The 536,308-nt window shown below is 36.1% G+C and overlaps 4 protein-coding genes, 1 non-coding gene and 2 pseudogenes across 21 annotated transcripts; 4 read left to right on the top strand and 3 right to left on the bottom strand.

Annotated features, from left to right (window-relative positions):
* The first annotated feature begins 35,208 nt into the window (after positions 1-35,208).
* On the top strand, positions 35,209-35,315 carry LOC141523263 (U6 spliceosomal RNA). Its single transcript, XR_012478445.1, has one exon. It is a non-coding gene; the product is annotated as a U6 spliceosomal RNA (small nuclear RNA).
* Positions 35,316-56,183: 20,868 nt separating this feature from the next.
* On the bottom strand, positions 56,184-57,810 carry FGFBP3 (fibroblast growth factor binding protein 3). Of its 2 annotated transcripts, none has more exons than XM_074231882.1 (2): positions 57,378-57,799; positions 56,184-57,112 (listed from the first exon to the last, which is right to left on the bottom strand). In XM_074231882.1, the coding sequence occupies exons 1-2, from the start codon at positions 57,550-57,552 to the stop codon at positions 56,196-56,198; spliced, it is 1,092 nt and encodes a 363-aa protein (XP_074087983.1). In that variant the 5' UTR covers positions 57,553-57,799; the 3' UTR covers positions 56,184-56,195. The 2 variants fall into 2 exon arrangements, 1 of the variants encoding a protein (XP_074087983.1); XR_012477477.1 differs by having other exon boundaries at positions 57,024-57,112; positions 57,576-57,810.
* Positions 57,811-75,041: 17,231 nt separating this feature from the next.
* On the top strand, positions 75,042-76,062 carry LOC141519930 (chromobox protein homolog 3 pseudogene; annotated as a pseudogene).
* An 18,900-nt stretch (positions 76,063-94,962) lies between these two features.
* BTAF1 (B-TFIID TATA-box binding protein associated factor 1) lies at positions 94,963-210,722 on the top strand. Of its 6 annotated transcripts, none has more exons than XM_074233382.1 (38): positions 94,963-95,210; positions 115,631-115,754; positions 118,314-118,428; positions 122,848-122,994; positions 130,053-130,258; positions 132,235-132,371; positions 135,888-136,017; positions 139,435-139,503; positions 139,989-140,078; positions 140,703-140,798; positions 140,899-141,075; positions 142,574-142,714; positions 143,566-143,690; positions 146,232-146,352; positions 154,564-154,668; positions 159,493-159,642; positions 160,749-160,891; positions 162,039-162,213; positions 163,296-163,499; positions 166,225-166,651; positions 168,108-168,298; positions 170,745-170,898; positions 171,282-171,391; positions 175,417-175,618; positions 177,304-177,452; positions 183,408-183,560; positions 183,668-183,789; positions 183,877-184,044; positions 184,174-184,251; positions 186,222-186,351; positions 187,457-187,598; positions 187,699-187,829; positions 191,003-191,128; positions 192,510-192,662; positions 197,204-197,415; positions 202,471-202,630; positions 203,394-203,564; positions 205,992-210,722. In XM_074233382.1, exons 1-38 carry the CDS (start codon positions 95,197-95,199, stop codon positions 206,136-206,138), a joined length of 5,595 nt encoding a protein of 1,864 aa, XP_074089483.1. In that variant the 5' UTR covers positions 94,963-95,196; the 3' UTR covers positions 206,139-210,722. The 6 variants fall into 6 exon arrangements, with proteins under 6 accessions (XP_074089483.1, XP_074089482.1, XP_074089485.1 ...); XM_074233381.1 differs by having other exon boundaries at positions 168,105-168,298; positions 205,992-210,721; XM_074233384.1 differs by having other exon boundaries at positions 94,964-95,210; positions 130,053-130,216; positions 205,992-210,721.
* Positions 210,723-232,922: 22,200 nt separating this feature from the next.
* CPEB3 (cytoplasmic polyadenylation element binding protein 3) lies at positions 232,923-459,939 on the bottom strand. 11 transcript variants are annotated; one of them, XM_074233373.1, is made up of 10 exons: positions 459,919-459,939; positions 407,330-408,372; positions 360,704-360,863; positions 350,107-350,163; positions 313,697-313,864; positions 311,011-311,100; positions 287,427-287,545; positions 267,121-267,235; positions 257,493-257,674; positions 232,923-236,860 (listed from the first exon to the last, which is right to left on the bottom strand). In XM_074233373.1, exons 2-10 carry the CDS (start codon positions 408,359-408,361, stop codon positions 236,633-236,635), a joined length of 2,151 nt encoding a protein of 716 aa, XP_074089474.1. In that variant the 5' UTR covers positions 408,362-408,372; positions 459,919-459,939; the 3' UTR covers positions 232,923-236,632. The 11 variants fall into 11 exon arrangements, with proteins under 11 accessions (XP_074089474.1, XP_074089473.1, XP_074089472.1 ...); XM_074233372.1 differs by lacking the exon at positions 459,919-459,939 and adding an exon at positions 458,116-458,496; XM_074233371.1 differs by lacking the exon at positions 459,919-459,939 and adding an exon at positions 457,789-458,078.
* MARCHF5 (membrane associated ring-CH-type finger 5) lies at positions 458,398-520,689 on the top strand. Its single transcript, XM_074233380.1, has 6 exons — positions 458,398-458,476; positions 478,087-478,289; positions 508,467-508,597; positions 514,095-514,278; positions 514,551-514,717; positions 515,267-520,689. Exons 1-6 carry the CDS (start codon positions 458,442-458,444, stop codon positions 515,381-515,383), a joined length of 837 nt encoding a protein of 278 aa, XP_074089481.1. The 5' UTR covers positions 458,398-458,441; the 3' UTR covers positions 515,384-520,689.
* Positions 503,061-503,486, bottom strand: LOC141521151 (large ribosomal subunit protein eL22 pseudogene; annotated as a pseudogene).
* Positions 520,690-536,308: the final 15,619 nt, after the last annotated feature.

Genomic DNA, 536,308 nt, shown 5'->3' with positions numbered 1-536,308 from the left:
ATAGATGTGTTCCCTTTAACTCTCTGATCAGTACTTAGAACTATACTTGCCAACTCCATCATGCAGCAAAATCCCTGTCATACAGGTCCCAATTTGTATCACATAGACCAGAAAATGAATTAGAAAATGTAAACCTAGCTCTCTGGATCAAATAAGTAAATATAAGAAAAGAATTTCCCTAAGTAAAATTGAAAAGCAAAAGTTGAAATGTAAAGAAACAGCTAGGAAAGCAAAAGAACCAAGTCCTTGTCCTTTCTCTACTACAAACATTGAGTAAGTCACTTCCTCCTGGTCTTTCTGGAAAATGGAGTTCAATAGGGGTTGAACCAGAGATCTTTAAGTTCTTTTTAAGTTTAGATGTTCTAGAATTCAGAGTTTGCAGGAAAACTGATATTGATTTGTTTTTTGGACTTGTGAATGTTATTCATGCAAAGAGCTCCACTGGGGAACTTTATCCTTGACCAAGGTGTTAGATAATGGAAAAAACTCCTTCAAGAGTCACCCTCCCCCCCCCCAAAAAAAGAAAAGCCAGTCTTCTGGCCCTGAAGGAGTTAAGAACTTGGTGGAGAGGGGGGAGAAGGGTTCATAAGCCACTTAATCAACTCATTGTTTCAGATTCTCTCCTGAGTTCTATGCACATGTTTGTCCTTAAAATTCCTAATCAGGATGCATTTTAAACAGAATTTAGGGACTCAGGTTCTGAATTAGACTATAATCAGAAGTTGAAGCTGTGTCACTATTTCAACCCACGTACATAAGAGAGGGAGACCAATGTAAATTATTTAGGGCAGATAAAAAAACGACTTCAAGTGAAAGTGTGGGCAGAAATAATGTAGCCAAAGTCCACTAGATTTTAATATAAAAAGGCTAACTGTCATCCAAAAGGAACTATGCTCAATTTGTATTTATAGGCAAGGGACTCAATAAATTAATCCTACATGAGTCTGTGGGAGTGATTGTTTCAAATCAGGATAGGTCCATCAGCATGGGAAGACTGGCAAATGAATGTGAAATCCATCGCTCAGTATACAGAATGCAAGCCAGGGAAGACCACCAGTCCAGATAATCAGACATTCCCATTGCCTACTGTTTTGTTCTATTGTATCCAAATGTGAGAAGCCTCTCTGGAGCCCCACAGTACAAAGCTCTTTATTAGTCTTTACTGAGGCATAAGCCAAGGCTCCTAGACTGGGACTGCCAGTCTGACAGAGGGTCTGCTTCATGGCATCTGGTAGCCTGACTGTAGAGCCGGTAGATTTATGAGCTGTGAAAGATGGTCAAATTAACATCCTCTGCATTCTTGATAGGATTAAGTCTTTGGGGCCATGCAAGCATTTGCATATTGCCCTGACTTACCACATTTGTTTTGTGGCTTCACAGCTTCTCTTGTTGGCTTGCTGGGGGGAGGGGGGACACTCCATTTTTTTTCTATGTTGGTAGTTTAAAAAATGGTGTCACCATCCTCTCACCAAAAATGTTATCTTCCATTTGATCATTTCTAATGAAAACTTAGCATCTAAAGGTCAGCAGTGGCCTTCCACAATAGCCTTCAGAGAAGCCGCTTCCAGAGGAGGCATGGGCTGTTGTACTTTGACAAGCCTTAATTGTGGGACATTTTTTTAATGGAAATCTGTGCAGATAAAATCCCTCCTTGAGAATAAGCAAAAAAAAAAAAAAAAGCTTTCTGGGCTGGAAATCCACATCACTCAAAAATAGTCTTAATATTTTAATGGGATGGGGAACCAAATGAAAGCCACTGGAGATGTAAAATTGATAAAGGTGGAGCTACATCTCTCTCTAAAGGCAATAAGAACTTAGAGGGTTGAAAAGCCACCCACATAAACTAATAGTTCCACATCTTCTCAAATTCTAAGCACAAAAGGATGTTTAAAAAAAAAAATTTTTTTTTTGCAAGGCAATGGGTTTAAGTTACTTGCCCAAGGCCACACAGCTAGGTAATTATTGTCTGAGGTCAGATTTGAACTCAGGTACTCCTGACTCTAGGGCCAGTGCTCTATCCACTGCACCACTTAGTGCCTCCTAAAGGATGCTTTTAATTAAAATCCTTAATTAGATTGTGTTCACAGTCTGATAACACAGAAAATGTGGGGGAGAGTTCCAAGGGTAGGGAACATGATAAAGTAGCTGGGTAGAAAACGATGAGATGTCTGCCTTGGGCACCCTCTCTAAAAAAGGAAAATTGAGATGGACTCTGGGAAAAAGCTTATTGTGAGATTCAAATGAAATTAATGCAGGTAAAGTGCTTGAAAAACTTAAAGCACTATGAATCTAATAGATATTATTTTTTCTTAAAGTCTCAAATCAGCCATTCATCTATCTTACTACTTTGATCAGGTCCCTTCATTTTTTCTGGTGTCCATCACCATGTGGCCTAACCCGATGATGCTTGTTTGTTCCTTGTAAAACAATTGCAGGGAACATCCCCAAGTTCAACCTGAAGCCTTTCCAGTTTGACATTCCTATGAGAGCTTCTGTTCCCAATGACATAGATTTCAAGAGTCCTAGAGTCATCATCATGATAACCTAAGATTTCAAAATAGGCCCTTAATGGAACCAAACTCAAAAATTCCAAAACTTCAAATTCCCTTTTATACCCTATTCTTCCAACCATGTGCCCATGAGTCCACTTGTCAACATCAGTGGTTCAGCAACTATAAAATGACTCTTTTGTATTTTTCTGAGCCCAGCATAGCATAGTCATTTGAATGTTTCTATATTAAAAAGTTTTAAAATAATTTGTTATCCTTTAGTAGGCTTTGAGGTATATATTAATCTAGAAGAAACTACTATTAATTTCAGGAGTGAGAATCAATATTCTCACCTTTAAAATTTGAATTAACTCTCTTAGAGGAACTCTTAAACTGGAGTCTATGAACTTTATAAAAATCATTTTAAAAACTATTTCAATGTACAGTTATATCTTCTACATCACAACTTTCCCTATCACAGTTTCAATATATTGAGAGTCAGAATAAGAAATTAAATGGAAATTATGAAAGTTTTACAGAACAGAGCCCATGACCCAAAATTTACAATAAGGTATTATTATAAACACCCCATACAAATTCAGAATTTTTCTTTGACGCAAATAGAGGACCAAAAAAAAAATTTTACCAAGATTTTGCAGAAGCAGAGGAGGTGTCTGGCGCCCCTGACTGCTCCCTCCCACCAATAGAGAATAGGTAAATATAATTTGTTTCCTTTGCAACCCTCTGTCCTTTATGCAATTAAAACCTTTGCGCTAAGAAGTGAGTTTATAAACATCACCAGCCTGCCAAAGAGGATCATAATACAAAAAAAGTTTAAGAATCCTTCTTCTAGACATTATTGGAAAACAATTTGAACATTTTCATTTTCAAATTTCAAAGTTTATTTGAAAATGAAGGTTTATGTTATGGAATGATATTGATTTTTCATTTCGGATTTAGGTTTTAGAAATTTGGTATCTGAGGACTATCTCTGTATTATCTTAGATGAAAGACCCTTTTCCGACAGCTAAACTGATAGGTTCCCTTACCTTTGTTCTTTGAGACTGTAGAACTATCTCATATTACAATGCCTAAATGTTATCCTTAGACCCACTTTTGATTTCATTATTATGAGCACTTTTTTGTCAAATCAAATCCAGGGGCAGTTGCTTTGTTCTGAAAGGCAGTCAGAGCAAGAGGTTGAACAGGATTATCTTCAAACACTGGAGCTCAAAAAGTTCAGTCAAATTGAAGTAATATCTTATTATATGAGTTCAAACCCATTTGGACACCACATCTCTTGAACTTTTACCTGGATTTAAATGTATTTTCGTGGGTTGTTTCCCCTTTAATATAGCTGCTTCTGCCACAAAGCTGATTAATTTTTTCTGCGTTTAGATTTCTGCCTATTGCCTCTGATTTCTGGTACTCCACATATTAGATATTCTTATAATGAACCTGATTGCCTTAAACAGCCCACCTCTTGCTTCTAGCTCTTCACTATTTGATATATTATTCACTGTAGACTGTCCTACCCAAATTAGGATAACCTTACAAGCTTCAATGTGTCTTAAGCTTGACTGCATCTTTTGGGGGTCCAGAAAACAGCCCTACCCCACTGTGGAACTGAGGAAAAAGATGACTGGAGGAGAGGAGAAATCTTTCTGCATCTGGGGTGTCTTCCATAAATGAAATCAGTTTAAATAGGACTACATGTCAAACCAGTTCAAGAGAGGTTTCTTAATGTTTTTTTCAAATGAATTCAGAGGAACCAAACTATAAGGACTTTTGAGGTCACTTGGTTCAACCTCATTTTACAAATGAGAAAACTAATTGAGTCTACCATTCATTTTAGAAACCATTTATCCCCATGAATATTGTTTCAACCATTCATTTTTTCAAATAAACAGCTGTTGGAATTTAATCAATTTTCTTTCAAGTCAATTTGCCTATGGACCTAGCAAATGCAGTATATTATTTGTGGTAATTCCATTCAATTTAACACACATAATTACTTATTAAATATCTTCTAAATCAAAAATGTTATGTAAGGGACCTGGGGCTGGGGTTACATCAACACAATAAGAAATAAGTTCTGACCCCCAGAAAATTGTATTCTAATAGTTATAGTGTTATGTAACAGGAAAGAAAGATAGTATTGTGTAGCAAATAGAAAGCTGATCTCAGATTCTGGAAACACCTGTATTCAAATTCTGCCTCTAACATACAACACTCTGGTCTATCCTAATCACTGCTGCCAAAATAATTTCTTTTTTAATATAACTTTTATTAGTAATTTTTATAAAACACTGATTCTTCTATCTAGACAACTTTGATAGTTTTCTATTGTCTTGAGGATAAAATAGCTTCAGTTTAGGTTTTAAAACCACAAACAAACTGGCCCAAAACCTCACCCTCCAACACTCAAATAAAGTCAGCTTGATCTTTTTTGTTCCTCTCATACATATAATACTCCATGTCTCTTCAGTTCCTTTGCCTGGAAGACTCTTTCTCTGCTTCATTTAGTCCACTTCTCTTGCTTAAGATGAAGCTTAGGTACTATTTTTAGCATCAAATCATTCCTGATTTCCCCTCAAATGCTAGTGCCCTACTCCACATAACTTTTACTTACTTTATCTTAATTAATTACATGTTTAATTTAATTAACTATCTTTTGATTAACTATCCCATAGCTATATGCTTTTATGAACTTCATATATATATATATGTATATATATATATACATACACATATATTTTATATGGAATCTTTCTTCCTCTTTAGAATTTTAGTTCCTTGCAAAGCAGGCATTGTTTGATTCTTTGTACTTTCATCCCTAATGCCTGGCAAATAATAGTTATTTCATAAATACTGCTGATTAATCGTCAACAACCAGGGTGGTTTCATTGAGAGCAGAGAGGAGGAGCAGTATAGGATCGTCTAATGATTGGACATGGGAAATTGGAGAGGGAGGACAAAAATGTTATAGAAGTTTGTGATTGCCCTAGGTGACAAGAGCCATCAACAGAAATATAGAAATCAGAAAAGGGAAGAGGGTGGGATGAGGCAAAGATAATTATTTTGGTTTTGCAAAATGTTGAGTTTTAGGTGTCTCAGGGACATCCAAGTAGAAAGGTCCAAGAGTAGCTAGAAATATGAAACAGGAGTTCTGAAAAGAGACAAAAGACAAAAGAGATTTGTAAATGGTTAAGTAGAGTTGGGTCCATGGGAGTGGATGAGAACACCAAAGGAAGAAATTCTAAGAGAAGAAGGCAAGCAAAGTTTTAAGGGACTCTGTGTTCCCATTTTATCTCCAAAAGTCCCCAATATCACTGAACTGAAATTTTTTTCTCCCTTAGATAGTTTACAATTATGAAAATGTGGAGAATTTTAAATAACCATCATTGAGTTCTCCAGCTTTAAAAGTATGTATTTAATGTAGCCTGCTGCCTCCTCTGTTACATGCAGCACAGACTCAGATTTCTACTTTTTAGGTCTTTCTTTTTTTTTAATAAAATAAAGGCTAACCTTATAAGGTCTCCAAAAAAAGTGTGTTTGCCTAGACAGGTAAAGGAGGATGTGCAACCTTTGTATAGGTTACTGCTTAGGCTGAGGATCAATTATAGGGAGAATTGATAAGTATCTAAAAGTGAAACTTCAACAGTTGAGACATTGTGGCACCTGGAGAAAGTACCATAAATTGTTCCAAGACCTAGATGTTGGGGATAGAACTGCAAAATACTGCCTCACTGAGAGATATTCAGGACCCTTGCAAAAGGTTATTGGAGAAGTCACCGAATGGGGAGGGAAAAAAGCTCTTCCCAGTGCACCATCTGATAACTTCTGGTTGTAGCTAATTATTCTTTCTAATTAGATGTTAAGCCTTATTGTTTTCACATTGCTGAGTGACTTACAGGTGCAGTCAGTGCCTTCTAAATTCAGCATCCTGGTACAAAACCCTGATTGCCCCACCATAGATTGGCCACCTCCTAATCAGGTAAAGTAGGAAGATTAGGCAGGCAGCAGCACTAGGAAGTCTGATTATGAATAAACTATGGAATATTCTCTATCCCTACCACTAACTAGCTCTATGACCTTGGACCAACAACAGTTAACAAGTATCTATTAAGCACTTATTATGTACAAGAGATTTTGCTAAAGCCTAGGGTTACAAAATAAAACAAAACAATTCATGCCCTCAAAGAACTCACATCCCAATAGAGAACACATACAAATAACTGTACAAACAAGATATATGCTGTGAACCTGGTAGGTGATCCCAAAATTGAGGAAGGGTGGAATTTAGGGACCTGGGAAAGTTCTCTTGAAGAAGGTGAAATCAGAAATAAGTCTTGAAGAAAGTCACTTGACCAGCATTTATTAATCACCTACTGTGTACCTGCCACTAATGCTAAAGCAAACAACAAAAAAAGACAGGTCTCTGCTCTAGAGGAAGAAGTGATAACTCAAGGAGTGAAAATTGAGCAGTGAGAAAGTATGGAGTTGGGAGACTATCCTGTATGCAAGGAACAGCTAGAGAAGACCAATGAATAAAGACCACAAAAAGAGGAGTCAAGTGTAGGAATGGAAGGATCGAAGTTGTGAAAGGCTTTGCAGAGGATCTCATATTCTATTCTAAAAGAAATAGGAAACCATAGGAATTTACTGAGTAGTGGGGTCAGACTAGTAGTTTCAGAAAAACATTTCAACAACTGAATTGAGAACTGAATGGAGTCAATGTGGACCTTTGTCAGCTCCTTGTGGAGCTGGAAATCTACCATGGCCCCTTGGAAATGTACTGTTGATTAGACTCTAGTGACAATGTGCTGAAGAGAGTTGATAACTGAGAATCAGGAGGTTTCTGCTAAAAGAAATTATCTACCACCAGCCCTGGAGTCAGGAGGACCTAAGTTCAAATCCAGTCTCAGACACTTGACACTATCTGTGTGACCCGAGCAAGTCACCTAACTGTGATTACCTCCCCAAAAAAGGGAAGGAAGGAAGTTATCCTTTCTTTGGTCTCTAAAAGAAAGAGCTGTGGAATCATTTTCTTTTTCCTCTTTGGGATCTCCTGCCTAGGTATTTCTCTCCAGTGTTTTCCCTTCCTTAGATTTCAAACAAGGAATTGGGGAAGCCAAGCAGAAAAAAAGAGAAGCCTCAGTACCTATCTCTCACTGCTTCTTCTGGCCATATGCTTCACTAACAAGCTACCTTTTCCTCTGTGGGCAGGGTAGGAGCTAGGAGACTTCATAACCTGTATGGATGGTAAAGGCAAGTCCTCTCTATAGACTAAATGCACATATGAATATTAACTTGCATTTGTAAAATGCTTCATGGTTTACAAATTTCTTTCCCAATATATTATTTCCTCTGATCCTAACTAAAATCTGTGGCTTTAGGTTTTTTCTATCTTTGTTTCCATTCTACCAGTAACAAAACTGAAGCGCAGAGAGATTAAGTACATCATAACTTAACAAATAACTGTTAACCTTGAGACCTAGGTATACTCATCCCAAGACAAAAGTTTCTTTTTTCTTTTCGGGAAAATATGTCCTTTGTTTTGTATAAAACAATCTTCCCCACATATAGCCCCACAATTGAACCCTTCCTTAAAACAAAGCAATGCAACAACATCCAACAGTGTACAAAGCATTCCACATTCATAGTTTCCTCACTCTGCTGAGAGAAAAGTTGGTTCTAATTCTTCATTACCAAATAAGACCAAAATAGCATTACTGTGTTCAAGACAAATTACAGTGTGTCCGACAGTGGCTGATCAAACCAATATGAGCTCAGAATGCTGTGCTACAGGTCAGGTCCAAATAGGTCATGGGTACTCTACCTGGGTACTCTAAACTTACTCATCTAGAATTTCATTTGTACTACTTCAGTTCTGCCTCTCTTATGAGGGCATGCCATACCAGCTGGTCTGGTGCCAAGACTGAGTCTTCTCTGGGACCAAGGTTGGTTTTTGCAATTGATTCCAGTTCAAGAATCCAGTATATATATATATATATATATATATATATATATATATATATATATATACACATATATATATATATATTGCTGTGTACATATATATGGATATATATTTATATATACATTTACATGTATTATGTGTATCCTTTAGCTTTCTTCAGAGAAGTAGTTCTAATATTAGAGAATACTGATTAGATAGATGCTTCAAGGTTTGTAGCATTCCCTGAAATGATATTCCCCAGGCATTTACTCCATCCATAGGTAAGACTGGCCCTGAATCCTGAATTCAAGAGTACTGCTATGTAAGAGAGGTTATGTAAGTTTAAAATAAAAGAACTGTATTTTTTTTAAAATGTGGACTTTTGCAATTGTATCTGTGTGTATCTCAAACTATTCCAAAGAAGACAGATATAAAGGACAGATCAATTCATTCTCAAGGGACACTTAAGACACAACACAAACAGTTCCGAATTGTTTACTATGTCTACACAGGAGACTCCCTACTGGTCTATTGTAGTCTTTCTTTCAAATACACTTTAGCCTCTTTCCAAAGCTCAAATCTTAAGAGCAGAGTTCTGCTTTTCAAGGTCTTACTCTAGACAACTTTGCCTGGTTTCAGCAACTCAAATTTTTGCTGGATTTTTTTGTGTGTCTCCTTAATAAGGTGACCTCTTCCTATAAAATCCAACCTATCCACTTCCCATTCCTCCCACAGCCCCAGGATTTAGGGGAGCCTTCAGAGACAAGGCTGAAAGGAAGCATGTCGTCGCCTGTTAATCACAGTGGACCCTAGAGCCTTGGTGGCCAGCAGACCAGAGGGGCCCAGGCCAGGCACAGGCTAGACTTAGGAGAATAAAGGCATTCACAGCTTTGCTTTCCACTCTCTCCCAGAGAGATTGGAACGTCCCTAGAAGTTGTTAAATCAGAGACAACGCGGACATCGCTTTTCCCCATGGTCTGGGGTAGTGTCCTCACTGGCCCCTCCATGGGTGGCATGACATCATGTCCTCTGTTCAGGCAGCTCCTCTGTGTGGCTAAATGGGCTCTGGGGCCTGTCAGAGAATAGCCCTGGTCGGGGGAGGGGAGGTGGGGAGGCCAGTTCACATTATATGGTCTCTGGTCCAATGGAAACACAGCCTGCTTCATCCAAGGTTAAAAGAGATTCTCCCATTCCCTCCCCCCTCCCCCTTCAAAGTGCTTGGAGTCTTAGAGCTACTATGTAAAAAGGGAGATGAATCACTGGAGACCATTTCATGCCAAGGTGCATATTAGAGAAAACAGTCTCAAAGAGTTATTAACCCTTCGTTAGAGTCTTCTGTGGAAGTTCTGCGGGCTTCCAAGAGAAGCAAGTTGTGGTTTGTCTCTGGAGGCAATGGATTGGGCCTCAATACTCCCAGTGCCTTCTCTGTCTCTCTGTCTCTCTGCCTCTTTGACTCTGTGTTTCTATGTCTCTTTTTCTCTGTCTATCTCTCACACTCATTTGCTTCAACAGAATGCTGTAATTATGATTAGGTGGTCAAGGAAAAAGTTTCTACCCACAGTTTCTACCCTTCTTTATCTCCAGGGCAAAACTGCTGTTAATATTGTGGATGGGTTTATCACAAATGGTCAGGGAGAGCATACCAAGAAGGTCACATAGGGAAATGTTGCTCAAATGACTTTCCTCTCTGGCCCTCAGTTTCCTTATTTGTAAAAACAAAAAATTGGCAGGGAGGCTACGTATGAGTTATATATACATTTACATGTATTATGTGTATCCTTATCCAGAGCTTTAAACTTTGAGACTCTGTTTGCTTAAACACTCTCTCTCTCTCTCTCTCTCTCTCTCTCTCTCTCTCTCTCTCTCTCAATATATATATATATATATATATATATATATATATATATATATATATCGGTCTCATTTTACCCTCCCCCTCCTCTCTCTGTCTCTCCCCTTCCCCACCCCCAACATGAAGGCCCTCTTGGTATGCTCCCCCTGACCACTTGTGATAAACCCATCCATAATATTAACAGCAGTTTTACCATCAAGATAAAGAAAGAAGAGCCTTTGGGTAGAAATTTTTTTCCTTTGACCACCTAATTATAACCACAGCATTCTGTTGAAGCAAATGAGTGTAAATTTGGAATTTGAGAGCTGGAAAGAATTTTAGGGTTCACCTAGTCAGGAACCTAAAATAAAAAAAAAAAAGACTAGACTTGGAGTCTTGAGAGACTTTGGAATCCTAGCTTTGACATTTGTTTAAGTTATATGATTCTCTGTAAATTGACTTTACCTCTGAATCTCAAATTTTCTCATCTATAACATGGGAATGATAATACCTACCTCACAAGGTGATTTAAGCAAACTGAACTGTAAAGTTTAAAGCTCTGCATAAATGTGAGCTCAACTCATACCTAGCCTCCCCCCCAATTTTTTTTTTCCTTTTACAAATATGAAAACTGAGGGCCAGAGAGGAAAATCATTTGTCCAGAGCAAAAACTAGGATTAAAATCTCTAGATTCTCAGTCTAGAGTGCTTTTCTCTACCTTTCCTTTCAGGGAATATCTTAATTTCATCTTTTCCCCTGCCCCTTTTACAAACTGATATTTTATGCTGTCTCCTTATGGGGCTTTACATTACAGTAAGTTTTAATATTTGATATTCCCATTAGCCTTCAGAATGGTTTTCAGTTATTCATCAGAAAAAACATGACAATCTAAAGCCAAATACTTTTGTTTTGAAAATATAGGAAGATTTAAAAAAAAAAAAGAAAACACATGAAGGTTTTCCTTTTTCCTCTACTGAACTCAAAAGTCCAAGCTTGCTGATCTAAGTTGAACTAATTTTGCACTGCCTTTTTTTAGAATGTAGCTAGCTATCCAAGTGGTATGACTGATCTTTTACTATTCACTTAGGGTTCAGTTGACTTTAAATTTAAGCTTTCAGTTATAGCTATTTTCTACAATTTGGCCTCATGTAGAAGGAGGAAAATACATCTCAAAGCAAGTGGACAAGACTGACCCCACTTGGCAGAGATTCAGACACTTTATGAAATGGAGGTGGAAACACCCATTCCTCTCTGGAACTGCATTTTACTGCAATTTTCAGACCAGAAAGAGTTCCCCAAAGACAAGGCCCTCACTCTGAAGGAGCCAGCCCTCAAGACTAAGTCCAAGAGCCTGTGAAACCCAAGCTGCCCTTCCACCAAGCCCAACCCACTTTCTGTAGATTTGATGACCACAGAATTCCTAATGCCTCCCTTTGTGAGTCTCCAAGCCTGGATGAATGGAGTGGAATGTAAGAGACTGCAAAGCACATGGTGAGTTCCCTGAGAAGGGGGTGGGACCAGGCCTGTGGGAAGGTTGCATTTCGTTGAGTAAAATCACCCCATAGCAATCAGACCACTTCCTCTATTCAGAAAATGGGAATGTGGGCTGAGTTAAGGATATGCAGACTTCCCTCACACGCCCCTTCAGCCCACCCTTGTTCTAGTCTCCGGCTCCCTCCTTCCCTTCCCTAGCCTCCTTTCCTTCCCTAGCCCCCTCCCCAACCAAATGAAGGGCCATGCATCATTAACCATCTAAGTGCTCGATGCAAAAGGACAAAATATTTATCTTGTAATTAGGTTAACTTTAAGAATAATTCTTTAGGTGCCAAACTTCAGTAATCACTTCTGAAAAATGGGAGTCCAAAAGGCTTAAGTATTAGTTATTCAACTTAAGATTATTTTCATAATTTAGTGAGGGGGGAGTGAGAAGAACATTCATATGGCCTAATAGTGATTCTTGCTTCAGATTTCATTATGACAAAAGTTTAGAGGTATCCTAATTTCTTCAAAAATCTCAGCCATTTATGAAATATTGCAGAGGAGATAGTAGAAATAGCAACAAAATGAAAGCCATTGGCTTTGATAACTGGAAATAACATGAGAACTGAATGAGAATCCTATATTAGAGGGAAGTCAATCCAGTACCCAAGTGAAAGATTATTCTCTAGAGGAAGGGACACCTGCCAGTTGAGGTGCACCTGAATCATTTCCCAGGATTATGGAAACTTGTTGGCTTATTGCCCAGGTGACTCTATGAATATGGACAGAACATAAAGAATCAAACAGAACTATATCCAAAAGCACTCTGTCAATATTGGGTAAGTCTTTCTTGGAGCAGGATTCAAAGAACCACTAGATCAGAGAGATTTTCCTCTTCTCAGGGTGGTATAATTCAACAGAGACATAATTTCTGGGAGACTGGAAACCATCAGATGCATGATGATAAACTTTCAAGATCATACCCTACTGTTTTTCTAGCAGTCTGGGCTCCAAATAAGATAAGGAATCCCCACTGGGCAGAATTATGCTTCTTACTGTTAGGGAGATTATATGATCCCATGTCCACATTAACAATACAGCATCAAGGCCCCCATTTCTAAATTGGCAAGGGACCAACTCCTTCATCTATGCTGCTCCTATAAGGTCTTCACCTTGGATATTCAGCTGACTACAGGGCAAATGATATCTCTGATAATTGCTGACATGCAAACTGTATGCAATAGGAAGCAATGCTAAAGTTCCTTCAATGGTCAAACCTCACTGATCTTTAAGTGTCTAATCCCATTTGCTCCAGGCCTCAAGCTGTTTGACTAGTCCCATGGTCACTGCCCAGCAATCAGGGTAAGGATCTTATCCATCTGATCCCTCAAAGCTCCCTTACCATTCAACCTATTAGGAGGATTTGCAAGGACCTCCAATTCTCATATTATTCATCATTACCAGACCTTCAAATATTGAGGTCCAATTTTATTTCCTTCCTTGTGAAAGACAGAGGTGTTAGTTAACCAGGCAGAGCAGTCATCCTCCAGAACTAGAATCTCACTGGCAGGACCCCTTTGGATTAACAGAAGAAAGCAGTTGTTGGAGTTGGAAATGGAAGCCTGAGACTCCAGCAGTCATAATCAATTCATGAATACTCTCAGCAATCCAACTCATCCAATTCTCCCATTCTGCTGGATCCTAAATTGTAGCTGCTGGCAATGATACCTAGTGCACTGTTAAACATTATTAACTTGTTCTGTATAGTACTGGGCATCATCTAGATTCTTACAATTCCACTATATTCCCCAGAACTTGACTAAGCATACTGATCTCTTACTTTCTATCCCTCATATGAATCTCTGCCTGAATGACTACTTCTGAGCTGGTTAATATTTTATCATCACTGTAACAAGTAACATCAATGTTGTCATAAAATGAGGACTCTTTGTCTCTGCTCACCAGGCAGTCAGAGGGAGAGAGATCATGCAGCTTTTGGGAAGGGTAGTGAAGATATGAAGATTAGATCCCTTTCTGGGTGAAAGCAAACAATTCTTGATTAATCTCAACTAGAGGAATTTACAAAAAGGTACTAGGGAGACAGCAAACCCATTGCAATCACTTGAACTTCCCAGTCTACCATTCTGAAGAAATATGAACAGTCTCAGTGACTAACATAACAATTTTGTTTAATTAACTTCCAGGTTAATTATCTATCTCCTCACATGTTGCATATAGTTGTTGTCAGGTGCAGTGTTATAACAAAATACTCTAACCTCCTTCATTGCTCTCACTAGGAAGGAAAACACTTTCACACATCCTAGGATTCAGTATTCAGTATACAGGATGACTTGGGCAAGGACCATCCTCACAATAACTACCATATAGCATGTTTCAAGTACCCATACAAGCATCAACTCCCAAGACCTTTCTCCACAAAACTCCCCATGGAATTTGGCATGTTCCAACGGACCTATTAAAGAGCTCCTAGTATAATACAACCTGGCTGCCAGTTTCTAACACTCTTATACACAACTGGGGCAGGGAATTTAGGAGATACTTTAGGCTTGGACAAGGCCTAAGGGTCTTTACTGCTCTATTGTGAATGGTATGATACATTTTTATTAGCAACCCATAGGCTATCAATCACTTTTATTATCAACATCATGCTTCAGGAGCCATGTACAAAATTCCTTATGGGAGAGAGTACTTCCCACTTAGGTAGCTGGATAGTTACCATGCTTCCTCCTACATGAGATCTGGTCAGAAGAGAATGATGATTGCTGGCAATGATACCTAGTGCACTGTTAAACATTATTAACTTGTTCTGTATAGTACTGGGCAGTAGGACATCTATCAGATCTGAGGGGCACTGGTGCTCCTCATGGGCTGACCTCTTTGTGACTTAGGAGATCTGGATGATACGTCAGCAGCTCAAGTTCTTATCCGTTAGACCAGTGAAGTAGTTCAGCCTACATGGCAGGGATCTTTACTAAATGGTGTTCCTACTAGAAGGCTATTGCAAAAATGTAGACAAGAGAGAAGGACTTGAGCTTAGGTGATGGAGACAAGAGAGGATGTGGACATAGAAATGGAAAGATTTAGGAACTGATTAGAAAAGGGTGAGAAATAATGAGGAGTCAAGAATGACTGCATATCTAGAAAGCTGGTGGTAGCTTTGAAAGTAATAGAGGAGGTACTTGGGGCAGCTAGGTGGCATAGTGGAGAAAGCACTGGCCCTGGAGTCAGGAGTACCTGGGTTCAAATCTGGTCTCAAATACTTAATAATTACCTAGCTGTGTGGCCTCGGGCAAGCCACTTAACCCCATTTGCCTTGCAAAAAACTAAAAAAAAAAGAAAAGTAATAAAGGAGGGTGGAGCCAAGATGGGGGTGTAAAGGCAGGAATTCTCAGAAACTTGCTCCCCAAAAAACTCCAAAAGTCATCAAATTATGATTCTAGCTAAAATTTAGAAGGGCAGAACCGACAGAAAGACTGAGTGTTACAATTTCGCAGTCCAAGACAACTCAGAGTTCTGTAGGAAAGGTCTGCTCCACCAGGACTGGGGGTTGGAAAAAGCTGCAGCCACAGTGCCCCACAGCCAGACTGTACACCTGAGTCCATGACAGAGGGGGTGTTTCCAGACCTATTGGCCCAAGGATCATCAGAAAGGGTGATGAGAGAACTCTGCTGCACGAGAGTGAGTGCGAGTAGAACTCTGACCTCAGAGTAGCCCTGTGGTGAGAACCTACAGCAGGAGTTGGCAGAGCACCCAGCATGAGCTCTCTGTCCATAAACAGTAAGGGGGTTGGGGGAGACTGCAGAGGTCTCTATGCTCTCCCTTGGGCAGGACTCAGCTGTTTGCCCACACTCAGATCCTGGTTGCAATTTGGGCCTCTGCAATACCACCATAGCCAAGCAGGGACCATCCTCACACCTCCAGGGCAGAGGGGAGGGCATGAACACAGGCAAGAAAGCATTCAAAGCCTCTCATAAGATGTTGGAGGAATTAAGGTCCCTGTGGGTTGTCCTAACCCCCCTCCCCAAAGCCTTAGAAGTGCAGTAAATCAGTCATAGGCTGAGGAAATGAGCAAACAACAGAAAAAGAAGAATCTTACCATAGAAAATTACTTTAGTCCCATGGAGGATCAAAATACATAATCAGATGATGACAAAATCAAAGTTTTTGTGTCCAAAACCTCCAAGAGAAATAGAAAATAGGCTCAGGCTATGGATAAGCTCAAAAAAGACTTTGAAAAGCAATTAAGGGAGGTAGAGGAAAAATTGGGAGGAGAAATGAGAGTGATGCAGATAAATCATGAAAAGCAAGTCAGCAACTTGGTGAAGAAATACAAAAAATTCTGAAGAAAATAACACATTAAAAACCAGTTTAGTCAAGTAGAAAAAAACAACACAAAAGGCAAATGAGGAGAATGCCTTAAAAAGCAGAATTGGCCAGCTAGAAAAGGAGATAAAAAGCTCTCTGAAGAAAATAACTCCTTCCAATGAAAAATGAAACTGAAGAAAGTTGATGACTTTGCTAGAACTCAGGAAGAAATAAAACTATATCCAAAAAACAAAAATTAGAAGAAAATGTGAAATATCTCATTGGGAAAAAAACTGACCTTGAAAACAGATCCAAGAGAGATCATTTAAAAATTACTGAGCTACCTGAAAGTCAGAAAAAGAGCCTGGACTTCATTTTTCAAGACATAATATAGCAAAATTGCAGAGGATAAAATAGAAATTCAGGGAATTCACTGGTCACCTCCTGAAAGAGATCCCAAAAGAAAAACTTCCAGGAATATTATAGCCAAACTCCCAAACTCCCAAGTCAAATAGAAAATTCTAAAAGCTGCCCAAAACAAGCAATTCAACTACCATGGCTCTATAGTCAGAATTACACAGAATCTGGCAGCATCTATATTAAAGGTTCATAGGGCTTGGAATATAATATTCTGGAAGGCAAAAGATCTTGATTTACAACTGATAATCAACTACCACCAAAACTGAACATCCTCTTTCAGGGGAAAATATGGATTTTCAATGAAACAAGGGACTTTCAAACTTTCCTATTGCAACAACCAGAACTGAACAGAAAGTTTGATCTCCAAGTATAGGACTCGGGGGAACCACAGAGGGCATGGACAAGGACTAATTATGAGGAACTTATTGATGTTGAACTGCTTGTATTCCTGCATGGGAAGAAGATAGTGATAACTAATATGATCTTTCTCTTTCATAAGAGCAATTAGAAGGAATATATATTTACATATATATATACATATATATATATATAGTAGACAAGGCACAGGAAAGAGCTGAATATAATGGTATAATATAGTAAAAAAATGGAATCAATGGGTGATAAAGGAAAGTACTGGGAGGAAGAGAAAGAAGAGAAAGAAGGGGCTAAGATATTTCACATAAGAGTCAAGAAAAAACTTTTACAATGGAATGGAACGGGGGAAGGCAAGGAGGAATGAGGGAGCCTTCACTCTCATCAGAAATGGCTCAGAGAGGAAATAACATACACACCTAATAGGGTATAGGAATTTATCTTACCCTAGAGAAAAATGAGAGGAAAGTGATAGGATAAGGGGGGAATGGGGGGAAGTAAGGATTAGGTGATAGAAGAGAGGGAAGATCGTGCAAGAGAGTACTCAGATATAACACACTTCTGAACAGGGACATGATGAAAGGATAGAGAGAATGGAATAGATGAGAGTTGGGATGAATAGAGTGGAAGGAAATACTAGTGATAACAACTGTGGGAAAATATTGAAGCAACTTCTCTGGTGGTTATGATGGAGAAGGCAACTCATCCCAGAGACAGAGCCATTGGAATCTGAACACAGACTGAAGTACATTTTTTTTCTCTCTCTCTCTCTCACTATTCTTGAGGTTTCTCATCTCTTGGGGGGGGGTTATGATTACTCTCACAACAAGATTATTGTAATAATATAAAATAAACAAAAAAGATAATGATGGAAATTTTTAAAAATAGAATAAAATAAAAAAGAAAGTAATAGAGAAGTTTGGAAGAGGGGAGTATTTTGGGATAAAAATGAATTTTCCTTTGAACATGTTGAGTTTAAGACGCCATTAATGCTTACATTTCAAATTATTCAATAGAAGATTGTTAATGCAGACTGGAACTCAAGAGACAAACTAAAGTTGGATTTACAATCTGACATTTGCACTAAAATGATGGTTGAATCAATGGAGCTGATAAGGTCACCAAGAAAGAATGTAGAAAAAGAAGAGAAGGGAGCCCAGCACAGAGCCTTAGAGTACCCTTACAGTTAGAAGGTATAATATGGATAATGAGTCAACAAAGGTGGTAAAGAAAGATCATTCAGACAGTTAGGAGAGCCAAGTCACAAGAACATCACAATGCCATAAGAAATCATGAAAAGGGTAATTTCAGAGAAATCTGGGAAAACTAGCATGAGAGTTCAGTGTCACAAAAAATGAGAAAGAAGAGACTATGTAGAAAAAGAAGGCAGTAAACAGTACCATGTGCAGATGAAAAATCAAGAAGACTGAGGATTAAGTAAAGGCCACCAGATCTATCTATTAAGAAATTGTTGATAACTTCAGAGAAAGTAGCTTTGGTTAAATGATGGAATCAGAACAAGTTGTAAAGAGATAAGGAGTGAGAGAAGAGGAAGTGGGAGCTGAGTATAAATAGCTTTTTCCAGGAATTCTAGGAATATTAAAGGGAAAAGAAATATAGAAATATAGTTTGAAAGAGTGATAGAATCAAGGGAAGGATTTTTTAAAACCATTTTGGAGTTGGGGAGGCCCTGGACATTTTTGCAGATAACAGGAAATGAGCTAATTGAAAGGGATGAATTGAAGATTAGAGAAAGATGATGATTGTAGGGTTAATTTGCTAAAGGAGAATAGAGAGAGAATAGAATTTGGAATTCTAATATAGGGGTTAACCTTGTGCAAAGGGCCATTTCATTAGATTCTTCAATATGAGAGGAAATAATGGGGGGAAATTTCATAAATCATTGAAATATGATGTAGGAAGGAGTAGAGAGGGTTCTGAGAGAGTGACCTCTCTTTCCTCAATACATTATGAAAAAAAAGTCCTTGGTTATCATTTGCTTCATTTACTATTTTGTTTATATCCCAAAAAAAAATCAAAGAAAGAGGAAAAGGGCCTACATATATAACAATATTTCTAGCATCTGTTTTTATAATGGCAAAGAACCAAAAATTAAGGATTGTCCAACAATTAGAGAATACCTGAACAATTTATGTTAGATGAATGTAACTGAATATCGTTATACCATAAGAAATTATGGAATGAGTGGTTTTGGAGAAAGGTGGGCAAGCTAACAGGAATGGAATACAAAGTGAAACAAGCATAAACAGGAATCATTGTATACAATAATAACAACATGGCAAAAACAAATATTTTGAAAGAATGCAATAACTCACCATGGTTCCTAAGGAACAATAATGAAGAATGCTATCCCATTTCTCCCCAATGGACTCAGGGTGCAGAAGGAGACCTAAATTTTCACATAGCCAGTGTAGGGATTGTTTGGTTTTACAATGTTTTTATTCTATGCATTTGCACAATGCACTAAATTGCTTCAAGGGTTTTCTTTTTCTTTCTTTTTTTTTTTTAGTGCAGGGGTGATGGGAGAAGATGAGGAGAGAAAAATAAATGTTTGTTCATTGAAAATAATAAAATTGAATAAAGAAAACTTTGCTAAAGCTTTGTAAATCCCTTTGTTACTTTATCTGGAACATTAAAACTATTGTTTTGTTTTTGTTTTAGTAAGATAACATCTGACTGTTTCTCTCTAATTACATAGCTACCACCTTGGTGAAGGTGATCAGCATCTCTCACCTAGATTATTGCACCAGTATCCAAATTGGTCGCCCTACATTCAGATTCTTATCATGGCTCTTCATCCTATACAACACTGCCAAAACAATATTCCTTTGCCAGTCCTCACCCAATAAAATCCAATGGCCCCCTATTGCCTCTGATAATGATGAAGATGTTTGTCCTTCATTCTCAAAGAAGGCTATGGCATAGGAAAGTGATACTATGACAAACAAGTGAATTGGATTTGAGTGGGGGAAGGAGGAGAATGCTGTGCTAAGGCCCAATTTCGCCTTCTCCTATGGAACCTTCTGTTTCCAGTGGTCAGATATGAATCAGGACAACTGAGGATGGCCTTAGATGTGAAGCAATCAGCTTTAAGTAACTTGCCCAAGGTCACACAGCTAGTACATGTCAAATGTCTGAAACTGGATTTGAACTCAGATCCTCCTAACTCCAGGACTAATGCTCTATCCACTGTACCACCTAGCTGCCCTAATTACCTGTAGAATCAAATACAAAGCCCTTTGTTTAACTTTTAAAATCCTTACCAACTGATCCAACCTTTCAGGGGGTGAGCAATTAGGAATTACACCCAAAGGGCAACAAAACTGAGCATACCCTTCAATCCAGCAATACCACTACTGGATCTATACCCTGAAGAGATCATAAAAAAAAGGGTAAAAACAGCACTTGTACAAAAATATTCATAGCAGCTGTGTTTGCAGTAGCAAAGAACTGGAAATCAAGTGAATGTCCATCAATTTGGGAATGATATATGTGTGTTATGTTGTATATGTATGTTATGGAACACTACTGTTCTATTAGAAACCAGGAGGGATGGGAATCCAGTGAAGCCTGGAAGGATTTGCATGAACTGATGCTGAACGAAATGAGCAAAACCAGAAGAACACTGTATACCCTAACGGCAACATGGGAGTGATGATCAACCTTAAAATTCCATCAGTGCAATAATTAGGGACAATTTTCAGGTATCTGTTATGGAGAATACCATTTGTATTCAGAGGAAGAACTCTGGCATTTAAATAAAGACCAAAGACTACTACCTTCAATTTTTTTTTAAGTTATCTTATGGACCACATAATTTTACTATCTCTAATTTTTTATTTTTTCCTCAAGGATATGATTTTTCTCTCAACATATTCAATTTTGGTCAATGTATATCATGGAAAAATGTAAAGAGTATCAGACTGCCTTCTGTGGGGGGTGGGGAGGGAAGATAGCATGGGGAAAAATTGTAAAATTCAAAACCTTACCAAAAATGATAGGTAGAAACTACTATTGTATATAATTGAAAAGCAAATAAAATATTTATTAAAAAAATAAAATCCTTCACAACATGGCTACAATTAAACATTATATGGATTCCCACATTTCCTAATCCAGTCAAGCTGTCCTTCACATAAACAGTTCATTGATCCTATCAGTAAATTCTGGAGTGTACTCCACCCTCTTTATAGAATCCCTCTCTTTATTCAAGAGGCAGCACTAACTTCATCTTCTAAATTAGGTCTTTCCCCTCAACTGTCAGTGCCCTTCTTCTCAAACTACTTTACATTTAAGTAGTTTGTGTATTTGCATTTATTCACTATATATAATATATATATACACACATACACATACATATACATATATTATATGCCCTTGTCTCTCCCATTAGAATTAAATTTCATTTTTAGTTGAAATTATTCCATTCATTGTATTTTTATCCTCAGAGCCTCCCACAATAGGGCCTTACCACTTAGTAGGCATATAATAAATAATAGTTTATGGGGGCATAGCTCCTGCCACTCTAAAGGAGCTAACACTCTAATAGGGTGGCTATGACATGTACATAAATAAACATGTTATAAGATGATAGCGGCAATGGAGAGAACTTGACGGTATATTTGGAAGGTAAGGGGAGACAAATCACTGAACTGGAGTGGGAGGAGAGAACTAGTTGAGGTGGAGATAGATCAAATAAGAATTTCTGAAGAGATAGAATTGAGACTGAGTCTTAACTAAGAAAAGTATTTCAACAGGCAGAGATGAGGAGAAAGTATGGTGCAGCATCAAGGGAAAGTTTGTGTGATTTCAGAAACGTGATAGCTGGGATATAGAATATGTGAACCAAAAAATACTGTGAGATGTAAATAACTGAAGTTACCTACTGTTTGATAAACCCAAAGACTTCAATTTTGGGGATAGGAGCTCAGTCATTGAAAAAAAACTGCTGGGGAAAATTGAAAAATGATATGGCAGAAACTAGGTATAGATCAACATTTCACACCTTGTACCAAGATAAAGTTAAAAAAGGTACATAATCTAGACATAAAGGATGATACCAAAAGCCAATTAGAAGAGCAAGGAATAGTTTATCTGTCAGATCTATGAAGAGGGGAAGAATTTATGACCAAATTAGAGATTATAAATTACAAAATGGATAATTTTGATCATATTAAATTTAAAATGTTTTGCACAAATTGATTAGAGAAATTCAAATTAAAACAACTCTCATAGCTATCAGATTGACTAATATGACAGAAAAGGAAAGTGTTGGAGGAAGATGTGGGAAAACTGGGACATAAATCATTGTTTGTGGAATTGTGAACTGATCCAACCATTTTAGAGAGCAATTTGGAACTATGCCCAAAGGGCTTTAAAATTGTATATATCACTGATCCATCAATTCTGCTATTAGGTCTTTATACCAATGAGAACTTTAAAAAAGGGAAAAGGAATCACATATACAATAATATTTGTAGCTACTGTTTTTTGTGTTAGGAAAGAATTGAAAATTGAGGGAATGCTCATCAATTGGGAAATGACTGAACAAGATGAGATACATAAATGTGATAGAATATTATTGTTTTGCATAAGAAATGATGAGGGGTGGCTAGGTGGCGTAGTGGATAAAGCACTGGCCCTGGAGTCAGGAGTACCTGAATTCAAATCTGGCCTCAGATACTTAATAATTACCTAGTTGTGTGGTCATGGGCAAGCCACTTAACCCCATTGCCTTATAAAAATATATCTATATAAAAAAAAGAAATGATGAGCTGGCAGATTTCAGAAAAACTTAGAAAGACTTAGATGAACTGATGCTAAGTAGTGAACAGCACCAGGAAAACATTTTCAAATCCCTAAAAATAACAGCTTAACAAAGATTCTTTATATACCTTATACCACTTATATCATATATATTATATACCTTTTATCACAAAACTGGAGGTAGATACAATAGATATTATCATCCTCATTTAAAAAAATAAGGAGGTTATGTCTTGGAGAATTTAAATTTGCTTATGGTCACACAGTTTGTAGATTTCAGAGGCAGAATTCCAAACTAGGTCTTCTTGGGTCTGAGGTCATCATTCTACTCTACACTGTTTCAAGACAACAATAGAGAATTATTCATTAGGGCTTTTCTTTCCCTCTTTGGAAAATCTAGTATAAGTTTTCCACATTCTCCCATATCTACCTACTTTCTCTGCTGAATTAGAGAGTAAATGTTAAGAGTATGTAGTTTCTGTGATGGGCAAAAATACCATTCCTCTGGAAAAGGACCACTAAAATTTCATGAAAGTAAATTTAGTCCAAAGAGAAGCATCAACCAAAAAGGAGCTCATCTCTCAGGGAGAATACCTGTGGGGACTAAGAGCAAAGAGAATAAAATTCTGGAATCATTTGGTTTCCATCTGAGGGAGGAAACAGAACTAAATGGAATAGAAATGTGTTTTCAGAGAAAAAAGAACAAGAAGTTTTCACATTAATATAAAGTAAATTCACACTCAAGTTTTTATAGTCAAATCTCAAATTGTACATTAACGACAACATCGGTATTCAACAACTATGATAGACGTTGTTCTTTTCAGTAGTACAATGAGCAATGACAATTCTAAGGGACTTGTGATGGAAAATACTATCCATATCCAGAGAAAGAACTACGGAGTCTGAATGTAGACCAAAGCACACTTTTTTTTTTAAAAAAAAATTTTATGATGTCTTTTTTAAATTTTATGGCAATGGAATTAAATGACTCGCCCAAGATCACACAGCTAAGCAATTATTAAGTGTTTGAGGCCGAATTTGAACTCAGGTCCTCCTGACTCCAGGGTCAGTAATTTATCTACTGCACCACCTGGCTACTCCCCAAAGCACACTATTTTCAATTTTTAAAATTTGTTTTATATTTTATGTTATTTTTCCCTTTAGTGGGTTTTTCTCCTTTTGTTCTAATTCTTCTTTCACAACACAATTAATATGAAATTATCTTTAACATAATTTTACATATATAACCTATGTCAGATTACTCATTGACTGACAGGAGGAGAGGGGTGGGGGAGGGAGCGAGGGAGAAAATATGGACTCAAAATCTTACCAAAAAATCAATGTTAAGGACAGCTAGGTGGCGCAATGATTAGAGCACCTGCTCTGGAGTCAGGAGAACCTGGGTTTGAATGAGATCTCAGATACTTAGCTATGTGACCTAGGGCATGTCACTTAACCCTATTGCCTTGCAAAAAAAAAAAGAAAAAAGATTGTATGTGTGTGTGTATATATATATTTCAAGCTTGATATGTGTCTAAAGCTTTCAAGTTTTCGAGAATGCTTTACCTACTTTATGTCATTTGAGTCTCACAACAACCTGGGGAGATAGGGCCTACAGGCATTGCTAGGCTAATTAGGAGTATTCTAAAGACAAAATATTGAGGTTCAAGCAGCCCATTGGGGCCACACAGGTCAGCGATGTTAGAGTCTGGGACTGCTGCTTTGATCCAGCCATCAGTTCTCTGAGCAGAGATTTGTAAAGGAGCTGTAAAGCTTGCTCATTCATTCATTATCTCATTAGTTTCTCATCACACCCCAGTCAGTTTGGCCCAATAGAAATTATTATCCTCTGTTAACAATTTAGTATAATGATGTTGCTAGTGGCTTACATAAGGTCATCTTTTAAATAACTAGCCCCTTCTTTCACCAGGCCCTTAGTGCCTGAAATTTACTTTTAGCTTTAAGTAAATAGATTTATTTCTTCTGTGCAGAGTATTCTGAATAAGAAAAATCTGCAAAGGAAAGAGACAGGGGGAAAGTAGGCTGTAGGCAAGGGAACATTGTCTTCCAAAACACTCATAGGAAACATTTCAACCCTGAGAACCACCACAAGAATATTTTTATATTGTTAACCATAAACAGTGGTGTCTTGCCCAGGCAGGCTGCATTCCTCTCTCCTCTCCTCACTTCTTTTCCCCTCCCCCTCATTTCAAGCACTGGATATGTTCAATACATGAGTGCCCTATCCAGAGCACGACTGAAGGAAGAATTATTCCCATTGTAATCATTGTACACAGGAACAAAAGGACATATTGATCAAAGATTTGGGTCCTACAGCCCAAACACTGTCACATGACTCCCTGTCTCAATAGTTGCAACTGTTCCACTACAAGCTGGTCTGGTGCTCCTTCCCTGTACATGAGAAGCCCCTAGTTACCTAGTAACAGATGCCTGAAGTCATTTGCATTGTTTTACATTTCATGCCCACTGACATTCCTTAGGGACTTTTAGTAGTTTGCCTATCACACATTCTCTTTTCCCCCTGATGGTTTCTGGATCTTTCATCTTTCTCTTCTAACAACCATTTGTTACAGTTCTACTCTTTAAAAAAGTTATATCATCACCATCATCATGCCCATTATTATTAATAATGCAGCACTAGGAAGGCAAAACCTGAGGTCTTCGGTTTGTTTTATTGCTGCTTTTTAAATTGAAATGGGGAAACTTTGAATGCTCCAACCAGAGGTCAAAAGAGGGACAAAACTTTGGATGAGTTCACCAAAGCTCAACAGCTGTAAGCATGGGTCAAGAACTAAGAGGGGGTATTCTTTGAAGTCTAAGGAAATTAGAGGATCTCAGAGTTCCTGGAACCCAGAGAGAATCTCTAGTTCATCTTCTCCCCATCTTGTTTTCAGACTACCACATCCCAGGCAGATATTTTCTCCCTTGTTTATCTCCAGGGAAAGAGATTCCACAGTCTCCCAGTCAAATATGTTGCTTCCCTATTAGGAAATTCTTTTTTCTGATCCTGATATTCATCAAAATTATATCTATATTTACTCTTATATTATTCATTCATTCACTAGATGGTTCAATAGGCATGTACTGCACACCTACAATGTCCCAGACACTGCACTAGATGGAGAGTGAGAAGAGGGGGAGAGAACATGAAATATAAAAATAAAAACAAGTCATTATCAAAGAGTTTATATTCTAATCGGGGGGAGGAGGGCACAACATAAATATAGAAAATCACATGCAAAATATTTGCAAAGTCAGTACAATTCTTAGTCATGATGTAGAACTGCTGGTCACCATTCTATTTCTTTTTATTTTTAATTTTGAACATAACAAATACAAAATAAAATAAGTACTTTCATATACGAAGTGAAATAGGAAAAAAAGATTGTAAATGAATACACCATCCATACTCTAAGACTAATATTAAATCATCCCCAAGCTAACTGACTAATCTTATTTCTTTAAACTTTCTCATTTAGATCTTGTGCTCTAGTTCTTACTCATCCTTGGGGCTCTCCTCTGGACCCTCATTAAATCCTGGATCATGACAATATCAATATCAGGCCTTAAAGAAGGATTTGTAAAAAATGGGAAAAGTCCCCATGTTCCAAAATATCCATAGCTGCTCTTTTTTGTAGTAGCACAGATTTGGAAATTGAGGGGATGCCTATCAATTTGGGAATGGCTGAACGAGTTATGGTATATCAATGTTATGGAGTACTATTATTCTATAAGAATCCATGAATGGGTGGTCTCTTGAGACGTATGGAAAGAATTACAGGAACTGATGCTATGCGAAAAGAGAAGAACCAAGGGAACATTTTACACATTAATAACAACATTGTGAACTGATCAGCTTTAATGGATACAGCTCCTCTCAGTTCAAAGAACTAGGACAATCTTGGGAGACCTGTTATGGGAGACAATGCTATCCATATTCAGATGAAGAAAAAACAAAACAAAACAAAGTTACAGAATCTGATTTAATTCTATGTTCACTTCCTTAAAATTTCTCTTATGTTTTTCCTTTCTATACCATAGTTTGGTTTCTTTTCCTTTAGTCCTAATTCATCACATACAAAATGACTAATATTTACATTTGTTTATACATGTTAAATGAAAAGATTCATGTACAACATTCACTAGACTTTTCCCCACTGAGGGGAGGGACTTGAGAAGGGAGGATGGGAGAAATTGTGTAACTAATGAATATGCATGTGGATGAATGTGGAAAAACTTTCATAACATGTAATTAGAAAATAAAATAGAATATGAATAAACAAAACAAAAAAACCTAAATCCTAGATCTTAAAATTTAGCATGGTAACTTAGTTTAACCAAGTCTACTGAATAAAATGGTCGTAGTAACTATTTAAACCCACTAGAAATATATTTACCTTTAAAATAACAATGCAGGGTGGCTAGGTGGCGCAGTGGATAAAGCACCGGCCCTGGAGTCAGGAGTACCTGGGTTCAAATCGGATCTGAGACACTTAATAATTACCTAGCTGTGTGGCCTTGGGCAAGCCACTTAACCCCATTTGCCTTGCAAAAAAACCAAAAAAATAAAAAAAAATAAAATAACAATGCAACACTATTCCTTTCATTACACTTCTACTAGTTAGTATGTATATCCTTGGATTGTATTATGCTAATTAACTTGGGCTATAAATGTTTTCTTCACTTGTGGTTCCATATATCCTCCCAACTAAACTGTAAATATCTTGAGGGCAGGGACAGACTGCTAATGATTTTGCACTTCCTTCACTAGTACTGTGGTCTGCACTGGTAGGTTCTCAGTAAACACTAATTGCCTAATAGATACAGCTTTAGAACAAAAATTAGGCAACCCTGGATCTGTCTAATTAGAAAAACAGGCAGCTAGAGGGTACAGTGGATAGAGTGCCAGGCCTGGAGTCAAGAAAACTCCTCTTCCTGAGTTTAAATCGGTGACAGTAAGTAGGGGCAGCATTAGGAATATTAGCACTACAATGCAGATAATGATGTTTTTGACCCAGTTAGCTATCCTTATCCCAGGTCAGTTCCAGTGTCAGGGTTCATACTAAGAATCTTTGTGTATCACCAGTCATTCCATGTTCCCCAACATGTCAGTGAGTCCTTCTTCCTCTCAGATCCATGGGGATGGGACTACCAAATCTTTAGGGGTCTCTCTTGAAGGATAACTCCCATTCTTCCATGAGGGCTTGGTTAACAGTTTCACTACTTTCCCCCATCACTAGAAAGCAAGTCACCTTCCAATCATTCCCTTATCCTCTGATGCCTCCTTGTGAAGGAGCTGTCTAGACTGGACTGGAAGCAAGATGGAGGGGGATCTATTTGTTCAGGATTAGAATAATTAAACATCCACACTGAACCTGTCTTTGCTGATGCCTGTAGAGTGTCATACGTGATGACTCTGACACCTGCTTCCACTTAGGTCTCTCCTGAAATGTTCTCACAGTGAAGTTACTCCACTAGTACCCCATCATCTACCTCTCATTGGAAATCCCCCAAAGAAAGAAAGTTATAGTTCATAGAAACAAGAGGATAAGCCGTGCCTCCTTGAACACTTTTAAAAATAATGCAGCAGCAACCCACTCCCACCCCAGGCCCCCACTTCAACCCAATAAATCACATGGGGCATGTTTGACACATTTGTCCATATCCTCAATCACCATATGATCCCTCAATTCCTGGAGAGGATGAGATATTGATTGCCCTTTCAAAGGGCATACCAAAGAATTCAAACAGGCACTCATAGCAGTTCCCAATGGCCTCCAAAATGCTGTTCCTTCCATACAGTTCCAGTCTTTAGGGAAGACCTTGGCTGGTAGGTCTGGAGATTACTATCATCCCATCAAACAAAAATTACATAGATCCCATATGTGATAATGGACAGTATTTCTCATCTTCAGGGCATGGTTCTAAAAGAGAGAGTACATCAACATCTGTCTCTAGCTGTCTACATACAATTTACTCTCTTCCTGTAGGGAAGCAGGGGATATCTCACAATTTCTGGCTAGTGCCATCAAAGGTTATAAGGGGTTAACCTTCCTTTTGTTGCAATATATTGTTCAGGGACTACTTTGAGTCCCTACAACCCTTCAGGTTCAACACTGAAAAGCTGGAAAGCTACAGGAATGACCCAAATCAATTAAATCCTGAAGGCTGTCTCAATTCTTTATAAATAAAAACTAGCTTATCCTAAAAGGCAGAGGTTGTTCAGACTCTGGAGGTAGAGTTGGAACTAAAAGCTAGGTCTCGTTATTTTTAGTACAGTGCTTTTTCCACTACTGGATAAGAGATTTAGGGAAAGGGAAATGTAATGAAATAGGAAAGGTAGCACCTATACATAAATAGGGTGTGTTACATAGCCACATAGGAAGCAGAGATGGATGACAGAAGGAGGAAAAGCAGGAATGATTTCAAGCAGCTAATTGACAATGGTAAACAACAGAAGGTGAGTTTGAGAACCAAGAGAGAACATCTGCCTGAGATGGTTTATATGTAGTTCAGTATGAAAACAAGATGAGAGCAAATGAACTAGAGAAAGATAAGGAGAATACAAGAGAAGGACAGACTAAAATACAAAGACACATTGAATATAAACACTCCTTTTGTGGACCTTGTTCCCTTCTCTTTGTTATGTTAAAAAATACAAACGTGTCAGTTTCTGTATTGTGTACATTCATGCACGTGTAGATAACATTTGAAAATCTTGGGATTTGTTCCAATTTCACACAAGGCTAATTTGTTACATTGCAAAATTTCAAAAGGAATAAATCCTCCCCAAGGATGTGGATTTGATTGTGTGAACACTAAGAGCAGACTTTAAAGTCTGACATTACTCACATGAAGGGGGGGGAAGGAAATAAGGAAGTTCTCCATGAAGGCGAATCACCATTTCAGTCTTGAATAAACTTAGATAAATTAAATCTAAGAAATACACTTAAGATCCTTCACACTATTAATCTGCAATGATCTTGTGAGAATAAATGCTCTGACCATTTTTTGATGTTAATAAAAATTCTTGAGCTCCTAATTAAATATGGAGAGCTATAAAAGTTATACCCAAGGTGTTTTATTCATAAAAGTCCCCAGTGGCATAGGACATTTAGCTTTCAGGTGGTCTTCAAATATATATATAATATATACATGGGTGGTAAGCCTACTACAGATTGTGAAATTAGTTCATATTATTTTTTTCTTCCAGAGGGGCCATCTTTCTAAGACTTCCAGCTAAATTGTAGAATGCTTTCTAATTTAACTTTACAAAATATCAAGAATGTGATTACTGCCCTTCCTAAAGTGCAAAGTTGACCTTTACTTTCAAAAAGAAATGCTTCCCTATAATCAAATGACCCCAAGGGCTATTTGAGCAAATGCCCAAAAGAATAAAAGGAGGACTTATTTTTCTGAGAAAAGCAAATAGAATCATTGAGAGTCAAGTGTCAGAGACTCTTGTGAGGAGTGTGTGAGTGAAGGGATCAACCTGTCTGATAGCAATTGCAGAACTAGGCAGCGGGTAATTGAACAGCTTGAGTAGAATCAGGTATCCTCTGTGAAGTATCAATGCAAACCAAGAAAGTCATACCAACAGCTAGATGGGCAACTAGGTGGAGCAGTGGATAAAGCACCGGCCCTGGAGTCAGGAGGAACTTAGTTCAAATTTGACCTCAGACACTTAATAATTACCTAGCAGTGTGACCTTGGGCAAGTCATTTAACCCCATTGCTTGCCAAAAACAAAACAAAACAAAACCAACCATACTAATAGCTAGGATAGAGCTGTCCAAGGATTTCGGCAAGTCATTCATTGAGAACTGAGCATTAGAAGCCAAGGGCAAACGCAAAGGCAACCGAAATCAAGTCAACTGAAGTATGATCTGGAAACATTTAAGTCAAGTAGGACAAAAAAGAAAACCTAATTGTTGCCTGGGTCAAAGGATTGGATAAACCAAATAAGTATTTCAAAGTTGGGGGGGGGCAGCTAGGTTGCCCAGTGGTTAGAGCACTGGTTCCAGAGTCAGGAGGTGCTGAGTTCAAATATGGCCTCAGACATTTAATAATTACCTAGTTGTGTGACCTTGAGCAAATCACTTAACCCCATTGCCTGACCCCCAAACAACAACAACAACAACAGCAACAACAAAAAGTTGGAATGCTACTGGAACAGGTTGACAAGTAACCATTTTGTATTCCAGGTTGAATTTTTCTTAAACTAGAATGGCTCGATAACCTAGGATCACAATATCTGTTGTCAGCATCTAGTAGTTCAGTGCCACTACCTCCACTATCCAGTCAAACTAACCTACTTCTACCCCTATTTTGTCTTGGGGTTTTTTAGTGCAATCAAGTTTAGCTTCCCCCCAGAAGTTGTGATTACTCTTCAGATTCTCATAGCAGCTACTATTTTAATTTTGAATTAGGTTTCCCTTTATGCTGGATTCCCAGTTTTAGGCTTTCCCTTCCCCTCCCCTCCCCCTGCCCTACCTTCTGCCCTTCCTTTTCCCTACCCTCTCCCCTCTCATTTAATTTTTATTCTCCTGTCCCTTCCTATCTTGCTTTCTAAGCTTTCCTTTTTGCTTTTACCCCCTTTCTCTTGTAGAGAACTTTAAAAAAGCTGTCTTCTTGTGTCTTCTGCCCAGACATACAAAAAAAGTTGACATTTGAAAAGGTTATTAATTTTCTATTAGATGTTTTTTCCACAAATGAAGATTTCATTTCAATTCTGTAAGCATTTAATTGTCTACTATGTGTAAGACACTGTGCTAAGTGCTGGGCTACAAGGACAAAAGGTAAAAAGTCTTTTCCTTCAAGGATGATGCAATATGGTAACATAAGCAAAATCAAAATAATTTGATGAGAGAACACTAACATCTATAGGTAATAAGAAAAGTATGGTTTTTCCTTCCTTTATAGGAGGTAGAGACAAGAGTTCACATATGAGTAGAGGAGGTGATAACATAGAATAGTACATAGGCAAGAGACTGAATATAATGTTTAGATAGGCCAGATTGGTTGGAAGAAAGAGTACATGAAACATCTTTGGGAAGTCAGGTTGCTGAGAGATTGTGAATGGCATTAAATGACTTGTTGAGAAATATATTTTTATTCTGGAGGTAACAAGGAGTCACTGAACAGTTTTTTAGAAATATTTTTGTGTATGTACACACACAAACTTATATGTGCATATATATGGATAGGTAGTTATTGATGTTTTTGTGCTTTTATATAATTTTAATTTCCTCTTAATTCCTTTTCTTAATTTTAGTCCTGTCTCAACTCACAACCATTTCAAATTTCACCCCCTCTCACTCTGGTCCCTCTCTATTAGATTTCCATGGTTAAAAAAGATTAAAAAAGGAAAAATAAAAAAATCATTCACTAAAATGTACTAAACATTAACAGAATCTGACAGTATATACAATATTTCACACCCAAAGTAGCCCACCTTTGCAGTGAAAGGTACATTTCACTTGACTCTTAACAGCTTTCAATACTAAGAGAAGTTCTCGTTCAAAGGCTTATCTATTAGGAAATAGTTATTGACCTTAAATATTTATGTTAATTCTCTACCTTGGATATCAAATCCTTATTCATGATATTTGATGCAAAAAAAATTATCTTTATCAAGTATTCCTTTCTCTGAGAAGTATTAATTTTATTCATTTAAAAACCCTTGAAATTTTAGGTGATTGAAATTATTTTATCTTCTGTGATTTCTGTGACTCCTTGTTGATTATGTATTTTCTTCTAGTAAGAGCTGTAAAAGATAGTTATTTCTTTTCCTCCAAATGTTTTATTTAATAATATAACACTTTATATTTGTTTTTTATTATAAAGATCATATTTATTTTTGAGTTCTACAATTTTTCCCCTAATCTTACTTCCCTCCCCCCCCAACCCCCCACAGAAGGCAATTTTCCAGTCTTTGACACTTTTTATTTCTCCTGGAATTAAAATTGGGAAGGAAGAGACAAAACTCTCACTCTTTGCAGGTGACATGATGGTATACCTAGAGAATCCCAAAAAATCATCTTAAAAACTACTAGAAATAATTAGCAACTTTAGTAAAGTCGCAGGATATAAAATAAACCCTCATAAATCCTCAAAATTTCTATATATGACTAGCAATATACAGCAGAAAGAGCTAGAAAGAGAAATCCCATTCAAAGTAACCTCAAACAATATAAAATACCTGGGTGTCTATCTGCCAAGGCAGACTCAATGAAAACAACTATAAAACACTTCTCACACAAATAAAATCAGATTTAAATAACTGGGCAAACATCATCTGCTCATGGATAGGTAGAGCTAATATAATAAAAATGGCAATTCTACCAAAACTAAACTACCTGTTTGGTGTCCTACCAATCAAAATTCTAATAAATTACTTTAATGAGTTCAAAAAAGTTGTAAGTAAATTCATAGGAAGAAATAAAAAGTCAAGAATTTCCAGGAATTCAATGGAAAAAAAGTGCAAAAGAAGGTGGCTTAGCGTTACCATATCTAAAATTCTATTATAAAGCATCAGTCATCAAAACTGTCTGGTATTGGCTAAGAAATAGAGTGGTGGATCAGTGGAATAGACTAGATGCAATAGCAGGAAATGATTATAGTAATCTGCTGTTTGATAAAAACCAGAGTCCAGCTATTGGCATTAAAAACTCTCTCTTCCATAAAAATTGTTGGGAAAATTGGAAGTTAGTATGGAAGAAACTTAGATTAGACCAACACCTCAAACCCTACACCAAGATAAGATCAAAATCGATACAGGTTTTAGACACACAAAAAAACATTATTATAAGCAAACTAGGAGATCAAAGAATAGTTTACTTGTCAGAGGTATAGAAAGGGAAGCAGTTTATGACCAAGGAAGAGATGGAGAACATCATTAAAAATAAACTAGACAATTTTGATTACATTAACTAGCAATTTTGATTACATTAAATTAAAAAGTTTTTTGCACAGACAAGGCCACTGTAACCAGGATAAAAAGAAATGTAGTAAATTGGAAAACAATTTTTACAACTAGTACTTCTGATAAAGTACTCATTTCTAAAATATACAGAGAATTGAGTCAAATTTTTTTTAAAAAGACAAGCCATTCCCCAAATGTCAGTCAAAGGATATGCAAAAGCAATTTACAGAGGAGGAAATCAAAACAATCCATAGTCATATAAAAAATTGCTCCAAATCACTAATTATTAGAGAAATGAAAATTAAAGCATCTCTGATGCTTTACCACCTCACATCTCTCAGACTGGTCAATATGACCAGGAAGGACTATGATCAATGTTGGAAGGGATGTGGGAAATCTGGGACACTAATACATTATTGGTGGAGCTGTGAACTCATCCAACCTTTCTGGAGAGCAATTTGGAATTATGCCCAAAGGGCAACAAAAATGTGCATGCCCTCTGATCCAGTAATATCACTACTAGGTCTATGCCCTGAAGAGATTATGAAAAAGGGTAAAAACATCACTTGTACAAAAATATTCATAGCAACCCTGTTTGTGGTGGCAAGGATTTGGAAATTGAGTAAATGTCCTTCAATTGGGGAATAGCTTAGCAAATTGTGGTATATGTATGTCATGGAACATTATTGTTCTATTAGAAACCAGAAGGGATGGGAATTCAGAGAAACCTGGAGGGATCTGCATGAAATGAAACTGATCGAGATGAGAAGAACCAGAGTAACACTGTACACCCTAACAGCAACATGGGAGTGATGATCAACCCTGAAGGACTTGCTCATTCCATCAGTGCAACAATCAGTGACAATTTGGGGCTATCTGGGATGGAGAATAGCATCTGTATCCAGAGAAAGAATTGTGAAGTTTGAACAAAGACCAAAGACCTTTAATTTAGGGGAAAAGAACTGTTATCTTATTATGTAATTATGCTATCTCTTATACTTTATTTTTCTTCCTTAAGGATATGATTTCTCTCTCATCACATTCAACTTAAATCAATATATACCATGGAAACAATGTAAAGACTAACAGACTGCCTTCTGTGGGGAGGTGAGGGAAGAGAAGCAAGATTAGGGGAAAAATTTTAAAACTCAAATAAAATCTTTCTAAAAAAATCCCCTGGAATTTATTATGGGAAAGACAGATAGACAAAGACAAAAAAGAGTAAGAGTAAGAGTAAAAAGGTAAGATAAAGGAAGTAAAGTGAGAAAAGAAAAGAAAGGAGAAAAAAGAATTTATTAAGTTTTACCATGTTTCAGATGGTCTGTTAAGCACTGGGGTTGCAAATATGAGCAAATAAGATAGTCCTTACCCTCAAGGAACTTACATTCTATTATAAGGTATACATCACTATAAGGAGAGCTAGAAAGAGATGGGGTGCATTTAAGATGGTATGGCAATGTGAATAATTGATCCTGGTCAAGATAAGTCAAAAGTTCACTTATCAGAGTCCAGGCAAGCTGCAATGGAAGATCCTAAGAATCTGGTGATGAGGGAAAGATAGGGATGATGGTCAGTTGAGTGGTTTAGAAATGAAAGTCGTGCTTTCTTTGGTAGCATATATACTAAAATTGGAACAATACAGAGAAGATTAACATGGCTTCTACACAAGGATGACATGTAATTTCGTAAAGTATTCCATGTTTTAAAAAAAAGGGCAGCCAGAAGAGTATAGTATAAAATGCTAATCAAAGCATTCTTTTTTAACAAATTGCTTTCCAGTTATCAGTTTTCATCAAATAATGAGTCTGTCCCCAAGAAGTTTATATTCTGTTGTTCATCAAATACTGTTATTGAATGTGATTGTTTCTGATTTGTGGTTACCTAGTTTGTTACATTGATCTGTACCTGAAGACTTTTGAGGACAAACTACTCACTGCTACTCACTACTCATTCATGGATGGTACATCTGCCACTTTGCTTTCAATCACTGTTACACTAAGCAAATATTTCCTCCAATTAAATTTGATTTTAGAATAGAATAGGAATAATATCTGTAGGGGAAGTGAATGTATTTGTGGATATTAACAAAAGACTAAGTCTATTTTATAGCGAAAATAGGAGTTTAAAATTATTGGAATTTGAGTTATTTTCACAAAAGACAATTTAAAAACTTTTGAGGAGTTATGGGAGCATAGATTTAGAGCTAGAGTGAACATAAGGATTATCTAATCTGTTCCTAATAGAAAACATCAGTCTTACTTACATACCTTGGATAAAATTTGACTCTGTTAATACAAGGGACATTTAAGTTGTAAGGTATAATTTATAGTTTAACATAAGATTAATTTTGTTTCTAATATAAAATTTAAAAATCTGTGATAATATTAGTTTACCTTCTATAAGACAAGTTATATAGAAGACTTCAGCTATAAGCTTTATATAACCATAACATAGACCTCGAGATTTTTTTACATAGGTAATCTTAAGGGCTTTCCTCAACAATCTTTTTTTGGTTCCTACCCTCAACCAAAATTTCCCAGATAACATCAGAATTTAGCTTATGTCTGGATCTCCAACAACAACAACAACAAAAGAGGCAAAAGAGCCTGAAACTCGCATGAAATTATTTTATTAGCAACTATAACTTTACTATAATGAAGGTCAGATTTTCTTTAACCTCACAAAAGATCTCTTTTCAGGAATCATTCAGGCCCCCAAATAGTTAGAAACAACTCTCTTTTCTCTCTAGTCGTTTTCTAGAGAGTCCTCCAAGTTTCTAGAATTTCTCTTGGGTTGAGACCCTCCTCCAAGGGGAAAGTATTTGATTTTGTTAAAGTAAAACACACCCACCCCACCTCCATCTAATTTAATTTAATCAATGTGACTGTTGGGGGAAAGAACAATACATCAAATAAGTTCATAGCCAGATGATCAAGTATTTGATATGAAGTATAATAGCAGATAGTGTATAAAACAAAGCATAGCTAGACAGCAACAGACCTACATTGGCTGCATGGTTATTATTAGTGAAGGTCTAGGTTTGCTCCTCCACCTTGTGGAAAGACTGTGTCCCTTGCTATACCTTGGTACCATCTCTTGTTTGGTTCAGTTCCATTCCAAACATCCAGTTCTGAAAGCTTATATATAATATATATATATATATATATATATATACACACAATCTTATGTTAAGTCATTTCTGGGGGCAGCTAGGTGGCATAGTGAATAGAGCACCGACCCTAGAGTAAGGAGGACTTGAGTTCAAATCCAACCTTAGACACTTACTAATTACCTAGCTATGTGACCTTGAGCAAGTCACTTAATCCCAATGCCTTGCAAAAACCTAAAAAAAAACCCACCTCGTTTCTGCTTTCACAACATCCTTGCATCAATCCTTTTCTCACTATTCATATAGTCTGAATGATATTGAGGACTAAATTATCTTAGTTCAGATCCCCATCACATATTATTACTTGGACAATTCCAATAGTCTTCTAATTGATAGCCCTGATTCAAGTCTCTCCCCTTCTCAATCTCTGCCTCTCAGTTTCTCTGGCTTCCTTTAAGATTCAGTTCAAATTCCACCCTCAGTAGGTAGCCTTTCCTCCTTTTGGCTATTACTGCTTTTGTCTTCTATATTACCTTTCAACTAACTATTTGGTATACATCTTGTCTATTTATTTACACATCTCCCCTCATTAGAATGCATGCTTGTTGAGGGAAAAGACTGTTTTTGCCTTTCTCAATCTCCCCAGGATTTAGTATAGTATAGTAATCTTTAATAAATATTTGTGAACTTATTGATAAATATTCATCATCTACAAAATGGTCAGTGATTTTACTAAAGTGTAAATTAGACCATATTACTACCTTATTTGATAAATACTAGTGTCTTCCTAATACCATTATGGTCAGATACCTTTTGTTTGTCATAAAAGGTCCTTTGCAATTTGGCACCAAGCTACCTTTCTAGTTTTAGTCTAGGTTTAGTCTACATAACTCTCCCTCATACACATTACAGTTGAGTCAAACTGAAATTCCTGTTGTTCTTCACAAATGATTCTCCATCTCCCATCTCTGTGCTTTTCCCTATGGCTCTCATGTGCTCATTCCTTATCTGTCTCTTAGAATCCCTAGTTTCTTTGAAAGCTCAATCTCAAGCAATCTCTACTGAATGAGGCCTTTCTTGATCCCCCCACCTATGCCATCTAATAGTAACCACCCACTAACAATGGTCTTGTATATTTATATATATATATATATATATATATTCATATTTATATGTGTTCATAAATATATACACTATGGATATTATCTGTGTATATTCTATATAAGTATACACAATAAGTATATGTTATTTCCCACAATAATAGAATGTAAGCTCCTTGAGGGCAGGGACTGTTTTTATTTTGTTTTCTATCTCCAGAACCTAGCAAAATATCCAGGACTTAGTGGACACTTAAAAAAATATTTTTAATTGATAGATTCAGGAAACTGATCCAGGTACTCTGCTGCTTATCTGACAATTCCTTTCTTGCCCCTCTGCTGCTGTTCCTGTGCTACCTGATCCCCCATTACTTCCAGATTGATTCAGAATTTCTTGGTGCTTTTTCTGCTGCCATTCCTGGGGTACAGCAGATCCTTGATACCCATTTCTGTGGAAGTTTCCTCCTGGCTGCCCAGGCACAGGGAACTGAGTCTTTGTGTGTGTGTGTGTCTCTGATTAGTTTCCTTCTGTCTGACATGAAAACTCTGTTATTCTTCACTCTATCTCCCGTTCAGCTGCTGTTTGTATTCTTTTTTTAATTCATTGTTTGGTTTTTTTGCAAGGCAATGGGGTCAAGTGACTTGCCCAGGGTCACACAGCTAGGTAATTATTAAGTGTCTGAGGCTAGATTTGAACTCATCCAGGGCTGGCGCTCTAACCACTGTGCCACCTATGCCCCCTGTTTGTATTCTTTCAGAAAACTAATCCAAATTCAAAATCTTACCAAAAATGAATGTTGAAAAGTATTCTTTGCATGTAATTGGAAAAAATAAAAATAGATTAAAAAAGAAGATTAATAAAACCAGGAATGTGAAAACTAAATCAAACAATCATCCTTAATATATTATCAATGGGGCAATATGGAACATTTCACATATTATTCAAAATTTCAAAGAATTTGAACTTGTCCAAAAATTCCAACCTTGTTTTAAGAAGATATCTCTAATATTTGAGCAAAGTTTTCATCATTTTGGGAAAATGGGGTAATGAAAGCTGGACCATATCTGGGCATACACATTATATTTTAAAAAGGGATATTTTCAAAATCTGTAAATAAGAAACAGTCCAATGAGAATCCAAAAGTTCTTCTACTGAAGGATCAGTAATTATTATTTAAGGCTGGGTTAGGGACTAGACTTGATTTAATTGGTAGAGGGAACTTAAGATATGAATACTGCCTCCACTGCTGCAGTTCCTCACTTTCTGTACAATTTGTAATCTTAGAGAGTATCCAAGGGTTCTAAAAGATTAAGTGATTTGGGAAGGGTCAAAGAGCTGGTATGTGGCAGTTGTTAAACTCGAATCTTCCTCACTCTGAGACTACTACACTATCCACTACATTATGTATTAGCAATTTATAGCTTCCTTATTAAAAATTCTTTTTCTTTGTACTATTTCTCCTTCTAAAGTAGAATCATAGGATCTAAGAACTGGAAGGACCTTCAGAGATCATCAAGTTCAATTCCTTTAAATAATAATTAAACAAAATACTATTTGTTTAAAATGATTTGCATAATGCCTAGCAAATTGTAGAAGCTATATAAATGTTCATGCCCTTCCCCTGAGGCATCTAAATGATGTAATGGATAGAGGGCCAGGCCTGCAATCTGGGAGCCTCATCCTACTGAGTTCAAATCTGGCCTCTGACACTGGTGAACCACTCCAGTATCTTTGCCAAGAAAATGTTAAATAGGGTTTTTCCAAAGGAAAAACAAATACCCAAAAGGAGATAATTTGCCCAAGGTCACAGAGCTTCTTAGAAACAGAGCCAAGGCCAAACTCCAATTCTCCTCATTCCCAGACAAGGCATTTTTTTTTTAAAGCACACTACTGTCCCTCAAAGTTAGAACTCATTTCCATCTTTCTTATTATCTTGCTTTAATTTCTGCCAGGGTCTTCATATGGTTCCTTGGTACTGTCATAGTACATTTACTCTTCTTTTGCAACCCCTGGCAAAAAATAAATCAACAAATTGTGTACTATCCTGTATTCAGTTCTGGAAGACAATATAAATTTTCTTTTTCAAAAGAAATGACAATTGCTTCCTCCACCCCACCAGTAAATACAAGGACAACTTGGAAATAAACCTTAAATAAACCTTAACTGACAAGATACAATATTTTTCCTTCCTCCCTTCCTTCCTCCCTCCCTTCCTTCCTCCCTCCCTCCCTCACTTCCCTCCTTCCTTCCTTCCTTCCTTCCTTCCTTCCTTCACTTCTCTCTGTCTCTCTGTGTGTCTCTATCTCTCTCTTCCCTAATCCCCTTACTGAACTGCTAAATAGTCCCACCATATTACTATGAGGATCTAAATATGGCCCCCAATGATCTCTTTGGGAATTTTCAGTATTTGACTTTTTCCCAAGACTATGCAAAGGGAACATAGTGTTCCAGTAACATCTCAGAATTTCTAGTGACCTGATAAAAATTTCTAAACAGGAATCTTGTTTCTCATATATCGTAAAAAGAACAATAATAACTGTCCAGAACCACAAAACTGTTTTTTATGCCTCTCACCAATCTCATCAATGCTAAAAATGTTGAGGTCAGGGAGTTCATTGAGGAGCCTTTACAAACAATTCCTTAGACCAGAGGAATCTCTACTATTTTGCCCTTATAAGGTGTCTTTCTTCAGGAGTCTTAAAATCACTCAATAAGCATTAAGTTAGCTAATCCTCCTGACTTTCTCTTCTGAAGATCATTCAGTCATTTTTAGTTGTCTTCAACTCTTTATGATCCAATTGGGGTTTTCTTGGCAAAGATACGGGAGTGGTTTGCCATTTCCTTCTCTAGCACCTTTACAGATGAGAAAACTGAGGCAAACAGGGTTAAGTGATTTGTCCAGGGTCACACAGCAAGTAAGTGTCTGAAATCAGATTTGATGAGTCTTCCTAATCCAAGCCCACTGTACCACTAAAGGCACTGAACTAAATTAAACTAAAGGCACAGAAAAAGATGATTCCATCTACCAAATTCTTAATGAAAAGAGTTGTGGGTAGACATGTAGAGTTCTCATCCTAGCCTTTGATTCTAAACTGCAATTGTAGAAAGAATGTACAAAATCTGCCCTTTATAGGAATAGCTATCAATTAGAGATAGTCCTCCATCTAAGCACACCAATCTTAAAAAAAATTACTCCACAGAGACAGCTGTCACTACAGACCCCACAAGAAGAAATTCATTGAATCCCTATCTACCACATCCCCTTCCACTGAATTCAAGGAGTATCAGTATATCAAAATTTTCAGGGTTAAAAGGATTTCAGCAGACCTAGGGCTTATGACCCAAGGAAACTTTAGACATAGCAAAATAATTAGTATTAAAGTTTAATTGCCTTGTAGATTAATAAGCTTTTTTGCCCTAGTCTAGGAACCTCACTTCCATCTATAATAGTGTATCAATGGGCAAAAAAATGTTCTCCAAGCTCCAAACAGCTGATCTATAGCCAAACTTAGAAAAAGCAACCTTGTAATAAACTAGGAACCACTTTATTCATTTTATCTCTTTGTTACTATTTTATTTAAATTTTTGTATCAATTTTCATTAGTCTATAATGTTCGCACTTTGGTCATTTTAATGACTGTTTAATATTTTATTTTTTCCCAATTACATGTAAAAAACAAATTTTAACATTAGTTTTCTTTTTTAATTTTGAGCTCCAAATCCTCTTTCTCCTTTCCAAGTCCCCCTCATTAAGAAAGCAAGTTTATACCCAACTGTATGTATATGATATTCCCTCTTTCAGTCAATTCAAATGAAAGTAAAGTTCAAGTACTCCCTGCTTGCTTCTCTTATCTCCCCTCCCAAAAGCTCTTTTGTAACTCTCATATGTAAGATAATTTACCTCATTCTATCTCTCCCTTCCCCCTCTGACAATATATCACCCTTTCTTATTCCTTAATTTTATTTTTTAAAGATGTCATCCCATCATATTTAACTCACATCTGTACTCCCTGTCTATATACACTTCTTCTAAATGCCCTAATAATGACAGAGCTCTTAGGAGTTATTTGTATCTTCCCATGTAGGAATGTAGTTTAATCTTATTGAATTCCTTATGATTTCACTTACCTTTTTATGCTTCTCTTGAGTCTTGTATTTGAAAGTAAAATTTCTAAAACAACAGTGAGGTATCATCTCACACCTATTAGATTAGCCAAGATGAGAAAAAGGGAAGATGATCAGTGTTGGAGAGGTTGAGAGGATTGGGACATTGACGCATTGCTGGTGGAATTGGGAACAGATCCAACCTTTCTGGAGAGCAACATGGAACTATGCTCAAAGAGCAATAAAACTGTTCATACCCTTTGACCCAGCAATTCCAATTCTAGGTCTATATTCAGAAGAAACTGTAAAAAATGGAAAAGTCCTACATGTTCCAAAATATTCATAGCAGCTCTTTTTGTAGTGGCAAAGAATTGGAAATTGAGGGGATGTCCATCAATTGGGGACTGGCTAATCAAGTTATGGTACATGAATACTATGGAATACTATTATTCTATAAGAAACCATAAATGGTTAGACTCTAGGGAACTATGGAATGACTTATGGGATCTGATGCTGAACAAAGGGAGTAGAATCAAGAGAACAATGTACACATCAACAGCAACATTATGAGATGAGCAACCTCAATAGAAGCAGCTCTTCTCTGCAGTCCAGAGAGCTAGGACAACTGTATCTCAGTGATTATGAATTATATTATCCCCAACCAGAGGAAGAAAAAAGAAAGCAAAACAAAACATCCCTTCTGAATCTGATGAACACTTTACAAAAATTATCTCTTATGTATCTCTTTCCCTTAATCCTAATTCTTCAAGCCAAATATTACTAATTTGTAAACATGTTTAACAAATTATGTATGTAAAATGTCCACCTGACTGTTTCCTGCTGAAGGAGGGGGAAAGGGAGGTTGGAGGGAAATTTTATAACTTGGAAATATGTATGTAATATGGCTGAAAATAAATAAATAAATAAAATAATAAAAAAGAAAAAAAAGAAAGTCAAATTTCTATTCAGCTCTTATTTTTTTAATTAGGAAAGCTTGCAAGTCCTCTATTTCATTAAATATCCATTTCCCCTCAGAAGGATTTTACTCAGTTTTGTTGATTGTTATTTTTCTTGATTGTAATCTTAGCTACTTTGTCCTCTAGAATATCAAATTCCAGATCCTCTAACCCTTTATTTTAGAAGCTGCTAAATCTTGTTATCCTGATTGTGGTTACACAATATTTGAATTGTTTTTTTTTCCAGCTGCTTGCAATATTTTTCTCCTGAGTTATTCATTTTGAGGTCTCTTTCAGGAGGTGATCAGTAGATTCTTTCAATTCCTATTTTACTCTCTTGTTCTAGAATATCAGGTCAATTTTCTTTGATAATTTCTTTTTTACTTTTTTTTTTGCTTTATAATTTTTTTCTTTGATAATTTCTTGAAAGATGATGAGGATCCTTTTTTGATTATGGCTTTCAGGTAGTACAATCATTCTTAAATTATCACTCTTGGATCTGTTTTCCATATTGGTTGTTCTTTTTTTCAAGGAGCTATTTCACATTTTCTTCTTTTGATTTTGTTTTACTGTTTCTTGATGTCTCATGGAAGTTTTCCACTTGACAAATTCTAATTTTTAATTAATTATTTTCTTCAGCGAATTTTTCAGTGAATATGTGCACAACTTTTTCCATGTGTCCAATTCTACTTTTCAAGGACTTCTTCTCCATTGAATTTTTGTGGCTCTTTTAAACATATGAACTATTCTGTTTTTTTAAGGTGCTATTTCTCTTCAGTTTGTGTGTGTATGCCTTCTTTACCATTTCACTTTTTTCCCACGATTTTCTTGCTTCACTCTCATTTATTTTCCCAATTTTCTTCTGCCTCTGTTATTTGAGTTTTAAAAATCCTTTTAGAACTTTTCCAAGAATTATTTTTGGGTCAAGACCAATTCATATTTTTCTTCAAGGCTTCAAATATAGCAGTTTTTGTTTTGTTGTCTTCTTCTGAATTTGTGATTAATTTTCTAGTCAGGTCCTTGTTTTATTGTGGTTGTTTCCTAATTTTCCCAGTTTATTTCTTTGCTTTAACTTTATGTTAAAGTTGGGCTCTGATTGTAGCCAAATTCCAGAACTATTAGATGAAAAAGAAAATCCTACAAGCAGTTATAAAGAAACAATTTAGATACCAAGGAGCCACAGTAAGGATTACACAGGACCTGGCTGCATCAACATTAAGGGATCAAAGGGCCTGGAATGAAATATTCTGAAAAGCAAGGGAGCTTGTGATGCAGCCAAGAATCCATTATCTGGCAAAACTGAGCCTTCTTTTCCAGGGCAAAAGATGAACATTTAATGAAATAGGAGACATCCAACTTTTCCTGATAAAAAGACCAGAGCTTAATAGAAAATTTGGACTTCAAACAGGAGACTCAAGAGACACATGAAAAGGTAAAATTAAAAAAAGGGGGAATAAGATAAAACTGGCAATATCCCTACCTGGAAGAAAGACTTTAACAACTCTAAAGAATTGTAATTCTACTAGAGAGAATTTAATTATCCAGAAGATATAGACATGCATGATTTATTCAAGAAACTGTTATCCAAAAAAAGATGAAATTGGATATATCCTTATCTGGGAGAAAGACTCTAATAACTCTCAATAATTGTAATTCTAGTAGAGAGAATAGGCAGAAGTGATGGAAACTCATGACCTTTCTATGACATAGATAGAATGATTTAAAAAACAATACTTCCTTAAAATGGAGGCAGTAAAGAGATGGGAGGATAGAGAAGACTGAATGGGGTAAATTTCATTACATTAAGAGGTACAAAGGACTTATTGTGGTAGAGGGGAAGAAGGGAGGAGGTGAGAACCACCTGAATCTTACTCTCATCAGATTGGCTTAAAGTTAGCATACACACACTCAGTTAAGTTAAGAAACTTAACTTTAAAATGTTAAAAGGGGAAAAGGGGGAATCAACAGAAGGAAGGGAAGGAAGAAGGGGCAAAGGAAAAGGGAGAAAAAAGGGGAGGGGGTTGGATATAGGAAGGAAAACACACTGAAGAGGTGGTATTCAGAAACAAAATACTGGGGAATATAGATAAAAGGAAAAAAGAGAAAAAATACAGAGGGAAGATAACATGGAGGGCAATAAAGAGTTAATAAAACTCTCCCTTAAAATGTAAGTGAATAGCAGAGTGGATTAAAAATCAGAATCCTACAATATGCTGCTTGCAAGAAACTCATCTGAAGCAGAGAGATACATAGAGTAAAGATAAAAGGTTGGAGCAAAATATATTTTGCTTCAGCTGAAGTGAAAAAAGTAGGGGTAGCAATCCTTATCTCAGACAAAGCAGCTTCAAAAATAGATCTCATTAAAAGAGATAAAGAAGAAAACTATATCCTCCTAAAAGATAACATAGACAAAAAGGTAATTTCAATACTAAATATGTATGCAACCCAATGGTATAGCATCCAGATTCTTAGAAGAGAAATTGAAGGAGTTACAGGAAGACATAGACAGCAAAAACTCTACTAGTGGGAGACCTGTACTTCCCGCCCTCAGATTTAGATAAATCTAACTAAAATAAACAAGAAGGAAGTTGAGGAGGTAAATAGATTGTTAGAAAACCTAGACATTATAGACTTATGGAGGAAATTGAATGGGGATAGAAAGGAATATACTTTTTTTCTGCAGTACATGGCACTTACACAAAAACTGACCATGTACTAGGGCATAAAAACATAATAATCAATTGCAGAAAGGCAATTTTTAAAGAATGAGTGAATCAAACAGCAAAGTACAGAAAGAATTAATTATTTTATCCTAGATAAAGACAATAATGAAACAACATACCAAAACCTATGGGATACACTCAAGGTGTCTGTCAGTGAATTTAAGTAAATTTAAGTGAATATGAATAAACTAGTGAAAGAGGAAATCAATGAACCAAATATGCAACTAAAAATAATTAGAGAAAGACCAAATTAAAAACCCCAGTTAAATACCAAATTAGAAATTCTAAATATTAAATGAGAAATTAATAAAATTGAAAGCAAGAAAACTATTGAACTAATAAAACCAAGAGCTGGTTTTATGAAAAAACCAACAAAATTGATAAAACTCTGTTGAATTTGATTTAAAAAAAAGATAGAAGAAAACCAAATTGCTAGTATCATAAATGAAAAAGGTGAACTCACCACCAAATGAGGAGGAAATTTAATAATTTAGGAATTATTTTGGCCAACTCTATGCCAATAAATTGAAAATCTAAATGAAATGGATGAATATTTACAAAAATATGTTTCCCTGGTTAAATGAAGATGAAATTAAATACCTAAATAACTGTATCACAGAAAAAGAAATTCAACAAGCCATTATTGAACTCCCTAAGAAAAATTCTCCAGGGCCAGATGGATTCACAAGTGAATTCTATCAAACATTTAAGGAGCAACTAGTTCCAATTCTACATAAACTCTTTGGAGAAATGGGTGAAAATGGAACTCTGCCTAACTCTTTCTATGACACCAATAATGGTGCTGATACCTAAAACAGGGAAAGAAAATTATAGACCTATCTCCCTGATGAATATAGATGTAAAAATCTTAAATAAAATCTTAGCAAAACAACTACAAGTTATCACTAGGATAATACATTATGACCAAGTAGGATTTATCCCAGGAATGCAGGGTTGGTTCAATATTAGGAAAACTGTCAGTATAATTAATGATATCAATAACAAATTTATCAGAAATAATATGATTATATCAATAGATGATGAAAAAGCTTTTGACAAAAATACAGCATCCATTCCTACTAAAAAACCCTAGAGAGCACAGAAATAAATGGATTGTTCTTTAGAATAATAAACAGTATCTATCTGAAACCATCAACAAGTATCATATGCAATGGGGATAGGCTAGAGCCATTCTCAATAAGATCAGGGGTGAAACAACAATGCCCATTATCACCACTCCTATTCAATATTGTATTAGAAGTGTTAGCTTCAGCAATAAGAGAAGAAAGAGAAATCGAAGGAATTTGAATAGGGAAGGAAGAGACAAAACTCTCACTCTTTGCAGATGACACGATGGTATACCTAGAGAATCCCCAAAAAATCATCTAAAAAACTACTATAAATAATTAGTAACTTTAGCAAAGTCAAATGTTATAAAATAAACCCTCATAAATCCTCAACATTTCTATATATGACTAGCAAGATACAGCAGAAAGAGCTAGAAAGAGAAATCCCATTCAAAGTAACTTCAGATAATATAAAATACCTGGGAGTCTACCTGTCAAGGCAACTTTTTTGAAAACAACTACAAAACACTTCTCACACAAATAAAATCAAACTTAAAAACTGTGCAAATATCAACTGCTCGTGGATAGGCTGAGCAAATATAATAAAAATGACAATTCCATCAAAATGGAACTACCTGTTTTGTGCCCTTACCAATCAAAATTCTAAAATACTTACTTTAATGAGTTAGAAAAAATTGTAAGTAAATTCATAGGAAGTAATAAAAAGTAGAGAATCTCCAAGGATTTAATGAAAAAAAGTGAAAAAGAAGGTGGCTTAGCTTTACCAGATCCAAAATTATATTATAAAGCATCAGTTATCAAAACTGTCTGGTATTGGCTAAGAAATAGAGTGGTGGATCAGTAGAATAGACTAGGTGCAATAGTAGGAAATGATTTTAGTAATCTGCTGTTTGATAAACACAAAGAGGCCAGGTATTGGGATAAAAACTCTCTCTTCAATAAAAACTGTTGGGAAAATTGGAAGCTAGTATGGAAGAAACTTGGGTTAGAGCAACACTTCATACCCTATACCAAGATAAGATCAAAATGGATAAGGGTTTTAGAAATAAAAAACAATATTATAAGCAAACTAGAAGATCAAGGAGTAGTTTACCTGACAGATCTATGGAAAGGGAAGCAGTTTATGACCAAGGAAGAGATGGAGAACACCAATAAAAATAAACTAGATAATTTTGATTACTTTAAATTAAAAAGCTTTTGCAAAACCATTGTAACAAGGGCAGCTAGGTGGCGCAGTGAATAAAGCACTGGCCCTGGAGTCAGGAGTACCTGGGTTCAAATCCGGTCTCAGACAGTTAATAATTACCTAGCTGTGTGGCCTTGGGCAAGCCACTTAACCCCATTTGCCTTGCAAAAACCTAAAAAAAAACCCCACTGTAACCAAAATAAAAAGAAATGTAGTAAATTGGGAAACAATTTTTATGACTAGTACTTCTGAGAAAGGAATCATCTCTAAAATATACAGAGAACTGAGTCAAATTTTTTTTTAAAAAAGAAAAGCCATTCCCCAATTGACAAATAGTCAGAGGATATGCAAAGACAATTTACAGATGAGGAAATCAAAGCAATCCATAATCATATGAAAATTGCTCTAAATCACTAATTATTAGAGAAATCAAATTAAAGCATCTCTGAGGTATCACCTCACGCTGCTTAATCTGGTCAATATGACCCAAAAGGACAATGATCAATGTGGGAAGGGATGTGGGAAATCTGGAACACTAATACATTGTTGGTGGAGCTGTGAACTCATCCAACCTTTCTGGAGAGCAATTTGGAATTACACCCAAAGGGCCACAAAAATATGCATACCCTTTGATTCAGCAATACCACTACTGGGTCTATACCCCTGAAGAGATAATGAAACAGGGTAAAAACATCACCTGTACAAAAATGTTCATAGCAGTTCTGTTTGTGGTGCAAAGAAATGGAAGCTGAGGGAATGTCCATCAATTGGGGAATGGCTTAACAAACCATGGTATATGTATGTGACAGAACACTATTTTTCTATTAGAAACCAGGAGGGATAGGAATTCAGGGAAACCTGGAGGGATTTACATGAACTAATGCTGAGTGTGATGAGCAGAACCAGAAGAACATTATACACCCTAACAGCAACATGAGGGTGATAATCAACCTTAATGTACTTGCTCATACCAACAGGACAACAATCAGGCACAATTTTGGAATATCTGTGATGGAGAATGCCATCTGTATCCTGAAAAAGAATTGTGGAGTTTGAACAAAGAACAAAGACTATTACCTTTAATTTTTAAAAAAATGTTATCTTATTATGTTATTCTGCTATATATCTTACTCTATGTTTCTTCCTTAAGCATATCATTTCTCTCTCATCATATTCAGCTTAGATCAATGAACACTATGGATACTACATAAAGACTAACAAACTGCCTTCTGTGGGGGGGATGGGGGAAATTGTAAAACTCAGAATAAATAAAACCTCTCTAAAAAATAAATAAAGTTGGGTTCTTCTCCCAGGCAGGAAGGGGCACTGTCCAAAGCTTCATTTTTTTATACAACTGATTCTAGAGTTATTTCAGGGCTGGGAGCAAGTGTGGTTGGTAAGTTTTCAGTTCTTTCAGGATAGTGTGGTTTAAGGAGAAGTGTGTTTTCTACTCTCCTGGCCTATGCTTTGCTTTGTGAGTACCCATAAGTGCTCTTTTTTTATTCCCCTTTGACAGCAAATTCAAATGCACTAGTTCTCCTCCTTACTCTGGGATTGCAATCCAGTGCTGTGACCCAGATTTGAGTATATGGGTTCTGCCGCTCCAGAATTCATTTTGAGGCATTATTTTAAAGTTGTTTGGAGGGGAATTTGGGAAAACTTAGTTAAGTCTCTGTCCTTTCTTCATCATCTTGGTTCCACCTATCCCACTCCTAGAGTCACTTTATAAAATGGCAGGTTGGAAATTATTTGATGGATTGGAGTTCTATATATATAATAGTCAGGCAAGCTATACCATCCTGAGACCTGAAACTGAGAATGTCTTTTTTAAAACTTTTGTTTTTTACAAAAGTTGCTTTTGACTTAATTAAATTGTACAATTGTATATTTAGAACAAATTAGAAATATACATACTTTCAGTAAGGGAGAGAATAAGCATCTTTTAGTACCTACTTGGTGCCAGAAAATATACTATGTATTTTTAAAAATATTATTCCATTTACATCTCTTTTTTTAGGGTTTTTTTTTAGGTTTTTGCAAGGCAAATGGGGTTAAGTGGCTTGCTCAAGGCCACACAGCTAGGTAATTATTAAGTGTCTGAGACCGGATTTGAATCCAGGTATTCCTGACATCCACTGCACCACCTAGCCACCTCTCATTTACATCTCTTAACAACACTGTTAGGAAGATGTCATTATTATCCCCATTTCATAGTTGAAGAAACTGAGGTAAATAGAGCTTATGTGACTTGCCAGCAAGTATCTAAGTTCAGATTTGAGCTCAAGTCTTTGAAGTTCATCATTCTCTCCTCTCAACCACCAGCTACTTTACAGGATTCCTCCTCCTCACTCTAGTCTGCTAAAGCAGATCTGGAAGGAATATATCATCATACAAACCTCTTAACTTACCTGCCAATATTATTTCTTTTGAAATTTCATTAATGCCTTTCATTATAGAGTACCCTGCACTTTCATTTTAGCAAAATTAATCTCATCCTTATAAGAAAAAGTGTTGAAGTGAAATTTACTGATTATAAAAGACCTCCTCTGATACCATATGTAAAATTGGGGCAACAACTGCAGTCCCCCAAGGCTTTTCTGAAACTAAGGAAATACATTTTAACCTCTTTTTATCTGAGGAAGACTTAGTGTTATTGACATTACATGAATTCAGAATTAGTTCTCCAGGATCCCTGCCAGGTAACAAGATTTGAATCAAATAATTCAACAAGCATATGTATATGTATATGTGTGTGTGTTATACACACACACACACACACACACACACACACACAAACACACACACATGAGAAAGTGAGTAGCCTGGGTGGGGAGACAGAAAGTACTAAAAATTGAAGAGATAAAGAAGAACCTTGTATATAACACTTGAGGTGAGTCTTGAATGAAGTGGGGGAGAGGGTTTTAAGAGACAGAGGTAAGAGGGAGAACATTTTAGACATAATTATAGTTTTTCTAAAGAAATTAAAGAAAGGAATCAAATATCTTACATGGAGAACAAACATTGAATGGTTTGGCTAGAATTTAGTAGGTAAGAAATATCTGTTCAATGATCCCATGATTCTAGAAATCCAGTCAAAATATCCACTGAATGATGCCACATAGCAGTTGTGTTGTTAGGTTGGAATAGATTCTAGAACTGAGACATTACTTCCCAGAAAGAAAGCCATAGAATCAGTCAGACATTAAGTTACACTTCCTATCATTTTCTCTAGCAGTAAATGTCATCAATGTCTGGATAAATGGCATCAGCATGATGTACTTCCATGGTCTTTTCTGCTATCTGTTGCTTTTTTTTTTGTAATTGTTAGGTGTGGGGATAAGGTTCTAGATCTTTTCTTGATATGGAGAGTTCAATGAGGAACATACCTGTGCCAAAGTAGATCTTCAACAATTGTTAGTTAACTTAGAGATGCCTGTAGTACATAGAAATTAAGCAAGTTGTCAAGTCTATAATCAATATAAGACTCCAAAGTCAGCTCTCTATATCAGGTGTTCTCTTCCAATATTTGCTTTAACTACATCCAAGACCAGACCTAATAGGTCACTTTCAACATTTGCAGTTCTCCTTCCCCCTCTCCTTGAAGGGTGCATCCAGGCAAAATTCAGATTTCAACACATGCAAAATGATTTTGTTCTTCATCCAGGCAGGAACTATGTTGATCCCTTTTTTCCTCCAAGGAGCACAATGTTAATCAATTATCTAGCAGGGCCAAGTGCTTAAATATCAGTATTTGTGTGTATACACATACATATTTGTTTGCATGTATATACTCATATAATCTACATATTACATATGTATTATACACACATATATAAGTGTGTGTGCAATTGGTGTAAGTTACATTGAGGCATATTTAGTCATGTGGCATATTAATGTAATAAAATACTATAATATTCAAGAAACTGTTAAAATGAGGAATTTAGAGAAACATGAAAAGACTTTTACTAACTGATACAGAGTAGAGTGATCAGGGCAGCTAAGTGATGCGGTGGATAGAGCACTAACCCTGGAGTCAGGGGGACCTGAGTTCAACTGTAGCCTCAAACTCTTGATGTTTATTGGCTGTGTGATCTTGTACTTAAACCCCATTGCCCCACAAAAAAAAAGAGAGAGAAGCAGAGAAACTAGAAAAATAATATGTATAATGACTAAAATATAAAAAGATTAATAAAATAAAACTGAACACTTTGAAGCTATAATAACTAATCTTGGACCCAGATAAGAAATCAGGAAATGCACCTCCCTCCTTTCACTGTAGAGGTAGGGAGAAAATAGGATTGGAATATCATATATTCTTTCACATAGAGATGATTTTGCTTAACAGTTATACTTGAATTTTTTTTTTAGGTTTTTGCAAGGCAAATGGGATTAAGTGGCTTGCCCAAGGCCACACAGCTAGGTAATTATTAAGTGTCTGAGACTGGATTTGAACCTAGGTCCTCCTGACTCCAAGGCCAGTGCTTTATCCACTACGCCACCTAGCTGCCCCTATACTTGAATTTTTAAAAAAATTTGTTATATGGAGCAGTTCATTGGAGAATCCATAAAAGGTATATCCAGGGATTATTGTAAATTAAAAAAAAGAGATCAATAAAAAAGAAGCAAGTGAAGTTACAGGGGAGATTCTTGATTAGATGGGAGTTGGACTAGATGGTCCTTGAAGTCCTTTCCAATGGCATGATTGTTTGAATGCTTGTACTACCTGCACCACAAGTTGTTGCATATGTATAAAGCATTTTTATAAACCTGAAAGCATTATGGAACTGTGAGTTGTCATCTTTCTTCTCATCATGAAATGACAGCAAGAAAAGTAAAGGACTTAAAGGATTTATCTTTGAATCATCTATAACAGACTTTTGTGTATTCAAGTAAAAGGAAAGACATATGAATAGTATTAAGCCTGAGTCATGAAAAGAGAAAATATATGTATGTATATGTCTACATATTTACATAGTTAGGGGAAAGTATATAAGCATGTAGATCAGTGGAAGTTGTTTTCTTAGTTGTCTTATTTCAGTATTAATAAGACCCATTTTTCCCCATGCTTTTATTATCTTTTTTTTTTGGAAAAGAGACTTTAATGCCCTCAAAAATGCATTACTTCTGGTATGGATCTTCTTTATATGCACTTAGTCTTTTTCTATTTTCTCTTTGTTTTCTTTAGTGCCATTTCTAAATACTCTATAAGCACAGGTGGGACAAAAAATATTAGAATCCAAGTGTGACAACAGTACTATCTTAACTCAAGAAAAATTTGTTATATTTTTTGTAGCTTTTTTCTATTTTTCTTCCATTTGTTGTTCTTTAATTTTTATTTTTAAATACCTCTGGGATGACTTTGTTGAGTCTCTCACTAAAATTTGTTTAAATTAGCTTTACCCATCACTGCTTTTCTCTGAATTATGAGCTGATACTAATTACAATTTCCTATTAATTTTTAATAAGACAAAAATAAACTAATATTCTAAAGCAGTCATGTTTGGCCAGCATCTCTCTACACATTAGTCAATGCTTGTAACCTAAAGACGTTTTTAGAATTTTTTTGGTCTCCTTGTTTGCCTTGGTTAAACATCTTTATAAATTTATAATAATGTCAGTTAACTTCCTATAGTCCTACAGATATGTGAAATGCAGAATTTTTAAACTGAAGGGTAGGGGCGGCTAGGTAGATCAGTGGATAAAGCACTGGCCCTGGAGTCAGGAGTATCCGGGTTCAAATCCGGTATCAGACATTTAATAATTACCTAGCTGTGTGGCCTTGGGCAAGCCACTTAACCCCATTTGCCTTGCAAAAACCTAAAAAAAAAAACATAACAAAACTGAAGAGCAGTTAGAATTCATCTAGTTCAAGATTCTTATTTTACAGATGAGAATGTTGGACTAAATGTTCTTAGGATAAGTTAAGCAATTTGACAAATGTCAGGATCATAAATTTAGATCTGTTGTTTAGAGCTACGCTCAGAGGTTAGGTTACTTGCTGCAGGTCACGCAGGTATTAAGTAGCAAAGATTCAAACCGGGAATCTGACTACAAATCCTGAGCTCATAGAACTAGTTAGTGGCAGGGTTATACCTAGAAGTTAGATCCTTTGATTACCATTATATCTTTGAGGACTAAACTATGCTTTCATATAAAATAATAGCATTATACTAACTTACATGAATGCCTATAGGATTTATTAAACCCAGGGTAATTGTGTATGTATGTGTCTAAGTAAACATATTCATGAATATATCAAGAAGTATGTATACTACATACCATGTGTGTATATATATATATCATAGGTGTAGTATACATGTATTATTTCTTCATACATGAATTCTTGTAACATAGCAAAGCAATTTTTACAGATCAAGACTGTACTCCTTTCTTTAAGTACCTACAAAATACTCTGTCAATAGCAGCCACAGGGTGGGGAGCTGATGTCCAGTTGCTTAAGATCTTTGTTGGTTTCATTTCAGACATTTTGTATGCACACCTGAATGAGTTATTGTACAAATTTGTATAATGGGGAATTTATGGCTTTCAAGTAAAATCTTCTGTCCCCCCCCCTAGAATTTTATCTAGCAACTATTTGCTGGTATTTGGTGTTTTTGTTGTTATTGTTTTTGTTGTGAGTTTGTTTTTCTTTACTCTATTGCAATAGCTTTAAAACACACATACAAAATGTAGGGAAATTGCTTCACTTTTAAAATGGAATTGATGCAGTGCTGTGAATCAACACTTTTATAAATCATGCCTTTGATCCTAGTAATAAAGATTTTTCCTACAATACAGTTTTCTCAAAAGAGCCAAATGAATATGAGACACACATACAATTTTCAACCAATTCTTTAATAGGACTAAGTACAAATGAAGAGGTTTGCAAAAAAAGTCACACCTATTATAACTGCTGGGGTTTCCAGCCTTTCTACAAAGTAATCCTGAAAGTAGTATATAAATTAGAAAGATCCAGATCAGAAAGTCATCTCTTGAGTTTAAAGAAGATTCAAGACTATACTGAGAGGCAACTATAAGACTGACAATCTTTCCCTGGAAGTTCGGTGATCTTTGAATGACTTGGGAGAGAACTAATTTTCTATCAAGACAAGAATATAAAATTGTTGCTACCTACCCTAAAGGTATAGTATGTGCTTAAGGTAGTAAATACATATATTATTGATTTTTCTGTGCCTCCTTAGTTTTGACACTTGCCTCAGCCTTGGTTTGTCTCTGAGCTGCCCTCTTAGAATGCCGTGGAACTGAGTTGCATGAGCATTCAAATTTACTAAGAAAGAAAAACCACCAACTCTGTTAGCTGATAGCTAAAAAGGTATTTTGTATAATCTGCCCTGGTCCAGGCTGGAAGTTGTTTTTGATGAGGTTTAGTACAAATATGAGTTATAAAATATGGATTTAACCCCACAATCCCACCACTTTTGAATTATATAACTTCTAGCTAACCTGTCTACTCCTCTAATCTATGCATTTCTGCATAACCATAACGTGCCTGCTTCTGTGTCTCCATTCCCTCTGCCCTCAGTTCATTATCTACCTCTTACAAAGGTCACCACACTCCCTATGATTTTCTTATCCCTACTGTATCCATGTAGACCTGCAAACCTCTCACAGACTCCAAGATGTATATAGTGTGTGTGTGGGGGTTTACATGCCACACATATGCACACATATGTATTGTGCGTTTATGTGTGATTGATAAAAGGGGAGCAAGATACAATAGAAAGAAGATCAGCCTTGGAGTCAGGAAGACCTGGGCTCATGTCGTGTCTCTGCATACAAATTGGCTGTATAACCATGAACAAGTCACTTCACTTCTCACTGGTCCAGGCAACTCTATATATTTCCACTTATATCTATAGAGATCTGTCTCATGGAGATTACAGAGATGTATTTTTAGTTGTCCTTCTCTCTGTGGATATATATATATATATATATACATATATAATGTTTGTGTATATATATATATATATATATATATATATATATATATATATAGAGAGAGAGAGAGAGAGAGAGAGAGAGAGAGAGAGAGAGAGACGTAGATATATTTGGTTTTGTTCTCGAGGCCACGTTGTTAGGGTCTCAAAGCTTCACAAATTTAAATTCTCTAACAAGAAAGCCTCCATCCCCCTCTCCCTCATCCCCAATTCCCCAGCCCAGAACCTGAGCTCTTCTGTGCTTATTCCCATTTCCCCGACTCCGTCTTCTCCTGTCGTCCTAGGGACTCCCCCTTAACCGTCCCTTTCCCCCTTTTCTGTACCCCCCTTCCCCTCCCACCCCACCCCCAGCCGAATTTCGGCTCAGCCATTCCAGAAGTTGACGAAGAAGTTGCACAGCGAGTGCCATTTTTCTGCGCAGTAGGTTTCCGTCAACTCTTCGTTGAACTCCAGCGGGCCCCCCGGGGCCGGGCCCGCCTCCATGGGCCTCTCCTGGTCCGATGGCGGGGTCTCCTTGCGCTTGCCCCCGTGGCCCTTCCTCCCCGAACCCTTCTCCTTGGCCGGGGCCCCCGACGGCGGCGGGGCTCGGGGAGGGCCGAGCGCTTCCTCAGCTCCCGGGGCGGGCTCCCGGGCCCGACCCTGGCCCCTGGCGCGGCCCCTGCCCTTGCCCTTGCCCTCGGCCAGGAGCAGGGTGGCGGCCGGGCCGGGCCCGGCGCCGGCGGCGTCGAGCGGCCGGGGGCTCAGCTGGAGCTCGGCCCCGAGTCCCTTCTTGCCGCCGCAGAGCCGCGCTTTGAGCGGAGCCGGGTCGTGGCAGGGCCGCCTCTTCTTCCTCAGCTTGCCCACCACCTGCTTCCAGTACTGCGGGCCGCGGGCGTTGTAGGCGGCGCAGCGCTGGGGCTCGCCGCGGTAGGCGCACTGGTAGCGCGAGCCGTCGGGGCCCTGGCAGCTCACCGCCAGCTCGCTGCCCGCGCCGGCTCCCTCGGCGGCTCCGGGGGCCGGCAGCAGGATCTGCCAGCTGCACGCATGCTGCTCGGGGCTGGAGAAGCGACCCGAAGAGCCCCCGGCGGCGCCCGACACCGACTCGGCCGCCCCCCGCGGGCTGTCCCGGTTCTTCCTGGCTGTCGATGCCCCGAGGAGGCAGCAGCCCAGGAGCAGCAGCGGGAACGATGGCCCGGGAAACCTCATGGCCCGCGATCTCTGCCGCGGTGGGATGCTCCGCTCCTTCGGTGACCCAGACGGCTTCAACAGAGGAGGGGACCCGCCAAGAGCATCCCCGGGACCTGCCGCCAGAGACAGACACAGCCAGCGGCTTCACCAGGAGGACCCCAAGCTCCACAGAGCCCTCCCTTCTCCCCCCCCTCCCCGCCCCCCAGTTTACTCAGGTTCACTGGGGACCCAGGTCCGGGTAGCCCGGGAACTCCGCCCCCACTAGTGTACCTGTGACACCCAAGGGGACTTCGGGGTCTAAAGTCCAACCGAACCCCCCTCCACAATCAGGAGCACCCTTCCCCAAGGGCTGCCCCTCCGCTTCTCCACTGATCTTACTCGCAAGAAAATTGCCGCATATACTTCGAAATCCTTTGTGCGGTGAAACTCCTGCCGGGAGTCGGCGAAAGGGAGGAAAAAGTACAGTACCTGGCCAAGGAAAGCCAGCATCCGGCTCGTCCCTTCCCGGGCCCCATAAAGCAAGCCTTCGATTAGAAATCCTCACAAATTCCATGCTTTCGAGTACTTTGAACTTACCGAGTTCTGCCTTGAGGTGAGGAGCCTATTAGGGTAGTGTGAATGTCCGCCTAGGGGATTAGTCTGTATTAAAAGGGCTCCCTGTGAATGAAGCAGTTATCAATGGCACAGGAGGGGCCTCCGTAGATTATGCCCCTCCCAGACTCTACACACACACACACACACACACACACACACACACACACACACACACACACACACAAACACACACACACGAGAGAGAGAGAGAGAGAGAAGAGAGAGAGAAGAGAGAGAGAGAGAGAGAGAGAGAGAGAGAGAGAGATCTTTTTTTGTAGTAAGAACTAATGGACTATGAAAATAAGCTCTGAATTTTGCCTCCTTGTTCAAAGACTTCTGGGTAAATTATCTAATATTTTAAGACTTTGTTTTTTTCCTAATAGGTGTTTCCTAACTCTTGGTTTGTTAAAAGCGTTTTACATAACTCTACTAGGAATCACTATAGGAAACCAATAAAGGGATTCGATTAAAGCAAATTTTAAAAAGATTTAATGAAGATTCCATCACTTCTTGAGTACTTAAGACAAGATGATCTGGCAACCAGTTGATACTAAGTATTTACTTAGTATGCACTAAGTAATTACAACTATCACAGTTGTAATTAGCTATTTCTTTAAAAATTAATTTTGGATCTTTAAGGTATAATGATATTTATCTCACCCAAAATACCAGGAATAATCATCATTCTAAACTCTTTTTGTACAATGTTTTCTATTCCACGATCACCTTCTCTGAGCTTTCTCTGAATATTTCTAATTGTGCTACTGCCATTGAATTTTAGAGGAATTCTCTGGAAATCCAGTTTCTTTTTTGAGGAAGATCAGGCAACCTCCCCCTCTTTTATATGTAAAAGTAGGTTACCAACTGCCAATCCCATTTAATTACAGGAGGTCCTAAAAACCAAGACTCAATCAACCAAAGTATAAACTAGACATGAACAAATTCATAATCCTTTTGACAAGATTAAAATGCTATGAGCCTGGAATCAGAAAGCCTTGAGTTCAAACCCCTGCTGCAGACAGACCCTTATAACTGTATGAATTTGAGCATGTCACAACTTTTCAACCTCAGTTTCCTCATCTGGAAAATTAAGTTAATAATAGAACTTACCCCCCCCACCACAGTTGTGAGAATCAAATACTATGTAGACTGTTTTGAAAATTAAATTATTATATAAATGCCAGTTAATATTATTGCTCATTGGATGAACTCTACAGAAAATATCTTATAAATGATTGGTAGAAAACATCTTATAAATGATTGGTGAAGAGTAAAGATTACTTCTTAAGTGTATAACAAAAGCAGTGAGGCATATATCAAAGTAACCATAGGCAAATAACCTCCAGGGTCAGACCCCTCAGAGAGAAATGTTCTAATACTCTTGAGAAGGTGGGGAGAGTTTCTCTCTCCTACCACCCATTCCATCTTCATTGACCACATTATTGGAGAGACTAGCATGGAGAAAACAATATAATAAAAATGAGTCATACTGAGGACAAACATGGACACAGCTATAAGTAGAGAGAAATGCTAGTTATGGGCTCTTACAGAGTAGCCTGAGAACAAGCTGAGCCCAGCTTACTATGATTGAACATGTAATCAATGGGATAGGAAGGGCCTTTGTAAATTATCTCCCATTACACCTTCGTGAAAACTATATAAAGGGGGAAAATGCCTTTTATTAGGATGTTTGGGATTCTCTTTGCCATATGTGATCCCTACATACTTTCCTAAGTGATGGAGATATAAAGAAAGGCAAAATTAGCCCCTGCCCTCCAGGAACTCACATTTTAATAGAGGAAAAAGCATGCAAGCAATTATGTACATATATGTACACATAAATATATACATATCTCTGTGTGTGTTCATATATATTTATGTATATAAAATTAGAGATAATCTTAAGGGGAAGGCACTAGCATTAAGAGGAACAGAAAAAGATGGAATTTTAGCTGAGACAGAGGGTAAACCATGAGGTAGAGTTAAGGATGAGAGCATTCCAAGCATAAGAAATAGCCAGTAAAAATTCAGGGTTCACAAATGTAATCTTCTCTGAGGAACAACAAGGAGACAAAGGTCACTGGATTACAGAGTAAGTGTGCTTTTGTGTGTGTGTGTTTGTGTGTGTGTGTGTGTGTGTGTGTGTGTGTGACTAGAGAGGTAGGAAGGGGTCAGTTTATGGGGGACTTTTGAAGTAAAAAAAAAAAGGGATTTTATATTTGATCCTGGAGGTAATAAGGAGCTCTTGGAGTTTATTGAAGTGGAAGAATGGGGTTAATGATGACACTGAAATTCTATTTATACTATAGCCCAGGAGGTTGATCTCAGTCAATAACCTGTATATTTAACCTCCATCTTTAGCCAATAATCCAGTTAATCCTTTTAAGCTGAATATTTGTTCATATCTCATTTTAGCTTTTTCTGACTGATCTTAGATTTTCTATGATTAATTAGCAAAGGATGGAACCTTGCATTTAAATATAGATGAGACAAGTGTTATAAACCTCATTATGAGGCAGTTGAGTTAAGGATTGTAACCAAGGTCAACTAAGTCTGTCAGTGGCAGAGGTGGACCTAGAATTCAGGGCTAAAACTCCAATTACCTATCTACTACCATATACTACAAAAAGTCTAATATGTTTTCAAATGTGATTCAAATTTAGATATATTGGATTATTTTTGAATGTTACATTATTTTATTTTATTTTTTCCAATTGCATACAAAGATAGTTTTAAACATTCATCTTTTTTGTAAGCTTTTGAGTTCCACAAGTTTTCTACCACCATCCCTTCTTCCCCCTTCCCCATAATAGCAAATAATTTGATTTAGATGATACATGTAAAATCATATTTAACATATTTCCTTATTAATCATATTGTGAAAGAAGAATCAGAACTAAAAAGGAAAAAACCATGAAAAAGAAAAAAAAAGTTTTAAAATGTGAAAATAGGATGGTCTGGATTCAGACTCCATAGGCTTTTCTCTGGATGTGGATGACATTTTCCATCACAAATCTTTCAGAACTGTTCTAGATCACTGAACTGCTGAGAAGAGCTCATCATAGTTGATCATCACACAATGTTGCTGTTACTATGTATAATGTTGTCCTGGTTCTAGTCACTAAACTCAGTATCAGTTCCTGCAAGTCTTTACAGGATTTTCTGAAGTCCATTTGCTCATGATTTCTTACAGAACAATAATACTCCAACACATTCATATACCACAAATTGTTCAGCCATCCTCAATTGATGGGCATCCCTCAAATGAAATGCTAATCGCTTAATTGATATCAATGTATTTGCCTTCTCTAGGAGGGGAAGCAGCAGAAGGAAGGAAGAAAATTTGGAAGACAAAAATTTTTTTGAATGAATATTGATTTTTACATATTATATTTACATACAACTGAGAAATATTTAATGAAATACCATAAATAAAAATACTTTTAAAAAAGAGAAATGCCAGCCTCTCTGTTATACTGCTTTTGAGAGCATTTCACTCACAATTCCTTGTTCTATTTTGTATTGTAATTATCTGTCCCTGACTAATTATAAACTATTTTTATGACATCCTCTCTATGCCTAGCCCCAGTGCTTTGAATATAACAGTCATTTAATATTTATTGAATAAATGAATCTCAAAGGTCCCTTCCAATGCTAAGATTCCATGATCCTATGAATTTGTGCTAATGCTAACTCAGGGACAGTTGCCTTACGCTATAAAGATTCAGTCCTTTTGTCACATCCTATTCTTCATGACCGCATCAACCATAGCTCACCAGACCTTTCTATCTTCCACTATCTCCTGAAGTCTGTTTAAACTGATGTCTGAATCTTTGGTCATATAATGAGAACACAAGATTCATTAGAAAAACCCCTGATGTGGGGAAAGATTGAAAGCAAAAGGAGAAGCTTTAGCTTCGACCTACCAGTGAATAGAATGGTCTTAAATTATTATTATTTTTTTTTTGCAAGGCAATGGGGTTAAGTGGCTTGCCCAATGCCACACAGCTAGGTCATTATTAAGTGTCTGAGGCTGAATTTGAACTCAGGTCCTCCTGACTCCAGGGCCGGTTTATCCTTTGCACCACCTAGCCACCCCAGATTTAAATATTTTAAAGTATGAATTGATTTGTTCTACTTGCTGCCCCAGGGACTCTCAAAAATTTTCCCCAGCCTCATAATTAAACTGTGAATTCTTCGGGGCTAAACACTCTTTAGAGTCCAACCCAGTCATCCTTTGCTATTGGAAAAACCATAGCCTTAGCTATACTGACCTCAGAGAAGTGAAGTCTCTGCTTTTTAGTATGCTCTCTAAATCTGTCATAGCTTTCCTTCTAGGGAGCAAGCATCTTCTTACCAATTAACTATAGTTTAAAAAATAAAAATAAAGAAATATTTTCTCAGATCAAGAGTGACACCTACTGGGAGACTTTAATATTACAGAGACTAGGTTAAATAGATTTGAGAGTAACAGGTGATGATGAAGGTGTGATCATGTAGAAATAGGGAGGATTTAGAGTGAAAAGGAGATTACAGCAAGTTATCACTAGGATAATACATCATGATCAGATAGGATTTATACCAGGAAACTATCAGCATAATTGACCACATCAATAACAAAGCTAGCAGAAATCGTGTGATTATTTCAATATATGCTGAAAAAGCTTTTGATAAAAGATACCTGTTTTTGTTAAAAAACAATAGAACAGAAATAAATGGAGTTTTTTTATTAAAATGATAAAGTATCTATCTAAAACTGTCAACAAGCATTATATGTAAGGGGGCATAAACTAGAAGCATTCCCCAAAAGATCAAGGGTGAAACAAGGGTGCCTATTATCACCACTTTTATTCAATATTGTATTAGAAATGTTAGTTTTAGCAATGAGAGAAGAAAAAGAAGTTGAAGGGATTAGAATAGATAATGAAATGAAACTCACTCTTTACAGGTAATATGATGATATACTTAGAGAATCCTAGAAAATAACTTAAAAACTACTTGAAACAATTAACAATTTTAGCGAAGTTGCAGGATATAAAATAAACCCACACAACTCATTAGCATTTCTATATATTTACCAACAAAGTCCAGCAGTAAAAGATAGAAAAAGAAATTCCATTTAAAGTAAAGACAGGGGCGACTAGGTGGCGTAGTGGATAAAGCACCAGCCCTGGAGTCAGGAGTACCTGGGTTCAAATCCAGTCTTAGACACTTAATAATGACCTAGCTGTGTGGCCTTGGGCAAGCCACTTAACCCCGTTTGCCTTGCAAAAACCTAAAAAATAAAAAATAAAATAAAATAAAGTAAATAAAGACAACATAAAATACTCGGGAGTCTACCTGCTGAGACAAACTCAGAAACTATTTGAAAACAATTATAAAACACTTTTCAAATCAGATCTAAACAACTGGACAAATGTAAATTGTTCATGGGTGGGCTGTGCTAATACAATAAAAACGACAGTTCTACCTGCTTATTCAGTGCCATATCAATTAAACTAATTAAAAATTACTTTATTGAACTAGGAAAAATAGTAACTAAATTCAACTGGAGGGGGGGAAAGTCAAGAATATCAAGGGAAGGGGAGGCTAGGTGGCGTAGTGGATAAAGCACCGGCCTTGGAGTCAGGAGTACCGGGGTTCAAATCCGGTCTCAGACACTTAATAATGACCTAGCTTTGTGGCCTTGGGCAAGCCACTTAACCCCATTTGCCTTGCAAAAAAACCTAAAAAAAATAACATCAAGGGAATTAGTGAAAAATGCAAAGGAAGGTAGTCTAGTCATATCAGATCAAAAATTATTATAAAGCATTGTCATCACAACTGTTTGGTACTGGCTAAGAAATAAAGTGGTGGATCAGTGGAATAGATTACATACAGTAGAAACAGTAGTAAATGACCATAGTAATCTACTGTTTGATAAACCCAAAGATACTTGCTACTTTCTGGAATAAGAACTCACCCTTTGCTAAAAATTACTGGTAAAACTGGAAGATAATATGGCAGAAAATAGGCACAGGTCCGACATCTCACACCCTATACTAAAATAAGGTGGAAATGGGTACAAGATTTAGACATAAAAAGTGATATCATAAGCCAATTAGGAGAACCAATAGTTAATCTGACAGATCTATGGAAAGGGGAGCAGCTTATGATCAAAGAAGAACTAGAGAACATTATAAAATACAAATAAATAATTTTGATTACATTAAATTAAAAATGTTTTGCACAAATAAAACCAATACAACCAAGATTAAAAGGAATGTAAGGGGCAGCTAGGTGGTGCAGTGGATAGAGAACTGGCCCTGGAATCAGGAGGATCTGAGTTCAAACATGGCCTCAGACAGTTAATAATTACCTAGCTGTGTGACCTTGGGCAAGTCACTTAACCCCATTGTCTTAAATAAATAAAAGACTGTAAAAGAAAAAAAGGAATGTAATGTTAGAAAGCAATTTTTACAGCCAAGACTCATTTCTAAAATAAAAAGAGAACTGAGTCAAACTTATAAGAATATCTTTCCTCAATTGATAAATGGTCAAAGGATATGAACAGGCAGTTCTCAGATGAAGAAATTAAAATTATAGTCATATGAATGTTCTAAATTATTATTATTATTGCTATTATTATTGTTGTTGTTGTTGATTAGAGAAATGCACCTCACAGCTATCATATTGGCTAATATGACGAAAAATAAACATAATTGATGTTGGGAAGGATGTGGGAAAACTGGTGGAATTGTGAACTGATCCAAGTTTTCTGGAGAATAATTTGGAACTTTACCTAAAGGGCCATAAAACTGAACACCCTTTGATCCAGAAATACCACTTCTATATCTGTATTCCAAAGAGATCACAAAAAAAGGATAAAAATTCACATATACAAAAATATTTATAGCAGCTCTTTTTATTGTGGCAAAGAACTGGAAATGAGGGGATGCCCATCAACTGGGAAATGGCTGAACAAATTATGATATATGAATGTATTGGAGTACTATTGTTCTGTAAGAAATAATGACTTCATGACTTCAGAAAAGCCTGGAAAGACTTGCATGAACTGATGCTGAATGAAGTAAATAAAACCATCAGAACATTGTACACATTAATAGTAACATCAACTATGATGGACTTGCTTATCTCAGCAGTACAACAATCAAAGACAATTCTAGAGAACCTGTCATGGAAAATACAATTTATATTCAGAAAAGAAACTATGAAGTCTGAATGTATTAGGGTGATTTCTCCCTTTTTGATTTGATTCTTATTTCAAAACATGATTAATATGTATATAAGTTTAACAGTTATACATGTATAACCTATGTTAGTTTGCTTTCTGTTGGGGAAGGAGAGGATGAAAAGAAGAAGGGAGAAAAATGTGAAATTCAAAACTTTACAAAAAATGATTGTTGAAAACTATTTTTTCAAGTAAGTAATTGGAAAAATAAATGAATAAAATATCAAAGCCAAAGAAAAAAGAAGGAAAGAAAAGGACATTGGAGATTATCTAGTCCAGTGATTCTCAAAACTTTTAGTCTCAGTATTTTTTTATATTCTTAAAAACTATTGAGGATTCCCCCAAATACCTTTTGTTTATATAGTTTATATCTATTTTTTATTTATTCATTACAAATTAAAATGTATAAGCACTATTATGAAATTAATTTTGTCCTCTTTGTCCGCCCTGAAAGTATCTCAGTGTCCAAACCTCAAATCAAACTTTGAAAATTGCTGATCTGTTCAATCTCCTTATTTTCTCTATTAAAATGCCTATTTATTGTTTGAAATTTTATTACTGCATACAGAGATGATGTCAATGTCAAGTCAACAAACATTATTAAGCTCTTACTAGGTGATAATCACTATTCGGTGCTGAGAATACAAATACAGAAAATAAGAAAGATAGTACTTGTACTACTTGCTTTCAAGGAGCTTACTTTCTAATGGAAGTGAATAGTATATAAAGGAAATGTTAAAAGGAAGTTTGAAGGAGGAAAGGCAGGAAAGGTGGAAAGGAGCTGACATTTCACACTAATTTCCTTTCCATATTCCATAGGCCAGCCAAACTAAATCTCTCATTTCCCCAAATTCAACCTGAATATTCCCACCTATTTGTATGGGAGTCCCCCACTCCCATGTCTAGCATACACTCCTTCATATTTCTGCCTTTTGAAATCTTTTTTTCCAAATCTGGTCACCATAATTTTCAATAATCCTCTCAAATTTTTTCCTAAAATGTTCTCCTTCTACTTTGAATCTTCTGTACCCTATTATATGCTACTTCATAATTCATTTATGTATACATTTTATCCCATTATTGTCATTTTCATCTTTCTATTCTTAATATTTTAATATCTAATATAGTGCTTAGAACACGGTAGGTGTTTAATAGTTATCTGGAATGTTGAGTATCAAATGCTTATCTCTTGTCCTATTGGAGGCCGCTACATAGTTCAGTGGATAGAGTGCTGGACCTAGAGACAAGAAGACATTTTTCTGGGTTTAAATCTGGTGTTAAAGATTTACTAGCAGTGTAACCCTGGACAAGTGACTTAACCTTCTGTGCCTCAGTTTTCTCCTGTTAAATGAGCTAGAGGGGCACCTAGGTGGCACAGTAGAGCATTGGCCCTGGAATCAGGAGGACCTGAGTTCATATCTGGTTTCAGACACTTTATACTTACTTAGTTGTGTGACCTTGGGCAAGGCACTTAACCCTATTGCCTTGCTAAAAAAAAAAATGAGCTAGAGAATGTCAAACCACTCCAGTATCTTTTCCAAGAAAATCCCAAATTGGGTCATGAAAAGTCAGATACAAGTACATAATAACAAAAGTCCTTCTGTGGAAGGCTTTTACATTATGAAGGATAAGACACTGTACATAGCAGTTGAATATCTTGAAGATGTCTTATTTCTGGATTTTACAGCTTCCCATAACATAAGAAGCACTTGAAAGTGACCCCCCCCTCCTGTGCTCTTACCAATTCCCTTCAAATTACAGTTTATAAATGGTAAAGAAAGGTTTCATAGACAATTTAATAAAATAGAGAAATGACAATAGTACTCATTGCAAATAGATCTGTCTGTTCACAGACCAATCTATCACTTCAGTCACACAGACTAGGAGAGTCTTACACTAGATAGGATTTTCAATAGGCATTGTCTTTTGGGGCAGCTAGGTGACCCAGTAGATACAGCACTGGCATGAGGAGGATGGGAGTTTGAATCTAGCCTCAGACACTTGACACCTATTAACTGTGTGTCCTTGGGCTTAACCCTAATTGCCTCACATTCGGGAATATCTCCAGTCATCCTGATCCACATCTGGCCACTGGACACAGATGACACTGGAGGAGAAAGTGTGCCTGGTGACATAACACAGTCCCCCACACACACACACGCACACTCAAGTCCAATTCATGTACTTGTCATGGCATCACCTCCCCTGATGCCATAGTCTTCAAGAATGAAGTTCAGGGGCAGCTAGGTGGCATAGTGGATAAAGCACCAGCCTTGGAGTCAGGAGTACCTGGGTTCAAATCCGGTCTCAGACACTTAATAATTACTTAGCTGTGTGGCCTTGGGCAAGTCACTTAACCCCATTTGTCTTGCAGAAACCTAAAAAAAAAAAGGAAGTTCAAACATCAATCAACAAAGAATTCCTCCAGTAGTTTCCACAGTTTACAGGAGGTGGCATTGTCATCACTCCCTGTCAGAGATCCCTTGGCATATATTCTGTGCTGCAAATCTTTATAACATCTTCAGCTCTTTGGCCAAAAAAAAAATCCTTTTCAGTTTGTTTTACAGTTTGTTTCAAAATGTAAATGCTAACTATAACAAAATAGTAACAAAAGTGTTTTATTTACCTCTATTAAGCCTATCTTAGAATTTTGCTCTGAACTTGATTTACCAGTGAGTGAATGCTAACTGGATCCAGACCTGTTTCTCATCTAGCTAGCTGCCATATCCATCTGAAACAGCACCATTGGCACAAGAGTTCATGTCTGCCTGTCTCCCCCATAGAATACCTCCCTTCAAAACTCAGATTATTGACAGGAAGTTTTCCCTCAACTACTAGTGTCTCCCTCCCCAAAGTAATTAAATTTTATTTAAAATATATTTATATGCACTTAAAATGTGTGTGTGTGTGTGTGTGTATGTGTGGTGTGTTACCTGAAAAGTATGGGGATAGGGAAGCAGATTTCATACCAATTCAATATATTTAATCCTATGAAAAGTGTCCCATAAGTTCTGGGATCTCTGTAGGGTTTAAGTTTTCCTTCAGACATGGAAAAATTGATTTTAGTTTCCTTTTTAAATGGATTATGATTAAACTTTTGAGATGTTACAGAGTAGAAGAGTCTTCTATAGAAAATGAGGAGAATAAAATACCTCATCTCTCCTTGAAACCAGTATTGGGTCTGTTGCAGCACTCAATACCTGAGCCCAGAATAGAGATACTCCTCAATGGAAAAGGAAGAGAGAGAAAAGACCTCAAGTTCTTGGAGCCAGTGGAACAGTATTGATACCAAAGTACCAAGTCAAATCAATCAACTTAGTTTCTATCTAAAGAATGAGGGAGTATCTTCAAGTCAATCCCAGATCCTCTAAATTCTTTGCGATAAGTGGCATGTTTAGAGAAAGCTGTAAAAGATTACCTTAACCTCTGAAAAGGAAGATTTGATTTTCTTTTCTCTTTACTGCTTCTGGGTTGGAGAAGGTTTTTTTGCAAATAAGACAAGCATAAACCTATCAGAAGTTTGTAAAATTATATTTGTTAAATTATACATTTACTGCTCCCTTTTAGTTCAAGTGAAAGTATTAAGAAATAATTTTTACCTGGAAATACTTACATGAACTGATGCATAGTGAAGTAAATAGAATGAGATGTTGTACATAGTAACAATCATATTGTTTGATGAAGAATTGTGAATGACTTAGTAATCTCAGCAATACAACAATCCAAGACAGTCTCAAAAGACTAATGAAGTATACTGTTCATCTCCAGAGAAAGAATTGATATTGATTGAATACAGACTGAAGCATGTTATTTTTCACTTTCTTCCATTTCTTTTCTTTTATTTGAGTCTTCTGGTACTAAATGATTAATATGGAAATGTTTTACCTAATTGCACATACAGAACTCATATCTGATTGCTTATTGTTTCAGGGACAGGGAGGAGAGAAAGAAAGGCATAGAATTTGGAATTCAAAAATTTAAATAAAAATGTTAAAAAATTGAAAAAAGAAATAATATTTTCTCCAATCTAAAACCCATTTCAGGCTTTTCTTTTTAGGAGAGTGGGTAGAATTAAGATTATGGTTGGTCTTTCTTAGGGAAATGGATTTGGCCTTCAATTCTATCTCTTACTATCTTATTAATCAAACAGATATTTGAACTTTCACATATTAGAAATGCCACTTTTCCTCTGAATCTTCTCTCTATCATTGAGCCCTAGTTACATGACCTTGACTTAAAAGGAATATTTAGATACTTTATAAAGTAGATTTTTGTGAATGTAGTGTTATTGCTCTGGCTCTCTCCCAAAGCTAGTTGCTATATCTGCCCCTTCAAAGTTCTAGGGTAACCTGAGGGGTTTGGGAGTTCTCTCTTCTCAACTGCCATCAGTTCAAGTCCCTACCTGCTATGATCCCCTCTTGTTATATGTTAGTAACTAGAATCCTAGTTCCATTTAACCACTTAATATCAACTAGCTTTTACAAAATGTATCACACCTTATACCTATCAGACTGGATAATATGACAGAAAGGAAAAATGATCAGTGTTGGGGGGGATGTGGGAAACAGACACTAATGCATTGTTGGTGGTGTTGCGAACTGATCCAACCATTCTGGAGAACAATTTGGAACTTTGGCTAAGGGCAATAATACTAAGCATACTCTTGGATCCAGTAATACCTCTACTAGGTCTATATCCCAAAAAGATTTTTAAAAAGGGGGTGGGGAAAGACCCACATGACCAAGAATATTCATAACAGCTCTTTTTATAGTGGAAAAGAATTAGAAATTGAGGATATGAAAAAAAAAAACCTTAAAAAAATGGGGGCGACTAGGTGGCACAGTGGATAAAGCACCAGCCCTGGAGTCAGGAGTATCTGGGTTCAAATCCGGTCTCAAACACTTAATAATTACCTAGCTGTGTGGCCTTGGGCAAGCCACTTAACCCCATTTGCCTTGCAAAAAAAAAACCCTAAAAAAAAAAAGAAATTGAGGATATGCCCATCAATTGAGGAATGACTCAGCAAGTTATAGCAATAGAATATAATATTAGTGTTCTTTAAGAAACAACAACTAGTTGTGTGACCTTGGGCAAACCACTTAATCCCATTGTCTTGCAAAAGAAAAAAAAAAAAGAAACAATGAGCAGGAAGAAAACCTGTGTGAAAAGAATCAAGTGTTGTGTTTCCACAAGGATGAGAGAGGATACTGCCAGAATTTCACAGATATTTGTGAGGATAATCCATTACAAAGGCTAGGATGTGTGGTCTTTGTGGAAACTAAAAGATGCCTGCCTGTTTATGGGATGGGTAGAGTTAAAGGTGATTAAAGGAATCACTTTGCATCTAGTCAGGGGTTGACACAGGGTCTGTGTTACTATTCTTTGTGCATGCTCTAGGAGATTACTGCTCACTTCCCTAAACTCAGTAGTATAATGAGAAGGGCAGGGAAAATGTATGGAGGTAAATGTATCAATTAGATTGTAACCCTGGCCAATGATTGGCACGAAGGGGGAGGAACAAGGCTTTCAATCTGCATGTAAGACCAACCTTGCTGTGATTTGGAGCCCCTTTCCTAGAAAGAGGTGGTCCTTTTATTAGGATGTCTTAATAAAAGCCATTTAAATCACTCTGGACTAAATATTTAAGAGCCATTAATAACACTTGGTTTTAGTTTTTTTTAGTTTTTGCAAGGCAATGGGATTAAGTGGCTTGCCCAAGGCCACATAGCTAGGTAATTATTAAGTGACTGATATTAGATTTGAACTCAGGTACTCCTGATTCCAGGGCCAGTGCTCTATCCACTGCACCATCTAGCTGTCCCCACTGATAACACTTAGAAAGACTTGCATGAATTGATGCCGAGTAAAGTGAGTAGAACCATTATATACCTTAACAGTAATATTGTGTGAAGATCAGCTATGATGGATTTAGCTCTTCTCAGCAATATAGTAATGTAAGACAATTCTAAAGACCTTGTTGGAAAATGCCATACATGCCCAGAGAAAGAACTATGGAATCTGAATCAAAGCATCCTATTTTTACCTTTTTAATTTTACCTTTTGCTTTTCCCTTCTCAGGGTTCCCTCCCCCTCTTTTTTTCCTGTGTGACTAATATAGAAATATGTGCAACATGATTGGACATATATAACGTATATATCAGACTATTGCTATCCTAGGATAGGGAAGGGGGGTTGAGAGAAAATTTTACAAAAATGAATATTGAAAATTATCTCTACATATAATTGGAAAAATAAATGGATGAGTTTTTTAACAGGAGTTCACATCTATCCTCAGACACTTGATTCCTCCTAACTGTGTGTCCTTGGGAAAATTATTTAACCCTGACTGCCTGGCATTCCAGGTAATCTCCAGGCTTCCTGACATATCTGGCCACTGGACACAGATGACTCTGGAGGAGAAAGTGAGGCTAGTGACTTAGCATAGCACCCCCTTAGTTAAATTCAATTCATGTGCTTGTCATGACATCACCTCCCTGATGTCATGGTCTTCTTCAAGAATGAAGGACAAAAATTATTATCATGATTGCCAGTTTGGCTACCTGTCCATGTTTTTATCTGCATTGTGTAGTCTTCCTTTTTTCCCTCTGACTTGGGGAATTGGGGAAACCTGTTGTGTCTCTATTGCCCTGTTGTCTACTTTGGTTGTCTCTCTCTGTGTTTTGAGCGCTGTATTGTGTAACCCTCCCCGTTACTCCCTTCTGGGGATTGGGGAGACATTGTTGTGAATTTTGGGGTCCTGAAAGAGAGTGTGAATTAGCTAAGACTCACAACTCTATTTCCTCTTCCTCTACCACTCTACTGGATTGAGGGTGGCTTCATCTAATTTACTTTTCAGCTTTACTCCCCTCTGCCTCTCAGACATCTGACCCTGCCCCATTCCTACAAAAAAATGGATGCATTTTGAATTTATTTAATTTGGAAAAACTGTATTAATTAGGTAATCAAGCATTTTGTAATTTTGTTATGGCTTTCTCAGGGTGGCCAGAAAAGTCATTTATGTGTTTCTACAGTAGTATAGACCAATGTTTCCTAGAAGTTTTGTAGTTACTGGAAATGAAAAAAATGAGAGACCTGGAGCTCTTTGAGAGGAAACCCCCCCCAGGAAAAAATGGGGATTTGGGGGAAAAATGCCTTTAAAAATGAAATGTTGAATTCTTCCATTTACTATTTTAAATTTTAAGACTGTGTAAATTTAAAACCATGCATCTATGAGCATTATGTAGTTCAAACTGAGGAAAGTTTAGAGAAATGGAGCCAATTTATTATCTGATCCCATATGAAGTCAAGGCATCTTAACATTTTTAAGGAGTCAAAATGGAGGTCTCCATGATGCAGGGAACCATGAGTATAGGGAGTGTTGAGACCAATTGGAGACAAATTTCTTAAATCTTTTGTTCACATTGTTGAAGGAATCTTCTTCCTTTTTCCACTAATTTGGGCCACTGACAGAGGGCCTGACCTTCAATCTGATATGGATTGCATTCTCTTTTAGTCAGAGCAGTCAGGATCCACCAGGGCTGGAAATATGTCTAAGATCATCCATAAGAGAACCCTCCCCCAAAGGCAAAATCTCCAGTGTGGCACCTGGGTCACTCCCAGGTCTCCACTCCTCCCATGGAACCTGAGGGAGAATTTAGGGAGATTTGGGGAAGGGGCTCACTCTCTTTTACATTCCTAGACTCCTGTTGAGCCTGGGCAGCCAATCTGCTAAAACCAATTAGTAATCCATGTGGCCTTTTCCTTAATCTTTACTTAACTTTCCTATCACTTTCTTTTGTGTTGTAACTTCTTTTAATAAATCTATTTTCTTTCCACACCTCCATTCCTGGGTCAGAGTGATTCTTCACAGGCAGTAATCAAGCATAAATGGCAATATTCATGTTGTACAGTATCAGAGTTTCAAGGAAATCAAAATGGAAGTTACCATGTGTTCAAACTTCCTTTTGCTATTAAAGTGCAAGTTATTTAAAGTTATTTTTCTAATGTTAAAATCTAAAATTGGTAATTGATTAATGATTTGGTCATTATGGCAGAACAAACTGAAACTTGAAAAGGAAGAAAAAAAATTAGTGAAATTCCTTATATATGTTTGAGCTGGGTAAACTTTCTTGCTTATTGTAACTTCATGAGAGGAAAAATAATTGTATCTAACCCTAAGCTGTTCTTAGTAAAGATTTACCATTTGAAGTAAAAATCTTTGGGACTATAAATTCATTTTATTTTGAGGTTTGAATTCAGGTATAGTTCTCTGATGTATTGTTAATCAGCAATCCACCATTTGAGCAAAATGCCATAAACCATTCTGAATTATTACAGATAGAAAATTGGGGTGGGAAGGGGGAAGCTGAAGGAATGATTTGGGGCCTCAGCCTTAGGCTAATTTCCCTGTTGGGTTCAGTTTTTTCCTTTTTTTGGTAAATCCCCACAATCAGAGCAGGTAGTCAGTAGGAGACAAGGATACAAATGCATTATATCTTTATAGTCTTCTCTTACAAACTGAAAAAACAAACAAACCTGGATTGGGGAACTATCACAAGATGTTAGGCACATTTATTCAATTACCAAATGATTTAATCTTTGTTTGGATTTTTATTCTGTTTCTCTGCATAGCTATTTTTTCCAAGGTCTCTCTTCCTGTGATTGCTAGCTTTATACCTTACTGGACCCTGTCTGAATCTGGGAGCCAGAGTTTAACCTTCCTTGTGAGTTTTATTTCCTCCAGATTATAAATGATATATCTCAATCTAGTAGCCTAAGCAGAATATCATCCTATACTAGAATCTGAGAGTCATTACCCCTTGGAGCCTGCTTCAGTCAATTTGGATCCACCCTGACAACCCCCTCAAATGGCCTTGCTAGAGAGGGACAGCTCTAGATCCCCTTTTAAGCTTAGAAGTAGCTTCAGGGGGCAGCTAGGTGGCACAGTGGATAGAGCACCAACCCTGCTGTCAGGAGGACCTGAGTTCAAATCCAGCCTCAGACACTTAATAATTGTCTAGCTGTGTGACCTTGGCAAGTCACTTAACCCCATTGCCTTGCATAAAAACAAAAAGAGAAGATTCAACTGGAGAAAGAAATAGAAGATAATTGAAGAAAATAAAATTCTAAAAATTAGAATTGAAGTTAGAAACTAATGAATCTACAAGACTACAAGATTCCATCAAACAAAATAAAAAGGCTGAAAAAATTGAAGAAAATGTAAAGTAATTTCTAGGGAAAACAGATCTAGAAGAAACAATCTATGAATCACTGGACTACTAGAAAACCTGGACCAACAAAAGAACCTGGAAAATATCATGCTGGAAATTATAAGGGAAAACTGCCCCAATCTACTATAACAAGATAACAATATAACAATTGAAAGAATCCACAGAAGCCCTCCAGAAAGAGACCCCAGGATAAAAACTCCAAGGGCTGTAATAACCAAATTCCAGAACCCTCAAATAAAAGAGAGACTATTGCAAGCAGCAAAAAGAAAACAATTCAAATACAATGAGAACACAATCAGACTAACACAAGACCTATCAACCTCATCATTGAAGGATTGGAAGAACTGGAATAACATATTTCAGAGAACTAAGGACCTGAGATTACAACCCAGAATGTACTACCCTTCAAAATTCAGCATATATTATCAGGGGAAAAGAAATGAAATACATGACTTCCAGAACTTCCTGACAAAAAGACCAGAACTGAACAGAAAATTAAATTGCCAAATACATGACTGAAAAGTTACATTAAAAAAGGTAAATGAAAAAGGGGACTGAAGAAACAAAAGTGTTGTAAACAAATGTTGGTTACTAAAAGGGAATATATAACAATTCTAATTCTTTAGAACTTTACTTATCTAAGGTAACTTAGAGGATAGAATATAATTGAAGAGAATGAACCCAAAGGATATGGGTATAATTGGGTGTGGTCTCTCAATTGAAGAAGTCCAAGATCACATTACCGTGTTTGTGATAAAAAGCCCTGAAAAAAAAATAGCAGGAGTGTTAACTTCAACTTAAGTGTCTCATTAAACTTTGACTCACTTTAATCAAAAGTTGCTAAGCACCTTGTCTAATGAGGACATTATAAACTGCAAGGACCTAAGACAATGTCTCTGTTGCTTAACAATCATTTCCAAGGTTCTCATCAAGACCTCCAGGTTGTCCCGGTTCTTAGAATTCTTCAAGATCATTACAGTTCATTAGGTCAGTGTCCGGTGCTTCACTTAACAAAGGGTGCAGTGGAGGGCGTGGGAAGGGGAGAGACAATAATCCTTGGTTCTCTTAACAAGGTGTTAAGTACCCTGGGTGGGGAGTAGGGGTAAAGTGTGAAAGAAAATAGACCTGAGGGGAGGAGCACAAATAGTTCTAGAAATGATATGAATGGGCCCCTCTCGGGCTCCATCTTCCGCCGTGGCAGCGGCAGCTGCGGCCCCGCTGGTCCCGGCCCGGCCCCGGGGCCCGTGTCGCCCCCTCCCTCGCTCGGTGGCGGTGGCAGGCGCGGTGGCGCTCTCGGGCAGGCGGCGGCGGCGGCGGCAGCGGCCCAGACGCAGAGCGGCGGCCAAAGCTCCTGGGTCCGCAGGGAAGATGGCCTCCAACAAGACGACGCTGCAAAAGATGGGAAAGAAACAGAATGGCAAGAGCAAGAAAGTGGAGGAAGCAGAGCCTGAGGAGTTTGTAGTGGAGAAGGTCTTGGACCGACGCGTGGTGAATGGGAAAGTGGAATATTTCTTAAAGTGGAAGGGATTTACAGATGCCGATAATACGTGGGAACCCGAAGAAAACTTAGATTGTCCAGAGTTAATTGAAGCCTTTCTGAATTCTCAGAAGGCCGGTAAAGAAAAAGATGGCACCAAGAGAAAGTCTTTATCCGATAGTGAGTCAGATGATAGCAAGTCCAAGAAGAAGCGTGAGTCTGCTGACAAACCAAGGGGTTTTGCTCCGGGCCTTGATCCAGAACGAATCATTGGTGCCACAGACAGCAGTGGAGAACTGATGTTTCTCATGAAGTGGAAAGATTCCGATGAGGCCGCCTTGGTGCTGGCCAAAGAAGCAAACCTGAAATGTCCCCAGATAGTCATTGCCTTTTATGAGGAACGGCTGACCTGGCACTCCTGTCCTGAAGATGAAGCACAATAATCAATCATTTGTGTGGCTATTTTAAGTATGTATGTATGTGTGCGCATACATACATACATACATATATACATATCTATTATAAAATCCAGATCTCGATTCCATTCTTTGATTTGTTAGCAGTGTGAGCACCATCTCCAGCTAATGAGAACTGAGTTGGGTAGGTTTTAAAGTAGATTTTTGTTTTTCGTTTGGTTTGTTTTTTGTTTGGGCTGGTTTTTATTTTGCATCAACAGCACTGGTAACTGAACAAGTAAATACAAGCTTTCTGCATTTACTTTAACATTTATCACAGAAGTGAGCATTTGATACTATGGAATTATTAACTTCCTCCACCATAGAGAAAATATATTATTTATAAATATTTATAAATATTATAATTATATAATTATAAATATTGATTAATACCTTCTCTAGTCACTACTCTGAATCCTAAGAAATGTTTAGCCCCCATGTATGCCTAAGGTTAGCTGTCCAAGAAAATGTGTCTGTGTAGATTTCTGGTATTCATTTGAATGAAACCCTTAGCTTTTGATTTAAAAGCTTGCATTTTACACCTAGAGATAAATCTAATAAAAGTTCACATCCAGCAGCCTCTTCCCATGTTTGCTCAGTTCTAGGGAAGGGAGCCCAAGAGCCCATTCCTCCTGACGAACAGAAAACACTAACTGTTTTTGAACAGAACAGAATGATTTCACAGGTAACCTTGCTGGGGGGCTCAGCATCTAGGCCCTTTGAAGGTGGTAGTGAGCATCTTCACTGTGGATGAAAAGGTGACCCCCATACACCAGGAGATGAAAGCTCCACATTGATCCAGAAGGGAGTCTCTCCTTATTGATTAGAACTGGACGGTGAGAATCCCATCTGCCTGGATTGGTGACCAGGCTTGCTTGCAGCCTCTTCACATGTCTAACATCTCAGCTGTGAATATTTGCCCAAACCCCATACCTGGGTAAAACCTGCCGGAACTTGTTTAAACACTACCTAAGGTGTTAAAATAGAACCATTTTGGCCTTGATTTTCAAAGGAAAAACTTGGACTTCCCTGCTTTAGAAAGTAGGGGTGTCCCATCTTATTTTACTAACCAAAGGGTCCTCTCTTAATCATGTAGTAACATCCCTATCTGATGGAACTTATATATTCTGCCCAAAGGGCAGGCATTGGGGGGGGGGTATGTTTTCCTAACTATGGGCATAAATGGGGAAGCAAACGTACCCATGTTATGTAGTCTTCTATACTCTTGATGTGCATGTTTTTCCTTCTTTATCCCAACTTATCCCTTCAACATGTAGGACCAGCCTTTTTGAGTATTTGAGTCACTTGACTCCTCTGGAGTCAGGAAAAACAACAAAAAAGAAAAAAAAGAAAAAACTTTGTAGTCATTGGAATGTTAAACAACTTTACTTTATTGTAAATACTGGTGAACAGTGGTCAATAAATAGTTTTATATTCTTCCTTTAAAAAAAAAAAGAAATGATATGACTTAGGATAATACTTCGGTGTAAGAAGAGGATTGTGGGGGCGGCTAGGTGGCACAGTGGATAGAGCACCGGCCCTGGAGTCAGGAGTACCTGAGTTCAAATCTGGCTTCAGACATAATAATTAGCTAGCTGTATGGCCTTGGGCAAGCCACTTAACCCCATTGCTTTGCAAAAAAAATAAATCTAAAAAAAAAGGGACAGCCTTCCCCTGACTGGTATACCCCTTGGTTAGTAAAAAAAAAAGAAGAGGATCGTGTATACTTGAAAGATATTTGAAAAGGGGGTAAGGTAAAAACAGATTATAATAATAATTTGATGTAATTTGAGTCAATGCTGCTTATCAAGCAATCAAGTAAATAATTTGTGATATCTTGATAATAGGAGCTTATCAAGCAATCAAATAATGGAACTGTGATTGATGGTATCTGAGTAATAATATTAGAGCACCAAGGGAAGTTGAACAAAGATTTAAAATTTTAGAGGAAAAGAAGGGAGAATGTGAATGCTAAGTAAATTCCATTCAACAGATTTATCCCAGTGAGGGAATAAGATACATTCCCACTTGGGCTTAAAAATCTAACTTAATCTACAGGGAAGGGGGGACAGGGAACAGGAAAGATAAGTGAAGAAGGGACTGATATAAGGGAAGGGAAGGTATAAATGAAAATAAACTGAAAGTTAAAATCCTAAAAGAAAAGTCAAAGGGGAAAGGTAGTAAAATTTTGGTGAGGAGGAATAAGAGAAAAGGAAAGAGATAAATATAAATGGAGAAAGATACCATGGAGGGAAATACAGAATTAGCCATCTTAACTGTAAATGTGAATGAATGAGCTGTGACATAAAACAGAAGCAGATAGCAGAATAGAATAAAAACCAGAATCTTTCAATATGCTGTTTACAAGAAAAACATTTGAAGCAGGGAGATATACACACAGGGTAAAGGTAAAAGGTTGGAGCAAAATATATTATGCCTCAGTGGAAGTAAAAAAATCTGGAGTAGTGATCCTAATCTCAGACAAGTAAAAGCAAAAGATCAATCTCATTAAAAGGGATATGAAAGGAAACTAGATCTTCTTAAAAGGCACCATTGGTTATGAAGCTATATCATTGCCAAATATGTATGTACCTAGTGGTATAGCATCCAGATTCCTGGAGGAAAAGTTGAGTGAATTACAAGGAAAAAAATAGAAAAATACACAGCAATAATGGGAGACCTCAAGCTCCCTCTCTCAGAACTAGATAAATCTAACAACAAAATAAACAAGAAGAAAGTTAAGAAGGTTAATGAAATCTTAGAAAACTTAGATATGATAGACCTCTGGAGAAAATTTAATGGGGGTAGAAAATAACATACCTTTTTCTTGGCAGTACATGGTACCGTCACCAAAAGTGACCATGTACTAGGGCATGAAAACCTTAAAATCAAATGCAGAAAGGCAGAAATAATAAATACACACTTCTCAGACCATGATGCAATAAAAATTAAAAGTAATAAAAGGTCAAGGAAAGATAAACCAAGAACTAATTGTAAATTAAATAACTTTATCTTAAATAATGGGTGGATCAAACAGCAAATAATAGAAATAATCAACAATTATATCCAAGAAAATGATAATAATGAGATATCATACCAAAATTTATCAGATGCAGCAAAGGCAGTTTGAGGGGAAACTTTATATCTCTAAATGCCTATGTGAATAAAATAGAGAAAGAGGAGATCAATGAATTGAGTATGCAACTAAAAAAGCTAGAAAAAGAACAAATTAAACAACCCCAATTGAATATAAATTAGAAATTCTGAAAATCAAGGGAAAGATTAATAAAATGGAAAGCAAGAAAACCATTGATCTCATAAATAAAACTAAGAATTGGTTTTATGAAAAAGCCAATAAAATAGATAACTCTCTGGTTAATCTGATTTAAAAAAGAAAGAAGATTACCAATTACCAATTATCAAATTATCAATATCAAAAATGAAAAGGGTGAACTAACCACCAATGAGGAGAAAATTAAAGAGATAATTCGGAGCTACTTTGCCAAACTGTATGTTAATAAATTAGATAACTTGAGTGAAATGGATGAATATTTACAAAAATACAAATTGCCCAGATTAACAGAAGAGGAAATAAATTACTTAACCCCATTTCAGAAAAAATAAATTGAAGAAACCATCAATAAACTCCCTAAGAAAAAGTCTCCAGGTCCAGATGGATTTACAAGTGAATTCTACCAAACATTTAAGGAACAATTAATTCCTATTCTACATAAACTATTTAAAAAAAATAGGAGAGGAAGGAGTTCTTCCAAACTCCTTTTATGACACCAACATGGTTCTGATACCTAAACCAGGAAGAATCAAAATAGACAAAGAAAATTATAGACCAATCTCCCTAATAAATATTGATGCAAAAATCTTAAATAAAATTTTAGCAATAAGACTACAACAAGTTATTACCAGGATAATACACCATGACTGGGTTGGATTAATACCAGGCAGGCAGGGATGGCTCAACACTAGAAAAATACTCAACATAATTAAACATATCAGTAGTAAAACCAACAGAAATCATATGATTATCTCAATAGATGCTGAAAAAACCTTTGATAAAATACAACATCCATTCCTATTAAAAACATTAGAAAGTTTAGGGATAAAATGGAATTTTCCTTAAAATAATAAATAGAATCTATCTAAAACCATCAACAAATATTATATTTAATGGGCATAAACTCAGAGCATTTCCAATAAATTCAGGGGTGAAACAAGGATGCCCATTATATCATTATTATTCAATATAGTATTGGAAATGCTAGCAGTAGCAATAAGAAAAGAAAAAGAAATTGAAGGAATCAGAATTGGCAATTAGGAAGCAAAACTTTGACTCTGCAGATCATATGATGGTACCTAGAGAACCCGAGAAAAATATCTAAAAAAACTCCTTGAAACAATTAACAAATTCAGTAATGTAGCAGGATATAAAATAAACCACATAAATCATCAGCATTTCTATATATGATCAACAAAGCCTAAAAACAGGAAATAGAGAAATTCCATTTAAAATAACTGTAGATAATATTAAATATTTGGGAATCTACCCCCCAAGACAAACCCAGAAACTGTATGAACACAATTATAAAGCTCTCCTTACCTAAATAAAGTCATATCTAAATAATTGGAAAAATGTCAAATGTTCATGGTTAGGTCAAGCTAATATAATAAAAATGACAGTTCTACTCAAATTAAATTACTTATTCAGTGCAATACCAAGCAAACTACCAAATAACTACTTAACTGAGCTAGAAAAAATAATAACAAAATTTATCTGGAGCAGCAAAAAGGCAAGAATAGCAAGGGAATTGATAAAAAAAAATGTAAAGGAAGTTCTACCAGATCTAAAACTACATTATAAGGCAGCAGTCATCAAAATGGCCCATTAATGGTTAAGAAATAGAGTAATGGCTCAGTGGATTAGGATAGGTTCAAAAGAAACTGCAGTAAATGATTACAGCAATCTACTGTTTGACTAACCCAAAGACATCAGCCTCTGGGATAAGAATTCACTATTTGACAAAAATTGTTGGGAAAACTGGAAAACAGTATGGCAAAAACTAGTCATAGATCCACATCTCACACCTTGACATCCTGGTCAAAATAGGAACAGGATTTAGACATAAAGAGTGATCCCATAGATAAATTAATAGACCAAAATATATTCTATCTATCTGATCTATGTAAAATATGGATAAATTTATGACCAAACAAGAATTAGGGCACATTATAGACTACAAAATGAATGATTTTGACTATATTAAATCAAAAGGGTTTTGTACTAATAAAATCAATGCTGCCAAAATTGGAAGAAAAGCAGAAAGCTGGGAAACAATCTTCACAACTAGCAGTTTCTAAAATATAGAGAGAATTGCATCAAATTTATAAGATCACAAGTTATTCCTGAATTGACAAATGGTCAAAGGATATGAACAGACAGTTTTCAAATGAAGAAGTTAAAACCATATATAATCACATGAAAAAATGCTCCAAATCACTATTGATTAGAGAAATACAAATTAAAACAAGAATGAGGTATCATCTCATTCCTATTAGATTAGCCAAGATGAGGAAAAGGGAAGATGATCAATGTTGGAGAGGTGGTGGGAGGATTGATGCATTGTTGGTGGAATTGTGAACAGATCCAACTTTTCTGGAGAGCTGGAACTATGCCCAAAGAGAAATAAAACTGTTCATACTCTTTGACCCAGAAATTCCAATTCTAGGACTATATCCAGAAGAAATTGTAAAATATGGGAAAGATTCCAAAATATTTATAGCAGCTCTTTTTGTAGTGACAAAGTATTGGAAGTGGAGGGGATGCCCATCAATTGGGGAATGGCTAATCAAGTTATGATACATGAATACTATGGAATATTATTGTTCTATAAGAACCATAAATGGTTGAACTCTAGAGAAGCATGGAATGACTTATGGGATCTGATGCTGAGCAAAAGGAGCAGAGCCAAGAGAACAATGTGAACATTAACATTTTATGAAATGAACAACCTTGATAGAAGCAACTCCTCTCAACAGCACAGAGAGCTAGGACAACTGTATTAGACTGGTTATGGATTATATTATCCCCATCCAGAGGAAGAAAAACAAAACAAAATACAACACATAAAAAAATACCCCTACTGAATCTGATAAATACTTTATAAAAATTATCTCTTATGTATCTCTTTCCCTTAATTCTAACTCCTTGTGCCAAAATTATTAATTTGTAAATATGTTTAACAAAATATATATGTAAAATGCTAACCTGACTATTCCCTACTGAGAGGAGGGGGGTGGGAAGAGAGGGAAATTTTGTAACTTGGAAATATGCTTGTACATATGGATGATGAAAATTTAAAAAAAAGAAAAAAAAGAAAAATATGTTCTATAATTTATGTGTTCCCTCTGAACTCATCATGTACCCTACTTTAACACTGACAACCCCCACCTCCCAATTCCATTGTTCAACCTATGAGATGAGTACCTTTGCCTTCCCTGACAAGGACTCAGTAAATCCCTGCCACCAAGCACAAAAGAAGCCTCTATCAATAAAATAATGGATCCCTGCCTTAGTCTAAAAGGCTTAAGTCTGACCTACCACCACCCTCACCTATACACTTTTCATTACCTCATCTCTGCTCTCTGAGCTACCCACTCCCACTTACATCTCTCTACAGACTACTTAAAAGATTAGCTCACTTCTCAGTTGCTCCTCTGTCTTTGGAGGACAGCTCCCTCAGGAGGAGCAAGATTCCCTCACCCCTTTACTCTTCTCTACTATTTGCTTGCTTATCTTCCTGTGGGAAGCCAGCCTGTTCTGGGGAGCATCATTCTCCATTTCTACTTCTACTGAAACTCACTATCTTGCTACTTCTCTAAATAACTTAACCTTTGAACTTTTTGTAGTCACTTGTGAACTTAATGTAGTAACCTATGAACTTTTTGTAATAACCTGTGAACTTTTTGTTTGTTTTGTTTTGTTTTGTTTAGATTTTGACAAGGCAAATGGGGTTAAGTGGCTTGCCCAAGGCCACACAGCTAGGTAATTATTAAGTGGCTGAGACAGATTTGAACCCAGGTACTCCTGACTCCAGGGCTGGAGCTTTATCCACTTCGCCACCTAGCCGCCCCAACCTGTGAATTTTTGCAGAAATATGAGTTAAAATTTAAGCCTTTCTTGCCCTCCCGAGTCAGAAAGTTGGTGAATTCTTTACTCAAATGAACCCACATTTCTCCATAAAGCCCCCCCCCCAAGTCCTTTTCTCCTGGCTTCATCCTAATCCCATTTTCTCCTGTCTTCAAATATTCAAACAAGTATTTTGAAGGCCAAAATGGAGCAGGATGAATAGCATTTGTATATGGGTAAGTCAGTCCCAAGTAATATGTGAGAGCCATTCCAAAGGAATTAGAGATAACTCTTATTGACTTCAGGCTATTGAAAAGGAGGTAAATTCAGAGTCCCAGTTCTGTAGGGGCAGAAAGGCAAGTCCATTGTTTCTCCCAGTTGTTCAGCTCCATGTCTGACCTTTACAAACTACACATGCACCCACTTAAAGTCTGAAAAGGGCATGTCTTAGCATCTTTGTTACCATATCTTATATCCTACAAATAGTTATTCAGATCTGACATGACCTTTCAACAAGTGGTTCAGGAGACTCAGTTGCTTAGGGCTACTTTACTCAATATCACTATACAGTGCTTTGGAAAATAAACATGTTTCATCTGTTTGACTTTTCTTCTAAGAATATTTAGATCATTTTCTTTTGAATAGTGGTAGATTTATGTAAAGAAGAACCTGTAATACTATGGGGTTTGATAAAATAAGCATGTGTCATGATAGGCAAATATAAACATCTGAAAGACCTCTCCATGTGCTAGAATTTCCTCTTCTATTTAGACACAAACAAGGTATCTTTCAGTACAATAATGAACATCTCTGTCAAGTGGTTTGCAAGGCTCAAAGAATAACCACGTCTAAAAGTTAAAAGCATACAAACAAGGCTCACATCAGAGCACTTATAAACAATATAGCAAAATTCACCAGTGAACAACCCTCCTAGAAGTCTATGTTTCAATCACTTAATATATTTCCCTCAATTGTTCTTTCATGTCAGTGGCCCCTCCATAGCTCCTGTTGCCATCCAAGCAGTGTCTTGTCACTGCTTATGTTTCTCTGTCTGCCCCTCACTTTTCCAGTAATTCTCATCTCACAGAATATGGCTTTATTGAACCAGTAGACAACACAGCACTTTTTCTGTAGACTATTACATACAACTTCAAACACAACTCCATGTTATGCTTACAAAGTGGCTAAAGTATTCCACACCCTTTGGTTCAGAGGTCCTATTATTGGGCATTTATTCCCTCGAATATAAAGTGTTATCATTTTCACTGATAGCATGTTTTTTTTGGTAGTATCAATGAACTCAAAATGAAGTTGATTCATTTTGAATCAATTTGAAAAAAAAAGTTAAAATGTGGCACATGAATGTAATGAAATAGTATTTCTCTGCAAGAAATGATGAATATGATGAATACCAAGAGTCATGGGAAGACATATAAGTTGGGTCAAGGTGAAGTAAAAAACTAGGAAAATGATACATGCAATTGCTGAAATAATGTTAATGGGAAAGAATAGCAACAAAAAAAAAGGAAACTATAATATCAAGCTTGACTCCGAAGAAGAGTTGAAAAAATATATCTCCCTGATTTTTTTTTGCAGAGATGAGGGTCCATGGGTTTGAAATATTACATATATTGTAAGACCTGGTAGATGGTATTGGCTAAGTTTTTATTATTTATTATAAGTTCTCTGGGGAGAAAGGAAGGACATAGTGAATGTCATATAAAAACAAAAAAATATCAATAAATATTTTAAAAAATAATTTAAGACAAAAGAGAATAAAACTCCCCCAACATATTTCTGAAACTTTCTTTTATATTCTAGTTCCCACAGACTTTGGTCTCATATAAGAGTTCTACCACAGGTCAGGAACTGTTTGCCCCTCACACTTCCTACCAAATCTGTTTCCCCAAGATTATGTTGTTTCAGAATGGATTTTATAGCATGATGTCCTTTCCTACAAATCTCAACACTTCCCAAGGATGGAGAAACTCAAGTCACATGGGATATTATCTCTCTCCATGATTATTTAAAATCACTCATGAATATATGCTGAGGCAACCAGATATAAACTGAGTAGTTGGACACTCTAGGGATAAAAATATTTGTATTATCTCATATGTATAGGAAATACTTTGAAAAAAAGGCATTTTCTTTGCTTTTTTATAATCAACAACAACAAAACAAAAACAAAAACTCACTCCTCATAGTGCAATAAAAAAAAAATCTTCCCACTCTTGGCTTATCAACCTCATTCACTGAGTAACCCTGAGTAAGTCAGTGCTTGCCTCAGTTTTCTCAACTGCAAAATGGAGAGAATAACAGCACCAACCTTGAAGGATTATGATGAGGTTCACATGAGGTCACATTTCTAAAAAACACACCACAGTTCCCAGCTCACAATAGGCACTATATAAATGTTATTATTATCATCTAATTACTACTACCAATATAGTCTGATTCTCTGTCATTATGCATATTTTTCTACCTTGTGCTTTTGTACCTCTCTACTTTATGTTTCTTTTCTGCCTCTTGGTGTTCCTGTTAACTATTTAACCAAATTATCATTATTGATAACTGCAATTTCTTCCCCATTAAAAAAAAAGAAAAAACCTTGCTTACTGTCTTTTTCCCCCATCTAAAAAATAATACCTATAACCTGTCCTATTTTCTCTAACTTGCACTAAAATTGCTATTGCTTTCATCTTTATTGGGGGGTAGAGGGAGAAGATGCTACTTTCTGAATGTCTGGTCAATGAAAAGGGACAATATGCCCCCTCTCCTTTCCCTCAAGCAAAATTCATCGAAAAACACCAGATCCTAGAGGAAGACTTTTAAAAAATTTTCAAACCTTTTAAAAAACCATTTTTTCTTTCCCAAATCATAGACCATATGGGCAATTGAAAAATAGCTTTTAGACAGTTTACTTCCTTCTTCCCTTTTTAAAAATCTTTATTTGGAATTCATAATTTCATCTCACTTTTCCTCTCTGAATAAATCTGAGGGGAAGCATGATATAATGAAAAGTGTATTGAACTTGAAGTCAGAAGACCTAGATTGAAGTTTCTATTTTATGACCTTAAGCAGTCACTTAGCTTTCTGTAAGCCTCAATTTCCTCACCTACAAAATGAATTTACTTCTTATAACTGTTAAAAGGCAGGCAGAGTGCTGTGATCTGAGTAGGGCACTCATCAGCTATAAGAGTTCACCCATCAAGAAGTTCCATCATCAAGGGTTCGATTATTCTGGATAACTGAGCCATTTTTTTTCCTACAAAATAACCAGTATTGGAGGGACAAAGGAAGGAGGCCTGATTAAGATATAGAGCACCAGGTCCACGGAATAAAACAGGCAAGTATATGCTAAGGCCTGGCAAAAGTTCAAGAAATGTAATAGAAAGAAAGTAAAGAATCCGAACAGCATTGAGTTTATACATAAGTATGTTTCCACTTGGCCTCATGTATCTCAGCTACTGTACCAATGTCCTTTTGAACCTGAAGACTGAGCTTAACCCTATAACCCTTTGTTCTTCCTTCTGGCTGATCTTGAGGGGAGGACAGTTCCTTGTCACTACATGTATTTCCCAAATGTGGAACAATATGGAAAGCTGTAAGCTATAAACAAGAAATATACAAGTCCATTTAAGTAAACATTTACTGAGTATTGATTATAAAGACTTGAAAATCAATTCAATACTATCTTTAGGAAAATATGCAGGGAGAACTTTTGTGTATACTTTTCTTTTTTATTGATATTTTATTTTTTCCAACTATATGTTATGAAAATTTTTCAACATTCATCCATATGCATATGTACATTATTTACATAATTTCCTTCCACCCTCCCTTCCCATCTCCCTCCCCTCAGTGGTGAACAGTCAGATGAATAATGTACATACACATTTATGTTAAATATGTTTACAGATTAGTCGTTTTCAGTATGAGGAATTAGGATTAAAGGAAAGAAGTACATAAGAGAAATTTTTAAAAAAGTGAATGTAGTGTTCATCAGATTCTGAAGGTGTTTTTGTTTTGTTTTGCTTTGGTTTTTTCTTCCTCCGGATAGGGATAGCATTGTCCATAACTGATCTAATAGGGTTTGCCTAGCTTCTCTGAACTTCTGAGAGGAGCTGTATCCCTCAAGTTTGATGAACTCAAAATATTGCTATTAATGTACAGAATGTTCTCTTGGTTCTGCTCCCTTGCTTATATTTTTCACCCAAAACATTAGCTTCTTTGGTATTCTATTATTTTTTAAAATGCATCTGCCTATATGCATTGTAAAATTATTTCATAAATTCTCATGAAATATAAGGTTTTTGTGGTACACTGAAAAGAATGCTGGATTCCACTCCCCCAAAGTCCCAGAAAACTGAAGATAATACTTTTAATCTCACAGATGGGAAAGCTTTGTACATTGATAAGTGTTATAAGTGTTATTATGTTATATTATAAGCAACTGTTACATATTTAACAGAATTATTTATGTAGTTAGATAGCATGTTAACTCTTAAGGCAATCTTATGAATTAGAACAATTTCATAAGAAGAATCAAGGAAACTTCCAGTCAATTATGACATTATTAATCTTAATGGAAATTAATGGTTAACAGGAGTTTTGAATTTATTTCCTTGTTTCTACTTTCATTACTTTCTACTGATCATCATGCTATTTCCAGAACATTGTTTTCCAAACACTCTCTTGGGGAACTACAAATACTTCTCAATCATGAGCCTTCTTTTGAGTCTAATTCTATCCTGCTGCATGATAACTCCCATAGGTTAGTGGAGTTTTTGGAAATAATGAATGCATCTTTTCCCACTCCTTAACTATTATTATTCCTTTAGGATGAGTCCTCACTGTTTCTGGTTGCTGAAGTGAGTCATTTATTAGGTGGTACCAACCAGACATGATGGAATTGAGCTTGAACTCATTTTGCCAATATAAAACAGACCAAATCAAGTTCTAAACTAACTAAATATATATATATATATCTTTACAAATTATGCCTATAAATATGTCATGTTATAGAAGTATAAGTTAGTTACCATGACTACAGACCAGATTTGCTGAATCTGTCTCCTGGGCTTTGGTGTTTTTCTACAGTGACCCTAGCATGTGACATATGTGGTATTTTAACCCTTATATTAAATATGAATAACCAACACTCATGCAGTTTTCTCTTTTAAAAAATCTTTATTTGGAATTGTCTCACTTTGTCCCCCTGAATACATCAGTTAAATGCCAATCAACTTGTATTAATGAAAAGATCTCTCTCCATTTACATATATCCATTTAGAATCACAGAATTCTAGAGTTGAAAGGGACCTTCTATGTTACCCATCCTACTTATTAATTTTATATAAGCCAACTGAACATCAAAGATGACCAAGGTCATCTTTGGTAGAACTGAGCCTTTAGGATCTTAATTTCCATTATAATGCCAAACTATTTCTCATTCAGGTATTTTTCAAAGTCTTCCCTATAAAATGCCTGTATCTGAACCAGTACTTCTCTCCCAGAATTTCACACCTAGTGACCTCATCAGCTTCTATGGTTTCAGTTATGATTTCTATGCAGATGACTTTTGGATCTACTTTTCCAGTCTTCACTTCTCTCCTGACCTCCATTCTCAAATCTCTATATATCAGACATTTCAAACTGGATGTCTCATTTATATCTTAAATTCAACATCCAAAATTGAACTCACTATTTCATCCTCCCCCCTTCTCCCCCAAGTTCATTTCTCTTCCTAAGTTTCTTATTCCTGTCAAGGATAACACCATTCTCCTTTATTTTCTTTGAATAAATCAGAGAAGAAACATGATACAGTGGACCATCTTCCTAGGCTTGCAAACTAGGTGATGCTTTCTAGTCCTTATTTTGCTCTTTTCTCTCTTATCCTATCAGTGGTCAAGTCCTGTCATTTTTACCTTCCTAACATCTCTTGTATAGGTCCCTATCTCATGCCTGAACTATAGCAGTAGTCTCCTGGTTGATCTCCTTGCCTCAAGTGTCTCACCATTCCAATCCATCTTTGACTCAGTTGTCAAATTTATCTTCTTTAAAGTATAGGTCTGACTATATCACTCCCCTCTTCAATAAGTTCCAGTGGCTTTTAATGACCAGTAAGGGTCATGACTAAGCAGGGTAACAAGAGCTGATTGAACCTTCTCTTATTTACAGGGTAAGGAAAAGTATAATGGGGCATATACATTCCAATTCAAATGGAACATTAATTCAGTATACCAAGATGATAAAAGGAACCAGGCAGCTAGCTAGAAAGAGGTCAGCTGGTTGATCAGAGGCAGAAGTAGGTTCAAGAATCAGAAATCCAAAGACAGGAAAGAGGCAAAGTTCTAGGTTTCAAGCTATTAGGTCAACACCTCTTACTTATTCCATTACTTAGTTTCATGTCCTTCCCAAAGAGCTGTATCAAACTTAGAATGTAGATTGCATGAGTACATACAATTTTAAACTCTCTCAAAATCTAGCTCTTCTGACTTATTGCAAACCCTCATCAACTGGAGATTTCCAGGCTGATACTACTTTTCTTAACCTCCATAATTCCATAACTCATATGAAAGCAAACTCATTTAATTCTGTCAGCTGGAGAGCTCTCCTGCCCTCATTAATTTCCATCTATGGGGTTATGGGAACTAAATAATGGAAAGAAAGTGAATCAACTCTTCCTAAACACTTTCTTACCCTGGGGGCTAATGGGCCATATCCCAGAGCTGCTTTAGGGTCGCTAGAACTCACTTTCTCTGAACTTTGATTCTATCTAATCTTTATACTCCCTATGTGTAAAATACTGTAAAGGATCCCAAAATGAAATTAACATAATACTCTACTTTAAATCAGACTAGCAGAGGACTGTGGAGTTGGTATGTCATATGACCAATCAACAAAGACAAAAGTGAAAAATCCTGTTCTCAAGGATCATATATTCTATCAGAGAAGAGAACATATTTGTCTATGTGTATTTATATATAGACATGCATATATGTATAGAAAAAATAAACAATAAATACAAAATTGGGATGGAAAACACTGGTAATCAGTGATGGTATGGGGTGATCAAGAAAGGTTTCTAATCCCATTATCTTCTCCAGCAGAGAAAATGAAATGGAAACTCCAACATCAAATAAAATGATGTGGAATGAGGCCTCTGAGTTGAGTTTTGAAAGATGGAAGGGATTCTGTGAGGCTGAGGTGAGGTGGGAGTACATGAAGGAAAGTTAATACTGGGGCTCTGAAACAGGAAACCGAATACTGTGTGTGAAGTAAAGCAAGGTTTGTTTGATTAAGTACCTTTTGTCTAGAACATAAAGGAGGGATAGGAGTATTAGAAGCTAGGAAGTTGGATTGCAGTCAGGTAGTGTAGAGCTTTAAAAGCTAAGAGTTTATAGTTGATCCTAAAGTTTCTCTGCTAGAGAAGATGGGGGAGAAAGGATAAAGGGAATGGCCTTGAAGAGAATGCCTATCTTAGTATCAGACAGGATTAGAGGAGAAAAGGTCAAAGGATTTTGGGAGAAGAGATGGAGAAAGAAATAGCTCATGGGACAAATGATCATTTTTTTCCAATTAATTATGAAGTGAGGTTTACTCAACTAAGGTGATAGAATTAGGGGAACATGTGATGGTTTGATAAAGAGAAGAAAGAAGATTTAAACAGCCTCTGCCTGGAATGAGACACAATCAGTAAGGAGCAAAAGGATGCTTTACTACAGCCAGCACTCAGTTGAAATTAGATAAAATACATTTGGAGGGGGTCAAGTCAATTTAGTTGTTGATTTTCTCCAGTTCCATTCACTGCATGTGAATGGAAGCAGAAGAGTCAGGCAGTGATTAAGACAACGTATTTTATTATTGTATCCTGAAATTGTTAGATGTTTCAGCAACTGAATTCTTTTTTATATTAAACTTAGTCAATTAAAATCCTCAAGTATTTTACCCTTCTAGAGAGAAAGGTTCTATTCAATTTTTTTTTCTTTTTTTCTTTGTTTTTTGCAGGGCAATGGGGTTAAAGTGTCTTGCCCAAGGTCACACAGCTAGGTAAATTATTAAGTGTCTGAGGCAGTATTTGAACTCAGGTCCTCCTGACTCCAGGGCCGGCGCTCTATCCACTGCACCACCTAGCTGGCCCGCTTTTGAGCTATAATTAATAAATTTCTGCCAAAGTCCTAATACAAACAGAAGCTGCCTGAAATTTCTGCCAGAAAACAATTACTTGTCTAGGGAAGATCTTAAATAGTAATCTAATTCTAGTCATGTCTCCTTCTTTTTATCCATAGTCATTTAAACTTTAGTCCAGGATCTGGCATATAGAAAGTGCCTGATAAATATTTATTGATTGAAAGAATATTAGTAATAGTCAGAATTTATATAGTGCTTTAAGTTTTACAAAGCACTATACAAATTGTATTTCATTTTTATCCTCACAACAACCCTTTGAAGGAGGTACGATTACTATCCCCATTTTGCAGGAACTGAGATAGAGGTTGAGTGACTTTCCTATAGTCACATAGCTAATGTCAGAGGCGAGATTTGAACTCCACTTCCTGTTTTATCCACTGTGTCACCTCACTACCTATTAAGTTTATAGTTACCTCCTATCCTGCCACTACTTAGTTTCACTATCCTCAGACCCATATTGTTAACTAAAGGTTTTATTACAGGAGACCTCTACTAATTTTATACCAAATATCATGTTTTCCATGTCTCACTTGAACTCATGGAACTCAACAGTCAGCTCTTCACTGTTCAATTCTTGATTCTTTTCTTGCATGGACTACTGTGCATATATTCAATAGATCATTATGCTTGTTCTGAGATCATACCTCCCCTGCTCTATTGTTTCACTGAGATACAGTGGTAATCTTAGGTTCTTGAAGGGTATGTCAGTGTAGCTCAAGTTCATTCAGTAGGTCAAGCTCCAAAGGTCCTGAATATAGTCTGTGACAGATTTTGTACTTGTTGGAAAGTTTTATCACCCAAAGACTAATCCTAGGTGTGAGTGGTTAGGTGGTGCAGTGGAAAGAGTGCTGGACCTAGAGTCAAGAAGACCTGAGTTCAAATTTGCCCTCAGACACTTGGTAGCTATGTGATTCTGGGCAAATCACTTCACCTTGTTTCTCTCAGTTTCCTCTCCTGTTAAATGAGCTGGAGAAGGAAATGACAAATCACTTTTCCAAAAAAACAAAAGAAAAACCTAAATGATATCATGAAGAGTAGAACAGGACTGAAAACAACTGAACAACAAAAAATCCAGGGTGAAATTTTTTTTCACTGTGCCTCTTATTCTCACATGCTTCCGTAAAACTTCTCCTTCACACTTGCAGACAGTATCCTTATGCTACCATGACACAGAAGCCTTGTTTATGAGATTCACCCCATCTGGTTCCTTCTTAAAATTATCTACCAGTCTTAGAGTTGTTTTTTTCTCCTTTTTTCTACTTCAACTCTTCTACTTAGAGAACTTTATTGTGCCTTTCTCATTGTCAAATATTCTGCCCACCCTGATCATCACCCTCTTCAACCCAACCCTCTTCTAAACCTCTTTGACCTATTAAGGGCATTTCTATTCTCTCCATAGGCCAGTTCTTACACTCCTCTTTGAAGGTCTTTCCTTGCCCTCCCAAACCCCACATACATTTACTCATTAAGTTCTCTTCATCCTCTACAACTTTTACATCAGTTTCTTTGTTTCTCTGCTCACATAGATATTGCCCTATTCCTATCAGGTCTTCATTTTTGCCTAGACTACTTACATAATAATATAATTTTTTGCAGTAGTAGTTAGCATTCCTATTATAAAGTACTATGACTTTGAGGTTTGGAAGGTGCAATATATGCCTTATCTCATTTGATCTTATCTCCAGTCTTCTCCTCTATCCAATTTCCTTTGTGGACAAAATTATCTTTTTTCCTCAAAAATCTCAGACTTCCTATGACCTCTAAGATAATAATAACAGCTAACATTTATATTGTGCTTTAAGGTTAAAAAGAATATTCCATGGATTATCAAATTTGATCTAAGAGAAAAGGCTCTGTACAGGCTCTGACTTCAGCCTGAGTTTATATTATTCTTCTTACAGTATATATTTTCCAGTTAAACTGGACTAGAGTTTATCTTGTTAAGGATCCCTTGTTATCTCCTACACTTTTGAACAAGTTATTCCTGAATGCACTATTTATCCTTATCTTGGACTTTGAGGATCTAAGTTCCCAGGATTCAACTTAAATCCCATTTCTATCTTTTCTGTGAAGTCTTTCTCGATTAATCAAACAATAATATTTTTTAAACACCTACTATATATAGGTGCTTGATTGGAAGCATCTATGCTAAACACTTTATAAACATTATCTCATTTGATTCCCACAACAGTGCTGGTGTTATTACTATCCCCATTTCATAACTTAGGAAACTGAGGCAAACAGAGGTTAAATGCTTTGCCAAGATTACTCAGCTACTAAGTGTCTGAAGCTTAAGGTTTATAAGCTTGTTAATATACATTATCACATATGATTGGAAGGGGTCAAGTCAATTTAGTTGATTTTTGAATCTTATATTTTATAAGCTCGTTAATATACATCATCACATATGATTGGAAGGGGTCAAGTCAATTTAGTTGATTTTTGAATCTTATATTTTATAAGCTCGTTAATATACATCATCACATATGATTCTCACAACAACACAATGATGAGTAGAACTTGGGGTATTGTTAATCTCATTTATAGTTAAAGAAACTGAGAAAGGTTAAATGACTACCTGGGGTCATAAACCTAGCTGGAATTCAAATCCAGACTCAGTCACTTCTGAGTTATATGACCTTAGTCAGGTCATTTTGCCTTGTTTGCCTCAGTTTCATCTGTAAAATGAGTTGGAGAAAGAAATAGCAAACCACTCCAGTATTTTTTTTTTTTGGCAAGAAAACCCCAAATATGGTCATAGAGAGTCTGAATACAATTGACGAACTGGAAACCTACATTTTCCCATTAGGCAGGGCTAATTGAAAGCAGAATTCTTTTGCTTTGTGCATTTTTTTTGTTCAGTTGTTCCAGTTTGCACAATAATAGAAAATTTTAAAATGATAGATTTAATTTTCATCTTTGGGGTCTCCTATTCCACCTGCTAAATAAGAGAATGAGTTGAATTCTACAGTCCTTGCTAACTCTCTGGTCATGGAAGTGACTGGACAGTTTGTAAGCTTCTGCCAAGCAGGGGCTGTTTTTTGCCTTCTTTTGACATCCCTCCTTTAGTCCAACGCTCACCGACTGATTTGAGCACTGAGACTCAATAACGTCATGACCGCCACGGCCAAGGGAGCTCCGAGTGGAAGGAAGACCTGAGGCCATCTGCCTTCAATATCCAGGAAAAGGAGGCGGGTGCTCCCGTTCGGCAAGAGGTTAGTAAGTGAGCCCCGAGAAAGGAAACCAGACTGTTCCGTCGGGCCGACCAGGCACTGCCCCGGCCCCCCGGGCGTGGCCTGCGGAGGGAGGGTCTCCGCGGAGAGGACCATCTCCCCAGAGGAAGGCCGCTCCGCTTCCGGGGGGAAGCGCTTCTCCGGGCCTGGGCGGAAGCCGCGGCTCCCCGGGCAGGCGGGCGCAGGCGCGCCGGGAGGCCGCCCCCGCGTGTCCTCCCGCCGCCGCGCGGGGGGCGCGCGCCGACGCACCGGCGGCGCCTGACGTCAGCACGCGCCGACGGCGGCCCCGGCGCCCCCTCGCACACGGGCCGGCGGCGGCGTGCCGACGCTTGCGTCAGCGAGGAGCGGGGCTGGGGGCACCCGTTTTGAAGTCGGCTGCTGACCGGCGGCCGCCGCTGCCGCCCTTCCTTCTGCCGGTGCAGCCGCCGAGCCCCGGGCCTTCCGGGACGACCGGCTCGGACAGGCCTCGGGGGCGCGGCCGCCCCGGACTCCAGCCGGCTCCGAGGCCTCGGGCCTTGCGCCCCGCCTCGGGGGCCCCGCGCTCGCTGCTCGGCCGCCACCCCCTCCCCCCCTGCGCGACGCCCCGGGAGCCTCGAGCCGCCGCCCCCTCCCCCACCCCGCGGCGCCGGGCCGGCGGGCCATGGCCGTCTCCAGGTGGGTATCGCGCGCGCGGCGGGGGGAGGGGCCCGCGTCCGCGGGGGAGGCCGCGCTCGCCCCTCGCCCGGCCCGGGTCCGGCCGGGCTCCCCGGTGGGCACCGCAGCCTCCCCTTTCTTTCCCGGCGCTCCGCCGGCCTCTTGCCAAGCTCGAGGCCCCCTCCTTCCCCCGCGCCCGCCCGGCACACGCCTGGCACTAAGTACATGCACCCATTCCGGCTGCTGCTACGTCAGACGCCCCGGGTGGGTCCGGTGGCAGCGTGGAAGGGCTCATTCATTCCGAGGAGTTCACGCCGCCCGGTCGCCCACTGCCTTCTCCAGAGCTGCCCTTATTGTTAACTCATTCCGTCTCCCTTTCTTCGACAGAAGAGGCGATTCTCAGACACACATAAGCAGCCATCCTACCCCCAGGCTCCAGTGCTTTGTTAGGACGCTTAGACGTTTCGGAAATGCTTCCAGGCCGAAGGAAAAGTATAAAACATTTAAGAAATCAGAAGCGGGGCTTTGGCCCTTCCTCTCCTCCCTTTAATTATACTTCCTTAGTTGAGCCGCTCCCCCCCCTTCAAGCAGCTGTGGCCGATAAACTTGTGTTTTCATCTTCTTGTCTGTCATGCCCCTCTGAGACAATGGAATGAGAATCCCAGATAGTTACTCAGAGGCAAGTTTTCAAAAAAAAAAAAAGCCGTAGATGGAAATGAGGTACGCAGCCTATTCCCTATACTCACCAGAAACCTCTGGCAACTCAGAATACAAGACACAAAAATGTTTTGCTTTGATTTCCTTAAAATTAATTCATATATTTATCGATGATCCATTACCTGCGATTGATAGAGCTCGTTTGTTGTACAAGAACAGAGATAACTTCGTCTCTGGTATGGTTCACAAATATCTTTGGATGATGAGGGTATTGGTGAGGGAGCAGTGAAGCTAACCCAACATTGACAGTGGTTGACACTGGAAAAAGATGTTGCTAGGCACTTGGAGTGTGGTCAGGTAAGCACTTGACTCTTTTCTTTCATTGGCTTATTTTTGTTTAATATGAGAAACATTCTCTATACAAGTAGCATTTTCTTCAAAACAGCTGAAGTTTAATATTGAGGCATTTTAATAAAAGTACTTAAAAATTTTTGTAGTTGCAGAGGAAAATTTTTAAGAAGCATCCAGGGCTTAGTTTATATATTTTCCACTAAAAAAGACTTTGACCCTACTCTTCTTACCTCATTTCCTTGAGTATGTTAATCTATCCCATGACACTGAAATATTAATTTAATCTGGATCTGTTTGGTAAGATTATTAGTGTTTAAGGGAATGTTCTTGAGTTGAATTAATTCCTTAGCAAAATTTTCATTCTATGGAATGATGTTTCTTTGGGGAAAGGAAGGTAAAGCTATTGAAGTGTCCTTATTTTACCTTAGAAGATTTGAATGTACTTTATTCTGTCAGTTAGCCTAGCACACTTAGTATGAACCCGAGACAGTAAAGCTCTGGGGATACAAATAAGAAGTGTTGTTTCCTTCCGGAAAGGATGCAACATTTTCACAGCTAGGCAAGTACAAAGTATTTTTAAATGAATACAAAAAAAGATCCCCCCCCCCCCCAGAATAACATTATAATTGAAAGAGGAGATAGGGAGACTATTATGGAAGATGCTGAATTTTGAGCAGAGCTTTAGATTATAAAAGATGGGGATGAGGAGAAAGAACGTACAAGATAAGGAGACAGCCTTATGGAAAGAAGCTTTGATGAGGAACAGTGCTGTAGTCTAGTTTGGCAGGATTCTGGAGTGTGTGTTAGTCTGAAAAGAAGTGAACTTTAAGACAAATTATTAAGCTCTGCCAAATAGAGGAATTGATATTTTGTCATATGGATACTAGTGAGACACTGAACCATCTTCTTGAATAGGACAGGCCATCCCTCCATATATATGCCTTTTGTCTGAACCTTTCCCATCTTCTGCAGATTTCCCCTTTCTAGATATTCCCTTACTCTTTCTAATTTTTGGTCTCTTTCTCTTGGTTCCTTCTTTGCTCCTTTCAAACTTGACTGCCCTCTCCTTAAATTGTCATCCTATCTCTTTCCTCCCTTTTTCATCCAAACTCCAGGAAAAACAAATAAATAAAAAACTATCAATCTGTACTTATTACTTCCACTTATACTCCCTTCTTTTCTTCATATATTCTCTCCCTTCTTTAACTGCTAGCATCATCACTCAACTGAAACTACTTTCTCCAAATTCATGAATGATCTCTTACATGCCAAGTCTGTTGAAAAGTCTCAGTTTGGGGGCATGTAGGTGACGATGTGGATAGAGCACAGGCCCTGGAGTCAGGAGGACCTGAGTTCAAATCCAGCCTCAGACCCTTAATAATTACCTAGCTGCGTGACCTTGGGCAAGTCACTTAATCCCATTGCCTTAAATAAATAAAAGTTTAAAAAAAATCTAAAAGAGAAGTCTCAGTTTTCAGCCTTCTTGAACTCTGAAGCATTTGACACTCTTTAACTATCCTTTTCTCCTGGATACTCTGTTGTCTTTCTTGTCACTGCTCTTTACCTATTCTTCCTTCTCAGTCTTTTTTTTATTTTTACTGTTCATTAATATCATGCCTGCTTGCTGTGGGGGTGTCCTTATGGTGGGTTTAATTATTTGTATAGATAACAAAAGTCTTAGAAATATACATAAGGCATCCAGTCAGGAAGTTCAGATTTAGCCTCAGATACTTACTAGCCCTGTGACCTTCTGTCTCAGTTTACTCTTTTGTAAAATGTAGATAATAATAGCTCCTAAGCCAAGATTATTGTAAGGATAAAATGAGAGAATATTTGTAAAGTATTTTTGCAAAATTTAAACTGCTTATTATTATTATTATTATTATTAATTATACATCCAACTTCATTCTTCTGAACCCCAGGCTTGCATCACCTACTGGATGTTTTAAACTCATTGTCCTAACCAGAAGTCCTTTCTGTTTCTTCATCTCACCCCTCTGCAGTGCTGCCCTCATGGTCACAACCTCAGTTATCCCCACCCCATCTTTCTAAGTAGCTGCCAAATGCTTGGTTTCTACACCCATGACATCTCTCTCATCTTCTCACTGCTCACCTCAGTTCAGTCCCCTCAGCACCTCTCTGCTGGACTGGTCTGCTTAAAATCTCTTCCCATCCCAGACTACTATCCACCCAGCTGTCAAAGGGATTTTTCTTTTTCTTTTTTTTAAGGTTTTTGCAAGGGAATGGGGTTAAGTGACTTGTCCAAGGCCACACAACTAGGTAATTATTAAGGGTCTGAGGCTGAATTTGAACTCAGGTCCTCCTGACTCCAGGGCCTGTGCTCTATCCACTGTACCACCTAGCTGCCCCTGGGACTTTTCTTAAGTAGATTTTATCAGGTATTGCTCTTCAGGAAATCTCCAGTGGTCATGTATTGCCTTCAAGATCAAATATAAAGCCCTTCCCCCTTATCTCAAGCTTGCTTTTCCAACCTCATTACATGTTGCTCCTTTTCCTATATGCTACAGGTTAACCCATTTGCTCTGATCAAATCTGGGCAAATGAAGAGTGTTCAGCAGAGTGCTGGCACATAATAGGCACCAGATAAAGAGTTAATTCCTTCTCTTTCTTTGCTTCATCCCTTTCCCTTTCTTCCCCAGGAATATAGCCAGGGTTCATTTTTAGATCCCTCACTTTCAAAATGATCAGAGCCTTTCTAGATCCTCTGAACAACCTTCTTTTCCTCTCTATCTTGTATATATTTGTTCTCTGTAGACTTTTATAGGTGTATCTTGAGTTAGCTTCCTTCATTTCCCACCTCATTCTCTATTTCCATGTAGGAGGCTTGCATGATAAATGCTTCTTGACTGTTGTATGCTTTAGAACTATCGATTTGGCAGCTGTGAAGAGGATGAATTGGGAAGGGTAGAGACCTTTGTTCAGAACACCTGTTTTTTGAATGAATGCTTTCAGGTTTTCCATACATCTCTCTGGTCTTTTTTTTTTTATTTAACTACCTTTAGGCTGTCAAAATCTCAAGAAGATGTAAATTTTTTTTCAAAGAGTATTGTGCCACTTTTATAAAAGATCTAGTCCTCTCTTTGTGTTCTAGTTAAATACTATTCTAATGTCAACTCTTAGGGTTGTCCCTGGGGGATGGGGGGATAGCTGGATGTGGTGGCACAAGTCTCTAATCCCTAGATCATAGGATGAGACCTAGACTCGTAGATTGCTGGAGTCTGGGAGTTTTAAACTTCATTAAATTGAAGTTCCTCCGGTGTCTACCCTGAATTTGGCATCACTCTCATGAGCTCCTGGAGTGGAAGGGGTGGGGAAATGAGACACCTTCAGGCTGCCTAAGCAGGGGCAAGCTGTCCTGGATGAGAAATGAATAGGTCCAAACTTTTGGTCTGATTAAGAAGTGGGATTTTGTCTGTGAGTGGCTACTGCATTTACAGGCAGACTCAGTTGATTTGTTCTCTCTTCTCTTCCCCCCCCCCCCATATAATTTGAAAAATTTTAATCCTTCACCTTCTCTCTACTACTCAGCATGTTTTTTGAATTACCCTCCTTCATTGTTTAGTTGGTGTATGTTTAGGGAACACAAGCTAATTTTAATATTAGCTTAAACAAGCTGTGAGGAAGGTAATGCTGGTTATGAAAAACGCAATGTAATACAAGGTCAGATATAAATGATTTTTTTTTTAGGTTTTTGTAAGGCAAATGGGGTTAAGTGGCTTGCCCAAGGCCACACAGCTAGGTAATTATTAAGTGTCTGAGACCAGATTTGAACCCAGGTAATCCTGACTCCAGGGCCGGTACGTTATCCACTGCACCACCTAGCCACCCCTCATAAATGATTTTTATACCAGTGTGCCTAGGCTAATTGAGGGGAAACTGCAAAGTACTTTGTATCTAGAAGTCTAGGTATCTAGAAGTCTTACTCTGCAGTATCTATATTATTAAGACAAGAAAATACTAAAATGTTAGTGTTTTCCCAAGGATACTTTTTGTTCTAATGGCTCTGATAATATCACCATAATTTAGGCACTGTGAAATTTTTCTTAGCATATATCAGTAAATTTTCAGAGTCGCTTGACTAAGTAATTCCTTGGAATCAAAAATTTTCATATAATAGAAACCAAATAAATTTTGTCTTCTTATTTGCTAACATTTTGCAATATTTAAGAGTATCAATAATGCAAGGGGTAGTTATAAGTTATAATCAGTCACATTTCATTAATCTATAAATGAATATAGCATAGAGCTAAATTCACAGTAAAGCTATGTCTTGAATATTATGAAGCAGAGCCAAATTTAGAGGTCAGTGCCAATTTAGGAAAGTGATGAATATATGTCTGGGTATGAGTATCTCTTTGATTCTGTTCCAATACCAAATATGTTGGTTTTTAGATTGTTCTGACTTACTTTTACCTTTAAGTTTCCTTACGTCCACCTATGAATATGGTTTAGCATTATTTCAAAGATAACAAATAGCTGTATCTCTCACAACAGTACATTTCAGAATTTTTCTTTGATGTCTGCAAATGTGTTTAAGTAAGATTGCTAACATGACATTTGTGACTTTATTGATTTTTTAAAATAAATTTACTCAAGCAGTAAAAACTTTTGCACTCTCAAGAACATTTTTAACATTCCATTTGTGGTGACTTAGTTGTTTTAGAAACCATTCTCTGGGCTTATTCACATATTAATTGAAAGTTTGAAAGTGATGTAATTAACCCGAACAAATTTCTGTGACAACTGAATGCTAAGTCTGTATTTCTATTAGAGTGTCTATCATGAAGTGTTAGAAAATGCTGTTGAATGTACTTATGGGCAGTGCTTTCTTAGGAACTGTGGAATTGGACTATTTCAGTGGTATTTCAGAGAATTGTTTTCTTTGAACTGTGATGCTTTTTCCCCAAAGAAAGGAGCTTTTCAGATGTGGAGAGGTTCTAGCTGATTCTCCTGTGTAGCTTTGGGAAGTCATGATTTTGCATAGAAACAGATTACATTTGATTCCTGGAAATACTCCCTTCGTAGAAAGTAAGGAAGGAAACAGGTCTTCATCAAACACCTTCTATGTTCCAGCTGCTGGGCTACTTTACAAATATTATCTCATTTGATTCTAACAAAAACCTTGGAAGGGAAGTTCTGCTTCTATGTCCAGGGCTCAGCAATTCTAATCTGTCATAGAGTTCAAAAGGAAAATGAATTGTTTTAAGGCCTAAAAACAGAAAAGATGTGCCTGTAGAGGTCTCCATGTAAATGAAACTTCCTGGGTTCCTCTTTCTTGTTTTAATCTCAGTGGGTAGCCTCTTTGTATCTTTAGCTTTCCTGTTTCTTCATTTTGCACTATTTCCTTTGCACTTCAAAAACCTTTTCATTTTAAATAATAGGCCTAAAGCTTAACTGTGCTAGAACAAGATATAAACCCATGGAACCAGTTTTTGTGTTGATATAGTGTCATTTATTTCTCTGAAGTTTTATCAAAAGAGTATTTTCGAAAGATTAGTTTGCTTTCAAGTCTGCAAAATGTTCAAAGTGGCTTTCCAAATGGAAATGTCCAGTAGGAAGTTGGAATTGTGCACTGAAGTTCTAGAGGAAGTTTGGAGATGTAAATGTAGTTTTTAAAAATAGTCTATTTTGATGACATGCCCATTATAAAAGGTCTAAAATAGTAGAGTGGAATTTAGGGAGTATATTGTTATATTTAGGTTCTAAGAGAAAGAAGCAAAAGGAGTGATCAGAAGCTAAAGATGTTATAGTGTCACAGAAGCCAAGAAGGAAAATTAAAGTAAGATTTTTACAGCAGTAGTTAATAATGCTTAGAGGTCAAGGAAAATGAAAATTTAGGAATGCACTTAGGAGGCAGTTAGGAGACCCAGTGGTGAACTTTATAATATGTGAGAGTTGAGACATGAAGGATTGATTGAAGGAGACCCATTAGAAAACAATGTTGTCTTAATGATAGATTTAGAACTAGAAGGGACCTTAAAGGCAATCTAGTCCAATTTCTTCATTGTATAGAGAGGAAATGGAGATTAAGTGACTTATCTAAGATCAACACAGGCAGTAAGTAGCAGAGCTGGAGTCAAATCTTAAGTATTAAGTCCCATTCCACCACCACCCCCAAATGACATTGAAAGGAAGGTTAGAAGGGAGAGAAAGTTGGGTTCATTAAAGATGATGATTCTTATTATATTTTAAGGTTGGGGAATAATACCTTGCTTGATTGGAGGCAAAGGGGAAAGAGCCAGTGATTCATACAGTCAGTAAGTAATTAGAGAGCTTATTCAAGCCTAGCTCTGTGGCAAGGTCTGGAGATGCAGAAAGAGGCAAAAGACAGTCACTGCCCTTAAAGAGACTCCCAGTGTGAGGGAGAGGACAAGAAGCAGATAAATTTTATAGAGGATAAAGATGAAATACTTTAAAGAAGGAAGACACTAGAATTAAAAGGGTTTGGGTAGAGCTTCCTATAGAAGGTGGAATTTTATTTGAACTTCAAAGAAACCAGAAGATGAAAATGAGGAGAAGAGCTGAAAGATGGGAGTTCCTTGTGGTGTAGGTAATAATCAAGAGGCCAGTGTCATGGAATTAAAGAGCATATGGTAGTGAATAAGTTGTAAGAAGACTGGAATGATATATGTGCTGTGGCTAGGTTATAAAGGACTTTGGACACTAAACAGGATTGGGTATTTGATCCTTGGGGTGTGAGGGAGCTACTGGAATTTATTGAATTAGAAGGGGTTCCATGGTTTAGGAAAACACTTTGGTAACTGGGTGGCAATGGAGTGAGGAGAGACTTGAGACAGGCAGCCCCATCAGCAGTAGTCCAGGCATAAGCATATTCATGAGGTAAGGTGTTAGAAAGTGAGGAGTTGAGGATGGCACTCAGATTTCAAGCCTGGGGAACTGCTGGAGGATGCTGCTGCTCTCTATAGCATGGGAAAGGTCTTGGAAGAGAAAGGACAGTGAGATAAGTCTTGGACATGTTGAGGAGGGATAAAAAAGATCTTAATAGGAGAAAAGTAATTGAAGGACTAAAGAGGGTGTAAAGCTATTAAATAATAAAAGTGTGTTAAATATTGGCTTATACATCTCCCTATTCATTACTCAATATTACAAAATTATAAAATTTATCTGTTTTCATGAGCTCTAAGGGAAAGCAAAAGCATCTCATTAAATAGCTTTTTTATGAAATGGGCTTTCATGTTAGGAATGTGCAGGGCTAACAATAGAGTTTTGAGAAATAGAAAACTCTGAATCAAACAGTATCCATACCAGTCAGCCATTTTAAGTATCTGTCTTCTATTCATCGTTGTATACCAAATGCTCTCTGCCTGTGTCAGTACTTGTTCTTTCTCTTTATCTTTATTCTAACTCTAGGGTAGAGGGGAATTGTGATATATAGTATAAGATTTCTGGGTGTAAGTTCAGTTTCTGCCTGTAATGCTTTGTTTTGTGCAAAATACTTACCTGTTTTCATTTCTCAGTTTCCGCATTTGTAAATTAAAAATAATATTTTTTACTATACCAGGTTGTTGTATGGCTCATGGTATCATAAAATATTATAGATTTAGACCTAGAAGAGGTCTTTGAGAACATAGATATTATTTATAAACAACATTAATTTAACATTTAATCAACAATAATTCACTTTCTCAAAGAACTTTAGGAGGTGATTTGTACAGTCCTGTTTCTTTAAAAAAATAAAGAAGAAAACAATATTTAGAGGTTAGAACAGATGCTTTCTTTTTCTATCTATATGTGGTACCATCTCCATGCTGTTTATTGTCGAGGTGGGGAATGGGGTAGGATATTAGACAAACTGTTTGATAATATTGTTTTATTCAGAGTTTTCTAGTTTCAAAAACCCTATTGTTATTCCTGCACATACCTAGCATGATAGCCCATTTCATAAAAAAGCTATTTAAAGAGATGCTTTTGCTTTCCCTTACAGCCCATGAAAACAGAAAACAGATTTTACTCCTTTTCTTTACTCCACATCTTCCCTCCAAACAAACAATATCTAAAGCGGTTTGGAGGATTGTATATAATTGGAGGAGAGAAACAAGCAATCACATTACTTTTTCATGAATGCTGTTGATGTTTATGGGATTTTTGTTAAAAGTTTTTTTGGCAAAGCTGTTTCCTTTTTTCCTCTTCTCCTGTTTCTCGAAGTCATTGCCCTGGAGCAAAAACTGATGGACATAAGACATTAAGTACAGGTGTTATTACTAGTTAAAATAGACTTTGAAATATGAAACATGGAAAAAAACAAGGACTTCCTACATTCAGTAAGACAATATTAGAGATATTGCATCCCGTATTTACATTATAATACAGATTTTCCCTTAAAAAACAAAGCCTGACAGACTAAAAATTAGAGCTGCTAAACTATTTAGGTTGGTGAAAGAGAAATCAAGCATTCCCTTTGAACATTTTAATTTGAACTAAAGTAGGATTTAAAAAAAATTTACTCTTGATACTTGCTTTTTCAGTATTTTTTTCTATGATCATTTAATTTTTATTGTAAGCATTGTGATTTCTTATATTACTGCCTTCTTTGAAATTGTTTCCAGTTTATTTAAACATAAGATGACATTATGTTTATTGATGTATTTGTAAATACTGTCCTTTTTTTTTTTTTTGCATAATTCCCTTATGGAGCCTTCCTTTTTAGAAATCTTTTGTTGTTTAGAAAGGGGAGCACATGTGCACCTTATATTTAGTAGTAGGTGATCATATTTATTGAATGAAGAATATATGTTTGCTATTTAATATTTTTAGCTTTGCAAAAGAAACAGAAAAATAAGATTGTTTTTTGGCAAAGGCTCAGATTTGGGAATATGCTTACTTTTCAAACCTCTTCTTGGGAAGTATTTGAAGGCCAGATTCAGCTATTCATTAAATCTTATCTAGTATGGGCTAGAACTACTGCTTGTAGTAGATGTGTAATCACCCAGTAAGGCTTCCGACCCCTCATTACCTGTACAATCTACTTCATTCATTATTATTCATCATTCTGTTAAGTGCCTACTGTGTGCAAAGTACTATGTCTGGTGCCAGGAGATGAGGAGATAAAAATAATTTAGGTGTGATGCTGTTTACTATCAGGGTTGGAGAATTAGACATTTAGATATAAACATTTACAAATACAGTTTCAACTATAACAGCATATTTGCATACTACAGTTGTATTATACAGTTACAACAAAGTCATACTAAAGTGTATAGTCAAACATGAAAGCATAATAGAGATACAGAGTCTTTGAAAGGTCAAGGGAAGGAAAGATCATCTTCCTCTGGATCTGGAAGATTTGTGAAGGAAATAACATTTGATCTGGGCCTTGGGGTGGGTTCAAGTCAGGGTTAGTGAATAGTTTCTGAAGTAGGAAAATACTGAAGGTGTACAAGGCATATTGAGCATATCCAGTTTAAATTGGCTAGATTCAGCATAGCATCTTTGTATTCTAGAAATCTAAAAGTAGAGGCGGACTAGATGGGAAAGGGTTTTGAATGTCAGGCCAAGGCATTTACTTGGCAGAAAAAAAAGACTTTGGATGATTTTGAACATAGGAAACATTAGAACTGTGTATAAGGAAGATCAATCAGGGCCCTTGTGGATTCCTGCTTTAGAAATTGGAGGCTGGAGAAATTGAGTCTATTGTAGTCAGAGAGCTAGATCTTGGTAGACAGGTTTGACCTGGAACTATCTGCAACAAAGTAATGGTGCTTGAAGCCTTGGTAGTAGGTGAAATTTTCAAAACAGAAAACAACTGAAAAGTAAGAAGACTATTTTGATAGTACCTCTATCTTCCCAGTCAACTAGGATTGCGATATAGATGTCATTGTACTCTCTTATCCTACCATATCCAAACAGTGGTCAAGTTGTCCTGTCATTTTTTTCCCTTCATAACATCTCATATACACTTTCCCCTTCTCTCCTCTGAGACTGCCACCATCTCCATTAAGGCCTTCATCAATTCATGCTTGTTTGGATTATTGCAATAGGCTTTAAAAAAAAAACTTTGGAAAATTAATTAATTTTTCCAATTATATGTAAAATATTTTTCATTGTTCATTTTTATAAAGTTTTCTCTCTTTTATCCTTCCCTTCCCATAGGAAGTAGTCTGATATAGGTTATATATATATATATATATATATATATATATATATATATATATATATATATATATATTTACACACAGTCATGTTACACAGTTCCATTAGTCATGCTGTGAAAGAAGAATCAGAAAAAAGAGAAACCACAAGAAAGAAAAAACAAAACAAATTTTAAAAAAAGTGAAAATAGTATGCTTTGATATACATTCAGAGTCTATATATTTCTTTCTCTGGATGTGGATTGACATTTTCTATAACAAATCTTTTATAATTGTCTTTGATTAGTGCATTGCTGAGAAGAGCTAAATCTATCATCATTCCTGTCCTTTGTTATTGAAGAAGACCAAAACGACATCATTATGTTTGAAAAAAATTACAATGTTTTTGACTGTGGCTGATCAGCCTAGTATGAGCTTGGAATGCTCTACCACAGGTTGGACACAAATAGTCCATGTGAACATCTGGAGTGGGGACTCTAAATCTACACATGTCTCCTTTTCTTTGAACTGCTTCAATTCTGCCCTTCTCATAGAACTCAACATCCTCCCTGTTGAGGGCATGCCATTCTGGATGGTCCTGTGCCAGTGTCTCCCATCCTGCACAGTCAGTTCTTAAAAGAGACAGACCTTCAGGGTGTACCGGTATGAGTGCTTGCCCTGTGTGAGTTCTCCATAGAACATTCTTTTTTGGCAAGTGTATGTCTAACATTCTAACAACATGATCAGCCCATCCTAGTTGTGCTCTCTGTAGTAATGTTGAAATGCTAACATTCCAATGCTAATATTAGCTCAAGAAAGGACCTCAGTGTCTGGTATCTTCTTCTGTCCAGTGATATTTCCAGAATCTTCCCAAGACAATTTAAATGGAAGTGATTCAGTGTTCTGACATGGCGCTGGTAGATCGTCCAGGTTTCACAGGCATAGAAGCAATGAGGTCAACACAATAGCTCTGTAGATCTTCAGTTTGGTAGCCTAAGACCTCTTTTCTTATCCACTTTCTTTTGGAGTCTCCCAAATACTGAGCTAGCTCTGGCAATGCATGTGTCAACCTCATTGTCAGTATGTACCTTCTTAGAAAGGACACTACCAAGGTAAGTGAACTTGTCCACAGTCCCCAAAACTTCTCCAGTTGCTGTAATCAATGGTTCCACATATGGATGGTGTGGTGCTGACTGATGGAGCACCCATGGGTTTGGTTTGTTTGGTTTTTTTTTTGTATTGTTAGACCAAAATTATCACAAGCAGCAGAGAATCCATCCATATTTTGTTGCATCTCAGCTTCAGAGGCTGCATTGACTCCTTAATCATCTTCAAACAGAAGATCCTGCACCAACCCTCCCTCCACTTTGGTTTTGGCTTGTAGCCTTTTTAAGTTGCATTTGCCATCAGTGTGATGACTGACCTTGAGGCCATGTTCATCCTCAGTCCTCAGTGTAAGTGTTTAATAATATGGCTGAAACTATCATGCTAAAAAGCATGGGAGCCAAGGACACAGCCTTGTTTCACTCCATTAGTGACCGGGAAATTCCCAGAGCATTGTCCACTATCCAGAACCGGGCAAGCACACTGTCATTAAATTGGTGTAGGATACTGATGAGCTTCTCCAGGCAATAATTTTTTATTTTTATTTTTATTTTTTTTTTAGGTTTCTGCAAGCTAATGGGGTTAAGTGGCTTGCCCAAGGCCACACAGCTAGGTAATTATTAAGTGTCTGAGGCTGGATTTGAACTCAGGTCCTCCAGATTCCAGGGCTGGTGCCACCTAGCCACCCCCAGGCAACCAAATTTTGACATAATTTTCCATAAACCCTCATGACTGATGGTATCAAAGGCCTTGGTCACATCTGCAAATGTTGTATATAAACCTCTGTTCTGTTCCTGACATTTTTCCTGGAGTTGTCAGGAAGCAATCACCTTATGGACTTTTCCTTCACCCTTTCGGAAGCCACACTGACTTTCAGAGAGGTGACCATCTTCCAGGTGAAGGGTAAGCCTATTGAGAAGGACTCTGGTAAGAATCTTACAAGAGAAATATCCCTATAATTGTCACAGGACAGTCTATTCCCTTTACCTTTATAGAGATGGACAATAGAGGCATCCTTGAATTCTTGGGGGATAACCTCTTCATGCCCTATTGTCCTGGAAAATTTCAGGCAGTTTTTGGATGAGCAATGGACCCTCTCACCTTATAGATTTCAGCTGGAATAGAATCAGCACCAGGTGCTTTGCCACTTGAAAGGAACCTAATGGTATTCAAAACCTCTTCTTCACTTGGAACTTCAGCTAAGGACTGATTGACTTGAACTTGAGGTAAACTGCCAATGACTTCTTCATTGATTGATGATGGTCTGTTAAGAACATTATTGAAAGTGTTCAGCCCATCTCTCTAGGGTCATCATCCTAGAAGTCTGTCATTGTTGATCACATAAAATTGCTAATACTATGTACAGTGGTTTTCCTGGTTCTGCTCACTTCACTCAACATCAGTTCAGGGTTTTCTGAAATCCCCCTCCTTGAGATTTATTTTTATAGAACAATAGCATTACAGCATATCCATATGCCACAACTTATTCAGTCATTCTCCAGTTGATAGGCATCCCCCTCAATTTCCAGTTCTTTGCCACTACAAAAAGAGCTAAGAATTTATACTTGTGGGTCTTCCCCCCCTTTTTCATGGTGTCTTTGTGATACAACTAGTGGTATTACTGGATAAAATGGTATTCAGTTTTATTGCTCTTTGGGCACAGTTCCAAATACAATAGCTTTCTGATTGTTCTCCTTTTGTCAAGTCTTCCCCCATACTAATCCAGCTTCTATTCAGCTATCAAATTGATATTCTCAAAATGGAGGTCCACTTTCATTCAGTCAACTCCATTGACTCCCTATTACCTCCAGAATCAAATATAAAATTCTCTATTTGACTTTTAAAGCTTTTTTATAACCCCTTTCTGCCTTTCCTTCTTAACTTTATTCTTCTCTGTTTTACTCTTTGATTCAGAGACTTTGACCTCCTTTCTGTTCTTCATACAAGACACACTGGCTGTTCCCCATGCCTGGAATTCTCTCCAACCTCATTTCTGCTTCCTAGTTTCCTTCAAGTCTCACATCCTACAAGAAACCTTTTTCATCCCTCAGTTTTAATGCCTTGCCTAGGAGATTACTTTTAATCTACCCTGTATAGATCTTGTATATAACAAGTTATTTACATATTGTCTCCTTTTATATGCTCCTTAATGCAAAGAATTATATTTGTTTTTCTTTGTTTTCTTAGTGCTTAGCATATAGTTGGTACTTAATAAATGCCAGTTGACTGACTTGAGGAGAAAAGGATCATATATTGTTAAAAGTAGAAAAGGACCTTAAAAATGTAACAATAGCTGAATAACTTTGGGCAAAATGCAACCTCTCTGGGCTTCATTGGTAAAAATAAATGGGTTGACCTAGATCAGAGATGTCAAACATACTAGTGATGAAACCAGATTAAAATGTAATTGGAAAATATTTAACAAATTAAATATAATTTCTCACAAAAATAGATATTAATGGTTTTCTAGGTATACATGTGTCCCCTGGGGATCCTTATGTATGGTATAGTGGCCTATTTGAATTTGACACTCCTGGGCTAGATAATCCCTAAAGTTCCATTTGTTCTAAATTATGTGATATTAGGAACAGTGAGCATTATGAGGAAAATCAGGAGAGTATGACTTTTCTAATAAAGAGAAAAAGATTTCAAGGAGGATGCAATAAGCATGCTCAAATGTTGCAGATCGATATCACAGATGATAGGTCTCATTTATGTTTGGCTTATATTATGAAAAGTGGTGTGACTAAATGAAAAAGAAGGAATAAAAATTGAGGTATCTGGAGTAGTAACTCTAGGGTTTGGGGAGGGTTCTTTTATGTTTTGTCATTATGTATAGTGTTTTCCTTTATTCTATTTACTTCATAAAGTATTATTTCCTATTGATTTTTTGTGCTTTCTATGTTCCTCATATTCATTGTTTCTTAGTAGCATCCCAATACATGCTTATACCACTTTGTTTTTCTAATCCTCAATTTATGAGAAGATACATTGTATCTAGTACATTGTTACTACAAAAGTAGTGTTGTGAATATTTTGGTGTATCTTTTTAACATTAACTTCTTTGTAGGTTTTTGCATGGCAAGGGTAATCACTGGTTCATAGGTTGTGGATGGTTTGGTCACTTTTTAAACATAGTTTCATATTGCTCTCTAGAATGGGCGAACTAATGAACAGCATGTGTATTAGTATGCATTACTTTCTTACACCCCCTGAAGTTTTAACAGTTTCTAATTTTTTTCAATTTTACAAATTTACTTATTGTGTATGAGGTAAACCTTAGAGTTTTGTCTTGAATTTATCTGATTAGTGATTTATAGCAGTTTTTCATCTGGCTCCTAATGGTTGGCAGTTCTTTTGCTAAATACATGCTTTTAATTTAGTGAATTAGAGATGGATTTCTGTTTGTTAACTTTAAATCTTGAGATCTGAGCATGCTTCTAGGCAGATGAAAGGAACCAGTAAGAAAGAAAATATGCATGGGGGAGGAAGAAAAGGAGAGTAGGCAGCTTGGTAGTGAAGTGTGTTTATAGAGTTCTGGTCTTAAGTCCCTTCAGATTCAGCCTCAAGATAGTATTAGCTACATCAAGACTTGACCAAGTCACTTAAGTTGTTTGCCTCTCTCTCTCTCCTCAACTTCAGATTAAGGATAATAATAGCACCTACCTCCCGGGGTTCTTTATGAGGATCTTATAAAAGTAATTAACACAAAGCCTGTCAAATAGGTGCTATATAGATGTTATCATCATCATCATCATCATCAGATAGGGAAGCCTGAAAGATGAGGAAACATATATATATGTATGTGTGTGTGTGTGTGTGTGTGTGTATTATACAGTGGGGGAAATCCTATTGATAATTTGTTTTAAGTACATTGTATATAGTTGAGTATATTTACTTTTATGTTATTATTAGAAATCTATTTTAAGACTATTTATTGGTACAGACATCAGCCTTCAAACCAGTTTCTTTCTTAGGTCTTTACCTTGTGATCATCAGAGGTTAAAGAGTTTAAAGTCCAGGCTTCAGTCCTGAACCACTCTTGTGTTGTTCCTCTGTACATTGTGTGAATCCATCAGCTTCAGCAGGTTCTGCATATCTCTATGCAGATAACTTCCAAATGCATTAATTCAGTCTCTCACCCTTCATTTGCCTTTTATTCATCTTAAATTCTATGTGTCCAAAACAAATCTCTTAAATTCATTCAAGAGTAGGTTGAGAAGGACTTGAAAGCCAGAGACTTTGATCTTGGAGATGATGAGCAGCCATTGGAGTTTATGGAAAGCAGACAGAAAGGTTAGAAAGCAGAGATGGAGGTGCAAGAGGTTTCCAAGCATGTGGGATAACCAGTGAAAATGCACTGAGCCAGGAGATATAGAATGTCTTGTGTGGCCAGTGTCACCGGCTTGCAGAATGTGAAGGGGTTGGGAATGAGGGAGTAAGGCAGAAGAAGACTAGAAAGGTAGGAAGAAGTCAGGGTATGAATGGTTCTTGAAAAAACAAATAGAGGATTTTGTTTGATCCTAGAGGTGACAAAGAGCCACTGGAGTTTATTAAGACTTGAAGATCATGGGGCAGCTAGGTGGTGCAGTGGATAGAGCACTGACCTTGGAGTCAGGAGTACCTGAGTTCAAATCTGGCCTCAGACACTTCATAATTACCTAGCTGTGTGGCCTTGGGCAAGCCACTTAACCCCATTGCCTGGCAAAACTTAAAAAAAAAAGACTTGAAGATCACGTTGACAGTTAAGTGGAGGGTAGTCTGGAATGGAGAGAGAATTAGGGCAGGTAGACCAACCAACAAGCTGTTACAGTAGTCCAGACTTGAGAGTGTGATCTTGCACTTCGATGGTTCCAGAGGAGAGAAGAGGGCATATATGACCTATTGTGGAAGGGAGAGGAAGAGATGTTATAAAATCAGAGGACAATAGAATGTAACAAAAACTCTTCGAGTCATCTCTCTCAGCCTGTCAATCTCCTGTATTTTTTTTAGCTTTATTTCTCCTTGAAGCTGTATTTTTACATTTTTCTCAATGTCTTTTTGGATCTAAGAGAGGCAAAGTGGCCTTCAGGAGCAGTAAAAAAAACATACATATATATATATATCATAGTTATAGAATTATACTTTTAACAGTTAACATTTAGAGTTAGAATGGATCTTTGAGGTCAGTTAATTCAAACAAAACATTAGTAGAAAAAATTAATATATTGAATATGCATTTTTAAAGTACAAAACTAATAAAAAGAATAAAAAAGGAAATTTTGAAAATGAGGGGGGGAAATAGATAACTTAGAAACCAAAAATACAAATGTATTGATTAAAAACTAAAATCTGGTTGGGGGTTTTTTTGACAAGATTGAAAAAAATTGGTAAACCTTTAAAGCCAATGTTATTGAAAAGAAGGATAACAATCAGGGACAATTTTAGGGTATCTGCGATGGAAAATGCCATCTGTATCCAAAGAAAGAATTGTGGAGTTACCAAAAACTATTACCTTTAACTTTAAAAAAAAAGTTCTCTTATTATGTAAGTTTGCTCTCATATTTTATTTTTTCTTTTGGGATATATAATTTTTTCAATACATTCAATTTTGATCAATGTATAGCATGGAAACAATCTAAAAACTATCAGACTACCTTCTGTGGGGGGTAGGGGGAGGGAAGCTAGATTAGGGAGAAAATTGTAAAATTTAATAAAAATTAAAATTAAAAACAGGGAGGAGACTATATTTAAAAAAATAAAAGATGAACAAGGTGCAATCACAGTAACAGGAGAAATAAAAAGAATTATCAGAACTTATAAATACACATAAACCAACAAAATTGAGAATTCAAAAAAATCAAAGATTATCTACAAAAAAATGAAAAATCCTCAGATGAACAGAACACCAAATAGAGCTCATATGTTCATTTCATAAAAGAAAATTAAAGTAACTGTAAAAGAACTATGAAATGAAAAAAATGCTCCTGGTCTGATGGATTTAAACTACCAAATTCCTTTTATGAAAACAAATATATAACATCTAAATGAGAGGACAATATAGAATACCTCAATAAATATAAGTTGACAACTTTAAAATAAAATCCTAACCAAAAAGATTACAATCATTTATTTTGAAAACCATTCACTACTATCAAATAAAATTTATGTTTAAGTTGACAGGGATGGTTCAACATTAAGAAAAAAATTCAACATAACTGATTCAGTTAAAAGCCAAATTATTCAAAACCACACCAAAATATCAAAACACACACAAAATATTCAAAACCACTATTTTATCAATTGATGCAGAATGACCTTTTAACAAGTAAAACAATTACATATGCTAAAAATCATCAAGGTATAAATGAAGATTTTTTTTAGATGTAAGAAATCTGACCAAGTCTAATTCCCTTCAATTATCTCCACCCCCCAGCCATTCTTTTTATCTATCTATTCTCTCCTTTGTTGTTGCCTACAAACCTGCCCAGATGTCCCCTATCCTTTAAAAAAAAAACCCTTCACTTGACACTGTCAGCCCCTCAAGCCTTCATTCTGTTTCATCCCTTTCACTGCAAAACTGGGGGGGGGAGCTATCTTCTTACATTGCCCCTTAATTCCCCACTTTACATTCATTACACATTTTGCATTCTGACTTAAGACCCCACTTACAACACAACTAAAACAGCTCTCACCAAATTCTTAATTGCTAAACCCATTAACCTTTTTCAGTTCTTACCTTTTTTAATCTCTCTATGGTTTGTTTGTTTGTTTGTTTGGCTATCTTTTCCTCTTAGATACCATACCTTCTCTGGAGATTTTTTAAAAAAATACTTCTCTGACCATTTTCCTCCCTCAGATGTGACAATTCCTTCTCAATTTTTGTAAATGAATCATTACCCTAAATTACTTCCTAACTGTGGATGTATCCCAAGGCTCTCTTCTTTCTCTATACTTGCTTAATGACCTCACTAGTTCCCTGAGTCTTAATCATTTTTAAACTAATAATTCCAAGATCTACATATCCAGCAATAATTCCCTCTAGTTCTATGTACATCAGTCTATTGAATGCTTCATAGTAAATCTATAGGTGTCTAAAATTCAATATGTCCAAAACATAATTAATGATTTTTTTTCTCCAGAACTAGCTGTCTTTCTGACTTTACTTTTCTGGTGAGGTGAATATCATCCTTCTAGTCACTCTAGGTGCACATCCTCTCACTCATCCTTCATATCTGAATCATCAGCTCTTATCATTTCTGTTATCAAAACATTCCTATATATGTCCCCTTTTCTTTAATCACAGAGCAGTCATCCTCATATATACCTTTGTTACTTATAGCCTGGGTTAATTGGTCTCCCTCCTTCAGAGATGATTTTCCAAAAGTACAGATCTAACCATATCGCATTTCACCCTCATCAAGAAATTGTGGTATTCGGGTTGTTTTTGTTGCGGGGGGAGGAGGTCATGGATCCCTTGGGCAGTTTGATAAAGCCTATATACCTTTTCAGTTTAGTGATTGATGGGCCTTTTTTTTTCTTGAGAAGTGTCTTTTAAATGTATAAAATGAAACATAAAACAAAGGAAACCAGTTAAAATATAGTTAACATTTTTTAAAATCACACATGAATTCAGAGACCCCCAGATTAAGAACCTGTGCTCTATTGTGAAATAAAAACACCTGTTTACCATTTAAAACCCTCAACAATCTGACTGTTTTCTACTTTTTTCTGTCTTATTACATATTATTCCTCTTTGTGTACATTATGGTCCAACCACACTCCATCTTTAGTCTTAGTCTTGGATTAATGATGGTCTAGAATGTGTTTCTTCCTCAAAGCCCTGGTTTCCTTCAAACTTAAGCCCATCTGCCAATGTGAAACCTTTCTTGATCCCTGTCTATCTCTTTCCTTTTCCCCCATTAGTTTTATGTTTTTACATATTTTTGCATATACATCTATATTGCATGTACATGTTATCTCCTGTGATAGAATGTAAATTCCTTGAGCAGAGGGACTACTTTACTTTTGTTGTTTTTTCAGCATTTAGCTCAGTACCTGAATTTTAATATGCATTTGTTAATCAGTAGTCAACAAATAAGCACTGTAAATCATTTATGTAATATTAAGATGTATTCTGCTATAAAATATTACTCTCAGTAATTGAAGGAATTCTTTCAAGATTTTGGATTACTGTGTTGTTAAGAAAATAATACTGATTATTATTTTTAATGATTTTAGGCTTGATCGTCTTTTTATCTTACTGGATACTGGCACCACCCCGGTAACAAGAAAAGCAGCTGCTCAGCAACTTGGGGAAGTGGTGAAACTCCATCCTCATGAACTAAATAATCTTTTATCTAAAGTAAGATTTTTTTTTCTTAACATGATTCTAGATATTGCTTATGTGTAGGAAAGTGAAATGAATATAAAGTTAGGTTTTAGTTAATTCTAACATACACTAAATATTTTAATATGTTTCTCTGAATATTTTTATAGCTATCTTTTCTCTCATTACATCTTAAGCTGTGTTCCACTTTATATACTGTTCTTTTGGTAGAGATATGTTGTGGGATTTAATTATTTAGAGAGATTGGCATTTAGATGCTGAACCCTTCAATTGTGGCATCAATTGGAATCTGACCCAATTTGTTAATGAACTGAGTGGTTATTCTGGTTTTCAGTGGTCTAACTAGTTTGTAATAGATGGTAATTATATCATAGTCTCTGCCTCTTAAGTGATTGAATACTCTCTTGGGCAGTGATTGAAAAATTGACTTTCGTGATCAGTAAACTTTTGAAATACATGAGGACCTTCATTTTTGCTTTATTTTTTATAATATTTGATAACCTGTGTTTTCATTCCAAGTGATAAACCTGTTTTTTAATTGAATGGGCAGAGGTTTAGAAGGGGTAGAGGATAGGACTACAGTGCTGATCCTACTCTTTGCTTTAGAAATAAGGGAGATTAGGCAAGGAATACAGGAAAGAGGGACTCAGAAATGTCTGTCCCTCATATATTCCAGGGGAAAAAAATACCCATTTAGATTAACTATTTAAACTTTTAAAAATGGAAATTATCCCTAGAAGGAAGTTAATTCAGGGATCATTTGGAGTAGATACTATCTTGGCAACTGTTGGTTTACCTATTTCCTTCTTATCCTCTGAATTCTTCCTTTCCCTCCCTTCTTTTGTCTTAATAGAAATTTATAGGCTCGTCTTATGTAAGGTTGTCCCACCAACATTTTTTACAATAGCATAGTAAATTAATTATAACTAAATCCCACCACAAATTTGAGAAATCTAGCCAGATTGACATTGTTTCTTTGGAACTAATTTCCCCGGGCCAATTAAATATTGATATTGTTGGTAATGCTGTTATTTTAATCAAGTAATATTAACACTGAAACATGCAACTCTCAGCAGGGAATAGTAAATGTAGTATTAGTAAAAATATAAGGATGACAAATCCAAACCTCCTGCACTTTTTTTTTTTTTTTGGTTCCAGCCCTTGTTCACTTGAAATTAGATAACAGAACTGTGGTTAGAAGGCTATATAAACCTCATTGATCCTCCCTACCCCATTGTGCAGTCACCTCATTCTTGACCTCATCTTGAGTTCAGCTTGAGTTTCTCCAATGGATTTATTTAGCTTCCTTCTTCACCAAGATGAAGAAGTGAACAAAAGAAGACAGGAAGTTGAAGTGAATGGTGTTTTTTTTGCTCTCCTGTTATCAGCACCATACAGTATTTAGGGAGACATCTTAGGCCTCCAAGTATTAAATATGTGCCAAGACCAAGAACTGTGTTAAGTGCTGGGATGCAATTAGAAAACTGAAATAATCCCTGCTTCTAGGGGGCTGGCATGCTACTCAAAGGAAAAGTAAAACCTAGAGGTGGAGAGAGCTAGATCAGTACCAGAAAAGATCTGCAACCAAGATGTCCCACAGGAGGCAGAGGTTGGGAAGGGAAAGTAGTTCAGATATGGAGAGTGACCTGGACAAAGAAAAGTGAGGAGATTGGAAATGGAATTTCACTTATAGAAAATAGCATATGGACCAATCAGGAATAGGCTTGAAGCAAGAAAAATAAGTCTGCAGAGATGAGTGTTAAAAGGATGGAATTAGGGATGACAGCTAATACCATATACACTATATAATTTGTAGATGGTAGTGTAATATCTTAAAAAGTGCAAAGGCTTTTTTATTGCACATCTCCACAATCTCTTTATTGTGGGGAGAAACAATCATCAAAAAAAGATAAATTTTGAAACGGGATCAAGTTAAACTTCTTTGTGTTATCTGATTTCATATTGCATTTTGAACTTGAGACCATTGTTTACTCTCAGGCCAATAGAGTACCTTTTCCCCACTCTCTTATTCTTCCTCTTAACCATTTTATAAAGAAAATCATGATTTTCCTTTGTCTCACCCCACCCAAAAGACTATTTCTCTTCAAATTCTTTCATTTTACCTTGAAATAGCCATTACTGCCAATAGAAACTTTTCCTTTGTTTAAGCAGAGCATAGTGGAAAAGGCCAGTTGGCTGCTGGCATGAGGAATGAAATTGGCTTGGCTACTATATACTATAATACTATAATAGTGTTCCATCAAATTCATATACCACAATTTGTTCAACCATTCCCTAGTTGATGGGCATCCCCTCCAATTTCCATTTTCTTATTCAACCATATTTAATAGTTTTCTTATAAGTATTGCTGAGGAATAAGCAACTTTATTTCTTTCTTTAAAGAACTGCTGAAGAAAGAGGAACTGGACATCTTAATGTTTTTTCATGCTTTCTTCAGGGTGTAGCACTAAACAGGATAGAGCTCTAACAAGCTCATGTTCTTCCATGTTCTGACTATTTAAAAATGTTATATTTGCTATATAACTACTTTATTTTGTGTTTTTTTTTTTAAAGGTACTGTTATATTTAAGAAGTACAAATTGGGATACCCGAATTGCAGCTGGACAAGCTGTTGAAGCCATAGTGAAAAATGTACCTGAGTGGAACCCGGTGCCAAGATTGAAGCAAGGTGCTTTTAAGTGGAATAAGTGAAGTTTGACTTTTCCTTTTATGAGTACTTAATTATAAATTTCATATGATTATAGATTTAGAAGTGAATGAAACCTAAAGACCTCCCTAGTCAGCCCCTTCATTTTATAGAGGAAAGGAACTGAGACCCAGAGGAAAGAAAGACCATGACTTTAGAGCCTAAGATTTGAACACAGGTCATCTGATTCCAGTATCTGACCCTTTAATCACATTCTTCCCCAAGAAAAGCTTCAGTATTTGGGACATATTTTTAAAAATCACTTTTATTAGAAAACTCATTTTTTAAAATTTATTTTTCCAACTAAATGCAATGGTAGTTTTCAGCAATCTTTTTTTTGGCAAGGTTTTGAGTTTTGAGTTTTACTCCCTACCTTACCCCCCCCCCCCAGACAGAAAGCAATCTAATATAGACTATACATGTATAACCATACTAAATATAGCATATTAATCATATTGTGAGAGAAGAGTCAAATCAAAACGGGAAAAATCATTACAGAGAAAAATAAACAACACAGAACACAAGTTTATTGAAAATAGTATGCTTTGGTCTGCATTTAAACTTCACAGTTCCTTTTCTGAATATGTATGGTATTTTCCATCACAAGTCTTTTAGTATTTGTTGTCCTTGAATATTGTGCTGCTGAAACCCAGTATTGCTATTAGTGTGCATAGTGTTCTTCTGGTTCTGTACACTTCACTCAGCATCAATTCTTGCCAGTCTCTCCAGGCTCTTTTGTAGTCCTGTTCTACATGATTTCTTATCCAATAATAGTATTCCATCACATTCATATACCACAGTTTGTTCAACCATTTCCTAATTGATGGGCAGCCCCTCAATTTCCAGTTCTTTGCCACTATGAAAAGTGCTCCTTTAGATAGTTTTGTACATGTGAGTTTTTTACCCTTTTTTGTAATCTCTTTGAATTACATAGTAGTGTGATTGTTCGATCAAAAAGCATGCACAATTTTGTTCCAAATTTATTTCAGATTGCTCTCCAAAAAGGTTAGATCAATTCAGAGTTCCACCAACATTGCATTTAAGTGTCTCAGTTTTCTCATATCCCCTCCAGCTTTGATCATTTTCCTTTTTTTTCATATGGACTATCTGATAGATGTGAGGTAGAACCTCAGAATTGTTTTCATTTGTATTTCTCTAATCAATGGTGACATAAAGAGTTTTTTCACATGACAAGATAGCTCTAATTTCTTCATCTGAGAACTGCCTTTGAGCTTTTGCCAATTGGGGAAAAACTTACATTATTATGAATTTCACTCAGTTCACTATATAGTTTAGAAATAAGTCAGAAACACTAGTTGTAAAAATTGTTTCCAACAACTTACTGCCTTCCTTTTAATCTTGGTTGCATTGGTTTTATTTGTGCAAAAATTTTTCAATTTAATGGATTCAGGATTATCCATTTTGCATTTTATAATGTTCTCTGTCTGTTCTTTGGTCATAAACTATTTCCCTTTCCATAGATTTGACAGATAGACTATTCCTTGTTTTCCTAATTGGCTTTTTAAAAAGATTTAATTTTTTCCCCAGTTATATACAATAATAGTTTCTACTTCTCATTTTTTGTAAGATTTTGAATTTTACACTCCCCCCCCACAGAAGGCAGTCTGATAATCTTTACATTGTTTCCATGCCATACATTCTTCGAAATTGAATGTGTTGAAAGAGAAATATTCTTGAGGAGAAAATAAAATATTAGAGATAACAAAACTATGTAGTACATAAGACACTTTTTTTTTTGCATAGATGAAATGAACAAGTCCATTAAGGTTGATCATCACCCCCATAGTGCTGTTAGGGTGTACATTGTTCTTTTGGTTCTGCTCCTCTTGCCCATCATCAGTTCATGCAAGTCTTTCCAGGCTTCTCTGAAATCCCATCCCTCTTGGTTGCTAATAGAACAATAGTGTTCTGTAATATACATATACCATAATTTGTTCAGCCATTCCCCAATTGATGGACATTCACTCAATTTCCAATTCTTTGCTACCACAAACAGGGCTACTATGAATATTTTTGTATGAGTGATGTTTTTACCCTTTTTCATACTTTGTTCAGGGTATAGACCCAGTAGTGGTATTGGCTGGATCAAAGGGTATGCACATTTTTATTGCCCTTTGGGCATAATTCCAGATGCTCTCCAGAAAGGTTGGATGAGTTCACAGCTCCACCAGCAATATATTATTGTCCCAGATTTCCCACATCCCTTCCAACATTGAACATTGTTCTTTCTGGTCATATTGGCCAATCTGATAGCTGTGAGATGGTACCTCAGAGCTGCTTTAATTTGCACTCTTCTAATCAGTAATTATTTTTCATATGACTATGGATAGTCTTTATTTTTCTCATCTGTAAATTGCCTCTGCATATCCTCTGACCATTTGGTCAATTGGGGAATGGCTTGTTTTTTTTTTATAAATTTGACTCAGTTCTCTATATATTTTAGAAATGAGTCCTCTGTCAGAAATATTAGTTGTAAAAATTGTTTCCCAATTTATTACATCTTTTCATCTTACAGTGGTTTTGCAAAAGCTTTTTAATTTAATGTAATAAAAATTTTCTAATTTTTTCTTTTAATGATCTTCTCCATCTCTTCCTTGATCATAAACTGCTTCCCTTTCCATAGAGTTGACAGACTATTTCTTGTTTTCCTAATTGACTTTTTTTGTTTAGCTTTTTTTTTATTTGCAGGTAATGGGATTGAGTGACTTGGCCAAGCTCACCAAGCAATTATTAATTGTCTGAGGCCAGATTTGAACTCAGGGCCTCCTGACTCCATGGCCAGTGCTCTATTCACTGCGCTACCTAGCCACCCCCTGCTCATTTTTATTTTATCCTTAAATCATAGTCATTTCCATTTATCTTGACCTAGATCAGAACCTCCCTTGTTACAACTAAAAATATTCAAAATATCAAATATTGAAATCTTGTCTAAAAGTTATATAATAATCTGTCCTAGGAGCCTCCTCACCTTTGTTATTAGGGAAGCTTTTTTCATTATTTTGCCCCAGGACCTTCATTAGTTTTCCCATTATTCAGAATTCAGCTTCCTTTTAGTATTTTTTTCCACTTACATTTTTGTAACTTAGACAACTTTTTTTGGTTAGTTTTGCTAGTACCATGTTATATTTGCTCGTTCATTGGCAGATTTGGTTACTTTTAGTTTTCCTTGTTAACTCATTCCAGTAGTAAGTAGTTTGCTCTAAAATAGTATGTTTAAATTTGGGTATGAATAGATTTGTAGTTCAACTGAACATATTAGTGATGCCTGAGCTAATTTTTATATATAGCAAACAAATGATATATTTTTAGGTAGCATATTGCTTAAAAAAAGTTCTTTGAGGGGCAGCTAGGTGGTGCAGTGGATAAAGCACTAGTCCTGGAGTCAGGAGTACCTGGGTTCAAATCCGGTCTCAGACACTTAATAATTACCTAGTGGTGTGGCCTTGGGCAAGCCACTTAACCCCATTTGCCTTGCAAAAAACCTAAAAAAAAAAACCACCCTAAACTTTGAGATGGAAGGTCCATAGTAAAGAATGCAGATTAACTGTGAGAAGCTCCTGCAAGTCTGTAGTCTGAAGCTTTTTATGGATCCATGCCCATCCTAGAGATTTGACTGACCGGTCACTCAGATATTTGAATGTTTTCAGGAACGCCTGTTGGTTTTAAGATTTCTTTTACATTAATATCTTCACCTTGTAAGATGGGGTAGGATGAGTGATTATGATGTGTTTTAGATATCACAAACAATTATACAGTTTATTTGTCATTTCCTATATCCTCGAGAATTTAGGTAGGTTGTTTATGCTCATTTTCTTCATTTTATCTCTGAGATAATTTTGACTTCAAATTTAATTTGCTTTCACTCTCCATCTCTTCTCTACCCGTGATATCATATTTTCTGAAGTCAGTTCACTTTCTATAACTATTCACTAATAATATAGGTATAGTGTTTCTCTGTAATATCAACAAAGTATAACTATAATCTCAGAATAGTTGTGTGATGTTAAAGTATAAAGCCAAGGAAAACAGTTCTTTGTAATCTGTTAGCTAAGGAAATTTCAAAAGGTCATAAATATCTCTGTTCAAATTAAGTTTCTATCCTAAAACATTTCTTTACTTAATGTCATGCTCTGATTTAGAAGGATTCAACATTCTTCTGGTTTAGACCTTTTGTAGATAGAGAACTAGCTTGGAAGCATAATGAAGTTATCCATAATACAAAGAATTAACCTACAAATAACTAAAAATTTAGTCTAAACAGCTGTCCAAATTTTACTTTTGAAAATAATCCTCCCTTATGTAATAGGGTGCTCTTATCTTCCCTTCCTCATATTTTGGTTTTCCATATAGCCAAATAAAATATGTTTAAACCTCATTCAGAACCTACTTCAGAAAGTTCTATGGAAGATTCATCTACTACAGATCGATTGAGTTTTGACAGATTTGACATCTGTAGATTGCTGCAACATGGCGCATCGCTTCTTGGATCTGCTGGTGCAGAATTTGAAGTTCAAGATGACAAATCAGGTGTGTATCAGTTTAGTAGGAAAATGTGTAAGTTGTGTCTTTTTGCTAATTTGTTACTATGTTTGTAACTATCTTGTATCATAAATGTTTTAATGTTTCTTGTGATGTATATTGTCAGAAGTTTGTCTAAAAGTAGCCAAAAATATGTGGTGTAAAGCAGCTTTGGCATTTTTTTTTCCTCTTGACTGTGTGCACTACTACATAGTTCTAGAGACCACTGTTGGTATTTCAGCATTCTTTGTTATTTACACTGGCATAAATTTAGTATCAGTTACCAAATAAGTCTATTGTCGTTGGGTTTTTACTTTAAAGAAAAAATATTTGTCTTGTTCTCTGCCCAAGGTTACAACCATGTTACTCCATAGTCTATATTACCACATATTTCTGATTTAATACCTTTTAAAAGGCAATATTGTATTGTGATTTATTTTAGGATTGTAAAGATGAAAGGTATTTTAGGGAAGTCATTTAGACTAACCTGTAATGTTTGTGGAACTGTTAGAAACTTTAGGCTAGTTAATTTCATATTAAAGGTATCCTGAATATCATTTATTATATTTATGTTGATGACCAAAGTAAAAAAAAATGGGTAGGTAATTTTCCCATTATCTTTAAACTTACAGAATCCATCTGGATATAAAATAAATGTTTTGGCCATTCAAGATTGATGCCTTGAGTGGAAAAAACCTTGATGTTTTTTAATGGATTCCTGTAAGTAAATAAAATGCCCTTTTAATGAAAATTAGTGTTTTGTTTGGTTGCTAAGTATATGTCTAAATTAACTTTTGTTAAGTTTAACTTAATAATTTTACAAATTTTATCAATATTTAGTTGAGAAATTTATCCTCAGCTATCCAACTAAATGGAATTATTGAAAACACCTCCCTACATAGAAATCACTTGAAAAACTTGAAATATAATTTAATTTAGGAGCCACTTTAATGCATTATGCCAAAATATTAAATTATGGATATTGGAATTGGAAATTATTTTCAAAAATATCATTTTTTAACCAAAGTACTAAAAATTTTGACAAGAATTGACCAAATTTAAGTAATTTATCTTTAAGCTTTAATGAGAATGCTTGTTAAGAATGAGCTATGAGAGAATCAGATTTTCCTTTGCCAAGTATAGTAAAATTTAAGTGTTAATGCAATTGTCTCTTTCTCAGAAATTCATTCTTTGATATCATATAGACCACTGAATGGTATTTATTTAGAACCCTGGAATGTCTGAAAATTTAGAAAGTTATTTCTAGAGCAATAAAACAACTGAGGGCTCTTTCAGCTTTATTAGATGAATTTAAAAATAAAACTAACATTTCCCCACCTCCAGAACTAGTATGTATTATGTTTTGTTGCTGTTCTATAAATTTGAAACTAGAATTAGAAAGTTGTAGAAATGTCTTATTGAGATAGACTGTCAGTGTGTTAGACCATGTTGTACTTTAGGAATGCTACCTCAGTTTCAAGGATTAGTTATTAAAAGTTCTATTTCTCTGAAAGCTAAGTTGCCACACCAGAGGATGCCAGAATAATTAATATTCTACTTCTTAAGATATGAATTCATAAACCTAAATGCTGGTTTATGAATTTGTAGTTGAGGTTACATCTGTTCAGCGCTTCTCTTAGGCACCAGAATTGGGACTAGAAGAATGTTTTGATTTTGTATTTAGAGAAGAGGAATTGAGAAGACTTCATACAATGGTGTGGTCTTGTCAGATACTTATTTTATTCCATAGCATTGTTGTCAATAAAAGCAGATCACTGGAGCAGCATGTTAACCCCAAGTGATTATGATGTATGCTGCATTCTCTTTTTTATTTATTTTTCAGAAGTTTGTCCTCTCTACAGAAACCACTCTGATTAAGTCCAATTATTGCCACCAGGGGAGAGGGTCAGTGTCAGAGCAGAGATATGTGTCTTTAGCTTCTGAATCTTTGTTGACATTTTTTTCCCCTTGTCTTCTAATATAAATTCATTTTCCTATTTGACAATTTATATCCTGGTCTTAGAATCATAGGGCTAAAAGCTAATCCAGTTCCTAAGTTTTATAAATGAGGAAATGGGGGCTGATAAAGTGGAAAGTTGGCCTTGTTCCCTCTTCTAGTTAGTACCAGAAATAATACTAGAAATTGGTCTTCTTGAATACTAATCCAAAGACAACATACTGGCAGTGAGCATTGTCTGTATAGTTCATTTGAAACTTAGAAATGCTATTATTGATTTGTTATTGGCCTGATGATCAAGCCTGCTGCCAGCCTTTGAGCCATAGAAAGGTTTTTACGTTGTTGTTTTTTTTTTTTTGTTTTGTTTTTGTAAGGCGATGGGGACTTGCCCAAGGTCACACCACTAGGTAATTATTAAGTGTCCGAGGTCGGATTTGAACTCAGGTCCTCCTGACTTCAGGGCCCAAGCTCTATGTACTGCAGCACCTAGCCACCCCTACGTTTTTCAATACAATAAAACTTTATCTAAAAAAGATAAAAACTAGTCCTTGCTTACAACCAACAGATTTGGACCCCGTGGTTTGCCAACAGATATCAGTGTCCTCTTTAATTTGGTGGTAAAATTCTTGTTCCTTTTTTATTTCCTATATCTGATACTTTGCCTTCATCAGAGTTAAAGTATAATGTCTATTTATATTAGTTTTGATCAAAGAGATCTTTTCCCTTTTTAGATTGGGCGCCATGGACACTAATCTCAATTTAGGAAGTAAATTAAGTAGATATCTGCTCTCCTTTGCATTTTTGAGATGTATTTCCCTCAAAGTGATAGAATTCCTGTTCCTACATTGTTTCTGTACCTGACATTTGCCTTCTGTCCCATTCTGCTCTATCACCTTTGAAGTCAAGCATTAACCCTTTTTTAAAAAACTTCCTTGATTGTGATAGATAATAACAATATGATTTGCAACCATAAATTTTATATTGCTAATGAGAAGAGCCAGTTGAATGAAGCTATTGGATAACCTTATTTTCTAAGTATTTCTTAGGACTGTTAAGTAGTAGGTAAAGTAATTTTTTTTACCATTAGATATTCAATTTTTAAAATTCTTTTAAAGTATTCATTTTGAACTTAATTTAAAAAGACAAAAAAAGAAAGTTTATGTACACAGTACAGCATAAAACAAGAATTCAATATATAAGCATGAATTTCCGTTTCAGTTTTTTGAAAAATTATCAAATATTATACATAATTTTTAAAACTGCACTGCTTTTCTGTGCTTTCTTTGAAGTTTTCTTTTGTTCTCTGCTGTGTACTTACTATTTTTTTTTCTTCCTCCCCATCCTGCCCTAGAGAAAGCTACAATTAGACCCTAATATGTATTTTTTGGTAAAAGCATACTATACAGCTATTTATCAGCTCTTTCTCTCGATATGTATAGCATCCTCCTTTATAGGTCTTTGCAGTTGATTAGAGTATAATACTCAAAATAAAACTTAATTCAGTTGTTCTTAGAACAATATTGCTGTTACTCTGTATACCATTTACTGTTCATTTTATTCTTTGTTATTTCTTAAAAATCTTTCCATTTTTTCTTAAAATCAACTAGCTCATCATTTCTTATAGCATAGTAGCATTACATCACAAGCATATACCACAAGTTGTTTTAGCCATTCCTTAACTGACAGATATCCCCCTCAGTTACCAGTATTTTGACCTCACAAAGATAGCAGCAATAAATATTTTAAAACATATAAGTCCCCCCTTTCTTTTTCCTTTCCATTTCCCTTTTTGCCGTTGGGAAATAGACCCAATAGTGATACTGCTGGGTCAATCCATTTAGAGTTGGGAGAGAGAATACCACCAGTACCAACTAGATATTCAGTGTTTGATAATTATAGGTTGACAGTGAAAGTGGTACAACCCCACACTATTGCTGCCAGAAGGCAGGCAATGTGAACTGGAGTTCATACATTCTTTCCTCTTTTTTCTATTTCTGAACTAAGCAGTACTAATGTGAACAGATGCCATAATTACTACATTCTGTGTCTGTGTCTTTTACTGTTAGAGTAAGTACCTACCCACCACATAGCTAATGTGCCTTGGTAACACTTCAAAGTTATATGATTCACCATTTGGGAATTAGTGGACATAGATTTCTCTTCTTCTATCTCCTAAATTCTAAAAATTTCACCAAGATCAGTAAAGTTGTGCCTTTTTGTTTGTTTTTGAATAAAACCCTTTTGCCTAAGTACCAATGGACAAATAAAGTCATATCCTTTGAATTTCCAAAAAGTACTTAATGATCAGTTAAAATGAAAGGAAGAGTAATAATTAAAGAAGCTTGCCCTTTCTGATTATAGAGTTCTGTAGAATTAGAGTGGATAGGGAACCTTAGGGTTAGTCTATTCCTTCTGCTTTTTTTTTTAAACAGATGAGGAAGTATCCTGAAAGAGACTTCAAAGGTAATACAGATGCCAAATTTCAACCCCAGAGAGTGTGGAGGCCTTTCTAGTTCAACTTCTATGTGTCAAGTGGTTATCTAACCTTTATTTGAAGTCTTCCACTGAGGAGAAGAATCTACTGTTCCTTAAGACATGCTCTACTCTATTTTTGGATATTATTAGGAAATTTTCCTTATATTAAATCTCATTTTGCTTTTTACAGTTTCCGCTCATTGCTCCTTGTTCTGCTCTTTGGTCTCTTTTAATAGTCTTTTGAATACTTTATGGTAGTTATCTTGTCATGCTTGAATCTTCTTCAAATTCAGCACCTTTATTTTCATGGATACACATAAAACATGACCTCTTTGTCTTTTACCATCTTAGTTTTTTCCCCTCTGGATATTCTTATTGTCAAAGTTCTTACTAATACCTAATTTCCAGCGTAGAACACAATACTCCAAATATGGTCTGATTGGATACAACAGGACTGTCCTGAATATTGTCTCTTTTAATCAAACCTAACATCATAGTTTAACTTGTATCATTGTGATGTTGAATGATGTGCCTTGCATTCAAACATGTTGTTCTGTCTTTTTTGAGATTATACCTCAATACCACTTTTCTCACCCTAGCGTGAACACATTTCTAGCTTTTGTTTTTCCTCTGGTGGAGGGGTGGAAACAGAGAGGTGGAAGATAGGAGCCAGAGTTAAGTTCCATATATGTTTGTACATCCTTGCCCTATCATGGTAGCCAGTGGGAGAAGGGATGCTGAGTGAGCAAGTCTGCTCTTAGTTCATAGAGTTTTTACCCTGTTTTCTTGATGCTTTAGATCAGTGGGCAGTTTGAGAAGTTGGGGAGAATGGTGGAAATTTCTGGTACTCCAACTTTAGGAGGCAACTTATGGTGTAGGCATTAGAGCACTGGGCCTGAAGCCAAGACGATTTGAATTCAAATTTGATCTCAGAAACTTTACTAGTTGTGTGACTCTCCACAAGTCTGTTTCCTCAGTCTTATAATGGGTAAAATAGCACCTATCAAACAAGGTTCAGGTAAAGATAAATTTTTTTTTTAAAAGCTCTTTAGCACAGTAATTGTTCAGTCATTTCAGTTGTGTCTTAATCTTTGTGATTCCATTTGGAGTTTTCTTGGCAAAGATACTGGAGTGATTTGTCATTTCCTTCTCTTGGTCATTTTACAGATGAGGAAACCGAGGCAATCAATCTTAAAGTGTTTTGCCCAGAGTTTAATAGCTAGGTGTTAGAGACTGAATTTAAACTCAGGAAGAGAAGTCTTCCCAGATTTTCAGGCCTGGCTCTCTATCCACTGCTCCACCTAAATGGTTTCTCCAAAATGTATATTTGCATGTTTTTTTAAAAAGCTTTAGCATAGTGACTGGCACATAATAGGTCTTCAATCATACCCTTCCTCCCAGAATTCAGCTTAGTTACCTTTGCTTTTTACTAACTTTTAGTGAAATGTAGCTTTCTTTTAAAGTTATGAATGTAACCAAATACCATGGTGGTATTAGATTTCAATCAGACTGACACAAGAGAAGTTCCATGATAAAAAAGAAACTATTATAGATAGTATTATAAAGCTAACACTAGTTACAAGGATCAGAATTTTAAGATTCTTTTAAGGGACAAACCTGTGTTAATTAGTAGTGCATTTTTTTTATCGTTAAGGCAAAGAAAATTGAGATAGAAGGATGAAATTTTTTATTTCAAAGTAAAATTATTATATTTTTATACCAATTGATGTACCTGATCCTTTCAGTGTTAAGAATCCCTGCACTAGAAAGAAGTGATATGTGGCTGTTTTTACTATTTCTTTACATAACCCACATTGATCACTAAGCCTGAGCTCTTTTTTGGTGGTTATGATCTCTGGTCCTGATTCAATATCATAAATCCATCTGTTTCCACACAAATTTGAATGACTTAACTATTTGTCTTCGTTGACAAATTGTTGGCTAAATTTATTCCAGTATTACCCACAAAGAGGTCCTTTTGATTCCTTTCTTGGACCTTTACCATTTCCACTCAGAGGTGAATCACATTTGATTGTATTTAAAAAAAAATTATCCAATGGTGTATCTAATAGCTTTTGCTGTTGCTTGATCAAATGATTTTGCTTCTTCTAAAAGTTTTTCTGTGGGGTTATTGTTTTTATCCTATTTATCATACTTGTCTATCCTCTTCCTTCTGTTTTCGGTGAAGTGTAGTCATCTTCCTTTAGTTGCTTTACAGGAAATTGGCCTTGTATTTCATTGATTTTGAATTGGTTTTTGTAAAAATAGTTTCCAGGTCTTGTTTGATTCATTTTAGAATACCAAAAGTATAGTTTAAATGTGATTATGCATAGGACTTTATAAATTATTATTTTTTGTTAGTTATTGTCTTGTTTTCATCTTTTTCAATGAGTTTACTATTGATACTGTTAAATTTTCATCAGTGAAAAATAACTAGGTGGAAGAAATTACTTTCAGTAGTAAATGAATCAAGCAGAATATTAACCATAATAGTGAATTCATTGTTATTCTGTGACAGAATTTATTTTTCAAAGAAATTTTCATTATAATTTACTGAAATGACTTGTGTAAATGTCAATATTTTTATTAGACTACTTTTTAAGCAATTGAAAACAAATTATTTTGCCATTTAAAGGGGAAGTGGACCCTAAGGAGAGAATAGCTCGCCAGCGCAAACTATTACAGAAGAAACTTGGCCTTGATATGGGAGCAGCGATTGGAATGAATACTGAAGAGCTCTTTAATGATGAAGATCTGGACTATACCCCGGCTTCAGCTTCCCTTGTAAACAAACAACCTGTAGGTAAAACCTCGGGCTGTTTGATTACAAGGAATATTACAGTGGGTTTGCTTCATTTGTGATTCTGCCATTGAAAATCATTGTACTTTTGTTAGAATACTATACCCAATTCCTAACTATGATTCTTACCATCATAATTTGTCTTCATTAATTAGATTTCTCCAAAGTGCTAACTAGAACCCATTGTTGATAGGAGGATTGGTTCTACATCCTTTACTGTCCTTTTAATATATTTTCCTGGTAAGTAGAAGACAAAACTTCTTGATGTGAGGAACCAAGATAATTTTTTTCCAACTAATGGCAGTGTAATCTAGCAATATATTTGGAATCCTAAGATCTGGATTTGAGTCTTGAGTTTTATCACTTATTAACTGTATGACTTTTGTACATCATTTCTCCTCTTGAGGCCTGATTCTTTATTAAGTAAGAAGGGGTGAAGTAATTGATTTCCAAGGTCTTTTCAAACATTTTGTGAGTCTATGATAATATTAGAAACTTTGGAATCCTTGCAAATCCCAATCTTCACCCCTTTGCCTTCCTACTCTTTATTTGAATGGAGAGCAATTTCAGTAGATTTGGACTAAGGCTTCTTCCAAATTATCGTGTCTTAGAAAGAAATAATAATGGAAAGGAATACAGAGAGAAAATGGACAGGGTAAAAAAAGTTTTTAAAAAAAGCAAGAAAAATAGGAAATTTAAAAAGCAGAAAATTGGGGCGGCTGGGTGGTGCAGTGGTGGATAGAGCACTGGCCCTGGAGTCAGGAGTATCTGAGTTCAAATCTGGCCTCGGACATTTAATAATTACCTAGCTGTGTGGCCTTGGGCAAGCCACTTAACCATTGCTTTGCAAAGAGAGAGAGAGAGAGAGAGAGAGAGAGAGAGAATAAAAAGCAGAAAATTAAAAGAACAGTAAGGAGATAAACAAAAAAAGAAGGTATCAAGAAAGCAGAAAATAATTCAAGGATACAGATTATAAGATTAAAGAAGAGGATGTGAACAGCAGGGGAGAAGAGGAAAAAAATGAAGAAGTTCTTTATTAAACGAGTGTGGTTTGGATAAAGAAGAGGGAAATTAATTAAGGTTGATAGGCAGCAGAGATTGCATTGAGGGAGACAGGAAGGCCAAGCAGAAGCTACACTGCCATTTTTCAGAATAGAAAGTCTCTGTGTCTGATTGCTTGGAACTCATCTTTGGCAATTGGATACTCCTGACATTAACCTTCTTGGCTAAATCTAAGGGGGACTCCAGACTGCTTTTAAAGGCTACAGTTATTTGTGGAGGTAGCATTTTCTTTTTGAGGAGAACTTCCTTTCTGAAATATTAACATATAAGTGGCTTGTTGCAAGAGCATAAGGCTTAGAAGCCTGCTGGGTAGGAAAGATAGGAGAAATGTAATATTTTACAAAGCACATGCATTGTAACTTTTGTGACAGTGAGAAACTGGGAGGGGGGAAGGGGTCTATGTACATAAATCATAGCCCTTAGAATCAGATCTAAATAGATCCTTTATTTTAAATTTATTTTTTAAGTAAGGGAACTGAAGCCCAGAAATGCCAAGGGACTTGCCTAAATGACACAGCCAGATAATAACAGGATGTGTGTTAGGCAGTCTTTTTTTATGATTTATTGAAAATACTGGATTTATTAATGCTGGGGTTAAGAGGGCTAAGTTGGCTACAGGAGGCTAATGTCCAGAAAATTGCTGCTGAAATAATTATATTGTGATTCTAGTGATACTCCTAATTATTGGGATATTGGGTTAGAGAAAATTTTTAGCTCATTCACTTCATGATTATCATATTGATATTTTTTCAAAATTCAGTTACTTTCATAGTCCAAATTTTGGGTGATGTGCTTTTTTTTTTGAAATCTTTCCTCCCAGTAATTCTCCAAATGGCTCTGCTTCACAAAATAAGCCACATCTACTCCAAAAGGAGTCTCACCTTGATTCTGAGAAGATATCAATTTTTCTTAATACCACCAGATATTGAAACTCAGCAATTTTTAAATCTTTCAGGCTCTTCAAGCTGCTGAGTTGATTGACTCAGAATTTCGAGCAGGAATGAGCAACAGGCAAAAGAATAAAGCAAAAAGAATGGCAAAATTATTTGCAAAGCAGAGATCCAAGGATGCAGTTGAAAGCAATGAAAAGAGGTAACAATCTCAATTTATTCATTTATAGTTGTAAAGGAGCTTGTTAAAAACTTGGGGCCAGTTTGGTGCTTTATTCACATCCTCATTTGATCTTCCCAGCCTTGTGATGAGGTTGATAGTGAGACTCAGAGATGGTAAAGGAAGGCAGGCTTTTTGTCTTGGTGTTACTAAGCACTTAGTTTTGGTCTGGTGTACAATAGGTGCTTAATAAGTGTTGATTGTTTGCTCGTTATCCTATAACCACTAAGTATAAGGACAGAGGATTTGAATCTAGTTTACATGATGCCATCTCACTGTTTTGTTCACTTTGCTCTAGCTCACCCTTTTAAAATTTACCCTTAGCTGGGGGAAAAAATCATTGGGTTCGATTAATAAAAGGAAGTTTCTCCACCTGAATTCTACTACCAATGGTTTGTAGAAGTAAGACAAATTTTTAATTTAGTGCCATTATTCATTGGTTAATATGATAAATACCACTTTATAAAATTTAAGTTAGGAGTCTTAAACATTTGATATCCATGATTCTAATGGGAGAAAGCTTTATTTTAATAATGTCTTCCTACATTTGAATAAAGTTAGCTAAATATTTTATTTTTTAAAGTGCATATTAGAAGGAAAAAATTACATCCCAAAGATCAATAATCTGGACAAACAGTTTCACATGGGGTTTCTATAACTTTTTTGCCTTAAACAGTGAGAAAGCAACATTGACTATATTTTTTCTAAGGTTCCCAGATCTGTTTTGGGAACCTCTGCAGTAGTATATTTTCCCAAATGGGAATTAGAAATATATTATTAACATTACTATCATTTTCTAGACTTGATGGTGCTGCACATCTTTAAATCCTGCCATTAGGGGTGAGAAATCACTTGAATCCTAGAATTCTGAATCTCAGGATGGTTAAAACTGATGAGTTATCCACATTGGGTCTGACACTGTGAGCCCCTGGAAATAGAGGACTGGATACCAAACAACTTAATAAGGGGAGAACTAGCGAACATTAGAAAATGGAACAGATTAAAACAATCATACTGATCAGTTTTAGGAGTGAGTTTGTTAGTGGCAACTGCTGTTCCAGAATGGACAAGATAGGGAAACTCAGTATCAAACAAATAAGCAAACACCCTCTTCCTCTACTACCTGACCCCCAAAAAGAAACTAAAACATTACCATTATCAATTGAAAATTTTTTCATTTACGAAAAGGCTAATTTATTCCTCTCTTTTTATATCATAGTCATTCCCAGATAGTAAATCTGCTCTACCACCACACACACCATTTTTTTGAACCTTCTGTTATAGCAGAAAAACAGTTGAACAAAAAAATTAACTGACTCCATCACTCCCAACCCCCTGCCAGCAAGCTAGTGGGGGAGATATGTTTTATTTGTTCTCCTAGTACAAACTGACTCATTCAGTTACTCAAAGTTTGACTTCCTTTTTGTGTTCTTTTCATTTACTATATTATAGTTATTATGTGTACTATTTTCCTGTCTCTCATTTTATTCTGCATTAATTCATACAAGTTTTCCATGTTTTTCCATATTCATAATTTATTATTACACAGTAATTCCTTTATCTTTGTTATCATTGGTTTGATGCTCCTCCCCATTTAGGAGGGATTCATTTTGTTTCCATTTTTTTGGTGCAATACCTCTTCAACCTTTTTTTAACTTTAAGATTAAAAAGTGTCATTAAGTATTATAATTTCCCAGCTTTCCTTTTTGAAATGATTTCTGGATAGTATGCGACTGGATTTTCTGTAGTCATCAGCCTTAATTTCACACAGTAATTTAGCTAAAAATCATCAATGTAGCAATTTCATTGTCAGGTTATGACATTACCTGCACAACCACCCAATCCAGTGGTAGTCCATATGAATTATTTTCATGCACTATCCCATCTGATCCTTATAATTCTGCGACACAGCTGGGGCAGGGATCATTGTCCCCACTTGACACAAAAACTGATTCATAAAGAGGTTTAAATGACCCACCAAATTGATGGAATGACAGCCAGCCCCTGATTCCCAGGTTTACTCACTAGAGTCCAGGAATTTTCCCCCTCCTCACAGGTCAATATCACCCCAGCTTTAGCAAGGGAATGTTGTCTTAATTTTAATTCTGGCTCTTACTGTTTCCTCTTCAAAGACAAGTCTCAGTTTGCTTTCTTAATCTGAATTAACATCATGGTAATTTGTGTATTGTTTAACATTGTTAAAAAAAAATTTATGGGAAATTCAATAGGAATCTTATTTGGAATAGAAACTTTAATTGTCTTTCCCAGCAATTAAAAAAAAACAAAATTTACCCATTAGATTTTTTTGTGAAATTTTGTTTCATGAAAGTACAAATTTACTTTTAGTACATTTCATCTAAAGGTGTTTTGCTTCCATAAAATAGAAGTTTTATATTAATGTGTTTTATAGTGCATTTAGGAAGTAGGCAGGAAATTTCCTTCTTATATTAGAGATATGTCAACCAATTATCTGAATCTGAAAGTGTGATATATGGGCATGTGTGATAGAGATTTGGCTAATGTTTGTTAAATTGAATCAAATAGTAATTTAGTAAAAAAATAGCTATAAGATCTGAGATTTTGTTGAACCTCTAATCAAAATTTAAAGTGTTTTAGAAATAGTAAAATCATCCTAAATCCCATAATTGAATGAATTTGGATAATACTAATTCAGTATTCATAATAATTTAAGAATTAGGTTGAATTTTTTCCTTAAGAAAAAATCATTCCGAACAAATTAATCTTGCAAATTTGATAGTGGAGATGGGAAGTTAGCAAAATAATTTTCTAGCACTTTGTGAGAACCTGATAACTTTGTAAACAAAATTTACTCCTTTTCATTTTTTACTCACTAATATAGATTTTTAAAAGTCCAATAGGACCTTTGCATTATATTACTAACTTAGTTTGGTTTGTAATACATAGCTAAGTGCAATAACATAAAATTTTCCTAAAATAATTTCCAAGTCAGATTTTTCATGTTTTAGAGTATTACTATTCTGAATTAATGGAGTATTTTACATTTTATTTTCTTATCAACACATCAGTTAAATATGCATTGAGATTGCCATATTCAAACTCATGAATAAAATCTAGTCTTTGTCTTTTGTGCATTAGGGTATTGCAGCCCAAAATGTTGAGTCATGCATAACATAGGCTGTAAGATTCGTTATTAGAAGGTATTAGAAATTTAAAAAATATTGTCTCTCTAATAAAATATCCTCTCTTTTTTAGTCATTATAATCTTTTTAGGAAAGTAAACACTCACAACCTGATCTCAATTCATAAGAGCCCTTAGGAATAAAAGACATTTTTAGTTGTTCATTATATGATCACTTATAAAATTTTTGTGAAATGAAATTTTGCTGTTAGCATTATTTAAGCGTTTGATGATCCCTTCTATCATAAGTTCAAGGCACTATAAAAAAGATGGGTCAAATAATTGGTTCTTTTATCTACCCTTACATTCATTTTTTTTTTTATGAATTTTATTTTTAGCAATGATAGTACGGATGGGGAACCAGAAGAAAAGAGACGGAAGATAGCCAATGTTGTTATTAATCAGCCTGCAACTGAGTCTAAGGTCTTGATTGATAATGTGCCAGACAATTCTTCCTTATTTGAAGAGGTATAATTTTCATGCTTTAAATGACAGTTTTTGAATTTGTTTCTTGCTTCAAATATTATGATGTATCTAGTGATCTGCCAAAACCTAAAGCAGTGGTACTTAGCAGATCCTTTATATTTGCATTAAAATATCCCTGGTTATCAGTTTTTCAAAATTTGTATTATTATTATTGTCCCATTCCTGCTGTCTTCTCTAGTATATTGTTTCCTCTGTCATCCCTATTCTTGCACTAACTCCTTTCTAAATTCTAATTAAATTCCTAAAAACATTCCTGTATTACCCTCTTCCTCAAAAAACTGTCACTTGATGGTCAGACTATTATCTCTTCTGCTCTTTAAGACTAAACTCCTTTAAACAGGTCAACAAATTGGTACCTCCATTTTCTTCTCTTCTTAACCCCATTTCAATTTTCCAATTACATGCTGCGGTAATTTTTCAACATTCATCCATTTGCAGACTTGCAGATTTATAAGTTAAACATTTTTCAAACACCCTCTCTTCTTTCCCCTCTCCCCTTGGCAGCGAACAGTTGTACATTTCTGTTTAACATATATACATATTATTTTGTTATTTTTGTGTATGCGAAATTAGGGCTAGAAATCCTGGAAAGAAAGAAAACCATGAGATAGGAAGGAAAAAATATAAGAGAATTTTTTTTAAAAGTGAGCATAGTATACATTCAGATTCTGTTGGTTTTGTTTTGTTTTGTTTTTTCCCATTTGGGATGTGGATAATATTATCCATAACAGTTCTTTCTCCCAGGGATTGTCCTTGATCTCTGAACTACTGAAAGGCATTGAATACATCGTAGTTGCTCAACTCACAATGTTGTTATTAATGTAGAAAATGTTCTCTTAGCTCTGCTCAACATCAGGTCCTATAGTTCTTTTCATGCTTCTCTAAAATTTGACCATGATTTCTTATAATACAATAGTACTCCATGACATTCATATACCACAGTTTGTTTAGTCATTCCCCAATTGATTGATATCCTCTCAATTTCCAATTCTTTGCCACTATAAAAAGAACTGCTATAAGTATTTTTGAACATGAGGAACTTTGCCCATTTCTTTATGGTTTTTTTTGGATATAACATTGTTATAATATTGGTATTGCTTGCTCAAAGGGTACGATCAATTTTATTGTTCTTTGGGCACAGGTCTACATTGCTCTTCAGAATGGTTCACAATAATTAATGTCCCAATTTTCCCGCATCCTTTCCCAATTCTGATCATTTTCCTTTTCTGTCATCTTAGCCAATATAATAGGTATAAAGTGGTATAGTAATACCTCATAGTTGTTTTAATTTTCATTTCTCTAGTCATTAATAATTTGGGGTATTTTTTCACATGACATATATATATGTATATATACATATATATACATATATCTTTAATTTCTTCATCTGAGAACTGGTTGTTCATATTCTTTGACCTTTTATCAATTGAGGAATGACTTGTAATCTTAATAAATTTGATTAATTTCTCTTCATATTTTAGAAATGAGACCTTTATAAGAAACACTAGATATGAAAATTGTTTCCCAGCTTTCTTCCTTCTAATCTTGTCTGCATTGGTTTTATTAATGCAAACCCCTATTTTTTGTTTGGTCAAATATTTCTTCCCTTTCCAAATATCCAAGGGATCTTTTAATAGGTCTACGATAATGCCCTTTATGTCTAAATCCTGTACCCAGTTTGACCTTATTTTGATATAGGGTATGAGATGTAGGTCTATGCCTAGTTTCTACCATACTAGTGTTTTTACTTTTCCCAGCAGTTTTTGTCAAATAGTGAGTTCTTACCCCAGAAGCTAATGTCTTTGGGTTTGTCAATAGCTATAGTCATTTATTACTGTTTCTTTTGTATTCATTCTAAGTTACTTGTCCATCATTGTTTCTTAACCAGGACCTGGTATAGCTAGACCACCTTGCTTTGCATTTTTTTCATCAATTCCCTTAATATTCTTAACTTTTTGTTGTTTCAGATGAATTTTGTTACTGTTTTTTCTAGCTGTGTAAAATAAGATTTTTGGAAGTCTAATTAGTATGACACAAATTTAATTTTAATAGAATTGGCATTTTAATAAAAAAATTGACTCAGCCTAACCACGAGCAATTTTTTCAGTTGTTTAGATCTGACTTTATTTGTGTGAAAAATGTTTTGTAATTGTGTTCATATAGTTTCTGAATTTGTCTTGGAGAGGTAGATTCTTAAGTATTTTATGTTGTCTACAGTTACTTTTTTAAATGAAATTTCTCTTTCTATCTTTTACCCTTTGGCTCTGTTGTTCATATATAGAAATGCTGATCATTTATGTGAGTTTATTTTATATCCTGATACTTTGCTGAAATTGCTAATTGTTTCATGTAGTTTTTAAGTTGATTTTATAGAGTTCTCTAAATAGAACATCAAATTGTCTGTAAAGAGTGAAAGTTTTGCCTCCTCATTGCCAATTCTAATTCCTTCAATTTCTTTTTTTTCTCTTATTTCTAAAGCTAGCATTTCTTTTTTCTTTTTGTTTAGGTTTTTGCTAGGCAAATGAGGTTAAGTGGCTTGCCCAAGGCCACTTGGTAATTTTTAAGTGTCTGAGGGTGGATTTGAACTCAGGTACTCCTGAGTCCAGGGTCGGTGCTCTATCCACTGTACCATCTAGCTGCCCCCTAGCATTTCTTTTTTTTCCCCTTAATCTTGCTTCCTCCCCCCCCACCCCCCACAGAAGGCAGTCTGTTAGTCTTTACATTGCTTTATATTGATCTAAGTTGAATGTGAGGAGAGAGAAATCACATCCTTAAGGTAGAAAAAAAAGTGTAAGAAATAACAAAATTGCATAAGATAACTTTTTTTTTTTAATTATAGGTAATAGGCTTTGGTCTTTGTTTAAACTCCACAATTCTTTCTCTGGATACAGATGGTATTCTCCATCTCAGATACCTGATTGTTGCACTGATGAGTGAGCAAGTCCATTAAGGTTGATCATCACCCCACCCACCCCCATGTTGTAAAGCTAGCATTTCTAACACTATTTTGAATAGTAATGGTAATAATGAGCATCTTTGTTTCACTCCTGATCTTATTGGAAATGCTTTGGAAAAGTTTATCTCTATTACATAAAATGTTTGTTGATAGTTTTGGATAGCTACTGCTTATTTCAATGATCTCTTAATGACCAAGTTCAGAGAGTCCTCATTCTTCTCGACTTCTTTGCAACCTTTAACACTTTGAAACTTTTCCCCTTGATACTCTTAAGCTGTCTAGATCTTCAAGGCACCACTCCCTTGGTTCTCCCTCTCCTATTAGAGAAATGCTTACTATTGTACACATGAAAAAGTTTTTAAAGGTACATATGTATTATTGGCATGAAAGACTTATTTAAAATATTTCATTTGTTAATTTACTTAACCTTTTTTTTTATGTAGACAAATGAATGGCCCTTGGAAAGCTTTTGTGAAGAACTGTGTAATGATCTTTTTAATCCATCCTGGGAGGTAAGATTTGTTCCTCATAATATTATCAATGCTCTGCTAATGATGCAGTACCATAAACCAAAACATCAACTGCCTATGTCTCCTTGTGAACTTTCCCATCCTCAACTTTTGACTCTTCACAGAGGCATTTTGCTATCCTCTCCCAATAAACTTTGGATTCACTTTCAAACTTTAATTGTTTTTGTTCTACTGATTTAGTCCATTGTGTACAGATCAAATCCTTCATTTTATAGGTGAGGACTTTGATAATAAGAATCTTAACTAAAATTCAGACTCATGTAACTTAAACTCTGTTTTATTTCTTTTATAATGCATTGTCTTGAAGACATATTAGCTAGGATTTTACTCAAAAGAAAGCTTATTATTTTAAATTGCTATATGGCATACTTTAGTTTTATGAAAGCTTAATATTTTTATTGAAAAGAAGTTAAACAAGGCAGATTAAATATTAAGATTGTAACATTATTTAATGTTGATACTTTTAGGTTCGACATGGTGCAGGTACTGGACTAAGGGAAATTCTCAAAGCTCATGGGAAAAGTGGTGGTAAAATAGGAGATAGCACATTAGAAGAGGTAAGTTATTAGACTAATGATAATGAATACTGAAAATGAGAGCTAAAGGGAAAAGAATGAGAGAGAGGAGTGAAATGCTTAGGGAGAAAGGGGCAGGGAAAAGTGGGATGATGAGGAATATGAAAGAAGGCAGATAAATGAAACATCAAATGGTCAGTGAGACTGACAGTTTAAGTGCTAAGAAGTTTATTTGAAAGATTAGCAGATAGTAGGCTGAAAAGAAGAGATCATGAAAAAATTGAGAGAAGTGTTGAGTGAGAATATGAGTTTGTGATAGAGTAAGGAATGGGGATATATAGTTGGTCATTAAACTGACCGTATGGTGTGTGTTTCTTGCATGCCAAGTGACTTAACTGGATTTCTTGCCTTGTTGGAACTTTAGTGCAGGTCTATCCCAGTTAATTTAATCAACAAGTAAATTGTAATTTATGATGCCCAAGAGATTAATTGGTTTTTGGCTAATGTTCATTTAGTTAAAATGATGTACTTGGTCTTGTTTTTTGGCGGGGGGGGGGTCTTTTATTTGGATGTTAATTTGAATTTTAGAAATAAGTTTTCCCCAATGGAAAGAATTCTTGAAGTGATATTTGTTTGTGATACTTAATAGTGATTGTGTTTTCCCAGATGATCCATCAGCATCAAGATTGGCTGGAAGACTTGGCCATTAGATTGCTTTGTGTTTTTGCATTAGACAGATTTGGTGACTTTGTTTCAGATGAAGTAAGCATCATACTGAAGGGAGACTTTTTTCAGAAATTCAGTTCTAATTTTTCACATAATCCGGCACCATTTTTGAACTTTTCTTCCTTTCTACTTCTAGGTTGTAGCACCAGTTCGTGAAACTTGTGCTCAAACTTTAGGCGTGGTATTAAAACATATGAATGAAACAGGAGTTCATAAGACCGTGGATGTACTCCTTAATTTGCTCACACAAGAACAGTGGGAAGTGAGACATGGTGGCCTGTTAGGAATAAAATATGTTTTAGCAGTTCGTCAGGTAAACACTTAACAATCTGTATCATGAATGAAGTAATTTTTCTCTCTCTTAAAAAGTTGGCATTATTTATATTTTAAATATTGTAGTGTACCTCTTAAGTCACAGTTGGTCAGTCTGTATAGGATTGGGTCAATGTAGTATTCAGCAATTGAAAGACTCATTTTTGACATTCTGAGGCCAGGTTGCAGACACGTAGAAATTCTTCAAGTAGAGATTTGAGCCATATATCAAAAGAGAATTAGAGACATACCTCTGTCAGGAGTTGGAAGCAATCTCTGAAGCCACCTAGTTTATCTCCTTCAATTAGTTTGTAAGTTTCTTGACAGTAAGGATTGTCTAAGTTTTATTTTATCCTATATGAAACCTTCCTAATAAAATATCAGACACATAATTGATAGCCAGTCTTTCCTTGATTTAACATTCTTTATCATTGTAAAAGGGATTTTGGTTGTTGCATTTCATTTGTTTAAATACAGACCAAGTATTTTAGTACTAAAATAAAATATCTTTGATAGTCATAGGCTTCAAAATAATTCCATGTAATTTTCATAATTAAACATATTACTGCAACCAGTTTTTCAATTCAATCTAATTTCAATTCAGATTCACTTGTTTCATTTTTATTCTCTTAAGCCAGAAGGAATTATGTAGAAGGAATTATCTCCTCTAAAGTATAACTTATACAGCAATTACTTATGTGTCTCTGTACATATGTATGTGCATACAAATTTCCACAGGAATGTGTACACATGTGTATTAAATATTTACATGTTAATTGCTATTTTTTTGTTTCTTAATCATCTATATTTTTCACTATACTTCTGTTTTAGGAGTTTAGTTATTTTTCTTGTTTACCTTTATGTATTTATATATTTTCATATAATTTTTACAACCCCAGCTATATGAAGAAATTGATGCACAAAACTCAAGTAATAATAAAACTTAGTTATTCCTTGAAACTCTTACTTTCTTTTTTCTTATATACTTCATATTGTACTCAATATTATACTTACTAAATAGCCCCCCAGTCTTGTACTATACCTGTACTGTAAAATAAGCTCTCCGGGGGGCGGGGGGGACTAAGACATTAAAAGGTAATTACACAAAATTTGGTTATATTGGTTTTTGTGATTCCCATACATTACTCTCACACACACACAGACGTGTATACATATATAAACATACACACTTATTTTTATATTTCAGTCTACATGCTTTATTAGTTCTTATAACTACTCTTAGTTCTTATAACTACTATTAGTTCTTATAACTACTTTTTCAGATTCATTGTCAATATTTGCATTCAGCTTAATTTTATTATGATTTTACATTTAAAAAGTAACCTGTATTTATCTGCTTCCCTTCTTTGAGGTTCCTTAAGGACAGGTCCATGTATTATTTATCTTGAGGTGTCCAATAGTGCTTTACACAGAAGGTATTCAATAAATGTTATTTTCTTTATGAATCAAATTATCACTTTTGATATGTAATCTTGCAGGATGTAATTAAAACTTTATTGCCTAAAGTTTTGACTAAAATAATTGAAGGACTCCAGGATCTTGATGATGATGTCAGGGCTGTTGCTGCAGCATCATTGGTACCGGTGGTAGATAGTCTTGTTCACCTTCAATCCCAAAAGGTAAATTATAATATTTCTGCCTTTTTTCTCTGAACAGTTCATTTAGATTTAGTATATCAACTATTAATTCCTCTAACCTTTTTTCTCCCTTCAAATTGCCCAATTTCTTTATTTCCTAATTAAGGAATCTCGTACTTACTAGCTCTGAGTCATATTCATTAGAAATGCATAAAAATAGTAAAATGGTATGGAAATAATCAAGTGTTTTTGAATATCCAAAGAAACTTGAACACCTAAGGGAGATAAGAGAAGACTTCTTAAAGCGGGTGATATTTGGACACCTTTTTATTGCTTGATTAATTGATTGACTTGGGCTTAAAAGGAAAGGTGTCATTTTCAGGCATAGGAAATAGTGTAAGAGTTCATTGTGAGTTTAGCAGAGGTATTGAATTTATTGGAGTAAAGGATGATGTTGGGGTAACGTAGGTAGAGTAGCGTGGTTCACGTGTCATTGAGAGACCCAAAGAAAGTCTGGGTCCCTACCAGAAAACTTAATGATATCCAGTAGTTTGATAGGATCATAGATTGAGGGCCACATGGACTTTAGAGACTGATGCATCTAACTCTCATTTTGTAGTAGAGGAAACCAACACCCAAAAAGTTTAGGGAATATAACAAAAATTCATATAGATTTTTAAGTGGCAGAGCTAGAATTTGAATTCAGGTCCTCAGATTTCAAATCCTACCTGTTTTATTTTACTGAAGAATCATTAGTTATTTGTTTGCTGTACTTCTTTCCTAGAGATATATAACTCAGCAGTGGCAAAAAGTGCTGGATTTTATGCTTAATATGTGTATAAAACATACAAAATATGGTTAACAAACATTTCATTTTTTAATTCATCTTATAGGTACCTTTTATTATAAATACATTATGGGATGCTCTTCTGGAACTTGATGATCTTACAGCTTCAACCAATAGTATCATGACCCTTCTTTCATCCCTTCTAACTTATCCTCAAGTCCAACAGTGCAGGTAATTGTTCTTGACAGAGCCATAGTATGATTTTAGGTGCATTTTGAATTCATTTTTTAGATATTTAAATCTTCTAAGAATTAAGAAATACTTTGTAGTGAGAATCTGTTTTCTTAGGAGACACTTGAGTAGAAAGTCAACCATAAGAGTGATTGGAGCAGGAGTGTCAAAGAGAAGAGGCCTTTTTAAGATATTTTTCAATTGTACAGTTCTTTACCTTGTCTGTTCTGTTCTTTATCATTGGTGCATTTATTTTGGTTTATTCATTATTATAACTCATGTAAATCTACAATTATATAGAAATTAGTGTACTTTTAGAAATATCTTATCATAGAATTATGATTTGGGAATTTGTATAACTTATCATTAGCTAGCTTTTCCTTGGTATCAAAAATCGCAACTATCTTTTCATCTTTTATTTCAGTGACTAGTTCTTTTTAGAACAGTCAAAACAGTTATTTTACTTAAATGTTCAAACCCCCTAAATTATACTAAAGACAGAAGCATGCCAAAATTATAAAACTTTACTAGTGTGCTATATCTGAAATGAGGCCCAGTGATTGGGCAGCTGTTTACTGGTCTTTTAATCTAATTTCTTAGATATCAACTGAAAGCTAATCTATTCTGTTAATAAGACCAGGTAATGAAGAGAGAAGAGGAAATAAATCTTTGTTATTTGTTTACAGCTTTATGTAGAGGTCATAAAATGCCCCACATTTTATAATTATTTCTGAGACACTTGAAATACTGAAATATTAGACTTTAAATTGAAAATTTGAAATGTATAAAAAAATAGTAGAATGGTATAGGAATGATCTAGTAGTGGTATCCTACAAATAGGCCCATAATGTTGGCATTGAAGGCGTAGTACAGTGCAGCTATTGGGATCACAGAATAAGTGCTATAAAAAGAAGTCAGGAAAAGAGAAGTTACAGGATGTATACAAGTTGTTAATCACCATATGTTGAAATTAGATAGCATAAGCATTTTGTCCTGGTTGTGCCACTAATTAGTTTTGTTACCTAGGGCAAGCCTCACTGGTGATTGTGAATTTCAATTCATTTATATATAAAAAAAATTAATACTAAATGATCTACCAAAAGCATCTATAAATCTCTTAAGTACCTAAAAGAAAGGATTTTATCCTTATTCTATTACCAGGTTAATGAAGTGCAAAAAGGACTGGTTAGCTAATGCAAGGAAATGGATCTAGTGAGTGAAAATTTTGTCAGCTTAGTGCTTTATAAACTTGTCAGCTTTTCATAATTTTTTTCCAACAAATGTTTTATTAGCAAATATATTCGTTCTCTAAAATGATATTTTTAGGTGGTAAATAACTATCAACCTAAAATAAAATGAAATGTAGCATGCTTTAAAAATGGAATCCAGCATGACCAATTGCACTGATAACAAAAACTGCTGTTTATTTGTTCTTAGTCTGTTTTGTGTCTGCATGTTTATTTGTATGTGTATGCTTGGATTTAAGGCACAGGAAACACTAGTCCTCCCAAAAAATGGAAGGGACAGCTAACAAATAGCGATCAAAGATGACCCATTGAAACTGAGAACAGTGAAGGTGGTATGAGTTTACCACTATTTACTTAAATTCTCTTAAAAAGGGTGTACACCTCATATATAAGTGCATGAACCCAGTGATGTACTGGAACTGATTTTTTAAAAGACATGATTTATTTTTTCTTGTCTAGACTTTAAAAAAAGAAAGTAAAGGCAGATTAAACTGTAATGCATTTAAGGTTTTTCCCACATTTCTTTTGGATAGCCAGTAGTTAAAGATTTAGCAACACATCCACCCCAGCATGGAACACATTTTTCTAAATTCAGCCAACTTACATTAAGTCACTCTGAGGTAGAAAAGAACATCTATCTCTTCATTTGTTAGGTGGACTTAATGGTTATAAATGAGAACCTATGATTCCAAGATTGCCTTGGCTTTATTTTCTTATTTAACCAAGACTGACAAGGAGGAGACATTATTTAAAATTCCCTGTTTTAAGAACACTTTTCTAGTGGTGTAGTTGATAAGTGCTGCATTTCACACATTCTGCCCATCTGATGGTAAGAGTAATGCCCCTTCAATAGAGAATATACACAACTGTCTATAGCTATTGAAATCACTCACAGCAATATAACAAGTGGGAAATGGAGAATTGCCACTTCTGATGCCACTGACTAATTCCATTGATAGATGCCTGATTTTTCAGAATGGGAAAAAATTGACATAATGAGAAAGAAATTAAAGCAAAACACATAACAGCACCAGTGTCACAGAAGAATCTAATACCATTTGTACCCCTCTCTATGACCTTGTGTTTTATGCTTATATGATACTGCAATGCTATTGAGTTGAGTAATGGTATTGAGTGAGTTGTACAAATAAAAACCTTACCTTTTAGAAAATGATTTAGGTTCATGAGAAAAAATGTTACTATTATGAAGTCCATATATAAGTGAAACTTAAATGGATTCTTATTTATCAAGAAAATACATATGAGTAAGATTAATTTACATCTTCTTTATTAGTATCCAACAGTCACTTACAGTTTTAGTACCACGTGTTTGGCCATTTTTGCATCACACTATATCATCAGTTCGAAGAGCAGCATTGGAAACGCTATTTACATTATTGTCAACACAGGACCAGGTAAGAACTAATCATTGTATAAAACAGCTTTGATAGTTTAAAAGAATCCTGACTCAACTTACCTGGCTATCAGCTGCTCACTTTTGCTCCATGCCCCTACTGTAAGTAGGAACTTGTGTCTGGCAGCAATCATATAGACTTGGCTCTATCAGACTCATTGTTTGGTTTGCTACAGCTAACTGTAGTTGGGAGGTAGGGTGGGGTGGTGAGGGAGAGGTCAGAGTGGGAAATAGGACTTAGTCTAAAAATGTAAGACTTTGTGTGAGACCACAACACATTCTGAAGACCGTTGAAGGGGTGATGATGAATAGAGACTGTATGTTTGCTTTAACTTGGATTTATCTTTTCAAAAAAAATTAGTAGACATTTTGGACAAAAGACTTTGGCAAATGTTAAAAAAACAAAATAGTTGCGGCTAGGTGGCACAGTGGATAGATCACCAGCCTTGGAGTCAGGAGTACCTGAGTTCAAATGCAGCCTCAGACACTTAATAATTACCTAGCTGTGTGGCCTTGGGCAAGCCACTTAACCCCATTGCCTTGTAAAAACTAAAAAAAAAAAAAAAAAAAAAAAAAAATCCATGAATAAACATCTGACCAATGTAAATTCTGCGTCTCATTGTCCTTATGTTGTCTAATAATAGACAACTTGACTTTACCTTCTACTAGTCATTTTTTACTATTTTCAACTCTTCTTTTAAATTTATCATCTTATTTTTATGTTCATTTATCATGGACTTTTGTGATATTTGCTTCAGTTTCCAGGAACCCTTTTCATTCATAGGTTTCTGATGACATTCAAGGACGTGCCTGGCACATAAGTAAGCATTTAGTAAATTGCTTGGTTGGTTGATAGGTGAGATTTCCAGAAATTTGCTAAGGGCAGTATTATTTCTGTGATTGAATATAAATTCATTGGGTTTAGAAGCCCCTAGTTCTTTTGTTCTTTTCTTAAAATACAGAAATCTTTTGGCATTGTCTTCCCAATATTGTGTTGAATATCAGAGTTTGTTTCTTTATTATAGTGAATTCCTTAGCACTCAGAAACTCTGATTTGCTATTTTAGATTTCTAACTTCTCTTCCCAGCTAAAGTAAATACAGTGATTTGTATTTTGTCTATGACTTAATGAATTACGTCTACTTGGGATTTAATATCGTCATCATTTCTCTTTATACTTCTGATTTTCTCAGTCTTTTTCCTTTTGATTTTGTAAATGAACTCTCCTTAGTCTCCCTGAGACATCTGTCATACAAATGTGTGTATGTATGTTTGCATGTGTTTCTTACTATATCATACTAGAAGAGAACAACAGTAATAAAGTTAATAAATTATTATTTTAAAATTACTTTTCTTTTATACTTGGTATGGTAGATAATTTTTTTGTATATAATTTCTGTACTTTTTAACTGGATGTTACTTTATGAATTTGTTGCTGTTGGTTGGCATCCTGATGATCATGGTATTTAAATATTTTATTAAATCTATAATATCCTCTAATCATTGTACAACTTCTACTTTGCAAAAATAATAGCTAGCACTTATATGACTCTTGGAGTAGCACTTTATATTTTTTCATATTGGTTCTCCTACCTATCTGACTATTCCTTCTCAGTTTACTTTGCTGTATTTTGAAACAGGTCATGCCCACTAACCTTGGTTGCCCCCAAAGGCTCTGTCCTAGTCTCCTCTTCTCCCCTCCTCTCCAATTTTACTGTTTCACTTGACGATCTTCCATAGGCTTAGTTATCTGTCTGCAAATGATTCTTTATTTGGCTGTAGTCATATAGCTCTGTCTGCTCTTGGGCATCTCAAACTGAATATCCTGTGGGAAGATCAAACATCATGCCCAAAACAGAAGTCATTTTCTTCTCTTTTCTCTTCTTTTTCCCTCCACATAATATATTCTTCTTTCAAACTTCTTTTTTTCTTCTGTGTCATTTTTAAAATTTTCTTTAATTTATTTACACATTACTAAAATATTCTTGTTTAAGATAAAATACCTCTCCCCTACAAAAATATAAAACCTCATGAGAAAGTAAAAGAAAGAGAAAAAAATGTGTTTCAGTCTGTGGTCTGATAACATCAGCTTTGACTTATAAGTCCATCATAAAAGTTATTTCCATATTTTTCCACAATTGCTGTTGCTGATTGTAATTCCCTCCATCCATTCCTTCACACTACCATCTGTTATATTTTCTCTCTCCTTTCACTCTGTCCCTCTTCAGAAATGTGCTGTGGGGCAGCAGATAGAGCACTGGCCTGGGACCAGAAGGCCCCAAGCCCACATCCCACCCCAAAGACCCAGCAACCACCCAGCCCCGTGGTCCCAAAAAGTAAAAACAAAAATGTGTTATATCTGACTATCCTTTCCTATGATATACCCTCTATCACCTACATCCCCCCTCCCCTCTCTGTCCCCCTTCTCTCCTTTTTCATCTAGATTTCTATATCCTGTTGAGTATGTATGCTGTTTCCTCTCTGAGCCATTTCTGATAAGAATGAGGGTTCCCTCTTCCCCCCTTCCATACCATTGCAGTAGCTACATGAGATGCCTTTTACATGAAATATCTTAGCCTATTCTACTTCTCCTTTCTCTTATTCCCAGTACATTTCCCTTTCACCCACTGATTCCATTTTTACAATATATTATATCTTCAATTTCAGCTTCCTCCTGTGCCTCATCTATAAAAACTCCTACTTACTCTATTAAATAAGAAGGTTCATATGAGTATTACCAGTATCTTCCCATGCAGGAATACACACAGTTCATCCTCATTAGGTCCCTCATAATTTACCTTTCTCATCCACTCTCTCTATGCTTTACCTGAGTCCTGTACATGAAGATCAAACTTTCTGTTCAGCTGTGGTTGTTTCAACAGGAACATTTGAAATTCCTCTGTTTCATCCTTTTCCCTGGAAGACGAGGTTCAGTTTTGCTGGGTAATTGATTCTTGGTTGCATTCCAAGCTCTTTTGCCTTCTGGAATATACTCCAAGCCCTGTGAGCCCTTAATGTAGATGCTGCTAAGTACTGGGTAATCCTGACTGCAGCTCCATGATATTTGAATTGTTTCCTCCTGGCTGCTTGTAATATTTTCTCTTTGATTTGGGAGTTCTGGAACTTGGCTATAATATTCCTTGGGGTTAATTTTTTTTGGATCTCTTTCAGTAGATCTGTGGATTCTTTCAACTTCTATTTTGCCCTCTGCTTCTAGGATATCAGGACAATTTTCCTGTAGAAGTTCTTTAAAAATGAGGTCAAGGTTCTTTTCCTGATCATGACTTTGAAGTAGCCCAATAATTTTAAAATTATCTCTCCTGGATCTGTTTTCCAGATCTGTTGGTTTTTTTTTCAGTGAGATTTCACATTTTCTTCTAGTTTTTCATTCTTTTGATTTCTCGTAAAGTCATCAGCTTTCTTTAGTGCCATACTACAACTGAAGGTTTTTTTCCTCAGAGAACTTTCTTATCTCCTTTTCCATCTGGCCAATTATGCTTTTTAAAGCCTTCTTCTCCTCAATAACTTTTTGAACTGTTTTATCCATTTGACCTATGCTTGTTTTTAATATGTTACTTCAGCATTTTTTTGGATCTCCTTGATTAAGCTGCCATCCTTTGTAGCTCTGTGCCTTTGCCATGACTTGCCCCACCCCATTCCTGAATGCTTTCCCTCCTCATCTGTAACTCCCAGATTTCTTAAAGACTCAGTTCAGACCTTCTACAGGTGGTCTTTTCCTTTAAAATTAACTTCCATCTTTCTATATTTATTGAGGATACAGCTACTTATATGTTATTGTCCTTCCATTAGAATGTCATCTCCTTGAGGGCAGGGACCAGTTTTTTTTTTCCTTACTATTTCTGTTTCTTCATATCGTTCCTTGTATATAGTAAGAATTTAAGCATTGTTTTTTGATTGATTCAAGACCTAGCCTCACATTCTACCTTCTTTATGAAATCTTTCCTGATTTTCCACCACTGTAATCTCATATGTCTAACCATTTCTTTGCCTTTATTTTCAAATTTGAGCCTTTTCTCCTATCTAAAATGTGAGGTTCTTGAGGACGTGTCATTTTTTCATCTTTTGTTTTCCCAGTAACACATAATGGATAATTAATAAACATTTGGTGAATGTGCAAATGAATGACCAATGTTAATGATAACAAACTATTCTGAAAAGAACCTGAATCTTGGAACCAGAAAGAAGTGACCTTTGGCATTGGTTTGCCATTTTCTATCATGCTCAAGTTTCAGTGGCCAGATTTTTTCACTTCATTTAGCCTTTTTCATGATCAGAGAGCATTGACATTTTCTTTAAAGGCATGTTTGGTTTCCAGTAGCATGCAGATATACTTCGTTTTATGTTGGAATGCTTGGCATGCTTAGTTTATGATATAAAATAAATAACATGCATGTTTAGCCATACAGACTAGGTAGTAAACTTAATTAAGATTTTGCTCCGAAAGAAAATGCTCTCCTGAAGACCATATCAAAACAGTGAATCATCAGAAGCTTATTAAGTATACATTGTTACATTTATCTGTTTAAAGCTATTCAATTCTAACAATTATAAATGTGGAATGAATTTAAGGGATGGAAAGTGAAATATGAGGTATTTGTTTAAAAGTGTAGAATCATTTCATTTATCACATGGTTAAGATGGATTGATGTTCTAGCTTACTTACAGATGTAGAGCTTATTTTACATTACTTTTTGTGAGGGGGAAGGGAGAGAGGGAAAAATTTTAAAAAAATGTTGTTGAAAACTACTGTCCAGTGTGGCTGGCAAAAGAAAGAAAGAAATGGGGGGGGGGAATAAAAAAATCAGAGCAATAAAATACTTAGTGCTGAAAAACGATACTTCCTGTATTCAAGTATGAAATGGAATACTGGTTACCCAGATTGATCACTTAATAATATTTGAAATGCTAGACTCCTTATGGAAAGGAGTAAGGCCTTTGGCTTACCAGTGTTTCAAATGTTCATAAGCCCGATGAAGAAAACATAGAGAAAACCTGTTGCCTTCTCTACTTCAGACAGGAAGGGAGTCCTGGCTGGTAATTTTTATGTTTAAAATGTTGGTATATTCCTTGTCATCTTTAAGAAACAGAAAGGAGTACTAATTAAAATAAAAATAGATGCCTTTTCCCTCATACCATCTACCTCACAAAATAATACCTGACAAAGGAACTTCAAAAGTAGTAATCAGTGACTTTTAGTATTGTCAAAGAGAGAAAGCCAGATAACTCATTTGACTAAAAGTGCATAATCAAACACTTTTTGATAAAAATAAAGGAGGAAAATTCCATTTATTTACTTGGAGTAGGTCCTTGGTATTGGGGGTTTGAGGATCTGGGAGTCAGAAAGAGACCATTTCTTTCCCTGATAGACTATAAAGCTCAATGAGAGCAGAGTCTTTATTGGCACATAGTAGGTGGTTGATAAATACTTTTCCATTGATTTTGGAAAACTCCTGGAAACTTGGATATTTCTTTGTCTATAAAATGAATAGGCAGAAGTAAATCATTTCCATGGTCCTTTCTATCTGACTCCAACATATGACTTAGGAAACTCTGAATAGAAGACTATATATATCTTTTGACCTTGACCCTGGGGAGGTTGTATCTGCAATTCAAATTTTTTGTCAATAGTTGAAACTGTTGTCATATTTCATATTAATCCCAGTGACATTATTTTGGTTTTTCTAAATGTATTATCAAAATAGTAGAACGAGTATTAATAAGTATTGTTTTAGAAGTTTAAGCGGAAAGTCCAAGAAAAAGAACTCCTTGATTCCCAGGATTCTATTGAAACTGAATTGTAAGACCTTTAGGAGGTTATCTAGTCTAATTTACTATCGTGCATTAATCCATAGTTCCACTGATAGGGACTTATTTCATAGGACTATCCATTCTCTTTATGGGTATCTCTTGTTTTTAGAAAGTTAATTTTTACATTGAACCAAAAAATAAAAACCTGTGTCTAACTGCTTCCCATAGTCCCAGTTCTTCCTTCTCCCTATTACATGGTAGCTGTTTAGATATTGTAAGATCTAAATCATGTTTTTTCCCCTTGTCATCCTTTTCTCTTCTTTTGTCCCTCCCCACCAAATCTTTTTCAAGACCAAGAACTCTCATTTCATTCTAATATTCTTCACATTATACAATTTTCCAGACTTTCCTGCTTCTAGGAACAATGTTACCAGTCAGATCAGCATTCATTTATTAAGTACTTAATATGGGCCAGAAACTGTATGAAAACTACCTGGGGGTACAGACACAAGAAGGAAAAATCCCTTCTTTCAATAACATGTACAGATATATGCCAAATAAACGTCACATAGTTCATTAAAAGTTGAAAGCCATTAAGAGGATCAGAACAGGCTTCATAATAAGTGGTGTTTCCTGATATATATCTTGAAGGAAGAGAAGGGATTGTCTGAGACAAAGGTAAGGAAGCAGTGGATTCTAAGCATGGGGCAGCCAATAAAAAGGAACAGAGACAAGGTAGAGTATAGTTTGTAAGTTCCAGAGAGAAGACCATTTTGACTGAATCATACAGTAAAGGAAATGGAATAATAGACTGGAGTCAGATTGTGAAGGGCTCTAAAAGCCAAACAAAGGAGTTGGACCAAATATAATTACTAAAGTTTATTGAGTAGGGGAATGACATGGTCAGATCTTTGCTTAAGAAAATCACTTTGGCAACTGTGTGGAAGATCTCTTGGAGTATAGTCCAAGGGAAGCACATGAGTTAAGATGATAACTGTGTGATATGTTCTAGAGGTAGAAATGGATATGGCTTGAGAAAGAATGAAGAATCAAAGAAAACACCATCTTTCCAGAACCAAGAGACTGGAAACCTAGACTGGAACCAGAACCAAGAGACTGGAAGCAATTCTGTTTTTGAGAACTGCAGTGAAAACTAGAATTTGATTATTTTTTCCAACTAAAATGTGTCATCCAGAATAGAACACAATGTTCCTTCTACCTCCATCCCCACCCCCCATAAGGGTGTTCATGAATTCAAACAAGTTAAATCTCAAACAGTCAGGTTACCAGAGAATCATTTCTGATTCTGAGGATTGGATAGGAAGCTATTTTGCTTTAAAGTGGTGATCCTAGATCCATTTCATATAATTTATATTTACCCAGAAGAAGTCTTTGGTCTCCTAGAATTTCTGTTTATATTTTCAGCTCTTTCAGTAGTCAACTTTAAACACTATAGCTTTTATTTAAAAAAAAAAAAGATTTTTAAATGTTCTTTAATTTGATCTGCATTGCCAGATGATACCATGCTGCTGTGTGTTATTCCAGCAGTGTGGAGAACCTTCATAGGTACTACTCACTTAAGAACTTGATGATTCAGAGTACAACTCTGATGGTACTGAACGCACCTTCTGTGTGGATAGCTCTTCTTCTGGATAGGATTGTCTTTTAATTTATTTAATGTATCACTGCTGGATATGCATAGCTTTGTCCTGGTAAGTCCACTCTCTTAATTCAGATTACCAGTGAGAATGATAGGAGTTGCTTAGATCTTGGTTTCTCTCCATCATGTCTTCTTTTTGGTCAGAAAAAAGTTGGTGTTAATTTTATGTACAAGTTTGATTCTTGAATTGTCTGCTAAGAAGATTATCATTATTCAACTTTCTTATTCTCAGAGTTGAAAGGCTTTAATAAAAGATGTGTAGCTGAAGCCTATTTCTATTTTTCACAAGAGTCCTGGCTTTGTGACCTGTGTCTTCTAGAAAGTATTTGTTTTGCCCTGTAAGTTGGATTGAGGCAGAATTCCAAGTCATTGTTATCTGAAATCTTTTCCTCAGTAATTGTGTTATGTGGTTTTCTTGACCAGCCTGTAATTATCATCTGACAGAATTAATTTAATACATGCCTTGTTGTGATGTGATGTGATGTGTATCCTCATGTCAGATTCATTTTGTCCTTTGTAAATGAAGATGTTTAACCTTGTATAGTAAGTTTCTTTGAAGTGAGTGGTAAATTTCTAAACCTTTTGTAGTTTAAATGTGTTTGTATGCATGTGTGTATGTATGGTGTGTGTGTGTGTGTGTGGGTGTGGGTGGGCTCACACACACACACACACACACACAGAAACACACTTACCACTAACAAATTTCATCCTTCAAGGAATTCACTGCACTAGAAAAATTTTAAGTACAACCATTTATGCTAAAACTTAATTTCTTTGTTTTCAGAGCTCTTCATCCTGGTTAACACCTATTCTACAGGATATGCTGCGACATATTTTTCAATTTTGTATTTTGGAAAGCAGCCAAGAAATTCTGGACCTTATTCACAAGGTATTTAATAAATATAATTCTGGTTTTAAACTTTCAAAATTGTTATACTGTTAAAGGATTTTAAAAACACATTCAAACCATGTGTTTAGGTACCTCACTGCCAGAACAGTTAAACTGCTTTGTAGTGCACAGCTGAAAGTGAAAAGGGGTTGTTCATCTTCATTGCTATCACCATGAAGACTATCATCATCTTCCTTTTCAAGGGGAGAGACCTTTTCCCCAGAGTTCTTTCACATTTAATATCTTTTTGATTCTCAAAACAGTCACTTAACAGATAACTGATCATTCACTTGACAGTTAGAAATTAGCATTCCCAGAGGTTATGACTTGACTCAAGTCTCCACAGTGGTGGAACTGAGGCCATAACCTTGGTCTTTTGACTCTTCAATTAGTGATGAACTCTGACCTTTGAACTCTATGATATGAACTGGTACAGGAACTTTTTATTTCATTTTCTGAGCATAACAAATAAAATAAACTACCCTTCTACCTTTGAGCTGAAAAGCAAGCTTTTTCTATTTTCTACTAATATTTCATAACATTTGCTTAATTCTTTTCTCATCTCCCCCATCACCCATTTTCCATGCACAACATGCATGTAATAATACTTATACATGTATTTTATATACTGTATTCATAATCTGTTATATATCTAATACTCTGATCATCAATATTGATGAATTTTTCCCTTTTTTTCATTGTAAAAACCTATAATTTTAGAAGATGTTCTATATTGCACTGTAATAAATTGACTCAAGTTTTAATTTCACTCATTAAAAATCTAGGAGTTGTTTTGGTGTGGTGAAAACCTACCATATTTCCCCATGTATAAGATTCACACATGTATACGATGCACCTTACTTTTGGGGCCCCAAATTTGAAAAAAATAGTATATATTACATAAAGTTATTGAACTCATTTTATTCATCATAAAATTCATACAACTCCTGATCACTGTCAAAACTCCCATCCAGGGGCAGCTAGGTGGTGTAGTGGATAGAGCACTGGCCCTGGAGTCAGCAGTACCTGAGTTCAAATCTAGCCTCATACACTTAATACTTACCTAGCTGCGTGACCTTGGGCAAGCCACTTAACCCCATTGCCTTGCAAAAAACCTAAAAAACAAAACAACAAAAAAAGCCTTCCAAGCCATTAACAGGTCCTCATCTGTTATTGATAAGAAATCACTGTCTTAGGAGAGGCTCTGACAGGTTATCCTGTCTGCTATTCAGCAGTGTATGAAAATCTTTCCTGAGCCATTTCTGGGCAGAATGTGGAAAATGTAGCCTAATATAGCAGTAACAAATGTGAAAAAATGAATTCAAAGACAAGTGAGAAAAAACGGAAAATACAAGTAAAAAAATATACAACCACCATATAAGACATGCCTCAAATTTTTCAAAAAAGGGTGCATCCTATACATTGGGAAATATGGTTGCTCATAGTATCTGGGCAGTGGAGAAGTACCATATCCAGCTCTGATAAAGTGAACAGACTGATTCCAAAGCTGGTGAGGTGGTGGTTTTCTCTTTAGCAATTAATACATTACACACATTTACATGAAAGTAATTGGTCTCACTTTTAACAATAGCAAAGATATACGTTTCATTACTTGGTTTTTTGTTTTTGTTTTTCGATTTTTATTTATTTAAGGCAATGGGGGTTAAGTGACTTGCCCAGGTCACACAGCTAGGTAATTATTAAATATCTGAGGCCAAATTTGAACTGGGTCCTCCTGACTCCAAGACAAGTGCTCTATCCACTGTACCACCTAGATGCCCTATTTCATTAGTTCTTGATTCTGATGAGATTTAAAGATGTCTTTGGGTCCCCTGATGGTAATTTTTTTCTCTAAATTGTTACATCCATATGTATTTGCCACATGAAGCACTGATAGGATCTAATTTTTCAGCTGTGTCCTTTTTAGACTTCATTTTGGGAGGGTGCTGTTTTTGTTACCTAATCGTCAGTCTCTGCTTTGGATTTTTTGTTGTTATTTTGCTGTGGGGGTTTTTGATATTTTTATTGGTAGGTATGAATAGTGGTACCTTGATTCCCACCCTTTTAATCTATACTTACAAATTTTCTTTCTTATTTTATTATTGGTCATGACTTTACATGTGGGAGACATGCTGTCTACGTAGAACCTAGACTTGCATGACCTTGATAGTACTTCTTGGTTTAGGTAGCCAAACAAGTGAAAGCATTGTAGATTTTTTTTAAAGTACCTTATTTTTATTGATACTCTCTTTTAAAATCACATTTTTTTCTAAATATATTTCTGTCCATATAAGATTTTAATAAATGAATGAAGAAAAACGGTATAGTTTGGCAAATTAACCAACCCATTGGCTATTTCTGATAGTATAGTAAATATTACAGGCATATTTCATCTAATAAATGCATCCTTTTACAATTTGGGGCTAGGAATCAGTAATATCTTCCATTTAGGGGTTTTGCTTTTCCAATTACACCTTTCCAGAGCTTTCTTAGATTGTAGGGTACAAGTGGAGTAAAGTTTATGTGTGAACATGATTATAGGAACTATAGTCAAGTTTCTTCTTTTTTTAAAGAAAGTTTTTATTTGTTTTGAATTTTCCAATATTTCCCTTTTTCCTTGCTTCCCTTCCCCCACCCCCCACAGAAGGCAGTCTTTTAGTCTATACTACAGATGGTATTCTCCATCGCAGATAGCTCCCAATTGTCCCTGATTGTTGCTCTGATGGAATGAGCAAGTCCATCAAAATTGATCATCACCCACATGTTGCTGTTAGGTTTACACTATTTTTCTGGTTCTGCTCATCTTGCTCAGCATCAGTTCATGTAAATCCTTCCAGGCTTCCCTGAATTCCCATCCCTCCTGGTTTCTAATAGAACAATAGTGTTCCATTACCTGTACCACAGTTTGTTAAGCCATTCCCCAGTTGAAGGACATTCACTTAATTTCCAGTTCTTTGCCACCACAAACAAGGCTGCTATGATTATTTCTATACAAGTGATATTTTTACCCTTTTTCATCATCTCTTCAGGGAATAGGCCCAGTGCTGGATCAAAGGGCATGCACATTTTTGTTGCCCTTTGGGCATAATTACAAATTGCTCTCCAGAAAGGTTGGATGAGTTCACAGCTCCATCAACAATGTATTAGTCCCAGATCTCCCATATCCTTACTGACATTGATCCTTGTCCTTTCTGGTCATGTTGGCCAGTCTGAGAGGTTGTGAGGTGGTACCTCAGAAATGCTTTAATTTGCTAATAAGTAGTGGTTTAGAGCAGTTTTTCATATGTTAGTCAAGTTTCTTAAACAGGGTTGCTTTCCTGTAATCTTTAAGGTAAGCTATTCTTTCTCTTAGAAATACCATTTGCTCCAATGATGTTAGCTGTTACCATAATGCAGGTCCCTCTAGCCCCAGTCTCTGAAAGACAGCTTCACTTAACCAGTCAATCCAAAAGCATTTACAAAAGCCTATTTGTCAGGTGTGTTGCTAGACAGTTTACCCACATGTCTATTGTCACTTCAAACTCAGCTTAAACTGAGTTTATTATTGTTCTTTCTGACATTTTCTGTTAGTTCTTATGGAGAAATCTGGTCATATCACTTCTCTTCTCAGTCTTGTAGTGGTTTAATGAGGTTAACCCAGCAAGGTACTTCTCTACCCTTTCTTCCTGAGCTTCTGTGATTTTCCTCTTCTCAGAATACTTTGGACACCTGGCAAATTCCCCCATATTCTCTCTCTACTCCTATCTCTCCCCCCTCCCTTCCCCAATATAAATATTTCATCTCTAAGCCTTTTTTCCTACTGTTTCCTTTAACTTAGCATCTCTTCCATAACATACACACATTCCTGGGATGGACAATTCATGTTTTGAATTCTTATTCTTCCTTCAAAGCCCAGATAACCTCTTTTTCCATGAAACCTTTCTGAATCTCACCTTGTTAATTATGTTCTTTCCATCATTGGTCCTTTCTTAATATTTCATTTTCCCTCTCATGCATTTACCACATGTTATTTATTACTGTTATTTCTGAATGCCATAATAAATTGTAAGTTGCATGAAGACTAGAGCTAAATTAAATCTAGCACTATGAATTTCACATTATAGGAATTAAACAAATGTTTTAGTTGAATTTCCTTGCTCACAAATGCATTTACAGGGCAGCTAGGTGGAACAGTGGATAGAGCACCAGCCCTGGAGTCAAGAAATATCTTATGGACTTTATAATTTTAGGCTGCAGAGATGAAACCTGAATGCATGAAATGAGTTAAAGATTTATATTTTAGCCACTTAAATTAGAATATTGTAAATTCAAAATTTAATAGAAAAATTGACTAGATTATATTTTGATAACTAAGTCTTTAATGTAGAACTACTTACTGTAGCACTAAATTTTGTTTTATATATAAAAATTTTTCTCAACTGAATAGCAATTTTTTGTTATCTAGATGACAGTTTTTTCCTAAATATTTATATAAATCATCCTAGGGAAAAGGCCATAAAACCCCAAATTTACATTAGGAAATAGAGCCAGAATGGTGAGGTGATTTGTGTGGATTTGAACCACCTCCTCTCAGTCCAAGTCTATGATTCCTACTACATGATGTAATTTTCATTTCACCCTTTTTTTATTTATTCAATATGAAAATAGTTTTATGTTTTAAAAATTAGGATTTTAAAATGATACCTTCTCTGTTGGATTTAAAAATGAATGTCATTTTCAGCTTACTTTTTTCCACTGTTCACATGATCCCAAGAATCAGCATTGAACTTTTAGTCCTTTATGTTGAATTTTATTGGCAAATCCTTTCCCTTTTTCACTCTTTAGGTATGGATGGAACTATTAAGTAAGGCTTCAGTGCAGTATGTAGTGGCAGCAGCTTGCCCATGGATGGGTGCCTGGCTTTGCTTAATGATGCAACCTTCTCATTTACCTATTGATTTAAATATGCTGCTGGAGGTGAAATCCAGATCTAAGGTAAGTGTGAGAAGATCTAAAAATTTTAATTTAATTTTATATTTTATTTTAATTTAATTTAATTTTATATTTAACATTTTTCCTAATTATGTAAGTACTATCTTATTAGAAATGATTTCTCTTATTTATTCTCTTATTATATCTAAGGAGAAAGTACTCTAAAGAATGCATTCAAGAAAACAGTTTATTTTCTTAAATTTTAGCAAAGTATTTGAAAAAGTATTTCATACTTTTTATGGGTAGATGGTAGGAATTGGAACGAGGTAAATCAGAAGTTAATGAATTTTGATGGTTTTGAAACTGATTGAATGAACTGACTCAAAGTATTACTTAAAGATTCAGTGTTACCTTGAAATGAGATCTATAGTGGATTGCTCCAAGGATCTGTGTTTGGTTCCATTTTGTTTAACATTTTTATTAATGACTTGGATAAACGTATAAATATAATCTCTATCCAATTTTCAGGTACTATAAAGCTAGAGAGAATAGCTAAGAAAATGAATGAGAACTTTAGGATTCAAGCAGATCTCGATAACCTAGAACATTAGACCAGAGCCAAGAAGAAAAAATTTTATGAGGAATAAATCTAAGATCTTACATTTGCATTCAAAATATATAAGATAATCTGGGTGTTTTTAGAATTCAGCAGAATGGTATAAACTACCAAGAAATCTCTTGTCTTCTCAGCCTACATTCCCACTGTACTTGGTCCAGTTCTGACAGCACTGGAATTGATTAGCTGGGGAACATTCAGATTAGGGCAGCCAGGCTGGTGAAAGGGATTGAATTTATGCTAAAGGAAAATTTGGATAAGAAAAACTCAAGAATAGAGATGGTAGCTATCTTCAGGTATATTAAGGGCTAATGCCAGGAAGGGGGGAATAAGATATTAATGCATTTTACTATCCAAAGAAATATAATTCACCTTAGAAAGTATTAAGCAAAGGCTATATGACTACCACTTAGGTCTATTTTTAGATTCTTTCTCAGGGATAAATTGGATTAGGTGGTTTCTGAGAAATCTTACAACTGTACAATTCTTTGATCTTTTTTTTTGAGAGCTATTAGTCTCTGTATTTTATTATTTGTATTTACTTTTTCCTTAGGAAAAAACAGGTGGTAAGATGCGTCAGGGTCAAAACCAAAGTAAAGAAGTATTGCAAGAATATATTGCAGGTGCAGATAGTGTTATGGAAGACCCTGCAATGAGAGATTTTGTTGTTATGAGAGCCAGAGTGATGGCAGCCAAGTAAGTATACAGTGAGGAATAAACTATTTTAAAAGTGACATTGAGGTTTTAAATAGATCAGTATTTTTTTTTTTAAGGAATTAATGGCACCTTATTTTTGTGTAGCACTTCCAAATATCCTAAGAGCTCATTTGAGGAAACTTGTAGATATCTTAAACCAACATGTCCAAAACAGAACCTTTTTATTTTTCCTCCAAAACTTTTTTCCTAACTTCTCTTTTACTGGAAAGGAGGCCAGTATTCTCTCAAGTCACCCAGGCTTAAAAACTAGGTGTCATTATTCTGCTCTTCATCTCACTCTACCTTATCCAATCAGATACCAGGTCTTGTCAGTCCCTCCTTTTTCTAAAGCTGTATATGACCCCTTCTTTCTCAATCCAGCCCTGGGGCAGGCTCTTCTTGCCACTAGGCTGCGACAGTAGCTTTCTGCTGGGTCTTCCGACCTCAAGCCTCCCCACTCCAGTCCACCTTCATTAAGCACCCAAAGAGATTTGACAAAATACAAGCATGACCAGATCAGATATGAAATCTTGTGTGACTCTACAACCTGGTCTCTCCTGACCTTTCCAGCCTTCTCCCTTTACACCCCATCCCCCACACTCCCATTTTCTGTGATCCACTGACTGTCCTCTTTGCTGTTCCTCTCCCAACATCCAGGCATTTTTACTGTCTGCACCCAGACTCTCCCTCCTCTTCACCTCCAGGCTTCCCCCAAGCTTCAGTTAAATCCCACTGTCTGCAAGGAACTTCTCTTGGTCTTGCTTAATGCTGCTGCCTTCCCTCAGATTATCTGCAGTTCATCCTGGATAGAATTGGTTTGTCTTGTTTATGTGTTTGTTCACCATTATTTGCATATTGGCTCCTTTGTAAAACTGAGTGCCTGGAGAGCAGGGACTGTTTTTCTACTGTTTTGGTATCCTGGCACAGAATTGGCCATTAACCAATGCTTAGCTAATACTAAAATTGAGAAAATTGGCCTCCTCTTTAAGGACATAGAGCAGTCAGTAGAGGAAATAGTATGCTTTCATATGCAGTTTATATTCTCGTATGCTTTCAGTAATTCTAGGCTTTGGGGAAAATCTAGCCACTTGACCAAGGGAAATTTATTTTCTGAATAAATATTTCTTTACTTTTTTTCTTCTTCAAGGTTATTAGGAGCTCTTTGTTGCAATATTTGTGATCCAAGTGTAAATGTAGCTTCTCAAGACATTAAACCAGCTGAGTCTCTTGGCCAGTTGCTGCTTTTCCACCTGAACTCAAAATCTGCTTTGCAAAGGATTAGTGTGTCTTTAGTAATTTGTGAATGGGCTGCTTTACAGAAGGTAAGATATTGCTTTACTTTTGACTTGAAATTATCAGTTTCAGCTGAATTTAAGGAATGTCTTTTATTTACAGTAAGAAATATGACAAGCCTACTGTTTACATATGGAATCTATTAGATACATACTGGATTAGAAACTTTTTATTTCTCCCCAAATGACTGCCTCAGTCCTAAACTTTCTCCTCACAGTGTCTCTGGTTCTTCAATTGAAAAATCCATGCATGCACATTTAACATTCTGACATCCTTCAGATTATCATGAAATATCCCTTTAAAAAACTTAAATTTAAAGTGTTGATAATTCTTTCATGTCCCTCTCAGGTACAATTGAAAACTTAAAAATGAAGGAGAAATAAAATTTCTCCTTTTGATTCTCAAGTGTACATATTTTCAAGCCATTTCATCTGTTGCTCCAGTACATCATAAGTGTGATAATTTTATTACATTTACTTTTCAAAAATGGTACTTGCTATTTTTGCTTTTTCCTTTAACTATATTTGAGAAATTAAATATCACTTACTATGTGAGTCACATACTGCTTTCTGTCATTTAGTTGTCAGAACTGAGCCTAAAGGACAGTTCTGCTTTGCAGTGGCCCGGGCTCCAGCTTAGCCTTTGGGATGTAGAGTGTGTCCTAAAGAAGCAGTTGAGGTTGTGTGTTGACCAGTGAGCTTTTGGCTGTTTGTTTGAATTTCCTCTTGGTACTTATAATATGGCTAATCTCCTGATCACCAGGGAAACCACCTTGGCTCTTACTTAGACAAATAGAGCGAAGGGAGTTAAATTTGGTTTCTTTCTGTTATTATTTACTTTTAAATATATGCTTCCTGGAAGAAAGCTTAAATCACATTTTTCTTCTTATTGAAAAAAAAGCTTACAGTCACCTAAGAGAATTGTTATTCTCTTTTATGTAACTTATAGCTTCCATTCCAAAATCTTTTCAAATGCTTATTGAACAGTCAGTTATCTTAACTAATCTAGAATTTAGGGATGTTCTTTGGGGGGAGGACTTAAATGCCTGATATCTATGTTTCCAAAATGCAGTACTTCTATTTGAATCCCATTCTGTGCAATTTTATTTTAGGAATGTAAAGCTGTCGCCTTAACTGTGCAGCCACGTTTACTTGGTATCCTGTCAGAACATCTGTATTATGATGAGATTGCTGTTCCATTTACACGAATGCAGAATGAATGTAAACAGCTTATTACATCATTAGCTGATGCACATATTGAAGTTAATAGCAGAATAAATTACAGTGTGTTTACCATAGATCAAGCTAATGAGCTGGTGAGTTAATAGAACTTTCCATTCTTTAATTTTAAATATGACATGAAGTAAAAAATATTAGAAACTATTTACCTTAAAAGCAGATTATTTTGTTTAACTGCTCATTTTGGGGGCACAATATATTTTCTGACAAGTCTAATTTTAGTCAGCATGTTCATTGCTTATTCTTAAAGTTATAACTTCAGCTTTAAAAGGAATGTTTGGGACGTCTAGGTGGTGCAGTGGATAGAGCACTAACCCCAGAGTCAGGAGTACCTGAGTTCAAATCCTGCCTCAGACACTTAATAATTACCTAGCTGTGTGGCCTTGGGCAAGCCACTTAACCCCAAAAGAATGTTCATTTCCATCCTTGTGTAGATCATTGGGGAAAAGGTCATAGTTACTCAATGTTCTCCTTTCCTGGTATATTTTCCTTTTCTAAAATTTTTTTTCAAATTTTGAAGAAAAGATTCATATATACATATACACACACACACACACACACACACACACACACACACACACACACACCCCACCTTAGTATTTCTCTGTTCTGTACAATTTGATTCCATCAATTCTCTGCCAAACTAAACAAAAGGAAAGGAAAAGATTCTTCCTGTCTCTGCTCTATTTCCTTTTCCCATTCACATGGCTAAGACCTAGGAAATATTATTACTTTAGATCCTTTATTTGGGTTCTAGAATAAGGGATGAAGCACATCATTATCTCATCAATATTAGGGGATGTTTGTCCTTTGCCTACCTAGCCTCAGGAGAGGCAAACTGCATGAATATTGACACATGGATAGTTATGGGGAGAAGTTTGCTGTTGACATTTTCTTTCTAGGCTCCTTGTCTTTTAAATTAGATTATCTGGCTTATAGAATCTTTCTAAATTTGTCAAAACATATTTTGAATTAAATACTGGTTGGGTTTTTTTTTTTTTTGTACATGAAAGTGCTTTACCAAAGTGATGATGACTTTTTTACTTTTGCTCTAAGCAAATTTTAATTTTTGCATTCAATTTATCTCTTTTAAGTCACTACTAGATTTCTCCCACATGTGACCTAACCTTTCAGATGCACTTCTCATTGCTTTTTTTTTGTTTGTTTGTTTTTACAAGGCAAATGGGGTTAAGGGGCTTGCCCAGGACCACACAGCTAGGTAGTTATTAAGTGTCTGAGGCTGAATTTGAACCCAGGTACTCCTGACTCCAGGGCTGGTGCTTTATCCACTGCACCACCTAGCGCCCCTCTCATTGCTTTTTAAAAAAAAAAAATTATTTTTACAAGGCAATGGGGTTAAGTGACTTGCCCAAGGTCACATAACTAAGTAATTGTTAAGTGTCTGAAGCCAGATTTGAGCTGAGGTCCTCCCAACTCCAGGGCCAATCCTCTCTCCACTGCTTCACCTAGCTACCCCTTCTCATTGCTTTTGAAATGACTTAGTTAAAAACATACCCACCTACTTATGCTAACTTATAGTGCAACCACCAATCAGTTAAAAAGATTGTGAGACTGCACATTTTTGTTATCAAAATCAGTGAATTTAACCACATTTGTTGGTTAAAAATTAGTTGCTAATGATCATGAAGCATAAAAACATTTGGATTTGATATCAGAAGACTTGGATTCAAATCCTGGCTCTTCCACTTGTTGTTCCCCTGTAATTTGGGAATGTTATTTAACCCCCCACCTCATTTTAATTTATAAAATGGAAGTGAGGGGTAAGGGGTAGATGCTAGATGAACTCTGCAACTTTTTCAAGGTTAAAGCCAATGGTCACATAAAATTAGAGTCAACTATTAAGGAACTGTTCAACACTTTTGGCCAACCTTAAGCTATTGCCTTGTTTTAATGAACTTTGCTCAGAATGAGAAATTGGGAGAAAAAAGTGAGTTATAAGATTTAGAATTAGTAAAAGGACCTTTGAAATCACTTAATCCAAATTTCCACATTTTACATTGGATCAGAGAATGTCTGGCCTGCAGACTGTATAAAGCAAGTGCAATCATTTGGTCTTCTATTGCTAAGGCAACCATAAGGCAAGACTTGAAAATCAAAAAAAAAAATCTATGTTTTTTTTTAGGGATGAATTAATTAAATGTTTTATCAAATGTAACAGGCTAATTTTTACGTTGATAATTTTTATGGCCTTCAAATAATTTTATAAACATCCAAATGACCCTTGGCAGAAAAAAAGATTCCCCACCCCTGTTTTAGGTAATGAAACTGAAACCCAGAGAGATTGTCATTTATCCAGGATAACATATGTAGTAGAGTTAGAGTTTGAAAGAATGTTACCTACATTGAAATCTGCTGTCGTTTTTCTTCAGTCAACCTTACTATCAATAGTAATTGCTCTCTGGTAGTCTAACCTCATGTCCAAAGATTTGGGGATTTCAGTATTCTAGTCATCTCTGTCTCTTAGCAGCATGGATGATTATTTAGTTTTCTAATGTTAGTCATACTTTGTACAGATTCTCACAGTTGTCTTTCTAATCAAAATATTTAGGACATTTTATATAGTTCTTTTCTATACTTTTAAGATAAACATTTTATTCTTTTTTCAAAGAAAATGAGCCCTTTTTTGGAGAATTCAGATGTCAATTGAGTCTAAATTTAAAGTCCTTCAGAGTGCTTATTCTAGTTTTATTTCATTTTATAGGCCTTTATTTTAGAAGATACTATGGGTGATAAAAACAATGAAGACATTCTTTAACTACTTGCTCTCTATATTTTTAATAGGTCACTACTGTTTTTAATGAAGTCACATCATCTTTCAATTTAAATCCAAAAGTGTTACAACATCTAGATGGTAAGCGGCAACAAGTTCAAATGACTGTTGCAGAAACAAATCAGGAATGGCAAGTGCTACAACTGAGAGTCCATACATTTGCTGCATGTGCAGTTGTGAATTTACAACAGCTTCCAGAAAAATTAAACCCTGTCATAAAACCATTAATGGAGACGATTAAGAAAGAAGAGAATACATTAGTACAGAATTATGCTGCTATGTGCATAGCGAAATTACTTCAGCAGTGTACATCAAGAACTCCTTGTCCTAATTCAAAGATTATTAAAAACCTTTGTGGTTCACTTTGTGTGGACCCACATCTTACTCCTTGTGTCGACTGTCCAGCACCACCCCAAAGCAGTCATGATAATTCTAAAGGTATCTATTTGAAACTTCCATTGGGGGTGAGAGGGAAAGGTATCTGAAAATAAGTTCATTCATTTGTTTCTCAGTAGAATTTAAGTCTATATATATAGGTTTATTTTGAATGGTAGAACCCTCTTTTAAGGAAATTTATTGTTACAATCTGTATTTATGGTATAAAAATGGTACTAACTAATAAATTATACTGAATACTTTTGGAGAAAGTCTTATCCAAGAAGCTTCTGTGTTAGCCTTCTGTGCCATCATTAACCTTATGAAAGAATTCATTTGCATTGTGGGTCTGGTCAGTTTGGGAGGGGTCCGAGAAAAGGGGGTTAAATTATTTCAAATGAGGTTTTATACCATTACTCTCACTAAAATTTGAAATATTTCTTGAATTAACATATTGGCTTCTGGGAAACCACATCATTCTGAAAACATTGATATTTTGGCTTTACAGAGTAGTCCTTAGGGTGTTAGGTGTAAATGAGAACTGCTTCATGCAGTTTAGTTCCTTGGAAACAGATTCAATATGTAGAAGTATTTTTACAATTGGCTTATATGACATATATCTCTTAAATTCTGTTAATAAGATTTTGAGAAAGCACATTGTCCTGGATGTCCTGTAAACTTAATGAAAAAACACTATCAATATGAAATATATTTTGCAAAAATACTATATACCCCAACAGAGGATAATCTTAGCATCTTATAAATTGTAATCATCTCCCTCCCCTTGTTTTTCCCTCTCTGTTATCTGTTAACACTCAAAAACTATTTTATAAAGAGTATTTTTCTGAAATTTATGTTGACTGTAGGGTTTGACCAGACTTGACAACTCTTAAATTTTTTATATTAACCATGCAAAAAGTATTTGTTGATATGTCTTCATTTTTTTGTGATACATTCTTTTTATATGTTATTTCTGTTGATAACAGAACTGTATGTTTGAAGAAAGAATAAACCTGCATGTCGAAGAAACAAAAAAATTAAAAGTTTTAAGTACTACAAATCAAAATCAGTCACTCATTATCAAAAGAAAGTATGGGGGGGGCAGCTCAGTGGTATAGTGGATAGAGCACTGACCCTGGAGTCAGGAGGACCTGAGTTCAAATTTGATCTTGGACACTTAATATTTACTTAGCTGTGTTGACCTTGGTCATATTACTTAACTCCATTACCTTGCCAAAAAAAGGAAAGCTTTATTGAGATTGCCTTCTGTTGAGGGGAGGAGGGAGGGAAGTGAAGGATGGACAAAAATTGTAAAACTTAAAACCTTGCAAAAAAAATGATTGGTAGAAACTACCATTGTATATAACTGAAAAAAGAAAATATTTAATTAAAAAAATAGAAAAAAGTATTCTTGGTAGGATAACATAGATCACAACATTTAAACATAATTTTTCTTTTGAATTTTATTACATTGTTATCACTCTTAAACCTTTTATAATGTGACTTTTTTTTTTAGTAGGACAAAACACAGATAAAGATGGAATGCATCACACTGTCACTAAGCACAGAGGTATAATCACTCTCTACAGGCATCAGAAAGCTGCGTTTGCCATCACAAGCAGACGAGGCCCTACTCCTAAAGCTGCAAAAGCTCAACTTGCAGATTTCCCTACAGGAAGCAGTGGAAATATCCCTGCCGAATTCGATGAGGTACATATATTCAAACTTCATTCCTTTGGGTGTTCTTTTGTTGTTGTTGTTTTGTTTTTTTGTTTTTTAGGTTTTTTGCAAGGCAGTGGGGTTAAGTGGCTTGCCCAAGGCCACACAGGTAATTACTAAATGTCCGAGATCAGATTTGAACTCAGGTACTCCTGACTCCAGGGCTGGTGCTCTATCCACTGTGCCACCTAGCCACCCCCATTCCTTTGGTTTTTAAATACAAACAAACCATACAGCCAAATAGCTCAGAGATTAATTTTCTCACCATTTCATCACTCCAAAATTCATTTAGCATTTCAAAATAAAAGGATCCCAATTGTCTTGATTTAACTCTACCAATAAGTGTTTGTAGCAGTAAGCCATTAGGGTCTGAAAATTTACCAGTTTATTAAATTTTTTTTCTGGTCAGCTAGAATTTTTATCAGCTAATTTTTCAGAAATGCTCTCAAAGAAGTCAATCTTACTTGTATTTTAGGAACTGAATGATTCACAAACTTCTAATAAGTCCCTTATCTGTGTAGCAGTGAACAACAGCTAAAATACAATCTAAGTATCCATAGAAGCAGTTTTATTGCAGTCTTTTCAACTTCAATTTTAAAACATTGTCCTTAATAAATAAGAATTGTCTGAAGCCATTTAAAAACATTCCTTGAGTAAAAATACCAGTGGGAATCCAGGCTGAATAGGGCAAAGATACCTTCAACACTAAGGAGTGTGAAGGGTTAAAAATAACATTCTGATTTGGTTGTATTGAATTCTAGATATCCATAGAAATTCATTTAAAATGTTAATTAGGTATTGGAGATGTTGAATGGAGATCATAGAAGAAAATTTAGGGCTAAATAAAGTAAACTTAGAATTATCGGTATAGAGATAACATTGGATCTGTGGGAATTGAAGGGATTACCATTTAGTTGAAATAGTATAGAGGAAGAGAAGAAAGTCCATGACAGAACTCTTTGGGAGCTAATGGATATGACCTGGAAGAAGATTCAGCAAAAAAGTCTGACAAGTGCAGTCAAACAGGTAGGAGAAACCAGGATAGATGTCAGTAGAAACCTCGGGAGAGGAGGGGTTCAAGAAGAGAGGGTGAATGACAAGAGTCCAAGGCTGCAGAGAGTATAAGAATTGAAAAAGGGCTGTTAGGCCATTTGACAGTTACGAAATCTTTAATAATTACAGAGAGGGCACTTTCAGTTACTTAAGTGATGAAGTTACAACTGTATAGATTTAAGAAGAAAGTGAGAAGAAAGAACCTGGAGGCTTTGATTACAATGTTCTTAAGGAGTTTAGCCACAACCTTGAGAATGACAATGGACAGATCAAGTGAGGGGTTGTTTTTGTTTTTGAGGGTAAGGAAGACATGGGTATATTTTATAGGCAGCAGAGAAGTAACCTTTACACAGAGAAACTCTGAAGTTATGTGAGAGTGGAAATGATAATGAGAGCAGCCCTTAAGAAGATGAAATAGAATGGGATCACATGTGCATGCAGAAGGGTCAGTCTTGAGAAGGAAAAGGACTTACTTAGGTCCTCCTCTTCACTTGAGACAGGGTGAAGGAAGACCTATCTGAAGATGTGTGATGAGGAGGGGGGAGCAAGAGGAGCTTTTGGAAAATAGTTTCAATTTTTTTTAGTCAATTGTGAAGCAAGATTTTTAGCTGAGAGTATGAAGATGGAAAGACATAGGAAATTTGAAGAGAAATGAAAAGGTTTAGAAGAGCTACATTATTGACTGTGATTAATTAGGGAGGTGTAAAAAAGATTAAATTGCCATAGTGAAATCCCAATTGAGATTATGTAACTATTTCACAGTGGACTTTAGTCAACAACTTATGAATTTACTTAATTCCCTTTATGCTCTGAGTCATATAGTTTTTGATTAATTTTTATGATGACTTCCCATCAGCCGTCATGCAGAGAGTCTGTTGTTTTATACTATAATCAGACCTTTCATTTGCATTTTTGAACATGCTAATAACTGCTAAGAGGCAAAAACCCAACGTAAGAACAATGAGTTATTTTGTTTCATACCAATAACAATTTTAAAACTCAGTTCTCTCCTTAGCTATCCATGGTTGTAGAATTTTCACAGTAATACTCTGGAGACTAGGTATTATTAATTAGAAATTATTAATTTTAAACAATAGAATCCTATAGTAACTTAGAAGCGTGTAGAGAACTGAATCCAATAAAAATACATTCCAAATCTATTTCAAATATTTTAAAAACCTCCATGCAATTTTACTGTGATACCCTAAGATCCCAGGTCTTTTTGGGTGTGACAGATTTGTTCAGTACTTTTTTTTTAATCTCCAAACATTCCTTGGTGACTTTTATAAATCCATTGTTTATAATATTTAAATGTTTTCATAGAAACTTATTTCTCAGGAAAATCAAAAAAATAAAAAAATTGCTTGTCAATGTTTAATTGTAGGCACAGAAACCATATTTAGTGCAACGGAGAGGGGCTGAATTTGCCTTGTCAACTATAGTGAAGCATTTTGGTCACGAAATGGCTGAAAAACTACCACATCTCTGGGATGCTATGGTTGGCCCCTTGAGGAGTACTATTAACATAAAAAGTTTTGGTACGTATAAATGTTTGCTGATTAAAGTTTTGGTTTCACCTTTGGGGTGATAAATACACCAAAGGATTTCATCCATTTACTTCAGATTAAGTTGGTAAGTTATTAATAAAATGGTGGGCTAGGATACAGTTTCATTTTAATTTACCTCCACTCCATCTTGTATGTGTTTTGTTATGATCCTGGTGGTTATTGCCAAAGGAATATTATCAACAGATCATTGTGTTCCCCTTCATTGAATATGTGCTGGGCAGAAAGCTGGGTTTTTGCCTTAAAGCAAAATAAACTCCCATGCTAGGTGGGTTTGCTGAAAATTTATGTCGACTATTAGACTTAAAAATTAATTGCAAGGTGAAATTGACCTAAAACAGAATATATTTTAATAGATGGAAAGTCCCTACTGGAAAGGGGAGATGGCCCTGCCCAAGAATTGGTGAATTCTCTGCAAGTTTTTGAAACAGCAGCAGCTGCAATGGATACTGAGCTTCATCCTTTGGTAACTAATTGATTCAAGTGTAGTTTTTTTTTTTAATAGAACAGATAATAGCTTTACATTCCTTCATAGGGTATAATAAGTACTATATTCTTCTGTTGTTAGGTCTTGAAAAGTACAATTTTAGTATTCCTGGAAATTGCCTATTTTTGTTCTATAATTTAGCTAGGCACTTGCATTCTTGACAGTATAACTCCTCTGGAGCTAAATCAGATGTACCAATTAGGGCCCTCTTAACCAAAGTCAGAGGTGATATTCTGTTCCTAATTTGCAGGGTAACATTAGGACATGATCAAGGGGAGATATCTAGAGGGAAGATACCCAGTACACAGCTGAATATATTGGCTGATGATATCTACTATAGTAGTTTTTCCAGGAGTATGAATTGATTTACTTGCCTCTATCCTTATTCTCTTACCTTGTCCTATTAGAATGAGATATTCATGTTTAACTCTGCTTATCTAACATTGCTGAGCATATAGATTATGTCAAATATGATCTCATTCATCTTTATAATATATAACTTAGAGGGGGGGTTATGTGTGTAGGTGTCTCAAAGTATTTTACTCAATTTTCAAGGTTGAGGATAAAGGTAGAAGGTGCAATTACCCAGTATATGTAAGCAACATTTAATTAGAACTTTTGTCTTGATATGTGAGGCCCAAGACATCATGTAGTCGGGAGTTCAAAGCCTAGCTTGACTGATGACTGGGCAAATCCCAAACGTTCTGATCTCCAGAGTTGTGAAATGATTCAACAGTTCTGTAGAGCAGAATAGTGGCTATAAAACTATACCTACCTTTTGGCCTAGTACTGTCACATTTTGGCCTAGGCTAGGTCATATTTCAAAAGAAATGAAATACAGGAAGAAAAGTATCTATATGTATAGGGATATTTATAGCAGCTGTCTTCTGGTGGTGGGGAGCTAGAGATTGAGGGGATACCCAGTGGTTGGGAATGGCTAAAAAATGGTGGTATTTGATTGAGATGAAATGTTCTGTTATGGGAAATGAAGAACAGAATGCTCTTAGTAAAAAAACTTACATGAGCAGATGCAGTGGGAAATGTACCTTATACAAAGTAACAGTAATATTGTAGGATGACCATCTATGAATGACCTACTTTTTCTCAACAATGCTGTGATCCAAGAGAACTCTGAAGGAATTATGATAAAGAAAGCTACCCATCTCAAAGACAGAGCTGATGGTATCTGAATGCAGACTGCAGCATCTTTTTTCCCCCCACTTTATTTTTATTGAGGCTTTTTTTTTTGCCAGGATGGGGGGGGAGTTATTTTTACTTTTACAACATGACTATTGTAATATTTTTCATGTCTACACATTTTTATTCTAATAACCAAGTAAGTTGCTTTCTCAGTGCTGGGGATTGGGGTGGGAGGAAGGGAGAGAATTTGGAACTCAAGGAAGTAAATGTTGAAACTTGTTTTTGCATGTAGGTGGGGAAAATTTTTAAAATAAAATAAACATTCTGACCTCCACTTTCGTCAGCTTTCAGGTAGTCTACATTATTTCTATAGTTGCTTAAGTGAATGGGGTGGGAGGAGCACTTACAAATTATCTTCCTAGTAATAGATTGACTATGTAGTATTCTTGGTAAGAACTTTGATTTACGGTGCAAGTTTCTAAAAAATGCAAAAACAGTCTTTACCACAGTGTTGACTTTTCAAGACTATTGTTTACATTGGGCTATTATTAATTTGTTAAAGTTGGAAGGATAATGATTGTTCAAAATCAGGTAGTAGAAAAATGCTCCTATTAAATGATTTTAAAACAATTTAGAATGCATATTGAGTGGGTATAACTACTAGATTCTCAGATTACCTCTAAGGCTACATTGAGGGTAAAAAAAAAATACCTTCCTTCCATTGCCCCAAAAAAGTCTTAGTTGATTCTAGGAACAGAGAACAGGTTGTTATAAACTTTCATAAGTAATAATTTGCAATTTATACTACAGTTGTAGCTCTTAGCTCAAAGAAAACAGTTCTCTTCCTCAATCCTTTATAAGCCTAGCTAGACAAGGTAGAAAAATCCAGGAAAGAATAGAAAGGGTAGGGATATTTTCTTTACTTTAAAAAATACTAAAGTATTTTTTGTCATGCATAAAGGTGATTTTGCCAATTTACCACTAGTAAAATAGGCACTTTTGTTTTTCCTGTTAATGTGGTTAATTTACACAGGTTTATTAATGACCAACAGGGCTAAGGCATCCATTTGACTAGGATTAGGAGTAAAGACCATGACCAGGGAACTGAATGAAATTAACTGGATCAAACTTGTATTGAACCTATGACTTTAGTGGTATTGTTGTTATTCCATTGTCTGCACTTGCTGAAATAAGTTGTGATAATAGCAAAAAGAAGATAATAAAACTTCATTTTTTAAAATGTATTTTAGACTCAGTGTGGTCTAATGGATAGACAATCTTGAAGCAAAGGAATTCTTGGGTCCAGTTTCTGCCTCTGAAACATACTAGTTGAAATTCTTATCAAGTCACTTATTCTCTTAAGCTCTAAGAACAAGACTGGTTTGCAGGGGAAAGTTCTAACTTGTATTGGGAGGAATTTCCTCATTTGGATTTCCTTATACTTATGAAATTATAGTAGGTTCAATCTTAGTTTCTATTTCTATTACTTGAATTGCAGGATACATGAAACACAGCTAATTAATTGCAGGCTACATTATACACTGCTAAGTGTAGAAAAGATAGATAAATGTAATGAAAGGTCATCTCATTGTTTTCTGAAACCTCCAAAAAACATCAGCCCTGGTGACCAGAGATGTAATGAAACCATAACTGTCTTCCCTATCCTCCCTTTCTGATGTTACCAAGAGTTTTACTTTTTAGAGTTTTACTTTTTAGGCATAGAAATGGAGTTTCTACAGTTGCTTCTTGACTGCTATAAGATTCAGAAGAAGCAAAGCTTTTTTTTTCTTCTCTTAGACTTTATACTATCTTTTCCTATTTTAGTTTCCTTTTATTCTGAATTTAAACATCAAATTAAATGAGTATTTCTATAGCTGTTATGGAACAGGAGAAAAGAATATTCATGAAACTGAATATCATAGTAGATTTTGTTCTTCTTTGTAAGTATTATCATTTATGGGCAAAGGAACCCTATTTCTAACCTTTTCCTCCTACTCACTCCCATCCCATTGAACAAAAAATAAAAACAAAAATCTTGTAACAAACAAGCACAGTCTCTTACAAATTACAAAATGTTGACCACATTGAAAAACAAATGTCTTATTTTAAATTGGAGGGAGAGGTTGTTTGTATCTTGCCCCCATTTTAATTTTAACTTTTTAAAAAATAATTTTTTATTTTCCATAATTACATGTAAAAACTATTTTTTTACAGTTTCTTTCAAAAATTTTGAGTACCAAATTCTCTCCCTTCCCCCACCCCTCTTCCTGAAATGGTAAGCAATCTGATATAGATTATATATGTTCAATCATGTAAAATATTTCCTTATTAATCCTTTTGTGGAATTAAACTCCATTTTATTTTCTAATCGACAAACCTTTAGAGAGAATTATAGATTTCTGGACAAAGTTGGAGAAAGGAGATACTGAATATCCTAGAAAGGTAGTTGAAGAACTAGTGATTCTGACTTTTTTCACCTTAAAGAGAAACTTAATCATTGTGATTTATTGCTATTCAATATGAGAAGTTCCTGTTTGTGGGAGTTTGTTTTTAAAATGAAGTTAAGAGAGGGCATGGATTGTGCCTAGAGGGCACGCCCACTGAACCACAGAGCTGCTGTGTGATCATGGGGGAGTCACCTAAACTTTCTTAGCGTCTTACACTAATGAATTCATTGTCCCTGCCAACAAAAATTCTGAGCAAAACTTCTTTTGAGAAATCCATGATACATTTTACTACCTTTGAGATCTCTTAGGAAAGTGAGGGGAATGGTAATCATTTTAGATTATTAACCACCCATCTGAATATAGTGCTGAGGTCTATTTGTGGCATAATTTGTGTTCTAATTGAATTTTTCTTTCCAGTTGGTCCAGCATTTGCCCCATCTCTACATGTGCCTTCAGTACCCCAACACAGCAGTGAGGCACATGGCTGCTCGTTGTGTAGGAGTCATGAGCAAAATAGCTACCATGGAAACCATGAATATGTTTTTAGAGAAAGTTCTTCCGTGGATAGGAGCCATTGATGATAGTACCAAGCAAGAAGGTGCAATTGAAGCACTTGCCTGTATCCTTTTTAAAAAGAGTCTGGAAAACACTAAAAGTGACTGCTGATTTTGAGTACTTTTGAGCCAATCAAAATTTTGAATTACAAGACCTTGTAGACAAAAGTAATGTATTTACATGATGAATATGCTTATTTGTAAATGATCTGTTTGAATTTTTGTATCAGAGTTTCACATGGAGTATCTCATACTCATGACATCACAAATCTAAATCACTTTCCCCAAACATGCTCATAACCAAGTATTCTAATAGGCATTCCTCCAGCCTACAAAAATATTGTTTGAAAAATTCAGTCTAATCACAATTCAAAAATTATTTTAAGACAACTATTAAGGTAATGTTTAGGTCCTAAAAAATTCATTTGTAAAGTGTTTAGTACTTATTTTATCATGGGGAGAGTATTATAGTTGTTGATATTTGTCCTTCATCTCAAAGAAGATCATGATGTCAAGTAGATATTGCCATGATATGCAGATGAATTGGATTTAAGCGAGGCTTGCTGATTATAGATGGTAATTAGGTCCCTAGAGGAAAGAATTTTTGTTCATTTATTTTATAATTTAACCATAATATAATATTAATAGTACCACTTCAACTACTTTCCATCTTATTCAGGGCAGGGGATTTTGAGATAAGGCTGATCTGGCAAAACAGCAATAAATTGTTAAGTCTCCACAACTCTGCATTTGAATGACAAAGATTTTTTTTTTCCTGATACTAATAACTCCCCTGATATTCTGAATTTAAAAAGTAGGGAAATTGAACGCATTTAAGGAAATGAGAAGGGTACCTTCCGGATTTGAGATTTCTGCATGCCCATAGTGATCTACCTATGTTAATAATTACTCTGAATAACTAAATTACATATTTTTTTAAAACAAATCTTGATTTTAAATAGATTTAAAATCTATTCCATTTAAAAATAGATATTGAGAAGCAGCTAAGTGGCACAGTGGATAGAGCGCCAGCCCTGGAGTCAGGAAGACCTGAGTTCAGATTTGCCTCAGACACTTAGCTGTGTGACCTTGGGCAAGTGACTTAACCCCACTGCCTTGCAAATAACAACAAAAAATGGATATTGAAAGAAAAGGCCAATCTTGATACTGATTCAATCTGATTCAACTTGATTCTTCTAAGAATGAAATGTGTTTTAAATTTTTTGGATAGTTGAGCAAGTCACTTAACCTCAATGCCTTAAGTATAAATAAAGTTAAAAAAAATTTTGGATGGATAGTATTTTCAAATACTGTCACAAAATTGCCTTTAATTTATATAAATTCTGAAATTATCTAAAACATGCTACTTTTTTCATTTTATTTTTTCTAGTTACTTGTTGATAATTTCCAATATTCATTTTTGGTAAGGTTATTTTGAGTTCCACATTTTTCTCTTTACCTCTCCAGGATAGTAAGTAATCTGTTAGAGGTTAAATCTACAATATTAATATTATTAGTTCTTTATGAAAGAATATTACAATGAAATGAACCTTTTGCATGTGTAATTAAAATTTTGTGTCTCAGTTTACTAGCTTAAAAGGCTATGTATTAATGAAAAATATTTTTAAATGCTTTCAGAGGATATTGTGAGGCTGTGTTGTGAATATAGTGATCTCAATGTTTCTGATTATATTGCTTGGTGTGATTAGACCCAGAATCAACTGAAATTATCCTTAATAATTTATTGAAGCTGTAATGGAACAATTGGATGTTGGCATTGTCCCATATATTGTTCTTTTAGTTGTACCTGTATTGGGCAGAATGAGTGATCAGACAGACAGTGTACGGTTCATGGCTACACAGTGCTTTGCAACATTAATTAGGCTAATGCCACTTGAGGTAAATTGAAAAGGTGGTATCTTTTCTTATTTTATTGTATCAAATATTTTATAATTCTATAAATGCTTGAAAAAGAATTTTTTAAAAAGTTTAAGTTTATGGGGCAGCTAGGTGGCATAAAGCACCGGCTCTGGAGTCAGGAGTACCTGGGTTCAAATCCGGTCTCAGGCACTTAATAATTACCTAGCTGTGCAGCCTTGGGCAAGCCACTTAACCCCGTTTGCCTTGCAAAAACCTTAAAAAAAAAGTTTAAGTTTGCAGGTAACATTGAAAGCTATGGTTAGTGTGAGAATTAACCAAAAATAGGATAGAGATCATATCCAGAAATAAAATAATTTGGCGTATGAAATTGGAAAAGAAATTTTAAATATGCAAAGTCATTGCAACTACTAAAAGAAGGAAAGTTATCAGATTTTTTTTTTAAAAAAAATCCTTGATTCAGATATCTGTGATAAAGGTCTGATAATGAAAATTTCTCAGAGATTAATACACTGTGGATTCAAAATGCAGACCTGGAGGTCTTACCTTATACACTTACCTTACCTTTCACTTATTCTAGGTTCCCATAATCCATTCTTTTTCTTATTTTCTCATATCTTTCCCTCTCCCTAGAATTACTTGTCCTTTTTCTCTCTACCTATCCAAAATCCCATCCATATTTCATAATATAACTCAAATTTCACCTCTTTCAATTAGAATTTCCCCCATGATATTATTTCCTAACCCTTTCTTATGTGCTCATGTTACTGTCTAAACATTGTATCAGAACTGAAATGTCCATACCTTTTGAACGAGAGATCACCTTACTAGGCATATATCCTAAAGGAAGTCAAAGACTGAATTTTGAACCAGGTGGAGGTGACTGTTAGCAGCTTTTTGATTATGTATTGGTATGTAGTAGCTGTATTAGTAGTACTAGGTGACTTCTGAAATAAGCAGTATCCCTGCTAAATTTTGGCTAGCTCTGAAAAAAAAGTTACAGAGGCAAAGGTAATGTGTCTACCAGTGTTAGTGTTATTGCCTCTCAAAAGGGTAAGAGGAAGCAATCCAGAGAAGATAAGCTGGTGCCATAGTAGGAAAAACACTGGCCTGAGATTCTGTAAATTCTAGTTTTAAGTCTGATATCAGGTACTTGTGTACTCTTTCTTGTGGCTGAATTCCTTCTGAAGGTCATCTATATTTGGTGCCTCCTCTTCGCTCTGTTTTACACTTTCTGGAGTCTATCTTCTAACCTCATCATTCAAATGATATCTCTAAAACTACCAGTGATCTCTCTTTTTTTAAAAAAAATTATTTTAAATTTTACAATTTTTCCCCTAATCTCGCTTCCCTCCCCCCATCCCCCACAGAAGGTAGTCTGTTAGTCTTCACATTATTTCTGTGATATACATTGATCTAAGTTGAATGTGATGAGAGAGAAATCATATCCTTAAGGGGAAAAAAATAAAGTTATAAGAGCAAAATTATGTAACAAGATAACGGGTGTTTTTTTTTTTAAAAATTAAAGGTAGCAGTCTTTGGTCTTTGTTCAAGCTCCACAATTATTTCTCTGGATACAGATGGTATTCTCTATCGCAGATATACCCAAATTATCCCGAATTGTTGCACTGATGGAATGAGCAAGTCCATCAAGTTTGATCATTAGCCCCATGTTGCTGTTAGGGTGTGCAGTGTTCTTCTGGTTCTGCTCATCTCACTCAGCATCAGTTCATGCAAATCCTTCCAGGCTTCCCTGAATTCCCATCCCTCCTGGTTTCTAATAGAACAATAGTGTTCCATCAGATACATATACCGCAGTTTATTAAGCCATTCCCCAATTGATGGACATTCACTCAATTTCCAATTTTTTGCCAGCACAAACCAGGGCTGCTATGAATATTTTTGTACAAGTGATGTTTTCACCCTTTTTCATCATCTCTTCAGGGTATAGACCCAGTAGTGGCATTGCTGGATCAAAGGGCATGCACATTTTTGTTGCCCTTGGGCATAATTCCAGATTGTTCTCCAGAAAGGTTGGATGAGTTCCCAGCTCCACCAACAATGTCTTTAGTGTCCCAGATTTCCCACATCCCTTCCAACATTGATCCTTGTCCTTTCTGGTCATATTGGCCAATCTGAGAGGTGTGAGGTGGTACCTCAGAGGTGCTTTAATTTTCATTTTTCTAAGTAGTGATTTAGAGCAGTTTTTCATATGACTATGGATTGCTTTGATTTCCTCATCTGTAAATTGCCTTTGCATATCCTTTGACCATTTGTCAATTGAGGAATGGCTTGGTTTTTTTTTTTATTTGACTCAGTTCTCTATATAGTTTAGAAATGAGTCCTTTGTCAGAAGTACTAGTTGTAAAAATTGTTTCAGAATTTACTACATTTCTTTTGTACCAGTGATCTCTTAATTACTAGTATGTTATGACCTTTTTTCCATTCTTCTTAATGTCTCTTAGCCTTTCATACTGCTGATAACCCTCTTCTTGATTATTTCTGTTTTTTGTGATACACTCCTACATATCTACTCTGCAGTTTTCTTTTGTTTTCTTTCAGATTATGCTTGCCAATAGTGGGTGTTTCACAGGGCCTTGGGTCCTCTTTTCTTCTTCCTTTACACCATTTTATTTGGAGATCTCTTCAATTCCTATGGATTCAATTATGTTTATGTACATGATTCTCAGATGTTTATTTAGCCATAACTTCTCTCCTATCATTTGGTCCAACATTATCTACTGCCTCTTTGGACATCTTCAAATAGATATAACCTGTAAACATTTCAGACTTGACATGTCAAAACTTTTGAGTCTTTAAATCATCCTGTCTTGGCGCAGCTAGGTGGTGTAGCGGATAGAGCACTGGCCTTGGAGTCAGAAGTACCTGAGTTCAAATCCGACCTCAGACACTTAATAATTACCTAGCTGTGTGGCTTTGGGCAAGCCACTTAACTCCATTGCCTAGCAAAAACCTAAAAAAAACAAAAAACAACATCAACAACAAAAGCAATAAATCATCCTGTCTTCTGAGCTTCCTATTAATGTCAAAGATACCCTCATCTCTCTCAGTTTACCAAGCTTGCAGCATTGGTGTCATCTTTGACTCATTCATTCTTACTGCACATGTAAAACTCATGCTAAGTTTCTCCCTTCACAGCTTCTCTTTTATATTTCCTCTTCTCACCACTGACACAACTGTCATACTGGTGCAGATCTTTATCAACTTCATCCCAATTATTGCAATAACTTTTTGATTAATTTCTGCCTCAGATTGCACCACCACCACCACCACCACCACCATACAAATACACTTCCCTTTCAGTTCATCCTCCACAAAGCTATCAAATCAGTCTTCCTAAAGCACAAGTCTCACCATATCACCCACTTATTCAGTAAACTCCAATAGTGCCCTATTATGTCCAGGATCAGATAAAAATCCTTTGTAATCTGTTCTCTCCCTACCTTACTGTTCCTTGTGCACAACATTTTCCTGACTCAGTACCTTTTCACTGATTATCCCCCATGCCTGGAATAATCTCCTTTTATACTTTCTGACTTCCCTGGCTTCATTAAAGATGTACTTTGGATTTTACTTTTTTTAAAAAGCTTTTTCCAGTCTCCTCCACGTGCTAGTTCCTCTCCTCTGATGTTACCTTCATTTACATTGTATGTAAATTTGTTTATATGCACGTATAAAGATCAATAAGCTAGTGGTCAGTTATCTCATATTTTCATATCTGTATACATGCATATGTGCATATATACACACACAGACACACCTTGTACATACATACTTATTTGCATGTTTGCCTTGCCTTTTAGAAGGTGAACTCCTTGAGTACAGGAAATGTTTGTTTTTATTTTTGTCTTTCTTCATATCCCCTGCATTTGATTCAATGCCCGGCAATCTTAGTTGCTTAATAAAATCTTGTTTACTAACTGACCAGTCAGTCCTCTCTGTAACTCCATTTTTTTGTGAAATGAAGGTAACTGAAAGATTCTCTTTCTCTCCTTCCCATTCCTCATTGAGAATGCAGAAAAACCAAAACTCCCTTGTACAAATATATATTGTCTATCAAAATAAATTCCAGGATTAAGTGTGCTTTTTCTTTTTCCCCAAAAAAATTTAAATTGTGTTTATGAATCTAAACTCTAGTATTAGGTGTCTTGTATTGGCATTTTGTATCTGTGATCTTATATTTTTTACCATGATGAAAACCATGCTTGGAAATGAATCTGTCAGTCTTTAAATGTATAAGATGAATTGCAGCTTGAACAACGTAGGACTAGGGAAACCATTTGGGACATTACTTTGGTCTCAGCATGAGGCAATAAGTTATTAGAAGGATAGCGTGTTACAGAAGACAGAGAATTGGACTTAAATACAAGAAGATCTAATTTTGAGGACCAATTCTGACAGTTTTTTAACCCTTATACTTAGGGGAAGTAGAAGCTTTTCATAGACTGTTTCCTCATTTATATAGTAGGGATAATGCCAATACTCCCTACCTCACATTGTAATGAGAATCAAAAAAAGACAATGTATATAAAGTTCTTTGTGACCTTTAACATTTTGGGTGCTGTCCAAATGTAATGTTATACTTTCATATACTTGTGGGATATATCTATTAGCAGTTTTATAATTGACAAAGAAGAGCAAAATAAAAATAGTTGGTACTAATGAAAAATTAACCATGTTTTTAACTCATTTCTTTTCAGTCTTAGATTTATAAAAATATTTTTCTTGGGGGCAGCTAGGTGGCGCAGTGGATAAAGCACTGGCCCTGGAGTCAGGAGTACCTGGGTTCAAATCCAGTCTCAGACACTTAATAATTACCTAGCTGTGTGGCCTTGGGCAAGCCACTTAACCCCATTTGCCTTGCAAAAACCTTAAAAAAAAAAGCAGATTTATAAAAATATTTTTCTAGATGATAATTTTCTATAACTCAGAAGTCATTCTGTTTATTACATATATGTTCTATGTCATATCATACATTAATTTTCAATTGCTAATGTTTGTTAAAAGTCTGGAGGAATATAGACTAAAATCATTGAGTTTCAGGGGCTCTCGGGATAGCTCCGGACCTTATTTCCCTCCTCCCTTCTTAATTCCCTCCTCCTTACATCTGTTTCTCCAGCTTATTCACAGCCCTTGTACCAATTTGAGAGAAAGAGAGAAGCAAAATGTCATGATTTTTTTTCCATTCTGACATTATTAGAATTAATTTTGATGCTTTATTTTTGTACATTCTGAAGCTAATAACGAAATACTTTAATATTGTCTTTCATAAGGCTTAAAATCAACTGTGAGCTGCTGAGTTCAAACTTTTTTGAATTTTGATTGCACTCACAACCCATATGTGTTTTGTTTGGGGAATTTCATTATATTTCTTAAGATTTGGGGAGATCCTTGGGCGACTAGTTGGCGCAGTGAATAGAGCACTGGCCCTGGAGTCAGGAGTACCTGAGTTCAAATCTGGGCTCAGACACTTAATAATTACCTAACTGTGTGGTCTTGGTCAAGCCACTTAACTTAAAAAAAAAAGATTATGGGAGATCCTAAGGTCTCAGCAACTGGGATTGTGAATTTGATATTAACCTTTAATTAAAACATTTTAAATATTGTTTCATATATAACCTGGATTTTTGGACACCATAAGTCATATTTTGGGAAGAAAATTCTGAAAATCTTGCCTAGTACTTAAAAAATATTTTTAAAGTTTTGACATGTTTAATCTTTGAATAGCAATTTCAGTCTTTTCACAGATTCCCTAGATTGAGGTTGTATTTTTTCCAGATTTTCAGAATTATAGTGAAAATTTCAATTTAAATTACAGTATATGTCTATATGATTATAGAATTTGTGATTAATCAATTTTGCTTATCAGTTTGGTAGGTGAGAATTATAACTTTATTGCAAATAAGCTTATTTATGGTTTTAATTAGAAAAACTCAAAGGAAAAAATCATTTTAGGCAGGCATTCCTGACCCTCCAAATATGTCAGAAGAATTAATCCAGTTGAAGGCCAAAGAGCGGCACTTCTTGGAGCAATTGTTGGATGGGAAAAAATTAGAAAATTATAAAATTCCAGTTCCAATTAAGGCTGAACTCAGAAAATATCAACAGGTAATATTTCATATTCATATAAAGATTATTCTGTATTTTCCCTAAATAAAAATTTTGATCAGTTCATCAATGTTTTTCCTCCCTTCTGCCTCCCTCAAAACTTATAGGATGGTGTGAATTGGTTGGCATTTCTTAATAAGTATAAACTTCATGGAATTCTTTGTGATGATATGGGTTTAGGAAAAACATTACAGTCTATTTGCATTCTTGCAGGAGACCACTGTTTCAGGTAATTAAAAAATTAATTTTACCAGACTTGAAGATTCTGAGAAATTTTTAAAAGTTGGTAATTTTAATGGTTTTTGATGTTCTAAAGAGCCCAGGAATATGCAAGATCTAAATTAGCGGAATGCATGCCACTTCCATCGTTGGTGGTTTGTCCTCCCACTCTGACAGGTCACTGGGTAGATGAAGTGGGTAAATTTTGTTCCAAAGAGTATCTCAATCCTTTGCACTACACTGGACCGCCAACTGAAAGAATAAGGTAAGATCTCTGATGATGAGAAATTTTTCACCCATTGTTTGAAATGGAAATACTTTTTTTAAAAAATGATAAATTTAGTACCTAAAACATTTGCTTATCTACACTTTTTTCTTTATTTTTTTTTTAAAGGTTACAGCACCAAGTCAAAAAACATAATCTGATAGTGGCTTCTTATGATGTTGTTCGGAATGACATAGACTTTTTTAAGTAAGAATTTAAAACTTTCTATGTAGAAAATTCTAAATATATTTAATTTTTAGATGCTGATAAATCTTAAATTACAAATGGATTGTTTCCTAAAAGTTTGCTTAAGAAAAACTTCAAGGGACAGCTAGGTGGCACAGTGGATTGAGCATCGGCCCTGGAGTCAGGAGTACCTGAGTTCAAATCCAGCCTCAGACACTTAATAATTGCCTTGCTGTGTGGCTTTGAACAAGTCACTTAACCCCATTGCCTAGCAAAAACTAAACAAAAAGAAAAAAAAACTTCAGAATGCATACATATCTTGTCACAACAGAATTCTGAGAGTTTAGAACTAAAGTTGAATTTAGAGATAATGTACAATCATATCCTTAATTTTATAGATCAGGAAACAAAGACTTATTTTTGAGGAAATTAATTGCCCAAAATTAAATGCAAGTTATCAGAGCAGAAAATAAAACTTAACTCATTTGACTTTGATTCCATTGCTCTTTCTATTATATACTTCCTACTTTAGTTCATAATCTCCTTCCTCACAGAAAATACTTTGCTTGAGGATTAAGTTCCACAACCAAACCATAAAAGTCTCTTAACCCTATTACATTTTTTTAAAAAAAATTATTTTCAGTACCAAATTTTCTCTTCCTCCAACCTCTCTCCCACCCATTGAGAAGGCAAGAAACATAATACTCCTAAAAAACTTTTTTTTAAAGAAGGAAAATATACTTCAGTCTGTATTCAGGGGTCATCACTTCTCTCTCTGATGCATTTTTTTTTTAAATCATGGGTCCTTTGGGATTGTTTTGATAAAGTTAGCTAAATTTTTCATAGTTGATCATTGTTAGAATACTTCTGTTACTTTGTTCTCCTGATTCTGCTCAGTTCATAGAAATCTTTTCAGGTTTTTTTCTAAAACTGTTCCCCTCCTTATTTCTGTTTTGTTTTTGTTTTGTTTTTGTTTGTTTTTTAGGTTTTTGCAAGGCAAATGGGGTTAAGTGGCTTGCCCAAGGCCATACAGCTAAGTAATTATTAAGTGTCTGAGACCAGGTTTGAACCCAGGTACTCCTGACTCCAAGGCCCGTGCTTTATCCACTTATCCACTACTCCACCTAGCTGCCCCCCCCCCTTATTTCTTATAGCACAATAGTATTCCATCACTATCATATACCACAACTACCCTAAAAAATTTAAAGATAATTTGTCCTTTGTGTCAAGAAGACCTGAGTTCAGTGCCTCTCAAACATACTACATACTATATTTCCTTTAATAAATCACTTAATCTTTTAGTGCCCCAGGTCTGCTCTCTAATGTATAGACAAGTTACTTATCTATAAACAGAGGGAGTTTATATAACAGTTTACCACACCAATAATATCATGTCTGACCCAAAAACATTTTTTAAACACCTGAGGTATTTAGTATTCTAGTAATCCTTGTTCATTAAAGTGATCATATTTCCCCATAGAACAGAGTTTTAGTTTGGAATGCAGGAACAAATCTTGTGCTCCCAAACTACTTGGATGGCCTGGGGTAGTGCCCGATGGGGTGGGCTAAGAGTGCTTTGGAGTGATTTATAGAATTTGATCTAAGTAAAACAAATTTAAATGGATGAAGACAAATTATAGAATATGGTGACTAGGCTAGGAAGGTTAAATAGTGAGTGAAAGGCAGCCAAAATGCAGTAAAAAGAGTTTGTTCTGCTATTCCTCCTTTCCCTTTGTTGAAGCAGACAGCAGAGATAGAAAGGCAGAGTGATAGCCCAAGTTACCTTCATCTTTTTTTTTTCTCTTTAGTGTAGTTAACACTTTGTGCTAGAAAGGAGAAGAGCCAGAGGCAGGTGACTTTTAGTGACTTTTTGACCTGAAATTTGACACGTCTGTTTTAAGATACTGTACAGATTCATGATTGCTTAAATCAGTGATATATGCACAGCAGGCAATTTGACTGATGCAAAAATTTCCTATTTCCTCTTCCAGAAACATTAAATTTAACTACTGTATTCTTGATGAAGGCCATGTCATCAAAAATGGGAAAACAAAATTATCAAAAGCTGTAAAACAGTTAACTGCAAATTATAGGATCATTCTTTCTGGAACACCTATCCAGGTAATTATTTGCTTTTATATATATTTTGAAGTATGTGATAACCAAATATGTTTCATTACTTTTAATAATATTATTTCAAAATTTTCCTTAAAATAAATTTTTATTTTCAGAATTCAAAAAATTATTAATACATTTTTTGATTAGTCACTATTATTGTTGCTAATTTATTCATTGTAAACAGATTTTATTGCTATTTTATATTGGTAGATATAGTTAGTAAGTCTGAATAATGATTGTTTTGTTGACAAGTTATAAAACTCAAATTTAAATGCTTGAAGTTTTTTTATAGTTAGTATTCAATCTCATATTGAACCAAATTCATGATTTCTTGGATTGTTTTATCAAGAGATTTTCCGTTTAAAACCTTCATACCTCTGAAGCAGAATATATACCTGTTGATTATATGGGATAGGAAGGAAGGGTTGAAGGAAATAATAATAGTTGACTAACAAAGGCAGTATTGACCCTGAAAAATTAGTGGCAATGAACAAGTAGAGGAGAGTGGTCAAGAGTGTTAAATTGTAGAGAAAAGAAATTAGTGGATTCTGGAAAGTACTCCAGGGTTTCAGGAAGCTGCCTTCTTCCCATTTAATGCTACTTTTTCAAACTGACTTCACCTCAGATAAAAAGAATATATGAATTTAGTAACTTGGGAGAAATAATGTCATTTGAATAGTTGTGCATCTTACCAGAATTCTTAACATTTTTTTCTTTCATACTCCTGTCTTCTGGCTTTCCACTAAGATTTGACTTCGTTCTGGTGACATGAATTTCCTGACTTCTCTTCCTCTCCCTCCCCCACCAAGTCCTTATGATGAGAGGTGGGGGAGTTAGAATACTCCTAACTCTCCATTGCCACTCTCAGGTTCTCTCCTTACACTATCACTAATCTTTCTTCCTCTGTTAAATCCATATCTATTATTCAATCTTAGCTATTGTCTATAGATCAGTCTTCAAGGAGTTCATTGTTTAGACTTCGAAGAGTTTAAGGCATCATCATGTGTTTTCCTTAGTAATATTTATTTCTTAAAAAAGGAAATATTTTTAGTGTTAAGATTTAGCTGGTATTTCATCCTCTCTCCCCCACCTTTTTATTTTTATTCAGAACAACGTTTTGGAGCTCTGGTCACTCTTTGATTTCCTCATGCCAGGATTTTTAGGTACTGAACGTCAATTTGCAGCTCGTTATGGTAAACCTATATTAGCAAGTAGGGATGCTCGAAGCTCCAGTCGAGAACAAGAAGCAGGTAAGAAAGAATCTTCAACACAAGTTTCATTTCGTTTTCATCATAATCAGATTCATATATATAGAAATGAATCTTTTCTATATTTTCCCCTCCATAATAGGAGTTCTTGCTATGGAAGCACTGCATCGCCAGGTCCTCCCATTTCTGTTGAGAAGAATGAAAGAGGATGTTTTACAAGATCTTCCACCCAAAATTATTCAAGATTATTACTGTACTCTTAGCCCTCTGCAGGTAAGTTGTATTCTCAAAAGCTGAAATTCACAGAGGAAGCCGCCTACTCATTTGAATGTATGCTAATAGAATCAGGAAATCCAAAGTCATTGATAAGCTTCCTATTATTTTTCAGGTACCTTGCTTAGGGGCTAGGAATACAAAACCCTAAAATTAAGCAGTCCCTGCCCTGTGGGGGAGATTACCATCTTTGCAAAGAAACAGCATGTACATATGTTGTTACATGCAATATAAATACAAAATAATTGGAGGGGTTGGGGAGAGGCACTAGCTTCTTGTAGGGAAAGCTTCAGGTAAAAGCACAAATTTTTGCTATTTTGAATTTTGAAGAATACATGGAATTCATAGAGCCATAGGTAAGAGGAAAGTGCATTTCAGGCATGGGGGAAAACAGCATCTGTTTGACTGGACTTAGGAAGGGAAGTGCTCACAATGAAGCTGGGAAGGTAGATTGGAGAGAAGTTGTGAAGGGCTATAAAAATCAAGCAGAGAAGTTTATGTTTGATCCTAAAGACAACAGGAAACCATTGGATTTTATTGTAGGAGAGTAAGATCTGTCCTTTGAGAAAATTATTTTGGTAAAGATGTGGCGATCGAATTGAAGAGGGACTTGGATCAGGGAGATTAGGAGGAGATTGTTGACAGTGGTAAAAGTGAGAGGTGATTAGCCCTTGAACTTGTGTGGAAAGCACATGAGTAAAAAAAAGCATCAGATACAAGAAATGTAGAAATAGAACAAAAAAGTTTGGCAACTTCTTGGGTGTGTAGGATGAGACCCTGAGATAATTGGAAAGTGTGAGATAACATACATGGGTAAGTGGATAGAAATAGGGAAAACTTTGAATGGGGCAAACAGAGAATGTGAAGGAGGTAAAGGAGGAGGTTTAGGCCTTTCTTCAGGAGCTGGCCAGGGCAGTTGTGAACAAAACAATAGATTTATCTAGAGGAAAAATCTGCCACTTTGAACCTGACATCTTTATTTCCTCAACTTTTGGGTCTGAGCAGCAGACCATTATTTTCTGCCTTCCTGGTTTGAGCTTTGCAGTTTCCTAATCCACAAATGGTTATGTTGGGGAGGTTCTGTAGATGAAGTGATCCCTTTGGACTGGGACCTTTGTGCTGTTTCCACTCTGGGCTGTGAGTTCTTCTTTCTGAATTTTTGACCCAGAATTATCAGATGACACTCACTGCAGCCCACCCCTGTACTAGTTCATGGATCCTCTGGAATCTCTTCTTGTTCTGGTGCCTTGTCTTTTTTTTTTTTTCCAGTTCCTGGGTACTGAAAGGCCAAAAATAAAGTAAAAATACTGGAATGGTTTGTCATTTCATTCTCTAGTAGATCAAGGTCAGTAGTGACTTGTCCAGGGTCACAGGGCTAGTAGCAGGCTTCTGACCAGAAGTATTCCCAGTATCTACTTATCTCTCAAGTCTCCCTAAACCTTCGTGATTTGGGGGGGGGGGGGGCTCACTGTGACTTTCTTGGATTTCTTTAGAACATTTTCTAGATCTTTGTAGGGCGCAAACCAGGCTCTACTCTCACCCCACCATCTTGGTTCTACTTCTCTCTCCCCATCCCTAAAGCTTTAAAATGATGCCTGTTCAATGAAGCCTTCCCTTTTTCTTTTTCCAAGTTGGAATAGATCTTCCCTGCTGAGACCTCCTAGAACCCACCAATAATTTAAAATTGTCTTGTACATACAAACTATTTTGTAATTGTCTTATACATTCCCATTTCCTTTCTCACTACCCCCCCACCCCCTGCAAAGACTAAGACCCTTTGGGAAGTTCTGTGTCATCTAAGTTCTCTATGACCTCTGTGGTGAGACCAGATGGGACTGTCTACACCCCAAGGGTTTAGCAAGTGGTGATTGTTGAGATCTGTGTGCTCACCAGCCATTCTGACCTGGGAGGAAAGTCTCCCCATATCACTTCCAAGTACTTTTCTGTGCTTGCTTACAGGATGATATTTCCAAAGCTAAGGACCTTGTTGAGGCCTTTTAAATATTTAGAATTACATTGTACTTTATCCCAGAGTTCTCATTTTGAGTATGAATTACCTCATTGTGATCACTGTTATGCATCTATACAGAGTAAGCCAATCAGACCCTCTCTTCATTGGCAGTTTGGAAATCTAAAATATTATCCATTAGATTTTTCTGTTTCAAAGTAGATTCTGTGCATGATTGTTTCAGGATTTGATAGTCAGTTTTTCATCCTGGGCTCATAAATCAGTCTTTCAAGGACATGGTTTTTATCATCAGACACGAAATCCCTTCATCAGTCCGTGCTGCTCAGTAGACCAGTCTTAGTTGGTCTCCAGGTCCCTCCACAAGCTCCTTATCCAAGATGGAGTCTGCCTGGACCCCTCACCCCATCAGGTTCCAGGCCTCTCTTTAGAGAGGAGGGCTCAGCCCAATTGTTCAGCTGATTTCTTACCAACTGCAGTGCTTTGGGACTTCTTTAGAACACTTCCCCACTTTCCCTATTCCCTCTCTTCTCCCCGCCCCCCCCAATTTGATTGTTCAAAGTCTGTCTTTGTTTTTATTTGTGTCTTTAATGCTTAACACAGGGCCTGGCACATGCTATTGCTCAGCAGTGCAGTCGAATCCTGTGCAATAATGTGTGTGGGTCTTTTTTGGCAAAGACACTGGAATACTTTTCCATTTTCTTCTTCAGTAGATTAAGGTCAACTGATGTAAAGTGACTTGCCCAGGCCTACAGAACTAGTGAGTGACTGAAGCTGAATTTGAACTCAGGTCTTCCTAACTCCAGACCCAGCCACACTATCCTGAATCACCTAGCGGCTCCTGATATTTGCCTAGCACCATGAGTAAAGCTCAAAGAGCTAAAAATGATTCTCTTCTGATCACCCAGCTAATGAGGGTCAGAGCATGTGACTGTTTTGTGTGGGACCAACTCCTTTTACATAGCAGATATACTTGTAAATTATTGAATTGAACTGAATTCTATTCCTTGAATCAAAAATTAATTGCAGTGAAATGTAGTGTGTTATACCTACTGAATATTAGAGACAGTTTTTAAAGAATTTAACATTTATTTTCTTAATGTGAAAGGAATCTTAAATTACATATTTGTTGAACTTTGTAATTAACTGATTTGAACTACTTGCAGTAGACTCTCCTTTGACATGTGGGGGGGATGAATTTCTGCAGGTTCAGCTGTATGAAGATTTTGCTAAGTCCCGTGCCAAATGTGATGTGGATGAAACCGTTTCTACAGCTGCACTTGCCGAAGAGACTGAAAAACCAAAGTTAAAGGCTACAGGACACGTCTTCCAGGTACAGGTTTCTTCTTTACACTGCAGTTGATTCATTAAATGCAATTGTCAGAATGCATACATTAGATTCCTTGCATCTGGTAAGTTTTACATTAAACATTGACATAAATTTTAGTTGATCGATTATTCAACACCATGTATATCCAACACCATGCCCTTGCTATAGGCTAAGGATACATGAAATAAAATGGGAACCATAAATCCTACTCTCAAGATGCTTAGAGGGCCTATTTTAAAAATAATAATTAAATCTTACAGGCACATAGCATGAAAAGAAATGTCTCTGCCATTTGAGTCAAGATTTGAGCCAATTGTTTCTTTTTGCCAGAAATAGTTTTGCAAAAGAGACAGTTAATTTCAAATGATCCCTTTTCCTTTCATAAAGTCTTCCAATCATCTCTGACAGAAAATTCTCAGGCCACATGCTAAAATATACTATAAAAAATCCCAGAGCATGGAAGAGGAGAAGAAAGGGTTTATGCATCTCCCTTTCTCCTGTTGAATGGATCAAAACCCTCTCAAGAATCCTGGATGCTTTAAAGCAGACCTCAAGACATAGGCAGAAGATGAAAAGAAAGGAAGTGATGGAATCCCTGTGGGGGTTGAGAAGGAAGACAGTGTGGTTTATCAACCTATGTAAGGCATTGCTTAATAGAAATAGAAGAAATGGGTTTAGAGTCAGGACCTGGGTTTGAATCCCAGCTCCCCTGTTTCTTAACCTTGGGCATGCCATTGTGCTTCTCTTGTCTGGATAACCACTAAGATCCCTTCCAATTCTAAATATTTGATCCCTATCACCTTTTCCCTTATTGTCTTCAGAATATAAATAATATGATTAGATTTGAGTGCTTTTGTTCATTTTCTTAGGGATAGGTGCTTAGGGAAGGGAAGATGATGGAAAGAGGGAAGACAAAGATGATCTGGAAAGAGGAGGAGGCTGGTGGTTAAAAGATGTATGCATGCCTCTTGGCAACAGGCAAAAAGAACCTGATGGTCCCATAAAAATTTCACCTATACCCTGCCCCCTTTACCTTTCTTCTCTCCCTTACCAGAGAAAACCTGGAATTATCTGTTAAGATTCCTTCCCTTTCAAGACTCCTTAGGTTTATGCATTTAGAGCTGAAGGGTCTTTTGAGGCTTTGATGTGAAAGATACTCCCTCAAGTACTTCTTAGTGCCACATCCATCTGTCCTGGCCAGAGTGGTCAGTTGACTCACAGGTTCTTGTTTCTCATTATTGTCCCCACTCTTACAAATCAGTAAGTGATTTCCATAGTAGCATAATTAATATGACCTAATTTAATAGTTTGTCTGTTCTTTGGAGGCAGTGTTTTAGGATGAGCTCTTTTCTTTTTTTTAATTTTTTTTTTGTTCCTGTTAAAGGCATTACAGTATTTACGTAAACTATGCAATCATCCAGCATTAGTCTTAACAGCCCAACACCCCGAATTTAAGAATACTACTGAACAGCTGGCAGCTCAAAACTCTTCTCTTCGAGATATTCAGCATGCTCCTAAACTTTCTGCTTTGAAACAAGTAAGTAATTAGAATAGTGATAAGTATAGAGATATGATCTATGACATATTTATTAATAGTGAATAATGAATGATTTTTCTTCAAAAGTATGTTCTTTTTGGTTTCATCAATATATTATTTACTTTGTCTAGAAATATCAGGCATTATGGAGATATATACTTTACATTTTAATATTAATTTAAAATGGGATATATTTTCATTAATGCTGATTTATGAAGATTAAATAGAAAAAAGCTTTGCTTTGAGTACTAAAGAAAACTAATTGTCATTAACTTCTAATTTCTATAGATTAAGGATCAGAAAATAGTAATTTACATTTATGCATTTGCTCTTATTTCTCTTGATCTATACTTTAATTTCACTAGAAAAATGTACTGAACTTAAAGCACACTTCTTAGAAGTAATTTCTGGAAAACCCAGTACAAAAAGCTGTTTTATAATGGGTGTAAAATTTGACTATCGATTACTTGATGACATTATACATAAAACAAACAACTGTGATTTTCTTTAAGAACTGTAGAGATATCTCAAAAAGTGAATATAAGTACCATAAGTCACATTTTTCATTAATGTGCTTTTTATCATTAATTTTAGAATTAAATAACTAGACAATGACTATAGTAGTTAAATGGGGGAGAAAATAGTAAAAGTCAAATTATTGTAATGTTAAATCTTTGTCCTGGAAAATAATGAAATATATTTCACTCTTCTCAATAAGAGATGTGGGGGACTAAGAGCATGGAATGTTCATATACTCTCAGCTGTGTCTGTGATTTTTCTTAAACTGGTTTACCAGAGAAGCTTATATATAGGATTAGGCAAAGATGTATATCTGGAATAGGATGATGTAAAAAAAAAAAGGAATCAAAACCTTTTATTTAAGAATAAGATCTAAATACAACAGATTCTGTAGATGGAGTTTATGCACTGTCTTACTATTTCATAGATACATCATGCATTTGATATTGGGGTAGTTTTTAAGCCAAATTGAAAAGCCTGTACTATTACTTAACCAGCCCTGCTTGATCTCTTAACTAGAAATATTCAAGGAGGAAAGAGAAAACTGGGAGTGAGATATTTGATTTTCAAAATTATCTAGAGGAAATAATGGCTTGAAAACATTCTGACAAGTAAAATGAAATTATAACATGAGAAAAACAGACAATTTTATAAAATTTTGAAGTGTTATAGTGTTAATTAGCTCTTTTTACTACTACTCATATACTATTGAAGAACTGTTTGTATTTTTTAAGGTTTTCTGTATAAATTATTCCTTTTTCCAAAGGTGATTACCCATGCTGGATTATCATTTTAGGGGGCTCCTTCCTACCCTGGAGTATCTGGAATTCTGAAGTTTAGAATTGTTGAACTTAGGTCAAGAACATTCCCAGTCATTCTCTCTGGAGGGGTTTCCAATAATCCCCCCCCCTTTTCCTCAGTTCCTTTGTTATTAACAGTGAAACTTCTGGCTCAGGACAGAAATAGCATATCTCTAAATGTATCTCCTTTCTTAAATCTTTCTTCTAAGTCTATTTTCAAAAAATGGATTAGAGGGGAGGGGAGCAGGTAGTAAGAAAATCTTTTATAATAATTTTCCTGAAGTCTGCCAGTGGATGTGATTTGGAAGAAGACATAGAAAGCATTCCTGTCCAATTAAAGTGATACAGAGCTTGAAGGATTAACGAATACATCGGAATCAAGATGTTAAGTTACCCAAATAAACTTGAACACTGCACTAAAAACATTGAGGTAAAATCTCAAAGATAAACAGTTATTGAGCAAGCTGCTGTGTTTAAAGTGCCCTGTTGGGTGTTGGAGAGAGACCAGGTTTAAGGAAGTAAAATTCTCTCCCTGCAGTGATTTTTTAATCTAGGGCTTTAAAGTTAGTGTCTTATTCCCTTATTTTGCACATAGTGTTATGGAATAAGGACTTTATGGAGTCACAGGATGGAACTCTGTAAAAAACTAATAGCATTTCTAGAGCACCTCACAAACCTGGAAGGAAGTGCTATTATTACTGCCACTTTACAGATGAGGAAAAGAAGACCCAGAGAGATTCCATGGCTTGTCCCTTAGGGCAGAATTTGAACTGGGATCTTCCTGACTCCATACCTGCACTTAATCTATTGCATCATCAGGATGCTTAATTGAGGTAGAAATGGTTTCTTAGAGGACTTGGCATCCAGAGTAGGGAGGATTTCAACAAGAAAAAGTGGCAAAGCATTCCATACATAGAAAATAGTGTAAGCGCTTAAAGGCAAAGGGCTGCAAGTTAAAATAAGGCACAAAGCATGATCACTTTACTAGTAAAACATGAATTTACTAGTAGAATCTCAGCTTCCTCAGCAAAGCTAAGATCCCCAAATGAGGGAGTCAGCTCTCTTTTATAGTTTTGGGGAACAGAGAGCAAAGAACAGGACTTTATAGGCTTTTTTGGTTCAAAAAAATATAACATCATGCTTTGGACAGCAAACCAGATATTCTATTGAAGGATAGCTTAATTGCATAAAAATACTAGCGCAGACTCCCTGATGACCACTCAAATGCCTCAAGGATTTCCTTAAGGTAAGAACAAAATAGGATTTCCAAACTTAACTCATTACTGAACTAAGTTCAGAGACAAGGAACCATGAATTAGGCAATTATAGGACAAAATCAGTTGTAAATAGTATCAGTTTTAAAGACATTAAACTAATCTGATCATATCAGAGCATATGATTTCAAGGCATGTTCATTAGAGAGAAAAGCAAAATCTTGCTCTTAGAGTCAAAAACTTCTATAAAAGTTCAGGATAGGGGAAATCTGATTAAAAATAGGTCATATGAAGAATATGTAGTAGTTGAAGTTGACTGCCAATTTACTATCAACCAATAACATGTGACTCACCAAAAAATAAATAATACCATCTTAAAATGTAAGTACAAGTAAATCATCCAGAACAAGGAAGGTATTAATAGTTCCATTGCATTTAAAAGTTTAAGAGGGACATTGAAAAATGATCCCATCCAGAAGAGCACAACCAGAATATATGTAGGGATCAAGAAATCATGTTATTGAAGGAAAGGGAATTTTTAACCTATAAAAATAGAGAAGAATGATAGCAGAGGGATCAGACTTAGATGTCACTCTAGAGCACAGAACTAGGGCCATAGTTACAAGACAGATTTCATCTTTGTGTAAAGAACTTTTCAACTGAGTTCTCCAGTGGTTCCCTTGTGCAATAGTGATTATTCCTGTCACAGAAAATATATTGTCTAGAGGATCATTTGACAGAAATCTGAAGAGATTGATACATTTTGTTGAGCTATTGGACTAAACAACCTTGAAGATGCCTTCCAACTCCTTAGAACCTGTGTTTCTGAGCACTTCATATTTGTAATAGGGAAAGCACTGTTTACCTTTGTCTTGTTTTGGATGTGGAAAATAGCTCTGTCCTATTGCTGTGTCTTAAGTAAGACTGAAAAAGTACACTTGTTTACCAAGAAGGAAACAGCTTTGGACTAAATATTTAGAGAATTAGTCTTAGTTTCACTTGTTAAGTGATTTGGTGTAAGTCATTTTCCCTTTTTGTAAAGGGCTATATAAATTAGAATTTTTATCCTTTTCTGGGCTTGTTTTCTTCAGCTCTGAAATAAGAGAATTGATCTAGATGACTCCTAAGGTCCCTTCTGGCCTAACAGCTGGTTATCATAGACTTACATTGGGATTTGAGAAAAGTAATAGCAAATACTGTATCAAGAAAACAAGTGTCATTCCAAGTCATCATGAATTAAAACAATTGTGAAAATTCATAATAAATGAGTCACACAGTCCTTTGATCTTGGGATGCCAATGAGATGACATAGGAATCTTGCCAGACACTGGGTACTGTGTGGATGTTGCTAATTACCTTTGAAGAAATAGAGCTTACTTGCCTATAACCTGAATTCTCCAGAGATTCATCATCCATACTTGATTTTTCCACCAAGGAACCCTTCATTCCAGTATTTTAGGGAAAGTGCTCTATAGTTAAAGGGAAGCAAACTACTTTGAGAGAGGTGTTAGCTATTTAATTTGGGGAGAGGTATGTTTTACTTTACTTTCCTACGTTTAAGGAGATTTTAATCCTTTTTATATTGAGCTGCTTCATGATTTTTTTCCTTATACCCTCTATATATTGATGCTCTTGCATGGACTATTTGGCCCAGGGTATCCTTATCATCAACGACAACAGACATTTATTGAGCACCTATATGTTCCCTCTAGTGAGCCTCAAGGAACTGAGGAAAGGGAAGAAAGGCCCATTAGGTACCCTCCTGAAGAGGGGCCCAGAAAATTCAATGGGCTGATAAGCCTGAGCAGCTCTTAGGCCCAGATTCTCCAGGGTGACATTGCAGCCCACAGAGATAATCTGGTATGGATATACTTTTAAGAGAATCTGAAGAGCAGGTAAGTCATTTCTCTTTTTCCTTGTAGAGATAAACATTAATTACAAAATGAGCTTAGTGAACAGTATTTATTGAGCTGCCCTTTGACCAATTTTTTTCCGCCTTTCTTTTAAGCTGCTGCTGGACTGTGGTTTGGGAAATGTCAGTACTTCAGAGAGTGGTACAGAAGCTGTTGTGGCCCAGCATAGGATCCTTATTTTCTGCCAGCTTAAAAGCATGCTGGACATTGTAGAACATGATCTTCTCAAGCCTCACCTGCCTTCTATCACCTATCTTCGTCTAGACGGAAGCATCCCTGCTGGTCAGCGGCATTCCATTGTCTCACGGTAAATTTTCTTGAAGCTCGAAGATATAAATACTTAGAAAGGACACTTGTTTCCTTTTGAATAAGGAGGTACTTATGGAGGTGACCTCAATTGATGAATTTTCATTGCATAATGTAACAGAAATTTATATTGAGTAGACCTCTGGGATAACATAACAACTTTGAAAAAAACTTGATTATAATATTAAATAAAGAAATATATGGGGGTGGCTAGGTGGCGTAGTGGATAAAGCACTGGCCCTGGAGTCAGGAGTACCTGGGTTCAAATCCGGTCTCAGACACTTAATAATTACCTAGCCATGTGGCCTTGGGCAAGCCACTTAACCCTGTTTGCCTTGCAAAAACCTAAAAAAAAAAAAAAAAGAAAAAGAAAAGAAATATATGAAAAGAATCATAAGATACAGGGCAGTTAACTGGCACAGTAAATAGAGCACCAGCCCTGGAGTCAGGAGGACCTAAGTTCAAATATGATCTCAGACATTTAATCTTGTTATGTGACTTTGGGCAAATCACTTAAGCCCATTGCATTGCAAAAAACAAAACCAAACAAATAAATATTAAAAAAAATTCAAAGGGGTGGCTAGGTGGCGTAATGGATAAAGCATCAACCCTGGAGTCAGGAGTGCCTGGGTTCAAATCTGGTCTCAGACACTTAATAATTACCTAGCTGTATGGCCTTGGGCAAGCCACTTAACCCCGTTTGCCTTGCAATAACCTTGAAAAAAAATAAAGATTCAAAAGATACTGCTTAATTACCATATATAATTAATTTGAAAATTCAAGGATGAAGAAAAGGACTTAAAATTAGACAAGTTTCTGTTAATTTTTTCTATCAAAGAATAACAAGAAATTGTGAAATTGTAAAATAAAAATCAGTCCCTGAAAAATACATTGTTCTGTTTAAGTTAACTTATGGATAATGAGGTTTTAATTATTCAGTAATAGGTTAATTTTCTAGAAAGGATATGTAATCAAATGATCACTTACTACTACTCTTCTTGTGGCACATTTAAAATTGTCAGGCTTCTTAATGTAGCCTAAGATTTCATAAGCTTTCTTGGTTCCCATATCATATTCTTAACTTACACTGACCTTGAAGTTCACTAAAAGACCTAGATCTTTTTTAGACAAATATGCCTAGCCATTCCACACCTTATATATTTTTAAATTAATGTTTTGAACCAAGTGTAATATTTTTAATTTATCCTTATTAAATGTTTTTAGATAGCCTTTTAAACAAATATTCTAGTTTTTTAGAATCCTGCTTTCATATCCCAGTATTAGATATTCCTCATAGTTTATATCATTTATGTCATTTGTTATTTTTGTCATTATTGATTGATTTGTAAATCTGCTAAGTATGACATCTCTACCCTTATCCAGACTATTGATTAGATTGAATAAGACTATCAAATTGGTGATTGAATAAGACTATCAAAATAAGAACAAGATTAATTTCTCATGGTCTAATTTTAGTGCAGTCTGCTGCCTCCTTGTGAGCATTCATTAGGCATTCCCTGCTTGTCCCTTTAATTGTACATTTTAAAATTTACTCAAGAATTAAAGTAAGCTCATATGGTCTGTAGTTTGCAAATTTTGTTGTTTTTTTAAACCAGTTAAGATTTTCTCTTCTCCACTCCAACAGCATCTTGCCTAATCTCTATAATCTTTTAAAAGCCTAGTTCTTTTGGCCTACATGGTCCATCAAGAATCCATCAAGGCCAATTACGGCTTCTCTTAGTCTTTTGTCATTTATATTTGTGTTTCATGCTGTTACTTAAGAGGGAATTTCTGTTTTAAAACCTTTATCAAAAGAGAAGTTTCAGAAATTAGCAAGGAAATGAAATTAATCTAGTCATACTATTGAAACTGTTAAGCAATATAGCATAGTGGCTAGAGCACTGGAAATGGAGAACACCAAGTTCTTGTCTTCGTGCTACAATAAATTATCTTTATGACCTTCAGGAAGAATTTTATCTGCTCTACCTTACTAAAAACCTTAGAGCAACTTCATCATAAATTATTAGATCTTAAGGAGAATTTAGAAGTCATAGTCCAGTTTTCTAATTTTGCAGATAATAAAATTTAAGTTTCAGAAAGGTAAAGTGAGAACAGGACAGTTTAAGGCTGGAAACCAGTTCTCCTGAATCCAGTTTCACTTGTGGAGACCTGAAGATCTCATGAGATAATAAATGTACCATTAATTATACATGAGCATATGAATAGAAAGCAATATTGCTATTATATTGCTGTACTATACCTTTATATAATCTTGAAAAATACCCTTTTATCTCATATTTTACTTTTTTGTCAAGAAATTTATGACAATGGTTTTTTTTTTTTTTTTTTTTACTATATTCCTGGATGTGAATGAAAACAGAAAGAAGTCAACTTCAAAGGCAGGCCAGTGGCATTTGAAGGTCAACCAAACTGATCAACTGGAGATAGTTATCAGCAGCTGTGCTCAGTTACTCTGAAGTCAGCTTAGCAAGCATTTATAATGTATCCATCAGGCACTCTGCCTAATGCTGGGGGATACAAAACAGGCAGAAAAAGAGTCTGTTTCAAACAAGATATTTAGAGGATAAATTAGAGATAATCATGGAGTAAACACATTAATATTAAGGGGGATTGGGAAAGACTTTTTCCAGAATGGGAAATTTTAGCTAGGATTTAAAGAAAACCAGAAAGGAAAGGGATGAAGAGGAGGGAGGGAGGAAGGAAGAAAGAAAGAGACAGACAAAGACAGAGAGAATGAGAGTGTGAGCTTCCCAGCCATAGGAGAGGCAACAAGTGAAAAATGTCTGGATAGGAAATGGACTAAGTGGAGAGTTGGAGAGTGTATAATGTTTAAGAACATTGCGGGGAGGGGATTGGGTCAAGGAAGCAGATCATGAAGATCTTTTGGGGGTTTTTTTTAAGGTTTTTGCAAGGCAAATGGGGTTAAGTGGCTTGCCTAAGGCCACACAGCTAGGTAATTATTAAGTGTCTGAGGCCAAATTTGAACTCAGGTACTCCTGACTCCAGGGCTGGTACTTATCCTCTGTGCCACCTAGCTACCCCCATGAAGATCTTTGAATGCCAACCAGATGTTTTTATATTTTATCCTAGAGATGATAGGGAGCTGCCAGAGTTGATTAGATAGGAATATATGTAACATTTATACCTCTACTTTAGAAGATCGTTTTGCCAGCAAAGTAGAACATAGAATAGAATGGAGAGATCCTTGAGGCAAAGATGAACCTTTCCTCCTTCCCCTGCTCCCCTCAAAATGTTCACCAGTAGTTCATGTTTGAGTTGATGAGGAGCTGGGGTGGGGTGGGGGAGTCAGGGAAGAGAATAGGGCACATTTAAGAGAGATTATGAAGGTGAAACTGTGAAACTTGGCATTTGATTGGGCATGAGGATGAGAAGTCAAAGGGCAAAACTTAGTTTGAGCCTTAGTGACTAAGAGGATGATAGTACTCCCAACACTATTAGGACAATTAGGAAGAGAGAGAAGGATTTAGGAAGAAAGATGATGAGTTTAGATTTGGACATACTGAGTTTGAAAAGTCTATGGAACATCCCATTAGAGATGACTTAATAGGCACTTAAAAATGCAAGACTATAGATCAGCAGAGAGGTTTGAGCTTGATAAATAGATCAGAGATTCATTGGCATAGAGATAATTGAAACCATGGGAGCTGCTGAGATCACCAAGCAAAATAATATATAAGAAGAAGAGGGCACAGGATAAATCTTGGGAGAAAGACTATGGTTAAGGGCCATGACCTGAATGAATCCAGCAGAGAGGAGATTGAGAAGTCAGGTGGGTTAGAAGAGAACCAGTAGAGTATAGTATCCCAAAAACCTAGAGAGAGAAAAGTATTAAGGAGAAAGGGGTGATAAGATTCAAAGGCTGCAGAGAGATCAAGGACTTTGGGGATTGAGAAAAGACCAGTAAATATTGGCCATTAAGAGACCACTGGTAGCTTTGGAAAGAATGGTTCCAGCTAAATGAGAAGGTCTGAAACCAGACTATAGAAGAAAGCAAGAGAAAGGAAGTGGAGGCATGTTTTAGATGGTCTTCTTGGGGAGTTTAACAAGAAAAATAGGAGAGAGATAGAAAGATAGCTAGTGGAAAATGCATAGATTAAATGAGCAGGTTTTGGGGTGATTGGAGACATGAACTTGTTTGTAAGGCAATAGAGAGTCAGCTAGTAGAGATTAAAGATCAGTGAGAAAGTGGGGGTAACAAAACAATGCTGGAGAAGAGATAGAAGGGAGTCACTTGTGAAAGATTTGGCTTGGCAATGAGAATGGGTACTTCTTTAAATGAGACTGGTAATAGGAGCAGATAGGGATAGGAGACATCTGAGGGAGATAAAGAGGGAACTCTTGGTAATGTCTTCTTTTTGTTATGTTTTTGTTGTTGTTTTAGGGAAATAAGAAACAAGGTTCTCCCTAAGCGTGCAGAAAAGGCATCCATATCAGATTTGAGGAAGGGATAATGAGTTACTTTAGGGAGTTGTAGAAGGATTGTGTTGTAGTGAAGGCTCAATTGAGATTATGTCACCTAAATTTCTAATAGAATTTATAAAATTTAATGATATTCTCCAGCTATGTTCAGCAACACATGAGAAGTAGTGAAGGCAGAATTTGGTGGAAGTAATACAAGACCAATATTCCAAGACCAATATTTGGCAGGACAAGATTGGTAATAAGGGAGAACGAGGACAACATGAAGTTGCATTGGTTCATCTAGAGGTCTGGGAAGAAGGGAAAAGAGTAGAGTCAGGGCTGAGGGGACTGCATGGGAGAGAGAGATGGAGGACATAGTAAGCTTTTCATAGATAATAGAATTCCATAAAGAAAACATGTTCTTCAGCTGGTTGTTTCAGAACTTTAACAAGATACATAGAATTTGAAAAGTTTACCTAACATCAACAAAGTTCTTATTTCTTGTCTTCAGTTTTTATTAAACAATTTAAATCCTAATACATAGGAAGTTCAGGAAAAATATTTTAATTTTTTTCTTTTCTTTTCCCCCTTTTCCTTCAATTTGTGTATTTAGGTTCAACAATGACCCATCCATAGATGTTCTTTTACTGACTACACATGTTGGTGGACTGGGTCTTAACTTAACAGGAGCTGATACAGTCGTATTTGTTGAGCATGACTGGAATCCTATGAGGGATTTACAAGCAATGGATCGAGCACATCGTATTGGCCAGGTAAACTGCCAGTGTTGCTGTACATATTATTATGATGTGATTTCCTACTCCTGTCATTATTGTAAGCACACTTTAAAATTTTTGCTTTAAAAGTTGTGGTGTCGGACAGTAGGATAGAGTGGTCCTGGGCTAGGAGTCAAGAAACTTGAATTCTAGTCCTAACTTTGTCATTAATTTCTAGTGGGACCTACCTCTTTGAAGCTTTAGCCTCCTCATCTTTAAAGTAAGGTAGTAGAACCAATGAATTTATAAAAGATCCCTTCTATTGCTTAACAGCCTCTAAATGAATGTTTTAATCAATTTTTTGACCCTAAAAACAAGAATGATAAGACAGTGCTCTTCCTATTTTGGGCTTTTTTTTTTTTTATCACCAGTTGATCTTCTGTAGGCTATCTATTTAGAATACCTCTGACACTATATTATTCAGTAATACCTTAGGTAAACTCGGTCCCTGGTCTCTCCTCCTTCACTCTCTAGACATTCCTAGACTTTCTTAACTGCTATAACTGAGCCTGAAGAATATGACTTGTCCGTCCAGAACAAAAGATGAGTTAGCAGGGAAAATTTGATTCTCTGTGGTAGAATGGAGAGATATAAGGGGCTAGGTCCTTGTACAAATTGAAATATATATCCTTAGATACAGCAAAGTGACTGCCTAAAATGACTGTCATTTCTCTAAAGATCCCTCATAGCTACTATAGTAAATCTGTCATATCTTTCATGCTGTAATTTATGGTTATTAATCATGTTTTCCCTCCCCAAGAAACGAGTTGTTAATGTTTATCGATTAATAACAAGAGGAACGCTGGAAGAAAAAATAATGGGTTTGCAGAAATTCAAAATGAATATTGCAAATACAGTTATTAGTCAAGAGAATGCTAGTCTGCAGAGCATGGGGACTGATCAACTTCTTGACCTGTTTACCCTTGATAAGGTAAAAAATTTATTGTTCTGTTTGTCATGAATCATAAAATGATGTATCACTCATTTTGTCACCTACTGGTATGTTCAAAGAAGCCTGGTCAACACAACTCTGGTTCATTGTCTATGAGGACATATTATAGGATTATAGGAAAAGTTGGCATTTTTTTCATTGTTGATGGAAGTAGCACATATTAGCAGTTAAGCTGCCCAGAAATCATTGCTGAGGGAACCCAGAGGTCTGTCAGATTTTGGTGGTTTCTTGTCGGAGATTTGCACCCTTGACACATTAGTATTTTATTATTGGTTCTTAATTGGTTATTATAGGCTTCAGATATCTAGAGGCACAAGTAGCTGGGTCTCCATGACTGATATTCCCCACTTGGTATTGCCCTTTCTGTTATTTTTGAGTCAAGATATTTGTGAGCTGAAGCCTCTGAGGGATCAAAGGTATTCACTGTTTAGTGTCCTAGTGTCCCATCCTCCAAATTAGAATGCAAATCAAATCCCAGTATTTGCATTGACTATCACTCCAAAGAAGATTTATATATTACAAAGTTCTTTCTGTTTTTCTAAAAAAAAATCTCATTAATACATACTTTGTTGACTAAATTCTTACATAAAAAACTAATTCTCTTCTGAAATATTTTCTCAGTATCTTGTGCAGGTGCCCTTTCTCTTCTCACATAATCAGGTATTTCACACCCCATCCGGGTGCTCCGCTGCTCTCCAGGTCTACTGCACCTTTACTTCTACCCTGCCAATGAACTTTCCTCCTTGTGTTGCCTTCCCTAACTAGAGCTTTTCCAGAGCAGGGAATGCTTCCTTTCTTCTGTTTGTATCCCATCCTGAGCTCAACACCTTTGTCCATAGGGATCAGCATTTAATAAAAAAAATTTTTCCCATTCATTTATAGTGTAGAGAAGGAAAGCATGTGACAAATAAGAATAGGGCTGCCCTAGGGCCTGTACTGTTCAAACAGTTTTTCAGAAACTTTGATGAAACTCTAGATGCCATGCCTACAAGATTTGCAGATGACATAAAGCTAGAACATATGACTAATATGTCACGCAGCAAACATGTCAGTAGTCTAGACTATACCATAATCAGATGAAGATTTAAGCAGGATATGTAGAAAGTCCTACTCTTGGGTTCAGAAAATCACTTGTACAAAATACAAAATGGAGATGGTGTTTCTGTTCAAGAGCTCATAAGAAAAAAAAAAGATTGGAGCCAGTAGTTAGTGGACTGAGTTCACTTGAATCAACAGTGCAATATAGAAGTCAGAAAAGTGAAATTTGATTCAGAAGGGAAGAAGAGAGGTGTGTTGATCTCATTGAACTTAGTCCAAATCAAGATTCTATGTCCAACATTTAGAATGATGATGATGTTTGTCCTTCCTTCCTTCCTGAAGAAGACCACAGGGAAGTGATGCCATGACAAGTACACAAATTGGATTTAAGTGAGGAATGGCTGTGCTAAATCACTAGCCTCTCTCCTCCAGAGTCATCTGGGTCCAGCAGCCAGATATGAATCAGGAGATGACCCTGGATGTGAGGCATTCAGGGTTAAGTGACTTGCCTAAGGTCAACACAAGTGTCTGAGGCTGGATTTGAACTCCAGTCCTTCTGACTCCAAGACTAGTGTTCTATCTACTGTGCCAACGAACTGTCCTAACATTTCAGAAATACATTAATAGAATGAAAAGACCACAACTAGAACACAGGCTACAAGAGAACTGTATGAAAGAATTTGAAATGTTTAGCCTGGAGAAAAGAAAACTTATGTGGGACAAAAAAGATTTCTTCCACTATTTAAAAGATTTCCATTCGTAATTCAGTTCACACATATCCTGCCTGGCATTTTTCATAAATAACTGTAAAAGTATTTCTTTTCATTTCCTAATTCTTTAGAATTTGCATGTGAAGAGGCATTTCAGATGGTAAAACTAGGATCCATGAATGGAAGTTATAGGGAGGCTTACTTTGCTTCAGTATAAGAAAAAATTCTCAGACAGACAGTTCCAACAATAAAAAAAGCTGACTTGTAAGAAAATTCCTCACCACTGAAAGTATTTGAGGTGAATGAGACTTTCTTCATCTTGTGGAAGGTTGGATTCTAGATGACTTCAAAAACTGACTTCCAGCTCTAAAATTCTTTGAAAAAAGTCAATGGGCAAAATTGAGACATTCTCTAAACTTTGAATCATTAGAAATGTGATTTGTACTATTTCATTGGCAGCATTCTCTACTGCCAGTAGAGTAGAGTTAAATAGGAAAATGAAATGTTGCCAATACTGTTGCTAAGCCTGAATTCTAGTATATTCAATTACAAACTAAAAAGAGAAACAATAAAAAAATGAAATGTTAAAGAATGGTTTAATATATTAGAAGTATTGGATTAATTTCTGAAATGATTTTCATTCTTACTTTCCTTTAAGGATGGAAAAGTGGAAAAAGCAAATACCTCGGCAACTTCTGGAAAAGCAAGTATGAAATCAATTCTGGAGAACCTCAGTGATCTTTGGGATCAAGATCAATACGACACTGAGTACAGTCTTGAAAATTTTATGCATTCTCTCAAATAACTGTCAATTCTTGTTAAGGCAACTGCTGCTAGATTAATTATTTTTTCTGCTGATATTCAGCAAATTTCAGAGTTTATGGAGAACATTTAGCTCATTGTGTAAATAAATTGGAAAAGGAATCAGCATGATTCTTGAGCTTGTTCCACTGGGGGGAACAAGTTATTCTGTCTTAAAACTTTGCACTGTATTAAACTGAAGTTTTAATGTGAAGTGGTTTGAATTTTGATATACTGAAGAGACCCAGAGGGGGGAAGCCAGCCACACAGGGTTTACACATGCTACCAAATGGTGTTCTCATTGGGAATGAGCCCGCATGTCATGGTGTACACAGTCACTTTGTACAGGAGCATTTCCATGAGTACTTTAGTTTGTTCATGTACATTTTTTTCCTTTTAAATGGAACTTGTTTTTATGATTTAAAAAGATAGAATTTTCCACTATCAGAAATTCAGATGAGCCATAATTTTAAGATAGTCATCATTAATATTGGTCAATCTTAGAAGCCAGAAGGAATGTTAGGAATTGAACTAGGTATCTGTATGCAAACCTTTGTATATTTAATGCAAGTTTTTTTGACATCATTTTGTCAATTTTTAAAAAATATAATATGGGCTATACGAAATACAGGTAATAGGCTTTTTAAGGCCACTTTTGCATCCTGTTAAGTGGGTGCACTTTTTTAATTTATCTAAAGGCTAGAATATAGCCTGATTCAAAGAACATATGTACTCACTAGGTTTCAATCATATATAAATATATAAATATATAATATATTTTTTGTAACTAAAAACTGTATACAAAAGTATACAAATAGGAGTTTTTCAAAAATAGATTTTACACTGTTTAGAATTCCAAAAATCTATGCTGAAAAGACTGTTTACTGTATTAGTGCATGACTTGAGGAAAATGTTTCCTTTACATATATAGATATACATGAATAAGCATCTATATATATAGGAATACCTACACTATACCCAAGAGGAGGAGTTCTGCCACTGAAATCATGTAACTATATTGGGCAATAATAATAGTTTGGAATGAGAATGTATTAGCTATACACTAGACAGTGTTATAAGAGAGATCCTAATGGGGAGGGTGGAGTGTATGTCTATAGATATAGATATGCAGTTTTATAAATGTTCAACAGAGAGAGAGAGAGAGAGAGAGAGAGAGAGAGAGAGAGAGGGAGAAATGTGTGCATGTCTGCGTAACACATATTTGAAATAAATGTATATATATATATGTTTAGAATTCCAGTTTGTCTGAGGTTTGTGGTGTACTTTGCCCTAGGCATCATTGAAGACCACCAGACCTCTGCTGTGTAGAATCCACACGTGTTTTGTTTAATGACATAAAGCATTAGCCTGTTTGACAGCCTTTAGATGGGGACTTTTGTCACATTTCAGTAGCTATTATGGCTACTTTGTAACATTAAATTTAGCATTCCATAAGAGAACAATAAAAATAAAATGGAAATACAAAATAAATATGTGTGTAGTTGTATATTAATCAAAAGGTTAGAGCTGAAGCATGACTTTGAACCATGTTTTTTTTTTTTGTACTTAATTCAAGTACATTGTGAAAATTTCTTTTGCAACTTGAGAATCTCCTTTTTCCTTATAAGTACATTTTGGTATATTGGAAAGGACATGTGCTTGCAGTCGGTGCACTGGGTTTGAATTTTGCCTCACACAGATACTGTGTGTCAACATGGCAAATTAGATAAACCTTCCAGACTTTCTTATCTGTAATAATGCAGAAGGTAATATTTGCACTATCTACCTCATGGGGTCATTTTGGGAGAAAACTCTCATTGCCAACATAGGTTCACATCAATGTGAGTTAATTTTTTATCATCTTTTGGTCACTCATAGTCTAAATTAAGGGGGGGGGCAAAAGAGAAAACATGTGAATTTGTATGCCACAAGTTAGCTTAGATGCCAATAATGTGCTTAAGAATATTATGTCTTTATTATCATTTATGACACTTTCAGGGGGGTTTTGTTCATCTAGTTTTTGAACTTTAAATTATCACACAGTATCCTCTGTAACAGTTACTGAAGCATAAGAAACTTAATTGTATTTTCAGATACAGATAAGACTGAATCTAACATTTTCCAAAAATGAGATGAGATAGAGTATTTGATTTTTCTTTGTGCAAAACCTTTTATTTCTGACACACTGACAAACAAAATAAATTTTAAATTATGGAGAATAACTTGGAGCATCAATGTATTTTGTCTGGGATAGGCCTCAGTTTCTTTCATCCATAAAAATAGATTGCATTTAACAAAATCCAGTGTCTGGCCCATCTCTAAATCTCAGACATCAGAGAGCCATTTGTCTATCCACCTATCTTAGAAATCCCTTCTATAATGTCCCCAATAAATACTCATTTAACTGCTGTTGAAGCTGACTTATGAGAGAGAAACTTATTATGATAGCCCTTCCAATTTTGGACTATTCAAAGTTTTAAGAAGTTTTTCTCTGGGTGGTTAGGTGGCGCAGTGGATAGAGCACCAGCCCTAGAGTCAGGAGTACCTGAGTTCAAATGTGGCCTCAGACACTTAATAATTACCTAGCTGTGTGGTCTTGGGCAAGCCACTTAACCCCACTGCCTTACAAAAACCTTAAAAAAAAAGTTTTTCTCCTATTGAACCTGTTCATAATTTATTTGTTGCTCATAGTTCAACCCCCTGGAGTATCCCCTTTCCACAAGATAGCCATTCAAATTGGAAGGCATCGTAAAGCTCAAAAGCTCAGATTCCCTTTATTTTGGACAGATGAGGAAACTGAGGCCAAAAGAGGCGAAGTGACTTTTTTAGTCATTTAGATATTAAGTAGCAGATCTGGGGTTTGAACCCAGTTCTCTAGCTCCAGATTCAGTATCTTCTAGCAGAGTGCTGAACACATGGTAAAAGCTTAATAAAATGCTTGTTGACTGACTATAGGAAGGAGGGGATGAAATGACAAAATACTAAGCGGAAGGCAGGACATTCTCCAGCTTTTTAACACTGGGCATTGAACCACTACAACTCTGACCCTTCATCTCCTCATCTATAAACTGGAGATTGTCTCACAGGGTGTCGTGAGATGTTCTTAAGGTGCTTTGTGAACTCTGAAACACCATGTAAAAGTCATCTTGTCATACCCCACTGCTTCTTCATACCAGAACAGGTCATATAAACGTAGGAATTTTATAATAATGAAGCCCCCAAATAATTATGGGGGGTTATAAAATATACCACCACCTTTGTGCTGGGGAAGATGTCTTTATATTCCCAAATGCCCCATTGCTGTGTGAGTTCTGCAGCACAGTAAGAGGCAAATTAGTTGTTTCCTTTCAAGGAGAGACCCTTTCCATTGGTGCATATGTTAATATTCTCAGGTTACAGGGTCCAGGTATAACTCTGGCTGACAAGTTCAGCTCTGTAGTGAAAAGTAAAGTATATGTTTTATATTACTGCCTTTCTGCCTTTATTTATGAATTTTTGTGCCCTTGCTAGGTGTTCAGTTCTTGTAAATGTGCAGCTATCCTGAAAAAAATAAATATATCAATATTCCCATCCACTATTTGCAGTCTATAAAATCTAGTTTTTTCCCATCCTTCTGTTCAAATCCATTGTTTTCTTCTTGTTATTTTACTGTTAGATTTATTAAACTCATACAGAATAGTCTGGCTCACATTTCTCTGCATTGGAGTTAATTTTTCCTTTTAAGTAGTTAACTGCCATTTGCTGTCTACATATATTTACTGATAATTGTGTTGTATCTAAGGTGCCTTTCAGGATAATGTAGTTTCCCTGTTTGTCATTCTTGACAGTATCATTTTTACTATTGCCTTATCAGAAGTCATGATTGCCACTCCTTCTTTGGATTCAAATGAATATAATAATAAATGTTGTTTCAGTCCCTCACCTTAAATCTGTTTTCCCTGCTTTAAGTGTGTTTTTTTTGTATGTAACAAATTGTTGCGGTCTGTTTTCTCTAATCCATTCTGTAACTGTTTCATATTAGTGTTAATTCCATGAAGATTCAGTTTTATAATTGTTTATTTTCTCCATCTAATACTCTTATGACCGTAATTTTTTTTTAAAGCAGCAGAACACTGTACAACTCATTCTGCTTGAAAAGGTACATTCCCAGTTTTGATCTTATACAAACACCATCTCCCTACACCCCTGACTTGGTTCTCCCTATCTCCAAATTCTGTTTTTGTTGTTGTAATCTTTACCACCCTTCCCTTGTTCAACCCAGATAAAAGTAGAGTTTAGGAGCCTTCAACATTCCTTTTTTGAACTCTTCTTACTCTCCTCCCACTGATTCATTCTCTTCCCTCAACCCATCCCACCCCTGCCCATGTTCTTTTGAGAACCCTTCCATAAAATGGAAGTTCTGTTTCTTACAGTACATGAACATTGTCATTACTCATTAGTAATTTTATATGCTTTTATAAGTATTTTGTATTTTCTTATGTATGTATATATTGTATCTTTCTGGTAGAATGTATGTTCTTTGAGGTTAGGGGTTGTTTTGTTTTTGCCTTTGTATCCCCAGTACGCAGCACATGCGTGGTAGTCATTTAATAAATATTTATTGAATTGAATTAATACTATTTGGACTTGTTTACCTTGTTCAGTTTTTGTTGATGATGATGATGAATGTGTTATGTTAAAATACCTGAGCACCTGTATTTTTTAGGAGGAATGACTGAAAATTTGTGTTCTTGCAAAAGAAATACCTTGTCTTACAAAGGAGTATATGCTCAGTTTTACATAATGTTAATTTCGTAAGGCAAACTAGTTTTCTTTGTTTTTGCTTAATCATATTTCAACATTTTATCCAGCAAATTTAAAATCGGTGCTATTTGATATATGAATTGATGCTTGACTGCTTGTGATTTTTCATTTGATTCTTGGCAAATTTCTCTTCTAGATGAATTGAAGTAAGATTCTACTCTACCAGTGTACACTAGATTCTCTAGTCCTAGACTATGGCTATTGACCAACATATTAACTAGCCCTCTCAACTTCACCCAATCTTCAAATTTGACAAATATAAAATTTAATATGATTTCGTACAAGTCACTCATAAAATGCTAAAAGTTCAGAGCCAAGTTAGGTACATGGAGCTTTCTGTCCCCTAAGATGGCTTCCACCTATTTATGATTATTCTTGGTCCTGGTGTTCAGCCACTTCCAAGTCCACTTGACTTTGGCATCCTCTACCTCACACTTCTCAATCTGAATAGTATAAGAAATTTGAGTCAATGTTTTTAAGATCAAATTATCCCGCAAGTATCCCTCTGGTCTACTCGTCAGGCAGTTAATCAAATTGGAAGTAAGTTTAGGACAGAAGCCATTAAAAAAGCCATGCTACTTCTTCATGTTCCCAGTTTCCTTTTCTGAATCTGTAAAACCTCTGTCAGCAATTAAAGCCAAGTTTCCTGATTCATTTGCATATTTGTCTTTTGGAAAGTTGGGGTGACTTTTACAGTCCTACACCATTTGGCTTGAATTTTTGTGAGTCTTTGGCAGCTCCACCATGATGGTTGCCTTTTTTTGTTTGTTTTTTTTAACTACTTGGGATATAATATGTACATGCCTGGGTGACCACATGGTGCTTTTTAAACCCTATCAGTCTCCATTTCCTCTTAACCATTTTTTTTTCTGTCCTTCATAATATGAAGATCTTTCACCATGTTAGAGAAAACGAGAGTTGACCTACTTTTTCCCTTATCATCCCATCCACTTTAGCAGAAGTTATATTGTTTTTTAATCTTGCTCTAATCCACAAAATAGATTTTTTCAAGTCTTTCATTTTATGTTTATCTTTTGTCACCACCTTAAGCATCTTAGGGAGCTTTTTAGCTCTCTCCTGACACCATGTCTTAAAAATCAAAGTTGTGCTTCTGTTGCACTCTCTTCAGAGAGTGCCTCATTTGCTCCCTTATTGGAATTAGTTCTCTTTGATTCTTTTTGGTCTGGACCTGTAACTTCATTGGTGTTATAGTGAATGGTGGAGACTTTAACTAGGGGCACTTAGGAGTACCTGCTGAGAATCACACAGCAGGCATAAGAACTGACTCCAGGTCTTCCTTTTCCTGAGACCCAACTCTTGCACCACTATGCAAGTTGCCTTTTTAAGGTCAACTTCATCTATAGAATTTTAGGTCAAGGGATCTTACCTAGTCTTTCTCTGATCCTTTTGAGATTTGTTCTCCCAAACATCCAACTGAGCCATTTTTCTTCCCTATAAATTCAAAAAAGTTTCCATCATTGTTATTTTATCAACCACTTCCCTTGCTTATGAATTTTCTTTTACACTCCTACCTTTTGAAGAATGAAACTGTCATCAGTCCAGCTTTTATAAACTATACTACTCTTGTTTTTGCTTTTAAGATTTTACCAATTGAGTATATACATCAAGTACAGAAATAAAAACATTTACCCCCAAGACCTAAGGACCATAAGTCTTTCTTGGTCCCTGTGTAGCATGGTCTTAGACTTATGTAGTTTCTACATAATCTAGGACCCTACAGATTCATGTATAAATGTATTCTGGCCCCTAGAGTTCATTTTTCTCAGCTACTATTGGGCCAGCTGTCAAAGGCATGCCTAAGAATTATCCCTATCATTATACTGTTTTATTTCATATTGAGTGTGTGGTCTATTTCCTAAATCTAAATTTCCTAAATCCACAAAAATATCACTTGTGTTTCTTTTCTGTTGTTCTTCACCCAAGTGACCTACAGATTCATCCCTCTAGTTCTGGGGTTGGGAACCTTTTTTCTGCCTGGGGTCATTTGGATATTTATAACATCATTCATGGGCTCTATTTGGGCATTTAATTAATTCATCTCTAAAAAGCACCCAGATTTCTTGAATTTCCAGTCCCCCTACAGTTGCCTTGGCAATGCTGGACAAATAGGGACTTCAGGCCAGAGGTTTGTTCCCCCCAACACCCTAGTTCCTTGATTTCCTCTTAAAAACAAATCTTTTTAATATACATTACTACTGGCCTCACCTTTGATGTATTCTTTTCCTTTTCAATAAAGACTCATATTCCTGTAAGTTCAGTCAACAAATATTTGTGAAACACTCAGTGTGTGGCCAGACCATACTTTAGGTTCTGGAAAGACCAGGTCAAAAATTGATCCTCACAACAACCCTCTGCAGTAGATGCTACTATTCCCAATTTAGAGTTGAGGACATTGAGGCAAGCAGAGGTTAAATGTCTTAACCAGAGTCTCACATGTACTAAATGTCCAGATCAGATTGAAAGCAGGTCTTCTAGACTCTAGGCTCAGCTGGAATCCATCAGGCCACCTAATTGCCTCTAGCTGGTTGGATATTCATTGGTATAGGTATTGTTACAGATCCGCAACATTTTGCAATTCACATTTGTCTTAAGGGGTGGAGTCAGGAGTACCTGAGTTCAAATCCAACCTCAAACACTTAATAATTACCTAGCCATGTGGCCTTGGGCAAGTCACTTAACCCCAATGCCTTGAAAAATCTAAAAAAAAATAAAAAGATGATGCAGCAGGGTGGCTAGGTGGCACAGTGGATAGAGCCCTGGAGTCAGGAGTACCTGAGTTCAAATCCAGCCTCAAGACACTTGATCTTTAGCTGTGTGGTCTTGGGCAAGCCACTTAACCCCAATTTGCCTTGCAAAAACCTAAAAACAACAAAAAAAGATGATGCAGCCAATCTGGGGGTGAGTCTCTCCATATGAAACAAATACTAGCACCTACTTCATGGTTGTGAGGATCAAAACAAGATAATTGTAAAACAATTGTCACTTTTATCATTATTACAATATCACCTGGCTTAGAAGATAAATATACGTTGGCATTTTTCTCCCTATTGCTTTTCCATTTAGAAGCCTTCGGTTAGATTCACAAGATCCTAAAACATGCAGTTTACATTATTAAATGTTCAGACACACTAGCTAGTCTGGGCCCCTTCACCAACAGGACGGGAGAGAGTACCCTTGGATGACTAAGTCTTATAAGTACATTCTCTAGCATTAAAGGAAGTCTTCCAACCCATCCATTTTGGTGAATCTTCCTTTGACCCTTCCTTCCTCTCAAACAATCCAGATCTCACTTCCCTTTTGCTAAAACTCTAGAGTTCTTTATTTCCCTTGCTTCACACTCATTCCTCTACCCCTTTCAATTAAGACCCTTATCCTTACCTCCACTAAAGTACTTTTTAAACTACCTCAAAGTCATTGCCAACACAAAAATCATAGACTTTTTCAATCTTCAGCCTCAATTTTTTAAAAGCATTTTACAATTAACTTTACTGTCTTCTCTTACCTTGATTTTTTTTTTAAATACTGCATGCATGGAGCTCATCTCCCAGAATATCTTGGTGTCACATAATCCCAGATTTTTCGTTTTCCATTGTAACCAATCTGGTAATAATTCTTTGCAAATTAAGCAAGGATGGTCTTCAAAAAACAAAAATATTGGGGCAGCTGGGTGGTACAGTAGATAGAGCACTGACCCTGGAGTCAGGAGGACCTAATCTCAGACACAATATTTTTTTAATTTATTTATTTTGAATTTTATAATTTTTCCCCTAATATTATTATCTAGCTGTGTGACCTTGGGCAAATCACTTGACCCCATTGCCTTATAAAAATAAAAAAAACAAAAAACAAACATATAGTCAGTCTATCACAGACTCATACTTACTTACCTTTCCTAACTCCCATTCAGTCTACCCTACCTCTAAATCCCCCCCACTACAATATACCCAATATATTGGCCTTCCAGGCTTTTGTGAAGACTTCCAGTGAAGGGGAAGCAATTACCTCCTCAGGCGGTCCATTCTACTTTTTTTGGATAGCTCTAAATATTAGGAAGTTTTTTTCTGGCATCAAGTCTAAATTTGTTTCTGCAACTACCATGCATTTTTTCCTAGTTTTGTTCTGGGTTCAAGTCTAATCCTTCTTCCACATGACAGCCTTAAGATATTTGAAGGCAGCTGACTTCCCTCCAAGACTTTTCCATGTTAAATATCCCCAATTCCTTCAAGCAAAGCTCTGCCTTGAGTCTTCATTTTTTAATCTGCTCCTTTAATGACTTTACCTGCTCAGCTTTTAGTTATCACCTCTACAAAATTAAATAATGAGTATACTCAATTGAATCATCACCATTTGGATATTAATTCCAACTGTATAAATCATAAACCATTCCTACTGGCCAATCCTTTCCATCTCCTACATGTACTTGAATGTTGGTCACAGGCTAGACATCTGCCATGCAACCTCCTAACAAGACAGGAATACCAGTGAAGTGGTTAGGCTGCCCACCAGATCTTTGGTTCTTACCACTTGGCCAGGCCATCCTCTTTGGTTAATACACTTCCCCAAAGACATCCTTTGCTTCATAATTCTTTGAAGTTCCTTAATTGTTAGATTTGGCAGTCTACCATGTACTTCACCACTTGTCCCCAAGATAATTTGTAAATTCTTGGAGTCTGTACTGATCAATGACTTACAGTCATATAATAACAGCACTGGTATAATATTGATATTAAGAATCTTGGACAAAATTGAAAAATGTTTGCAGAAATAAATCTAATGTAAAAATAAGGAGAAAATAATAGTAATAAGTAGCATTTAATAAACTAATATATGCCAGATACTGTACTAAACACTTTGTTTTTTGTGAGGCAATGGAGTTAAGAGGCTTGCCCAAGGCCACACAGCTAGGTAATTATTAAGTGTCTGAGGCCAGATTTGAACTCAGGTACTCCTGACTCCAGGGCAGGTGCTCTATCTACTGTGTCACCTAGCTACCCCTGTACTAAACATTTAAGAAATATCTCCAATTAATCTTCCCAACAACCCTGGAAGGTAGGTCCCATTATTATTATCATCCCTATTTTACAGTTAAGGAAATAGAAGTCATGTGACTTGCTCAGGGCCACATAGCTAATAAGTTAGATTGGATTTGAACTCAGGTCTTCCTGACTCCCAAGTCCAGGATTCTATCCAATGTGCCATTTAGTTGCTTTGAATTGAGGGAAAATATATCTGCAGTAAGTTTCCCTGATGAAGGCCTTGTTTCCAAGATACATTAAAAAACTGATTTTAATTCACAAGACTAAAAATAGATAAATGGTAGATAATAGTAGATAAATGGTCAAAGAACATGAAGAGGCAGTTTTCAAAGGAAGAACTTTCTCCCGTACTGCTAATTTGTATGAAATTATTGGGGCAAATAGGCACAGTAGATAATAGAGTCAAGAAGACTCATCTTCCTGAGTTCAAATGTGACTTCAGGACACTATGTGACCCTGGAAAGTCACATAACCCTCGGTTTCCTCATCTATAAAGTGAGCTAGAGAGGGAAATGGCACTTTTCTTTGTCATTGAAAACCCTAAACAGAGTCGTGAGAAGTCAGATATGACTGAAATGATTGCTTGTGGAGCAATCATCATGAAGAAAGGTTCCACCTTTCTCACCACCAGCAAAACAAACACTGCTGAACCCTGACAATAGTAGTATCCCCACAGTCCATTAGCCCATTTTTCAGCCCAGTCAGTACTTCTGGTCATCAGCCTATGGAGCAATTCCTTTGGAGAAGTTGCTAGCAATCCCCACCAAGTACTGACCACTTACCATCTAGAGGAGACAAGTCATTGTAACTGAAGGCATCCTGAGGGAGATATTAAGACAGTATATAGAAAGCAAATCAAAACATCACCTCAAGTACCACTTCCTGTCAGTCTGCTCAGGAGATAGTCTAGCTCTCCAGGACCTGGAGGTCACAAAGGCTTTGGAGTAGTCCATAGTCCTACTTACAACCTAGTCTCCCCATAGCCAGCAGTGAGGGAACAACCACCAACAACTGGTATTGAAGGTCATATAAGTCAAGATCCCTAGGCAGTGGCAGGCAGTACCCCTACTAGTCCCACTTCCAACCCAGCTTTACTTGCATGGAGATGACATCTGCTAACTATTTCTGTGAGTGCAGCATCCAAAGCTAATGAAGAGATTGAAAACAAAATTTTCACAACCAAAGTTCTTTGCAACTGTCAGTTGGTTCAACATAGAAGTGGATATGATTTTTTAAAGTCAGAAATGCCACTAAAGAATCTACATGATTAAAAAAATTTTTTAAAAAGAATATACATGATTAGTTGCTTTGCTAAGGACCATGGGGCTTTTCCATCAATCTCCATCTGAAATCTATGTATTATTGCCACCATCAGAATCTGAGGAATTATCTTGGCTTTGTATTTATTTCTCCATTGCTTTCAGTACTTCAAATGTTCAAAGCATTGTACACCTGACAAATTCTTTTTCATTCATTTATAAATCTAAATAAAGATTTGTGCATATGTTGCTGGGTCCATTAGAATACAATTTCATTGAGGTCATGGACTGTTTTGCTTATTCTTTGTATCCCTAGACAGAGTCTGAGACTTAGTAAGTAAATGTGTAAAATACTGAGTTTTTTTTAATTAACCTGTGTAGTGTTTGCTACTTGGTTTACTGTATTTAGACATTGGGGACAGTTTTCTCACATCATTCCCAGCATTATAGTATTTAGACCATTTGATTTGTCATGTTCTCCTGGGATCCCTATGATTCTCAAGGTTTGTCTATGCATCCTGTCTTCACGATCAGTGGCTTTTGCTTTTGTAGAGATCATGTTATTAACCTTTATATAACTTTTTTCATAACTTTTAGTATTATTTCCTTTAGCTTGTCTTCCAGATTGTCCTTCACTTCAGTATATTTGTATTCTCTTTTGTTTTTTTGAAGAGACCATCATGGACTCAAGATTTTCTACTATGCTAATCATTTCTGCTATTCAGACCATAAATCCTGGATTTTTTTCCCTTTTAACTTGCATTATACTTTTTCTTTTCTCTTTTGAGCTATTCTAGAACAGAATACTATTATTCTTTACTGACCTTGAATTCTATAGAGCTTAATGTTTCATCAGTTGTTGGTTTGACTTCCTTTGTTTTGTAATGCTTATTTAGAGATAGTTGTAATTTTTTAGATATTTTGGTATTCATTCTCCCTTGTAATTTAGTTTTTCCCTCTCTGTTGGTTTATTTGCTCACATTCTTGGTCACTTTTTGACTTTGATGATAAATTGGGAAGAGTCTCTTCCCCTTTGGTGTTGAAGAGGAGGAATCAGTAGCTCTGGACTTCAGGATTGAGAGTTAGACTTCAACATTGAGATTCTTCTCATATTGGGCAATTTACTTCTCATAGGCCAATGCCCCTGCCTTAAGTAGGTTCTGTGGGCTACAGTGTAAGCCCCAAACTAGATTCCTGTCCCCTTCCCTGTATATTCCCCAGTTCTATCGCTGGCTATCCTTCCCTTCTGTGCCTGGGCTGAATCGGCTTCTGGTACATTTCATAGGATTGGGAAGAAAGGAGGGTTGTAACCAAAGTTCCCTAACTTAGGCACTGTCTCAAGTAAGTGGTAGTCTAAACTCTCCCCTTCACACACACACACACACACACACACACACACACACACACACACACACACACAAAAACACACTCTCTCTCTCTCTCTCTCTCTCTCTCTCTCTCTCACACACACATACACACACACTTATACACACCCACAACTGGATAAAGTCATTGTCTGATGCTTGATGAAACCAGGTGGAGGGACAGGCAAAGGTTGGCATGACCTGGCAGAATCTCTGAAGCAGCAACACAAAGTCCTGGGTGAACTCCATGCACAAGGACATGAGTTGATTGTTGTGTACCAACAGCATAGGCTTTCATATGCTGTAGGCTAAGCTTCTGGAATGATAATTCTTTTGGGGGAGGGGGTGCAGATGGTAGGTAGGGAGTGAGAGTTATTGGGATTGTAGATTACCTAATCTGTCATCTAATATTGATGGCGACCAATATTCCAGCAAGTGCCTAATAAGTCCTTATTTATTGTTTTAAAAGGTATTTCTTACAGTTACCATAAAGGTAGTGTTCTTAAGGAAACAGTATCTTGGCTAGGGCTTTGGGGTGACCTCCCAGTTCTAGAGGGAACAGCATGCCCGACCAGGGAATTGTATGAAAATGCCCTCTGACAGAAAGGTGTTTATAGCCAGAGACACATCTGGCCCTGGCTTAGGGAAGCCAGATGGGAAGCAGAAAGCAGAAAATCAACCATGTTTCTCAAGTAGGTTAAAAACTGTTGACAGGAAATTGAGACCTCCGTATCTATTAGGTATAAGTTAATCTTGGTAAGTAGGATCATTCTTCAGGACAAGAATTCAATTTAAAATTGACTCAGAAAAAAATGACCATTTTTAGTTTTAAAATGTGATAGGCAAGCATAAAGATAGTGCTAGAGAAATATTTCTTTGGAAAAAAATGTGGCAAGAGGGAGACATGAACAGCCTATGAACTCAAATGGTGTTAAGAGAACTAGAGAAAGGCTCCTAATGCATGCTAAGGACCCTCAGTGGAAGATTTACGGGAGATTAGGGACAAGAATTGCACAGGAAGAGGGGGCACAGATGGAAGTATTCTGTCATTCTTATTTTTAAATCACTCATACTTTTAAAGAAATTTTAAAGAATTATTTTAAATAATGCTGAGTGAGATGAGCAGAACCAGAAAAACACTGTACACCCTAACAGCAACATGGGAGTGATGATCAACCTTGATGGACTGGCTCATTCCATCAGTGCAAGAATTGGGGACAATTTGGGGCTGTCTGCAATGGAGAATGCCATCTGTATCCAGAGAAAGAACCGTGGAGTTTGAACAAAGTTCAAGGACTATTCCCTTTAATTTAGGAAAAAAACAGCTTATTGTCTGATCTTGTTAACTCTTAGACTTTTTATCTCTTCCTTAAGGATATGATTTCTCTCTCATGACACTCAATTTGGATCAATGTACAACATGGAAACAAAGTAAAGACTGACAGAATGCTTTCCATGGGGGGGGGGGAGTAAGATTGGGGGGAAAATTGTAAAACTCAAATAATATCTTGGGGCAGCTAGGTGGCGCAGTGGATAGAGCACCAGCCCTGGAGTCAGGAGACCTGAATTCAAATCCAGCCTCAGACACTTAATTACCTAGCTGTGTGGCCTTGGGCAAGCCACTTAACCCCATTGCCTTGCAAAAAAAAAAACACCTAAAAATTATTTTAAAGATTATATTACTATTATTCAACAAATGGGCTCTAAAAGAAATTCAGATGCTAAGTTTGAGGAGGATGACCTCCCAACTATTAACACATAATACAGTAAGTATATGGTGAGATGATGTTCAGGCAGCTTGTTTTGGGTTTTGATAATATCAAAGCAGAGAACCCTCAGTGGTCAGTACTAGCCGACTTCCTGGATATCACCCATCATATCTTCTCCCACCTTCCCAACTTTGTCCATGCTAGAATCTACTCCTTTGCTTCCATTCCTTAAAATCATTAACTTCTTTCAAGAGCCAACTCAAGAGTCATTTTCTATGGGAAAGCCTTTCATTAATGCTGTGTCATTCAGGTGTCCTTTGATTAAGGAATAGCTTAGCAGATTATAATGTATAAATTAACAGAATATAATAATAGCAAGTCAGGAGTCAGGAGTACCTGAGTTCAAATCAGCTCTCAAACACTTAATAATTACCTAGCTGTGTGCCCTTGGGCAAGCTATATCCCAGCATGGGGAAAAAGATTATCATAAATCTTGAGAATTGTAACTCTAACAGAGAGAATACACCTAGCCAGAAGTGATGGACATTCATGTTCTATCCATGAGACTGATATCTAAAGGGATGTAACTGGCTTTAACCCCACATGGGAGAAAGACTAATAACTCAAGAATTTTAACTATTAGACACAATATACTGAACTAGAAGTGACAGATACTCAAAATTTTCTATGACTCAGAATGATCTAAAAAACATTGCCTCCTTAAAAATGGGGAGAGGAAAGAGATGGGAGGAGGGAGGGGATTGAATGGGGTAGATCTTATTACACTAAGAGGTACAAAATACCCTATGGTAATAGAGGGGAAGAAGGGAGCAGATGAGAAACACTTGAATCTTCTTCTCATCAGACTTGGCTTAAAGTCAACTTACACATACTCAGTTAACTTATAAAACATCTAACCTTTCAAGTATTAAAAGGGGAAAAGGGGAGGGGGACAGAGAAAGGGAAGGGGAGTACGGGGAAAAGGGAAATAACAAAAGGAAGGGAAGGGAAAAAGGGAAAGGGGAAAGAAAGGGGAGGGGTGATATAGGAGGGCAAACACACTAAAGGGGGTGTTATTCAGAAACAAAATACTGGGGAATATGGATAAGGGGGGGGAAGGGGGAAATACAAACAGAGGGAAGATAGCATGGAGGGCAATAAAGAATTAGTAATCATAACTTTGAATGTGAATGGGATGAACTCTCCCTTAAGACGTAAGCAAATAGCAGAATGGATTAAAAACCAGAATCCTACTATGCTGCTTACAAGAAACTCATTTGAAGCAGAGAGATACATATAGAGTAAAGGTAAAAGGTTGGAGCAAAATATATTTTGCTTCAGCTGAAGTAAAAAAAGCAGGGGTAGCAATCCTTGTCTCAGACAAAGCAGCAGCAAAAATAGATAGCATTAAAAGAGATAAAGAAGAAAACTATATCCTCCTAAAAGATACCATAGACAAAAAGGTAATTTCAATACTAAATATGTATGCAACCCAATGGTATAGCATCCAGATTCTTAGAAGAGAAATTGAAGGAGTTACAGGAAGACAGAGAACTGAGTCATATTTTTAAAACAAAAAGCCATTCCCCAATTGACAAATGGTCAAAGGATATACAAAGGCAATTTACAGATGAGATCAAAGCAATCCATAGCCATATGAAAAAATGCTCTAAATCATTATTAGAGAAATCCAAATTAAAGCTCTGAGGTACCACCTCACACCTCTCAGACTGGCCAATATGACCAGAAAGGATAATGATCATTGTTGGAAGGGTTGTGGGAAATCTGGGACACTATTACACTGTTGGAGCTGTGAACTCATCCAGCCCTTCTGGAGAGCTATTTGGAACTATGCCCAAAGGGCAACAAAAATGTGCATACCCTTTGACCCAGCAATACCACTACTGGGTCTATATCCTGAAGAGATGATGAAAAAGGGTAAAAACATCACTTGTACAAAAATATTTATAGCAGTCCTGTTTGTGGTGATCAAGAATTGGAAATCAAGTAAATGTCCTTCAGTTGGGGAATGGCTTAGCAAACTGTGGTATATGTAAGTCATGGAACACTATTGTTCTATTAGAAACCAGGAGGGATGGGATTTCAGGGAAACCTGGAGGGATTTGCATGAACTGATGTTGAGTGAGATGAGCAGAACCAGGAAAACACTGTACACCCTAACAGCAACATGGGAATGATGGTCAACCTTGAAGGACTTGCTCATTCCATCAGTGCAACAATCGGGAACAATTTTGGGCTGTCTGCAAAGGAGAGTACCATCTGTATCCAGATAAAGAGCCATGGAGTTTGAACAAAGTTCAAGGAGTATTCCCTTTAATTTAGAAAAAAAAAACAGGTATCATTGTCTGATCTTGTTACCTCTTAGACTTCTTGTCTCTTCCTTAAGGATATGATTTCTCTCTCATCACACTCAATTTGGATCAATGTACAACATGGAAACAAACTAAAGACTGACCAATGGCTTTCCGTAGGAGGGTGGGGGGGAGGGAATTAAGATTGGAGGGGGGAAATTGTAAAACTCAAATAATATCTTTAATAAAAAATATATAATAAAAAAGGAATTGTTCAACCCTGGGGAGCAGAGCCTTACTGCTCTTTTCCAGGTCACCTTAAGTAGGAGAACTGCCTCACTGGGTCCATCTGTGGGTTCTGTCTTTGGAAAGTTTAGTTAGAGTCCTTAGTTTATGAGTTTTATCAGAGAGCACCTAAGACCTGATCCTTTCTTATCCCCATCTTGGCTCCGCCCAGCCCTCAGGGCACACAGCAAGCTGTGTGGCCACTGCATTCCAGATCCAGGAAACAGAAGCAGGTGGAGCTGGTAAGCAGGAGCCCCCAGAGCATGAGCCCATTGAACCTAGGGAGGGGAGTGAAGAGAGAGAGACTGCTGAGCTCTACTCTGCCCCTGGAACAGGACTCTGGGGCTCTAACAACATTCAGATCCTGAAAAGTCAAGGCCCCCTCAAAGAACAGCAGGGCCCCCCCACCTGAGCCCCATGGTGGCGGGGGGTGGGGTGGGGCTTGTCGTTATTTACAGACCAGGAGGGAGGACAGAGCCTCACTCACACACTGAGACTCTTGTGGCAGTGTCCCAAAAGCTCAGGAAGCACCCCCAAAACAGGCTTAGGCTGGGAAAATGAGCAAGCAGAGAAAAAAAGGAACACCATTGAGAAATACATTATCTATGATCCCAAAAAGGATCAATATACTCAGTCTGAAGATGAGGAAGCACAAGCTCCTGCATCTAAAGACTCCAAGAGAAATAGAAATTGGGCTCAGGCTATCACAGAGCTCAAAAAAGACTTTGAAAATCAAATGAGGGAATTAGAAGAAAAACTGGGAAAAGAAAGGAAAAACATGAAAATGAAGTCAGCAGCTTAGTCAAGAAAATCCAAAAAAATACTGAAGAAAATAGCATGCTAAAAACCAGCTTAGGTCAAATGGATAAAACAGTTCAAAAAAGTTATTGAGGAGAAGAATGCTTTAAAAAGCAAAATTGGCCAGATGGAAAAAGAGATAAGAAAACTCTCTGAGGAGAACAAATCCTTCAGACAAAGAATAGAATTCAGGGAGACTGATGAATTTACCAGAAATCAGGAATCAATGCTTCAAAACCAACAAAATGAAAAATTAGAAGAAAATATGAAATATCTCATTGAAAAAACAACTGATTGGGGCAGCTAGGTGGCGTAGTGGATAAAGCACCAGCCCTGGAGTCTGGAATACCTGGATTCAAATCCAGTCTCAGACACTTAATAATTACCTAGCTGTGTGGCCTTGGGCAAGCCACTTAACCCCGGTTGCCTTGCAAAATCCTAAAAAAACAAAACAAAAAAAAAAACGACTGATATGGAAAACAGACTTAGGAAAGATCATTTAAAAATGATTGGAATACCTGAAAGTCATGATCAGGAAAAGAGCCTTGACATCATTTTCAAAGAATTACTACAGGAAAATTGCCCTGATATTCTAGAAGCAGAGGGCAAAATAGAAATGGAGAGAATTCACAGATCCCCCCCTCCCAGAAAGAGATCGCAAAAAAACAACCCCTAGGAATATTATAGCCAAGTTCCAGAGCTTCCAAGTCAGAGAAAATATTACAAGCAGCCAGAAGGACACAATTCAAATATCGTGGAGCTGCAGTCAGGATCACACAGGACTTAGCAGCAGCTCCATTGGAAGCTCATAGGGCTTGGAATATAATATACCAGAATGCAAAAGAGCTTAGAATGCAAACGAGAATCAACTACCCAGCAAAAATGGATGTCCTCTTCCAGGGAAAAAGATGGACTTTCAATGAACCAGGGCAATTTCAAATGTTCCTTTTGGAATGGCCAGAGCTAAACAGAAGGTTTGATCTTCAGATACAGGACTCAGGTGAAGCATAGAGATTGGAGGAGAAGGGGAAAATGTGAGGGACTTAATGAGGATGAACAGCATGTATTCCTGCATAGAAAAATGACACTGATAATACTCATATGAACCTTCTCAGTCAACAGAGCAGGCAGAGGGAGCTTTTATAGTTGAAGCACAGGAGAAAGCTGAATTCGAAGATAAAATGTGAAGTAAAAATGGAGTCAATAGAAAAAAGGGAAATGTAATGGGAGAAAGAAAAAGGAGAGGGGGAATAGGCCAAGATATTTCATATAATAAGATTTTTCTTTATTACAATGAGCTACTGCAATGATATGGAAGGGGGGAAGACAAGGGGGAATGAGGGAATCTTCACTCTCATCAGAGGTGGCTAGGAGAGGAAAGACATCTGTAGTAAGAAGGGGGGGACAAGGGAAAGGGGGAGGTGATGTGAGTGATGGAGGAGAGGATGGACCACAGGGGGAGAGTGGTCAGATATAACACATTTTCTTTTTTACTTCTTGCAAGGGGCTGGGATTGGATTGCCTGTCCGGGACCATAGGGCCAGGTGGATGCTGGGCCTAAGGGGTGGTATAGGGGCTCAGGGCCTCTTGGCCCCAGGGCCAGGGATCTGTCTGCTGCACCACTCAGCTACGCTACAGCAGAGTCAGAGTGAAAGGAGAGAGAAAAATATAGTACATGGTAGTGGAGAAATACGAAAGGAGGGAGTTGTGATCAGCAATGGCAATAGTGGAAAAATATGGAAGTAACTTTTGCCATGGACTTATCATAAAGAATGAGATCCAGCCATGACAGAGTTGTTGGTGTTGGAACAAAGACTCAAGCACATTTTTTGTTATTATTATTTGGGGGAGGGTGCAGGGCAAATGGGGCTGGATGGCCCACCTGGGGCCGCATAGCAGGGTGATCGTTGGGTGTCTGAGGCCAGATTTGGACCCAGGTGCTTCTGGCTCAAGGGCCAGTGCTCTGTCTGCCACCTAGCTGCCCCTACTATTATTACTATTTTATTTTATTTTGGGTTTTTTTTTCTTTTTTGGTTTTTGCAGGGCAGTGGGGTTCGGGTGGCTTGCATGTCACACGGCTGGGTGATTGTTGGGTGTACAGGGCCAGATGTGGGCTTGGATGCTCATGACTCCAGGGCTGGTGCTCTGTCCACTGTGCCACCTGGCCATACCTACAATTATTATTATTATTATTATTATTTTAATTTTAATTTTTTCTCTCCCCTTTATTGCTCAAGTGAGTCTATATTTTTTGGGGGGAGGGGGTGTTTTGTTTACTCTTAAACAAGAATTTTTTATTAATGTATAAAAAATTTGTACAAAAGGAGAATAAATATATATTAAATATTAAAAAATATATAAATAAATACATGGTAAAATTCCAAAATAAAAGGAATTGTTCTATTGATTCTGCTCACTTTCCCTCACATCAGCTCATATAAATGTTACCTTATTTATCTGAATTTTTATCATTTCTTAAGGCATGATTGATTCCATTATATTCATACACCATAATTTGTTTAGTCATTCCCTGATTGATGGACACCTCCTTGATTTCCAGTTCCTTGCCACCCCAAAAGAGCTACTATAAATATCTTTGTGCCCATGGATCCTTTTCCTCTTTCTTTGATCTATTTGGGGTACTGTCCTAGAGGAAGTATCACTGGGCCGAAAGGTCTGTGCAATTTAGAATAGCATAATTGGGGGGACAATTATAAAGTGCTTTCCAGAATGGTTCCAATTCACATCATCAATAATATGCCTATTTCCTTACACTTCCTTCTATAATTGTCATTTTCCCTTTTTGTCATCTTTGTCCTTCTGATGTTGGCAAGGTGGAACCTCATAAACTTCAATTTGATTTTGATTAATTATTATTGATTTAGAGGATCTTTTCAAATGGTTGTTGATAATGTAGAAAGCCCCCTATGAAAACTTGCTATTCATATCCTTTAACCATTTGTCATTTGGGGAAAGACTCATAAGTTTGAATTAATTCTGTATATTTCTTGGAAATGAGCCTTTGTATGAGGTTATTGTAAATAATCTCTATTTTAGTTGATTTGAATTTTATTATGCAAACCCTTTATAATTTTGTTATCAAAATGTCTATTTAATCTTCTGCTGATCTCCATTCCTTGTTTGATCATGAACTCTTCTCCTATCCTTTCCTTGTTTTTCCACTAATTTGTGATGTGACTAAGTGGTATATACATTTGGAGCTAATCTTGGGATATGGTGTGAGACACTAGTTCAAACCAAGGGTGGTTCCTCAAGGAATTCATGAATAGATTTCAGGGGGACTGTGATTATGGGAGGGGAAAATTTATAACTTTATTTCAATATTATTCATTTCATTATTTGGGCACATCATACTGAGATGGGTCCCATGGGTTTTATCAGACCATCAAAGAGTTCCATGACACACACACAAAAATGAAGGAAACCATAGTTTAAACCTATTTTTTTCCAAAATTGATTTCCAGTTTTCTCAGTAGTTTTCCAGTACCAGGGTCTATGGATTTATTAAAATGCAGGCTGGTGAATGTGTTTGCATCTGAATGTTTACCAAATCAATGCCATTGTTTCATTTTGATGATTATTGTTTTATAGCATAGTTTGAGATGTGGTATTGCCAGGACCCTTTCCATCTCACTTTTAAAAAATATATATTTCCCTTAATATTCTTGATTTCCTTTTTCCCTCAAATGAATTATATTTTCCTACCTCCATAACATAATCTTCTAGTAATTTGATAGTGCTCTGAATAACTAAGTTAACTTAGGTAGCATTGCTATTTTTATTATATTGGCTTTGTTCAAACATGAACAATCAATATTCCTTCAGTTATTTAGGTCTGTATATATATATATATATATAGTTTTTGCAAGGCAATGGGGTTAAGTGGCTTACCCAAGGCCACACAGCTAGATAATTATTAAGTGTCTGAGGCCAGATTTGAACTCAGGTACTCCTGACTCCAAGGCCAGTGCTTTATCCACTGCGCCATCTAGCCGCCCCATCTGTCTATATTTTTATAAAGACTGTTTTATAGTTGTATTCATATGATTCCTTTGTGTCTTGGTATGAAGACTCCCAAATATTTTATATATGCTGAGGTTATTTTAAATGGAATTATTTCTTCCATCTAGATTGTTAGTAATATGCAGAAATGCTGACAAATTTTATATCCCGCACTTTTGATGAAACCCAGGGTTCATTCCATTGTATGTTTTTTAGCTTAAAGTTCCTTAACAAAGAAGAAAGGGAAAGTTGGGCAGTCCAGTCTCTCTAAATTTCAGGAAAATAAATTTCAAAAAGTTCAGAAAAATGCTAGATTAGCAAGTCATGTATTCATATAAGAAAAAGGGATTGGTTACCTGAAGAAGGCAGTGAAATATTAACTTGAAAATATTAAAGGCCAAATGATTACATCTCAGGATCAATGAATCACAAATCACAGTAAGGATAGAAACTATCCAGCTCAATGCCTTCATGTTTTGGATGAGGAAACTGAAATCAGGGGAAGTTAAATTATTTGCCCAAGTTCACCCAGGTAATATCAGAAATAGAATTTGAACCCGGGCCTTCTGAAAGAATTTATTCTCAGGTTTCGATTGGACAAACTGATGTCTGAAATCCATCCTCTCCAATGCCAAGATTCTTGATCCTGAATTTACTGATACTATTCTTGAAACTTTGTGTCATTAAACCACAGCCCTCCTGACCCTTCATTTCTTCATCTGTAAAATGAACACTTGCTCTATTTACCTACCTACACTAAAAGGTTGTGAGGAAAGTGTATCAGAAAACTAAATTAAATTAATAATAATAATAAAAGATCAGACAACTGATCAAGATAGAGCTCACAGTCTTACAGGTAATCAAAGAATAGAAAGGGAAAGAATGGAATTTAAAAATTCTCAGTCTATTATTCTCTACTTGTCACCCTATTCTGGCAAAATTTATTTTTACCAAAGGAAGGAAGCTGACTTCAGTATTGTCCACCACAGAGATGGGTCTCAGCAGCAGGAACTCCCTAATTTGAGTTTGTTTCCTGTCCCACTTTATCTCTCCCTGTCTATATTTCCCATGCATAGAGCTAAACTCATGGGACATAAAATGAGAGCTAAAAATCCATTTTTGTTAAACATAAGGTGTTTAATAAGGGCACCAGGACAGTCAGACTGGACATAGAAAATGGTACATATTGGGGCAGGAACTGAGGAAGATCATGTAAGAAGAGACCATTGCCAGAAGCATGATCCTTTCTTTATTTTCAAGGAACATTAGAGATGGAACCATAGAGATTATCTAGTCTGACCCCTCCCCCTTCTTTTACAAATGAAACAGATCTAGAAAGAAGCAATGACTTTAGTGGCCAAAGCCACATGGCCAGGATTAGACTCTATGTCTCCAGTTGTTCATTCCACCATACTAGCTGTCCCTGAATGTGTGTTCTAGGGTTTCTAAGGTACAAAATAAAGTAGCATATTGTTCCCTTTTCCCACCAACTGTGGAATGACATCTTTGAACTCCCACTGCTGAATTAAGTAAGAAACTGTAATCCTGCTTTTGGCTTCTTCCCCAAACTATTCTCTCAACTCCACAGTAAGGAGAAAAACCAAGACCTCTGCAACATAACTAGGAGCTATTCAGGGATGCAGGGTGAAGGAAGGATGGGACATATTCATTCTTGAATCAAGAGGAAGTGGGCAATAGCTAAATTCATGGGATTTAGAGCTGAAGGGAGGTTAGAGATCATCTAGTCATTCATGTCCCCATTTTATGGAGGAGAAAATTGAGTTCCAGAGAAGTAAAGTAGCTCACCCAATAGGGCAGTGAGGATTCAAACTCAGATCCTGGGATTCCAGACTGGTGACCTTTTCTACTACGCTTCTTGTAATAGATACTGTAATGTATAGATACACCAATGGGCTCTTCTTTCTTTAAGCCTTTCAGTTAAATTGGCACTACCACAATTGCTTCATGGCAGTTTCATCAGAGGACTAAAATGAGTGAAAAAAGGGTCTCTATTCTTACTGTCTGTATTCTCCTACTGATCTTGTGCTTGGAGGAAAAGGAGAAAGGAGGGGGAAGAAGAGAACAGGTAGCATTGCTGTTAAGTTATTTAGGGGAACAAAAAAGTATCCTCCCACTTCCTAGGTTAACCCTCTCTGAACTCAACAGCACCCTTTTACCTTTTATTTTTTTCTGTGTTGAGTGTTAAGACAAATCCACATTAGAGTTTCCTTCTTTCTCAAGTAATGAATGGTACAAACCAATTTCAATGTTTTGGAATAAGAGCTAGTCAGATGTAATCATGAGTTTTCCATTCCAAGTTTCATGTTTCTCAATATTCTTGAACTATGAAGGTATTTAAACGTGTTTGAGGATCACAGGCCTAAGGGCTTTCTATTTGAGCACAATCCCTTCCTCTCTCATTTTTACCAAGGGGAGACTCCCCCCACTCCACCCAGTCAACTACTGGGAAAGGGTGAGGCTCAACCGATGGATACACGGCCTTCAGAAGGCTTATATTTATAAGCAGAGGTCTTGATGACAATCTTCATTTCAGCTCAGAGAGGACATGTCTTTTAACCACCAACTCTCTGGATATCACACCAAAGACTTTATGAACAATTTTTAAAGAACTCAAATTGCTGTTTAGCAGGTAGTTCTCAAACCCAAGCAAGCATGAGAAGAGGATATATTTTTTTTAATGTGAAAAGTCTCAATCTTTGCATGTGATTGGAAATATTTTTTTAAATGTGAAACGTCTCAAAAGTAGGTAGATCCTGTGAAAAGAATGAAGGCCCTCTGCATACTTACAGTTTCAAAGCATGGTTTGAGGTTTTGAGATTATTCCATATAGTTAAGTGCTGCTATAAGAACTAGTTATATCTCCAAAGTTCCATGTGTACACACACACACACACACACACACACACACACACACACACACACAGAATGTACATGTCAGCACAGTCAACCCTCTCCAGTGTTTCTTCCACAAGGAGTGAGGATTTTCAGAATGCAGACATGCTCAATTTAACTTTGATTTTAAGGAGAAACAGCAGATGAAATCACACTGGGTGGCAGGAAGAGGAAGAAAGATTGAAATGAGATTAGGCTCCAGTGTGGGAGAATTAGATGAAATTGAATTTGCTCTAGCTTACCCACTGAGAAGGGCTTTGGTTGTCCCCCCCCCCCCCCAATTAATCACAGTCAGATCTCTGGGAAAGGAAAGTCAATTTTGCACTCCAAACTCTTTCTCAGAACATGGTTAGGGGTGGTGGGGGTGGTGGCAAAGGATGACAAGTATCAATACTTCATACAACTAGATTTAATAAGTTGTTGTTACAGAAAAAATGAAGTCCAAACTACAAAGTTTAAGCAGCTGTAAGCATTATTAGCAGACTTGAGCTCCTTGTTTCAGTCACAGTACTGCAGTTCCATACAAAGCATTAGTCCAAGCCCAAAAGGCAGAAAGCTTAGTAAGGGTTACTAGCAAAAAACAATCTAAGAGAACAGGTAATAAAAGATACGATACATTGAAAATTAGTCATTAGTTGGAAAACAAGTACAGAGATCTTAGCTGAGAACACTCTAAAAGTTAATGTCCATTGTTTTGACAGCAAAAGTACAAACACCTAATACTTTATACCCCAATAGAACCACGTCCAGGAAAAAAAATTGCTGAAGTGAATCCCACATTAGCACCCAAGCTTTATACTTGGTAGCTAAGAATCCTCCTCTTTGTATAATTTGGAATATCCCAAGAATTATATATTCACTTCCTATTTGGGGTATAGAGTAGTGATCATAAAATACTCTGTGGTAAGATGAAACACTAGAGTGGCTGAGATTAGAGAAGGAGGTTTGGTTTAAAAAAAGAAGGAAAGGAGTTAGTCAGACATCATACAAACTAGAGTAAGAAGCAACAGTTTTACATAGAAACCAGTTTTAACAGAAGAGACATTTGTACTAGTCTGTGACTAATCTTTCACTCAGATCTTGCAAGTAGAGATGTCACGATACTCAAAAGGTTAACATAGGAGCTTTTTCCCATTTAAAAAGCCGTGTTGTTGCTAATCTAATAGATAAAAGGAAATTAGCCAAGTTATTTGCTAATTGCATAAATGTACTACATCTTGCTTTAGCCCATGCCTCACTAACAAGCTAAAAAAACACAAGATATAGGCAGAAATCTAAGCATCGTCTTTGTAACCACTAAGCGAGAAGTTCCCAATTTCCCCTCTTCTGTCCCTAACCACCACTTATTGGTAATTAATGTAAAATTCCAACTGGGATTACCTAATTGGAGTCAAAATTTTACATTACAACTTGATCTAATCTATATATTATTTACAAAACTGAATACATAGAGCACACACAATAGCCCACTCTGGACATGGATTTCTCTGAGTTATCTCTTGATTCCACTGCTAGTGCATTGTAGGAGGCCATCTGTGACAGATAGAAATAACTCATCTATCTAGAGCAAGTCATTGCATGTTCTATTTACTCAACACCAGTTTTCTAGTTTAAATATTTTTTTCTGTCCAAATTTTAGATCCCAGACCTAAGGGCCTCTGCTTTTAGCAGCAGAGTTTAAGAGGGTCAAAATGGGGGGGGGGGGAGTGGAGTGGAGGGGAGAGAAAAGATAGTAAAGAGTCCGGGAAGTGACGAAAAGAACTCATCACGCATGGACAAATGGGACTAATTGTTTTATGTGGTGGAGAAGGGCTAAGATAAGACGGGAAAGCATGGAGAACCTGAAATGGTTCAGAGACAGTGGTGCCATGATACTCTTGTTAGTGCCATCGATGGGAGGAAGGGGGCTCAGCTAGGAATTCAGTATGAATTCAGCCTCTTCCTCCTCTGGATTGTGGAGGCTGCCACCACTGAAGCTTATGTATAAGATCTGGCTTTGGGGAAAGTATTTGTCCAGCTGATGGCAGAGAACCATGGAGTTGGGGGAAAAGCTTGGAGAGTTCTGGCCCTGGGGGAGGTAGAGGTGCCTGGGGGTGGGGGTGGGGGTGGGGGTGGGCTGCCATGGGTTCAAGCTGCAGGACTGAGCTGGACTGGTGTTGGATAAATCGACTGTGACCTCCTTGTGAACTGTACTGTGACATCCCTAAGTCTCACCCTGAACCATTTTAATAAAGGAAAAGGCTTTTCAAAATATCACACATTCTGCTCCATTCTGTCTTTTTATTGCCCAATTGTTCATTACATTTCCAGTCACTTTACATAACCAGCCGTTTTATTCATTGTCACCTACTGTAAACCACTTCAGCAAGTTAATACAGAAAGCTTTGCATTTCAAAAAACTAGACACTTTAGTAACAATATTACAAAGGTTTTAGCTTCAAAAAAATAACTGAAAATGAAAAAAATAAACTTTGAAGGAATTAGCATCATAAAATTAATTTATTCCAAGTAAAAATACAAAATAATATTATGACATTGACCAGATATGAAAGTCCCTCCCAGAAACAACTCTATTAATGATTGAGAAAGCACTCTTTAAAGAAAATACGAAATAAAATGAAAAATATGTAAATATGTTTAATTTTTTTCTTAGCAAAAAATCTTTCTAAAAATAACAATGAAAATTTTTGTCTCAGTACAAAGGCTACATTACTATTGAAAAAATACCAGCATGAAGAAAAGGTACATATTTGACAGTAGAAAAATGATTTCAGTGAATCACAATGTCTAAAGTTTGCAATGAAAATAAATCTGCAATAAAGATTTATGCCTTTTTTCTTTTCTTTTTTTTCTATTTTTTTATACAAACAGTACAAACAGTATTGCACATAACAACAAATAGTCGAGGTTAGGTTATAGCCTTCAAAAAAACAAGTTCAAGTCTCACCCCAAGGAATGGCCACAGGAGGCCTGGAGGCCCAGGCGCTTCTCAGGCGGGTTACATACAGTTCAGAACACCTTTTGCGGATTTTTTTTTTAAAAATAATTTTTTGAAGGACCCTCTCTTTTAATAGAACATTAACAAGTGGGGGGGAGGGGCACACTTATTTACAAACAAAAGGGAACATGTTATAATTTAATAAACTAAAAAAGTTCTCTTTAAAAAAATACAAACAGAAGAACTCTTTCACAATTCTGGTCAGTCGTGCATAATCAACGCTTGATTAGAAATATACAAATTAAGGGAAAATATTTTTCACCATCTATTCACAGCTCTCAGCACCAAATGGAGTTTGTTTTCAACCTATTCTCCACGACAATGTTGAACTCAACTATGCTGTAAGTCTTCCAGCTTTCTCTCTGGCGGGGTGATTTTAGTATGCGAAAGAGGGGTAGGTCTTCAAAAAGTTGTGCTCCTTCCACACAACTAGGTAGGTTTCTGTAGGTTAGACAGGATCTTTAATATTATAGTTATAAAGCTCTAACTTCTTCATTTTTCCAAAAAAATCGCAAATAAGCATGAAAAAAATAAAGTTACCCATCTGTTAAATCATTTTTTCTTGCAGAATTAAATTAATATATATTTTTTCTGAATAAACTTACTTAGAAAATATCATTTTCTTTCCTATATTTCAAAATTGAGGTATTGCAAAGGATCATGTCAGCCAGAAAAGCATGCCTTTTTCCTTAAAAAGAAAAAAAATCACCAGCCAACTGTAGGAAACTGTCTAGATACCAAAGGTAGTAAGTAGTGCATAACAAAAGGTCTCACAGATGAAAACAAACAATAATAAAACCAAACCAAAAGATGATGTTGGAAAAAAACACCACCACCACACACACACACACACACACACACACACACACACACACACGGGTCACAAAGAGCAACACTGCTCTAAAGCCCAGAAGTAACTTACACTCAAACAGGAGAACTCTTAAGAAGCATTTCAAACTAATTTTTTTAAAAACCCAAACTTTTTTTTCTTTTAGAAAACCAACCATTAATAACATGTAAACCAATAATCACAACTGAACATTGGAGAAAAAACAACACCACCACAAAACCAAAATACAACAAACTTAAGACAGAACGACGACATCACAGCGGCACATGCAAAAATACAAGGACGAAAAGTCTATTTTGCAGTGTCATAGCCAGTCAGATTGTCCCTAGAATTGCAACACATAGAAGGAAGAAGAGAAAACAAAGCCTACAGGTTTTCACAATCATCAGTACACTATGTGTGTCTACATATGGCTATCTGCAGCCCAGTAGTGCATGCTAAAAAAATGTCCACTGTGTTAGCAGGTCAGAATTGTATTCAAGCTTTGCAGGATCTGTTTGGGGAAATAAGAAGTGAATTTCACAGCCAGAAACCCATCTCCTCCAATGCCACCTTCCTTCGTGCAGACATTTCTTTAGCATCACCTTTTCCCCAACTCTCTGAAAATGTGCCTAGTTTGTCAATCTGACAATTTAGCTCTATAATAGATTGTATATGTCTATATATTCCTAGTGTATGTAAGCTAATATGAGCTCTTTGGTTTTTCTGGACAAGGTCTGAAGCTATGTAAAATGGTACAGGCATTAGGAGATTGTAACTAAGAGCTCATGTTTTTGTTAATATACCAGTTATGAACTGTCCAATTTGTTAATGTCTGACACAGTTAAGGTTGATCACAGTTAGACATAATCACTTTACTATATAAAATAAATTGCACAATATATATATATATTTATATATATGTATATATATATAACAGAGCACCGCAAAGTACTTCATTCTACCATCCACAAATTTGCTTTAAGAATATCCTACATCTAGGTTTAATAGTAGTTGTGATATAGGTCATTCTGTTAGGGGCTGTTCTTAATTTCATAAGGATTCCTTTACTGAGGCATGCTTTCCTCCAGTCAACAACCAATTCTTTGGAGAGAAAAAAAAGGAAAAAAAAATACACCCCCAAACCATGGTAGTTGTTTTGTCTTTTTAAGTATTTTTGTAGCCTACATAGATTCTTAATTTGTGCACCGTGGGCAGGTTTTATACTAGACGTTAGATATAAAATTTATTGCATGCAGCAACCTGTTTAAGTAAACATGCAGTCAAAAGAATTGACCCTCCTTGGAAGCTTCCTGTATGTGCGGATCTCTCCTTCCATCAGTGGTCGCTATTTCTAACTCCCAGGACGTGTGGTGTGGGTTTGTTTCATTCAATCAATACCCTAGCTTGAATAGAGTATTTTGGTATTAACAATACCATTTGAATAGCAGCAAAAGCTATTGCAGCATACATTTATATAACACTAAGAGACCTAACCAAAATCCTCAGCAGAACAAAAATCAAAACGAGGTGGAAAGGAGAAAAACAATAAAAGATAAAGCTTATGAGGTAACATCCGTAACAAGTCGAAATGGAGAGCAACTAAAGGCTTATTTTTCTTGAAGGGTTATTTTTTACTCTAAACGGCCCAAACTAAGGATTGTTGAACGTCGGTGAAGTTGTTGCTACATCCGCCACCTACTTTATGAGGATTACCTTTGGTGAACCATTTTCTAGGGGCAACTCTAAAGTTTCTGAAAATAAGTGCATGCTCTGGTTTTAAAAAATAACAATTAGAACTCTACAAAAGAAAATCGTCATCACAAGCATCAGCCTGATTGATGGAGGCTGAAGAGAATGGCAGTCTACAATGTCACTAGAGACAAGTCTTAGGTGAGAATTAAGATACCAAGCAGACAATGGGGGAGTCAAAGTGAGAGCCAGGACAGTTACACTCTGCAGGTTTGCATTATACCGGACACTGAGTTCAGTAATATGACTGTAAATAATAATAATAAAAAAGACCCATTTCTTCTTTAAAGTCGAGAACGAATGCACAGATTTCCAGAACACTCTAAGCCCAGAGGCAGCCGCTCTTTTCCCTCCAAGTTATCTACTCCAGTACTTGTGGCTGAGCTAGGCGCTGGACTCAGCTCCAGCGGAAGGGGACGTGACGGGGGCGGTCTCCCCCCTCCTTCACCAGCGGCTTGTGGAACTCCCGCCCTGCTCGGGAGTGGATGCTGGCCCAACAGTATTCACAGTAATACTGCAAACAGGTGACGTTGGCACAGAAGAAGGGAGCAAACTTGCCACCGCAGCGGGTGCCCTGGCACTCATCACACATCTGATCATCCAACACGTACGGCTTCACCTCCACCTGAAACATTGAAGGGAAGGGAAGGTCAGTTTGCACCTAGGGGCCCATGGGTCTCAAAACTCAAGCGAGTGATGCTGGCGAGACCTGTGAAGAAGGATGCCTCCCTTTCAGAAGTTGTGAACTCTTCCACTTCATTCACACAGCACTGGGTATACCAAGACCAGCATGAAATCATCCCTGCATTTGAGGAGCTGTAAATCAACTGGGCGATGAGCTCTTGGAATGCAGGGGATGGCTTTTGTTTTTTGTTCTGTTCGCTTTTTAAAAAAATGCTCATTAATAGCTAATATTTGCATAGTACTTACTTGCTATGTTGATAGACATTAGGCTGAGTGTTTTTTTGATGAAAATCTCATTTGATTCTGATTATTTCCCCCATTTTATTGATGAAGAAAATGAAGCAGAAGTTAGGTGACTTACCCAGAGTCACATAGCAAAGATTTGAATTCTGAGACTAGATTTGAATTTGGGTCTCCTTAATGCTTAATCCAGTGCTCTATTCTAGGGGTCACCTATACCATCTTGGTGCCTCAGTGACTGACTGAAATACTTCTCAAACACAGTAAAACAACCCACTGAACCATTGAGGACTGCTTGACTGAAATACTGCTTGAATACAGTAAAAAATAACCCTCTGTACTATCAGCATAAAAAGTCCTGTAGGTTTCATCAGTTAGCATTTAGTAAATCAATCTGTGTTCACCCCATCTATACCATTCTTGGTTATTTAAGTCTTACATCATTAGCACTTGAAACTTTAGTCATCCCATGCCCAGAATCCTTCAGCTCTAGTCCTAGTTTGGCTGTGGACAGGCTGAGTGACTTTGGGCAATAAGCTCATGAGTCTCAATTTCCTCATCTGTAAAAGGGGGATAATGGCATCTATTTTACAAGGTGTGTAGAAGTATCAAATGAGATGACACGTGTAATGCATTGTAATCATAAAATACTACATAAATGATCAAGCTACTTCTGGTCCTCCTATGTTGTCCTCAGGAAAAGGCATTTAGATATTCATGGACAACATGATCGGAGCTTTTAAAACCTTGGCTGCTGAATCTCTAGTCCTGCTTTGGCCACTTTTAGGGATACTAAACTCTTATTACCTCTACTCTGGGTGGTTTTTATCCCTGGCATATCACGATGCCTGGCAAAGAGTAAGCACATTATAAGTGATTGCATGGATGTTGCAGGGCCAGTATCTATTGGCTGACTCATCCCTTAATGTAAAGATTCTCATTTTCAACTTGTAACATGTAGGCCCTAGGTCGTATGGCCATGCCACAGTCCAGTGGGCTTGTCTTGAGTTCATGTAGTCACATTCATAGTAATTTTCCTAGTTTATTGGATGGCTGGTTCCAAATGTGTGCTCTTAAGTGAGTTTGCCCTTAACCCTTCCACTACAGTTTAGTCATCCTAGGTTATAAATATAATCACTTTCCCACTTTAAGGTGATGAGTCACTAGCTTCTATATAGACACCTTTTTTTTTTCCTTAGGAAGAATAGCTCATGAGGACTATGAATTGATAACAGTATTTAAAATAAAAATATCAACATGTGGTATTAATAACATGGTAGGTAGGGTTCACTTCATCATTCCTACTCCTGCATCCTTAAAGTCTCAAGTCAAGTCTTGCTTCCCGCTTCCTTTCTTTCTGCAAAGCTTTCTCTGACTCACCCAGTGATCAGTACCCCCCCATGAACCCTAGTAGCATTTTTCATTTAGAACTTCCATTTGACATCTATAACATAAGGCCTTGTCAATATCAATAGTTACTACCTTTGTAATAGACTGCAAGCTCTATGAACGTACTTTCAAATATCTGTCTATGTTTTACCTATTTACATAACCTGAGGAAGTATCAATCCTTCCTGGGAATCACCATAGCTCATTCTCTCCTTTTAGCTAGATGGTTTAGATCTAAAACTAAGGATCTGATATGCAATGTATATGTCATTATTAATAAATTATATAAAAATTATAATTTTATGTATTATATATTATTACCTATATTACATTAAATCTAATAGTCTCATTTCAGGCATAATTACAATCATTTAATGTCATTTTTTCCCCCCTATTTGGATCAGTTTTCTGACTACTTTCTGCTCATAAAACTTTGAAAGACTCTGAGTGGTTCAGAAATATTTTGTTTCAGAATCACTAGGTCTCAGAGTTGGGGAGGGACCTCAGCAGTATCTTATGCAACTTCTACCTGACCAAGAGTCTCCTCTGCAACATCAAGTCCTCACATAGCTTCCATTTTTCTGACTCCTTCACCAAGCCCCATCTACTGGGACAATCTCATTATCTAGGAAGCTCCCATAAAACTTAAAATTCCACATACTTACCTGTCTTTGGCATTTCTGATTGGAGGCTGGTGCATTGCAAGTGGATCAAAAACCTCCTTTTAAAAGAATCAGTTCAATTCTGACACCAACTTATTTCTTGCCAAGTTGCATTACTTTGGGTCTTCTCTGACTTCTCTACCATGTCCCAAAAAAGCTCATTATTGAGAAAACCTCATCATTCTACAAGATTCTATCACTATCATCTGCTCCTCCTGATTGGAGGGTGGAGCCATGAATTCCAAATTCTTCATTTAAGGAAGGAGCTTAGCTCAGAATGTCTCATTTTTCATTTGGCTTTACTATTTCAGGATTTCTCTACTCCCCGCCCCCACCTTACACCATACACCTTCTTTCCCCACCCTGCCCAATTCTTCCTCATTAAAAGTACAATTAAAAACTCAGATGAAAAACAAGACCAAAAAACTGATCCAGACACCAGAACTCCACAAGTGGATGAAAGAAATGAAGCAATGAATTGAAAAATGAAATGTGGTGATTCAGGAAAAATTATAGAAAAGTTCTGCTTAGAACAGAAGGTAGAAAACATGATTTAAGATCACCTGGACAACAGAATGGAGCAAACAAAACACAATGATTCAATGAGACAACAAAAACATTAGAACAAAATTCAAAGACTAAAAAGATTAGAATAAATAACAAAATCTTATTTGATCTTCATGACAGCTCTCAGAGTTAGTTACTATTATTATCTCCATTTTATTGATGAAAAAATGAGACCCAAAGAGATAAAGCAGAGGGGAGGAATTAGTTTTATAGAGTGTCTACCATGTAACAGAAACTGCGCTAAGAACTTTTGATAAACATTATTATCATTTGATCCTCACAATAATCCTGGGAGGTAAGGAGATATTATTCCTATTCTGACTGTATTTATATCCTCAACACTTGGCACAGTGCCTAAATCATAGGGAACAGTTTAATAAATATTTCCTGACTGAAGTCCTCTTTAGTGAGAAGGAACCCAGTACTTCCTGGTGTAGCTCATTCCTTTTTTGGAATGCTCTTAAAAATAAGTATATAACCCTCTTCCTTCTCTGTGACTGATGCCCTTGTTAGCACCTGAGAAATATGAAATGTATCATCTTCATGAAGTTTTCTTTCCTTCCCCAGAAATCACACAGTATTTGGTACTTTTCAAACTAATCTATATTAGATTAGAGATTCCTATATTAACTATATTAACATTTAATATATTTATGTATTGGTCTTACTCTTCTTTCTAAACTGTCATGTCCATGAAAGGTAGGGACCAGATTTTTCATTGGTTTTTTTAGTCTCCCTAGGATTTACCTGGCTGAAAGGACTGTTGATTCAATTGCTGTGATTCAGATTCCATAATTCTGAGAGTTCTCTGGCCCTGACTTTCTCCTAGGACAGGATATAATATAACTTCTCTAAGAAAAAAGCATCATCTTGTCTTGCTCCACATTCCCTTGAATGCCCCAGGAGCAGACCCAAAGCTGCAAACCCCTTGCTTTTTAACTTTATATCATCTCCCTAAGTCTAGATTGCTGAATGAAGGTCTGAAAAATACCCAAAACAGGAATTTTTTTTCTATTTTCTCACAAGTAATTTAGGAACAATATGCTTTCAATATGTGACACCATGTGAGTTCTCACTCTTTGAAAGCATCTGAGGGATGTCTGAGCAATCTCATTTTTTTTTCCTACTTGGATTTACTGCAGAATTTGGCATATGTGGGAGGAAACTGCTTATTTATTCAATTTTTTAAAAAAAGTATTTTGTATTTTGATTATTATTTCCCTTCACTTTCCTATAATTAACCTCCTCTCTCCTATTTTATTTTTGTTTTTTTGCAAGGCAATGGGATTAAGTGACATGGCCAAGGTCACATAGCTAGGTAATTTTAAAAATGTCTGAGGTCGTATTTGAATTCAGGTCCTCCTGACTCCAGGGCCAGTGCTCTATCCATTGAACCACCTAGATGCCACTGTCTCCTATTTTAATGGTTTATTTTATAAACTATGCCATTTAAGAGACAAAGATCTTTGGGGTTATGGTGACTTGGTTCATAAATGATCTGACCCTATGGTTTCCAAAGTTTTAGCTACCTATTTAAAAACAGTATTGTTCAGTGATGATTTAATTTTAACATGTCTAAGAAGGAACTATGGAAGTCAGAGATGAGGTTAAAACATAAAACTGGGGAATTTTCAACAAAAAATGATAGTAATAGTTCTAGCCAAGTCACCCAGCAATGATAAAAAAAGAAAAACCCAAGGGGAAAAAACTAATAAACTCTTCCATCTGGTTAAACTATGCACAAGTTACCAAAACCTGTAAAGTGCTCTGATGGGAGGAATCCTGGGGCTTCCCAAGTCAGCAAGATCTCCATTAAATGGGTCCCAAAACCAAGATGATCCTAGTCTCAGCCTGTCAGAGCTACAGAATAGGAAAAAGCTGGGTTCTGATAGATGAGTACTCAGAGAGTACTGTAGAGGTACAGAGTGTAGAGGTGCCTAGTTAAAATACATCAGGGCTTTTTAGTGTCTTCTCTAATATCTTTTCAGGGTTTGTCAAGTGAAACCAATCCCAAGTTGGAAATAAGGAAATAAAAATGAGAAAGGACCAAAATCAGTACTCATACTGGGGTACAAGGCAATGGAGAAGGAAGCCAAGGAGTGGAGTAAAAGGAGAAGCCTGGACCCAATGCTTTGGTTCCAGCCTGGAATTAAAGGATTCCTAGGAGGGAGAGGAACCAAAATTCAGTCATTAAATCTAAAACAAGGTCAAGGCAACAGCATCAATATTAAGACTACAAGAAAGCAAGAGAAAAGGGGTTGGGGCAGCTAGGTGGCGTAGTGGATAAAGCACTGGCCCTGGAGTCAGGAGTACCTGGGTTCAAATCCGGTCTAAGACACTTAATAATTACCTAGCTGTGTGGCCTTGGGCAAGCTACTTAACCCCGTTTGCCTTGCAAAAATCTAAAAAAAAGAGAGAGAGAGAGACAGAGGAGAGGAGAGGAGAGGAGAGGAGAGGAGAGGAGAGGAGAGGAGAGGATAATGCAGAAAAGGGCAGGTGGTAAAGACAAGATGAGACATAGGGGTCTCCATCTGGTCAACATACAGTTTGGGGTAGAATCCATGCTTCAGTTCAGAGGGAGAAGAGGATGACAGTCTGAGAGCAGAAGGCCTGATATAGAAATAGTCAATTCATCCAAGAGTATAGAAAGAAGCATAACCTAGTTTCAAGCCAGGAACCAAGCTGGTAACAGGAGTAAATAAAAGAAAACTCCTCTCCCAATGAAGAAATACTATGGATTAATAGAAGCCCATGAAATATACCAAAAAAAGGAAAAAAGCAACTACACAAAAAAGTACAGTTAAAATCTCAGGGGAAAAACAAGACAAAAATATTACATGGAAATTTAGACTCCACAAGTGCATGGAAGAAATGAAACAATAGATTAAAAAATGAAATGGTTATTTAGGGAAAAATTGAGAGAGAAAAAAACCACTAGGAACAGAAGTATGGATTCCCTGGAAAACAGAATGGAGTAAACAGAACTCAATGATTCAATAAGACAAAAAAAAAAACCTAGAACAAAGTCAAATGACTGAAAGATTAGAACAAATAACAAATAAAATCTTATTTGGTCCTCAAGATGCCCCTCAGAAGAAGATGCTATTAACATGTCCTATTTTTCTGATGAGAAAATGAGGCAGAAAGAGGTAAAGTGGAGGAAACAGAACAAACTTTATATATGCTTACTACAGGTCAGGCACTATGTCAAGAACTTTTTATAAATATTTCATCATTTGATCCTCATAATAATCTTGGAAAGTAAGGTGGTCCTGTTTCCATTCTAGGAGTCAGAGGTTAAGTAATTTGCTTAGGGCCACATAGCAAGTATCTGAGGTCATACTGAACTCAGGTTTTCCTGACTTGGTCTACTACTGGCACCACCACCTATCTCTAGGAAGGCCTATGTTCCTGGGCTTTTCTAGCTCATAAGGCTATTGAGACAAAATAATACCAGTGATAGACAATTTAAACATGGGTTATTGTCTGTTCCTTATAAAAAGACCAATCAATTCTTTCTGCTATTCATTTTCCATAGAAGTAAAAGTGATTCAGTTTCATCTAAACAAACATCACTGGCTCATGAAGTTCACATAATTAGTGGGTGGACTGGGTAGACACCCTGCTGTCTAGAGTCATGACCATATAGTGCAAACAGCATTTAGGACATGTTATAGTGGATAGAAATTCAAAGAACAAAAACAACACTCCACTCAATCAAAACTGAGTTGCTAATCCAAAAACTACAAGAACTGGCTTCTAAAATGCATGCTTTAGAAAATTTGACATTTGATACTAGCTTTAAAAAAAATTATAGTATCTAGTCTTAGTTGAATGATGAGCCATCATCACACTTAACTGCAAGTTTGTCACTTATCAATTAAATGAAAACCTCTGTAGCTGACACATTTACACCATATAGTCAGCTCAGTGTCAGCCTTGCATAGTTATGCCATACTAGTTGGCTCCTTCTTGCTGCCTCCTCCAGCTGGTCTCTCTCTGTTGTCTCTCTCTCTCTCTTTTTATTTTAAGGTTTTTGCTAGGCAATGGGGTTAAGTGATTCGCCCAAGGCCAGCCAGGTAACTATTAAGTGTCTGAAACTGGATTTGAACACAGGTACTCCTGACTCCAAGGCCGGTGCTTTATCCATTGTGCCACCTAGCCACCCCTGTTGTCTCTTCTTTGAAAAAGATCTGGTGGCAAAGCTAAGTACAAACTCTCACCTTCCTCCCTGCTATTTTCCTCTAGTTTTCCTTTGTAAAAACAGAAGGGAAGAAGATTTTCTGCACCATTCTGTCCTTAGGAAAGGATGAAGGAAACATTTATTAACTACCTACTATGTGTCAGCCATCTGCCAACTACTTGTCAAATCTCATTTTATCCTCACAACAATCCTGGGTATATGCTATTATTCTCCCCCTTTAACAAGTAAGGCAGAGGGTAAATGACTTACCTAAGTTAACACAGCTAGTAAGTGTCTTGGACAGGATCTTAACTCAGGTCTTTTTGATTCTAAATCTTATCATTCTATCTGCTTTACTACCTGGCCAATTAAATATCCAGTATGAGATAAATATAACCTCCTTCCTTTTGGGAAATGATATTAATGGGGCAGCTAGGTGGTACAGTAGATAGAGAATCAGCCTTGGAGTCAGGAGGACCTGAGTTCAAATCCCAGCCTCACACTTAATAACTGTCTAGCTGTGAGATCTTGGGCAAGTCACTTAAACCCATTACCATAAATAAAGAAATGATGATTAAAGAACCATCTAGTATAGTTCCCTCAGGGAAAGAAGTTTGTTTTAGATTAGGAAATCAAAATACAAAAAGCAGAATTCAGTTAGTAGTATTCTTCCTTGTCATCTACATATAACTCCCTGACCCAATCCAGCATTCATAAGCTACCCTGGTTGGCCAAGTCTAACTTGGCTGTGCCCACTGAACCAACCTGCTACTAGAACCACACAGCAAGGCAGTTAACCTCTCAGTTGCTAAATAATAACATTTAAGGCACTCTCACAAAATCTGATCCTACTGAGAAAAAAGACTTGCCACAATGGATACAAGTATGCTCCCTAAACAAAAATTTAAAAAAAAATTGATTTAGAGATCATTAACACTGAATTTTGTACCCTAAAAGTCCTAAAGAGACAAGTTTCAAATAATCCAAACAATCAAGCTATATTTGTTTGAAACAGACTAAAAAAAATATTCAGCAAACACATGGGATATTTGGAAAATTAAAGAAAAACACAAGAAAATAGCTTTTGCTTAGAAAATAGGGTTTTCTAGACTCAGCAAGTCTAACATGATACTTCCAATGTCACAGTAGTGTGAAATTTTCTGACACATGATTTAGGATAATCAAAAAAGTCATTAGGACTGGATTTGGATTTTAGCTTCTTTTTTGCCATAAAGGCAGGGTTTTTTGTTTTTTAAAACCATTTTTCTTGTTTGAAATTAGCAGATAATGCAGGTAAGGGGTAGAGAAGATGTTCAGGGAGATTTGAATTCCAATTAAGTCACATTAGTTATGTAACCCTGGGTCAAGTCATAACCTCTTTGGGTCTCACTATCCTCAATTGGTCTCCTGATTCCATATCTAATGTACTACCCTTCTCAGATGAAATCTGAATCTGCCCTGAGCAGGAAGCCTTCCCTTTCATTTTATTCTCCCAATCCAACTCTGCTACCTTAGTTTTCCTTAGGTCTGAATTAGTTACTGAAGTGACTAAACCCACTTACCTCTTGGTTTTCTTAATTTCAGATTTAAAAACATAGAGATAAAATTTGTTGTTAAGGAATATTGGTAATACTGTGACTAAAAACTATCAAGACACAATGGAGGGGGTGGGGCGTAGCTAGATAGTGGATAGAGCACCCAACCTGGAGTCAGGACCTAAGTTTAAATCGGGTCTCAGACACTTAATAATTACCTAGCTGTGTGACCATGGGCAAGTCATTTAACCCCATTGCCTTAAATAAATAATTTTTTTAAAAAAAGTAACAATGGGATATTTAATCAACCTAACTTGGTGCCACTATAAAACATGTTTCCATGGAGGTCAAACATAGAAAGACAGCTCCATGTATCCTTTTAATAGCAATTTTTATATGGTAGCAAAACATCTAGAATCAAGATGTTAATTAGGGAATGGTTGAACACACTGAGATATGTAAAAGTAATGGAATGTTACTATAAGAAACAGTGAATGTAAAGAGTTCAGGAAAACGAGAAGACTCATGACTTGATGCAGAGTCAACAGAACCAAAAAATAATATAAGCAAATGATTACAAATAAAGCAAATGAAAGGTAATACTAAAGACAGCCAAATTCAGATAAACTGGAGTAATTAATCTTGGTCTTAGAGAACAGAAAAACTGGAGAAGAATTTGAAACTACAGCCAAAGACTATAAAACTGTAATCCAAGGAGATAAAAGGAAAAGGACCTATATTTACAAAAATATTTATGGCAGCCTTTTTTTGTGATGTCAAAGAATTGGAAATTGAGGAAATGCCCATCAATTGCAGAAGAGCAGACCGAACAGGTTCTGAAATATGAATGTGACTGGAATACAATTGTGCTAGAAGAAATGATAAAGGGGATGTCTTCAAGAAAAACTGGGAAAGACTTACAAGAAGTCAAGCAAAGTCAAGGGAGCAGAACCAGAACAGCAATAGTGTTCAGATGATTAAATGTAAAAAATTTAGCTATTTTAGTCAATATAATGATCCAAGATATCCAAAGTATTCACTTGCCTCCTTTTTTTTTTCCTGGTGGGGCAATGGAATTAAGTAATTTGCCCAAGGTCACACAGTATGTATATCAAATGTCAGACTGGAATTGAACTCAAGTCCTCCTGAATCCAGAGTCAGAGTTCTGTTTGCCATGTAGTTGCCTCTCCAATGTACTTACCAAAAAAAAAAAAAAAAAAAAGCTATTTACTTCTCAGAGAAAGAGATTGAGGCATATTTTTTCACTTTAATTTTCTTGCTTTTTTTACAAGGCTAATATGAAATTATGTTTTGCATGAATGCACATGTATAACTGGTATCATATTGCTTATCATCTCAATGGGCTGGAGAGAAGTTGGGGGAAGGTAAGGAGTTGGGAACTCAAAATTTTTTAAATGAATGCTAAAATCATACAGCATAATTTTAAAAAATGATAAAACAAACTTCCCTTGGTAAAGATGAGAGTAGAATTTTGCAAATCCTTTCAGATATGATCATTTTTTAAACTCCTTTTCTTTTAGAGAAAGACATTTCAGTATAGAAGTAAATGATGTTTTTTTTTAAAAGGCAATATTAAAACTCAAATTTAAAAACTATAATAGGGACAGCTAAGTGGTGCAGTGTATAGAGCACCAGCCCTGAAGTCAGGAGTACCTGGGTTCAAATCTGGCCTCAGACACTTAATAATTACCTAGCTGTGTGGCCTTGGGCAAGTCACTTAACCCCACTGCTTTGCAAAAACTAAAAAAAAAAAAAAGGTATAATAAAGGATCTAAGTACTCCCTTAGCTGGACTGACTTTGCATTTGTCAGTCAGGATGGCAAGAGTACCCAGTGGGGACCAGCTGAATTGCATGTTAGATTCCTGGCTACAGAGGTGTCCTATCATGTCACAAAGTGACAACTAAGCAGAGAGGCAGCAATAGCCTTTTGTTTAGCTCACTGACTCTCATGAGAACAAATCTGAGCACCAAAGTTCTAAATTTGTCTGAGTGTTCTTATATTGAAAAGTCTCAGAAGTTTGGAAGACAGGTCACAGAAGTTCAGAATGGTAGAGAGGGAATAAGGGTAGAAGAGGAAATTGGAAGAAGTTGCTCAAATTAAGTTTTTGAATAAGAGAACTTGAAAAGATTTAGTCCTTAGTCCTTACCCAAATCATGAATGTTTTTCTGTAACATCTCTGAGAAGTGATGATCAACCTCTCTGATTTAATTACTCCAGGAAAAGAAATACACAGCAGAAAACCCATGCCCATTAGGCCATTTCAGATTTCCTCTGCTCAATACAAGACCAAATCTGCTTCCTTGTAACTTCTACCAATGAATGGGCCCTCTTTCTAACCTATAATGAAATTTTGTCCTCATTTTTCTCCTCACCCTTCTTACCTGACTACCTGATCCTGGAATCCAGGGCAACTGAGCATCAAAACATCAATTTGATCCTGGTCAATTCAATAAGTACTTATTCAACTGTTAGGGACAAATGCAGGTGGCTGGGTCAGTGGATAGAGTACTGGACTTGGAATCAGGGAAGACCCAAGTCTAAATTCTGACTCAAGCTCTTAGTGGCTCTATGAATCCTGAACAAGTCATTCATGTTTGTGATCAGTTCCCTCATCTGTAAAATAGGGGCAAGGATGAGATGGGTCTATTTTCAGCTTAAATCCATTATTTTATGATGCTAAGGTACTGGGCTAGATACCTAGATGCTAAGAATATAAAGACAAAAATAAAGATAAACCCAGGGAGCTCACATTCTATTAGGGGAAAAAAACAAGTACAGAGGTATGAAAATACAAGCTATGTAGAAAGCCAGTTTTTTGGAGGGGAGATACATTTACAGATGGAGGAAAATCAAAAATGTTTTCAAAAGGGAGGCTGCACTCCTGAATAGAAGTAGAAAATCTTAGAAGGAGGGGCAAGAGGGGGCAGCTAGGTGGCACAAAGGATAGAGCACCAGCTTTGGAGTCAGGAGGACCTAAGTTCAAAGCCAACTTCAGACACTTAATAATTGCCTAGCTGTGTGATCTTGGGGAAGTCACTAAACCCCAATGCCTTAAATTAAAAAAAAAAAAAAAAAAAAAGAAAAAATAAGAAGTAGGAGTGAAGAAAAAAGATTCCAGGCACAGGGCAGCCTGTACAAAGTCAGGGAGGCTAGAGGTGTAATTTCATCAGTGAGAAACAACTAGCAGTAAATCAATTTGTTTGAAATATTAAGTCCATAATCAGTCAAGAAAGTTACACTAGAGTCAGAGTGTGAAAACACTTTGGATGCCAAAGGAGCCTAGAAACAAGAGGGAGTCAAAGAGGTTCTTGACCAGGGGAATGATGTGGTCAGACTGGTACTTTAGATAGTGGTGTGGAAGATGGGTTAGAGTGGGCAGGTCAAAGAAAAGGCGACTTAATAGTACAGATGATGACAAAGGCCAAACAAAGTTGATGATTATGATAACAGAGAGAAGGGAAGCTAAGAAAGAAGTTACACATGCAGAAACTACACTTGGCTAGTTAGGGAGTATGAGTTGTGAAGGAGTATAAAGGGTCAATGAAGACTCCAAGGTAGCAAATCTGGGTTACTCAGGGGAAGAATAACAGACTCAGTCCTGGAAGGGGCCTTAGAAACCCTCATGATGAAGGAGTGAGATAGAAGGAAAAGTCTTTCACACAAAGTCAGCTTAAAGCTTCAGAGGAGGAAAATGGAGGAAGATGACCATTCCTTATCACCTCTTCATAGAATCAAACTGCCTCTCAGTGGTACATGGAGACATGGGGAGTGAATTCATCTGCACAGAGATAATAGGTGCATCTGTGGAAGCTGCTGAGATCACATTGAAAGAACATTAAAATAAGAGAGATGGAGGTTCAGGATAGACTACTGTGGCAGGAGAAGTGCAGGATACAGAGGAGTCAAAAAAGGAGACTAAGAAGGCTCAGATGAAGATGACAGGAAACTTGAGTGTTGCCGTTCACTACAGCTATATTTAGCTATCCACAGTAAACAAATATTTACTGAAAATGAAAAATGGCTACATTCAGGGTATATTCCTTTAGATGATCTCATTTACTTCATTAGAAAAATCTTTCTATTTATGAGGGGAAACATTTATCTGGGATCACGAACACAAGATATAAGAGCTTTAACATCTTATACATTCTCTTGGCATCATAGTTAAAAAGTACTATTAAAATTGTTAGAATAATTATGGATGCCTATTTGTCCTCATGACATCTGACATTACCTGGAACCCATTTGGGAGGTTAGCTTTTGTAACAAAGGGGCATAAGTCAATTTGACACTAAAATTTGCATTTAATTTTCAGGCTTAGAATCATTTCCTTATAAGAAATCTGTCAGTACAAATAATATTTTTCTATAATGGATAAAAAGATAAATACTTTATATAAAGAAAACATCTCAATACAAATTATAAAGAATCATCTTATATTTTGACCAATACCAAAAAAAAAATAAGTTTTCATTTATGTAGTGCTTTAGTATTTTAAAAAGTTCCTTCTTCACAGTAATGTCATGAGGTTAAAACATTTGCAAATATTATCACATCCATTTTAAAGAGGAGGAAATCAAGGCTCAAAAATAACAGTTGGGGGCAGCTAGGTGCTGCAATGGATAGAGCACTGGCTCTGGAGTCAGGAGGACCCGAGTTCTCAAATCCAGCCTCAGGTATTCCTGACTGCAAATTCAGTATTCTGTCTACTTTGCCACCTGCCTGCTTACCTAAATGCTCTACATGTCTTCTAAGTAACCTTTCCTACTCTTCACTCACCAAAGAATAAATAGAACCTGTGTTGGGTTAATAATTGCCTATCTGTGTGACCTTGGCAAGTCCCTTAACCTCACTGCCTTAAATAAATAAAATTTAATAAAAAAACAACATAGTTTGCTTTATAGTGGCAAAGTTAGTTGAACTGGTGCTAGGTTTTCTGGGTTTCAAATTAGTTTTGTTTACTAGGTCATTTTTTTTTATTTAGCTCTCACCATTAGGAGTTGGGAACATATGAAATAGGTGATTTTTTTTTAAAAAATCACCCCACTGAGCAATTAGCTCTTGAAAAAGAAAAGTGATCAGTGTCAAGCTCATGATTTTTATATCCTCAGTCTTGAATGATGGCAGAAGGCAGCCATTAAATAGTCTGGTTGAAAAACTGCAATAATAAAACTGCTGGAATAGCACTTTTAACTTTCCCCAAGTACTTTTGCATCATTTATTACATTTTTACCTTGACAGCTCTATGAATGATGGAGGATTTATTTTTATCGCCATTAAGACAGAGGAGAAAACAGAATGTAAGCACTTTGTTCAAGTTCCTAAAACACTGCCAAGGCAGGGATGGTTTTCCTAGTTGTCCTGGGACTCTCTTAGTTGGGGGGTGGGGGTGGGGTCCATTCCACTAAACTCTATTTTCTTGAAGCAATGGCAATATAGCTGCAATTAACTAAATTGCAAAACATAAATTTACAATATAAACATAGTTTTATGGTGTATGCCTTTTTTTCTCTAAGTAAATATAAGCTGACATCACGGATCCTGTCTATCTTATTTGCTATCAATGACATTCCTTAAGAACATAAAACTCTGCCTCCCCCACTTTGGCAAATATAATGAATCCACTGAACTTATGAAATATTATATTAAAACAGCTTCTTATAAGGTTGAATTATGTGAGTGAAAGTCCAAAGTTAAGTGTAGGAGAGGCAATGGGAAATTTAGCTGAAGATTTATTAACTAGAATTTTTTTTCTGTACAGCATTAGAAACAAAATGCAAGTACAATAACAACAGCTAGCATTTATATAGTCCTTTAGAGTTTGCAAAGTAACACTCTCTCTCTCTCATTTTATCCTCACAACAACCCTAGGAAGCAGGTATGACTATCATCCTCATTTTACAGACAAGAAAACTGAGGTAGAGAGGCTAAGTGACTTGTTTAGGGTCATACTGCTAGTCAGTGTCTGATGTTGAATTTGAAGTCAGCACTTTCTCTATGTCTCACTACATAAAATACCAGTGTTCCTGAAAGATGGTGTGTAAATTGTAAGTCAAATTTTAAATTAAATGCACTTAGGAGAGCTCATTATTTAGGGCTAGGATTGTTTTGAAAAGTGGATAATCCATTTCATTATTTTCTGCCATATGTGTGTATGTGTTTACACATGTAGTATAATAGGGATTTGATATGTAATATGTACAATTCTTAATATACTGTGTCATAAATTGAATGGGAATTCAAAAATCCAAACCTGATTCAAACTCAGTGTTTCCTAATTGCTCTTGGAGGCACAGCCCTGCGCTTGGTGGTTTATTTTTTTTTCATTTCACAGATGCCTTTTCTTTTTCATCACTGTCACATCCTTACACTTCAAGTCCTCCCCATTTCTTGCAACAAAGGAAAACACCAAGACAGAACTGACTGTCAAAACTATCGCTTTTAACACCGTATGTGATCTTTTGCACCTGTCTTCTATCGTTCTACCAGGAAGAGAGATGAAGGTTTCTTTACTTAGACAAAATGAAAGTAAGCCATTACTGCTAACCTTAAGGAACTTAGACTCTAAATGGCATACTCATATGTGCATATATATATATATATATATATATATATATATGTATATATAATCATTTGGTGGCATAGAATTTTATACTAGCTTGAGCAATTTTAGAAAAGAGCAGAAAAATGGCAATTAAGTCATTGTAGGCTATGTTAAAAAGCTGGAACTTGGATGGGAAGACAGGATCAGGAAAGGCATTCCAGGGAAAGAAAATCACAAAAGTTAAGGCCCAGATTCAAGGCTGAGCCAGGTCAAGGAAGTGATCAGACAGGTGGAAACACTGGGTTCTATTTATTCTTTGGTGAGTGAGGAGTAGGAAAGAGACAGGTAGAGAATCTAGATAAGTAGGCAGGTGGCAAAGTGGACAGAATACTGTCATGAAGACCTGAATTTAAATCTCTCATTTTGACTCTTAACAATCATGTGACCCTGGGCAGGTCATTTCATTCCATCCTCTCCCATCCTCAGTTTATTCATCTGTAAATTGGGAATTGCAGTTGCCACAGCACAATGGGGGGTGAAAAACAAATGAGATCACCTGTTAAAGTATTTCATAAACCTTAAAGCACTATTTAAATAGGTGAGAGCTATGGTTGCTGTTCTTATCTTGAAAGAAGGTGAGGTGATGTTCCCACTGCCTTTCAGGTTGGTTAAACTCCATGTGGAGTGCTGTGACCCTTTCTGGGTGCAGCCTTTTAGGAAAAACATTAACCAAAAGAAGCTCTTCCAGAAGCACGGCATCTTTCAGAGTCTTCCAGACTATGGCACACGAGATCTCTTACTGAAGCTGGTGGCATTCACCTTCCAAAAGGGAAAATATAAGAGGAACTTACTTTTTGGCTCCAAGATACAATGGGTAGAAGTTTTAGAGAGGCTAACTGAAGGTCACTGGTAGGAAAATCAGAACTAACAGTAAAGAGGGTTCTCTTGGGAGGCAGTGACAGATGGGTAACCACTTGGTTATTGTGTTTTATAGGCAAGGATTAACTGATGCACAGGTTGGAATAGATGGTAGTTCTAATTTCAAGCCTGTGATTTTGAAAAATTTAACTTCAACTTCAGGGCGATAGGGGGTAGCTACAAGTTCCTGAGCAGAAGGAATGACAAATGAAGGACAACTAACCTTAAAGTACTAGGCAGTACAGGAGAATTATAGAGAGACTGTAGTTATCTGAATAGGAGATTGATAAATGTGTGGTTGGGAAGGGCTCTACAGATTTCTGACATGAGGAAAGCAGCAAAACTGGGTTTCAAACCCAAATGTTCAGACTCTCAAATTATCACTTTCTACTATATCACGTGCATAGAATAGGTAGAAGTGAAATGAAGGTACAGCTATGGGCATTGTATCAGGGAAGAAATCACAAAACTCTGTGACTGGTTGGATCTTAAGGGAAAAAAGGGATCGAAGCAAGAATTGACAGCACTATTGAGAGCCTGGGAAGACTAGAGGACTAATGACTGAAATGGGTAAACTGGGAAGGGGAGTAACCTGGGGGAAAAGAATATGAAAGGAAAGGGGTTTCTGCTTCAGACAAGTCTGAGGGATAGAGGGACATTCAAGCTTCGAATGATCTACTCTGACCAAGGTACTATGTTAGGCATGAGGAAAACAAAAATAAGGAAAATATCAACAATTTCAGGGAGTTTATAGTCTATGGCTCAAATGTGCAAGCAAGAAAATATAAAGTTTATAAAAGGTTGTAGAGAGAAGGCTAGAAAAATGGCAGTGGGATGAGAGGGGCAATCAAGAAAGATCTCATGTAACAAATGAGCTATGTTTTGAAGGAATCTAGGAATTCAATGATGAGGTGGAAGAAGGAGCACTTTGTAGGGACACATTCTATGTCACTTGGTACAAAGGCAAGGATGCTTGGGATACAATGACACTTAGGAAACAGCTGTCAAGTTTGTTGGACTAGAACATGGTGTGCGTAAAGAAAAAGCATTATGAACTAAGACTAGAAATGTGGGTGGGAAAATAGACTGTAGAAAATTTTTCAGTTACAAGCTGAGGAGTTTGCATTTTAACCTAGAGTGAAAAGAGAACCACAGAAGATATGTGAGGGAGAAACAAGTTTAAAGCTGTGTTTTGAGAATACATGGGCAGTTGGGTGAAGGGATTGGGAGGGTGGATAAATTTGAGTCACAGATACAATTAAAGGGTTACTGTAAGAGTTCAGATTTGAGGTGGAGGTAAAGTGAACAAAGAGAAGAGGTTGATGGAAATGTTATGGAGATGGGATCAACAAGAATTAGCAATTGATAAGATATAGAAATTAAGGGAGATAAGCCTACAGCATACCCAGGTAGAGAAGTCCACAGACAATGGATAATATGGGACTGAATTTCAGAAGAGAGATTAAAACTTTACTGCCACAGAGATGCTAAAAATGAACCCATTGAAATTCATGAGATCACTAGGAAATAGTATAGAAAGGAAGAGCCTATAGAAGAAAGAGAGGATAAGACTGAGGAGGGACCAAAGCTGCCTAAGGAGATAGGGGAATTGATAAAAAGACATATATTTAGTGTTAGATGAGGGGAAAATAAAAAGTCATCTCTAACCCTCAGAGAAAAAGGGAGTAAAGAAAGGGATGAGATGGTGTGGGAAAAGAACAGAGAACTACAGTTGGATAGCCTTCATTTTCTAAGTAGGAGAGTCATGGTTCTCCGTTGAAGGGGAGGAAGAACAGAAGTCTGAGGAGAAGGAAATAATCTAATAACCATTATGGAGAGTGAGAGAGAATGGAAGATAAAAAAAGAATTCTGTTCAGAAAGGAGGGCACAGTTAAGTTTAGATATGATAAAATTGTAGGAAACCCAGACAGCATAGTTATATGACTTTCTTCAGGAATACTGAGCAGCAGGTGAGTAGAAACTAGAGGTAATTGTTAGGGGTTGTTCAGAGTTTGATGAAGGGTAAGGATAAAGGGAAAAGGGATGCAACAGTGACAGACTAGAGAACAGGTAAGAATAGAGGGACAATAGGTAATTATGAAGATAAAGTAAAGGTTTAAGAGACATAAGACAATAGGAGAGATTGAAGGATAGTAGTCAGAATGAGGAATTTTGGAGTTCTGGAGTATAGATATGATCTGGCATCCCAAGAATATCACCATTCCAAAGGATGGCTTAGGTAGAGTGAAAAATAGAGATAATGAGACATCTAAGGGGAAATATTAGATCTGCAATCTTCAAAGTAGGTAGACACATTCAAGGGGGTAAGCAAGATGATCCAATAGGAAGACATGGAAAGAAAATGTTAAAACCTCCATTTATACTTATTTTTATTTTAAAAAATAAATGAAATTTCTTATGGGCCATATACTACAATAAGAAAGAGAGTTCTAAAACAGAGAGGGGTTGATAGAGATGTCTTAATTTGTTTGCTTTTAGAATACTGTGACCCCTTGAAGTTAGTATATGTCTAGTTAAGAAGAATTATAGATTACATTGTTTCAACTTAATTAAACTAATTCTCAAAAATTGGCAAATGACTAAAAAGACTTCTGCAAAAATTTTTGAAGATAATACTAATAATGTGAGCACAAGAGAACTAGAAAATGACAGAGCTTATATTTCTTTCTCCTTTGCTCAGTGTGGGGATACCTCAACAAAACTGAAAATTTTATCTTTCAAGAGTAATACAAGGCAAGGGAAGGGGAGAGGAGAAAATAACACAAAGTACAAGAAAAACAATAAATAAAGTAATTTGGTGGGCAGGACTGAGGACAACTGGTAAAATCAGCATCATATAGGGAGTCAACCATGGTATGCTAAACAGAGATAGTCCTCCAACTACAAAGCAATGCTCTTTCTACTCTGCCATACTTGTTGGCTTTTATCCATTTATTTCTTCTCCTCATCTTGGAACTTATTCCCATCACTTAAAGGTGAACTCAAATAACTCCTCTTTCATGAAATGCTTTGCTGTGACCCCCCCCCCCATTTCCCACCTTTCCCCTTTATCCTCACATTCTATTCTGCTCTTCCCTTTTCTAGTTTGGTGCAGTGTAGGAATAGAGATTCAGACTTCAAGTTGGAAAGATCTTGTGTCAGGTTCTGTTGATCAACTCCAGTGAAATCACAGGTGAAGGAGGATGTGGTACTGGGAAGCTACTTATCAATAATTAAATTGTATCTTTCTTGACAATAAGATCTATGAGGGCAGTACTTAGTCATGCTTAGACTTTCTTTGCAACAAAATACTTTGTGAATAGGAGACGATCAGTGAATGTTTTAATTGATAATGAATAAATTGAAATAATTTATAAAGCATGATTACATATGAAATACTGCACTTGGCATCTTTAATCAGATGGGTGTCATTAACAATGTTCATTCTCCCACCATTCATTCTTCATTTATAGAGATAAAGATATATAGTTAGACATTCTATCAGGTAAAAGAATTTTTTTTGAGGGGGGTTTGCATGTTTTATAGCAAAAACACAACTAAAACTGGGTGGAGAACTAAAACCCTCTTCACTAAGCCTTGAAATATACTGGAGATAGATGGCAAGTAACACTTTGCCTTTGATGTTTACAAAGCAAGTAAGAGAGTCAAAAACTGTCAGCATGAAAGGGCTAGGATGGACTTTAGATTATCTAGACTAATTTGCTCATTTTACAGAGTGGGAAGGACCAATTAGCATAAAAGGCATTGGCTCTCATCTCAACAAATCTAAAACTGCCTCTTTAAGAGTACCATTTTTAATAAGAATAAGTCATAAGGGCTATTACCTTCACAAGTGTCTTTTAAAGTAGTTATTATAAGGTCCACTGAAGAGATAAAGAAACTGAGGCATACAGAGGTTTAATGACTTTCCTAGGGTCACATAATGAGTAAGAGTGAGGCCAGCTCTGAAATGAATTCTTCCTGAATTCCAGTAATCTCTCCACTCTTGTTGCTCAGTTTTTTATTCTTAAAAAATGGTTATCATCACTTCTTTCTTCCTTGGATGTTATGAGGCTCAAATGAGATAACAGAAATAGGGCTTTTTTAAAAAAAAAAAGTAAAGTATTTTTTTAAAATAATAAAATATGCATGGAAGTTCAAATCACTGAGGCACCTGAGTAAGAGCCTAAAGAGTAACCAGGATATTGTTTATGAAGGGTCCTCAATTTTCCATTTTTTTTTGCAGGCAATGGGGTTAAGTGACCTGCCCAAGGTCACACAGTTAAGTAGTAACTGTCTGAGGCTGGATTTGAACTCAGGTCCTCCTATCTCCAGAGCCAGTGCTCCATCCACTGTACCACTTAGCTGCCCCTCAACTCTCCTTTCTTAGAGCAGGTTGCATTACCTAATGCATTCTCGCAAAGTGCTGGCTATGCGTCACCTCAACTTGTTTTTTTCTCTAGTTTGCCATGTTATTTCTGCAACCCTCCCTCCTCCTGCAATGCTGCTTACCCGTTTGTCAATGTCGTTATGTTGGAGCTGCACAAACCGTGCACTGATTGCAGCAATATAACTCTGTTGATTGGAGAAAGCCACCCGGCCAGCACCTTTTGGGTACTTCAGTTCTGGGTCTGTATCAATGCCAGCATAGCAGACGCCCCCATAAAGACGGTCCATAATCATTGCCAATTCAACTGCAAAAAAAAAGAAGTGGGAATATATAACAGATATTTTAAAGGCTTATTTGCCCAGGGGGTGAGGGGAGGGAAGAGAGGAATGACAAAAGTGAAGGAAAATTAAGAAGAGAATGAAAAATGTCCAAGGTAGTCTTCTGAGAAATAAGAAGCAGAAGGACCACAATCTTTTGGGATTTTTACGAATGAAACTAATAACACTGGAAAAACTTACCAAAGGGAGCATATTAGCCCAAATATCAAATTATGACCCAGCATCACACTTCCACCTCTAATTTCTTTCTGCTTAGTCTACAAAATAGCTTCATAAACAAAATATTTCAAAATCTGCAGTCTTGTCTGAAGAATGTGATGACCCACCTACTGATACAACAGCAATCTATTATTATTATTCATATACCTTCTATCTTACTGCCCTGAGAAGATGCCATGGAAAGAGTTAAATATTCATGTCTGATCACTTTCCACTTTACTTTTGTCTTAGAATAAAATTCCATTTCAACTTGGAAATAGTCATATTCAGTTTCCATGTAGAAAAGTGAGTAGAAAATAAAAGTGATATAGTAGTAATAAATTAAAATAGGTTTACATAGGGACTGCAGATAAACTGCCTAAATTACATTATTAATACATGGGTATAATCTAGATTAGGTGTAAAAGTTCATCTAAAGTTGGTATAATTTCTTTGCCTGCTCTAAAAAGCACCTGTAGAAGAGGCCTTTATAAATTAGTTTAATCAAAGGACTGGCTTTCTAAATATATTCTTAGAACAAAGTACTCTTCATAGAGGGCAGGAGAATGGATTTTTACCTATTGGGAGCCTGAACTTTTCTGAAGGGAAAACTACAGTATGTTAGATCCCCATTTATGGGAACTACAGGGCAGTCTTCCCTCAACATCTGGGCATTTTATTTCATTTAGGTCATTATCACAGCCCTAGAGGGCACCCAAGGAATATTTTTCCTTAGTCATCTACTTACCCATTTTCTTAATCATTCTGAAGAGTGAAGAGGGGAAAGACTAAAAAGCAAAGAAAGAGGAGAAAGACTAAAGAGCAAGGCCCCAATGACTCTCCAGACATTAAAAGTACTGTATGAACTCCACTATTAATCCTGTGGAGAACACTTGGAAAGAAATATGTGTCTGAAGATGGACAATCTTTTGAAAGTGAGGGAAGTAGGAGCATTGTATCCCTCTCTTGCCCTATCTCTAACAAAAAGGAAAGAGACCTAGTATTTCTAGTTCAGAGAACACAATGTTCTTGGGTTTGTAGTGCAGACCTGTCATAATGGTTCTTCCCTCAGGAAGCGAATAAGTAGCCTTTATTAAAAAAAATAAATAAATCACTTTCTACTCCAGATGTGAAGTATGATCATTTATGTAACTATTTTACAAGAATAATATACAATAAAGGAATTTTTCCCAAAATGAAAAAGGGGGGCTGGCAATCATAACACAAATACCATGTGAGGGTGGTAGGAAAATATTACATGAAATAAATCTTCTAGGTTCAAAAGTACTAAACAACTGCCAGACAGGAAATAATTGCTAACAGACAATAAGAGATGACCATGGTGTCACTATGGTAGCAGGGTCTAAAGAATGATGTCTGCTTTGTAAAAATGCAATTAGAATCATTAAGAACCTTTGTGAATATCCAAAATGATAATGAAATTTGCTATCTATTGATTATTCATACCACCATTAATCCATATCTGTGTTAATTCTACCTCCAAAATATCAATTCACTAAAGGTTCTTCCTAGCCCTAGAATTGTGAGATTGCAGTATCCTCCTTTGGTAATGTCTCTAACCCTTGTACTAGCAACTAAGGGTCTGGTGGTACAATTAAATATTATTCACATTTGTCAAAGAATAACTCCTTTTGGTAGAATACTTAGCAGATTCCAATAAATAATCTCTGGGACTCAGAAATGAGTTAATAGAGTACTGGAAGCATTTTATGGGACGAGTGGAACATGTGTTTCTGGGATAAGCCAGAAAAGATTGAAAAGGTTTGGTAGGTAAGAAAATGAGAAGGAATTATATCCTGACTTTAGGAAGGAATCTAGGAGACAACTGAAGTGACTACTTATAATTAGAGAAAATATGATAGTCACCCTAAGATTTCACATTAGTTCAATTCAGGATGAAGTCACTATAACCAGACAATCTTTTACATTATAAATTTCATTTCTCAAGTATGGAAAGATTCAAAGGAAGCATTAGCCAGTGAGTTAATAACCACAGATGTCCTACAGGATCAGAAAAAAATATCTTTGGAGGGTGATAAATCTATATGAAATGCATTAGATAAATCTAGCCACTGAAAATTGATCAGTTATCCCCCTGCTGTCCCAATACCATGAAAATCAAAAGCTGAGAGCAGACTGATAAAGACTATAAGTGATGAAGATGCATTTCAAATATTTCATTTTTGAAGAAGAAATGCATACCCACAAGGGCTTTTCTTAACACATTATAAGAAATGATTATGACCAAAGAGGTCTGGCATGCCTTTCTGGGACACCAAAAAAACTTAAACCACTGAAAGCTATTTGCTTTTATGAAGGTTTGGTGAAAACATAGAAGAGAAAGTGACTAATCTTCAAAGATAGGAATTAAGGACAGAATGAAGCTTCTTGGTCCCTTTAGTCAAATTAGCCTAAATGTCCTCAAGAAGCATAACCTTTGAAAAAAAATCACAATCAACTAAGTTTGAGATTTTGGTCCTTTACTCGGATCAATAATTTACTGAGAATTTGTTCTATAACTATAATACTAGACAAGAATATTAAATGAATACATGAAGCATCTTTTGTCATTAATATACTAGACAGATGTGGTTAGCTTTTCCAACCTCAATGAAGTTATACATTTATAAAATAGGTTGATGGGGAAGGCTGTCAACAGAAGATTCAACTTGTGTTCTACCATATAGGAGACAGAGAGAATTGGTCAAAGGGTTGCTATTCAGTTATATTCTAAAAGTAGATGGGGCCCTTTCTGATTCTCTTCATAATAGTTAGCTGCCAGTTTGAAGACGATCTATCTTTTAGTTTCATAGCCTAAAGCTCACCATGGGAATGGGACTACCTTTCACTCACGTTGCTTAAAGAATTCCTCAGTCATTCCTCAAGTCATTCTTAAAGATTAGAAATGCTCATCTATCATTCTATTTCATGTTGGGAAGAGACCATACCTTGTGTGTGTACATTGTGGAGATGAAGAAGTAAGTGACAGAAAAGCAAATATTTTGGAAGACAAATCAAACTTTAAATATTCCCTAGACATTAATCAAGATGAGGATACCCTAAAACTATGATTGTGATATTTCTGCCCAAAGTTCTTAAGCAAAGGATGCCAATTCTGAAAATGTGGCTTAACGGCCTACACCTTTGGTAATCTTTCCACCTTCAGATGAAATGATCTCCAAGAAACTCACCATTCAGCCTACTTGCTGAAGAAGGATCTTCCAGGTCTAATTCTGAAAAATGAGCAAGTCCTACAGACCACACTATCAGAAGCAATCATGAGAGAGGGAATTTCTAGGCATCAGTGTGGATGCAGGAAATGTCCACACAACTTTCATGCTTTTTTCTGTAAATAATACCCATAGATGTCACTGGATCATTGGGAGAACCTTTTGCATCAGATATCCCAAGTTTACAGAAACAAGTTAATCTCATTAGCTAATGCATCATGGGTATGTATGAAAAATAAAACTTAAGATACATAGCTTTATTATGCAGATCTTGCCATTATTTTCATTCTGCTAAAGACTATTCTGTGAAAAAGGCACCACATCTAGACACAGCCCCCTAGACATAGAGCTTATCTAAAGCTTAGCTGATGATGCTAAAGATGTTTTTGTCTCTGAGTAGACAAATTTCAACAGTCATTTAAACTTGGTTTCTGACTCCTGGGTAAGTAGAGTTTCTGATATAGAATAACCGCTTACATGGGTTTACAAATCCTCTACTGTTAAACTCAGTATAGTTTACTGAAATAATAGAACAAAGGCAATGCACAGAAACCATATATTCTCCATGTCTGATATGTTCCATGAAAGGAGAGATAAGGAGAATGGAAAGAGAATGAAAGGGTTACTGAAAAAAAAATGTAGCTTTTTCACAACACATAAAGATGTCTTAAAATGGATGGTTCAGAGCCTACCCACCTTCTGGCAAATAACAAGCCAAGAATGACTTAGATGTAAGAATAGTTAAATTCTCACTTTCAGGTAATGAGAAGATCTGGACTTAATAAAAAGGAAGTTTCAAACAATAGCATCTTTCAGGTTCTCACATCTCAGATATGGGTTTTCCTAGACATTTTTCTTCAAATGTTACAAGAATATTCATATAGAAAGGGTCTAAGCATCTTACAACAGTAGTGAGAATTTCACAAATCTTAAAAATCAGTTCTAATTAAGATCTGGAACACTTTCAAGATAGATGATACCAAGGACACGAAAGAGATAAATTAAGTCACTGATCAAATTCCCATTCAACATTTGTCACATTTAACTCAAATAGATAAGATTGCTGTCAGCTTAACTGCTGGTCACAAGGGGGAAAATAATATCTTCAATAGTTGCTGAAATTTAATTCTGCTTAATTCTTGTTGATGAGATTGCAAAGAAGGTTAAGTTTGCCCTGGTTTCTACTCTGTATAATTAGTTCTAATCTTTGGTTTTGGTTTCATTTGGCTTAATCTGTTAACGAATACTGACCTATTTAGTCAAGTTGTTGCACAGTTTGGCAGCAGCTGTTAGCAAGTATATTGGTGGGTTAAGCATGGATATACCATGACATTGAGAAATCTTTGCACTCAAAGGACAATATAGGAAAACCTATCAAAGATAGCATATTTCATCTGGATTACTGTTCTTGATAACGAACTTGGGAGATGGGGGCGGGAATCTACAGCTAACTAACAAAAAACAAACCAGGAAGGAGGTTTAAAGAGGAGACAAAGGTGAAAGAAGAGACAAGGATGTGCCATGAATAATTTCAGATTTACTTTAAAGTGAGAGACAGAAAAACTGATAACTAAATGAAAAGTGATGAACTCATAGAAAAACCATTTCCAAAATATCAAGGAAAAATGAGATAAAGTCCGAGAGAGAGAGAGAGAGAGAGAGAGAGAGAGAGAGAGAGAGAGAGAGAGAGAAATTTCAGAATTTCTTGGAAAATCGACAATAAAAAGAAGAAAGCTAAGAAAGGCAACAGTATAGTTTCTGCTATACTCAGGAAGTGACATGAACGACAATTCTACAGTAAACTTATCTCCAATATCAAGACTGGGAAACCCAATAGTGAGAAGCAAAGAAGGAAATTGAGTTAAGAGTTATTCAGAAACACTCAAGAGGATAAGGATGAAGATCTTTCTAGTTTCAGATAGGTAATGGAAGTTCTGGTTAAATTGCCCCTTCTATGGTGAATCCTCAAGTTCAGTATGGCCTGGAGAAGCAGGACACTTCTATTGTATAACACCATTATTTTCCACTCCCCCTAGTTAGGAAGAAGTGTGTTGTCAACATAAAGGTAGTTTGATATTTCTTCCATCATCCTCCCTAGTCTGACATTTGCCTAGTTCTAAAAGATCAATGAATGAGCTTCTACTAGGCTGATCAATTCTGTGCATTCTCATACTTTGAAGATTTGAAGGCAGAGCTAGTCTGATCATTAGGGTTCTTGAACTTTCTACTCCCAGATGGTTAATGTGTAGGAGCAGTACAGAACATTCATTTCCATTAGAATTCAGATTTTTTGCCTAAAATAAGTTGGCAGGGAGAAATACATCCTATGCAGAGAGACTTTTCTTTGCATGTTTAGAAAAAAATATAATTGGTCTAGAAAGAACCTGTGGGACATTCAAGAAGATGCCTGAAACACTCTGCTGGCTTTGCTACTAAGCTAATGGAGGTAATTCTGAAGAGTCATACACCAAGAAAGCTATTAGGAAAATCTAAGAAAAGATATTAGGTGTATACATATGTTTCTACATGTCAAATAACAAAGACAGGGGCACTCTATATTATGCCAACTGGTCTGATTTTTGTCTCAGTTCAACTCAGTAAATACTTATTACAATTCTTTTTCATGGATATTTCCAGTATGTCCCACTATTATCAGTCTGTTTGCTACTATTTCCCATAACTATATTGTTGGCTATAACTGTCTAAGTCTTTGTTCAACCAAAACAACTTAAAGAAAACCCTTTCAAAGAACAGACTGGTTAAATCAACTGTCCCAATTTACACATAATTTCTTCGGAAGTATCAGTTGTTTGATTAAACTTTATTTTTCTTGAGTTTTCTTTTGGGGAGGTGTCTATGGTATTTTACAACATGACTATTATTGAAAAGTTTTGCATGACTACATATTTTTAATCTATAATAAACTGATGCTATTTCAATGAGGGAAATGGGGGGTGGGCAAGAGGAAGAGAGAGAATTTGGAACCTAAAGTTTTGAAAAAGAAAGTTAAAAAATTCTGTACATGTAACCAGGAAAAAATAAAATAATAAAGTTAAAAAAAAAGAAATAGGGGAAAATGAAGTTAACTTTTTTTCTATTTTTTTGTTTTATTAGATTTAATTCCTGTTTAAATGGATGGGACTGTACTCACAGCCCCATTAGTGTTAGTCCTGAGATTAACAACCCACCTTTTGGGAGACCTTTGGTTTTGGATTTATTTTCTCCCTCACACCCCTAATGTCTTTGCACATATCCAGGAATGGCCAAATTGAAGAGGGTGAACTTACTTCTTTCTGTGTTCCTTCCCTATGAATGCTTATTCACATTCAAGATGGCAAATAATTTGCTAAGCATTTAAGGGGTACCTATAATTTCTGAAGGGAAGATGTGATGAGTGTGATATTACTTAATAAAACTATGATGAATATTCAGTCCTGTCTTCAAAATCAGCCTAGCTCAGTATTTTTAGAGTCAAGTCTGCAGGTGGCAAGCTTTCAGTTCTTGGATATTAGGGTTTACAATTTGAAATTACATGGTATAAAAGTTAGCCTAAAATCCACAACCATAGTTTCTTTAGTTAAGTCAAAAAAAATTATATTTTTTTGGTGGGGGCAGAGAAGGCAGTACAAGCAGGAACTTATGGTCCTATTATTTAAGAGAACATCCCTCTAATGCAAGCAAATTTTCTATTAAAAAATAGAATGTAAAAATCTTTACAACTGGTTCACTGTCTGGTATAAAGGATTCTAAATTATATAGTTTGTTAAGAAAATAAACTATACATTTTGAATCAGTCATTTTAAAATGAACTTTTTTTGCTCACAAGAGTTGCAGACTTTTGTTCCGAAAAGGTGTAGGGATTTGCTTTGGGCAATCAGGCAAAGAATACAAATCACTGTCAAGATTTGTAAAATGAAGGCAATAACAAATACCATTTCTTTTCTTTCTTCCCCCAAACCATCAAAATGGGCAAATTAAAAAATAAATGCATTAAGGAAATAGCTTGTAAAAACTTAGGTAAAATTATACATGATGGAATAAATCAATTCCATAACCTTATATGCTGGAGTTCCCTTAATGATAATTTCTTAGTGTCCCATATACCTACAGTAAGAAAAAATGCAAAATCATTTGTTATGATCTCTCTTTTTTTTTTTAGGTTTTTGCAAGGCAAACAGGGTTAAGTGGCTTGCCCAAGGCCACACAGCTAGGTAATCATTAAGTGTCTGAGACTAGATTTGAACCCAGGTACTCCTGACTCCAAGGCCTGTGCTTTATCTACTATGCCACCTAGCCACCCCTGTTATGATCTCTTAAAGCCCATAAGGTGTAGGCTCTTCCAATGAAATATTTTCTGTGCTAGCCCAATCTCTTGACCTTCCTTTCCTCTCCAGATCAGAAACTTCAATTCTTAAGGTAAAAATGAGAAAAAGACACACACCCCTGAACATTTCTATGCATTGTATTAGTAAAGTCATTGCCATTCAGGAAGCAGATTGGTAAATGAGTTTAATTTGTGCCTCATAAATTGTGTAATTAACAAAGTTGATTTAGAAATGTCAGAAAACGATAACTTGCATTTCTCTTCATCCTATAATATAATTTCCCTTGATTTGAATTTCACTTAGGTTAGTTTTGTTTTGCTCCCATATATTTGAAATTAGACTGCTGCAGAGGATAAGGAAGAGGTTTCTCTTTTGGCTTGTTGAGATTTCTCAGTTTTCTGTGGGAACAATTTGATCCAAGACGTGTTGATGTGGTATGAAATGAGCTGCTTCCTGGTCATATGTTATACATATAACGTTTAGTCTTCAAGCAGGTTTCTAAAACATTTTTTTCTTTTCCATAGAGATTTTAAATAAATAACTTTAAGGTAGGACACAGGAAGATGGGTCTTTAAGCAGAACAATCAGAATTAGAACAGTTAAAATTCTGAGATCAAAGAGAAGTGAGATGCAATTCCACAATTTGATTTATTTTACTATGTCATAATTTTTTTCTAAATTGTAATGTTTTCTAATCTAATTATCTCCAAATTCAAATGAATATTTATCTTCATGTATATATTTGTATATATATTATACAATAGAGGGATATTTTTGCATTTCTTGCAACTGTAGGCATTATCTCATCAATGTTATTTTTCCCCTATAATTTTTTTGTACACAAAGGATATCATTTTAAGTTCTTTAGAAAAAAAATATGCTTTAAATGAAGTTGTATAGCATAACTACAGTTCATGAAGTAATGCTAATTAGGGTTATTATTTGAGTCTGCTTTAAGGATTCAAATTTCAAATTTATTATTTCAGGATCACTTCACTGACCCTACTTATAATTACAGTTAAACCCAGGTAAACAATTTCACCATTGAAAGTTAAAAAAAGCAAAAAACAAACCCAAGGTTAAAACTAGAAATCAAAACCAAAATTTAAATTCTCAAAAATAAAATAATTTCTATATACTTCTCAAGTCCCAGAAACAAAAAACAAATGTCCTCAGTAAGAGTTTCAAATGTGATTTCCTAAGATAAAATTTTTAATAAGTAGAAAGGCTTACTATTGTAGGTGACCAGATGCTATAGAAAATTCAGCATTATTCCATAGCTCATTACTTACATCCTCCCATTTAGGATAATGCAGCTGACCCATCATCTTGAACACTTGTGCAGACTGTAACTTCCTTAAGAAATACGTGGCTTTGTAAGGAAGCAGTAAACAGAATTCACACTTTTAAAACATCAATTCACTAAATAACTAAAGATGATTTCAGTAAATTCATTCTTGTGCCACAGAAAATGGTGGATTCGGGCGTCAAATTCAGAATCTTGAGGCAGGCCGGCCGGCCAAATGGCCCACTTTAGAAAGTGGACAAACCCATAGCCTTCTTTTTAGATGCTGCATACAGCAGATGGGGAAACCTGGAAAATATTTAAGACTAAAGGTTTTTACTATTTCCACTCACCAGCTCGAAGGGGTCGTGGAACTCCCCCAACAAAGATAGTTTTTCTGGGGTCCAAAGGCTGGGAGCCATCCATTACAAAGTCACTGTCACTTAGGTTCCATGGTCGAATTTGCACCTGAAAAAAAGTTGTTTACTTGGTCCTTACTTCATTTCCAGCAACCCCAATGAAAATACGTTGACTCTAATGACAAACCCACTAAATCTGTGAATTTCAATAGTATATTTAACCCAGTTGAATCCAGTAAAATAGAGTTCACTTCACCTGTATTATATCTTCTACTAGGTAGGGCTTGGAGGGTTTCACGGACAGGTACTTATACTCCAGTGAAACTCTAAAAGCATCATAAATTAATTTTTGGAAAACTGCCTATAGGTTAGGAAAAAGTATTTTTTTTTCCTGGCAGATTTTTTCCAGAGGCAATAGAATCATGACCTCTGGTTTGCAATCAGAATCTATAGTCCCTTTCCACTAAGTTTTTTCATCAGCCACTCTGATGGAGGAGAACAAACTGCTTCTGGAATATTCATGCAGCTGGCTTTGTAATTCACATACCTCTAAAAATAATGAAGCCATATGGCAAGAAGATTAATGTGTAAGACTCATTAACATTTAACAAATTAACACAAAGTCACAAACAGAGAGTGAACAACTAAGGAGATAGTGTTCCGGTCTTTTGTTTCATCACCATTTGTTTCCTAGCCTAGCCTAAATACTTCTGAATAGAACTGACTAGGGTAAAATGTCATTTTGCCAGTGCTCACAGGAACAAGAATCTTTAGAATGGCCAATAAGCCCTTCAAAAATCAGTTCTGTAATATCCTTCTCTATTTTGCTTAAATTCCTGTATCTTGTATATGTGCTCATCTGGTAATTTGCTTTGATGTTAACATTTGTAAATTATTAGATAAATGCTAGCTGGTATTATTTTTGATTACAGACATGCTTAAAGGCTGCGCAGGACGCCCAGGCACTCTTTAATGTTTCAAAATCTAATGTGAATTTTTTTACTTCTTTATAAGTAGTTTGTCATGTGTTAAATAAAAGTTTAGTTTAGTTTTAATTTCTTTAATTTGCTTAACAAATAAGCCAAATACACTTTATGACCAAACAGTCAAATGTTCCCTTTAAAATTTTGAATTTTCTACATTTACATGCATGAAATATATTGTGCACGTTATGACTATCTATTCATTATGAACAGTAATGGATTACAATTTGGAAGTTACATTATAACTTCCCCATATTCATCACTCTTCTCACTGCCATCATTTTCATACTCTTCCCTATGCTGGGAAATGATGACTAAAGAAGTTTCAAAAGAGCATCTTCATCACATCCCCAGGAGTAGAGTCTTTTCACTTCTACAGGAATATTTCCCATCATCTGCTAATGGAAATTTACTGAACTGAGACCTTGATACCTTTCATATAAAAGTCATTTAAAAATGTTTTCATCTATCCCAATCTTACTTAGTATTATCACTATAGTTTAAGATTCACTAGTTCGCAATATCAAAGATCCAAAACAAAGGGGATGGAATGAAAGGGCCCCCAAAACTAATTGCTTTAAATTTTCTGAAATAACTTTTTAAAAAAATCAGTATTTCACCATTATTTTTTATCTCAGTCTACTAAGTCATCTTAATTCATCAGGATATTATCAAACAATATATCTTTTTAAAAAATCTACATTTTTGAATGCTATCATTCAGACTGAAAACAGATTAAGCTTTTAACATATTAAACACCTAAGTATTTTGTGTATAACACTGGCAGGCACACTGATTGGGTTCCTTTAAAAAAAAAGGATAAAAACTGGACTCTGCAAGAGCATACAAATCCATCTCTGCACAATTCTGATGGAAATAAAGGAAAGCATAAGGTTGAGTGAACCATTTCTTTAAACAGACAGTATTTCTCAGTTTTCTCCAGGGGACAAATGAAAATCAAGTTTGTGCACCTTATTGCAGAAGTTTATAATAAAGTAGCAGCAATTTTACTTCTCTGTTTGACTTCTGTCCAGGAACACTTTTGAAAGATAACATGTTTGCCAAAGACAACCCAATGCCATCAACATAGTCAAAGTAAGTTACTTAGACAGAAATAGACTTGGCAAACTCCCCAAAGCTACTGTACAACTCATCCTCATTTTAATTTTTCTATACCAAATGACTTGATGCTACCTAAAAAGGAATTATCTAGCAAGGGGAATGCTTTGAAAATCTATTTTCATCTCTAAGGCAAAGATATTTTCACTGGTTTTTGCATACACAGTTATTTCATGTGGGCTGGGGCACTCATGTAGCTCCATTCAGAGCATTCTCACTAAATCTCCTTGAAGAGTCTTCTTAATGAATTTCAACTGTTCGAACTAGTTACTTTTGCCCATTTCTTCATGTATTATAGTTTTCTAAATTGTATAATTTTTATACATTTTAATATTTCTTTAGAATGTCAAATTTATCTTTAATGGTCAAAACCAAGCACTTATATCTTTCTGATAGCCTAAGAATTTAAGTGAATTTAATGTTAAGAATGAAAAAAAAAGTTCATTTATATGATAAGTCATTTCCTCAAAACTCTGTGCAGAAGATAAAGTGTCATTCCCTTTAAGACACAAGGAAGGGGCAGCTAGGTGGCTCAGTGGATAGAGCACCAGCCTGGAGTCAGGAGGACTTGAGTTCAAATTGGACCTCAGACACTTAATAATTACCTAGCTGTTTGATTTTGGGGAAACCACTTAACCCCATTACCTTGCAAAAAAAAAAAAAAGACACAAGGAAACTGAGAATCAGAAAGATTAAATGACTTGACCAGGCTCCCGTAACTGTGGGTCCAAGATGAGCATTCTTTTTACTATCATAAAATCTCTCTCATTCTGGTATACAATCTGGTGGATCCCATGGACTATATAGCCATTTCTCCTTACTTCAGTTCCCTTCTCCCACTCAACAGAACTAATTCCCTGACTATCACACTTTCATCCAATGGTGCCTTTAGAGAGCCCTTACAACATCATTGTCATCACAAACATGGACAGATGTGAGAATTTACAGGGTTCATCTGATTCTCACATTGTAGTTCTGAAAAGCTGGAAGGAGAGGAAACAAGTGTTGGTTGATGGGCTCTATTCATACAGGGCACAGGTCAAGACTGTTACCAGAAAGCAGCTGTGAAGAGTGCCATAGTTCCATTATTTATGGACTCCACCTGGAGAAATAATGACATCACCAGCTCTTCCACTACACAGCACAGAAGCTCAAGAGGACATTTTAAAGCTACCCAATGATGACACTTAAGTTCAGTCAACTTTTGCCTCTCTATGAGCCAAGATCCCAGAAACAGGTATATATTTAGTCTTTTACCTTTGCAAAAAATCACTGCTCTAAAGTATAGGGGTGCTCACTTTCACATATGGCAGTTTCTCTCTCCTACCTTTAATTTCATTCTTTTGGTGCAGAATGGTGATCTCTAGCATTTTGTTATACATGATCCTTGCTACCAGGGTTCAGATGTGATTACCATTTTGCCTGTTAAATACACACTTTCCTTTCTAATACTGATACTATACATTTCTGATATTTGCAGCCACAACTCGATTGTCCATACTATGCTTTTCATGGTTAAAACACTCTTTGTTCTTCTAGGCAAGCAACTTGATATAGCTTTAGAAACATTAATTACACCAAATCACAGCACCAGCAATAACCTCTTTTATATATTGATCTAAGGTTTATATAAAGCAGAGGTGAAGGATAGCTGGGATCAACTGTTGGAAGAATTACACATAGGAAGGGAAACCCCTGGATGCCAGCAGTACTACTTTTTCTTTTTAATTTATCGATAGCATTTTGGTTTGACTTGACCCTTCCAAATACTCAACAGCCCCTGTTACAAAATATCCTCAGAAAAATTAAGCAAAACTACTTAACAGCAACATCTTAAGACATTGGGGATTTCCTGTGAATCATATAAGGATGTCCTTAAAAATATGATTTCCACATGGAGCTCTGGGGGAGAGGCAGTTCTTGGGGTGGATGAGGGAAAATGTTGAGAGGACACACTTTTAACTTTAAACTGAATTATTAACATTTTCTCCATCACTTTCTTATACAATCAATGAAGCAATAAATCAAGCTCCAATTTCTGACATATGCTCATTTCTAAGGTGTAAATGCACACAAGGAAAATTTAACAGAGTAGGCTCCCAGCACACCCTTTCCCTGGAGTCACTTAAGCACTAAACACGTGTTAATTATGGGAAAGGTTCTAAACATCTTGCATGGAATGGACTACATGAACTGCTATACATTGTATAGATTTTTCTTCATCAATATGGTACTATATGCATGCTCCCATTACTCAAAAATATCATGATACCTTTCTGTTGCCTTCTCATCTTATGCTATTATTAGCCATGACTCAAAATAAAATTTCCAGATTCATTCAGCTTCTTGGAAATTCTTTAACAATTCAACTATACTCTATTTTCTCTCTCTCTCACACACACACACACACACAGAATTACCTCCCTTTCATCCTCAATGATGTCTTATACCACTGGAGTCAAACTCAAATAAAAATAGATATGCTGACTGTATACTCACTTAGAAAATCACAAGCTAACATCATCTGTGAAGTATTGAATTTTATTTATTTTGTTAAACCAATTACATTTTACTCAGGAGTTTTACAGCAATTGGCCACTAGTGAGCATGCCACTTCTGCTTTACACCAAACCTGTTGTACAAATCATCACTGGTAATATGCAGTAGTCTATGCGCCCTCCAAGCATCTTCCCATTGCCTGTCTGTTCCTCTATTCTTTCAATATCTTTATTTTTATAAAGCCTTCATAAAACCTTTAAAAATCAATTTAACAAAAAACAAGGGGTGGCTAGGTGGTACAGTGGATAGAGCACCAGGAGTACCTGAGTTTATTTTTTCAAAAGCTGATGATTTCCCAGTCTTCCCATCCAAGGAAGAACTGGTGCTAAAGAGCAATGATCAGTTACAGATGAATGCAAGCACCATGTAATGTAACACAGATGGATACTCTTCTCTTACTCAGTTCTGGGCCGCTGTCAACATCCATCTGCAAGTACTTGGTGATCCAGATATGTGTGTGCACTGAGCAATAAGTAGATGTTTTTGTCCATACTTTTTCACCACTATTTGTGAAACAGTGAGGATTTCAATAATATAACCCAATGTAATTTCAACAAAATCATCTACAAGTAAGAGTATTTGTAAAACTTCTTATTCAAGAAAGTCCTTTTGTTTGAACTCTATGCCTCTCTTCCTTCTCATTCACCAGAGCCAGGCCTCCTTGTTTGACACTCCTCTTGAGGTTACTAATCTGTGAATACATTCATTTTCATGGATGGATATTGACACAGTCTTGTATAATCTTGGTTTGCACAAGGGAGAAAATTTGTTCAAAGACACCTTCTTCAAGAAGGTGTTTTGTCCTCAGTCCAATGCTGTTGTTCCTCCCCCCCTTCATTTCCCCAACTGAGGGTGATGAACTCCTTTTACTTTGTTCCCATGTGTTAAATGGAAAGAGCTTAAAGTCACTCTCCTTGACTCTTCCTTTCCATTCTAGATGCACAGAGTAGATTCTATCACCTGGAAGCTTGGGGATCTAGGGGGAGCCAGGAACCCAGAACAAGTGTTACAACTAGCCTAGCAGTGAAGCCCTGGCAGATGACTTTGGATTCAACTTGGTGAAACTAATGATAAGGAGGAACAGAGCTGAGCTATGAACTAGGAGGACCTTAAGCCCCCAAGGTAATGGAGAGGGGGAATCTGTTCCTCTCTGTTCTTTCAAAATCTTTAATTTTATAAAGCCTTTATAAAACCTTTAAAAATCAATTTAAGAAAAAACAGGGGGCAGCTAGGTGGTGCAGTGGATAGAGCACCAGGAGTAGCTGAGTTGAAATCCAGCCTCAAACACTTATTACCTAGCTGTGTGACCTTGGGCAAGCCACTTAACCCCATTTGTATTGCAAAAACCTAAAAAACAAAGAAAAAAAACCAGAATAGGGTTCTGGTGTTTTCCACCCCTGGTCAGTTATATAACCACAAAGATGAGGTCTATTGTAAAACAAAAAAAATCTGTACAAGTCCATCTTCCTACTCCCCCTTTCTTCATGGGAGAAGTATGAAAAAGCTAAATATTCAAATATTCAGAAGGGAAAAAGAATGAAGGACAAGTAATGACTGATGTCTCCTTGGTCACCCTTTTATTTTTTGACAGAAGCATATGCTGTGATCCCCCCCCATTCTTCTTAAGTTTTTTCCTATTGGAAATATTGAAATTTGAATTTTTGAGTCAAGTTTCATTATTTTAACTATCAATGCCACTTTTTCACCTAGTATTCTGGGTACTTAGTTGGTTGCATCCAAATGTGAGCATTTCACTATTATCACCAATTAAATATTCATTGGAAACTTGTAAAAAATTGTGTACTTAAAAAAACCCACAGATTTCTGAATAGTACCAATCCCCTTCATACCCTGCAATCTCTTTGTTTGTTCTTATTTAAGTAGTTGCTTGAGTTGTGAATTGGTCTTCTATTTCATCTAACTGTCCTTCATCCCTTTATTTGCAATCTTCACCATGCTTGATGCCACTCATCAAGAAACTTTCTTTAGATATTGAAATTAAAATCCTCAATTCCAATGAATTATTTCTGTCAACAAATGGCAAGTAAAACAACTTGACTTAGAAAACCATTGAAGTCCTTTATTCTCAATATGAGATCAAGGGTTAGAACCCTAGGAATAATGATTATTTGAACAGTAACTAAAAAAGCTTTATGACCAAATATGACATTTTTTTCACTAAGTTCATATCATTCTAAGGGAATTATTTGCATTGAAATGAATTTATAAAAGCTAAGAGTACACACAATAAATGTAGATGTACATGCCTCTCATTAACTATAAAATTTCTGACTATTATATTTAGAATGTGGTACTAGACTTCTGGAGATAAACATTTGACCACTGTTGCTAAATGGTAAAATGATGCTGCTACCTGTAAATTGCAACTGGATTTACTGCTTTGGCTCTCAAAGTCATACACAATGATACAAGTAATGAAAAAGTCTAACATCTATTATAAATTAAATATATTTCAAGCAGTAACCTGGGACCAAAGTCACCTCTTGGCTGTCAATGCATATCTTTGAGTGGTATTAAGAATTCAAAATAGCCATTAAACAAAACCATTTAACAGCAAGTGAGTCGTTGGAGGCATATTAGGAATGAGTAGCTCAATTTTAATAAAAACAATTAAAAGTCCCATACTTAACCCTTTCACAATGTTTAATTTTTCCTTTTATAAATTTAACCAAGGGGTTTACACACATTCTGGAATCCCCTTTCTTCAAATCTGAATTGCTTACATCTTGGTTAATTCCATTTAAGGCAATACTTCAACAATATATCCTCTTTAACCTCTCTTTTCCCGACCTCTTAATTCTTGCCTGGTTACCTCAGAAAAATTTCTCTCTTCATTTAATTGCTTAGAGAAATGGTCCTAATCATAACTACCAAGTCTAATAGTAGATTTGTTTGGAAATGAAAATGAAAGCTATAAATTCTTAAGAAAAATTAGACAATTATCTGGGCCAATCAACCCCTTTAAACTGCTTAGCAATCTCTTTCATTCTACTTGATTCTCCTATTCTAATTCAACATCATATCAGAATCCAAAAAAAATTCATTTTAATCAGGTTTGGTTAAATTAGAAATACCACAAAACAGAATCCCTTATTTACTATTTTTAATTGCATATATATATATATGTATATATGTATATGTATATAGTATTTCACTTATGTAAGGAAAGAGGTTTTTCCTGGCAAATATAATGGTCATAAGCACCAGTTTCTACATGAAGCTCTTCCTAATACCATAATTGTTAGTGCCCTCCTCTCCTTTGCTGTATTTATACTGAATATATTTATGTGTATGTGCGCATGTCTCCCTTAATAGGATAGAAGCTCCTTGAGACCAAGGGCTGCCATTTTTTGTCTTTGTATTTCTAGGACTTAGTGCATTTCCTGACTCATTACAGGTGCCTACTAACTGTTCAATGGCCAACTGATTTCTATGGGAAAATATTTTCATGGTTTCAAGATGCCAATTTACAAATCAACTTTCAGAACTAAGCCTGCCTATATGCTTAGTACTAGTTCACCATTTCAAATATGACAGTGGTCTTGGAGAAGAGAAACTATGTAAATTCTTTGTTGTAATTTTCCTACTATAAGATATTAAACTGATGGTTGGTGATACAATTCATGGCAGCTTTATTTTAAGATTCATTTAGGTAACTAAGATAAATTAAGAAAATTTACTGAGGTATTCTTGCCCTGCAACTAAGATGATCTTTAAGCATTCTGAGGACTTGTGGTAGAGGGCAGTGAGAGAGGTGGATGATGGCTAAAATAAAGCTGGTAGCCTGAATGAGTCAGCAAGACTCAAGACACTTTTCTATATTATCATTGGAACAGCTGAGTCAGAGGGTTGGAGGAGTTGCCTTACCCCAGCCCTTAGCAACTCTATTTTAAGTAGCATGATCCTCTTGGAATGGGGGGATAGGGTGGAAGGAGGTGGAGAAGATAAGGACAACAATTTTTCCAGGGCATATCATCACACTAGTATGTGTCTTTGGGAGGTACTCTACAACATTCCTCTAGTATCCAGGAGTCTAATAATCTTGATGGATGATACAGGTATAGTGAGTTTAAACTTTTCAAAACATGTTCACACATAATTATGTCATTGGATCCTGGGTTTCCCCACACTGTCAGAAAACTCCTTATAATCCACCCATTTAAGCAGTCATCCAGCTGTCAGTGACAATTTTAGATCCTAGTAATGACCTATTATTCCCATTTGCTATTTTTCAATCCAGTGTTTAAGAAGTACAATTAATTATTCCTATAGAGATCTGTTTTTTGGGGGGTGGGGGAGGTAGTACTACAGCATCCTAGAGTTGAAGGGTCTGGAGATGGAGGGAGAAGGGTGGGAGGAAAGAATTCAATATAAGGCCGCCAACTAGGGCACATGGCATTTAAAAAGACACTTTAAAGACAAAACTCCCCCACCTCCATCCCCAACCTCTGCCCTGGGCTTCTCTTAGGTTTGCAAGGTCAAACCTAATTTCACCAAGGAAGAAAGGGTCCGCCAAAGATGTTACAAAATTCTTTGATAAATAATTAATTCTCGTGTTTCTCTCACACCAAGCAAATTATAACTCCAGAAAGAACCAAGAATGAGTTGATCTACTGGGGAAGCTATTAAGATCAGCAAAAGTCTTCTTAAGATTGCTACAGGCCCCAAGAGTCCCCTTTAGTTTTTCTTTATAAGGACTGAACCTCAAGAGCTGATAGAACCATCCTAAGGTTACATGTAGATCCTGTGTCCCAAGGACATTTGGGTCAGGGCTGCTGAGGCCTACTCCATCACTGCTACTGGTGTAACAAAGAACAGCAGGCCATGATAACACCTCTGGGATCCTGCCAGTTTCTGATTAATAATTCAAATGAAGCACTCTGGATACTGTTTCATAACATTTCCAAACCTAGGACTGGGCTTATACTTTAAAAATACTGCACCATGAAAAGCCCTAGATAATTTGGTGATTAATATTGTAGTTTATGAAAAATCACATGTTATATTACAATGGAGAATAATTTCTGCTGATGATCAGGAGATATCAGTGCCACAAGGTGTCCCCCAGTACTGCCTGTCTATCTAGGGAGCATGGCTATGTTTTCCTCTACTCAGTACCTTTTCCTCAGCCTCAATGGTCCAAGAGATATTGTCCCTACAGATATGGAGATTCCTTTTGGCTCCTCATCTTTCATGAGGACTAAAGTTAAGCATTGATGAGAATATATTTTGAGGACTAATGTTAGTGGCATTCTGATCAAAACTGTCAGCTCTGTTCGTAATCCTGAATGTGATGAAGAGTTCTTTAATTATGTCAAGTGAGAATACTACAAGTCCTGGCAGCATCCCTTAACTTACTAGCTAGGAACTGTAAGCAAGTCATAAAACCTCTCTGTATTTCATATTCCACATTTCTAAAATGAGTTTGCTATTGCTTACCTCTCATGGCTACTGTTGTGAATGAAGCACTTGACCTAAACAAGTACTATTTCTTTTTTTAAAACTGTAACAAGTTTTCTAAAAGAGATGATAAGGCATCTGCAATGGTGACCTCAACTTCGACACCTGGTTTAATGTTGGTAGAATGTATCTTTAACAATTTTAGAAGGATTTTACAAATCAATTAGGCATTTATGGATGTTCTTCTGGAAGGGTTCCCAACATCTCAGAATCTTCAGCATAAGGAGATATTCTATCTACAATTCAAAAGCTTCTTAGTAGCCATGTGCCCAAGTCCCTTCACTTTTAAGTTTTCTCTGGATCCTTTTAATAGGTTATCACACCTTGTAAGAGTGATTTGGACTGAATATGAATGGTTGCTTCAGTTTCCACAGGTGTCTTTCCAGTGTCTCTGAATGCTAGTTTGCAGTGTGACTTCCCAACTTCTTCCTTGATGAGAGTGAAGCATAGCAAAACAGGAGGAGAAGAGGAAGGCCCAGTACCATGTGGCTTCAATGATGATAATCTTCCTCAAAGAGTATAAACAAGTGATTTTTAATTGAGAGCCCAGTTATTTTGTGTGAATGTGAATTTCTCTTAAAAAGATGAAATGTCAAAATGATGATGAGAAAAATTCAAATGGTTTTCCCATGATAGTTAATCATTTTCCACACTCTAAATCTGCATTCACTCCAAACATTTTCATGTTTTCTTAAAGTATTGACACAATCATGTCTGTACCTCTTAGATCAAGCAACTTTACCTAACTATAAAAAGACATGTTAAGGATAGCATTTCAGGAACAGAGACACTTTTTTACTTAAACCACTGAAATTCTAAACCCTAAGCAGTTAATTCAACTGATTAAGATAGTCTAATATGTAGCACAAATGTGTCACTCCTGTATATCTGTTAATGAATCAAGTTTTGTAAGGGTTGCCATGGTTTGCCGATTATAATTTCACCATGGATCTAATACATGTAAGATATCAGGAAGAGTCTAAGGGACCACCCAGGTATAAATGACACACTTTCAGGCCCATCATTAGCTCTTAGAGTTCACTAAATGTGGTTTGAAAAGGCAGTTTCTTCTCTCACTCACAAGCAGACCGACACTGATACCTGTAAAGTCCCTGATTGACCTAGTCATCCTCTAGCCTTTTTTCCAAAGACCAGCTCATGGACCTTTTCCTTCATATAGCCTTTACGTGTTACCCTTGATCCACCTTGTGTTCCCTCTATCTCTTTCATAATTACAAAGGATTGTTTAGCACACACTTTGGACATGTTGTGATATCCATCTTCTCTTCTTCTAGTGTAATGGAAGCTCCTTAAGGACAGGGGCTATTTCATCTTTGTCTTCACAGAAGCTTGAGGTATCTTGCACCTTAGGTGATCAATAAGTATTTTTGGAATGAAGTGGAAAGAAGTCTGGATCTACAATTTTTAATCTCAAATATTTTAAGATGGTCAGGTCTCACTACAAGTATGTTACAAAGTACTGTGTCATCTAAAAAGCACTTTAGTCACAGAAAACCTCTAAGGTACACAGTGCAAACATCAGTCTAATTTTACAGTTGAAGACCTAACCCTACTGAAGTTCAATGAATTAAGTCCCCAGTTAGCTACAAAACTAATCCGAGTAGAAGAACTGGCACTTGAACTCATTTGATTCCAAGTCCATTGTTCTATATGGACTATTATAAAAGAATAAAAATTATTTAATCTTTGTTGAATTCTTGGAAATATGAGGTCAAAAGGAAAGGAGTTATACCCCAGAATAATAGTTTTTTCAGTTGGAAGGTTTATTAGAGATCTAGTCTAATTTTATAGATGAAAGAAGCATTTAGGTCTAGAGAAATTAAGAAACTTGCTTAAAGTCATACAGTTTGAAGCAGAGTCATAACCCACACAATATTTAAGGATATTGTTTGAGGAATTTGGGGTAGGGAAATAGTGATGAAGTAATGTCATCCTTTCTTTGACTAATATGAGGAATGTGAATACATGAATATCTCACTCCTGTATAGGGTAAGAAGTTTATTAAATTTAGTTTTCGATACCCTATGAGGTATTTTCAGCCTTCACTGGCTTGTTGCTTCAGGGAATTTGCTTTCTATTTCTTCTTACTTAGGCCAAGGTTTAGAGTGCAGGAAATAGGACTTGGGTTGTCTTTTTTTTTTCCCAGGTAAGTAGACCTGGGTTCTAGAGCCCTGGCTTCATCATTACTATGCCTGTAAATTTGGGTAAGCCAACTAACCAATTAGCCTCAGTTTCTTCATTAAATGATGAAAACACAACCCATCTACCTCACATAATTATGAGAAATGGGAAAAGAATGTGGTGTGTTTTCTTAGTTTTTTTTTTTTTTTGGCAAGGCAATGGGGTTAGGTGGCTTGCCTAAGGCCACACAGCTAGGTAATTATTAAGTGTCTGAGGCTGGATTTGAACTCAGGTCCTCCTGACTCCAAGGCCAGTGCTCTATCCACTGCACCACCTAGCTGCCCCTGTGGTGTGTTTTCTTAAAAAACAACAACAACAACAACACACCAGTATTATTAGCTGCATTTACAACACACTGAGGATCTTCAAGGTCACTTCTGGGAAGGAGTAAGACCAGGCTGGGCCATTGGGGAGTTCACCTGGAGTGTGACCAAAGAGGTCTAAGGGAAAAAGCATGTCTTTAGGTAGTTTCTATTTTAATTATTTATTCTTGCTATCTAGATATAAAACTCAGTTGTTTCTATCCAATAAAGGAGTAAAGTGTCAGTAGTGCCCTCTACATATTGTTGCTCTGGGGCAAAGATGTAGTCAGCCTGCCTTAAGGATGGCTTTGCTATGAAGGCATGTGTACAAATGCCACAGAAGGTTGGGGGTCTCAATCTTGGGTAGGTATGGCAGCCTCTAGTCTGACTTTCTCAGGTCAGTGCTATGGAACTCAGGGCAGAGTAACGAAGTCAATAGATGTCCATCAGCCTGGCTATCCTTTACTGTTCCCCTTTTTGCAAAGGGGTGTCCCTGGAGGATCAAGGAGAGAGGGAAGAAAGAGTCTAGTCCCTATAGAAGGCCCAGGGAGACATTTCTCCATGCTGCAGCCTCCTCTCACCTATAATCTGGACAAGAGAAGGAGTAGGTTAAGACCAAAGATGAGGAAATTGCCATAGCAGGATTCTGGAAGATGGCAAAGTCTAGATGGGGACCTAGAAAACTTTAAGAAGATGTCAAAGAAAAGAAGAAAACAGTGGAGTGCTCTGTTGGTTTAATGTGAATTCCAGAAGCAAGGGCAGGACCTTATTTGAATTTGCCTCCCTTGCACCCAGCAAGATGCTCACATGTTTTAGACACTTTATATATGTCTTTTTAATTTGGTGCCAGTAGATTCTGGGTAAGGCAAAGTCCAGAAAAGCTAAACCCTTTCATTTTACAGATCAACCAGTCCTCAAACATTTATGAGCTTCAACCAAACCAAGCACCATGAAGGCATAAGATAAACCATTTTTATCCTCAAGATAATGGATGAGGAAAATGAGGCCTAGAGAGTAGGTGACTTATCCAAAGTCACATAGACATTAAGAGGTACAGCTCAGAATTCAAGCCAAAATTCCACCTCTCACAAGCTCCCCCGAGATCACATTGTCTTCCAGAGAGAACTTTTAAATTGGACTCACACTGCATATACCTGACCTCATTTGAAGTCAACCTCATAGCTGCCCTGTGAGCTAGGTGCACTGTGGGTGTGGTTAACCCCATCTTACAGATAAGGAAAGTGATACTAAGAAAGGGCATGATTTGCCCATGATTATTCCACTAGAGAATGTTGGAGGTATGACTGAACCAGGTTTTCCTGATTCTAGGTTCAGCACTCTATCCTCTAGACCAATGTTGTCAAACTCAAATGGAAACCCTAAATAGGGATCCTCAAAAATCACATATTAATATTACATTCTGTTTTTTTAATTTATTTTGCTAAGCATTTCTTAATTACATTTTAATCTAGAATGGTAGGCTGCATTTTGACAATTCTGCATTATGTCAAGCTAGCTCTCCATAAATGAATTTTCTCTTACACTCAAAATGTGACTTTTCTGATTTCCAGAGCCTAGGTCAGTGCCCTATATAAAGCAGACATGTAATAAATATATGTAATGAGAATGTACTCATTGAAAAGAACTAAATAGAATCAAGAGAAGAAAGAAAAGAGAATACAGAGGAAGTAACAAATAGACAATTGGCTTTTTTCTTATTTCGGGGCATTCATTGTCTTTCCAATACATACTTATCTTTTAAGATTTTAAGCAGACAATAATTCTATGTAAGCAACAAACTAACATAACTGGGGATGCATAAATTGAGCCTAGGATTGTAGCAAAACAAACTTATGTGATTATGCAGGAAGATAACAACTTGCTGTATTTATTATTGTTCAGTAATTTTTCAATTGTTTTGACTTTTTATGACCCCTTTTGGGGTTTTATTGGCAAAAATACTGGAATGGTTTGCCATTTGCTTCATCTCATTTGATAGATGGGGAAACTAAGGAAAATATGATAAAGTGACCTCCCCAGGGTCACACAGCTAGTAAATATATGAGACCAGACTAGAACAAGTCTTTCTGACTCCAGGTCCAATATTCTAGTCACTGAATCACCTAGCTGACCCTTAATAATTGCTGTGCTACATGATAATTAGTTAGTATTAATAACAATGATGGTTCACATTTATATGCTGTTAGAAGGTTTGCAAAGAGCTTCACAAATATTATTTCATCAGATTCCACAACAACCTTGAGTAATAAGAGGCCATCCCCATTTTGTTGATGGAGAACATGAAGCATACATGACTACCCAGGGTCATACTGCTGGTAAATGTCTGAGAAGGAATTTGAACTTGGGTCTTGACTTCAAAGTCCTACACTCCATGTACTACCCAACCTGGATGCCTTTATAAAATTCTTTATAGAAATCAATAATGATGGAATTACTTGAAGGATATGTGGCTACCATCCAATACAACCTCTTCATTTTACAATGAGGAAACTAAGGTGACTGAGCTGTTCAAAATCATAGAGGTAGTAAGCAGTCAAGCTAACACTGAACCCATCCAGCTTTTCCCAATTACAATACCAGATGCCTAAATTACTGTACATTGAACAGCATTATTTGTACACTTCTGAAACCCAGATTTATAGGTACAGTTGGGGGGAGGGGGATAGAAGAGGGAAATGAAACCAGTTCTGATGCCCTTCTGAAGACTCAAGAGATCTAACCCAGAATCATACTCTCCCCTCCCCCTTCCTCTCCCTCCTCCCTCCCCCACCTCTCTCTTTCCTTTTTTGAGGAGGAAAGAAGTCAACCACAGCCCAAAAATTCTTAAACCTAGGTACCATAGACTCTCCTCCCTTCTCTACCAGCTTCCCTATCAAGGGAGAAGGTTGTTCTGCCTTATGCTAAGCCTCCAGTGTCCAAGCTTGCTCAAGCCCCCAGCACCTGAGCAAAGGGTACAACTATTAGCTGTTCATATCTGGATAGAGTGAAGAATGCAGAGACAAAAGGTTAATCAACAAATATAATGATTACCACACTGTGAATAAAGACAACACTAAAAGACAAAATGGAGGTCAAAAGCAATGGACATTGGTATTAAATGATAGTTAAAACCACATTGTTCAAACACAGATCTCACATCAGTCCAGATCTCCACAGTTGTGCCACTCTGCCACACTCTCACCTTTTCCATTAACAATAAATCAGTGATAAAAATAGATGATGTACTGTCAACGGTAACCACTCTTTTCAGAAGATTTGCTTGTTGTAGGGGAATACACTTTTTGGTTGGCTTGAAGATTTGGAGGGTAGGATCTCTTGAAACAAAAGGTACGTGGCTAGATAAGTGCTCTACCAACCTCCATCAACAGTGGAGGTCACAGCCTTCCATGCTTGCCCAATTCTTGTCTAAGACATGCTGTGTAATGAAAGAAGGCTAATCTTGGGAAGTAAGGAAGACTTGGATTTAAATCTCATCTCTGGCTACTTGCATGCCCATGGATAGATCACAACTTCTAACCCTCAATTTCTTCACCTGTATAACAGAAATAATATCTCTGGAACTTATTCATAGGCTTGCCATGAGAATCAAATGAGAATGTATAAGAAGAACTAATTGATATTATTATTATTATTATTATTATTATTATTATTATTATTATTATTATACCTTCCCATAAATCTTCCAAAGAGAGTCTACCAATTCATTAAGGGCTTTTTATAAATTTTTAGTCATCACCTCTATAAAACCTGTGACTATTTTTGAAAAGAAAGGCCTGGGTTGTAGACAGAGGAAAAGGGGAGAAGCTACTGTTCAGATCTTAGTGCTAGATGTTAATAAAAGCCATCTAATAAAACTAATCTACAGAAAAAGAATGGGAATTCTTATAAAAGGGGGTTTAATAATAATGATAATAATAATAATAATAATAATAAAAATTCTAGGTATAAATTTGGAAGGATCCTCAGAGAATCCAACTTTTTTTAATAGATTAGGAAGCTGAGGTCCACAGGGTTTAAGTGACTTCTTCAAGGTGCATAGAGCTAGGACATGAAGTGAGGCTTGTAGGCTCAAACTCCAAACCTCTTTCTGCTCTTCCACAGTTAAGGTATTAGTTTGATAAGTATGGGAAAGGAAAGAATTAATTAAGTGGGCTACAGGACCTGGGATATAAGGTTTTAATGATGATGATGATGATTTTGTCCTTTGTTCTTGAAAAAGACCATGACACCAGGTCATGACAAGTAAGTCAATTGGATTTGAGTGAGGTGGTGCTATGCCAAGTAATCAACCTCACTTTTTTCTCCAAAATCTTCTAGTTGCAGTAGCCAGATATGGATGCATGTGACTAGAGATGGTGCTGGATGCGAGGTAATCAGGGTGAAGTGACTTGCACAAGGTAACAAAGTATCTGAGGTCACATTTGAACTCAGGTCCTCGACTCCAGGGCTGGTACTCTATATACTGCACCACCTAGTTGCCCTATTTAATAAATGCTTGTTGAACTGAAAAGTAATTTTGAAAACTGGAGCATGGATCACTTTGGAGGTCCCCTTGGAAAAAGAAATTTATGAAACGAAAGAGAAGGGACACAGAAAACGAGGTGTGATCCTCTGGTTCATGAAGTAGATGAAGGGCTAGAACTGAGTGGGCAGGTTTTAAGGAGATGGTCAGAAAGCCAGGTCTCCAAGATAGCCAAAGGAAGAGCAACTCGGGCTGGAAGCAAATCGAGCCAGAGGAGGTGGAAAGTAGTTACTAGAATGAAGAGCAATAAGGAAGGAAGGCATGGGGTCAGTGAGCTTAGAATCCAAACTGGATCAAATGAAGATTTACAAGCAGGTGAATGTAGTTTTGAGAGACTAAGGCTTGAATAAGGGTTTGAAAACAATCAATGCTGTTCATACAAAATTTCATTCAGCTACTTTTAAGTTCTGGGTGTGAAGACATGAATACAGCACATGATCCACACCAGCTACATGTGAGTACACAGGATTCCAATGGAAAGACAATTAATGCTTTCAAAAATAAAATGCAAAATGTAAGTTTGAGGATACATACAACACTATGTTATTTCTATGATAGAAAATTACACTAATCATAGAATCATAGATGTCCAATTAGAAGAGATTCCAGAGACCCTCTTGCACAATCATCTCATTTTATTAAATATGAAAAAGACTCAAGGAGATTACATAACTTTTCCATGGTCACAGAGACAGAAAAAAGCAAGAGCAATTGAACCCAGGACCTCTGACTTCAGAGTTAGCTTATTTTCTTTTGTGCTATACTCTGTCTCATTATTTTCATTATTATGCTTATAATAAAAACAATTCATATTAATCAAGTGCCAATGGCAGTACCCTTTCAATCTCCTGCAAAAAAAAAAAAGTCACACTTTATGACAATGTCACTACACTGTCCAGGCTTCCTAATTAAATTTACCCTGCCATATTTAATGCTAAGGACAATTCATGCTGCTCTAACATTTCGAGGTTTGCAAAACACTTTCTTTACAACAACCATTGGGGTAGGTAGCATAAGGACTATTTATTATTATTATCAACATCATCATCATTATTATTAATTCCATTTTGCTGATAAGGAAACTGAGGCTAGGAGAGTTAATTAATTTGTCCATGGCCATATAGCTGATAAATATTTGAGACAGGATGAGAACCTAGGTATTCAAGATTCTCAATCCAAAGTTCTCTCCACTGTACCTTGCAGTTTTTCACATAAGCTACTGGTTCAACTGTGTTTCTATTATAGAGTACAAGCATTAGAAGCTTATAGTTCCTATAGGAGGATCCAGAAGGCAGTTTAAAGAAATCTTAGCCCAATTTTCCCCTCACAAGTATCCTCTTCATATTCAACACTGTCTTCCTGGATGCATGGTCTTGTCCTTGTTCCTCTCCTGCTGATGAAGTCAGGTCTTTATCCTAGTTCATGACTATCAACACTGATTTCAATGAGCAGGTGAATAATTTGTGAAATCAGACCACCTCAAATACTGACTTTTGACACACTGCACTTGTGTTCACTTACTCCAATCAAATACTAGATGACATTGAATCAATTTCCTTATCGTTGACATAGAGGTAACCCAGATGAACTTCCTGCCATAAATAACAGCATTTTGCTGAAACCTTCTGCCGTTTCCAGAATTCCTCTACTGAAGTCTTTAAGCACCCTGTTCAGATGAGAGATAGAAAATACAAGCTCCTGCCTGCCTCTCCACTTCATGACCCTAGACCAGACTCTTTTCCTTGGCTCTAAAATGGAGAATTCCAGGAGAAGCTAGGTGGTGCAGTGGATAGAGCACCGGCCCTGGAATCAGGAGCACCTGGGTTCAAATCCAGTCGCAGACACTTAATCATTACCTAGCTGTGTGGCCTTGGGCAAGCCACTTAACCCCATTTGCCTTGCAAAAGCCTAAAAAAAAATGGAGAATTCCTCAATCCACTCAAACTGCATTCCTTCCCCCTTTACCCCAAACCTCCACTCCATACACAATTTCATCAAGCTTTCGTTCATCCTTTTAGCCCTTTCATGCTAACTTGTTACCTAGGTAATTGTCCACAGTATTCTAGCAAGGTAGGCCATTTGATTCTCCTAGAATCTTCCTGGTTTCTAATAGTGTTGCTCTACAATCACTCCTTTCCAAGCTATTCTCTCAAGCTAATTAGGAAATTACTCTACTGTCCCCTCCTCCCCAAAGCCTGCTCTTTTGCCATCATCCTTTGAGCCCTATAGGTCTTATCCTCAGTTACAAAGGTCCTCAGACCCCAAATAATCTAGCCTCCTTTAATTCCCTGCCTTTTCTTCTTCATCAGTCAACACTTCTGGAACAGCTCTTCCTAGATTAAAAATATGTATGAAGGCTGCTTGCCTTCATACAATGCTCCTGTACCATTATTCCCTAACTCTGTCAAGGAATTACCAAGCTCTTTCAATTCTCCTAAATTCCCTTCCTCTCTTAAAACTGTACCTCTCTACAACCCCTTCCTTAACTGAAGGAAGTATTTTCTTCCTAACAGCTAACTTTCTCTCATCCTCTATGCCAAGACAATCACAGCACTTTTGAAGATGTTGAAGAAGTCACAGCACCCAAATCTGTAATTAAATACACCAGCTCTTGATTTATAATACTTTTCTGGGTGTTAAGTCCTAAAAAAAGTCCAACACTGGTCAATATTCTGAGCTTCTTGAGGATAAGGACTTAGTCTATGTAACTAGCTTTGAACAAAATGTTGAACAGTGCTCTGTATTTATAAGCATGTAAATACTGATGACTATGATCATAATTTTTTAATTTTACTCAGATCTAATTATAGAAAACAATTGCCCAAAAGTTGAAGTTCACTATTATTTCAATCTAGATTTTAACATCAATTACCAGATCATGGCACATCTATTTACAGGGTAAGAGAGATCCAAAGGTAGCCCAAAGTCCTGAATAATTTGCCATTAGCTTTTCAACACCAAAGCTACAATTCTGCTATGTACAAATGTTATCCTGGATAGGAGGATCCCAGGACCAAGAAATACAGTTACAGCAGGGAGGAAGAGAGCATCACTCCAGGTCCACATGCACTCTGGAATGAACAAAGGAACAACTGGCTAGGGATTACTTACCGGTTTATCTTTTATGGTGGGACTTGACACACACAGGTAAAGTTTACCATCCTCTTCTAGGCAGGCATCTATCAAAGCTTGTACTGAGCTTTCCTCCTGGAACAGCAGAAAGGCATAGCCTTGGAGAGAAACAAAACAAAAAGGAGAGAGAAAGAGAAATCAGCAAGTTAATTTGAGAAAGCCTTTTATTTTAATCTCCTTAGCAAAACCCAAAAGTCATCCATAGGATGGAGACCTCAAAGCTTAAAATAAATATTTCAACAAATTGATCTCCTTAATCAAGGGCAAGGACCAGACACTAGTAAACAACACCTACTCAACACCTCCCAGAATCTACCTAACTTCAGGGTTCTAAAGCTCCTCTTTGGTTGATTTGTTTCTTTGCTTCTTCACCTAAGATCCTTGCAACCACTAACATGAAAACCCACTGCTAACAGTGTCTGTTATTTATGCTCAATAATTTTCCTCTGTTAGGGCTAGAAGTAGGGTATATTGAAAAATAGATGATTTAAAAGGAAAAATTATCCATTTTTTCCCAAGAAATTGAAAAGCTAATATTGCCACTCATGGCTTCTTTCCCTACAGATTCTCAGGGGTAGGAAATGCCCAAATGGACATTCTCCAAGTAGAATAGGGCTACCTTGAATTTGCCTGGGAGATAAGGAGCTTAGTGTTAAAGCAAAAAACCCTTCCCTTTGGCCTTCCCTGAACTAAATTTCTAGGAAGGCAAGGTGACCACAATCTGAAAGACCTGCTCCAAAGGAATAAAAAGACATAATTCTCATTATCTTCCTCATTACCTTCCTTAACAATACCAATAGAGTATGAGCATATTGAGACCAATCCACTACTATATAGATCCCTTTACAATGAAAGGTCTTAGAATAAGTATATCTCCAGAATTCAAACTTGTATGAGAATGTTCTTAGACTGGAACCTGGATATAAAAAGGGCTTATTCATTTTTTCTTTATTAAATATGTTAATTTTTTCTCCACAGAGTATCAGTTTTTTCCCTTTTATAATCAAACCCTTCAAGAAGAATATTTGTGTTCTACAGGCCTCTGCAAACAATACTTTCAAATAAATGTGAAAACACCCACCTATACAAAATACTCAAACCACCATCTGAACATTTAGTTGTGTGTGAGTATATATAAATTATACGTAATATATAAATGTCATTAATTTATATATGCTTTCAAAATCAACAAAAGTTTGATTTGTAGGTTTAAAAAATTATTCTCAAGCATATAAATTTATAGTCTGACAATGTAAGAATAATGGACAACATAAAATGCTTGTATGTTGACATTGAGCTTCTAAAAAATTTGAGGGCACTTATGAGTTATTTATTACTTAACGTTTTCAACTAATCTCCAATTCCTCCATTTGGTCTATGATGGCTTGTTAGCACTATTACCTTAGATTTCTCCATTTTCCTACCTCAGAGTAGAAATAAAAGGCTCCATGCAGCAATTTTTTGATCCATGAACATATTGAAAGAGGTGAGGAAACTGAATCATATCTCACATACATATGTATTACTACCCTTCCATTGTCTGCAGAAGCTATTCTGATTCTTGAAATAGAAATTGATTTAAAAGCAATATTGAGACAAGCATCGACACTTCAGAAGATGGATGAAGAAAAGTGTCTCTTGCCTCACAGAGATATAGTGAACAATAAGAAATACACAGAGATGACCAATGAGCCCATTTGTTTTGTTTAACTGCACTCTTCATTATATAGGAGAGTTATGTAGGGGAGGTGGTTAGTCTTTGGAAAGTTCTTTAAAAAGGCATTAATAAAACATTTACTTTAAAATACATTACTGATAAGTAGATATTGGTTATCATATATTTTCCCAATAGAAATCAATAATTTTGTTGGGATGGGTGTAATTTTAATGATAAAAGTATCCTTATAAATAATCAAAAAGATTGAGGCCCAATACTGTAAGGCAGCTTTATTAATATAACCCCATTTATTATCATTGATTCCAAGTGCCATCATCCAATTATATTTTATCCCTCCAACCTCATCCTCTTTTTTTGAGTTTCAATAAATGAATAGAACTGGAACCACATAAAATCATAACAGCTACTGCTACTACTGTAGCACTACTGTATTTACTGTACAGTACTTACTGTACTACTACTACTGTAAGTACTACTATCAGACACTTATTAAATATTTAATCCTGAGGGAATCAAATCTCTTGGTACTTCCATCTCATTTGTAAAATGAGGTTAAAAATCATTATTGTCATAACATTATTAGGTTGTTATTGTTGAGATGAAAACTTTTTGTAAATCTGAAGGTGCTATATTCACATGAGCAATTACTGTTATTAGTCACTTCATCAACAGTTTGACATTTCACAGACAAGGAATCCCTGAGATTAACCCCTTGAAAGGGGTTTTTAATCCTCCCCATTTGACAGTGAGCCATATAGCTCTTCTGAGTTATTATTAATGGGAAAAGTCATGACAGTAAAATAAAATGGACCTGAGATTACCATCTAATTTTGCACTATAGTCCAGAATTGAAGTTTCCTTGGGATGAAATGGATCCCAATGGATGGGGAAGGTCAGACAGGAAGTATTCATGACATTTGCTATATTGTAAAGGTATCAAAAGCTGAACACAGTGGCTGATTACAAAGCAGTTTACAATTCTATACTCTAAAAAAAGAAAGCAAGGACTGGTACAGATATCACTCATTAGAGGAGCCTTGGGATGGATCTAAGATGAAGAAATTTAGAAAGAAGAAAATTCAAATCTGACATTTGAGTCCAAAAAAATCAGCTTCACGAATAGAAGCTGAGGGAAGGTTAGAAAGCAATTTGTCTGAAAAGGATCTTAAAGTTTGAAATATTGAAAGTTCAGTATCAGACTTAAGTGCAAATGTGACTGCCAAAAAAGAAATTTTAAAAAAGCTTATGTGATCTTGGGTCTCCCCAAAAGAGTATAGTTTTCAGAAATAAGATGACAGGAGAAATATCACATTTAGTTCAGATATACATTGATAAGCTAGAGGGCATCCAGAAGAGAACAAGCACAATTGTAAAGGATCATGAATCCATACCATATGAAGATCAATTAAAAAAAAATTAGAAAGCAGAGAAGACTTAGATTGACATGATAGGTATCTTCAAGTTTGTGAAGGATTGTCAATAGAAAGAATTGAATTACATTAAGTCTCTTTGGCCCCAAAGGGTCCAAAGCTGCTGAGGTTCCTTCCCCACTTAAAAATTCCATGATCAAAAAAAGTTTGGTTTTTGATGGAGGTCAAATTATGCTGATGCATATGATGGAGAAGAACATGAAACATGATGGAGAAAAAGTCTGCACTGGTCACACAGGCTTCATTTTTTATTAAGATATGAATCAATGAGAGAATTTTGATTGGAGAGTAGCGACTTTGCTCTGCCTGTTCTGGACAGCACATTGTCCTAACTCTTTGCCAGTGTCATGGACTATCAATTACCTGAGTGCTTCTCTAAGCAGAGGCAGCAAAATTCTGCCTCTTCCCAGAACTCAGCGAATGAAATAAGAAGGAGCCAGTCAACAAAGCATGAGTGGCACCACCATTGTCAGGGTGAGTAAATGGACATATAGCTCTGGACAAATGAGAGGATGAAGCATAAGTTGAGAAACTGACACTCAAGCTAAGTAAGTCAGAGATTAAAAACTGATCTAGGCAAGTGGAAATTCAAAAAGTAGGTAAAAGAAGATATGTAGGTATAGATGTGCAAATTCACACACATATACATATATATATATGCATATATATGTATGTATGGATACATCAGTGTGTGTAAATACATACAAAAATAACAATCTTCAAGTGCAAAGCAGGAAAGGATAACCCTCAGCTACTTAGCATCATTTTTGCAAATGGCATCAAACCATCAAACCTTGAGAAAGCTAATAAAAATTTAAAATATTTAATTCATGAGGGAATAATAATTCTCATATCAAAGAGAATACTGAAGATGTCTTTGTTTAAAATGCAAATATCATAACAGAGTTGGCCTCATCAAGGTCTCAGGTGAATTTCTCTGAACCCATGGCTTTATACAGTTATATACAGAGAAGGCCTTTTTCACAAAGGTATATTCATTGAAAACAACATCTTAGATGACTATCGGTTCTTGGAGTACTCTTCCAGAGATGATGGCAAACTATCAAAGGGAAAAAAAAGTCTAGTTGAGTTTTATATGTGGCTCCTGATATTCATTTTGTACAGTCATTCCTATCCAAGAATCCTATTCTTACCTCTGCCCATTTCTCCCTCTGACCTCCTGAATCACACGTCAGCTCTGAGCTAATCTCAGACCAAAAAGAAGGTAAGGTGAAAAGAAATCTGGGCCCTCATTTCAGAATCTGAGCAGCTATTATTGCTGTATTACATTGATCTATAAAAAAAAAAAGAGATAGTCATAATAATGCTTCAGGAGGAGCAGGAAATAAACTCAGAAATGTTTTGTTATTGAGTGAAAAAATTGATAGATCAGATCTCAAATTGTATTATAAAGTAGTAATCATCAAAACAATCTGGTACAAGCTGAGAAAAAGAATGACGGATCAGTGAAATAGAACAGACACACAATACACAGCGGTACATGACCACAGTGCTCTACTATTTGATAATCCCAAAGTTCTAAGCTTTGGGGATAAGAACACTATTTGACAAAAATTGCTGGGAAAACTGGAAAGCGGTTTGGCAGAAACTAGGCATAGACCAACACCTCACACTGTATATCAAAGTAAAGTAAAAATAGGTTCATGAGTTAGATACCATGGGCAAATTAGGGCAACATGGAATAGTTTCCCTGTCAGGTCTATGGATAATGGAAGAATTTTTGACCAAACATAAGATTAAAAAAGCATTATAAAATATAAGATGGATGATTTATATTAAAAAGCTTTTATACAAAGCCAATATAGCAAGATTAGAAGGAAAGCAGAAAGTTGAAGAAAAATTTTTTTATAGAAAGTATCTCTGACAAATAGAGAACTGAGTCAAATTTATAAGACTACAAGTCATCCCCCCAAGAATATAATTTATCAAAGGATATAAACTGGCAGTTTTCAGACAAAGAAATCAAAACCTTCAATAGTAATATGAAAAAAATACTCTAAACCACTATTGATTAGAGAAATGCAAATTAAAACAAACTGCTCATACTTATCAGATTGACTAATATGTCATAAAAAGAAAATAAATGTTGAGAGGGAGATGGGAAAGTTGGGACACTAATATTTTTTTGGTAGAGTTGTAAACTGGTTCAACCATTTTGGAGAATCGTTTGGAACTATGTCCAGGGGACTAAAATTTTGCATACCTTTTGACCCAGCAATACCATTCATTATCCAGTCTACACCCAAAGAGATTAAAAAAAAAAAAAAGAGTTGGGGGAGGACTTACTTATTTGTTCAAAAATATTTCTAGTGCTCTTCTTGTGTAGGCAAAGAGTTAAAAACTGAGAAAATGCTCATCAATTCAGGGATGGCTGAGCAAACTGTGGTATATGATAGTAATAGAAAACTATTATGCTATAAGAAATGGTGAGGGGTGGCTAGGTGGCGCAGTGGATAGAGCACCAGCCTTGGAGTCAGGAGTACCTGGGTTTAAATCTGACCTCAAACATTTAGTAATTAACTAGCTGTGTGGGCTTGGGCAAGCCACTTTAACCCCATTGCCTTGCAAAAATCTAAAAAAATAAAAATAAAAATAAATTGTTAAAAAAAAAAAAAGAAATGGTGAGCAGGTTGATTCCAGAAAAACCTGGAAAAAATGATGCAGACTGAAGTAAGCAGAACCAGACAAATGTGCTACACAGTAACAGCAATATTCTATGTCAATCAATTGTGAATGACTTAACTATTCTCAGCAAAAAAATTATCTAAGAACAATTTCAAAGGAGTCTTTAAAAATTTTTTATTTAAGACAATGGGGTTAAGTAACTTGCCAACGTCACATAGCTAGACAATTATTAAGTGTCTGAAGCCAAATTTGAACTCAGGCTCCACAACTGATGCTCTTTCCACTGTGCCACCTAGCTGCCCTAGCCTGTGTTTTCTTTTACAACATAACACAGAAATGTTTTGCATGATTACACACATAAAACCAATATCAGATTATTTATCATGTGAAGGAGGGGGAAAGGGGGAGAGAGATATGCATCAACACAATAAATGCTATTAGTGAAAATACTCTTTCAGAGACAGTTCTTTTTAACTAAGGTATTTTCATGTCCCATAGGATGTATATAGACTTTACTGAGTTGGTTAGGTTGGGAATCTAAGTATTCAATAAACCATTGCCAGAAATTTTTCTCTGCTCCCTGGTCATATAAGTAACAGGCCATCTGAACTTCAGATAGAGAAAGCACAGCCTAATACTTCCCTCTGTAATTTCTCCCAATGATTAAGTTCAACTCCCCTTCCTATTTTAAACACTTCACTACTGGGGAGTAGCAAAGTCAACCTCCTGAAACTTCCAAAGCAGTTACCAACACACACTAAAAGTCCCAGGAATTGAAAGGAAGAGACAAAAAATAGAGGTGATATCATTTACATCAGAGATCAAATCTATTGTGGTTTGAGTTTCTTACAAAGTCCTAAAGAAATATGGCATTTATCCCTACCAACTAGCCAACGTGGCATAAGGAAAACTCAATATTCTTCACTTGCTGAATCATAACCAACCCCCAAAGGGGGGGGGGGAGGCAAGGAGGTGAAACTTCAGCTCTTTCACATTCAGGTCCTGGTACCTTATGGAACACTGATTTCTAGTAAGAGATAAATAAAACCAAATTCCATTATTAAATTAAATAATGAAAATGTTTCCTCCTTATACAATTTCTTCCCTATATTAATTTTTACTCTGGTCACATAACCAGAAGAAAAAGGAGTATTGAAGAGGTGTTGTGGTAATATAGCTTAAGGAGGAAGGAGGAACAAGGAAGTGGAGTAGAAATAGATTAAGGAGAAAAATATCCTCTGTCAGTCACTGGAGGGGACAAGGAAATAATCACTGACAGATGCTATCACTGTGTATTGGTAAAACAGGTCCCATGACTTCAAAGTGACAAAAATCTTTGTGAGCAGACATTGCTCCTTTTACAATTTTTAATTAAATGCAAACATAATAGATGAAAAAGGAGGGAAATTAGTGGGAAAAAACACCAATTACCATATTTTGCATAATTTTAATTTGAATAATGCAAATTCAAATACATGCAACCAATTCAGGGGATTCATAATTTGCATTAATTGTGACCTAGTTGTAGTTCTGGCAAGTGGTGATGGGGCCTAAATTAAGATGGTGACCCTCATAGTGGAGAGGAGACAGATATGAGAGAAGCAGATGCCATTCTACCTTGACAACTGTATATATTTGGGGAGGGAATGAGGTAGAGTCAAGAACTGAAGATTGAGGTTCTGAACCTGAGTGAAGGGGAAGGAAGGTGAGGCCACAAAAGAAATGAGTAAGCCAGGAAGGGTGGCTGGGGTTGAGAAAACAAATTATACAAATGACATTGGTTTTGTTGGTAAGGATTCATTATGATTACAACAAAAGTCTTCAGTATTTGTGAAGGTGAAAACACTGAACCCTTTCAATAAAGAAAAGAAAAAAACTTTGGTGTCAAGTTTTAGGGTAAGAAATTGGAAGATGTTTTCTAAGAGCTTAAGTCTTTTTTTTTTTTGCAAGGCAATGGGGTTAAGTGACTTGCCCAAGATCACACAGGTAACTAAGTGTTTGAACTCAGGTCCTCCTGACTCCAGGGCCACCTCTCTATCCACTGTATGACCTAACTGCCCTCCCCACAGGGTTTAAGTCTTGAAAACTGATAAAAAGTTGTCCCTAAAACAGTCGTGTTTCATATCATAGGATCATATATCATAGAATTAGATTCTCACTGAAAAGAAACTTAATTAGTTAATCTATACCCTGCTCCCATTCCCATTTAACAGATAGGAAATGGAAAACCAGAGAAGTTAAGGGATTTGCCCAAGGTCAGTCACAACTAAGTGGCAAAGCCAAGATTTGAATCTAGGTCCTCTGACTGTGAATGCACTTCCTTTTCAGTGTAATATGTTGTGCTTCTTGCTACTACCATTCTAAGTAATCTAATATCAAATATGGGATTTGCCCATAGTCATATGGCTTACCCATCCTTATGATAATGAGTTTCTTATCTATATATCTTTATTATCTATATGGAAAACAATTTCCATGTGCAAAATTCTTCTTTTCCCTTCCACCCCCAATAATTGTAATATTCAGGCAGCACCTACCTGTGTTTGATCTCAACTAACAATCTTCTGATCTGTGTATCATTTTGCAGAGAGAATGCAACACAGGGTCACAGATTTAGAGCTGAAATGGACCTTATATACCATCTCATTCCATACCCCATTTTACATTTTACATTTTACAAATGAAGACTCTATGGTATACACAGGTTAAATCACTTGTTCTTAGTCACATAGGAAGAGGGGCAGGCAAGATTTAAAGGCAAACCCTGATTCCAAATCAGTGCTCCTTCTACTGTAATAATTTGTGGTGAAGAGCTTCCAGGTTCATGAGAAATAAGGAATAATGCAGCTGGTAACATTTAGACTAGAAAAAAGAAAAGGGGGAGACAGTAGAAGATGGGGAACATAGGTAATGGCCTTCAAGGATTTGAACGGCTATCACCTGGAAAACAAGTAGAAATAGTAACAGGCAAAAATTGCAAGGATCCAACTTCTGCCTATAAAGTAAAAGTTCCTTAACTACTAATAGTACCTACAAGTCGCATTAGAGGTTTTTAAAGAAAAGGTCAAATCATTTTACCATAATATTACTAGCACACTCTAACCAAACTCCACCACAAAGATGCAAAAATCATTGTTCAAAAAAGACAATCAAAACATAAATGAATCCAAAGGCTATTGACAGTTGCATTTTTAAAGGGTATGTTTCCTTTTTTGTTTTGTTTTTGCAAGGCAATGGGGTTAAGTGACTTGCCCAAGGTCACACAACTAGGTAATTTTTAAGTACCTGAGGTCAAATTTGAACTCAGGTCCTCCTGAATTCAGGGCCGGTGCTCTATCCACTGTGCCACCGAGCTGCCCCCCCCCTTTCTTTAACTAATATAAAGACAGGTTAGACATGACTGTACATGTACAAACTATATCAGAATACTCACTGTCATGGGAAGAAGGAAGGGAAGAGAGGAAGAAAGAATAATGCGGAATTCAAAATCCTACAAAAAAATTAAGGTTGAAAACTAGATTTCCATGTAATTTGGAAAAAAATAAAATTTAGATTTAAAAAATATGTTTCTTGATCTATCCTAAGTCACTACATTTAATTTAAAGAAATCTCAGGATAAAATTTTAAAATATACAACTGAACATTAATGAAATGAGAAGAGTAACTAAAACAAAATGTTAGGTTTTGGAGGAAACTAAAGATTCATCTAGTCCACAGATATCAAACTCACCTCTCATTTGTCTCAAGAATTCAAGAATACTGCTCAAACTTGTATTTGGGAAATATTTCACAAATTAAACAAAAATACAATGATATTGTTAATTTGTGTTTCCTAAATTTCTATTTGAGTTTTATTGATCTAGTCCAATTGGACAAAGAACTACTCCCCTCTATAATAGATAACAAGTCATCATTTAGTTTCTGTATGAAGACCTCCCGTGGGGAAACTCACTAAACATCAAGATACCACACTCCACTTGGGGATGCCTCTCATTGTTAAGCCTATTTTTATCTAGACCTAGATTTTCCATTTCTACCCAAAACCTCTAATTTTGATTTCTAGGACTAAGCAACAATAAATCTAATTCCTCTTTGACCTCAGGACCCTTCAAAGATTTGAGTTTTGTCATACATTCAAATATTGACTCAGTTATCTAGCTGATGTACATCAGATTCACAGATATAACAGAAAAAATGGAATGTTCAGAAATCATACATGATTCATAAAAAGGTATTATACTCTATATCTTCTAGTACACTTGAAAATTCCATGTCATACATATATATTATATATATATATATATTATATATATATATATTTACATATATATGCATACATTAAAGGATTTAGAGTTGGGATTGACCTTAAAAATCATCTAGTTCAATCCTTCATTTTACAGATGAGGAAACAGAGTTCCACAGAAGCTAATTACTTAAAAGTCACAAAAGAAGTGGTTAAAAAGTAGATTTGGGATTCAAACACAATTCTTCTGATAGCAACCCCAGTGTTCTTTTCACAATATCATACTCCTTATATAAAGAAGGTTTATTCAAATATGAAAATTATTGTTCTTCCACAACTGAGAAAATGCTGTATTAGAACTCAGTTCCCTTGTTCCATGGTTCATATAGCCAATAGGGAGTCTTTCTCTCATAAATAATATTGAGTCTGGGCCTAACATTCAAATATATGGGATTGATCCTGGGTTCCTCATTGTGGTGCTATTTCCACACTTGCTGTCCTCTGAAGTGTTCCTGGCAGATTTCCTAAATAAATATACCTTTTAAAACTTGGATTACTTCCCCTTCAGAGACATTTTTTATTTCAAAATTGAAATTTATTCCTCTATGAGGTCAAGGACCAATGAAATCACAAATAAGTGCCAGGAAAATCTTTTCCAAGATCAGAAATAAAAATGCATGTCTGCCTTTCAAAGCATCAGGATGACTTTAAGGTAGTTTTATATTTTATGCACTTATTGTGATCCCTTTGATCTGGATGTTTCTTCCAATAATGCAGATGGCAACTCATCCATTTATGTCTATTCTGCTGAGATTCTTGTCCATGTCTTCCCCTTTAAGTTCACCAGAAAGGATAAAACTCACATGCTCATCTCTTCCAGATCGTTAAAAGAGTATTTGGGGGGCAGCTAGGTGGTGCAGTGGATAAAGCACTGGCCCTGTAGTCAGGAGTAACTGGGTTCAAATCCGGTCTCAAACACTTAATAATTACCTAGCTATGTGGCCTTGGGCAACCCAGTTAACCCCATTTGCCTTGCAAAAAAAAAAAAAAAAACCTAAAAAAAGTGTTTAGGAGGTCCTAAAATCCAAATATTTGATTTAATCTAACACTATTACTTAAAGGAATATTTGCTTATTTTCAGAAAATAATCAAAATTTAGATTAGACCTAGGAGATGGTGATGAAGTTATTAAATCAATCCAATTCTTGGACAGGCATATTATAAGGAGAAAACAATGGTGTGACTAACTGCAAATTTCTCATTTTTAGACTTTACTTTTTTTTAAAGCTTTCTAAATTACAAAAGTAAACAAAGGTTTTGATGGTAAACAAATGGGATCTGAATTCATAATTGAAGTTTAACAAATTTTGTTACTAGTAATTTCTCTTTCAATAGACTTTCATCTTTATTCTAGCTAACTTATTCAATACCTCATGACAATAGCAAGAGAGTGTCAAGCTTATAAGGACTTATCTCAACTTCAATAGAATTGGGAAAGTGTTTCTGGTGAAGTTTAACTCATTGCAGAACATACTCCTACAAAAGAAAGGAATAGGACCTTCTGATGGTCAACTCCATCCATCTCTGCCATTCCACAGAACTTACACCCATTTAATCAATCTTAAAAAAAAGAAACCTGAAGTTTACACTCCATCCTTATCTAAATTTCTTAAGTATCTTAGACACAAACACCTTTATTCTGAAAAATCTTTTTCTGCCTTGAGCCTCTTCATAGGACTTTCCTAGATTGCTTCTCAGGACAGCCCCAACATCTCCTTCTACTGACTGGGAAGTACCTTAAGGATCTCAACCTAGTCCTATACGTTGTCAAAGCACAAAAACTGAACAAAGTATTCTATTCACAGAACTTTAACTGCCATTTAGCACACTTTCTGTTGGTCTTTCAGCAAAATATTTCAGCAAAACACTGTGCTGAGAGAGGTGAAAAGATAAATAAATAAATATATAATATAATATAATAAGAAATTTTATATATGCACACCATTATTAATATGAGCAGAATATAATGACTAGCCTAAGAAATATAAACAAATAGACATGAAAGAATAGAGAAAGAAGAGAGTAACTCTGAGTTGGGAGAAGATAGTCAAAGAAGATTTTATGGAAGAAAGCAACTGAGTCATAAAAGAATTATGATAGGTAGAGACAGGGATGAAGTCATTATAAGGAGAACTATCATGATGGTTATGTGAATGAAGCACAATGCACATCCCTGAATTCTGTGATTCATTTGATTCATCTATTTGGTTACATTTAAATAGAACCAAGTCTGAAAAATGTATACAAAAACTGTTGAGGGCCTTACACTATTAAGTTACTTTGAAAAAGTCAAGAAAACATTTCTGTGAACAGATCCACCTGAGTTGAAATGGTTGCTTTCAGTGGCTGCATTTTCTCAGTTTTAAGTTGTGAGACAATCTGAGTTGCAACATGTTAAGCACTGCACTTAGCCAGCCAAAGGGCCCAATCTCAAACAGAACACACAGATTAAACAAAATTGACTATCAACATGGTTGAATCCTTCAATTTTTAACAAAAAAAATGTCTTCAACCTCTTAAAGACCACCAAATCATCCCTTCACTTTAAATTTTTGTTGTTGTTATATAGATGTCTTATAAGATGATTCAAATGAAATGTGCTTTCTGAAATTCCTTTAGAATGTGGCAGACAGGGATGTTCATCTTCTATCCCTGGTATACCTATCTTCTGCTTCTTCATCCAAGAAGATCAAATTACTATTATCTCAAGCAAAAATAAATCTTTTGGGTACTTTCTGACTCAGTGCTTTCCTGCATATAACATATTTATTCTTGCTGGCAAATTCTGTCTCCCCAATTCTCCTGATGCTTCCTCCTATACCTTTTTTCCTCCTTTTTTTCCCCTGCTTCTCTATTTTTCTCTCTGACTCTCATCATAGGAGAGAGGTTATCCTGAAATTCTGAAGAACAATACATATGCACCTGAACCAAAGTAGAAAGGTTTTGAGTATGGCTTAACTCAGTTTGAAGAGGATCATCATCAGAAGGTTGATGGACAGAAATGAAAATTTGAAGCAACAGCCACTCACAAAGACCATGGAGGCACAGTGTGATCCATACCAAAGGAAGCAATGAACCAAGTGCATGATCCATGGTTCATCTGAAGAATTAGGGCGGTCCTTTTAAAACTCATTTCTTTTACTCTGCTAGACATATTCACTTTCCCAGTCTCCCAAATGATGCTTCCAAGGGTTATTCTCTCTGTCACTATATGCTCATTTCTGCAGATATTCAGTATAACCAAGATATTCAATCCTTACTTTTAAAACCATTAATCTGTCCACCCAAGCTTGAAGCAAGAGCAGATTAGATGACTTCTCAATTGATATTTTAGAATCTTTAATTTGCTTGCCTAATCACTGTAGCTGACAGGCTTCTTTAAATATCTTAAAGACAAAAATATACCTGCTACTCTACCTTCTCCCCAAATTAATAAAATACTTTCTTTGGCCCAGCTTGGCAAATTCATTAAAGCATTCCCTGATTAAATAATATAGGGAGAAGGCACCAAGTGAAAGAATTCTCAGGGTCTCTTGAATTCAGAATACTATAATACACACCTAGCTTATATTTTCCCCCAATTGTCTCCACATATTTTGTTTGAGTCTCTCAGATTACATCATAGAAGCATAGAACATTAGAACTAGAAGGGATTCATGGATAATGAACTCTACTCCTCTCATCTGACGGATGAGGAAAGTGAGGTAAAGTCCCCAAATCTACTCTTCTTTCCACCTCACAATGCTCTCCAGCACTCCCTAAGTAGAGAACCTGAATCTCTTTCTACTACTCCTTTCTGGTAAAAAACAAAACAAAACAAAAAAAAACAATGCTAAGTGGTCAAATGTAATTAATAAGCAAATAATAGGATGGGAAAAATTCTGTGAAGCCAAATGATTTCAGTTGCAACACATTTTCTGTAACTTTATGGGTAAAACCTTTCAGAAGCAAAGCTATAGTCCAATGGAATATTTTAAGAATGCATGGACAGGTGGCCAAACATTCAGGGCACATGTGACTAGAGCGCTGGTGCCTTCATCCTCTATGGAGAAGATACATATTCAACATGAGCTACTTGTGTCTTGCAAGTAGTGAAGAAAAGCAGAGATCAAAATCATTCTGCTTCACAATTTGGCTTGATTAGTTTACATAATCTCCTGAGGTCTTGGAATTATAGCTTAAAACATCTGATTTCTACTCAAGCTATTCTGGAAAAGAAAAAAAAATTACTCTGAAAGCTCTACTTCCTCAAGATATTCTGAAAGCCAGATTTAAAGAATGCTTTTAAGGAAACAAAGAAGTGAATGTTCCCATGTCTTCTGAGAAGCAACAGTGATTTATATGGTGGTCTTTTTCTCCTCCTTTATCTTGGGAAGCTTATGAGAAAGAACACTAGCCTAAAGACCATGATGCAGGGAGACACAACAGAATACTGTGGGATTGGCAGGCTATGCTGAATTACTTCTTCATCCTTACTATTAGAAACTAGATTTTGAAATAGGACTCACATTGAGATTATGGTTTATGTTTTACTAAACCTTTCCCTTACAAAAAATCCTAACATGTAGAGGGTGAAAGGGTGTGTGTGTGTGTGTGTGTATACCTACTCTCCAACTTACTTTTAGAGAGTTGCCTGAGGCATTAAAGTTAAATGTTCTGCCCAGGGAAGATCACACAATCATTAAAAAAAGGTCAGACTTCAATTCACGTTTTCATTTCAGCTACATCTCTGTTTTACAGATGAGGAAACTGAAGCACAGAGAGTAGAAACCATGGGCCCAAAGTCACTTTAAATATGGGTCTTGGGCTATGTCCCTGGTTCCCATGCTTCCAAATATAGTATTCTTTCCATAATACCTCAGATGCCAATGGAAGTGGTGGCTAAGGTGCATTCCAGCTCTGATATTATATAATTCCATGTATTAGTAAGTTTTGGGGGTGATAAAGCATGATTTTATTACAAGATGAACTTATGATAAGAAAATCCTCTTTTACCAATGAAAAACCTGTAACTATCATTTTGTACACTTTACATTTTACTACACAGTTTCTGATTTTTCAAGTGTACTGCTCACTCCCATGTCCAGTTGAAGTGAGAAGTGCCAGCTAAGCTTTGGAACCCTGGCCAATGTCAGATCCTGTGACATGCTCACAATACATAGATAGAACAGACTATTACAAAGAAGAAAGAACCAAAGGACATATCCTGAGGATGAGACAGCATAAATGAGCAGGAAGTGCCATAAATAACATCCCAACTTGTTAATTTCTCGGTATTGCTCTGCCTTGCAAAAATTCTAAAATAATTCACCTGATCACAATTTATTTTCAACTACTTCTTTTCCATGGATGATACCCATCTAGAAAACAAGGGAAAAGAGCTTTATTTTTTCACAAGGTATAAACTGTTCCTATTTGAGCAAATAAGGAATAATCAATTGCAAAACTGTTAATATTACAAATATAGCAGGGAAAAAAATAGCAGGGAAAAAAAGTACAAAAGTCTCTGGCACCTTTGAACATGGGAAAAGGACATCAAATGATACAGGACTCTCCATAAAGTTCAAGAGATCTGCTGTGTCAAGTTATTATCTTCAATGTCTTCAATATAGCAGTTTGGTGCCCTAATTATATGTCACCACTTAAAAGAATGTCTTGGGGAATATACAGATTTATAAAGGACAATAATAATTTTAATTTCATAAAACTGAATTATCTTGTTTGGAGTTTAACATTTCTCTCTATCCTAACTTTCAAGTATAAAATTAAAGTGAAGTTAGAAATTACAAGTATAATGGTCTCATGCTGTTTCTCTGGTGATATCTCATTCCACTGTACCTTGCCTGTACTTAATTCCTCCTCTTCTCCATTTCTCTAGCCATGAAAGATTTTATTACTAAGAGCTCAAATGCTCAAGTTGGATCTTGGCCATCAGATTCCAATGCTGTAGACTCTGTCTTTGCTCCTTTCCCTGCATTTAATTATATCTTAGTCACCTGGTTAGATAGCAGTCAAGGTAATTTTGCCTTGGGGAACTTGAGAGCAAAGCCACTCTAAACCTAAAGTCGGGTTGGCTCAATAAACAGGAGGTAAGGAAAATTCCCACAGTTTTTGGCACTGGGTAAGTATCATGAGCAAGAACAATCTACTGCTGCTTGTTTCCTTCCTGTCCTGGAAAAAATGAATATTAGCTGAAATCTGTCTGACTTCTGTTCCTTTTACTCTTCTGAAATTGCATGCTCAAAAGTCAAGAATTTCCAGCACTCATCCTCTTTGACATCTCTACAGTGACAGTCATTATTTAATAATTACAGTCTTTCTAAAACCCTCCATTCCCTATGGTTCTATGACTTTAAAATAACTTCCATTACATAATGTCTTATGGTTTACAGGGCTCTTCACATATACTTATTTGATTTTTAGAAAACGTCATGTCATAGGTACTATTATTCCCTTTTTATGGGTAAGGAAACTGAGGCTTAGATGGGTCAAATTATTTGCTCAGGATTATACAGTGAATAAGCATCTGAAAGATAATTCAAGCTCAGTCTTTCTAACAAAATTCAGCTCTCTATTCAAGAGACTATACTTATCTCTTTGGATTTCCTCTAACATAATTCTTTTTAAGCTTCCCCTTGCCCCTTCTTTCTCGGCATTCCTCAAAATTCAGGCCTTTGTCCTCTTCATATTCTGTCTTCATTCTCTCCCTCAGAGATTCATTCAGTCCAATCTGTCTGTCCGTCTCTGTCTCTCTCTCATTCAGCCTTAAAGTTGTCAACATTCTTCCCATGAATGAAGATTGGTTCCTTCACCTTTTCCCCATATTTAGTCAGTTACTAAGACTACTGGATTCTCCCTCTACAATGTTTCTGCCCTCTATTCCTTTCTTTCCAATTTCACCCTTCTGTGGTTATTGCCCTCACAGCCTCATTCTAGATTATTTTAAGAATCTTTAGATTAACTTTTGGTGCCTAGTGTCTTTCCTCTTGAACAATTCTGTTAGATGATTTTTACAAAACACCACTTTCATTAATATATACCAATTAGTGCTTTTCTTAAAAAGTTTCAAAAATCTGAGGATTAAAGATATGGAGCAAGCTCAGGAAAATTTCAAGATATGCCCCCTCAATTTCCATAATAGACAAGACAAAATTAAGACAACTGTCCAAATTAGACAAAAGACTTAGGAGAGGCAAAATGACTTCTCTATATAGAGTCAAAGGGGTAAAACCAAGGCAAAGTGCAAAGCCAGGTCCTCTGAATTCAAATTTAACATTCCATCAGCTATTTTTGTTGACTCATCTGGTGACCACATGTGCAACCTCAGAATCATAATATGATCTTTGGTCTCCTTCATATCACATCTGCAATCAGTTGCCAAATATTACATCTGACCTTGTTCCCTCTATTCACACAGCCATTTCCCTAGTTCAGGTAGTTATTACTTCTAACTTCAATTACTCTGATATCTTCCCAAATGGCCATTATGACTCTAGTTTCTGTCCTTTTAAATCCATCCTTCACATAATTGCTAAAGTTGAATTCCTATAAAGTCCCCCATGTGGAATTTAAAATCGTTCATAATCTGGTTTCCACCTCATTTCCAGAGTTATTCTTCATTATTTCCCTTTTATATACTCTACAGTCCAGCCAAACTGGCCTGCCCCCTGTCCCTCACATACAACATTGCCCTACTCCTCTCTCTATGCCTTTAAAAAAGGCAAGAATTGCCTCATGCCTGAAATGCACTCAGTTCTTTGTCTATGTCTTTAAGAATCTCTAGTTCCACTCAAATGCCACTTTCCAGAGAAAGCCTTTTCTAAACTCTTTAAAATTACCTAACATCATTTTGATTCTATGCTACATTCACTTCTATGTTTGCAAACTGTCAGTCATGATAGAAGGCAATCTCCTTGAGGGCAGGGACTGTTTTTGTCCCTATATTCCCAGCCCCTGGTGCACTGCCTGCCCCACAGCAATCAAAGAACAAGCACTGTGCTAGACACTATGCTGGGAGTCAGAGATACAATGATAAAAGAAAAAAAAATCCTTATTTACATTCCACCAGTGGAGACAACATATATACATATATATCTCAGCACATGCAGCATACAAATAAAATACATTTGTGAAGGGAAGGGCTGGGAACCCAAGACAGTTGGGAAATCAGGAAAACTTTATGTAGAAGATGGAGTGAAGATTATGTTGAACCACTGAAAGGATTCAATGTGGCTGAAGAGGGCAATAATCCAGGAAAGGGGGATAGCAAAAGCAAAAGAATGTAGATAAGGAGAGAATATTACCTGTATGAGATACAATTCAAATCTACCTTATCTCTCACTACTCCCTAATATAAATCCTTGACTCCAGGTTTGTCCTTGACACTCTTCCTCCCAAATACACATGCTTTAGATGTATATATGTGTGTGTGTACATACACACACACACACACACATATATATAAACACTTTGCTTCAGTATTTTTTTCTATAAAATGTCTTCTTCCATTTTTCTCTTCACTTATATCCTTTCCCTTTAAGCTGAGATGGAGGCCAGCTTCTCTTTAAATCATTCCAACCCAAAGTCATATTTCTTCTTTTAAGATCCTGTGGAACCTACTGCTGATACCATCCATTTGACAATGCTCATATACTCTCTTACAGCATTAGCTAACTTTCACATGGGGGTCTTAGCTTTTCAAAGATATTAACTGGCAGCCTGGAATTGCATCTCATATTATTGCCTGGATGGCTCCTTACATTACATGGTACAGGGGCTCTATACTGTTCGTACAATAAACACTGTATTAATTGTGTCCAGTGTAATGTAATCATTTGCAATGTCTCAACATCACTTCTTTCTGGTTAAATTCAATAATCACTTAGGGCAATTATCATACCATAAGAAATTTGATTATATTTAAGATGACTAGTTCACAAAATATGCCAATTTTACTTTAATACAAATCATATAAAGACATATAAATCTTCTTCAATGTTTTGACAAATTGGATTTCCTTCTGGTTATTCATAATTAAATTTAGAGGAGACTTGGGTTCCATGTTATGATCAAGTGACAGGAACATTAATTTTAAACTATTTCCACTATGGCAGAACCCTATCATATTTGCTGCCACTCCTTTCCCTGAAAGGCTGTCTTATACTTTAAAGACACAAGAGAGGATCATATGATAGGAGATTCCTCTCCATTTCCCATTATAATGGAGAAGAAAATAAGAAAAAAAGGAGTAAATAATCTACATGCAGACAGAAAAAGGTCCATCATCTTTTCTTGTTTGTTCCACATCTATATCAATCAAGAAATTTCTTTCTCCAATTACTGACCATACATTTGGCAATATGTTTGGCCCATTAGGGCACCAAGATTTTTTGAGTTTATAATCTATATTTAGGAAGCTAGGACACACAAAGCATCAGAGAACAAGACAGTACAGAAACTTGTATAATAGAAAATTAAGGAAAAAGCCAGTGATGTAAAGTGAGAAGAGAAAGCCAAACTTTGAAGGATGGGTAAGATATGGAATGAGAGAGCATTCTGAATGAAGTCATATTTAACTGTAATTGTATGAATTACTTATTCAACTAAAAAAATTTGAGTGCCTAACAATGTTATTGAACTATATAAGGAAGATACAATTTCTCTTGAGCAATTTTCAATTTATTAATCATTCAAAATGAAAACTCTATTGATACACATTTTCAAAGCATCGAATTTGCTAACATCACTGAGGGAGACTAATATTAATGCGTTTTTGAAAAGATCAATTCCCCTAGTAATGTCTTCAGTTGTCCTTACTCATTAAATTAAAAAAAATAGCTGCAATCATATCAGACAATATACCTAATAATTATATAGTATTTTAAAGATTGCAAAGTACCTTAAATGTATTACCATATTTCAGAGGTTGTGAGAGTAGAAAAAGATCACTGACATGGGAGTCAAAAGACTTAGGTTCCAATATTATCTTTGACACTTTCTACTTGTAAAAACTTTGATAAATATGTCCAAGTTGAACTCTTTGGACTTCAGTTTCCTCATCTGTAAAATAAAAGGGCTTGGCCAAATGATCTCTGCAGTCCCTTCTAGCTCTTAATCTTTGATCTTCACAATGATCCCTAAAGATAGAAACTTAAGGTCAGCAATATAGTGACTTTCTCAAAGTCACAAAGCTAGTAAGAGTCAGAGGCAGGAAATATAAAACTGATTTTCAATCAATATTACACTTTTCTTTCTCTAGAATTTTCATTGATTCAATTGCAAATGTCCTTCCACTTTTATAAGATATACAGAATAAGAATTCTGTCTAGAACAAAAATTCTTCCTTTCTTTTGGGGTATCTTCACCTCACCTGTCTTTTACTGTTCAAAGTGCTACTGATGAAACCATCAAAATCCATTATTTTTTCTTCTTCACAAGAACCTGTCACAATAGAACTATAAACCCCTCAGCAACCTCCTGATGGAGGTTATAATAGATTATAACTTCAATATCTCCTGATTCTTCAGTTCCCAGCAAGTTTTTAAAAGATAGTCAGTGGTGGCCTGTTCAAATATTTAAGAAGGACAAGATATGCTAATTCCACAATCAGACTTTCAGAATTGGAAGGGAATTGCAGCAAGTCATCTAATCTAACCTTTACCCCCAAAACTGTTCATTCATTAGCTCAGTCAACTAGTAAAAGGAGGTCGCTGGACTAGGTTACCTCCAAGGTTGTCCCTAGATCTAAGCTCCTATGTATGCCCTATTTATTCATGAGCTTGAAATGTACTAAGAAAAACATCAGATCAAGTTCAACTCTACCCACAGAAGTGCCACTAATTACCAGACAGCCAGAAACCAGCTAGAAATAATGCAGAATTGTTTAAGATAAACTCATTAGCTACAGCCAACATTCTAGTCAAATATTTATTAAGTGTTTGTGTGTGAGGAATTGAGCTAGCTATCTGGGACAAAAACTGAAGGAGTTTATAGGGACCTGTGCAATCACAACTTGAAAAACATTTTTACACACACACACACACACACACACACACACACACGTATGCATGTGTATATGTTATATAGACATACATAAAATTCAAACTAAATATGAAGAAAATACAATATAATTTCAAGAGGGAGCGAGCACTGACAACTGGAAAGAAGGCAGAAATCCAAAAAGGCTTGCTTTAGGAGGCAGCATTAAAATTGTGCTTTAAGAATCCTAAAATTCAAAGGAAGAGTATTCTTTTCAGACAGGGCAGGATAGCCTGTGCAAAGGTATTGAGGTAGGAGATGTGATTTTGCATATAGGAAACAACAATCAGCTGACAAGAAGTTTGCAAAAAGAAGGGATATGAATTGAGAAAGATAGCTTTCCACCTTTCAGTAGAGTAGGCAAGGATTCAACTGTGAATGTAATAATAGATTTTCTCTTTTGGACTATACTTCCCCCTCTACCTTAGATTATAAGGCATAAAGGGAAGGCTGTCTTTTCTTATTAAACCCCCACTACCAAAGTCTTCTAAGAGCTGTTTTCATTTATCATGGTAAACTGTCTAAATTTCCTTTTATTTCCCCTAAAAAAGATCATCCTCAGGATCATGTTTACTACTTAGACAGGAGAGTGGTTTAGCTTTTGCTAAATAGCAAAGTTGATTTTTTTTGTCTTTTAAATGAGGAAATTCTATAGAAGTAGGTTAAAAATTGATGGCACTTAGTAAATTATTTAGAGCTCCATAATAAGGGGGTCAGTGAGAGCAGAAGTTTCTGTTAGACTGAGTCATTTGCAATTAGGTCAATGAGATGCTGCCTTCATTACTTAAGTTAAGCCACAGCCTGGAGCAAAAATTATTTATTTTTGCATTGTGTTTTGTATTACTGGGGAAAAAAATAAAATACAGAAAGGTCCTGCAGAAATTTGGGATAAATGTGTCTAAAGCTTGTTTTCTCATCCTGTTTTATTTGCAAGTGAACTGGTGCAGCATAGTAAAACTTGGCACCTGTCTCCCTCCCAAAACTGTTTTCAAGATAATCCAAAAGATCATGTCCCTTTCAGTAACCAAATTTGGTAGGTAGTACACAAATAGGTGATACTCCCAGTATTAAGTCAAATCAAGCCTCCTGGGCTTAATGCAAACTGTTATTCCAAGAAAAAACAACAGGTTGTCTAATGCACTGGGAAAAAAAAATAAGGCAAATTTAAATGGGTAAAAGTGATTTTTTTTACGTTTTTTTTTTTGGCAAGGCAAATGGGGTTAAGTGGCTTGCTCAAGGCCACACAGCTAGGTAATTACAAAAGTGATTTTTAAAGAAGATCACTACTGAACATGAGGGGAACAATAAATCACTGTTAGTGAAGCTATGAATTGATCTATCTGGAAATATTTAAGAAGTCATAGGTTGTTCAAACTTTGGATACAGCGCTTCCATTAGAGGACATAAAAGTCAAGGAGGTCAATAACTAGGAAAACAATTGCTCTAAGTAATGAGGAATATTGTGGAATTTCATCCACTATGAAAAACATTCATAGTGAAGAAAAAAAGTAAACAGAACGGATGGATGCCAATTAAGAGAAACGGACTCAAAAGATCTTGGTTGGAGGATATAAATTGAGTTTTATCTTGTTAAAAGACATTGAAAGAAATGTGGGCAGACCCATATGGAGTGATACAGTGAATCTAACAGAACCAAGGATACAACATACATAGGACAGAAATGAAAATAATATCATATAAAAACAGAAGAACTTTGATGAATTATAATGAACAATTTTGGTCTTAAGAGAAGACTTTGGACATAGTTGCTTTAGTTGGTTTACTTAAATGTTTTTCTCCATACAAATAGGGTTCAATATGAGAGCAGAGAAAGTTAAGGAGAAAAGGCAATACAATTACAAAAGGCAACCATAAAACTTTTAATAATAACAAGACAACCACAAAAGCAAATTCCAAAACAACCTGGAAAAAAGTCAATTTTAAAAGTCATGTACTAATTTTTACTTTGAAGTTGACCCAGTTGATAAATGGGGCTAAAAAAAACTCACCACCCACCTGGGGCCATGGTAGGGAGAGTTTCTTCATTTCATGTTTAATACTTCTAAACACATTGTTTCTTTGTTTTTTTCCCCAAGATCTATATCTCAGGATCATTCTCAGAATTTAAACCAGAAGAGATGGATTTAGCTTTTGATCCAAAGTGTTTAAAATATGATCACTGGATCTCAGTACTCTCTCCCCATATACATTCTAAAAGAAAAAAAAAATCAACATGAGCTAAAGACTGATTTCCAAATGGTGTTCTATGCCTCGTGGTTGAGACTAGGAAACTTCTAGGGTGGTCTCAGAGAGAGGGGCTTGCTTTCTTCTCTCTCTACATATTTTCAAAATCAAATTATGATGGATTAAAAAAAAATTCCAGCCACTTCAAGAATTAAAAGGCTGCCTTTTATTGAATTGTCACACTAGTTCTAAAAACAGGCTGTATAGGCATTGTAAGCTTATTACCTTTAGGTGGAAAATATGACTTGCTTTCAGCTTTGTGAGGCCAGTCCACCACAAGAGGTCCAAACCTACGAAAGCTGGCAGTAATCTCATCTACAAAAACAAATAAGGAGATTTAGCAGGGAGAAAAGGAAGTCTTAAAATTGGCAAATAGAAAAATAGAAAGTCCTGCATAAAAAAAAAAATTTAAAGGCTATTCCCTAAAGTTATTTAACAAGAACAGCTGTAAGTTTTCCATAAAATTGCACTAAATCAGTGTTTTCTTAATTCATTTAAAAGCATGAAAACTCAGTTTTTCTCACTTTTGTATTACAAATTCCCCTTACTGCACCAAAGAGGATGGGAACAGTTCTGACACTAAGGAATTTGGTCTTGAGCAAAACAAGCTCAAAGAAAGTATGTTTATTTTATTTTCAGAAAAGAACAAAGATACATAGAATATGAAAATGTATTATTCCTAAGTTATTTTGAAATAAAAAAAAATCACATTAGTTCTACATTTTTTCTTTTTTGGTGAGTCTTTTGCCAACAGAAAATGTGTTTCCCTAACAGGTACATGGAATAACAGTGTTAAGAGAAGCATATAAATTGAATACAGTCCATGTTTATATATACTGTCATTTTCAATCAAATAATTTTTAAAAATTCTAGTAAATCAGATGGACCCTTTTTTATTCATGGCAGAAGATTAAAATAATCTTCTGAAACAGCTCTAGTTAAGTTTGAAATTAACAGATCTTTCAGTCACAAATGAAATCTCTACTTAAGAGGCAGGGTGGAAAACCAACAAGTCAACACTATGGGAAGAACTAAGATTAATTTTAATTTTTTTTATTTAAGGCAATGGGGTCAAATGACTTGCCCAAGGTCACAAAGCTATTCAATTGTTCGTGTCTGAGACTGGATTTGAACTCAGGTTCTCCTGATTCCAGGGCCAGTGCTCTATCCACTATACCACCTAGCTGCCCCATAAGATTAATTTTTAAGGTGTTTTTTTTTTGCAAGGCAAATGGAGTTAAGTGGCTTGCCCAAGGCCACAGAGCTAGGTAATTATTAAGTGTCTGAGACCGGATTTGAACCCAGGTACTCCTGACTCCAAGGTTGGTGCTTTATCCACTACACCACCTAGCCGCCCCCATAAGATTAATTTTTAAAACAGGAAGAGGACTTTATAATTTGATGCTCCAGCTCTATACCACTTTATGATTTCAAAGAATATTATTAGCATGATAAGGTCAACAAATCTAATCTTTACTCATTAAGTGAATCCCCTTTAACATCCTTAAAGTAGTCATGCAGCTTCAGCCTGAAAATGTTGAGGGGATGAACAGTTCATTATTAACAAAGTAGCCAAGTTACAGTGTTAATGTTCCAAAGTTTCCTTTCTTTCTTTCAAAAATTAAATTCTATTTTCTAGAAATATTTTAGTTACAAAAAAGATTCATTATAAAGATTTTCTTAAGTAGGTCTATGACCTTCTAGAACTGAGTTTGACACAAACTTTTTTTAAGCCACTTCTGACACTTTAGTATTTTTTCATTTTCCTTTATCTAGTTTTAAACTGAATTTTAGGCAAAAGTAAACATTTTCCCTTAGTACTATGCTACCTAAACATTTATCATAATATATTAATTTATGTTAAAATTTTCTAGTTTTAACCAATTGATGATTTTAATTATTGCTTTCACCTTTATAAGTAGGTCATATTCACATGTAGGTGACAGGAAATAGGACTGTGTTTTCTTTGACATAAGAAACACCCAGAAGAGGAAATTCCCTCTACCAATGCAGGCTAATACCTATAGAGTCTACTAGGACACCAAGAGATTAAGTGATTTACTCAAGGTCCCACAGCCATAATGTGTCAAGAGTTGATTTGTGAACACAGGTCTTCCTCTACAATATCCAGCTGTGTAGGTCATGCTTACAAATAAGTGAGTAAATAATTATGTATGCATAAAAATGTTTGTGTGTGTATGTAATATATATATATATATATATATATATATATATTAAATGTTAAATGCATCTAAGCTGAGATTTAATTAAAATCTTGGAAATTATCAACATACTCAGGGTTAAAACTGAGGTACAGAGACTAGATGATGTAGGATTTCTTTCCCTTCCTACATGTGAGGTTCTGGAAAGCGAATCTATATAAAGGACTTTTTATGTCTTTATGTCTTTTGAGTCCCTATGAAGGAATCTACATGGGAAGAATACATACATCAATCATATGCTTATCATAAATCTTTTTTTTTTTAGGTTTTTGCAAAGCAGATGGGGTTAAATGGCTTGCCCAAGGCCACACATCTAGGTAATTATTAAGTGTCTGAGGCCAGATTTGAACTCAGGTACTCCTGACTCCAGGGCTGGTGCTCTATCCACTGTGCAACCTAGCCACCCCTTGTCATAAATCATTTTGACCTTTTTCAAGAATGATAGATCAATACTCTAAGTAGACTCTAAAATAAACCAATACTCCAAGTAAGACTCTAAGAAGAGCAGGCCAATAGCTATGATGGACATGGCTTGTTTTTTAAATCAAACAAGTATTTATTAATCGCCTACTATGTATTATTAGGCACTCTATCAAGAACAAAATTCCTGCTCTCAAAGAGCAAGCAAATACAGAGAGAATTTTTTTCATAAATACACACACACACACACACACACATATATAAGGTACCTTCATCGATGTCAGGAGGGAGGCCCCCAACAAACACCTTTCTAGAATAGCGTTCCACTCTTTCACCATTCTGACAGCGAGTTGGAGAGTTCAGGCCTGATGATAAAGACTGGTCACCATGACTATCCTCTAGAAAGGCATCTTCAAAGGGAAAGAGAGAAGACCGACCTGAAACAAATTGGGGAGTTTCTATAGTTAAATATTTTTCCTGGAAAGTAAGTATTTCATTAGGAGCCCAAATTATGATGATTAAAAAAATGCATTTTTATTTCTGATTTCTTCACAGTAAATAATCTACAGAGCTTTTATATCATCAATCACTCAGTATCCCAAAATATCTCCAGTGTATTTATTTACACAAACAGAAGGGTGGCTACTTTCCTAAGGGTAGGGAAAAAGTCCAAATTTTTCAAGGGCTGTACTTTATAGTATTGTCCCTCCTGTCTTTCATTCCCAATTCTATTAGTTTCAAGAAATTTTTTTTTCCTCCAGATGATTTCTACTCTAGAAAGTAGAATCCTAAATCTTTTATGATTTATTCAACTAAATTCAATTTGCTAAGACTAAATGGAGAAGGATATTTTTGTCCAAGCCTCTTGAGTCTCCTTATCAAGCTCTCTGGAGGCTCAACTATAAGGCAGGCTACCATTGCTGTACACTACTTACCATGGGTATTGAGAGCTGAGAAAGACTAAGCTCTGGCTCAAATGGCCCCCAGCAGGGATAGATGAAAGTGGTATTAACAACTAAAAGAATTCTCCCCTAGTCCCACTTGATGACTCTTAAGTAACTGCAAAGATGGTGTGAAATATGGAAATCAATACTAGAGGAAAGATGAGAACAACACTTTTTGAAGAAGGCTGTTAACTTAATTTTAACCCTGAGAACACTTTCAGCTCTGTACATTTTTTTGTGCCTGAATCCTAAAAATGACAAAGTACATAAACAGCTGGCAAACTGTTTTCAAATTTTTTGCAATCTTTTAGTTATATATTGAATGCTTCCATTTATCTAGGTACTAGGGGAATGTTATATTCCAGATGAAAGGGAGGACAAAAATATACAGCTCCTCTCCTCCATTTTTATTTTCATCACTTTTGCTGGAAACCTTTCTAAAATGTCTTTTCTATTAGACTGCCTTGTAAGCAGAGTTTATTGAGCTAAACCTTTTCTTGAAGATATCATTTGGTGCATTACCATGAGTATTCATTTTTATGTTTGAGACATTTCTGCATCTTCCTTCTGTCTCAGACTGCCAATAAATTCCTAGAGAGCCTGCCAGAAGTAGTTAGCTCCTACTAGGGTAGAAAAAACAGAAAACTACTTTGAGAACTGCAAGTCATTAAAGTTCTAGCCACAGATGTAAAAGCTTGATTTAATGTAAGAATTTAGGAATATTCATGCAGCTTTTTTTCCCCTTTTAATTCCAATAAATTTCATGCATTATTCCTAAGGGTTGATGTTGCCAGAAACATGACCTCTAGATAAGTGGGGTATAATGATATTGCTATGCTAAGGCAAATACATTTATTCAAAACTCCAGCATGACAATAGACAGACCTGAAGACCAGCAGTTCTTAGATGCAAAAATCAACATCAATAAACATTTATTAAGCCCTTACTGTTTGGCAGGAATTGTACTAAGTGCTTCATAATTTACCTAAAGAGATTAGACTGTTTTATCACAATTAACTCTATAAGATTCTCAGAACTAATAATGTGGCCTAGTTAATGATGACTGCAAATTTTTCATTCACTGACTGAAGACATACTTTCCAATATAGGTATTTCCAAATCTTTAATTAGAGCAGTTTTCTTCAGAGGCACCCTCCCTTCCCAAATTTGGTTATAACATAATACCATCAGTAATCGACCAATAAGCATTTATTAAGCAACTACTGTGTACCAGGGTCTGTGTTAATGAAAGCAATACAGACATTATAGGTGTGATACTGTAAAATCTTGAATTTATCCAAATAACTACTCTCATGCTTCACTGTGGCAGGGAGGTGATCCTGGGTTTTAAGGGCTATGTTAATGAAAAATAATTCCTGGCAGGTATTAAAATAAGTTAAAAGATTTAAAACTCTTGGGCAGACTTTGTCTACTGTCCAATGTGCTGTTTGGCTCATCACCAAAAGGCAAGTTACTAGGATAAACATATCTCTCCCTCTCTCTCTCCCCTTTTTTGAGGGAACATGACAACCCATGAAAGACACAAAACTTTAACACATGAGAATATTCTTTTAAGGCAAATGTATTTCCTTCGGATTTCTGCAGCATTTTGGTCTCATAGTATCTACATAGTATCTACCTATTTATACAATCTTGAGTTCCTAATCAAGCTAAAAATATGATCTCCTATAGTACTGTCTACTGGGAAAAGCAAAGATCTTGCTACAGTTATAATATTGCTGCTAAACTTTTCCAAAATCTCAACCATGAAAATGAGTCAAGTATTGTAATATTTATAAGTATATGCATAAATGTACTATGTATGCATGCACGAGTACATATACACATTCATACACATATCTTTGCCAAATTTCTCCTTCATACTGTCCTTCTTCTTCTTCCTCCCACACTGAAGGATCTATAACCTTGATATATTCAATGAGAAAAGACAGTATGATAAATGTTTTCCTCTCTGGTCTATTTTACACAAATTAACCCCAGATAGTTCTTCACTGAAAAAAATACTAATGAGTAGTGCTTTAACTACAGAGAAAGGCTTCAAATCTACATTTTCTTATTTAAAAACTTTTTATCCATACACACACACACACACACACACACACACACACACACACACACACACTTCTGTTCAATCCTTGAATTATACAGAGGCAGTGAACAGGTGGTATATTAATAAATTCTACTAAATTTTTTTTAAAAAAGCATTTTTCCTAGCTCTTATTTTTCCAGGGGAGTCATAAAACCAAAAAAGATTAAAAGGATCCCAGTAAAATGTCTGACTGTGTGAGACTTGTTATTTTGAGAAAAGCTACAGGCAAGCAAGAGAAAGGACACAATTATCATTTAACAGCTGATTTTGAGCATATTTCTTCCAGTGAAAATAGGTCAAAGAAGCTCAGAAGAGTTCAAGGCAGGCAGAGGTCAGTCCAAGTCCCTCAAAGAAGTTCTCCCCCCCCCCCACCTTTCAGTGTCTGTTCAGTCCCTCATCAGGATTTGTTAAAGGGAAGAAAAGTCAATGTAGAACCACCTGGAAGATAAATTACTTAAAGCTGGCACCTAGTTATGAGAAAATTCACAAAGATTTCAAACCCTGCTTTATCCCAGTGGATAAAGGCATTCCACCAACCCATGTGGCTTACCCAAAATTAAATTACCTGAATTACAATAAAAAAAAATTTAGAGTTGAAAGGAAACTTAGAGATTATTTATAAATCTTTATGGTAGGTCCTTATAAAAGGTGCATATGAATATTTGAATAGATAAATCCCTCTACCTTTAATATTTTATCATTCTATAAAATTCTAACTCCATATTATAAAATAAAAAGTAGAAAATATACTCTTGGACATCTACTTCACCGTTTGCTATTTCTTCACCTAAGTGGGCTATCTTTTTAATGTTTTTTCAGTTTCTAATCAAATGCGTTTGATTCAGTAACTGGATAAGCAGACAATGAATTTAGAAAAAAATTACATCTATTATGAGGAGTAATGTATTAAAAATTTTTAGTAAGCACTGCAAAGCAACACTCATTGATCCAAACTTTTCTTTGCATTACATTCTTCTCTACTGAATGTGTATGAGAAGCTGCATCCAAAGAACAAGGGGCACACAAGGGCTTCAACTGGCTAAAACATTTACATTGCTCTCCCACACCAAACTCTTTCACCACTTTCAAAGCAGTCTGATCACTTCAGAGCCAGTTCCTCTCCTTCAGCTCTTCCCTCTTAGGGCAACAAGAGGCACAGGATTTATCTCTCACATTGATCATAGACTTAAAAGATCTGCAAGTACACTGGCTTTCCTTTGCTAGCAATTTGATATGTAGCTTTGTTAGTACCAGTAGCCTTCTTGCCACCCCCCCTTCCCTGCACCAATATTTGATTGAGGAATTAACATTCAGCTTGGGTTTATGTACTGGTAACTTCTGCTGTACAGCAGGCCTACCTGATTCTGATTAGTAGCTTTCTTTTTTTTTTTTTATTTTGAAAGGCAATGGGGTTAAGTGACTTGCCCAAAGTCATACAGCCACATAATTATTGTCTGAGGTCAGATTTAGGGCTGGTCCTCTATCCACTGCACTACTGAGCTGCCCCAATGAGTAGATTTCTGACTACCACTGTCACTCTTCTCTAAGTTTGATTTGATACAAAAAATTACCAGATATAGTTCTTCAATGAACTTTAAAAACAACTGGGAGGGGTGGCTAGGTGGTGCAGTGGATAAAGCACCAGCCTTGGAGTCAGGAGTCCCTAGGTTCAAATCCGGTCTCAGACACTTAATAATTGCCTAGCTGTGTGGTCTTGGGCAAGCCACTTAACCCCATTTGCCTTGCAAAAAAAAACCCCTAAAAATAAAAAATAACTGGGAGACAAACTGAAATTCCTCCAGGGTTCAGTCAGTTCAGAACACATTCTCTTGTCTTTTTTTCTGTCTTCTTTCTCATTTAGCCCCAGACAATGGCAGATCAGTTTCCTTCCCAAATAGTTCAACATAAACCATCTTAAAATCTATTCTTCCGTTTCTTTTCCATCATGTTCTGTTGATGAACAATGGCAAAGAGCCAGCTTCTCTGACCAGCCACATATTTCCAACCCTAGGTATATCACTGCCATTTGCTTCTGCTGGCCACTGATTTTCTTGTTGCACATAATTTTGGTCATTCCTTTCTACTACAACAGTTTACCCACTTATGGAGCAGCATAGGCAGGTTAGAGTAGCATGTATGTGGGATGAGGCTGAGGTTAGAAGGTCAATGAGACCAGCAGTAAGGAATTATTTATATCTAAAGGATGAATTCAAAGTCTTCAGTTTCCCAGTCTTCTAACCCTAATCTTAGGTAATGAACACATGTAAATAATCTCTCTAGCACACTTGTATTTAATTCATATATCTTCTAACTTACCTGCCACCAAGATCCACAGTGAATCTCCCACTATGGTTCAGCAGTTCTTCACTAGAACTATGAACTTCCAACTTGAAGAAAGTCATCTTTTCCCCCCAACACCTATGTCTCCTAAACTCAACTCAGCTTGCCAAAAATAGGAATTTTTTTAATCCCCCTTCAGTTGACTCTAAGACAACTTTGACTGGATAGTTTTGCCAATTAAACTATATGTGCCAAGTCAGTCAGATAAAGATGAAAATGATGTCAAATTTCCCCATTGCTAGAGGGTAGCAACCCTGATCCTTGGAAAGTTAAAGCCAAAATGGAAGTAAAGAAGTAATCTTTTTTACCTCTGAGCTACCACAAATGATTTAGAGCTATAAGAGCTATTGAAGTAACAAAATCTCAATCTTCTAGTTTTTCAATTCATGAAACAGAGGCCCATAATAGAAAAAGACACGTGTGTGTGTGTGTGTGTGTGTGTGTGTGTGTGTTTAATGAACCTTTCTCAGAACAATGCTTTTAAAGGCATAAAATAAAATGCATAGATTACAAAAGGAAACAAATTATATTGAAATACAGATATCAAAATACTTTTAAAATTCAAGTTCACAAACCCCAGGTTAAAAACCTCTGTTCTATGCAAGCCTTAGAGAAAAGCAGTCAAATTTTGTAAGATTACTTCCTTCGGCAAGTTTCTGACAGAGACATGAAAGACTTTACTGTCACAGTCCACAGGTGATGGTGATTTTTTTTAATTAGATAAAAGGCTTTAGGACCTTTATCATCATTAAGGCCAACATGCAACAGAGCAGTGATAAATTCTTCAAACACAAAAAATCTGTAATAAAATACAGATCAAGAGCATATAATTCTTTAGCTAAGGAACTGTTTCTATAAAAATGAGAAATAGGTAAAGGACCAACCAGTGTGACAACTTAAGATATCTGAGGCTCCCAGAACTAGCAAAAACTAAAATGAACTAGATGTCCTGTAAAACAGGTTTAAGTAGAGGCAATTTTAAAAGTGAATATATAGAAAACTTATTCCATTGATTGTTATAAATAGCTGTTGTGAGAGAAATGAAATCTAACCTTGAGAAGGAATAATTTTTCAAATAGCCAAAAGATAGAAGGGAGGTTGACTATTGGTTCTATCCTTAACAAGAGATTTCTTTGAAAGGAAAGTATATAATGTATAATTTTTTTTTGTCCAGAACAGTAATGTCATGAACTCCCATTAAGCAAAATTTTCTCCAGATAAATGTTCAATTTCTCTGAAATTTACAGGTCTCAGAGAGTTTTGGGGGGGCACTGATTGATTTAACATGCTATTTCCAGGATCACCCAATCAAGAAGCACTACTTGATCACAAGTCTTTTTCACTCCAAGGCTGGCTCCCTACCACACATCATTGTCTCTCATAGAGAAGTACAAACATTGACAAATACTTAAGACAATGTTACTGTATTAAAAATGTGTTTACTATGAAATTGCTGTATTTTACCTTACATGTAATATTTTTTAAAATCATCCCTACTCTTTCTGCAATGTTTGATTATAGGTTACACTCCAGGTTTAGATAATTGAAGTTTGGGGAGAAAGGATAACCTATTTAGGGCCAGTTTAATAAGTCTTTTTAAGCATTTTAGGATCATAACATCATAGCCTTAAAGCCAAAAGGAAGCTCAGAGACCAGCTAGGGCAACCCCTTTGTGAAATAACTGAGGACACTATTACCTGCCCAGGGTTAGACAGGTAGAATCAGAGGTAGAATCAGAACCTACTTCTTGTAAATAATATGAATCAGGAATTTATTGTTGCCAAAGGGGATACTCATTTTGTGTTCTGCTACATGTAGGGAAATGCTCTGTTGTATGTGAGTTTTTAAGTTCAACATATTTAAAAAATCTTTTTTAAAGAGCCCAGGTCCATTCCTTTGAGATCTGAAATTCTTTCTATTATACCATGATGCTTCTATCTTTACTCTGCACAAGTTTTTTCATTACCCTGAAGCACAAGCTCAAAACATTAATGGAAATGATGATTCCAAATGTGATATGAAGTATCTGTTTTACACCCTACTTGTCAGGAAAACACTTTATATCAGCTGGAACAAATGAGTACTGCCAAGATCTGCTTTCTCTTCCTGTTATATAATCGTCCTTGTTTATGAACTTTTTTCTTTCTTCACAATGTCAGAACTTAGTCCTGATATCTACACCACTGGAAATTTCTCTTTTGAGTGTGCTCATGGCTCTACCCATATGAACCTGGACAGCTCTCTCCACCCATAACTTTGATGATGCTCCTTGCTTTCTGAATACTTAACACATCAATTCAAGATTCTCACATTCTTTATATATAGTGCACTAAGGTAACCCAGACTATCACCATTTGTTTCTTTTTTCAGCTAAATTCAGCAGTTTCCATTTATCTATTCTGTTCCAAACCTACATTTCCTCATTCTCAAGCATGAGCACTTCAAAGTACCTTTTCCATCAAGTCTTTTCAGGTACGTTAGACAAGATGAGGTTCAATTCTAATTCTCTACTTGATTTCTGTCCCTAAATTGTACTTGATTTCTTATGCAGTATTTATGTTCTGGTTAAAGATTGAATTCCAATCAATTTGACTCTGTAAAACACCAATAAATAAATAGTAAAGCTGTATTTTAGTCGTTTCACTATTGGTTTCCCTATTGAATCAAGTGTTGATTTAAGTTGGAGTTTTTGCTCTGAAGAGAGCCCTCACAATTATCAAAATGGAGCTTGGTTACCAAAAGTCTCTCTTTTTTTTTTCTTTAGGTTTTTGCTAGGCAATGGGGTTAAGTGGCTTGCCCAAGGCCACACAGCTAGGTAATTATTAAGTGTCTGAGATCGGAATTGAACCCAGGTACTCCTGACTCCAGGGCCGGTGCTTTATATACTGTGCCACCTAGCCACCCCTCCAAAAGTCTCTTGAATGAAATCTAGGATTTAGGGAATTTGCAAAGAAACTTTTATTTGCTCTAATATGAATATTCAAAGCAAAAGCCTTTAAGTATTTAGTATTGGGAATAAAAGGTTAAACAGAAGCACAGAACACATATTTGTGGAGTGTTCTTCCTTGGCTGCAGAGCCTGGCATTATCAATTTAACAACATGATAACTTTTGATTGTTTTCAAATTTGTTCCAAGTCTTTATGCTGTTTGTGTTTTCCCTTTCCTATTTTCAACAACCATAATCTATCATAGGCTTATAAAGGAATTATAGCAATCCAAATAACTCTGGAAAAATGCTTAACAGCATAGTGCTCTTAATGTCTTGGGACAATACGGCAAGACAAATATCAAACACCTGGAAGCTTCTGGTTAATTCCAATATCATAATAATCAACATAAATATATAGATCCTCTAAATTTTATAACAAAGGTTTTAACCAAGTCAAATAATCTGTGAATTTGGATGGGGCAAAGAATTACATCTTTATTTTCACTAACCTCTAGTTGAAATCCTGAATCTCTCATTATGAAAGTAGGCAACAGGGGTAGCTAGGTGGCATAGTGGATAAAGCACCGGCCTTGGAGTCAGGAGTACCTGGGTTCAAATCCAGTCTCAGACATTTAATAATTACCTATCTGTGTGGCCTTGGGCAAGCCCTTAACCCCATTGCCTTGCAAAATCCTAAAAAAATAAATAAAAAAAAAAAGGTGGGCAACAAACATTTTGAGAAGGGAGTCAGAGAAGCACTTCACCAGACTGCCAAAGGGATACATAACACAAAATAAGGTTAAGATCCCTTGTCCTAGGTATATATAATACAATCCACCAAGCATTTATTAAGAGTCTTTATGTGTGAGGCACTGTGATGGACACAATCTTACCCTTTGGGAACAAACAATGCAGGTAGAGGACTTATGTATAAAACAATATTAACCCAAAGGGTTCAATGAATGGCATAGACTATAAATGCTATATCAATACAGTGGAAGGAAATGATTAGTCCAGTCTGGAGAAAAGGGAGGTTTCATGGAAGATAGAGGACTTATCAGACCACTGAAGGAAAAGCAGAAAGTGGGGAAGAGGTCATTCTAGATAGGGAGAGAGAAGATCATGAGCACAGTTCAGGAGGTTGAAAAGCCTATGGCATATTCAGAGAACCCTAAAGAATTGGCCAGGACTTGGATGTAGGAACCTGAATCTATTTTGAATGGCGTGGTGGATGGCAGTGGAGCAAAAGGAAGGGATGCATGTAAGAGACACTATGCAAGAAAATTCAAAAGGACTTGGTCACTGACTGGATATCACAGTGGCAGAACGGACCTTCAGAGAAAGCTAAATCTATTCATGCTTCATCTTGGTCATTGTCAGTCACTTTTGCCTTTTTTGAATGTGAATTCTCCCCCTGACATTGATTGTCTCCTTGGAACAATAAAAAACCAGTGTCCTACACAATGATTACCACTAAAATTCAAAACTGAAAATTAGAATACCCTCTTGTGTTACATAATGCTATGTCTACAGGCATTATGTGTTATACTCTCTTTAGCATTAAAGAAACGAGGCATGGTTATTTAACTAACTTCAGGCACTGGCAATACTACAAATTCACCATAAATAACAATCTGTTCTTTTCTGCACTGAACCACCAACTCTGAAGCAGCCTAAGAGTGAGGGGGGAAAAATGCTGGAAAAGGAAGTAAGGACCTGGATTCCTGCAAACCCAACTTGCCATGTGACCTTTAGTGAGTTTCCATTTCTGGATCTGACAAGATTGGAATTGAGAATGCTCTAACACTCATATCCCAGAACTGTCTGAACTCTACATGAAAAAAGAGGTGAGAAGGCACCTTCCTAAAGTCAAAGGTTCTAGATAGAGGATCAGAACAACTTAAGACTTGAAAGGACCTCCAAATGGCACCTAATTCAACCCTTCCTGAAACCATGAGTGCCCTCTATATTATTTTGATAATTTAGCCTCTACTTGAAGATTTTTCAGAAGTGGGAAATCATCTTGCAAGGAACTTTGTGTCACTTCTAGACAGGTTGATTTGTTCAGAAATTTTTCCTTTCACAGAGTCAAAAATCTTAATACTTAAAACCTTTCACTCATTGATGTTAGTTCTGTTTTCTAAGAATAATCAGAGGCTTAATCTCATACATATATGAGGATAAATAAGAACCTGGAAATACAAAGAAGTTCCTCTCTTCACAGGCATATATAAAACAATTATTTTAGCTTAGACATCCAATTATCAAGCATTAATAAAAAGAAATAAAAGCATTAAAATTTTTTCTCTCCAAAACAAATAATGCTATTAAATTTTTTTCTTTAAAACTCTATTAAAAGATAAAAACTAACAAACTGCCTTCTGTGGGGGGGTGGGGGGAAGCAAGATTGGGGGGAAATTGTAAAATTCAAAATAAATAAATAAAATATTTCCAAAAAAAAAATCTATTAGAAGTCCACTAAATTTTAAGAGATTGTAGTTGGATTTTCATTTTATCGTACACATTCATAAAAAAGCCCCAAACCAAAAGTTTCTTTAGTTTAAAATGCCCAATTTTGCCACATTTTTGTTAGGATTAAAAGAATATCAACAAAAAATAAAAGCACTGAGTCAATAACTGAACTATTCTTCTAAAATAAGTAAACTGGAACATACTCGGAGCACAATAAATATTGATTCACTCTCCCTCCCAGCCCAGTCCCCCCACCCCTCACACACAGGTATATCCACATCGACTTAAAATTTGGCAAGCAAAAGATTACATTTTTTTAATTACCTCGTCTCCGCCCATAGCTCCTGGCTGCATGTAAACATAGAAGAAAACCATGGGTATTTTTGTCAAAATTTTGGTTTTAAAAGAAAAAAAATTTCAAAACTTTTCTAAATCTCAAAATTAAAAATGTTTTCAGCTATTGCTGTTAGACAGTAGGATTTATCTATACAAGAGTCTTCATTTAAAAAAAAAAAGCGAAACCATAACCTTAACATTGGAATTCAAATGATCTGGGCAACTGTTAAGAAAAAAAATACATGGAATATTTATCACTTGATCTAAAACTTAATAGTGTCTAACAGAGTTTTAGATCATAAAAATTATCTTTACTCACATATATTTTCTAATATTCTGTGCTCCAGAGTAGAAAATTTTTTTAAAAAATTTTAGTTAATTTTTATAAAGCTATAAATTTATGTTTATTAAATCTGCAATTCCATAAAATACACTTAAAATATGAGACACTCTATAGTTATATATTTTCAAAATGTATGCCTATTCTTACACTTTCTAAAACAATTTTTAATCCCTTAAGCCAAATTCTTCATCACAGTGTTGTCTCTAAGTCATTGCTCATTCCATTTCCCCACTTCTCTGACCATCTGAATACTATACCATCTCTTAGCTTCTAGTCCTTCTTGCTTTCCACAGCATGATATAAATAGTTCTATAGAATCTCAGAAATGGAAGAGAACTTCAAAAAATCAACTCCATCCAGCTGAGAAAACACTCTCCAATATTCTCTAACTCAGCATTTAAAAGAAGACTCTTAAGAACAGGAGAGAGCTCCCTATCTGCTGAAGTCAGCTAATTTCACTTTGGGCCAGCTCCAAATTTTAGGGCATTTTCTCTTATGTGGAACCAAAATCTTCCTGAGCCTTGCACCTGACTGTTTATATTTCTGACTCCTGGAAAACTCTTTTCCAGTCTTTAAAAACTAGAACTTAGAACTCTTTCTTTACAGAAGCATTATAAATGCTGTTTAAATCCTCAGATGTTTTATGAAAAATTATTAACCATTAACATAGCCTTTGACTAGTGGATAAAGTTCTATATTTTGAGTCAGAAAGACTTGTTTTTGAATCCTGCCTCAGACATTTGCTATGTGACTGGGCATTTCATGTCACTTAATTTTATTCATCAAAAAAAACTAGGGACTATACAATTTGAACATTTGGAAAAAAAAACGTAGGGACTGTCATAGCCTCTATATCACAGGATGGTTATCAATTCAAATAAGATATAAAATCCAAGCACTTTTCAAACCTTAAAGTATAACAAGTCATGTTAGCTATTATTTATCTATTCATCTTTTTTCTCCATCCATCCATCCATCCATTCATTTATTTACTTACTTGCTTCTTTATTGATTGCTTTGTTGATTGACTGATTGCTAATAATTGCCTGAATTCTAAGCCTGGGGCAAAGGTTGGGAGACAACAGAAATAGATAGCTCAGAATAAAAGGAAAATTACATATTTCTTTTTTCCCCTTTCTGGAGTGGATGGAACAAGATGGGCTTTGGGTCCCAAGCACAATTTCAAAACGCATTCAAGATTGTCATTGGTGATCTCCAGTTTCCCTTTCTGTGCCTTTTCCCATCTTCTAGTACTTTTAGTGGTCATTTTTCTCCCCTGGATCCTAGTAGCTTCATGCTGCCCTGAACTACCTAGAGCATCCCTAAACTTTGAGCAATAGGATAAATCTCTCCTCCTCCTTGTCCCCACAAATGTGCTCTATAAACAAACAAATAAAATAAATAATTGGTCCATTTGGGGGTGGTATTACAAAAAAAATTCAGAAAGCATGAAATCAGTGTTTTGGGGTGGGGCAAATAATAATATTACCACCTGGTAGTTTGCAACTGATACAGCCATAGCTACTTATATTTTTAAAGTTTCCCCTTCTACCTCTGCACTCATAAAAGTCTCAAAGATCTGTATTGTTAGTCTGTTTTCCCCACTAACGGTTCTCATGTCCCAGTCATCTGGGCACTTAAGTACCTTTTTCATTAGGTTATTCTTATTTCACCGATGTAATCATAAAGTCCTTGAGAGCAAAAGACCCTGTCTTAAATTCCACTAGTAACTCTTACCCTCCTGACTCTCCAACAAAACCTAGCAGAGAGGATTGAGTCTCTGATGATAGGCAGTTAAAGCAATATAATCTACTGAGATTCATGAATGTATCAAAGGAGACAGTATACCATAGTTCTTCCAAGCCTCACCTTTGCATCTGGCATTATAAACAATTAATCTGATTTCTAAGAATGTAATTCCACGTAGTCAGTGGATACAGTGGAAGTTGACAAAGAAAATTCCTAATGAGAGAAGTTCGAAACTAATTAGTTTCATTAGAATTATATACTCTTTCTTTAGCAATGAAAAGTGAACTGAAAACAGAACAAAGTCCAGAAACATAACAGATCCCCCACATGATAACAGATATTTATGACATGTGATTTGATTGGGTAATATAAGATGATTAAAATTTTTAACAAAATTCAAAATATTTCAATGCAGATTAAAAATTATCACTGATAAATATATTAAGACTATCATGGTCCCATAAATCTACCAAACAATTTAGAACTCAGAGAATATTGTAAATATTTTTAAAGATGAATAAGGTATTTCCAAGAATGTAAAGAGTTAGAAAGGATGACACTTAGGCCAACTAGTCCAAAATATACCTTTAAAAATTCCTTTCTAAAACATAGTGACAAGTGGTCATCCAGCCTTTAATGAAGACTTTCTATGAAGGAGAACTTGTCTCCTCCAAAGGAGGGGTTTTTAACCTGGGGTCCTTTATTTAAGGACTCTGTGAACTTGGATTGGAAAAAAATGACATCTTTATTTGCACTAACCTCTAATACTAATGTGGCATTTTTTTCAGTTTATTTAAAAACATTTTTCTGTGAAGGCGTTTATAGGTTTCACCAGACATTTTTGCTCACTTACTATCTCCCCCATTTGACTGTGAGCTCTAAGGACATGGGCTATCTTTGCCTTTCTTTGTATCTCCAAAGATTATTAGTTCAGGGTCTGGGACACAGTGGACATTTAGAAATTTTTTTAATTAAAGAATGTTTAATAATCATTGCCAAAGAAGCTCATGGCACATACACAAAAAGCTGAACAATGCCTAAAAGGATTGTATTCTAGATGACTAGAAAGTCTTTCCTCAACATGGAGCCCAAATTCCTGACTCTTTTCTGGGCCAAATGGATTAAGCCTCTAGACTCTATCTACAATCCTTGGTTCAGACCTCTAATGCTTCTCCACTCTTCTGATTATTCAAATACTAAACCACATGACAACCTTTCAGATACTTAAAGACACCAATCATTTCCCCACATAAATTTTATTTCCTCTGAGCCAAACATTTCCAACAAGACAGAGTAGAGAAAAAGCATGACATAGTATAGAATAAGGATGGTGAACCTGGAGTCAGGATGTTCTGTTTTCAAATGATATTTCTCATATTTATTATCAATTTGAAAAATGTTAACTTTAAATCTTAATTTTCTTACCTGTAAAATCATTTTCATAGCTATAGAACCTTTCTCAAGACTTTGACAAAGAATGAATTAATATATGTAAAATGCTTTAAACTATGTGCCTTCCATGACTTCCGTAAAACTGGCATATTGCTTGCTTTCTCAACAGGTTGCAGGAAGTGAGAGAATTTAGAATTCAAACTTTTAAAATGAACATTAAAAAATAAATGAACCTTTAAAAATAAAATAAACATTTTATCAACTACTAGTACAACTTTATATAATCATAAGGATAATTGAAATCTCTCCAGACAGTCATCCAAATAGTCAGCCAAAAGTTCTAGTGACAGTCCAAGATTTGTGCTAGCAATGTACCAATCTTATTATCACCATATCCTAAATCAGCAAATTAGGTAATGAGCCACTATCTTAGTAACAGCATGTTCTTAAATGAAAAACTATTTCATATTTGTATTACATATAGCTTAACTTAATAATACAAACCATCTCAACTAGGAAATATTCAGGTACCTTCCTGAGCAGAGAGAAATCACTAGTTTAAAATAAAATCTTGTCTTTAAAATCTTACAAAGTATAATGGTGGGGGACAGCTAGGTGGCACAGTGGATAGAGCACAGGCTCTGGAGTCAGGAGGACTTGAGATCAAATTCAGCCTCAGATGCTTAATAATTACTGTGTGATCTTGGGCAAGTCACTTAACCCCACTGCCTTGCAAAAACAAAACAAAAAAAAGTATAATGGTGTATCTTTGAGAACTATCACCCTGTCAAGAGACCTAATTAAGCCAGATCATCTCCAGGGCACTTAAGAACTAATATAAACAGATAAAAAGAGTATATCATTCAAGATTCTATAATAAATACTCTTCTTCACTGATGACAATAGAATCTCCACATTTGGACATTGCCTTACCGGTCTCCACTGTGCTACATGACAAGTGCGGTTGGCACTAAAGAAAACTACAAGGGGAAACAAACAGCTGGTTTAACCCAAGTGTATACAGAAAAAGGCCCATTCTGGAAGCAATAGTTTTGAAGGTACTAAGTAATTATTATTAAGCTATTTAAAAGAAGAATGGAGACAAAAGTTATAGGGGGTGGGAGGAATCGTGGACCTTATCAGTAAAATAACTGAGAAATCACAAATGACTCTGACTCATATGTGTAGTCTCCCATTTCTATAAAACTTTTATGAGAATAAATTACATCCAAATCAAAGGCATCCTCCTTGACCCAATGAGAGTGGAACAACAAAGTTTTCAAAAACAATATTTTACAGCAGATTAGATGTTTTACAGTCATAAAATTGACTGAAAGGTGCTACAAATCTTAGTGTGCTCAGTTTGCTGATTATGAAGATGCAATTCATTTGGTAGTACAAAATAACAAAATAACACAATACTTGTAACAAAGTACCTTCCATAGTTTTGTTAAAAGTCATGCAATGGGGCAGCCAGGTGGTGCAGTGGATAGAGCACCGGCCCTGGAGTCAGGAGGACCTGAGTTCAAATCCAGACTCAGACACTTAATAATTACCTAGCTGTGTGGCCTTGGGCAAGCCACTTAACCCCATTGCCTTGCAAAAAAACCTAAAAAAAAAAGTCATGCAATGATTTCACATGTATAATGGGTATCGTAGTGTTTGTCTTTTCAATGTATGGATGAGGGACTGGAGAAAAAGAGAATTTGGGACTCAAAAATTTTTTAAATGAATGTTTAAACTGCTTAAATAAAAATCATACAATATTTCTTGAAAGACGCAAAATGAGTAACTGAAAAGTGAACAGAGACACATATTATTCTTATCAAAGATATCTGTCGTAGTCATGGAGGATTGTTCAGCTGAGTGTCCAAAAGGAAATGATAAGCCCTACAGATGGTGACTATCCCCCAGGTGCTCCAATTTACAAGCAAAAATGTGCTGCCTATTTCAAGCCCAAGAAAAATGCAGACCCCTCCTATATGAGATTTATAAATACTCAAGAGGTCAGACCAACTCACCACAAGGTAAAAGGCAAATGGATGAGGAAAGGGTGTATTATCTACAGCAAATGATACAGAGTTATCAATGGCTCTATGGAAGGGAAAGAGAAGGGACATAGTAGCAGCCTCCAAATTTGACTGGTGGATCATATAGTTCAATTACAGAGAACCAAAGATGCTATCCAATCAAAATATGCTTTCCATCAGACTAGTACATTCAGAAAACAGAAAATATTTCTTTGCTTCTGAGGAAGCCCCTTAGAAGCGTGCTAATGTTTCTTTGTCTACTTCAGTTTAGAAAATACAATATCCCATCTGTCTCAGGGTACTACATACAACATAACCTGGTATTCTAGCCAAGGTTAATCAATCCCAGATGAAAGCTAGCACTTGTTTTATCTAGGATTGGAAGTGAATAAATCCCTGTATGGGAAACAAGTATCCTTTGTCCATAACAAATAATATATTTACTGCTAGACCAATAATTATATCTTAAGAAGAAAGGCACTTTTCTTCTTGAAATACCAGCAGACTCAAACTATGATGTATACTTGAACAACTCAGGACTAGTTCATAATATGCCTAAACGTAAGCACACACACATATATGTATATATAGATGCACATGAGTCTAGTATACATATATATATTATACACATACACACACACACACACAAACACACACAGGATAGATGAAGTATAAATGATTCCAAAATTTATCAGAAAGAGTAGGGGTGTGCCAAATTAAATTAGGAAAACCATATTATTCCTTCTACTTGATTATCATTAATATTTCAAAATAACCAATCCCATCTCCTTTCACATTTCTAGATCCATAAAAAGTGACTCATCTGAGAGGTTTTTCTGGATTTCCTTCACTCTCCTGGATTTCCTCTTCTGAATTTACTTTAGTTTACTGATGCCTCCCAACATTAAAGAATGGCACCCATGACCAAACATACCAGATGTGGTCAAAGTCAGACAGAGGGCAATAAGACTTCTTCCTTCTATGATCTGATTCTTGTGCTTTTGTTAATGGAACATAAATTTGTATCAACTTATATTTTTTTAAAATGTTCCAAGTACTGTACTAAGTTTTAGGGGTGAAAGTCAAAAGATAGTCTCTTTTTTCAAGAAGCTCAAAGTCTAGTGGGGGTGGGGGAAAAGGAATTGATATGCAAACAACTACATACAACCAAGATTTATTCATATGTCTATACTATTCATACACACAAACACACATACATACCTATGTAAGAGTATGGTATGTGTGTGTGTGTGTGTGTGTGTGTGTGTGTGTGTGTGTGTGTGATAATTTTGAAGTAGTCTCAGAGAGAAGGCACTTAAGGAGTTAAGTTTTCTTGCAGGGACTTGAGTTGGGACTTAAAAGAAGCCAAAAAAAAGCTGGGAGGGGGAGAAAAGGAGAGAAAGGGGCATGAGGAAACTAGCTAGTGAAAAAACTTGGGGAGTGGAGAGATGGAGTTTCTGGTGGGAGCAACAACTTTCTTCCCATAATTCCATGTCCATAATGACAAACTGGCCATCAATTAAAGACTATTTATTTTTAGTGTGATTACTATAATGCCAGACCTCTTTCATTCTATATTTGCATACCTGAGTTTTTAACCTAGACTCAAGACTTCACATTTGCCCTTAAGTTTTGTTCATTGGTTTTAGCCTAGTTTTTCAAGTCTGCAAGGAAAGCACTCTATATAAAAATGAACAGTCTTATGCAAATATGAGGTCTCTGATGGTACAGAAGCTATCATTTTTTTGCCATTTCTTGGAATACAGTACCATCCAAGAACAAACCTATGAATTATCCTTCTCTGCTGCCTTATCATGTCTTTGTTAAGTCAACAAGTAGTTATTGAACACCTACAATGTGCTAAGCATGATAGTTCCTTCAAGTGATAAAGTGACTGAAATCCTTCGGGTTGGGCCAGTAGAATTGGGACTAAGAAAAATCCTACACCAAGACAGCTTGAAAAGCTGCCAAAATGTACCCACTAAATAGACTGTATCTGTCACACAGTCTAAGTGCTACGAAGTTTACCTCTATCAGTCTGATCATACCATATAAACTATTGCTGAGTTTGTTTTTTTTAAATAATGAAATGAAATGTAATTCTGTTTCTTTAAAAATGCTCATTTTAAAGGCTTAAAAATATTTTTAGGAGATGTTGTTTGGACAATTGCCTTACTTAAGAGCTGCCAAGTTTGCTGAGTCACAAAGAGAAATGTCAAAGTGAAGTTACAAAATGGAACTTTCCCTTGTTGGTTTGCGATGAGAGACTCTGCTCATCAGACAACGGGTCTCCAGGAATTAACTACTTTTCCATGTGATTTTTTTAAAACTACCTACAAAATCAAAGAAAAACTTGTCTCTTTCAATTTTGCTGACTTTTTACATGAATCAAATTATAAGAGTTTACATTTTTAAACTATTCATCTAGGAACAAGATGAAAGGGGTGGCCGAGAAATGGGGCTCCCTCCCACTTCATAAAAACAGTAACAAAAATATTTGAAAAAATCTAAAAGAATGAAGACCAGCAATTACCTCTCTCCCTAAAAGAAAAAGTTTCATTTGAAATTATTTGCTTGTAATGGTTGCCTCTTAGAGGATTCAGACAGTTCAATTGTTTTAGGAAATAAAATTTTAACTTTAGGGGGGAAAACACAACCATATTAGAACATAGTTCAGAATACAGGGCCAATTTCTGCCTTTGACTTGTACTTCTGTGAATGTGGGCAAGTCATTTACTTTTCCTGGGATTCATTTACCTTAACTGTAAAATGAAGGGGTTAAACTCAATGTCAATAGTCACTGACATGCTCAATTTCTACAAGACAATTTCAAATTTAGCTACTCTATATATACTTCTTCCCTGTGAACTTAAATATCTCTCTTCTGAATTAGAAATGATTATTATTTATTATGACAAACACCCAAGGAAAATTCCTACTGGAGTCAAGAAAATTTGGTTTCAAGGGCTTACCTCTGACACCTGCCTGGGGCATGATCCTGGGCAAGTCATTTAATGTCTTATTATTTCTGGGCGATTCTAAGACTATAAACTTCAGGACAGGTACTAATTTTCAGTAATAGAGGACAAAGGAAATCATAGATTTGCTCTAAAAAATAAACAATTCCCTAATAATAATAGTTTTGCTCTTACCCCACACCAATGTCATGAAAGTGTGAGCTCTGGCAAGCTGACAAGCTGGAGAGGCTTTAAGCATTCACCCAAGGACAATTTGCACTCCTAGAATCTAGGATAGTACTTAACACATGGTATGTTTAACACACGGTACACTTAAAATATAGAAATTCTTCTTGAATTGAACTGAATCTCTGAGGGAGTAAAGTATGATCTGTACTAATAGAGGAAGCATTCACACCACTGAAATAACATATTTTTAAGTATTAATAATAGCAATGATCTAGGAATTTAATTCCTTGAAAGGAATTTATCACAATCTCAAGGTTAGAAGGACATTTGTCATAACCTATTTCTCCTATATTCAATTCCATAAAAACCCTTGACAGTGCCCCTCCATTGATAACCAAGGTCAAGTCCTTTACTTGACTCCTTGATCCTAAAATCCCTCCTGTCTCTTACAGTAACTTGCCCTTTCAATTTCCAAACGTATCACATAATTGGCTACTTCTTTCTGTCAGTTATCTTTGAGGGTAGTAACTATCTCCACTCTTTTTCTCACCTAGCCTAGCACTGTGACTTATACACAATAAATTATCCATAAGTATTTACTGGATTAGAGGGCATCTTAAAGATCACTTAGCACAAAATTTATCAAAGTAGGAATCTTTTTAACAGTATACAACAGCCAATGGAATTTTTAATAATTTTCATTGTAAGCAAAGGATTTGTTGGCATTCAGAAACTGATAAAATACAGTTTAAAAATGTTTATTAGCTCACATATGAGGAAAAGGAATTCTGGTTAAATTTTTTTCAACTCGGGCTTTAAAGCAGGAAACCTTAGTTCCAAATTTTTGGAATGTGTATTAATTACACTAGGAATAATTTAACTCTTTTTTGATGATTTACAACATTTCAATTTCTCAGAACAATAATGTAGAGCAGATAATGTGTTACAGTGTTATAAATGGAGAAAGAGGCTAATTTTAATGACTACAGTCTTTTGGAAGTTTTCCCAAATGGATGTCTGAAAACTTCTTGTCATGTCACCATGGCCTGTACATAATGAGGGGAAAAATATAGTTGATTAAGAGTTCTAATTCACTGAAGCTTTACTGTAAAGCAAATGAAAAATCTCTGAGACAACAAAAATATATAGTCTCAGTGGCAAACTACAAAAGATGGGAAGATAACTGTGAACACTTAATTTTTAAATAAACCCAAATGAGGGATGCTGCCATATTTTTTTTTAAAAGTTCAGACTATTTCCTCATGGGCTGGTCAAGATATTGTTCATAGAGACAGGACTTGGAATGTAATTTTTCACCTTAAAAATTTTAATGCCTCAACTTTAAATAACTTCAGAAACCTCATCACCAACCAGAAAATTATTAGTCTCTTCACCCTCAAAGGTCAATCCTCCTGCCAGCTGGTCAGGTTTTCACTATTCTTCTGTCCAGTAAACCTCTTGGTGTCAACTGTATGTCTTACTCTAAAATCTCTAAAATAGTATAATCAGACTGGTGTTCCTGTAAACATAAACAAAGACAACTGGAGAAAAGTTTATATGTTGGAAAATGTAAGATACTAAACTATACCTAGGAACAATGACAAACTTCCTAAACATTAAACACCTGCCTCACCATCCTGACCTCCTGGTATCTTTTTGTATGGTGACAAGGTTTTAGAGCAAGTCTTTGAAATCAGAAAAGATGATTCAAGAAATAAATAAAACAACAACAACAAATCTTGGGAGTGGGAAGGATCCTTGGTTATTATCTAGACTAATGATAGGCTCATTTGAAAGATAGCTCCCATTTATACAGTGACTTAAAGGTTTACAAGTGCTTTTACAGAGGAGGAAGATAACATCTAGAGAAGTAACTTGCTAAAGGTTATGTGCTGACAGTGATAGCTCAAAAATTAGAACTCCAATTTTCCAAGGGTCTGCCTACTCTTCCTCCTCTGCCATTATGATGCTTCTAGTTTCTTATGACTGGGAAGAATGATGAAAAGAACTTCTCATTTTCCTCTGCAGAAAGACAAAATTATTTCTCACTAACTCCCTTCTTAGGGACATATTTCCTTAAGATAAAAGGATTAATCATTCACAAATGATTAATGAGATATATAAATAAACAAAAGGCTACAGGATCAGAGTTGGAGGCCAAAATCTCCTAGAAAATGTAACTCCAAACTGCATAATCAAGATTCATATAAATACCTCCCACCTCCTCTCCTGAGAGAATATTGTATATGTTGTCAGAGAAGGTTGTTGTGAGCTTTTGCTGAAATGCCAGGACTTTCCCCTCCTTTTATAGTTTTATTACAAGGGAAGGGTCATTGGAAAGACAAAGAAGAGCCACATTTAACAATAAAGCTGACAGATACAACAAATGATCCAAGAAAAATTCAACTAATTAGAATACTTCCCTAAGAAGTAAAATGTGACTGTGAATTGTGTTGCCAATAAGATTAAAGCATCTTCCTAAAATTCCAGAGATATACCAATCGAAAATATAACAAATTCAAACAAGCTATGTCATCATGACTCCTGTAGACTGTAATGACAAATACAAAGAAGAGAAAGGGGACATTCTGCACAAAGGCTAGGAAAAGGGGAGTTCAGTAAGGATTTATTAGCATCATCCACAGGAGAAGACCTTTTAACCTTTACCAAGTAAATCCTCTGGGATGCTGTTAGCTAACATTTATACCATATTACATCTTACAGTTTGCCACACACCTTACATAACTCCTATCCTTTGCTACGATACTAGCATAGCTTTGTGATGGTACCATTTCAGATAAGCCAATTTTTTCTTTTCCACTTCTGCTTACATCAAGATGAAAACCTGACCTAAAAATGCCTTCCTAAGACTTTCCCATTAGAAAGACAACTTGCTGATGAGATGATATAGCAGTTAAACTTCAGTCTCTCCTTTGTCTGCTTAGCTTAAATCACTGCATAACAGTCTAGTCAGCACCAAGTAAATTGATAAAAGCTACATATCAGACCCCAGACTTGATACAACTTCACTGCAGCACAAGTACCCTGAGAGTACTTGTCTCCCAGTGAGTTTCTTTATGGAGTTTTATTAATAAGAGGTAAAAGGCACAAGATAACTTAAGTTAAAAGGAACTACTGCAATAGAATCAATCTTAGCATAACTTATTAATAGTCTCATCTTCCAACAAGAAAAACTGAAATATATATACTGAAAGCATTCTGGCTTGGGGGTAGTATGAGATCAAAAGTGTGAAGGGGTAATTAGGAAATTATGTTGGCTAATTTAAAGGTACTAAACTGTAATAGCAGTTCTATTAGAAGGAAGCATTTTGTTTTAGAACTCATCTATTTCAAGAATATGAGACAAGAGGCAACTCTCATTGATTTATCATAGCAATCTTCATTTTCTTTCCTCTGCATACATCAATACAAGAGACTTAAGGATTTTCAGAACAGCAAAAGTCTAGATGCTATTTTTAGAGGCTACTCTTTCAATTCTTCCACAAAGGTTATTAGAGAGACAAGTTGGTCATAAGGTCTAAGGATACTCTCAGGATGTCCTTCATCCTATTTCTCTCCCAATTCTGTCCCCATCACTACCTTCTAACATTGTCAGATAGTCTCTGTTTCAAATTGCTAATAGGCAGATTGTTAAAAAAAAATACAATTGTATTATCTGCTTGTTTTAGCTAACTGAAATCTGTTAAGTAATAGCATAAATAGGAAGAACACCTTAGGAGTGTTGTGATACATTAGAATTTCAACCCAGGGGGTGGCTAGGTTGCCCAGTGGATAAAGCACCAGCCCTGGAGTCAGGAGTACCTGGGTTCAAATCTGGTCTCAGACACTTAATAATTATCTAGCTGTGTGGCCTTGGGCAAGCCACTTAACCCCACTGCCTAGCAAAAACCTAAAAAAAAAAAAAATTTCAACCCAGCAGATATTTTCAAGTAACTAGTGATAAGGTATAAATAAAAAAGACATATCAAAGATAATCACCATTAGAAGGCCAGAATAGTGGTATGTTTTTCTACTAAAAGGTAAATGGAAAGATGAACTGCTGAGAAGAACCAAGATATCAGTTGCAATTATCTTCAATTTGAGGTATTACAAGAATATCAAAGTGGAGGCTATATGGTCAGTTGGAAGAGTTAGATTAAGCTTTTAGAACATTTGTTAATTATCTACTACATATCAAGCACTATATTGGACACTGGAGATACAAAGACAAAAAACAAAATAGTTCTGACCCTTCAAGGTGCTTAATTTAAGCCTATGTAAAGGATACTATGCATGTACTACAAACATTAAGTGGGAGCATATTAAATATAAAATGTATTCAAAGTAATTCAAAAATGGGGACAGCTAGGTGGCACAGTAGATGGAGCACTGGCCCTGGAGTCAGGAATACCTGAGTTCAGATCTGGCCTCAAGACACTTAATAATTACCTAGCTGTGTGGCTTTGGGCAAGCCACTTAATCCCATTTGCCTTGCAAAAAAACCCAAAAAAACCTAAAAAAAAAAAAGTAATTCAAAAATGGAGAGAGGGCTAATAATGGGATGGGATGAGACAGGAAGGGAACCAGGAAAAGTCATATGGAATAGGTGAGAAAGGATTTAGAACTAGAGATGCCAAAGTAAAAGTTGTTAAATTGAAACCATAGGAATGGCTGGGTTTATTAAAGAAGTAGGCAAGCAAGTATACAACATTGGGAGATACTCCCAGTTAAGTAACTAAGATAAAGAATAGGAGGAACCATCAAATAGAAAAGGAACTTCATACCAGTAAGAAGCAAAAAAAAAAAACAAAAAAAAACAGGAAGTTACAATATCAACAGTTTTCAGAATTGGTGAAAAATGAGTACTAATAAAACATCACTTGATGTTTGCAAAAAGAGGATACATAGGTAACCTTAGAAGAAATACTTTTTGTTGAGCTGGTAAAAACAGACTGTAGGGAATGAGGAGTTAAAGAAGCAGTATACAAAGAGTAAAAGTAGTAGGGATAAAATTCAGGTTAGGAAAATATGGAAAAATGAAGATAGAGAAATTTGAACGTGACCGAAAATGTTTACAAGGGGAAGGATTTAAGTTCTTAAGTAGGGACAGAGACCCTCCAACTCAGGCTATATTGGGTTGGTACTGCCCAAAGCAACTGCAGGTGAAACTTAAAATTCAGTAAATCCAGCAGTTTTTTTAGGGGTGAATTTAAATTAATTAAACATAGCCTGTAAATGATGTTATAAATACCCAAATGGCCCTTGGCAGAAAAAAATTTCCCCACTCGTGGTCTAAAGTAATAGATCTCCACATTTTCCAAAAAAAAGATCCAAGATTTAATTAGTGTACCAATGCATATTGTTACTTGCATTGTGACTTGTAGCCTTAGAAAGCTGTCTGGTCCCACAACCAGTATGTCTCAGAGATATAATTCAGGAGTCAGAAGTTCCTGACTCCCGAGACCAGTTTACCATCCAGGGATCATGACATAACTTGAAAGGGGGTATGATCAACAAATATAATCAACAAGAATCCAATTCTATCCTCTCCTGAGAGTCAATTATAGGATTAGTCTCCAACATAACCTTACCTACTCTAATTCTACCATACATTCCTCCCCCACCCTCTTTCTCTGTAATTCAAGCTCCTCAACTCTACTCTTTTGAGTCAAGCTCTAATGCAAATTACAAATCTAAATGCACTCATACAGCTGCCACTGGGAAACAGCTGTACAGCTATACAGGTGCCACTGGGAAAATCCCCACACCCATCCACCCAGGATGTCCAACCCTTCTTCTACTCCTCCTGTTATTTTAAGGCTGCAGGAATTATTCATCAGAGGATGAATTCTGTTCCCTGTCATATGACTTAAAACCCTGTCCCTTTTCATTTTGAGAGGGACAGAGAATCACACAGGATAAGAAGGCATGGATGGTTTGCAATCTGCATCCTGGAACTCTCCCCCCAAATTCACTCCTTTTCTGAACTTCCCTACTTCTGCTGAGGGCACCACTGTCTTTTCAGTTTATCAGGTTTGGATCTTTGGGGTCATCACTGACCCTTCACTTTTTCTCAGGTCATAAAGCCAAACAGTTTTCAAGTCTTATTATTTCTCGATATCAACTATCTCTCTCCTTCCTTCTACTCACAAGCCCTGATTTAGGCTCTCTCCTTGACTACAGCAACAGTCTGGATTTAGTATCAGGAAGACCTGAGCTTGAATCCTGCTTCAAATATTTATTATCTGGATGGCTCTGGACATGTAATTTAACCTCTCTCAGTCTTAGTTTTTCCAGCTGTAAAATGATGACAATGAGAGCATTTACTTCACAGGGTTATTAGAATCAAATCAAATGAAATTATGCATGCAAAGTGCTTTGCAAACCTTAAAAGGGCTATGAAAATGCTTATCATTTTAAAAATATTATAGACTATTTAGTTTCCCTTACCTTAGCTCTCTCCTCCAATCCATCCTCCATACAGCTGCCAAAGGATTTTTCCAAAGCAAAGTTCTGGCCATGTTACTCCACCTACTCTAAAAGGCTACCCCCCCTTCCAATAATTTTAGATTCAAATGTTCTATTATTTTCACCTCTAAATCATCCTTTTAAAATGCCATTTTTGTCTAAGATTTACATTATACATAATTAATTAGCATAATATTTAATGAGTTTTATTAAATATCTTGTTATTATCTATTAAATAGTTATTAAGAGTACTTAAAGATGCTTAAAAATAATACCTTTATCATTATACATCTTTAAATCACACTCTCCTTTTATTGTTATTGAATCATTTCAGTTTTATCCAACTCTTTGTGACCCCATAAGGGTTTTTTTTTGGCAAAGATACTAGAGTGTTTTGCCTTTTCCTTCTTAAGTTTCATTTTATATATATGAGAAAACTGAGGCAAATAGTGACATTATCTGCCCAGGGTCACATACCTAGTAAGTGTTCAATGCCAGATTTGAACTCAAAAAGATGAGTGCTACTGACTTCAAACCCAGTGCTTATTTGCACTGCACCACCTACATGTCCCAAGCACACTCCCCTTATATGTGTCTACTTACTAAATTACATAAACAAATTGCATGCATTACCTGTGTTCAAAAAAGGCTGTAGATTACTGTATATTGCCTTACTGCCTCTCATTTCAGATATTCATAAAGTGAAAAAAAATTTATGTTTGAGAATAGAGAGAGGATGAGAGAATCAATGCTAGGATAATATTGCAATGATGACATTAAGAAATCCATATCAAAATGTCTCTTCTGTATAAAGTGAAAGCAAAAAACAATTCTAATCTGTAATCAAGAAGATGTGTGTTCAAATCCAGTTGCAGACATTGCTTAGCTTTGAGACCTTGAGCAAGTGACTTGACCTCTGTTTCCCTTAGTTTCCTCTTATGTAGTATGAGATGATGATAATAATAGCATCAACCTTGCAGGGTTCTTGGGAGGATCAATTGAGATAATATGTGAAAAGTGATTAACAATGTCTGGCACATAACTACATAAATGTCAGTTATTTTTATTATTAACATGATGAGATGTGTATACAATCTCCTTTCAGAGAAGTGAAAGACTCCTAAAACAAACAGACATATATGTACATAAACATATACAAAATAGATTTATATATACAAGTATATATGTATGTGTATATATATATATAAAATAGGATATAACCGATAAAATCAATGTAAAATTTGTTTTGATTATGTATTTATGTATGTATACATGTATGTATAAATGTGCATATGCATGCTACCAAAAAATGGGTAATAGCCAAGAGTTAAGATGAAGATGGACAACATATTTGTATAATGAGGTCAGGTCAACAAAGTTTTTCTTCTAACCACAAATGCTCTGGAAAAATAACTGAGAAGAGCAGAGAGGAAGGGTCACACTGGAAGGGTAAATAATAGAAGCATCCCAGTTGTACATGTGAAACAAGTACAACGAGGTAAGAATGAAGACCTTTGGCAACTTTCCAACGCAGGAAGAGCTCTTAGGGTGTGAGGTTGGGGGGAGGGGGGAAAGTACATATGTTCCCAGAGACAGCAAGCACAGAACTCTTTCTCCAGTGATTACCTGAGGATCCTTTGGGAGTTGGGCAATTTGGTTCATTCACAAATAAGACATATATGTGAAGATTATTTAAGTCCTGAAATGAGGCATATTGTACTCATGATCCTTTTCCTTATGACACTCTGGGGAAAAGGAACATACCAACCATCAATTCTTAAGGCAAGGCAAGTCAGCAGAGGCAACAGGAAAGATGACCAAATTGCATAACAAAAGAAACTACCTAAAGGCCATTCTTGGCCAGCCAGTTTTAGCTTGCCAAGGCTTTCTAGAAGAACAAGATGGCTTTAATCTTTCATAGATCTGTTATTTCACTCAATTTAATATTGTCCCACAGGGGCAGCTAGGTGGTGGTGCAATAGATAGAGCACCAGCCCTGGAGTCAGAAGGACTGGAGACACTTAATGATTGCCTTGCTGTTTGATCTTGGGCAAGTCACTTAATCCCATTTCCTTAAATTAAAAAAAAAATTTAAAAAAAGAAGAATATTGTCCCACCCTCCAACCTCCCATTCACGAGTACAAATAGCAAGACAGTACAGACACACCCTTTCTACTTACAACTATCCCTTCCATGCTCCCTACAGGAGCCACACAATGTAATGGAAGATTTTCTCTCAGTTTTTAATATTTCATGATTATAAGACCAACACCAAGACTGTCATCCCTCATCTATAATACATAACTAGCCCAACTCCATTTCTGATCATACAAGTCTCTGATATGACCATTTTGTATCATTTTTCTCCTGTAAGTCCTTGTTGATAATGAACTACAAGTCTACTTAATCATTGTCCTTTGAGTCACCTGAAATTTTAAGGTTGTGGGTGTTCTATGAGTCAAAGCATCATAGAAAACTAGGAGAATCTGGTTGGGGGTGGGGGGAGGGAGTAAACTGCCAGATCAGTGATCTGACTGGTTTAAGAGTAGTCTTAGTAAGTAAATTCCAACTGCTGCAAACCCAGGACAGTTAGTTGCCTGGGGGAGTGAAAGGAGGAAGATCCTCAGAGAAGAGTGACTTCTCAAAGGTCACAAAGGCCCCAAGTATCTTAAGCAGAACTGAAAAGATACTCGATATCCATAGGCCTATGACAAAAATGGATGACTTTTACAGGGGGAGAAACATATTTCAAAGATCATTCAAAGTTTCATGCACTTGAAAAAATGTATTTCAGTCTAATTTCATCCTCACACTGAAATCTAGGTCCAGCTCATCTTTTAACTAGCTCATCTTTTAACTTCAATGCCTTTACAGGCACTGCCTATTAAACAAAATGTCATGAAAAATGTATTTTTCGTTCCCTCGAAAAATTCTTATATATTATGAGGCTTATCTCTTGAGGAGCCAAGCATTTCAATGACAGAATTCTAGTACTATACACAATAAACTCAATTATCATTCACCAGCAGCAACACTATTAGATCTTCTCTATCATTAATTAAGAGAAACGTTGGTGAAAGTTAAAGAGGGGAAAAGTCTTTGAGAAAATTCAGTGGGGAAAATGGAGGAGCAAGACATTGAAGCAACAACCCAAATGCAACTGCAGCTGTAATTAAGACTTGATTTTCTATTTAGGGTTTTCCCCTATAATAAAATTTTGTAATTTGGATTAATTGGTGAGGTCATGCTAAATCATTGAAAAAAATCTTAATTATAAAATATTTTTAAGAGAAATGCAGTTTAATTACTTCCAAATACCAGAGCTAGAACTGGGCTAATAAGGTATTACTTAGTAGAAGTCTTTAGGGAACTGGATTCTAAATGCTTTGAATGAATTGCAGCCAGTAGCAATAAGTACCTAGAGGAATTTTCTAAAGTGCTTGGGGCTACTTAAAAAGTTTACTCTCAAAGAGCCTAAATCCTTTCCCATTTAACTTTTTTTTTTTTTTTTTTAGGTTTTTGCAAGGCAAATGGAGTTAAGTGGCTTGCTCAAGGCCACACAACTAGGTAATTATTAAGTGTCTGAGATCAGATTTGAACCCAGGTACTCCTGACTCCAAGGCCAGTGCTTTATCCACTAGACACCTAGCAGCCCCTCCCATATAACTTTTTCACCAATTTGCTTAAACTCATTTACTGAGAGTTAAAATTTAGTATAAATCCCCATCTATCCAAAATTTCAATAAAATGGAATTTTACTAGGTTCTCATATTCACTTTTCAGAAGGAAGAAACTTAATGAGAAAAGGGGAGATAATCAAACTGTTCATTAATAACCCATCCCAGCTATATTCATTCAGAAGAATACAGTGATGAGTGATGACTCACATACATATTTATTAAATATACTTAGAATGAAAAGCAAACTGTACATGATAGAAATGAACAATTTCGTGCATAATCTCTTCTGCTTGATTTCGTAAATAAAAATGATTATTTTATTTGGTAGAATAAAATAAATTTTAAAACAAAACAAAAGTATTACGTATCCTAAACTAGATAGTCTGATGTAAGGGACAAAGCAAGAAGCATTCTTGAAGTCAAGAAGACCTGACATATACTGAATTCCCCAGCTACCAATACCTACTTTTCCCTTCCAAAATTACCTTGTATATATTTTGTCTGTTCTTAGATATGTTGCCTCCCATGATAGGAGGTAAACTCTCCTGAAGTCATATGTACAAAAATAATCTCAATTCTTTCTGCAGCGGCAAAGAACCGGAAACTAAGAGGAGGGTATAATTTAGGAAATGGCTGCACAAAATATGATATGAATATTAGGGAATTTTATTATGCTATGATACAATAAATCTGTCAGTGCAGAGAAACTCAAGGAGATATGCATGAACCAATATGGAATAAAGGAAACAAAACAAGTAACTTTGAAACACCTAAGATTTCTGGGCTGTCTGAAAAGGAGAGTGCCATCTGTATCCAGATAAGGAGCTGTGGAGTTTGAACAAAGTTCAAGGACTATTCCCTTTAAATTAGGAAAAAACCTTATCTTATTGTCTGATCTTGTTACCTCTTAGACTTATTGTCTCTTCTTTAAGGATATGATTTGATTTCTCTCTCATCACACCCAGTTTGGATCAAGGTACAACATGGAAACAAAGTAAGACTAACAGATTGCTTTCCGTGGGGGGGGGGGGGGGGGGGGGATTGTAAAACTCAATCTCTTCAATAAAAATACATTTTAAAAAACACTTAAGATTTCTGCTCAATGTAATGACCAACCATGATTCCAAGAGGACTCATGATGATTCATGCTACCCATCTCCTGAAAGAGAAAAGAGGGACTCAGTGTACAGAAGGAAACACACATTTCTGCTCAGAAACAATGTGGAAATTTGTTTTACTTGACTATGAATATTCATTTGAGGGTTTTTTCTTTTTTTTTCCCCCTTTTAAACTGGAGAGGGGATGGAGAGAAAAGAAATTCTTGTTAATTAAAAAATAAAGGGGCAGCTAGGTAGTACAGTGGATGGAGAATGGGCCCTGGAGTCAGAAGGACCTGAGTTCAAAACCAGATTCAGACACTTTAATAATTACTTAGCTGTGTGACCTTGGGCAAGTCACTTAACCCCACTGCCTTGCCAAAAAAAAAAGAAAATGAGATGTGAAAATAATATAAGCTCTTTTGGGGTAGGGATAGTTTCACTGTTGTCTTTTCAGTCCTTACACTGTTACCTAGAACATGTTATGTGCTGGTTGACCATACTCTCAATGCCACAGTAACTAATTAAGATTGTAAATTGTAGAATAACTACACATCTGCAATGGAAGTGTTTCCTTATGGAAAGCTGCCATACTAATGACATCATAATTAAGCTTCCCACACCTATTTTGTTTTGAACATTTATCTGTATTTAAACACATCCATTCCTTCTATTTCTCTTTGGCAATATTCTATTGCCTGGTTTTGCCTTTCTTCCATCAGGATCTTCTCCCAAACAGCACCTAAAGTGACAGACACTCCTATGAAAATCAAAAAGGCAAATATCAACTGGACCCAACCATTCTCTGGTCAAACTTGAGACTCTAGAAAGATCTCTCTTCTGACCACCTCTAAATGCACTTATTCCTTGGCATAAAAGAAGATAAGTTAAGACTTACTTATATATTTTTATGCCTTTTATGATTGCCTATAATCTGATAAGCCTCCTACACCTTTTCTGGGTGGGCATGAGCTTGATCAAATTAATCTCTGAGTCTCAGTTTCCTCATCTGTAAAAAAGAGGCCACTCACTTCTAGTTCTTATGAGGGAAGTGCTTCACAAATTTTGAAGAGCTAAATAAATATTGTATTATTATTAGAAGCTCAAATCATGAACAGAGAAAGAAAGTCTGTTTTATCTCCTTTATTCTGTTCCCAGGATGGTGCCATACATGATTTAGGAGTTTAATAAATTCTTCTTGATGACAATCATGTAGGATTTAATCTGTTCATCTGTGAAATTTGGACAAGCAAAGCACAGAATCTTTTATGTGTTCTATCAATAAGTATTTAGTACCTTGTAAAGGAAATAAGAATATACCATTCTAAACAACTACATTTTCTGCTGCTCAAGGGGTTCCATGCTTTGAACATTAAGGGAGGTCATGTGATGAAAATCCAATTAGGAAATTTTTTTACTCATCTTTCTCTGCCTGGCCAGAGCTCCCTTCTATTAAAATCTGAAGCTAGAATACAACTAGGTAAAAAGAAGGAAGGAGTTCAGAGATTCCCCCATACAAAGGTGGGTTGCTGTTGTTCAGAGCTAAATAATATCTCTGTGGATTCCTTTTTTTTTTTTTTTTAACAAGGCAAATGGGGTTAAGTGGCTTGCCCAAGGCAACACAGCTAAGTAATTATTAAGTGTCTGAGGCCAGATTTGAATCCAGGTACTGATGACTCCAGAGTCGGTGATCTATCCACTGCACCACCCAGCCTCCCCTGGATTCCTTTTTAAAAAGTATTTGGCTTAAAAAAGAATTCAACATTACGGAAAACTATTCTGTCAACCATACACTATTTTACAAGTCATTTAGGCTTTGCTGTTCAGTTGTTGTTTTCTTTCTTTTTGTTTTTGTTTTTCCAGCCATTGGGGTTAAGTGGCTTGCCCAAGGCCACACAGCTAAGTAATTATTAAGTGTCTGAGGCTGGATCTGAACTGATTTGAACTTGATTTGAACTGACTCCAGTGCGGGTGCACTATTCACTACTCCACCTAGCTACCCCCTTCAGTTGTTTTCAATTGTGTATAACTACTCTGTGAATCCATTTGGAGTTTTCTTGGCAATGACACTTGAGAGAGTTTACTATTTCCTTCTTCAGCTTATTTCCCATTAGATGAAACTGAGGCAAACAAGATGAAGTGATTTACCCATGGTGACAAACAGCTAGTAAGAGTCTGAGACCAGATTTAAACTCAGGAAGCTGAGTCTGCCTGACTCCAGGGTCAGAGCTCTATCTAATGTACCACCTACCTGCTCACATTCAAAATTAAGTTATAAGATCTGAAAAAAAAGAAAAAGAAAAGGAAAAGGGAGGAAATCCCTTAAATTTGGAGAATGAAATTCTACTTAGTCTTTTCATTTAATCCCCCTTTTTGACGACTGGAGAAGAAAATATTCCCTCAAAGGTAAAGAACTTTAATGGCATGCCTTAAAATCAGACAAGTGAATGAAACCTTTTTAAGATCATAATATCTGATGTTATAAGACTCATTTTATGAGGGAAACATCCTTGTACTATAAATATGGTACATTAAAAAAAAAGATGTGGATCTCTTTAGAATGATTTACCAAAGTAACATAATTTTGTCAGCCAACAGAGAAGCATGACTAAAAAATGTACTGGTTCCAACTAAGTAAAATAAAAGTAAAAATTTACTTGGCCTTAGAATTTCTATTACCTTGACTTACTCGACCTTCCCAGAACAGTTGCTGGAAATTTGGATCATGAATTTAGAAAGAGACATTTGAGTCTAAACCTGACTCTTGTCATCTACTTCCAATTTGACCCTGGGCTAAGACATTTAACACCTCTCTGGGCCTCAGTTTTCTTAACTGTAAAATGAAGAGTAATTGGGCTATTTGTTTTCTAAGGTCATTTCCAGTTCTATGATCCTATAACCAGTGATGTAATTTCATTTTAGCTTTACCTTGAAGAAGCAAATAATTTGCTTTCCCTCTTTACTCTTTACAACTCAGTTCAAGAAACAGCTGATTACACTTTAAAAGTTTAGTTAATCAACACTCAAGTATCTTGTATTTTTCCAAAGGTAAAAGTCACAGATGGCAGGGAAAGTCTTTAGGATCAAGCAAAGGTAGAAGTCACAAAAGGCAGGGAAAGCTTTAGGGTCAAGAAGAAGAGGACAGTATAATGCCTTTTTGTTCTTTACTTAAAAGCTGAAGTCTTTAAATAAACAAAATCTTGAGAAGTCCCTTTGGAGGTTTCATGCAAGAGAATAACAATAACAAACAATAAAGTTTCTATTATTACACCAGAGTTACTATTTCCAAAAGCTCTTTCAAACACACATTTAACCACTGATTCATTCTGTTTTAAAAATGGCAACATATATTTAAATATGAAAAAGAAAAAAGGGCAAAAGCTACCAAGAATTTTTTATATGAAGTGCTTAAATTTCTGCTTTGGATTTGTATAGTTCTCAAATCTCACGTTTTCCTTATTCTTAACTAAGGAAAAAAATTTTTTTTAATCCTCACTAATCTCCTGCTGCCAGAAATTAAAGGTTAGCATTGATAATTTCATTTGCTAAATTTCATGGGGAAGTAGTTCTGTCTTAAGGTCTTTAGAGATAAAAATCGTTTTTTCCAGGCTACATTTGTGAACTTCCGGGCATAAAAGCATTTACTACATTGAGTTATTGCAAAAATCAGTATACTCTGAATATGCAGAACTTCAGGAGTGGTATCAAATTGAAATAGAAATGGGGATCACTAAGCAGTACATAAAGATTTCTGTGGTCTGCATCATGATTTAGAACACCATATGTTTATATACTTTATTTTTTACTACTATGCCAATACACCGATATCAGATAGGAATGACATTTTAATATGGATTAGGCCATGCATTTGACATCTCTGAACTACAGCTTGACTATAGGGCTTCCATGAAGTAGACTACCTAAGACTCATAAGTACACATACAACAGTCTATTGTCTATTTCTCCTGGTCAATGTAGGGTCTGAATGCTTACCCTGGCAATCTGCTCAGCAGGATAAGATTAGAAAAGCAGTTTCTAGTCATTTTTTTTAAATAATAATATTCATTACAATAGGCCTGAGTAACATGCTGAGTTTACATTCCTTGGGACTTACTGACATATATGTGATATTCATGGATAAGTTTGTAAATTATGGGTATGCTCAAAGAATCTCCAAGATAAAATCAGATAAATTCAGATATTTCATTTTGAAAATGAGGAAAATCCTAAGAGGTGAAGCCATTTGCCCAAGAGCATACTACCAGGACATAATTAGGACTTGAATCAAGGTTTCCCAAATCTCAAGCCACCATCATACCATACCTTCCACTCATGTTAAAGGGGTCAAAAAGTGCCTACAGTGGCTTGAAAAATCACTAAATATCCAGTTAAGAAGTTTCTAAAGGTGGAGGGCTGTAAGGCGAGAGATACAGGGTGTCCCAAAAGGCATAAACATGCACTAAGACTTTTGTGACATTGTCAATTAATAGTCCCTTTGGTTTTTAGGCTATTTCTATGTTTGGTTAGTCTGGGTGTGTAATTATTTAAGGCAGGTAGGCGGTTCAAAATAAGGAGAGATGGGTCTGGAGTGATAAAGACCTGAGTTCAAATTTGATCTCAGATATTCACTAGCTACGTGACCTGGGCAAGTCATTTAATCTGTAAAATGAACAGAAGAAAATGACAAACAACTCCAGAATCTTTGCCAAGAAAATACTAAATGGGGTCACAAAGAGCCAAATAAGAGTGTAACAACTGGACATCAACAAAAATGATTCAAGTGAAAGGGGCCTTTTCCCCTCACAAAACTTATGTTCCATCAGGAAAGACAACATAAAAATACACAGAAGTACATACAGAAGAAACACAAAGTTAATTTGAGGGAGGGAAGCCATAGTAGCTGGAAGGAGGGAGAAATCAAGAAAGACTGCATGGAGGAGGTATCCTTTGAATTGAACCTCGAAAAAAACGAAGAATTCTAAAAGGTGGATGTGAGGAAGAATAATATTCCAGGTACAGAAGGTAGACCCATGCAAAGAAACAGAGAGGATATGGAAGATCATGTGTGGCGTGGCAGCTCTTCAATATAAGCCACGAAGTATATGGAAATATGCCTGTTAACAGATACAGACATAGACATTTGGAGATATGTATTTGGGCCTTATCAGTCTTCTTCCTATAACCTTATTTACTCTATTTCAGCAGTACATAAACTCATTTTCTTTTCCTGTAGATAGTTGTCTTCAGGTGATGACAATTAAACATTTGGAGATATGTATTTGGGCCTTATCAGTCTTCTTCCTATAACCTTATTTACTCTATTTCAGCAGTACATAAACTCATTTTCTTTTCCTGTAGATAGTTGTCTTCAGGTGATGACAATTAAATCATCACAGAATTTAAAAAACTGAAAGAGATGTTAGAATCCATCTAGACAAATTCATACTCAAATAGCAATTCTCAAAATAAGTTTAATGTTTAATCACATTAGTATTCCACCTTGCATCCAAAATCTACAGTCAAGGATTACAGTCAACACCATTTATTTGCTAGAAGGCTTTAAATTTACAATGAATCAACTGTAAAACCTGGAAAACTTTTGCAGACAACTTTTTTAGAGTTTATACCAGACACACACTTACTGTTAAGTGCCATAATGTTATCTGTTCCTGGGTGATGGAAATTTATTCCCATGCGTCCTGAAAATAAATAAATAAACATTAGTGAGCAGAAAGAAAAAAACTAAATTTACAACTTAATAGCCTCACAATTATTACAAGACAAGAATATTTCCAAAGAGCTAAAGCAGAAAAAAAAAAGGAAATGGTTTTACATCTTAAATCTGTTAGAGGAAGCAACCAGTAAAGAGGCTTTAAAAATAAAATCATAAAAAATATGCATATTCAAATCTCAGAATCATGCCCCAGTCCCAGCAATTAGTTCAAAGGCTTCTGTCATAAAATTCTGATAATTTAGCAGACTTCAATATGTACTTAATCCAGAAAGTTACATTGAATATTCGAGTATACTAATACATATACCAGAATTATAAATGCAACTTTCTGGATTAAGCTTTTATTCTATATTTAATCTCTCAGTTGGACCTTTTGATCCAAGTAACAAAATAACATACATACATACACGAAAATTATGTATTTTGATACTTGGAGGGAACAGAAAAGACAGGATTCTCATAATTTAACATACAATTATAAAAATAGAGCTAGGAGAAAGACAGTATAATATACTCAATCTTTGGTACATGGTAGGGAACTTAGAGTTTGGAAGAAGAGACAACTGTGGTTTCAAAGATAAAGGGAATTCCCTTCCCTGCACAGATACAGAGATCTACCTAGTCCATAGTAGTGCTGGAAAGTTGCCTGAAGCACTGAAAATTTAAAGAGAATTTCCCATGGCTCAGGTCAGTTCATCATTTTCTAAGACATATTGAAATACAGATAACTTCAATTAATCATAAAATTTTAGAGTTGAGTTGAAAGAGGCTATCCCCCTCTGATCCCCTCAATTTTATGAGATGAGGATGCAAAATCCCAAGGAAAGGGGGAGTGATTTGTCCAAGATCACACAGTGATTCACAGTCTACTGTACTGTTCTGTTCTGCTATTTAACCATGCTCACTCTCCCCAAGTTAAAGAATCCACAACTGCTATGTGGTCTTTGTTTGCAGATTCCTAGACTTCTGGATCATTTTAAGACTAAAAAATAGCAAAATTATCAATTCTACTTGAAAGAGTCATAAAATATGTTCCCTGGAAACAGTGCTTTTAGTTTAAATCTCTAATTTTTACTCTCAGTTTTGCTTGTGATCTCCAAAGACCCTAAGGTTGTATAAAATTCTCCAAATAGTATTTTATCTTTCCATCAACCCCAAAGCCATATATCTTATCTTCCTCATCTACAGTTGGAGCTCCTTTAGAGCAGCCTTGCTTTTTCTATTTAGATCCCCAGCCCTTCACACCATGTTTGGCATACAGTAAGCACTTAATAAATGCTTTTTCATTTATATCACATAACAATAAAGAGTATGCTGAGAAGAGGAAGAGTTAGAGAAAAGTAAGAGGAAGAGAGAGAAAGAGGGGGGGAAGGGGAAGGGGAAGAGAAGAGAAGAGAGGAGAGGGAGGAAAACAGAAAGAGAGAGGAAGAGACAGACTATCTCAACTGAGAATAACACTGCCATGTTCTGAGACAAGGTCATAGCAGTTGGTCAAACATTATGCAACAGGCAGCAATCCTATTTGGGAACTAACAAAAAAACACTCATGCATTCCAATTGCTTAAGTTAGTAAAAGATCATTCTACACTACAGAAGCAAAGGTAAACATTTAGATCTGTTCTACATCTTATCTCTGTATCTTATTAGTAGATATAAAAAAATTTTTTAAAGTGGCAATAGAACAATTCCATCCTAATCTGTCAATTTCTATTCAAGTCAAAACTAGGTGGCAGTTCTTTGTGCAATAAGAAAGACCCCATATGACACAAGAGACTAAAATAAAGAACTTTGCTGTCTTTTATTTTAAATATTTACAATTTGCTTAAAATTATGCCTCATTTACCTAGTTTATCAAAAAAATATCATGAATTAGATAGGAAAGGGACACAAATATCCATTTACTTCATTTAATGGCCACAAAGATCCATTTTTACTTCATATAATTATACTAAGGTTCAGAGAAGGGAATGACTTGTCAAAAGTCACAGAACTGGTTAGAGGCAGAATAGAATCAACGTCTCCTAATTCCACAAGGGCTGGGGAAGGGGAGACCAAAAAGAAAAATCAACAGTACTTTACTTAGCCATGTTTAGTTCTTCTACCTTTAACTTTGACTTAAAATCCTCCATTAGAAGAAGCAAAAAAAGGAGACAATGTTATTTAAGATATTTTTATTGCATCTCTAAAGAAACATTTAATATTGACTTGTCCATAAATTTATATTTATATAGCACAGAAAAAAGTATTTTAAAACATTTCTTACAAAAAATTACGTATGGAAACTAAGATATTCCATAAGAATAAAGGAAAAAATTCCCTAAATTCCTATTAAATAATTGTTTTCTTTTATCAGACATAAATAGAAATTTCAAATACCTTTTTTAAATAACACCTAATATGCTGCAAAAATACTTTTTGAAATATTTATGTTCAATTCCCTTTTTCTTCATCAGTTTCTTAAGTCAGTTCAGTAGACTTTTAAATAAAAGGGCATCATGAACACCTTTAGCAGAAGTGGTCATGGGTCTGCTTCCAGATATATGAAAATATATCATGGAGAAAAGTCCCATGGCTTTACATGAATTTACACAAGTCTTGTGTTTTTTTTTTGGGGGGGGGAGTTGAGGTGGAAACAGTTAACACAAAGTTTTCAATATTTTACATCAATGCTCCTCCCTCTCATCACTGGTTAAGATAATCAAGAGTTAATTTAGGTTTATTTATACCATGTTAACATAGAAAAAAATGGAATGTCATTAGATTTAGAACTAGAAGGGAACTTAGATATCATTTAGTCCAATGCCTTCATTTTACAAAGATCCAGAGAGAGCATGATTTGCCCAAGATTATGCAGCTAGTTAGGGGTCAGTTCTGGGAACTGAATTCAAGTCTCCTATTTTAAAGTGCAGAGCTATTTCCACTGAACCCCAATAGGTTCCATGATTTACTGTAAACTAGATAGCAATCCTACTTTCTAAGTTTCAATGTAAATTTGGCATATGTAGAATTTCAGGTTGTTAAACTAGAAAGGGTCTTTAAGAGCTGTCAAGTTCTAACCTCTCTTTGCAGAAGAGGAAAACAAAATCCAAAAACTAGTACAAAGTGATGCAGTTAAGTGGCAGAATCAGACACTTTACCACCATGTCTCTACTCCTAGGTCATTGGTCTACCTGTTTTAGCCTATCAGAGATCACAATGAAATCTTTCTTTATCAGTCACTGGAAGACAAAACTAATCTGTCAAAAGAACTTAGCTCTCATAATTTTCATCATAAATCAAAAATCCACCAGCTCAATAGTCTGGCTCCAACATAAATAATGAGAAATTAGTCTACAGCAGGCCATGATTGCTACAGAAACATCAGAAACAATGCTACATTAACTTAAGAGTCCTCTATGCATTTATTACCTATGAATGTCAAAAAAGAAAATTCAAAACTTTTCTGAACCCAGTTTGTGATCCATCTCAAGGTACTAAGTTCCAGAAATCTACAAATTACCTACCTGCTTCTCTTTGGGCTATCAGATATGCTTCCTGGTTCTAGTGTTTCTGTCCTCAACAAATCAAAATCTGCTCTATTCTCTGCCTCAGGATGTATGAAAGGTTGATCATATCTCTCTCAGCTTCACCTTTCTTGACCAAAGTGCTTTCAATATTTTCATCTAACCTCACCTGGAAGCAGCTTTATCTAGTGATCTTTTTTTTTTTGCAAGGCAATGGGGTTAAGTGGCTTGCCCAAGGCCATATAGCTAGATAATTGTTAATGTCTGAGGCTGAATTTGAACTCAGGTACTCCTGACTCCAGGGCTGATTCTCTATCTACTGTGCCACCTAGCAGCCCCTATCTAGTGATCTTTCAATGGTCCCTAAAACTCTCATGGAGATAAGATATAACAACAAGAAGGAAAACAAGTAAGTCTCCTTTCTGGGGTCAGAGCCCAGTGAACAGAATGTTAGAGCTAGGAAGGTGGAAAGCGCAATAGTTTTGTAGGCAGAATACCTAGGATCTGATCTTGACCCCTGCTAATTACTTACCTGTGTGACCATGATTAAACTAGACTACCTCTCTGAGTCTCAGTTTCTCATTTGTAAATGTAGTTTTTAATGTGCATTTTAATGCATTGATATAATCATAAAAAAACCTTTGTGGTCAATAAGCAGCCTGCAGGGATACTCATGGAAGATTTAGTGCCTTTGAGTTTGAAACCCTGGTGTGTGACCTAGGGTCCCTTCTAATTCTGTCTCTGTTATTCTGTGATTCTGTTTCTGACCTCCAAGGTTAGAACGGTAAGGCACTGAAGCTCATAGAAGCTAAATTATTTAACCAAGTTCACAGATCCAGCCGGTTAATATCAAAACCAAGACCAGAATCCAAATCTCCTTGACTCTTAGCAAAATGTTATCTGTTAGCTCAGAATCTACCGATTTTTAAGTGCAGTTTGGAAAATTTTCTCTTAAATATGTCCAAAAAGCTTTGTCTAAACCAAATATCCTTCATGGTTTTTAATAAAACCAATAGTTATGTCTCTAGTTTCATTCCATTTTTCAAGTTCTACAGAGATTAGAGTTTCTATGTTAATAGAAAAATCAACTACAATAAAAAGAGAACCTGAATTCAACTTCAAAATAAGGCAGCTTCCTTTTTCCCCCTCTTCTTTGTCCACCAAATACTGCTGTTTAATCAGCTACAAAAATAGAATCAAGTGTGTGACATCTGGTGATTCTGGTTAATGCAGCTCAGTGTTGCTAGTGTGACATTTTGTCACCTGTCCTTGGTCTGCAATTTTTAAATTGTTCCTGTCAGCTCTCTCCTAAATGTGCTGCAAAATACAAGCCTTCAAGAGCTAGAAAATATACTTGGTAAAATGAACTTTTGGAACTACAACTATATAATATCTAAAATTGGGAGGTTTTGGGAAGAACAAGTTTTCACAAGGTTAATGATGTCAAATTATGAAGGGTCAAGCATTTTTTTTTATGTTTTACTAATAAATACATTTAATGAAGTTGGCCATGGAAAGAATTGACTATTCAAATAGGATTCTAACTCCCAAAGATCTTAATAATAAGGTCAATTTTTCTAAAAATCTACAAATAAGTGGAGGGTTTTTAAATTTAAAAATATACATGGTGAATCTTCTTCAGAGTGCTGATGGGACAAAAACTTCCTAATACTCCTCCACTTTTTTCCTCAAAGAATAAATTTATCTGACCTAATAAAATGTGACTTTTTGAATATCAAAATCCAAATCATTCATTTAGAACTAGAAAAGAGACCATTGGTGACTAGAGCTAAGGGCCACCTAGTCCAAACCCTCATTTTACAGAAGAAACTGAAATTCTGAGAAGAAAAATTTGCTCAGCATCACTCAGGTAACAAATGTCATAGTCAGAAGCTGAAACCCCATTCTCCTAAGTCAAGAAATGCTGTGGGCCCTATCTATCATTGTGTACTCCACACAAGGAACATTATGGTCTCCATGATTCAAACTGAATGTAAAATTGGGGTGAAGTTCATAATCTCCCTATACTTATATCCAAAGAATCTTAAACCATAATGATAGTAGCTTTGAGTTTGATACAAATAGCATAACAGCTTTGAGTTCTGACACAAATAATATTAAAAATATCCACTGACAACAAATGTGTAAGCTTATTTTTGATAGACTCTCTTAGGGAGATTAAAAACAAAACAGGAAAAAACAATTAGATGAACTGAACTCAAGGCAGTGGGCTCAAAAAATGTATTGACTTCTAACAAAGTCTCACTCCAAGATTATGTTGCAGGACTACCTACAGTTTAGCTGCTAAGAATCTAATCCCTATGGTAGTGGCTGGTTTGGGGGCATACACAGATAAATCTGAATTGAGGGGTGGAGGGGAAAGGAGGGAAAGATGGGAGAGAGGGGAGAAAGAGAAAAAAGGAGGGAAAGAGATGGGAGAGAGGGGAGAACGAGAAAAAAGGAGAGAAGAGAGATGGGGGAGGGGGACAGAGGATGGAGAGAGGCAGAGACAAAGAGAAAACAAAAACACAGCAGAACACATGATTGAATTTAACAGTAAACAAACAAATGAGTCTATATTGTCCACCCAGTATGAGGGAGCAGGTTCACAGAAACACAAGGCCAAGTGGAATGCAAAGTTCTGTAAAAGAAACCAGATGCTGTCACCAGCAGCAGCTCAAAAATGGCCCACTTTTATAGATTTAATTTCTATATAAAGAGGGATATTATTATAACCATGAAAGGATATTTCTTGCCCCTCCTTACTATGTTATTTCACTCAGTTTTAGTTCAAATGTATATAAGACACTTTGAATGGGTAAACTTACCAGAATAGCTAATGTTTACATTCTAAAAACAAATCTATCACTATTGATACTTGACTCACACCTGCTCCTTTCATTTTGCTAATCTCAGTTTCGTGATTTTCTGGTCAGAATAGTTAAAGACAAAGAAAATTCAACAAGAAAAAAAGTATCCATTGAGGGTAGGTGGAGGAAGTCAATCAGAATCTGTTTGGTTTGGTTTCTGTCTAGTTTGTTTTTGCCATTTTAAACTCCTATTTTGAAGCAAGGTAGAGACAGAAGTCAGAAGTTGAAAAGAGCAGGAGAATATAGTTTACACTTGGTTTTGCCAGACAGTCCTTAAGGTGAATAGGGCATAGGCCTCAAGGTATTACCTTTTCCTGGAACATGTCACTCGCTATTCTTCCTTATATGTTCTGCTAAGGTCTCTCAGTCCTCCTTATCAACATAAATCCTAGGTGGTAAGGCCAAAAAGAAAGACTTGCAACTTGAAGGAGATTCTCCCTTGCCATAGTGGGAAAGAATTTTGATGTAGTGAAGGAAAGCACTTGTTGCCATGTGAATGGGGAGAGAAAGGAGAGGTAAAAAAATGTGGCAACTCAAATTTACAAAAAGATGAATATTGAAAATTATCTTTGTTATGTTGAAAAAATAAAATAACAATCAAAAAATGAATAAATGGGTGAAGGAGTTGGGTTTTAGCCCAGTCTCCTTTTACTTCAGCCATCACAAAAAGTAAAAAGGAGAAATATCATGTAGGCATTCTGTTATAGCAGTGAGATAAAGATTAGCTTTCTCTTCATTCCACAAAAAAAAGGATAACCTCCCTCTTTTCTCCATTCTTTTCCTCTGTCCTGATCAGAACATTACAAATGGAAGGGATTCTGAAGATCACGTAACCCAAGCCACCCAGTTTACATAAGAAGAAACTGAGGACCAGGGAAGCAAATTCACATCCAATTGGCAGCCTAGCTAGAACTAGAGTCAATCTCCAGTCCCCAGGCAGAGCTCTTTCTACTCACAATCTGTTGATTGAGCCATCAAAACTTTATGGACATATCCACTGGATAGAACTTGGGAGCAATTTAGAAGAATGGCAATAGAGGTTCAATTTAGGATATTACGTTCTACAGAAAACATCACACTACATAATCCAAAACTCATGTTAAGAGCTTGTTTCCAAAGACAAATGACTCATGAAGCACCTGGTGAGGAGGGCAACCAGAGAAAGGCACCATTCAGGATTTTAGTTCTAGAAAGAGCGAAAAAGATATATTTCATTTTCCCATTATACAAAAAGCTCACCGGGGGGACTGATACTGTGTTTTACTAGACTTTAGATTACTAATCTCCCCCCAAAGCATAGAAGGTTGAAAAAAGCTTTCCATATCTTAAAGGTGTTGTGCCCCTAATCCCAGGTGAAGGACTACAGAAAAGCCCATTAATGTACATACATTCACACACACAGACACAATGATGGATCATTTATACTATCCACGATCTCTGCTTTCAATTAGGAAACCTTTAGAACTATAATTATAATACAGAAATATCAATCAAATGAGAAAGGCAAAAGGTTTTGAAAATGTTAAAGTGCCATTGAAATGTTAGCTCTAACTCTCCTCAGCTTTCAATGGAATGGAAATAAGAATTAAGTTGCAGACTCTTTACCATGAAACCAAGCCACAAATGTGTTGCTGCAAGGGACCAGATATTTAAATGCAAAAGTAACTTGTACTACTGCTGTGGTCCAGGTAACAACAGCCACAGGTGGGACACGTGGAGGTGCTGGGAGACTGACTGGTAAAAGCTTCTGAGTAACCAGATGTCTCAAGTGAACAGTCTTGCAGAAGTGATCTCATCTTGGCAAGAATACTGAAGAAACTCATGCAAAATGAAGACCAACTATTCATTCAAAGACAGGTTATCACAGCACAAACAACAGCAATTCCCCTGAGTATGTGCAAACACAAACAAATACAGACATATACATACATACACAAGCCCCTAACTTCTTCCTTCAATACTACCTTTACTACCTCCCACATCAGTGTGGTTCACAATGATATTTTGGATAATTATTTCTAAAATTATAGATTGGGAAGACTTGAGTTCATTTACCAAGAAAAGGAAAGATGGAGGGCTCAACAGGGATAAGTATTTTGGAAAGAGGGGAGCAGAGGCCTGCAGCTATTCACTAAAGAGTTCAGTACATGAAACCTGGTTGTGAGAATTATGATATGATTAGAACGATTTTAATAAGTGATTATTTAAGACAAATTATAAATCTGTGGAAAAAACACTTCTAATATCTTCTTAGCATCTGGGGCAGGGTAGGACTCATATGAGGGATAACTTTCAACTTCTTGCAAAGAATGTCATCAATTCCCTTTACTACATGGTCTGACAACTTGGAGATCAGGTCTGACAACAAATTGGAGATCAGGAAAGATACAAGATATGCTCTGCAATGGTAATATAAAGAGATGATTCACTTGAGTTGTATTTGAAAAATCAGGCCCTTTATTTTAGAGGTAAATCAAATCTTGTTCTTGGGTCTGATTAGAAGAGGATGGATTTATATGATACTTCCAGAAAAGGGAGACATATGGGTAAAAAATGACCACTTCCTTCAATGCAGGAGTTTTCTACTTCTAGACCATGGATGGATTTCATGGATCCTGTGAACTTGAATGGGCAAAAACAGTATCTTTATTTTCACTAACTTTTGATTTCTTTTATAATCATCTGAATTTTATTTTATACATGAAAAACATTATCCTGAGAAGGGCATTCCAATTGCTTCACCAGATGATCAGGGGTCCAGGACCCAAAAAGAGTTAAGAAGCCTTGATCAAGTTAGAAAAATGCTTGATGCTATGATTCTTCATTATTCAGCTGTTCCCACTGACCATAAAGAAGGCGTCACATATAGAACCACTATAATCTATTTAAAGTAAATTAGGAGGGGCAGCTAGGTGGCACAGTGGATAAAGCACGGGCCCTGGAGTCAGGAGTACCTGGGTTCAAATCCCGGTCTCAGACACTTAATAATTACCTAGCTGTGTGGCCTTGGGCAAACCACTTAACCCCATTGCCTAGCACAAACAAAAAAAAGGCCTAAAAATAAATAAATAAACAAAATAAAATAAATTACGGTTAGAAATCGGCTTTAATATGTCAAGGAGTCCCTGTCTCTGTATCTCGGAAAAGTTGACCTAAACCAGACCAGTCATATCTCTATTGGTTAAAGATTTTCAACCAATTAAGTCCTGATGTTGAAGATTTTTCTGGTCAATAGTCTTTCTTTCCTTTTTTTTTGGGGGGGGGGGGTCGTCTGCATTTCATTAATGTAGGAAACTTCCAGTAAAGAAATTTCCTCTACTAATTCAGATCAGTATGTGTTATGCAATGTTGAGCCTTTGCTCAGAGCTGAGAGATTAAGTATCTTGCTTGGGATTGCATAACTACTATATTGGGAGGTAGTTTTTTTTTAATTTAATATTTTAGTTTTCCCTCAATTACAAGTAAAAACAATTACTAACATTTGTTATGGATGTAATTTTTCAAATCAAGATTTTCCTGACAAGGTACACTATTCTCAATCTACCAAGCCATACTTTGTTTCACACTATCTTCCTTATATTTAACCTAAGTCAATCTTAAGACTTAAGTCATTCTTTTTTCTTTTACCAGTGAAGGTAGAAGGTATCTAATTATCATCCTCTTTATAATTATTTTTAGAGATTGGGGGGGGAGGGTTTTCTGTCATAAGATAGAGTCTTTTTCCTGAAAAGTTGTTTCAAGTCGTCTAATGGAGATTACTTCCAAATCAGCAATTATAGATGACAGAAACTAATATTGGGCATATTAGTCCAAAAATGACAGCACAAGACAAGAAGCTAAGTTCCCTCAGCTCTACTGTTTTGGACTTAATCCAAATGATGATCTTGGGTAAATCATTTTAAGTGGGGAGTATACCAACAACCAACAAACTTTCCAAGGAATTTGAGAATTAATGAAATAGTTAACCTTGATTATCTTGTACTGGTGAACCAGATTTTTATGAAGAAAAAAAATCAATTTTAAATACATTCATGACACTTTACTAGTAGCAAATGCATAGCAATAATTTTTTTAAAAAGCTGATTTTCATTTAAAACACCAAGCAAGGAATGGACGTATGAATATTCCTAACCTGCAAAATGATTCCTCCACATAATATCAGCGAAACTCATTGGTGGGCCACTGGGAGGGTAGTGTTTACCTTTCAGAGGCTCATGATCAGTCCTTATCATATCCATTAAAGAGTTCTCCAAAGAGTGCAAGTTAAATGTGTCATAGGGCCTATTCCGGTCCTAGAAACAGAAACACAAGACAAAAACAGCATATAATAAAAATGATTCGTAAAAACACACTCTATATTTTGCTTCCTAATAATCCCAATTAAATGTATGAAACATATTCAACATGCTAATTACAAGCAAGGACTTCTGGACAACACATTTTTAAACCTGATCTTATTACTCTTTGTGCACTTCAATAACACTGTAGAGGTTCTCTTAAAGTAGTCTTTAACTGGCATATTTCACTCATTTAAACTAGCCTTCCTGCCAATTAAACCACTAAAAAAAATCTTATCACTTAGCTATTAACTCATTGGGCTTTTCCCTTTTCTTCCTTTGCTTGCTATCCCATAAGAGGCAACAAAACTTCCGAATAGGAAAATTACCACAAACATAAGGAAGAGGTATAGGGAAAATGGCAATATCAGAATCTACAATCTGGACTTCTTTCTCTGGACAAACAAAAGTTGACCATGTTAACACTGATCCATTATTAAAACTTTTACTACTAATTCTGCGAAAAAATTTTATACCTAATTATTTTCAACAAATGATAAGTTTTTTTTTCATATTTTTAGAGTCCAAAAAGAACTTAAAAACTCTTGTCCAAACCCCTTATTTTACAGATAGGTGAACCAAAAAAGAACTACAGAGATGAAGTGACACATCCAAGGTGGTTAACTACAACTTTAATATATAAAAAAGGCTTAAAATCCAGGATACTGTTTTCAGTGATTAAAGGATCATTCAAAAACAAATCAATAGGTATCTGATTCAGTAGTATATATAATACTCAGACTTGAATATACTTTGGGGAGGTAAGAAAATTTAAGTTCCACAATACTGTTTCAAAAAGAAATTTGAATAACAATTTCTATGAACTTGAACCAAGAGGGGAAGCTAGCAGGAGGACCTGCATTCAAATACAGCCTTAGACATCTAATAATTACCCCTTGCCTTACAAACCTCCCCCCCCCAAAAGGAACTTAAACCAAGTGTGGAACAAAAAGCTCATTAGTGGGTATGGCAACAGACCTGGACTCCAATCTTGCTTAAGTCCCTTAATGGCTAGATGACTATGGGACCAATCACTAAACATCTCAGAACCTCAGTTTCCTCACTGAGTTGGACTTAATGGCTTCCCAACTTTTTTTTTTTAGGTTTTTTGCAAGGCAAATGGGGTTAAGTGGTTTGCCCAAGGCCACACAGCTAGGTAATTATTAAATGTCTGAGACCGGATTTGAACCCAGGTACTCCTGACTCCAAGGCTGGTGCTTTATCCACTACACCACCTAGCCGCCCCTAATGGCTTCCCAACTTTTTTCTAGCTCTAAATCTATGACCCTATGATCCTATAAGTATAGTTTTTGAGCCTGTGCGCCACATGAGGTATCCATATATATCACAAAACTGGGATGTTATATTAAAATACAAGCATGCTAATATGAGAGGTGCTCTTGGATGTTTTGAACTGTGGAAAATATCAGGCTCACAGGAACATCAGGTTTTTAGAAGAGTATTCAAAGGCATTGTCCATTTTTCTTGCACAAAGGAGAACAGTCTAGATGAGATGAGCAAGAAATAGCTGATCAATGCCTCTGGTGTTGGTTTTGTTTTTTGTTTTTGTTTTTTTTTTAGGATAAGTCTAAGAGAAAGAGATAGGATTCTAAGATTTAAGTATTTAAAAGTATTCTGATTTGGGGGAGGGTTGGATTGCATAAATATGATATCATCAGTGTGGAAAACTCAAGTATGAAAATTCCTTCCTTTGAAGCCAACATAAAATTAAGTTGTTATATTTTGTCCTACAGAGTAGTCTGAGGACCCTAAATGGCTAGGTAACTTGTTTAATATCACACAAAGCTATCACAGCAGGACTTGACTCTCTGTGCCTTCCTGACTTCAAGGATGTTCCACTATCCACCTTAATATTATCTTCAAGTCCTTTATTTTACAAATGAGGAAAATGAGGCTCAGAGAGATGAAGATAAAGTCATAGAGCAAATAAATGGTCAAATCAAAGTCTGATTTCAGCTTTGCAGATCTAGTATTTTTTTGACTGTGTATCATTGGATGTATTTACGGGCAAAAGCAGAAATGAGATAGTTTTCTAATGATAGGGGCAATGGTTAGAGTAGGCAATGGAGTAATACATGAAAGCAAATGTGAAAATATGGAAAAGATCTATAAAAGTTGTACGAATGGGGGATTTAATATTATAAATAGATAATTTCACAAAAGAAAATTAAAATATACACATTGATTTTATAATTCTAAAAACCAGAAGGTTACAGTATTTATTTTTGATTACAGAAATTTTGCTAAGTTTATTTTTAGTGCGAATTTTATTGAATATGGGATAAAAATATTAGAGGGAACAAAATTCACCAAATGAATTCATATACTTCTTCATGACCCTTGGCAACTAAAAATTGGCAGAACAAGTAGTTGTTTCTAAGAATATTGTCTCTCATTTGTTCCTGCTATTCCATCCTATCTAGATGAGGATATTTTTTCTTAACTATCCTCTAGTAGAGTTACAAGTCTCAAGTCAGTGCATACAACTATTCCTTAAGAATGTCACAATTTCCAAGAATGTTATCTTATTGGTTCCAATACAAGTTGTTTTGGGGGATTTTTTGGCCAGAGGTCATAGGTAAGGGAGAGACGTAATCAGGAAGCAGAATGACAGTCCATTACCTACAATGTCTTAAGAAAATTTTCTGAGCTTCCTTTCCTAATTCTATGGTCCTCTCTGCAATCTCAGTGGTACCAATAGCAAGAGGAAATGACTATTGGGAATGGGGAGGAAGAGAAAGAACCAGCTGGCAGAAGGACAAAGCTCATCAACTATCTCCAGTCTTGAAGGAAGAAAAAGATTTCAACAGATGGAAATGAGGTAGGCATATATTTGGGGCAAGGGGAATAGTTAGTCCAGTTTGCCTGACTTTTAGAGGACAAGGAGTTGAATGAAATCAAGCTGGGAACTAAAGTCAAAAATTTTACAGAAATCTTTAAATGTCAAATTAAATAGTTGATATTCATCCTAGGGGCAGCCTGTTATAATATGAAAAAACTCTTGGATTCAGAGGACCTGGGTTCAAATTCTGACCATGTCATTTTACTTTGTAACTCCAGGCAAGTCACTTTCCTCATCTGTTAAATGAAAAGGCTGAATTGGATGATCTCTCAGATCTCATCTCATTCTTCATCTATATCACTGTAGGTTTCTGAGGTTCTCGTGCATCAGAAACGATATTTTCTCATCTGTGTGGAATGGAATAGACAGAGATGACTAGCTAAGAGGCTATCACAATAGGCCACCTCAAGCTGTCATCTGTCTGAGGAGATCAGCACAGAAGGCTCCTACAGGAACACAGAATCACATAAGCATTACTGAATGTGTCGCTCAGGGACTTCTTGTGTGCCAACTTGCCTGTGTTCAAGAGCATTCTGAATATCTGAGTTTGCTAGATGAATTCATCTTATTATATATACATATAAATGGCAAGAACCCAAAGAAAAAGGACAATTATTTAGACCAATCTATGTGTATTATATGTTGGTAAAAGACAATTTATTTATAATCCCAAAACCTGAACTGAATAAATGTTCCCGGACAGATCAAGCTGTAGAAATGAAGATTTCAGCAATACATAGAACAACTTCTTAACAATTAGAGGTTGCCCTAAGAGGAAGTTGTTCCCCAAGGACCAAAGTTGTTAAAAAGATACTATATGACCACTTATCTAGGATATTGTAGAGTTTTTTTGGTTGGGTTTGTGTTTGGATCTCATTCCAACTCTGAAATTCGATGATCTCTTTCTATGTTCCTGCCTGGAACAGAACAGAGATAGAAACTGATGCCATGTGAAACAAATGAAGTCTCAAAATGACAGATTGGGGCTTTCAAGCCCATTTTCATTAAGGGTTAGTTGTATAAGCACAGCTGTCTCTAATAAGTACCATCCCCCACCCATTCATCTACCTACCCAAAAGAAATCTCTGTGGTGTAGTGAAAAGAACAACCTGGGCTCATATCCCATGCTTACTACCTGTGTGACTTTGAGCAATTAATTCACTTCCCCTCCCTGGACTCAATTTTCCTCATTTGTAAAGCAGACCAGATGATCTTTAAAGAGTCTTGCAGTTCTGGGGCGGCTAGGTGGCACAGTGGATAAAGCACCAGCCATGAAGTCAGGAGTACCTGGGTTCAAATCTGGTCTCAGACACTTAATAATTACCTGTGTGGCCTTCGGCAAGCCACTTAACCCATTGCCTAGCAAAAACCTAGAGTCTTGCAGCTCTAAATCAATGAAGCTACCAGCCCTCCCTATCAAGGTTTCCTAAAATTCCTTCCCTAAGAGACCATCTAAGCCAAACCTCCTTATATTCTGATAAGGCAACTACAGGTGGTGATGATGATGATGATAAGCAAATATCAATGTCAATTCTCCTCACCTCCACCCTCATCTCACTATAAATTACCTGAAAGCCAATCACTACTTCCCTCTCATTGCCATAGAGTAGTTTAACTAATAATTATGTTGTAGTTTGGAGGAAGAAATACAGTATCCTGGAAAGGATGTCATGTAAGTTGGGAGTGAAGGAAGAGGTCCTGGAAAGAATATGGGCCTACAAATGAGGGAACATGACAGCAACAATCTAGGGAAGAGTAGAGCAGATAGGACACCAAAGCTTGCTCCTGGGAGTTGAATAGGACCATAAAACCAACTTTGCTGCTTTGCTTATGACCAGACTTGCACCTGGTGGTCTGAAAATTAAGGGATGCCAGAGAAGCTTCTATGACAGACTCAGTAGACTTCAATAGATACTCACTTGGATAACAAACAAATCCCTGGAGTTTCACAGAACCAATTCTTATTCGTTTTGCCTGATATTCCACATGTGGAAAGTTCTTAACTGAACAAATGTCAGTCCTTGGAGAGACTCATTAAAATGAACTCTAGCCAGGCCTGGTCAGTCTCTATTTGCCACATGCAGTTTATCTGTTTCATTTTACAAGTGGCAAATTTTTCTGACTTAACTGAATGAATAACCCAGAATACAACAACCAAATAGAAATAAAAGGACACAAGTAGAGAAGTTGCAGTCAAGTATTTCACTTAAACTGATTTTCATTTAATGCCAAAATTATTCGTTATTAAAACTGGGCAGTTAGTTTTCATTCAACAGCCTATGTTAGGATTGTCCACTAATTCTGAAGTCTCTCTAATCTATTAGCCTATATAAAGCAGAAGGAGGGGAGGTTGAAATCACCATGTTTTTTCCAAAACACACCAGGAAGTTTCCTAGAATTTAAGATTGCATTTTAGCAATGGTAGCACTCAATCAGTCCAATCCTTTACAAAGTGAGCCAGAAGAAGCTCTGCTTAGTATTACACTATCTTAGAAAATGTCATGGACAGGAAGAAACTTCAAGATCTAGACAGATCAGCTCTAGAGTTGAGTCCACCTGATACAATTCCCTCATTTTACCATTGATGAAATTGAGGCCCAGCAAAGTTTAATGATTTGCCTAAGTTCACATAAGTAGTAAACTAGCAGACCATGGGATTCAAACTCAGGTTCTTGACGGCAGATTCAGCATTCTTTTCTATATACTGTGTATTTTAGTTCAAACTTCTAATTTTATAGAGGAGAATATTGAAGCCCGAAGAAGTCAAGAAAATAATATGCCTAAGCAAGAGAGTTATTTAAGTAGTGGGACTCCCCTTTTTCCATCCAGTTTAAGGCTCTCTGGACTCTACCACCCTCTTTTCTTCAATCTTCCTCCCATTCCCCTCTCCAAACTAACTCCATTCATGAGACATGGCCCTTCTCATACAATCTGGCTTCTCCCAAACCTATACCATCAGAATAATATACCATATTCAGCTAGTAGGCAATTGTCTCAAGGAAAAAAAAAAAGGAGGCTATCACAATGAATCACCAATTCTCACATGATGAGAACTGAATTTCCTAAAAATGACCAAATATATATAACCAAAAGTTACTATGAGTTCAGTAATGCTTTCAAATGTATTTACAATTTTATCCCAACAGCATTTATATTATGCCTGAAGATTATTAATATATATCAAACAGTTGCCTTTCCTAATAGAAAGTCTGTGGACTCCTGGAAGCATGTGGCCCACAATTTGGGAAGAACTTGGCAAAACCATCTCCTGATACAATCTCAGACCTGCCTTTCTTTGCTGTTTCGCAGCAGTTAAAAAAAAAAGGCCTACCTGCTGCTCTAAGAAGGGTCATCAGAGAAAGAGATAGAATAGTATCCAGGACATGACTATAAATTGCATTAGACTTAACATTCACAGAAATGGATTTAAATGCTTTTCTATCACCAACATAGTACCTTAAACAAGTCACTAAACAACCTCTAGAATCTGTTATTTTTTTTATCTGTAAATCATAGATAATGTACTTTACAAGGTTGTTCTATAGAAAGTGGCTTGCAAACTATCAAGTGCCCAAGAAATGTGAACTATTATTATTACCCAACCTTTCTGACTCACAGACACAGAAGCCACTATTTTCTCATTGCCTCTCTGAGACTAAAAAAGGTGCAGCCTATATCAGTCTGACACCATTGTTGCAAAAGGTAAATTTGAACTCAAAGAATTATTCACTGGCTATTATCTTTAAAGTCATTTAGGAAAATAGGAAGGGCCCTGCTCTCAGGGAGCTTGTAGGGTAAAGAGCAAAATGACACTAACATAAGTCTTATCAAATAACATATCTTCTTAGGTTCAAAATTGTTGCATGAGGCCTGAGGAGAAAGATTATTAAAATAATGGGGTGGTGGAGGTAGGGCACAGAAATATAGCATAGAGAGAGATAGCATTTGAGCTCAACTTCAAAACATAAGTAAAAAAATCAACAGGTAAAGGGGAGAGAGGGATCATTCCAGATAGAGGGTACCAGGCATGGAGCATAGACTATGTTCATGGGATAAATAATAGATGGTATGGGCAAACAGTTAATAGACAAGAATAACATAAGCATGTCTCAAGGTGGGAATTTGGCTAGAAATAGCAGGGATAGTCAAGGATCTGTGAGAAGGCTCAAAATTGAGTGGGAATGAAGAAGTGTGGCTTTAAGAAAGGGACCAGAGGAAAAGTAGTATTAGAAGGAAAGGGATATTTAGTCTTTACCAGGTAACCCTTAAAAATCAAAAAACATGTCCACACCCAGCACTCCCCCCTCAATTTTTTCTTTTTCAAACTGAGCTTCTTTAGTTTTCTCATTTCATATTTGGAAAACCAGTAGCATCTATCTCCAAAGTCATAGCCAGTCATTTTGATCCTCCCCACCCCCAACCACAGGCCAACTTCACAAAAAGCATCTAGGAAAAGCAGCAGGAAGAACATTCTTAAATTAACTTTTAAAGATAAATTCAGGTGTGGGATTACTGAGAGAGGAGAGATCCTAAGAAACAAGGCCCTATGGAGGGATGCCATCTGGCAACTTCCTATTTTAAATAATTATTCTTGCTAACTATGTGCTGAGCTCAATTATTTCTACCCTGATGAAGGGAATAAAAGTACTGCCAGTGCTCTCTAAATGATGGTGCCCTGGGACAAACCCCAAGTTGTTCTGCCCTAGTTATAGCTCTGCCTATTCTCACAATATTGTTGTGGGACTCAAATGAGATCATGTATATAAAGTGGTTCGTAATGCTGATAGAACTATACAAATGTCTGTCCCACTGTTGACTAATTTTGATAATTTTCCATACCAACTACTATTTAGACTCCATCAGAATTTGTGAAATCATTTTTTCAATCAGAACGTAAATTTTACATTTATCTAAAATAATGACTTTTTTAAAGATTAGATTTGACCTACTATTCTAGACTCCAGAGATTTTCTGCATCTTTATTTTTTCAGCTTTTAGCTACCTCTCCTACATTTATGTGATTTACAAATTGATAAACATACCACTGAAAATATTGATCAATACAAATGGATGAGCATCCATTGAGCAGAGTTCAACAAAAACAGAAGAATATGTCTCTTTTCATGTATGAAATTCCACACCTTATTTATGCTGACATTTTAGGGTTCAAAATTGTTTCCCAAATCAAGTCAGAATATGATCTGGTAAAATACCTGAATGCTCTTCTATAAGACCACTCTACAGCTTTATGAGATATGGACTAAAAATTAGAGACAAAAATAAAGGGTAGGATGGAGAAAAAGAAAAAAAATTGTTTTTAAGTTCACAGATTTAATGATGTAAGAAAGACCCTTTGGCAGGAAAAAAACAATGCTAATCTGTACAAATTTGCTCAGAAACTGGTCTGAATAATAAATCAGGACACACAATCTAGTATAATTTCCTCATTTTAAGCCTCAGAGAATTTTAGTTACCAAGCTCACACTACTAATTAATAAATTACTTGAACTGGGGATCTGGCACTCTAGAAAAATTAAATAATAAAGATTAGATGGACAAAAAACAAAGGGAGTATATATAATAAGTACTCGATAAAGATTTGTTGGGCTGAATATTCTTAAAAATTTTGGCATATTTCATGTCAGAAGTCAGCAACTTACATTTCCAATCATTCATCAGCATTTGATTTCAGATTGAAATAAATTTAGTGCAGATGAGCCTCTGACAAAAATTATAGAAATTTTAAATCAAACTGGATTTGGCTGTAGTTAGGCACATTTCCTGGTTCAAACAGCACATGCACTAGGTAAGTTACTTAAAATAGGGGCAGCTGGATGGTACAATGCATAGAGCACCAGCCCTGGACTCTAGAGGACCTGTGTTCAAATCTGACCTCAGACACTTAATGATTGTCTAGCTGTGTGACCTTGGGTAAGTCAGTCTTAACCCCATTGCCTTAATAAGAGAGATGTATGTATGTTTGTGTCTATGTTTTGCAAGTGTGTGTTTGTGAATATTATGTATTTAACTCATTTGAAAAATTTTCATGCCTATGTAGACATAATGATATTTCTCGTACTTCCTACAAAGATAATCATTAGTGTTGTAAGGCATCATAAAAAAAAAAATCAACTCTCCATTCTCTAAATTGAATCAAAGGACTAATCACAACTAGCCTACATGTAGCATAATCTATATTCTAAAAATCAAGCTTCCAATAAAGGAATTCTTTCACTTATCTCTACTATGTTTTTTATTGCTGAAAAAAATGTTCTGCTACTTACTAACTGTGTAACTATGGTTAAATCACTTCCTTTTATGGTTGAGAAAACTTAAGTCCAACATCTTTCACTTCTTTTCTACTTTAAGTAGTCCTTGAGATTTGGGTTTTTTTTCCCTTTAGTTCTGATTATTCTTTTACAACATGATTAATATGGAAATATGTTAACCATGTATATGTATCAGATTACTCATAGTCATGGGAAAGGAGAAGGAAGATAAACTAGAAAAATGTTGAACTCAAAAGCTTGCAAAAAGATGAAGTTGAAAACTGTCTTGCATGTAACTAAATAATATTCAAAAAAATTTAATTTGAGATACTAGAGGCCCAAAATTTCAAAATATAGTCAGATCTTACCTTCTTCGTCTATAAAAAAAATGAATCCTGAACCACATAACCTCTGAGGTCCTTTTCTCTTCTAAATCTATGGCCCTACATTTAACCTGAAATACTTCACAAATTTAAATCTTTTTTCCTTCTCCATAATCAGCAGTAAAACAACAGGGCAATTTATTTTTTTGTTGTTATGATAATTGATGACAAACTAAATCTTACCCCCATTTGCTCTGGCCACATTAATCTCAACTTCTTTAACTTTAACAGTATAGTACACCAAATAGATTTAAATATAAACACCTACAGGTATTTTATTAATTATCTACAGTTCAGTGTCCTAATTACCGTAAGTATGAAGGTATTTCTTACCACAGTAAAAGTGAAAGCAGGCTTCTATAGATATCCATTAACTTCAGATAACCCCAAGGGTAGGATAAAGGGAGAAAAGTTACAAAATTTTCCTATTCCTTGTGTAACTAATAGAAAAAAACTCAGAAAAGACAAATGTGTATGTGCTGAGAAAGAACAGTTCTCTACTTGTCAATGGATAAAACAAGACTCCAAATGAAAGTGGAGTGTGGATGGGGGGCAGTTAGGTGGCACAATGGATAAAGCACTAGTCCTGGAGTCAGGAGGACCCAAGTTCAAATTCAGCCTCAGACACTAGCTATATGACCATGGGCAAGTCACTTAACCTTGATTGCTTCTTCCCCCTCCAAATGCAAGTGACTCAAAATTACTAAAGAGAATCAAATAACAGGATAAGCAAATACAACCCAATTTCAAATTTGATAATATTCCAAGTTTACAAAATACTTTTCTCACAACTCTAGCTGGGCAAGTATTTTTATCCTCATTTTATAGATTTAAAAAACAACTGAGGCTCAAAAAGATCTGTGATCAAATGTCTGGCTATCGTGACAACCAGAAATTGAACCCTCATCTCTTTACACCAACTCCAGCAAAAAAGACAAACAGGCTCACCATTTAACAAATGCAGTATCCTTTCCTTTTACTTTCTTTAACTGCTCTTGATTTGATGCTCTCTAATTAGTATTGGAGTTATGTAACTATAGTTCAAATCTCTTCAACTAATTTGTTCGGAACCAAAATTGTCCCTCCCTTTGTTCATATGATTACTGCTGCCCAAGGTGAGTTCCTTTACACCCCTCTTCCCATCACCTAATGAAGTTCTACTTATCCTTTACTATTTAACTCAAATGCCAATAAACTCCAAGTAGCTCCATCCCTCCTTGGTTGTTAATAACTTCCCCATCAAACCTCAGATAACAGAAAAACAAAAGATCAGAGATTTTGAACTGAGAGCTCTAGAGACTAACCAGCTCACATGACAGGTACAGAAATAGTCTTAGGGAGGTCAAGTAACTTACGTGGGGGTCACACTGCTAGTGACTATCACATTTGAAATTTGAGTATTCAGTCTTCTAACCATACAACCCCTAATTCATTTATGTAATATTGAGTATCATTGTCATCGGTATTTAAATTCCACACTCCACTGTAAGCTCTATGAAACAAGACTGCATCTTAGTTAAATTTGGTATCTTTCTCCAGGAACTAACCCAGTGCTCTGCTAAACATTTGAATGAAGTATTTCAATTCAGTACAATGCTTTGCATGTAGATAACATTTAATAGATGTTTGTTGTAGTGATTCCTAAACATTCTTTGAGACAGTTATCCCAAACCAAGAGGGAAATTCCATCTATAAAGGACCACTGAGTTTCTGCTTTGATGGCTAAGTGACATAAATGGTGAATAACTGTGGATCTGTAATTAAGTTGGTTCTTTCTATGCTGATAGATTACCCAATATAAACATCATGCTCTCAGTAGCAGGAAAATATTTCACTGAGTTATTATCCAAAGACCAAAGCACAGTAGTTCCTGATCTTCTTTTATCATTATTTTTTCATATTTTTCCAACTGTTGTTACTATTATTGTGTCCTACTTTCTCCTCTAAAGATTTCACTTCTTGCAGTTTGTACATTTTAAAAATTACTTTCAGGAGGGGTCTGATAAAATGACATTAAATGAAAGTCTTGTCAAAGCACAAAGACAAAGTAAGGTTGACTCAGCTTCTACTAATGAATCTATACATAGTATCAATTATTCTTTCAAATCCATATTCAAGTCATACTGGTCACATGAATAGCTTTAATATTGACTCTGACAGCCATACAAAGGGACATTCAGAAGCATGGTACAAAGCTGTCCAGGCCATCAAGCACAAACCATTAAAAATGTCTAACCAGGGGCAGCTAGGTAGTGCAGTGAATAGAGTACCAACCCTGAAGTCAGGAGGACCCAAGTTGAGATCCAGCCTCAGATCCATCCTAGCTGTGTGACTGTGGGTGGGCAAGTCACTAAAACCCCGCTGCCTTAAATAAATATAAAAATTAAAAAAAAATGTCTAACCAAATATGTATGTCATGGAACACTATTGTTCTATTAGAAACCAGGAGGGATGGGAATTCGGGGAATTCGGGGAAGCCTGGAAGGATTTGCATGAACTGATGCTGAGTGAGATGAGCAGAATCAGAAAAACACTACACCCTAACAGCAACAGGAGGGCGATGATCAACCTTGATGGACACGCTCAGTTCATCAGTGCAACAATCAGGGACAATTTTGGGCTGTCTGCAATGGAGAATACCATCTATATCCAGAGAAACAACTGTGGAGTTCAAACAAAGTTCAAGGACTATTCCCTTTAATTTAGTGGGAAAAAGAAACTGCTATCTTTTTGTCTGATCTTGTTTTCTCTTATACTTTGTTTCTTCCTTAAGGATATAATTTCTCTCTCATCACATTCAATTTGGATCAATGTACAACATGGAAACAATGTAAAGACTGACAAATTGCTTTCTGTGGGGGGGGGGGTGTGGAGGGAGGGAAGTAAAATTGGAGGAAAAATTATAAAACTCAAAATAAACTTTAATTTAAAAAATGTCTAACCAAAATCCCAGATTTCCTTAGTAAACTCAACAAAGATATATTATAAAATTTATCTCAAATCTCTTTGAACCTTTTTTATATTTTCAGGCAGAATCATCTGTGGCAAGAGTTCTATAACTTTATTACCCATTGTTTCAAGGAATATTTGCTTTGATACATTTCAAAACTTTACTAAGTACCTAGATGTAAGATACAGGAGCAGAAATACAAAGATGAAATGCCTGCTTTTAAAGAGCTTGTAATTTAGCATAAAAACAAATAAATATAAAAAAGAAGACTATGCCAATTGGATACTGCGAAAAATTGGAGGTAAGAGATATCACTTAGGTGCCAGTTGGGGGTCAGGATAACCACAGGAAAGGTCTTTTAATTGATCACATCCAAAAAATTACCAAGTCTCATCCAAATCCTCTCTCTACTGTCTCTCTCATATCAATGTCTATCCTTTTAGTATTTTTATGCACTTAAAAACATTCTGAGAAAAAGGAAAGTGGAGCTCAGATAACAGAACTGACCAGGGTCCCAAAGATTCTAAACAGCTAAGCCAGGATTCAAATCCAGATAACCTAACTTCAAAAATCCAATGCTTTTTTTCCATATATACTATACAATTCATTAAAAACTAACTTTATTTCTAGAATTAAGAATTTATAGCTTTTACACTAACAGAATCAAACCAACTAGGATAAGGAAGCTGATGACATTAAAAAAAATCTTTGCATCAATTATTTAAATAATCGATCAATTACCATATATCCAAGATATATGAAAACATAAAATGTCTGACACAAAAAGTCAAGGCAATCAAGGATATGAATGAATAGTTCTTGAAAAATTGCAAACTATTAAAAAAAAGAAACTCATAGTAAGAAACGTAAATCAAAACAACTCTAACTCATACCCAGCAAAATGGTAAAGGTGATAAAAGATGGGAATACTTGATACTGGCCCCGGTACTGAATGAGAGAAATAGTAATCCTGTTTGGGAAAATAAGAATTCAAACATTCTAGAAGACAATTTGGAATTTCTCTAATAAAGTGACTCAGGCGCTCATAACCTTTAACAAAAAGATCCCACTCTTAAGCATCTAAATCCTTGAAGGTCAAAGAGAGAAAGAAGCATTCCACATAAATCAAAATATTTAGAGTAATACCTCTTGTAGTATCAAAGAATTGTAAACAACATCATCTCCTATTTATCCAACACTGAATAAATAAGTTGTGATATTTAAATATAATGGAATATTACTGTGACATAGAAAAAGATGAACATGAAAAATATAGGAATGCATAGGAAACACAAAGTGAAGTAACCAAAACCAGAAAAACATGACTATAAAATGTAAATATAATGATTATAATAATGTAAACATCAAGAACAATAAGACAATTGAAACTGAATGCAAAAGAGTTGAATAATAGCCAAGTTTCCTTCTGGATCTAATTTTATCATATAATGAAACTATGATCAAACTAGGCCACCCCCCAATAACAGCGAATTAACATTTAGATAACATATGTAAAATTGTTCTCAAACCATAAAGTGTTATCTCATTTTTACATATGAAGTAAATGTGAATATTAATCTCCATTTTACAGCTGAGGAAACAGAAGTTGAAGGAAGTTAAGTGACTTGCCAAGTGTCTTATTTTTTGTTGTTGTTATAGAGAACAGTTTTTTAGGTGGTTGAGGATTGAACACATTAGGAAGAATAGGTGTGTAAAAACAAAAGAAAAATAAAATTTTGCAAATATTTTGTTTTAATAATTGAGAATATAAATTTTCTGTTATTGAATAAAAACCAACTGACCCCAGTAGAATGTTAAACTCCTAGATGAATAAGAACACCTTTATTTTTGTCTGTGATCCTAGTAGGTATAGTAGGCATTTACTCCATCTATTGAAAGGAACTGAATGGGAAAAGGCATGACAAGAAAAATGAATAATTTGGTTAGATTTTGTTCAAAGGAAATAGACCTTAAATGTCTATTTTATGCATTTCGACAATGTATACTTTCATTTGGTATGATAAGGAACCACTGGAGACTTAATATTTTTATCTTTTCAAGAGATGCAGCAAGGTCAAGAAATTAGGAAGCTGGTTTGGAAGGAAAGACTTGGGTTTAAGGGGAGCCTCTCACAAGTTACCTGTGTAACTCTGAATAAGCCCCTTGACTTCTTCATTCTCAAAGTCAACTCCCTAGGATTGATGCAAAGCAGCTGATGGGGGGGGGCTGGGGAGGAGGTGAGAATTCCTTGCTGGTTCAGGTCTACATCTCCCCAGAAAAAAACAAACTGTTCAGAGCTATTCTGAGTGACTACAATGTTTTGTTCATGCATATCATCTTTAAAAAGGTGAATGATAGCTTCCTAATTAGGGCCCCATATCCACTGAAATGAATTTAATAAATATTTGAAGTGCCTATGATGGGTAAGGTGCTGAGCTCTATTCCATTACACAATTTCTTCAGTCCATATTTTCCTACACATGGCTGGGGCTTATTTACTCCAAGCTGATGTAGCATTGAGGAGGACATCAACAGACTAGGGAGATGTCCTGCCACCAAATCATTTATGCCAATAAATGAAAGCTACCCACAGGCAACATAACGGGTAAAAGAACTGAACCTGGGAGTGAGTAAGACATGAGGTCAAATCTCAACTCAGACCCTTTAGCTGGGTGACTATGAGCAAGTCACAGAACCTTCTACCTCAATTTCCTCAGCTGTAAAATGGGGGTAATAATAGCTATTCAATCTTCACAGGGCTCCTGTAAAATAAAATGAGATAACATATATTCAGTATTTTGAAAACCCTAAAAGCTATATATGGGGCAGTTAGGTGGCAAAGTAGATAGAGAATTTGGCTTGCAATGAAGAGACTCATTTTCATGAGTTCAAATCCAGCCTGAGAATCTGGCTAGCTATGAGACCCTAGGCAAGTCACTTAATTCTATTTGCTTCAGTTCCTCATCTGTAAAAACTAACTGCAAAAGGAAATGGTGGGAGCGGCTAGGTGGCTCAGTGGATACAGTACCAGCCCTGGAGTCAGGAGTACTTGAGTCCAAATCCAGCCTCAGACACTTAATAATTACCTAACTTTGTGGCCTTGAGCAAGCCACTTAATCCCACTGCCTTGCAAAAACGTAAAAAAAAAAAATTGGAAATGGCAAACTACTTCAGGATCTTTGCCAAGAAAACACCAAATGGGGTCACAGAGATTCAGAGAGGGCTGGAAAATGACTTAACAATAAAGTTATATGCAAATGCAAGCAATTATTGTTAATATCATTCTTACTATGGCATTCCACTAGCCTACTTTAATGAATTTGTGGTGTGATCCCATCAAGGTAGGCATTATCTCCAACTATCAAGCATAACTCAAGATTAATACCTGTCTATCCTTTGCAATTCTTACCTATGTCCTCTTATTAATCTAATAGAGGAAGTCTACCAAATATGCCTTTATATTGTCTTGACATTACACAGACACCTTATGCTGATTGTCCTGCACAATTCTTCATTTGTGCCCTAAATATATCTATTACTCTCCATTGCTCTTTAGATGATGAACTTCAATTGATCAGCGATCATGGCATTCTATGACTATGCCATACAACATAACCAAAATAAAAATAGTGTTTAAGACAAGTCTTTGTTTCAGGGAGAAGCTTAGGATCATTAAAAGAACTCTACAGTTTCCACATGCAATTCAGCCTGCCTTCCTCCTTCTGTTCAAATGTGCTTCAGCTCATTGTCCATTCTCAGTATACATGTACAAATGGATCCCTCTGTGGGTTCTGTCTCTCAAAAATTTAGTTAGAGTCCTTAGTTTATAAGTTTTGATCAAGAGCACCTAAGAGATGGTCCTCTCCTGTCACCATCTTGGCTCCGCCCCATACATGTACAAATGGACAAGTTTTATGGGTTGTTTATCCAAATTCCTAGACAGTCTTTATCGGGTGAAGGTTTGTTTGTTTTTTCCCTTCATGAAGATCATTAAGGCAAACTCTGATGAAATGTTATTTAGAAAGTTCTGCAGAATTTCAAGGCTAGTTGCAATTTGCACAATATTTTCTGGAAGGAGAAGCATCTGGCAAAATACACTTTAACAGGGGTTCTTAACCTAGAGTCTATGGATTCCTTTAGGATCCTAGAGCCTGTGAACCCAGGAATACAATGACAATTTTATTTTCAGAATATCTAATTGAAATTTAGCATTTCCGTCATTTTTAAAAAAATCCTTATTCTGAGAAGGGGTTCATAGGCTTTACCAGATGGCCAAAGGGGACCATGATACACAAAAAGGGCTAAGAATCATCAACCAAGATTGCTTGAAAAGAAAACTTAGATATGTCTGGATGTGTGCATGTTTCTGCTTTATACTTCACTTAATGTGCAAAAAAGTTGAATTTCTGTTACATTTTTCAAGGAATCTTGTATGATTTTTTACCACACGCAAGAAGACATCTTACTGAAGAAGCAATTATGTGTTTAAATGGTCTACTCCAACTGTTTTTCCTCATCTATTTTTTCCAATGAAATTTTCTCAATCAGCATACATCTGGGACTATGATGTTAAGAGACCAAATGGAAGGACTGTCCCATACTTACAAGTGAAGATTTTATTTTATTTTGTTTTTAACATCTTCAGAGATCTTTTTTTTTTTGATGATTTTTTCCCCTTTGGTCTGTTATCCTTCTGGTTCCATTTTTAAATGCTCAGGGAAAGGGAGAGGGTTGATTTTGCCTTTTTAAAGTATATTTTTCCCTCTACTACTTCTAACTGCTTAATGAGTTAGCGCTAGTCAAAATCTGCCAGTATCTTCCATCAATTTTATAAACAAGTTTTTCCCTTGGTTGCCTTATTTATGTGCTTGGTAAAACCAAGTGTTTGCTGACCGAGGTATTTTCTGAAATCTTTAAAACCTTTAGGGCAACTGATTTATATCTACTTAACTTCTCAAGGAAATTAATACTCTTTTCAATGGATGTCTGCTCCTCCACTCATCTTTTTTTTTGGGGGGGGGGGTTGCAGGGCCATGGAGTTAAGTGGTTTGCACAAGGTCATATAGCTAGGAAATTATTACCTGTCTGAGGCTGAATTTGAATTCAGGTCCTCCTGACTAGACTGCGCCACCTAGCTGCCCCTCCATTCACTTTCCATTCTTCAGTATCAATGATGTGTTTCAATAAGTTAGGTTGAAGTTGCTTGAACTACACCTTATCTTTTTTTATTTATTTTTCTTCTATTTTATCTTTGCTCTAAGTCAGTGATTTACAAGACAGTTGATTTGAGAATAACCTCTACATAAGTAACAAGTAATTTCCTGTCAAAAAGCAATAAATTTCATTTACTGTTATACTATTTTGTGCTCACTATGTGCAGTATCCTTTAATTCTTAAAGTATTTTGACATGTGCATGAGTTTTCTATACTCTGTGCCCTTGAACGTCCTTGGAGCTATAGTCTGGATCAATATTGTCTCAGAAAACTAGCCTACTTCACAGTGCTTCCCAGATGGCATAGCATAAGGACTAGGAATTCTTGTAAGAAGGTACATAATCTCCAGACTATTATGAGGAACTAGCTCCAATTTCCAAAAAGTATTGTGAAATATTCCTTAGGATCCAAAGTCATCCCAGTAGCGAATCCAGAGAGCATGTGAAATCTTCAACCACAAACCTATAGTTTGCTCACTATAGTACATTTCTGCCATAGATGTCTATGTCAACATTTATTTATAGCCACTATTAAGAAGGAATTCTATAGGTACTTAATTTGAAATCCTATTGGGCTTTTTCTCTGGAGATATTACCTGATTGCTAGTCTTCACATATGAAGACACAAGAGAACCCCTGATTATTTCATTAATAAAGGGCTCCTTCTAGCAATTAAAGCTTAATGAGCAAAAATAAACAGCATATTTGTAAAAATATCATAATTATCTGTTTTGGTTGAGAGGAATCTTTTTTTTCCCCAGTATCCTGGGGTTGATCATCCCTGACTTAATATCTCAGAGCAACTTTTTATTTCCAGTGTCATCCTTGTGATGAGAATATTTCAATTCATCTATTGTGACCATTGAGTTGCATTCCTGTTTTCCTATTGTATGTAACTTACTGATAGAGAAGCTGGAGAAGTTATCATGTTGCATTCAATCAAAAGCAGTTAAAGGATTTCGATAATGATGCTAGATCAGAACAGAGCAATGTTCTTCAGTCCTTCACTTTGTCCCAATTCCCAGAGCTAAAGCACCACTGTGATCATTACTATCTAAATTTGTAAAAAATATAAAGAAAAATTCCATTGCAGCAGATTGTAAAACAAATATTATCCATGTTAATGACTGTGATATAGGTGATAGCTGAGGCAACAAACAAGTCTTGATTTCAACAAGATTAAACCATATTTGGAATATAGTTTTGTACCAGATGATCACCTCCAAGACATCTCCTGCAGACAAAGCATACTGTGAAATCTGATTAGTGGACAATCTGGCAAAGATGTCCCATTGCAGACCCTCATTGTGTTTGTAAAGAAATCACTCCTCTCTGAGATAATACAGGAAACACACTACTAAAAATGTATCCTCTTGCTCATTTCAACCAACCAAGCATTTGCACCAAGTTGCTGATGAAAAGATGTGTAGCAGAATTCGCAGATTCATATGAATCTGACAGGGGCCGCGACGTGAACGCTTCTGCTATGGCCCCCTGTTATCCACTACAACCTCCATATCTGTTAACAGCAAAAAGAAAAATACATTTATGCAAATGACTTTGGTATGAAATAGAATTTATATGACTATTCACATGTCAGTCTGAGTCAGACCTAGAGTTCTACCTTTTCAAGGATGGATATAAGCTCTTCATTGGTGCTCATGTAGATTCCCTGCTGTGAGCCACAGTTATCACTGTTATTGCCTGCCTACACATCACCAAATAAGGAAGCTCAAAAACTCAGATCACAGAATGAGGGACATCAACAAAAGTAATTCAACATTTACCAGGCCATGAGGAGAGATAAGGAAACACCCTCCATAAACTGGAGATTAGGGATAAACAAGGTAGGCCTATCTAGAACACAACAGGCAAGCAAGAGAGTACCTCAGCACACACATTTAAATATTTCATTAAGACCAATATTTTTTATTGCCAGAAGATTTGCTTTACGATTGCAAATAGTTATTTATTTTGTGTTAAACTGGATGTCCTATGGTGGTAATTCGAAGTCTCTAGGAGTCAGTAATACTTCAGAGAGAAGGAGATACAGTGTTTTAATTTAACTAAGGTACACAAATATTTTGTTCTCCCCTCTGAATCCTGGAGTCAATCTGGGGATGGGGAAAACAGACTGTTAAAATTACTGTGTGACCATTTATACCTTGGAAATTAGTAAACATTACAAACTAGAGTTTGATTTTCTGTTTATTTACTGTGTAGACTTAAATAATGGAAAAATGTTAATAATGAAGTTTAAATTTAAAAGTATAGTTTGTTCAGAAAGCTGGTTGTTAAAACATTCATAAACATATTCCTGGCTCTGTCTCTTCTTGGCTTAAGTTACTAAACCACTTCCAATATAGAGTCTGTAAAGTGAAGTAAAATGATGGAGAAATAAAAAAAGCTATGATGCCAATTCTTGAAAGATCCACTGAGGAGCACAGAGGTATCAGTTAACAAATATTTATTAAGTATTTGTGCAATTAATCAATTGTGCAAGCCTTGGGGGATACAAAAAAACCCATGGAAATATAATTCCTGTCTTCAAGTAGTTCACATTCTGATGGAGAAAACAATTATGTACCAAAATCTGAATGCAATATGGCAGTATGGTTAAAAATACCAGTAGTAGTAATTCAACTAGCAATAAAAAGCACATCAACTTTTTATGTTCCACATTTTAAGATTTTAGTTCTTTCCCTTTTCCTCTCCCCCTCCCTGACTTTCATAGTGGGCTTGAGATCTGGATAAGTGAGACGATGGGGTATTTAGAGGGTTAGCCAAGAGACTAGATGGAAGGGGGAAAGGGGGAATTAGAAAACTTCAATCTTTCCTGAGATCAGAATGGAAGCAAGACATAGACTCAGTTTCTGAAAATATCAGGGGGAAAAAACATTCCTACTACAGTAACATTCAAAGAACCCAGTCATCCAAGCAAAAGAGAATCAACCAGATAACTAGTTAGGAGACAGGGAAGGAGTTTTCTCCAAGGGAAGAAACCAAATTGAATCTGGAAGAAGCATATCAGGCTAACCAACTCAGCAGAATATCCTATCATAACAGACATAGCAGTGGTCCTCAAAATTTCTGTGATAATCTACTTTTCAACACCTTAAATCACCAAGGGAAATTAAGGAGATTGACAGTCAAATTCTTGAGCAACTGTGACTGTGTAAAAGAAATATAAATTGTATTGAAGAGATGGACAATGAGGCAAAGCTAAGGTGGAAGTAGAGGGGAACACTATAGTACTTTGAATTTGAAGTTAATTCGAATTAATTCCGAATTCAGATTTTGACTTTTTTACTTATTAGTTGTATTATATTAAACAACTTAAAGCTGTCTAAGCTCAGTTGTCTTTTCTGAAAAATTCAGGAACTGTACTCAATGATCTCTAAGGTACTTCCATCATTGACAGTTTCTAAGGGAGGGAGAATGAAGGACAAACAACTAAAACATACGGCAGTCTATGTTATGGATAAGATGAACAGGGGGAGAAGACACGTCGAGCCCTGAAAACAGTAGACATGGAAGCCAGGTCTCATGAGCATGGGACAAATCACAATGCATCCACATCCTCTTATCTCATGTGTGATTATACCATTGTTTCACTAGACCCTCTCTAGAGGAGCTAATGAAAACATTCACTGTCGACCTTCTTAAGATTTGTAGAGGGCAGCTAGGTGGCGAAGTGGATATAGCACTGGCCCTGGAGCCAGGAGTACCTGAGTTCAAATCCGACCTCACACACTTAATAATTACCTAGCTGTGTGGCCTTGGGCAAAGCCACTTAACCCCATTGCCTTGCAAAAACAAACAAACAAAAAAAAAGATTTGTAGACAACAGTACACTCAGTGCTGGGAACCTCTCCTTTTTCAGACTTCTACTTCACTCTAATCCCATGGATATATAATGGACATCCTTTGGGGTGGGGGGTTGCAAGGCAATGGGGTTAAGTGCCGGCCCAAGTCATCTTCTCTCTTATACAACACTGAGCTTTGAAAGCTACCAAGAGATTGCATTCTGTGGAAAAGTGCTACTGCTACTGAAGTTGCTTCTGCTGCTAGGAAGGCAGAAATTACTTGAGCCCTGAGGTGGTGTAGTTGATTTAAATAGTTTGCATTTCTGAGGTCAGTTGAAAATAAGGAATCCTAGCTCACCAAGCAAATCACTTGCTAAACTTGCATTTAGAGGGAAAAGGAATTAGTTTTTAAATCTATCATCTTATCTTCTATTATTTAAGATAGGGAGACAAATATTTAACACTTAAATTTACATAACTTTTTATATATCTTGAAGTCATAGATAATTTTACTTTGAAATCAGTGCCTACAGCATCAACATCTCACCTATCCTCCTAAAAGCATCACCAAAAAAAAATTTTTTTAAAAACCAGATATCTTATTATCTGATTTTGTTATCTCTAAGACTTTTTGTTTCTTCCTTAAGTATATGATTTCTCATCACACTCAATTTAGATCAATGTATAACATGGAAACAAAGTAAAGACTGACAGATTACTTTCTGTGGGGGGTGGGGGAGGGAAGTAAGATTGGGGAAAAAATTATAAAACTCAAAAACTCAAATAAAATCTTTAATACTCTGCAATTCAGAGTTTTCATCAGTTCAATTTTTTTTTTTTTTTTAGGTTTTTGCAGGGCAATGGGGTTAGGGTTAAGTGGCTTGCCCAAGGCCACACAGCTAGGTAATTATTAAGTGTCTGAGGCCACATTTGAACTCAGGTACTACTGACTCCAGGGCCGGTGCTCTATCCACTGCGCCACCTTGTTGACCCTAGTTCTATTACTTTTAAGAACATCTAATAACTGCTAATGTTTCTGTCAAGTTGAAGAAAAGAAATAATGACTAGAGAAGGCTATTTTGGAGTAAGTATGTTTATTTAAATACATTCATATACCTAGGATCCTTAAAAAGTTTAGTGTGAGGTGGGCAGATACATCTTGCAAATCTATTAATATACTTAGGAAACTTTCTATATATATGTGTATATAAACACATCTGCAAGTGAGGAAAGGAAGGATGAAAAAAGGAAAGAAGAGAAAGAAGGAGGAAGAAAGGAAAGCAGTGAGGGAAGGAAGGGAAAAAAAGGAGAGGAAGGAGGAGAGGAGGAAAGGAAGGAGAGAATAAAAGTACATCATCATTTTTGACCCAAGCATGCAATTGGCTCCTCTCCAAACTATAATTAGCCCCCAAATAATTGAAGTAGTACTGCATTTTTACCTGCCCAAAGAGATGCCTATTCATATTATTCTTAATAATGGATAGTGAGAAGGCTGTCACAATCTCATTGTTCATCTCAATGTCTCAAAGGATTCACTGTTCTTGTTCTTAGAAGTTTCTTCTTCATGATAATATTGTGTTTTATTCACAGGCTCAACTACATGGTTAGGGTGTATGGTCTAGTACCAACTAAGAGCAATTCTAAAAGTTGCAAAATTCGTATTTTGCCTTTTCATGTCCACTCTCTTGGCAAGATTGTGGGATGGATTGTGGTGCAGATTTATTGTAGAGTAATGTAAAAGGAAGAAATATGTGAAGAGGCTGAAGGGGGAGGTTAAAGCAAAATTGTAGAGGAACTTGAACACCAAGCCAAGGAATATTTTGTCCTAAAGGCAAGTTGGAGTTACTGGAAACTCTTGAGAGGCATAGGTTGTTCTGTAAGGTTTATGAAGATGGAAAAGAATAGAATTTGGGAAACCTTTTATAACACCCAAATTGTAAGCATTCAGATTTTCCCCAGTGCCCAGATGGTTCTCTCTAGTAAAATTGAGGATTTATAACTCACTTCATTGAATTAAATTTATATCTAAGGTTCCATCTGGCCCTAAACATCAGGGATACTAGACCCAAGTAAATTTACCTTTCAGCAACCCAATTTATATAAATTCTGTTCAATTTAAAAACCTTTATGAAGTTGCCACTAATCCCAATTTGCCCAGAAGAAAAACAGGGAATGATTCTTTGCCTTATAGACTGGACTCACAATACAATGCCTTTAACAGCAAGCTCTGAAAAGGCATTTAAAATAATCCACCTTATAAAAACTCGATTTACACACTTTCCTGGAACACACCAATTAGTATAATGTGAAGTATCTCTGAAAAAAAAATGAATAATAGAATAGTCATATTTAACTTAATGCACCTTAAATATAGATTCTTCTCCTTTGCTAGAATGACTGAATATTGTAATTATTCCCATTCAAAAGAATTTGCAAGTCCTTGATGCACTCACAAAAGGAATAAATCTAAGAGGGAAGTTTTAAGTTGAGAGAAAAAACTGAATGAGGGAAAAGATATTAAGTGAAAAAGGTAAGAAAACCAAAGTGCCAAGATTCTTGTAAAATCTAAAGGCACTTGGGGAAACTACCCAAGCTATTCTTCACAACACTGCTCAAATGATTTTCCAAATATACTACCATTCTGATAACATCACTTACTTAAAAAAAATAAAGTGAACATTTGATCAAAATTTTCAAGGCTTCCCAGATTCTGGATCCAACCTTCTCCCAACTGTCCTTACACCTACTCTATTGTTCTAACAAAAATGAACTATTCCATTCTCATCCTATCCTCTCTCATCTCTAGGCCTTGACTCACAAAATTTCCCCTTAAGTTCATTCTTCTCTTTAAAGCCAATTCAGATGTCATTTCCTCCCCTAATGTCTTTTCTCTGTTGTTTACTCTGATAGAAATGACCTCACCCTCCTCAAATTTCTTACACTTCTTTGACTGGATACTTCCTTTGTTTGATCACCTTGTATATCAGAGATTTGGGTAGTCATTCCTCAACCCTACCCATACCCATGAGATCATAAGCTTCTTCTCAAAACAGAAACTATCATAACAAAATTTGTTTCCTTAGCATCACATTTATGTACATTGTTAAAGTTAAACAAATAATTTGTGAATTGATCCAATGCTCAGGATAGTGACTAGAACAAAGTAAGCACCTAAATAAATGCTTGACTGGGTCAGCTAGGTGGCAACTGGTCCTGGAGTCAACAGGATCTGAGCTCAAATCCAGCCTCAGACACTTAATCATTACCTAGCTGTGTAGCCTTGGGCAAACCACTTAACCCCATTGCCTTGCAAAAACCTAAAAAAAAAAAAAATGCTTGACTAACTAAAATTACAGGGGACAATCAGTCAGTAAGAATTTATTAAACAGCTATGTTCCAGGTATGTTGGATTAAAAAAAAGAAACAGACATTCCCCCCCAAAAAACAGTCCCTGAAGAGCTTAGAATCTAGTGAGAGTCAATAACTGTACAAACAAGGTATATACAGGCACCAAAGGCCTTAACAAACAATCAAATGAAAAAATAATACAGCTCCTTTAACAAAACATAAAAAAGAATATTTCAATAACTTCGCATCTATATTCATAAAGTAGTTTGAACTGCAATTAGTTAATCCAGAACAAAGGTCACTAATAATGTGACCGTGATAAAATCCATGTAGAACTGAGAAATTCTAAACTTGTTGACAAGTTTACTGATAAACAGTGTGATACATGGGTTCTTGCTTGTAGTTATAGGGAGAACTATTAATGTATCCATGGAAAGCTGAAGATCTGAGTTTCAGATCCAGCTCTAAGGTCATAACCTTAGACAAGTCACCTAAGCTGACTTAATGATTTTTCATCTGTAAAGCAAGAAAAATACTAATTTGCTCTACTCAACCAATAGAATTGTCATTAGGATCAAATAAAATAATAATGCATTATAAAGTTCTTACATAAAATGAATAGTACTATTATAAAAGTAATAGAAGGAATTGGCAGGCATTATCTTACATTCATGGTTGATATGGGCAGTCCCTAAAGAAAAGGGGTAAATATAGTATCTATATTAAAAAGAAAGTTGAAAAATTCATGGGAAATAATAGAGCAAATCACTGTATAAGCAATTTGCAGTCATGGGATGATTTTAAAGTAGACTAAAAATCAGAAGAACTAAAAATAAATTTTTAAAAAATCTGATGCTTATTTAAAATTTTTTGGCTAAGATGCAGACAACCCCTATATTAAGGCAATTTAAACTAAAGATAAGTTAGCTCAAACATTTCACCACGGAATTACTTTAATTATATAGGACAGTATTTAAGGTAATGTATGCACTTATTCTTTTTAAACACTTTAAGAAACAGGTCAAGATAGTTATTTGCTAATTTATATGCCTAATCTTGACTGTTTCCCACTGGGTAAGGTAGTTTTCCAAAAATGCTTAGTCTGTCTCCAAATTGCAGGTGAGATTATGGTTCTACTGATGCACAAAAGTATGTGAAAATTAAAGAAAAACTATCTGGTGGGTGTAATCTGGCTTCAAGTTTGCACAGAGTAGAAGAGAATTTATCTTCCTATAATCACAAAAGCTTCAGGAGGGAAAAATGAATAAGACTGGAGAAATAAAATGATTTGGGAAGGTTATATAAAACAAGAATAATGCAGTTCTATCAGGAGAAGATTATTAATATCAATTACAGACTGAACTGATAGAAAAAATCAAACTTATAAAAATAAGATGACTCTGGGCAGATGGAGTCATGTTACAGCAATTTTATTCTGTTGGGCAATAGAGAAGACAGACAGATGAGAGATCATTAGAAGATAAACTCTTAGAAAGCAGGAAGTTTCTCACTTTGGACTCTGTATTCTCAGCATCCAATATGGTGTTTTATACTTTCATAGGTTTCCAGAATTGAACTGAAGGGAAGAGGAAAGTAGCAGGTATAAAATTTGGGCTTCCTATTCTGCCCCAATATCATTCACTAACTAGAAAATAGAGAGATCGATCATGTCCAGAATTAGAAGGAACCTTTCTGTGATTTTCGCGTCTGAAATCAAATTCCCAGTGGTGTTATCCAATCAGAGAGATGTAGTTCTAACAGCAACACAATGTGAACATGCCTACCATGACATGCTACCTTCACATAGCTACAGAATTCAGAACACTTAAGACTATTCACTGGTCTCATTTATTTTGGTAGCAATTAGGGATTATCCTCAAGCCTATGGCATCACCCAAAGCACTGAATGGCTGAAGACCAAAGCACTCTGCCTGGTTCAGGATAAACTATATTAAACCCTATTTCTTAGCCAGTAGCACTGGTGGTCTGGTTGTTTCTTACACTACCACTGACTCAATCTCCCTACTTCAGGCATTTCCACTGACAGTCTCCCATAACTAGCTGTCTGTTCCCTAGTCCTGGAATGCTCTCCCTCTTATTTCCATCTCCTGGTTTCACTAGCTTTCTTCAAGTCCCAGATAAAATCTCACCTTCTGCAAGAATGGTTTCCTGACCCCTCTTAATTCTAAAGCCCCCTTCTGTTGATTATCTCAAGTATATTCTGTCCATGGCTTACTTACACATAGTTGCTTGCATATTTGTCTTTCCTATTAGACTGTGATAGTCTTGAGAGTAACCACTGTCTTTTTACTTTTATTTGTATCCTCAGCACTGAGCCCAGTGCCTGAGCATGTAGTATATTAAATATTCAATGATTTTTTGTTTTCAATGATTATATTAAAAATCTAGAATTATTGTTCTTTGAAAAAACCCACACTCAAGAACAAATGAATGCTTACCACCTGACAGAAAGATAACAAACTCAAGATGTAGAGAAAAACATACACTTTTGAACATATTCAACTAGGAAATCTGTTTTAATAGATTATGCTTATATGTTACAAAGAGTATTTTCTTTTTTTCTTAATGAAAGGGGTGAAGAGAAAAGAAATGCATATTAATTTTAAAAATAAATTAGCTCAAAAATAGATTTTTTTTCCTCTTTAAAAATCACTATACTCATGCAAAAATTTTCCCTCTATTCAGCCTGCCACTGACCCAAAACAAACTTGTTTTAAGTCAAACCCCACATCAAGTGAAAGAAAATTGTCATATGTTCCAGAGTAACCAAATCAGCTCACAAATTCACTTGGAAACTATATGCCAAGAAAAAAAAAAAAACCCATCATAACGGGCAAGTCAAGACTTGACCTACAGAATTATCAATGATGATGGAGCCTTGGTGCCTCTCAACAAACAAGGAACCTGGAGTCACAAGGTCCAAGTTTTAAGTACCAACTCCACCATTGCTAGCCCTATGATCTCAGCAAGACAGTTAACCTTTCTGCACCTGTTTTCTCAGCTCAGAGGATCAGTGATTTAGAAGCAAGAAGAGACTTTGGATGCCATCTAGTCTGATATCTCATTTTACAAGAGTGGAAACTATGGCTCAGAGAGATTAATTATTTGCCCAAGGTCACACAGATAGTAAATAGCATAGGGAAGATCTGAAACCAACTCATCTGACTCCCAATTTAGCACAATTTTAATCCATTACAACAAAAATTTTATTTAGTGATAAACAAAGAATAAGAATTAACTTTCTACTCACAAAAATGTTGAGAGGAAAGTACTTTGCAAATCCTCAAGGGTTATATAACCGTTAACCCAAGGTCCTTCAACTGTTAAGTTCTTATCCATAACAATTTTTTTTTTTTATCCCAGGTACTTTTTCCTTGCCATTCAGCACATATCTGGACTGTCTCCTTGCATCATCAAATGCTTAAGCAATGTGACCTAAATTTAATATTAAACTAGATAAAACTATTCTTGACTATTCCACTGGAAAAAAAAATCCTTCTAAACCAACAAGAGATTTTATTATTTTGTTATCTTCTGTAATCTACTTAAGTTCTACTTCTATATATACCTCATTATGGCATGGAAGGATAACCTTTGGTTATCAAAGTCAATGGCAGCCAAGTACCAGCTCTAGCAGGTCAAACTAAACCTGAACCATATCAGGTGCCTCTGGGTCAGCTTATTCAAGTACAAGGTTCATGGATAGGTTGGCCACAGAATGATTTTTTTTAAAGCCACAGTAGCTCTCTAATAACAAAGTTCTAGAATGGTTACCATTTTAACTAGGGGCAAAGAAAAGGGAAATGGAGTTCCCATATTGACAAAATTATTGTTCCTTGATATAGACTGTCCATTCTATCTGATAGTATAGTAAGAGCTGAATTGGTCTTAAGTCTCCTCTTGATCTATGGGGTTTTAAAAAGAAGAAATAGCATGTAGACACTATGCTTCAGCCTTGGTCTATACTGTGAGAATGCTCATAGTAAACAAACAAGAACTGGTAAAGAATCATTCAGTCATTCAACAGAGAGAGAGAAGTCACATTTCTGTAAGTATTTTTTCCAATGTTTTTTGAAAGTTTTATGAACTGCAATGTGGCAAAAAATTCTGATCTACAGATCCCTGGTCAGACTCCCTTGAACTACCTCCCAAAAAAAGAATTACAGGATTGTGGATCTAGAGTGAGAAAAGTCTTTAGAAGCCATTTCTATTAGAATATTCCTTGGCAATATAAAAGACCTTTGTGAATTTTCAAAAAACAGATCTGAGTAGGGGGATAAACAAGAGAACAAAATTCACCCTCAAATCTACCCAACTGTTTACCACCCATTGTATTCCACTAAAGAAGCTGCTATTCCCTCCTCTATGTCCCTATCTCTAAACTTCTCCCCCTTTCTTTGTCCCTTCAAATCCAGCAATACTCAATATTAATATAAATTTAGTATTTACAATAAAGGAAAATAATCAGAAACTTTGGAAAACTCATATTTCCAAGTTAAACAAAACAGTTTGGCTCAAATGTGTAGAAACTGAGCCCTAATTCTAGAAAGTCTACCTTATAGACAATGAGAATTCACAGCAGGTTCAGAAACTGATTTTAGATGGTGGTACTTTTGCATGGGAATGGCCACATTCTAGGTAGACTGGAGAGAGAAAAGTAGGTGGCAAGAAGACCAGATAGGATGCTATCAAACATTCTGGGTGAAAAGGAAGAAGCCTTTAAACTAAGATAATGAAAGAAAATGGCAAATAAAAAACATTTCAAAGGAAGACTCAAGAGTACATGGTGCTTGAAAGAGGCATCCTGCTTACTTCTCAATCTCTCATCCTCTTTTGGCCACATTCATCTTTCTGTCTAGTTCAACTCTATGGTATTATCCCACCCCCTGCAATATTTTTCTCATTAATATCCTAGACTTCTACATGAACTAGATTAATAATAAAAATTAATATTTATATAGCACCTAAAATGTGCCAGGTCCTGTATGTAGCTAAATATTTTTTAACAAATATTATCTCATTCATTCCTCACAACAACTCAGCAAGGGAGGTACTATTATTGTCTCCACTTTACAGTTGAGAAAACTGGGGCAAATACAAGTTAAGTGACTTGTCCAGTGTTGTCACACAATATGCAAATATCTGTGGGCAGGATTTAAACTCTGGTCCTCCTGACCCCAAACCCAGTGCTCTATCCACTTAGCTACATACTGATGGTATATGAAGACAGAGATGACTTATAGATTGAGTTCAAAACACAAATAGGGGCTAAGAATATATATTTTGTCTGTAAAGAGGTAGTAGTGGAAACCACAGGAGAAATGTAGGGTGCAAGTGGTAGGAAGTATAAGAGAGAGAAATGGTCTTAAGACAGAAACCTTGGGGAAAAAGTCACTTTAAAGATTTAAGAAGATGATGAACCTTTGGAGAAGGTAGAAGGAGTATCAGAGGAATTTGTTACCTGTGAAACTAAGGGAAGAAAGTACCCATCTTTTGAAGTTATCTTTCAATGGTCTGAGGAAAGACTGGGAAGTAAGGAAAGAGAAATATTTGTGGTTTAATGGATAGAGCAGTGGACTGAATTCAGGAAGATCTTAGTTTGAATCCTTCCCCAGATATTTACTGAGCAAGCCACCCTTAGGTCTGTTTCCTCATTTGCAAAATGCAGTATAATAACAGCACTCATCTCGTAGGGTTGCACAGATCAGGTGAGGTAATATTTGTAAAGTATTTTTTTCAACTTAAATGGGCTATATACAGATGTTATCGTTATTATCTGGTATGAACAACTTTTTCCAAGTTGTTTGGCATGGAAAGCAAACAGCCAGCTTTTATTCAGGGAATTGCCTCCCCTCACCATTATGCTCCTCCAAATTTTATGGGTGTTATTATAACACCCACTTCACAAAGTTTTTATGGGCATAAGATATGATTTTATTTGTAAAGCACTCCAAACAAAGTGTTATATAAGTTCTTACTATTATCATTAACTTAATTCTTTGAAGGATTAGGTCTTGAAGGAACTAGTACTTATATTTTTGATTCTCCACAGAAAGTAGGAAATTGGGATCATAAGCAAGGCATTAAGAATTATGAAATCGACATATTAACAACACACCAAAATGAATTAAAATATAAACAAAAATATAGTAACTTCACCATGGAAATGGTTGATTTCTTTAAAAATTAATTATATAAGCTCATAGGACATGTTTTAAGAAGGAATATATCACACTAAAAATTCCAATAAACTTTCCTGAATGTAATTTAATCTTTAATTGAAGAATTCACAAAGATCTTACAAAGTCCCAGAATCCCAATTAAGAACAGAATGCTGCAACTATAGAAAACTGTAAGGGAATACAATGAAATTTCTATTGGCCACATTAGAATCTGCTTCTGTGGAAAAATCCCTACAATAGGCTAGCTTGCCTCCTGTCCTCCTGTAAAAGAACTGAGTACATAATGTACAAATGTATAATCTTCTGGACAGTATAACATGACTGCCTCCCTGAATATTTAAGTATTGTTACAAAAACTCAAGTATCCTTTAATCAACTTACTTTTTCCTCATCACACACACACACACACACACACACGCACGCAAAATTCTTTACAAACTTTGACTTTTCCAAATTCCAAACACTATCATAATTTTCCTACCATGTGTCACTCCAATACCCCTCTAATCTTCAATCTACTCTTCCAGGTCACTTCCATAAAGTTTGATTGTGTAGAATTATTATTTCCCCTTCAAGATTTTTTTCCTAATGCTTTTCTCTTTAACTTCACCTTCATCAGCAAATACTTCTGCAAAAAGAAAGTTAAGCCAAAATTTTTCTCAAAGTCCCGCTTAATGGTTCACTTTTCAATAGAATTTTAGGCACCAGCAGCATTATGTTACATCTTTTATGTTCTGAGATTAAGAGTCTTATGTAGTGGCCAAATGAATCACCAATTCTTTCAGGAAATCTCTTCTATAATAACATTTTCATTGTGGATCACACTGGCTCACAGGTCACTCTGGCAGGCAAAAGAATGGTAAAAATATCACTAGACAGTTATGCAAGGGTAATATCAAGCAACTGGCTAAGCATTAGACTGGTTTTTCTATCAATAGGTAAGCCGATATTTCTAAAATTTGGTTTCATCATATCCCTGACCTTAGTGAATCCAATCAGAAAATGTTCTTAACGTTTAAATGTGTGAAAACCTATTGAGTCTCTAGAACAATTTTTATTTTTTTATTTACCAAGTTTCTGATTTTTCTGACAATTTTCTTTATGCTGATTATTCTTAGCACAACAAAGAATAATTAGATTGACTTTTATTTAAAGTTAAAGTCTACATTACATTTTACAAACACTGGTGAAAGAGCTCTACAAAACTGTCTACTTATGGGGCACATGAATAAGTAAGTAAGAAAAGACTAGGCCCACTTTTCATGATTATCAACAACCAATATCCAACACCAAACAACAATCGTTTTAATTATATAATGATTTAACAAATGAATTTGGTTCCAGACAACAGATCTTAGTAAGCAAAACATCTATTGCACTCCATATTGCTGAAGTAAAAACAGATGAAGAAAAAATCTTTCAGTGTATAGTGCTTATTTGTCTCACTACCAGTTAAGAAACTAAGATGGGAGAGAGTTCAGCTGCAGCACAGGAATCCATTGGAGAAATGTCTCTAAATACCCTGGAGTGGTTATAGTCCTGATTCTGAGTACAGACCACACTCAACATTTCCTAAAAGTTGATTCCATTTTTCAAAAACTCAGTGAACAATTGCTGACTTTTTTTTAGGAAGATATGACTAATTATTATTGAACTATTATTAATGCTCTTGGGGGGGGTAACAGTCTAATTTTGCATTTAAATGTTCCCATTGTCCTTCTTTTCAAGATGCAAATTTCTGTTTTGTTTTAGTCCTCAAAAAATTTAGACCTTTCTGTTCCATTAATCCATATTTGAAAGTCATACAGAGGCAAAGAATGACATTGCATCTTATAGAACCGATTCCATATTGGCTCATCAACAGCAAACCCTAGTCCACATTACTTTTAGACAACAGTACTCTTTGCTTCCTACTTAAAGTTGGAATTAATTTTCTCTTGTCCCACATCTTGCCCCCATCATGATATATTTAATTTGCATTATCTGAATACTCTGATCAAAGTTGGGATGGGATAGAAGGCAAATATTGAGGGACCTTCTCCTTAAACTTTCTGTTGAGTTGAGAACCAGAGAACAAGGTTCTTTATTTCCATGATCCCAAAAGGAACAAAATGTTTCATTACTTTAATGCATGTAAAAACTTAAAACTGCAGTGCTTCAGCAAACAGAGTAATTTTTCAAGGTCTAATCTTTTACTTAATATTTTATTAAGGATATAAAACCACACTAACATCCACTGACCCATGACTGACAATTTAAGGTCCTAAGGATGCCGATTTCATTTATTTTCTTGCTCATGTGGCTGTATGCATTCTAATGAAATGGTCACTTAGACCATACTATGCATAATATATTTTTCAGGAGAAGCTGTTGGGTTTTTTTAAGTTATAGAAAGAATTAGATGGGGTAAAAAAGAGAAGTAGAGAGGGTAGAACCTCGGTATGAATAGGGTGACTCTGCTCAAGTCATTTATGGCAAATCATTTCTTTCCAGAAATAGATCCTGGGGTGGGGGGTGGGAGTATAGGGGGGAAGAAGTTGAGGAGGTTGTCGTAGAAGTTGATGAGTGACTCTGTTCAAGTCATCCATCTGGTCCTAAGCTGCCTCACCCATAAAATAAGGGAGTAGGACTCAATGATATCCTAGATTCCTTCTGGCTCTCAATCTAGGAATTCTAGGTTCCTAGACCAAGAAAACTAGTCATATTTTAATTTTATACTGAGAATTCTAAGTAATCTTTCCTAATGAACTTTCTTCCTTCCTACACACTAAGAATCCCTACAAAAGTATGGGCTCGTGGATGTTAATTGTTATTATCTTGCTTGCATCTTTACCATACACAACTTTACCCTGTACATCCTAAGTTACTCCTCCCTCCTTTGGATTACTCACTCTCACCTACTTCAATGAGGAACCATCAACCATCTCTCAGACTTCCCTTCCCCTGGTGATAGCACCAGCTCTTTCTTTCCCTGTTGCTGGACAAAATAGGTACTCCACTCAGCAGGGTACTTGAGCTCTCTGGAAACTACTCTTGCTATATCATCCTGGCATAACAGATGAAGAAAAAAACAAAAATCTTTTACACAGCGTAAAACTATTGATGCTTTACATTTTGAGTTCATTATAGATCCTAGAGGCTTTTGTGGTTGAGTCTAATGATTTAAGCTACTTTGGGAGGAGGTAGCCTTTAGGAGTGGAGAGAGGAACAGACCAGAAGCTAGAAGGCCCAATCCAATCTCAACTCCAATATGTATTAGCTGGGCAGGCAAATCAATGAACCAGTAAATCTTCAGCTTCTTCTAAAAGGTAGATAATATCCCTATTAATACCTACCCCCTCACTGAGTAGCTATGAGGTTCAATTATAAAACCAATCAACATTAACATAGTTAACAAAGTTTTGACAGGAAAATGCCTTCAGAGTTTCAATTCGGGATTTGAGGACTACATCTCTACTCCTTTTACCACAGAGTCAGAGAGTCCTCCAGTTCTAAGACACTAGTCTTAAAATGTTGTGGTCTGGGCATGAGCTTCATAAAGATGCCAATAACTGAGGGGAAAAGAAATCTGAGCAATAATCAATGGCAAGGAGGAATACTCATGACTCAACAAGAGAAGGGGGTGAGACTAAAGTAGCCCAAAGGATGATTAACCTAGGGTCAATCACATTAATTAGGGTAAAGCTATTTATGGTGAAGATACAAGCATAAGTATTATAACATCTTTGTTAAGATTGATGGTAGAGGAAGAGGAGGATCCTAGGGCAGCAGAACATCCTGCTATTCTAAATTTGAAGAAACAATCTATAGGCAAAGTAAACTTCCTGAACCTCACCTTTAATTTTCCAAGGCCCAGTCATCCTATATACTCCTTTTCTATTGCTACTATCTTTTTCATATGCCTAGAATTTCTCCTCTTTCCTAGCTTCTCTCAGAGAAAAGGAAGCTACTATAGAGACAGTATTTTGAGGCCTTCTTCTAAGTACTGCATGGGGGAGAAAAACTAGGAAGCAAAATGTTTCCTTCCTATAATTTTTTTTTTGGGGGGGGGTTAGGTTTTTGCAAGGCAAATAGGGTTAAGTGGCTTGCCCAAGGCCACACAGCTAGGTAATTATAAGTGTCTCAGACCGGATTTGAACCTAGGTACTCCTGACTCCAAGGCTGGTGCTTTATCCACTGTGCCACCTAGCCGCCACCTTCCTATAGTTTTCATGTTTAACCTTTTTTTTTTAAATCTGAAATAAAATCATACTTATTAGTTAAATAGTCTATGTAGGGAAAGGAAATATTGTATACAAATAATATCTCAGCATCAACTTCTATTTATTAAAGTTTAAATTATTAAACTTTATTTAATATTAATTTAAATTAATATTAATTTAAATTAAAATATTAAATATTAAAGTTTAAATTAACCTGCATCTGAAAGAAAAAAATCCAGGAAATCTTGAATATTATTTCATAACATCTGGGGCAGGAATGGTGAAAGCTAGATTTTAGGGGGATGGAAGATATTGAAGAGAAGGGAAGAAAAAGAAAAAGCAGCTAGAAATGGGGCAGGGGAATAACTCCAAACAACAGAATCTGAAAAGGAAGAAAAATGTCTATGGCCCTAGTTGAGGGCTATTTCTAAGTAAGAGATGTAAACAAGGCAAAGTATTGTAAATCAGGAACTACCTCTTCTAGATTATCACTGCTGGAAGACAATGAGTAGAGGTAAGAGCCCTCTATGGCTATGTCTGTGCTAAGTGGAAGGGAAGAGAAAAGGAATGCTCATTCACACAAAATGTATTGTCATGTCTTCCAGTTATTTGCAGTATTTTTGCAAAAAAAATTTACCTAAGTTCATTTTATTTCGTTTTTAAATAGATATATTCCATTCATTCCATATTAACTGCCAAAAACAATGATAATGACAAAGCTTCAATAAGTATCTACCAACACTAAAACTAAATAACCAGAAACATACTCAAAACAGAAAAGAAGTTATAAATTATCCAATTTTTTCCATTTCTGAAAGTACCACCATCCACCTATTTCCACACTCCATTCTCAGGATTACCTTCGACTCTTCACTGTCCTTAATTTTCCGCACATCCAGCGTTGTTGGACTACCTGGTCAGAAAAGGGAGAAGAAAGGAGGTAGTGGTATAGCTCCAAGGACACTAGTTGGGAAGTCAGGAGAATTGGGTTCTAGTCCTAGCTCTTGTCAATCACTAGTTATGTAATTCCGGACAAGTCACCTCTTTGGGTATCAGTTACCACACTAAGTTTAAGCTAAGTGTTCTTTAATACCAGGTCATGGGAAAACTTTGCATGCTTTCAATACTTCTCTTTTGTGAATAAATGAAAACTAGGAGCAGGGCAAAGGGCCTCAAGCTTGAGCAGGCTAAATGAGCTCCCTGGTTAATTCAATTTCTACTGAACTTTTTTTGTTTGTTTATTTTTTAGGTTTTTGCTAGGCAATGGGGTTAAGTGGCTTGCCCAAGGCCACACAGCTAGGTAATTATTAAGTGTCTGAGACCGGATTTGAACCCAGGTACTCCTGACTCCAGGGCCAGTGCTTTATACACTGTGCCACCTAGCTGCCCGGCTAATTCAATTTCTACTGATTTTCCAATGAAATAATTAAATTCTTCCCATTCAACAAGGCCTCTCATTTCTTTTTCACAAGATGTTTTCACTGTCTCACTCATCTTTTCAAACCTATATTCAGGCTAATCTTTAAAATGAACTATCAGCCTTCTTGACATCAAACACTCCTCTCCATCATCTCTGGATAGTTCTTTTACTCATCCAGCACTTTGACCAGTTGACTGCATGAACAACTTCACTGTCACAAATCAAGAGAAAAAGACAAGTTCCTTGAATGGGATAAATTAATCCCGAAAGAATGGATCAGCTGCTAACTCAGAAGTAAAGTGGTCTGAACTTAATTTGCAGAATGAGAATTAGTGTCCTAATCTTTTTTGCTGCAAATGATGCTCAAAACTGACAGCACAGTAACCCTGAAACTCATGAACAAAATATCCAGAGACACTACAACCTAAAACGTTGCCTCTCTAAGATACTAAATCCATCATATTATCTAAGGACACAATTCATGAAATCAGATATGGTTCATTTTGCAGAATATGATCAAATGAAAGACAATGAACCACAAGGTAGAGGTGAATGTGCAACTGATTCAGGGTCAGAAGATGGGAACAATGACATCTTCATTACTTAATCACTGTATGATCTTGACCAAACTTCCATGACTCAGTTTCCAATATGCAAAATGAAGGTAACACTTATGTATTCACCCCACAGAATTGTGAGAATCACATGAAATATTTAGACACTTTGAAATATGTAGATAAAACACTTTGCGACCTAGAATAATTCTATAAATAGATTATCATAACCCAAATAATTTGTTATAAGCTATGAGTCTCAAGTGGGGGAGTTTATTGGGAGGTGATGATGATTTGAAAACTAGCATCAATAAAAATATTAAAACCTCTAATAAGGCAGATGTGTGGTATTACTGATTTCTATGTCCCCAACCATGCCTTTAAAAAAAAAGTATTTTTTTTTAAAGAAAGAAAAATCTAGGTAACAAAATGTTCTTTCACCTAAAAGCTAACTCTACTTTGGAAGGTGTCATATTGAATAAGTAATAAAGATCTTTATATAGCAACAAAACAGGGTTAGTATGGCCTAGATCAGAACAAAGTTTCTTTCACTAAGGTACATTATATATACACAAAACCTTTGAGCCTCAGAAGAACCTCAGAGACCACTGAGTTCAACTCAAGCTTAAAACATGAATCTCCTCTACAACCAATTGCCAAAGAAGTATTCACTTAGCTTAGTTATGAGGAATTGATGACATTCTGAAAAAGTTGATTCCAGCTCTAATCATTAGCAACATTTCTTATGATGGTCTGGAGTTAACTTTCCAGCAATCTACAGCAGTTCTATAGAACATGTTAGTCTCCTTTTTAAATCAAGTAAAACAAACATGTTTCCTCCATGAGATTAGCCAACAAGAATTTATATCATAATATGTAACATGATTTGAGAATCTGGAGAAAAAAGGCAAATGAGACAGCAAAATGAACTCGTATAGTTTTTTATTCAGTTGTTTTTATCATGTCTGCCTATTTTTTTTTTTTTTTTTGCAAGGCAATGGGGTTAAGTGGATTGCCTAAGGCCACACAACCTAGGTAATTATTAAGTGTCTGAAGCCGGATTTGAACTCAGGTACTCCTGACTCCAGGGCTGGTGCTCTATCCACTGTGCCACCTGTGTCTGACTCTTTATGACCCTATTTGGAGTTTTCTTGGAAGATACTGGAGTAGTTTGCCACTTCCTTCTCCAGCTCACTTTACAGAAGAAGAAAACTGAAGTAACAGAGTTAAGTAACTTTTCCAGGTTACCCAATTAGTAAATGTGTGTGAGGCCAGATTTGAACCAAGGAAAAGAAGTCTTTCTGACTCCACATACATTATTCTTTTGTGCCACCCTAACTGCCCCCTCATAGAGTAACTTTTGATTTAATATTACTTTACTTTCTCATATCAAATGACAATAAATCACTTCCTATGTGATAAATATAATGCAAACTTGTCACTTTAGCAAGAAATCAACAACAGAACATAACAGAACCTATAGAAAACCTACAACAACAAAGACTGAAAAAAAAAAACCTGAAAAGTTAAAAAGCAACATTTGAACTCCCACATTGTATTGGATCAAGAATGCTCTAAGCATGAGATATTCCCTAAGAAGCTTGCTAAAGGTCCCATAACAAAAGTAATCTTATGCATATTGATCCCTTGGTAAACTCTCAGGTAACTGCTGAGAAACTAGTTCTGAAAGTCCCAGATACAACTTAAGTAAGAATCCCCACTGTCACTGCCAAAAGTCAAAAATACTTTTCCAAAGTAACCTAATAGAGTCATCTAAGGATGGAAATCTAAGTGGCCTCTGGGTATGCACCTGAGGGTTCAAAGGGCTTACTATTGTCTGTAAGCACTAGTACTGATTTGACAAGTCTGACCAAAAAATTCACCAGTTAAAATAATTGCAAAATCAGTTCAAGTACTATAACCTAAATTCTGATCAAAAGCATGTTTCAATAAAGGCTTTCAAAACAGGGTGCTGTTGTACTGCTAATTCCACCATGAAAATAAGTGTTTGTAAGTTATCTTTTGAAGAAAGGCAATCATCCCCGAGTCCATCCATTGAGAAACTACAATGTCTTTGGGAAAGATTATCATTCCAATATGTATGACTTAATCAATGCCCTTTCCTGGATTTTGATGGCAGTTTCACTGGAACAAAATTTTACTCTTAAATAGAAAATCTTCAACCTAATAAAATTCTGTGCTTCAAAGTCCCAGGCTGATATTAACTTAAAAAACAACAATAACAATGATTAGTTACCAGTCACACAAGTGAAAAAATGGTCTTGTTTGAAAGCCTCAATTCCTAAATAATTATGATCAAAAGTCATAAGGGTTAGCAAAGGAAAAAAAGGTTACATTAAGTTTCATTTATAAAAAACACACACACAAACAAAAAGGCATCCTATACCAACATTCCCACTCCTCTCCAGGTAAGACTGCATGGATCACAGTGGCATTATGGGAATTTGAACAAGTTTCAAATTTTCAAGCCAAAGACTATTTACTTTTATGCACCTTCAAAGCTGACTTTTGCTACCATATTTCTCCCTTGAGCAATTACAATGGACACACATATGACAAAGATTTACAAAGTACTCTGTATCCACTATCTCATTTGAACCTCACGACAATCTTATGAGGCAAATAAAGGCATACCTCATTTCATTGTGCTTTGAAGATAATGCTGCTTTTACAAATCAAAAGTTTGTGGCAGCCCTTCACTAAGCAACTCTTTTTGGCTTTCCAGTAGCATGTGCTCACAATGGATCCCTAAGTCACAATTTAGTAATTCTCACAATATTTCAAACTTTTTCATTATTACCTTATCTGTTATGGTGATCCATGATCAGTGATCTTTGTTGCAATTATGCAATTATTTTAAGGCACTGCCAACAGAACCCATGTAAGACTAAACTTAATAGTTAAATGTTGCATGTGTTCACTGTTCCACCTACACAAAACTTCCCTTCTCTCTCCCTCTCCTCAGGCCTTTATTTTCTAAGAGGAACAACGATATTGAAATAATGCCAACTAATAATCCTTCAATGCCCTCTAAGTGTTCTAGTAAAAAGGAAGAGCCCTTTGATGATGGTGAATTTCATTCTTGTGTTATTTTTAAGAAATTGTCACTGCTACTCTCCCTAAACCACCACTCTGATCAGTCAGCAGCCACCAACATTAAGGCAAAAACCTCCACCACCAAAAATTGGTGGCATGATGAATGCTCAGAAGGTAGTTAGCATTTTTTAGCAATATCGTATTTTTAAATTAAGGTCAAGTACATTTTTTTAGATATAATACCATTGCAACTTAATAGACTACAACAAGGTACAAACTTAACCTTTATATACACTGGGAAACCAAAAAATTCATATGACACATTTTATTTTGATATTTACTTTACTTCATTGGTCTGGAACTGAACCCACAATATCTCTGAGGTACAGTTGTGATCAGCTACTATTTCTACTTTTTATGAATGAGAAAGCTGAGGTAAATGACTTAATCATATTCACAAACCAAGTAAACACTGAAGGAAGGTCTGGGAACTAAGGTCTTCCTCATAGCACTCTATTTTCTATGTTGCCCCTAAACACCCAGAGCAGGGTGGTTGTGACAACTGCTAAAACCAAAGAGAAAAGAGTTTGATAAAAAGTTCCCACTGTTGCACAGTCTTATTACAACTAAAGCAAGAAAACCTCTGGAGTGTCAAAACATTTTTCATATTACCCCATCCCCTGCCAGAAAAGAAGCATTTGGACTACCACCTCTCCGATCCAAAAGCAGTCAGCAGGTCAACCAATGATAGGCAGACCAAGCCTTATGATAATAAATTGTTTATACCCCCCACCCCCCCAAAAAAACAAACCAAAAATAAAAAAGCCCTGTATATTTTATTTAAAAAGTTATCAGCCACCTAAGTAGGTGAATAAAGTAGAAATCTGGGAAGTTTTCTATCTGTAGTGGGTCATAGCCAGTAAAGAAGCTGCCTCTGAGTCAGGAAGGCCAGTTTCAAGATCCATGCTTGGCATATGCTAGTTATACAGCCATGAGTCTCCTCCCCAGTAATTCTATAAAGTAAGTTACCAAGGAATGATTAGTTACAATGAACACGAAACTCAAATGTAGACCCTCAAGCAAAAAAAAAAAAAAAAAAGCCTCCAATACCAATAATATTCATTTTTAGCATACTTAGGGCAAATACTGTTTATACCATAGGGTTTTTTTTTTGGCAAGACAATGGGGTTAGGTGACTTGCCCAAGGTCACAAAGCTAGGTAATTATTAAGTGTCTGAGACAAATTTTGAACTCAGGTCCTTCTGACTCTAGGGCCAGTGGGTGCTCTATCCACTGTCACACCTAGCTGCCCACACCATCATCGTTTTACATTTCTCTAGCCAATATTATTTCTAAATACAACCAAGACTCTGTGGACCTGTTTTTAGAACATTATCTTCCATATCTCCTTGTCTAACACCCACCATCACAGCATGACCAGAGCGAAGCTCCTTATTTTACAGTAGCTAAGAAAGTGGATGTTATTACCAACTACAAAAAGTCAAATCTCCTATTTTCAATCTACGTCAAGTTATCCTCATTCCAATAGGAAACAGTACCCTAGACCAATCATATTATTCTCTGAATTAGTAGTAGTAACATGATAACATGGAACCATCAGTAAAAAATAAACTGTTTCCTCACTTAAAAAAAAAATTCCTAATGTCTTTCGTTTCAAGAGTTTTTTAAAAAAATCAACTTTGAATAAAAAGATTTTGCTTCATTGAAAATTATAACATATCCATTTGCATAACCATGTGCAAATTAAATTCAAATAATTTTGAGATAAGAAATATAAAACTAAGTTGAATGAACAGAGAAGACAAAGTAAAATTTTTTTGGAAGGAGGCAAAATTGATTTAAGGATTATAAGAAGTGACCTTTAAAGAAGTATACCCATACACAGCTATGTGTGTCTAGCATAGAGACTGGAGCTATGATGTCACTGATACACTGACCTTCTAATATAAGGATGGTATTTTCTCTGCAATTTATAGTCTTAGAGGTTCAGAGACTTCAAGGTCATAAGGCCAGAGTGGATCAGAGGCAAAACTTGAACAGAAGATTTTTCCATGGCTCTGAAGCAAACTCTCTATGTTGGTGCTATGTGAATAACCAATGTTATGTACAATATAGGATAACAAGCAACTAAAATTCTTAAAGTAGGTAAAGGACATAAAAAGGAAATGTTAACATTTATTTAATATATAGTTACCATACATATTTATTATGTGTATTGTTTCCAGAAGAAACAATATTGTTTCTTGCTTCCAAGAGCAAATGCTATTTGGAAACTCCTTTGAATATACTTGGGACAGTCTGGAACCTAATTTGCTTACTCATCTGAATATATGACTCAGTTAACCTGTACTTAGAATCCAAATAAGAAAGCTTGAAAAAGATTCAATTCAACCAACATATGTTAAGAATCTTATTACTATGGTGAGAGCATATTAGTTAAGAAAAGGTCCTGCCCACTTGGAGCTTACAATCTAATAAAATGTATCACAAACACAGATATCATTGATATATCACACCACATAATTAGTGCATTAGCAGTTAGCGCAAGAAGATGCTGTGTTCCAAGAGCAATGATTGTTACTGAATGGGGTGTAAGAAATCAAGAAAGGCTTATTCATGAAATAGGGGATATCTGAATTGGGTTTTAAGGGATGGAAAGCATTGACCAGGTACAGAAAAGGGAGGAGGCTATTTGAGGTTTAGCAAATAAATGAATAAAGGTGTAGAGGAAAGATAATGGCATATTGGAGAGTTTGTTCTCTTTTAAGAGAAAAAAACTAGTAAATCAACAAGGCAACTTAGAGGAGAGTTAAGTGAGCACTGCCTAGGATCAGCCTCTAATAACTACAAACTTTTTTGCTGATACTTGGCATTCTGAACAGTTATACTCTTAAGGCAATGAAAAATTCTAAAACATCATCAAAGAAATATTCGATTATGCTATATACAAATTTGATCTTAACTCCTACAACAAACAACCTATGTTGGGAATCTATAGCAACTGTAAAATAACCAAAACATTCAGTCAACCAGAATACCCTATTCCTCAAACATTATCATGTGTGTATATGGTGACATTTTTCCTTTATTCACAAAATTTCACTGGTCTAACTTCTTTAGATTTGGTCCACTCATTTTACTCATGTACCAGTCATCATTATGCCCTTGGTTGCTGGAGGGTACAGAACCTTATATAGAATTAAGAAGTCCTTAAACGTTGCTGTAATGGGGATTGGAATGGGGTTCAAGATGGACTAGCAATAATCATACAGTATGGTTCCAGTATATGATACACTAGTAAAAAAAAATAAAAATAAAAAAAATTCAAGTCACTGACAAAAGAACTTTTTAAAAATTACATCATCTAATGATGACCTTGACAAGTCATTCAACTTTTCACAACCTCAATTTCTTTTTTTTTAGATTTTTTTTCTTGCAAGGCAAAGGGGGTTAAGTGGCTTGCCCAAGGCCACACAGCTAGGTCATTATTAAGTATCTGAGGCGGGATTTGAACTCAGGTACTCCTGACTCCAGGGCTGGTGGTTTATCCACCATGCCACCTAGCCACCCCTAACAACCTTAATTTCTTAATCTATAAAAATGCTCTTCTTCACATTATAGTCTAAATAGCTGATGCTGACAATATTTTTCAAGCTTAAATATTTATGAAATATTGATTTTTTTTAATCATTGAGATTTACTAGAAAGAATATTTCATAATCTATATTTTCTAGTAATAAAAAGTCAACATTGGAATAACTTAAAATACTTTTCCTTCATTTGAAAAAATTAATAACTTCTTTTAAGTTCAATCAATTAAATGAAAATATGTATATTTGATGTTAACAGTTTTTTCATCTTTCTTGGAGTTTTTTTGAACTAGGCAGCAAACAAATTGATATAATTCTGATTAATTTACACACACACACACACACACACACACCCACTCCACCTCATTTAGTCATTCTAAACTCCTGAGCAATAAACGCACAGGAGATGAAAATCAATCCATTTTTGTCACTTATTGAGAGATCTACAAATTGTATGCCGAGTGGCAGATGGTAATCAAAACAGTACTGGCCATTTGGGGGTGGGGGTCTAGATTTCATTGATTTCTGTTTTCCCAACCAATGACCAATTATTAGGGATTACCTACATTCACATTCAAGTATTCTTAAAATATATCTAAATGTTGTCAACTTCACCCCATCCCGGTTTTTCCAAAGAGGAGGGATCAATAACTAAGATGAATTTAAATGCACATTCACGAAGCTTTGCTTTAAAAAAAAATCTACAAATTATGGACTTTGATTCTGGGACTACATGTTCAGACAAGGGCATACAGTAATGTTAAATTTTCATTAAACTTATCAATCAACAATGGAAATCAAGCAAGAGCATGAGCTCCAAACAAGAATGAAGTAGGAAGAGGGGGAATAGGAAAAAAAAAAGGAGGCTCTGATAGAATATATATAGTTTTCTTCCTAGATGGTGAGCCCTAGGCCCTCATCAAAAAAAAAATGTGTGTGTGTGTGTGTGTCTATGTATTCCAGAAAGCATCTAATCGTTCCCTTCTTTCAATTTTGCAAGGCCAACACCTGACTTGAAGTTCCATGAGCTTCAAAATAAAAAGATTCATGCCTTAAAATTACTATCTCCCTTTTTGCCATTCCCAAACCATGTACAGATGTGAGACAACCAGAAGTCCAATCTCAGGTCTTCCCCCACTTCATGGAGCCCATTCAAAAAAAAAAAAAAGGGGCCAAGCACTCTTCCAAAATCATGAAGCAATAAAGAAGAAATTAAGTGTTTCAAGCCCTTTAAACACCCCTTATCAGCTGGTTGATTCAGCCATCTTCCAGCACTGCTCACAGGAGTTTCTGTTTCATCTATTTGAATATCCAATTTGAACTCTTTCCAAAGACGTTCCCTTATTTCCATCCTCATCTCTTCTCTTTGTAATTCAATTTAGAAGCTTACATCCATTTCCATTTAAGAGTACAGGGCAAGTGTTTGCCTGCCAACTAAAAATACAGTAAAATTCACCTTCAAGGATGAACTCACTGAGCTCTAGACCACTCCTGTGGCCCTCCAAACTGTTAAAAGGCAAACATAAAAAATGCCAATAGTCTATCATTCAATCTTTCTGTTCAAGCAGTTCCCTGGTTTCTTCCCATTGGAATTTAAGACCAAAGCATGAGACTCGTTTTTCATTAAAGTTGCAGAGCTTTTATTTCCCTCGGTTTCAAATGTTGTAATTGATCGGCATTGTCCTCTTAAATTACCAAACTGGTGAAGGACACTGCAGCTTTAAATATTTTAGTGCTAGCTAAGAACTAGACTCCATTGCAATATGGCTCTGAAGGTCGTGTCCTATTGTCTCTTTTCTCTACAAATATACTAAATGACATCTAAGTCATTCTTTTATATGATAGAGGATGGTTGCCGCCCTAGAATTTCCACTGCATCTCCCCCACACTGCTCCTCTCTTTCTTTAGAACCTAACACTCCTAATTTTCTCCTCCAGAGAGAGAAGCCGGTTGCTATTCGTGATTCCATACCTTACCGAGACACCAACACAGGTGTTCACATTAGTTTAATTGAGCATCACATGTAGAAGGCCATCCCTCCCTGCCTGAGAGCCTCCTCCATAGGGAAAGCAGGAAGGACTGGGGGAATGGACAGCTTTGAGCCTGCACTGCCATCCCTGATTGCATAACTGAAATGTGTCCCTAGTTAAAATGACAGGAATTCCATACCGCTTAACCTCGAGATAGTTTGGCAGCCTTGGGATTCACTTTTCCAAAGACATCTCATAGCATCCAAATCCACCACGAACAAGTGTTTAAGGGAGGAGGTGGTACAAGCGGAGGAGAATCACCCTCGAGTGTCCTCACCCAGAGATGGACGATGCCTTTATGTGATTCCTTAAACTACCCGAGTGGTTTTCACATGAGTACAAAACAGTGTGAGGGAGCCACGGGCAAGGAAGGGGGCCCCGACCTGTGGGTAAGGTGGGACGCGGATGCAGAACACAAAGCCCGGCAAGGCGGCGGCGGCGGCAGCCGGGGGGGGAGGGGAGGGGAAGGGAGAGAGGAGAAAGGAATGCGCAGGTGCATCTGGAGTTATTACCTGAAATGGCAACAGATTGTTACCATTATCGGTCCGAAAAGCGTTATCCTCCATCCAGGACTTGGAGGCGAGGGGGGCGGCCCGGGGAAACTTGGGAGGCGCAATCACGTTGCTGGAGAAGGGCTTCTTGAGGGGGGAGATGGGATTGAGTGGCGACGGCACGCCGACCCCGACCCCGACGCCGACGCCGACCGCCCGGCGGGGGTCCCTCCCGGCCGGCAGCCCCCCCCAGGGGTTGGAGGGCGCGCTCCAGGCCGCGCTCTGGTGACTGTTCCAGCCGGAGGAGGACGCGGCCGCGGCCGAGGCCGGCTTGCCGGGCAGGCCGGGCTGGTGGCCGTACGCCGCGGCGCTCCGCGGGGCGTAGGGCGCCTGGCCGGGGCTCACGGGCGACCTGCGCTGCGGGGCGGGCGGCGGCGGCGGCGGCGGCGGCTGCGGCGGGGCCTGCGGCGGCGCGGGCGGCGGCGGCTGCGGCGGGGGCTGCTGCGGCGCGGGCGGCGGCGGCGGGGGCTGCGGCGGCGCGGGCGGCGGCGGCTGCTGTTGGTGGTGCTGAGCCTGCGCCAGGCCCATCTGCGCCGAGAAGGTGCCTCCGAAGACCGGGTTGACGTGGTGGGGGAAATTCTGGAAGAGCATCGTCCCGTTGACGGGGGCGATCCCCTGGAACAGGCTGTCCTCCACGGCGTTGGCGGTGCCCGCGGACCAGGCGCTGCCGAAGGACGGGGACAAGGAGGCGGCCGGCGCCGCGGGGGGCTCCTGCTGCGGGGGCTGGTGGAAGCCCAAGCCCGGCAGCAGCGGGGACTCCAGCTGCATCTTCTCCTTGGGGCCGGGGGCGGGCGAGGGGGCCGCCGCCGCCGCCGCCGCCGCCGCGGCCGGATGGAGACCGGCGGCCGGGCTGCTGTCCTCCGGCTGGGGGGTCTCGGAGCAGAGGGGCGTGGGAGAGGCTTCGGCCGCGCCGGGCTCCTGCTGCTGCTGCTGCTGCTGCTGCTGCCGCTGGGGCTGGGCTTTGCTTTTGTCCATCAGTAAATCATCCTGCATGGTTTGCGCAGCTGAAACGGGAAAGAAGAGAGGCGTGTTACCGGGAAGGCGCCCGTCAGTGCCGCTCGCGGCGGCGGGGCATCTCGCTTGCGGACAGCCAGTGCCGCCGCCGCCAGCCAATTGCAAGGCGAACCCGAAATCTCCCATTGAGGAGCCCGGGCTGGGCAGGCGGGGGGCACGCCAGGGCTCTGGAGCTGGGGCCGCCGGCGCCTTCGCCCTCCCCGGCGCCCCGGCTCCTTCAGGGTCGGGGAGAGAGGCGCTCGGAGGACAGAGATAGACAGCGATTTCGCCACGTCTCTTTTCCCTTCACCGGAACTCAGAGCGCTCGCCCTGCAATGAGAAACTGATTCTGGTTCCTGTTTTTTCCAAGCGCCACCCTCCCCCAGTTATTTGCATACGTCAATAAATACTGCTGCGTCCTTCAGCAAGGTTAAAAAGACACCAGTCACTACACTCCCCCCCACCCCCTGCCCGGCCGGAGGACTTTAAAGAGACAGGAGTCCTAACCTTGATTAGCAAACTACCTTCTTGCTTTTGTAATTGTTTTCATTTAGCAGCAAAGAACCACGCGGGGGGAAAAAACCTTTGCATTTGGTAAAAAAAAGCCTCAGCTGCACAATCCTTCTCTGCTCTTGAGTACCGCAGCCTACTCCATTTTGTTAGGAACCTTAAAAGCAGTCATTTTTAAGGGGGGGGGGGGGCGGGAATAACATTTGCTAATATGAATTTCTGTTTCTCCTTCATTACTCTGAGGAATATATACAAATATATTCCATATACATCTAGACTTCTCTATTAGTTTTTTCAGTACTGCTAATTACAACCCAAGGCATTCTTTTTTAGAGGGAGTTATTTCAGTTTTCAATATCTATCTTTGGATCTCTTTGCAGAAAAGAACAATAGTTCCAGTCTGATGTGAAGTCAAAAATTAGAGTGAGGCCGTGAGATCTGTAGACTCAATTTTAATCCCTATAAAATTAAGCCAGACGATTAAGTCAAGTTTTGAGTCCTTAATTTATTCTAGGATCTGATAGTGTCAATTTATCATTCACCTGTATTTTTAGTGGAAAGATTGGGATATTCGTGGTCCCAACAACCATTCAACAAAAAAAAAAATTAAAAAGAGGAAACTGCAAAGTCCTTTATGCCTGATGTTATGGATTTTGCCAAAAGAGCTTCCCTTTTCCTCATCCGGATGATGTGCTATTTTCCATTTCACACATAAGAAATAAATACTTGTCTTCAAAATATTTCTGAATGCTTATATATTTTTTTAAAAAGTCATCATTCTAAACATGTCGGTTCCAGGTATACTTATTCCCCAGTTTCTGCCTTAGTTTATATTGCTAATATCCATAGTCTTAAGTATTTTTAAATTTATGCCTGTGAATTTTATAATATTCCAAGACTCTTATCAAATATTTGGGGAATTTGCAAGTGTATATTTAGCTATTTTAGATGATGATTCAATATATTTAGAACAAAGTTACTGATTAGTATGACTATTTTAATTATTTCATTCTACCTGCCTCACAATTTTGGGCTGCTATTGTTATAATTCTGCCAGTGATTGCAGAAGCAGCTCTCAGAACCATGATATTTACATATACTGAATATTTGCCTTGGAACAACATCATGGTTTAACAACAGAAATAGGATGAGAAACTATTATCTTAACTGCAAACAGTTGAGATAGAAAGGTTAAAAGTGATGCACAATTCTATTTTAAGAATACCCTTTAAATGGCTAAGCTAGGGTTCTTTTTCTAGGTGAGTTTCATACCCAGAAAATATGGAGGGAAAAAAACTTGACACCCCCTGTCCTTCCCCCACACCTCATATGACAGATCAGTCTCTACTATCAATTAAAACCACAACTAATTCTATTTTCTTCCGTCTTGGTCTTGACCTAAAAGCAATTACTTTAAGTGTCATAAAATGGGAAAGTTTCCAAGAAGGAATACAAAAGATTTAGATGTACTTATAAAGAAGCTGGTTAGGGGGATGGTCCTGGAAAAGACCTCTTCATATTTATTTGGGCAATGCTGCAGTAAACCTGAAGGCTCAAGAATCTAAGTATTTTCCAGTACGCTAGAATTTTTTTATATATTCATTACCAAGGATGAAACTGTGGATGCATTTCACTGTAATTTTAACATCATTTTGCTTCCTATCCCCTTTAAATGTCAATTGTGTGGTTTTTTTAATAGTGAATTTAAATAAAACATTCTAAGGGGAAGAAGGACTATATCATACCCCACCCAAAGCAAAAAAAAACAACCAACCAACCAACCTATAAATCAATTGTTATTGATGGGGGGGGGGGGGTTGCCAGCATTACGTATTTCTTTTCTCACTATTGCTTAAAGGTTATATATTTCACTGTTAGCATAAATTCAGCACTGTTGTCAAGGTCAAAACCTGATTTTACTAATAGTTAACTGTTAGGAAAAGAGGCTAATACTGGGTTGAGATATCATTTCTTGTATTATTACCTGATGTCTTCTCAATTACTGTTGGTGCGAGTATTGGGGGCTCATTTTTACAGCAAAGTCTTGGCAAATATTACACCATCCCCCACCCACCCCCAAACAATAGTCTTCTTTGCATGCAGTAAATGAAAGACTCAGCCCCCAAATTCTCATTTAGCAGTTACCTTTGAATGTCCAGCTTTTAAAGATCGATAAAAATTAAAGGGTACAATTTTTATTTTTCTTCTTTCGGGTTGATTATCTGACTGCTCCGGCAAAAGCACTTTGACAACTGAAAGACTAGAGGGCATGCGCACCGAGGAACTGTGGGGACTGGAGTCTCTGGCCAGTGCCTGGCCGCCCCGGCACGTTGGCAGGAAAGGAGGAGAGTTCTCAAGCTGGAGTTGTATCCTGATCGTGTTAGTTAACTACCCAACTAAATCTTTAGCTGCGGAAATGAATTGGGAAGGAGGGGAAGGAGGAGAGCTGATTTGTTAGGTTAATTTAAGAAGGAAAACTATTAGGATTTCTGACAGACCTAGAATTTTTTTAAATAATAGAAGAGTGACCTTAAATGGAATTGATAATGACTGATTAGACATGGTACACTGCTATAACAAGATTAAATTAAGAACCATGGATGAAAATAAAATAAAGCAACAGTAAGTCTGACTTCATTTCTCAAGGAAACTAATTTTAAAATTAATTGAGTATAACTGCAGAAATCATGGTAAAGACTATTACACATTTTTCAGTTAAACATGTGTCCATGAAAAATTCTCAGGCACATATTTATCATTAAACTGTATCATTTATTAAACTGTAACATTTATCTTTAAACTGTAATGTAAATCAAGGCACAAGATTGTTACTTTATAAAATCATACTGCCTGACACATACTAGTTACTTAATGAATACTAGTTAAACTTGATACCTCAAAAAAAAAATCCACTTAAACTTGATACCTCAATTTACAGCTGGAAAACATAAAAGCTTCTCTTATACCAATACAGTAATAATCCAAATCAAATTCCGAATATCACTGTTTAACCAGCTCCCAGGGTATCAGATGAAATGTAAAATAACAAAAGTTGTTTAGTGTTTTATGAAATATCATTCAAAGGTCAAACAATACAAGATATGAAGTTCAAAGAATCCTCTTATTTTAAAAAAATGTGTAAACTGAGTCCCAGAGAGGTTAATCTAGCAACTTCTCAAAGTGACTATTGGTTTATAATGTCATCCTTACTCCAGATTTTTGTTAAGAGTTTTGCCAAATACTTTATATGCATATTTTATAATCATGTTAACCAGATTAGATTGGATTAACTCCATTTTACAGTTGAGGAAACTGAGGTTTAGAGATTATATAACTTGCCCAGTGTCACAGAGCTAGCAATTATCTGAGGTAAGATTTAGCCCACAAGTCTCCCCCGGATTTTAGAACCAGCTTTTTTATCCTCTATGCCAGGCTATCAAATGTACCCACTAGCTTAGCTTTCTGGTTTAGCCAGCAAAATGGCAAAGCCTTACAATAGTGTATCTGTCCACTATGGCTTACCATTGTCTATTGGGTTCTAAGAACAATGGTTAAAACCACAGCTTACAAAAGCAGCATGAGGATATTTATTATTTCCTGTAGGTTTTGGCACAATGTCAGTCCCTGGGGGGTGGAGAGGGCAGATCATCTCAATAATATAAAATAATACAAACTGATGACAATGCTGTTTAAATTTGGAATTTTAAATCCTATATTAGCTTTAATTAAAATAACTTGATATTTTCCTTTCTTTCCTAATGAGTATGATACTACTACCATAGTCGACCAACTTAGAACATTCCTAGTAACTTTTGTCTTATTCACTAAAGAAACAAAACCAGGAGCAGCTAGGTGGTACAGTGGATAGAGCACAGGCCTAAGAGTCAGGAGGACCTGAGGTCAAATCCAACTTCAAATACTTATTACCTAGATGTGCGACCTTGGCTAAATCACTTAATCCCATTGTATTGAAAAAAATAAAAAACAAAACTGGAAGGTTGGTTTTTTTTTTAATGGCCATTTTGAATAAACATTCTGTGGGAGTGCTCAAAGGCCTCTACAAATGAAACAATATTCTTCTGGGCACTCCACTCACTCCACTAATATTTACTGTTCCTGTACTTGGTCCTACTAATCTGATCCCAACCTACCTTTTCAATCTTATCTCCTACTATGTTCCAGAACAAACTGGTCTATGAAATATTCCTGTCTCAGCATATTTATCAAAGTCCTATTTGTCCTTGAAGTTTTCCAGGTCATATCTCTCTCCCATAAAATTTATCAAAACTGCTCTTACATTTGGTAGTCTCTTCTTCCTCTTAACTCTTGCATCTAATGACTGTGCAACTCCTTTGACATTCTTCAAATGTTATCTTCTGTTATGTATGTCTAAAGGTAAATGGATATATTGTGCTTCCACTAGTGTTTAAGATCCATGAGATCAGGGCTGATGCCTTCTCTCTTTATGCTCCCAAATACCAAGTCTCAATGTGTGCTAATTTATAATCAAGGAGGCAGTTAGATGGCACAGTGGATAGAGCACTGAATTAGGGGATCAAGAAGACCTGAATTCAAATGTGACCTCACACTTTCTAGCTGTGTGACCTTGAACAAGTCACATAATTTCTGTTTACCTCAATCCAATGAAGGAAGAAATGGCAAACTATTCCAGTATCTTTGACAGGAAAACCCCAGAGAGTACTGGTATGCTGTGGTCCCCATGAATCACATAGAATCAGACATGACTGAATGACAGAACAACAATAATTTATAATCAAGGTAATTAAGATGTCATAATACAAGAGTTTAAAGAACTGTTTTGACTAAAATACTGTGTTAACAAAATGTTACAAAAGCATAATACACTAACATGATTTGTCAAGAAATAACACCATGAAAAATATACCTTTCCTGACTAACCCACTTCACCAAAGGAGCAATACTAGGGAAACAAAGAAGTTCAAAGGATTTTTTTTCAAATGAATGACTGAAAGATTAATAAGAAACACCCTATTTATCCTGCATTGCCAGGGCAAAAGGTATTCAGAGATGAATCTTCCAAATTAAGTGAAACTTTCCTCTTTAAACAACAACAACAAATTTCAACTTTACAAATAGAAAACTTTCTAAGCTATATGAAGCAATTCTTTTTCTTATTAAATAGTATACATACTGAAGGGCCGCTAGGTGGCTCAGTGGATAAAGCACCAGCCCTGGAGTCAGGAATACCTGGGTTCAAATCTAGTCTCAAACACTTAATAATTATCTAGTTGTGTGGCCTTGGGCAAGCCACTTAACCCCATTTGCCTTGCAAAAAACCTAAAAAAAAATTAAAAATTAAAAAAAATAGTATATTGAACATAATTCAGATAATGACGTAGGTCTGAAATGGAACCCCTCTATTTACCAAAAAAAACTTCTTTTGGACCAGCATTCAAGATTCACTATAATTTGGTTCCAATGTATGTTTCTCAAGTCTTATTTCAGTTTCCATCCCTTCATTTCCTCTACATTATAACCAAAATCAACTCATTGCCAAACACTAAAAAACATCCTGTGCTTTTCTACTCTTGAGCAGTTACTCATGTTTCCTATGCTTGGAATGGCTCTCCCTACCACCAGTGTTTTGCTAACTGACATCTTACCTGTCCTTCAAAGCCCAATTCAAGCAACACCTACTTCTATTAAACTTTCTCTGATTCACACCACTGTAAATGATCTCTTTCTCATCTTATGTTATAGCACTTTGTAGCAAAACCCTGTTATAAATAACAAAATTCAACATTTCATCACCTCACATTTTATGCAAATAAAATTAAGACAATTTCTATAACACAAAGAAAACTTAACATACAATAAAAACATGAATTTATCTGTTGATAAAGTCCTTGATAAACTTCATGTGTATAGTTTCTAAAATAAGTCATACTGACAAAAATAATAGCTAACAATTAAGGTTTGCAAAGCATTTGCATAAGTTATCTCATTTCATCATATTAATGTAACAAGCAGTTTTACTTTAGACAGCTAAGATTCCACAAAAATTGATGCCATTGATATATTAAGTTATTATATTCTCATCAAAATATTATCATAGGGGCAGCTAGGTGGCGCAGTGACTAGAGCACCGGCCCTGGAGTCAGGAGTACCTGAGTTCAAATTTGGCCTCAGACACTTAATAATTACCTAGCTGTATGGCCTTGGGCAAGCCACTTAACCCCGTTTGCCTTACAAAAAAAAAAAAAAACCTAAAAAAAATAAATAAAAATATTATCATAGCTGAAATTGGCCTCAAGTAGTGAAAGAACCACTGTCTTCACCATACTGATTAGGATTCTATCACAATTCAGGTAGTCACAGGTCATTACCATTTCTTTTAAATCTGAATCAATTTCAAATGACTGTTATGGTGATAACCATCCCTACTGGGTTTGAAACCAAGCTCATCCTCTTTTTACTCCCCTCTACATATATGATCCAGCCAAATCAGCAATCAGCAATCTTTCTTACATCCTCAGAGATGACACTCTCCATCCCACCTCTACATCTTTCTGCTGGTAGACTGCCAGGACTGGAATGCACTCACTCCCCACATCTATTTAGAATTGATTTTTTCATTTCAAGACTATTCAAGAGGTCCCTACCCTAATGGAATTATCTTCTGTTTTGTGTGCATTTTGTATATATGCATGTCTTCTCCCTTAAAAATGTAAACTCCTGGAGATCAGACCTTATTCCATTCTGGTTTTTGTATAACCCAGTTCCTAACATTTGCTGGAACTTGACAGGTCTTAAAAATGTTTGTTGATTGATCAGGAAGTAGGATCTAAGAAAAGGTCAACCCTGACGATATTACCTAGCTGGGATGATCCCTGTGTTTGTTTCAAAAAGCTTGGCACCTATAGCTGAAAATCTCCTGCTAGGGAGATGAAAGAATTTGCAGCCTAGACTGAATGGAACAGGACAGGAAGATCTGAAAGGTTTTCATTTGTTTGTTTTGTTGGTGCCAGGTAAGGGTTTCTTTCTTTTCTAAAAATTGTATTAAAAAAAAAAACTATAAGCTTTCAACTTAAAGAGTATGACAATGCCTGTTCTTCTCTAAAGAAAAAGAGCCAAAGATTTCTGCAGAGCCAGAATGGAGGCAGTGATAGCACAGAAGTAAGTATCATTCAGTTGAATAGTCTGTTAGTTAAGGCTTACTGAAGAACAACTTCTTGCAGAAAAGTGAAATCAACAAATGGCATTCACCTGAAGTTCGACACCAGGGGAGAGCAGGCCTAAGAGCAATGAGTATGAAGATGTCACTAGAAGACACTAGTGTTCCCACAACAATGGATACATGAGTGCCCTTTCAACCATGTTCTGGGGAGAAACCCTGAAAGCTGAATAATGTCACCAGATATCACTGGACTATGGTAGTTCTAATTATTTCTTGTCCCCCATTCAGCAGTCTGCCATGCTTTTCTTTATGTTGTTTTTGTATCATTTGTTTCACTACCATCCAACTCTTTGTAATTCCACTTGAGAGACATAATGGAGTGGTTCTGGCATTTCCTTCTCCAGCTCATAATACAGATGAGGAAACTGAGGCAAAAAGTGTTCAGTGAAGATAAGTCTTCCTGATTCCAGATCCAGAACTTTGTGTACTACACTGCCACCAAGCTGCCCATATGTTTTTATTATACTGATTCAATACATTGACTTTTTCATTTATTTTAGTATAAAGCAGAGGATTAGACTAGATGCTTTGAAGATTCCTTCTAACCCTCTATCTGTAATCTATGAATGTAATATATTTAATGTATGAAATAGCAGATTTCCAAGAGCATCAGGGTCTCTGTAACAAAATCCTCTAGGGAAGCAGCTAGGTGGTGCAGTGAATAGAGTAACAGTTCTGGAGTCAGGAGGACCTAAGGTCAAATCCGGCCTCAAACACTTATTACCTGGCTGTGCGATCTTGGGCAAGTCATTTAACTCCATTGCCTTGCAAAAAACAAAAAATAAAAATAAAAAAACACCAAAATCCTCTAGGGTTAATTTTTTTTTCAGTTTTTGCAAGGCAAATGGGGTTAAGTGGCTTGCCCAAGGCCACACAGCTAGGTAATTATTAAGTGTCTGAGACCAGATTTGAACTCAGGTCCTCCTGACTCCAGGGCCAGTGCTCTATCCACTGCGCCACCTAACTGCCCCTCCTCTAGGGTTAATTAAGAGAAAGGCTAGATCTAATTAGGGAAAATTCTTTTTTTAATATAATATTTTAAAAGAAATGTAATTTACTTATAGTAAAAGTCACTTTACTTGGTTTTAGAAAATGACATTTGTGATTCTCCCAATGGTATGTCTAGTAACTGAGACTTCCATCACTGAAATTCAAAGACAATGTCACTATTTTAAAAGAGGCTTCATAAAATTACAAAATTTAAGCTTCTAATGACTAAAATGAAATCAAATAAAAATTAAAATTAAAATATTTTCCTGATATTCATTTTCTGTATAAAGGAAAAAGTTCCTAGGCACTAGGGAAAATGACAAGTAATTAAAAAATAAAGTTTGAATATAAATAATAAACAATAAACTTAAAGTTAAATCCATATCCCTCCTTAGATCAAAACTTTACTTTCTGGAGCATGAAAGTTCTTGAGAATTGATAAATAGCTTTAAAGTTCTATGTTTGCCAATTCACCTTCCCCAGGTATCTCCTGCTCATTAGAGAAATGATAGATACTAAGGCAGCTAAATGACATAGCCCTGAAGTTAGGAGGACCTCAGTTCAAATCTGCCCTCATACACTCACTCACTTACTAGCTATGTGACCTTGGGCAAGTCACTTAACCCTGAATGATGTCAGGGCTATCTTCAGACATCCTGATTCATATCTGTCCACTGGCTTCAGATGGTTCTAGAAAAAGTCAGGTTGGTGACTTAGTACAGCAACCTTCTCACTCAAATCCAATGCACATACATGTCATGTCATCACAACCTGATATTGTGGTCTTTTTCAAGAAAAAAGAGCAAGCATCATCATCTTCATTATCACACACCTAGGGAGAAATACCTATGCTAACTTTTACCTATGTGAACTTGGGCATCATTTAACCTCTCTCGGCTTCATCCATAAAATTAAGGAATTAGACTAGATATTCTCTAAGCAAATTCTAAAGTTATGATCCCATTACTACTTCTGGAAATCAGGGTCTTATCATCCTGCTCCTACTGAAGTAATTTAGAAACAATTTTGAGTGTTTCTATTACTGCCTCACCAGGTCCCCTTCTCCTAACTCCTTTCCAATTGACCCATAACATAGCCTATGACGCACAAGTAGGCATTATGTGAAGACACTAGACATTCAGTGAGAAAGATGAAACAGTTCCTGCTGTCAAGGAGTTAACATTCCATCAAGGAAAATAATATGTAGGTGGAGATAACGACACTATATATATATATATATATATATATATATATATATATATATATATATATATACACACACACACATACACACACACACACATATGTATATATGTGTGTGTGTGTGTGTGTGTGCGTGTGTATGTATAAAGTAAATCCAGAAATTTAGCAGTGAAGATCTTAGCAGCTAGAAAAAGCTAGGAAAAGCTAAACTCCGCCAGAAACCAGCGATTCTAAGAAACAGGAAGGAGGAGACTGCCTGGCACATAAGAGTACATTATGGGGAAGAAATAAAATATAGAAGCCTGGAAAGATAGACTGGCTCTAGACTGGGAAAGATTTTAAAAGTCAAAGAGAGATGTCTGTATTTGATCCTCAAGACAATTGGGAATCCAGAACTTTTTAAGCAAAGTAGTAAAATAGTTAAGACTTATGCTTTAGGGCTGTTATTTTGGGCAACAACAAAAGAATCACAATGAAATACTGCAAAAGTATAAAGAAGTTGGTTTCAAAGAAGAGGTAAGAGAAGACAACTCTCCCCATTGTTTTGGGGTTTTTTGTTTGTTTGGGGTTATATGACTTGCCCAGGGTCACAAGGATAAGTAAATATTGTGTCTGAAGTAGAATCTGAATTCAGATCCTCCTGATTCCAAAGCCTGTGCTCTATCCAATGTGCCACCTAACTGCCCCCTCTTCTCATTGTTTTACAGAGGTAGGAGTCTTGAGATATGTAAGACTGCATATACCAAATTTTTTCAACATGTTGGTTAGTTTTACTGGAATTTTTTCACAAACTTTTTATGAAACAAAATTCTTTGTTTACCAATGTGATAAGAGTTGTGTGTAGAAATCTTAGTGATCGGGGTGGCTAGGTGGCACAGTGGATAAAGCACCAGCCCTGGAGTCAGGAGTACCTGGGTTCAAATCAGGTCTCACACTTAATAATTACCTAGCTGTGTGGCCTCGGGCAAGCCACTTAACCCCATTGCCTTGCAAAAACCTAAAAAAAAAAAAAAATTTAAAAAAAAAGAAATTTTGGTGATCAAGAGACAGGCAAATTAACAACTCAAAGAAAGCTTCCTCTCATACTAGTTATGGCAAGACAGTCTGGGACTCTGAAAAGGCAAACACTTGCAATCATTCCTTGCCAAGAGGTGAGTTAAATGAATGAATAAGTAGATAATAATACAAGTAGATACTAGCTTAAGTGCTCACTTAAAAAGAGATAGCCTACCTGTCATACAAAGATTATCTGACTTAGGCATTCTGCTCAGAACTAGACAGATTAAGTGAAGATTTTATATACTGTAACTCAACAACCAGTTCAAATAATGAAAAAGGATTGAATCCAGAAGCAACAATTTTTTATCCAGTGTCTGAGCTACATATCCTCCTAAGGTACAGGTACTACTTCTCATGGAGCACAACAACATTGCTAAGCAGCTGAAACCTATGGTTCAGATCTAAGTTCAGGTTCAGATATGCAGGACAGTTAATTCTAATGATCAATATAATTAGCCTATTCCTTCAAGTACAGTAGTACAGAGGTCAGTAGGTCACAGGACTATCTGATCAGTGACCAGACTAACTTAAAAGGGTCCACATAAAACTGGACAAATGGCTCTACAAGAGTTTATACGATAATCCTCTTGATTCCTGATGAATGCTTTCCACATTATCAGAGGCAGCTAGGCTGTTCAGTGCATAGAGCACTGGACATAAGAGAAAGACTTTTTCTATCTATTATTTTTAGCCCCTTCTGGTCTGTGTAGTGGAGTGTAAAGATGGCTAAGACTAAAACTCATACCACATCCCAACCAGTCATTGAAAATAGCATAGAGATGCATCAAGAAAACTAGATCATAGAGACCCCAAATTTTCTGAGAAACATGCACTTTGCCAAGAAATACAAAATGAAAAGTCTAAAGAAGATACAAGTGGACAATGTCAAAGCCATCAGGGCCCTGAGCACCAAAGTCTCTGAGGCCAAGCTCCTCCAGCCCAACACACCCAAAATCAATGCCTAGCATTCCAGCTCCAAGAAAGTCACCAAGTGTCTGGGCATTTGGGTCAGCATCAAATGCTCAGATCCCAGGATCATGAAGCCCATTTTTATCCCAAGACTGCCAAACCCATTGATCCCAAGACCATCAAAGACTGATATCAAGATCACTAAGGCCAGTTGCAAGGCACCTAAGTCTGAAGTCAAGATCACCAAGTTGGAGTGCAAGACTGCCAAGTCCAGTAATTCCAAGGTTGATAAACCTACAAACCCTTGCCAGCCAAATCCACTGACCCCCAAGGCCACTAAACCAAATAATGCTGAAGTTAAGGCTTCTAGTCTCAAGTCTTCAAAACAGATACTTCAAGACAGAAGAATTTGTTTAGTTTACTCTCTCAGACAAGGTATGATTATTCACTATTTTATACAAATAAAGGAAATGGTGATCATAAGGGGGGGGAAAAAAAGTGAGAAAGGCCTGAATTTGAATCTTGCATCAAACAAGCAATATTACCACTTCTAGACTTCTAAGTGCCAGTCAAAGATAATATCTTGAGCAGAATACTTTTAAAACTTCTGAATTAATATTTTTTTTATTTATTAGCTATAAACAGACTAACTTATGATTGCCCATGTGAAGCTAGGTAAATGGCTACTGGATAAATGACCATATGATAACCCTCATGATTACCCATGGAATGCATGTCTGGACAAATAAACTTGCCCCCTCTGTTTCATGGGTATAGTCCATAAAATGAGAAGATTATATTCAATGGCTTCTCTGGTCCCTTCTAGCTCTAAAACTATGATCCTATGAATTATATTCATTCATCAAGGTATTAGTAATTATTTCATATTTAAGAATGCTTATGTCTTATTACTATTTTTCTTGTTATAAGTATATGCTTTTGTGCTAATATTAACATGTAACAAAGTTAATTATTCTGTTAACTATGCCTAGTTTGACTGTTGGTTATATGCCCATAATTTTGCTGTATTTCATATTTTGATATTTTGAAGGTCTGTTGCTATTATTGCTTTTATTCTTGAAGATCCCCAAATTGGAGGAACCAACCACCTCTCCATTTCTGGATACCTGAAATTGTTATGAAGTTTTTCCTGACTGGCTGATAACAGAACATAGATTGGATTTTCAAGCACTCAAAATAAACTTTTTGTTGTTTTTTGTAAGGCAGTGGGGTTAAGTGACTTGTTCAAGGTCACACATATTAATAAGTGTCTGAGGCCAGATATGAACGCAAATCCTCCTGACTCCAGGCCTGTGCTCTGTCCACTTATCCATTATCTTAACTGCCCTGCACTCAAAATAAACTTAAAACTTTTTGCTTCATTATGCCAGATTTTTTAAAAGGATATGCACCATAAACTGTGCTCTTAAAGATCTTACAATCTAATATGGAACAAAATGTGTACACCAGTAACTATGACTGACGGCAAGAGAGACATCCAGGTTTTATAAATTTGTGATGTGAAAATCCTCCTTTACAGAAAGGAGTCAGGAAAGACTTCCTGGAGCAGACTGGGTTGGTCCTGGTAGGAAAAGGGAAGGGAAAATTCTGAGCACAGAAAATGCCATAAGATAACACATGGAGAAAGGAAAGACAGAATCTAAACAGGGGACAGAAAGTAATCCAATTTGACTGGCATAAAGAATACATGAATTTAGAGATGTAAAATGAAGTTGAAAATTTTAAATGACTTTGAGTGCCATGATCAAGAATAGAGTATGGGAAAATACAAAAAGTTCGGATTTTAATTTTTTTTGAGGAAAAGAATTATGTAAGAGCAATATAATAGGGGAAATAATGTAATCAACCTGGAAAGCTAGGCTGGAACCAAGTTATGAAGGTTTTAAAATGTTAGAGATGAGATTGTATTTTCTTATGGGCAAACAAAAGTCAATGTAGCTTTTCATCCAGAGTAATGATGTGCTTAAACTTGTCCTATGGAAATATCAATTGGGCAGCTAAATGGAAGGTGGATTAGAAAACCTGATGTTATGTTATTGAAATGATCCAAGCAAAGGATGACAATGGCCTAGCTTGCAGTAAAAGTGAAAGGAATTTTTGGGAGAAATGTTGAGAAATGGAACTGAAATTACTTGCCAACTTTTTAATTATGGCAATGAATGTGAAAGGTTAAAGATTATATATTTTTAGGTTACAGATCTGAGTAAATTAAAAAATACTGGTTTCTCCAAGGAGGGATGGGAACTCAGAGAAGCCTGGAAGGATTTGCATAAACTGATGCTAAGCAAGATGAGCAGAACCAGAAGAACACTGTACACCATTAACAGCAACATGGGGTTGATGGTCAATCTTAATGGACTTGCTCATTCATCAGTGCAACAATCAGGGACAATTTTGGAGAATGCTATCTGAATCCAGAAAAAGAATTGTGGATTTTGAACAAAGACAAAAGACTATTACCTTTAAAAGTTATGTAATTTTGCTATCACTTATATTTTGTTTTTTTTCCTTAAGGATATGATTTCTCTCTCAATGCATTCAATTTAGATCAATGTATAGCATGGAAACAATGTAAAGACTCTCAGACTGCCTTCTGTTGGGGGGGGGAGAGAGATTGGGGGGAAATTGTAAAATTCAAAAATAATAAATAAAAATAGTGGTTTCTCAACAGAAATAGAGAAGTGAAGGTATAGGGAGAAAGACAGCCATTGAAGTACCATTTTAGAATGTTCCATTTGAGACCTATTGGACATCCAAGAGGTAGTATCCAGTTCATAGTTGAATATGTGAGACTGTGATCCTCGGGAGAGAGAAAGAGAGAGGAAGAGAAGTTAGATAAATATGGAAGCCAAGTGCATAGAAGATAGTTGAAGAGGGTAGTTATAAGATTACTCAGAGACAGAGAAGGAATAATTAGAGAATGAGGTTGAGAACAATTTTGTGGAAGCCTAGAACAGATGAGAGAAAGATGGAAGGTGAAATGCTGCAGAGATATCAAGAAAGAAGAGGAAAGAAGAGGAAAAACAAATGGACGTTAGATAGAATGATAAAAAATTCACTAGCAACCATCTCAGAGCACCAAATCAATTGGTTTCTAACTATAACTCCCCCATCCTGTATTCTAAAGTTTATTTCTGTTGTAATTTATCCCTATAAAATTTCATCTTATTAGTTTCAACTCTCTAGCCCACTAAGAAATTTTTTGAATCATAACTTCTATCTAATGTGCTATTCATCCTATCTTTGATCACATGTGAAATCAAATAAGTCATAAGTCTATATCTAATAATAATGCCAGCTGTACCTTCTTCATTCAGATCATTGATAAAAATGTCAACCAGCATAGGGTCAAGGAAAGATCTTTGGAATATTCCAGTAGAAATTATTCTCCACATTGATATGATCCCATTATTGATTTTTTTTTTGGAACTGGCCATGCAATCAGTGACAAAATCCACCTAACTGTGCTATTATCTAGTTTACTTTTCTCTATCTTATCCATAAGGTTAGCATAAGAGACTTTATCAAATGCTTTGCTGAAATCAAAATAAACCAAAACTATAGTATTGTTTGCCCTACCAGTCTAGTAAAACTTTTAAAAGGAAATAACATTGTTCATAGGACAGAAAACAAAAGTAACAAATGTTGGAGTTGATGGGGGAAAAATGAAACATTGCACTGTTGGCGGAGTCTACCATTCTGTAGAGAAATTTGAAATTATACCCAAAGGGTTATAAAATCATGCATACCCTTTAATCTAGAAATACCACCACTAGACTAGGTCTGGATCCCAAAGAGATAAAAAAAAAGGAAAAGGAAATTAAATATACAAAACTATTCAGTGGGCTCTATTCTGTGGGCAAAGAATTGGAAATGGAGGAAACGCCCATCAACTGACCAATTCAAAATTGTGTATGTGATTATGACAGAATACTATTCTAAGAAATGATGAGCAGGATACTCTCAAAAAAACCTGCACTTTCACCAGCTAATGGTAAAGTGAAATGTACTATGTAGAAAATAACAATATTATTATAAGATGATCAGCTCTCAATGACTTAGCTATTCTCAGCAATATAATGATCCAAGACACCTCTGAAGGACTTATGATGAAAAATGCTATCCATCCCCAGAAAAAGAACTGATAATGTCTGAAGACAGTTAAGCCTACATTTTTATTTTATTATTAAGTATTTTTTGCTCTATATTTTCTTTCACAACATGACTATTATGACAATATTTTGCATGACTACATATGCGAAGCCTATATTGAATTGCTTACCTTCTCAAAGGGGGTGGGAGGTGGAGAGGGAGGAAAGGCAAGAATATAGAACTCAATGCTTTGAAAATGAATGTTTAGGGGCGGCTAGGTGGCACAGCAGATAGAGCACCGGCTCTGGAGTCAGGAGTACCTGGTTTCAAATCCAGCCTCAGACACTTAATAATTACCTAGCTGTGTGGCCTTGGGCAAGTCACTTAACCCCATTTTCCTTGCAAAAAAAAAAGAATGCTTAAAAATGCCTTTACATGTAACTGTGAGGAAAACAAAATACTAAATAAACTTTTAAAAGAAAAAAATAAAGATTTTTTTAAAAAAGGACATAGCATTGATCTGACATGACCCATTCTTGAAGAAGCTGGGCAAGATTTCTGCTTTCAGTTTTTTGTAGAATTCTGACAAGAATTGGAACTCAAGTTCACTCGTTAAAACTTCCAATTCTACATCTATCTTATAATCCTTTTAAGACTCCATTATCTTACTTTTCTCTAAAAAAAATCAGGCAATTTGTCTTTTAGTGCTATGAATCTTCTCTCATTCTTCTAAAATTTTAAATGAATTTTTAATAGTTGAAAAAATATATTTTCTAATTCATTACCCTGGTATGTAGTTCATCTGAGCTTGATGAAATGAAGTTAACAAAGGCATCGAACTAGTCTCAATTCCTTAGATTTCAACTTCATATTATCTATTTTTGCACTATCCTTTTTAGTCCAAAGATCATTCTTCTTGTCAGAAAAAACAGGAAGCAGAATAAGATTTAGGCAGTTCTGCCTTTTCAGCACCATCTAGTTCTTTCAAAGACAACCAGATACTATCTTAATTTTGACATAAAGGATGCTGACTAGTGATCCAGCATTGTTATTTTCATGATCTGCCAAGCAGCTTCCAGGAAACCAAAGTCTTTGGCTTCAAAAGGGAGTATGGTTGCAGAGCTGAGCAATTTAATCACCTTACTGACGTTTGAACCATCCTAAGAAAGGTTAGCTCTGCCAAAAACTTCAAATGTGCCGAACTTGTGATTAGACCATTGAGAGACAAGTTAGCTATACCAAGGTGTCACAAAGCTGATGCCAAAAATCACTGCTGGAATGCAGTGGTGCCTTGCTGATACTAGAGGGAAACCACATTCATGAGACCAAGGATTCCCACATCTTTGAGAATTGAAGGACAAACATCAAAAAAGAAATTACCAGAAGTCCAGTTTCCTATCATCAGGTCAAGAAGTGAAACAATTCTTGAAAAAGCTGTGAGAAGGATGTCTTTGCACAATACTCCCCTCACTATAATAAACATAATGCACAAGTTATGTCATCATGGTCCTCTTCAAATACTTCAAATACCTGCTTACCTCCCTGGCATCTAGTATCACTAATCTACCTACTCTAAAGAATAGCCTTATCCTTTCTTGGAACCTTCTTTCCCCCTTCCATCTCTGCCTCATTCCCCACCATTATTGCTTTAAAAAAATTCTTCTTATGTTCCTCGACAAAAATATGACTAATGCTTTGTCATGTCTGAAAGTGACACTGGGTTCTCAATGCTAACAGGCACAAACTCTAATGGGAGCTACCATGCTTGTGAACTTTTGAATACTGGTCCTAGCAGTTTGCTTTTCAAAGACCAAGAACTTTTGTTTTGTTTTGTTTTATATCTCTCACATTTAGCACAGTGCCTGCCTGGCACATGTAAGCTTATTAATAAACAAGTTTATTGATTTTCTTATTGACCCCATCTAGCTAAGATAAGCATGAAGAGGCTTATTATCAGCACTGAACCAGCTAGTAAGTGGTAGTAAGTAAGTAAGTAGTACTAAGTAAAAGTATTATTTGATCATGGCAATACATGAAACAAATTAAAATAAAAAATGACTTTCAGATCTTTATTCTTCTGCAGTGATAATATCAGAGCAATCAAAAATTATGATGACTTTTGGCAACAGCTATAGGTTAACCTGCCTCTCAATAGTCTAATCATCAGTTCAACACATTTGTAGTTTTTGGCATAGCTAACCTGTCTCAGGATGGTCTAAACATCAGTAAGTCCTAAGAACCATGCAGTTTTTTAGACTGTCTATAAACCTCAACAAAACTGGGTACTCTAAATATGAGAGTTCCTTGTCCAAGAACCAATGAGTCATAATCTTGGCACAGTACAAGATACAGTACTGAAAGAACTGAATCATATTAACATGGACATTCTTATTCTAAATTAAATCAAAAGACAAAAAAAGGTAGCTAATCAGAAGATCCTACAGAAGCATAAGTTGCAAAATATGGATTCTATTCTTATATTCAAACAGTAAGAAACATTTGTTTCATGGACAACTGTTCTCACACTTTGAACATAAGCAAAAATACCACCATGATAGTGGTAAATGAAGCCAAAATTAATCTAATAGGCTAGGATTGAAGAGAAATTATACGAAAAATGTGACAAGATATTCCAAATTAAATAAACTTCAATATTTCATGATTTCAATTCATACCAAGGTAAGATTATGGGAAAATATTAGAAATCATGGCTTAAGGTCTAGAAAACAAAAGAAGTCAAAGACTTTTATGAACTGTACAAAAACTAGCATGGTTTTTTTTCATTTAAATAGTAAGAAGTTATTAAACAGTATATAAAATTTAATTGACTATATATATATATATATATATATATATATATATCCATCCATCCTGGGCAGGAAAAATTGGTTTTTCTGCAGATGTCATTTCTAATCATCTGACTTTTAACATTAAAACCACAAACTTGTTAGAACACCAAATTGGGATAACAAAAAAGAAAAGATGATATGACATGCAATCAAATTGCTTTTACTTGAACTATTCACACAGGCTATTAATGTATGAAAATGGGGAAGGGATAAAATAACTAATAATATAAATATTCGCCATTAATTATAGATATATAACTGAAGGAAAGCAATTGCCATAATTGGGAAGTCAAGAGTCTAGAAATCATCTTGTGCAGTATATCTCTGCCAAATAGGCAGATATGGTATCTAAGGACAACATCAATTTATTATATAAAGTCATCTGTTAATTTGTGAGGAAGAGAATAGAAGATCAAGTGCCAATATCACCTAATAAAAGAACAAGAGAGGAAAAAAATGAGTTTACATAAAGCCTGGCACTAGATCCAATTAAATCAGATCATTCAAGGAACACTTTAGGATGAAAGAGAATGACACAAAAAATTAAAAATATCTCTCAAGATTTTTACAAAGCATTTTCTCCATAAATAAGAATGAAAACAGAACATTATACTCTGATATCCCCATCCCTGAGGTGTTACATAAATTTGTCTGATAATCTAATTATTAATATTAGAGCAATCATAAAACAGAGAGACATATGTACTTGCCAGAAGGGTATCATCATCATGAAGGGCACTCAGTACAAAGTCTAGATAAGAGAGGGTTTCCCTAGAAATGATTAGATTTTCCAAATGCTCCTGTTTGCAGTTGACCTTTAGGCTGATTGCATCAAGCCCTGAAATATAGAAGAACTTCCTAAATGAGATCTATTATCATTCAAGGGTTTGACCTAACTATCCACACAGGAAAAAACAAAACAACCCCAAGTGATGAATAATGTTTATTTTGTCCAAATTATGAAACATCTGTATGGGCAACGCATAAAGGTTGTCCATCAGTACATATTTACGCAGATTCTGCATTTCGAAAATAAATTGAATAAGAAGGACAAAAACAGGCTGCACTGCATTATACAGTAGCTTCAATAATTCCAAGCTTCTTTATAATATAAAACTCCATCTTTTTTTTTTTTGGCAAGGCAAATGGGGTTAAGTGGCTTGCCCAAGGCCACACAGCTAGGTAACTATTAAGTATCTGAGATGGGATTTGAACCCAGGTACTCCTGACTCCAAGGCCGGTGCTTTTATCCATTACGCCACCTAGCCGCCCCTAAAACTCCATCTTTTTAATATCATTATTCTTTCATTAAAGTATAATGCTTGCAAATCATAGGATACTATATAATCACTGAGAAATTAAAATATGGCGTACCAGAGAGCAATGGAGACACATGTGGAAAATGAAAATAGAATACAGTGTATCACTAATGATGAACTAGATCTATAAAAGATATTATCAAACAGAGGAATGACCAGAAAAGAAATGATAACTGATTATGTAATGAGAGTAAGGTATAAAAGATGAAAAAGAAAAACTGTGTGGGGCACTGTCATAACTGTCACATGATAAGAGACCTAGAAAAAGTCTCCAGCATATTTAATGAATTTATGAAAGAAAATGGTAATCAAGATTATTCAGCTTGGAGAACAGACTACTTGTATTGCAAGGAAGGATTAATATTATCTTCAAATTATCTGCTAGAAAAGAGTCTTAGCTGTACTCAGGACTTCTTCTACCATGCTCCAGTTTCCATTAAAGACATTCTCTACCAGGCACCTATAAGTCTCTTCTTCAAGAGCAAAGGACAAATAACAAGAATAATGCATCTGAACATGATATCTTGAACAGAGTATCTTGGTCTCCACTGAACAGAGTATGCTTGTCTCCTCCCTACTCCTTCCCATTTTAGCTTCCTTATGTCTTCACATATTAGAAAATAAACTTCTTTCAGGCATGAACTGTTTTTCTTTCTCTTTGGTTGTATTCTCAGAGCTTAGCACAATACACACAATAAATAATAAATAGAAGATGAATGACTGACAAGGATGGTGTCTACAAGAATTTTGTCTTGGAAAAAAGATTAGACATGAGCTTCTGCTAATATTAATATCTTTATTCTGAGATTATTTCCAATTTATCCTGTGTTCTTATTTGTACAGTTATTATTTGCAGTTTGTCTTCCCTTTTAGATTGTTAGCTCCTTGAGGGCTGGGATTATTTTTGCTTTGCTTTATATCCTCAGCATTTAGCAAAGTGGCTAACATAATAAAGAACTTAAAAAATGCTTGGTGACTGTCTTCAGGGGAGTTAAGAGCAAAAAGTAGAAGTTGCTAGGAAGCAGTTTTTGACTTAACTGAAGAAAAAACTTCCTATTTAATGGAGCCAATGAAGCTGTCCAAAAAATGCAATTAGCTGCTTCAGGGGATAAATTCCTTTCCCTAGAGATCCAAAATCAGAGAATGGATACACCTCAGAATTCATAAAGTTAAAGCTAGAGAAGATGGTGGAGAGGCAGCTAGGTGGCCCAGTGGATAAAGCACGGGCCCTGGAGTCAGGAGTACCTGGATTCAAATCCCGTCTCAGACATTTAATAATTACCTAGCTGCGTGGCCTTGGGCAAGCCACTTAACCCCATTTGCCTTGCAAAAACCTAAAAAAAAAAAAAAAAAAAAAAAAAAGATGGTGGGAAAAAGACAGGCCTTGTGCTAAGGTCTCCTGATCTTCTCTCATATATAACATGAAACAAACCTCTTAATGGAAATCCAATTGACAAAACCAAGAAAGAGAAGCTAGGAGAATACCTACCTCAAAGTCTGTCTTCAGGGATCTTGAGTGAGCCGAGCACAGAGAGCAGACAGCCAGTGGGGGTAGGGTGAGATCCAGATTAACCTAATTTTGCCCTGGAGGATTTGCTGTGGGAACCACTTCTCTCCAAAACAACCAGAAACAACCAGAGAGTGGAGGTATAGCAGTAGGACTGATGGTCTGGGGCTCACCAGAAGGGCTGAAGGCCGAGTTCCAGCCTCTAGCACTCCATACTGGTCAGCTAGAGATATTACACTCAGTGTGCAAAGCCTCTAGCACCCCCTACTGGCAGGCCCACTTGGAGTTACTAAACACAGTGAGTAAAGCCTCTAAGGATCCCAATACCAAATCTCTGTGAACCAACTCCTCCGCCAACACAAGATCATAAGGAAATAAAGAAAGGACAGTAGAAAAGGAGTTCCATAGAAAAATTCCTATAAGGAAAAGATCCTAACTTAGAGAGACATGGAACCTCTGAGGAGATTATGATTTGGTCTACAACACAGAAAGATTTCCTTGAAGAAATCAGTTAAAAATCAATTGGATGATATGTTTTGCTTCAGCTGAAGTGAAAAAAGCAGGGGTAGCAATCCTTATCTCAGACAAAGCAGCTGCAAAAATAGATAGCTTTAAAAGAGATAAGGAAGTAAACTATATACTCCTAAAAGGTACCATAGACAATAAAGTAATTTCAATACTAAATATGTATGCACTCAATAGGAAAGCATCCAAATTCTTAGAGAAGTTGAAAGAGCTACAGAAAGACACAGACAACAAAACTCTACTAGTAGCAGAGCTCAACCTCCCATTTTCAGATTTAGATAAATCAAATCATAAAAAAAAAAACAAGAAGGAAGTTAAGGAGGTAAATAGATTGTTTGAAAACCTAGATATGATAGAACTATGGAGGAAATTGAATGGGGATAGAAGGGAATATACTTTTTTTTCTGCAGTACATGGCACTTACACAAAAAATGAGCATGTACTAGGATATAAAAACCTAACGATCAATTGCAGAAAGGCAGAAATAATGAATGCATCTTTCCCAGATCATAATGCAATAAAAATCACATGCAATACTGGGCCAGGGAGATATAGACGCAGAATTAATTGGAAACAAAATAACCTCATTTTAAAGAATGAGTGGATCGGGGTAGCTAGGTGGTGCAGTGGATAGAGCACCAGCCCTGGAATCAGGAGTACCTGATTTCAAATCACGCCTCAGATACTTTATCATTACCTAGCTGTGTGGCCTTGGGCAAGCCACTTAACCCCATTTGTCCTGCAAAAACCTAAAAAAAAAATGAGTGGATCAAGCAACAAACTATAGAAAGAATTTTATTTCATCCTAGACAATGACAATAATGAAACAACATACCAAAACCTATGGGATACACTCAAGGCGGCTCTCAGGGGATATATTATATCCTTAAATGCTTACATGAATAAAATAGAGAAAGAAGAAATCAATGAACAAAATATGCAACTTAAAAAATTAGAGAAAGAATGAATTAAAAACCCCCAATTAAATACCAAATTAGAAATTCTAAAAATTACAGGAGAAATTAATAAAATTGAAAGCAAGAAAACCACTGAACTAATAAAACCAAGAGCTGATTTTATGAAAAAACAAACAAAATTGATAAACCTATGGTCAATTTGATTAAAAAAAAAGGAAGAAAACCAAATTGCTAGTATCATAAATGAAAAATGTGAACTCACCACCAATGAGGAAGAAATTAAAGTAATAATTCAGAATTATTTTGCCCAACTCTATGCCAAAAAATTTGACAATCTAAGTGAAATGGATGGATATTTACAAAAATAGAAGTTGTCCAGATTAAAAGAAGAAGAAATTAAAAAGCTAAATAACTGTATATCAGAAAAAGAAATTCAACACTAACGAACTCCCTAAGAAAAAAATCTCCAGGGCCAGATGGATTCACAAGTGAATTCTATCAAACATTTAAGGAACAATTGGTTCCAGTTCTATATAAACTTTTTGGAAAAACAGGTGAATAGAGAACTCTGCCTAACTCTTTCTATGACATCAATATGGTGCTGATACCTAAACCAGGAAGAGAAAAGGAAATTATAGACCTATCTCCCTGATGAATAAAGATGCGAAAATCTTAAATAAAATCTTAGCAAAATGATTACAAGTTATCACTAGGATAACATTGTGATCAAGTAGGATTTATCCCAGGAATGTGGTGTTGGTTCAATACTAGGAAAACTGTTAGTATACTTAATTATATCAATAACATACTTTTCAGAAATCATATGATCATATCAATAGATGCTGAAAAAGCTTTTGATAAAATACAGCACCCATTCCTAATAAAAACACTAGAGAGTGCAGGAATAAATGGTTTGTTCCTTAGAATAATAAGCAGTATCTATCTGAAACCACCAACAGACATTATATACAATGGGGATAGGCAAGAGGCATTCTAATAAAATCAGGAGTGAAACAAGGATGCCCATTATCATCACTACTATTCAATATCAATATTTTCTTCCCTTATTTTTAAAAAAGTTAGCCTCAAAAATAAGAGAAGAAAGATAAATTGAAAGAATTAGAATAGGGAAAGAGGAGACAAAACTCACACTCTTTGCAGAGGACATGATGGTATACCTAGAGAATCCAAAAAAGTCATCTAAAAAGCTATGAGAAATAATTAGCAACTTTAGCAAAGTAGCAGGATAAAAAATAAACCCTCATAAATTCTCAACATTTCTATATAGGACTAGCAAGATACAGTAGAAAGAGCTAGAAAGAGAAATCCCATTCAAAGTAACCTCAGAAATTAGGGAGGTAAATAGATTGTTAGAAAAATTAGATATGGTAGACTTACGGAGGAAACTGAATGGGGATAGAAAGGAATATACCGTTTTCTCTGCAGTACATGGAACTTATACAAAAATTGACCATGTACTAGGATATAAAAACCTAATGATCAACTGCAGAAAGGCAGAAATAGTGAATACATCTTTCTCAGATCACAATGCAATAAAAGTCATATGCAATACTGGGCCAAGGAGATATAGACCCAGAACAAACTGGAAACTGAATAACCTCATTTTAAAAAATGAGTGGACCAAAAAATAAATTATAGAAAGAATTAACCATTTTATCCTAGATAATCATAATAATGAAACAACATACCAAAACCTATGGGATTCATTCAAAGCGACTCTCAGGGGATATATTATAGCTCTAAATGCTTACATGAATAAATTGGAGAAAGAGGAAATTGATGAACTAAACATGCAACTAAAAAAATTAGAGAAAGAACAAATCAAAAATCCCCAATTAAATACCAAATTAGAAATTCTAAAAATTAAAGAAGAAATTAATAAAATTGAAAGCAAAAAAACCATTGAATTAATAAATAAAACCAAAAGTTGGTATTATGAAAAAACCAATAAAATGGATTAAAATAAAATTTGAATAAAAAAATAAAGAAAACCAAATTGCTAGCATCATAAATGAAAAAGGTGAACTCACCAACAATGAGGAGGAAATTAAAGTAATAATTTGAAATTATTTTGCCCAACTCTATGCCAATAAATTTGATAACCTAAGTGAAATGGATGAATATTTACAAAAATATAAGTTGCCCAGGTTAAATGAAGAAGAGATTAAATACCTAAACAACCCTATCTCAGAAAAAAGAAATTCAACAAGCCATTACTGAACTTCCTAAAAAAAAAATCTCCAGGGCCTGATGGATTCACAAGTGAATTCTACCAAACATTTAAGGAAAAATTGGTTCCAATCCTATATAAACTCTTTGGAAAAATAGGGAAAGATGGAACTCTGCCTAACTCTTTCTATGAAACCAATATGGTACTGTTAGCTAAACCAGGAAGAGTTAAAACAGAGAAAGAAAATTATAGACCTATCTCCCTGATGAATATAGATGCAAAAATCCTAAATAAAATCTTAGCAAAATGATTACAACAAGTCATCACTAGGATAATACATTATGATCAAGTAGGATTTATTCCAGGAATGCAGGGTTGGTTCAATATTAGGAAAACTGTTAGTATACTCAATTATATCAACAACAAACCTATCAGAAATCATATGATCATATCAATAGATGCTGAAAAAGCTTTTGACAAAATACAGCATCCATTCCTATTAAAAACACTGGAGAGTGTAGGAATAAATGGACTGTTCCTTAAAATAATTAGCAGTATCTATCTGAAACCATAAACAAGCATTATATTCAATGGGGAGAGGCTAGAGGCATTCCCAATAAGATTAGGGGTGAAACTAGGGTGCCCATTATCACCACTACTATTCAGTATTGTATTAGAAATGTTAGCGTCAGCAATTAGAGAAGGAAAAAGAAATTGAAGGAATTAGAATTGGGAAGGAAGAGACAAAACTCTCACTCTTTGCAGATGACATGATGGTCTACCTAGAAAATCCCAAGAAATCATCTAAAAAAAACTACTGGAAACAATTAGCAATTTTAGCAAAGTTGCAGGTTATAAAATAAACCCTCATAAATCCTCAACTTTCCTATATATGTCTAGCAAGAAACAGCAGGAAGAGCTAGAAAGAGAAATCCCATTCAAAGTAACCTCAGACAATATAAAATATTTGGGAGTCTATTTGCCAAGACAGACTCAGAATCTTTTTAAAAATAATTATAAAACACTTCTCATACAAATTAAATTAGATTTAAATAACTAGGCAAATATCAACTGCTCATGGATAGGTAGAGCTAATATAATAAAAATGACAATTCTACCAAAACTAAACTACCTGTTTAGTGCCCTACCAATCAAAATTCCAAAAAATTACTTTAACGAGTTAGAAAAAATTGTAAGTAAATTCATATGGAGAAATAAAAAGTCAAGAATTGCCAGGAGCTTAATGAAAATAGTGCAAAAGAAGGTGGCTTAGCCCTACCCGACCTAAAATTATATTATAAAGCTTCAGTCATCAAAACTGTTTGGTATTGACTAAGAAATACAGTGGTGGACCAGTAGAATAGACTAGGTGTAAAAGTAGGAGATGATTATAGTAATCTGCTGTTTGATAAACCCAAAAAGTCCAGCCATTGGGATAAAAACTCTCTCTTTGATAAAAATTGCTGGGATAATTGGAAGTTAGTATGGAAGAAACTTAGATTAGACCAACACCTCACACCCTTTACCAAAATAAGATCCAAGTGGTTACAGGACATAGACATAAAAAACAATACTATAAGCAAATTAGAAGACCAAGGACTAGTCTACCTGTCAGATCTATGGAAAGGGGAACAGTTTATGACTAAGGAAGAGTTGGAGAACATCACTAAAAACAAACTAGATGATTTAGAATACATTAAATTAAAAAGCTTTTGCACAGATAAAACCAATGTAACCAAGATCAAAAGAAATGTAGTAAATTGGGATACAATCTTTACAACTAATCATTCTGACAAAGGACTCATTTCTAAAATATACAGAGAACTGAGTCATATTTTTACAACAAAAATCCATTCCCCAATTGACAAATGGTCAAAGGATATGCAAAGGCAATTTACAGATGAGGAGATCAAAGTAATCCATAACCATATGAAAAAAATGCTCTAAATCATTAATTATTAAAGAAATGCAAATTAAAGCTTCTCTGAGGTACCACCTCACACCTCTCAGATTGGCCAGTATGACCAGGAAGGATAATGATCATTGTTGGAAGGGATGTGGGAAATCTGGGACACTATTACACTGTTGGTAGAGCTGTGAACTCATCCAACCCTTCTGGAGAGCTATTTGGAACTATGCCCAAAGGGCAACAAAAATGTGCATACCCTTTGAACCAGCAATACCACTACTGGGTCTATACCCTGAAGAGATGAGGAAAAAGGGCAAAAACATTACTTGTACAAAAATATTTATAGCAGCCCTGTTTGTGGTGGCAGAGGATTGGAAATCCAGTAAATGTCCTTCAATTGGGGAATGGCTTAGCAAACTGTGGTATATGTATGTCATGGAACACTATTGTTCTATTAGAAACCAGGAGGGATGGGATTTCAGGGAAACCTGGAGGGATTTGCATGAACTGATGCTGAGTGAGATGAGCAGAACCAGAAAAACACTGAACACCCTAACAGCAACATGGGAGTGATGTTCAACCTTGAAGGACTTGCTCATTCCATCAATGCAACAATCGGGAACAATTTTGGGCTGTCTGCAAAGGAGAGTACCATCTGTATCCAGATAAGGAGCTGTGGAGTTTGAACAAAGTACAAGGACTATTCCCTTTAATTTAGGAAAAAATAGATATCTTATTGTCTTATCTTGTCACCTCTTAGACTTTTCTTTGGGGATGTGATTTCTCTCTCATCACACCCAATTTGGATCAAGGTACAACATGGAAACAAAGTAAAGACTGACAGAGTGCTTTCTGTGGGGGGGAGGGGGGAGGGAAGCAAGATTGGGGGAAAATTGTAAAACTCAAATAATATCTTTAATAAAAATAAATTTAAAAAAAGAAGACCAGAAGAAGAAAAGAAATAGTACAGGAGGCCATGGGGAGAGAAATGAGAGGAGGCTATAAAAAAAGCCTCAGAGTAGATAAGCTGATAGGAGCTGAACTGTCAGAAAGATTTTGCAAATGCTTTGATGGGAGCAGTGATGCTTGGAATATAAATTGTGGTTTGCTGAGAACTAATTGGCAAACTGGGGAGCTGAATTCTGATTGGAGAGCGAGCAGAGTTTATTACTCTCTATTACCCTCTGCAGCCTGTGAAAAAATAAAAATTAATATTGCCTTGGGAAAAAAAACAAAAAAAACCCAAAGTAACCTCAGACAAAATAAAATACCTGGGAGTCTGCCTGCCAAGGCAGACTCAAAAACTTTTTGAAAACAATTACAAAACTCTTCTCACACAAATAAAATCAGACTTAAATACCTGGGCAAATATTAACTGTTTATGGATAGATAAGTTGAGCTAATATAATAAAAATGTCAATTCTACCAAAACTAAACTACTTGTTTAGCACCCTACCAATCAAAATTCTAAAAAAATACTTTAATGAGTTAGAAAAATTTGTAAGTAAATTTATATGGAGAAATGAAAAATCAAGAATTTCCAGGGATTCAATGAAAAATAGTGCAAAAGAAGGCAGCTTAACCTTACCAGATCTAAAATTATAGTCTAAAGCATCAGTCATCAAAACTGTCTGGTATTAGCTAAGAAATAGAGTCCTGAACCACTGAAATAGACTAGGTGCAATAGCAGGAAATGATTGTAGTGAGCTGCTGTTTGTTAAATCCAGAGAGTCCAGCTATTGGGATAAAAACTCTCTCTGCAATAAAAACTGTTGGGAAAAATGTTAGGAAAATTGGAAGTTAGTACAGAAGAAACTTAGGTTAGACCAACACCTCACACCCTATACCAAGATAAGATACCAAATGGATACAGGATTTAGACATAAAAAACCAATACTATAAGCAAGCTAGAAGATCAAGGACTAGTTTATCTGTCAGGTCTATGGAAAGGGAAGCAGTTTAAGACTAAGGAAGAGATGGAGCATATCACAAAACCAAACTAAATGATTTCAATTACAGTAAATTAAAAAGCTTTTGCACAGACAAAATCATTGTAACCAAGATTAAAAGAAATGTAGTAAACTGGGAAACAATCTTTACAACTAATGTTTCTGACAAAGGACTCATTTCTAAAATATAAAGAGAATTGAGTCAAATTAAAAAAAAAAAGCCATTCCCCAATTGACAAATGGTCAAAGGATACGCAAAGGCAATTTAGAGCTGAGGAAATCAAAGCAATCCATAGCCATATGAAAAACTGCTCCAAATCATTACTTATTAGACAAATACAAATTAAAGCTTCTCTGAGGTACCACCTCACATCTCTCAGACTGGCCAATATGATCAGAAAGGACAATGTTGGTTGGGAAAACTGGGATATTAATACATTGTTGGTGGAGCTGTGAACTCATCCAACCTTTCTGGAGAGCAATTTGGGATTATTCCCAAAGGACAACAAAAATATGCATACCCTTTGACCCAGCAATACCACTACTGGGTCTATTCCCTGAAGAGATGATGAAAAAGGGTAAAAACATCACTTGTACAAAAATATTTATAGCAGCCCTGTTTGTAGTGGCAAAAAACTGGAAATTAAGTGAATGTCCTTCAATTGGAGAATGGCTTAACAAACTGTGGTATACAGGTATGTCATGGAACACTATTGTTCTATTACAAACCAGGAGGGATGGGAATTCAGGGAAGCCTGGAAAGATTTGCATGAACTGATGCTAAGCAAGATGAGCAGAACCAGAAAAACATTGTACACCCTAACAGCAACATGGCGGTGATCAACCCTGATGGACTTGCTCATCCCTTCAGTGCAACAACCAGGGACAATTCTGGGCTATCTGCGAATGACATCTGTATCCTGAGAAACAATTGTGGAGTTTGAACAAAGAACAAAGACTATTACTTTTAATTTTTTTTAAATGTTATCTTGTAATATAATTTTTCTATCTCTTATACTTTACTTTTCTTCCTTAAGGATATGATTTCTCTCTCCTCACACTCAACTTAGCTTAATGTACACCATGGAAACAATGTAAAGACTAACAAACTGCCTTCTGTTGGTGGGGGGAAGGGAAACAAGATGAGGGAGAAAATTGTAAAATAAAATCTTTCTGAAAAAAATAGTTAAAACTAGAAAGGATCCTAGAAATTATGGTTTCAAGTTCTTCATTTTTCACATGAAAAAACTGACATTAAGAGATAAAGACCTGTCCACAGTCAAAAAAAAATAGTTATCTGAAACTATTCTGAATTCTGTCTTTCTGACTCCAAGGCAGATGTTCAATCTACTACACTATAAATTTGCATAGGAGTTTAATTGAATGTGATCTCTTACATCTTTTAATATTTTCTGACTGTGTGACTCATGGATTTATTCCATGTCTTTGTTAAATTATACAAACACACACACACACACACACACACACACACATACACAAATATGGATATACCAACTTAGATACTCTTTTGTAAAGACCTGGCTTCTAAATCTTGACAACTAATTGTATGAACTAGCATTCTTTGGAGACTGGGGTTCCACAATACATAGAATGAAGATCACTATTAAAAAAGATTGGAGAAGTTTATGATAATTAAAAGTTTTGGATAATTTATCCAGTCTACTCTTTTCCTAGTCAATTCCAGGATACCCACACTGTCTGTTCAAGTTTTATGTATACTGATGGCCAAACTCTAACCATGTCATGGAGAGTTGTCTGGGACCCTGAGACATTATTAGGTGGCTTGAACCTAGATCTACTTGACTCCAAATTTAACTCTTCATATACGATCCCACATTGTCTCCCTTTAATATTTTAAAATATTTAATCACCTATGCAATTCTTCTCCAAACTATTTCTCTCTCACTTTGTTCATGTTATCATCAGTCAGCCAACAAGCATTTATTGAATACTTATCATGTGCCTGGACTGTACTAAGCCCTAGAGAGACAAAGAAAGACAAAAACACTATAAAACATGAGATAGCTTTCTACATTTGTATGTAAGTGTGTGTGTGTGTGTGTGTGTACACACATATGGAGAGACAGAGACAGACAGAGGCAGAGACAGAAAGAGAGAAGGACAAACAGGCAGAGAGACAAGAGAGGATTGCAATTTACTAGCTTTCAATTCTTACAGCTACAATGTTTATATTTCTAGGAAGTTCCTACTCTTCCCTCACTGTGACATGGGGTTCACACTATGTTCTCAGTTTGTGCCATGAGAGTATAACTTAGCAAGTCCACCTAAGGAGGAAAGGCTTTTAAAAATGGATTGCCATTCATCATCTGAGGACAAAGTAGCTTACTTCAGAGGCTTGTCACAAGGTATAATAGATAGCTTGGGACTAGGAAGATGTAATGGGAATAGCATTAGATTTACAAAACCTGGGTTCAAATCTCACCTCTAAGTATTTATTATCTATGTGACCCTGGGTAAGTCAATTCATCTCATAGGCTTCAATTTTCTCAACTAGAAAATGAAGCAATTGAATTAGTTGGTCTCTGAGATTACCTCTAGCTTTCTCCATGATTCAATTTCACTAGAAGACAAATTAGTAAGGAAATTTTTTGACCAGAGCTACTCATAAAGACTGTCTATTAAGGCATAAAGGAAAGGCATGATCTGTATTGGTGGAGTTCTAATCCTAACCCACTCTGATCAAATCATAATTTCTTGAAATACTCAAGAAAAGATTATGTATATTCAATATTTAGATATGTAGTGGATAAACTACCAACAAAATCTAAACTCAGATGGATTGACAGGTAAATTTTGTCAAATTTAAAAGAGTAGCTAATATCAGTTGCATTTATTAAGCACCAACTGTGTTGAAAGCACTTTGTTAGAGATGCTGGAATTGCTGTTGACCTGTCATTTTCAGTTGTGATTGACTCTCCGTGATCCCATTTGGGGTTTGCTTGGCAAAGATCCAGCAGAGATTTTCCATTTCCTTTTTAAGCTCATTTAAAGGTGAGGAAACTGAGGTAAAAAGGGTCACCCCAGGGTCACTTAGCTAGTATAAGTGTCTAAGGCCAGATTTAAACTCAGGAAAAGGATTCTTCCAGATTTTAGACCAGATACTCTATTCACTGAACAAGCTAGCTGCCCAGTCCTAAGGAAACAGAGTAAACTGAAAATAACCTCTGTCTTCAAGGAGAATGAAAAAACATATATGTATAAAAGTACTTATAAATAAATACAAAGTGAGGGGGGAGGAGAGGAGAAGAATGGTTCAAGGGGATGGGGAATGAGGAAAGGTTTCATGTAGATTATGCTTGAGCTGACCCTAAAGGAAATGGTAGATTCTAAAGAATGGAAGTAAGGGAACAGGTACATTCCAAAATTAGGAATTTTTATTTGATTATAAAGAGAACCACTGTTGAATGAGTTTATTGAATTTATTGAGTAGGGAAGTGATGGGCTCAGTTTTGTGGTTTAAGAAAACACATTTAACAGCTATCTGGTTCATGAATTGTCCAGGAGAGAGACCTGAGGCAGAGGAGATCAATTAGAAGGCTACAACAGTAATAAAAGTAAGAGGTGATAGAGCACCTGTTGCTAGTGGATGCTGAAATGTGTGTGTGTGTATACATACACACATACATATATATATTTATATATACATACATATAATATATATACATAAATATAAAGATATGTAACAGAGACAGAAACATAAGATGTGGCAATTTAGTGGATATGAGTGAGTAAAAATAATAAGTTGAAGATATCATAAAACAGAAGATGGATGGAAGAAAAATGATTTGAGTGGTTAACATTTGGTATATCTGTACTATATGAATTAAGAATTAAGAAATACATGTTTCCCCCCTTAGTTCTAATTCCTCTTTTACAACATGACTAATAAGGAAATACATTAAATACAAATGTACATGTACAGATTGTTTTCTGTCATAGGGAGGGGAAGGAAATGAGGGTGGTAGAAAAATGCTGAACTCATCAACTTGCAAATAGATGAATGTTGAAAGCTACATTTTTACATACAACTTGAAAAAAATGAAATTAAAATGTTTTAAATTTAATTTAAAAAATTAAGGGATAATATCTGTGCTATATGTATAATATCTATAGTTATATAAATTAAAAAAATACTCAACTTCTTTTATGAGATATGGTCCTAAGAGAAAGATATAGGAAAGATAGAGAAGTAAAGATCAATCTCACTAATAATAATGATTTTAAAAGAATTTTTAAATACTGACCAAAAAAATATAAGAATCTGTTTAAAAGGTATTTACTGTGATCAAGTTGTATTTTGATTGAGGATATGAAAATATTGTTAAGAAATAATTAACGTAAACATTAAAAACCAAATTATCAAAAACAGACATCAAGAATCAAGAATCAATAAATTAGAAAAAACTTTTGATGAAAAAGCAACTCATTTACACTAATAAAAATCTACAAAATGTAAATTGTATGTATAGTAATTTTTAGATAGAATAGAAAAGAATTTTTGGCTAAGAGGCAGCATGGTATGAAGGAGAGAAAGCTGGCTTCTGAGTCAAGAAAATAGGTTCAAATTGAGTAAATGTCCATCAATTGGGGAATGTTTGAACAAATTGTGGTATGTGTACATAATGGAACACTATCATTCTATTAGAAACGAGGACGGATGGGAATTCAGGGAAACCTGGGAGGATTTACATGAACTGATGCTGAGTGAGATGAGCAGAACCAGAACATTGTACACCTTAACAGCAACATATGGGTATGATCAACCTTAATGGACTTGCTCATTTCATCAATGCAACAACTGGGCACAACTTTGGGATATCTGCGATGGAGAATACCATCTGTATGCAGAGAAAGAATTGTGGAGTTTGAACAGAGACCAAAAACTATTACCTTTAATTAAAAAAAATTATCTTATTATGTGATTTTGCTATCTCTCCTACTTTTTTCTTCTTAAGGATATGATTTCTCTTTCATCATATTCAACTTAGATTAATGTATACCATGGAAACAAAGTAAATACTAACAATGGTATACATTGAAACATAGTATACATTGAAACAAAGTAGAGGGTGGAGGGGTGGGGGAGAGGGAAGCTAGATTAGGGGGAAAATTGTAAAATCGTAAAATTCTAAATAAATAAATAAATGAATGAATGAATAAATAAATAAATTTAATTTTAAAAATGTAATCAGCATGATTTAAAAAAAAGAATACAGGTTCAAATCCCAAGCAATACACATAAATTCTTGGTGTTACTGGTGACTCTTTAATACAGAAGTTCTTAAATATTTTATTTCACGGACTCCTTTGGAAGTACAATAAATTCAATGAACCCCTTCCTTTTCCAATCAAAGTTAAAATCTTATATGTTGGAAAACACTAGTAGATTTTCTACAAGAATAAAGCAACAATGCCCAATTTGTCTCCATTGTTATTTGTAGAAAGAAATAACTATCTTGTATTAAGATAAATAAAAGCTATAAACATAGTCAAAAATTAAAGCTATAGACATAATCAAAAATAATTTTTGTTGACGATTTATATAAAAAACCCAAGACAATCAACAAAGAAATTAATGATAAAATTAATAGAGGAATAGAGGTGGTGCAATAAACAAAATTCGGGACCTGGATTCAGGAAGACCTGAGTTTCAAATAGGGTTTCTGAATGAAGAATTACCATACTATACATATAACAACTTGTGTAATCCTGGGAAAGTCAATTAGTCTTTGTTTATCTCAGTGTTCTTAACTGTAAAATGGGGATAAACAACGGCATCTACTTTGCAGGGTTGTTATGCAGACCAAATGAGTTAATATTTGCAAAAAGTGCTGCTAACACAGTGCCAAGCACATGGTGGGAACTCTGTAAATGTTTGTTCCTTCTTTCTTCTCTTTCAAGAGTAGTCAAATTTAAAATAAACTCATACATCAAAAAGTATTTCTATATAGAAATAATAAAATAATAAATGATGGAATAATAAAATCTAGGAGGAAATGATAGAAAAGGAAGTGTTCAAAATAACTTAAAAATTCATGAATATCTGAGAATCAATTCATCAATGCATAGTCAAAGACCCATGTAAGATACAGTATAGGTGCACATGATTGGTTGGTTATATCAAAGTGATAAAAATGATTATAATATCTAAATGAACACATTTTATGCTATGTCAATTCATCTACTATTAGGGATAAATTATAGAACTAGACAAATTAATAAAATTCATTTCAAGGAATAAAAGGTCCCAAATAGGCAAAACTTGGGGTCTATCAACTTGTAGTTTAAAAAAAAATTCTGATTACTATATTTTAAAATACAATTTGTTTCCTTTATAATCCTATGTAGTTTATTAAGTATATTCTTAAGAGTCTATTGACTCTAGGGGTGGCTAGGTTGCGCAGTGGATAGAGCACCGGCCCTGGAGTCAGGAGTACCTGAGTTCAAATCCGGGCTCAGACACTTAATAATTACCTAGCTGTGTGAACTTGGGCAAGCCACTTAACCCCATTGCCTTGCAAAAACCTTAAAAAAATCTATTGACCCTAGATCTAAAATCTCAAGGGAAATAATGAAAAAGTAGGAATGAAGAATTCCCATACTACATACATATACCGTAATAGACAATACTATATTATAAAACAATAATCATTAAAACTGATACTTGTTTAAAAAAATAGAAAACAAACTAAATAAAGACTCAAAAACTGAACCCAACCAGGTATTCAATAAAACTAAGAATATAAATTATTTGGGGAAAAGCTTCCTTTTTGATATGACTCATCAGGAAAACTGAAAAATAGTTTGGCAGAAGCTAGATTTAAACCAACATTTATCCCATAAGGCAGGTTCCAGAAGCTCAAAATAGGTACTTGACCTGAATGTTAAAGATCACAACCATAAAAAATAAGAATATGAAATCAAGTACCTTTCGCAGATATGACCAGAAGGAGAATTCTTTTTTGTTGTTGTTATTTTAGTTTGGGGTTTTTTTGGCAAAGGGGTTAAGTGACTTGCCCAAGGTCACACAGCTAGGTAATTATTAAGTGTCTGAGATCAGATTGGAACTCAGGTCCCAAGAAGAGAATTCTTAAATAAAGGATAGAAGCAATCACTAAAGTTAAATTAGGACAATATCATACAGCAAGACTTTAGTAAGTGAAAAGCCAGATACCTACTTATTCTACTCAATAATGCATGAGATATAAATCTAGCTCTAGAACAAAGTCCTAAATCTAAGAACTGAAGCTTGCAGATATGAGCAAAAAAAAAGAAAGCTCTTCAAAAAAAGTTCTTCAAAAACAATTAACAAAAATGATGAACCTTTTGCCAAATTGATTTAAAAGGATGGGAGAAAATTAAATTAATGAAATAATGAACAAAGTGAAATCACAAAAAAAAAACAAAAGAAATTAAAAGAATTATCAGAATCCACTGTGTGGTTACATCCTAACAAAACAAAAAGACACAAAAGAAATAAAAGGAACACCTTCAAAAACATAAAATACTCAAAATAAGAATAAACCAAATAGAGATTTTTAAATAATCCAACCTTAGCCAAGGAAACAAAGTTAACTAAAAAGGAGCTATAATAAAAAACTTCCTAGTCCTGTTGACTTCTACCAAATATTAAAGAGCAATAAATAGTAACATTACACAAATTATTTTCCAAACCTAGGCCAGAAAACACAACAGACTCCTTTATGAAATAATCATAAAAAAAAAAGAAAGTTAGCAGCAACTCGGTGGTACAGTAGATAGAACATAGCCCTGGAGTCAGGAGGACCTGAGTTCAAATCCGACCTCAGAAACTTAATGATTAGCTGTGTGACCTTGGGCAGGTCACTTAATCCCATTGCTTTAAATAAAATTTAAAAAATTTAAAAAAAAGAAAAGAAAGTTAACTATAAACCTAGATAATTAATATTAATTCAAAACTTTTAAATAAAATCCTGACATATTAAAGAAATTCATTCAAGCAACCAATCATTATGACCAACTTAGATTTATCCCAGGCATGTAAGGATGATAATTAACCATTTAAAAAATAATCATATTAAAAACAAAAACTTCCCAACCATATTATCCTGATTCAGAAAAAAAGGGTTTGACAAAATTCAACACTTAGTTGCAAAAATTTTAAAAAAATGGCAGCATAGAAGGATCATTTTTAATACTATAGTATTTATCTAAAACCAAGTATCATATTATATACAATTGGGATATATCAGAATGTTTCTCCCAAAAACAAGGGAATAAAGAATACTTGTTCTTCTAGCTCTTAGCTGATATAGTTCTAGAAATGTTAGTAAAAAGACAAGAAATTAAAATTGTAAATTAAAATGTCTCTCCACATGAAGCCTATCAAAGGGGAATGTCAATTGGTTTCCAGACCAAAGTCTTCTTGGAAGAATTAAAAAAGGATTTTAAAAATCAAATAAGAAAGGTAGAAGAACTGGGAAAAGAAATGAGAATTTTGCAAGAGATAGGCATTAGCTTTGAAAAGGACAAAAATTAATGGAAGAAAACAATTCCTTAAAAATACAATTGGTCAAATGGGGGAAAAAAAATCCACTGTGATAAACCTCTGGAGAAAACTGAATAGGGAGAGGAAGAATATGCCTTTTCCCTTAGTGGTACACAAAAACTGAACATGTATTAGTACATAAAAATCTCATAATCAAATGCAGAAAAACAGAAATATTACATGTATCCTTTTCAGATCATGATGCAATAAAAATTATGTGTAATAAAGGACTATGGAAAGATAGATAGAAAATTAATTGGAAACTAAATAATCTAATCCTAAAGAATGAGTGGGTCCAACAAAAATCATAGAAACAATAACTTCCATCAAAGGAAATGACAATAATGAGACAATAAACCAAAATTTATATGATGCGTCAAAGAGTTCTTAGGGAAAATTTTATTATCTTTAAATATTTATACAAATAAAACAGAAAAAGGGATCAAAGAAGCGGGAAGAGAACTAAAAAAGCTAGAAAAAAATGTATATCCCAATTGAGTACTAAATTGGAAATTCTGAAAATCAAAGGAGAGATTAATAAAATTCAAAGAAAACTACTGAACTAATAAATAAAATTAAGAGCTGGTTTTATGGGGGGAAACCCATAATACAGACAAATCTTTGGCTAATTTAATTTAAAAAAAAAAGAAAAAAAAAAAGAAAACCAAATTACCAGTATAAAAATGAGAAAGGTGGATTCACCTCCAATCACAAGGAAATTAAAGCTATAATTTGGAGCTATTTAGCCTAACTGTATGCCAATAAATCTGACAATATAAGTGGAATGGAGGAATATTTACAAAAATACCAATTGTACAGTTTAACAGAAGAAGAAAACAAAATAATTAAATAACCCCATTTTGGAAAAAGAAATTGAACAAGCCATAAATGATACCCCAAAGAAAAAAATCTTTAGGGTCAGATGGACTTAACAGTGAATTCTATCAAATATTCAAATTGTAATTGATTCCAATACTATATATAAAGCAGTTTGAAAAAAAGGTGGAGTCCTACCAAATTCCTTTATGACACAAATATGGTACTGATAACTCAACTAGGAAGAGCCAAAAGAGAGGGGGAAAGAGTATAGACAAATTTCCCTAATGAATATTGATGCAAAAATTTTAGATACAATTTTAGCAAAGAGATTATAGTAATTTGTCATGAGGTTAATATACTATGATCAAATGGGATTTATACAGGAATGCAGGTGATAGGAAAACTATCACCATAATTGACCTTGTCAAGAACAAAATTAACAGAAATTATATGACTAACTTAATAGATACAGAAAAAGGTTGTGACAAAAAAACAGCATCTACTCATTTTAAAAACACTAGAAAAGGGGCATCAAGGGTGGCGCAGTGGACAGAGCATCGGTTCTGTAGTCAGGAGGACCTGAGTTCAAATTCAACCTCAGCCACTTAATAACTGCCTAGCTGTGTGGCCTTGGGCAAGCCACTTAACCCATTGCCTTGCAAAAACTAAAAAGAAAAGAGAGGGAGGGAGGGAGGGAGGGAGGGAGGGAGGGAGGGAGAGAGGGAGAGAGGGAGGGAGGGAGGGAGGGAGAGAGGGAGAGAGGGGGAGAGAGAGAGAGGGAGAGAGGGGGAGAGAGAGAGAGGGAGAGAGGGGGGGGAGAGAGAGAGAGAGAGAGAGAGAGAGAGAACGAACGAGAGAGCACACTAGAAAGCATGGAAATAAATGTTTAAAATTTTAAGCAGCATCTATCTAAAGCCATCAATAAGCATTATATGTATAGGGATAAGCTAGAAATTTCCCCAGTAAGATCAGAGGTGAAACAAGGATGCCCATTATCACCACTGTTATTCAATATTGTGTTAGAAATGTTAGCTTTAGCAATAAGAGAAGAAAAAGAAATTGAAGGAATTAAAATAGGCAAAGAGGGAACAAAACTATCATTCTTTGTAGATGATATGACATTATACTTAGAGAATCCTAGACAACCAATTAAAAAACTACTTGAAATAACTGACAACATGTGAATCATCAGCATATATGTGTGTGTGTGTGTGTGTGTGTGTGTGTGTGTGTATATATATATATATATATATATATATATATATATATATATATATATATATATATATGTATTACCAACAAGGTCCAGTAGCAAGACCTAGGAAGAAAAGTTCCATTTAAAATAACTGTAGATGAAAGCTTCTATATAGGTTAATGTTTGGCTTCTGCATTTCCAGGCTTGTTGGACAGGGAAACAAAAATGAAAAACAAAATGAACAACAAAAAGGCTAATGTACTAATCTGTAATGGTAGAGGGCATTCCCTATGTGAATTATCTTACAGAGACAATTCCTATCACTATGTATAAATAAAAACTATAAAAGTCTACAAGAAAATATAGGTTTTTCTTGAAAAGACAAATACACAGGAACAAGAACCATTCTCCCAGTAGTTATAAACAGAGTTCTCAAAAGGTTTAAAATTGCTCCAAGTAACTAAGAATAAGAGAAATCCAAAATATAACTCTAAGGTTCCCCTCTTACATCAAATTCACAAAGATGATTTAAAAAAAAAAGGAATCATTGTAAACATTGTAGTTTTGTTCCCTCTTTGCCTATTTTAATTCCTTCAACACTACAGGAACACTAATATACTGCTTGTATATATGTAAACTAGTTCTACCATTCTGGAAAACAACTTGGAGTGACACTCAAAAAGTCACTGTGACGGTTATGGCAGACTGGGAAATCAAGTTCTGAGCATGATCAATTTATTAGTAAAAAGTGAATATACCAAGCAAACTAGAGGATCAAGGAGTAGTTTACCTGTCAGATCTATGGAAAGGGGAACAGTTTATAACCAAGGAAGAGATGGAGAATATCATTAAAAACAAACTAGATGATTTTAACTACATTAAATTAAAAAGCTTTTGCACAGACAAAACCACTGTAATCAAGATCAAAAGAAATGTAGTAAACTGGGAAAGAATTTTTGCAACTAATATTTCTGACAAAAGACTCATTTCTAAAATATACAGAGAACTGAGTCAAATTTTCAAAAAAACAAGCCACTCCCCATTTGACAAATGGTCAAAGGATATGCAAAGGCAATTTAGAGTTGAGGAAAACAAAGCAATCCATAGTCATATGAAAAATTGCTCCAAATCATTACTTATTAGAGAAATGCAAATTAAAGCTTCTCTGAGGTACCACCTCACATCTCTCAGACTGGCCAATATGATCAGAAAGGACAATATTGGTTGGGAAAACTGGGATATTAATACATTGTTGGTGGAGCTGTGAACTCATCCAACCTTTCTGGAGAGCAATTTGGGATTATGCCCAAAAGGCAACAAAAATATGCATAGCCTTTGATCCAGCAATACCACTACTGGGTCTATTCCCTGAAGAGATGATGAAAAAGGGTAAAAATATCACTTGTACAAAAATATTTATAGCAGCCCTGTTTGTGGTGGCAAAAAAATTGGAAATTAAGTGGTAGTCCTTCAATTGGGGAATGGCTTAACAAACTGTAGTATATATATGTCATGGAAAACTATTGTTCTATTAGAAACCAGGAGGGATGGGAATTCAGGAAAGCCTGGAAAGATTTGCATGAATTGATGCTGAGCAAGATGAGCAGAACCAGAAAAACACTTTACACCCTAACAACAACATGGGGGTGATGAACAACCCTGATGAACTTGCTCATCCCTTCAATGCAACAACCAGGGACAATTTTGAGCTATCTGCAATGGAGAATACCATCTATATCCAGAAAAAGAATTACGGACTTTGAACAAAGGCCAAAGACTATTACCATCAAATTAGGGGGAAAAAGCATTATATTATGATGTAATTTTACTATCATATACTTTATACTTCTTCCTTAAGGATATGATTTCTCTGTCATCACATTCAACTACGATCAATGTATAACATGGAACCAATTTAAATACTAACAGAATGCTTTCGGGGGGGGGGGAGAGGGAAGCAAGAATGGGGGGGGGAATTGTAAAACTCCAAATAAATTAAATTTTTCTTAGAAAAAAAGAAACAACTTATGATTGGTCAAGAGTTCTGCATCAGGGGGCAGCTAGGTGGCATAGTAGATAGAGCACTGGCCCTAGAGTCAGGAGTACCAGAGTTTAAATCCAGCCTCAGGCACTTAATAATTACCTAGCTGTGCCACCTTGAGCAAGTCACTTAACCCCATTGCCTTGCAAAAGCTTAAAAAAAAGAGTTCTGCATCATAAATGATGAAATAAATATAACTGGTTGCAGATCTGAGGCATGGAAGGCAATATAATTGGAGAAATTGGGAATGTGGGAGTACCCAAAAATTCCTCCAGAACTAAGAAATATTCCTTATTTTGAGTTCATTTGCAGGACTGGAGATAGTGGACCAGACTTCTTTGGATAGCAAACCAGACATCCTTGAAGGATAATAGATGCTGTAAAGATACTAAACCAAACTCCCTGATGTCCATTTTTCAGTAGTAACAGATTTCCTTGAAACAAGAATAGAGAGAATAGTGATTAACAAGAGAACTGGATTTCTAAACTTAATTCATTGCAGGTCAGCTGAATTCTGAACTAAATTCAGAGATAAAGTATCATGTCTTAGGCAGTTACAGGACCAAATCAATTAATTTTAAATAGGATAATTAAAAGATGATATAGACTCAAACTGATTATTTTATTACTAAAAAAAAATGTACCTAATTCTTTGAAACAGCCACACAGGAAAAAGAACCTGAATACATAAACAAATGAAAACTTTGAAGAACCATATGAAAAAAATGCTATAAAATATACAAATATAGAAAAAGTTACAGAGGTACTTTTGTAAAGGCAAATAACATATGGGACCATCAATCAGAAAATGGTTGAATAAATTATAGCCGATGAATGTGATAAAGTTTTATCAGGCTATTTTATCAGGATGAATATGATGAATTCAGAAAAATATCAAAAATTGAACTGATGCTGAGTGAAATGATCAGGGCTAGAAACACTATTTGAACAATGACAACAATATTCAAGTAAGGGGTAGAAACTTCAAAGATCTTAGAACTCTCAGCAGAGCAGTAACCCTGTCTTTAAAAGACTAATGATTCAACCACCTCTAAAATTCATGACAGAGTAGGAATGGACTAGAAGTAGAGAACGAGAGATGTGTTCTCAGAAAATTTTTTTTATGTATTTTGCATCAATTTAAATATACACACACACACACACATATACACTTTGGTATAAATGTTACAAGAGAAGGGAAATAAAAAATGAATTACTAGATAGGAGAAAGTTTCAATAAAACATTTTTAAACATTCAGAAAAAAATACAGGTGGGAACACATGGTAATTTTGTTGCTATGAGGTTAAATTAATATATTATATATATGTAATAAAAAACTATTTACTTAGAGAAAAAAGTAAATTGTAACAGTAGTCAAAATTTCTTATATAATCATCTTTCTGGTTCTTTATATCATGAAATTGTTTTTGTTCATGATTAAGTTCATAATAAGGAAGAAAATTTTGTAGATTTAATTTTTTAAGTTTTTTTTGGCAAGGCAATGGGGTTAAGTGACTTGCTCAAGGTGGCACAGTTAGATAATTATTAAGTGTCTGAGGCTAGATTTGAACTCAGGTACTCCTGACTCCAGGGTCGGTGCTCTATCCACTGTACCACCTAGCCACCCCTATTTAACATTTTTTTAGGTTTTTTTTTTGCAAGGCAAATGGGGTTAAGTGGCTTGCCCAAGACCACACAGCTAGGTAATTATTAAGTGTCTGATTCTGGATTTGAACCCAGGTACTCCTGACTCCAGGACCAGGCCACTTAGCTGCCCCCCCCCCGATTTAATTTTTTAAAAAAGAAAACACTACTGAACTCTTGGTGAAGTTGAGAAATGGTCTAACCAATCAAGAAAGCAATGTGAAATTATGCTAAGACTAAAATGTCCATATCCTTTGACCTAGAGATCTCACTGCTAGGCACATTGTCCAATGAGGTTGAAGACAGAAAAAAGTCCCATATATACTCTTTGTAATACCAAATATTTTGGAAACAAAGTAGATGCCTATCAACTGGGGAACAATTAAATAAATTGCTACACATTTGTTATTTTTGTTCCTACATTTTCAGTTGTGTCCCACTTTTGGTGACTTTGTTTTGAGATTTTCTTGGGCAAAAAAAATTAGAGTGGTTTACCATTTCCTTATCCAACTCATTTTACAGATGAGCAAATGGAGGCAAAAAGGGTGAAATGACTTGCCCAAAGTCACATATCTAGTAAGTATCTAAGGTCAGTTTTGAACTCAGGAAGATGAATCTTCCTGTCTTCCTGTCAGGCCCAGCAGTCTTATCCACTGTGCTAACTAACAGTCTTACATACACATGACAAAAATATTATTGCACTATAAAAAATTATTAACATGAAAAGTACAGGAAAGCATTGGAAGATTTTATGATGCAAAGTACACAGATCCAAGAAAATAATTTACATATTGTTTTATTTCCATTTATGTTGTGGTCAATCTAAATTGAATGCTGTGTAACTATAATGAGTGATGCACTATGTCTCTCTCACATATACCAGACATGAAATGATGTGCTGTTTGATATTTCCTCCTCTGGCTTCTCTGTTTTATTCTTTGTTATGAGAGATGGCTCTCAAAAAGGAAGGATATCCTTGGAATATAAAGATAATATAAAACCAAAAGATCTAAATGAGAAAGGGGATGATTTTGGAGACTAAGGGGAAGGGGAAAGAGACAGAGAGAGAGAGAGAGAGAGAGAGAGAGAGAGAGAGAAATGCTGAACAGCAGTCTTCATCTGCTCCTATACTTCCTTACTTGGTACAAGATTAAATCATTTTTAAAATCATTATTCATATGAACCTTTAAGTCCATAATTCATTTTGCATTTGAAAAACTGCAGTAGGCTGCATATTTTTACATATAGATTTTATATGCCTATGATTCTTGAGTAAGGGATTTGTGAACTCGGTACACAGAGATCTAAATTTATATTCTGAAATCAGCCCTCCAGCACATTTATGAATAGAACTGCACTAGTTTTGGTTTTTTACCTCATGGAGGTTGGGTAAATTTATCTCTTCTACATAATACTCCTTGAACAAATTTGACATTGACTACCACCCCACCCCCCATAGTGCTCCTCTTGCAAACTATTTTAGAATGGGATGCTATTCTTCAACCAAGCAATCTTAAGAAATTCTCTTCATGTGGCTTCAGGGATAATTTTCTAGAGACTGCAAAAATTACAGAGCTCAGAATATTTTACTGGAAGCTTCCTACTTGGGTCATCAGCCCTATGAGAGCAAGGTCATTATAGGAATCTGTACTTTTCTGAAGGTAAAGAGAATACACATACCATATAGATTAGAATCGTTTTAAAGTTCAAGAACCAATCTATTCAAAAATTTTTAGGACTTTAGTCTTTCAATCAACAGATTAATGAGAAGAGATGAGGTTCAAAGCTGATCACCAAGGCTTATCCCAACCCTGATCTGTCCCTTAGAATCTCAAACTGAGATCTAGGGGTGATTCAGAGTTAGGAGATATTAATTAGTAATTCCCATGCTTATACATCTAGCCCTGATTACCTGCCTGGGAAGCATGAAAGAAGGGAATGGACAGTGTGCTGTACTGGGAATCAAAAGATCTGATTTGAATCTTCCTCTATATACTACTTACTAAATGTCTCTAATCATGACACTTAAAAGTCATTTTTAAAAAAAACAAATGCTTGTATTAACCTACCTCAATCTTTGTGACTTTATAGAGTTAGTATTACTAATTTCTGGGGTTTTATAGCCAACTGCCTACTGGATGACATTACCATTGCCTCAGATAGACCATATCTAAAATTGAATTAACCATCTTTCCCCTAAAATAGCCGTCCATTACTTTTTCTTTACAATTCCACTACCATTTCTATAATTCATTCAGGTCTTTAATCGTTTCATACTTGGATAATTGTAATGGTCTCCTAATGATCTCTCGTAATGGTCTCCTAATGATCTCTCCTTCCTTTTTTTCTTCTTCTGCAATCCTACTCACAAGCTGTCAGCGGAATCTGTTCTGAAATACTGCTTTTTAAATTATGCCATCCTCTACAATTTTCAAGGTTCTCTATAATCTACAAAACAAAGTTTTAGTCTTTTAGCTATGCATTTAAGACCCTCCACAATCTAGTCTGGCCCAAATCCTTCATTCTATCTCATGCACTACCCCCAAATCAAGGTGCCTCCAGGTGCCCACCATAGATGTTCCTACTTCCTCATCTTCATCTTGGTCCAGCTCAAGTCTATTTGCACGGAGCCTTCCATTCAAGGTCAATTTGGCCTCCAATGGTCTTATCTTCTATTCATTGGGCATTCAATCATCTATAGCCTCATTCTATTACATTTCATGTGCCAGTCCTTTCTTCCTAACTATAATATAAGCTTATGAATTCTTTTTTTTTTAAGGTTTTTGCAAGGCAAATGGCATTAAGTGGCTTGCCCAAGGCCGCACAGCTAGCCAATTATTAAGTGTCTGAGACTGGATTTGAACCCAGGTACTCCTGACTCCAGGGCCGGTGCTTTATCCACTTCGCCACCTAGCTGCCCCAAGTTTATGCATTCTTTATAATGCCTGTGAGGTGCTCAATAAATGCTGACCGATTTAAAGAATGAATGGCTTAGGGCTTTAGCCATTCATTCTTTAAATCGGTCAACATTTATTGAGCACCTCACAGGCATTATTAAGTATTTTAAGACTTCGTACCTCTATTATCCCATTTGATGCTCAAAATAACCCCCAGCAGGAATGAGAGTCAACTACTATCTCCATTTTTTATATGAACATATTGTGCCTCACAGAAGTTGCATGCCTTATCCAAAGTCACCCTATGAAGATGTGTTCTGGTTGAGGTATAGGAGATTAAAAACTTAGATTTCTCCTTATTTCAAGTTAGGTATTCATTCCACTACCATATCCAAACACTCAAGTTCCCCTTCCTTGTTCTGCTAGTGGCAACATCATTGTCTTCATTCCAAAGACTAGAACCAGAGAGTAATCTTTGAGATTTTCTTTTCCTTCAGTCCCACATTTAGTCACTTTCTCCCATGTTGATTCTGCTGAAAGTTTACTACCAAGTTTAGAATATGGCAAGCATACTCAGGAACATTGGCGTCACTAGAGTTGCGTACAACACTTTCTTTAGACACTTTAAAATATGTTCTCTGGAAAAGGTTTCAAGTGATGTGAAAATCAATGTTTCCTAAAGTTTAGAAGTGATTCATGCCCAAGCATTCATGAGCCCATCAAAGCAAGACTAGGTTCTTGAGGGTATTTTAAGCTCCTATTTCCAATGTACATAAGTCTAGTTCTGAGGCTAGGAATATTTAATATTTTCAATTAGATAATATAACTGAATAAATTCTTATAGATTTTTTCATGCCTATGGTCACCAGCTGCTCACATCTCTCAGGCCTAATTTACAAGTCCATATTAGGGTTCACAAAAGTGGTTTCACTTCTACATAAACTTAATCAGAAAAACCATTTAGATTTTTTTTTAATTTTGGGGGGTCCAGTTATTGACTAAATCTTACTTATTAAGAATCCTCTATTTTCAAAGTCAAACAGTAATTGTTGGTCAATTTAACCTGACTTTTGTTTTAAAATCCAGCATCCAGAGAAAATACCCAAAATGACCACAGGTTTTGAAATTTAGGCTAATCTTTGTAACCCACCTGTTACAAATTTAGGTATTATTGTCATTTGTTTTGTGAGCTGTAAGAAGTGATTTTTTTTGTTATCTAGATTGATAGGTTTGATAATAAAGAACTCTTCATTTTTCGAAAGAGAAAACTTCTTGGAGTACTTTTTTTTTCTTTTTTTAAAGTTTTTGCAAGGCAATGGGGTTAAATGGTTAAAGGTCACACAGCTAGTAATTAAGTGTCTGAGGTGCATCTGAACTCAGGTACTCCGGACTCCACTGTGCCACCTAGCCAACCCCAAAAGAGAAAACTTCTCAAGCATTTTTGAAAGTTGTATAGACAACTTTAAAATGACTTTTACAGAAATATGAGGCATTATGAGAGAAGAGTAGGGTCACTGATTTGGAAAGGTCTTCCTAAAAATACTATATGGTGTAAATTTGGGACAAAACCAGGGAAGCTGAACTTTTTTTTTTAATTGTTTAGATTTTTGCAAGGCAATGGGGTCAAATAAAGTGGCTTACCCAAGGCCACACAGAATTTTTTTGTATCTTTTACCAAGATGCTGACTCAGTTTTCATGAGTTTCCTGCATCACTCTCATTTCTCTTCTCGATCTTTCCCCTATCTCCCTTACTTTATTTTCAAAATCTTTTTTGAGCTAAGTAATTAGCAAGTGTGTGAGGCTGCATTTGAACTCAGGTCCTCCTGACTCCAGGACCTGTGCCCTATCCACTGCACCAACCTAGCTGCCCACCCCCCACAGCTGAACTTTCAATACAACTACATGAATTACTTTAAAATGTATTAGAAAGAAATCAATTCTAAGACAACTAAATCGGAAGTCTAAATGGAGTTTGAACGGGACTACTTAACCAACATAGTGGGATCAAATGAGTTTTAAAACAAGATTTACTATCTCACTATAGCTAATAACAGATGAAAAAATATGTCTATTAAACAGAATATTCACTTTTCTTCCCGAGCGTAGGCAAATTCTTCGTTTTTTAAAGGCAGGTAGGGAGGGCACTCAGCTTCTCAATCAGAGAATGAGATTCGCTAGACATGGAATAAACATGGTTGGATAGACTTACTGCCAAAGGAGTTGGTGTGTGCTTCTGGTAGAGTAAGCTACACTGACGAATTAAGATCTGATTACAAAATGGGATGAAAAATGACACCCCCCCCCCCCCCCCAGGAACTCAAGATCTCACAGCTCACAATAGAATCCAAGCCTGTTGAAAACAGACCCCTCCAGCCAGTGTGCTCTGCTCAGCTGGCTAAGGGGGCTCACTGTAGCCCAGGTGGGACCAGGGGGTCCTCTTAGGCAGTGTGGTCTGCTCAGCTGGCTAAGGGGTCTCACTGTAGCCCAGGTGGGACCAGGGGGTCCTCTTAGGCAGTGTGGTCTGCTCAGCTGGCTAAGGGGGCTCACTGTAGCCCAGGTGGGACCAGGGGGTCCTCTTAGGCAGTGTGGTCTGCTCAGCTGGCTAAGGGGGCTCACTGTAGCCCAGGTGGGACCAGGGGGTCCTCTTAGGCAGTGTGCTCTGCTCAGCTGGCTAAGGGGGCTCACTGTAGCCCAGGTGGGACCAGGGGGTCCTCTTAGGCAGTGTGGTCTGCTCAGCTGGCTAAGGGGGCTCACTGTAGCCCAGGTGGGACCAGGGGGTCCTCTTAGGCAGTGTCTTGCTCCAACTAACAGGTTCTAAGAATGAACCAAAGCTCCTGGTTGGTGGAGTTGTTCGCCCCTGGGCCGCGGAGGCCACCTCGGAGCCGGCCCCAGGCCGGGCTGCTTGCTGGGGGGGGGGGGGCAGCTCTGACAGTCAGTCCGGGCAGTGGGCGGGAGCCCCCCGAGAAGGCAGCCGCGGGGAGGGGGACGTGGTGTCGGCAGCCCCGGCCGGAGACCGTTTCCTCGGGGGCTGGGGGGCTCGGGGGGAGGGGCTGGGGCCGGGGACCACCGCCTGGGGGGGGGGGGGGCTGACCTTCTTCCTACCGCCTGCGCCGGGCCGGGGCATCATCCTGCTGGTTCTCGGGGAGCGGCGCGGAGGACATGTCCCCGCTCGGGCAGGAGAGGTCAAGCGGGCGGCCGTGCGCGCGCGCGCGGGGCTGCGCGTGCGTGTGCGTGTCTGTGTGTGCGGGGGGGTGCGGGGGTGCGAGGCAGCAGGCCGGAGGGGAGGGCGGCGGAGATGTTCCCAAGTAGCCTTTGTGGGTCCCGGCGCCAGCAGGCGGTCCTGGGACTACATCTCCCAGGCTGCTCTGGGCCGGCCCTGCGTCGTGACCCCGGCGCGCGCGGAGGCGGCGACTCTTACCTCACAGAGGCGGCCCCGCCGCCGCCAGCCGCCGCTGCTCGCCCGCGGTCCATGGACCGGAACCCGGGGGAGACGGGCAGGAACCCGGGCCGCGATCGCCGCCTCCCGGCCTCAGGCTCCTCCTCCCGCCGCCGCCGCCGCCGCCGCTTCACCCTCCTCCCTCCGCCGCGTCCTCCCGGGGCCCAGAGGTCGCCTCGAGCCGCCGCCGCCGCCGCCGGGCCGCCCGGAGAGGCGGGGAGGAGAGCTCGCCGGCGCCGGGGCCCGGCCGAGGCCTAGCGCGCCCGCCGCCGCCGCCGCCGCCCCTCCGCGGGGCCGGCCTCGAGAAGATGCCCGACCAAGCCCTGCAGCAGATGCTGGACAGGTACGGGGCGCCGCGGGGGGCCGGAACCCGCTCCCACCCGGGGGGGCCTGAGCCGGGGGCCAATGGAGGCGCGGGGCGGGGGGCTGGCGCCGGGCCTGGCCGCGGGCGGCGCGGCCTCTGTGTGCGTGGGGGCGGGGGGCGGGGCTGCCCGAGGCGCCCCCCGGGGAGGGGGCTCCGGAGAGCGACGGGCGTGTGTGCGCGCGCACCGCTGGAGGAGAAAGGGGGGCCCGCGGACGCCCCCTCAGCACGAGGCCCTGGCCGGGGTTCAGGGGGTGTGGCTCCCCGCCGTGATCGCGGATGGAAAACCTGGCTTACTGCTCCTCCTGCCCCCAGACTCCAAGCTCTGTTAGGGTGCAAGTTGAGGGGTGGCGGGGTGGGCGCAGGAGTCCCTGGTTCAAATCCGGCCTCAGACACTTCATAATGACCTAGCTGTGTGGCCTTGGGCAAGCCGCTTAACCCCATCTGACTTGCAAAAGCCTTAAAAAAAATAAATAACAAAAATCAATAAATAAAATAATAAAAAAAGATGCAAGATCTAAACTAGATGGAGGCCCGTTTTTTCCTTGTTTCTGTTTATTCTGTTTTTACTTATATATGTCTCCTCTACTGATTTCCCTGATCCTTGATGAGTAGGGATTGTTTCATTCTGGACATCTGTTTCCCCCCCAAGGTTAGTATGTCTTCTGGCATGTGTAGGTTTGTTGATTGTGTGGTAGGTTTTTGCATGAAGTCATCGTCACCCTTTCCAAGATCCTGGGTCTCATCCTAGTTCCATTGAGAAACACCTTATAATCCACTCAAAAGGGTTTAATTCGATGGGAGGAAAACTTGGCACACAAAAAAGTAAATGCAATATACTAAAGTAAATTCCAGGGAAAGACACTAGCAGCTGAGAGGGGAGACCTACTGTAGAAAGTGATATAGGAATGGGAGTATACTTTTATACCAAGGGAGCAAAGGAGACTGAGAAAGAATATCCTGACAAGGAGGAAAATCAGGAAAGAGCAATGTCATAAATTCTCCGGGAAGATGAGAAGCCAGGAACAGAAAGCAATAGTTTTAAAAACTGTCAAGTTCAAATGGAACAAGAGAAAAGGTACCATGTATTTAGCAGTTCAGAGATCCAGGTTTGTTTGTTTTTTTTAACATTAACTAGTAAGACTTAATCTACTTGACCAGTGAGGGAACTAGAATTAGACTTCCTAAGTTTTTGACCTAACAGTATCTCCAGATCCAATGGAGTGTCAAGAGTAACTGCTACATATCTCAAGTTATTCTCTACTGATTCAGAAAACAGTTACAACACTTTTCTCGGTGGTACAGCCAGACAGTAAGATAATAAATTTATTTTTTCTTCCTTTTGAGGAAATTCTCTTTGGTTTATAGCTACTCCTCCAGCACAGACTAAAAATCTTCCACCCATTTTCCACTGAAGCACTTACCTGACTAATGGTTGGTTGGTGTCCTTCCTTCTAGAAGAGAATCAAAATGACATCACTATGTTAGAGTCAAGTTACAGTGTGTCAGACTGTGGCTGATCAGACCAATAGGAGCTCTGAATGTTCTACTACAGATCAGGCACAAATACGCCATTTGAACATTTGGGGGTGGATTCTCTAAATTTGCATCTCGAATTTCTCAAGTCTGACTTATAAAATAGGACCTAAAAAGTCTGCAGCAATTGGTAGATCCTTTGGAGCAAGGTTGTCCAATCCAAATAGAAATGGGGGCCACTAAACTTTATATTAGGATCCCTGCATATTCATTTTGACTAGAAAGCCATATGTTAACATTATCTTTGTCTAATGTATTTTTATATTGTATAAAGTATTTCCCAATTATATTTTAATCTGTTTCAATTCCCACATATATTTGACATCTGCTTTGGAGGATTTATGAGAATTCATGGGTAAAGTTTACCTAAGATGAAAGAGATAGATTTGAATGCTCATAAAATAGAAATACACTTCTAAATGAAAATCATGTACTTGTTTCTCTGGTGGAATGACCCATAATTAACATAGGTCTAATGGTGTTCCAGCGTCTCTAACAAAGGAATCTAGTTCCCCAGTTAGCCTGATTGTTCAGTCTAGCAGCTCACCTTATTTTCCTCTGATTGTCATTATGAACAGGCAGGTTGCATATTGGATTATCAATGACATTTGATCAGAGGGACCACTACCCCATTTCTGTTTTCGCTCATGCTCAATGAATGACATTTATATAAAGCACAGGGACAGCTGGGTGGTACAGTAGATAGAGCACCAGTCCTGGAGTCAGGAGGACCTGAGTTCAAATCCAGTCTCAGACACATAACAATTGCCTAGCTGTGTGACCCTGGGCAAGTCACTTAACCTCACTGCCTTGTAAAAACTAAAAAATAAAAAGAAAGAGAAGAGAAGACCGGTTCTGAGGATACTGCTTCTGAATTTATTCATGTTTCTACTCTGCCACTTAATAGCCCTGTGAATTTGAGCAAGTCAATTAGATTATCTTTGAATTCCCTCATTTCTTTCAAAACTCAGTTTAAGAGCCACATCTTACAAAAAATCACTTTTCTGATTTTCCACTCTTTGAAAATTTTACCTTGTATCTCTTTTCTATATACTTATGTGCATGTTGTTTTCCTGGATAGAATATAAACTCTTTGAGGGTTCTCCTTTTTTTTTTTTCTTAATCTTTGGACTGCCAGTATCTGGCTTGTAACAGGCACTTTAATAAATGCTGCTTATTTGATTCATTTTAAGAGTTATAGATAATTAGGGAAAAATCTCCTGACTATTTCCAAATATTTCCCTGAAACTGGAAAACCCTGGGGCTCCAGTGGCCTGACCTAACTATCTAGTTAATGCTGTAGGTAAACAATATAAATACTAGTTAATGTTCATATTGTACTTTAAGGTTTGCATAATACTTTACATATTTCATTTGATATCCTCACTTAGAAACAATGTCCTAATGTTCCTAGTTCTTAAGTTCCTAATGTTCTAGAAGGTTAACCATGTTTGTGGGATTTTTATTAAGTGTCTTCAAGCATTAGTATAAAGTGATTTTATATATCTCAGTTAATCTCTTGAATAAAGGACATGATAGAGAGTAGGTGGAAAAAGGAAAAAAGTTTTTCTGTAACCATTGCCTTAAGTTTTAGTTGTATCTATCAAGTTGAGGTTGTCATCTTAAAATCTCAGGAATGTTTATCTTTGCTACCTAGGTCACAGTGTACATGTTTTGAATCTAATATCTGTGTTTCACCATTTTATTTGTGTGTATGTGTGTATACATACACATATATATATTTCATAAACTGCCAAGGGAAACATTCCATTTCATAAAAATAAATAATGTATTCAGTTTTCATTACTTAAATGTTGCAAGAGTGTTTAAGGTACAAAAAATAGTTTATTACTGAAAAAGAAATTGAATTTTTATTTTACTAACTTTAGTATAAGTGATAGTTATTATAATGGATATATTTTGAATTTTGTTAGTGTAGTACTTAGAGGCAAAAAGCAAGCATATTTTCTTGATTTTTCCAATTACATGTGAAAACAGATTTTTACCTTTGTTTTTTTAAAATTTTCAGTTCCAAATGCTCTCCTTTTCACTCCCCTCAATCAGAAGGTAATCAGTTTGATTTAGGTTATATGCATAGAGTCCTACAAAACAGTTCCATTTTAACCATGGTGTAAAATAAAACAGTCAAAAAAATCCCAAGAAAAGTAAAATAATTTGTAATCTGTATTTTAGACTCCTTATTTGTTCTTTCTGTGGAGGTGGATAGTATTTTTCATTCTAAGTCTTTCAGAATTATCTTAGATCAGTGCTGAAAGTAAGTGGATCACAGTTGATCATCATTGTATACAATCTGCTTCTGGTTCTGCTCACTTCAGTTTGCATCAGTTTTTGTCAATTGTTCGTGGTGTTTCTGAAAGCATTCTGCTCATCAAGTAGTATTCCATAAAAATCATTTGCCACTTGTTCAACCATTCCCATTTGATGGACATTCTCTCAATTTCCATTTCTTTGCTATCATAAAAATAGCTCCTAGAAATATTTTTGAACGTGTGTTTGTGTGTGTGTGTGTGTGTGTGTGTGTGTGTGTGATCTCTTTGGAATAAGCAGTAGGGGTACTGCTGGGTCAAAAGGTATGCACAGTTTGCCCCTCTGGCAGAGTTCTAATTTCCTCTCTGGAATGGTTGGATCAGTTCACAACTTCACCAACAATGCATTTTTTACCCAATTTTTCAACATCCCCTTCAAACATTTGTCAATTTCCTTTTCTGTCATATTAGCCAATCTGATAGTGTAAAATGGTATCAGAGTTGTTTTAATTTGCATTTCTCTAATCAGTGGTGACTAAGAACAGTTTTTCAAATGACTTTAGATAGCTTTGAATTTTCTCATCTGAACATTGCCTATTCAAATCCTTTGACCATAATAAAGACCATGGGACCTTTATTAGAGAAACTTACCTATAAAATTCCCCCCCCCCCCCAGTTTTCTATTTTCTTTCTAATCTTGACTTGTTTGTGTAAAATTTTTTTAATTTAATATAATTAGAATTTTCTATTTTACATCTTGTAATGCTCTCTATTCTTATTTGGTCATAAATTCTTCCTTTACAGATTCTGATAGGTAAAACTATCCCATTCTACCCAAATTTGCTTATGGTATCACCTTTTATGTCTAAATTACTCTGCTGCATCCATTTTATGGGTGAGTTCATCATTTATTTTCTATTCAGCTCTGGACTTTTCATCAAGAATGCTTGAAAGGGTGGGGGGGTGGCTAGGTGACGCAGTGGATAAAGCACCAGCCCTGGAGTCAGGAGTACCTGGGTTCAAATCCAGGCTCAGACATTTAATAATTACCTAGCTGTGTGGCCTTGGGCAAGCCACTTAACCCCCATTGCCTTGAAAAATCTAAAAAAAAAATGCTTGAAAGGCCTCTATTTCATTGAATATCCATCCCTCCCACCCCGCAAAAGGTGTTGTTTATGTTCAGTTTTGCTGGGTAGGTGATTCTTGGTTATAACCCTAACTCGTTACCCTCCAGATTTTCATATTTCAAGTAATCTGATCCTTTAATGTAGAAGCTGCTAAAACTGGTTTATCATGATTGTAGTTCCACAGTATTTGAATTGTTTCTGTCTAGCAATTTGCAGTGTTTTCTCCTTGACCTGAGCGCTATGGAATTTCGCTATGATATTAATTGGAGTTTTCATTTGAAGTTTAATTCAGGAGGTTATTTGTGGATTCTTTTAATTTCTATTTTTACCCTGTGGTTCTAGGATATTAGGACTGTTTTCCTTGATAATTTCTTGAAAGATATTTAAAAGGCTCTTTTGAAAATCATGACTTTCTGTGGAACACTATTCTATTAGAAACCAGGAGGGACAGGAATTCAGGGAAACCTGGAGAGATTTTCATGAACTGATGCTGAGTGAGATGAGCAGAACCAGAAAAACACTGTACACCCTAACAGCAACATGGGGGTGATGATCAACCTTGATGGGCACACTCGTTTCATCAGTACAGCAATCAGGGACAATTTGGGGCTGTCTGCAATGGAGAATGCCATCTGTGTTCAGATAAAGAACCGTGGAATTCGAACAAAGTTAAAGGACTATTCCCTTTAATTTAGAAAAAAAATATTTTATTGTCTGATCTTGTTATCTCTTATACTTTATGTTTCTTCCTTAAGGATATGATTTCTCTCTCATCACACTCAATTTGGATCCATGTACAACATGGAAACAACGTAAACACCAACAAATTGCATTCTGTGGGGGGTGGGGGGAGGGAAGTAAGATGGGGGGAAATGGTAAAACTCAAAATAAATAAAATCTTTAAATAAAAAAAAAAGAAAATCATGACTTTCAGGTAGTCCAGTAATTCTTAAATTATCTCTCCTGGATCTGTTTTTCAGGTCAGTTTTTTTTTCCTATGAGAAATCATACAGTTTCTAGTTTTTTATTCTTTTGACTTTGTTTCATGTCATCAGCTTGTAGCTTCCACTTGTCCAATTCTAATTTTTAAGGAATTATTTTCTATAGTGACTTTTTGTGTCTCCTTTTTATCCATGGCCAATTCTGCTTTTTAAGGTATTCTCTTCATGAATTTTTTGGGATTCTTACTGTTCATTCTGTTCTCTCTTTTTTTAAGAGTATTATTTTCTTTAGTATGCCTCTTTTTTACTAAGCTATTGACTCTTTTTTCATGATTTTCTTGCATTATTTCTTTACCTAATTTTTCCTTTATTTCTCTTATATGATTTCTGAAATCCTTTATTTTAAATGTTTTCTGAATTTGTTTTGCTTTTCTCTGTTACCATAGTAACTTTTTGTGTTCAGGTTTTTTTTTTGTTTGTTTTATATTTTTCCAGCCTGTTCCTTGACTTTTCAGATGGGGGGGGGCCTGCTGTTTTTATAATTAGGTCTGGGAGTTAATAAGTTTTCAATTCTTCCAAGGTGATTTTCTTAAAAAGAGGGTTGGTCATTGCTCTTCTGCTATATGAATGACCACAAACACCCTTTTCTATGCTGGAACTGTGTCTAGCATACCCTCTCCTAACTAGTGCTTGTCCTTGTAACTCAGAACCACATATGGGCAATACAACAGAATCCTGCTCTCAGTGCTAGCAAAGGGTCACCAGAAGAAAATTTCCTTCTGTCCAGTTGTCCAACCCCCTGAGCTAATAGCTCTGGCTGCTTCCAATACAGTAACCCATGAAGGGCTACTGGACTTCACTCTCACCCCAGTGAGACAGACTTTTGGGAGGAATATACTTTAACCCCATCCTTTTGTTGGTTCTGCTGCTTCAGAATTCTTTTTGAGGTATATTTTGACATTGTTTGAGGGGAAATTTGGGAAGCTGAATCCCCATCTTTACACAGCCATCTTGACTGTGTAAGAATATTTCCAAGTGTATTTTTGTTAGTGAGTAATCCCAGAAGACATAATTATAATTTTAGAAAAGTTATTTTACTTAGTTTTCCCACTTTAGAAAACTAAATAACTCAAGAATGGCTTTTTATTTGAATTTTGAAAATATAAATCAAATGATTTGGGGATTGATCGGTAGGGGACTACTTTCTAATAGAGCAAGTACTTTTGTTCCTAGATTTCAACCTTATTTACTTTTACTAGGGTAACTGAGCCTGTTGTTTAATTCTTTCACTTTTAGACTTCTCAGATAAGTAGTCTGCAGTTTCTATTCCTGCTTTCTTACCATCTGTTTATACAAAGTTTAAACCCCTGGTTTTATAGATAAGTAATCTGAAGTCCATGGAAGTGAAGTGTCTTACTCAAAAACCTCCCAAATAGTAAGTGGCAAAGCCAGATTTGGGCCTTCTAAATTAATAAGACTGCCATGCTTTTCCGGTGTGTCCTTCATACTGCTACCAGATCATCCATGTATATGGTTCTGTTCATATCATAAGATCATAGAATTAAAATGGGAAAGGACCACAGAAATCATGATCTGTTCTAATCATTTTGTTTCTCAGATGAAGAAGCTAAGACCAATTAAGAATATGACATTAACTAGTTTTATTAATGTAATAAATGACAAATTCTAGATTAAAACCCAAGACTTCTGACCCTAATTCCAACATTTTTTTAATCACGCTCGTACTCCTTTACCTGATTATTTAAAATCCTTCAGAGTCTTCTACCACCTTACCTTTTCAAAATATAGAAAATACTGATTGTGACTCTTCCTATGTATCTTGGTCACACAACACTGAGCTATTGTTTCCTTATCTGTGAAATGGGTAAAATAATACTTATGATGTCTAACACATAGGGTTCTTGAGAGGAAAACACTTTTTGAACCATTATTATTTCTTCTGTCTGCTTAACTGGGACCTGTAGCCAATTGATTACTTTCTATTTCTAAATACATCCCCTATCTCCAGAATTCTTTTGCTTTTCTCCTTGATATTCTCTCAATACCTGGAATTCTCCACTTTTTAAAATGGAGCCATCAAAATTCAATTTAAATCCTACCTCTTTCAAAAATCCTTTCCTGGTCCCCCAAGTTGGCAAAGATCTCTTCCTCTGAAACCTCTCAAAGCCCTTTCTGGAGCCAGCATGACTTAGTGACTGAGTAGGGAAAACTGGACTTAGAATCGGGAAAAATCAAGTTTGAATCCTGTTTCTGTTCCCATAACTACATTACTACAGGCAAGTCAATTAACTTCTCTGAACTTGTTTCCTCATCTATAAAATAGAGATAATAGCATCTACCTCATAGGATTATTTTAAGGCTGTAGTAAGATAATATCTGTATTTGTAAATCAGCTTTTTTATTTTCATCTTTTATGGTTTTAAGTTTTATTTGTACTTCCATCATTGTGCTTGTTTCTTATCCTTTCCTCACTTCAACAGTGTAAGCTCATCAGACTAGGGACCATTCATAGCTAAATTTTGAATTTTTTTAATACTTAACAATGCCCTGCTTAAAAAGAACAGGACTTAATAACTTATTGGAATTGAGTCTTATCTCATAATTGAATAGCCAATTCTCAAGTCCTTATTCTGTCATCATCTTCTAAAAATATTTCTTCTATGTTTTCCATGATAATACTGTATTCTGATTTCTACTTCATGATTTCTTTTGGCTTCTCTTTCTCTTAAATGTGGGGTCTCCCTTTATGGTTCAGATGCCTCGTTCTTTTCTCTCTTTAGTCTCTACCTTGGAGAGTTCATCCTTTCTCTCAGTTTCAGTAATTACTTCTGTGCTCTTTCAATATTTATTTAATGAGCAAACACCAAATGCCTATTCCATGTAGGACACTAACCACTAACTTATGTACTAGAGGAAAAAATAAGTTTAAAAAAATAGTCCCTTACATTCCTGGAACTTACTATCAAGTGTTCAAAATAAGACACAAAAATAATCCTTTATCTTTATTTTCTGTAACCTCAGATAAATAAAACTGAATTTCCATGAGACAGGTCTCTTTCTTTCTTATTGAAACTTCAGAATCATCTTGAACTCCTGTTTTCCTCACTCCTTATAGCTTTAGATGTGGTTTAAATTGTGTCATGGTATTCTAAATGCAGTTCTTTCCTCTTAGAGTTTTTTTAATATTTTTTGTTTTTTTGCAAGGCAATGGAGTTAAGTGACTTGCCCATGGTCACACAGCTGGATAATTATTACGTGTCTGAGGGCAGATTTGAACTCAGGTCCTCCTGACTCCAGGGTGGTCTGTTGCTTTTTTAAAAATCTTATCTGATCCTCATATTAATATTGTTACTACCAAGATAGTGAACCCTAAACTTGTAATATCAGTGCAAGAAGTATAGTAAAGACTGGCCCCAAAAAAGCAATATAATGAAAGAACAATTAATATTCTTAATATGCTCAGAGGGACAGACATTGTGCTTGGCTCTGGTGATCTGACAAAGTGAATTTTTAAAAAAAAAGTTTAGACCACAAAAAAAGTTGCAGTGAGGAAACATGAAGAGAAAATATTAAAAGCAAGAGAAGGCATTTTATAGACTAGTTCTAATGTTTATGGGATGGACATAATGTTATTCAGCAGATCTTTAGTGAAATCATCACTTTCGTGGCTCTCTTCATCCTCATCTCCCTCCCAAGAGCTAAGGAATTTAATGGTGAAATCTAAGTTTTCAATGGGAGGGAGAAGAGAGTGATTGACTGTGATACTAAGAGAGCAAATGCATGGTAAAAAGATACCAGGAAGTTAGGGAGAGGTCTGTGATCTCTCTAGATAAGGTAAAAAAAAACTTGCCTATGGAAGCTTAGGAACTCAGGATAGAGTTCTAGGTTCTGTTGGGAAGGAAATAGAATCTGGATCAGGATAACTTATGAAGCATGCTACTTAATTCGTGACAGAGAAGTGATAATTGTAAGATGCAGAATAAGTCATATCTTTTTGGACATGACCAATCTATAGATTTGTTTAGGTTGGTTGTGCATATCTGTTAAAAGTTTTATTTTCCTTCTTGTCCTCCGTTTTTTGTTGGGGGGTTTTTATTTCAGGAGGAAGTTGGAGAGAAAGGGAGGTCAGTAATAGTTAGCAATAGCCCAAAAAAAGAGAGAGAAAGGGGGAGGAGGGTCTTTTAAGCATTTTGTTAAATGCACAGATTGAATAGGAAAATCTTCAGAAGAAAATAGTCAAGCTTGGACAGTTTGATATTTTAAAAGAAAATTTAAGATGTAATTTAATATACAGTTTCTATTATCTGCTCTACTTTGTGTATAGAAATGCTTTATTTACTTGGTATTTGTGTCCAGATTAATATTTTTAATGCCTATCAGGAAGGCAATACATTTTCTCTATTTCACTTATAACACTATTAGCTATACCTAAAATAGATCAAATAAAGGAAAGGATCCTATGTACAAAAATATTTATAGCTGCTTTTTTTTTTCTTGTAGCAAAGAACAAAAAAAAGGCATTAGTCATCAATCATGTAATGAATAAATTATAGTTTATAATGAAATAGCATGTTTTTGTACCATTTTGTACCATTAAAAAATGACAAAAAGGATGGTTGTAAAGTACCTTGGAAGTACTTATATAAAATGTTATAGAGAAGTGAGCAAAGCCAGAAAAAACAATATATATAGTAACAAGCATTATAAAGAAAAATAATTTTTAAAGACTTTAGAATTTTGATGATTGAATGACTGACCACAAGGATGAAGCATACTATCCACCTCCTGCCAGAGAGTTAATGGACCATATAGGTGCAGGATGAGACATATATTTTTTGGATATGATCAGTGTATGGATTTGTTTTGCTTGACTATTTAATAAAAGGGTGTTGGGGTTTTTTTTCTTTGTTAAGGGAGGAGTTAATAATAATAATAGTACTTCTAAAAAAAAAGAAAGACTATAAAAGAAGGAAAAATATGTAGAACTTAAGAAAATAATTTTCCAGAGAACAAAAGTTTAGAAAGTACAAACTAGTCCTTTTTTTTAAAGAAAGCTGTATGTAATAAAATTTTACATAATTTTTTTCCTTCTACTTTTATAAGGAAATATTCCCCTTTTTTGATAATGGTTTAAGAATTTTTTTAACTTTTATAAATTGAAAAAAGAAGAAACCTTCACTTCTGCCTTCCCTGCTGTCTTGTCTTCTTTAATTGCCAAATATATAGATTGAGTGATCTATGTCTCCTACTTCTCTTTTCCTCTTTAATCTCCATAAATCAAGTTTTTTAGTCTATTATACCTAAAAGTCATCACGAACTTAAATCACATTCTATAATGTCAAACTCAGGCCAAAGAACTCACATTCTGTACTCCATTCAGATTTCCTCATTTTTGTCAGCATTACCACCATTTTGTAAATGTCACAAACTTGAAATCTTTGAATAAGTTTGTATTTTCTTAACTTTGATTATTCTTTTTTTCACTAGCAGTTACTGAACCAAATCAAATTTTTCCTTAGCAGATTAATCATGAAACTCTCTTTTGAGTTACCTGCTGGTGCTGTCTTTTTTTGCTTCTGCTTTAACTTTATTTAAAATGAATGGTTAAGTGACTTGGAAATCAAATAGGACAGATGATAGAAGAGATTATGGTTAGTCAGGAATTAATTGATGATTAAATGGCAGAGGGAGAAGGAATGAGATAGGAACAGAATAGTGGAGAGTAAGGCAGAAAACAGAAAGGAATGTAAATGATCAGGCATTGAGTTGGTAAAGCTTCATTCTGATGACTGAATCCATTGAAATGTAAAGTTATAAACTAATAAGAATTTTTATGATTTACTTTAAAGGAAGAAAGTATCAGCAATAATTTACAGTATATTTCATCAATGAAAAAAGTTTTAATTTCACTTCTTTATTTCACCCATGTCAACATATTTAGGTTATCTGAAAAATAACCCAGTTAAGTAGCAGAGCAAAGGCCATGTGAATAAAAAAAAGAAAATTGTTATATGTGTTCACATAACATACATACACAAAAATTTTAATTTAGGTCTTTCAGCTAAAGCTCCAATTAGGAGGTAAAGCTGATGATAGAAACTATTTTTAGCCTTTCTGGACCAGATTAAAATGAATATGTCAAGGGGGTCTTGTGCCTTCTCTAGTATCTGGATCCTTAGCCTTTGTGAAATTCCATTGATATTATAGTATACTTTTGTTTACATTTTGTTTATATAAACAATATATTGTTTATATTTTGTTTATATTAGAAATGGTTGGAAGCCTCTATGCATTTCCAAATAAGTAAATCTGTGAATCTTTAAGTCTTGGAGTCTTAACCCACTTCTGCCACTGTAGAATTGATTCAGTCAGTAAGCATTTATGAAATGTCTACTTTGTGCCAGACCCTGTGATGAAGGCCTGGTCAGGAGAGATGATAGAGGCAGATTCTAGAGAATTGACTAGGGCGGGAGAGAGGGAGGAGTTGAGGATTACATTTAGTTTATATGGCTGGGGAACTGGGAGTTGAGTGGTGAGGAAATAGTTTGGATATACAAATTAAATAAAAATAAATGGAAGATTGTTTAGAAAGGAAAACAACATGATCATAGGTCTGCTCAGTCAACAGGTATATTATTATTATTATTATTATTATTATTATCATTATTATTATTATGTGCTTACTGTGGACCAGGTGTTATATTTAAATGTTGGGGAATACAGAGACAAAAATGAAACATTCTTTGTTTATGAGGAGCTTGGTTTCAATCAGAGGAAACAAATATATGCAGAAAAAAATAAGTGCAAGGAAAGAGACCACTGGGATCATGGATTTAGATGAAACAAAGCTCAGAAGTCATCTTAAGTCAACCCCCCCTTCATTTTATAAATGAGCAAGTAGAGGCCTAGAGTAGTTAAGCAACTTTGTCACACAAGTTGTAGTTATTGTTGCAATCATGTCCAACTCTTTGTGATCCCATTTGGGGTTTTCTTGGTAAAGATACTGGAGTGGTTTGCTATTTCCTTCTCCAGCTCATTTTACAGATGGGAAAACTGAAACAAACAGGGTTAAAGTGACAGTGTCTCAGGGACCCGGCTAGTAAATATCTGAGACTGGTCTTGTACTCATGAAGATGAGTGTTCCTGATTCCAAGACCAGTGCTTTATCTAGTATCTCACCTAGCTGCATGTTATCACATGAGTAGTAAGTGACAAAAGCAGAATTTGAATCCAGCTTCTCTGATCCCCAAACCAGCATACTTTCCAGCTGTATCCAGCAACCTATCATCCTACAGTAAGGATCTGAAGAAGAAAAGATGAATATTGTTGATTGGTTTAATCCTCAAATTGGAGTATTAAAGCAGCTACTTATTCAGATCACAATTGTTGAGAGGATTGCTTTCTTCCCTGGCCATGTGCCCAAGACTTAACAGAGAAGTTCTCCCAATACTTAAACTATTTACTCATTGCTAGTGATTCATGAGGATACAAATAATACTGCCAGTTGATAATTAAAAATCATTACTGTAGATTACTTTTAGGCAAGAGCTGAATACCTTAGGTGATATTCTCATTATTTTTACTCTTGAAGATGAGAGCTCCAGAAGACAGTTCAGAAATTGAATGAATGTTTTAAAAAATAATATCTAAGAAAGTAGCTTGCATCTCTGGACTATGTTTTCAAATATAGGAAAGTTAAGTTTCTAGCTGAAGAGTGTATCTAATAAATAAATGCTGTTAATTATTCACTTTGGAGTCTTTCAAGTATAATCAAAAAGATGGGAAAAGAAGGCACCTGTATCTATTGCTAGAGAAAAGTTACAATGTATCAAGAAAAAGCAATAGAGACATTCAGAAGTTCACGAGACAGAACCCAAGAAAAGAGTCGATAAAATCCATGACTTTAAATGTTTAAACATAGATTTTTTTAAAAAGGCAAACTGAACTAGAGATCCTAACATAAGGAGGCAAGTTTGAGCTTCTGGTATCAAATAAAATAACATTCATTACTCAATATCAAAATGGAAGGGTATGCTTTACTCAAAGAAAATGGGATAGGTAAAAGTCTAGAATGATGGGTAATATTGTATATTTTCTTGAGGAACCAGAGGGAGGAAGGACGTAGACTGAATAAACTATATTATAGATTTAGAAGTGGAATATCATTGATTATACTACTGCAGGATACATGGACATAAAGAAGAAATAGATGAGTATTTAAGAGATCTCAAGCCTTGTACAAAGTCAAGTCAGCAATCATTTATTAAACATTTAATATGTACTAGACAGTGAACTAAACACTGGGAATAAAAATGTAAACTCTCTCAAAAAGCTTACATTCTAATGGAGAAATTACCTAAGTGGACTTGAAAAAGATTAGGGGAGGTGTAGGGGAGTTACTCATACAAGGTCATGCTGGTGAAGTTCAGAGATGAAAGGATAGCTGACTTGAAGGTTTCAAGGGAGTTCACCACTGAGATAAGGGGTGGAGAGAAAAGGTGACTGTGTAGTATGATAGTAAAATCCAGAGAATGAATGCTTAGGCATGATAAAGCAGTAATAGGAAATTTGAATTGTCTAGAAATTTGCTGGGTCATGTTTTCTACTAGAAGCAAAAGATCTAATAATTTTTGACTGATCTTTTTTATAATTTCAATATTCAAATGGTAGAAAAAAGGAAATTCCATTCTAAATCTGATAATCAGCCCAAAGGAAAAACTGGTTCCTGGAATGAATGTGGTAATGAAGGACTTTGGGAGAAAGTCTTCTAATAAAGAATATCAGATGGGAAATGGTCCAACATAAATTTTTAAAAAATGTATAATCTAATTCAACAAGTATTAGGTACTACTTATTTTGTGAACATGTTCCAGGACAAAATGAAAAACAGACACTAATCCTCAAAGAGTTTACTTTCTCACTTGGAAGAGGGATGTAAGGAACTGGTTATATATATATAATATATATATATATATATATATATATATATATATATATATATATATTGAGATGGGAGTGTTGCATACAAAAGCTTAGCTTTGTCCTAAAAGAATAGAGTTAGGAATGGTAAATGAACTGAAACTGGTAAAGCTCAGAATGAGTTGAAGCCAGTAAGGACAATAAAGAGGGGTGTGTTTTGGGAGAGTAGCTATATTGAGAAAAACAAAATCAGGAAAGGGAAAGGAATGGGATCATGGTAGTGTGTATCCTAAAATTATAAGAACCTTAAAATATAGGGTTAAAGTAACATAATAAAAAATGGATTAAGGGGCAGCTAGGTGGCATAGTGGATAAAGCACCAGCCCTGGAGTCAGGAGTACCTGGGTTCAAATCCGGGCTCAGACACTTAATAATTACCTAGCTGTGTGACCTTGGGCAAGCCACTTAACCCCATTTGCCTTGCAAAATCCTAAAAAAAAAATGGATTAGAAGCTTTTGGGGGGATTTACCATATATATATATAACCAGTTCCTTACATCCCCTCTTCCAAGTGAGAAAGTAAACTCTTTGAGGATTAGTGTCTGTTTTTCATTTTGTCCTGGAACATGTTCACAAAATAAGTAGTACCTAATGGAGATCATCTAAAAATGAGTTCCACCTTGCTGAAGGAGATCAGAAAATTTATAAGCCACAAGGACAGGGAATAGAACATACATATAACAAGGGTTAAATTTGCCTGGAGACCATTCTATTATTTGATGTTTAAGAGAACCATCCTTTTACAGTGCTGTCTTTCCTGAGGAAAGATATGAATTTATTAGTTTTAAATTCCAGGAGGGCTGGGTAAGTACTTGTTTCAAATTATAAAGGATGCAATTCTTTTCTGGACTGAGGAGGACAAGTCTTCCCTTTCAAAGTCTAAGGAGGACACATTCCATTCCTCACAGTAAGTAGCCAAGAAAAATAGCAGGACTAGGACCTTTGATCAGGAATAGCTGTAAAAACTTAGAGTAATTATTATTCTTTGACATTTCTTCCATTTTGATCAAAGATGATGTCATTACATCAGCTATAGATCAACTAAAGAAAAGGGAAAAAATATGATGAGCATATTGGAGGGGAAAATAGCATCCCTAGGAGATGTAAGGTTGCTGGAAGAATAATCTTTCTAAGGAGGTGGGCATAAGGATGGACAGAGTCAAGGGCAAATTATAAAGATCAAAAGGGGGCAGTCCACTTTGAATAACTTGTACAATTACAAGCACAAGAGGGAGAAAGTAATACAAATTTAGATTAAAATATATGATTTTGGAACCTCTTTGATTTACCAGTTGTCACTCAGAAACGGTTTACAAATAGATATTAAAAAGATAATAGATATATAATATTTCTATATAATATGTAATAGATATATAAAAAGATATTTTATACAATCCAGTTTTAAAAGATTCATTTTAATGTACTTGGCATTATTTTATTTCCCCCATTTGGAAGATGCAGTTCCACTAATAACTTCCATGAGAATAATATTTGGAACAGTATGTATCTAGTAGGTGATTTATAAATCAGTTTTAATCTTTTGCCCATGTTCAAAAAATCAGAAAGAGAAAAGATTAAATTAAAAATAAAATAGATTACAGGTCATCCTTTGTATATATTTAATTTACTTTCTTAAATATCCCCTTAGCATTTTGAGAAGATAAAGAATTGGGGCAGCTAGGTGGCTTAGTGGATAGAGCACCGGCCCTGGAGTCAGGAGTACCTAAGTTCAAATGTGACCTCAGACACTTAATAAATAATTACCTAACTAGTGTGGCCTTGGGCAAGTCACTTAACCCTATTTGTCTTGCAAAAAAACAAAGAAAAGATAAAGAATCTTAATTACCACAGAATTATGTAGCTGACCACCACATAAGGCCAGGTGGAGTCCTATATGCCTTGAGCCAGATTTTAAATCTGCCACATGAGACATTTCCAAATGGCATATTTGAGAAATGAGTTAGGAAAGTCCATTCTCAGAACTTGTTGAAAATCTTCCCCCAACCTTTCTCAGTGAGCCTCTCTCACCCACAAATATCCATGAACCCCCATAGGGCTGCCAGCCTCATAATAATTGATCCAACAAAATTTCCTTGATTCCTGGATTTCAGACTCAATTTCAATTTTCAGTCCTTAGTAGCAATTTCCTATAATCTGACAGAGATTTGGCTCTAAACTTTAAAGTCCAAAGGATCAAAATATACCATGTGCGGACTACAGTCTTTCCATGGCAGCAATAATATATTATTACAGAAAAACCTCACAACTCATTCTATTGTTGCATAAAAAGACTATGATTTAAATAAAATAAACTTGGAAGTTAAAAAAATCAATAATTTCAATTGCCTCTTGAAAGAGACTCAATTATAGTAGTTTGGATCAAAAGGGGTTTCAAAGTTCATTACTAATAATGACCCCAGGCTGAGGGAGATCAAAAAACTTATAGAGGCAGCATGGGGAGGGGAACAGAATATACACAACTAGAGTAGACAAAACCTTAAACTTTCCTGGAGATCATTCTATTATTTGATATCATAGAGAATCATCCTTCTTCCCATGCTATCTTACCTAACATTTTTATGAAAGGCAGTCCTTTCCAAGTTTTTAGGAGGACACTATTCTTTCCTGGGTTAAGAAGGATAGGACAAGTCTTCCTTTCAAAGGCTAAAGGAGGACACATTCCATTTCTCACAATAGCTTAAGAAAATCAACCTCAGACCAGTAATATAGTTGTTAAAACTTATAGTAATTATGATTGTTATACTTAGTAAGTAAATATAAGAGATAGACATTAAGTATGAAGTAGTGAGGTGGGGATAGAGGAGAAAATGATTCACTAGGCACCAAAGAAATCTTAAAAAGCTTCTGGAAGGAAGTTCCACATGAACTTAATTATCAACTTTCTAAAAATTATAGATTGGAAAATAGAATATCTCAGTAAAAATGAATTTAAGAAGAGCAATAAAGTACTCTGAGTTAATAGATGACCATCAGGGTGTCAAGCAAAAATGATTGAATTATTAATGAAGGTTTTTCTTTTTAAACTTCTCCATAAGTTCCACCACCCCACCCACAGTTTCAGTTCATTTCTAATGACTTTTTTTTGTTTTTGCAAGGCAAAGGGGTTAAGTGACTTGCCCATGGTCCCACAGCTAAGTAATTACTAAATGTATGAGGCCTAATTTGAACTCAGGTCCTCCTGACTCCAGGGCTGGGATTCCAGACACTGCACCACCTAGCTGCTCTAATTTCTAATGACATTTAACTCTAAAAATTTAAAAATGAATTTTAACAATTTTGATAGGTATTATAGTAGTACAACCATTTAAAACAAGATTTTCTAGTATTAATTCAGCAAGCATTCTTTATAGTACTACTATAGTACTACTCTAACTTGTGTTAAGTACTTTTGTGCAAAAGCACTGTAAGACATTACTAAAACTCTAAAGATTTTACAGTTATCTATTTAATTTTGATAAATAAAATGACCAGGTCATCAGTCATTTTTCTCACATAGAGCAATTGCCGAATTAATTTGAAGAAAAACACCAGTTAAAAATGAAATGTCCTGAGTTTTAATGAATACAAATTGAGTTATCTTGCTGCACCTGAAAAAATCTATCCAAAGGTCATACTTTTAATTTGTTTACAAAGAAGTAAGAGAAAGATTTTGATGTTAATAGATCTTTCCATTTAGAATTCTTTAATTTCTGCGTAAATTGTGGTCATCATAAGCATAAGCCTTTTGTAGTTTAAATTATAGTTTAATTATACCTGAAAATATAGCTAAAATTTTTTTGACTACCTTGTGTTAAGTGTAAAATAAGGATAATATTTAAAAATCACAAAGTTTTTATGAAGAATTGTAAAGTGGATAAAGGTGATTGTTACTACTTTTTTTTGTTAATATACTATACTTCATCTCCAGTTAGATCATAAACTTCAGAACAAGGCTTGTGCTATTATGGAATTTCTTTTTCATCTTTGTAACTCCTGTGAAACCTAAAATTGTAAAAACCCTAAGAATACAGGATTCAAATTAAATGACAGAAAATATAGGTTAGACTTTTAAGTTTTATTCTCTAACCTATAGGTGATTGCCATTGAGACAGTGACCACACCTGAACTGGGAAAGAGTTGAACTTTTAGGCAAAAACAGATAATGGGGAAAATTATTAAACAACTCCTTTATGACATGATCATGAAGGTTTACACAACAAGCTGCCCAAATGCTCCTCAAAAACCATCATCCATGTGTAATACTATCTGATCTCTTGTTGTCTCTCTTCCTGACAGAACAGGTCTCCCAATATCCTGATGGGATGGATAACTCTTGAGTTTGTAATTAACATGGTGGGGGGGATACCTAGGAGTCTTAATGTCTTACTAAGTTGACAAGGTTACTTTAAAGTGAAGATTGAGTGCTCTTCTAAAGAAATCAGTCTTTTTACCAGGAATATAGTTTTGAGAATCTTACTATACTTAACACCACCCAGAACCTAACAAAGGCCTTTTACTTAGTAAATGCATATTAAATGTTTGAGTTGAATTGGTTCAGTAAGACAGCATAAATTTTGTTTCTTTATGTTGTTTATTCATCATTTATTAAGTTCATCATATTGGATACATCTGTTAAAAAGTTTTTCAGTATAAAGAATCTTTAATGTTATGTTAATATTTGTGCTAATGTTCTAATGTATGGATTTTATTTTAATTTCTAGAAGTTGCTGGGTATGTTTTGCTACTGATGAAGATGATCGAACAGCTGAGTGGGTGAGACCATGCAGGTGCAGAGGATCTACAAAATGGGTTCACCAAGCTTGTCTACAACGCTGGGTAGATGAAAAACAAAGAGGAAATAGTACAGCACGAGTGGCATGTCCTCAGTGCAATGCAGAATACTTAATAGTATTTCCAAAGTTAGGTAAGAGAGATTCTCTCAAATCTGAACATAATATATTTAAATCTTTTCATATGCATGACTCCCAGGGAGCCATTTTAAATAGTCTATAACTTAGCATGTTATCTTCTAGCCATAGTTTTCTATGTATAGCAAATACATTTGTAAGCCTTTATACTAGTCAGTTAAGAGGGGGAATTTACTATGTAATCATGATTAAGTAAAAGAGTTAATCTATTAAGACTTAAATAACCCTTCTTTCTCTGATAATATATGGTTGGTCGGAAAAAAGCAATAATATTCCCTTTTCTTTCCTCATCCTTATATCCTACTGTTTATGTTTCTTAGTTTATTAATTGTTTCACATTTGAAGAATTGAGATTAGTAAGGCTAAATTTTATAAAGTTATTAGAAAATTAATACTCAAACTCACCTACCAGATTCTCATCTTGCAGTTTTCTTTCTTAAAAACTGTTTCTTTTCTGTAAATTTAGAACTATAAGATATGACTGATAGACCCTCAAGAAATAGGACTGTCTTGAAGTTATTGAATTAAAATGATTTGGAAAAAATCTGTGCTTTGGGAAAGCGGGGGGGGGGGGGAGAGAGCTTTTAGGGGGAAATTGAAATAATGATAAACCATATATATATATATATATATATATATATATATATATATACTACATGTTATGGAAATAAATGCATGCTTTTTACTCTCTTTTAACTTATTCTAAAAATTGGACATTGCAAATGCAGAGAGATGTAGCAAAACTATTTTTCAGATGTAAAAATATACTTCAAATGATCCACCTACAAAATGCTTCCATATTTAGCTATTTTTTTATTTCTTTTTTTAGCCTAGTAAAGGGGGGGGGGGATTATGCTTGAAAGAGGGAAGAGAAGAAGCCAAAGTTAACCTTCTGTCAGATGTCAGGCAGCAAGTGGAAAAAACAGTATATTACTCAATTCCACATGGTCTTGACCTTAATCAATGGGCTAACTATCCTATCTCTTATTTATTATTGGGTGGGATTAGTGGATATTTTTTAGTAATTGAGTCCATGTGGAGAGTTTGGTCCAAAAAATATAGAGGACATCTATACAGCCTTCATTCAATTCTTGCTGCTTTTTCTTCTTTCTGGTTTCAATGAGTTATATCTTTAGCAAATTTAAAGGTAAATGTTTCAGGTAATCAATAACAAATATTGTAATTTCTTTCAGAGGCAAGTTGTATATCTTGCTGTGTAATTCTAGATCCTGTCATAACATTAATCATTTCTGTCAAAAGAATTTAGAGCAGTTTCTCAACCTGGAAATTTTAATCCCTCAGGAATCACAAAGGCTGATTTATATACATTGCTCTTCTTTTAAGCTTAAATAAGAAGTCAGTTTACCTTCTTTGACCTGACTTTCTCATTTGTCAAGTTATTTGTTTTCCTTTCCCTTTCACTTGCTTTCTTTTCAAGTAGTCATTCTACCCCTTGACACTCTTCTGATTGTCTTTCCTTCTTTGTGTTTCTCCTTCTCTCAATTAGGTGTAATTATTCTGGATTGATCCTTTCCTTCCAGCTCAATGCTGTAGATAGTTAACTAGCTGATCTTGATTATTTTGCTGGAGAGGAGGGTCACTCAGTGAGCACTATTGGTTTAGAGTAAAATCATTGAAATTTAGAGATGAGAAGTTCAGCTGCTCTCATGAGTCTATATCTTGACTTTGTTAAACTATCTCTGAGATGCATTGAAAATTCTTCCAGGTCTCAGATCTAAGTGTTTGAAATACTCAAAGGCTGTGATTAAACTTGACAGAAAACGCATGTGCCCATGAATTTTCAGATTTTCACTTGTGTTTAATCTATGTATTGTGTTTTTGTTGGTTGATACTGTCTTTTCAATATAATAATGAAAAAGCTGTAACTTACAACTTTATTAAACAATAGGGTTGTTAGCATTAAAGTCTTTGAGGTGACAAATTATCCTCATCCTTTCTATTACTCTTGATACTTTTACTATTACCATCTTGATGTATCAAAAAGCACCTGAAGTAGCTGTGTGACCTTGGGCAAGTCACTTTAACCCCCCATTGCCTTGCAAAAAACAAAACAACCAAAAAAAGGCACCTGAAGAGGACAACAAAATGAATAAGCCATTGTGCATTATTTATAATTAACCTTTTGGAATTAACCATAACATAAACACACACAGGTGTAAATAGTTGTATTTGTGTGTGTAGGTAGATTTACAATTAATTTTAAGATTAAATTTTTAGAAAGTATTATTCTAACCATATGTTGATTCTCTCCTCCATACCATACACACACACTTTATTCTTTCTCATGTAACTAGCATCACTTATCTAAATTTCCTGTATTTGAAGTGCATAGCAAAGAGGCTTGACGCACAAAGCTAGGAAAAGACTGAGGATAGTGAGGACCTCTTAAAATTTCTTAAGTCAACAATTGAGGAACAACACGATAAACTCTATTTTATATTTATTACCAATAGGAAGGTTATATTTTTAAATGATCCCTTAGTATTAAGGGTTTTCTATTATGATGATTTAACTCAGATATGACCTGTTAGTGTGGTAAAGTACAAATATTTCACTGCATCTTATTAACAGTATTTTTAGCTATTCATTGAAAAGCCAATTCACATTTCTCCCAGTATATTTGTAAAGACCTATTGCTGGCAACTGGGATTGCCCTTTACATTCCAGATTGACTACACTGATATTTTATTAACTTGTCCTTTTGGAAGTTTTCCATGGATCTGAGCCTATAGTCCTACATAAACAAACTCCCACCCTTCTCTTGTTGCCTAATCTGAGTTATGAATTGATACTATTGTGAATATCAAATGGCATGAGAACAAGCCATCTTATTTCCCTAGTTCAACTGAGTCTCTGTTGTTATATTTATTTTTATGCTTTCATCAGAATTTACAAGGATAGGAATCAAGGCTATCCTAGTGGCTTAACCAAAAAATTCAATTTAGAGGTAATTATTAAGTATTTATATGTGTTAAGAGCTGGAATGAGGAAAAGGACCCAAAGTTTAAACATGTTACACAACTCTACTTAACCCTCATGGGAGTAGAATCTAGTGGGGAAATGTGTTTTATTCATATGTATATGTATATACACAAATAACTAATTCAAAATTAAATTAAAAAACATAAATGATTCTGTTTAAGGTCTAGAGAGGAAATTATTTTTTCTTTTAAGATTTTATTTATTTTGAGTTTTACAATTTTTCCCCTAATCTTCTCCCCCCCCCCCCCCCGCAATGTGTTAGTCTTTACAATGTTTCCATAGTATACATTGATCTAAGTTGAATGTGATGAGAGAGAAATCATATCCTTAAGGAAGAAAAATAAAGTATAAGAGATAGCAAAATTACATAGTAAGATAATGGGGGTTTTTTTTCCTAAAATAAAGGTAGTCTTTGGTCTTTGTTCAAACTCCACGCTTCTTTCTTTGGATACAGATGGTAGTCTCCATTGCAGATAGCCCAAAATTGTCCCTGATTGTTGCTCTGATGTAATGAGCAAGCCCATCAAGGTTGATCATTACCCCTATGTTGCTGTTAAAGTGTACAATGTTTTTCTGGTTCTGCTCATTTCACTCAGCATCAGTTCATGCAAATCCCTCCAGACTTCCTTGAATTCCCATTCCTCCTGGTTTCTAATAGAAGAATAATGTTCCATGACATACATATATCATAGTTTGTTAAGACATTCCCCAATTGAAGGACATTAACTTAATTTCCAATTCTTTGCCACCACAAACAGGGCTGCTATGAATATTTTTTTTTTTATTTTAGATTTTTCAAGGCAAATGGGGTTAAAGTGGCTTGCCCAAGGCCACACGGCTAGGTAATTATTAAGTGTCTGAGGCCGGATTTGAACTCAGGTACTCCTGACTCCAAGGCCAGTTCTCTATTTACTGTACCACCTAGCTACCCTGAATATTTTTGTACAAGTGATGTTTTTACCCTTTTTCATAATCTCTTCAGGGTATAGCTAGTGTATTGCTGGATCAAAGGGTATGCATATTTTTGTTGCCCTTTAGGTGTAATTCCAAATTTTAGAGAGGAAATTATTAATTGAAAGGATCAGAGAAGGCTATATGGAATTAGGTTAAAATTCAGTGTGTAGAAAGCAAGGAAGGATGTGTGTGTGTGTGTAAGAGGAAGGCTTGGAGGATGTGAGCTTGTAGGGGAAGTAAAAAGGTTGATTGATGCCAGATTTGGGAAGGTTTTAAATTCCAGTGTGATTACTAGATCTGTTTATCCAATATAATTGTGGCTAGCAATTGAGGGTTTGTGCAATAGTGGTAACTAAGATCTCCAAGTATAAATGACCTATAGGCAACTTAAAATGTGGATTTGGAATTCCAGAGTAAAGTCAAACCTGGAAAGGATGATTCTGAGAAAACTTGTAGAGGTGTTTTAGTGATCTTAAGGTAGACAGCCCATGCCAGAAAGTTCTCCTTTCAATTTCTTTTGGAAGTTATCCTTCTTTATTTATTTATTTGTTTGTTTGTTTGTTTGTTTATCTTGCGGGGCAATGGGGTTAAGTGGCTTGCCCAAGGCCACACAGCTAGGTCAGACTTGAACTCAGGTACTCCTGACTCCAGGGCCAGTGCTCTATTCACTATGCCACCCAGCGGCCCCATTTTGGCAGTTATTTAAACTTAGTTGCTTAAAGTTAGTACTCTGTGATCTTGTTCCCCTAAATACCATATAATGTTTACAAATATGGAAGGAAGAAATTATGGAAAATTGCTTTACTCAGAAGAGGGCAACAGATCCTAGATAGTGAAGGGAAAGAAGCAGAATTTTGAAGCTATTTTGAAAATATGAACTAAAGGGAAATTGGCAGAACCAAGAGGACAATTTATACTATAATATCTTTAATATAACAATGAACAATTTTTGAGTATTTTCATAAACTGATAAAGGATGAAATGAGCAGAACCAGGAAGAAGTTTATACAATAATACTACTGTAAAAACAAATAACTTCAAAAGCTTTAAGTACTCTAATCAATGTAATGGACATCTAATAAGTCCAGAAGATCATTGATGAAACATGATACCCACTTCCTGACAGAAATGATGTATCAATGTGTGTTTGTGTGTGTGTTTGTGTGTATACATATACACAGAATGAGATTGAAGAAAACAATCAAGGAGGGAATTTGTTTTGTTTGATTAACAAGGAATTTGGTTTTGTTTTCTTCTAATGCGTTCAGGGATTAGAGGAAGGAAAATGAGAGTTTTTTTAAAAAAAAATTTAAAGAATATAGACAGTAAAGTAATGAAGCAAGAGTCAATGGAAGGGTATTAGATGGGAGTCAGAGGTCTTTATTCAAATTCTGACTTTGTCACCTGTGTGTCCTTGAGCAAATTACTTAGCCTACATGGATCTCAGTTTCCTTATCTGTGAAATGAAGTTTTTAACTAGCTGACCTCTGAGGTCATTATCTGTCTGTTAAATCTTATGATTTTATAATGTGAATATAAAGGACAGAGGATTAAGTAGGCTAGATCACATAGCAGTAAAGCGCCAAAATTAAATGGATACCATCTGTAAAATTGTGCAGGTATTTAGGAGATGTTGCCTAGACAACTACTTAAAACTAAGAACAGTTTTTCCTCATGGAAGAAATATCTGTTTTGTAAGCTTTGAGCATTATATAAATATGAATTACCAGGGGCGGCTAGGTGGCACAATAGATAGAGCACTGGCCTTGGAGTCAGGAGTACCTGGGTTCAAATCCGGCCTCAGACACTTAATAATTACCTAGTTGTGTGGCCTTGGGCAAGCCACTTAACCCCATTTGCCATGTAAAAACCTAAAAAATAAACAAATAAATAAGTATGAATTACCATTGCTGTTGTAAGTCCTGTATTAATTTTTGTATGCTATCTTTCAGAGGTCATGATGAAGAGATATGATGACCCAAATGTTTAAGAAATTGACTAGTAAGAATGATAATGTAGAAAAATAGAACAAATTAACTGAGATAAATTAGGAAAAGTTGACCTATGTTTGAGCCAAGAAGTAAAAATGGCAGTGGAAAGAATAACATTTCTGAATTTGAGAACAAAAAAGAGGAACTATCTGCAAGATCATTTTTAGAGGTGTGGAATAACCTTTTGTGGCCTAGATAAGAAATTCCATTTATATACTAGGAACTTGCTGAGCCCCCAGGGGAACAGAGAGGTGATTGCAGAGCAGATTGTCTGATCTGAAACCCATGAGGAAAATCCAGTGTTCACAGAGAATAAGAATTGACTAATTAGCATTAAGAGGAACTTCCCAAATCTGGAAGGTTGTTTCCATCTTGAACAGAAGGATTTACTACTACAGTGGTCAGATTCTTCCATAGCTAGTGTTTTATTGTAACTAAAAACTATGATACTTAAAAAAGAAAATTTTTTTCTAGATCCATTTTTCCTTTAGCACCTTATTATAATAAGGTTCCTGTTGATTTCATATGTATTGTTGAGGAAAGTGTAGATAGAACATAAACTAGAAATATGTGGTAGTAGTTAAAAGGGCTAGATTTCTTCTACTTTCCAGTCCTAGGATTTCCAGAATTAATAGATGGAAGGAGTCAGGTAGTTGTGGACTGGGAGCCCAAACCAATTGGTAAGAACTAGAAAAGGGAGCAATTTTTTTTTTTTTTTAGATTTTTACAAGGCAAATGGGGTTAAATGGCTTGCCCAAGGCCACACAGCTAGGTAATTATTAAGTGTCTGAGACCGGATTTGAACCCAGGTACTCCTGACTCCAAGGCCGGTGCTTTATCCACTGTGCCACCTAGCTGCCCTGGGAGCAAATCTTAGTAGATAGTGAATCATAGTGACCCACTTCCTTTGCCCTGGGCTTTAACATGTTTTAGTGGAGGGGTATAGTTAAAATGCTGATTTATCTAGTTTCTCAGACATGATTATGACTGAGCTGTATCCTCACTGGAACAACTGAATTTGCTGTCAGTAAACATTTGTTAAATACCTGTTATGTGGCAGGCATTGTTACGTAACAAATAACCATACTAAGCACTGAGTATACAAAAAGAGGCAAAAGAAAGCCCCTGCCTTCAAGGAGCTCACAATCTAGGAGGGGAAAGAAAACAAGCAAACAGGTGGACAAAGTTGTGTATAAGATCAAGAGAATAATTAACAGGGAAGGCACTATGATTAAGAGGGCTTGGAAACAGGAAAGGCTTCCTGTAGAGGAAAGGATTTTAGCTGCCACTTAGTTAGGGAGGAGAGGAGAGTCGAGTAGAGGGAACATTTCCAAGCATGAGGACAACCAGAGAAAATGTCCAGAGTTGAGAGGTGGTACTTGGCCCACCTTGCATTTGGATAAACCATAGTTAAGGATAAGTCTAGTTAGGGGCAACTAGGTTGCCAAGTGGGTAGGGTTGGCCATGGAGTCAGGAAGACTTGAGTTGAAATGTGGTTTCTGACACTTGACATTTACTGGCTGTGTGGCCTTAGGCAAATAATTTTACCATAATTGATCCATATTTGGCAACTGGACCCAGAGGCTTTGCAGGAGAAAGTGAGGCTTATGACTTAGTATAGCCCCTCAGTCAAACCCAATTCACATACTTGTCATGGCATCACCTCCCTCAAGTCCTGGTCTTCTTTAAGTAAAAAGGACAAACAACAGTAGTTAGGGATTTGATAATTACTGAGATAAGAAAACATTTATGAAATCTTTTGAAATCCCAGCCTGAAAATAGAGATGTCCTTGGGTGTGGTTCAAGATTTAGGATGAAAAGATATTTAAATAAACCTCCTTCTAAAAGCAGTTATGTAACTGTGACTAAATGGGATCAGTTGGTTGACTCATTTCATCATTGTCTCCCTTTGTAGCAGGGAAGGAAATGGAACTGAACTGAAATAATAAAATGTAGCTACCTTGTTTGTTCCTAGGAGCACAATTTCTAAAGCAACTGCACTTCTCATAGTCTTACTGCTTGTTCTCAAGACTAGCATGGACTTTCATAGTCACTTAGCTGTTTTATTGAGTAGGAGAAAACAGAATAGAACGAGGAAAGATAGTGAATTAGGAGTGAGAAGCACTGAGTTTGAGTCTTGGTTCTAGCATCAATTGGCTGTAAGACTAGACAAGCCAGTTAACTCTATGAATCTATTTCACAGAATTGTTCTGAGAAAAATGCTTTGTAAAGTATTAAGTACTATATAAGTGTGAATTGTTATGTATTCATGTTATAATTGTCATGGAGTTGATTTAAGCTACGAGGGTTTCAGTTTCCAGTTTTCAAAATCTGACAAAAAGTTTGATGAAGATATTCATTCTCATGCTTCTAGAAAGAGTGACAGGGAACCTGGTCTAGGTAACTAGGAGATAGAGAATTTCTATTCATTTGTAATCAACTACAGCAACTGGTAAAAAAATCTGTATTATATAGGCCCATATATACTAAGACTCATTAGTACAAGTACCAGTATCTCTACCCCCAATCAAACTATATCAGAGAACCATTGCATTTTTTAAAAAATATTTTTATTTTTTTAAAATATTTTTATTTGTTTTTCCATCTACATGCAAAAGTAGTTTCAAGGTTTTGAGTTTTACATTTTTCTCTCTCCCTCCTCATGACAAAAAGCAATCTAATATAGGCTCTACATGTGTAATTATGCTAAACATAGATCAATATTAATCATGTTGTAAAAGAAGAATCAAATCCAAATGGAAGGGAAAAAAAATTAGAGAGAAAAAAGTGACAAATTGATGATGGTAAGCTTTGGTCTGCATTTAAACTCCACAGTTTCCTCTCTGGATATGGATGACATTTTTCATCACAAGTCTTTTAGACTTGTCTCTTTGATTACTGGGCTGCTGAAATGAACCAGTCTTTCATAATTGATCATCACCCACTATTATTGTTAGTGTGTGTAATGTTATTTTGATTTCTGCTCATATTCACTCAGCATTAATTCATGCAAGATCCTGTCCCTCATGATTTTTTATAGAGCAATAGTGTTTCATCACATTTATATATCATGATTTGTTCAACCATTCCCCAACTGATGGATATTCCCTTATTTTCCAATTCTTTGTCAGCATGTAAAAGTACAATGAATATTTTTGTCCATGTAGGGTTTTTAGGGTTTTTTTGGTTTTTTGGTTTTTTTGCAAGGCAAATGGGGTTAAGTGGCTTGCCCAAGGCCACACAGCTAGGTAATTATTAAGTGTCTGAGACCCGATTTGAACCCAGGTACTCCTGACTCCAGGGCCAGTGCTTTATTCACTGCTCCACCTAGCTGCCCCCATGTAGGGTTTTTACCCATTTTTGTGATGAGAGAATCAATGCTTAAACGCTGTTGCTTGTGAATTTAAAGATCATAGTTCAAATGTGAAAGGACAAAAAGGCAGAAGTAGACCAACTTGTGCTTAATTTCTGATTGCTCTGCCTTTGTGTTGGCTCTCTCATCCAAAAAATATAATCTCTCACATTGCCTACATTTTTTTCACATTATTTTATTGCTTAACCTAAAGTTTTAATGCTTAGAGATTCATTTTGGCAATATCAGTTCAGATTCAATCATACTGCTTTCCTCTTAATATCTGAGATCAGCTTTATTAAGGAAATGAGAGTTTGAATAATGAGGTAAGTATAATAGGTAATCTTGGAGCATGAAGCACTTAAAGTAAAGGAAAAGAAGTCCTGAGTTGAATTGCCATAGCAAGAGCTTAATGCAGCATAGTGACACTGGGAATTAGGAATTAGGAGAGAAAGTACTCGAGGGGAGAATGCCAAAAATAAGCTTTATTAATATCAGAATTTTTTCTAGGTTTTATCTCTAGGAAATTAAGAGAATATTTTTTTCCTTCCTCCTCCATCCTCTACCAAATAAACTCTGGTCTTCAGGATTCAAATCTGGCTAGTATAACTAGGACTCTAACCACAATTTATGCAATTTGTTCTATGGGAAATAATTGAGTTCTAACTTACAGATATTGAGATATAAAATAGTATTAGCATATATACTCCTATTTTTTCTTTTTGTGTTGCTAGTTAAACCAAATGATTTCTTATTACCTTTTTGTGACCTCTTTTTTACAGAATCATGTTTGTGATCTTTAAATTCTAATTTATGAAGATTACTGTTAATGTTCGATTTTAACCCAGTTTTGCCTTTATGAAAAATTCTTTACAGAGAAGAGATGAGCATAATACCATTTGCCATAGTACAGAGTTTCTTAAGGAGTAAGCTTGGTGCTTCTTGAATCCAGTTAAATATCATTAGTACATTAATAGACCATTCTTAAAACTTTATACATTAATATCCTTAGTATAATGTATTTTACCTTTCTAATATATTTTCTCATTGTTTCTTCATATACTTCTAAATTAATTTTATCAATATAAATGTTATTAGTGGAGTTTGAGTTGAGTGACCTAATGACATTACTTATTTCTTAACCTTAATGACTTCAAAATTATCACAGCTCAATGCATAGGCATGACAGTCATCTGACCTAAACCTTTTTCCTTAGGATTCCAGTAGCTATCATCACATCCCCACCATGTTGACAATTTTTTTTCACATTTCATTGAGAAAAATCAAGATATCATCCTATCTCTATTTTATCCCTCTCTCTTTTCATTGTTTCCTGAAATCTCAGAGGAAGAAATGTCTTTTCTCATCTTCAAAGCTAATAGGTCTATCCTATTACTCTTGTCTTCTTCATCTTGTCATCATCTTATCATGTCTTACATAGATAGGACTTGTGTAGTACATACCTTGTATAGGCTTTTTAACTTTGAGAGTATTTCCATATGTATTATCTTCACAATATATCTAAACAGAGTGGAAAGTATCTCCATTTTAATAATGAGGAAGCTGACTCAGGTTAAAGAACATGTCCAAGATTACCTGAATAATAACTGGAAGAATCAGTAGAATTAGTTCTTCTGACTTATACAGTCTGTAGTTTGTTTTTGGTTTTGTTTTTGTTATTTGCAAGGTTAAGTGACTTGGCCAAGGTCACACAACTAAGTAATATCTGAGGTCAAATTTGAACTCAGGTCTTCCTGACTCCAGGTCCAGTGCTCTATCTATGGTGCCACCTGGCTGCCCCTTGACTCATAATAATCTTTGTTTTAAATGATTTATTTATCTTCACATTAGTATTCTAGCCTTCTTGTGAAAGCAAACATAAACCCCTCTTCCCAAAAAAAGATAGAGAAAATGAAGTAAGAAGGAAAAAAATTGCTTTAGTCTGTGTTGAGATACCATCTGTTCTTTCTCTGGGTTGCATTCCTTATAAAGTTTTTTTTTTTAAGGCTTTTTTGCAAGGTGGGTGTGGTTAAGTGGCTTGCCCAAGGCCACACAGCTAGGTAATTATTAAGTGTCTGAGGTCAGATTTGAACCCAGGTATTCCTGACTCCACTACGCCACCTAGCCACCTCCTTATAAAGTTTCTTCAGAGAATTTGCTTCAGTATTTTTTCCCACAGTTGCTATTGTTAACTGTATTTTCCTCCCCACTCCCATTTATTCTATTCTCTCTTTCTCTCCTTTCACCCTCAGAAGTGTGTTGTATCTGACTACCCTCTCTCAATCTTCCATCTCCTCTATCACCTACACTTCCCCCTGTCCCCCTTATCCCATCCTTTCCTCTCCTTTTTTCTCCAGGGTAAGAAAGATTTCTCTCTCCTGTTGAATATGTTTGTTATTTCTTCTCTGAGCCATTTCTGATGAGAATGAAATCTCACTTGTTCCTCCTCACCTTCCTCCCTTCCACTCCATTACAAAAGCTTTTTTCTTGACTCTTTTACATGAGATATCTTAGCCCATTCTCGCCCATTAACTTCATTACTATATTAAACATTATATTCAGCTCTGTCCTGTGCCTTGTCTGTAAACACTCCTTCTAACTGTTCTTATAAATGAAAAGGTTCATAAGAGTTATCAATATCTTCTTCCCATGCAGAAATACAAGCAGTATAGCATCATTATATCCCATGTAATTTGCTCTTCTCTTCTACCCTCCTCTCTATACTTTTCCTGGTCTTGACTTTCAGGTAGCCCAGTAATTTTAAAATTATCTCTTCTGGATTTGTTTTCTCCAGGTCAGTTGTTTTTCCAATCAGATATTTCACATTTTCCACTAGTTTTTCACTCTTTTGGTTTTGTTTCATTGTTTCTTGATTTCTCACAAACTCATCAGCTTTTTTTCCCCCACTCCATTCTACACTTGAAGGAGTTATTTTCTTCAAAGAACTTTATCTCCTTTTCCAACTGGCCAGTTCTGCTTTAAGTATTTTTTTTTCCTTCTCATTAGCCTTGTGGACTGCTTTTTTCCCTTTGACCTAAACTGGTTTTAAACCATATTATTTTCTTCAGTGTTTTTTTTTTATATCCTTCACCAAGCTTGGTTTCTTGATTTTCCTGCATCGCTCTCATTTTTCTTCCCAATTTTTCTTCTACCTCTCTTATTTTTTTTTTTCTTTTTTCTTTTTGCAAGGCAGTGGGGTTAAGTGACAATTATTAAGTGTCTAAGAATGGATTTGAACTCAGGTCTTCCTGACTCCAGGGCCAGTGCTCTATTCACCACACCACCTAGCTGCCCCCTCTTACTTTTTTTTCCGAAATCCTTTTTTTTTTTTTTGAGCTCTTCCATAGCCTGAGGCCAATTCCTATTTTTCTTGGAGGCTTTGGATTGCAAAGGTTTTTTTGCTTTTTTTGGGGGGGGGGGGGTTAGGTTTTTTGTAAGGCAAAAACTTCCCAAATTGACTCCTTTTCTCAATTAGTAGGTAATTAACATTCCCACTTGGAATTAACCCTTTCTTCTTAACACTTGTCTTTTTCTTCTTAATTCCTCCTTAACTTCTGCTAAAGCCTCTTAATAGTCACTCCCTTTTCTCTCAAACCTGCCTTCTACTTTTAGGAGATCAATTGGCACTATTGGTATTCTTCAAGTTTAATCCCTGGGTTATTTTAAAGCATCTCTCCAAAGTTCTCTGATATTCCTCAAATTATTCTTTTATCTATTGGTTTCTTGCTCCTAGAATATCTTGTATTAGTCTCTCCTTAATTCCTTATGATACAATGAAAGGCACACTAGACTGGGAATCAGGATCATTGAATTTTCATTTTAGAACTGGGAAAATCCTAGACTTCATCTGGTCTTGGTGTCAATCAGTGGCAATCAAGAATGGGGGGGGGTGTCTCCATTCAAGCAGCCTTTAAGATGACAAATTGTTTCTGTTGCAATTATAATTCTCTTCTAATCATTTTACATCTCAAGAGTAGGCGATGGTCAGTTTACATCTCCACTCAATTTCTTTCTGTTACATTCACAATTCTCTTCATCTTTCCCCTACATCATTACCCCCTCAAAAATTATTCGGGACCCAGATGCTTCTGGACCTTTCAGAGCCCATTTGGAGATGAATGCATTAATTGAGGCAGGGTCCAGAGAATGATTGGCTGGCACAGCTAGTTGGCATCCTGCAGAGGCTGATCTTGGAGTTATACAGCTAAGAGAAACAAAACTCAAGGGGGAAAATTGAGTAAGCAAAAACCAGAGATATTATAACAGAGAAGGCTATTTAACAGAGATCCAATAATTAGGGAAAAAAAGGTCTATAAGGGGCAAGAATTATACTTTATGATCCTAAGCCAGTATCAAAATACCTTTTATGAGAACATGGGTTTCATTACAACACAGATTCTTGATGAATGCCACATAAGTTGTAAACAAAAGCTCAAAATCAGTATAAACAAACGTACTGAAAAAGCATTTTAAAATTGCATGTGTCCAAAAAGTAATTTGCAACAAAATTTATATTTTGCTTTGGCCATGTTTAGAATGAACAAAAATTCCAGTTGAAGAATGGTTATCTATTTAAAGCAGTTAAAAAATATAACAATAAGCATTATTTTTCATACTTAATTATGATGCACCTGGAATGATCGTGGCAATTTGCTGTTACAGAGCAGAGGAAGACATGAGGACATGTTCCTTAGGAAGTCAAATAGACAATCCTTTTATTTACTTACTTATTTATTTATTTATTTATTTGTTTGTTTATTTATTTATTTTTATTTTAGGTTTTTCAAGGCAGTGGGGTTAAGTGGCTTGCCCAAGGCCACATGGCTAGGTAATTATTAAGTGTCTGAGGCCGGATTTGAACTCAAGTACTCCTGACTCCAAGGCTCTATCCACTGCGCCACCTAGCCGCCCCTAGACAATCCTTCTAAATGAGCCAGGTTCAATGAGGGGTTCCTTTAAGAGAATCCAACCCCAATTGAGACTAGGGTCATTCTTTCCAAAGTCACTTACTCCATCTGCAGCATTTAACATCAAACCCCATTAGGCTATAAATGGCTTCATCCAGCATATTGTCATTCTATTTTACCATTCCTGGTGTCAGGCAGATCAAGTATTGATACTTTGTAATATAGCAGTTACCTATAACCAGAGCTTCAGGTGACTTAAGCACTAAGGAGAATCAAGAATGTGCTAGGCTGTAACTTGGTTAAAAAAGGAGAGATCCAGGGGGGAAAAATCATAATTCATTTCTTGCTCATGTATTAAGGGCAGTGCTGTAAATGAAATGCAATAAACAGATATTTTATCTTCCTCATGTTACATAGGTGCTTTTCCCACAAAGCAAATAACCAGTTTAGTCCTAGCTTATATATATAGAAACTTCTATACATAAACATTTAACTACTAGCCATCTTCAAAATACAAATTATTACTTTCAGAATTCTTTAAAAAAAAAACATTAGAACATGTTAACTAAATTTAAATTCCTAACATGTATTATTGATTCTAATGCAATTAAAACAATAGTAAAAAATACCATGCATTCAAATCAATTTAACAACACAGATTTATCCCAGAGGGGGCATCATAGCTTACATGTTCACAAGAGAACCAAACACTGTTAATATAATTTCTTTGAAATTACAAAAGAATATCACATAACTGATAAATACATATACACATATATTCCCTTCCATAACCATGTGATGATAGATGAGACAAAGATTACAAGCTTTCTTCCTTTGCCAACAAAAGACTTTGTGAGATTGTTGACAATTATCAATATTGATTTACCATCAAAACAAATCAGATTACAAAATTTAGTACAATATTTCTCTTTCCCAAAAGAAATCATTAAATTATGACTCAGTGCTCCCAAATTCCTTGACATACAATTTATCCCAATTATATTTTCCTTCTTAATAACATATAACTTCTAAACTTTCAGAGGTGACTAAATTACTCTCATTTGTTTCTCAGATAGTTTCTCTCTCTTTTAAACACAGGATGGTGACCTTTTCCTCTTAGGGCCTTCCCTCTTGAGGGCAGGAAGAGTACAATTAACCTAAGTTGAATATAGCCTTCTATCAATATTAGGTTAACAAAAACTTAGCTCACAGCTGAGATCATTTCACAAACTTTTCCACTTACAAATTTTCAGATGGTATAAGGGGATAGGCTCAGATCCCAACTTCATTAATTACTTAAAATTAGGTCCTTTCAAGCAATTAAATTCAGTCCCAAGCTAAAAGGAGTAACATTTAACTCGGTTAACTATAACCATCTTTCAGATCTGAATTACACATACACACACACAGACACAGGAGTTTAGACACAGACTCAACTCTTGTATCAAATTTACCAAGGTGAGATTGATACCCTGGTGGGTACCAGATCTCAAAATATAGAAACATTTTTCCCACCTCTACAGGCCAGTGGAGAGAGTGAAAATGTCCCATTGATGTTTAAATACATACACACACACACATACACACACACATTTATTTATATTATTTTTAATATACCAATTAAGACCAGTCAAAAAATGACTTAGAATACATATATATGTATATATGTATGTATACATACATTAAGGTTTTGAAATAGCCAACCCAATAGTTAAAATTGAATGCATTCTTAAGTAACTTTATAAAGTTCAAATCCAGTTACAGAGATATTAGTTATTAGCACAGGCTTAATTAAAAGATGAAATCTGAATTTCCTAGTCCCAGAAAAAGTTCCCCTTTTTTTCTTAACTAATTGACCATGAGGCTTCCCAATCAATTTGCCCATTTCCCATTCCCCCCTCCCAAGGGTAAGACTTTCTCAGCCCAGCTAATATCTTTAGGGATAGGTCTTAGAATTGAAAACATGTTCATTGCCCAACCCCCTCTCCTCCCCAAACCAGGAAGAAGGCAAGTTTTTTTTTGGGGGGGGGGGGCTCTTACCCTTCCTGTAGTGAAGCATGCATTCTATCTGAGACACAGATTTGAGTTTCCAAGTTCTAAAAAAAAGGAAGATTTCCCCCCTCCCTCTGCAGAGTGGGAGTGGGGGGAGCAGAGAATGAGAGAGAGCATTTCAAAGAAAAAGAGAGTTCCTTCCAAAGATAATTTCCCGGAGCTCAGGTGTTTTGCTTTTGTCAAATCTAAAAGTGTCTGAGGCTGCATTTGAACTAGGGTACTCCTGACTCCAGGGCGGATGCTCTATCCACTGCACCACCTAACTGCCCCAGGTATTATATAGTCTTTAGAAACTTTCTCCTCCCACCTGGATTTTCATAGGCTCTTACAATTTGAGTTACAGTCAAAGAGGTCTGCCCATCCCATGACATGTCCCTAATATGATTCCTTTCCCCCCCCACATCATATGATGCATGTTATGTTGATGAACCCCAATTGTCATATGGTATGTGTGGGATAATATTCAGTTACTAACTGTGCAAACTCAGTTGCATTAGATCAAGATCTCAAGGTCACTCTTGACCAATTAAGGACTAGTTTGTTCTAATCTTGAATTTATCTTTTTTGTAATGGGATTGGGAGAACTCTCCCAGTTTTGTGATTGGCTGGTGCCATTCCCCCTTTATAATGGATTTCAGAGGGAGCCTCCACCCTGAGAAGACCAACTCCACCCTATGTTCCTCACCCATATCAATTGGACATTCTCCAAACATCCTTCCCTTAATAACCCTCACTTCACCTTGGGTATAAACCAAACACACCTCATAATTGCCTTTTCTGTCAGCCTGAAAACAGGGCAGGCCCACACCAGGGCTACTGAGAAACATCATGTGGGATCAGCTTAGCTGACTCCCACTTCCATTTTCTGGAAAAAAGGAAACACAGAAGGAAGGCTAGAGGCCCAATAATTTTCCTACTTTTCTAAAAATTTAGGATCTAGGGTGGCTAGGTGGTGCAGTGGATAGAGCACTGGCCCTGGAGTCAGGAGAACCTGACTTCAAATCCAGCCTCAGACACTTAAATTACCTAGCTGTGTGGCCTTGGGCAAGCCACTTAACCCCATTGCCTTGCAAAAACTAAAAAACTAAAAATAAATAAGTAAATTTAGGATCTGAAAAAAAAGGGTATGCTTCTCACCTATGGAGTTCTATCCAGTCGTCTTCTCCCTCCCCACCCCCCCCCCCCCCCCGCCCCCAAGTCTTGGCAGTCTCCTAGCTGGCTTGCCATTATGTGGCTGTTGGCTACTTGATTTCAGTTCTGCCTGTGAGGACTCATTATTCAGACTCAGGAAAGCAAGGGTGGAAATAAAACAAAAAAAAATTATTAAAAGAAGTTACAACACATAAAAGGAATTGGTAGAGAGGGAGAGAGGTAAAAGAACAGCCAAGCAGCGTTGGCTGGGCCACAGGTTGGTAGAGCAGACTGTTGCCCTTAGCTGGAGTCCAACCCAGGTTTTTATGTCTTGCCTCCCATCTAGAGGGCAAAAGGTGAACTCCCTTTCTCTTATTGGACCTGGAATTAGGTAGAGGGTGAAGCCAAATTTTACATTAAACAATCAGTGGTAATCAAGAATGGGAGGTCTTCATCCAAGCAGCCTTTAAGATGACAAATTGTTTCTATTACAGTTATAATTCTCTACTTCTAGGCAATTTACATCTCCACCCAGTTTCTTTCTCTTACATTCACAATTCTCTTCATCTTCCCCCTGCATCAGTATGATCAGATTTTTATACGAAAAAAGTCATTTTGGCAGTAATATAAAAGATTAATCAGATGAACAAAGTGTGAATAAATCCATTTGGTAGGATATAGTTGAAGTAGGTCAGGCACATTAGGTGCATGTAGAAAATATGCATTTGAAATCCACAGGAGGACTTGATATTACCTATTGGATATTGGAGGGGAAGAGTAAAACTTAAGGAACTAAGTCAGATTTTATATATATTGATAGATAGATATAACTTATTTCCTTAATAAACTACAAACTTGCTGACTAATGCTTATCGTGTTGCCAGATTCATTTAAAAGCTTGACATCTGTCCTCTGCTCCTCCTTAACAACCTATCCAACCTAATTACTTAATTTTTTTATTATTCCTAAATATCCTCCCTCCAACACACACGTACTTTTTGAGTTTTGCTTTGCTTTACCACTATCTTGTCTGTGCCGTTTGGAATTCTCAATACTGATATCAGCACATTCCAAGGTTCAAATTAAGTCTTCTTTCAGGATGCCTTCTTTGCTTATGGATTGCACTGTGTGATCATTGTACTTTGTTTAATTGTTGCCTTAGAACTGTGCTCTTGTTTTGTCTTTTCTCTCCAACTTAGATTGTAGGCTCCTCAAGGGCAGAGACCAGTGTTTTTCTACTTCATTTGTATTAACCATCAATTATACCTTGTATATTGCCATGCAAACAATAGGCGCTTAATAAGTGCTTGAGTTGAGTTGGTGGTATAGCATAAGTATTTTGGGAATTTTGATTGGACACAGTTTTTCCCTTATCAATTTTGTAAAAGGGATATTATGGCCTTCACTAAAGTCACTGAGGATATAGCTGTTTGGACAAGTGGAGTTGGTGACATTGTGCTTTGTCCTGGAGCCTTTATTATTGTTCATTAGCTTAGTTGTTAATCACCTTTAACTTTGCTGCCTTGACAAAGAGCAGATTCTTATTCTTTTTGAGGATTATAGATCTCCTTTACAACATTATTGTTAACCATGAAACAGTTTTCTGTACTCTGGTTAAAAAACTTAAATCCTCTTATCATCATGTTCATAATCTGATTTAGTTCCTGATTGATAAGAAAAATATTTTAGTTTGACCATGAATACAGAGAGGAAAATCTGTTCCTGTCCATGTAGAAAGATGGGAGAATCATTGACACAGTAGTTTAAAGTTGAAACTGACATTAATTATTGTACCTCAGTTTCAAAAAAAATCGAATGTTTGCCACAATGAAGAATAGAAGAAAAGGTGAAACTATTCTTTTATCAGAAGACTCATGATAAGCTTCTCCCATTATATTAGCTTTTAACCTCATTGGTTTTAGAGATTATTTTTAAAGCAAAGCCCAAATTTATTGATTTAGGACTTTATTGCTATTGCCTATTTTAAAATCCTTTTAATAGTAAAAATTCTACCACAAAGCACTATTGCACTTTGGCATTGAGTTAACATATTCCAGTGCCCACTGGAGGGTGCCCATATGCCCTGATAAAATGTTAGATGCTAAAGGTGCTGTGTCCTGGAGGGGCCCTCAACAGGTCATACCAAATTACAATTATCAGAAAGCATTTATTAAGCACCTATCTGTACATGGTTCTGTCCTAGGCACTGTACAAAGCAAGTTAAACAGACATGACCCCTGCCCTCTGGGAACTTACAATCTAAGATGATGCTGACATGGACAGCCATAAAGGATATTCAGACAACTGAGCAAACATTGAACAAGAACATAAAGTACTAACATTATGTACAAGCCAAGGGGTAAGTGCATTATGATGGGGGTAGTGTATAAAGGGACAATCATGGTATTTGCTTGTTCAGACAAGGTGGGGCTGGAGCCCACCTCATTAAGTTAGGATTTAAAAAAAATTAGAATTTCAGGATGGACATGATGGTGAAAGTGTTCAAGCAGGCTGAAGGGAGAACATTCCTGTCTGAGATGACAAACAGAAAAGAGGAAAATCAAGGAGAAAAACTTAACTTTTAGTTAGTTTTGAGGTCATTCAAGGATTAGTAATGTGAGCATTAACTCATCTGTAGACTAGAACTGGACTACACATCATGACCTGTTCCTTTCAAATTGATGCTCAAATTAAAACTAGGGATTGTGATAGTGTCTGCTGGAGGACTTTGACATATATCTAGTTAGTCATTGGTCTCATAGCAAGAACCTGAAATGCTCAAAAGAATTACTAACCTTATGGGCACTTAATGAAGTTCTTCTCTAGGAATTTTCTTTCCCAGCAAATCTAGGAAGGTTCATTTCTTGTGAACAGAAGCATAACTTTAGATTATCACGATTACTTTAAAAGTTGAGGGGGGAAAATCCTGAGAGATGACCTAGTGCATTCCACTTATTTGTGCAGTCAAGCAAACTGAAACTCAAGGAAGTACCCTGCTCCAAGTTTCACATCTGATTAATGAAGAGCTAGGAATAGAATCCAGACCTTCTACTATCCATTCCAGCTTGCTTTCCACTTTACCATATTGTTATTCTTAATGATACATCCTCACCTGAAAGAAGAATATAAGTATTGTGGAGTGCAAAAAGAAGAACATACTAGTAGATGAGATTCCATAGGTTTGAAATAGGCCTTCAGCTATTGTGCTTATGAATTTCATTATGTGATGCCATAGACAGCTGTGAATAGAACTCATTTGGAGTTAGATTGGCAATAAATTAAAAACTACCACTACTCATATTGAAGTTCCTACCAGACAAAACTGCTTATCAATAAAATAGGTTGCATCAAGAAATTTCTTTCTCTAAGCAAATGATAAATAAAATTGAGATTTATACGGAATATAAATTGAGTAATTGTGATTGCTTAATAAAAAGATGATTTCCCTAATCAACTTTAAATTGTTAGATTTACAAATATTCTCATAAATTCTTCATGGATACTATATAAGTGTGGTAAAGCAGGGAATCTTTCTAAAAATGGGAAAACTACTTATTAAATGATTCAGTAATAAAATTCAAAAAACACTGAAAGCTTTGTATATATTTCTGGTTTTGAATTGAACCCAATTTAATTTTATTAGTTTAAGGAACTCTTAATGAGGAATTTCCCATAAGAATTGAAAGCAGCATCTTTTCTGCAGTTATATTTTTAAAAAGATGTTTGCTCCCCTGAGAGGCTAAGTGCTTTGCCTAGTCATACAACCAGTATGTGTCAATAGAACTCGAACCCAGCTCTTCCTCATCAGAGAGAGAGAGAGGGCAGCTAGGTGGCACAGTCAATAGAGCACTGACCTTGGATTCAGGAGGATAAGAGTTCAAATCTAACCTCAGACACTTGCCACTTACTGTGTGACCTTGGGCAAGTCACTTAACCACTTAACCTTGATTGCCTCATATCCAGGACTGTTTCCAATCATCCTGATTCATATCTGGCCACTGGACTCAGATGGTTCTGGAGGGGAAAGTGAGGCTCATGGTGACTTAGCACAGCCACCCCCTCACTCAAATCCAGTTCATGTGCTTGTCATGGCATCACCTCCCTGATGTTGTGGTCTTCTTCAAAAATGAAGGACAGGGGTGGCTAGGTGGCATAGTGGATAAAGTACCGGCCTTGGAGTCAGGAGTACCTGGGTTCAAATCTGGTAGACACTTAATAATTACCTAGCTGTGTGGCCTTGGGCAAGCCACTTAACCCCATTTGCCTTGCAAAAACCTAAAAATAAATAAAAATAAAATAAAAATGAAGGACAAACATTGTGTGAGAGTGTGTGTATAAAATTTGGGAAGGGTAAGTTTTTTTCCTTCCTAAAGTCCCACAATGCTCCTACAAGTAGTGTTCTAAGTACAAAAGGTACCATTAGAATACTACTGATTGACTCAGCAGACAACAAGATTAGAGAGCTGGACTAGGAGATTTGGAACAAGCAGTCTACATTATTTTATGTGTGTATTACTGAGTATTCAACCTTCCTTTTATTTTATTTTTTGGTAGCAATTTAGGGTTAAATGACTTGTCCAGGGTAGACAGCTAGTGTCTGAGGCTGCATTTGAACTCAGGTCCTCCTAACTGCAGAGTCTGGCACTCTATCCACTATGCCCTAATTGCCTCCTGTCTTTTAAATATTAATTGGAGAAGTAGGGGTAGATGTGAGGGTGTAGGGTACATTTAATAAAATTAGCCTGAAAAGAAGGGATGACTGGAAACACAGCAATACTGATTTTGACCTGATCTAACATATTTCTGTTAGCTTGTCTATGAATGGAAAGAATAAGTAATGAAAATTATATAGTACTTTAAGGTCTCAGACATTACAATTCATTATCTGCATTTTACAGATCAGGAACCTGAGACTTGAAATGTTTTGCTCATAGTATTATATCTAGTAAATGTCAAGGACGGGATTTAAACCTAGGACTTCCCTGACTCTTAAGTACGTTGTTCTTTCCCCTTCCTGACTTCTTGCCTCTAGTGTTTTTTGTTTTGTTTTTTTAAGAAGCCATATACAGGGCAGCTAGGATAGGGCAGCACAATGGATAGAACATGGGTCCTGGTGTCAGGAGGACCCGAGTTCAAATCCAGCCTCAGACACTTAACTAATTTACCTAGCTGTGTGGCCTTGGGCAAATCACTTAACCCCATTACCTGAAAAAAAAAATAAAGAAGCCATGAGACAAGGAATTGGCAGGGTTTTTTCCCTTTGTTTTTTGATGGACCTCTTGTTTGTGCCGATAGGTTTTTTGAGTTCATTTTATTAGGGTCTTCTAACTTCTTCTGAAGAAAATGTACTTAAGTCATTTCTTGATTATCCATGCTACAGGAAAAAGTAATTCCATGGATAGTCCAAAACTATCACAGTCAGATTAGAGGATCCTTGCTTAGCAGTGGTGAACCTGGTGACTCAGAGATTATGCCTGAACAGATGATTAACTTTAAGAACAAGGTAGAATTCACACAATAAGATCTTTATTTGGATTGAAAGAAAAATGTTAGAACAATTTGATAAATATTTACAACTTTTATAATTATTTAAGATTTAGGCTTATTTTTCTTATTAATTCATATCTCTAATGTAAATTGTTAGTCTTTGTCATTAGTCCTGTAAGTGGCCATAGATGACTATGAGACTATTAAGTACATTTATCCATATTCTAAGCTTGAAATCATCAACTTATTTGAAATAGTTATTCAGATGTTTGAGGGAAAATTAATTTCCTCTGGGGAAACTATTGTTGTCTTTGGTTTGAAAACATGATATGAAAAGATTTAAGTTGTCCAAAAGAAGTTATAATTCTTAAAAGCAATAAATTGGCTGTTCAGTAAGGGAACTCTGACTGGTATTATGTCTTTAAAAAAAAACTCACTATTCTATTAAGCATGAGAATTAAGGGTGTTGTTACTAGTTAGTGCCCAGTAGCCCTCTAAAGAATCAGACAGCAGGTAGTAAAGACCAAGAGGTTTTTTCCCTAATTGTTATTAAGTAGGCCTTAAATTACCATTATACTTACTTTAGAAAATGCAATATTTCATCAGTGTGGATATTCCCTTCATCAATCCACTTCAGTCTTCTTGGATGGTCTTCATAAGTTGCTCTGGTCAAGAGAATTCCTAAACCTGGTGGCCAGATTTCTTCTCCTCAGCCAATCTCAAATTAATAGGTCCTCTTGTAACATTGTCTCATTAGGCTGTACTCAAGGTTTTTCAGATGATTAGCATCTCAGAAGCTTGAATTTTGCTGATAATAGCTGGTTTTAGTTGAATCACTGGAGTAGAATTGTATTGAAAGAAATAATGATAGGGAAAAGTAAATTTGGCAGAGGCCAGGTAGCAACCCAGCTAAACTCTACTAATACTCCCTACCAAATAACTTTAGAATAATGCCTCAAATCAAATTTTGGAGCAGCAGAGTTCATAGAGATTCTTCCAATTTAAGAAAACAGGAGAGGTCTGTGACACCACACCAGAGTGGAGGCCTGTAGTTTAGTGCCAGTAGTATCAGGCCTTAGAGGCCATAGCAGTTGCAGATTAGGAGCTCTCAATCCAGAGATTCTAAGGAGGTCAGATACCTGATCAGAAAGATTATAGGCATTTTTTGCTGGCACTGGGTCCAGCTGGCATTTATTGACAACTCTGTTGCCCATAAGCATTTCTGGGTCACAGTTCCAGAGTAGAGTGCTTGGTTCATTTACAAGGGATCAGGGGTCCTGGTCCCTCTTCAAAGACAGGGAAGAGCACTAGTGATTGTGACTACAGAAGAACAGGCGACCTGGTCTCACAGTTCCGAGACCAAAAGGAGCACTAGTAATTGCCCCTACAGGAGAACAAACTGGGTAATGACCAGAACTCAGACCAGAAGAACTGTAGGGACACCTCTCCACCTCTTTGGAAACACCAAAAGGTTTTAGAATGCCAGAACTAGCTCTGGAAAATAGAAGTACAAAAAAAACCTGAAGCTTGGGACAGTACCTTCCCACCCCAGGTGAGTAGAACCCAACTTTAACATGAAATTCAAAGTCAGGAAAAGCTGCAAAAAATGAGCAAATGGGAAAAAAACAGCCCCCTCCCCCACCAAGAAAAACTACTATAATAAACTATAGTGGTGGCAGGCAAGACACAAACTCAGGAGACAACAATGTGGAAACCCCTACAACTAAAACTTCAAAGAAAAATACTGATTGGAACCAGTCCTAAAAAAGAATTCCTAGAAGAGTATTAGAGGAAAAATTTGGGAAAGAAATGAGTGAAGCAAAAATTATGAAAAAGAATTAACAAACAACTTGATGAGACAATACTGAAGAAACACTTTTTTTTTGGTTTCAAGTTTTATTCAAGATCATATACAAAACGTATCCAGACCCAAAAGGGTTTAATCTTCCTCCTCTTCATCCTGGTTGATCTGGAAATACCGTAATTCATAGCTCTCCTTGCTATTGGCCACTACCTGGAGCCAATCACGTAGATTGTTCTTCTTTAAGTATTTCTTTGTCAGGTACTTCAAATACCTTTTAGAAAAGGGCACCTCAGATGTCACAGTTATCTTACTCTTGCTTCTCTCAATGGTTACAACTCCACCACCGAGGTTACCAGCCTTTCCATTCACTTTGATTCATTCTTGTAAAAACTGCTCAAAATTGGCTGCATCCATAATCCCATCTTCCACAGTATGGGTACAATCAAGGGTGAACTTGAGAACTTGCTTCCTTTTTTGCCGCCCTTCATTGCAGATTTCTTCATGGGAGCCATGGCGATCGAGCGAGCAGAAAGTGAAAGAAACATCTTAAAAAATAGAATTGATCTAATGGTAAAATTCACTGAAGAATTCCTTAAAAGACAGAAAAGGTCAAATGGAAAAGGAAATATAAAAATTTACTGAAGAAAGAACATCTTAAAACAGAATTGGCCAAATTGGAAAAGAAATATAAAAGTTCACTGAAAAAAATAATTCCTTAAAAAGTATAATTGGGCAACTGGAAGCCAACAGCTCCATGAGGTATCAAGAAACAATAAAACATTCAAAAGAATGAAAAAATAGAAATGTATAAAAATAATTGACCTGGAAAGTAAATTAAGGAGAGATAATTTAAGAATTTTTAAAACAATAGGAAACCATGATTTATTTAATTTTTTTAGGGTTTTTTTTTTTTGTAAGGCAGTGGGGTTAAGTGGCTTGCCCAAGGTCACACAGCTAGGTAATTATTATGTGTCTGAGGCCGAATTTGAACTCAGGTACTCCTGACTCCATGGCCGGTGCTCTATCCACTGTACCACCTAGCTGCCCTGGAAACCATTATTTATACGAAGCCTAGACCTTGATATCTTAGATCCATAGGGCAACAAGGAAATGGAAAGCGATCACTTCCTGAAAGAGATCACAAAATGAAATCTCACAGGAATATTATAGCCAAATTCCAGAACTCACAGGTCAAGCAGAAAATACTGCGAAGAGCCAAAAAGAATTCAGATACTGTGGAGCCATAGTCAGGATCACACAAAATTTAGCAGTTTCTGCATTAAATGATTGGCTTCAAATACAATTTTTAGAAAGCAAAGGAGAAAGTATGGCAACCTAAGAATCACCTATCCAGAAAATTTGAATATGATCCTTGGGGTGGTTGGGGAGGAGGTAATGGAAAGTTAATGGAATAGAGGACTCTTGAGCATTCCTAATGAAAAGATGAAAGCTGAATGGAAAATTTGACTTTCAAAGACAGGATTTAAATGAAGCATAAATAGGTGAATAGCAAAGAGAAATCATGGGATTTAATAGTTTAAACTGTTTATATTACATATGGTAAGATGATAAATGTAACTGCTAAGAATTTTATTTTATTAGGGCAAGGGCAGTAGACTCCCGAGAGAGAGACTATATAGACAGAAGGCATGAGTTTGAATCAATTAGGGCAAAAATGGCATGCAAGGAAGAGCTTTTAGAGTGGAAGGGGGAAGAGGTTAGGGTGGGCAATGAACCATTGGAATTGATTCAAAGAGAGAAGGATAAATAAACATACACATTTACACTCTAATTTGGATATAGAAATCTTATCTACTCAATAGGAAATTGGGGGGGGGAAGGGATAAGAGATGGGAGGATGATAGAAGGGAGAACAGATTAAGGGATGCAATGGTAAGAATCAAAACAGACTTTTGAGGAGAGACAAAAATCATAACTGAATGGAAACGAGCAGAATGGATTAGAAATCAGAATCCGATAATATGGCCTATGCAAGAGACACATTAGAAATAGACATACACAGTTAAAATAAAGTACTGGAAAATTGAGGGATGTCCCTCAATTGGGAAATAGCTGAACAAGTTATGGTATATGAATGTCATGGAGTACTGTTCTAAAAGAAACCGCAAATGTTCGGACACTAAAGAAACATAGAATGATTTACAGGAACTATTGCTGAGCAAAGGGGGCAGAACCAAGAGAACACTGTACACATTAACAATATTGTGAACTGATTAACTTTGATGCAGCTCCTCTTAACAGTTCAGAGAACCAGGACAACCCTAGGAGACCTCCTATGGACAATGCTATCCCCATCCAGAGGAAGAAAAACAAAACTAAACAACCCCTACATAATCTGAATGAACACCACATTCACTTTTTTTTTTAAAGATTTTTGCAAGGCAGATGGGGTTAAGGGGCTTGCCCAAGGCCACACAGCTGGGTAATTATTAAGTGTCTGAGACCGGATTTGAACCCAGGTACTCCTGACTCCAGGGCTGGTGCTCTATGCACTTTGCCACCTAGCTGCCCCCACATTCACTTTTTTAAAAATTTCTCTTAATACACTTCTTTTTTAGCTCATGATTTTCTTTTCTTTTCCCTTAATCCTAATTCCTCATACTAAAAATGACTAATCTGTAAACATGTTAAACACAAATGTATATGTTCAATATTCACTTGATTATTCAACTGCTGAGGTATATGTTCAATATTCACCAGATTATTCACTGCTGAGGGGAGGTGGGTGGGAAGGGAGGGAAAGGACTGGAGCAGAATCCATAATGCCTCCATTGAAGTAAAAAGTCAAGGATAGGAATTATGACGAAAAAGCAAAAAATAGTCCTAAATAAAAGACATAATGTGTAAAACCACATTTTGTTGAAGGATATCAGAGACAATGAAATAATATAAAAAATTTTCATAGCAAATTTTTCTGGTAAATGTCTTATTTCTCAGATACTTAGGGAACCGAGTCAAAGTTCTAAAGATAAGATATATTCCCCAGTTGATGAACAGTCAAAAAATATGAATAGATAACTTTTAGAAGAACAAATCAAAAGTATCTCTAGTGATTTTTAAAACATTCTAAATTATTATTGATTAGAGAAATTCAACTTAAAGTAACTATGAGGTACCACTTAATATTTATTAGAAATGATAATTGCTAAAGAGTTTGAGAGGACATAGGAATACTAGTAAATTATTGGTCATCTTAAGAAGTAGTCTAGGGGCGGCTAGGTGGTGTAGTGGATAAAGCACCGGCCTTGGAGTCAGGAGTACCTGGGTTCAAATCCGGTCTCAGACACTTAATAAATTACCTAGTTGTGTGGCCTTGGGCAAGCCACTTAAACACCATCTGCCTTGCAAAAAAAAAAAACCTTAAAAAAAGAAGTAGTCTAATCGTTTTGGAGAACAATTTGGGATTGTGCCCAAGGGGTTGTAAAACTGCATACCTTTTATTCCAGTGGTACCATCACTATGTCTGTACCCAAAGTGATCAAAGAAAAAGAACCTGTAGGACCAAAAATAATTATTTCAACTTTTTGTGATGGTAAGGAATTGGAAATTGAGAGAATACTCATCAGGTGGGGAATGACTGAACAAGTTATTGCATATAATGGAGAAAAGTACTATTTTGCTATAAATAATGATAAAGGAGGATACCTAGGTTGTGCAGTGGATAGAGCACTGACCTTGGAGTCAGGAGGACCTGAGTTCAAGTTTGGGCTAAGACACTTAATACTTGCATAGCTGTGTGATCTTGGACTAGTCATTTAACTCCGTTCCTTGCAAACCCTACCCCCCCTAAAAAAAATAATGATTAAGGGAGTAATTTCAGAAAAAAAATGTGAAAACCTATATGAACTGACACAAAGTGTATTGAAAAGAACCAGGAGGAGATAGATCATTGTGTACACAGTAAGAGCAATATTATAATGATGATCAATTATGAAAAACTTGGCTACTCTGATCAATGCAATGATCCAAAATCATTCCAAAGATTTCATCATGTAAAATATGTTATCTATCTCCAGGAAGAGAACTGATAAACTCTTGAGTATAAATTTAAGGTATAATTTTCTCAACTTTTTTTATTCGCCACATGACTAATACATTTTGTATGATTACACATGTAATTGATGATCATTTTATATGCCTTCTCAGTGAGTTGGGGAGGCAGGGAGAGAATTTAAAATTCAAAAAAGTTTCAAGGTCCATTTAGTTCTATAGTCAAAATATCACCTGTATCATATGTTACACCATATTTTAAATTCACAATAACTGTTGTGATATTTAATTCAGTTTTTAGCTATCTGGCACAGATATAATTATCTTAACTTTATAGATGAGAAAACTGTGACAGGATCACATAACTATTAAATGGCAGAGCTAGGAGCAGACATAGGTCTACTTACTGATTCCTAATCAAATGTTCTTTCCCTTGCACATTGCTACATTTCTGTATACAGGAACTAGCTATATTTCTGACTCCCAAGGTCATAAAATGAGCCATTTCATCCATAAGTTGTCTCTGAAGTTCTCTACCAGGGTTTGTTGGGGTTTTTTTTGACATTTTGCTGTTATATCACTTCATGTGATTTGTTTTTCTACATATAATCTTCACCTTTAATTTGTTTTTTTTCTCATCACATTTATTTTGCTTTTATATCATGCCAAAATAGTCAACTCATTCTTTTTTTTTTTCATCTTTATTGTAAACCACAAGTGGGCAGGTCCTACATTGACATTTCCCAAATGCTTTCACATAGTAGATAAAATATGATTTATTAGCAAATTTCACCTTGAGTGAAGTGTCTAGAAAATATAGAATCTTAGATATGGTTTATATATGTCCATACCACTACTTCTAGACCTGACCCTGAATTTTCAGTTCTTTTTTTGTTCAGTAAACTGGAGTTGGGTGTGCTTGGCCTGCAGGCAGGAGAGTTCCTCTAAGTCTAGCCCTTTCATATAGCTTCTCAAGGGAAACAGTCCTTGAATGTTGAAATTAAACACTTCATGAAAGACACAATTTGCATATGCTGCAAAAACTTTTACCATCATCAAGAAAGTATATAGGAATTAATTTATGTTCTCTCTCAAACTTTTTTTCATGAAATACAGTACTCCTGAAATTCAGTCTGAAACATTTACTTTAAACTATTTTTCAACATTTCAGTCAAGAAAATACTGGATAGAGTCAGTAAAGTGAGCTTAAGAGTTCCAAAATCAGAAATTAGGCATCAAATTTAGGTATACAAGCAAATGAATAAATGCATGTTTGAAAATTTGAGAATTTCTGATACTGTATTCAAATTTGTCTTCCTCTCAGGGTTACCTTAATACTTCTAATGTCTTACAACACTGTTCATAAATATATTTGCACTCATAAAAATATTGTATTAAGTCAAAAATTATTAAATTTCCCCTTCTACTCTTTAAGGTCCTTTTTTATTTTGAAGTTTTGTTTGTTTTCCTTCTTATTATAGGTCCAGTTGTTTACGTCTTGGATCTTGCAGATAGACTGATCTCAAAAGCCTGTCCATTTGCTGCAGCAGGAATAATGGTTGGCTCTATCTATTGGACTGCTGTGACTTATGGAGCTGTGACAGTGATGCAGGTTCACCATTTTATTCAATTTTTATAATCCCTTTTGCTGTCTTAAGATTTAATAAGCAGATTGTTTATTGTTGTTAAGATTTTTTTAAAGGCATAAATCAGCAGTCAAGAGATAAATTTTGTGCTCTCACTGTGAAAGTCCCCCCAAGGCTCAGCCTCAGCCCTCAGCTCTTCAGTCTCATTCTCTCAAAGTTCATCTGCTTCTGTAAGCTTCAACTATCATCTCTATTGAGGTAACTTCAAAATCTACATCTTATGCTTTTCAGAAGTCTCAAATCTCTTAACTGCCTCATCTCAACTCCCAATACTGGTATCTCATCTCTCTTCCTTTTAATAGTCCCACCATTTTTCTAGTAGTTCTTCTAGTTTAACCTCAACCCTTGGCTTCCTAACTGGCTACTCCATTCAGTCACCAAATCAAGCCAATTTTTGTCTCACACTTTTCCATTACTTCCTATTCCTGTTGCAGTCACCTCCTTACACTCCCCTGTCTGTATTACTACAAAACTTCCTCACGTGTCTTCCTGCTGTCTTCTCTTTTTCCACTCATCTTATTTATTACTGCAAGATTAATCTTCCAAATAAAGTACTTTTACAGTGTCACTTCCATATCCTAGAACATTCAGTGATTCCACATTGCCAACCAGTTACATTTTGATTTCTTCTCCTGATTCCTTCTAAACTCTGATCTCAGACTACCTTTTTAAGTACTTTCTCTTCTCTTCCCTTCTTGCCAAACTGATTTGTTGATCTTTACCCTTTAAACTCATCTTTCTTGCCATTTTGCTCATTTCTCCACTTATTGAAATCACACCTATCCTTTAAGACTCAGTGAAATCCCTCTTTTATGAAGTCTTCTCAAGTATTTGCAGCACAGAGTGACTTCTACAAATTCATATTACTCATGGTAGGTAACTGTCTACAACTTTGTGACATTACTCTGTTAATTTTTTTGTGTATTTTTTGCCTTTTTCCACTAATTGTATTTTAAGTTCCTTGGGGAAAAGTATTGTATTATGCTACATCATAGAAAAGGGACAGTTATGAGCTAGACATGATGAAACAGGAGGAAAAATAATAGAATGGATGAATCAAATCAGAACCTTGTTATAAATCTGTTTGAAGCTGATCCCATTACTGAATAGAAGGAAAATTTGTCACTTTCAATTCCATATTCAGTTCCAAGGACTCAGTAATTATTGTTCTTAGAGTTAATCAAGGGAAGAGGGCTTTGTATATCAGTTGACATGGAAGAAGAGGATCAGGGAAAAATTCTTAGATGTTTCCCTTAATTGCCCCACTCATCAGACTTAAATATGCAGAAACTTAAATACATGCATAAATATGTAAAATTAAAACCTACCCAACATGAATCTGATATATCTGTCAGAAAAGTAGAATATTAAAGAACATAACTAATTTCATAAAAATTGAAAAAAATTAATTCTGACGCAAGCTTGTTTAGCTAGCTTCATATGAATTATCAGTTTGTATTTAGCAGTGTTTAATTTCTATTAAATCAGCACTTTCAGTGCTGTGAATTTTAGAGGCAGCTCAGAACTTCATGCCTCAATCCTATTAACTTCCCTTGATATTTTAGGCCCTTTGCTTCCAGATTTATAGCTTTAGCACTTACCATCTATTCCAGTTTTCTGAAAGCAGCCAGTTCTTTTGGCTCTACAGACTCTTATTGGTGGACTACAGATTTTTCTTCTATGGGACTAGAGGTTCCAAGTCCACTTTTCTTCCTGGTGTGTGCTGGTGGTCCTGGCTTGAGTAGTGCCATTGGCAATGTCCTCTAATTAGCATGATTCTTACTTATACCCCTACTCTCTTTATTTGACTTTACTGTAGCTTAGCAGTTGCTTTGACTCTTAAATTGCTAGCCAACCTGCTAGTCTTTCCATACTCATACCTTAGTAATAAGCTTATCTACAACTGAGCTACCATTACATTTTCCCCTTTTGATATTCTACCAGCTTCACTTTATACAGATTTAATAAATCCTTCATGCTTTAACTTATCAGTCTCAAGGACAAACCTTTTAAAATTCTTGTCTACATCTTTTCTTTTTTTTTCTTTTTGCAAGGCAATGGGGTTAAGTGACTTGCCCAAGGTCACACAGCTAGGTAATTATTAATTGTCTGAGGCCAGATTTGAACTCAAGCCCTCCTGACTCCAGGGCTGGCACTGTATCCACTGGGTCACCTAGCTGCTCCCTCCATCTCTTTTTATTCTTTGTCTTATGTTTGGGTCCTGGGTTACTTTCCCACTACCATATAGGAATTCACAACACAGCATTTTATAGTAGGCAATTACTGCTGAAATCATATTGTTCAACATATACCTGAAGAGCCTCTCTATAAGTACAATTTTGAGCAGTTGTACAGCCTTTTCTTGAATGCTTCCCACTGTGAGTATGTGGGGGGGGGGGGTAGAGGGGAAGAGCCCCAAGACAATTGTTGAAAATTTTGAAAGAGGTTTTCCTTAATTAAATCTAAATCTACTCTGTCTTCTGGGACCAAGCAGAATACATGTGGCCTTTCTTTAACATGACAATTCCTTATATATTTAAAAACAGCTATTCTTTCTTCTTCACTCTTTTCTTTGCCAGGTTAACCCTCCCTGATTCTTTGAATTTGGCTTGATCTAAAGTTCTTGCACTGTATTGGTTGTTCTTTTGAATTTTCTCCTGTTCATCAGTGACCTTCCTAAAATGAAGTTCCCAGAACTGAACACAACCCAGGTGTGGCCTGAGAAGAGTACTTTTCTACTTTGGTACAGCAAAACTCTTACCTTTCTTGTATTGGTCATTCTTTCTTTCTTTTTTTTTTTTAATCCTGAATTTGTTTTGTTTTTTTTTTAATAGGTTTTTGCTGGGTAATGGGGTTAAATGGCTTGCCCGAGGCCACATAGCTAGGTCATTATTAAGTGTCTGAGGCAAGATTTGAACTGGGGTACTCCTGACTCCAGGGCCAGTGCTCTGTCCACTACACCACCTAGCCGCCCCTATTATTCCTTTCTTAATACAGTCTAAAATCACTTTAATTTTCTTTGCTGTCCTAACATACTGTTCATTCTTAACTAAACTTGCAATTTACTTTAAAAGCTTCAGACCTTTTTCGGGTGAAATTCTGTTTCTACTATCATCTTTTATTTATGAACTTTTTGTTTTTAACTCAATGTAAAAACTGTATATTTATATCTATTAAATTTCACACCATTCCTTCTCTACTTGTGCCAGGATCACATATGTGAATGTTACAAGCAGCTCATTCTATAACTTTTACTAGAGCTGTCTTATGTGAAAGCATCTGACTTGAATCTTAGTGAACTTTTCATATTGGATGTGTTCAAAGGTTAGGTGTGATGATTTGTTGGGGATCTTGAAGAGAAGGCTCCCACTTAGAGTAGATGGTTGGACCACTTGAATCCTCAGATCCTTCCAACTCTTAAAATTTTGGATTCTGTATATACAAGTTGGCTTAGTCTAAGTTATGGTAAAGTAGCAATCTAGATGTGTGATTCTGGCCCGGCTTCAGAAATTGAGTTATTTTGGATATATATATCTCCTTTTATAATTTGTAAAAATTCAACAAAGGAGATATAAAGAAAGGAACAAAAACTGGTTTGGTGAAATATAGGAAGTGTATAATGGCATGAGAGCCAGTGTATAGCTACCTATATATCCTCTTATATAAGTTACTGAAAAATGTTAGGATTCATATGTATATGTGTTAATATGCTATTCTGAGAGGAAGTCTCCCATTGTCCTCAACTTTCCCAAATACTCAGTACATTCTAGAACCACCTCCCCATTTCAAGTAACCCACTAAAGAACATCAAGAGCTCTTCTCCTTTTTGGAATTTCCTGATTCTCTCCTCACTCTTCCTCAAATTGCAATTTTTTCCATAAGTCACAGAGTTTGGGAGCTGAAAGAATAAAAATTATTTTTGACTTGAACTCATCTTTGACAAACCTGACAGGAAAAAAAAAATACTAGTTCCTGGCAGTGGCAGGGATTACACTGGAATGATAAGATTGTTCTTGGTTTTAGGGAGATGACAGAAAGGGCATCTTGAATGGCAGGACTTATTTAAAAGACTCACCAAAGTCATCCCTCTTTGAAAGGGTTCTAACTTTTCCATCACTAGTTCTCTCCTCTCCTGGAGCTGTTACTGTATAGAGATCAACCTTTGGAAGGGACTGCAGGCTCCTCTAGTCCAGTCCCATCATGGGAAGTGACCTTTACTTAATGAACACCAACAGCAGTTCCTTTCCTGTGGCCTATGTTTTTTGAGGGGACCTGTCTCTAAAAGAAGATGTTTTCTGTTTGGCCTCTTATCAGCCGAATCGCCTTGTGTAGGGCATTCCCCTCTTTGACACTGGTAGACTCTTCCACGGGACCAAACATAGTTAAAAAATACACTTTTACTTGAACCTATTTCTCTACCAAAAATCTCAGTCCAACCTTAGAACAATGCACCAACTCTTCTGGACCTACCTCCCCTTCCCTTCTGGTTGCTTCTAAGAGCCATCCCCCCTGCCAAGTGACTGGACTAGGCAGCCTCCAGGGGGTGAGGTCGAACTTGAGTCAAACAGAAGTTCCTCTCTTCAGTGTTCGGGATTCTTCAGAGCTCACTCACCCCTCTTCACAACTTCAGGTTTCATCCACTCTCTTCGTCCCCACTTTCCAAATAGCTACCATGGCACTGCCATTGCTCACCTCCACACCTTGACCCTGACTGGAGCACTGACTTAGCTCTAGTCAAGCTGGAGTTTCCTTCCTTCTTGGCTTCTTCAGGACTTCAAGAGGCCTCTCCTCATTCCCTGACTGATAGTGCTTGCCCTTCTGAGATTACTTTGTAAATATCTTGTCTTTTATGTACCTAGTTATTTTTAATTGTTTCCTCTCTCAAAATGTAAGCTCCATGAATGCAGGGAGCGGTTCTAACTTTGTACCCCCCCCCCCCCCCCAGCATTTAGTCTAGTACATGTTTATTGACTGACTTTCTAGGTCTCTGATGGAGTCAGGAAAAACTGGCAAGACACCTTTCCCTCCTCCATACTACTCATAAAAAAAAAGAAACATGAACACCAATTTTTCTGTACCCAAATTTAAACTCAAGATTTAAACTTATACTTTCCTGAGCCTGTCCCACTTTGTGGTTGGAGAAAAGCCTTTTTCAAACTGGGAGGTAACAAGACTGCCAATTTGCAGTAACAGCTGCAAGGAATGAGATCCTTCCGGGCTTTGGGTGAGAAAAATGGCTGATCAGGAACCCTTCTTTGGGAGTGGGGCAGGGACAGAAAATGGATTCTGGGTGATTCAGGAGACAGGAAAAGAGAGAAGGAGAATCTACAGGCATAGACTAAGGGCTGACAGGAGATTGGAGAAGCTATTTGCTTTAAAATTTATTTATAGAGATTGAAACATATTAACTACATCTATTCTTTTGTTTTATGTTATAAAATAGCAAATATTCTTGTTTCACAGGTGGTAGGCCATAAAGAAGGTTTGGATGTTATGGAAAGAGCTGATCCTTTATTCCTTTTAATTGGACTTCCCACTATTCCTGTTATGCTGATATTAGGCAAGATGATTCGCTGGGAAGACTACGTTCTAAGATTGTGGCGCAAGTACTCTAATAAACTACAGATTTTGAACAGTATATTTCCAGGTATAATACCCAAAACTGTATGTTTGTAGGAGACTGTAATCTTTTTAAGTCTTAGAATAATCTCATAGAAAAATGTATTTGAAATTTTAAAATGCACATTGAAATTTTGAGATATAGTAGAAATTATTTAAGGGGGGAGGGGGAAGAGAGAATAGCTAGGAGAAAGTTCACAAACTGTCAGAATATTAAAAATAGATAAAACTGGCTAAAAATTATTTGAATTTCCTTTCTTTACATTATCAGTATTGATATATTTCAGTTTATTTTCCTAGGGATTGGATGTCCTGTTCCTCGTATTCCAGCTGAGGCAAATCCTTTGGCAGATCATGTCTCTGCCACTCGAATTTTGTGTGGAGCTCTTGTCTTTCCCACTATTGCTACGATAGTTGGAAAATTGATGTTCAGTAGTGTTAATTCTAACCTACAAAGGACAATCTTGGTAAGATTGCTTTACTTCTGCTTTGTCAAAATTTTCAAAGCAAAAGGGCATATCTAGAAAATCAAATTTGTGTGTGTATACACATACATGTGAGTCAGTTAGGGCTTACAGTACATATATAGTCTGTAGCATTTCTATATTTATATTTTTGTATATTGTGGACTGTTTACTCCAAATGAAAATGAATTGAAATATTATTTCTCCATTATCTTTCTCCTTCCTCCATTTTTCATGGAGTCTACTGACAATAGTATACCCTCCAGCACTCTACCCTCTCTAGACTTAGAACTAAAGGCAAGAGAGATGAATAAGAACAAGCTAAAATGTAGTGAGGCACCTCCAGAGGGTCCCAACCTCAAGCAGAGAAAGGATAGATTAATTTGTAGTCATCTGACCTAATCTATAGAGAGCATATATCACTTGAGCTGAATATAATTCCTTTTCCTGATATAAATTTCTTTTACCTGGGTTGTTTAGTTTTTAAAAAAAAGAGGAGACACTAAAGCTGTTCTATTAACTTTGAAAGATTTTCTTTTGCTTGCATTTTAGGGTGGAATTGCTTTTGTTGCCATAAAAGGAGCATTTAAGGTTTACTTCAAACAGCAACAATATTTGCGTCAAGCACACCGCAAAATTCTTAATTATCCAGAGCAAGAAGAAGCATAAGGGTGTGACGTCCCATGGTTCAACCGCCTCATCTGGGAGTCTGTTGTGGTGTTCTGGTACCATCATTATTGCACAGCAGTGAAGACTTGTGATAAGCTGCTGCTCCTATATTTTTAAGACATAATAATAAAGCACTTATGGCAGGGGAAATCCTCTCAGTAATCACGGAACCTAAGAATGTGATTTGTTTTCATTGTTTTCTATGTACTTCCTTTATGGCAGTCAACTGAACCATTTTCTTAGCATGATAAACTGGGTTTTTTTGTGTTTTCCCTGGACAGAAGTGTAAAGATCAAATTGTATAGTTATTGAAGAGGGCACAGGCTATTGTATGCAAATGCCTCTTTTGTACATTTGTATGTGCACTATTTTCTTACACAGAATCATCAACTCAACAATAAGAATACCATAGGATTTCTTATTTCAGTAAATGATTTCAACTGCAGAACAAGAGCATGTGTCAATATGGAGAAAGTAGAAATGTTAATATGGAGGAAATAGAAATTCACTTTGAGTTATGAAATTAGATATGAAACCAAAAGTGAATAAAGCCACTCAATTGCTTATCTAAACAACCTAGATTATTTTTCAAACAGTATGATATCCTCTCAGATATAGGAAAATTCAGAGCTTCCAGATTATTCTATTGCTACTAAATCTATATAATGTTGGCATCTCATAGTTCATTATATAATTCTGACTGTTCAGCGATCTAAATTATATTATGTCATCAACTCCTTATAACATTAAAATTTCTGTAGATTTTTAAATACTTCTAGAAATTACTATAATATTGGAACTATAAATCTACATGTCATTTGAGCATAGAGAAGCAAGTTAGACTTTTCCTCTCTACAAACAAGTACTGAGAGTGATTTGGAGATGAGTAGGGAAGCAAATTCAAGAGAGGCTTGGAGCTAGCCAGCTGTCTTTGGGTCAGTAATGAGGAGATGAACATTAAAAATGTGACGGCCAGACATCAATACTGAGTCTCCAGGAGACATTTAAGATCAATTCTTTGGACATAAACCAATGGATTGTGGAAGATAAAGTCTAATAGTTATAGAGGTTAGTCACTAGTCATCTGGTGATTGAGGCTAACACGTGGATAATTATTTCTTTATTTTGTTGGTTGACATAGCCATTTTCCAAAGAAAATTGTTCATTTTGAGCCTCTTTCAAGCAGCAAGAGTGGCTATTGTATCATCTAGTCATTCAAAATGGATTTTTGTTTTCACTGAATAAAATTAAATGCTTTAAAAAAATTATACTTTAAGAAACTATTTTTCTGTATTTTCTTGTTCACAGTAGCATATCTAATGCATGACAAACAATAAATATTTTCCCTTCTCTAAGAAGTGATTGGCTATAGTAGGAGCAGTGTTGAATTGGAATAATGTATGTTGATCTTAGTAATTAAAGACCTGGTATCTTTTCTATAATATGAATATAATAAATATTGAAGTAACATAACAACATATAGAAATGGTGTGTGTGTATAATGGCCATTGGATAGCTGTAGTTATCAACAAGAAGATAAAGAAATTAAATAGTGAAATTCAGAAATTGTACTTTTTCCAAAGGGGACACTTAAAATTTTTTTTTTGTCTCTGGGAAGTAATTTTGATTAGGCAGCTGCAACTTTTAACATATACTGACTTTGCTTTCAATTTTTGACAAGTAACAGAAAATGTTAATAAACAGTTTTTACACTAAAATTTAAAAAAAAAAGAATTTACCCATTTTCTCTTAATACCTAGGTTGGTGCCTGACTGTTCTGGGTAAAAGTGATTGGGGCTCTTTCTGAGTGCCAGGGAAGAGTCAGCCTTGAGAACCTAGTTTCAGGGTGACTAGAGATAAAGCATCCATGGAGTTCCAGGTGTTCTCCCTTCACCTCAGTGGACCTCAGAGCAGTTATAATAGCAACAAGACACAAGTTAGGGTAGTTAGTAGAGAAATGTGATAGATATCCAACCAAGGAAACAGTGGCATTTCAAAATATAAATATCTCTTCAGGGACAAAGTGACCTATTCTGAGCAATCTCCAAAGTACTTTTTACAGGGCATGAAAAAGGTAAAGCTGGGAGATAAGGAAAGTTAGGAAAGTGAGGTTTAAAAGGATGTAGAAGACTGATCAGTGAGTTAGAAGTGGGTGAACATTTTGGTGTTTTTTATTTTTTTTATGCTTGCTTTTCCATATTTATTTCTGGTTTCTTTATTGTTTTGAATTTTTTCTATAAAACAGTGAAAATTGATGTAATTTTTTTTTCAAAATACCTTTCAGAGTAGCTGAAAATTACATGAAAGCTGAGGAATATTTAATTAAGCTTAGTGACTTAAGTTGCTATCTTGCTTAATTGTGCTGTAATTTTTTAAAACCTTTGTTTTAATATAGCATTTAATCTCAACTGATACTGGATTAGACTGAATAAAGAATTTTTGTGTTCTGTAGGTGTACTTTCTCTTGCAGACAAATCATGGAAAAGCATAGTTTCATTTCTAAGCCTATAATAACCACTTAATTTCTCTATTAGTTATTAACAAAAGGTTTTTTTTTATTTTGGCATTTTCATACATATAATTTTGTCCAGACCTGTGATTCTGAGAGAGAGAGAGAGAGAGAGATCTGAGGTGCAGCTAGGTGGTGCAAGGGATAGAGCACCAACCCTGGAGTCAGAAGGACCCGAGTTCAAATCCAACCTCAGACACTAATTACCTAGCTGTGTGACCTTAGGCAAGTCACTTAACCACCCCATTGCCTTAAATAAAGTTGATATCCAAACCATCTCTTTAGTGCGATATTAATGGTTTCATAGTGATTCATTCAGACTACTACTACTGCTAAAGAGCAGAGTTCAGCTATATTATATGGAGAACGAGTCATGCAGAGCACACAGAGGTAGCAGTAGTCCTTATCTTGCTACATTTTTCTACCTTTACAAATGAAATTTTATAAGACGCTATGATAGGGAAATAATTCTACCAAAATTTTCAAAAAAAGTAACCAGAGTCTAAAATCTCTGAAGAGACTTTGTAAATGAAAAGAAAAAAAAAGGGCTCCTTAATCATTTGTGTAGTTTTCTCTGATTTCAGAGGCATAATTATTATCATTACCAAATAAAAATAAATGGTCAAAAAAATGACTTGGTTACTATTAGGGCATCTCTACATCCCTAGTTTGAGATCACCCATCATCCTTTTGAACCAGTTACTAAAGTGTAATTGTGTTTTTGGAATCTTATGAGGCCATAATGTGAAACAATAGATGTGATACAAAAATCTGAAAATAAGAGGAATATGTTAACTTCTACAAGTGCTTGAAAGGACATCATGTGAAAAAGAAATTGGACATGTTCTGCTTGGTGCCAGTGGGCAGAGCTAATAGAGGGAGATAAGAAAAGGCTTAGCTTTTGAACCATATGAAATTAAATGCCTTGGGACCTCTTTCATTCAAAGATTTCAAGTAGGGGTTGGATACCATTTATAGAGGATGTTTTCAGAGCTAACTTTTGTCAAGATACTTTTGAACTTGATCCCTGAAGTTTCTTCCTATCTATATGGGGTTTTTTTAGGGGTGTTGGATCCCCCTTCCATGTTCTTACTCCTTTGGTGATTTTAGGCAAATAGCTTCTCTCCTTGGCCTCAACAACTGGAGTAAGAACTCATTTTCAACAAAAACTGCTGAGGAAACCAGAAAGCAGTCTGGGAGAAACTAGATATAAAAATTATATCAAGTATATCAGTGAATTCAAATGCTATATTACTGTGGGCAAGAATTCCTTAGAAGAAACGGAGTAGCCCTCATCATAAAAGGAATGAGAAGTGCTGTGGAAATAATCTCAAAAGTGACAATATCTGTCACTAAATCAGTTATCCAAGCCACTGATGCTAAATAGGCCAAAGTTGATCAGTTCTATGAAGACTTAAACATTTAGAAATAATACCTAAAAGAGATATGTTCATCTAAAGTAGGAATCAAAAGATAATTCAGATAAAATTGACCTTGGAGTATTAAACGAAGCAAGGCAGAGACAGCTTTGTAAGAATAACTTGGTCATAGCAAATGCTTTTTCAACAACCCAAAAGGTTGGGGCTGCTAGGTGGTGCAGTGGATAAAGCATCAGTCCTGGAATCAGGAGTACCTGGGTTCAAATCCGGTCTCAGACACTTAATAATTACCTAGCTATGTGGCCTTGGGCAAGCCACTTAACCCCATTGCCTTGCAAAAATCTGAAAAAAAAAACCCAAAAGGTTGGACATCACCAGATGGTCAATATTGAAATCAGATTATACTTTGCAGTTAACAAGACCTGAAGCTGACTATGGCTCAGATCACAAAGTTCTTAATGCAAAATTCAGACAAATTGAAGAAAACAGAGAAAACTATCAGAAGCATAGATATGACCCAGATAACCATCCTGGAAGTGATTAATAGATTTAAGGGATTAGATCTGCTAGAGTGCCTGAAAAAATATGGATAGATGCTCAAAATATTGTACAGGAGGCAATAAAAAGCATTCAAAAGCAACAAAGCAACATGACTGGCTGATGAGACTTCACATAGCCAAGGGAAAAAGGAAAAGATATACCCAACTGAATGTACAATTCAGAGAATAGCAAAAAGAGATTAGGTTTCCTTAAATGAATAATGCAAAGAAAACAATAGAATGAGAAAGGCAAGATCTCTTCAAGAAAATATCAGGAGTTATCAAGGGAACAGTTCATGTACAAATGGACATGATAAAAGAAAAATGGTAGGAATTTAAGGGAAGCAAGGGAGATTAAGAAAAAGTGGTAAGAATATATAAAAACTATACAAGAAAGATTTCGCTGATAATCACAATAACGTGGTGACTGATCCAGAACCAGACAACCTGGAGAATGAAGTGGGCATAGGAAGCATTGTTAACAATAAGGTTAGTGGAGGTGATAGAATTCCAACTGAAAATAATGCACTCGATACGCCAGTAAATTTGTAAAACTCAGCTGTGATCACAGATTAGTAAAGATCTGTTTATGGCCCAGTCTAAAAAGGACAATGCCAAGGAATGTTTAAACTACCAAGCAATTGTATTCTTTCATATGCCAGTAAAGTTATGCTTAACATTCTACAAGCTAGGCTTAAGCCATAGGTGAACCATGAATTATCAGACAAAGCTAGTTGGTTTTCAAAGAGACAGAGGAACTAAAGACTAAATTGCCAATATTTTGTGGATCACAACAAAATGTGACAAGTCCTGAAAGAGAAGAATATTAGATCAGAATGAGCATACTATTTTTCACTTTTTTTGGTGGGGGGGGGAGCTGTGCTTTCTTTCACAACATGAGTAACATAGAAAATATGTTTTGCATAAGTTACTTATCAGGAATGGGGGAGGAGCAATTTGGGACCCCAAATTTTAGAAATGAATGTTGAAAATTGTTTTTACATGTAATTGGGGGGGAAATAAAATAATATTTTAAAAATAAGGACCACCTTAGATCTGTCTAGACCCATGTGCATGGACCAGGTTTTAGTCCAGAGAGCCTGGCTCCTAAAAAGGGTAGGTTATCAGCTCTTAAAAAACTAAAACAACCAAATGGTACTGTGGGTGACCCAGCGCAACCCTCTTTTAAGATGAGAAAATTGGGGTGGCTAGGTGACGCAGTGGATACAGCACCAGCCCTGGAGTCAGGAATACCTGAGTTCAAATCCGGCCTCAGACATTTAATAATTACCTAGCTGCGTGGCCTTGGGCAAGCCACTTAACCCACTGCCTTTCAAAAACTAAAAAAAAAAAAAAATGAGAAAATTGAGGCAGATAATGATTGTTACTTGCCCAAAGCCACATTTGCTACATAACTAATTGCATATTACATGTACCTATAATAGTATTTATCCTTGTTAAAAACTGTATTCTTGATATCATGTCTCCTTGACCACTAAGTATAATACTCAGCACACAGAAGGGGCCTAATAATTGTATAGGATAGGACCAACATATATAGGCAGCATGACATAATGAAAAGAATGCTGGACTTGTATAGATAAGATCTAGGTTTGAGTCTCTGCTTTACTACTAAACCTGTCACTTGTCATTTAACTACTCTGAGCCTTCATTTTTTAAACCCATCAAATAAGCATATCAACATTTCTCAGGACTGAGAACTAGATAAGATCATCAGATACTAAAGCTGGGGACAACCTTAGAAAAGCTTAGACCCTGACATCTTAATTGTATGTTGTGTTCCAAATCCCTTTGGCAGTGAGTCTAATAAAGCCTAAGTCCTTCCTCAGAATATGTCTTTTAAGTGCATAAAATAAAATACATATTTTCATTTTTATATGTAAATATTGGTAAATTAATATAAACTAATTTATTAGCATAGTTAATTACAAGTTTAATTTTTTTAATTTGTAATTATATTACAAATATTACATTTATAATTATAAATATTAACATCTTTTTGTCTTACTGTTGTTTATTATACATATAATTTTTTAAGTACTTTTTTTTTTAGGTTTTTGCAAGACAAATGGGGTTAAGTGGCTTGCCCAAGGCCACGCAGCTAGGTAATTATTAAATGTCTGAGACCGGATTTGAACCCAGGTACTCCTGACTCCAAGGCCTGTGCTTTATCCACTATACCACCTAGCTGCCCCTAATTTTTTTTTTTAAATTTCACAGACCCCAGGTTAAGAACATTTGCTCTAGTTCAACTCTCTCATTTACAGAATAATGTTAATGGTACAAACAGGACTTTGCACTCATACCTTCTGGTTCTCCATCCAGGACCCTTTCTGTTATATCCATAAATGTGCTTTGGAAGCATAAAGTCCTACATTGATACTTCTGATTCAAGTCATGGCTACTCTGTGCCCCAGAAAATGGTCTATGTGAGCTGCCCCGTGGCTGCTTGGGGCACTCCTATGTCCCTTCTGGCAATGAGCCTCTGAGGGCTTAGCCAGTCTATTCTTCAAACCATTTTTACAACGAATCACCAAACCTGGATATGAAACCTTTTCACATGGGTGTGGGATCCATAGAACTTACTCTGCATCTTCTAAAACCTTCTAGAACAGGGTCACATCCATGCCAAGGGTGGGAGTACATGTTCAAATATCAGCTATTGTTTGTAACTCAGGAGGGCCCTAAATGAGCATAATTGTTATAACAAAGGGCTTGGGTAAACAGTTGATAGAGTAATTTGGGGTTTTGATTTTGTTTTTGTTCTTAGGAAATTATATAAGTGAAATTTCATGTAATGACTGCCCATGTGTCAGTGCTGTCTCTGAATCAAAAATATAAATCTTAGATACATGTTGCCCTATTGTTAGTCTGGGAAAATTCTCATTTCCACAGCACTCTGAGGTTGTCAAAGCATTTTTCTCATAACCCTGTGATATAGGTAGTGTAAATATTATTGCTCTCATTTTCCAGAGGGGAAACAAAATGACTGGTCCAGGGTAGCACAGTTAGGCAGTGCCAGAAATTTTTGCCCAGTGTCTGTCTTGGAGTGGGGTTGGGGAGTTGGAGTGGAAAAAGTCACTGAATAAGATCATTTCCATAATCATATCCTAATTCTTAGAAAAATGACTAGAGCTTGAAGTCAGCTTCATATTTATCTGGGGACAAAAGTGCCAGAAATCTGGCAAGTTAGATGGAGAATAAAGCTGCTCCAGATGGTAGTATACAGAACCCTTCTCTGCTCAGCCCACCTTTGTGTGTGGCATGAAGTTCATCGAAGGGCACAGTTTAACAGCACCAGAGATCAAGGGAGACTAGAATGGTAGGAAAATGAGAAATGATTCTAGTTGAAACAGCAACCATGGCCAGGCTCTAGCAAAATCTGTCCATGACCAGACAAAAAAATTCCTATGAACATTGTTTGGGAACATCCTTATGTTATATTCTATTTCTAGCTCCAAGGCATTCAGCAAGAAAAGTGGTCACCCACACTCCAATGAGAAAATAAAAATGAAAGGGCCAAAAGTTGTAGGTTTAATGTAGAAGGTAGGTTGCAGGTATGAGGGAAAAATTAGTCAGTGGCTCAGTTCCTGCCCACAATAGGGTGGATTACATTCAACCAAGATATTTAAGCAAGGCTTGCTGGCTTTGGGAAGCTAATACTATAACTGTACTAGCAGAAGCCTCTGAAGATAGAGGGCAGGAGACAGCATCTTATCACAGTTTTGCTTGGGGGGGTGAAGTGGCAGTGGGATCAGGTGTTCTTGAATGTATTTCCTTTCATGTCTGATAGTATGTTTTTCTTTGCCCTGTGAGTTCTGGGGAGTTTTGTGCCTGGCCATGTTCTGGAGCTGCCCATGGTTCTGACATACATTGTTCTTCAGTAACAGTTCTCAAATTTTTTGGTTCCTGAACTTCTTTTATGTGGGTTCTCTCAATTGATGTTTATCATATTAGGAGAAAAAACAAACTTAAAATATTTTATTCATTCATTTAAAAATAACAATGAACCCATTACATGTTAACATAAATGTGAATGCATTTTTATGAAGAATAACTTTTCCAAAGCAAGATTTGGTGAGAAGTGACATTGTTCCACATATTATTGCATATCTCTTAAATTTCTATCTTAATAAAGGACAGTTAGATTTTCAGACCTGCTTCTACATGCAGTCTTTTATGATAATTATTTTGGTTAAATCCAGTCTCACCCAGGTATATAGTTTAAAGCAGAAGGAATATTTTTAATAGGAAAATTAGGTATGGTATGACAATAGTTTTGATCTTTTGGATCCCACTTTGAGAACCTCTGCCCCATAGGATGGTAATTTGTGATGAGTTGACCTGTCATAGGACAAAAAGAAAATGGGGCCTGATATGAAGAGCCAATCCTACTTGCCACTGCATAGTAATTGAATTTTGTCTTTGGTGCCTTCTCAGTCCCTTCCTGTGCCCTATTTCTTCCTCTCTCTTCTACTCCCAGGCACAGTTGCTTGTGATCACAGGGCTGATCACATTCAAAGCTGTTAGAAATTTTAGAGATGATATTGAATAGAGGAAATAAATAATTCATAGAGAGGGAAAGTGATAACTTTTGGTTGTCCAAAACCACACCTTGTAACAACTTGTCCTGAATTGCTCATGGTCCAAATTGACTTTTGTTTCTTATTCTTTCCCTTTCTCAACTCCTGACAGTAAACTGCTGTTTACTTAATTCGGTCAACTCAGCAAGGTATTGACAAACTGAGCTCCAAGATAAATTTCAGCCCTCAAATGTCTATCCTAGAGAATTCCCTAATAATGTTTGTCCCTCATTCTTGAAGACCAAGACATCAGGGAGGTGATGCCATAACAAGCACCTGAATTAGGTTTGAGTGAAGAAGGGCTATACTAAGTCACCAGCCTCACTTTCTTCTCCAGAGCCATCTGGGTCTAGTGGTCAGATATGATCAGGACAACTGAAGATGGCTCTGGATGTGAGGCAATCAGGGCTAAGTGACTTGCCTAAGGTCACGCCAAGTCAAGTATCTGAGTTGGATTCAAACTCTTGTCCTCCTGACTCCAAGGTCAGTTCTCTATCCACTGTGCCACCTAGCTGCCCTGAATTATAGAATTAATGACCATTGTGAGCCACATTTAAAAAACCTGTTTTTTCTCCATTTATACCTAGTCACTGAAAAGAGTCTAATGGTATTTTGATACTTCCATCATGTGAGCACCCCATCCTATAGTGCTGATCACAGCCCATCACTGACTTCTCAACCTATGTTTCTCATGCCCAAGTCCCCCCATAAATCCTCCCCAGGGAGACGCACCCAATATGCTGGAGGTTACTCTCTTGACATTGCATAGAAATCAAAGGAGGGCAAAGACCCTGACAGTTAAGTTTCTGGACTCACTTCATTTTCAGGTTATCTGGTCCACACATTGTTCTCTACACATGCCACTCCATTTCCTCTCTTTGTGTCTCTGCCTAGGCTATCTTCTATTCCTGGACAGTTAATCTTTCTTCATCCTTACTTTTTAGAATGCCTACAAAACTCTTTCTCGGCCTTTTAGAAATATTATGTAAATTTTTCCTTTTTTTTTTTTTTTAAGGTTTTTGCAAGGCAAGTGGGGTTAAGTGGCTTGCCCAAGGCCACACAGCTAGGTAATTATTAAGTGTCTGAGGTCACATTTGAACTCAGGTACTCCTGACTCCAGGGCCAGTACTCTATCCACCATGCCACCTAGCCACTCCTATTAAGGAACTTTTTAAGAAACCCCACCTCCAGCCTTCAGATAACAAAGTAGACCAAAAAAAAAAAAAAAAAGTGAAAAATGTAGGCAAGGCTGTAGAAAAGCAGGTACATTAAAAAACTATAAAGTGGTAAATTGGTCAGCCATTCTGGAAAGCAATTTAGAACTACGTCTCCCAAGTTATTAAACCATGCATATCCTTTGACCAAATAATATCACGTCCAACCCTTGGGATTAAAGAAAGAGAAAAATGATTTGCATGTACAAAAATATTTAGAGTAAACCTTTTTTGGATGGTTAAAGAAGTCCACTCATCAATTGAGGAACAAATAATGGTATTTATGAATGTAATGGAATGGTATTTGTTTTAAGAAATGATAAGAGACCCAGGAAGACTTGTACTCTGATCATTGCACTGACCTATTCCAGAGAATCACATCTAGAGAACTAATAATGGCACCTGCTACCTATCTTATGACAGAGAGGTGACCAGACATATATATTTTGGACTTGTCACTTTGGTTGTCTTCTTTAACTATGGATATTTGTTACAAAGGTTTTGTTTTCCTTTTTGTGTCTGGGAGTTAGGATAGGGGAGGAAGAAAAAAAATATATTTTATTCATTGAAAAACAAATTTTAAAAATGAATATAATACAACTATTGTGTTGTGAGAAATTATAAAAGGTATTTTTTCTTTTTATTGAAATTTTATTTTATTTTTCCAATTACATGCAATGGTAGTTTTTTAATATTCATTTATTTGCAAATTTTATGAATTCCACATTTTTCTACCACCCTCTCTTCCCTCCCCCCTACCCATAGCAGTGAACAGTCTGGTAAAAGTTGTGCATGTACATTCGTGCTTAACATATTTACATATTAGTCATAGTGAAAGAGGAATTAGAACTAGGGAGAAAGAAAAAAAACATGGAGAAGAAAAAAAGAAAATGTTTTTAAAAAGTGAACATAGTATGTATTCAGACTCTGGAAGTTTTTTCCTATGAATGTGGATGCATTGTCCATAACAGATCTCTCAGGGTTGTCCTTGATCTCTGAGCTGCTGAGAGGAGCTGCATCCACTTTAATTGACCATCTCATAATGTTTTTGTTAATGTGTACAATGTTCTCAGTTCTGTTCTCTTCACTCAGCATCAGTTCATGAAATCCTTTTCATGCTTCTCCAAAGTTTGATCACATGATTTCTTATAGAACAACAGTACTGTACATTCATATATTATAATTTGTTCAGTCATTCCCCAATTGATAGACATTTCCTCAATTTCCAATTCTTTCCCACTATAGGAAAACGCTGCTATAAATATTTTTGTACGTGTAGTCTTTTACCCTTTTTTATGATATTTTGGGGATGCAGACCTACAGGTGGTATTGCTTGACTACATATTTGTTATAAGGATTTGTTTGTTATTGTTTCAACCATTGGGGTGGGAAGGTGAGAAAAATAAATATTTGCTAAATTTTTTTATTTAAAAAAAGAAGGTATTTTAAAATTACCCTAGTCTGAGATCTTTGGAAAATCTGAAAAAGAAATCTTTGTCATTTTTTTTAACTACCAGTTCTGGGTTTTTTTGGGGGGGGCAAGGCAATAGGGTTAAGTGATTTATGCAAGGTCACACAAATTATTAAGCTAGGTACTTATTAAGTATCTGAGGCAGAATTGACCAGTGCTCTGTCCACTGCATCACTTAGCTGCCCCATCACTATTTTTTTTTAGCTTTTTGCAAGGCAAACGGGGTTAAGTGGCTTGCCACACAGCTAGGTAATTATTAAGTCTTTGAGACTGGATTTGAACCCAGGTACTCCTGACTCCAGGGCCGGTACTTTATCCACTGCACCACCTAGCTGCCTATCACTTCTGAAAGAATACCCTGCACCCTTCTCTCCAAATCAGTTTCAAGAAGTACACTTCTCTTAAAGTAATTAGGCTAGTGACCAGCCAAAGATGTATTCACCTGAAAAGATAAGCATAGGGGCACCTAGATGGCGCAGTGGACAGAGCACTGGCCGTGGAGTCAGGAGTACTTGAGTTCAAATCTGGCTTCAGACACTTAATAATTACCTGGCTATGTGACCTTGGGCAAGTCTCTTAACCCCATTGCCTTAAATAAAAAAAAATTTTTAAAGATAAGCATAATGACCCACCCAAAAGAAGTACCCTTTTTCCCTGTCCCTTAAAGGTAATAGAGTACATTGATCATAAGGAAGAGACTTTTTTGATTTCTTCATAATCCTTGTGACCAACTTAGAGCAAGAATCCTCAGCAAAGTGCTCAAAGAAGGATTGAGTGGTTTTAGGATATGCAAGTGGATGAATGTTAAAAACTTTCATTACATGTAATTGAAAAAATAAAATATCAATAAAAAAAATAGATCAGTAAGACTGATGTCAGGAAAAAAAGCATATTACCTCGGATGGAAGACCACTAGCAGGATCAGAGCACAGGACAAAAAGTCTCAATGCTAAGGTTGTCAAAGTTGAATTTCAAAAGCAGTAATCACATTGCTTTCAGATTGGTAAGACTGGAGCAAGGAAAAAATTATGGAAATATGAGATGCAAGGAATTAGGAGAATATGATGCAGGGAATTATGAACATAGATTTATAATTGGAGACATTTTGTAATCCTTTATACTGTTAAATTTTGTAAAAATGTTATCTGCTTCTATGATGTAAATTGACTCCTATTTTTCCATTGTTAAATATAAAATTTTTAAATTCTCATTCCCAACTCCTAAATTTCAATCTTTTACCTGGTTTCATTCATGCAAGAGGGAGGATTTCCCCTTTACCCACAATCTCCTGATGCTTCTGAAACTAGAGAATGAGCAAGACTATAAAAGCCTGGCCTGGAATCCTCTCCTGGCACAGACTCCAAAGTCTTAGCCCAGCCAGCTCTCCCTGGCTGTCTGTCTCTCTCAGTCTGTCTCTCTCTCTCCCAAACAAACCTCATCTACTCTTGCTATTCTGAGCAGCTTACAAATTGCTTGCTGCTTTTTTTTTTTTTTTTTTTTTTTTTTTAGGTTTTTGCAAGGCAAACGGGTTAAGTGGCTTGCCCAAGGCCACACAGCTAGGTAATTACTAAGTGTGTGAGACCGAATTTGAACCCAGGTACTCCTGACTCCAGGGCCAGTGCTTTATACACTACGCCACCTAGCCGCCCCCTTGCTGCTTCTTTAGAAGGAGCAAAGGTTTTAATCTGTACACTTTGTAGGCTTCCATAATAAATCTTGAGCAGGTTTAAATCCCAGGGCTGTGTATGAATTCTTTCACCATTTGAGACCCCTCAGTCTTAAATTGGGACACAAACCCTTGGCAACATGTGGATGAACAATAAAATAGACAATTTTGATGATATAAAATTTAAAATTAAAAAGGTTTTGCATAAATAAGTCTAATGTAATAAAAATAAAAAAGGAAAATAAGTGGTTAGGGGAGTGGGTTGAAAGTATTTGCAGCAAACTTTTCTGACAACTAAGATATATAAGGAACAATTTCAAATTTTAACAATAAGAGCCTTTCCCTAGGAGCTAAATGATCAAATATCGTAAACAGGCAGTTTCCAAAAGAAGTCATCAAGGTTATCAACAACTATATGAAAAAATTTTCCAAGTCATCAGTAAAGGAATACAAATTAAAGCAACTTTAAGGTTCCATTTCAAATAGGCATAGGACAAAAAAAAATGATGAATATTGGAGGGGCTGAGGAAACAGCCCTTTGTACTGTACCATTGGTAGAGCTATGAATTGATCCAGCCATTCTGGAAAGCAATTTGGAACTTTTCCCCCCAAATTAATTAACTGTGCATACCCTTTGATCTACCACTATTAGGTTTATACTTCCAAAGATTTCAAAGAAAGGAGAAGATGATTTATGTGCATAAAAATATTTAAGGCAGTTCTTTTCAAGGTAGCCAAGAATTGGAACTTAAAGAGGGGTCATCCTGTTGGGAATGGCTGAACTTTTAGTATATGAATACAACAAAATATTATGCTTTAAAACATTATGAAATTGCTAATTTCAGAGGAAAGTGGGAAGACTTCTACAACTCGTGCAGAATAAAGTGAGTGAAACTTAAGGAAAAATGTATGCAATGACATAAGACAAAAAGCATTTATTAAGCTCTTACTATATGCAAGCCACTACTGAATGATTTACAAATATCTCACTTGAACAAAGAAAAAAATAATAGTAAAAGACTTTAGGACTTTGATCAATATAATCCAAGAGTCTAAAAAAATGAAGGTGAAACATGGCACTTATCTCCTGACAGACAGGTAGGAAATTAAAAATTCAGAAAGATGTATATTTTTGGACATGAGCAATGTGGGAGTGTGTTTTGCTATGGATTAAAGGCTTTATTTTTGTTTTTGTTTTGATTTGCTCAATGATGAGGGGAGTAGAATGGACAGATTAATTTTGAAAAAATATTCATGAGCTGGCCAGGTGGCACAGTAGATACAATCCTGGAGTCAGGAGGACTTGAATTCAAATACAACCTCAGACAATGAATAATTGCCTAGATTGTATGACTTTAGACAAGTCACTTAACACCATTGCCATAAATAAAGAAAGATATTCATGCTCAATGTGTGATAATAAACTATGGTGGCTTGCTCTTTTCAGTAATACAATGATGAAGGATAATTCTAAAGGACTTGTGATGGAAAATACCATCCACATCCAGAGAAGGAACTTTGGCATCTGAATGCAGACCAAAGCATACTATTTTCAATTTTTAAGATTTGTTTTGTATTTTTACCTCTCATAATTTTTTCTTTTTGTTCTGATTCTTCTTTCACAATATGATTAATATGGACATATGTTTTACATAGTTATACATGTATAACCTATATTAGATTACTTGCTGTTAAGGGAAGGGCGAGAAATATGTAACTCAAAACCTTATAAAAGATGACTGCTAAAAACTATCTTTGTATGTAGTTGAAAAAATTAATTTTAATTAAAAAAGATCATGCTGGACTTCCGGCCAAGATGGCGGAGAGAAGACAGGCACAGTTCTAAAGTCTCCTGATCTCTTCCCCATCTATCACATGAAACAAACCTCTTAAAAGAAATCCGACTCAAAAAAACCCAGAAAGAAAAGCCAAGAGAAAGAACATCTACCTTGGGATTTGTCTCCAGCAGGAGCTGTGGCTGAATTCGGGTGGATGAGTGTGGGACCGGGGGAGGATCAGCCCCGTTCAACCAGACTAGCAGCTGAATTGGAACCAGGAGTCTGAGGGCCCGAGAGCCGGACCTGCTGGATCGGAGGTGGGGCTGGACCGCAGGGGCGTGAGTCTGCAGGGGAGCAGAGGCACTGGTGTTGGAGCTGTCCCCCTGGAGATCCCAGACAGGGTTGGGGGGAGAATTCTGGAGCAGAGTGGCTGTGGATACCATCCCTGGGCTCCTCTGGTCTGAGTCTCATTACAACTTAGACTTCTCCCCTAACAAACAAATGCAAACTACTTCTGCCTCAGGCCCAGGTGTGTGAGCAGAAGAACAAGCCCAGCTGAGGAATGACCTCAGGCCAGGGTAAAGCCCACCATTGATTGAAGGCAAAAGAATTCAATACCTCCAACTCCTCCCTTCAAGGAAAAGAAGGCCTCAAACAAGGTCACAGACACTCCAGAGAAAGCAACCAGCACCTTCTACTGGCCAGCCAGAGAAACCACACTCAGTGACTAAAGCCTTTAGCGATCCCAAGCTCCTGTGAACCAGCCCCTCCAAAACTCAGGTCTCAGCAAAATGAAGAAGGGTCAGTGGAAAGGTGGATCCATAGAAAAATTCTTGGAAGGGAAAGACACTAACTCAGAGAGACCTGGAACCTCTGAGGAGAATACAATCTGGTCTTCAGCACAGAAAGACTTCCTTGAAGAAATAAGGAAGGAGTTTAAAAATCAACTAGAAAATTTTGGGGAGACAATTAATACCTTGCAACAAGAAAACAAATCTCTCAGATCTTCAAATGGGCAAATGCAAAAAGAAATTAATTCTCTCAAAACCTCAATTGGTCAAATGGAAAGCTCTTTCAAAAGTAGAATTTACCAATTAGAAAAGGAGTTTCAAAAGGTTAATGAAGAAAACTCCTCCCCCAAAAAAAGAATGGGGTCTACAGAAACTAATGACTCCATGAGACAGCAAGAGTCAGTTAAACAAAATCAAAAAACAGAAAAAAATAGAAGCAAATGTAAAATACCTCATCAACAAAACCACTGACCTTAAGAATAGATCGAGGAGGGGCAACCTGAAAATTATAGGACTTCCTGAAAACATTGAAGAGAAAAAAAGCCTGGACTTAATATTACAGGATCTAGTGATAGAAAACTGCTCTGATATCATGAATCGGAGGGCAAAGTAGTTATTTAGTTATTGAAAGAGTACATCGATCCCCACCAGAAAAAGATCCTAAAATGAAAACACCAAGGAATGTTGTGGCCAAACTGCAGAACTATCAGATAAATGAGAAAATCCTGCAAGCAGCCAGAAAGAAACAATTTAAATATCAAGGAGCCACAGTAAGGATCATGCAGGACCTGGCTGCATCAACTTTAAGGGATCGAAGGGCCTGGAACGAGATATTTTGAAGAGCATGGGAGCTTGGAATGCAGCCAAGAATCTACTTTCCTGCAAAGCTGAGCCTTCTCTTCCAGGGAAAAAGATGGACATTTAATGAAATGGAAGAATTCCAAAAATTTATGATGAAAAGATCAGAGTTAAACAGAAAATTTGGGCATCAAACAGGAGGTTCAAGAGACACATGAAAAGGTAAAAAAAAGGAGGGGGCGGTAAAAGAAAAAAAAATTGCAATCCAGTAATTTGGAACTGGCTATGTCCCAGCATGGGGGTAAAAAAGAAAAAAAGATTCTCATAAACTTTGAGAAATGTAACTCTAACAGAGAGAATACACCTAGCCAGAAATGATACACATTTATGACCCATCCATGAGACTACTATCTAATGGGATGTAACTGGCTTTAACCCCACTTGGGAGAAAGACTAATAATTCTCAGGAATTTTGACTCTATTCGATAGAATATACAGAACTAAAAGGGACAGACACTTAGAATTTTCTATGACTTAGATAGAATGATCTTAAAAAACCCACTACTGCCCTAAAAAAGGGGACAGGAAAGAGACGGGAGGAGGGAGGGGATTGAATGGGGTAAATCTCATTACTCTAAGGGGTACAAAAACCCTATGGTAATAGTGGGGAAGGAGGGAGCAGAGGAGAAACACCTGAATCTTCTCATCAGACTTGGCTTAAAGTCAACCTACACATACTCAGTTAACTTATAAAACATCTATTAAAAGGGGAAAAGGGGAGGGGGGAATGGAGAAAGGGAAGGGGAGTGGGGGAAATAAGGGGAAATAACAAAAGGAAGGGAAGGGAAAAGGGAAAAAGGGAAAGGGGAAAGAAAGGGGAGGGCGTGATATGGGAGGGCAAACACACTGAAGGGGGGGTGGTTTTCAGAAACAAAAGACTGGGGAATATGGATAAAAGAGGGGGAAAGGGGGAAAAATACAAACAGAGGGAAGATAGCATGGAGGGCAATAAAGAATTAGTAATCATAACTTTGAATGTGAATGGGATGAACTCTCCCTTAAAACGTAAGCAAATAGAGTGGATTAAAAACCAGAATCCTATAATATGCTGCTTACAAGAAACTCATTTGAAGCAGAGAGATACATATAGAGTAAAGGTAAAAGGCTGGAGCAAAATATATTTTGCTTCAGCTGAAGTAAAAAAAGCAGGGGTAGCAATCCTTATCTCAGACAAAGCAGCAGCAAAAATAGATAACATTAAAAGAGATAAGGAAGGAAACTTTATCCTCCTAAAAGGTACCATAGACAATAAAGTCATTTCAATACTGAATATATATGCACCCAGTGGGACAGCACCCAAATTCTTAGAGGAGAAGCTGAAAGAATTACAGGAAGACATAGACAGCAAAACTCTACTAGTGGGAGACCACAGCCTCCCGCTATCAGATCTAGATAAATCGAATCATAAAACAAACAAGAAAGAAATTAGGGAGGTAAATAGATTGTTAGAAAAATTAGATATGGTAGACTTATGGAGGAAACTGAATGGAGATAGAAAGGAATATACCATTTTCCCTTCAGTACATGGAACTTATACAAAAATTGACCATGTACTAGGACATAAAAACCTACTTATCAACTGCAGAAAGGCATAAATAGTGAATATATCTTTCTCAGATCACAATGCAATAAAAGTCATATGCAATACTGGGCCAAGGAGATATAGACCCAGAACAAATTGGAAACTGAATAACCTCATTTTAAAAAATGAGTGGACCAAAAAACAAATTATAGAAAGAATTAACCATTTTATCCTAGATAATGATAATAATGAAACAACATACCAAAACCTATGGGATTCATTCAAAGCAACTCTCAGGGGATATATTATAGCTCTAAATGCTTATATGAATAAATTGGAGAAAGAGGAAATCAATGAACTAAGCATGCAACTAAAAAAATAGAGAAAGAACAAATCAAAAATCCCCAATTAAGTACCAAATTAGAAATTCTAAAAATTAAAGGAGAAATTAATAAAATTGAAAGCAAAAAAACTATTGAATTAATAAATAAAACCAAAACTTGGTATTGTGAAAAAACCAATAAAATTGATAAACCTCTGGTCAATTTGATAAAAAAAAAAAGAAAGAAGAAAACCAAATTGCTAGTATCATAAATGAAAAAGGTGAACTCACCACCAACGAGGAGGAAATTAAAGTAATAATTCGAAATTATTTTGCCCAACTCTATGCCAATAAATTTGATAATCTGAGTGAAATGGATGAATATTTACAAAAATATAAGTTGCCCAGGTTAAATGAAGAAGAGATTAAATACCTAAACAACCCTATCTCAGAAAAAAGAAATTCAATAAGCCATTACTGAACTCCCTAAAAAAAAATTTCCAGGGCTTGATGGATTCACAAGTGAATTCTACCAAACATTTAAGGAACAATTTGTTCCAATCTTTTATAAACTCTTTGGAAAAATAGGGAAAGATGGAACTCTGCCTAACTCTTTCTATGAAACCAATATGGTATTGTTAGCTAAACCAGGAAGAGTTAAAACAGAGAAAGAAAATTATAGACCTATCTCCCTGATGAATATAGATGCAAAAATCCTAAATAAAATCTTAGCAAAATGATTACAACAAGTCATCACTAGGATAATACATTATGATCAAGTAGGATTTATTCCAGGAATGCAGGGTTGGTTCAATATTAGGAAAACTGTTAGTATACTCAATTATATCAACAACAAACCTATCAGAAATCATATGATCATATCAATAGATGCTGAAAAAGCTTTTGACAAAATACAGCATCCATTCCTATTAAAAACACTGGAGAGTGTAGGAATAAATGGACTGTTCCTTAAAATAATTAGCAGTATCTATCTGAAACCATCAACAAGCATTATATTCAATGGGGAGAGGCTAGAGGCATTCCCAATAAGATTAGGGGTGAAACTAGGGTGCCCATTATCACCACTACTATTCAATATTGTATTAGAAATGTTAACATCAGCAATTAGAGAAGAAAAAGAAATTAAAGGAATTAGAATTGGGAAGGAAGAGACAAAACTCTCACTCTTTGCAGATGACATGATGGTCTACCTAGAAAATCCCAAGAAATCATCTAAAAAACTACTGGAAACAATTAGCAATTTTAGCAAAGTTGCAGGTTATAAAATAAACCCTCATAAATCCTCAACTTTCCTATATATGTCTAGCAAGATACAGCAGGAAGAGCTAGAAAGAGGAAATCCCATTCAAAGTAACCTCAGACAATATAAAATATTTGGGAGTCTATTTGCCAAGACAGACTGAGAATCTTTTTGAAAACAATTATAAAACACTTCTCACACAAATTAAATTAGATTTAAATAACTGGGTAAATATCAACTGCTCATGGATAGGGAGAGCTAATATAATAAAAATGACAATTCTACCAAAACTAAACTATCTGTTTAGTGCCCTACCAATCAAAATTCCAAAAAATTACTTTAACAAGTTAGAAAAAATTGTAAGTAAATTCATATGGAGAAATAAAAAGTCAAGAATTGCCAGGAGCTTAATGAAAAAAAGTGCAAAAGAAGGTGGCTTAGCCCTACCTGATCTAAAATTATATTATAAAGCATCAGTCATCCAAACTGTTTCATATTGGCTAAGAAATAGAGTGGTGGACCAGTGGAATAGACTAGGTGTAAAAGCAGGAGATGATTATAGTAATCTGCTGTTTGACAAACCCAAAGATTCTGGCCATTGGGATAAAAACTCCCTCTTTGATAAAAATTGCTGGGAAAATTGGAAGTTAGTATGGAAGAAACTTAGATTAGACCAACACCTCACATCCTTTACCAAGATAAGATCCAAATGGTTACAGGACTTAGACATAAAAAACAATACTATATGCAAATTAGAAGATCAAGGACTAGTCTACCTGTCAGATCTATGGAAAGGGAAACAGTTTATGACTAAGGAAGAGTTGGAGAACATCACCAAAAACCAATTAGATGATTTCAATTACATTAAATTAAAAAGCTTTTGCACAGATAAAACCAATGTAACCAAGATCAAAAGAAATGTAGTGACGGAACCCAGGGAAGCACCTTAAGGAGTGGCACTTTTTAAAAGTGCAGCCCTAAGGCCACCCAGTGCCCGAACCTGCTGAAGTA

The sequence above is a fragment of the Macrotis lagotis genome, chromosome 4 (genome assembly GCF_037893015.1).
Source record: "Macrotis lagotis isolate mMagLag1 chromosome 4, bilby.v1.9.chrom.fasta, whole genome shotgun sequence".
Lineage (NCBI taxonomy): Eukaryota > Metazoa > Chordata > Mammalia > Peramelemorphia > Peramelidae > Macrotis > Macrotis lagotis.
The sequence above is the reverse complement of the archived record's forward strand: the minus strand, read 5'-3'. Positions and strand labels throughout refer to the sequence as shown.

Excerpts from the sequence above, each read along its gene's own strand:
- MARCHF5 (XM_074233380.1), top strand. The coding sequence starts at position 458,442 with ATGCCCGACCAAGCCCTGCAGCAGATGCTGGACAG. Across the intron at positions 458,477-478,086 it reads CTGCAGCAGATGCTGGACAG|AAGTTGCTGGGTATGTTTTG; the intron begins GTACGGGGCGCC and ends TTTAATTTCTAG. Across the intron at positions 508,598-514,094 it reads GAGCTGTGACAGTGATGCAG|GTGGTAGGCCATAAAGAAGG; the intron begins GTTCACCATTTT and ends CTTGTTTCACAG.
- FGFBP3 (XM_074231882.1), bottom strand. The coding sequence starts at position 57,552 with ATGGAATTTGTGAGGATTTCTAATCGAAGGCTTGCTTTATGGGGCCCG. Across the intron at positions 57,113-57,377 it reads ATGCGGCAATTTTCTTGCGA|GTCCCGGGGATGCTCTTGGC; the intron begins GTAAGATCAGTG and ends CTCTGGCGGCAG.
- CPEB3 (XM_074233373.1), bottom strand. The coding sequence starts at position 408,361 with ATGCAGGATGATTTACTGATGGACAAAAGCAAAGCCCAGCCCCAGCGG. Across the intron at positions 360,864-407,329 it reads ACAATCTGTTGCCATTTCAG|GACCGGAATAGGCCCTATGA; the intron begins GTAATAACTCCA and ends TTCTGTTTCTAG. Across the intron at positions 236,861-257,492 it reads ATAACGACATTGACAAACGG|GTGGAGGTGAAGCCGTACGT; the intron begins GTAAGCAGCATT and ends TCAATGTTTCAG.
- BTAF1 (XM_074233381.1), top strand. Across the intron at positions 136,018-139,434 it reads ATTCTTCCTTATTTGAAGAG|ACAAATGAATGGCCCTTGGA; the intron begins GTATAATTTTCA and ends TTTTTTATGTAG. Across the intron at positions 163,500-166,224 it reads TAGATCAAGCTAATGAGCTG|GTCACTACTGTTTTTAATGA; the intron begins GTGAGTTAATAG and ends TATTTTTAATAG.